This window comes from Homo sapiens, chromosome X, assembly GCF_000001405.40.
Source record: "Homo sapiens chromosome X, GRCh38.p14 Primary Assembly".
In the NCBI taxonomy this organism is placed as follows: domain Eukaryota; kingdom Metazoa; phylum Chordata; class Mammalia; order Primates; family Hominidae; genus Homo; species Homo sapiens.
In genome coordinates, this window is record NC_000023.11 from 153,427,014 (window position 1) to 153,894,428 (window position 467,415).

At 55.9% G+C, this 467,415-nt stretch overlaps 16 protein-coding genes, 4 long non-coding RNA genes and 6 pseudogenes across 96 annotated transcripts, besides 55 other annotated features; 15 read left to right on the forward strand and 11 right to left on the reverse strand.

Annotated features, from left to right (window-relative positions):
• TREX2 (three prime repair exonuclease 2) lies at window positions 17,460-19,043 on the reverse strand. Its single transcript, NM_080701.4, has 2 exons — window positions 18,996-19,043; window positions 17,460-18,482 (listed from the first exon to the last, which is right to left on the reverse strand). The coding sequence occupies exon 2, from the start codon at window positions 18,415-18,417 to the stop codon at window positions 17,707-17,709; it is 711 nt and encodes a 236-aa protein (NP_542432.2). The 5' UTR covers window positions 18,418-18,482; window positions 18,996-19,043; the 3' UTR covers window positions 17,460-17,706.
• HAUS7 (HAUS augmin like complex subunit 7) lies at window positions 20,655-68,452 on the reverse strand. 6 transcript variants are annotated; one of them, NR_073156.2, is made up of 13 exons: window positions 68,361-68,452; window positions 43,437-44,132; window positions 42,133-42,248; window positions 35,597-35,658; window positions 35,201-35,247; window positions 34,989-35,054; window positions 30,124-30,215; window positions 29,480-29,638; window positions 29,252-29,351; window positions 28,529-28,635; window positions 27,864-28,040; window positions 27,381-27,495; window positions 20,655-20,896 (listed from the first exon to the last, which is right to left on the reverse strand). NR_073156.2 is itself a non-coding variant. In NM_001385483.1 (12 exons), the coding sequence occupies exons 2-12, from the start codon at window positions 43,542-43,544 to the stop codon at window positions 20,865-20,867; spliced, it is 1,254 nt and encodes a 417-aa protein (NP_001372412.1). In that variant the 5' UTR covers window positions 43,545-44,132; window positions 68,361-68,452; the 3' UTR covers window positions 20,655-20,864. The 6 variants fall into 6 exon arrangements, 3 of the variants coding, with proteins under 3 accessions (NP_001372412.1, NP_001372410.1, NP_001372411.1); NM_001385483.1 differs by lacking the exons at window positions 34,989-35,054; window positions 35,201-35,247 and adding an exon at window positions 37,975-38,042 and having other exon boundaries at window positions 28,529-28,753; NR_169631.1 differs by lacking the exons at window positions 27,864-28,040; window positions 34,989-35,054; window positions 35,201-35,247 and adding an exon at window positions 37,975-38,042.
• Window positions 33,953-34,111: a silencer, noted in NCBI's record as "fragment chrX:152726424-152726582 (GRCh37/hg19 assembly coordinates)". NCBI's record gives its function as "represses an EF-1alpha promoter that drives an FKBP-Casp9 reporter gene in an ReSE screen in HepG2 liver carcinoma cells {active_cell/tissue: HepG2}" and the evidence as "EXISTENCE:reporter gene assay evidence [ECO:0000049][PMID:32094911]".
• Window positions 42,855-43,034: an enhancer, noted in NCBI's record as "active region_30033". NCBI's record gives its function as "activates an Ori minimal core promoter by ATAC-STARR-seq in GM12878 lymphoblastoid cells {active_cell/tissue: GM12878}" and the evidence as "EXISTENCE:reporter gene assay evidence [ECO:0000049][PMID:35858748]".
• Window positions 43,185-43,284: an enhancer, noted in NCBI's record as "active region_30034". NCBI's record gives its function as "activates an Ori minimal core promoter by ATAC-STARR-seq in GM12878 lymphoblastoid cells {active_cell/tissue: GM12878}" and the evidence as "EXISTENCE:reporter gene assay evidence [ECO:0000049][PMID:35858748]".
• Window positions 43,615-43,924: a silencer, noted in NCBI's record as "silent region_21063". NCBI's record gives its function as "represses an Ori minimal core promoter by ATAC-STARR-seq in GM12878 lymphoblastoid cells {active_cell/tissue: GM12878}" and the evidence as "EXISTENCE:reporter gene assay evidence [ECO:0000049][PMID:35858748]".
• Window positions 43,615-44,092: a biological region, named in NCBI's record as "Sharpr-MPRA regulatory region 9358".
• Window positions 43,798-44,092: an enhancer, noted in NCBI's record as "tiled region #9358; HepG2 Activating non-DNase unmatched - State 4:PromP, and K562 Activating DNase unmatched - State 1:Tss". NCBI's record gives its function as "activates a minimal TATA promoter and a strong SV40 promoter by Sharpr-MPRA in HepG2 and K562 cells {active_cell/tissue: HepG2 | K562}" and the evidence as "EXISTENCE:reporter gene assay evidence [ECO:0000049][PMID:27701403]".
• Window positions 48,962-49,501: an enhancer, noted in NCBI's record as "H3K4me1 hESC enhancer chrX:152741433-152741972 (GRCh37/hg19 assembly coordinates)". NCBI's record gives its function as "activates a minimal SCP1, AML or CMV promoter by ChIP-STARR-seq in naive H9 embryonic stem cells {active_cell/tissue: H9 hESC(naive)}" and the evidence as "EXISTENCE:reporter gene assay evidence [ECO:0000049][PMID:30033119]".
• Window positions 49,697-50,197: an enhancer, noted in NCBI's record as "H3K4me1 hESC enhancer chrX:152742168-152742668 (GRCh37/hg19 assembly coordinates)". NCBI's record gives its function as "activates a minimal SCP1, AML or CMV promoter by ChIP-STARR-seq in naive and primed H9 embryonic stem cells {active_cell/tissue: H9 hESC(naive and primed)}" and the evidence as "EXISTENCE:reporter gene assay evidence [ECO:0000049][PMID:30033119]".
• Window positions 50,198-50,698: an enhancer, noted in NCBI's record as "H3K4me1 hESC enhancer chrX:152742669-152743169 (GRCh37/hg19 assembly coordinates)". NCBI's record gives its function as "activates a minimal SCP1, AML or CMV promoter by ChIP-STARR-seq in naive H9 embryonic stem cells {active_cell/tissue: H9 hESC(naive)}" and the evidence as "EXISTENCE:reporter gene assay evidence [ECO:0000049][PMID:30033119]".
• ECMXP (extracellular matrix protein X-linked, pseudogene) lies at window positions 52,253-60,048 on the forward strand (annotated as a pseudogene). The gene is made up of 9 exons (NR_169597.1): window positions 52,253-52,373; window positions 53,567-53,992; window positions 54,348-54,635; window positions 54,797-54,912; window positions 55,314-55,446; window positions 55,703-56,067; window positions 56,292-56,510; window positions 58,757-59,083; window positions 59,617-60,048. The product of NR_169597.1 is annotated as an extracellular matrix protein X-linked, pseudogene (transcript).
• Window positions 61,406-62,220: an enhancer, noted in NCBI's record as "H3K4me1 hESC enhancer chrX:152753877-152754691 (GRCh37/hg19 assembly coordinates)". NCBI's record gives its function as "activates a minimal SCP1, AML or CMV promoter by ChIP-STARR-seq in primed H9 embryonic stem cells {active_cell/tissue: H9 hESC(primed)}" and the evidence as "EXISTENCE:reporter gene assay evidence [ECO:0000049][PMID:30033119]".
• Window positions 64,337-64,909: an enhancer, noted in NCBI's record as "H3K4me1 hESC enhancer chrX:152756808-152757380 (GRCh37/hg19 assembly coordinates)". NCBI's record gives its function as "activates a minimal SCP1, AML or CMV promoter by ChIP-STARR-seq in naive H9 embryonic stem cells {active_cell/tissue: H9 hESC(naive)}" and the evidence as "EXISTENCE:reporter gene assay evidence [ECO:0000049][PMID:30033119]".
• On the forward strand, window positions 67,967-82,533 carry BGN (biglycan). Of its 2 annotated transcripts, NM_001711.6 has the most exons (8): window positions 67,967-68,100; window positions 77,608-77,856; window positions 78,225-78,337; window positions 78,850-79,063; window positions 79,516-79,626; window positions 79,817-79,910; window positions 80,034-80,172; window positions 81,235-82,533. In NM_001711.6, exons 2-8 carry the CDS (start codon window positions 77,619-77,621, stop codon window positions 81,430-81,432), a joined length of 1,107 nt encoding a protein of 368 aa, NP_001702.1. In that variant the 5' UTR covers window positions 67,967-68,100; window positions 77,608-77,618; the 3' UTR covers window positions 81,433-82,533. The 2 variants fall into 2 exon arrangements, with proteins under 2 accessions (NP_001702.1, XP_016885213.1); XM_017029724.3 differs by lacking the exon at window positions 67,967-68,100 and having other exon boundaries at window positions 77,604-77,856.
• Window positions 80,425-80,524: an enhancer, noted in NCBI's record as "active region_30035". NCBI's record gives its function as "activates an Ori minimal core promoter by ATAC-STARR-seq in GM12878 lymphoblastoid cells {active_cell/tissue: GM12878}" and the evidence as "EXISTENCE:reporter gene assay evidence [ECO:0000049][PMID:35858748]".
• Window positions 80,605-80,654: an enhancer, noted in NCBI's record as "active region_30036". NCBI's record gives its function as "activates an Ori minimal core promoter by ATAC-STARR-seq in GM12878 lymphoblastoid cells {active_cell/tissue: GM12878}" and the evidence as "EXISTENCE:reporter gene assay evidence [ECO:0000049][PMID:35858748]".
• ATP2B3 (ATPase plasma membrane Ca2+ transporting 3) lies at window positions 90,629-155,916 on the forward strand. Of its 13 annotated transcripts, none has more exons than NM_021949.4 (23): window positions 90,629-90,862; window positions 91,419-91,538; window positions 109,109-109,442; window positions 114,346-114,543; window positions 114,656-114,913; window positions 115,310-115,435; window positions 116,030-116,155; window positions 119,075-119,116; window positions 120,822-120,986; window positions 121,627-121,841; window positions 122,484-122,726; window positions 123,032-123,273; window positions 126,022-126,256; window positions 129,036-129,215; window positions 129,318-129,405; window positions 129,904-130,010; window positions 131,099-131,290; window positions 132,716-132,929; window positions 133,663-133,874; window positions 135,122-135,229; window positions 137,908-138,090; window positions 142,590-142,743; window positions 152,965-155,916. In NM_021949.4, exons 3-23 carry the CDS (start codon window positions 109,235-109,237, stop codon window positions 152,988-152,990), a joined length of 3,522 nt encoding a protein of 1,173 aa, NP_068768.2. In that variant the 5' UTR covers window positions 90,629-90,862; window positions 91,419-91,538; window positions 109,109-109,234; the 3' UTR covers window positions 152,991-155,916. The 13 variants fall into 13 exon arrangements, with proteins under 13 accessions (NP_068768.2, XP_005274746.1, NP_001001344.1 ...); XM_005274689.4 differs by having other exon boundaries at window positions 142,590-142,676; NM_001001344.3 differs by lacking the exon at window positions 142,590-142,743.
• Window positions 116,859-117,711: an enhancer, noted in NCBI's record as "H3K4me1 hESC enhancer chrX:152809330-152810182 (GRCh37/hg19 assembly coordinates)". NCBI's record gives its function as "activates a minimal SCP1, AML or CMV promoter by ChIP-STARR-seq in naive H9 embryonic stem cells {active_cell/tissue: H9 hESC(naive)}" and the evidence as "EXISTENCE:reporter gene assay evidence [ECO:0000049][PMID:30033119]".
• Window positions 133,376-134,160: an enhancer, noted in NCBI's record as "H3K4me1 hESC enhancer chrX:152825847-152826631 (GRCh37/hg19 assembly coordinates)". NCBI's record gives its function as "activates a minimal SCP1, AML or CMV promoter by ChIP-STARR-seq in naive H9 embryonic stem cells {active_cell/tissue: H9 hESC(naive)}" and the evidence as "EXISTENCE:reporter gene assay evidence [ECO:0000049][PMID:30033119]".
• Window positions 138,543-139,155: an enhancer, noted in NCBI's record as "H3K4me1 hESC enhancer chrX:152831014-152831626 (GRCh37/hg19 assembly coordinates)". NCBI's record gives its function as "activates a minimal SCP1, AML or CMV promoter by ChIP-STARR-seq in naive H9 embryonic stem cells {active_cell/tissue: H9 hESC(naive)}" and the evidence as "EXISTENCE:reporter gene assay evidence [ECO:0000049][PMID:30033119]".
• Window positions 160,912-172,126, reverse strand: CCNQ (cyclin Q). 4 transcript variants are annotated; one of them, NM_001130997.3, is made up of 5 exons: window positions 171,949-172,126; window positions 168,991-169,174; window positions 167,534-167,666; window positions 165,493-165,720; window positions 160,912-161,381 (listed from the first exon to the last, which is right to left on the reverse strand). In NM_001130997.3, exons 1-5 carry the CDS (start codon window positions 172,058-172,060, stop codon window positions 161,352-161,354), a joined length of 687 nt encoding a protein of 228 aa, NP_001124469.1. In that variant the 5' UTR covers window positions 172,061-172,126; the 3' UTR covers window positions 160,912-161,351. The 4 variants fall into 4 exon arrangements, with proteins under 4 accessions (NP_001124469.1, NP_689487.2, XP_011529516.1 ...); NM_152274.5 differs by having other exon boundaries at window positions 160,912-161,441; XM_011531214.3 differs by lacking the exon at window positions 171,949-172,126 and adding an exon at window positions 170,409-171,149 and having other exon boundaries at window positions 160,912-161,441.
• Window positions 171,837-172,196: a silencer, noted in NCBI's record as "silent region_21064". NCBI's record gives its function as "represses an Ori minimal core promoter by ATAC-STARR-seq in GM12878 lymphoblastoid cells {active_cell/tissue: GM12878}" and the evidence as "EXISTENCE:reporter gene assay evidence [ECO:0000049][PMID:35858748]".
• Window positions 172,207-172,256: a silencer, noted in NCBI's record as "silent region_21065". NCBI's record gives its function as "represses an Ori minimal core promoter by ATAC-STARR-seq in GM12878 lymphoblastoid cells {active_cell/tissue: GM12878}" and the evidence as "EXISTENCE:reporter gene assay evidence [ECO:0000049][PMID:35858748]".
• LOC105373383 (uncharacterized) lies at window positions 172,327-172,880 on the forward strand. Its single transcript, NR_131982.1, has one exon. It is a non-coding gene; the product is annotated as an uncharacterized LOC105373383 (long non-coding RNA).
• Window positions 172,357-172,496: a silencer, noted in NCBI's record as "silent region_21066". NCBI's record gives its function as "represses an Ori minimal core promoter by ATAC-STARR-seq in GM12878 lymphoblastoid cells {active_cell/tissue: GM12878}" and the evidence as "EXISTENCE:reporter gene assay evidence [ECO:0000049][PMID:35858748]".
• Window positions 173,637-174,138: an enhancer, noted in NCBI's record as "H3K4me1 hESC enhancer chrX:152866105-152866606 (GRCh37/hg19 assembly coordinates)". NCBI's record gives its function as "activates a minimal SCP1, AML or CMV promoter by ChIP-STARR-seq in naive H9 embryonic stem cells {active_cell/tissue: H9 hESC(naive)}" and the evidence as "EXISTENCE:reporter gene assay evidence [ECO:0000049][PMID:30033119]".
• Window positions 174,139-174,638: an enhancer, noted in NCBI's record as "H3K4me1 hESC enhancer chrX:152866607-152867106 (GRCh37/hg19 assembly coordinates)". NCBI's record gives its function as "activates a minimal SCP1, AML or CMV promoter by ChIP-STARR-seq in naive H9 embryonic stem cells {active_cell/tissue: H9 hESC(naive)}" and the evidence as "EXISTENCE:reporter gene assay evidence [ECO:0000049][PMID:30033119]".
• On the reverse strand, window positions 177,483-178,336 carry KRT18P48 (keratin 18 pseudogene 48; annotated as a pseudogene).
• A 745-nt stretch (window positions 178,337-179,081) lies between these two features.
• Window positions 179,082-181,024, forward strand: MRFAP1P1 (MRFAP1 pseudogene 1; annotated as a pseudogene).
• Window positions 182,966-183,075: a silencer, noted in NCBI's record as "silent region_21067". NCBI's record gives its function as "represses an Ori minimal core promoter by ATAC-STARR-seq in GM12878 lymphoblastoid cells {active_cell/tissue: GM12878}" and the evidence as "EXISTENCE:reporter gene assay evidence [ECO:0000049][PMID:35858748]".
• Window positions 196,431-196,930: an enhancer, noted in NCBI's record as "H3K4me1 hESC enhancer chrX:152888899-152889398 (GRCh37/hg19 assembly coordinates)". NCBI's record gives its function as "activates a minimal SCP1, AML or CMV promoter by ChIP-STARR-seq in naive H9 embryonic stem cells {active_cell/tissue: H9 hESC(naive)}" and the evidence as "EXISTENCE:reporter gene assay evidence [ECO:0000049][PMID:30033119]".
• Window positions 199,985-200,129: an enhancer, noted in NCBI's record as "145 bp enhancer 232 fragment used in the MPRA reporter construct; PK_construct_2057". NCBI's record gives its function as "activates an SV40 promoter by MPRA in HepG2 cells {active_cell/tissue: HepG2}" and the evidence as "EXISTENCE:reporter gene assay evidence [ECO:0000049][PMID:23512712]".
• Window positions 200,050-200,063: a transcriptional cis regulatory region, noted in NCBI's record as "HNF4 motif; enhancer activity is reduced when this motif is scrambled". NCBI's record gives its function as "necessary for full MPRA enhancer 232 activity {active_cell/tissue: HepG2}" and the evidence as "EXISTENCE:site-directed mutagenesis evidence [ECO:0005528][PMID:23512712]".
• Window positions 215,428-224,313, forward strand: DUSP9 (dual specificity phosphatase 9). 4 transcript variants are annotated; one of them, NM_001395.4, is made up of 4 exons: window positions 215,428-215,598; window positions 220,906-221,313; window positions 222,219-222,674; window positions 222,967-224,313. In NM_001395.4, exons 2-4 carry the CDS (start codon window positions 220,941-220,943, stop codon window positions 223,290-223,292), a joined length of 1,155 nt encoding a protein of 384 aa, NP_001386.1. In that variant the 5' UTR covers window positions 215,428-215,598; window positions 220,906-220,940; the 3' UTR covers window positions 223,293-224,313. The 4 variants fall into 4 exon arrangements, with proteins under 4 accessions (NP_001386.1, XP_011529425.1, XP_047297855.1 ...); XM_011531123.2 differs by lacking the exon at window positions 215,428-215,598 and adding an exon at window positions 215,721-216,646; XM_047441899.1 differs by lacking the exon at window positions 215,428-215,598 and adding an exon at window positions 219,192-219,292.
• On the forward strand, window positions 235,114-235,728 carry RPL18AP16 (ribosomal protein L18a pseudogene 16; annotated as a pseudogene).
• Window positions 239,220-239,503, forward strand: RN7SL687P (RNA, 7SL, cytoplasmic 687, pseudogene; annotated as a pseudogene).
• Window positions 240,265-240,766: an enhancer, noted in NCBI's record as "H3K4me1 hESC enhancer chrX:152932733-152933234 (GRCh37/hg19 assembly coordinates)". NCBI's record gives its function as "activates a minimal SCP1, AML or CMV promoter by ChIP-STARR-seq in naive H9 embryonic stem cells {active_cell/tissue: H9 hESC(naive)}" and the evidence as "EXISTENCE:reporter gene assay evidence [ECO:0000049][PMID:30033119]".
• Window positions 240,767-241,266: an enhancer, noted in NCBI's record as "H3K4me1 hESC enhancer chrX:152933235-152933734 (GRCh37/hg19 assembly coordinates)". NCBI's record gives its function as "activates a minimal SCP1, AML or CMV promoter by ChIP-STARR-seq in naive H9 embryonic stem cells {active_cell/tissue: H9 hESC(naive)}" and the evidence as "EXISTENCE:reporter gene assay evidence [ECO:0000049][PMID:30033119]".
• Window positions 242,476-242,525: a silencer, noted in NCBI's record as "silent region_21068". NCBI's record gives its function as "represses an Ori minimal core promoter by ATAC-STARR-seq in GM12878 lymphoblastoid cells {active_cell/tissue: GM12878}" and the evidence as "EXISTENCE:reporter gene assay evidence [ECO:0000049][PMID:35858748]".
• On the reverse strand, window positions 242,720-260,758 carry PNCK (pregnancy up-regulated nonubiquitous CaM kinase). Of its 19 annotated transcripts, none has more exons than NM_001366975.1 (13): window positions 260,277-260,758; window positions 259,488-259,670; window positions 245,996-246,065; window positions 245,553-245,684; window positions 245,113-245,187; window positions 244,867-245,005; window positions 244,536-244,659; window positions 244,272-244,347; window positions 244,065-244,177; window positions 243,905-243,983; window positions 243,731-243,818; window positions 243,437-243,581; window positions 242,720-243,117 (listed from the first exon to the last, which is right to left on the reverse strand). In NM_001366975.1, exons 3-12 carry the CDS (start codon window positions 246,061-246,063, stop codon window positions 243,444-243,446), a joined length of 1,032 nt encoding a protein of 343 aa, NP_001353904.1. In that variant the 5' UTR covers window positions 246,064-246,065; window positions 259,488-259,670; window positions 260,277-260,758; the 3' UTR covers window positions 242,720-243,117; window positions 243,437-243,443. The 19 variants fall into 19 exon arrangements, with proteins under 19 accessions (NP_001353904.1, XP_047297792.1, XP_047297795.1 ...); XM_047441836.1 differs by lacking the exon at window positions 260,277-260,758 and adding an exon at window positions 259,833-259,927; XM_047441839.1 differs by lacking the exons at window positions 259,488-259,670; window positions 260,277-260,758 and adding exons at window positions 247,619-247,841; window positions 248,042-248,517.
• Window positions 243,754-244,009: a silencer, noted in NCBI's record as "fragment chrX:152936222-152936477 (GRCh37/hg19 assembly coordinates)". NCBI's record gives its function as "represses an EF-1alpha promoter that drives an FKBP-Casp9 reporter gene in an ReSE screen in HepG2 liver carcinoma cells {active_cell/tissue: HepG2}" and the evidence as "EXISTENCE:reporter gene assay evidence [ECO:0000049][PMID:32094911]".
• On the forward strand, window positions 260,913-269,580 carry SLC6A8 (solute carrier family 6 member 8). Of its 3 annotated transcripts, none has more exons than NM_005629.4 (13): window positions 260,913-261,823; window positions 263,362-263,493; window positions 264,291-264,540; window positions 264,962-265,094; window positions 266,028-266,162; window positions 266,250-266,353; window positions 266,449-266,573; window positions 266,892-267,004; window positions 267,117-267,254; window positions 267,331-267,433; window positions 267,520-267,620; window positions 267,706-267,876; window positions 268,061-269,575. In NM_005629.4, exons 1-13 carry the CDS (start codon window positions 261,562-261,564, stop codon window positions 268,199-268,201), a joined length of 1,908 nt encoding a protein of 635 aa, NP_005620.1. In that variant the 5' UTR covers window positions 260,913-261,561; the 3' UTR covers window positions 268,202-269,575. The 3 variants fall into 3 exon arrangements, with proteins under 3 accessions (NP_005620.1, NP_001136277.1, NP_001136278.1); NM_001142805.2 differs by having other exon boundaries at window positions 266,479-266,573; NM_001142806.1 differs by lacking the exon at window positions 260,913-261,823 and adding an exon at window positions 262,498-262,586 and having other exon boundaries at window positions 268,061-269,580.
• On the reverse strand, window positions 273,479-297,374 carry BCAP31 (B cell receptor associated protein 31). 4 transcript variants are annotated; one of them, NM_001256447.2, is made up of 8 exons: window positions 297,321-297,374; window positions 296,140-296,275; window positions 293,859-293,959; window positions 288,529-288,676; window positions 276,946-277,081; window positions 275,922-276,045; window positions 274,994-275,094; window positions 273,479-273,962 (listed from the first exon to the last, which is right to left on the reverse strand). In NM_001256447.2, exons 2-8 carry the CDS (start codon window positions 296,229-296,231, stop codon window positions 273,924-273,926), a joined length of 741 nt encoding a protein of 246 aa, NP_001243376.1. In that variant the 5' UTR covers window positions 296,232-296,275; window positions 297,321-297,374; the 3' UTR covers window positions 273,479-273,923. The 4 variants fall into 4 exon arrangements, with proteins under 4 accessions (NP_001243376.1, NP_005736.3, NP_001132913.1 ...); NM_005745.8 differs by having other exon boundaries at window positions 297,188-297,374; NM_001139441.1 differs by lacking the exon at window positions 297,321-297,374 and adding an exon at window positions 297,003-297,114.
• Window positions 279,913-280,413: an enhancer, noted in NCBI's record as "H3K4me1 hESC enhancer chrX:152972381-152972881 (GRCh37/hg19 assembly coordinates)". NCBI's record gives its function as "activates a minimal SCP1, AML or CMV promoter by ChIP-STARR-seq in naive H9 embryonic stem cells {active_cell/tissue: H9 hESC(naive)}" and the evidence as "EXISTENCE:reporter gene assay evidence [ECO:0000049][PMID:30033119]".
• Window positions 281,401-281,695: an enhancer, noted in NCBI's record as "tiled region #5891; HepG2 Activating DNase unmatched - State 12:CtcfO, and K562 Activating DNase matched - State 25:Art". NCBI's record gives its function as "activates a minimal TATA promoter and a strong SV40 promoter by Sharpr-MPRA in HepG2 and K562 cells {active_cell/tissue: HepG2 | K562}" and the evidence as "EXISTENCE:reporter gene assay evidence [ECO:0000049][PMID:27701403]".
• Window positions 296,653-296,832: a silencer, noted in NCBI's record as "silent region_21069". NCBI's record gives its function as "represses an Ori minimal core promoter by ATAC-STARR-seq in GM12878 lymphoblastoid cells {active_cell/tissue: GM12878}" and the evidence as "EXISTENCE:reporter gene assay evidence [ECO:0000049][PMID:35858748]".
• Window positions 297,043-298,002: a silencer, noted in NCBI's record as "silent region_21070". NCBI's record gives its function as "represses an Ori minimal core promoter by ATAC-STARR-seq in GM12878 lymphoblastoid cells {active_cell/tissue: GM12878}" and the evidence as "EXISTENCE:reporter gene assay evidence [ECO:0000049][PMID:35858748]".
• ABCD1 (ATP binding cassette subfamily D member 1) lies at window positions 297,843-317,742 on the forward strand. Of its 3 annotated transcripts, NM_001440747.1 has the most exons (11): window positions 297,843-299,153; window positions 302,219-302,399; window positions 309,099-309,241; window positions 309,332-309,500; window positions 309,599-309,898; window positions 310,144-310,238; window positions 313,079-313,224; window positions 313,561-313,706; window positions 315,974-316,058; window positions 316,208-316,333; window positions 316,476-317,742. In NM_001440747.1, exons 1-11 carry the CDS (start codon window positions 298,254-298,256, stop codon window positions 316,720-316,722), a joined length of 2,538 nt encoding a protein of 845 aa, NP_001427676.1. In that variant the 5' UTR covers window positions 297,843-298,253; the 3' UTR covers window positions 316,723-317,742. The 3 variants fall into 3 exon arrangements, with proteins under 3 accessions (NP_001427676.1, NP_000024.2, XP_047297873.1); NM_000033.4 differs by lacking the exon at window positions 309,599-309,898; XM_047441917.1 differs by lacking the exons at window positions 315,974-316,058; window positions 316,208-316,333; window positions 316,476-317,742 and having other exon boundaries at window positions 309,843-309,898; window positions 313,561-313,697.
• Window positions 298,463-299,284: an enhancer, noted in NCBI's record as "H3K27ac-H3K4me1 hESC enhancer chrX:152990931-152991752 (GRCh37/hg19 assembly coordinates)". NCBI's record gives its function as "activates a minimal SCP1, AML or CMV promoter by ChIP-STARR-seq in naive H9 embryonic stem cells {active_cell/tissue: H9 hESC(naive)}" and the evidence as "EXISTENCE:reporter gene assay evidence [ECO:0000049][PMID:30033119]".
• Window positions 299,561-299,850: an enhancer, noted in NCBI's record as "active region_30037". NCBI's record gives its function as "activates an Ori minimal core promoter by ATAC-STARR-seq in GM12878 lymphoblastoid cells {active_cell/tissue: GM12878}" and the evidence as "EXISTENCE:reporter gene assay evidence [ECO:0000049][PMID:35858748]".
• Window positions 300,121-300,280: an enhancer, noted in NCBI's record as "active region_30038". NCBI's record gives its function as "activates an Ori minimal core promoter by ATAC-STARR-seq in GM12878 lymphoblastoid cells {active_cell/tissue: GM12878}" and the evidence as "EXISTENCE:reporter gene assay evidence [ECO:0000049][PMID:35858748]".
• Window positions 300,301-300,470: an enhancer, noted in NCBI's record as "active region_30039". NCBI's record gives its function as "activates an Ori minimal core promoter by ATAC-STARR-seq in GM12878 lymphoblastoid cells {active_cell/tissue: GM12878}" and the evidence as "EXISTENCE:reporter gene assay evidence [ECO:0000049][PMID:35858748]".
• Window positions 306,299-306,991: an enhancer, noted in NCBI's record as "H3K4me1 hESC enhancer chrX:152998767-152999458 (GRCh37/hg19 assembly coordinates)". NCBI's record gives its function as "activates a minimal SCP1, AML or CMV promoter by ChIP-STARR-seq in naive H9 embryonic stem cells {active_cell/tissue: H9 hESC(naive)}" and the evidence as "EXISTENCE:reporter gene assay evidence [ECO:0000049][PMID:30033119]".
• On the reverse strand, window positions 307,839-339,458 carry PLXNB3-AS1 (PLXNB3 antisense RNA 1). 10 transcript variants are annotated; one of them, NR_199701.1, is made up of 5 exons: window positions 339,370-339,458; window positions 336,697-336,804; window positions 336,350-336,455; window positions 335,929-336,082; window positions 331,054-335,080 (listed from the first exon to the last, which is right to left on the reverse strand). It is a non-coding gene; the product is annotated as a PLXNB3 antisense RNA 1 (long non-coding RNA). The 10 variants fall into 10 exon arrangements; NR_199697.1 differs by having other exon boundaries at window positions 336,350-336,460; NR_199695.1 differs by lacking the exons at window positions 331,054-335,080; window positions 335,929-336,082 and adding an exon at window positions 307,839-311,565 and having other exon boundaries at window positions 336,350-336,460.
• Window positions 313,468-313,968: an enhancer, noted in NCBI's record as "H3K4me1 hESC enhancer chrX:153005935-153006435 (GRCh37/hg19 assembly coordinates)". NCBI's record gives its function as "activates a minimal SCP1, AML or CMV promoter by ChIP-STARR-seq in primed H9 embryonic stem cells {active_cell/tissue: H9 hESC(primed)}" and the evidence as "EXISTENCE:reporter gene assay evidence [ECO:0000049][PMID:30033119]".
• Window positions 315,718-316,419: an enhancer, noted in NCBI's record as "H3K27ac-H3K4me1 hESC enhancer chrX:153008185-153008886 (GRCh37/hg19 assembly coordinates)". NCBI's record gives its function as "activates a minimal SCP1, AML or CMV promoter by ChIP-STARR-seq in primed H9 embryonic stem cells {active_cell/tissue: H9 hESC(primed)}" and the evidence as "EXISTENCE:reporter gene assay evidence [ECO:0000049][PMID:30033119]".
• Window positions 316,420-317,119: an enhancer, noted in NCBI's record as "H3K27ac-H3K4me1 hESC enhancer chrX:153008887-153009586 (GRCh37/hg19 assembly coordinates)". NCBI's record gives its function as "activates a minimal SCP1, AML or CMV promoter by ChIP-STARR-seq in primed H9 embryonic stem cells {active_cell/tissue: H9 hESC(primed)}" and the evidence as "EXISTENCE:reporter gene assay evidence [ECO:0000049][PMID:30033119]".
• PLXNB3 (plexin B3) lies at window positions 337,236-352,328 on the forward strand. 2 transcript variants are annotated; one of them, NM_001163257.2, is made up of 37 exons: window positions 337,236-337,291; window positions 338,458-338,567; window positions 339,146-339,311; window positions 339,860-340,900; window positions 341,236-341,415; window positions 341,935-342,063; window positions 342,149-342,249; window positions 342,794-342,926; window positions 343,079-343,235; window positions 343,325-343,433; window positions 343,515-343,629; window positions 343,745-343,870; window positions 343,952-344,068; window positions 344,297-344,390; window positions 344,473-344,642; window positions 344,851-345,002; window positions 345,169-345,274; window positions 345,873-346,003; window positions 346,217-346,393; window positions 346,505-346,700; window positions 346,846-347,085; window positions 347,173-347,331; window positions 347,407-347,558; window positions 347,693-347,793; window positions 347,867-348,090; window positions 348,212-348,390; window positions 348,581-348,647; window positions 348,874-349,201; window positions 349,343-349,446; window positions 349,874-349,967; window positions 350,195-350,367; window positions 350,515-350,675; window positions 350,935-351,082; window positions 351,248-351,312; window positions 351,383-351,458; window positions 351,587-351,661; window positions 351,922-352,328. In NM_001163257.2, exons 3-37 carry the CDS (start codon window positions 339,198-339,200, stop codon window positions 352,024-352,026), a joined length of 5,799 nt encoding a protein of 1,932 aa, NP_001156729.1. In that variant the 5' UTR covers window positions 337,236-337,291; window positions 338,458-338,567; window positions 339,146-339,197; the 3' UTR covers window positions 352,027-352,328. The 2 variants fall into 2 exon arrangements, with proteins under 2 accessions (NP_001156729.1, NP_005384.2); NM_005393.3 differs by lacking the exon at window positions 339,146-339,311.
• Window positions 352,301-357,194, reverse strand: LOC124905227 (uncharacterized). The gene is made up of 2 exons (XR_007068355.1): window positions 357,103-357,194; window positions 352,301-356,750 (listed from the first exon to the last, which is right to left on the reverse strand). It is a non-coding gene; the product is annotated as an uncharacterized LOC124905227 (long non-coding RNA).
• SRPK3 (SRSF protein kinase 3) lies at window positions 354,028-358,717 on the forward strand. 3 transcript variants are annotated; one of them, NM_001170761.2, is made up of 16 exons: window positions 354,028-354,132; window positions 354,203-354,333; window positions 354,492-354,600; window positions 354,730-354,817; window positions 355,108-355,195; window positions 355,759-355,865; window positions 355,940-356,105; window positions 356,213-356,238; window positions 356,742-356,871; window positions 356,961-357,008; window positions 357,108-357,200; window positions 357,281-357,381; window positions 357,737-357,844; window positions 357,921-357,990; window positions 358,068-358,160; window positions 358,323-358,717. In NM_001170761.2, the coding sequence occupies exons 1-16, from the start codon at window positions 354,074-354,076 to the stop codon at window positions 358,505-358,507; spliced, it is 1,602 nt and encodes a 533-aa protein (NP_001164232.1). In that variant the 5' UTR covers window positions 354,028-354,073; the 3' UTR covers window positions 358,508-358,717. The 3 variants fall into 3 exon arrangements, with proteins under 3 accessions (NP_001164232.1, NP_055185.2, NP_001164231.1); NM_014370.4 differs by having other exon boundaries at window positions 356,739-356,871; window positions 356,961-357,200; NM_001170760.2 differs by having other exon boundaries at window positions 356,961-357,200.
• IDH3G (isocitrate dehydrogenase (NAD(+)) 3 non-catalytic subunit gamma) lies at window positions 358,755-367,362 on the reverse strand. Of its 2 annotated transcripts, NM_004135.4 has the most exons (13): window positions 367,233-367,362; window positions 363,797-363,838; window positions 363,551-363,562; window positions 363,182-363,279; window positions 362,699-362,811; window positions 361,062-361,122; window positions 360,810-360,942; window positions 360,451-360,584; window positions 360,038-360,140; window positions 359,788-359,934; window positions 359,342-359,436; window positions 359,199-359,259; window positions 358,755-358,960 (listed from the first exon to the last, which is right to left on the reverse strand). In NM_004135.4, the coding sequence occupies exons 1-13, from the start codon at window positions 367,311-367,313 to the stop codon at window positions 358,859-358,861; spliced, it is 1,182 nt and encodes a 393-aa protein (NP_004126.1). In that variant the 5' UTR covers window positions 367,314-367,362; the 3' UTR covers window positions 358,755-358,858. The 2 variants fall into 2 exon arrangements, with proteins under 2 accessions (NP_004126.1, NP_777358.1); NM_174869.3 differs by having other exon boundaries at window positions 358,755-359,259.
• Window positions 366,725-367,452: an enhancer, noted in NCBI's record as "H3K27ac hESC enhancer chrX:153059193-153059920 (GRCh37/hg19 assembly coordinates)". NCBI's record gives its function as "activates a minimal SCP1, AML or CMV promoter by ChIP-STARR-seq in primed H9 embryonic stem cells {active_cell/tissue: H9 hESC(primed)}" and the evidence as "EXISTENCE:reporter gene assay evidence [ECO:0000049][PMID:30033119]".
• Window positions 366,725-367,611: a biological region, named in NCBI's record as "H3K27ac hESC enhancer GRCh37_chrX:153059193-153059920".
• Window positions 366,912-367,061: a silencer, noted in NCBI's record as "silent region_21071". NCBI's record gives its function as "represses an Ori minimal core promoter by ATAC-STARR-seq in GM12878 lymphoblastoid cells {active_cell/tissue: GM12878}" and the evidence as "EXISTENCE:reporter gene assay evidence [ECO:0000049][PMID:35858748]".
• Window positions 367,146-371,486, forward strand: SSR4 (signal sequence receptor subunit 4). 6 transcript variants are annotated; one of them, NR_037927.2, is made up of 8 exons: window positions 367,436-367,572; window positions 367,661-367,741; window positions 368,650-368,843; window positions 369,421-369,539; window positions 370,445-370,519; window positions 370,712-370,801; window positions 371,058-371,123; window positions 371,316-371,486. NR_037927.2 is itself a non-coding variant. In NM_001440796.1 (7 exons), the coding sequence occupies exons 2-7, from the start codon at window positions 367,675-367,677 to the stop codon at window positions 371,418-371,420; spliced, it is 522 nt and encodes a 173-aa protein (NP_001427725.1). In that variant the 5' UTR covers window positions 367,146-367,409; window positions 367,661-367,674; the 3' UTR covers window positions 371,421-371,486. The 6 variants fall into 6 exon arrangements, 5 of the variants coding, with proteins under 5 accessions (NP_001427725.1, NP_001427724.1, NP_001191456.1 ...); NM_001440796.1 differs by lacking the exons at window positions 367,436-367,572; window positions 368,650-368,843 and adding an exon at window positions 367,146-367,409; NM_001440795.1 differs by lacking the exons at window positions 367,436-367,572; window positions 368,650-368,843 and adding an exon at window positions 367,146-367,378.
• Window positions 367,352-367,611: an enhancer, noted in NCBI's record as "active region_30040". NCBI's record gives its function as "activates an Ori minimal core promoter by ATAC-STARR-seq in GM12878 lymphoblastoid cells {active_cell/tissue: GM12878}" and the evidence as "EXISTENCE:reporter gene assay evidence [ECO:0000049][PMID:35858748]".
• Window positions 373,696-373,970: a transcriptional cis regulatory region, noted in NCBI's record as "candidate enhancer chrX.2654 targeted for multiplex CRISPR interference". NCBI's record gives its function as "positively regulates SLC6A8 gene expression with high confidence in K562 cells {active_cell/tissue: K562}" and the evidence as "EXISTENCE:mutant phenotype evidence [ECO:0000015][PMID:30612741]".
• Window positions 375,153-403,531, reverse strand: PDZD4 (PDZ domain containing 4). 6 transcript variants are annotated; one of them, NM_001303513.3, is made up of 9 exons: window positions 403,226-403,531; window positions 381,329-381,582; window positions 380,884-381,126; window positions 380,266-380,356; window positions 379,729-379,827; window positions 379,058-379,120; window positions 378,492-378,593; window positions 378,084-378,194; window positions 375,153-377,887 (listed from the first exon to the last, which is right to left on the reverse strand). In NM_001303513.3, exons 3-9 carry the CDS (start codon window positions 380,889-380,891, stop codon window positions 376,340-376,342), a joined length of 2,022 nt encoding a protein of 673 aa, NP_001290442.1. In that variant the 5' UTR covers window positions 380,892-381,126; window positions 381,329-381,582; window positions 403,226-403,531; the 3' UTR covers window positions 375,153-376,339. The 6 variants fall into 6 exon arrangements, with proteins under 6 accessions (NP_001290442.1, NP_115901.2, NP_001290441.1 ...); NM_032512.5 differs by lacking the exon at window positions 380,884-381,126 and having other exon boundaries at window positions 381,347-381,582; NM_001303512.2 differs by lacking the exon at window positions 380,884-381,126.
• Window positions 392,032-392,191: a silencer, noted in NCBI's record as "silent region_21072". NCBI's record gives its function as "represses an Ori minimal core promoter by ATAC-STARR-seq in GM12878 lymphoblastoid cells {active_cell/tissue: GM12878}" and the evidence as "EXISTENCE:reporter gene assay evidence [ECO:0000049][PMID:35858748]".
• Window positions 399,911-400,489: an enhancer, noted in NCBI's record as "OCT4-NANOG hESC enhancer chrX:153092379-153092957 (GRCh37/hg19 assembly coordinates)". NCBI's record gives its function as "activates a minimal SCP1, AML or CMV promoter by ChIP-STARR-seq in naive H9 embryonic stem cells {active_cell/tissue: H9 hESC(naive)}" and the evidence as "EXISTENCE:reporter gene assay evidence [ECO:0000049][PMID:30033119]".
• Window positions 407,174-407,420: a silencer, noted in NCBI's record as "fragment chrX:153099642-153099888 (GRCh37/hg19 assembly coordinates)". NCBI's record gives its function as "represses an EF-1alpha promoter that drives an FKBP-Casp9 reporter gene in an ReSE screen in HepG2 liver carcinoma cells {active_cell/tissue: HepG2}" and the evidence as "EXISTENCE:reporter gene assay evidence [ECO:0000049][PMID:32094911]".
• CYCSP45 (CYCS pseudogene 45) lies at window positions 414,170-414,655 on the forward strand (annotated as a pseudogene).
• Window positions 417,611-418,479: an enhancer, noted in NCBI's record as "NANOG-H3K27ac hESC enhancer chrX:153110079-153110947 (GRCh37/hg19 assembly coordinates)". NCBI's record gives its function as "activates a minimal SCP1, AML or CMV promoter by ChIP-STARR-seq in naive and primed H9 embryonic stem cells {active_cell/tissue: H9 hESC(naive and primed)}" and the evidence as "EXISTENCE:reporter gene assay evidence [ECO:0000049][PMID:30033119]".
• Window positions 418,480-419,347: an enhancer, noted in NCBI's record as "NANOG-H3K27ac hESC enhancer chrX:153110948-153111815 (GRCh37/hg19 assembly coordinates)". NCBI's record gives its function as "activates a minimal SCP1, AML or CMV promoter by ChIP-STARR-seq in primed H9 embryonic stem cells {active_cell/tissue: H9 hESC(primed)}" and the evidence as "EXISTENCE:reporter gene assay evidence [ECO:0000049][PMID:30033119]".
• L1CAM (L1 cell adhesion molecule) lies at window positions 434,501-459,160 on the reverse strand. Of its 4 annotated transcripts, NM_001278116.2 has the most exons (29): window positions 459,052-459,160; window positions 448,748-448,931; window positions 446,215-446,229; window positions 445,579-445,684; window positions 445,139-445,341; window positions 444,044-444,166; window positions 443,777-443,947; window positions 443,375-443,486; window positions 443,043-443,227; window positions 442,790-442,921; window positions 442,507-442,650; window positions 441,828-441,939; window positions 441,548-441,714; window positions 441,289-441,445; window positions 440,985-441,109; window positions 440,787-440,897; window positions 440,343-440,540; window positions 440,041-440,111; window positions 439,636-439,858; window positions 438,691-438,806; window positions 438,286-438,487; window positions 438,075-438,197; window positions 437,808-437,981; window positions 437,572-437,691; window positions 437,309-437,464; window positions 436,870-437,004; window positions 436,464-436,536; window positions 436,355-436,366; window positions 434,503-435,881 (listed from the first exon to the last, which is right to left on the reverse strand). In NM_001278116.2, exons 2-29 carry the CDS (start codon window positions 448,821-448,823, stop codon window positions 435,650-435,652), a joined length of 3,774 nt encoding a protein of 1,257 aa, NP_001265045.1. In that variant the 5' UTR covers window positions 448,824-448,931; window positions 459,052-459,160; the 3' UTR covers window positions 434,503-435,649. The 4 variants fall into 4 exon arrangements, with proteins under 4 accessions (NP_076493.1, NP_001137435.1, NP_001265045.1 ...); NM_000425.5 differs by lacking the exon at window positions 459,052-459,160 and having other exon boundaries at window positions 448,748-449,001; NM_024003.3 differs by lacking the exons at window positions 436,355-436,366; window positions 459,052-459,160 and having other exon boundaries at window positions 434,501-435,881.
• Window positions 435,560-436,418: an enhancer, noted in NCBI's record as "H3K4me1 hESC enhancer chrX:153128028-153128886 (GRCh37/hg19 assembly coordinates)". NCBI's record gives its function as "activates a minimal SCP1, AML or CMV promoter by ChIP-STARR-seq in naive H9 embryonic stem cells {active_cell/tissue: H9 hESC(naive)}" and the evidence as "EXISTENCE:reporter gene assay evidence [ECO:0000049][PMID:30033119]".
• Window positions 436,419-437,277: an enhancer, noted in NCBI's record as "H3K4me1 hESC enhancer chrX:153128887-153129745 (GRCh37/hg19 assembly coordinates)". NCBI's record gives its function as "activates a minimal SCP1, AML or CMV promoter by ChIP-STARR-seq in naive H9 embryonic stem cells {active_cell/tissue: H9 hESC(naive)}" and the evidence as "EXISTENCE:reporter gene assay evidence [ECO:0000049][PMID:30033119]".
• Window positions 452,522-452,581: an enhancer, noted in NCBI's record as "active region_30041". NCBI's record gives its function as "activates an Ori minimal core promoter by ATAC-STARR-seq in GM12878 lymphoblastoid cells {active_cell/tissue: GM12878}" and the evidence as "EXISTENCE:reporter gene assay evidence [ECO:0000049][PMID:35858748]".
• On the forward strand, window positions 453,659-461,977 carry L1CAM-AS1 (L1CAM antisense RNA 1). Its single transcript, NR_130768.1, has 7 exons — window positions 453,659-453,705; window positions 456,698-456,883; window positions 456,935-457,260; window positions 458,350-458,423; window positions 458,795-458,964; window positions 459,950-460,044; window positions 461,484-461,977. It is a non-coding gene; the product is annotated as a L1CAM antisense RNA 1 (long non-coding RNA).
• Window positions 454,555-455,552: an enhancer, noted in NCBI's record as "H3K4me1 hESC enhancer chrX:153147023-153148020 (GRCh37/hg19 assembly coordinates)". NCBI's record gives its function as "activates a minimal SCP1, AML or CMV promoter by ChIP-STARR-seq in naive H9 embryonic stem cells {active_cell/tissue: H9 hESC(naive)}" and the evidence as "EXISTENCE:reporter gene assay evidence [ECO:0000049][PMID:30033119]".

Here is a 467,415-nt window from a genome sequence, read left to right on the forward strand (position 1 = left end):
AACCTCTTTTCTTCATAAATTACCCAATCTCAGGTATTTCTTCATAGTAATGCAAGAACAGACTAATACACTAACACTTGTTATTGTCTGTCTTTTCATTATAGCCATCCCAGTGGGTGTGGGGTGGTATTTCATTGTGGTTTTGATTTGCATTTCCCTGATAACTAATGATGTTGAGCATCTTTTCATGTGTCCTTTGGCCATTCATATGTCTTCTTTGAGGAAGTATCTGTTCAAGTCTTTTGCCCGTTTTTAAATGAGGTTGTTTGTCTTCTTCTTAAGTTCTAAGAGTTCTAGACACAAGTCCTTTGTCAGATATGTATTTTGCAATATTTTTCTTCCAAACTCTGGCTTGCCTTTCCATTTGCATAACACTGCATTTTAAAGAGCAGAAGTTGTGTTATGTTGATGGAGTCTAAGGTATGGACTTTTAAATTTTATAGTTTGTGCTTTTTGTGTCATAGTTAAGAAATCTTTGCAAAACTCAAGTCACTAAGCCTTTATCCAGTGTTTTCTTATAAAAACATAGACCTGTTTCCTTATAGAAGTTGTATAATCTTAGCTCTTATATTTAGGTCTATGATCCATTTTGTGTGTGGTGTGAGGCAAATTCACAATTCATTTTTTTATATATGGATATCCAGTTTTTCTAGCACCATTTGTTGAAAAGAGTATCTTTTCTCCAGTTGAGTTACCTTAGCCCCTTTGTGGAAAATCAGTTGGCCATATGTGTGTGAGTCTACTTCTGGACTCTTCATGGTACCTCATCAGTCAGCACTATGAACTGAATATTTGTGCCCCCTGAAAATTCATATGTGGAAGCCCTGATCCCAGTGGGATGGTGTATTAATCCATTTTCACGCTGCTAATAAAGGCATATCGAGACTGGGTAACTTATAAAGAAAAAGAAGTTTAATTGACTCACAGGGCCACGTGGTGAGGGAGGCCTCACAATCATGGTGGGAGGCAAGGAGGAGCAAAGTCACATCTTACATGGTGGCAAGGAAGAGAGAACTTGTGCAGGGGAACTGCCCATTATAAAACCATCAGATCTTGTGAGACTTACTATCAGGAGAACAGCACAGGAAAGACCCGCCCCCATGATTCAATTACCTCCCACTGGGTCTCTCATAGGACACATGGAAATTTTGGGAGCCACAATTCAAGATGAGATTTGGGTGGGAACACAGCCAAACCATATCACATGGCATTAGGAGTTGGGGCCTCTGGGAGCGCATTAGGTTTAGATGAGGTCATGACGGTGGGACCCTCATGATGGGATTGGTTCCCAACAACAAGAGGAAGAGACACTAGAGCTTCCTTCCTCCACTGTGTGTGAGGATACAGCAAGAAGGCAGCTGTGTCCAAGCCAAAGAGAACTATTACCAAGAACCAAATCTGCTGGCACCTTGACTTTAGACTTTTAGCCTCCAGAACTGTGAGAAATAAATGTCTGTTGTTTAAGCCACCCAGTCTGTGGTATTTTGTTATAGCACCCCAAGCAAACTGAGACAATGTCTATCTCGATGCCAATGCCACACTCTCTTGACTACTGTAGCTTTGTAACACGTCTTGAAATCAGGTAATGTGAGTTCTCCAATGCTGTTCTTCATTTTCAAAATTGTTTTGTCTTTTCAAAGTTTGTCACACTTTCACATGAGTTTTAGAATACCTTGCCAATTTATATGGGGGGAAAAAGCCTACTGGGGTTTTGATTGGATTGCATTGAATCTATAAACCATTTGAGGGAGGATTGATATCTTTAACAATATTAAGCCTTTCAATCTATGAACATGATGTATCTCTCCATGTTGGGAGCCTTCTTTAATTTCTCTCAACAATGGGTTGTAGTTTCAATGTTTAGACCTTGGATGTGGGTTGCTAGAGAACCTGCTAGAGTGGATTAAATAATTAGTAGATCCCTACATGTGGTTATTGAGTTTATGGGTATTGTTTCAACCATTCCTAGTAACCCTGCATTCTCATTTAGTTCTTCATTTATCTAACAGATATAGACTGAACATTTAACTGTGTGCTGCGATATGAGGATGAGTATGACAGAATTAGGTGTATTTTTTTGTTCCTATGATGTTTTTGTTTAGCCCAGTCCATATTTGACAGCAGCCTTGACCATAATATAACACAGAGCTATTTTCCGTTTCTTTGTCCGTTTGTTTGTTTCTTTGTGTTTGTTTGTTTTGGAAACAGAGTCTCGCTCTATCCCTCAGGCTGGAGTGCAGTGGTGTGATCTTGGCTCACTGCAACCTCCACCTCCTGGGTTCAAGCGATTCTCATGCCTCAGCCTCCTGAGTAGCTGGGATTACAGGTGCCTGCCACCACATCCAGCTAATTTTTGTATTTTTAGTAGAGACAGTGATTTGCCATGTTGGCCAGGCTGGTCTCGAACTCCTGGCCTCAGGTGATCTGCCCACCTTAGCTTCCCAGAGTGCTGGGATTAAAGAAGTGAGCCACCACGCCTGGCCAGAGGTTTTTTTGTTTGTTTGTTTGTCTGTCTTGTTTTGTTTTGTTTTTGTTTTTGACAGAGTCTAGCTTTGTCACCAGGCTGGAGTACAGTGATGCAATCTCGGCTCACTGCAACCTCCACCTCCCAGGTTCAAGCAATTCTCCTGCCTCAGCCTCCCAAGTAGCTGGGATTACAGGCACGCACTGCCATGCCCAGCTAATTTTTGTATTTTTTTTTTTTTAGTAGAGATGGCGTTTCACCATGTTAGCCAGGATGGTCTCGATCTCCTGACCTTGTGATCTGCCCACCTCAGCCTCCCAAAGTGCTGGGATTACAGGCGTGAGCCACCATGCCCAGCCCAGAGTTGTGTTTTATATTATGTGTGTCCGTGTGTCCAAGATTTTTTAGCTGTGTCCAATTTTTTTTTTTTTTTTTTTTTTTTTTTTTGTGAGATAGAGTCTTGCTCTGTTGCCTAGACTGGAGTGCAGTGGTTTAGTCATGGCTCACTGCAGTCTTGCCCTCTTGGCCTCAAGCGATCCTCCTGCCTCCACCTTCACCTCCTAAGTAGCTGGGACTACAGGCATGTGCCACCACATCTGGCTAATTTTTTTTTTTTAGATGAGTCTCGCTCTGTCACCCAGGCTGGAGTGCAGTGGCGTGATCTTGGCTCATTGCAACCTCCACCTCTTGGGTTCAAGCAATTCTCCTGCCTCAGCCTCCCGTGTAGCTGGGACTACAGGTGCCTGCCACCACACCCGGCTAATTTTGTATTTTTAGTAGAGACGGGATTTCACCATATTGATCAGGCTGGTCTCAAACTCCCAACCTGATGTGATCCACCTGCCTCAGCCTCCCAAAGTTCTGGGATTACAGGCGTGAGCCACCTCGTCCAGCCACCTGGCTGATTTTTTAATTTTTTTTTTATAGAGATGAGGTCTCATTATGTTGCCCAGGCTCCAAGATTTTTTAAGTACCATTTTCTGAAAAGGGCTTCTGACAGAACCTCACCAAGAACCAGATCTGCTGGCACCCTGACGTTAGACTTTTAGCCTCCAGAACTGTGAGAGCTCAAATCAAATCAAATCAAAATAAGAAAGTAAGAATTAAATTTTTTTCATTTTTTTCAATGAAAATATTCCTCGCCTACTATATAATGTATTCTAGCTGGTTACATGAGAACAAGGTGAGAGGAGGTAGAGAAGGACAAAGGAGGAAAGAGGAAAGCACAGGTGAGAAGGAGAGCAGCTTGACTGCAGTGACTGAACACTCAGATCACAGGGTCTCCTCTGGTTATGGGAATGGGATGCAGGAAGAAACAAACACAGTATATCAGTTAGGAAAGTGGCCACAAAAGTAGTAGAAAACCTAACTATGGTGGATTAAAGAATTAGATGCTTTGTTTTCTCACCTAAGGACTCTGGGGTAGCTTTCTGGCATCGGTTCAGCAGCAGAGCTTTTGGCAGTACGCAGCATCTTTCTGATTTGCTTCGCTTTGCTGCGTGATCACAAAATGGCTGCTGAAGCTCCAGCCATCACATATGCATTAGACAGAAGGAGGAAGGGGCAGAGACAGACACTCTGTCCTCTTTTATCAAGGAAGCAACAGTTTTCCCAGAAACTTGCCTGGCAGACTTCCACTTAGATCTCAGGAGCCAGAACTGGATCATGCGGCCACCCCTAACCTCAAGAGAGGCTGAGAACGTTGGGAATGGGATGGATTTTCATGACCTATCACCTGGGGCTGAGCCCACTGATGCCTTGAACAAAGTTGGGGTCTTATCCCCAGAGAAAAAGGTTAGGATGCAGATTGGGTGGTGTTATGAGTCAAATTGTATCCCCCAAAAAGGTAGGTTGAAGTCCTAACCCCCAGTACCTCAGAATGTGATCATGTTTGGAAGTAGGGTCGTTGCCGATGTAAATATTTAAAATAAGGTCATACCGGAGTAGGGCGCACCCTTAATCCAATATGGCTGCTGTCCTTACAAAGAGAGGAGAATGCCATGCAAAGGAACAGACACACAGGGAGAAGGCCATGTGAAGACAGAGACAGGGATAGAAGTGATGAGGCCACAAGCCAAGGAACACCCGGGGCCACCAGAAGCTGGAAGAGGCAGAAGGACCCTCCCCTAGAGCCTCTGGAGGGAGCGCAGCCCTGCCCACACCTAGATATCAACCCGAGGGCCCTCAGCTCTTTATGCCTGAACTCTGGGAGGCTGGGGGTGAGGGAGAGAAGGCCAGCCTTGCTCAAGCCCCTCCCACTGGCCGGCATCCTGACTACCATTTACAGATGTGAAAACTGAGGCTTAGAGATGGGAAGGAATTGTCTGGAGACTCAACACTAGGAAGCGGCGACAGATTCATGCCCAAGTTCCAGGACTCCAGCATTGCTGCTCACTCCAGCCAATCAGGGAGAGCAGCTGTGTGAACTCTGCCCCCAAACTAAAGGGAATCCAGTCGCCTTTACCATTTTCCTAACTTCGCCCATTTGGGGGGATGATTCCATAAGTTGGCCATAACCAAACATAAAAATCATTTGATTTTCTGGAAAAGATTGTACAAAAGGAAAGAAGCCAAAGGTTAAATCCTGCCTTGGAATTGGGAAAGCGTTTGGTCATCCCCCTCCCCGCCCTTGCACCATATAGGTTCTCAGCTGGTGAGACCCTCAGGAGCGCTGGGGCTGTGGGCCCTGGAGCCCTGCCACCTGCACTTTCTTCCATCCCTTACCCACAATTGCTCACTCCGGATGCCATGCACCTTCGTTTCCTTTCTGTAAGACTGAGGGGGCCAGGTGTGGTGGCTCACATCTGTAATCCCAGCACTTTGGGAGGCTGAGGCGGGTGAATTGCCTGAGGTCAGGAGTTCGAGACCAGCCTGGCCAACATGGTGAAACCCCATCTCTACTAAAAATGCAAAAATTAGCCAGGTGTGGTGGCGCATGCCTGTAGTCCCAGCTACTTGGGAAGCTGAGGCAGGAGAATCGCTTGAACCCAGGAGACGGAGGTTTCAGTGAGCCAAGATCACGCCACTGCACTCCAGCCTGGGCGACACAGCAAGACTCCATCAAAAAAAAGAAAAAAAGGAGAGAGGGAGAGAAAAAGAGAGGAAGGAAGGGAGAGAGGGAGGGAGAGAGGGAGGGAGGGAGGGAGGGAGGGAAGGAAGGAAGGAAGGAAGGAAGGAAGGAAGGAAGGAAGGAAGGAAGGAAGGAAGGAAGGAAAAAGCACCACAAACCAGGTGGCTTAAAACACCAGAAATTTACTCTCTTATTGTTGAAGAGCCAGAAGACCCCTCCCTTGCCTTTTCCAGCCGCTGGTGGCCCCGGACTTCCCTGGGTTGTGGCTGCATCGCTGCAATCCCGGCCTCAGTCTTCAAGTGGCCTCGTCCTCCCACTGTGTGCCTCCACTCTGCGTCTCTCCTAAGGACACTTGTCAATGGATTTAGGGCACACTCCAGTAATCCAGGATGACCCTGTCTCAAGATCTTTAATGTAATTACATCTGCAAAGACCCTTTCTCCAAATAAGGTCACACTAAAAGGGGGCAGAGATTAGGACATGAACACATCTTTTGGGGGCTGCCTTCAACCCAGCACAGGCAGGAACAGGCTTGGTGTGTTTGAGGCCTGTGTGGCTGGAGGCCAGTGGGCCTCCCAGGGGCAGTGGGGAGGGATGAGGGTGGCAGGGCCAGGGACAGCCATATAGGGCTCGGAGGGCATGACAAGAAGTGCAAGGGCTCAGACATAACAGGAGCTGTCACCGTAGCTGACATGCACTGCACATGTGCTATGTGCCAGGCCCCAGGCATGACCCACCCTCCCAGGATCATTGTATTGTTTCCATTTTACAGATGAGGAAACTGAGGCCAGGCTGTGAGGTCATTTCTGCCAGCCACAGGGTTGGGCAGCTGGGGGGTGAGGCCTGGCACCCAGGCTGTCACCACTAGCTGAGGCCCCCTCCCAACGGCTTGGGTGCCTTTCAGCCCTGGACCTCGAGGGAGGGAACCACAAACGCCAAGTCCTCCTCTCCGCCCCAGGGGACCTGGGAAATGCCAAGGGTTCTTTTGCCGGGCTTCCGGGTTCCCTGGCAGGAGGGGGAATGCTGTACGTGCTGGATTTCCAGGTTGGAAGGAGACTTTGTAAACCTTTTCAATACAGCCCCGCCAGGCTTACGGCCCAGGGAGGTGTGTCTGCAGGACCCGGACACATCTCTTTGAAATGCAAACATAAAGCTAGCGCCCCTAGCTCCCTGCCTTCCTGAGACCACCAAGAGAAAGCTTTCATTTTCCTTTGGATACAGGCAACTCACTAGCGCAGAATGGCCAGCTGCTGACCAGGTGCACTCACGATGGATGAGGACATGCAGCAGGGCATCTTGAGATGGCATCTGCCTGACTAGATCAAAGGGTAGCTGACATGCACTGCGCAAAGGATGAGGTTTCCTTCTCGGCCTGTGATGCCCATTGCAGCTGAGCTCACCTTTGTCTTCTTTCCCGCATTGTGGAGAGGGCTCCCCGGGCTGGCAGGACCTCCAGTCTTCCCAGTACATGCAGGGGTGGAGCGCCCAGGGTGGGGAGCAGGGTCCAGAGGTGGGAGGGGCTGAGCGGAGGCCATGGATCCGGGGCCCGGGGCGAGGATCAGCCTCCAGCTACCCGGAATGCGCTGGGCCCCTGGAGGTACCTGGGTGACTGACAACCCAGGAGCCTGGGGCTTCCGCTGGGACTGTGGCGACTATCACACCTCACGCCACTTAAGGGGTTGTCGCTGCTTCTACAAATCCAGCTAGAAACAAGAAGATGGAAATTGGGAGGATGCTGGCCAGAAGACAAGAAGTGAGGAGCAGGGGCAGAGGACAGACGGGTCAGCCCTTGACTGAAGAAGGCCTCCCAGAGGAGGCAAAGGCCCGTCTCCACCTCAGGAGGGCTAGCTGAGCTCCACTCCAAACCGGATTGTCATGGACCTGGGCTTTGCCTGACAAACATTCCCAAGCTCCCAAGACAGCAGGAGCATCTCAGAAGCTTCCAAACAGAAAGAACCAGCAATAGCAGAAATGGATCAGAGTGGGCCAGCTTCCCTGTGCGACTCTGGCAGCCTGTGGATCCTCATCCTCACCCAGCAGGGAAGGAAAGCAAGAATCCTTGTGACCAAGCAGGTTAGCTTCAAAATGCATTTTGATACTCGGGAGGCTGAGGCAGGAGAATGGCGTGAACCCGGGAGGCGGAGCTTGCAGTGAGCAGAAATCGCACCACTGCACTCCAGCCTGGGCGACTGAGCGAGACTCTGTCTCAAAAAAACAAAAAACAAATGCATTTTGAAACTTCGTCTTTCCTTTCTTGCTTTCAGCCTTAATGTACTTTGAAACTCCTTGTTTCCCTCCCTTCCCACCAGACACTCCCTTGCACTGCTCACTCACCTAATTTTGTGCTTACTTAGTAGTTCCAGGGCGCTAATCTTGAGACAAACCAAGCATGGAAATCTAGCTGTGAAATTCCAGGCGGTCAGTCTACAACCCAGCCATCGTAGAGATGATGCCAGCCCGTGCTCCCAGTGGACCATGACTCAAGATAGCCAAGGGAACAAGGCACACAGACCTTGTGCCCAGTGCCCCGCCTGCATGTCTCCCATTCCAAGCTCCCTTTTACTCCTCTCGCCCACATAAAGCTTGAGATGGTTCCTCTGAGGCTTGAGCCTGGCCAGCCCGGCCATTCTCCCACCTGCTAGCACTCGAGTAAAAGCTGCTTTCGGCCAGGAGTGGTGGCTCACGCCTGTAATCACAGCACTTTGGGAGGCCAAGTTGGGTGGATCATTTGAGGTCAGGAGTTTGAGGCCAGCCTATCCAACATGGCGAAACCCTGTCTCTACAAAAAATACAAAAATTAGCCAGGCATGGTAGTGCGAGCCTATGATCCCAGCTACTCAGGAGGCTGAGGAAGGAGAATCACCTGAACCCAGGAGGCGGAGGTTGCAGTGAGCCGAGATTGTGCTACTGCACTCCAGCCTGAGTGACAGAACAAGATTCTGCCAAAAAAAAACAAAAAACAAAAACGGCTTTCCTTTCACCACACCTCGCTTCTTGTATTCTGGCCTCCAAACAGCAAGCAGCCAGACTTGAGTCGGTTACATTCTGCAAACATCTGCTCACTGCAAAGCTGCAAGACCAAACAACCCCTGCAACAGAACAGAGGCCTCAGAGAGGAAGGGGCGGTGGGCAGCCACCTCACAAAGTATGCGCTCAATTGAAATAAGTGATGACAGAGGGGCTGGCTGGGCTGGCTGTAAGGATCAAGTACAGATTCGTGGGTGTTACGCACGAAGAAAATTCCAGAGAACAAAGACCAGACCGTGCTATAGTGACTGGGAAGGTAAAGTTTATGCATCAACCTGGCCAGTCTACAGTACCCAGTTTTGGTCAAACACCAGTCTAGATGTGGCTGTGAGGGTGTTTTTAAATAAAATTAGTATTTAAATGAGAAGACTAAGTACAGCAGATTGTTCTCCATGCTGTGGGTGGGCCTCATCCAATCAGTTGAAGGGATTAAGAGAAAATGACTGAGGTCACCCAAAGAGGAAGGAATTCTGCCTCCAACTCGAGCCTTTGGACTCAAACAACTCTTCCCTGAGTGTCCAGTGACTTGCCAACCTCCATGTCACGTGAGCTGATTCCTTAAAATCTCTCTCTCTCTACACACACACAAACACACACACACGATATGATATATATCATATACATGGTGTGGATATAATGTGTATTTTTGGTGTGGTTTTTTGGGATTTTTTTTTTCTTTTTTGAGACCGAGCCTTGCTCTGTTGGCCAGGCTCACCACCACACCCGGCTAATTTTTGTTGCATTTAGTAGAGACAGGGTTTCACCATGTTGACCAGGCTGGTCTCGAACTCCTAGCCTCAAATGTTCTGCCTGCCTCAGCCTCCCAAAGTGCTGGGATTACAGGCATGAACCACAGTGCCTGGCTATAATATGTATCAAGTATTTGTCAGTATATATGTGTCATGAGTATATGTGTGTTAGAGCGTGTGTATATATATATGTGTGTGTATTAATACAGTTGTAATGCAGTAAGCACAAACACACAGCAACTAAATGCATAAAGAAAAATGACTAGACATGAAGGAAGACTTCAAGAAAATGCAATTACAATGGAATGTTCTAATATATTGTCATTAAATCAGACAGATATAGTCAACAAAAAAAAAAACAAGTAAAAATGTAAAGGAAATTGAATAGTACAATTGTCAACTAGATTTTAGAGATATATAGAAAAGCCTGCATCTCTGAAGCAGGTGCATTTTTCAGAGTCTATAACATATTTTACAGTTATTTATGTATTCGGCCTCTGTTATCCATTGAATTGTGTCTGCCTCCCTCCTCCCCCTAAAAAAAGATATATTACAGCCCAAACCCCCAGTACCTCAGAATGGAGCCTTATTTGGGGATCTTCACAGAGGTAATCAAGTTAAAATGAGGTCATTAGGGTGGGCTGTAATCCAATATGACTGTGTCATTATAAAAAGAAGAAATGTGGACACAGCGCCTTGTATGCAGGGAGAAAGAGGGCTGTGTGAAGATGAAGGCAGAGATTGGGGAGAGGCTGCCACAAATCAAGGAACACCAAAGATGGCCAGCAAAGTCCCGGAAGCTGGGGGAGAGCCTGGAATAGATTCTCCCTCACGGCCCCCAGGGGGAACCTTGCCCTGCCAACACCTCGATCTCTGACTTCTGGCCTCCAGATCCGAGAAACAGTCCATTTCTGCTGTCGAAGCCCCCTAGTTTATGGAACTTTGCTATGGCATCCCTAGAGAACTCAAGCAGCCCCCAAACTACCTTAATTCGAAAAGGTGATATTTTAAGCAACACATCCTCAGATTATTATCCAATACAACTAAAATACACAACAAAACATGACTGGCTGGGTGTGGTAGCTCATGCCTGTAATCCCAGCCCTTTGGGAGGCCGAGGAGGGTTGATCACTTGAGCTCAGGAGTTCGAGACCAGAGGGAAACATGGCAAAACCCCATCTATACAATAAATACAAAAATTGGCAGGCTGTGGTGGCGCATGCCTGTAGTCCCAGCTATTTGGGAGAATGAGGTGGAAAGATAGTTTGAGCCCGGGAGGCGGAAGTTGCAGTGAGCCAAGATTGCGACAGTGCATTCCAACCTGGGTGACAATGAGACCCTGTCTCAAAAAAAAAAAAAAAAAAAAAAGATCATGAAATCATAATTACTCAGAAATTAAGATAAACTGCAGTATATAAGCATGAGATCAAGAAGGGAATGGAAAGCAAAATTACAAGCTATTCCTAAAGCAAAGCAAAGAAGAATGTTTAATAGCAAACCTATAGGACACAGTAAAATCTGCATTTAGCGATAATAAAGTGTCAAGCTTATTGATAGATACAATTTCAACACCAAACGCATCACTGGCCATAATGTTTAGGGTACAGATTGAATACACACTTTAATTTAAAATACCCGAATCACTCAAAAGATACTAATAAATCAAAGTTTTAAAAGATTCAGCTGGGCATGGTGGCTCACACCTGTAATCCCAGCATTTTGGGAGGCCAAAGCGGGCAGATCACCTGAGGTCAGGAGTTCGAGACCGGCCTGGCTAACATGGCAAAACCCTGTCTCTACTAAATATACAAAAATTAGCTGGGCATGGTGGCATGCGCCTGTAATCCCAGTTACTCGGGAGGCTGAGGCAAGAGAATCGCTTGAACCCAGGAGGCGGAGGTTGTGGTGAGCCAAGATCGTGCCATTGCATTCCAGCCTGGGTGACCAGAGCGAAACTTCATCTCAAAAAAAAAAAAAAAAAGATTGGACACTTCCCTTTAAACATATAATTACCTCTAAAAACTATCTGTAGCTTTGGAATATGAAAGTATGAAATTGTATTCACCCAGCCAATACTATGCCCACATATACTGCTGCTCCCTATTGAAATAGGAACGTAGTCAGTGGGTGATATTTGTAATTTTAAAAGTTCGACACATGGAAAACAATTTGGCTCTTCTAATGGGCATAGAGAGCAGCTCTCTTCGTCACCACGCAGAGATCTGCCAGGCTGATGGACAACTGGATACCCCCAGAGGATATATTTTGAATGACCTTATCCAGTGACCCATGGGTGTCATTTAACGCATGAGGCTCCCTGGAGCAGGAACTGACATACCTGCTTCCAGAGCTTTTCAGCCCTGAACGTGCACTGCAAACGCGTAAGAGTGGTACTAGCACCATTGTGAGAGCTCCCTCAAGTGTCAGCCAATGCAAATTCAGACCACCAGGAGAACATCAGATCCTTTTAGAAAAACCATGGAGAAACTGCGTTTCTCTTACAAGTTAGTTCCCATATCAAGAAGAATGCCACAGGGTGTGTCTGTAAAGTAAAAAACCCACACTCACTGCCAGCTGCCGTCACCTCAGGTTCTTGTTCTTCCTCGGCATCTTCATCGTCTTCCTCTTCAGCCTCCAGATACCCCTCTTCCCAGCCTCCCTCAGCCTGGTCTTCCATTTCTGCCTCTTCAGTGATGGGCCAGGTAAATGAAGCTCCTGAGGATCAACATCTGTACACTCTTGACTTTCTGAAATCTTAAAGAAATTATCAGAAACTGTATTAAATTTATTTTTCAAAAGTTTTCAAAACTTCATAAAACCTTAACTTATCTATCATGGAAGATATTGCTGATATCAATAATAACACACCAATTTTACTCCAAAAACCCAAAAGATATACTGGATAAATTTTAAAGATTAGAAAAAATGTCCATGCACAAAATAAATACACAGACACACATATGCTGTCTTCCTCAGTATTTTGATTGAAATGCCGTGCTGTAAATGGATTCATGTCTATGCTGCAACTTAAAATAATTTATGTTCAGCATGATACCAAGTATAAAAGGCAATTAAAGAACATGATTTTGATTCCAAAAAAATCTACATTTAGAGGGAAATTGCAGCCTTCGAGTGCCTTATGCCAAATCACAAGTGAGTGTGTGGGAGTGGCATGTGTGTGTCAGGGGAGTGTGTGTGGCACAAGTGTAAATGTGTGTGTGTGCATGTATAGGTTGTGGGGGTGGGGGTATGTGATGTATGAGTGGGGGGTGCATGTGTATGTGGTGGGGGAGTGGGGACTTGCATGTGTACCCCCAAAATTCATGTTAAAACTGAATCAACAAGGTGACAGTAGTAGGAGGTGGGGCATTTAGAAGGTGAGTAGGTCATGAGGGCTGCACCACCATGAATGAGATTAGTGCCCTTACAGGAGACCCTGTGAGGCAGCTAGTCCTTTCCACAATTCGAGGAACCAGCCCTCGCCAGACTCTGAACCTGCTGGTGCCTTGATCGTGGCCTTCCCAGACTAGAGAACTGTGAGCAATAACTGTTTGCTGTTTATAAGCCACCCAGTCTAAAGTATTTTTGTTATAGCAGCCCATAGGGACTAAGACAAAATGCAAGTAATACTCCCCAGGTTCTTGTCCCAGCTGAATCCCTTAGAAGAGGTTGATGCTCAAGAGACATTAAATGGCAAATACAAGTCTAGAATGGATTGGCACAGTGTGTACAAGTGTGTGCGAGAGTGAGTGTATGTGCAAGTGTTTGTGCATGTGTGTGGTTGTGTGTGCAACTGTGTACAGGTGTGTGTGAGTGCTAGTGTGTGCGAGCGTGTGTGGGTGTACTGTGTGTAAATATGTGTGCAGGTGTGTGCATGTGTGTGTGCAAGTGTGGGGGTGTGCTCGGGTGTGTGAGTGCTTGAGTATATGTGAGGGTGTGTGCACAAGTGTGTCTGTGTGCATGCAAGTGTGTGAGTGTACACATCTGTGAGTGGGAGGTGTGTGTTCACAAGCTGAGCTATAGGAAGCAGTGTCCCCACAATGCTGATACTGTTCCTGGAGGTCCCCTACATGAAACCTCCGCAGCTGACACTCATCAATGCTGCTTAACTTCTTTGCAACAGGCAGGGGGCAGATATCATTTACAAGAAATGCAGACGTCCCGCTGTGGTCCCGTGGCACTCCCCAACCTTCTGCTGCGGCTTTCAGCGTGCTCCCCACATTGTCTTCCGCACAAAGACAAACTGGAAATGTTATGGCCTTTGATTTTAGTATTCATCCCTCTCCATAGTGAATTCCATTTTCAATAGGCTTATGTCACATGTCCCCCAGGTACACTCCCGTGATCACCGCTGTCTCCCCACTGGCAGACACCCCTGGTGGCCTGACGGGGCTCATCAGTCAGTGATGCAGCTTGATGAGGGGCAGGCAGCTGGCCAGGGGCGAGCTGGAGCAGTGGAGTCGGTTCGCTGTTGGCTCCACAGCATCACCTTGAGTCCCATGCAAATGAGCTTGCACATTGGGAGCTCACTTCTTCCTGCTGAGTAGTATTCCGTGGTGTGGACGCACTGCGGCGTGTCCAACCACTCACCTGATGATGAACATTTGGGCTGTTTCCTGTTTGGGGCTATTATGAAAAAGCTGCTGTGAACGTTGGAGTATGAGTGTTTGTATGGTTACATCAATCCCTTTGTCTTGGGTAAGTATCTAGGAGGGGAATTGTTGGCTGATGTGGTAGGTGCATGTTTAACATTTTCGGACACTGCCGAAGTGTTTTCCCAAGTGGCTGCCCCATTTTCCCTTCCCACCAGAAAGGCACGGGCACCCCCGGTGCTCCACATCTCCTCCCTGGTAAACCAACACTTGGTGTGGTCAGTGGTTTTTGTTTTACCCATTCTAATAGATGTTAAACGTCCAGGAATTTTGAGAGCTAAACAAACACTATCATTATTAAAAAGTTAAATTATGTAAACTGACAAATTATATGAAAAATAAAGGAGATACTCAAAACTCACGTCTTCATTATTCGAGCATGCTTTACTGTTGCTGTGTGTTGACACCTGTCAGATGTGTGTGGTGGAAATCCTGGAATCTCTTCCCAAGGTCACCTTCAGTGACTTCCTGTTGGTAGCTTAAGACTGGCCAAGTGGAAGTATTATACCGCAGAGCTCGGCATGCCACGGCATGCCAGGGCTTGATGTATTACTGCTTTGTTGATTGCCTAGACTTTAGAAAGAGGTGAAGAAAATGCTAATATTGCAGATTAAACTGAAGAATGCTGGGTCTGCGGCCATTACATTATAAATAGCAAAAAAATAAATAAAAATAAACATTTTCGGTATTTGAAAACTATCATCCAATTAAGCAAAGAAGTTGCTCATCTTTGCTGCTTCATGTTTATCTTACTCATTAAAATAAATGAAAACATCAGCCAACATGTATGTGGGAAGCACAGCTGTCCATCCATCGCACTCAAGTACAGGGTACAGATAACAAGAACTCAGTAAAAGTCAATGAAGGTATTTTGTGAGTATTCATTGGCCATGTGGAATTTACGGCGAAGAGTATATTGTGTATTTTGTTGCATATTTTATATATATTGTGGATTTTATTATTTGTAAATTGTGTGTTCATGTATATGTATGCATGTGCCTGTGTGTATAGCCTGTGTGTATATAGAGAAAGAGACAGGGGAGGAAGGGAGAGAGATCCATGCCTACATACATACGTGTACATTTCCTTTCCTGGAAAGCTGGTTGTTAACCATTTATAAGCACATTGCTGCTTTGAGGCAGCAGAGAGGCAGGTCACAGCCTGTCTGGGCAGCATGGTACGCAAGACGCCTGGCCTGGCCAGTCTCGACATGGACTCGGGGAGGGCGCCCGAGGCCAGGCCACCGTGAGGCCAGGGGAGCCCAGAGTGATGAGAGAGAGGCACCTCAGCCCAAGACAGGTGAGAGGGCCCAAAACCAGAGACCCCTCCACAGAGGCGGCAGCAGCCAAAATCAGGCTGTCACCTGCCTGTCTGTCCCATCCTGGGGTTGAGACCCTTCTAGCATGCCCAATGAGAAGGGCCCCACTTGGTGTCACCTACCCAGCAGGTCAGTGGCAAGACCAGGTTTTTTTTCTTGTTTTTGGATTTGGAAGGGGGGTCTCACTGTCGCCCAGGCTGGAGTACAGTGGTGCCATCATGGCTCACTGCAGCCTCACTTTCCCAGGCTCAAGTGATCCTCTGGCCCTCAGCCTCCTGAGTAGCTGGGACTACAGATGTGTGCCTCCACTCCTAATTTTTCTTTTTAATTTTTGTAGAGATAGGGTCTTGCTATGTTGCCCCGGTCAGTCTCAAACTCCTGGGCTCCAGCAATCCGCCTGCCTTGGCCTCCCAAAGTGCTGGGATTATAGGCGTAAGCCACCATGCCCAACCAAGGCCAGGGTTTTAAGGGTAACACCTGCTGGATTCGGCTGCCCAGCTGGAGCCTGGCCAGTAAGATAAACAGAAGCAGGCCCTGTCTGGGCACCAGGGGATCTGGGGGCTCAGTGTCCCCTACTCCAGCTTCTGTAGGGCCAGCCCAGGGCTTGTGACACTCTCCCAGGTGATGCTCTCCTCGGGAAGCTTGGCTGTGACAAGATCTTCTGGTTACTAACCACATTCCCAAACTAGGTCCTGTGGGGCTTCCCCAGACCGTGCCCCCTCCCCTCCCCTGCTGCCACTGTCCTTGGCCAGGCCCATAGCTCTCCCTCCCTCCACCAAAGCCCTCCATGCTCTGCTTCTGCCCGCCTTGCCGTCGCTGTCCTCTCCAGCCCATTCTCCATGCAGCAGCCTGATGTGGTTTGGACGTTCGTCCCCTCCAAATCTCAGTTTGAGATGTAACCCCCAATGTTGGAGGTGGGGCCTTGGTGGGAGGCGTTTGGGTCATGGGGTTGGATCCCTCATGAATGGCTTGGTGCCGTCCTCACCTCCGCAAGGAGTTGAATTCTCGCTGTGAGTTCACCTCCCCGCCTCTCTCTTGCTCCCCCTTTGCCTTCTGCCATAAGTGGAAGCTTCCTGAGGCCCCACCAGTTAACAGATGCCAGCACTGCTGAGCCAAAATAAACCCGCTGTCTTTGTAAATGACCCAGCCTCAAGTATTTCTTCACAGCAACTCGAGAACAGCTCGGCACGCAGCCCAAGCAGCATATGGCAGAAGCCTACACCAGACTTTTCCCCTCTCCTGCTCATGACCCTCCGCGGCTCCCCGCTGCCATCAGGGTCAGGCCTGGCCCGGGCCACAAGGAAGGTCTGAGGTGGTCACTGCCTGTGCTCTGGCCTCACCATCCTACCACCGTGCACGCTGCAGTGGCTCCAGTCATTCTGACCTACTTAGGGCTTCCCAGATTGTCCAGCTGGCTGGAGGCTCAGGCTTTGCTCATGTGAGTCACTCTCAGGCGTGGCCACCCCATCCCTTCTTACCTGACCCAGCGTTGGTGACAGGTCTCTCCCCACCCATGAGGCCTCCCAAGACTGGAAGTGCCTCAGGGTGGGGCCCCTGAGGCAGGTTAGCAGGGAACCCAAAGCACAGTGCGGTGGCCAGAAGCTGCCCTCCCACCGAGCGGCCTCCTGGCCCTACGGGGACACGGGCTGCAGGATAGGCTCCCTTCCAGGGTCACCCTCACAGCACCAGCCACCCCACCTCTGCTCCGTGCACCGTCAGGGCCCTTAGCATGTACATGTACATGTGCATGCCCACATGTGGGGGCACCTCCCTTTTCCCCAGCACCCCGTTTCTTAACATTTCACCCTGTTACCACTTCACAGAGCAGGGACAGAGACTCCAGGTCCCACGGCGGGCAAGCGCTGCAGCTGAGCTTTGTGCCCAGGCAGGCGGCCGGCTCTGTGGGCTTAAGGCCCTACTCATGGCTTCTTTGGGCCTCTGGGGTGACAATGCAGATGGGCGGCAATCAGCCCACAGCCACAACCCATCAGCCCTCAGACCAACCCAAGAGCTTGACGTCTCCCTACCCAGCCACCCACGGTCCTCACCGCGAGGAGAGGCCATAGGGGGGCGGCCCTGGAGGTCTTGTGCTGGCCCCTGGCATGGCTCACCGCCTGGCCCTGCTCAGCAGGGGGTCGAGGGAGTCCAGCCCCTAGTATCTGGCCAGCTAGTCGGAGGGTGAGTAGTTGGCAATGTTTATTGGGAAACAGCAAACTCTGCTGGGCACCCAGGCCAGCCGGGAGAGCACGGCCCTGGAAGCGGGGCCTGGAGAGGAATCCAGGGCCGTATGGCTGGTCAGGCAGCCAGGGAAGGCCTGGCAGGTGCACGGACCTGAGGCTGCCCAGATAGGAGGAGCCGGGGGTGGTAGAGGCCAGCTGAACGGTGGAGGCTGGCACTGTCCATGGCACAGGAGGTGGCCCTGGTGCTCAGGCCTCCAGGCTGGGGTCATCAGGCGGCAAGTACATGGGCTCGATGTGGGCCCACCCACGGGCCTGCTCATCGGCCCAGGCGAGCAGCTCTGCGGCGCGGTGCAGGAAGATCAGGAGCAGGGTGTGCACGTCGCCCTCGGCTGAGTGGGCTGCGCTTGGCTCTGCCCGGAAGTAGCGGTGGAAGAGGCTGCCGAGGCTGTAACCCTGGCGGCCCCGGGCCCGGGTGCCGTGGCTGTGGGCGCGGTCCAGGCCCCGCAGGGCCGGCAGCGTGTCCAGGCAGACAGTGTCCCGGGGCAGGCGGGCACCCAGGCGCCGCAGCTCGGCACACAGCAGGGGGAAATCATAATCAAAGCCATTGTGGGCCACAAGGCAGATGGGCCCTGCCTGGCGGCTCAGGAAGGCCTGCAGCGTCCGCACCACGGCGCCATCAAAGCCAGCCTTCCGGCATCGCGCCAGGCCCTCACTGCTCAGGCCGGTGATCTCGCTGGCCTTGGCAGTGAAGGGGCGCTCCGGGCACATGCACAGCGTGAGCTTGTCCAGGACCCGGGGCAATACTAGGGCACCAGACTCGTCGTGCTCCGGGTTCTCCAGGGAGGAGCGGTGGACAGCAAAGAGGGACAGCTCGGCAATCTCGGGCTCCACACTGGGGAGCCCAGTGGCTTCCAGGTCCAGGAAGACAAAGGTCTCGGCCCGGGGTGCCTCGGACATGGTGATGTTCCCACGGGGATAGCAAGTCCTCAAACTGTCCGAGCGAGAGGCACAAACCCTGAGGACTGGAGAGAGGGGTTCGCCCGGGCCCTGCTGTGTACCATCCTCCCCCTAGCCAAAGCTCTGACCCTTCTGGGGCTCACTTCCTGCCACCCCCGACCACAGCACCTGTGACCTTTGGCTCTGGGAGCGTCAGCCCCACTCCTGTCACCTACTGAACAGAAAAGGCAGGCCTCAGAGCGCTCTACTGCCTGCCTCCAGCCACAGTCCCCAGCAGGGATTGGGAGAGGCAGAGGCAGCTCAGGGACCGCACCTTGGCGGGGTCCAGCCCCTTCACCGGAATGCCTTGGCTGGGAACCTGGGGCATAGCACACTGGGTCTCCAGCCCTGGAACCAGCTGCCGGGAAGCAGGCAAGCAGCCACCCGAAAGAGCCCATGCAGTGCACCCAGCTCCCGCTGGGCTCGACCTCCCCACCCTTGTCCCTGGCACACAGGTGCTGGTCCCGAGCTGGCCTCTGCCTGCTTGCCCCCAGGCTCCCGGGGAGACTGTCCTTGCCAACCCCACCACACCAGCTTACCTGGGGCGGGCACTGACCGGCTTCCTGGGCTTCTGGGCACCTGTCGCCACACAGGCTGCTCTAGGCGGCCTTTAATCAGCGGCCGCAGCCCGCCCCCAGCTGCCTGTTGGCCAACAATGAGGCCTGGGGCCTCAGGACCTGCGCAGCCGGCTCGCTCGCCACCCCCTCGCTAGCTCACAGCCACTGAGACACACGCCCCGTGTTTACAAATTAGGAAGCAGGCCCCGAGCTCTTCACAGGCACGGGGAGGAAGCCAGAGTGGTGCGGAAGGCAGTAACCTCCACCTAGCCAGGCTGTGGCTGCCAGGCCTGGCAGGCCTGGGGTCAATGCCTCCCCCATGCTGGGGCCAATGCCTCCCCCATGCTGGGGCCAGTTACACAAAGGCAACAGGTCCTCTTTGCCAGGCCTCAGTCTCCCCGTCACTGGAGATCAGGTGCCGCTCGTGGGGATGAAGCGAGCTCTGGAGTGTGACCAAGGTGCCCACACATGCCGTGCTCAGCCTCCAAAGGGGAAGGGGTGCTCCCCCAAAACCTAGGGATGGGGCAGCCTCGGGAGATGCTATCTGCTTTAAGGACGTCGCTTCATCATGTCTACCGTGCACCTAACAGTGGCTGCTGGGGAAGGAAGGGAGGTGGGCCTGGCCCGGGAGCTGTGCAGGCCGCAGCTGAGCTAATGCTTCCTCCACCACAGATAAGCAACGTTAGGGGGTGGGCCAGGAGCGCCGGGACTACAGGAGGAGTGAAGCCCAGCCCCTCGGACCCCAGGCTCAGGGACCTGCCCTGTCTATCCCGCTCCAGGCAAAGGGCACCAGGTCCTTCCCGGTCCTGCGAGCAGTGGCGCCCTGAAGACCTCATTCTGGAGCAAGAGACAACAGCCCTTGATGGTGGGTGCACTGCAGGGCCAGCCCCATGCTGGGGGCACAGAGAGGTGACCAAGAGGAGTCCCTTGGCCTATAAATCAGGTGGTGCACCTGCACCATGGTGACCACAGGCCTGCCCGGCCTCCCACCTCTCACAGTGGTGGCTGGGGGATGCCTCAGGCGACTGGGATGGAGGGGGGTCTGGCACCTGGCTCCTCCTGGCCTCCTTGCCTTGTGTGCCCACAGGGACCTTGGGGAAGCAAAGGAGATGGTGCCAGGAGGGAGCAGGGTGGGGCGGGCAGCAGCAGGTACAATGGCCCCAAGGAGGCAGAGGCCCTACCAGTCACGCCTGTTCCGGTACTCACAGGGAGGGAGGCAGCTGTGACAGGCACACTGCTCAGGGAGATACTGGGTCACCCTGGGAAGCCCAGACAGCATCTTCCTGGACAACCAGTCAGGCTGAATTCCCCAGCCCAGAGCTGAGCGCCCAGCCAGGGAGGAGCAGGAAACTGGTACCCCGCGGGGGATCCAGGGGCACTCAAGGAGGGCGGCTGAGGGGTGCGTCTCGCACAGGACCCTAAGGCCAGCCGGGGGAGGCGACAGTGGGTTCTCTGCTTTCAAGTGGCTGGCAGCAGCAGGGAGGAGTGGAGCCACAGGAAGAGGACGCAGCCCAGGCCCGCCAAGATGACAGGAGGGCCGCCGCCAGCCTGCCCAGACCTGGGCCACCTGAGCAGCTCAGGACAAGGGGAAGGAGAGAGACATAGAGCTGAGGAAGCAGAAAGCAGGCTGGAGGCAACTGCTTAGAAACCAAGGCTTTCTTTGTGTCCAAGTCAAACCGCCCGTCTGTCTCTCCCTCCCCAAAGGGGCCAAAGGTCCCTGCCTAGAGCACAACGTGGGGCTGCAACGGCTTCTGCTGCCACAATCATCCATCCTCGGCCAACTCGATCTTGGGAGAGGGCTTCCTGCCCGCCCCATCCTGTGCTTTGGCGTAGGCCATCACTGAAGACTTTCTATTTCTCCATTAGTTCATTCATCTTGGTAGCTGCAGAGGAAAGAAAAGAAACCAAAAGGATGGTGGGAGTGTAAACTAGTTCCACCATTGTGGAAGTCAGTGTGGCGATTCCTCAGGGATCTAGAACTAGAAATACCATTTGACCCAGCCATCCCATTACTGGGTATATACCCAAAGGACTATAAATCATGCTGCTATACAGACACATGCACACGTATGTTTATTGCAGCACTATTCACAATAGCAAAGACTTGGAACCAACCCAAATGTCCAACACTGATAGACTGGATTAAGAAAATATGGCACATATACACCATGGAATACTACGCGGCCCATAAAAAAAGATGAGTTCATGTCCTTTGTAGGGACATGGATGAAGCTGGAAACCATCATTCTCAGCAAACTATCGCAAGGACAAAAAACCAAACACCGCATGTTCTCACTCATAGGTGGGAACTGAACAATGAGAACACTTGGACACAGGAAGGGGAACATCACACACTGGGGCCTGTTGTGGGGTGGGGGGAGGGAGGAGGGATAGCATTAGGAGATATACCTAATGTAAATGACGAGTTAATGGGTGCAGCACACCAACGTGGCACATGTATACATATGTAACTAACCTGCACGTTGTGCACATGTACCCTAGAACTTAAAGTATAATAAAAATATATATATATAAAATAAATAAATAAAATAAACAAATAAATAAATAGAAAAGAAACCAACAGGAAAGCGAGCCTGGCGCAAGAGGCGAGGTGCCTCCTGCCCACCACTCAAGGCACATGTCCTCAGCTGATCCTCCTTGAGCCCCAGGCACCACCAGGATGGCAGGGAAGGGACAGGCACTGCCGAGCTGGGAGCTGCTCAGGCTCTGTGGGGACCAGGCCAGCAGCTTGGGAGCCCTGGGCTGGGTCACACCGACCGCAGCACAGTTCCGAGACCCAGGCCAGGGTCTGTTGACCCGGCTGTGCCCCCGCCCACCTGCCCCCTGCCCCCCAAGCCCCAGGGGCAGCACATGGCACACAGTGAGGAGGCAGGGGCTGTCCTGACTTCAGTGGCACGTTCAGTATTAACCAGATGGAGAACACTGCACACACAATAAACCCAATCACACAGACAGCCCTAAGCCTTGGCTGCCCGGCCCAGTGGCGACCGTGGTGGCTGCGCTGACCTTATCTGCCATGACCACATCTGCCTCTCAGTTGCCAACCCTAGACCATGGCCATCATCCCCCTCCCCCAGCAGACAGAGGAGGACACAGCCCCTCACCTGCCCTGCCTGTCCGCTCCCCATCCGTGGCCCCACTGTCAGCTAGACTTTGCCTTTTACATGTTGAAGTCATTAGCATTGACATTAAGTGCTGTGAACCCTGAATCTGTCATCCTCTGCCCATCCCGAGGGTGACTCTGAAGCTCAGGAATCCTGGGGTGTGCCTCGGGGTGACACCGAGCTGGGGAATGTGCTCAGCCCGCCTGGAATTGCGCCCCAGGACCCTCTCCACTCGCCATCAGCTTCCAGTGGCATCCCAGCAGAGGGGCTTCCTGCCGCAATGCGCACTGCTCTAGACTGTCTTCCTAGGCTCCGGACTGTGTCCCTCGTGTGGCATCTGCCCTTATCAAATCGTCTAGACCTCCATCCCGGCCTTCCTGCTCTGCCCTCACTCTTGGTGCAGGGCTTGGCAGGGTCCAGAGCCCAAGGCCGGGTGTGCAGGGCCCTCAGTGCTTGTAAGGCATCCTGGCTGCTCCTCTGAGGCCACAGGCTGTCTCTCTTGAAGCTTTGGCCCCAGCCCTTGGCCCCTGTACTCCAGATGGCAGGAGGTGGGTTCCATCTACCCTGTGCTCGGCGCCTGCACTCACCTGGCTTGTACTGTGTGCCCACCTCCTCCGGAGCCCTGCCCTTCATCTCCCCTGTCCCCTGCCCTGGAGACCCTGTGCCTGGCTGGGGCCTGTGTGATGCTGATCTTTGTGCTGGTTTTTCTCTCTGTTTTCTCTCTTCTTAGAGATCCCAGCCTCACTTCGTTTCTAGTCTCTTTGTGGCTGGGTTTTCACAGCTGTCCAAGCATGTCTGGATGTCGCACTGAGTGTATTCAGTGGTGTCGGAAAGTCCTTCAGGTCAGATTTCCTGCTCATCCAGGGCTTCCTTCTCTCCTGCATGGGGCTGCTTTTCGAGCCACAGGGGCTGGGAAGAGGATCTGGGTAGCTGCCACTGCCCCTGGTCTGCTGTGGTGGAGCCGTTGCCTGTGGGGTCTCTCTCTGGAGGACAGTTTGGAGGAGTTCCATGGAGGCGAGGCAGGGATCAGCTCTTGCCCCATGGACCCTCAGAGGCTGCAAAAAGGTAGGTTTCACCCGGGCTGCCGCCAGCCACATCAGCCACATCAAGAGACGAGCTGGGAGCCGCTCAGGCTCTGTGTGAGCCGGGCCACCAGCTTGGGAGCTGGTTTGCTTATTCATTTCCATCACTTTCTTCACAGAAGAACAGGCTAGGGTCTCGCCGGGGAGGTGGGCCTCTCCAGACCTGCTTCACCTGTGCCCTCTGCTTCCATCTGCTCACCACTGCCCTGTCCCTGGCACCCCGCTGCCCCTTGGGCTGTCCTCTAGGCTGCCACCTTCCCCGCCCGCTGAGCCCGTCACCACTGCCGGGGTTGGTGGCATCTCTCCACTGTTGGTACCCTCAACTCTCCTGTCCCATTCTTGCACTGACAGCATTGCTTCGGTTTCTAAATACATTGATGTTTTCATGGCAGTGAGGTTTCAGGAAGCCTGGGGGGCGACTCCTGGTGTGTGGTGCTGATCCACAGTGCCAAGGCCCTCCCAACTCACATGAGGCCATGCCCCCAGCAAGAGCCCAGAAGGCACACTGGCTGCTCCTCACTTCATAGGTGGTGCCGCACCTCCAACAGAGCCTGGCTGCGGGCATGCAGATCGCTGGGAGGTGAAACAGCACAGAAACACGGCCTTCCACAGCGGGAGGAGGGCCATCGAGACCACGGCCCTCAAGGGGTCAGATGGGAAACGGGACAAATAAAGAACTGTCCCGAGTGGCCTTTGGCGTGGATTTGATGCTGACCCTTTCTCTGGTGTGTCCAGACACTAAGAATTCATCTCAAGCCACATCAGGATGCTGAACTGATGGGAGCTGAGTTGAGAGCCCCTAGAGAGGCCGATGCCCGCCGTAGGCCTGCTCCCCTGGCGTCTCTCCAGACCCCCAAAGTGGCCGGGGCTCAAGGGTGAAGAGACACTTCCCTGTACACAACGCACTGCCCAGTTCACACGGCCTGGATGTAAAGGGTGCCTTTCTGGTAAGAACAGATACTACACTTGATCTTAGCCAAGAAGCGATAAGGGGCCTTTCTGAAAGGCAAGACCTGCCACCAGTCCTATGGTGCCACAGTCACAGGTGAGATGGCACACTGTTGCGAATACCAATGATCATTATAAGAATGATGGCATAGATTATAAGCAGTTTACTAACAGCAATTATAAAAACTGGGAAGAGAGTCATAGTGACTGGTGATTAGGATAAACGCTATAATACATTTTAAAGTGGAGGGTTCTGCTGCAGTTCAATTGGCAAGAAGAGGCTCCTCAGTGCCTGGTATACATGGGGTAGTTATGTGCCGAGGCCAAGAGCAGTGAGAAGCCTGGCTCTCCGAGGAGACGGCTGGCTGGAGGGTTCATCCAAAGACAGTCTCCAAAACTAGGGCTCAGAGGCTATGGACCTGAAACCACTACTTGGGGGTGCAACAGTGGAAAACATTTACAGCAAATGCTTTAGCTGCTGCTGCCTGAGGCAGTGCATAATAGCCGGGGCAAACAAGAGACTAAACAAGAAGCTCAGGAGAGGCTGGAAAATCAGATGTCCACAAAGGCTCTGGAAAGCTCTGGCACAGTCCTGGGAATCTGGAAGACCATGGGTGTGTGCCGGGCTGTGAAAATCCCAGAGAGAGAGACCTGAGAAGGCCCTGATCTCTCACCTCTGGCTGACCTTGAGGCTCTGAGCAAGCAAGATGTGAAGGAGAAAGAGCTGTCAACTACCTGGCTGAGTGTTGATGAAAAACATGAATGACGACACATTTACAAAGCTCAAAAAGCTCCCAATGGAATAAATTCACAGTGATTCACACGAAGACAGATTATAATCAAACTGTCCAAAGCCAGGGACCAACAGAATTTTGAAAAGAAAGTGAAGAGACTCATCATATACCAGCTGGCTTCGCATCAGAAGCTTTGGCAGCCAGAGGACACTGAAATGACACATTCAAAGTACAAAAGAATTCTATATTCAGCAAAACTATCCTTCAAAGATGAAGGAGAAATGAAGACATTCCCACATAAAAAATGAGGGAGTTCATCACTAGTGAGCCTTCCCTACAGGAAATACTAAGGGTAGGCCTCCGGGATGGCATGGAAGGACACTAGACAGTAACACAAATCCACATGAAGAAATAAAGAACTCCAACAAAGGTAACAACATCGATAAATATAAAAATGTGTACCAATGTACACATTTAATACAGCTTCATTCTAATGGGCAAAGTTTTTGTATACAACTGAAATTAGTTTGGTAATACACTGTTTTCAGTTAGGATGCTAAATGCAATTCTAAGGACAACCACTTAAAAATAACTTTTAAAAGAAGTGTTAAAGAACCAACAAGGGAATTAAAATGGTGTACCCACAAATACATTTTGCTTTAATAGGAGGCAGTTTCTGTATACTATTGAAATTCATTTGGTACTAGACTGTTTTCAGTTAGGATGCTAACTGTAATTCTAAAGCCAACCACTTAAAAAATAACTTTAAAAAACAGAGTTAAAGAGGCTGGGCGCGGTGGCTCATACCTATAATCCCAGTACTTTGGGAGGCCGAGACAGGTGGATCACCTGAGGTCAGCAGTTCGAGACCAGCCCGGCCAACATGGCAAAACCCCATCTGTACTTAAAAATACAAAAATTAGTCAGGCGTGGTGGTGAGTGCCTGTAACCCCAGCTACCCGGGAGGCTGAGGCAGAATTGCTTCAACCCAGGAGGTGGAGGTTGCAGTGAGCTGAGACTGCACTCCAGCCTGGGTGACAGAGCGAGACTCCATCTCAAAAAGAAAAAGAAAAATACGTTCACACAAAAGACTTACGATGTACATAGCCAAAAAGTAGAAACCCACATCTACCAACTACAACAAAATGTGGGATATCCACACAATCAAATATTATTCAACCATGAAAAGGAATGAACTACATGGATAACCCTTACAAAACTTTATGCTCAGTGAAAGACACCAGTCACAAAAGGCCACACATTGTTATTCCATTTATAGGAAATGTCCAGCACAGGCAAATCCATAGAGACAGACAGCGTCTCTATGACAGTGGTTGCCAGGAGTTGAGGCTAGGGAGGGATGGGGAATGGCTGCTAATCATATGGGGTTTCTTCTGGGGGTGATAAAAATGTTCTGGACTCAGATAGTGATAAGAGGATGGTTACACAACTCTGTGAATATCCTAAAGACCATGAAATTGTACACTTTTAAAAGGGTAAATTTTATGTTATATGAACTTGAATTCAGTAGAGCTGTTATTTAAAAAATAAATTAGAAGAGGTAGAAAACTGGCTTTACCTTCTTTCTTTGGGTTTATTTTGCTGTTTATTTTCTAGCCCCCTGAAACGTGGTATTAGTGCAGGGATAGCAAAAAAAAAAAGGAATAGAATGGAACAGAGGAGAACCCAGAAACCCACACATAACATATGGATACTTAATAATTACCAAGAGTGATGGTATTGCAGATCAATGAGAGAAAGAGTGATTTCCAGTCAATGGTGCTGCGACAAATGTGTATCCATATAGGATACGAGGAAACTGGATCCCCACCTCACTCCATATGCAAAAATCAACTCTGAGAAGATGGCCCTCATTATAAGCCTTTTCCCATTTTCCTTAAGTAACTTTTTTTTTTTTTTTTTTAAGACAGGGTCTGGCTGTCACCCAGGCTGGAGTACTGTGGCGTGACCTCAGCTCACTGCAACTTCCCTCTCATGGGCTCAAGTGATCCTCCCACCTCAGCCTCCCAAGTAGCTGAGACTGCAGGTGCACGCCACCATGCCCAGCTAGTTTCTGTATTTTAGTAGAAACGTGGTTTTGCCATGTTGCCCAGGCTGATCTCTATGCTCAAAGTGGTTCATCCTCCTCTGCTTCCCAAAGTGCTGGGATTACAGGCATGAGCCACCGCGCCTGGCCCAAGTTACATTTTTAATTGTCAAATACTATTCCATTCAGGCATTTGTTATCATTTGCTTCACATTTTCTATTACTGAGTTATCTCAATTTTCTACGATGAGCGTTTTCATTTGATAATCCGCTGAAAGCATTTTTTCAAGTGAAGGAAAACATGCATTAGAAAATGAAAAACAAAAGAAGGGGCCGGTCCCCAAATGCTCCTCCAGGGCTAGTGGAGCACAGAAAAGGAAGCCTGTGCGTGGGGCAGCCCCAGGCAGAGGGCCAGGTGGGCAGCCACGTACCTAGACTCATGACGGAGCTGCTGCCACCCCAGCAGATCTGCTCGCCTTGCTGCTTCTTCACGGTCTCCACGGCCTTCGCAGAGGTGTCAGCAACTGCCATGACCACTTGCAGCAGCTGGGGAGGGAGGGAGGGAGGGAGGGAGGGAGGGAGGGAGCGAGCAGGCACTAAATGCCGCTGGTCTCACGTAGCGACGGCATCTCCTGCTTCCCACCCCCACTCACACTGATCAGGTGGCATTCACCTGAAAGACAGCCAAGGGTGAGGGACAGAACTCCCAGCGGGGAAGTCACCAATCAGAGTTCTCGGACCTAAGTCCCCTCTTCCTGGCCCAGTGGGGATGCCACACTCTCATGTCGCTCTGGCAACCCTCGATGCCTAGGGACATGCCAGCCAGCACTGCGTGTCCTCCCAGCCCCAGCAATTGGCAAGGGGGGAAAATAAATGTCCCAAGAAAAATGGACAGGAGAGGGCTGTGGCCTCACCATCCCTGATCGAGGGGTCTCACAGGACCAGCCAGTCAGAGGTTGGAAGGCTCGGAGCCTCTCGCTTAGAAAACCAAAATGAACATCACGGAATCCTTGAGCCAAGGGCAGAGTTGCGCACGTGGGAACTGTAGTCATCGTAACTAAAGCCGGCTTTTTAGGTTGGCCTCTGGGGATCTCACATGTGGAACAACGAAACAAGCAAACATTGACGAGCCCACTTCCTCTCATCCTGTCTGAGCAGGCTCATGGGCAGACAGGCAGGCATTTGTCTGCCTGTCTGGCACAGTTCTTGGTCATCCACAAGAATGAATGGACCTTGCTATTTTGGAGCGTAACGTGACAACAGTGCGGCCAACACAGGAACAGCACCTGGAGGCTGGGACACGCAGGACCCCACACCGGATCTGGGCCTAGCTAGTGCCTGCTAAGGTGGGCAGGTCCAAGGACCAGAAGCAGCACCTCCCCAGCCCACTGAGGGGCCCAGAGCCCTGCCACGCCACTGGCCAGCAGGGAGCCCAGCCCAGCCCCTCCCAGCCCCTGGTCCTGCCCTGTGGTCCCTTGTCAGGGGCTGCTGAGGCCCCTGAGCCCAAGCAGGATATAAGCTCTCAGTCTGAGTGAACAGGGGAGGGGGCGGTTAGAGGGGAGGGGAAGGGCACCCTTACTTGGCTGTAGGAAGTCAGATTCTGGTGCGTGGCCTGGATGATGGGGCCGCACGGGTGGAGGTCAGGGCCTGGGCGCTGGCAGCACTCGCCCAGCTCGTCGTCGTAGACTTGGAGAAAAGCCAAGATTAGCTGGTGGAAGTCGGAAGTGACCAGACGCAGCTTCTGGTCTAGGGTGCTGATGTCGGCTGCGCCCGCAGCAGCCCCTTGCTCATGCTGTGCAAAGTACTGCAAAGCCAGAGGCAGAGTCCCTTGAGGCTGCCCTGCCCACCAGCCAGGCTGCCACCGGCCCTCACCTCAGACACTGCACACCCAGGGCGAGGAAGAAAGCTTTCAGAAACAGGGACACAGGGGAGCTGTACCGAGCGACTCAGGCCAGAGCAAGACCTTCTGGCTCCCAGCCTCAGCCCCCTCACTCACTCTCCTGTGGGCCCCGGTCTCCTCCGCAATCAAACAGAGGCCAGGCCAAGGGCTGCCAGGAGGACCACGTGCGGCAAGGCACATGGCAATGTGCTCAGGCGTGGGCACCACCCAATACCTGAGGCTGATCCCTTCCCCCAGCCACGGGACCCACCTCTCACCTCCCCGCGGACTGAGCACCACAGTATTCTAGAACATGTCAGGCCCGGTGCACAGGCAACCTCGCCTAAGCCTCACGTGCTGAGGGAGGTGACAAAGCAGGGCCTTGCCTCCAAGCAACCCCCTCCCAGGAGCTAGCACCCTCACCTCCGTTCTAAGCGCGTGCAACTTGGCAGCACTCTCCTGCAGCTGCCTGGCAAGCTCCGCCAGCTTCTCCTCCTCCTCGGACTTGGCAGAGGCACTGGCCCTGCAGGGAGAGAAAGGGAACACTTGCAACTCACCGCTGCCAGGGGTGTCTGCAGTAACAGAACCAAGCAGCCTGGGGCTGGGACAGGAGGCCAGGGTGCTGCCACTGAGGCCTCCAGGAGCACGTACCACTGCCAGTCATCACTCTGCTTGTTGAGGAGGGGCTGCATGTCCAGGGGCCACGGGTCGCACTCTGGATTCAGGAGCATCTGCAGGTGGGGGCTAGAGAAGAGCTCCCCCAGCAAGGCCTCGTTCTTCTCCCTGGTGTCCTCGAAGTGCTCCATCAGGCTGCAAAGGCAGCCCCCAGGGCCACACCGTCACAGGCCAGAGCACTCGCCCAGCAGGCCCTCAGCCCCACAGGGAAGGCCCCAGAAGCACATCGGGGCCAGGCACAGAGGCCAGGACAAGCCCCACCGCGCAGAATCCTGCCCCACCTGTCTGCCCTGGCTCCTCCATTTTTGCCCGCCTACCTACCCACCCATGGAGCACCCTAGGTGCTCACCCTCCTCTGTGCCTGGCCCGTCTGCTCTGAGGCCCACATCCCACCTTCATACTCACCCCCGGGGCCTTGGGCAACAGCCAGCACCCTTGGGACACAGCTGCCCCTTGCCCGTATGCTGCCCGGCCCCTGATTGGCCAGCCAGATCCCCAAGTGGGGTGTCACACCCCAGCCAGCATCAGAGGGGGAGTGACACCCCAGCCCCTACCAGCTCCAGAACTAGGACCAAGAGAAGCCCGTCAATACTGCCCACCTGGGCCATCCACACCTTTACCTCGAGCAACTGGAGCACCCAATGGTCAGGCTCCGGATGGTATCGAGCAACTGGTCCATGAAGTGTAGCTGCTTCTGGGCGCAGGCACAGCCCTGGGCAAGGAAGACCACAGACATTCACTGGCTCCATCTAAGCCAGGCCAAGGCCAGCTGTCCCCAGTGCCCCTGCCCCCACATGCCACCCATGCCAGGAGCCAGGGGAAAGGAGGGGCCTGGCCCATCAACGACCCTGTGCCTGCCCAGCAATGTCTTGGACTAGCAAGTGCTCCCTGCCTGGTCCCTGCCTTGGGCTGTAATGATGCTGGGACCACACGCCAGAACGGGCTGAGCACTGCAGAAACATACAGGAGCATATGTGTCTGTCGTGCAGCCGACAGCATGGCTTGCTGGGTGGGCAGGCAGCACACAGCAGGGCCTGCTATGACAGAACACAGCCCACAGGGACACCTCCAGGACAAGGCCTGTTCTCCTCCAAGGATCGCCGTCCCAGCTGGGAACAGATGAAGCCGACAGGATGGGGCTGAGAGGTGGCCTGCTTTCCAGCCAGGGGACTGGCGTTCCAGCCCGGAAGGCCCAGGCTCCAGGAGCAGCAGCTCCTGCGGGGCTGAATTAGTCCCCCACTCGCCGGAAAGGTGAGTGAGATACCCATGGGAGCCACCCAGCCAGAAGCTCAAGGCTTCCGGAAGCACAGCTCTTTCCTCCTTCCAGAAAAGGGAAGAGGATCGCTGAGGAGCCCCAGGACCTGAGAGGCTACGCCTGCTCCAGAAAGCCCCCAGCCAGGCCTACTTCTTGAGCTCTGAACATCCTAACCACGTCAAAAGGGTCAACTCCATGGCATGAAATGCCACCGGGAGTGCCTTGGCCCTTTCACTGTGGCCTGTGCCTTCAGCGCCAACTTGTCACACAAATGCTCCTTGGCGGGCTTGGGGAAGCTGCCAGAGCAGCTGGCTGAGCCAGTCCGTTCTGGTGCATTCCTCAGAAAAGTGTGTGGCAGGCGGGGGCAATGATAAGGTAAAATTGGCAACACTGCCAATAGCATAGAGCCTGGGCATCACCATGACATCCAACTGAGGCAGATTCAGGAGCACAGGTGCGAGAAGCTCAGGGCACCCAGGACAGGGGCGATGGCACTGGGAGGGCTCACTGCCTGCACGGTGGTGCTGACCACAGTCATGTGCTCCAAGGTGATCTGGGGGCAGCGGGCTGCCACGTCCCCACAGCACTGACCTGGCCTATCTACATGCTGCACAGCAATGGAATCATACACTACCAAGCATGAGGCTGGCGAGGATCACGCGTGTCCCAGCGCAGATGAGTAGTTGATTTCCTTTTTATTGCTAGTTAGTTTATACATTCACCAGCTGATGGACATTTGGGCTCTTTCCACTTTCAGGCCATTAAGAATAACACTTCTATGGACGCTCAGGTACAGGATTTTGTGTGCATGTATATTTTCACTTCTCCTGGGTGGACAGCTGGGAGTGGAACTGCTGGGTCACGGGGTAACTGTGTTGACATCTTTCAGGAACTGCCAGACTTTTCCATAACAGCTGCACCATTTTATATTCCTACAGCAATGCAGAAGGGTTCCAATCTCTCCTCATCCTGGCCAACACTGGGATTTTCCTTTTTTTTCTTAAACAACAGGGTCTTGCTCTGTCGCTCAGGCTGGAGTGCAATGGTACCATCATAGCTCACTGAAGCCTTGAACTCCTGGGCTCTATGTGATCCTCCCGCCTCAGCTTCCCAAGTGGCTGGGACTACAGCAGTGTGCCATCATGTCTGGCTAATTTTTTACTTTTTGTAGAGACGGGGTCTTACGATGTTGTCTGGGCTGGTCTTAAACTCCTGAGCTCAAGCGATCCTCCTGCCTCGGCCTCCCAAAGTGCTGGGATTACAGGCATGAGCCACCAGGCCCGGCCTCCTTTTCTTTTTTGATTCTAGCCATCCTAGTGTGTGTGAAGTGGCATCTCATGATGATTTTGCTTTGTGTTCCTCTAATGGCCCGTGATGCTGGCCATCTTTGCTTGTGCTTCTTGGCCATTTGTTCATCTTCTTCGGAGAAACGTCTATTCGGACACTTTGTCCATTTTTGAACTGGGTTTTCTGTCTTTCTTATTGAGTTGTAAGGGTTGTTAATAGATTCGGGATACAAGTCCCTCATCAGTCATGTGATTTACAACTATTTACCGCCTTTCTGTAGGTTTTTCTGTTTCTTCACTTTCTTCATGGTGTCCTTTGGTGGACCAAAGTGTTTCATTTTAATGAAGTCCAATTGATCTGTTTTTTCTTTTGTCGCTTATGTTTTTAGTGTCAAATTGATGACTTTATAAAACATCACTATGAACACCTGGATTTGGGCATACGTGAAGGGTGCCTGTCTACTGCAGCCCCTATGCTTACGAGGCTCCCACTGGCCCCTCTCTGACTATTGCTAGTTGGCTCCTGAGTCCCTCGGACGTGACCCAAGTCTTGGGTGACTGCTGCTCTCTGTGTTTCCGCCTGCATTACAGCCGGGGTGTCATATTGTTCTAGGCATTTTCAGGGCACAAGATAAGGAAATACATATATATCCCTTAATGTAAAAATATATGCGGAGGACGGGCACAATGGCTCATGCCCGTCATCCCAGCACTTTGGGAGGCTAAAGTGGGAGGATTGCCTGAGCCCAGGAGTTCGAGACCAGCTTGGGCAACATGGCAAGACCTCCTCTCTACAAAAATTTTAAAAATTAGCTGAGTGTGGTGGCGCATGCCTGTGACCCCAGCTACTCAGAGGGCTGAGGTGGGAGGATCGCTTGAAGCCCGGGGGCTCATGCTGATATTCCCAATTAAAACTCAGGACTACAAGGGTTGACCCTACCTAATGATCTTAAATCTGTATCTCCTTCCTCCCTCCTCCAACTCCCAGGTCTCAATAATACCAATGGAATTCTCCAATTCCTTTGATTGTTTATCCATAACAAGGAATGCAGTCCTGCTAAGTGCTGCCGCAACATGGACAAACCTTGAAAACCTTGTGCTCAGTGAGGAAGCCAGGCACCAAAGGCCACACATTCCAGCATTCCACTCCAATGACATACAGACAGATGGTAACTCAGTGGCTGCCAAGGCCTGAGGGGAATGGGGAGTGGCTACTCAGTGGTTCAGGGTCTTTTGGGGGTGATGAAAATGTTGTGGAACTGGATAGAGGTGGTGGTCATACAACACTGTGAATGTACTGAAGACCACTAAATCGTACGCTTTAACGCGGCTTAAAAATTGAGGACGAAGTATCAGTTTGGGAAGATGAACAAGTTCTGCGGCTGGATGGTGGTGATGGCTGCACAGAACCGTGAATGTGCTTATGCCCCTGGACCGCACACTTAAAAATGGTGAACATGATACAATTTAGGTGATGTGTATTTTACCATAATTTTTTAAATTAAAAAAAAAAAAAAGCAGCAGCGAGCTCCCACAGGGCCTGTTAGGAAATTGTTTTTCATGACTGACATGGCAGATTTTACGTAAAGTGCACTTTGCCACAATGCCAATGTGGAAATATAAAGCAAGCGCAGTGCTCCCACGGCTGGGCAGAATGTATGGGGCAGGTGCTCGCAGGCTCTGAGAAGCGAATGTCAGCAGGTGGGTCAGGGAGGAACACCAGGATTCCGAGTTCTCCTGCAGACTGGCAGGGAGCTGGCCGTGCCACCACCATCACGGAAGTGGGTGGTTTATGTCTGGAGGACAGGAAAAGGGAGCCCCAGGGAACTAGAAAGTATCCAAAAGACAGTGGAGAGGAAACGGCTCAAGAAAGTGACCCCACAAATCTGTTTACAATGCCTGGGCTCAGGCCCACCTGTGCACAAGTGGATCTGATCTTGGTGAGCCCAGCAAAGTCTCCCAGGCTGACCACTGGGTGGCGCACACACAGGGGGGACCCGAAGAGCCATGCAAAGGCTGCAGAAACAGAGCTGATGCTGGAAGGAACGGCAGGCAAGAGGCGGGAGGCGGCTGAACTTGCTCCTTAAACCTAAGCAGGTCAAGTGCCTGCTAAAGCACAAATATGTATACAAATATAAATTGTGTGGAGAATACATTTTCCCAGAGCCAAAGTAATAGGCAAAATGTCGAGAGAACTACTTGGCACACGGAGAACCACGGACTCTCAACCACAGGAGAGAAGACTCACTGGATATGGACTTTGGGTGACAATGTGTCCATGCTGGTTCATGGACTGTGACAAAGGAGCCCCCGTGTGCAGGGTGTCGTGTCCATGGCGGGAGAGGCTGTGTATGTGTGGGGCAGGGGGCCTGTGGAGACTCTCTGTACTTTCTGCTCAATTTTGCTGTGAACCTAAAACTACCCTAAATTATTAAGTCTACTAATTAAGAAAAAAAACAAAACAAAACAAAAAAAAAACCTCACTGGACAAGTGACCCAATTAAAAAGTGGGCAAAGGACATGAATATGGAAATTTTTCCAAAGCATATACAGAAATGGCCAACAAGCTCACAAAAAGACGCTCCGTATCACTGGTCATGGGGAAATGCAAATCAAAACCATAATGAGATGCCACCCCACACCGAGCAGGGTGGCTAGAATCAACAAGACGGATGCCAGCAAGTGCCAGCGAGGACGAGGAGAAACTGGAGCTCTCCCGCGCTGCTGCTGGAAAAGGAAGATGGTGCCGCCGCACTGGAAAACAGTTTGGGGGCTCCTCGAAAAGTTAAGCACAGAGTGACCCTGTGACCCAGCAATTCCACTCCCAGCTATACACCCAAGAGGATGGAAAACACGTGTTCAACCAGCCAGTGTACATCTCACATGGATTCACTGACGTCTTATGTCTCCCTAAATCGTAGAAAACCAGCTGTAGCCCAACCACCTTGTGCACATGTTCTCAGGACCTCCTGGGGCTGTGTCATAGGCCATTGGTCACGTGAATAAATCTCTTCAGATATAAAAAAAAGAAAACGTGTTCAGTCAAAAATCATATGCAAGAATGTTTATAGTAGCATTACTCATAATCATCGAGTGAAAACAATTATTTCAAAATTTAGAAACGAGAAGGTGGGTGCTGGAGTTTCTTTGACCTACCGCAGGGTAGATGAGGGACCTCGGGAGAAACTCTCGGGCCACAAGGGCTTGGGAGCCAGGCGCCGGGATGAATGAAGAATGAAGTCATCAACCAAGGACAGGACACTTTCCATCCCACTGGTCATCAGAAGCCAGAGATCTGCCCCTCCCTGCACGGCTGCCCTCTCCCCTGCGCCCCAGGGACAACCAGGTTCTACCCAAGAGAATCCCAGCAGTTCTGGCCCCAGGGATGCCTAGAGAAGCAGCCTGCCCGGGCACCCAGCCGGCCCCAGGGCCTGAGGAACCTCAAAGGCACTAGGGGAGGAAAATCCTCCCACCTCAGCCAGCACCATGAGGTTCCCTGCCCAGGGCAGAAAGCGTGCGTGCCGTCTGCAGAGCAGACAGAGGCCCTCTTACCTTGAGGAGCTCCTGGTCATCTGGCGCACACAGCATCAGCTCGTGGCCCAGCTTCGTCATTTCTGTTGAAACACAAAGAGCCCATCATGGCAGGCACCTGCCCAGACAGCAGGGGACAGCAGACACCCAGGAAGCCCAGCACCCACAGACTAGACTGGGTATAGGAGACCAGGGTGGGCCAGGAGGCAGGCACCCAGGTGCCAGCGCTGCCTCTTGCTGAGTGGCCCCACCCCTCTCTGGGCATCAGCTTCCTCGTCTGAAAATTAGGAATTGTACCCAATGCTCTCCCAGGTTTGGGGTCACTCACTCTGGCTTTGAGCAGAAGCCAGCAGCTGCCTGAGGAGTGGACAGGGGTCAGTGAACCTCTACAGTGCACTGTCTGCCACTCTCTCCAAGACCTCACAAGGCCAAAGCAAATGGACTCACCGCTCCCATCTGGCCATGTCCTAAAGGACCTTCGTGCCATCATCTGCTATCACCCTGCCAGCAGCCCTGGGGGTGGAAGACCTTGTTCCATTTCATGCATGGGGAACCTGGCGCCGTGCACACTGCAGACTATCCAGCCACATCTGCCAGGGTGCCCAGGGCATTTTCTGAGTAACTTGGAGCCAGAAAGCCTGGGGCCGATGCCAGACCTGCCCCTCCACCTAACCCTGGAGGGTTTGTTGCAAGAAGTAAGCAGAGAGTCTGTGGGGAAGCACTCAGTAACCCCAGAACCACCATATAAATGCCAACTGCATGCCTAGGCAAGCCTGTTCCACCACTGCCCTTAACCCCACATCCTCAAGTCCTCCCTGACCCCTCTCTTCCTCTCAGCGAGTCCAGCCAACTCTATAAATCCAGATCTGGCCAGCGCTGCCTCCTGCACTGCCTCTCCAAACTTTCACCTGGACCACTCACTGCAAGAGCCCCACACCGCTCTCCCTGCCTCTTCCCCGGGCACCCTGTTCCCAGCACAGTGGGCCAGGGGTGTCGTTACAGCCAAGAGCAGAACTCGGCCTTCCTCGGAGTCAAAGCCCACGTCCTTCTGGGGCCCACATGGCCTGGCCTGATCTGGCCCGTCCCCTCCCAACCTCACTCCTTGCCCTGCCCTGCTCTCCAGCCACACCAGCCTCCTTCTTGTGCCTCCAAGCTGCCAGGCACAGCCCACCTGGGGCCCTGTGCGCATGCTCTTCCTCTCCGCACATGCCGCGCTGGCTTCCGCCCCTCCTGCCATCTTATGTCAAGACAGCACCACCCTTTCCCCAAGCCCTGCAGGACCCTCAGCCCTCAGCTGGCTGTTCCCAGTGCTTCTCGCTGGCAGGTGCATGAACAATTCTCCCACCCTCTGGCCCTGTCTCTCCCCGCTAGCACGCAAGCGCCACGAGGGCAGTGGAACTCACTGCTGCACCCCAGCACCAGGAACAGCGCCTCGCATGTGGTGGCTGCTCCTTAACCATTCGTCGGATGAATTCCTGAACTATCCTCACACCCTACTGGTCCTGGTCTCTCCCACCTGCCCTCTGACAAGCCTGACACTCAGTATATTCCCATGAGGTAGGCAAGGCTGGGTTTCATCCCCACTTGACAGGAGAGGAAACAGGCTGGGAATGGCGGTGTCAGGGCTAAGGCTGGGCTGGGTCGGGTCACACATGTGTTGGTGTGGGTCAGAGAATCTGGAATGTACCAGACACGGCAGCTCCAGGGAGAAGGGCAGTGCCTCTGTGTGGCCCAGGCCAGCCCACCGGCTGCTCTAAAACAACACCTCCTTCTTCTGGCCCACTTCAGCACAGGAAGAACTGGCCCCAGATAACTCATGTGGCAATGCCAGCTGGGGCACGGATCAGGACTCCAGGGTCCAGCTTATCTACCCTGGAGTGGCCAGAACAGACACAGGCCCATGAAAAATTTGACCTTTGACATTCCACCAACTTCTAGAGAGATCACCATGAAGATGAAAAGTTAGCCACCAACTTGGGGACTGCAGTTTTGCTCACCTTTATCCAACATTCATTACCAGGTTAAGCACGGTTTCTACCAAGAAATGATAGAAAGGAGGTTATAAGGCAAGCTCCGCTGGAGAGCAGCAGGTGCCCCTAGAAATGCCACCTGTAGAGAGCGTGTCACACACCACTGACACAGGGAGACGGAACCACTGCTGGCATCGGCAAAAATCTCTGTCTCTGGCCACCAGCGCTGCAGGGACTGATGTGCTCTAGGTCCCTGCGAGAGGAGTTCTCCCACCTGCCATGCCTAGGGAAGGGTGGGGTTCAAGAAGGCTCTAGCAACATCCACACAACATGCACCACCTAAAAGAAAACGTTGGTCCAATGGAACATGCACCACCACTCCATAAGGAGGCTGTGGACAAGCTCAGAATGGACCAAGATTCCACCTACCTTGGATCTTCACCTCTGTTGGGACCCCTTTCAGTGAGCTGAACCTGTCCTGCAGTGAGGGCCAGACCCTGCAGGGAAACAGCAGAGCTGGTCAGGCCGGAGACAGCCAGAGAATCCCCCTGGGCCCTCTATACGCGCTGGAAGAAGTGAATTCCTGTGCACGTGCTCAACGGCACGGAGCGGCTCACTTTAAAGTGGTTACTTCTGTGTCACGTGGATTTCATTTCCATTAATTATTAGGGAAAGAATATTCCAGGAAGTTTACCTCGGAAATCTGGATACAGAAATGAATCTGGATACTGAAATGAAAATTCTTCTCAAGACCAAAAAAAAAAAAAAAAAAAAAAAAGATGGCTGCAGCAGAGGCAGAGAGGGAAGCTGCCAGCACTCAGGGCTCTTTCTCGAAATGGCGCAGCGGGTGGGTTTTGAGGGCTGGCCCCGGGCTCCTGGCACCCTCCCCGGCCTCGCCTGGGTCGGCATCAACTGCTCCAGGGTGGAAAACTTTCTTCCCACCCGGCCCTCTGCAGAAAAGGCTTGTGAGGCCTGCATTCAGTCATGTGGGGGCTCCTGCCGCAACAGAGTCTGTGGTCACAGTCGAGGCTCATCACCTTGGGCACGGTGAAGGCTTGCCCTTGACTGCAGCACACAGGGGCCGCTCAGAAGCATGTCACCTTAAAAGCCATCTGGTGGGCAAAACCAGATCCACATGCACAGCGCATGGAAGGCAGGAAGTCCCACGACACCCAGACATGCACCACAGGTGACACACGGCTCAGCCCTCCACTGGGTCTCCTCCTTCAGGGGAGCACAGCCCAAGCACTGCATCCCCAGTCCCAAGCCCCATGCCTCAAGCCCGGTATGACACTGAGGCCCAGAAACATCACTCCGGCCGCTGGGGCCACAGGCTCTTACCCGGGAGCCCCAGGCACCTGCCACCACAGCAGCCTTTCATAAACAAGAAGGAGTCGCTTTCCACCAGGCTGCCAGAGCCTGGCTACACCTCACCATTGCCATCACTCTAGGAGCCTGCTGACTCGTGTGGTGGGAAAGGGCTGGTGGCTGTTCCCTGGAGAGGCCACACTTGCCCCAGAACTGCAACAGAGATCGGGCTGGGCTTGGCTGCCTCCACAGCACCACCCACCTCTGTGACTTATTAAGACAACCGTGGGTTCTGCGCAAGCGGGGTTGGGGAAGGAAGGGGGAGGCCAGCAGGCTGGGCTCTGCCAGCGGGGTTGCCGAGAACATCTCTGAGCACAAGGCTCGGAGGAGCAGAGGGCACTCACCCAGCACTGTGCAAGGGCGGGCACAGTAAACCCTGAACACACTCAAAACCCACGCTGCAGAAGCCCCAGTAGCCAGACTCAGTAAGGGCTGTCACTCAAGTCACCGCACCGTCACAGCAGAGGGCAGAGCAGGAACAGAAAATGCTGGAGGCCTTGGAGGCCCCAAGGAAAGCCACAGGGCCTTGACCTCCACAATCCAGGGGGCTCCATGAGCTCTGCCCCAACCCACACCAAGGACCAACACTAGGTGCAGCTTCCAGGTTCTACTGGGAGGAGATGAAAAGGCGGCCCTAAATGGGGCTGACAGGGTGCGGTCACGTACAAAGAAAGGCAATGGGAAATTCACAGGAAAACTCCCATCCATCTGATTCTCCTGTAGGACCCTCAAAAGGCCTAAGGAATTCTCGCCAACCTGAAATCAGACAACGTCATCGTATGCTCCCTGGCAGCTTTTTCAAAGGATTCGGTTTCTGGTATTTACAGAAGTACTACAGGTTGAATATCCCTAATCTGAAAACCTGAAATGCTCCAAAATCCTAAACTTTCTGATCGCCGATATGACGCTCAAAGGAGATGCTCACTGGAGCATTTGAGATTTCGGATTTTCAGATTAGGGACACTCGACCAGTATAATGCATATATTCCAAAATCCGAAGAAATCGAAATCTGAAACACTTCTGGCCCCCAGACATTTTGGATATGGGACACTCAACCTGTAGAAGCATCTGAGGGGCGTGGCTTTGGCCTCCTACCCGTCCCTCTCTGGCCAGATGACCCCAGTTCCCCAAGTGCCCCCAGCTTCCACCTGAGTCAGGCAAATCTGCGCCCCCTCCCACAAGAGCCTCCTCCTGGGAGCTCGCTCAAGACCCTCACACTCCACCCAGCCATCTCCAGTCCTGCCTCACCTCCCAGCCTCCCAGGTTCCCAGGCCAGGGGCTGGTCCCTCCAGGGCCAGTAGTGGCTGCCAGACAAGCCATCTGCCACTCAGCGCAGGGCTCCTTCTGTCTTTCCCTGGGGTATTGGTCTCCCTGCCTGCAGCCATTGCCCTCCAAATCCATCTGCCACAGAGCACCCTGAGTCACCTTACCAAAATGCCAATCTCAGCACGTCGCTCCCCAGGTTCCACGCCTGCCCTGCCCAGAACATAAAGCTCAAAGGCCTTGGCACAGCATGCAAGGCCCTGAGGGAGCTGCCCTGAGCTGCCATTCCAGCTGCTGCTGCCCAGCTCTCTCTCCCACACCTCAACTCCCTGCTCCTGTCCAAACGAGCACCCCGCTGTTACCGTCCCCATCCCAGATCAAATGCCACCTCCTCCCTGCCAACATCCACAGCACCCAACTCAGACTGCAGTGCTGTGCATCATTTCTGCTGAACCCCAGGACTTGTACCCACTAAATACCCAGCTCCTGAGGACACCCAGTCACGTCTGCAGCGCGTGGAATGGCACACAGGTGCAGCCTGGAGAACCCCCCGACTGCACGGCCACACCATGCTGCGGCTCCCATACTAAAGAGCCGGAAATGACAGCAGGCCAAGAGTGCACCCACAGGTTGAGGGCTCCAGCAGGGGCAGGGTGTGCTCAAAGGCTGTGGGCATCCAGAGGGAAGCGGAATACATTCTGCCCTGGGAACAGGAAACATTTTAAAAGGAGACAGGACGTGTGAGTTGGGTCTTTGCGGGCTGTACAGGAGGACGTACGACATGCAGAGACTAGAAGGCCATTTCCAGGAGGGGGAACAATGTGAGCAAGAGCAAAAGGTTATGAAGCGAGGAGCTGCTGTGCTGAGCCCTGGGGAGAGGCCTGAGGAAGGGCCTAGAAGGCAGAGGCAGGAGACGCCTCTGGAACAGCAAGGGCTCAAACACAAAAACGCCTCCTCCTTCCTCTGGGGGCCTGTATCCAGCTGGGCGTCCTGCTGATGTCTCTGGTCCTGGCGGGCCAGACCGGCTGGATGCAGGTTGGCTCCCCACTGCTCTACTGCCAGGCTCCCGCCCAGGCCCCTTCCTCAAGCAGCAAGGGTAGGCAGGCCGCAGGCTGAGGAGGGGGAGGCCCGGGCCTGGACTCACGAGAGGCTCCTGTACCAACAGACTACAGCTGTTCCTGAGCATGGCCTGGGCACACACCCAATCCCACAGGAGCCTGTGCTCTGTGGGAGGCGGGGAAAGCCTTCTCCACTCACAGCTGTGAGGCAGTGAGACAGACCCTCAGCTCAGGGACTACGTCACCAGGGGAAGGATGTCTGCCCTGGGAATGGGACACTCTGGATCATTTCCTCCACCATCACTCAGGAAGTCACCCTGTCACCATGGGCTTCATAGGGTGCCAGGCACACACCATGCTACACCCTGGCCCAAAGGCACCAGAGGACTGGGAAACGGGTCACGGCACAGAAGCTGACAAGAGGTGACACTGCATGAGGACCACTTGGCCAGCTGAGACCCAGCCAGGAGCCCACGCCCTGGCCCTGCCTGTCACTCCTCCACTGGGAGACCAGAGACTGTTCATGCCTCCAGCCTGACCCTTGGCTTCCGGGTCTGAGAAGGAAAGGACTGGAATGGAGCATTTCTCAGGTGCCTGCCAGTCCTGAACCTCCAAACTCATAAGGCAAGGCAAACGCTGAGGGCAAGTTCAGCACTGCAGCAAAGGGGTGGCTGGACTAGCCCAGCACCGCCAGGGGCCACTTTGCCCCAAGTTTGATCATGCCTGTCACCAGTACTCCTTACCTACACAGCTGTTCTCACGAGGGTCCAGGCTAGGGGGTGGAGCCCTCTGGGAAGACAGCTACTCACAGTAACCACAAACCCCATCTTCCCCAGGTGGGGCTGGCTGGCGCCCATGCACACCCCAGGTGGGAAGAGGAAGAAACTGATGCATTACCGGGTACACATCCACTCTAGGATCTCCAAGCGGTACTCTGAGGGGCTGCACAGCAGTTCCTGAATTGTCTTTGGCTCTGTGATATACAGACCCTCGAGGAAGGGGCAGTTTAGGTCCTAAGCAAGGAAAAGGAAAGCAACATTCACTGAAAGTCCCAGTGTACATCATTTCATTTTATTTATTTATTTATTTTTGAGACGGAGTCTCACTCTGTCGCCCAGCCTGGATGGAGTGCAGTGGCATGATCTCGGCTCACTGCAGCCTCCACCTCCTGGGTTCCAGCAATTCTCCTGCCTCAGCTCCCAGGGTAGCTGGGGGATTACAGGCATGCGCCACCACGCCCGGACAATTTTTGTATTTTTAATAGAGACGGAGTTTCACCATGTTGGCCAGGCTGGTGTCAAACTCCTGACCTCAGGTATCTGCCCACCTCAGCCTCCCAAAGTGGTGGGATTACAGGCGTGGGCCGCCGCGCCCAGTCCTCAGTGTACATCTGCAAGCTCCCAGGACCCTTTCCTTTACCCGCGTCCTGCCATCTTGCCAAGAGTTCAAGTCCCCCCATTCTTAACCCCACATCTCCCGCGGCATGCAGACCCCACCTCTTTCAAGTACTCCCACTCTGGGCTCTTGTGGCAGCAGGACCTAGGAGCAACGCCTGAGACTAAGACTTAAGAGAGAGTCCTAGGTTTCGGGACTGAGGGAAAGGGGAGAGGGAAAGGGAGAGGGACCACTGAGCCAGTCGCGGACAGGATGGGGGAGTGTCTGGGGGGAGGAGCGAGCGGGCCGAGGGGACCTGGGACAGCTCCCTAACCTCGTGGGCCAGCTTTCCTCACTGCTGCAGTGAGGGCTCTGTCCTGTGGGGCTGTAGAGGGCTTCTGGAGGCTATCACCCCTGGCATCTGACACCAACTGACACCAAGCCCTAGTCTCGCTGACTTGACAGAGTGGCACGAGGCTCTGCCCATCTGTCCCCCCAGACCCCGCAAGATCCCTAAGGCCAGGCCTGGGTCCTCTGTGTCTGCACTTGCTCCGAGCGCCCAGCGCGGGTACTGCAGTTCCACAGGCGGTGCTGGCCCCAACTACCAGGCACGGGCCGTGGAGACAGCAAGAACGAAGGCCTGGGGCACACCAAAGGGCAAAGATGAATGATCCACAAGCACCCCCTGCTGCAAGGGAACAGGGCGCAGCCGGAACCGGCGACGGTGGCCGCGTGGCGCCGCGGACTTCCGCAGCAAGCCCTCCCGGGCCTCGGGCGGGGCCCTCCCCGGTCCCCCGCCCTGGAGTGGCTTTCTGGGCCAACAGCACCTTCAGCTTCCCGAACACCTCCACAGCCGCCCTGGACACGCTGCTGTCGCCCTCGTCCTCTGAGTAGTCGTCGCCGCCACGGCCGCAGCCAGCGTCCTGCCCCGCCATGTTTCGCGCTCCGAGCCGCGCCCCGCCCATGCCCTGGCTTCACTGGCCGGCAAGACCGCCAATCAACCTCCAGCGTTCTTCCCGCCCACCCGCCTGCGCCCACCCCCTTCCCGACCGACCCTTCCCATTGGGCGACATCTCCGCCTGCGCGGGCCCCGGGCTCCCACCCCCCGCCCCGGCACCACCCAGAGGCAGGACCACAGTGAAGCGGGCAGGGCGGACACAGGGAAGGGGGCGGGGCGGACACAGGGAAGGGGGCGGGGCGGACACCGGGAAGGAGGCGGGGCGGACACCGGGAAAGGGGCGGGGCGGACACCGGGAAGGGGCGGGGCGAACGGGCCAAGCTGGCTCTGAGTCGCAGGCCTTGCTGGCGTCGCCCCTGCTGCCGGCCGGGAATGATGATGCGTTGAAGCGAGGCTCTTCCAGGAGGGGGCGCTCCTGCCTTGGTCGGGTTCTCCTGGGCCACCACCACTAAGGGGCACCCTGGTTCCCAGGAGGACCAAGGGGAGCCTTGGGTGCAGAATGGAACTCGGACTGAAGCGTTCCTCTCCCAGCGCGGGGCTCCGTCTTCTCTTCACCATGCTCACGCTGTAGTTAGAAGGAAATTTCTTGTCACTCACCAGCTGTGTGCCTTTGAACCAGTTACCTAACCTCTCTGTGCCTCTTTGCCCTCACCTAATGGAGCTAATGAGAGCACCTTACCCACTGGGTTGCTAATGAGGATGGCAGGCGGTAATAATTCCTGTGGAATCCCTAGAACAGTGCCCGGCGCATGCGAAGAACCACGTAAATGCTCACTATTGTAATACATGCTGGGCCCTGCTCCCCTCACGGCTCCTGGGGCTACCTGTGGCTCCTTCCTATCCTGTCTACTTAACAAATTTTTCTACATCCCTCAGGACCCTCAAACTCAATGCGTCTGCAATGAAATATGTCAGTCGCTCCTCCCCCAGACCTGCAAAGCCCCCAGTTCACTGAATGCCCCTTACCCAGGGACCTGCTGATTGGGCAAGGCAGGAAGGAGTTGGAGGGTGGCTTGTGCCCAGTAGCCAGGAGACAGCAGCAGGCAGCTGCCACTGTGCCCTCCTCTGTGCCCTACCCTGCCATCTCCTGGAGGGTGGGATCAGGGGGCAAGTCTATAGTCAGGGAGACCCAGGGACCTGCTGGGAGGCAACTGCAGTCATCCAAGTGACAGGAGGGGACTTCACTCCGTCCTGGGAGGAGGGAGCGGGCAGGAGTCCGGGGGTCACAGGAAGGGACCTCAGCCTGGGAGGCCCCGACACAGGCCCAGCGAAGTGCCTCAAGGTTGCTCTCTACCCTTCCACGTGGCTGCTGCCTCAGGCCCTTCTGGTAGCTGAGGGCTGTCAAAGGCTTTGGGATTTTTTTTTAAGCGTTTTTTTCCCTCTTTTTTGTTTTTGTTTTTCTTTCTTTCTTTTTAGAAAATTTCATCTCAATCACAGCCCCAGCTCAGACATTCAAATTCTTGTGGGTTTTTCTGTGGATCTTTCCTAGGACTGGGGAATTTGGCGGAAGAAACCACGGCAGTGTGGCAGCCTCCCCCAACCCTCCCCATATTCTCTGCTCCTGAGGACCGGGAAGAAACCAGCTCCTGTGTACTCTGGAAGAAAATCTCCCTCCTCCACCCAGCTCCACGGAGCCAGTGTGCTCAACAGGCCTCCCCAACCTCAGCAGTTCAGTCTATGGGACCCTGAGGAACTGGCAGGGCCTTGAGAGGCGAAGATCATCTTGAGAGGTTATGGAGGCCATCCCCCTCATGGAGAACCTGTTGGCCAGCCCTCAGCCCCTGGAGATGGTCGCTGAAGACCCAGCAGCAGGCTGCAGCTTCCCTGCCCACGCCACCCCACCACCCACCACCCACCACCCACCACCTGCCACCCACCACCCGCCCCCAGAATCATAGCACCTCCCAGGCATCTTCCTCCGGAAAAGCTGGAGGCTGGGGAGGGAACAGAGAGGCTGCTGGGCCTCTCAGGAAGGGGGAAAGAAGGGGCCCAGAGGTAGAAGCTTCTGGAAATGTGGACTCAAGCTCAGTCCAAGAAAGCACTCCTCCCAGAAATCACTGTCTGAACACCAGCTGGCTGCCAGGAGAGGAAGGGAGCTCCCGGTCCTAGAAGGTCTACAAGCCCAGGGAGGTGGGTGGGCGGGGATGTGGAGGGTTGAGTCCTACCATGGGGGAGGGAGGGGGCACATCTCTAAGGGACATTCCAACCCAGAGACCCCAGGTTCTCTGAGGGAGGCCTGGGTGGGTCAGGAGCCAAAAATGTGGCTGAAGGACCCATTGACCTGGAGGAGGGATGTTGGGGGGAAGCTGTGGATGTGGCGGGGAAGCTGGGGGGTCCTGGTCATGGAGGAAAGTTGGCCATGCGTCCCAGCAGGGCCTCAGCCGTGTCAGTGCTTGGAAAACACGTTGGAAAATGAGACTGGTTCACGGCACTGGCCCCGCTGTGCCAGAGATGGGCTGGCGGGTGCTGGTGGCATTCGAGACCTCTCAGTTTGTGTGGTGGGCCCAGAGATATATGGCCAAACAGTTGAGCTCACCAAGTGGGCAGCCTCCCTGACCTGTGGAGGGTATTGAAAAAGTCCTCAGAGCATCCGGGCCCTGCTCTTCATATGACCTTAAGGGCAGACCCCACGGTGCAGCGGGAATCAACCAGGGACCCCCCAATCCCCCAAAGACACCGCGAATCAAAGGAAGCTGAAGTCCAAGGGCTTTCCTCTCTGCAGAGGCGGGTCTGCTTCTGGCAGGGGCTGGAGTTAGACCTGAGGGGGAGCCACCCCACCTGGGGGCGCCTAGGCCCTAGAATGCTGTCAGAGCTAAAGCCCTAGAAGGCCTTGCTCCACGGGGCCACTTCGACTCCCGGCCCTGAACCAGGGAACCTGGGGAGGAGCCTTTGAGGGACTGAAGTGTCCTCCATCACCCCCCACCCCTGGCCACTAAAGTTCCTCAGTAAGGGTGGAGAGTACCAAATGCAAGCTGTTGAAGACAAGGCAAGTGTGTGCGTGTGTGTGCGTGTGTGTGTTTTGGGGAGAGTTCAGGTCTAAGATGAGAAGCTGATCACACCCATGCGAGAAGCAAGTGGTGAGCCCTGGCATTGGGTTTGAGGGAGAAATGTGACAGAGTAATGAGGTCAGGCTCAGGACGGTCTGAGTGTGAGGCTCTCCGCAGGCAAGGCAAAGCCAGGGGGCTGCCTCTGCCTCCCCTCCCCTCCCTCCCCGTCCTGTCCTCCTCTCCCTCTTCCTTCTCCTCATCTCCTCCCTGTCTTCCTGGGACCTCTCTGCTGCTAAGCTGCCAGGCTGAGCTGTTGGTCACCCATCCACCCTGCATCCTGGCATGCAGGCTCAGTACCCAGGTCTTGCGGGCAGCCCACGCCATCTGCACCAGCCAGGAGCCCACCCGAAACCCAGCCCTATCCTTGCAGATGGGGGAAGGGATGGAGAACACGAAAGCAGGGGTGGGGGCCTTGCAAATGAGACAAGGAAGTGGCTGTAAGCTTGGGGGAGCCCTGCGGCCTGTGGCCCTAACTCTGGAGGGACCACACTGTCAACCTGGGAGCTGCCTGAAGACTCAACTCTACAACGTTCTCCTCCTAGGCCTCCGTGTTCATCTTTGGAGTCTACTGGCATATGAGAATGGAGAGGCTGCCTTGGGACCTTGGCTTCCTCTTCCTGTCACTTCTAGTCCCTATGCTGGGCCTCCTGCTTTAGGGCCCCACCCTCACCTCCTGCAGTTGAGGGGCCCTCACCTGCCCCATCCTGCCCCCAGGCCACCAGCTCCTGCAAGAGCACATTCCGCAGCGCAGTCAGCATGGTACCACCATCGCCATCACCATCGCCTCCAGTGGGCCTGGAGGTGCTACCATCACCTACCCCGCCCTGTCCCCCAGGCCACAGGCTCCTGCAAGAGGGCAGGGCCTGCGACCTAGGGCGACCCTTGCTCTGAGGCCAGAGGCAGTTGTAGGGGGTGTGGACAGAGTCTGGCTGGCAGGGAGGCAGTGGCTCAGCGGTCCATCTTTGTCCTCCTGCCCCGGGCCCCAAAAATGGGAGGGATGGTCTGGGGCCCTGGGGACCTTTGGGTTTCCCGCTTCTGCCCTCGAACTGCCTGTTTGCAGTGGACGCAACGGGAGAGGCGGGGGCGGGGGCGGGGGCGGGGGCGGGGGCGCGGGCGCTGGCGCGGGATGGGCGAGTGGCTGCGCGTGCACGCGGCTCGCGGGAGGTGGCGGGCGGGGGCGAGCGCTGCTGCACGTGCGCGGGGCGCAGCCGCGCAGGCGGCGGCAAAGGAAACGGCGGCGGGCGGGATCGCCCCCTCCGCGGGGAGACGCTCGGGTCTAGACGGCTTGGCAAGGCCGGCGGGGCTGAGTCACATGCGTCTGGAGCGGGAAGCGAGGGCGCCAGGACGGGAACACGAACGTGCCCGCTCGGAGGGCCGGCCGGGGGAGGGGGCGCCCGCCTCGCCTTCTTGCTTTGCCCGAGCTCCCCGGCCGGGCCTGAGCTCCAGCTTCTGCCCAACCTCCGTTCCCTGCCGAGGTCCTCGAAGCCCACCGGAGGGGATGGGGCGGGGCCGCTTTCACACGGAGTCCAGCGAAGCCACGCTATGGGCGGGAATGAACTCGAATTTCACACGGGCAAAGAGGGTGGGAAACTGGCCCCTATTCTGCCCCCATCCCGACCACGGCCCTGCTCCCTATGGGCTGGTCCCTGCTGCGTGCCACCCTCTGCAGTCCCCCTCCACTGGCACCCTCCACCCCATCCGCAGCCACCCTTGTCCCATTTGGGGTCCTGTGTTCCCCTTCCCTCCTTTTTCTTCTCCACCCCCACCCCGCAGCAGGCTCTCTCGCTCAGGATCACCAGGTCTCAAGCATTTAGTGCTCACCAAAGCGTCTGCAAGAAAAGTCATTTAATTGGGACCAGATCCTCTGAGGTTTCAGTAGCATTAAAATAAGATGGGTTTCCTCTAGGGAAGAGTTGCGGGCAACAGGAAGAGGGCATGGAAAATGGGGCTTTTTTCTTCTCCAAGCTTTAAGGGGGAAAGGCCCCATATTGTTACTGACATATAAGATAGCTGCAGGCGCATGTCCCCAGAGAATGCCACCCATGTGCCACACACTGCTGTCGTTTTCACTCAGACAACATGTGGAAAGCTCAAGAATGGGCCTGTTCCTTTTCTCTGGGGGTCACCCCAAGGCTGTGTCTCTGGCTGCCCTGGGCCCTGGGAAAAGGACAGGCACGTAGTAGGTGCTCCTGCAGAGAGCAGGAGAGCAGGAGAGCAGGAACAGCCCCCAGACCTTGACCCTGAGGCCCAAATGCTCCTGACCCCACCCGCTCCTCCTCGCAACCCCGCCTCCACCCTTGGCCAGCCACTATCACCTGGCCCCTGGCGGGCTCAGCTGCCACACGGTGGCTCCCACCTCCTACCCTTATGCCCCCAGTACATCTGCTCGTGCTCCACCCCACAGCCTGAGGGGGGCCGGATCCTGTGACTCCTCTGCTTAGCAGTCCAAGGTGGCTCCCTGATTCTTTCAAGGACAAAGGCAAGCCAGCCCACCGCCACAGACACCTTCCCACGGCTCACTCAGCCTGCTCCACCACATTGCTGTCATTGCCAATGCTCAAATTGGGCCCAACCCTTTCTCACCTGGGGCCTCTGCACTGGCCATCCCTCTTTTTCGGAGGGCTCTTTCTGTGGCTTTTTGCATGGCCATGGCCTCTTCACTCATGCCTCTGCCCAAATGTCACTTTCTCACGGTCCTCACCTGATCCCCTGTCAGTGAGCAAAGAATCCACTGTCCAGTCCTCGTTGATGACAGCCTTGAGGGACAAACAGCATTGCTTTGGCATCCTCCAGGCTACCAATCTGAGTCCCAGCTTGTAGAGGGTATGTGTGTGCATGAGTGTGTGAAGAGTGGGCTACATGGAAGGGAAGGGGGAGGAGGACAAGGGACAGGAGTCCCTTCCTTGACCTTAGAATCCTGGGATTGTACAACTAGAAGCGACCTTGATCATGTAATCCAGCTTCTCTAGGCGCCTTCTGGCTCTCAGATTCTAGAACTTTCTAAGGAGCCTGTTTCCACCATACTGAAATGAGAAGACTGGGGCACTGAGGAGGGAGGGAAGCTTGTTCCTGATGTCACATGGCCAGTCCGTCCATGGCAGAACTGGGAGCCCAAAGCTCTTTCCAGCAACCCTCGGGCTGCATCCCTGGTTCCTGGAAAATCCCAACAGCCCTCCCACCCTCTGCTCCAGACACCGGGCTCGGGATTACTGTTGGCTTGGGGCCTGCCTGTCTCAGCACAAGTCCGTCAGTGAGCTCTTGGGCGGGGGGGAGGGCAAGGCAGAAACTTGCCGGGAGCCTCTGGCTCTGCTGAGCCCCTGAAGGCTGGCTCTGCTCCATGGGGGTTCCTTCAAGGTCCCCACAATGGCCGGGTGCCCTGGGACTGGACAGAGTGGGCAGCAGGAGTACCACTCCCCAGGGGCCCACCCAGGTCAGCCACCAGGCTCCCGACCAGGGGAAGGGCAGCGAGGCCAGGCCTCCATGGGAGCTGGGAACTGAGAGCACCCCAGGCCTCACCCCTTCCTGCCTAGGTGGGTAGGAGCGGAGTCCCTCCCTCCTCCAGGCTGGCTGTGCCAGAGAAACCTGGGAGCAGGCTTCCCCCACCCCCAGCCCAGCTAATGGGAACCAGATGGCAGGATGTTTAGTCAGCGCCTGGGGAGCGGCGCAAACAGGGGAAATGGGTAGGGGGCCAGGATTCCAGAATCCATCCCCAGGCAGGGGGAGGGGCGGAGCCGGGGTTCCCATCACCGTCCAGTCTCCCGACCCCAGGTGCTAGGCTCAGCTCAGGCAGGGACCTACCCCGTTTCTCAGGCGATGCCTGGACCAGGAGGCAGGAGGACTGGCCTCTGGTATCGAGACTTGGGTGAGCCCCACTCCTTCTCTGTTCCTTCTCTGTAAAATGGGGGGTCGACTGTGCTCTGTCTTGCAGGATCCTGGGGCAAGCTTCACTTAGTCTTGGCAGCATACTTCAAGTCTGCCGTGCCCCAGTGCTACCCTGTCCCAGCTTCGGCAGCTGCCCCCAGGCAGGACACTGGCCCACAGCCATCCTGTGTCACCCACAGGACGCACAAGGAGATGGTGGCCTCATCCCTGACTCCAGAGGCATTTGCTGACTCCCTAGATGGTCCCTGTTTCTGGTCTGTACGTGGCAGGGTCCAAATTCAGGTCAGAAACCAGAGCCCTGGATGGCGAGGGTACCCTGGATATAGCAGAGGACCCCATGTGGCTCCTACGGGACTGTTAGCTGGAGCGGCAGCTCCTCAAGGAGCCCAGTGAAGACCCAGTTGCCAGGCCTCCTCCCCACCTTGACCAGCCCTGCACCCCTCTGGATCTCACACATTGCCTCATTGCCCCAGGATGGAGACTCCTGCCTGATGGCCCTTGCCGGCCCCTGCCCCTCCTCCACTGCTTCCCTTCTCCCCTCCACCCAAGCCTTGCCCACAATTAACTCATTTCTTAAGATCGCTTCCAAACCTAAGTCAACGCTGGACAGGGCTGTAGGAAAAGCTTCCTCAATACTGGCCCTGAAGAGCCGAGCCAGCGGTGAGATCAGTCCTCTCTGCCAGCCCCCGCCTGCCTGCTCCCACAAACCCTGGCTCCCACAGCAGAACGCGGGGTTGGGGCTGCAGGGACACCCCAGTTGGAGCAGGGACTTCCGGCAGCCCTCTGAGGGTGGCGGGCTCTAGGAACTGGAGCCAGACACCCCCTTATTTGCCCCTCACTCCACCACACGCCCCTCTGGCCCCACCCAGCAGTCCCCTCATCGAGCCCAGCCTATTTTCCACCTCATGTCATCCTGACCCACAGGTGCCCCTCTGACCAAAAGGATGCGTGCAGCCTAGGCACATCAGAGATCCCAGACTGTTGGCCAAGAAGTCTGGGGGGGACCTGTGACATGGCTTCACCCAGGCAGTGCCTGGAACACCCATGCTCCTATGTAGGGGGTCGGGACAGCCACAGAACGTCAACTCTGCCCCCTACCCCATTTTACAGAGGAGAAGGTAGAGACCTGGAGGGCAAGCAGAGGAACCAGGAGCCAGCCCAGCCCGAGGCACACCCATGCCCAAGCAGCACTGGGGTCTCAGGCACGGGAGGCATACCCTCGCCGCCTGCACTGTGCCCACAGATTCTATTTCCTCTGGAACCCGGAGGCCTCCACAGTGCTGCCCACGGCAGAAGCCCACGGCCTTGGCACCCACCCCCTCTCCTTTCGCAGCCATGGATGCAGGGCCCAGCAGCCTGCGGTGGCCGACCCGCTCTGTGGTGGGCCTCTCAGGCCTGCCACGTGTGAGACAGAAGCCCCATTCATGGAGGCCACTGGGCCAGAGCCAGCGGAGAATCAATGCGGGCCTCACAGCAAAAGGGCAGGACCGTCCGGTCTGAGGAAAGGGCAATCTGTCTTTCTCTTCAGGTGGGAGCAGTGCACGTTGTGGGGAGTTGGGGGCAAGGTCGGGGGAGGCGTTTGCTCGACAGAAGGGGGGCCTTCCCAGGGAAGGGCTGGGGTGGGCAGGGAAGACTCCAAGTGCCGCAGCCAGGGCCAGGAGCTCAGGGAGCAAGACCAACTTGTGCCGTCCGCCATCGTCCTGCCGTGGCCACCACCGTGCCTCTCCCAGCTCTCCTTCCCTCCATGGCAGCCAAGAGGAGTGTGCTGCTCCCCATCCTGGCACTGTGGGCGGGGAGCTGCTCAGGAGGGGCCCCACCAACCCCCATGGGCTTGGCTACCCTGCAGCTGCTGCCCAGCCCACCAGGGGCCCCCGACGGTGAGTAGCTGGCACCAGCAGGAAGAAGACTGCCGCAGGCTGTCCACCTCAGGCCCACTTTGGGTACTCAGGCAGGGCTGCAAAGGGCCCATGGCCCTGAGAGAGCCCTCCCTGGAGGGCGAGGGGTGTGCGCAGACTCTAGGGGCGAGGGAGGGAAGAGGCCTTCCTAGGAGCGGGCGCTACAGTGAGGCTGAGAGCGGGCTGGGGTGTGCTGGGGAGGAGTTGCTCTGGCTGCCCCAGTGCCTCCTGAGACAGGAAGAATCTCAGGTGGCTGGGAGTATAGGGCTTGGGGGTGAAGTGGGGTTGCTGGCAGAGAGGGGCTTGAGGGGCCCGAGGACATGGGCTATGAGTGTGGCCTTTGTCTTATAGGCCAGTGGTTGTAGCCACACTTGGTGGCCCTGCCCCAGGCTTGGGGGTAGGGCGGGAGGGGCCAGGTGGGTGGGTCTGCCCCTCACCCCTGCAGACAGAGCGGTGCCCCCCATGGTTGGCCCTGGTTAAGGAGGAGCTGCTCCATAGAGGACAGGAGGCATTGGGGTTATCAACATTCCTCCAAAGTGGCTCACAGACCCCTTGAGGTGGCCCCTGGGCTTGCCTAATCCCCAACAAACCCCCTGTAGCAGACACTGGGGCTTTCACTTCTAAAAGCAAATTGTGCCAGGTCGCAGCGACCCCTTCATCTCCCCAGAAGCTGTCCCTAGGAAGCACGTGTGAAGTCCTTGCTCACTAATGGGTATGGGGCAAAGGGGATGCTGGGGAAACGCCCTACCCCCCACCCTTGGGACACACTGGGGAAGTGAGGGGAGGTGGGACCCAAGGTCCCTTGAGCAGCCCAAGGCTTTCTACCCAGGGCTGCTGAAGCTCCCTGGGCCCAACCACCGGTCCAACCCCTGGGCCTAACCTATAGGCCCAGCCCCTTAGCCCTAATGGGCCTAGAGCGCCACCCACCCCCCTCCCCAGCAGTGAGGAGCTGTGTAAGTTCTGAGAGGTACTCTGGGTTACTGGCCCCAGGGGCTGGTGGCCTGCTGCTGACGGTGGGGACACTCTGTTCTCTCGCCAGTGCTCCTCAGGAGGTAAGGGAAAGGCGGGGCGGGGGGAGGCCTGGGTAAAGAGGAAGGGCGATGGGCTTTCTAGCAGCTGACAGCCCCTTGGGGAAAGGAGGCAAGGCCCCCAGCCCACACTGGCTCCTTCCGCAGGTCAGCTGCAGCCCATCCCTGGCATCGGCCACCCAGACAAGCCTGAGGCTGGGAAGCTGGACCAGTTGCGGGATCAGCCCACCCCGAAGCAGGGAGCTCAAGGAACCCCCACCCAGTCCCCCTCCACTGGCTGGAAAGCGCTTCCCAGGCCAGGGCTGGCCCTGAGGAAGGAGTCACCCCCAGTGACCTTGGAGCAGGAGCAGGGTCACAACAAGGGCCTGGTCGCTGAGTGGGCTCAGCCCCAGGCCACAGCTGCCATGAGGGCTGGGGCAGGGAAGCCCGAGGCCTTGAAGCTGAGGCCCTGGCAGGCCGGCAGGGACCCTCAAGCTCAAGAGGGGGCAGCAGTCACCGAGGAGGACCAGGGCCAGAGGACAGGAGGCCGGGAAGACAAGGGAAGGGGCCTGAAACCCAGGAGGCCCCCCAAAGGTGAGAACTGGCCAGGACAGGCGGCCTTCAGGTGGGGCCTGGGGCCTGCTGGGGCTGACAGGACCACGCATGAGTTTGGCCACCCAGGCACTGCCCCGTTCCCGGTGTTTCCAAGCCAAGTGCCCTCGTGTGTGGGGTGGGAGGGAAGCCCTCCAAAGTCACGTCCCCTCCCCAGCCTCAGAGCCCCCATTTGGGCCTTTGCCCTTGGTGCCAAGGGGAGGGGTCCCAGTAACCTGTCGCTCCAACCCAGGCTGGCTGAGTCACTGGCAGGCCCTGGGAGCCTCGGGCAAGCCCCTGTTCCTCAGTAGGGCCCCTGTTGCTTGTGACCCAGCAGGGGCTGTCTCTCTTCCTCCAGGGACCTCCCATCAACCTGGGCTGAGGATCCGGCGCCCACAGAAGGACCGCAGCCGAGGCCAGGGTGGCGGCGGCAGCACCTCCAAGACCCCAGGCCATGGGTGGAAAAGACCAGGAAGCACACATGGGCACAGGCACAGGCACGCAGACCTGGGCACCACCCAGCAGGCCATGCCCTCTCTGCCGGCCTCGTGCCTCCTGGCCCAGGCAGTCATCGCCTGTGGCAATGTCAAGATGAAGCATGTCCCTGCCCTGACCCACCCTGGTCTGACCACACTCTACCTGGCAGGTGGGTGGCCTCCTCGCCCCACACCCACCCCTGCAGCAGGGGTGAGAAGGCTGAGACCTGGGCTCCCACCCTGGCTCCCCTGAGCAGCCCTGTCTGGTGTGGGAGGTACAGAGTGGCAGCGGGCAGGGGGCAGAGAATATGGCTGCCCCATGTGCGCACAGAGAATGAAATTGCCAAGATCCCAGCCCACACGTTCCTGGGGCTGCCCAACCTGGAGTGGCTGGATCTCAGCAAGAACAAGCTGGATCCCCGAGGCCTGCACCCCCATGCCTTCAAGGTATGCTGTGGCCCATTCACCTCTTCTCGGGGGCCGGGGCTGGGGCTGGGGCTGGCAGGTCCCAGGTGACCTGAGGCATCCACTCACTGCAGGGTGGAGCTGCTTAGGGGGTAAGGCCTGGAGGAGGCACTGCAGAGAGCAGCCAGCATGGTGGGCTTCCACAATTTGGTGTGACGTGTTCCATCGCTGGGAGTAGGGGGAGCAGCACAGGCTTGCAGGCCCTGTATAGGAGCAAACAGAAACCTTCCCAGACAGGCCTGGATTCAGTGGGAACTAGGAAGCCATGATGCCACCAACAGAGTGCCCTTGGTCAGGATGGGCCCAAAGCCATGCCCAGGAAGGCCTGTGCCCCGACCAGCAGGCCCCCAACCCCAGCCCACCTATTCCCCATGACCTCCCAGAATCTGATGCGGCTGAAGCGGCTGAACCTGGTTGGGAACTCGCTGACCACAGTCCCGGCCCTACCTGCCTCCCTGCAGGAGCTCAAACTCAACGACAACCTCCTGCAGGGCTTGCAAGGCAGCAGCTTCCGTGGTGCGGGCGAGTTCCGGGGGCAGGGACCGAGGGGGCAGGCCTGGGCAGGTGCCCCACCCCCAGGACAGGGGCTGGCAAGGGGTGGGTCTGCCCTCTAGGAGGCACACTCGGGAGAGTGCCCAGGGCAGCCTGGCTGGAACGCAGAGGAGACTGCCAGCCTGGGTAAGGGGCCCTGGCCTCTAGGGGCAGGCAGGGGTTCTAGAGCTACTGCGAGCAGCTCTGCAATGGCTCACCGCACCCCTCTGCCCGCCTGCAGGGCTCAGCCAGCTGTTGACGCTGGAGGTGGAAGGGAACCAGCTGCGTGACAGGGACATCTCCCCCTGGCCTTCCAGCCCCTCTGCAGCCTGCTCTATCTGAGGCTGGACCGGAACCGGCTGCGGGCCATCCCACGCGGCCTGCCGTCCTCCCTGCAGTTGAGCTGGAGCCCCCAGGATGGGGAGGCAACATTGTTACCATCAAACAACCCTGCCTCTGCTTCTGCTGAGGGGGCGTGGAGCAGCCCATAGGGGGATCTGTGCGCTGAAACTCACGAGGCTTCAGGCCTCTCCTCAGCTTGACCTAACCTTCCAGAAGCCCACAGTGGGACCTCCTGGATGGCTCTGCACCCTCTGGGTTCTCTGAGTAAGGCCCATACCCTCTCTCTGGACCATACAGTCCCCTGAAAATCCACCCCTGCCATGGGCCTGACTGCTCAGGGCAGAGACTGGCACCTGAGTTGCACAGACATGGCTGGGTGGAAGGAGGCAGTGCCGGCAGAGAATGGGCACAGCCAGAGTTGGAGCCTGACCAGGTGGCCAACAACTGGCAGGTGGGCCCCTCACCCCAACCCCTGACCCCGACCCTAGGAGCTGCACCTGGGCACCAACCTCATCGAGGAGGTGGCGGAGGGCGCACTGAGCCACATCCACAGCCTCAGCGTGCTGGTGCTCAGCCACAACTGGCTTCAGGAGCACTGGCTGGCACCCCGAGCCTGGATTCATCTCCCGTGAGTGGCAGTCCCAGAGCTTCGCCCCAATGGGCATTCGGAGGCAGAGAGCAAGGATGGCCCAGAGCAGCCCCGAGAGGCAGGTGGGGAAGGCGGAGAGGGCAATGCTGAGCCACGGAGCCCCAGAGAGGGCCAGGAGGCAGGGGGCTCCAGGGGAGGACTTGTTCCTTGGGCCTGGTCTTCGGTGGGTCACTGGGGTCACCTCCCTCCCTGCTTAGGTTAGCCTGGGCCCTCAGTCACCACAGACTCTTCCAAGATATTGCTTGCAAGCTTGCAAGGCCTTCCCTCTGTCCCTCCCACCCAGCAGAATCCCCTTTGCCCTCCCGTGCCTAGGCCTGCCCTGCCGGCCCCCAGGAAGCTCACCTGGGAGGTGCCACGGGCCTGGATGGAGGGCAGCAGTGGTGGGGAGAGCTGGCCCGACGATGGGTGCAGTTAGGAGGTGACAGGGGCAGGAAGCAGCGCGGAAGGGCTGGGGGCACAGGAAAGTGGGGAAGAGAAGTGCATGCATGTCCTGGGGCTGCCATCACTGAGTGCCACAAGCTGGGTGGCTTCAAACAACAGAAATAACCTCTCTCAGTTGCAGACGCCAGAAGTCTGCAATCTAGATGTTAGGGGGCCGTGCTCCCTCCGGAGGCCTAGGATGGGATCCTTCCTGCCTCTCCCAGCTTCAGGGGGCTCCAGGTGTTCCTGGGCTTGTGGCTGCACGTGGCCGTCTCCCCTGCGTGTCTCCCTCTGTCTCGTCTTCTCTCTTCTGTCCCTCAAAAGCACACCTGTCATGGGAGCGGGGCCCAGCCGGGGAACCCAGATGAGCTCAGCTCGACATCCTCCCCTGCAATCCTTACATCTGCAAATAAGGCCACGTTCACAGGTTCTGGTGGACATAGGTTCTGGGGGCCACTCTTCACCTCATTCCAAGAAAAGTCAAGGGCAATTCCCTGGATCTGGTTGGGACAGCTAGGTAGAGATGCTGGCACACAGGCCACTCACGGCAACCAGATGCTGTAGGGCTGTAGGAGTCGGGCTAGGGAGTCAGGACACGGTCCTGGGAACAGCGGGGAGGGCTGGGGGAGGCTGGGTGCCAGGCGGGAGGCTGAGGAGGGCCTGATGACCACCAAGGCAGGGTGGGGCCGCAGTGGGGAGGGAGGCGGGGGTCGACAGACAGTCTGACCCGCCATTCCAGGGACCAGAGCCTCCCGCCCTGCATCCTTGCGTTCCAGGAAAAAGTTACCAGGACGTTTGGGTTTAATTATTCCTCTTTCCTCTCCCCCACTTGCCAAGGGGGCAAAGGAAAGCAGACAGCAGCCTGGGAGGGGCTGCCCGGCCGCTATTCCACTCCCGCCACGAGGCCTGGGCAGGGGGCTGGCGGCCAGTCAAGCCCCAGCTGCCTCAGCCGCGGCCTCTCCTGGACTCTGGCGCCACCCATCTCTTTTCGGGCTGGTGGAAAAGGAGGGGACCGAGAGGCACAGGAGCAGCCCAAAAGGCTGACCCTAGCCACGGGGGCTGAGGGTGTTGCCAAGAGAAGCCTTCCCTGCTCCCTCTCTCCATGTTCTTACCCATTCCAGAAGCCTCACCACCCTCTGCCCTTGCACACCTGCATGGCCACAGGGACCAGGGCTTCCTGCTGCTGGGGTCAGGGCCTCAAGGAGTCAGGTGTCCACCATGGAGCGACCGGGGGCTCCCAGCTGAAGGTGGCAGCCTGAACTCCACTATCGGACAGCGAGGGCTGGGTGACCTCCCAGGGTCCCCCAGCCCTAACCCTCATGGAGCCTGATCTTTTTCTCCCCACACATCTAGCTTCCACACATCTGAGGATAAGACTGGGAGAGGCAGGATGAGGGCAGGAGAGTGGAAGGGACAGAGGAGAGGGCTTCGAGGCCGAGGACCGGCAGGGGCAGAGAGCTCCCCTGCCCCACTTTTCCCCTAGATTTTAGGCGTCACCCTCTGAGCTCTGTCAGGTGTCAGGATTAGGAGACAGGAGACCCTGAGGCAACACCTGGAGGGAAGGAAGTGAGTGGGAGGACAGTTCCTCAGTCTCCACAATGACAGCAGGTATCGCTAGCCCTGCAGGGAGCAAGGAAGGCCCCCACCCAGATCCTCTAATCCCTAAGCCTTGGGGGACAGAGGAGGACATAAACCCACACAGGGCCTGGCCTGACTCACACAGGAGTTGCCAGAGTCCCAGCTGTTGAGAGTTCGGGTTGCGGCTGCCATCTCGGAGTGAATCCCCACGCTCGTCTTGGGAGTGTGGGGCTGCAGCCCCTGGAACTCCCCTCTAGGAGTTGCCAACCGTCAGCTCCCTCTGCCCCTGTGTGCCCCGCCCCACAGGAAGCTGGAGACCCTTGACCTGTCCTACAACCGGCTGGTGCACGTGCCCCGCTTCCTGCCGCGGGGCCTGAGGCGCCTGACGCTGCACCACGACCACATCGAGCGCATCCCTGGCTACGCGTTCGCGCACATGAAGCCAGGCCTAGAGTTCCTGCACCTGTCCCACAACAGGCTGCAGGCTGACGGCATCCACAGCGTGTCCTTCCTGGGCCTGCGCGCCTCGCTGGCGGAGCTGCTCCTGGATCATAACCAGGTGCAGGCCATCCCACGCGGCCTCCTGGGCCTCAAGGGACTGCAGGTGCTGGGCCTGAGCCACAACAGGATCAGGTAGGGCCCCCCTCCTCGACCCCACACCTGTGGCCGTCTCCACCCCCGCACCCTGCCAGCACACAGAGGAAGAGGTACCCTGAGGCCAGGAGGCCCTGCCTTCTGGCTGGGCTAGGACAGGCTGGCCTTTGGGCTCCTTACCCACAGGCCGCAGAGGCCGAGGGCAGGAGTCGGGGCTCATCCATCCTCCCCCAATCCAGCCATCCACCCATCTTGGTTGCCATGATGGAGGCTGTGCCCAGTGGCTGGCAGGCCTGGAAAGCCAAGGGCAGGCAGTGGCCGGATGCTGGCAGGGCTCCAGCCTGGAGCGACAAGGGCTGGGGCTGGAGGCCTGGCACTGAGCCTCGAGTTGGGAGGGGGCCAGGAGGCCGCAGTGGTCTCTGAAGCCCGCCATCACTCCTCCACAGTTCCGATTCTGTGGCTCGGTCTTACTGCTTCTCTCAGGGCAGGGGTCTCTGTCTCTTCTTGAATGATGCCTACCCCGTCTTTCCGGGGTCTTCTCTCCCCTGCTCTGCCCCACCCCTCCCTTGCAGACAAGTGCCCTTGAATTCCATCTGTGACATGCGCGTGGCTCAGGACTCCAACCTTACCTCCACACACCTGGAGAACAACCTCATTGACCGGCGCCGCATCCCGCCCACTGCCTTCTCCTGCACCCGAGCCTATCACAGCGTGGTCCTCCAGCCCCAGCGGCGGGGGGAGGAGGGCTCCTAGTCCTGCCTGCCGCCTTCCTCCAGCACACACTCTGCTTCTCGAGGGGGTGGAGGGGCAGGCTGAGGTGTGCTTGGCCTTTGCACCACTGGGAGAAAGGTCTAGAAGACCCCACTGCTTCCAGTGCACCCACTTCCCATTGACTGGTGAGGCCGCTTCACTTAGCAAATGGCCCAGGGGCGAAAGGTGGCACTGGTTTGTACTTGAACATAATAAATGCAGCTTGGGCAGGCTCACCAGCCAGCCTCCCTCCCTCCAGGAGCTACGCTGCATGTCCTGGCTCTCCCATGTCCGTGCGGTTCCTGGGCTGCACCTGAGACTGTCAGCAAAGAGATTCAGAGGGCTTGGGTCCCACAGCTTCTCTGAGAGCCTCCCCACCCCCACCCTGCCTCACCAGGGTCCTGAAGTCCTTGCTCGGTCCCAAGCCATCAAGAGGCCAGGCTCCCCACCCTTGCTTGGGGCAGCATCTGCACCTGATCCGTCTCATCCCTATCCTGGGCCTGGACCCAAAGAGGTGGGCTTGGCTGGCAGAGCAGGAGGGTGTGGAGGTTCAGGGCACCTGCCATTGGTCCTAGAGCCACCCACACCTGCACTGAGGCCTGGGGCAGGGGCTGGTGACCACCGCACAGTGGCACCTCTCGGGAAGCCCCTTTGCCTCTCCCTTGACACCTCCCCCCCATTCCTGGCCCCAGAACCCTCATCCCAGCCCCCAACATGCACACCCACCTGCAAGAGAGGTCCCCAGGGCCCCACCCTCAGCTCACAGATGAGTAACTTGCCCAGAGATGTATGGCTGGCTTGCTGTGAGACCAGGCTGTGCCCCTATCTGACCTGGTGCCAGGGAAGGGTGGGGAGTGAGCACGTGGTCTGTGCAAAGCCAAGCCCCGCCCTGAGCACTGGGCAAGGACCACCCCTGGCCAGAGTTTCTGACTGTCTGCCTGAGCGAGGCCGGCCCTCCATGTTGACCTCCCCATGTGCCAGGAGTCCCTGGGAAGTGACAACTCAGCCCTGCCGAGCCCTGAAGACAGACTGGCCAGATATGCTGGTGGAGACACTGGGTCTGCGGAGCCCTCGAAGGCCACTGAGGCCATTGCCCCGTTGGCCTGCCTGAGTGAGGGGGCCCCTGGGAACCGGATGGGTTTCCTGGGACAGCCTCCACAGCTCTCTAGGCCACCAGGCCCTGTGCCAGGAAGGGATAGGGACAAAGGGTCACAACCGCAGGGAACACGACAGCCACTGCCCTGGGATGGGGCTCACAGAGACAGCCAGGTGACAGGCATGAAGGATGCCGCAGGAGAGGGCCCAGCAGAGACACAGCCCAGCCCCAAGGAGCGCATGGCTCCGTCCCTGTCCTCTGTCCCTCTAACTTGTGAGCCTCCAGCATGCCCCTCTGGCCCTCGCTATCCCACCCCATCACCTCAGCACCCCCATCTCGATCTGGGCACGGCCTTCCCATTCCCCGGCCTTTCTCTACCCTGGCGGGGCCGCCCCTCTCCTTCCCCTCTGCCTCCGGGCTGCTGGATGTGGGTGGAGCAGAGGAGGAAGGGCACAGGGTGTCCGCTGCAAGGACCTCGCCCCGCCATCAGCTCTGCCTAGGACCGGGGCCTGGGAACTGAGTCTCGCCTTGCTCCCATTCCATGGCCGATTCCCCCTACCCCTGCCCCCACCCCTGAGTTCTCAGTGGAGAAAGCGCCAGACTGTGGCGGGGGCGGGAGAGGCCTGGGAAGCTGTGGGCTGTTTGCTTTGGACTCGTCCCGGCATTCCTTCTCCTCCAGCTGGCCCCTCAGATATGGCACTTCCTGTTTGGGCTGGGTCAGAGGTCAGCAGCCCACGAGGCGCTGGCCCCACTCTCCCAGCTCTCACGACCCCTCCTCCCTGCCTGGCCGCCCCGGTCCCTGCGCCTCTTGCTCAGGTCACCCTGCAGCCCCCACCTTCTCGCAGTCCCAGAGGTCAGGCCCGGGAGGCACAGGAAGTGCAGGCTGGGTGAGTCCCCGACATCTCCTGCCCACTTCTTACCACTGCCCGACAGATGAGGCAGGTGGGGAGGAGAAGGGGAGGGGCCCCTCAGCTGCAGGAGGGCAGGGGCCAGGCAGGCCACCCACAGGTGGTTAATTCCACTTCTCAGAGCCTCGGCGGGGGCTAATCCTCCTGTGACCTTCCCAACTGGGGAGGCAGGGGACTCGCACTTGGGAAATGTACCTGCGGGCTCTTGGGGTCGTCACCTGGCCAAGGGAGAAGCTGGGCTGCAGCCGACCCCACAGGCCCGGCCAGGCCTCAGCCAACCTGCACTCCGAGATGGGGCAAAGGGACTGGGCCTTTATTTCCCCCTCATGACTGGGACAAGGGTGCTGTTTCCAGCCCAGGGGATTCCCCAGAGGGCCAGGAGCTCAGGGCTGGGGACTTCACTTCTTGGGGCTGTGGGAGGGCTGGTCAGAGTCTAGCTGGCACCACGAGGGAATCTCTAGACAGAGCCCCAGCCCGAGAGCAAGGGCAGCCCAGCCGTGGCCCTGCACCTGCCCCTCCTTCAGCACGGGCCACGCTCCGACACCCACTCACTCCCACCTTCTCTGTGATTACTGTGCTCCTCCTCTTCGGGGTGGCTGCTGGCTCCATCTGAGGGTACAGCAGTGGGTGCAGCCAATCGGTGACCCCAAAATGCTGGGCATCTGAGGGGACATTGCAGTGACAATTGCAATAGTGATGGCAACAGGATAGGTGTGACTAGGGTCAGAAGGGAGGCACTCATCAGTCCTCAGATGGGGATGGGGATGCTGAGGTGATGGGGTGGGACTGAGAGTAAGGACAGTGGGGACAGCTCACAATTCAGAAGGGTGGAGAATGGGGGCAAGGAGCCGTGCCCTCCCTGGGGCTGGGCCTGTGTCTCCGGCCTGAGACCTGGGTGGGACCTTGCACCTCTGCTCCGCCTCTGCCAGCTGCAGTCCCAGAAAACTGCCCATCAGCTTCCAAATTCTTCTCCAACTGCCCCTCACTGGCCCCCCACGGGCCCACCCCTCGCCTTCGCCACATTCTGTTCTGAGCCCTCCCTCCAGCCTAACACCCCCGTTCACAAGCATCTCGCCTACTGTGCCACCCTCCACCCCCTACCCCCATAATAGCTGCCACCATGGCCACACGGGGACAGTCTGGGAGATGCTAAGCTGTCTGGCCCTCAGGCCAGGTGCTATCCCACCCCATCTTCTGAGCATCTGGGCCAAAGATTGCTCCGAGCTGAAGTCAGGGCTCGGGACAGGGCCCAGCCCCTTCCCACTCCCACCAGAGCCTCCTGGTGCTGCTCCTGGGCTCTGGCCTCTGGCCTCCCTGAGGGAAGACCACAGGGGTCCTAGGGTGCCCCTGGCCTCTGGCTCCCGGACTTCGGCTTCCAAGGCAACCCATCTTCCATCCTCTGGCCACGCCCCAGACCATGCCTCTCTAAAGATAGCTAGACGCAGGCCAGGCCTCCCCGGAGCCCCCACGCAGGCCCTGAAATTACAGCCCTGGTGGCCCGGAGGGGAGAGATGCTGTGTGATTATGTCCTCAGAGGAAGGTCAAAAAAAGCTCCTGGCATGGAGAGTGCCAGCTTTCACCAGCCACACCTCGGCCATCCAGCACTGGGAAGCTTCCAGAGAGTGGAGGCTCCGCTCACTCAGCACCAGCTCAGCTGCCCCAGGGCATGTTGGCACAAGCCTCCTCCATAACCGCCCCACCCCCTGAACCCAGAGGTCCCCGCTGAGCATGAGCTTCATGCCGCTTCGAGGCCGCAGGTCATCCAGAGACCCTTGAGTGGTGATGGGGTTGCCCACTGGTGTCTGCCCCCGAGGGTGCCGACACTGGGAATGGACGAAGCCCACAGGCTCGGAGTGAGGCCCACTCAAGGCCATAAACTTGGGGCCGCTCTTGCTCAAGAGGTAACCTCGATGTGTGAGTGACAGGTCCCTGGATGGGAATTTGCCCTGGAAGCTGAGGCTCTGCAAGAGCTACTCCCCAATGACAGGCGGCCTCAGGGCACTGCCTCCTCCTCTAGAAGCTCTCCCTGCCCCCCAGTCTTGTACGGGCACATAGCACTTGTCACCTCCTTGCTTCTTGAGGGTCTTGCTGATGGTCCAGGGGGTGGGAGTGCTGCCTGTCTGCCTCGCCCACTGCAGCTCTCTGTCCCAGCTCTGTCGGCTCTCCCTCTGTCTCTCCGTCCCATCCCCAAGACAGGCATGGGCCCTTCTGTTCACACCATCAGAATGGAAGGGTGGGGAGGTTCGTGTCCAGGCAGAAGGGTTCGAGAAGCAGCCACCCACAGAGAAGAGGGCCCACTGGACACACTTGGGGAGCAGGGCAGAGGGAGCCCGGGGCCCAGTTCTTGTTTCCAGACCCTGGAGAATCATGGAACAAGCAGCCCACCTCTGTAGGGGACCCCTGCATAAGAGGCCACCTCCCAGGCTCCTAGGCTCTGCCCTCTAGGACTCACACCACCCGCCAGTATTTCATGCCCAAATGGGACCAGAGAGCTCACAGCCTGCCCTCTGGGCGCCCCCACCCTGCTTCTCTCCTGGGCCTCCCTGCTGTAGCTTTGAAGACAGGGCACAAACAGCTGCAAGCCAGCTGTGGGGGACAGGCTGCAGCTGACTCCAGGTCCTCTTCCCCACACTGGCCAAGGAGATGGCAGCTGGCTTAGATCCCTGCGCCCTGCCTCCCCTCCTCCCAGCCCCCTTCTTCCGTGGCCCTCTCCCTCCCTCAGACATGTCCTTGTCCCATCCTTCCGTCCCATGGCTGCCGCCCCACCTGCTACCTTCCAGCAGCCGTCCTGGGCGCTGTCCCAGGCAGGCTGGGGTGGCAGCTGCCTGATGAGGCCTAGACCAGAGTTAGGCTCAGAGCAGGGAGACCACAGTGTGGCCTGGGGCCCTGTGCAGGGGCAACTGCCAGGGCAGGACAGCTTTCCCTGCAGGGAAGCCTGAGCAGGCTGCCCAGGGCTGCCCTCCCCACGCAGCTGAGGGGGTTGGGCTCCTTGTCAGGTGGAGAGAGCTGAGCTCTCGGCTCCATCCGGCAGGAGAAGGGGTCTCCCGGGCTGGGATGCAAGGCAAGGCTGGTGCCAGCAGGACCTTCTGGCCCTCTACAGCCTTTTGGGGGAAGCATCCCAGCTAGGGCCTAGGGGGCCTGTGCAGTGGCATCCCAGGGTCACATACAGGCCGTGCTGGAAGGGGCCGGGTTCTGCTTCCCCCACCTCCTGCTCCCTGTCTGCCGCGGGTTCCTGGGGAGCTAAGACAGCTGTGTGTCCGCCTCCTCCCCAGGATCCCTGAGGGCCTCAGGAAATGCCTGCTCTTCCTTCCTGCCTTGCGCCCCCCGTGCCTGCCTTCCCCCTGCTTCCCCCTGCCTCCTCCCAGCCCTGAGAGGCCAGAAGGGCAGAAGGCTGCCCGCCCGCCAGCTCTGCTCGCTAGCAAGGAAGCACTGTTCCTAGAGCACTTCAGCTGGGATCAAAGTACCTTCTGCGCTGCAGAGAGAGCCCAGGCCTGAGGAGGGGGGAGTGGGAGGGGGAGCAGAAGGGGGAGGCCCTAGGACTGAGGTACTGCCTGTCTGGTCTGGGAGTGGCCCCCAAATTAGAGGGCCAGGCCGAGTGACTCAGTGGGCCCTAGCCAGGCCGAGTGACTCGGTGGGCCCCGGGCCGGGCGTGCAGTTATGGCTTATTGCAGACTGCAAACCACAGATACAAAAACCTTCCAGGTACAAGGACCGTATTTATATGAGTATTGCCCCCAGAAGCAGCCCCCAACTTCAGGTAAGAGCTGCAAGGTGCATGCATAATGTGTCTCCCCCAAGCAGGGTGTCGCCTCATCGCCACTTCCAAGCCCCCATCCAGGAACATGCCTGGCTGAGACCTGAGGGTGAGGTCGGTGCAGGGCCGGACTGCAGCGCCGCCTGGCTCCCCTGTGTCTCCCCACACCCCCCCGCACGTGTGCTCTTCCTTCCACCGGCAACTTCCCTCTTCCCTACTGGTCTGCTCCAGGTCACCTCCTCCAGGTAGCCCTCCCGAGCCTCTGGCACTGTGCATGGCCCTGCGCCCCCACGGTATTCAGAGCTGTTTCACCCCCACTGGGACTCCTGGAGGCTGAGGCCCTGAGTGACAGCTCCTGGGTTCTCAGTCCCCAAGCAGTGCAGGAAGGTACTGGGTACCAGCACCTCGGGCAGCAGGCATGCCTTGAGTGGGTTTCTCCTTTTTTCTGAAACGGCTTTACTGAGAGTGGCTGTGCTTACCACACGATTTGCGCATTGAGCACGTACAAGGCAAGGGCTTTTATATGGTCTATTCACAGAACTGTGCAACCATCACTCAGTCGATTGTAGAACATTTTCATCACCTCAAAAAGAAAACCCATACCTTTAGGTACCACCCCTCTAGCACCCACTGCCCACAAATCCGCTTTCTGTCCCCACAGATGAGCCTAGTGTGGACATTTCAAATGAATGGAACCAGAGGCTCTGCGGCCTTTTGCGACTGGCTGCTGTCACTGAGCGGAATGTTTCCAAATGCTTCTCTCTCCACCCAGACTGCTAGTCAGGCTTCGCTGCCTGTCCCGCTCTCTACCGACATATTTCTCCACGAATGAGTTGGCAGTGGGGGAGGGAAAGAGGGTGGGACAGAGATGAGACCAGGCTGCCAAGAGTCGGACGCTGAGGCTGGGCAAAAGGTAAAACACACAAACCTGCCGAAAGACAAGCCATCTCCTTTGTCTGGAAAGGGCATATGTGGTCTCCAATCTCCTCATTCCAACCATGAAATCAAGAGAGAACCAGGGTTACCAGCCTGGCCCCTGGTTTCCCACGTCTCTCTTCTCCCTGGCCCAGTCTAGAAGCTTCTTGCAGGCAGGTACCACAGTTTGGTCAAGGTGCCATGCGTCCCAGGTCCTAGCCAGGCCCTGGGCTGCCGCTGGTGAACAGGAAGGGGGTCTGTGCCCTGCCATGCCCCCAGGTAGAGCTCCCCTGGGAGCATCCTCCCTGGCCTGGGACCTCCCAGACCCCACCCCCCGGTTGAGTGATGGCACTGCCAGGGGTTGAAGACCCTCAGCCCTCGACGTTGTCCTCTCTCCATTGGATGCCGCCTCTCTCTAGCCACCCCTCTCTCCCTCTCTGCCCCTTCGAGCTTTTTCTCTCAATATGCAATTTTCTCTTTTGGTCTTCCGCACTCTTGGCCCCCAGTTCTATTGCAGATCTGTTTCTCACTCCATCTAAACTCTTACCCCTGTGTCTCAGGAGCTGCTCTTGCTGAGGGAAGAAGGGGACACTACGGGACAGGGGGGCAGTGTCGTACTAAGGACCTGGGCTCTAGCCACTGGAGGAACTGGACTCATTTGGGCCCTCAGGAAGCGGCTGAGTCTTGGTGGGGTAACCCGGTTAGCCCCCGTAAGTGACCAGCACAGGGCTGAGCCCAGAGGAAGTGGCCACCCACAGAGTGGTTCTCATGTCCGAGGGGACCTGCAGGGATTGAGCAAGAAGACTGACTCGCTGGATCCTTCGTCTCTGAATCAGTTCAGGGCAGGCAAGCTGGGGAGCCCCCTGCCCCGTCCTGCCACCACCAGCCGGATCGGGCCCTCTTTTTAAGGGAAGAAAGTCTGGAGTGGAAGGGAGGGCACAGGGCGCCAGGAGCCTACATGAAGTCCTTCCAGAAATCCACAACAGCTACCTCTCTGATCCTGGAGAAACCACCTCCTTGCTTAGGCCCAAGCAGGTTCCTGGCAGGCTCAGGACCAAATTCCAGGGGCCACTCATGGGCCTAGCAGCCCAAGGCCGCCTCCCCCTCGTCTTTCTTCCATCTCTCTTTCCTCTGCCTGGCGAGATGCCAGCCAGCACCTCAGTGTCCCCATCTGGGCAGTGGAAAGTTTGACTCTCTGGGTCCTTGTTTGAGTGAGTGCGAGTGTGTCCGTTCCTTTGCTGTCTGCCCCAGGCGGGGGAGGGGGGGGGAGGTGGTGGGGGCGAGGGGGCGGGGGCTCAGCTAGTCCAGCCGTCTACAAGAAAATTGCTCCCTTTGAAGCTGCCAGGGGGGCCGGGAAGCCTGCCCCCTCCTGCTCGCCCGCCCTCTCCGCCCCACCAGCCCCCTCCCTCCTTTCCTCCCTCCCCGCCCTCTCCCCGCTGTCCCCTCCCCGTCGGCCCGCCTGCCCAGCCTTTAGCCTCCCGCCCGCCGCCTCTGTCTCCCTCTCTCCACAAACTGCCCAGGAGTGAGTAGCTGCTTTCGGTCCGCCGGACACACCGGACAGATAGACGTGCGGACGGCCCACCACCCCAGCCCGCCAACTAGTCAGCCTGCGCCTGGCGCCTCCCCTCTCCAGGTAGGGCTGGCTTCAAGCTGCCTCCTCAGCAACCCAGAGATGCCCCTGGCTCTGCTGCCTCCGCTGTCCCAAGCCCTGGTCCTGCTGTCCCCAGTGCCGCGAGGGTGTCCACAGATTTCCCCGGTGCTCTCTGTAGGCTGCTGATCCACGCCCCTTCATCGCCACCCTGCGGCCCCCTTGGTCCCTGTCAGGCTTCTGCCTCGTCTCGCCGCCCTCCAGGCACCTTTCCCTCACCCCTTCCTCTCCCTCTCCCTTCTGACCTTGCTCTGCTTCATCCACCTCTTGTCTCTCTGCCTCCCGCTCGGGGTCCGTCTTCTTGGCTACCACCCTAGAGCGTGGCTGGGTGACTGGTACCCCAGCTTTGCCAATGGCCCTGTTTCATCATTGCAAGTCCCAGGCGCATGCTCCACTCCCTCAGCCTCGCTCTGCCCAGGCGCCTCCTTGCTCCAGGGCTTGGCGCCTGGCCCGGGTTGGGTCGGATCGGGGAGGACCGCCCAGCGCCCACCGAGCTCAGCACCCAGGAGCAGTCCTCCGCTGCACTGCCTGAGGCCAGTCCTTGGCATGGGCTGAAAGACTTAGTTTCCCAGGCACACCCCAGGCACCCTGCCCAGATGTTCCTCGCTCGCTCACCCCCAGGTTAATGCTCTGCCTCTACATCCTCTGTGAGAAGTCTGGGTCCTGGGAGCCCTGGCTGCAAGGGCCCTGACTGGGGGTGCCTGGGTGGCTCAGCCCTGTCTGTTTCCAGGACCCCCTTGGACTGGGACTCAGAATGGGTGTGGAGGGGAAGGAGAGAAAATCAGGCAACTGTGCCATGCTCCCCAGGGCGGACCTGGCTTGGGGTCCCAGAGGGGCCTGCCAAGGGACCCAGGAGAGGGAGCGAGAGAGTGCCCTGGAAGGCCCACGGAGGGGAGCGCCCCCTCACTGCTCCATGGGCGGGGCTGGGTGCCTGAGCGCCTGCTGAGCAGAGCAGGGGGCCCAGGGATCTGCAGGGCACAGGGTACATCAGTCTCCAGTGGTCTGTCTTGGTGGGCAGGCCTCTCTCCTGCTGTCCTGGCTGCCAGACTGCTCAGGTCCCATCCTCAGGGGGTCCTGTTTCTGGGCCCTCGCCCCTCCCTGGCCTGCCAGCTCTCTGCCCTATAGCAACTAATTGGAACTGAGACAAGCTGGAGATGCTCAGCCCCCCTGCCCCCGTGCCAGAAAGGCTCCCGGGGACCAGCGCCCAGGGGTGCGGGTGAGCACCTCCTGGTGACACCCAGCCGCCGGTGCCAGCCGCACCCCAGGAGAGCTGGTGTATGAGCATGGATGTCTTGGTGCGGAGCATGCCCATGTATGGCCACTGTGGGCCAGCATGGTGAGCCTTTGAGGGCAAGCCCGTGTGGGTATATTGAAAGGAAGATGCAGGGCTGCCTCCAAGCCACCAGGGCTGGGCGGTGGGAGCAGGTTGCGAGCCAGGGAGCAGAGAGGGCTCCCATGGCAAGCTGGCCAGCTGTGGGTGGCAGCCCTGGCCTCCCTGGCCCACCTTCAAGCCCCAAGGACCCGTACGGCAGTGGGCATTAACCCTACCAACGCATAGATGGGGAGTCTGGGAAAGGAAGGGGGGTGTTTCCAAGGCAAGAATGAGTTTCCTGTCTTTAGCAACATTCCAGAGTCACTCAAACAAAGCTATAGCGTGTCCCTTCCAGTGACAGCGCCAAGTCCCCAGAGGAGGGGTTTGTAATGAGTTCACACTTGACAGTTAGCACTCAGAGCCTTCAGCAAGGGCTTCTGAGTCCTTGCCACCCCGTATAGAGGTGGGATGAGGACCTCCCCACCTGCCGTCTCCTGTGCTTCCCGGGCCCACCCCCCACCCCCCACCCCCCAGCATCTCCAGCCTGCCCGGGAGTCACATGTCCTCGGCCCACAGAATCCCCAGCACACGCCCCACCCACAGGCCTAGCCCCAGCCCTGGGGTCCCTGGCACCCCACCTGCCAGGGCCCCTCCCCTGCCTTGCTCACCCCCCAACACCCCTGCTTGTCGGAAATGTCTTCCCATGCCCACCACGACCCCCTCCCACTCATCTGTGGGCCGGAGAGCTTGGTCCCTGCCGCACGTTGCCCCCCTAGCATCCAGGCCCACCACCGAGCCCCCGACAGGCCTGGGAGCCCCACTGGTGGGTGGGGACCCACCAGCTGGGGGTCTTGCTCACACCGAGGGGCTGGGGGTGGCGGTGGCTTTCCCAGGGCACCCTGCCTTGGGCTGCAGGCCGCTGGGTGGGCACCGGCTCCCTCGGAAGGCAGCGCAACCCGGGATCCTGCCGGCCCTGGCCCCCACCCTGCCGACCGGGCCTGGGGCGATCAGTGCCCCAGCTCCTGTCCTCTTCTGCTCAGATGCTGGGTTGGGAGATCAGGGGCCACAGCTCGGCCACTCAGAGCCCTTTCCGCAAGTCTTAGAGGGACCAGCTGTGGGGTGTGTGCAGAGGGGCTGCGCTGTGGGGAGGGCGCATGGCTCAGTCCTCCTGGCCTGAGGCCCGCCTAGCCTAAGTGGCCTCCAGGACCCATGGCCAGGCCCTTCTGCAGCCTTCCAGAAAGAACCAGCTTCCCAGGGTTCCCTGGGGAAGGCCTGGGGCCACCTCCTCTGGAGGGGTGGGGCCTGTGCTTCATTCCTCCTTCCCCAGGTCCCCTTCCAGGCCAGAAGATCCCCTCCACCACTTGAATCCCACAGCCAGAAGCCCCTTCTGGGACTCTAGACTCCTGGGAACCATCCCAGCTGCCCCCTTCGCTGTTTCGCTGTTTGCCTTCTTCCCCTGCCCCGTCATGGCTCTAGGTCAGAGCAGCCTCTGGGGTGGCTATGGAGGGGCCACCAGCCTTGGCTCTTCCGAGGACTGCAGAACCCTCCCACTCCCAGCTTCCCACCTGCGCAGCTCTGATCCCAGCCAGCCCAAGGGGCAGGGTCAGGTCCCGGCTCCCTGGCAGGCCTGGTGAAGGTGCTGCCCATTCCCATGAGGCTCATCTCTGAGGCTTAGGGGCCTGGGGCTCTAGCCAGCCTTCTTGCATGGAACTCTCCTGGTCCACTGCATCTTAAGCCTGAGCTCCACTTAAACACTGGCCTGAGATAAGCTGGAGGACCAGGGGCCCAACGGACTCTGTGGGCCTCTTGAACTTGCCTCTGCTGGCCATCCCAGTCCTGTTTGGTCCCTGAGGTGTTCAGATGGGCCAAGGGGAGCATGGCGGGCAGACTCCTGGGTGGCCAGAAGATTAGAAGGCAGCCCTGTCCCTGGAGGCAGGGGAAGTCTGGGAAGCCAGTGTGACTTCTATCCTCTGGAAGTCTGAGTCCCTGCTTGGCCTTGACTGCCATCCCATGGTTCTTGGAGGCTGCCCTCATGCAAAGAGACACACACCCATGGGAGCCCAGCAGTCCCAGGAGCCTGAAGCTAAGCAGGCTGTGGGCCACCCTGGCTGGCTGAAGGAGGCTAATCCCAGCCCAGCCTGAGCCCCCGGCAGAGAGCGGGTTGCGGCAGGGAGGGGCTGCAGGAAACCTTCCCCTCCCCTCCTGGCCTTGGTGGGCCTGTACCAGGGAGGGAGGGAGGCAGGGCCCCAGGCTCTGGGGGGCAGGCCGGGAACACCTTCCCTGGGGCCCTGAAGTGCTCGCCTGGGGAGACGATGGCTTTTCCAGGAGACTCCCTGCAGACAGAGGCAGAGGTGAGAGGCTGGGCGGGGGCTGCCCTGCTGGCTGTGTTGGGGCTGAGGAGGGGCTTCTGGATCTGTGGGCCATAGGGAGCTACTGATGGTCCTCAGAAGGGCCATGCTTCCAGGGGAGCCCCCTGCACAGCCCCGAGAGTGTGAAGCGTGTCAGCTTTGGGGCCTGTGGCACTGTGTGCATTGGGAGAGGGTGGGTCCAGACATGGGGGCAAGGACACAGACGGACAGACAGACAGTGTGTGCAGCCCCAGCTCTGCTGTTTCCTCACCGTGTGGCCTTGGGCAAGAGTTTGGGGCCAACTTCCTGAGCCTCAGTTTACCCCTTCATCAAGTTCTAAGAGCATTGCTTCCTTCTTATAGTCAACGGGGGACGGCAGGATGCTAAGTAAAGAAATCACATGAGTCCCCTGCTCTGCCTCTGAGAGGTGACAGCATCCTCCCTTTTCCTTGGAGACTCTAGCAGGAGGCCCCGGATCTCTTCGGAGAGTGGGAGGGGGCAGCAGTAGTCCGTGTGCAGAGGACCAGGAGCGCACAGTGGGAAGGGCTGAGTCCCGCACTCCGCCGACTGTGGGGACAGGCTGGACCTTGACATGGGCGCCACAGGCTGCAAAGGGCTGGCACAGAGAGGTGGGAGGTGGCTGGGCGCATCAAGGGAGAACTCCACCCTTGTCGCCACCCTGCCAGAAAACCTCTGGAAAGGATTTGAGCAGCAGATGAGCCGGGGTTTCCCAGCCCCTCCACACGTGGCTGCAAGGGGAGCAGACGCCCAAGCGTGGCTGCCTGAAGGGCATGCTCCGGCAACGGCAGGGGCTTGGAATGTGGCACAAGGTCCACCCCTCCCCACTCCAGCCCCCAGCCCCTCAGGCAGCCACTCCCACAGATGAACGCACACGCCGGGCTTTGGCAAGGCCAGGGAGGGTACACATCCCCTCTCTGGTTGATGCCCAAGTACAGGCTGGAGCCATCGGCGGGGAGGGACTGGTGGACTGGGGCCTGGGAGAGTGGCAGGGGGCAGGCCGGGTGTCAGCGGGGGCACAAGCACCAGGCTGCTGGTTGAAACTGGGCCCAAAAGGCTTTGGAGGCCAGAGGGGAGGGGAGGAAGGACACAGTCCCGGGGACCCCGCAGGGCTGCGTGGAAGGTGGCACATGTGTCAGAGTTCAGGTCGGGTTGCTCAGGGGGGCAGACGCCCAGGGCTGAGGCTGCGGAGACAGCATCCGGCGTCTGCCACTTGGCAGCTGTGAGCCACACCATCTGCAGGCGAGCTCCCAGGGCCCGCCAGACCTCAAGCCCTGCTCCCGCCGCCCTTGGCCTGGCCTGAATGCCTGGCACGGACCCTCCATGTTCTCAGAGGCTGCCAACGCATCTTGTTTGGCTGTGACCTCGAGCAATCCAGTGCAGAGGACTGCGCTAGCTTTCAGAGGGGCAGACAAGGAGGGCCCTATTGGGGTGGTGGCGGAGGCTCCAGGAAGCCCAGCCTCCTCCCTCACTCACACCTGCGGTCGCCAAACCTGGGGCTTATGCCATTGCCGCCCCTGTCCTTTGCTCTAAAGAGATGGTATCCAGGGAGCTCAGGGCACACTTTGGTGGGGCTTGAAACCCTCCCTGAAGTCCCTGAAGACACACCCAGAGAGGCCAATGAAGGGAAACTGAGGCCCAGAGGCCTCAGTTGTGGTGGTGGAGAGTTGAGGACTGGAGGGACTTGCTGTGGGTCTCACAGGATCTGACTATGGGGTATTCCTGCTTCCTGGGCTGGGGTCCCCGCCTGCCTTATCTATGTGTGGATATATGTGTATGTATGTGTATATGTATACATATGTATATGTGAATGTGTGTATGCATGTGTGTATAGATGTGTGCATGTATGTGTGTACATATGTGTATGCGTGTATACAGGTGTATATGTGCAGGTATGTATGTATGTATGTGTGCATGTATGCATGTGTGTGTGTGTGTACGTGTGTATAAATGTGTATGTGTGCGTGTGTGTGCATGTGTGTGCATGTGTGTATGTGTGCATGTGTGCATGTGTGTATACATGCATGCATGTGCGCATGTGGATGTACATGTGCATGTATGTGTATAGATGTGTGCATGAGTGTGTGTGCATCTGTGTATATATGTGTGTATATGTGTATCATATGTGTATGTGAATGTGTATACATGGGTATGCATGTGTGAGTGTCTAGGTGTGTGCATGTATATGTGTGTACATGTGTGTATAGGTGTGTGCACGTATATGTGTGGATGTGTGCATGTATGTGGATGCATGTGGATGTGTGTACATATGTGTTTTGTATAGGTGTGTGCATGTGTGTGTGCACGTGTGTACATATGTGTTTTGTATAGGTGTGTGCGTGTGCACGTGTGTGTATGTGAGCGTGTATGTGTGCATCTGTGTGTGTGTTTGTGTGTGTATGTGTGTACGTGTGTGTGTGTGCATGTTCTGGCAGGAGGGAGGGGCTTGGTGTGAGGTGGTGGGGAGAAGGCAGGGGCCAGGCTTTGGGAGGACAGCTGAGCCTATACTGCCAGGACCTCCCAAACTGCCACCCCCAGTCTTGGGCATTCAGGCTCTCACAGGCCCAGAGACATGGCTGGAGCCCTGTGGCTGAGGAGCACAGCTGAGAGCTCAGGCGGGGCCTGGAGGCGCCAAAGCTGAGTTCCAAGTCAGGCTGAGTGACTTGGGAGAAATCAGAGCCTCTCTCTCGGCCTTAGCTTTTGTGTCCATAAAATGGGGATACTCATCAGGCCAGCTCCAGGGGATCCTATCCTTCCCCCCAGGCTCCCCTGGCTCCCTCTGACTTCATGGGCCCCTTGCTGCCTCCTGTGGGCTCAGACACGGAGCCTGCCCCTTCCTCGGGAGAGGTCTCAGTTTTGTGCCAGTTCTTTGAGGGGAAATGAGGGATGTGCCGGGAAGCCTGCCCGGCCCCCGCCCCTCCAGCCTGCCCACTGCTTGGGCACAGCCATGAGCCATGGAAAACCAGCCAAACCTTGTCCTTCTGCCTCTGTCACGGGGCCCGGGTGTATGGGCCTTCCAGCCCTCAGCCTCCCTCCCCGCTCTGAGGGAACCTCTTCCCCTTGCCCCTTTCTCAGTCTCTTGGAGACCCCCCAGACATCCTACTGTATCAGGCAGCCTGCCTCCAGAGCCCTCGTTGCCCCACAGCTGGTCCCGGGAACCCGCCTGAGACCCCGATGGCCAGTCTTGCCGTGACTGGCCTGCCCTGTGCCTGTGCCCCCTGCCCTGGTGGAGGGCCCGATTCCCTAACAGGAGGGCCTGCAGGGAAGTCCCAGCTCCTGGGGAGACCCCTTGCCCCGGGGCAGGAGTCCCTGTAGAGTCCTCCTCCAGGCCAATGCGTGGGTCCTGGGGGGCTCCAAGCTGGCCATGGTCAGATGGTCCTCTGTCCCCTCGGCCTTCCCCAGCCCCTCCCCACAGCCTCCCGTAGGCCCAGCCGGACCACCCCAACCCTACCTGTCCAGGTGGACTGCCCACCCTGGAGCTTGCCAGGGCTCTGGCGGGGTGTCCCAGCCCTGACTCACTCTCCCTGGGAGGTAGCGGCTTTGGCAGGGGCATCGGCAAGGAGGGGCAGGGCAGTCTCCTCCCTCCCCCACTCCATCTTGCTCTCCTGCTTCCACCCTGCCCTTCCTGTTCTCTCCCACTGCTCCTCCTCCTCCTCCTCCTTCTGCCCCCGGGTGTCCACTGGCACTGGGAGAGGGTCCTACAGCGGCAGCAGGCATCGGAGGCCCTGCCCTGCCCTGGAGGAAGGGAAACACCATCCAGGTAGGTGAGTGTTGAGCCTTCTCCCTACTTGGGGGCCAAGACCCTCCGGGCGGTTCCCCTAGGTTCTGCTGGGCCGGCCTGAGGCTGGCAGGCCCTGGGCTGCAACTGTGGGATCTCAAGGCTCAAAAGAATGAGGGAGGCTCGGTGCTGCCCCAGCAGGGGCCTCCTGGTGACCCCAGGGGTCAGCATGAAGTCCAGCTCCACATGAGGGGGAAGCTGAGCTAAGCCTTGGGCTCCGACTCCCACTTTGCAGTGTGGCCCAGGGCCTGTGGGCTCAGGAGGGCTCCGGGGCTGGCTGCGGAAAGGCCACTCCACAGGCCTGGCAGCCGCTATAGCCACAGCCTCACCACAGGCCCCTCTGTCCACAGGTGTGGGAGGGCGCATGGGTGGCTTCTAGGGGGGATGCCAATGCAGGGGGGACGCGTGCCAGCAGATGCTCCCTGGAGCACCCGAGGAGCTGCATGGGGGCGACAGGACAGGCCTCCATCCCAACCCTCTCCTGGGCTTGTGCTCAGACCCAACCTGGCCCTGAAGTGGCCTCAGGCCCCCGGCCCGCTGGTAGCAAGGACTCCAAAGCGGCAGCCCCGGGCAGCCAGCCCAGCCCCCAGGGCAACTGGGGAAGCATCGGGCAGGGCGGGGCTGCTCATAGGGTGCTGGCCTGGGGGCAGAGCCCCCACCTCCCCACGGCCTCCTTAGACCCCTGCAACCAGCAGCTGGGCTTAGGGGGCTCACCTCGCTCTGCTGGAGCCCCAGACAGCCCCTCCCCAGCTAGTACTGGCCCTAAGTGAGGGTCTCCTGGGCGTGCGACTGCTTCAGGTCTGCCAGAGGCCCCTGCTGCCCAGCTGGGCTCCCCATCTCCAGATGCACCGAGGGCCACCCCAGGCTGGGTGGCAAGCAGGGCAGGCATGTTTATTCCCACTTAACAGATGGGGAAGGTGAGGCTGGGATGAGACCTGGGCCTTTGCTGGAGAGTCAGGGTGGATGAAGTGGTGAGAGAGGCAGGGCTCCAGCCTCTTCCTGTAGGGCACATTCCCGGCTGCCTCTGGACGGGAGACCGTGTCTGATGAGGAGGGAGGAGGCAAGCAGAGGTGGGTGCTGGGGGCAGGCTCGGGCAGGGCTGCTTCGCCTCCACTCCCACTCGCCGCCTCGGCCTGGGGGGCCTCAGGCAAGCCTGACCCTGCCCTGCCACCCTGGCGGCAGCCTGCTCCCCTGGGGGGCCTCTCTGGGCTGCCGAGGCTGTGGGCAGGGAGGAAGGGTGCGAGCAGATCTGGGAGCTCCAGGGCTGTTTGGGCCAAGGCGGTGTGGGCGGGGGGCTGGGGCGGGTGGTCCAGAGGAGGAAGCCAAGGCCCAGGGGCAGTGTTGGGGGCGCCACGGCCTCCACCTCGGGGGCCTCCACTCAGTGCTGCCTCAGCCAACTTTACCCACGGCCTCCAAGGATACCCCCTCTTTCTCCGCCCTGCCTCCCTACCTTGGCCTTAGAGGGTCTCTGAGAAACGTGGGCAGGGTGGAGGGAGGAAGCAACTCAGAGTCGCCGCACTCAACTAACTTCATCCACGCTGCCCTGAGCCCAGAACTCAAAGGAAGGATCGGCCCGGGTAGGAGGCCACAGTGATGTCCCCAAAAGTGAATTCTTCAAAGCCCTTGAGGGCCAATGGCTAGGATTCCTCCTCCACCTCCTCCACGCAGCCTCATGGACGCCCCCGCCCTAAAGCAGGCTTCTGGCAGACTCAGAGGCGTGGGGGCCTGCAGACTTGCTGATGAGGAGACATTTCATCGCCTGATTAAGCCAAGTCCTGTCCGGGATGGGGAGGGGGGTAGTGGAAGCAGTGAAGGGAGTGGAGTGGAGGGGGCACCCTCCTTGCCAGCAGCATCCACTCCCTTCCTGCCTGGAGCCCTCTGCCCACACTCCGCCCTCTCCGCCTCCCGCTCCAGGGTCTGGCCGTCCCTGGTGAGGGATGGGAACGCAGTGCCACCACACACGCGGAACACCAGCCCCTGGCATGGAGAAGACAGGTGGGTGCTGGTGCTGATGATCCCCTCGCCTCTTCCCCCAGGTCCATCCGCCATGTGGCCCCTGTGGCGCCTCGTGTCTCTGCTGGCCCTGAGCCAGGCCCTGCCCTTTGAGCAGAGAGGCTTCTGGGACTTCACCCTGGACGATGGGCCATTCATGATGAACGATGAGGAAGCTTCGGGCGCTGACACCTCGGGCGTCCTGGACCCGGACTCTGTCACACCCACCTACAGCGCCATGTGTCCTTTCGGCTGCCACTGCCACCTGCGGGTGGTTCAGTGCTCCGACCTGGGTTTGTCCCTGAGTGATGGGGAGCGGGGCATGCAGGGAGGCTCAGGTGCAGCCTGAGAGCCCCTTCTGAAGGGGACACATGCTGGTCCTGTGGGACGGTGGCGAGCATGATGTAAGTGTAGGAGGGGTCCAGCCGTCTGGCTGTGAGCTGTGCAGTTTGTGCCCACTTGTGGTGGCATCCCCGTGTGCCCGTCAGTGTCCCTGTGTGTGTGTCCCCGGTCCTCCCTACCAGTGGGGCTAGTCGGCTGGATGGCTCCAAGTTCATGCTGGTGATGGTGGTGGGGCCCCTAGGTCTCGAGTTCATGCTGGTGGTGGGGGTGGGGCCCCTAGGTCTCAAGTTCATGCTGGTGATGGGGGTGGGGCCCCTAGGTCTGAAGTCTGTGCCCAAAGAGATCTCCCCTGACACCACGCTGCTGGACCTGCAGAACAACGACATCTCCGAGCTCCGCAAGGATGACTTCAAGGGTCTCCAGCACCTCTACGTAAGGAGCTGGGAGGAACCAGCAGGCCTACAGCAGAGGGCAGGGGTCCGGGTGGGTGCATGTGCGTGGACGTGTGGGGTATGAGAGGGGTTCGGGGACTCGTGGGGCTTCAGGGTGAAGCCTGGAGCCAGCCGTGATGGGAGCTCCCGGGTTTGCGGCTCACTCATGTGGGTTTGAGCAACCACAGCTGCAGGACCGGATCGCTCAGTTCGGCTCCCTTCGTGGCTGAAAACGTTTCATCACGTCCACTCCTCCCAGCAACAGAGGAGAACGGATTTCATTGTAGCCAGTGTGCGTGTGAGGAAACTGAGGCTTGGAGCGGCAAGGCAGTGGTGGCACTGCTGGGGCTCAGGACCGGGCCTGGGTGCTGCCTCCTGCCCTGCACTCTGCTCACAAGCATGGACTGAACCTCCTCGAGGCCCAGTGGGCTGGGGAGGCACAGGAAGGCAGGAGAGAGGGGCGGGTGGGGTGGGGAGTCTGTGCCTTCACCTCCTCCGCCCACCCTGCTTCAGGCCCTCGTCCTGGTGAACAACAAGATCTCCAAGATCCATGAGAAGGCCTTCAGCCCACTGCGGAAGCTGCAGAAGCTCTACATCTCCAAGAACCACCTGGTGGAGATCCCGCCCAACCTACCCAGCTCCCTGGTGGAGCTCCGCATCCACGACAACCGCATCCGCAAGGTGCCCAAGGGAGTGTTCAGCGGGCTCCGGAACATGAACTGCATCGGTGAGCTGAGGGCCTCCCAGAACATTCCAGAGCCTTGTCTCGAGGCATGGGGAAGGGAGACCAAGGGATACCTTTAGAGGCTCAGTTCAAGAAAGAGTATGGTGAGAACGGTCAAAAGAAAATCCATGGATTTCTTGGCAAATCCTCCATGCAGGCGATCACCACGGCTAAAGAGAAGACTGGGCCAGAGGGGCCGGGTGGCTTCCGGGAGCCCCATCTTCATCTCTGGCACTCCTCCCTTTCCTCTTGCTGCCCCTGGAGCTAGCAGTCCTGGGGCTAGCAGTCCTGAACAGCTAGGAGTTTGCAATTAGCCCGGTAAATTAGCAGAACTGCTTTCAGGAGACGGGAGCAGCCGGCAGGTAGCAGGGCCCACCACACTGGCCCGGAAGTGACAGGACCCAGGGCTGTGCAGGGACCACCAGGCTCCCGGGCTAATGAGGTCTCTCCCCTAGAGATGGGCGGGAACCCACTGGAGAACAGTGGCTTTGAACCTGGAGCCTTCGATGGCCTGAAGCTCAACTACCTGCGCATCTCAGAGGCCAAGCTGACTGGCATCCCCAAAGGTAGGAAGCCCACTCTTCCTGCACGCCTGCCTGCCTCACCCCCAACAGCACAGATGGCCAGGGTGGGGGCTCTGGATGGGCCCGATCTACTCAGGGAAAGGCTCAACAGTCCCCTCCCGCCACCTGGGGCAGAGCTAGGGCCCCTGCCCTCAGCACCTGCATTCTCCCCTGTGCCCTCTTCTCCTGGCAGACCTCCCTGAGACCCTGAATGAACTCCACCTAGACCACAACAAAATCCAGGCCATCGAACTGGAGGACCTGCTTCGCTACTCCAAGCTGTACAGGTGAGGCCAGCAGGGCACCGCCCAAGGGTGATGCCAGAGTCCCTCAGTGCTGTGTGGCCCCTCGCGCCCAGCCCCCCATCCTTACCTCCAGCCTTTGAGTCCGTGTCATTCTCCCGCTCACAGGCTGGGCCTAGGCCACAACCAGATCAGGATGATCGAGAACGGGAGCCTGAGCTTCCTGCCCACCCTCCGGGAGCTCCACTTGGACAACAACAAGTTGGCCAGGGTGCCCTCAGGGCTCCCAGACCTCAAGCTCCTCCAGGTGAGAGCTGGGCATGCACAGCCAGGTTCCCTAAGGCTGGGCTGGGGGAGGCGTGTGTGTCCCCGGGCAGTCCCTCAGTCCCCTGGCCCTCCTTCCCGACCGGCTCTGGGCATCTGCAAGGGAGCGGTCCTGATGCTCCCAGCTGGTGCTGAGGAGGCAGGGAGCAGGGGCTCCATGGTGGATACCGAGCAAGGCAGCCTGGTAGCTCTTGGACCCGAGGGTCTCCAGGTGGGTCGGACACCAGAAAGATGTGGCAGAGTCCAGGGAGTCGAGAAACTGTGGGCGTGGGAGTGCACAGATCTGTGCCAAGACAGTGACCGCCCAGGGCAGGAAGTAGGCTGACGAGGGGGAGCAGGGTCTTGCCTGGGATTCTATCGGGAGCTTCCATCCCTGGCCTGGCCCGCAACCAGGTGGGTGATCTTGGTCTTGCCCAGCCCTGCTCCATCCACAAGTGTTTGGAGCACCCCCATCCGCACCAGCTGCGAGCCAGCACCGCGCAGGCCATGCCCATGCTGGGCCGAGTGCGCCCTCTAGTGGCCATTGTCATGTTCACCAGCACTGGGCTCCCAGCCCAACCCAGCAGGCGCCTCGCCTGCCCACCTCCGCTCCTCCCAGAGACAGCAAGACGGTGGCTCCAGAGAGTTGGAGGGGCTGCTAGAGGGCGAGCTCCTCTGCTGACTGGAAGAAAGAGGAGGGCATCCCAAGGGCTCTTTCTCCTCTCATGCCCCATGGAGTGTGAGGGTGCTCCCCCGAGGCTCAGGCCACCTTTCCTCCACCTCACACCACCAAACACACCTCTACCCCAGCCCCGCCCCCACATGTCCTCAACCTGACCCACCTGAGACCCTCATCCTTGTCCCTGGTCACATCCAGTGCCTTAATCCTGGCTGACACCCACACAAATAACACGCCCATGCCTTGGTTTGCTCCTCCCAACAACGGGGAGCCTCTGGTGTGGCCCTTGAAGTAGGGTGCAGAGGCAACAGCAAAATGCCTCCTGGAGGCAGCGGGCTTGGCGTGGAGGGAGGGAGGCCTGCCGTGACCCGGCCTCTCTGCCTTCAGGTGGTCTATCTGCACTCCAACAACATCACCAAAGTGGGTGTCAACGACTTCTGTCCCATGGGCTTCGGGGTGAAGCGGGCCTACTACAACGGCATCAGCCTCTTCAACAACCCCGTGCCCTACTGGGAGGTGCAGCCGGCCACTTTCCGCTGCGTCACTGACCGCCTGGCCATCCAGTTTGGCAACTACAAAAAGTAGAGGCAGCTGCAGCCACCGCGGGGCCTCAGTGGGGGTCTCTGGGGAACACAGCCAGACATCCTGATGGGGAGGCAGAGCCAGGAAGCTAAGCCAGGGCCCAGCTGCGTCCAACCCAGCCCCCCACCTCGGGTCCCTGACCCCAGCTCGATGCCCCATCACCGCCTCTCCCTGGCTCCCAAGGGTGCAGGTGGGCGCAAGGCCCGGCCCCCATCACATGTTCCCTTGGCCTCAGAGCTGCCCCTGCTCTCCCACCACAGCCACCCAGAGGCACCCCATGAAGCTTTTTTCTCGTTCACTCCCAAACCCAAGTGTCCAAGGCTCCAGTCCTAGGAGAACAGTCCCTGGGTCAGCAGCCAGGAGGCGGTCCATAAGAATGGGGACAGTGGGCTCTGCCAGGGCTGCCGCACCTGTCCAGACACACATGTTCTGTTCCTCCTCCTCATGCATTTCCAGCCTTTCAACCCTCCCCGACTCTGCGGCTCCCCTCAGCCCCCTTGCAAGTTCATGGCCTGTCCCTCCCAGACCCCTGCTCCACTGGCCCTTCGACCAGTCCTCCCTTCTGTTCTCTCTTTCCCCGTCCTTCCTCTCTCTCTCTCTCTCTCTCTCTCTCTCTTTCTGTGTGTGTGTGTGTGTGTGTGTGTGTGTGTGTGTGTGTGTGTGTCTTGTGCTTCCTCAGACCTTTCTCGCTTCTGAGCTTGGTGGCCTGTTCCCTCCATCTCTCCGAACCTGGCTTCGCCTGTCCCTTTCACTCCACACCCTCTGGCCTTCTGCCTTGAGCTGGGACTGCTTTCTGTCTGTCCGGCCTGCACCCAGCCCCTGCCCACAAAACCCCAGGGACAGCAGTCTCCCCAGCCTGCCCTGCTCAGGCCTTGCCCCCAAACCTGTACTGTCCCGGAGGAGGTTGGGAGGTGGAGGCCCAGCATCCCGCGCAGATGACACCATCAACCGCCAGAGTCCCAGACACCGGTTTTCCTAGAAGCCCCTCACCCCCACTGGCCCACTGGTGGCTAGGTCTCCCCTTATCCTTCTGGTCCAGCGCAAGGAGGGGCTGCTTCTGAGGTCGGTGGCTGTCTTTCCATTAAAGAAACACCGTGCAACGTGGCTCCGTGCGCTGCTCCTGTGGCGGCCTGGCCTCTCCGTGCCCCTCCTGGCCCTTGGGCTCCTTGCCCTCAGAAGAGGGGCCCCGTCACCCTCAGAAGAGGGGCCCCGTCACCCTCAGGTCTGGGCTAGCCCGGACTAGGGAGGTTTCCCCTCCCTTCTAGACACTTCCATGGCCCCAGCTGTCCTGAGACGCGGCTCCAGAATCCAACCAGGCCTGAATGGCACCTGCCCTCTCAGCGTGGAGCGTTTGCCAAGAGCACGCCGACTGCAGGGCGCCAGGCTAGAGCCTGGAAATCTAAGCGGGGCCCGGCCTGCCCAGCTCCATGGAGTCTAGGGTTCACAACGAGGCACCGCCAAAACCCAGGGGGTGACACAGGAGGGAAGGGGCCCAATGGAGCCAGGGCAGGGTGCTGTGTGCACCCACTTGCACTGGCCTGGCCTTGGCTCCCCTGCCAGCCCCCTGGCAGGTGACACTGTGTGTAGGCAGAGCCGAGCCTGGGCTGCAAGGCATTCCCACACACGCAGCATCCAGAGAGAGGATCCAGGTCAGGGCCGGGAAAGCCTGCATGCTGGGGACACAGGTCGTCCTGGAAAGGACAGCTTGGAGGGGGACAGTCCCCAGAGCAACGCTACCGCCTGTGACTTTCCTTCGGCCCTGCACGAAGAGCCTCAGAGCAGGTGGCGGGACCTGGGGCTTCCCTGGGCAGCCCAGGCTCCCAACGGAAATAGAGTGGGCAGGGCCCGCGTGAATGGCAGCCTGGCACTGCGTGTTGGCTCCTCACACATAACTGCGTCTTTATGGCTGGACTGGCACTGGCGCACTGGCATCCCCAGGTTTCTCCTTTCTGGGATAGGAGGTGCCACACAGTGTGGTGGCCCAGTGATAGAAAGTCACCATCAGCATCACAGCACTATTCTGGGCCATGTGCTCTACGGCCCGGCAATGTCTGCTGAGCTGGGCAGGCATGGTGCAAGGGAACTGGGCAGGGGCCGGGAGTCAAGGCTTCGGGCAAGTCCCCTCGCTGGCTGGGAGGAGGGGCAGCCAGCGCCACGGCCTGGCAGAGATGGAAAGATGGGGCTTCCGCCCATTCATCTGTGAGCGGGTCTTGGGGCATTGGCTCTGTGTTCAGTGGGTCCAACACAGCCCCCGTGAATCTGTCCACTCTTCCTGCCTCGCTCCCATCCTTCCTGTGCCTCCTTTCCTCTCTGTCTGCCTCTCATTTCATGCACCTTCATCACACCTGTCCTCTGCGTGTCCCAGCTCAGGGATGCAGTGTGGGTGGAGGACAAGCTAGTGGGATGAGTGTGATATGGGTGGTCAGTGCAGAGGAAGGCATCCTGCAGGCTGCGTGCTTAGCCCACACAGCAGGGGGTGCCCTGCAGGCAGCACACACTCTGCCTGGACTAGAGTGCCAAGCCCCCGAGGCAGGAGCCCAGAGCTGGACAGGGTCACAGCCTGCAAGGGCTTCTGGGTCGTGGTGGAAGGTGAGCTCCATCCTCAAAGCAGTTGGTCCTGACCACAGTGTGAAGATGAATCACATAGCCTCACTCTACCGCCAAGTGTGGGAAAAACTATTAGCTAATACTAGCCAAGGTGAGACTGATTTGGGCTTAAAAAAGAAAATGGCTAGGCGTGGTGGCTCACGGCTGTCATCTCAGCACTTTGGGAGGCCAAGGCAGGAAGATTGCTTGAGGCCAGGAGTCCAAGACCAGCCTAGGCAACATAGTGAGACCCCATCTCTAAAAAAGAAAAAACTAAAAAATTAGCTAGGCATTGTGGCACACGCCAGTGGTCCCAGCTGCTCAGGAGGCTGAGGTTGGAAGATCATTTGTGCCGGGGAGGTTCTCCCGGCAAGCTGCCAATCCCCCACATTTACTTGCAAGTGGCTTCGAAAGTAGGACTGTGCTCAGGGCCCCAGCTGTGGCATAGGAAGGCCTAGGGTGGACAACGGCTGGGCTGCAAGTTCCAGCCGATCTTTGCTTGAGTAGGGTCCCCTGAACTTGGTGACAGATTGGGTGTAGTGTGAGAACGGGGTTGGTTGTGATGCTCCGTGGCCTGGAGAGGGGAAGGGGACCCTGAGGACCACCACCTGACGGCCAGGAGCATTCCGGAGCTGCTGGAAGGCAGCAGGCGTGGGCTTACACACGTACACACACACATGCACGAACACACGTGCACACGCACACAAATGCGTACACAAACACACACGCACACATGCACACTTGAACACACAAACACAAGCACACAGAAACAAACATATGCCGCACAAACACATGTGCACACAAACACACACAGCAATGCAGGTCACAAAGCCGCTTCCTCGGGGAGTGGCTGTGGAGGGCACAGGGCCGCCGTGGGGCCGTTTCTCAGCATTTGCTGCAGGTCAGGTGCCTTCTGGGCACAGCAGGGCCCAGCGGGAGCCTAAGCCGAATCCACTGCTACGGTTTAGACGAGTCCGGGCTTGTCAAAGGGGCAGCGAGCCAGACCTTGGCAGGCTGGGCCCACGATGCGGGCAGGACCCCTGAGGGACACGACCCCTCCTTGGAGGGCTGCAGGGGCAGGTGGCAGGCCTGGGAGCCAAGTCAGAGGGGCTGCCCTGAGGACTTGGCAGTGGCCTGGTCTCCAGGCTCTGCTCCCACAGGCTCCAGCTCTAGTCTCAGGAGGCAGGGACCACAGGAAGAGGCCAAGACCCTGCCTGCCACTCTGAACAGGCAGGGCAGGGCACCATCGCCAGCAGAGAGACCTTGTCTCCCTCAGCTTCTGGGAGGGCACAGCCTCTCTGGCGCCCTGGAGAACCCTGGGCAGCCTGGGTGCTGAAAGGCCCTGATGCCTGCTGCACAGGGGCAGCCAGGGCCCAGGCAGGAGTGCCCAGGGGACTGTGCTGGAGCTGCACTGGCAGGAGTCATGCCCAAAGAGCCATCTCTGTCTCTCTCTCTCACACACACACACAGACATACTCTCACACTCACATACTCACACACAAACACACACTCGCACTCACACTCACACACACTCCCACTCACACATGCTCACACTCACACACACTCAAACTCATACTCTCACTCACACACACTCACACACTCACACAATCACACTCACACTCACTCACACACTCACACTCACATATTCACACTCACACACTCTCACACTCACTTGCTCTCATGCACACTCACACCCCACACACACCCACTCTCTCACACACACTCACTCCCACTCACACACACTCTCACACACCCACACACGTGCTCACATACACTCATGCCCACATCCACTCACTCACACCCACTCACACACTCACACTCACACCCCCACACACTCACACACACACACTCTGCATCGCCAGCCAGCTTTCCAGAACCACCAGGCGTGGATGTACTCAAGCCAAGCAGCCCAAGAAGCCTCAGTTGTGCTGTGGACAGGGCTCTGCCGAGCTGGAGCTCCTCGGTGGCCCAGCTGGGGCTTGGATGAGTGGCCCGAGGCCACTGTCATGGATAACCACAAACCGGGTGGCTCACCACAGAGGACATGGACCCTCTCCCAGTCCTGGAGGCCAGAAGTCCAAATCCAGGTGTCTCAGGGCCACACTCCCCCCAGAAGCTCTAGGGAAGGCTTCTTCCTGCCTCTCCCAGCCCCGGAAGGCTCCAGGCGTCCTGGACTTGTGGCCACCTCACTCCACTTTGCCTCTGCAATCACATGGCTTCTTGTGGGGGGGGGGGTACATGTGTGTGTATATGTGCAATGTGTGTGTATGTGTGTGTTTCTGTGAGTGTATGTGTGGGTATGCGTGTGCATATGTGTGTGGGTGTGTATGAGCATGTTCGTGTGTATGTATGTGTGGGTGACTGTGTATGTGTGGGGTGTCTGCATGTGTATGTGTGCAATGTGTGTGTATATGTTTCTGTGTGTGTATGAGTGTGTCTTGTGTGTGCATGTGTATGACTGTGTGCATATGTGAATGTGTGTCTGTGACGATGTGTGTGTATGTGGGGGTGTGCGTATGTGTGCATGTGTGTGTTTCTGTGTGTGTCTCTGTGCATGGATGTGAGTGTGGGCATGTGTGTGTGTTTCTGTGTGTGTGTCTGTGCATGGATGTGAGTGTGAGCGTGTGTGTGTTTCTGTGTGTGTGTGTCTCCGTGCATGGATGTGAGTGTGAGCATGTGTGTGTGTGCATGGATGTGTGAGCGTGTGTGTGTTTCTGTGTGTGTGTGTCTCTGTGCATGGATGTGAGTGTGAGCATGTGTGTGTCTCTGTGCATGGATGTGAGTGTGAGCGTGTGTGTGTGTTTCTGTGTGTGTGTGTCTGTGCATGGATGAGAGTGTGAGCGTGTGTGTGTGTTTCTGTGTGTGTGTGTCTCCGTGCATGGATGTGAGTGTGAGCATGTGTGTGTGTGGCGGGGGGGGATAACCCAGGATAACCCACATCTCAAGATTCTTCACTTGATGGCATCTGCAAAGACCCTATTTCCAAATAAGGCTGCATTCCGGTTCCGGGGGTTGGGACATGGACACATCGGTGGGGACATTTTTAGCCTGCCCCTGGGCTGCAAGTGGACACGGGCTTTGCCCCTGAGGCCTTGGGGAAGGGGCTGGGACCTCAGCCAGGGAGACAGTGGGCATGAGAAGACGGGATGGGGGCCCCAGGCCCAGCCAAAGGGGTCCTCACTTCAGAGCTGGCCAAGGAGCTGCTGTCCCAACAGTGGCAGGAGGGAACCTGGGCAAGGAGGGGGCATGGCCCAGAGGCCTGGGAGAGGACGGACCTGGTGACTGGGTAGGGGCCAAGGAGCCAGGAGAGAAAGCAGTTGTGGGAGGGGAGCGGGACTGAAGGGGCTGGAGGCAGGTGGAGAGAGAGAGGGGTGAGAGTGGGGATGAGGCGGCCAGGTGGGGCGGTGGGCAGCCGCTGAGAGCAGGGTGCTCTCTGTGGCTTTTGTTTCCCAGGCAGTCGTCGGCAATGTGGGAGAGTGGGGTGGGGACGGAGGCCTGGCGTGCCCTAAGGAGGCAGGTCCAGGGCATGGTGGGACAGGCTGGCTTGGGACCTGGGAGGGAGCTGGGAAGCAGAGTGGTCTGGGCCTCCCTGGGTTTGGCTCCCTAAGTACTCCCAGTGCAGAGGACAGGACTTGGTGTATGGGAGAACTTTCTAGCAAAGCTCCCACCTCTTTACTGATGGAGGACCCAAGAGGGGCTGGCCGGTGAGCAAGGATCACCAGTGACACTGGCAGCATTTGCCTGGCACTCAGGTGTCCTCATTCCCAGGCCTGGGCCCTCCCTCTCAGCCTCAGGGCTCTGGGCTGGGAACCAACAGACACAAACCAAGGAGAAAGGACCATCCCCTTACCTGGCCATTAGCTGTTTAGGGGCCACAATTTGCTGAGGACTAGGGACTTCCATGACACTTTGTTCCTTGGCCATCTGACCTTGGCCTCAGTGGGACTCATCACAAAGGTAGGCACCATGGCCAACTCTTGGCTGGATTAGCCATGAGCAGTGCCCTGGGGGCCCGGGGGAGGAGGCAAAGTGGTGGGGCAGGTAGCCCCTGCCTCAGATTTTCTCCCCTGAACTTGCTTCTTCCCCCTGGCCAGACAGGGCCTGTGCAGAGTCTGGGGTCAGAGAATAGGGAGGGGAGATGCATAAACACGCAACCCAGGCAGCAGCTGCTCCAAGCTCAGGGAGATTCCCCCATGTGGATAGCAGCCATCAGTTAAATGAACAGCCTCCATCCCTCAGCATGTTCCCTGGTCCCCGAGGGAAGACAGTGACGCAGCCCAAAGGGACTCTTCTCTTTGCTTGTCAGCTCTCACAGCCACTCCTAAGCCTTTAAGTGTGGGTCTCCCCAGCCCCACACCTGCCCTCCCAGAGCTGCCCACACATGTCTGCTAAGAGGTGCTTGTCTTCAGCCGGGACCCAACCCTTGCCCAAGGGATGCTCCTGCTGGGGGCCACGAAAGGAGGCCAGCTCAGCAGCCTGCTTCTGCCTTTGCTCACTCCAGAGCAGGGCCCTTGGGCCTGGGATGGAAGGACATGACCCCAGGGAGCCTGCCACAGTGTGGGAGGCCAAGAAGGAACGTGGCCTGAATGCGCTGGGGAAAGGAGCTCCTCTGCCCTCCTGTGGTGCCTGAGGGCATGGGGGCAGCTGGCCTCCCGGCCAGGGGCCAAAGTCCAGCTTACAACCTGCTCCGGGTGGGATCCAGTGCCCTCTGGGCCTCCACTTCCCCATCTGGAATGTGGGCTAGTAAGAGGAACGACTCCAAGATGGCAGGGCTCTGGCGAAATGGCCAGAACTTAGCTCATGATAAGTTTCCAGCATCATTGGGGCTTGCTTCAGTCTTGATTTTTCCCATTCGGGGCCATGGGAAGTCACAGGCTGTGTGTGTGTGAGAAGGGGGTGTCCCCATGGCGGCTCTGGGCCCGGAGGAGCACACGCCCCAGGCTCAGGAAAAGCTGCCTCAGAGTTGGAGTGGAAGGGGACTGCGGGAGTGTGCAAATGAATATGTGTGAGAGTGTGAGTGGGGAGTGTGTGTGTGAGTGTGACTGTGAGTAACTGTGTGTGAGTGTGTGTGTATGTATGTGCCCATGTGTGTGCTCACTGGGTAAGTGTGTGAGTTGTGTAGGTGTGAGAGCATGTAAATATGTGTGAACCATTGTGTAACTGTGTGGGCCACCGAGCTTGTGTGGGTGAGGGTGAGTGAGCACATATGACTGTGAGGATGTGTCTGCGTGAGATTGTGAGTGTGTGCATGAGTGTGTGAGTGTGTGTTTGTGTAAGTAGGTGAGTGAGCATGAGTTCATGCATATGAGCAGGTGTGAGTATGTGTGCGTGCATGTGAGTGGGTGTGAGTAAGCATGTGTGAGCGCACACATGACCAGGTGTATGAGTGTGTGTGTGCGTGCGTGCGCGAACCTCAGCTTTCCACGGCACCAGCTGCTTCCTGTGGAAGGGAGGGGCAGTCTGTGGGGGTTGTGACGGTTCCCTGGTCTCAGGGGCAGCAGAAGCTTTCTGTCCTTTTGGTCCCTAGCACAGTGGTGCCTCCTCAAAGAGGCCTTCCCTGAGCCGCCAGCAGCCTCTTTCATGGCTCCCCATCAATGGGGTTCCATAGCTCCGACCCCAGCGGCGTGAGCACATTTGCCATCCGACGGCCACTCCCTGCTTTGTGGTCCCTGCTGTGTCCCCAGTATTCAGCTCTGGTCTGGCACACAGCATGTCCAGGGCCCTCTTTGTCCAAGGCAAGAAAGAATTTGAGGCTGCGTCCAGGCCTCTTGCACCTGCCTCAGGCTCCCGCCCAGAGCCTCTACCTGTGCCCCAGCGAGCATTCTCTGCTCGCTGCTCAGAATGCTCGCAAAGGCCGGCCCTGGGGTCAGAGGCCTCCACAGCCCCTGGAGCTGGGAAGCCTGGGGGTCCACCGGCAGGCACGGGGGTCTCTTTCCAGGTAGGTGGGAACGCGTGCTTGTGGGTGTGGACAGGTGTCTGCACTGGGGTTTGTCTGTGTGTCTGTCTCCACTCACACCGGGGATGTATGTGCCCCTGCGTGTCTGTCTCTGGTGCCCACCTGTGTGCAGTCTCTGTGTTCTGCCTAACGGTGGTGTTCCCGTGATAACCGACGGTGAGGATCTCCGGTAAGCGCCGCTTCCTCTGGGAAGACGCATTTGGACGCCCGTACTCTCAACAGGTAATGGAGTTTGCAGGAGACCACCAATGCCTTGGAGTCCACTGAGGCAAGACCCAAGGACCCCACGCTACACATCAGCCACCCGGCTCTGTGCCCCATTTTACTGTTGGGGAGACGCACCTAGAGGGCAGGGTCTGGAGAGGTAGTGGCAGCCTCAGTCGCAAGCTCAGGGTGCTCTCTCTGCACTCACAGGTGCCATGGTCCCCCAGTTTCCATCCCCACCCACCCCCACTCGGCCAGTGCCCTTTGGGGGCAATGCCAGGCCAGGAAGGGCGGGCACCCTCGCGCGTCCTGGGGACAGAAGGGCGCGCACCGGGCGCGTAGCTCCTGAGCCCCGAGGCCCCTGCGCCGCGCACCGCCCCCCGCGCCCGCTCCCTCCTCCCTCCCTCCTCCTCACCCAGCTCCCTCCCCTCCCCCCTCCCTCCCTCCGCGCTCAGAGCTGCGGTTGGAGCCGAGCGCGCCGCGTCGCCCGCCGCCGGTGCAGAGCGTGGGGAGCACTCGGCCGCAGCCCTCGCCCGCCGCAGAGGGTCGCGTCCCGCGCCGCCGGCCAGGCCGCCCCGTGCCCAGGCCTTTCCATCCTTGGAGCGGATCGTTGCCCGCCTGACGCCCGCCCGCAGCGACAGCGCCCGCCGGAGCCGAGGCCGCGGCGGCGGCCGTGCCCATGCCCGGGTAAGTGGTGCTCTGGGCGCGCGGGCGCCGCCGGGGTGGGCGCGGGCGCGGCGCGGGCACAAGGCGCGGGTGGGGATGGGAGGATGACCCGGCAGGTGGTGCGGCGGCAGGTAGGGGGACACGGGTCCCCGCCCGAGGCACCTGAGCCCCGCGCCGGGCCTGCGTGTCCTTGCGGCACTGCGGCCGCGCGTCACCCCGGGGCCCCAGGCCGGCGGGCAGCGCCCCGCACCCTGCACCCTGCGCCCCGCATCGCGCGCGCACGCGCATCCGTGTCTGAGGAACAAGGCCCTTGGGGGCTGCGGGCCGGGGCTCAGGGTGGGCGCAGCCGGGGGCGCGGGATCTGGGCCGGGAGCCCGCCAGTGCGCACGCACCTTCCCGGAGCCTCGGGCACCCCCTCCCCCCCGCGCCCTCACACTGTATCATCCTTCCCCTCTCGCCTTCCCGCACCGTTCCCCGCACGCCCACGCGGCTGCCCAGCAGACCCCACCGCGGTCATGGGCAGTGCCCACGAGAAGCCGCCCGGGGCCGCACTTAGGTAACTTCTCCATCCCTCCAGGAACGGCTGTCTCCCCCTCCTCGCCTGTGTGACCTTGGCCAGCCAGCTTTTCCTGTGGCCGCCTGCGTTTTCTCACGGGTGAAAGCTCTGGCTTTAAGATTCTGGAATTTGGAATGGCAGGTGCGGCATCTCCCAGAGCCTGAGACGATGGGCTTCTCTCTCTGTGACCTGGTGTCCTTCCTTCTGCTGGCCCTTCTGGGGGTTGGTGGCTCAGCCAGCCGGCTGAGGAGGGGTGGGAGGCAGGGCAGGGGCATGGCGCCGGGGCAGGTCAGGACTGGAGGGAGTCTTGGAGAGCCCGCGGTGAGGGCTCCATGAGGGTTTAGGAGAGACTGTGGAAATGCTCCTTCGCTCACTCAAGGGGCAGGGAAGGGACCAGAATTCCTCAACGAGATGCTTGCCATTTCCTGGCGAGGTCATATAACTTTCAAAGATGAAGCCCAGGGCCTCCGACCTCAAAGGAGTCCCTGCCTGCTAAAGGATCAAGTCCAGCCTGTCCCCAACTGGCCCCCATCCTGAATTCCACTGGCACCCTAAACGTCAGCCGACTTCCCCTGGCTGACTTGGGCACCAGTCTGGCAGGCACCCCCTGCACCTCCTCCCCTCCTTTGCCCACTAGGATCTGTGCCCTCACCCCCTGCCATTGCCCCTCACTAGTCAGTGACCATCTTAAGGCAAGGACTGGCTCTTCATTTGCACAGGCCTGGCACAGAGTGGGCACCTGGTTTCTGCATGGCATATTCATGACCTTGACCTCACTGAATCTGCAGACTCACTGAACAGGAGAGGCAAGGCCTGGATTTTTGTCCCCATTTTTCAGATGGGATCATTGAGGCCCCCAAGAGGAGAAGGGATTCAGCCCTGAATTGAGGCCCCTTCCTTCATGAGCAGATGGCTAGGGACATTCCTATGAACCTGGTGGGGCAGGGAGGCGGGGAGAGGTTATCGTAATAATCAAAGACCAGCCCCACTTCCTGAGCTCCATCTGAGTCTCACCTCAACCACACGAGTGAATGGCTGTTTTCATCCCCAACCCCCACCCCCCGCCGCCACTTTTCACAGATGAGGAAACCGAAGCCATGTGGCTCATTAAAGGGGCACTGGGATGCCGAGGAGAGGGCTGGGGATGCCTGGGCCCCTGTGGGACACAGCTGAGACCCAGCAGAGGGTCCCAGGGTGAGGTCAGCCCCTCAAGTCTGCGCCATCGGAACGGGCTGGGAACTTGTGGTCCCCGGCCATTGATTGTCACTGCTGCAGGCCCCGAGGCGGGGGACAGCCAAGGACACAGCCAGTCTCCATCAGCTCCACCTGGGCCGTGCCCTGCACGGCCAGGTGGTTTGAGTGCAGGAGTAGGCATGCTCTCACACAGCAGGGGGTAACGGGCAGATGGAAGTGGGGCGGGCGTGGGAGGGGGCCTTGCACAGGGCCAGAAGGAGAGCCGGTCCCTGAGGAAGGAAGCCCCTAAGGCAAAGAGCATGCCAGGGGACAGCCACAATGCCAGGTGATGGAGATGCCCCAATCGGCCCCCGAGGGGCAAGGAAGGGGCCAGAGGAGGCTCGTGAGGGTGCCTGGGGCTTCAGTGACAGCAGCCCCTTACCTGATGGTCTTTGTGACCTTGGCCAAGTCCCTTCTCCATTCCAGATCCAGGGAGGGTGGGGGTGGGCCTGGGGGAGCTGGAGCTTCAGAGGTTGAATCATTCACTAGCAGGAGAAGCCAAGCCTGTGAGTCAGTGAGTGCTCTCCATCCCAGAACGTCTGCTCCCAGCCCAGGGATGCAGCCACGGAGTGCCGGGGTCAGCCGTGGAGGACCCTCTGAGAATGTCTTGTGGAAAGGGGCGCCTTGCCTGCCCGGTAGACAGGATGAGGGCGCCCCAGAGCCCCAGGGGCTTCTGAGAGCTGAGTACCCTCTGGGCCTCTTGCAGCCAGCAGAGCCAGGCAGAGCTTCTTCTGGCCTTTTCACCTCCTCCCCCACCTCACAGAGCAAGTCATCAGCACATATGAACTCCCCTCTGATTTTAAACTGATGGCTTGTGTATTTCACCAATGGCCACTGTCTCCATCAGTGGTCAGTAGCACATCAAGTAATGTCAACAATGATAATAGTTATAATGGCAGTCACTTTATGTCAGACACTGAGTGCTGCACAGACATTTCCTTGCCCACTTAATTGAAACAACAACAAATGATTGCAAGTGCTGTTATCCCCATTTTGCATTGCGGCTGAGGCCCAGAGAGGCTAGGTAACTTGCCCAAGGTCACACAGCCAGTAGGTAGCAAATCCAGGGCTGGAATGTAGTCCATCAGGCTCCGGAGTCTGGTCTGTGCTTGTAGCCATTAGTTCCTGTATCTCCAGAAGTGTGTGCGGAAGTCAGCAGAGTAGAGTGTGGTTCGTGTGAACTCACTGTCTCGGGTACTCCCAGCCTTGTGGGCTGAAGCCGGGGATTCTTGGGAAGACCTTGCAGCTCAGAAGCTGAGCCACCTGCACCTCTGCCCCGTCTACCCACTGAGAGAAATGGACAACAGGTGGATTTATATCAGTCTCCAGCAACTCAGGGACCGGTTTAGCTCTGCATTCATGGCCCCTTCAGGGCACCCGGAAGCACTGGCAGTGCACGTAAATGGCAGCTGATAGATGGGGACCTGTGCCATGGTACTGAAGGCAAACACTTCCCTCTAAGCCTCTTGCTGTGACTTTGCAGCAAGCTCCCCAGCAACGCCCCGGGCTGGGTATGCCAGGCAGAGACCTGGAGCATGCACAGGGCTCCTCCCTTCCCCACCCTGGCTAAGCTGGCAGAAGCCAGGCCAAGCAGCGCCTGGCTGGAAAGCCCTCCCCTGCCTGGGCTCCTTCTGTTGGGTGGGCGGTGCTGGCAGTGGGCCTGGGAGCCTGCGGAGAAGGATCAGAGCCACGCGTCACTGGGGCAGAGGGAAGCAGGCTCTCAAATGCAGGGGAATTCGGGCATCCTGGACTGCCCAAGGTTGGGAAGGAGACAAGTCCAAGGTCACATGGCTGAGTAGGTGGCAGGACTTGAATCAGAGCAACAAGGCAAGGGTGGAAATGCCAATGGTTGGGGAATCTTGGGACTGGCAGGACTCTTTTAGAGCACGAGGAGGTTTCCGGAGTCTTGGTTCCAAATCAAAGTTGTACAAAGCGAGTATGTCCGTGTCCTTGAAGAGCACCTTATTTAAAGGGGTCCTGAGCCAGCCTCTCTTGTTCTGTAGGTGGGTCTCTCAGTAAGCGAGCAACCATTTTATTCCAGTGAGAAGTTCTCCCCTGAGGCCACAGGCTCAAGGCACTTTCTCCAGCTGCACTGTCCAAGCAGCGATTTTATTAGAATGCACTTCCTCAGGTGCACCAGCCACATTTCAAGGGCTCAGGAGCCACCCAAGGCTGGTGGCTACCGTCACAGACAGTGCAGAGAGAGAACATTTCCATCACTCCCGAATGCTCTGTCACACAGAGCTGCTCTACAGGAAATGGAAACCCAAGTCCTCACACGGACCCTGAAGCCACCTCCCACACCCACTCCCTGGTGGCACAAGGCCACTAATGCAGCAGCTTGGGCTCCCCCAGAGAACCATCCTGAAGAGAAGCCCCAAAGAGGGCTGACTGCTCACAGAAATTTGAAGAGGTGTTCTGTGGTGGGACAGGCTCCAGTCTGAGAGCTTAACAGGTAGGGACAGAAAGTGCCAGGCTGGGCTTGAACGGGTCGTTCCTCAGAATGGATGAGTGCATTCTATTGTCAGAATGGCGCCAGCTATGCCAGGGGGCCACATCTTATTGATGTGATGGGCATGAGGGACACTGCCCTGGTTCACTGTGTGCCAGGCTCTGTGTTTGCTTCAGGGGAGACGACGGAAAGCAAAAAGCAAACGCAATGCCCTTCCTGCCCTCCTGGAGCCTTTGTGCTTTGCTCAGTGTTCACCAAAGTAAGAGTGCAAACCTGGCTGGGGCCGGGAGGATGGACTGAGGCCACGAGGCCAGCCGGTATCTCCCAGGGCTCGGGTCCACAACCTGAGTCCCCGCCCATCCTGCCCTGACCCCGCCTCCTCAGGTAGCCACACATGGCTGGTGGCTACCATATGGGACAGTGCAGAGACTCCGGGATGTACTGTCACACAGAGCTGCTTTGGAGCAAATGGAGACCCGAGTCCTCACACGGACCTAGACACCCCCCACCAAGCCCACTGCCCCATGCCTCCTTGGAAGGCAGTGGCCAAGCATGTACTCTCCAGGGGCTGCGCAGATACCTAGACAAACACAGACCAGGGAGGAGGGAAAGGGCCTCTGTCCCAGCAGCTCACCGTGCTGTGGGGGATGCCCAGACCTCGCCTCGTGCTGACTCCAGTGGTCCTAGCACACCCAGCATGGGGCAAAAACCAGATCCGGCCACCGCCTGGTCCTTATTAGGCCCCACCATATGCCCAGCGCACTGCCTGTGCTCAGGAAACAGCAGGGAGGAGACGTGGGTTTTTTTTTTTTTAATTGATTTCTTCCTATTTAAAAACAATACTCTTAATATGCTCTCTATAGGAAACGTATAAAACACAGAGAAGTCGAAAATGTAGTAAAGCCATCCTATCATGCAAATGTAAATCCAACATCTCCATTTGATTCATTTCACATTGCTGTCATTATACCATGGGCTCAATTGTGTAATCTGTTTTTTACTTCACATAAGCATTTTCTTTATTAATATAATCCCTTCCTAAATGAATGGTTTTTTTCAAAATGGTTATAGTTTAATTTTTTAAGATTATAAAAGCAGTAAGTGCTTATTGCAAAAAGAAAGAATGATCTTGAACCATGCAAAGAAGAAATTTGATCATTCAACAGTTATTTACCAAGCACCCGGGATGTATCAGGCGGCCTTCAGTAATTACAATTTTTAATGGCTGAATAATATTCTCCCAAGAGATTGTAATTCGCTTAATTATTTGGCTATTTTTGGAAACCCAGGCAGTCAGATTTATTTTGCTCTTATGCGTGAGCTCTGCTGAGGAGCCTCTGTCCTGAGGAGAGGGCCCAGGCAGAGGTATCTTCTGCCAAATTGTTCTCCAAAAGGGCTTTTTCATCGCACTGCATGGTGTCGCTCACTGCAACCTTGCCAGCATTAGATATTTTAATCAAACAAATTGTCATAAGTATCTAGGTCAAAAATATGTACTTTACTTTATATGTCTTTAATTGCTGATGAGGGGGCACGTTTTTCCTCATGTTTATAAGTTGTCTTTTCCTTGTGAATTATCTGTTCCTCCCTTCATTTTTTTTTTTTTTTTTTTTTTTCCCTGAGACAGTCTCGCTCTGTCACCCAGGCTGGAGTGCAGTGGCGCGATCTCAGCTCACTGCAACCTCCACCTCCAGGGTTCGAGCCATTCTCCTGCCTCAGCCTCCCGAGTAGCTGGGATTACAGGGGCCCGCCACCACACCCGGCTAATTTTTGTATTTTTAATAGACCCGGGGTTTTACCATGTTGGCCAGGCTGGTCTCAAACACCTCACCTCAGGTGATCCACCCACCTCGGCCTCCCAAAGTGCTGGAATGAAAGGCGTTTATTGAAGTCTTAGTGTTTCTTCTGTGGGCTTGAATAAACTGTATGCATGAAAAAACAGTGACAATTTAACAGATTTGTTGCAAATAATTTTTAAGACCTTTGTTCTTTGCCATTTTTTTTTTTCATGCAAAAGGTAAACACTTTGTTGCTCACAATTATTTGTGATTTCTTCCATTGTTTCTAGGCTTAGAAAATCCCTTTCGGAAATTTGAGAGCTGTTCATTTCTGAGTTTTCCATGTGTCTTCGTGTGTGTGTGTCTGTGTGTGTGTGTGTGTGTGTATTGGGGTGGTGTAGTTGCATTTTTAAGATACTTAACTCTTTAATTTAGGGATTAGCAAGCTTTTTCTGCAAAAGGCCAGATGGTAAATAGATTTCCAGTTTGCAGGCCACATAGTCTCTGTCCCGACTACTCAACTCTGCATGGTAGCCTGCAAGTAGCCACAGACAATGCGAAATGAGGGGGTGAGGCTGTGTCCCAATAAAACTTTATTCACAAGAACACTGGGCTGCCAGATTTGGCACTTAAGCTGTAATTTGCCAAACCTGTTGAATCCAAATGAGATGTGTCTTAGGGGATAGTTTGAGGTGAGGATCTAAGGTGCATCCTTTGCAGATTGCTAACCAGTTGTCCCCATCTCTAGTAGCAAATCGGTTGTTCCCTGGCTCATTTGCACGCACTGACACTGGTCTGCAGTCAGACCTGGTGCTGGCTGCCTGTCCTGACCCACGGGCCCATCTGTGTGCTGCTGTACCGGTGATGTGCTTTTGCCTCTTGTACCTGGTATCATTTAATACCTGACCTGCCGGCCCCACCTCAGCAATCCTAAAGCTTGCTTCTCTGTCCAGTGGACTTCAGAACCACTTTGTCAAGACCCCCTTCCTCCCTCCCCGCCAAGATAAAGCACTGGGTGATACATTCTCTGGACATCCTCAGAGTTCCGAAGCCGCAGATGAGTCCGGTCCCCATGGGGTGGGGTGGCGGCTGGCTCTGTGCAGATGCTGTGGATTTGACTCTCCGCAGATGGGAGGCGGGTGTGGGCAGTACAGCGCCATCCTGAGTGAAGGCCCCCAGCTGAGGATAGCCAGACGGCCCTGGGAACGCCACAGCCTCCTGACTGAGAAACACGAAAACAAAGCCGGCAGTACAAGAGAGCGCGGGAGATTGGGAAGCCACTGTGGGCCGGCAGAAGATGACCTCAAATGACAGGACTTAGGCCTTTCTGCTGCTCTTTTGGAAATCACTGTCCTGACACTCAGAATTCCCTGCACTCCGGCGTTTCAAATCAAACCCTGAACCGGGTTAAGGCGCATGGAGTGGCCGGTTCGAAACTGAACCTACATTCCCACAGATTGCGGGCCAGGGGTGTGATGGTGGCACAGGGCGTGACCAAATGGGAAGGGGCCCTTTCTCCAGGTTGGACCAGCCCGGCAGTAACCGCTTGGCTCCCTCAAAGAGCAGCAGGAGCAGGAGAGTGTGTCCAGCCCCAATTCTCGGGCAGAGCAAGGGCTCACCAGGCACAAGGGTCCATTCCGCCCCCCACCATGGGCCTCAGCTCCATTTCTCCTGGAAGCATCCAGGACCAGACACTGCCACATCTTGGCTTGGAGCCACAGGCCCAGGAGAGATGGGCTCAGGAGCAGCTGGTCCTGGCTCCTCTGGCTCCTGGGGTCTCTGGGTACCTTCCTGTAGTCAGAGGGCGGCTGCCAGCAGATGGTCCCACGTCTGGTGCAGGAGAAGAGGGAGGGCTGTGGACGGGTAGGGCACGTCTCCCACCTAGTCTCATCTCTCCCTCCTGGCCTGTGGTTCATCTGCCCACAACACTGTGACCAGCAGCTAGGCTTGGAAACCTCTGTCCTGGGGAGTGGAGCAAGAGTCCCCCCTTGTAACCCATCCATGGGGCCAGAGGGTAAGAATGCGCTGACCTGGGGGCCACTGCCCCAGACGCCTGCCCTGGTAGCCCCTAGGGAGGCACTCGTGGCTGTGTCTGTAGGTGGGATGGGGTGGGTCAGGGCTCCCAGGCCACCGCCTGGCCCTCTGCGCCCCATCCACCCTTCCCCGAAGGAGGAAGCTGGGCTATAGCACAATCGTGGGAGGGGGTATCTGAGATGGAGACGGGCAGGGTTGGGGTCTCCCCTAAGGGAGGAGGGGAGGGGGTGAGCACACAGAGCAGAAATCCACCCCTTCAGGTCCTGTCCCCAGCCCAGCTGTGCTCTCCCGGTGCCTTCCCAGTGGGGAGAGCAGGCATCTGTCCATGAGCACAGAGGGGGCGGGAGGAATGGTGCTGATGACAGATGATGATAAGAGGGTCAGGAACTGGAGGAGCAGCTGGTGGTGGGAGGGTAGGGGGAGCTGATGGGCTGTGGGGCGCACTGAGGGAGAGACTCGGAGCCCTGTGTTGGTGTTGGGTCCCGGCCTGAGAGGGGGCCTCTGCCTCTGCACTCCCTTCAGGCACTCCTGGAGCACGGCAGGAACTTGGTGGTGCTTCCTCTGGGCTTTGCTGGAAAAGCTTTGGGCTCGTATGCCGGGTTCCTCGCTCAGAAATAGTGTCTTAGGCAAAATTCAAAAATGAACCAGCAATGCTCAGTTCACGCGATTCAGACAGCAGCCAAGCCCTTGATGACCTTCGCGTCCTGCAGCCTCGGCTGCAGCTTCTGAGGTACCCTCTCTCTGGGCATCCTCGCCACTGGCTCTTCCTCCATCACCACATTTGGCAGCAGGCATCCTGCCCCCTCAGCTGGGGAGAGTGGCACGGATACTTCGGTGTGCTCGTTCCTTGGGTCTAGATCACAGAAGGGCAGGCTTGACTCCCATCTTCAGTTGGAGCCCCCATTTGGAGGTCTGCCTCCCAGATCCTTTTATTGGCCTCTGACCTTGACACCAATGCATCCCCCCAGCCTGTACTCCCAAGGACTTTGGCCTGCTTCCAGAAACCAGGATGCCCTCTCTACTGCCCCTGCCAGGATTCCTAATGGGGCCCCATGGGACTCGTTCCCTAGGAGGACACGTGTATGTGTCCTGGTAGCTCCTTATTTAGTCACTGCCTGTCCAAGCTGGAAGGACTTAGCCCAGGGCCCACAGCCCCATGGCCTCCAGCTGCCTGTAATTTCCTTAATTACCTATTTAGGCCCCGACGGCTTCCGGTCCTCAGAGCTGGCTCTGAGATTGGAAGCGGGCTGGGACGGGCACCGAGGTACCACAGCAGAGCCGGGCCGACTTGGGGCACCTCTCCTCCCATCCACGTGCTCTCTGGCTATGAAGGGCTGGGAGGACAGGGACCCGGCTTCCCATTGGACCCCAAACACGAGGTCTCCGTCCCTTTGTAGGCTAGAGTCTTTCACGCTGGCCACAGCCACAGCGTTTCTAGGTCCCCATGCCGTCCCTGCCTTCGGGGCTGCTGGGCAGGCCCGGGCTGGCAGGAGGGGCGTGGGGAGCACGTAGGGGCAGGGTAGTGGCTGGCCAGGCTCACGCTGCTATGCAGCTCGCACACCCGCTGTAATTGGATAATTAGTGTCATTATGCTTCCTGCTCCCTCGCTCTCTCCTTCTGCAGCTCTTGCCTTCTCTGGCAGGAAACAAATGACTGTCCCCCAACCCTCAGTGTAGACTTCTGGCCCCAATCACAAAGGGGCTTCCAACCTCCCCGTGGGATCCAGGGACACCCAGCATTGTGAGGGCCGCCTGTGTGGGAGACAGGAGCACTGCGGGAGTCCGGGCAAGCTTGGGGAAGCATCCAGAGAGGCACATGGGTTCAGCCCCCGGCCGAACGGAATGTTCTGACTTCACCGGTCGAGCTTGGTCCTGACCTGTGAACTCTGGGGTCCAGCTGGAGTCCAGCTGAAGACTTCAGGACAAGCCTCGGGAGGGGAGCGTGTGGCGGGAGGGGCTGACTCAGCGAAGAGCATTGCCCTGCTCGGCTTCCTGGAGATCTCCTGGGCTTGAAGGAACCTCCGGGAAAATGGGCCCAGTCCCCTGGGGACCAGCCTCAGGGTGTGTGGGCAGGTGGAGCCCTGCCTTCTCACCAACCCAGCAAAAAGGAACGAGGACCATTTCGCAGATTAAAAAGTGAAGGCCCAGAGAGCTTGAGTGACCAAAGCCAGCACCTGCACTCTGGAACCCTGAGGTTGATGGGGACAGATTTCCTGTCCAGTCACTTTGCTGAACTCTTTTCATTGGTTCTAATCACTTGCTCGTTGCTTTTCTGGGCTTTTCAGGGCAGTATAACTTGGCAGAGCAGCAATGTCGAATCCTCTGGAGCTAGACCACTTGAGGTCCTGTTGGCCTCTGCTTCTGGCTTGCCGTGTGACCTTGAGTAGGCTCTCTAACCACTCTGTGCCTGAGCCGCATGTGCTCTTTGGTGGGGAGGGCCACCCCATGCTATAGAGGCTGCTGGCAGAGTGATAGTCATTCTGCCTCTCATCCGTGGCTCTATCATCTCCCTTCTGCCTCAGCTAGAACTTCTAGGACAATATCACCCCCCAGGGAGCTCAGGGGAAAGTGGGGGTTTGGTAGGTCCTGGAGACCTCAGGGAGGCCTCCTGGCTCTCCCAGAACCAGGCTGGATTTGGGTTAGGAGTGAACATTTACTCAGGCTATGGGCTTGGCCTATCTAACAGAGACCCAGCATAACAGTGGCTTCAGTGAGAGAGAATTGACTTCTTTCTCATGTAAGAGTCTAGGTGGGCAACCTAGGGCCAGCGCAACAGCTACTTAGCCCTCAGGAATCTGAGCTCCTTTGATTGTGTCATACATGGACTCCATGTGCAAGATGGCAACAGATAGATAGCTGCGGCCGCACCTGTCCCCACATCAGCATTCCAGCTGGCAGGAAGGAGGGGAAGGGCAGAGGAGAACACATTCCTTCTCTTTAAGGACATGGCCCTTGAATTCGTCCCTGTCACTTTTGCTCATACCCAGTTGGCCAGGACAGAGTCAGATGGTCATGGTTAGCTGCAAGGGAGTTGGGGGAATGTAATCATTAGCTGGATGACAAGACACTTAGCTGAAAATTAAAACATGACGTAGGAGGTGGGAGAGTAGCTAGCAAGTTTCTGCCACACACCTCTGCGGATTCATTAACACCTCCTCAAGACACATTTGAGAAGTGGAAGGTACCCATCTTGAGGCCAGGCTTTCCCCAGGTGACCTGGCCAGCCCTTCTGGGGATGGAATGGGGTCAGTACCTCTGAAGAAGTGCAGCAAAAAGAGGGGCCATTTGTGAGCAAGAGGGCAGGAGCAGTGGTGATGGCCTCTCTCCACTGATCTGCTCCTGTGCCACCAAATAGGGTACCCACCTGGCTGGGCAGGATATGGGTGGTGTTAAAAGTCACAGAGGCTGCAGGGTGGGGGTAGGGTGTGTGGGGAAGGGTCTGCTTGGGTTTCCATATCCAGTAGGGGGGTTTCCTGGAAGTTAAAATCCATACAAGCGAACTGCTGGCTGATTGGGCTGGTCAAGGCAGTGAAACTCCTGCAATCACGGCGTGTGGCTTGGGCACCACGGGAGGCCATTCAGGCCCAGTGTCCACCACCCTGGACACAGGGCGAAGTGGCTGGTGGGGGCTGCTTGCGTGTTCTATTGTGGTGGCATAGACATCACCTAAAATGTACCACGTTCACCATTTTTAAGTGTGCGGCCCAGGGGCAGAAGCACATTCATGGTGCTGTGCAGCCATCACCACCATCCAGCCGCAGAACTTGTTCGTCTTCCCAAACTGAAGCTCTGGCCCCGTTCAACCCCAACTCCCCAGCCCCCAGCCCATGGCACCCACCCTTCCACTGTCCGTCCCCTCAGATTTCACAGCTCTCCTATGAGGCCCTCACAGGAGTGGAATCCTACAGTGTTGGCCTCTCTGTGACTGGCTCCTTCTACTGAGTCCAACGTCCTCAAGGGTCAGCCATGTTGAAGCCCGTCTCAGAATGGCCTTACTTTGTAAGGCTGAGTCCTATTCTATGGCCTGGATGGGCCACATGGTGTTTATCCAGCTGCCTATCCATGGACATTGGGTTGCATCCACCTTTTGGCTATTGTGAGTAATGTTGCTATGAACTTGAGTGGACAAATACGTTTGTGTCCCTGCTTTCAATTCTTTGGGGCCTACCCCAGCAGTGGGGTGGGTGGGTCCTATGGGAATTCTACTGCTTTCCACAGTGGCTGCACCGTCTTCCATTCTATGGCGGTGCTTGTTTGAATGAGAATTCTGGGCCAGCCCTGGAGCCTCTGAAGGCAGGCAAATGTGTGGTCTCGAGCTTGACTAGACACCCAGATCCCCCAGGGGTTGGGGTGCTTTATAGCGTTCTGGTCCTCCCGCTTCTGAATGGGAAGCTCTGGACCCAAGACTCTGTATTCGTGAAGTTCCCTGAGTGGGGAGGGGTGCCCACCCAGGTCTGGCATGGGCTGCCGTAGATTAGAGTAGAGCGCTGGGCCACCTAGGGGCCAGGAGTGCTGCAGAAGTGCATCCACCCAAAGGCGCAGGCTGAATCGGGCAACCTCCTGGGCTCCTGCCACCTCCAGGGTGTTTCTGTGGGTTCCAGAATCCTCCTTGTCTGGACCCTTGTTAACGAGGACTTCCAATGCCTGTGTCTTTCTGCGGCACCCGGCGCCGGACAGGCGGTTGCTTTGGCTTTGCACGCAGCTGCCAGTGGGTCCCCAAGGTGGCCCCTCCGGGGCTGCCCTGCAGGGCAGAGCTTCAGGCAGGTGGGTGCATGCAGGAGTGGGGAGGGGGCGCCATGGTGATGGCTATTGTTTTTGCCCAAAGCTGTTCCAGGCATGAGAGCCACTTGTCATGTGTACAGATTGTACCAGGAACAGGGGGAGGAAGGAACAGAGCACTGGGGGCCGGTGGGGGGCAGAGGGGGAGCCTGTCCCTTTAAATCTGTTTTCTCGGGTTTTATTTCCTTCTCTTTTCCCATCCTCCTCCCTCCACCAGCACAAGTGGAGCCGTGAGGGCCCAGGAGCTGCAGCGACGGTGCCTCTGAAATATTAATGAGGCTGTTCTCTGCCTCAGCTCCTTCCCTCCCCCTTCCCTGGCTGCATGCAGGCCTTGTCCTTGGAACCCTCCTTTCCCCTCCCAGGTGGTCGCCAAGGTGCGTCAAGCAGAGGGGAGGGGGCAGGGGCGGGCAGGAAGGAGAGGGCCTGGCGCAAGGGCAGGAAGATGTGGGGAATCAGGGATAAAAGGGGTCTCCCAGGTGCACACCAGCCACCAGCATCTCGACCTGCCTAGGATCATGCCAGGCCCAGGAGAGGGCAGGGTGGCTGCCAGACTGGGCGCCCTCCTTCCGTGCCCTCTCCCCACCTGCTCCCCAGCTGGTCTAGGGGCCCACCCCGGGCCTGACCTACGAGGCCTGGGCCACACCTCTCGCTGTTGCCTTGGCTTGCTTTTCCTCTCTGGGTTCTGCCGGGCCTGGCCTGTGTTCTAGGAGCCTGGAGGTGGAGAGAGATGGGGGACTATTGTTTTAAGGAATCCCCGTAGTGAGTCACGTCGCTGAGTGATGGGCCCTTCTGAAAGGCGGGCCCTTGCTTGGTGGGTCTGTAGGGAGCAGGTGACGGACAGTCTGCCTTCAGGAGGGCCCACGGTGGAGGGCATGTGCCCAGGTAGGCCCCCAGGCGTCCACCTCCTGCCCTCTGCCCCTGAGTTCTGCTTCCTTCTTGCTTCGGGGCCACGGCATCCTGGGCCTGGCTCTGGCTTCCAGATGGTCTGAATGCCCAGGAGCCGCATGTTCTCATCACTGAGGGTCCAGTGACTAGGGAGTGACTCGGGAGCTGGGACTTCCTGGCAGTACATGCCCCATCATCCCTGTGGGGATATATGTCCACGCAGACCCCAGAAACTGAAGGGGTGCTCGACTGGGGTGCAGTGGGGCTGTTTTCAGGAAAGAGAATGGCGTGAATCCCGATGCGTGCATCACCTGAGATCTGGAGGACGGTGGTGGGATCTCGCCCTCCATCTGTTCTCTCCTCCATAAAGGCGGAGCAGGTGGCCGAGTGGAATGCAGCCTGGGCCTGCTGGGGAGGCTTTCAGGGGTGTCATCAGAGCGTCCCAGCAAGGGCGGCCATGACCCACCTCAAGTCACATGGAAGGCAGGGCTGGGAGAACCAGGGCAAAAGCAGGAGGCTTCCTGAGCCTCAGTTTCCCCCTCTGTAAGGCAGGGAGAGTTCTCCTGGCCCTCGTAGGGTGTTTCCAAGGGTGCAGTGAAAGAAACATGTCTGTCAAGAGCTGGCATGCAGATGTGGGCTCAAAACTCAGTGTGTGCCATGGGGTCCTGAGAGGGGCCCCATGGGAGCGGGGGTGCCCCCTACTTAGAAAGTGCCGAGCCTTCTGGAGCATGCTGGGCTGCCCAGGGCCTGGAGGAAGTCCATGGGGGACTAAGCTGGAGGTGCCAGCAGAGCCCCCAAAGCCAGGGAGGGACAACATAGGGGAAAGAGGACCCCTGGGTCTCTGGTCAGGTGGGTTTGAGTCACTGGGTGGGGAGTAGGCACTCTGAGCCTAGTTGGGAGGTGAGGGTCTCTGGGCCCTGCTGAAGAGAAGAGTCCAGAAGGCGGTTGAGTAATGGGCCTGGACTTGGGCCATCCCCTCCAGCAGCCCCTGGAGGCAGCAGCCAGGGACCCCCCTGGCTGTCTCCCACCACGAGGCCGGCCAGTCTGTGCGGGGATGGTGCAAATGCCGGAAGGTGCGAGGCCCCCTCTGTGGAGGTTCTCATTTCAATGAAGCCAATTAAGGTCAGAAAGATGAAAGAGCACAGAAATGGTATGTTCCCTGCCCTTTTGGTGCCTACAGACCATTCTCGGCAGCCAGCCCAGGCCGGAAACTCTGTCAGGCCTGCAGAACTGATAGGCCTAGTCACTTCGGTTCTTGGCCATCTCGGCGATGGCTGCTGTCTTTATTGGGCCTCAGGGAGGCCACCGCCCAGGCTTATATAGAACCCAGAAAAGCAAAGTATATGCCATTTGGTCTGCACAGCAGCCAACAGTCGCTCTAAATGGGCCTTACTCTAACTGATGGATCCTGTCTGCCCTATAGCCTGTTGCATTCATGAAGACAGTGAGGGTTAGCAGAGCACCCCGACCCCACCCTGTCCTCCAGGATGGAGACTCCACCTCCCAGGACTCCAAGTTCCTCCCCTGTGGGCCAGGCCCCCATTCACTCATTCCTCCAGGCCCCCGGCCACATGCGGGACTGACCACGCGGTAGACTTCCTGCCGACTCCATACCACGTGTCTCAAAGAGCTTAGGGCCCAGCTGGTGGGAGACAAGCTCACAGATCATCGCAGCGCCAAGCAGAGTGAAATAGGAATGGGTCGCGGGATTATAGACTCAGGCGCAATCAGTTTTGGCTGGGGAACTGGCAGAGACTCCTGGAGAATGTTCCACTTGAATTGTGACTAAGAGGATTCATCGGAGGTCAGCAGGTGGAGCTGGAACAGAGGGCGTGCGGTCGGGGCTCAGAGCTGGCAGGGCTGTGTGGCTGGGGTGGGAGTGGGGCTGGGAAGTGCTCAGAAGGAATCTGGCCTTTTGCTTGATGGGGATGGGAGACTGAAACAGGGGCTCGCTGGAGTGATGGTGCCTGAACCAGGAAAGTGGTGACTCACAGCAGGGTCATGACCAGTTGCTGGACTAGAGAGAGACCTAAGAGGTGGTCCACAGGACGTGGAGCTTGCTTGCTGAGGGGTGGGGATCCTGCAGTGGGGAGGGCCAGCAGGGCCAGCCGAGGAGAAGGAAGTTGGCCCCGGGACCATGGCAGAGGGGAGGACTGCCTCCTTGCCCACTGCCCTCCCCATGAGTCACTGTGGGTCCAGTCAGACACAGCCATGGCTGCACCAGTCAGGAGCAGCTGTACGACCTGGTATGGTTCTGTCTGGGCCACCGCTGTGGGGTCAGGGGCAGGGACCGGGTGGGGGAGGACAGAGCTGGCCTTGGGTATGCCATGGTCAGAGGAGGGAGGATGAGCACATGCCAGGGGAGGGCCACCAGGCCTCGGTGACCGTGCCACGAGGAACCCCTGCTCTGAGGAACAAGCATTTCTGTCATGGCCGTGTGCCACCCAAGAGCCTACCACACAAGCCATTCACTCTGTCACCCGCTGGGGGCACAGAGCCTGAACCTGACAGTGGCACAAAGTTGCTACATGGTGGGATTGTTGAGGCATGAGGTGACTGGAGCTCAGGAAGGCAGGGAGAAGGCGCCCTGGCAGGTGCACCGTCACAAGCAAAGGTCCTGGGGTGGGGAGGGGAGGCTGTCTCGAGAAGACGAGGAGTCCAGGTGAGAGCCGAAAGCTGCCATTGCTGCCTTGAGGGGTCAGAAGTGGGACACCCAGCTGTCCTCTGGCTCTGCCACTTCCCCAAGCCAGCCTCAGTTTCCCGCATCAGAAAAGCAAGGGCAATTCGTCCACACAGCACCCCCAGAAGGAGCCCGCCTCACCTGGGACAGCTTCGCTTGCTGTCCTGGCCCCCTCTCCTCAGCTTTCACTCCTTCTAGTCTTTTCCCCCCAATGCCTGTCCCCAGACGCCTTGCCTCACCTTTGCCCCAGCTGCAACCCCACAGCTCTTGGCCCTCGGGCCTGCTGTTCTCCCTGTCCCAGCTAGAGAGGGACGGGGTTAGTTGAAACTTGTTGAGCACCTGTCCCAGCACATCAAGCCAGTGCCAGGCATGTAGTAGCTGCTCGGTGAATATGTGTCAGGTGACCAACTGCAAGACAGGGCGGGGAGAGGTGGGGAGAGAGGACGGCACAGGCACATGGCCATCATTTTGTCCCCACATCTCCCAGAAGTGAAGGCTGCTTCATGTGCAATGTGTCGCGAGAGTAAACGCGCAGGTGCCCACGCTTTTCAAACATGGGTCACTGTGGATGGATGTTTCGTGAAGTATCCACCAGGGCCTCTCCTGAGAATAAGGCCATGGACTTGGCCGTGTCTGCTTTGGCTGCCTGAGGGCTTTCTCCCCTTTCTTCAGGGCTCTGGGCCACTCGTTTCCAACGGATGCTTCTGAGCCAGGAGCTTCCCCAGAGACGGGGGTTCAGGGCCCTGCTGAGCTGCCAGGAGGGCTCTTGGCTGATGTCAAGGCCAGGCCATGTGCACTGAGGCCATTTCAGTTCCATGAGGATGTGACAGGCTTAGCTCGGGCCGGGAAGGAGCGGAGAGAGAGGAGCTGCAGTGGGCCCCGCCAAACACTGTGATGGCTGCAGAAGGGGCAGCCTGGGCCCTAGCGGATCCTTGGGTAAGGTGACGGGGACAGGGAGAGGGATGACAACTTTGCGATGCTCGGCAGAGTGGGGCCAGGGCCGTGGCCTGGATGCTTTCAGTGTGGGGAGACTTTGGCTCCTTACTTTGTCATCTGGAGGGAAGAAGAGCGTGGAGGGGAGTGGGTGGCACCATGCTGTGGGCTGGGACGTTGGCAGACTCACCAGCGACCTGTGGCTGCTTTGGCTTTCTCCTGTGTACCCTCTCCTCCTCTCCTCCTCAGCCACTCCCTTTATCCCCTCCCTCTTCTCCCTCCCTCCATCCCCCTTTCCCTCCCTCTCTTTGCCTTTCCGTCTTGTCCCTCTCTCCCCTCCCCTGTTTCCCACCCTTCCTCCGGGCCTCCTCCTTTCCTCGCCCCTGGCCCCCCAGGTACTCTCAGGGCCACAGAAACCGTGAGCCACTAAGGCCACACCAGAAGACCACCAGGGACTCATGGCATGCCCGCTGCACAGGGCGCATCTTAACCAGGCAAGAGCAGGGAGTGAACCGGAGTGAACAAGCGCAGGACTGGTGGTGGGGCGCGGGCAAGACCAGCCACTGATCAGTCCCAGCACGCTGCCCTCACTTCAGCGTGGGTTCCCGAATGGATCTGGGGGGCAGTGACAGCCTCTGCCTCCAGCTAGCTAGTGTTAACCACTGCAGGGTCCTGGCAGGAGGCATCGACACTTCCCCTCCCCCACCTGGGCAAGCCCTCCAGGTTCTGGGCACCCATGGTGGGCAGGACCCGGGAGTGGCCTGGCTGGTGGGGCCTGGCAGAGCATGAGGGCCACTGGCCCAGCCTGGGAGGTGATTTCTGCACTTCGAGGGTCATGGCACAGACTGAGTGAAGATTTGCCGAGAATATTCTGGAAGATGGGACCTCAGTTTTGTCTCAACCACTCCCCTGGCTTCTTCTCGCCTCCATCTCCCCAGGTGTCCACGCTTAGCAGCTTTCTCACCGCCGCCAAACCTTGCCTGGGCACTGGGACCGTGGGTGGCCGCCTGTCCCTAGCTGTGGCTGAGCCAAGATTGCACTTGTGAGAAGGCCTGACAGGCAGCATGGGCGACATGGCCAATAGTTCCATCGAGTTCCACCCCAAGCCCCAGCAGCAGCGGGATGTCCCCCAGGCTGGAGGCTTTGGGTGCACGCTGGCGGAGCTGCGCACCCTCATGGAGCTGCGAGGGGCCGAGGCGCTGCAGAAGATCGAGGAGGCCTACGGGGATGTCAGCGGGCTCTGCCGGAGGCTGAAGACCTCACCCACAGAGGGTAAGTCCCTCTCAGGCTGCATGCCACCCAGCCCTGCTCCCAGCCTTCAGAGGAGCGACCTGAAGGCATCCTTAGCCCCAAGGCTGGCCAGGGTCAAGGGCCACCTGTGCCCCTCCTCTCAGCCATTTCCCTTGAGGGGGAGATGCCCTGGGTAACCTGACCTGACCCCCTCATCTCCACACCTCCACAATCAGGAGTTCTCCGCTCTATAGAGCGAGACTGGGGAGGGGGAGATGGGAACTTCATGGGACACACACACAGGCGGAATGGGCCCCAAACAGAAACCCTTCCGAGGAACAGGGCAGGGCAGGGCAGGGAGGAGGAAGACAGCCCCATCTGTATATTTGGGGATTTCCGGTGTGCTCAACCCTGTGTTCACTTAAGGGGGATCAGAACAGGAGGAAGGGATGCAGGGTGCAAGCCTTCGGAGTTTCGGGTGACCGGGGCCTCTCCTGGGAAGAGAGAGGATGGCCTGGGGATGGCACAAGCCATTTGGGTCTGGCAGGAAGGGGTGACCGAAGCTGGGTCACGGGAGGCCCAGAGTGCTGATCAGAGGTGGCACTGACTGGCCACAGGCTGTCCCAAAGAGGCACAAGCCCAGGGTAGTGTCGGTCTCACTGCTGAGGGAGGCTCTAGAAAGCCCGGTGAGCACTGTCTAGAAAGATCTGGGGCGGAGGCCTGACTATCCCTGTGGGAGGCAATGTTCCACCCGGCCTTGTGAGGCCTGCCCAGCCCTGGTTGCTGCGGTCTGCCATGAAGCGGGGACCCCCAGGAGCCAGGCCCAGCCCCAGATTCCAGGAGCCACAGCATTCTCTGGCGCTGCGTGCCTGGCAGGGCTGCTGGGGCTATCCCAGCCTAGTGCCAGGCCTGTTCCCCAGCCAGTGCGGGCTGATTTGATCTGCTGCCCATCTGGGCAACGCCTGGGCCCACCCATCTCCTCTGCTCCCAGCCGTGAGGCTCCTTGGCACCTCCAGCCTCCCGCTCTGCCCTCACCCTCAACCCAGAGACTGTTCTCTTGTGGCTCCGGCCTCGGCCCCGTCTGTCTGCAGGTGGCACTCAGGCTGCAGGGAGGAGTGAAGATGGAGGAGGGGGGCTGCGGGCCAGGTCAGGAACTCCAGGGTCTGCCTGGGTCTCCCTAGCTTTGTGCCCTGGAGCTGATGCGCCCGTGACACCCGGCCTCGCCGCCGCACACGCCCTCACGGTGCAGCTGCTGCTGGGGCTGATGCCTTGGCTCTGCTCCCGAGCATCTCTTGCCTTCCCTCCTCCTTGCCCAGCCCCCGAGGAGGCTGTGGAGGGCCATTTATCCACAAGAGCTCTGGCCTCTCCCAGATCAAAGGAAGCAGATGGGCCTCAGCTGTCTGCTCTTCCCCTGTCTGCCAGGCCTTGTTAAATATTTAAAATGTCAAGGCCCCTGGGAACCTGCCCGATTCTGCCATGGAGCTCAGGAGCTCTTGCGTGCCTGTGGAGGCAGGGGCACGGAGAAGGGCAGGTGCACAGGTGGGTGGCTTGGCCTCTGACGGGCTTCCAAGCACCTGGGTCCCCAAGGCCACAGTGCAGGGAGCCGGCCAGGCCTGGATCTGCTGCCCACAGAATGAGCAGCAGAGGACCGGCCCCTCCCCTCTTCAACCCTCAAGGTCCTCGGGCTGGAGCTGTCGGGCTTGAGCTGTCTGGGTGCCAGGAGCGGGTGACTCGCTCCCCGCATCCCCTAGCCCGGCCGTGCACCCGGACCCTGGTGCTCAGACCTGCCTGCCCCTCAGTCCTCCTCAGACACAAGGGCCTGAGCCACGGGGGCAGCTGGCTTTGTTGTGCCCCAAGCCCCATGCCAATCCCCTGACAAGGTGGGCAGACGTGGGGCTGCCCAGGAGGCAGGCACTCCCCCGTGGGGCAGGTGCTTTATGGCGCATAGTGCATTGCGGGAAGGGGACTTTATCTTCTGGCGGTACACTCATCAATCCACTGCCCTCCCTGTCTTGGGAGCACTCCAAGAGGATTCCAGAACCCATCCTGGAAACCGCGCTGCTGTTGTCAGGAAACCTGGGTCTCAGGCTGAACTCAGAGGTGGGTTCGCCCGGGAACCTGGCCCCGCCCAGTGCCCCTCTGGGCTCCACAGGCAGTTCTGGAAAGGAGGGGGCGGATTCGCTGGGAGCCGACACGAGATGCTCCTAATCCAATTCTGATGGCATCTGGCCTCTGCTCCGGGCAGGCCGCCCATCTGTGTCCATGCCAACCGGCCAGCCCCTGCCCCCATGCCCTGGACCTGGACTGCCCTCGGGCCTGCTGGGGAAGCATGTGCTCAGAGCCAGAGGGGCCGCAGCTGTGTTCCTCCTCCCCGTCAATGGGTGCTGCAGTGGGGCAGCCGTCGGGACCCCGAGCCCACAGGAAGGCTAAGGAGAAACGAGCAAGGCTACAGCTGCAAGGGCAGGTCAAGGCCAAGGGAGAGGCTGGCGAGGGCGAGGGAGCTCCTGGGGAATGGGCCAGGGGTCCCGGCTGCTCTCAGGGACAAACTGGGCATGTGAGGAGGGGCAGGCAGGAGAGAGACTCGCATGGAGGCTCCAGGCTAAGGGCAGTGGAGACCCCAGGTGTCTGGGGAGCCCTCCCCTGCTCCTCTCCCTCCGCAGAAGCCCCACGGTTAGCACGTGCTTCTTCTTAAGTCACTTGGGGGGTCTTGTACTCCCTAGTACTGTCCCCACCTGGCTTAGCTCCTGTAATTCCAGGAGACAGTCCCAGTCCAGAGCGAGGTGCACACCCCTCAGTTGGGTCCCTGGTCCCCAGCCCCCTCCCCACCACCCAGGAGCTGAGGTCGTGCGTTAACCCCAGGCTCCCGATTGGGGCAGGCTCGGGCCTCAGCAAGAGGCCTTTGGCTCCTGAAGAAACCTGAGCCAGGGGCAGAGAGGCACGGACAGCTGCGGCTCTTCTGGGTGGGGAGGACGCCATGTGGCCGTCGCCTAGCTGGGGTGAATGAGCCACGGTTGTGCGGGCGGCAGCTTCTGTTCCACTGCGGCCAGGGCTACCCCTGCCCCTCCTCAGAAGCCCCAAGGTTAGCATGCGCCTGTTCTCCAGTCATCTGGAGGGTCTTGTGTGCCTTCCCAGACCCACTGTGAGTGCCCCATGGGCTGGGGCTGGGCTCTCTGGTCATCCCGTCCCTGCAGCAGATGGCAGGCGTGAGCCCAGCTGCCCAGGGCTGGGAGCTGCAAGCTGCTGTCTGTCCACCAGGTGTCAGTGTGGGTCTGGTCACGGCCGCGACAGCACTGGGCGCCGGGTGAGCGCCCGGGAGGGCTCCTCGGGATCAGCCGGGGCTGAGAATCCTGGGGCCAAGGGTGGGGCCAGAGGAGGGTGTCATCCCACATGCCTGCCCCGGTAGAAGGTGGCTGAGTGGGTGTCCAGGCCCGGATGCCAGTCACGCACGTAAGCTTCCAGTACCTTCAGGCCAAGGAAGACTGAGAAGTAAGCGTCCTCAAGGATGACAAGTGACAGAATTGGATAGGGACAGGTGGCTCTGATTGTGAAGGCAAAGCCAATTTGGGGGCTTCTGAGTGGCTTTGGGTGTCATTCAAGTCGCCATGTAGACAAGCTGTGAGCCCTGGCTGAGGGATCAAAGTTGGTGCTGGAGTTGCATTAGAACCAAGGCTGCTGGGTCCTGAGGGCCCTGTGCTCACCGGGTCCTGTCGGGCAGCGTAGGTTCTGTCCTGACCTGGGCCACAGGCCAGAGCTCTGACTCATGGTTACAGGGCCCTCTCCACCTCCGGCCTCAGTGGCCTTGTCTGCACCCTGCAGAGAGCAGCTGATGAGCAGCCCAGGGTGGGCAGTGTCTCCCCGACCCCTGCGAGGCCATGCAGCCCAGAAAAGGCTTGAAGACTTCCCAGTCCCCTCCCTCAGCACCGTGACTCCGGTTTGGCTTCTCCCCGCCTGTTCCCCACCAGGAACCCACTCCCATTCCCGTGCCTCTCTCTCTCCTCGCGTGACACCGTTCTTCTTCTTTGGGTCTCTGGACCCAAGAACTTGCATCTCCCATTAGCTCTCATGCTCCCTCCCCACTGCTTCTTCCCCGAGAAACTTCTGGAAAGTAAGCCTCCGCTCCCTGTTGCCAGCAGCCACAGGCACCCTGGAGACTGCTGATTCCTCGGCACTGGCCGTGCTCATGCCCCAATCCCTCGGGCCCTGCCCACCCTCTTTGCAGGCTGTCCCTGCCCCCACAGGTTGGGCTGTGTGACACTGCCAGTCTTTGGGACCGGCTGGCCCCATCTTACAGAGCTGGGGAGGGGGGTGTTGGTGACAAGCCTGCTCAGGGAATTCATAGGCTGGGAGCTAGAGAGGTGTTTCCTGACAGGCACAGAGCCCTGGCCTAGTCTTTGGCATCTGGTGCCATCCCAGCCTCCCCTGATTGGTGGCCCTCCCCATGTCTCCACTAAAGTCCCCTGGACACTCGCTCTCCTCCCCAGGGGACCATTGGCTATACTCTTCTGTCCTGTCTCCTAGCAACCCTTGTTGACCTGGACATACCCTGCTGGGTCCCCTCTGTGCCCCCTTGTTGGGTCCTGTCCCCTGCCTTCCAGTGCCCCCTCAGCGGTAGTGTGGAGGTGGCCAGGAAAGCACAGGGACCTGGGACCCGCTGGAGTCCAGGAGCCTCCTGGCCTGTTTTGTCATCTGTGTGTCAGGAGGAGGATGGCTAGGGACTCCCCATGACAGCAGCCAGAGAGCCGCATGCTCACTCCCACGTGCACACCCCCAGCAGTCTGCAGAAAGGCTCCTGTCTAGAGGGAGAGCCAGGCGCTGGCCAGACGGCCCCAGAGGGCTGCTGCCACCCCAGGAGCAGTCAGTCAGGGCCACATAGGAGGCCTGGGACACACAAGGCCGACCCGTCCCATCCCATCCTCCCCTTCTGTGCTTCCGGGGCACCATGCAGGCCTGGCGGACAACACCAATGACCTGGAGAAGCGCAGGCAGATCTACGGGCAGAACTTCATCCCCCCAAAGCAACCCAAGACCTTCCTGCAGCTGGTGTGGGAGGCCCTGCAGGACGTGACCCTCATCATCCTGGAGGTGGCTGCCATCGTCTCTCTGGGCCTCTCGTTCTATGCGCCGCCAGGAGAGGAGAGTGAAGGTAAGGCCCGGGGGCCTGGGCTGGAAGGAGGAAGAGGAATGGGGCTTGAGATGAGGGACGGTCACAGGATGGTGATGTCTCCTCCACTGCTTCCCTTCTGTCCTCCGCACAGCCTGTGGGAATGTGTCGGGAGGCGCAGAAGATGAGGGCGAGGCCGAAGCTGGCTGGATCGAGGGGGCTGCCATCCTGCTGTCCGTCATCTGTGTGGTGCTGGTCACGGCCTTCAATGACTGGAGCAAGGAGAAGCAGTTCCGAGGCCTGCAGAGCCGAATTGAGCAGGAGCAGAAGTTCACGGTCATCCGGAACGGGCAGCTCCTCCAGGTCCCCGTGGCTGCGCTGGTGGTGGGGGACATTGCCCAGGTCAAGTACGGTGAGTGCCCTGGTCTTCACCCACCCTGTCAAGGAAGCTCGGCTCCTGCTTCTGGGGAGGGTGAGCCAGAGGAGACCCCCAGCACAGGTTCTCCCCGGTGGCCTGCGTGTCGTCACCTGCCTTAGGAGGCGGGAGGTGGCGGGGGTGGGGGAGGTGGGGGAACACGGGGCAGGGCAGAGTGGTTTCAGACACAGCAGGCCCCCGAAGAATCAACTGTCCCCACAGCCTCCACGGCGGGCTTTCCCCCCTACAAAGGATGCAAATGTCCTCGTTCCCCAGAAGGAGGAGGGCTCCTGAGTCCCTTTCCCAGGCGGCCCATGGCACCTGACGGGACCTCCCCTGGGGCAGCCGGGAGGAGGCGGTGGGGAGAAAGGCCTCTGCTTCCCGGTGCTCTAGGCGACCTGCTGCCAGCCGACGGCGTGCTCATCCAGGCCAATGACCTCAAGATCGACGAGAGCTCCCTGACGGGCGAGTCTGACCACGTGCGCAAGTCAGCTGACAAAGATCCCATGCTGCTCTCAGGTGAGGGCCACCCTCCGGGCCAGCCTGGCACCAAGGGGCGTCAGCAGCCGTGTGGCCCAGCATCCTGTCCAGGCTGCCTGCTGGGCTCAGCCTCCACCTCCACCAGGGCCTTCCAGCATAACCTTCAGGTTGGGAATCTGAAGACTCCGCCCGTCTTGAGGCCTGATGGTGGCAGCTCCAGCCACAGGGCGAGGAAGCTGGCCCTCCAGGCCCGGGAGAGTGCTTTGTGTCCTGAATGGGAAGCCCCAAGCGGAGAGGCTTGCAGGGGCCAGCACAGCGCTGTGCTTCTCTCAATCCAGACCCTCGACAATATCCAGTGGGGGTAGTGTTCCCTTTCCAGAAGGTTTCAGCATAGTCCGGTGTTTATCCCAGTTGGAAACGTAGTGTGAAACGGGACAGGAAGGCTGGAGGCCCTAGGTGGGCCCTGTGGGCCTCGGGGTCTCCTCCAAGCCAGGGAGGAGGCTTCAGCCTAGTTTTAAGGTGGACACCGCGTCCCTGCTTCCGGGAGACCCTGGGAGACAGGTTGTGGGCGCTGAATGTGTCTCCCACTGGGTGATACAAATTCCTGTCTCAGTCTCTGTGTTGCTGTTCCAGGCACTCATGTCATGGAAGGTTCTGGAAGAATGGTGGTGACCGCCGTTGGCGTGAATTCCCAGACAGGCATCATCTTCACGCTGCTTGGAGCTGGCGGAGAGGAGGAAGAGAAGAAAGATAAGAAAGGTAGCGCAGCAGTGCCGCCAGTCCCTGGTGCTGGTGGCGGCTCCTTCCACGCTGCCCATTCTTTCTTTGCGGGCCGGTGCCACTGGGGGCTCAGGGAGAGCCAGCCCAAGTGGGTGGGAGGCCGGGCCCTCTCTTTTGATTCTCCGTGGAGACTCCTCTTCTGAGGATATCCCCCCTGAGAGCCGGCAGGCCAAGGGCCCCTCCAGTGCCGTGGACGGGGAGTTTCCCTGAGACCACCATCCCCAAAGGCTCCGGGATCCCATACCTACCTGGACAGGAATGGCGTTAGAGGGACAGGAGCTACGGGGAGCCTCATGCTTACCCTCAGGGCCCGTGCCCAGTAAGGTGCCGAGGATCCCAGGCCAGCGTGGGAGGCAGCCAGGGAGGTGGGGGTCAGAGGTCAGAGGAGGCTGGGACAGGTGAGGGCCGGGCAGCCCAACTGTGGGTGGTGGCCCTGCCCTGGGGCTTACAAAGCTAGGCAAGCCCGAGCCAGGAGGGCCCATTCCTCGTCCTGTGGCTGGAGCTGCCACCATCAGGCCCTGCAGCGGGCGGAGTCCTCAGACCTTCTAACCTGAGTACTATTCAGGGAGGCCCTGATGGACAAGATTGAATGGCTGCCACAGCCCCTTCTGGCTGGGCAGCCTTGCTCTGGCCTGGACTTGCCTTCTGGCCTCTCCTGCAGCCAAAACATGGTAGGGAGCCACACCCGCATGGGAAAGCTCTGCTTCCTGCCAGTGACCTCCAGCCAGGGCCCTGGGGCCAGTGCGCGGGGTGTGGGGGCGTGGGGGCGTGGGGCGGGCAGTCAGGGCCCGGGGAAAAGGTCAGCCCTGAGCCCAAAGCTCCCTGGAGGCAGCAAAGGAGTAGCTGGATGACCCTCTGTGGCCTAGAAGCTTCGACGAGCCCTGCCTCCTGGCAGCCTGGGCCTGTGTCTCCCTGCACCGGCTCTTCTTTGTGGCACCAAGTCCTGTAGGGCTCAGTGCAGTGTCTCACCCCAGTGAGTGCCCTGGGGGTGCGCAGGCAGATGGGCAGCCCTGGGCCTCGTCTGGGCTGGGCTGGAGTCCCTAGGCCTCTGTCCTGGGAAGCCCAGCTGCCCCTGCCTGGGCTGCCTCCTCATGTCTTGCACACAATGGCCCTCTCCCATCGTCCACGGGAACCCACGCTCCTCTGGAGTCTCCAGCCGCCCTTCTCAGGCTGCTCACCTTCTCTGTACCTTAAATGAGTGTGTCCTTCCTAACTGTTCCAGGCCTCTCCTTTCTTTTTTAAATTGACAAGACCATTCAGCCCCTCCCAGGCCCCACCTGGCCCTCCTCTCCAGCACCCTCAGGCTGTCCTACTTAGGAGTCAGAGCTAGAGGGCTTCCTGGAGGAAGAGAACCCTGAGGGGGCCCTGGAGGGAGAGCAGCAGCTGGCCAGCTGGGTAGAGGGTACCAGCAAGACCAGGGGGCTCCCTGCTCGCCCTCCCCGTCTCTCCCGCCCCATCCCCATTGTTTGGCGCAGCCTGCCAGGTACACGCTTAGGATACTTGCCTTCTACCTGCACCCAACCCCCTATTTCTTGTCTCTTGACCTTGACTCCTATGCACCTTTCTCCAAGTGTGCTTCTCCTCCTCACCTTCCCCCCACTCCTGTCTCTTCTGGCGGGGCCCAGCCCTCCTCTTCCAGCAATGCTCATCCCAGACTTCCCCCTGCCTCCCTCCTCCAGAGGCCTCCCAGGGCCTGTGTGCAGGCTGGGTCCAGAGTCCATGCTTCCTTCGGGCCCCCACGGCCCCAAGGCTCTGCCATCTCCCCTGCTGTGCTGTGCGGTCATCGCACTGCCATCTTGTGTCCGTGGGGGTCTCCCCTCCCTGCAAGAAGGGCCCTCTGTGCCCACAGGAACCCTGGGCGGAGAGGGCCTGATCAATGCCCCACCCCTGGCTGAGTAGGGTCGGGGGGGGGGCCCTCCCTGCTCCCTGGGGACCCCGGATCCCAACCCCAACTGCCTGGGAGTGCAGATGTGGCCCCCAGGAAGCTCCTCTAACTGCAGCTCTCAGAAGGGGTGACTGTGCCCACCACCTGAGCCCCTGGATAGGGCCACTTGGGGCCCAGCCTGGCCTTGCAGGGCTGCTGTGTGCCGGGGCTCAGGCTGGCACTCCTGTGCTGCAGCCCTGGGTTGACCAATGACCTGAAAGCGCCCCGCAGAGTCCTAGCGTCTCATTCCTTTGTCCCTTTAAAACACACACTGGGGCCAGGCACAGTGGCTCATGCCTGTAATCCCAACACTTTGAGAGGTCAAGGCAGGTGAATCACTTGAGGTCAGGAGTTGGAGACCAGCCTGGCCAACATGGCGAAACCCCGTCTCTATTAAAAGTACAAAAATTAACTGGGCGTGGTGGTGTACACCTGTAGTCCCAGCTACTTGGGAGGCTGAGGCAGGAGGATCGCTTAAACCTGGGAGGTGGAGGTTGCAGTGCTCAAACACACACACACTGAGCTAACTGCTGGACGTGACTGCAGGGAAAACCAATCCCTAGGCAAGGGCAGCTGGGTGCTGTCTGCCTGGCTTCCAGGGGTTAGGAGCCATCTAAGTGAACCCCTTGAGCTGGTTTGCAGGGAGCAGACGTCCCGACTTGGGGAGGTTCCAGCTTCCGGGAACCTCCCACTGCCAGCCATGTGTGACCCAGGGCCCTTCCAAGGCTGGCTTTAGGGGTTCACTGTAGGGCTGAGCTTAAGGCCGAAGGGGAGCCCTGGGCAGAGGTCTGGCTCAGGAATGCCAGTGTTCATGGTGACCGTGTGCTGGGAGGTGGTGACGGGGTGAGCCTGGAGAGGACGGGGCATGAAGAAGGCCACCAGCAATCAGGCCCCTCCTCCCCACCCCCTCTGCCACGCGGCCCCCAGGCTGGTGTCCTCAAGCCTTCGTGTCTGTCATCCCTCTTCCATTGTAGGCAAGCAGCAGGATGGGGCCATGGAGAGTAGCCAGACCAAAGGTAACGGGCGCCGCTGCTTGGGCACAACAAGCTTGGAGCCCTGGGGGTGGGGCTGGTGGAGGGCACAGTGTTGGGGGAGGTTCACCTGCCTCGGTGGCAGGAGCAACACTTGGAGACCAGGTGAGTGGGCTGGCTGCACAGTCCCGTCCCAGTGCAGAGGGAGGAGAGAGCACACCCCTGGGGCTGCTCAGGGCATCCTGGCCACAGACACTGCTGGCAGCTCAGCCCAGCCACCTAGAGGAGACCTTAGCCCAGCATGGGCATAAGGATCACCTGTGAGTGGGCGCCCCGAGTCCACTCTGGCCAGATGAGAAAACTGAGGCCCAGAAGGGCTGACTCACCTGAAGCTCTGGGTCCCAGTCAGTGTGTTTCCCAGGCCAGCTTCCTTTCAGCCAAGCCTGAGGACCTGGGAGACAGAGTGGTCGGCTGAGGGCCAGAGGCCCGGCTCTCCTCTCAGCCCCGGACAGCTGGCAGGTGCCGACACCCTGGGGCCAGCATGAGCCTGGCTGTGAGACGCAGGAAGCAGGAGAAGGGGTGGGAGGAGCGGGGAGGAGGCCAGCCGTGGCCCACGGAGGACAGGAGATGTCGGCCAATGCAGCAGCCAGCTCTAGGTGCTGGAGTCCATGGGGAACAAGGCAGGTCCTGACCCTCAGGAAGGTCACAGGCAGAGATGACCCAGGCAACGCCCTGTGCGGAGCTGGGTTTGGGAGGGCAGTGGGGGGACAGCCCGATGGCTGCAGCCCTGGGTTGAGGAGGTGGCAGCAGGTGGGGCACAAAGCTGGAGGGGCCCAGCTGGGTGGGGCAATTGTGTCCTGACGCCACTGGGAAGAGGAGCCGTGGCGAATGGCCTTGGGCTGGCAAGTGAGGAGGAGCAGGAGGAGGCAGAGGTGATGGCGGTAGTGCCAAGAGCCCCAGTGGATCGGGGACCAGAGTAGTGAGGGAGAAAGACGAGTCTGCTCTCCCCAGGTCGCTGCGTCGGTCCCGGGGCAGAAGAGGGAGGTGGGGTGGCCAGGATTACTCTGGGCCGTGGAGTGGGTGCGGCCAGAGCTTGGCAGGGAGGGAGATGAGGAAGTGACAGAAGCAGAGGAGTGGGGAGAGGAGGGAGCCGGAGTGGGGGACACACCACCACCATGTCGAGGGCAGCAAGGATGAGGAGCACAGGACCCACCAGGGAAGAAGGGAGAGGAGCCGTCTGCTCCAGGGGAGAGGCAGGGAGGGTGCTGGAGGGACAGATGGAGCCCGAACAGGCGCAGGGCTGGCTGGTGGGAGGAGAGTGCATGGGGCTTCTGGGCCTCCCTAAGGGAGGTAGGAGGTGGCTCGGACACCAGTAAGCAGATGAGTCAGCTCAGGGTTCTGGAAGATTCCTCGGGCCACAGGCCTCTGCTCTCAGGTATTATTTGGGGCATTCCAGGACCAGTCACCCTGTCTGTGTGCCCAAAAGCCTTGTGCTGTGTCTGTCCTCCCTTCTCCCGAGAGAACCATCTCTGTCCCACCTAGAACAGTGCTGGAGCCACCCCACCCACCCCAAGAGGGCCTGGGCTTAGGAGGCGAGAGAAGGGAAGCTGATAGACTTGGAAATAGGAGAGCTCCACTGAATCCCGTCTCCTCTCTATGGTGTGGCATGTCTTTCCCCCACAAAAGCCCCTTATAACGCCTTCTCCCCAGCCAGGCACTGACCTTGGCCATGGGGTTCCTCTGTGTGCAGCTAAGAAGCAGGATGGTGCAGTGGCCATGGAGATGCAGCCCCTGAAGAGCGCGGAGGGTGGGGAGATGGAGGAGCGGGAGAAGAAGAAAGCCAACGCACCCAAAAAGGAGAAGTCTGTCCTTCAGGGGAAGCTCACAAAGCTAGCCGTGCAGATCGGGAAAGCAGGTAGGGACAGCAGGAGGTGGTGGGCCCAGGCCATTGACTGGGCGTGGAGGATGCTGGGCTCCTGGAGATGAGCCCAGGCTGTGTAGAGCAGGTGGGAAGGGATGTGGCAGGTGATGTGTGGGCCAGGCAGGCAAGGGCACAGGCCAGGCCGGCAGTGGCCATCAGGGCCTGGCGCAGCCCTTCCCTAGTGAGCAGAAGTCCCAAACCCTCGACGAAAGCCCGGGTCACACACTGAGCCACTGCCCATGAGGTGCCCCTACCCAAGGCTCCAGGCTCTGCCCCTGGCACCCTCAAAAGGCAGCTGGGGGCATGCAGGGCTGGTACCCCAACTTCTGGGGTGCAGTGGGGGATTGACTCTTGCTAGTCCTCCCCAGCGGTGCTTCTCCTGCCATCAGACCACAAAGTCCACTCCCCAACCCCAGCAGCACTCCAGAAGAGGCCACACAGAGCCCCCTTGCAAACAGGCCCCAGCTCACCTGCTGAGCCAAACCTGGGCTGTTTATCCTGAAACGCAAGGCAAATCTACAAGGCCTTCACAAATGCCTCCGAGACCGTGTCCATACCTCTTCTTCCCTCTTCCTGTCCCCCTCCTTCCCTCACCCGTGGCAACCCCTTTCGTCTCCTCCCCGCTCTGTGGCAGGGCTGGTGATGTCTGCCATCACCGTCATCATCCTGGTCCTCTACTTTGTGATTGAGACGTTTGTCGTGGAAGGCCGGACATGGCTGGCAGAGTGCACGCCGGTCTATGTACAATACTTCGTGAAGTTCTTCATCATTGGTGTCACTGTGCTGGTCGTGGCTGTCCCAGAGGGCCTGCCTCTTGCTGTCACCATCTCCTTAGCTTACTCTGTCAAGGTAATCATAAAACTTACAGTTGATACTGTTTACAGACTCGGAAACTGGGGTAAGAAGTCATTGGGCGCCTTGGTGGCAGTATAAACTGGGGACGTTTGGGATAGCTCAAGGGAGGAGAGGAGGTGCCGAGCAGGGACCCAGGGGGCAGCTTTGCTGATCTGTCAGCTCAGGTCCCTCGGCATGAGATGGGCCAGAAAGCAGGCAGGCGGTGAGATACCCAGGGGTTCAGCATCTGCACAATGTGGGCAGTAGGACGGAGGGGCTGGGAGGCAGCGGGGAAGCGGAGAATCAGCAGAGGGCCCGGGACACTGGGAGGCAGTGGGAGGAGGTGGGGGGAGCCAGGTGTGGGGTGGTGGGGTGGTGGGGTGGTGGGGTGGGAGAGCTGCAGGGCTGGTGGGTAACTGAGAGGGGGCTCGGGCAGGGGAGGTCCCGGGTGCGCATCCCGCCCCCACCATTGGATGAGGTTGCTGATGCCTTACAGCCTCGCTATTGGCTCAGGGCTGACCAGGTGCCCAGTGGGCTTAGTGCCACACGTGGAGCTAGCTGAGCAGAACAGAGTCACGCGATGTTTGTGTTGACATCTCTCACTCCTCCACCCCAACAAGCACCTGGGCCAAATGCCCACACCCTCGCCCTTTGCAGAAAATGATGAAAGACAACAACCTGGTGCGCCACCTGGATGCCTGCGAGACCATGGGCAACGCCACAGCCATCTGCTCCGACAAGACGGGCACGCTCACCACCAACCGTATGACCGTGGTCCAGTCCTACCTAGGAGACACCCACTACAAAGAGATTCCGGCCCCCAGCGCCCTGACCCCTAAGATCCTCGACCTCCTGGTCCATGCCATCTCCATCAACAGTGCCTATACCACCAAAATACTAGTGAGCTGGGGCAGGAGCGGGCGGGCAGGGCCGGGGGCAGGAGCAGGGGAGGGTCCTGGCCAGGGTGCCAGGTGAGCTGTTGCAAGGTGCTCATTAGGCCCCCCCTTGAGAACTTTTGCCCATCCCTGGCCTCACAGGTGGCTCTGGCTGGGAAACTGCCTGTAGCTAAGGCCGACCTTCCTCTGCTCCCTGCCGCCCACACCCTAACAATGTGGTGACCACGAGGGGGCAGAGCTGGGGCTCCAGGGGCAGCATGGAGGGTGGTCTCAGGCCCCCAGTGCCTGCTAGCCCTCGTCATCTTGCAGCCTCCTGAGAAGGAAGGCGCCCTCCCACGCCAGGTGGGCAATAAGACGGAGTGCGCCCTGCTGGGCTTCGTCTTGGACCTGAAGCGGGACTTCCAGCCCGTGCGCGAGCAGATCCCGGAAGACAAGCTTTACAAAGTGTACACCTTCAACTCGGTCCGCAAGTCCATGAGCACAGTCATCCGCATGCCCGACGGTGGCTTCCGCCTCTTCAGCAAGGGGGCCTCAGAGATCCTCTTGAAAAAGTGAGTGAGCAGCAGGGAGGTGCCGGGGTACGCACGGAGTTTCTGATTCTATTGTCGTGGTAAAAGAGGCCGAACGTAAAATTCACCATTTCAACCACTTTACAGTGTACAGTTGAATGGCATTAAGCACGTTCACAATATCATGCAACCGTCACCACTACCCAGTTCCAAAACACCTCCATCAACCCGGAAAGAAACCCCAGGCCCATGAGCAGCCCTCCCCACGCCCCTCCCCAGCCTCATGTGCTTCCTGTCTGTATGGATTTGCCTGTCTGGACATTTCCTATCAAGGGACTCATACACTGTGTGGCCTTTTGTGTCTGGCTTCTTTCCTTAGTGTAAAGTTTTTCCGTTTCCCTCAGATATTAGACCTTCCTTTCTTTTTTTGTTTTGTTTTGTTTTTTCCCTCAAGCCATCCTCCTACGTCAGTGTCCCCCGTAGCTGGGATTACATGTGCATGCCACCACGCCCAGCGAATTTTCAAATTTTTTGTAGAGCTGGGGTCTCCTCATGTTGCCCAGGGTGGTCTTGAAGTCTTGGGCTCAAGCGATCCACCCACCCGGCCTCCCTAAGTGCTAGGATTACAGGAATGAGCCACTGCCACCAGCCCGAACTTCCATTCTTTCTAAGGCTGAGTAATATCCATTGTATGCTAAAGAGCATTGTGTTGGTCCATCCATCCCTTCATCTGTCTACCAGCACGTCTACCAGCACGTGAGTCGTTTCCACCTTTTGGCTGTCACGAGTCACGCTGCTGTGAATATTCACGTACAAGTTTTTGTTTGAACCCATGTTTTCAATTCTTTTGCGTGGACATCTAGGAGAGGAATGGCTGGGTCGTGGTGTCCACGAAACTGTTTTCCACAGGGGCAGCACCGTTTCACATTCCCACCAGCGACATAGGAGGGTTCCACCTTCTCCCCATCTTCAACAGCACTTATTTTCTGGTGTGACAATGCTGATGGGGGCCATCCTTGTGGGTGTGAGGCAATATCTCCTGGTGGTTTTGATCTGTGTTTCCTTGATGACTAACAACGCTGAGCCTCTTTTGCTGTGCTGACTGGCCATTTGCCTGTCTTCCTTGGGGAAATGTCTGTCCTAGCCCTTTGCTCATTGCTGAGTTGGGTTGTTTGTCTTTTTATTGTTGGGCTGTAACATTTTTTCTGTATTCTGGATCCTAGATCCTTATCAGCTATGCGATTTCTACACATTCTGTCCCATTCTGTGGCCTGTCTTCACTCTCTTGATAGTGTCCTTAGGTGCACAAATGTTTTAAATCGTGATGACGTCCAGTTGATCTATTTTCTTGTTGTTGCTTAGAGATGATGAAAATTTTCTTAGAGATGATGAAAATTTTCTGGAATTGGAGACTGGTGATGGTCGTGCAGCTCTGTGACTATACTAAAAACCATCGAATTATCTACTTTAAATGGGTGGACTGTGTGGTGCGTGAATTATATCCCAATAAAGCTATTAGAACAAAGTAAGGGAGAGTGCACAGCGTCACCTCCAAATGCCCTGGCTTCCCCACTCCCACTCAGCCTTCCCGGACTCCACACCCTTGGCCTTGGCGTCTCTGTCCACAAGTCACCTCGCTCCTCATGACTGCCGTCCCAGGGCCCTCAGGGCAAGGTCCTCTGCAGGACGCCCAGGGCTCCCCAAAGGCCCAGGCCCACGCTCCTTCCTGTGTTCTGCGGACTGGACCACCAAGTGCACCCTGCCTGGCCGCCCCACCCACAGCGCTCTCCCAGAACTCTGCCAGGTGCAGCGCTCACTGCCAGGGCCAGGACCACCTCCTCCCTGGAGCCATCCCTGCTGGTGTGGGGGCCTCAGCCCTCTTTCTGTGCTTCTTTTTTGGTGGGCACTGAGGGACACTGAGGCACTGCGGACAAAAGGCCCAGCCCAGCTTCACTCCCCCTTACTCCCATGCCTCAGTTTCCCTGGTGGCATGGAGATCACAGAATACTTATCTCTGGGGAGGGGTGTGAGGGTTCCGTGGGTGAATCCACATCCATAGGAGGCTCTCCGTCCACACAGCTTCTGTTATGATCATTTCCTTCGTCACCAGCCTCCCATGCAGTGGCAGCACCTGGCACTCACAGCCCCACTGGCTTCTTCCACCATGCCCGCCTCTGTGACCCTCGGCTCCTTTGCTCCCTCCTCTCCCCACCTGAATCCTCCCAAGTCCTGTCCCTTTTGAGAAGCTCCTGGAGTCATGAGCGCTCTACTGAGGCTGTGGCTGCCTGGACGTGGTTATAGCGATTGTCCACAGACTTCAGTTTTTGCCCAGGTTCCACCCGCTTGCCCTATGAAGTCTGTGGTGGAGCTGCCATGAGCCACATGCTCCTGCCTCCCTCCCGGTCTCTCAGCCTGCAGCAGTGCATGAGCGTCCTGGTGCCCTCAAGCAACAGAAATGGATTCTCCCCCAGTTCTGGAGGCCGGAAGTCCAAAAGCAGGGCGTGGGCAGGGCCGAAGCGCCTCCAAAGCATCTCAGAGAGGATGCATCCTGCATCCTCCAGCTTCTGGTGGTGGCTGCCAGTCCTCGCGTTCCTCAGCTTGCAGCTGACCCTCTCTAATCTCTGCCTGTTGTCACACGCCCTTCTCCCTGTGTGTCTGTGTTCTCACACGGGGCACTCCTCTCTGATAAGGACCCCAGTCCTTGACTAAGCCCCCAATCCAGTGTGACCAGCGCTGTTCCTTGTTGTTCTCTCCCCACCTCCACCTCATCTCTGCCCACCCCCTGCCTAGGTGCACCAACATCTTGAACAGCAATGGCGAACTCCGGGGCTTTCGGCCTCGGGACCGGGACGACATGGTGAGGAAGATCATCGAGCCGATGGCTTGCGATGGCCTCCGCACCATCTGCATCGCCTACCGGGACTTCTCTGCAGGCCAGGAGCCCGACTGGGACAACGAGAATGAGGTCGTGGGTGACCTCACCTGCATAGCTGTCGTGGGCATTGAGGACCCTGTGCGGCCCGAGGTAGCCACCACCTTCTCTGTGAGCTGCCCTGGTAACTGTGCCCTCTGCCCGAGCTTGTCCGGACTGGTAGGGGCGGCCTTCCTTCACACACAGCTGCTGCGGTCCCTCCGTAGTACACTTGAGCCCCGTCCTGGGTGCTCTCACCCTGACACCCGCACAAAGGCTCTGTCCTGCCTGCTGGAAAGCCCTTCCCGCTTGACCTATGGGCCCAGCTCAGGCTCCACCTTCTACCAGGTGAGAAGGTGGCAGTGGCGGAGAGACCGTCGACATTTGGGATCTGATCCACCCAGGACCGATGGACTGGAGGTGGTGCTGAAGCCTGAGGGGACACAGGTTTGGGGCACAGGGTGGGCGTTTATTGGTTGAGGGTTTGGCTGGGGCTACTCTACGGTCAGGACGTCCTGTGGCGAGCTCACAGCAAAGGTCCTGGCGGGAAAGGGAGCCCAGAAGCATATCCCCATATGGACGATGCCACCAGGGGAGTCCAGATGAGGGGACCTCGAGGGCCGCGTGGCAGATGCCATGGCCTTGACACTGGGAAGTCACTTTGTTGTTGAAAGATCCCAGACCCTGGAGAGTGTGGAGGATGGCCGGCCCCGGAGGGAGAATGCAAGGCATGGGGTGCCCCTCTGTCTCCCCAGGGCCTCTGCATGGCACCCACCTGTGTCACAAGCAGGGCCACTGTGACCCTGACAACTTGTCTTTGTAGGAGCCACCCTGGGGGTGCAGGTGCAACCTGGGAGGAGAAGCTTCTGGGCTCTCCTTCGGGAGACAGGCATTCATGTATTGGATCATGTAGCAAAAACACTCAATTCAAAGACAGTGCGTCTAAACGCCAGCCATGGCTCATGTCAACAGAGCAGCCCCGTGCCCCGAGGAGAACATGGTCACTGCGCCCAGAGAGGGAGCACCTCGAGCTTGCCCTGGGAGAAAATGGGTGGTAGCGGAGGACAGGGGACAGAAGTCCAGCGAGGGAAATGGGCCCCGCAAAGGCGGGCAGCGGCATGAGTCCCGGGCCCCACTGAGCCTGGGAGAGCAGAAGGAGAGGGTGCTGGTGAGGCGAAGCAAGGCCACACTTGGGGACAGGAGCCATCGAGTCCCTCTGTTGGACCAGGGAGCAACTGAAGCACAGAGCAGAGGAAGGAATCTTGCCAGAGGGGCCTGGGGAATAGGGACAGCTCCTTTCCAGCTTAAGAGTGGCTGAGAGAGAGTCCAAGGGGTAGACCACAGTGACAGGGCCAGGCTGCGGAGGCTGGGCAGACCCCCACAAAGACTGGCCAGCCTGGTGGTGGCTGAGGAGGACGCACAGAAGGCCCAGCGAAGTCCTGGGTGCCGGCAACAGGCAGTAGGACACAAGGGCCTCACTGAAACCGCCAGGGTGCTTGGAGATGCGGCACGGCTGCAGCCAGAGGAGGGCCCGTGAGGCTGGGCCCTGGGGAGCCATAGGAAGCCTGTGGCTGGGGTGGTATTGATGCTGGAGCTGGGCCGGCCGGGGGCACTGGCAACTTCTCCAGACACCTGGCTGGCTGCTGTGCTGTGGGGCCTTGGGGAGAAGGCAGGGAGCAGGGCTGAGCAGGCGAGGAAGGACAGCCTGGCCTGGCCCTTTGGGGCCATGGGGAAGGAACTGGGCTACACACACTGGGCCTGAGGAGGGAGGAGGCCTGGGTTCGCAGCTGCTGGTTTTCAGGCTCGTCACGGCCACTTGGTGGCAGCAGAGGGGTGGCTTCCAGACTTTTCAGGGACAGGCATTCGCTGGCTCAAAGGAGAATTGTCTTCTTGTGGCTCGTGATCTTGTTATCCAGCACCCCAAGATCCTCAGAGAGTACGAAGTGTCCCCGAGGCTGGCAGTGAGGCCACTTAGTGGTATATGCTGCAGGAACCATTGGATCACCCTGTCACAGCTTAGAGTGGGGCCCCCAGCTGTCTCCCTGGCAAAGATCACAGCCCCCCTGCCCATGGCCTCAGGGGGCGCCAGGATTCAGGGACTCCCAGGTCAATGTCCTCCCCTGGTGTCTCCCGGCTGCCCTACCCCTGGCTCCCACTCCTGCGTGTCTACTCCCCACCGCCGCAGGCTCCCCAGGCCTGGCGGCTCGGCCACACCTAGGCTTCTACACTTACCCGACGGTGCTCACAAGCCCCACTGCCTAGGCTTGACCTCCTCATTCAGGTTCCCAAACTCTGAACCTGGCTCCTCTTCTCCTCTCCCCCTGCCCGTCTACCTCAGTGGCATCAGCTGCCTGACCCTGTCTCTCTGTCCCCGAGCCTGAAGAGCCACATACCTCTTCATTTGGGAACTGTCTTCCCTGTCCCCCCACCACTGGGACAATGCCACCACCTCCCGGCCAGTCTCCTGGCTTCCCGCTCTCAACCCCTTGCAGGCTGTTCGCTTTCCACTCAGCACTGGGGAACCTCTTTCTCTTTCTCCAGAATCTAATGTGATGCAGGTGGTCCCCAACTTTTAACAATTTTGTAACTTGGTGCAAAGGTGATGCACATTCAGCAGAAACTTTACTTCGAGTCCCATGCTTTTCCCTTTCAGTGCAGGATTCAATGAGTTACATGAGATAATCAGCACTGTATTCCACAATAGGCTTTGTGTTCAATGCTTTTGCCCAACTGTAGGCTAACACAAGTGTTCTGAGCACGTGAATCGGATGGCTTTACTCTCACCTCTGCTGGACCTTGGGCCACCTGCAGATCTGATGGAGGAAGGGGTACTGCCTCAACCCAAAATACGTCTTGCCTCGATGGCCCCGCCCACCTCTCTTGTCTCTTCTAGGTCCCTGAAGCTATCCGAAAATGCCAGCGTGCTGGCATCACAGTCCGCATGGTGACTGGGGACAACATCAACACGGCCCGGGCCATCGCAGCCAAATGCGGCATCATCCAGCCCGGGGAGGACTTCCTGTGCCTAGAAGGGAAGGAGTTCAACCGGCGGATCCGCAATGAGAAAGGCGAGGTAGCACCCGGCTGTCTGCCACCCCAGACCCCCCTTCTCCTCACCCCAGCCCCCTGCGTGCCCGCCTTAGCTCTGCAGCGTCCTTGTGCTTCCCCTCCCCAGATAGAACAGGAGCGGCTGGACAAGGTGTGGCCCAAGCTGAGGGTGCTGGCCCGGTCGTCTCCCACCGACAAGCACACACTGGTCAAAGGTAGCCGAGCCCCCACACCCCTTTCCTGGGGTGGCCAGCCCGAGGTTGTCTGCTTCCTGACACCAAAAGCCAGGTTCCCAAACAGGTCCCCAGGGCCTGCCTAGGAAGCTGGGTCCATTTGTCCCATTAGCCCAGAGCAGCAGGGCAGGGGCCCATGAGGGAACCAGGGTTCGGGGAGGGCTAGTGACTCACTCCAAGTCACACAGTGAGTCTCTAGAAGCAGTGGGTCTAGAGCCAGGGACCCAGGATTGTGTCCCCAGGCCCTAACCAGATCCCTATCCTCCCACCCTGGCCCTGTCACTCAGTGAGATTTGCTTACTTATTTGGGGATAGGAGATGATCCAGGTGACGGGGAGCACAGATAATTGGGACAGTCAGGACGGGGTAATCCCAAAGGGTTTTCACAGCCAACCTACCCCCATAGCTCCCTGGGCAGGGCTACACAGGGTTGTGGTGACAGATGGCCCCAGCCCTGCCCTGCCCTGATCTGTCTTCCAGGGATTATCGACAGCACCACTGGTGAGCAGCGGCAGGTGGTGGCTGTGACAGGGGATGGCACCAACGATGGGCCGGCCCTCAAGAAGGCGGACGTGGGCTTCGCCATGGTAAGCCACCTGGTGCCCGCCCAGCTCACCACGGCAGATGGGGCCTGCATCTGTCCCATGGACATTAGCTTTGTACCAGGAAGTGGGAGCCAGTGTCGGGGCAGGTTACAGAGTGCCTGAAGGTTCTTTCTTTCACATCCTGGCCACTTGGGCCTGCGTGGGCTCTGCCAGTCGGGGGACATGTGGTTAAAGGCATCTGCTGTGATGCCCAAGGTGACAGTGGGCCCCAGACATACTGTGGAGAGGAAGGGGAATGGGGGGTGGGGGCTCATCACTGATGGCATTGCCCACCCCCGTCCTCTCTAAATGGACTCTCAGCCCCAGATGAGGTGAGCAGAGTCCCCAGATGTGCTCTTCCTCTGCACTTCCTTCCTGTTGCTCACCCACTGAGCAGGGTAGCCCTGCAGACGCCACCCACATGGCTGGTTGCGGCCCCTCAGTGGCCCCACAGCCACTGAACGCAGCAACCTGGTGAGCCCCTCTCCCTGCCCTACCGAAAAGGAGTGTCACCCAGGGAACCCAGCCCAGTCCTTCCCAGCACCCGTAGCCCAGAAGGGAGCTCCAGCCCAAGCTTCGAGAGGTGGCAGCTCTCACGGGGCCAGGCTTGGGGCAGAGGAGAGGACTGCGCAGCTTGGCACAGCTGCAGCTGCGCCTCCATGGGACAGGGACTCCTCTGCAAGGAGCCGCCCCGCCCAGGGTGTCCCCATGCAGGACTTCCCAGGGCTCCTTAGCCAGCAAGCCTCTCTGGAGTGCTAAGAACAGACCACGCTGCTTGGTGGCCACGTGGTGGCAGCTGGGCTTTATGTGTAAAGCTGTGTTGATGCCATGTCATCAGCACCCTCTGTGTTTATGAGCAAAGCCCCCCCCCCCACCGTGACATGTGACAACTTACTGTTTGTAGTACAAGAATGTGTTGCATTAAAAAAAAGCAACAAAAAACAGTGCTGTTCTTGGCTTTGGGGGGCGGGGTGGGATGTTATTCAGAAGGGGAGAGCAGGGAGCCAGCCCAGGCGGGCCAGGTGATCAAGGGGGGCTGGGGAAGGGGCCCCCACAAACACTCTGTGTGAGTGTGTGTGTCACCCCCCCAGGGCATCGCAGGGACCGACGTGGCCAAGGAGGCCTCCGACATCATCCTGACCGATGACAACTTCACCAGCATCGTCAAGGCAGTCATGTGGGGCCGTAACGTCTATGACAGCATCTCCAAGTTCCTGCAGTTTCAACTGACGGTCAATGTGGTGGCTGTGATCGTGGCCTTCACAGGTGCCTGCATTACTCAGGTGGGTACTGGGGGCTGCCATGCCCCAGCTAGGACACCTGGGCTCAGGCCTGAGGGCCAGATTGTGAGAGTGAGGGTTTTGTTTTCTTTGCTGCAGATTATTTTAATTGAGATCAAATTCATATGCCAAAAATTCACCATTTTCAAGTACATAATTCAGCACTCGAATTTGTAGGACATTCACCACGTTGTGCAACCATTGGCTCTATCTAGTTCCAGAAGATTGTCATCATCTTAAAAAGAAACCCTGTGCTCTTGAGCAGTCATTTCCCCATTTCTCCCCCAAACATCCCAGCCCCCGGCAACCACTCACAGGCTTCCTGGGTCTATGGATTTGCCTGTTCCGGACATTTCATTCCTATGGGATCAAATAATATGTGGCCTCTTGTGTCTGGCATCTCGCTTAGCACCGTGTTTTCAGGCTCACACACACCGTAGCATAGGGCAGGACTTTCTGCCTTTTCATGGCCTCATAACACTCCACGGCACAGACTGCCACATTATGTATGTCTGCCCTGATGGACACATGGCTCGTTCCCACTTTTTGGCTCTTGTGAATGGTGCTGCCAGGAGCATCTGTGTATGAGTTTCTGCGTGGGCTATGCGTCCCATGGGAACCCTTTCTCAACAGTCCCATTTTCCCCATTGGTGAGTGTCCAGATTTTCTTCACCCCGCCTTAGAAAGGGGGTGTTTAAATTGCCTGCTGATCAACTTGGTCTTTTCAAAACAATTTTTTAAATTGAGATAAAAAATCACATAACAAACTTCAACAGAACCATTTTAACCTTTTGAAAGTACATAACTCCGAGGTTTATATCCCTCCACTGTCTATTCCCAGAACATTCTCATCACCCCAAAAGGACACCCAGACCCCGTGAGCAGTCACTCTCTACTCCCCAAACCCCAGCCCCTGGCACCCACTCATCTGCTTTCTCTCTCTATGGATTTGTCAGTTCTGGAAGTTTCCTATGAATGGAATCAGACAGTACGTGGCCTTGTGTGTCTGGCTTCTGTGAGGCTGATTTTTAACGAACAACTCAGAGGAGCTGAGAAGGAAGGTCCAGTTCAGAGTTTCTGCCTCCTCCTGCCCCTGAGGTGCAGGAGACAAGGAGAGCAGCCCTCACTCTGTTGCCCCAAATGGCAGACCCCATCGTCGGGCTGTTTTGTGGTCTGGGGTTTTTCACCTCCTGCGAGGGATTTGGAGCACACCTGCTGCCAGGTGAGAGAAGGGAGGCGGGCACGTGACAGCCCAAAGAAAACGCCCCACTAGCGTAAAGGCGATGTAGGGATGGAGATGTCTGTTTTCATGGGCATGAAATCCTGGTGATGTGGACCCCATGAGGAGCCCCCAGGAGCTACTGGGTTTCCACCCCCAACCTTCCCGGGCAGGCGGCCCATGGAAAGGTGACTGCCTCCTCTCCATAGGACTCTCCTCTCAAAGCCGTGCAGATGTTGTGGGTGAACTTGATCATGGACACATTTGCCTCTCTGGCCCTGGCGACGGAGCCACCCACAGAGTCGCTGCTGCTGCGGAAGCCGTACGGCCGCGACAAGCCCCTCATCTCCCGCACCATGATGAAGAACATTCTGGGCCACGCCGTGTACCAGCTCGCCATCATCTTCACCCTGCTGTTTGTCGGTAGGCTGGCCAGGGGCACCCGGGAGGACTTCAGGACACTGTTGCCACCACCTCGGGCTCAGATTCTGTCTGGTGTGTCTCCACCTGTGTCTCCGCACCCAGTACGGGGTGGGACGCTGCACTTCCTGACTGGACAGCACACAGGGGAAGGAGCAGATGGGCCAGGCTAGCAACCCTGCAGCCAGGCCTGCTGGTGGCCTACAGCTCTTTCGCAAGCCTCTCCTCCCAGGCCGCTGAGCAGCTGAGAAACAGTTCATGTCTTGACATCCTGCCCACGGCTGTGTAGCTGTGTAGAGTAGGCAGCTTCTACCCAGCCCCAGAGTGGCCACGGTAACCCTAGGAACAGAACAGCCCACATTTACCCTGTGAAGATTGCTCCTGTGGAGTGACTGGGGTGCCGTGCTGGAAGCTGTGAGGTGGGTGGGGGGTGACCGCAAGAGAGAGGAAGAGGAGGAGGGCGTCCGAGGAAAGCCAGCCTTAAGAACTTCCCTTCTTAATCTCTTCCTTCCTGCCCTCAGGCTCAGGGTCTGGCCCCTGGCCCAGAGGGGTCTCAGGACTCTGGTTGGTTGAGCCTGGGGTGGGTGTGGCTGCCTTGGGCCTTGGCCGTGAGCTGGAAGTGGCCATCCCCTGGGACAAGGGACCCATCTCGGGAGCTACACACCGAAGTCTCGCTCCTGAGTAATGCGTCATGCGCTGAGATGACTGTGCCTGAGTGGGGAATGTTGCTTTCCAGGGGAGCTCTTCTTCGACATCGACAGCGGGAGGAATGCGCCCCTGCACTCGCCACCCTCAGAGCACTACACCATCATCTTCAACACGTTCGTCATGATGCAGCTCTTTAACGAGATCAACGCCCGCAAGATCCACGGCGAGAGGAACGTGTTCGACGGCATCTTCAGCAACCCCATCTTCTGCACCATCGTTTTGGGCACTTTCGGGATTCAGGTAGGAGGGGCGGCTCCACTCTTGGCCTCTGCCACTTGCAAAAAGTGGAGGTGGTGGGCTTCAAGACCCCTCGTCCACCCCTAGTACTGGCCTCCCCACCTCCACTCCCAGAAGGAGCCCCACCCCACCTGGCTTTCCTGTAGCCCCCGTCCTCTCTGCATGTCGGAGAGGGCCTTCTTCATCTTCCAAACATTGCCGGCCTTGCCCTGGGTGAGCGCGCTGGCTTCCAGAAGGGTTTCGTGAGCCCTCATCGGAACGAAGTTTTCTCACAGATGCTGGAAGGAGTCCTCCCTGGCTCCCTCTAGGTCTGCCATTCCCATTTCTAGCACTTAATTCCTTGGCATGAGGCTGCCATAACTCCAGAAGTTTCTTTTGGAGATGACCTCTGTGCCCAGTGCTGACACACTAACCTCTGCTTCCCACAGTGCTGTGGACAGGCTGGTCAGCCCCACTGTCTAGGAGGGGCTAAGTGTTCTAAAATATAGTGTATTTGTAGAAAAATTGAGGTATAGTAAGGCCAAAAGGTCAAGAGACAGTTGCCACTGAAAGACAGTTTATGACTCAGAGACCCCAAGAGGAGGACACATGCCACACCATAGGGGCCCACATGGGAGAGCGCCAGGCAGGAGGTGGGGTGTGAGAGCTGTGGACAAGAGCCTTTGCTGTGGTTCCCTCGGGGAGGAGCAGGTGAGGCAGGGCTGGTAGGCTCAGGACTGGCTAGGTTGCGTCATTGCAGCGGTTCCAGGGCATACGGGTGCTCCCTGGCTGTCTGGTACCTGGTCCTGGGTAATGAGTGCAAGGGGATAGTGGCCCGGAATGTGACAGTCCAACAGAGGACGGGGTCAGTTTGCATTTGGACAGCTTGCCCCTGCAAATTGGATGCCTCCCGAGGAGGCAGGAGGCCAAGACAAGGTGACCTCGGCAGGTTCTAGGGTCCTCCAGAATGAGGCATGTCCAGCGTGCCCGCAGGGTGGGTGTCACAGCCTCCGTCTTGCTGAAAATAGGAGCATGGTCAGTGGAGCTGGGCCCCACTCCGAGGCTGGAGTCAGTAGGTGCCTGGCACCCAGGGGCGCTGGGGGCCATGCACTGCTCTGTCATCACGCCCCCGGCCTTGTGGTCCTCTCGCAAGGAGCAGCCCGTGCAACTGGGGGAACCAACCAGGGTGGCTGGGTCTTCAAGGGGTTGGAGGACAAGGGTGGCTCAGGAGCCGCGGCTGGACCTGCCTCTCTCCCACTTGCCCTTCGCAGATTGTCATCGTCCAGTTTGGCGGGAAGCCCTTCAGCTGCTCCCCACTATCCACAGAACAGTGGCTCTGGTGCCTGTTTGTTGGTGTTGGGGAGCTGGTCTGGGGACAGGTGAGTGACAGCCCTGCCCCTCATTTCAGACTGCCCTGCAGACAGCTTCTGTGATGGGCCCACTTGCCCTAACCCTGCTTCAGAGCCTTGGGGTCCTCACCCTAGGAAGCACACTGAGGGCTCAGGCCTGTGACACACCAGGACCCAGGGACAGGACGCAAGGGAAGGTGTCAGCAAAAGAATGCAAAGGAACATGGCTGGGATGTGACAGGGCCCAGGAAAACTGCCCGCAGCTCCCCTTTCTATGATAAGAGCCAAAAATTGCCCCTTCCAATTGGGTGGGTAGCTTGGGAAATCCCCACATATTTTAAATCAATCAAACAGCACCCTGATCAATAATCCATGGGGCGAAAAGAAAGTCTCCAGAGAAATTAGGAAATATTTTGACCTGATGGAAAGGACAGAGAGTCCCACATCGAGCTCTGTGGGCTGCAGCTGAAGCCGCACACTGGCAGGTTTCTAGGACCCCACAATTAGATCAGGAAGAAACAGCCTGGGTATTTAGGATCCGCTTATCTCTGTCTTCATCAGCTCCGACTGCCATAGCAAAATACCATAGACTGGGAGGCTTAGACAACAGACACTTACTTTCTCGAAGTCCCGGAGGCTGGATATCCAAGGCCAGGGAGCCAGCGGGGCCAGTTCCTGGTGAGGGCTCCTTCCTGGCTTGCAGACAGCCGCCTCCTCACTCTGTGCTCACATGGTGGACAGAGGGAGCAAGGTCTCTGGTGTTTCCTCTCCTAGGAGCATTAATCCAGTAGGATCAGGGCCCCACCTTGGTGACCTCATTTAACCTTGATCACTTCCTTACTCCAAATCCAGCCACACTGGGCACTAGGACTTCAACACATGAACTGGAGAGCACAGTTCAGTCCATAGCATTCTGGCTTTTCCTTTTTTTTTTTTTTTTTTTTTTTGAGACAGGGTCTTGTTCTGTTGCCCAATGTGGAGTGCAGTGGTACAATCACAGCTCACTGTAGCCTCGAACTCCCAGGCTCAAGTGATCCTCCTATCTCAGCCTCCCAAGCAGCTGGGACCACAGGCACATGCCACCACACCAGGCTAAGTTTTGTATTTTTTGTAGAGATGTGTTGTGCCATGTTGCCCAGGCTGGTCTTGAACTCCTGAACTCAAGTGATCTGCCTGCCTCAGCCTCCCAAAGTGCTGGGATTACAGGCGGGAGCCACCATGCTCGGCCTGGCTTTTGTTTCTTGATCTCTGTGCCGGCCACAGGGGCTGCTGCAGCTGCTGCAGATGCCAGCCTTCTTGCTGGCCCCAGCATTAGTGTCCTCGGGGACAGCCCACCCAGTTCCTGTTTCATTTTCAGAATTCTCCTTTCCCTCTGCTACTGCACCTCACCTCCGAATCACACTTGAACCTGGTTGCTCCATGGAGTCCCTTCACTTCCCGAAACCTGGACTCTAACCACAGCCCAGAGGGGTGCCAGGCCCTCTTCTTGCTCTTCAAGCTCCCAGGCCACTGGCCTTCTGGTCCCCCCAGGAATGTGGCACCAGCCTGTAGCTCGGCCTCTCAGGGCTACTGGGTTGTCCTTTTCATTTTTAACCTTGTTCAGTTACAAAGATAAAACATGTTCAAGAGAAAAACGAAAAGAAGGGAATCTCTGTGAACCAGTCCTCAAGTCCCCTCCTGGCCATGTTCGACAAATACACTGGCATAGACACACAAGACAGACGAGACGTCTTGCTCTAGAACTCCAGATGCCCATCATCCCTTTCTGTGGCTTCCCCTGCGTCCTTCTAGACTGTTCCCCCCACTTCCCAGTGGCCTACAATATGCGAAGCCATGCCCTCTCTTTACTCCTGCCAGGCTCCTTATCCAGTCACCCTTTCCAGCTGTCACCCTCCTTGTCACCTCCCACCCTCTCTAGCCCCCAATGCACAGGTCTTCTCTAGGCTGGTGTTCCTCCAGGAGATGCCCTCTCCAGGAGAGACTAGGCCAGAGCTCCAGCTGTCCTCTCCCAGGGGAGTTGCGCAAACAGCGCCTGTGTCTCCCAGCAACGGTGTGGAGCGACATGCAGGGAGTATTGTCAACCAGGGCAGCTCACCCAGGCCCCGGTGTCCAGGGCTTTTCTTGCGGTGGTTCACAGAGCCATGCTGTGGTCACGTGGCTGGCCTCCATCTCCAGCCCTCTGGAGGTCCAGCTGTTAGTGTAGCCTACGGGGCACGGTCCCCAGCCCCCTGCCCCACTGAGCCATGCTGCTCTCAAGCAGGATGTTCCAGGGGCTTAGCGATCCCTCCCAGGAGCCCTTGCTGCACCGCGTTCCACTCGGGCCACTCCCTGGGCCCTTTGGCTGAATGGAGCTCCATGGAGGATCCGCTTATCTCTGTCTTCATCAGCTCTGACTGCCATAGCAAAATACCATAGACTGGGAGGCTTAGACAACAGACACTTACTTTCTCGAAGTCCCGGAGGCTGGCCCAGAGCTCCACGTACTCCTGAAAATGCATCTCAGCCCCCCGGGGGAACACTACGCCAGTTCTCCAAGGGCTGCCAGTTCCCGGGGGGACTGCTCTAGCTTTACTCCCTTTGCTTAGTCACAAAAACAAATGACATCCTTTGGAAGAAGGAGGCCGGCGTCTCCCTCTGGAGAGGGACCTTACACCAGGCAGATGCTGCTCAGCCTGGCTCTCACGGCCACTTCCGTGTGGCTCCCCCAGGTCATTGCCACCATCCCCACCAGCCAGCTCAAGTGCCTGAAGGAAGCCGGGCACGGGCCCGGGAAGGACGAGATGACCGACGAGGAGCTGGCCGAAGGCGAGGAAGAGATCGACCATGCCGAGCGGGAGCTCCGCAGGGGCCAGATCCTCTGGTTCCGGGGCCTGAACCGGATTCAGACGCAGGTAAGCCCCGACTCGCTCTCGCCCTGGCACTTCCACCCCAAGAGGGTAGAGGCAAGCTGGCCAGCAGCAGCCGAGAGCCGGCCGTCTGCACCCGACACCCACAGGGAAACCCTTTGGTCTTGCTGCCAAGGTCACAAAAGCAGCTGCCAGTGTCCCCTTTGCCATTCCGGGCTGTGCCCGCTGATGGCTGTGGCACTGAGATCGCCTCTCCCTGACAGCTCCTTCAGAGCCCAGGCATCCCCTGTAGCTAAAGGTGTGTGTGGGTGACTAATGGCTCTCTCAGAGGCACAGGCCAGCACCGTCCTCATCACTGCTGGGGCTCCCTTCACTTGGTGGGAACGGCCCCAGGTCATAGGCAAGTGACAGTATCGGGAAGAGAGGCCCATTTCAAACAGCCACCAGCGAGCTCAAGGTTCACTGGTTGACACTGTAAATGCGATGGGGAGACTTCATTTGGGAAGTGGACTCTGGCCACCGAGTTGGTCCTTTCTGGTCATCCAAATCACCAAGGGTTAGGGCCGGCCAAGACCAAGGGCGTCAGCTGTGTTCCTCTCTGAAGTCAGATGGCCACCACTGCCACCAGTATCAGGCGCTTGCCAGAGCTACCATGCTCCCTTGTTCCCATCTCCTCCCGGCCAACAGTTTTGCCAGAATGCTCCAGACTCGCTGTGTCTCCACACCCCTCCCTGGAACTCTCTTGTGATCCCACTACAGCCTGGCCTCTGCCCACCACTCCCCAGAAACGGCGCTCGCCTAGGCCTGCGAGGCTCCCTTCCGGCTCGTGGGGTCGGGCTGTCCCTGCATCGTTCCTGCCTGCTGTGGGCACTGCCTGGAGACTTGCTGTCCTCACCCGCCTGGCACCCCCACCTCCTGCTCAGCCCTCGCCCCACCCTGCTGTGGCCCTTGAGTGCTGAAAATCCTGGCCGGGGAGGAAGAAAGGGCCCATGGGGACCCCACCTGCGGCCTGGCCCCTCTCCCACCGCAGCCCCTGCAGCCTCTCCTTCATGGCCTGCCCCTCCCCCAGCAGCCTCCAGAGGGCCACCCAGCATGCTTCACACTCCACCTCCTTCTGCAAGGCCTGGGCCACCATCTCTCAGGTCACAGCCATCACTCCCTGCCCCTCCAGGCCCTGTCCAGGATCCCCAGTTGCAATGCCCCTGACATGGAGCGACTGACCCTCCTCCCTGAGGTCCTGCCAGAGTAAGGACACCACTGCACACTTGGCTGCGGAGCCAGGGCCCGCCTGAGCCACCAGCCCCAGCTCAAGCGGGAATAGGCGGGGCCTGAGGCCACACCCCTTCCCAGGGTCAGTCACACATCACCAAGGGCCTGTCCCAAAGAATCATCCATGCAACTTGCACAAAGCTGTTCTTGGTGCCCTGGGTCCTGTGTTCCCTCCCAGTGGTCTCAAGGGCCGAGTCTCAAGGGACCCAGCCTCAGGGCAACCCCACTCCCTGGGCCTCAGCCTCCTTTGCTTGCCTTGGCTCAGCTCAGCCCCTCCAACACCACCCTCTGCAGTGGGACTGGTGGAGCCTCTCTCCATTGTCCTAAGGATGAAGTCTACGCTCCTGACCATGGCCTTCAAGCCCCTGCCTCTTGGTGTCACCCCAACCTTCCTGCACACCTGCACCCCTGCACCCCCGGCTGCCTTTCCAATCATGCCCTCTGCCCGCCTGTGCCACTGCACCTCCCCAACTCCCGCTGCGTCCCCTGGGCCCTCATGCTTACAAAGCCCTCTTTGACTCCTCTCACTCTCACCACGGGCTCCTTGCAAAACTTTCCAGAGCTACAGAGTCCCCCAGAGACCACGATCACGCAGGGCTAGGTCAAGGGGCAACAAAGAACTCCACATTTCAAGAGCCCCCCAGGGGTCCAAGGGGCCTCTCCAGCTGAGAACCGGGAGGCGAGGCTGGCATCCTAGGCACCGAACACAGCGTAGCCTGGGAAGGATGTGTTAGGTCTGGACTCTGAACACTGTCACCTATGCCCTGGCCTGGCCAGAACACAGAGAGCCCCGGTGAGGAAGGGGAGCAGGCTTTGTCGCCAGATGGCCTGCGTCTCCCCTCCCACGTGCAGGGGCTACTGCCTCAAGCACAATGCTCGGACAGGCCAGGGGTGCAGCACAGATAGTCTGTTCTCGTTCCCTGCAATAAATATTTCTGCGCTAAATCTTAAACACATCGAATGTTAGAAGCAGCATTCACATCTCCCCCAGTGCCCTCCTAGCGGCCCAACTGTGCCTTCTACGAGACCATGCCTATGGGCCCCCCAGCTGCCCCCAGATGGGCTCTTATCTATCGTACCCCTGTTGTGCTACAGAGCCCAGAGCTGCCCAAGCCTGGGGTGGGGGGTGAGGACAGCAGGACCTTGCCCCTCGGCGGCCCACTTCACTCCTGCCGCCGCAGCCGAAGGCGACGTTAGGTTTTCCAGCAGCTGAGACAACAGCCCTGCCCTGACCTGAAGCATCAGTGGTGTCAGTGGTACCCCGGCCACCTGTGTGTCTCGTGTCCTCTGTATGTGGGGGCCGCTGCAGCCTGGCTAGTAGAAGCGAGTCCCATCGGTCAGAGTCTTAGAGTTCCAGGCTGTTCCAATTGTCGGTGCTCACAGAGACACGGGCAGCTGAGTCCCCTGTTTTGCGTATGAGGAAACAGGGTGCACTCTTTCCCCTTGGCACCAGCCGATCCGACTCTTCCACGGGCTCCTGACCCCCATGGCTTTTCGCTTTGACTTTGTCACATCCAACTCACCATGTTTCTCAGGAATGCTGAACCAGTCGGTTCTTTTAGCCAGCTATGTAAGAGCATCTGCTCTCTTTGATTCGAAACACCTGCTTGAAAAATGGAGCTAAAGCTTGGGAGAAGCCCGTCAGGTTGTACGTATGCCCCAAGCCAAGAAAAACATTTCCTAGGCAGCTGGCCCCAGGTTTCTGCTTTTTGGGAACCACAAAATCGCTCCCCAGATTTTGGAGGCCGGCACAAGCTTTTCTGTTGCTAAGTGAAGGCATTTTGTAACCTGCTCGCACCATGGTTCCATACTAACATATCAACGCACCAGATGGACAGGGTGTCATTCCAGAATAAAAGAGTCCTTCAAACCCAGAACATGTAGCTTTCTGAAGCGCTCATGACTCGGTCTGTCTTTTTTGCATCCCATTATAATGCAAAGAGAAGCTTCGTCAGCAACTGGGCCTTGCTCCCGGCTCAGCTCTTGGGCTTCCAGGTGTGGGGTGGTGGCGACTGTGGTATTGTCACTGATGTGGCTCTCCCACTGGGACACCATCTGTAGCCAGGCCAGACCAATGCAAATCTGAGGCAGGAAAGGCATCTTTCCTATCCCTCATCACTTTTGCCGCAGCGAGAGTCCTCTCCTGAATCTAGACAGGAGACCCCCCACCCCGCAAGCCACCGCGACGCCATCACATCAACCATCCTCCTTCCGTGCGCTGACACACTCAGTATGCATTCCTCACGGTCGCAGCAAGTGCCATGAGGTTCCCCTTGTGACAAGCAAGCGAGTGGGATGTGCTGGGCGGAAGGGGACTGGGCAGGCTGAGAAGAAGGAGGAGTCCTTTCCACAGCGCGTCAAAGGCTGAAGTGGCGTACATCCTCATTTTGGCCGGTGCAGGGGGAGTCTGAACACTCAAGCTGCCTTCTTCCACGAAGCCCTGGCCCGTTTCAAGACACCCAGGTGAACCTGGTGGCCACCACATAGCACTGCAGGGCTCGGGCTGGAGCAGGTAGCTTTGGGCTCCAGATGCGCACACTGGCTTTGCTGTTCACATCATCTCCAGTGAGACGGACATGAGTCCCCATCCCAGCCAAGGGCAGGTCAGGAAATCCAAAGACACTGGGTCAAGGCCCTCCTGCAGGCCTCAGTTTCCCCAGCCTTGCTTCCCCTTCAATTTGCAGGAAGCTGTAAGAGTGGGGACAAAGCGAAGCCACGGCTGCCAGTCGGTGGGAAAACCCCCTCCTCCGCTAGGTCCATTCTTCTGCTGAAGTTTCGAGGGGGCGCCCCCTGCCCAGTCACTCAGATGAGCCACAGAAGCTGGCGGAGACGGGCAGGCGGATGGAGCATGGGGCATAAGTCCTCCGGGTTTAGAGGAAGCAGGGCGGGTTCTAATAGGAGCGTGTCATGTCCCTCAGGTGTGTTGGAGAGGAAAAACAAGGTTGAGAACTATGAAGTACTTCCTGATAAGTGGCTTGCAAGGGGCATTTCTGACATGTTTGCAGTGTGCCCTGACTTGTGACCCCCTTCCCTTCCCAATCTCATGACCACTAACCATCTGCTCAGCAAACCCTCTCTCGGTGGGTGGCACAGAGGCTGGCCTCAGTCAGGGCCCTGTCCAAACATCGCCAGCTCCCAGTGAGCGGGGTGACCCGATGAGGCTTTGCTGTCACCCTATGTGCCCAGTGGTGGCCCCTATCCTCGCCCAGCCCTCCCCTCCGTGATAGCCTGGACAACAGTGCAAGCCAAACTTTATCTCATTTTCTCTCCCACAGATGGAGGTAGTGAGTACCTTCAAGAGAAGCGGTTCAGTTCAGGGTGCTGTGCGCCGGCGGTCTTCGGTCCTCAGCCAGCTTCATGACGTAACCAATCTTTCTACCCCTACTCACGCAATTCTCTCTGCTGCCAATCCTACCAGTGCTGCTGGGAGTGAGTCTTGACTTCCCTTTTCTCTCATAAATGGCATCTCTGGGGAAGAATAAGCCTCCCCAGCTCGGCCTTCTCTCTTTTGCAGTCTTGCATTCCGCTCACCGTGGCTTTTCTGTTCTTTCTTTACCGCCCTGTCCAGTCCTTCCCGCCCAGACGGTGTCTCTCGAAAGCCATATTCTTTTATGAAACGTATTCAACCCATGGCACTTCCGGACCTCCCGTTCTTTGCTTTGTTTGGTTTTTCGGTTTGTGTTTAGTGCTCCTTGTGCCATTGGTTCTCTTTTCTTGAACTTGTCTGCCTTTGCCGATGGTTCTTCATGAACTTGGGCCGCTTCTGGGGGTGTCTGGTGTCAGGCTAGGGCCTTGCTCAGTGTTCAGTGGTGCAGCATCAGGGCAGCACGCGGGCTCAGGGCCGCCTTCCCGGGGCTGGAGGGGTGGCGGGTGCCTTTCCCACACTGTTTGCCACAGAAGAATCTAGCCCACGTACCCAGGAACTGGAGCGGCGCTTCCAGCATCCTCCTTGAAGTGGTTTCCTAAGGATGCCGCTGTCACCTGTCCCCAGGTGGGCTCAGTGCTGACCAATCACTACTGCACAGGTGGTGCCTGCCCTGTAGGCCTTGCCCCAAGCCACCGGGTGTTAGAGGTTTCCCCAGAACTGGCACTCAGAGGCCTCTTCAAGACGTTGCCAGGAAAATTTCCCACCATGTTGGTCACAGTTTAAAGAGAACCCAGGGGCTGTCCTAAGGAGGTAGAAACTTCCAGAATTGCTCACATCTTTTTACAAAGACAAAGGGAAGGCCACTCCACCGCTGACCCCACTACCCTGATGGGAGAGAATGCAGGGAACCCAGTGGGCCCAGCCAGGCAGCCTGCTTTTTCCAGCAAACTCAAGAGAGTTTATACACCAAAGAGTAAACTTTCGCGCGTGGGCCCAGGGCCTTTGCCAGGATGGTTCTATGCTACCTCTTTCCTTTCCTTCTAGCAAGCCCCCGAAGCGCTCCCCTCTGCCAACACGAACACGCCACTCCCCTGCAGGTGGGAGTCCTTAACCACGCCTTTTTCCATCACAGACTCTTCCAGCTTGATTGCTTTTCTTTTCCTTTCTTTTTTTTTTTAGGAACTGGTGAGAGGTCCCTGGTGGGGGTCACCCCTCCTCTTGCATAAGCTGTCATTTTGGGCCACTCTGTCCTTTAAGGAAGGGAGGAGGCCCATCCTGTCCCCCTTGGGAACAGAGCACGTGCGCGCGTACACACACACACACACACACACACACACACACACACTCCTTCTCCAAACCACAGGCCACGTACACCTCCAGCTTGCTCCACACTCATCATGGGGCCACCTACCCTTGTCACAAATATTGGCTGACACCGTGGCAGTTGGGCTGAAAAGCAGTCGGCGCCTCCAGTGCCCTAGACGTGGGCCCAAAGGGGCCTCGCCGCCACTCCACCCAGAGAGGCGGACAGGAGGCTCTGCCAAGTCAGTTAAAGCCAGAAATGGTTCGTGGCCTCCCAGCACCTTCCTTCCTGGGAGCTGAGGGCAGCAGGGGGCATGGCTGTGCCTCCGCCTCCCTCCCCCTTGACTTCCTCCGTATGTCTCTTTGCCATCTCTCTCTGTGCTTCCTGTCTGTCTGTCCATTTGCCCATTTGTTGAGTTAAGGGGAAGGCAGCCACCACGGCCCCACTCCACGCGTTCCTCGAGCCTTCTCCACAGCTCTGGCCTCATCCCACCCCAGGACCAGCTCCTTGTCCCTCTCCAGGTCCAGCCCAGCCTCTGTGGGGCCTGCTGTCTTTTCTCCCTCTGGATTCCTCCTGCTTCCTCCCTGGGGCAGCCTCTTGCTCCTCTCTTCCTTGGCTCCTAGCACTTCCTTCCTGCCTTCATTCCGTGGCCATCTGTCCCCCTCCTCCCCACCTCCGGAGCCTGGCAGTGCGGGGTAAGTAGAGTGGGAGAGACGCCACCCCTCCTGCTGTTCACAAGCTATTCCATGGGGGCCCTAAGTGGCGGATAGCCAGAAGGAGGGCAGCTGTCCCTTGCACACTGTGTGCTCCAGCAGAAGGTGGGTGGCAGGGCCCTCTGAAGAGGCCCATCCCAGCTGAACATCAGCATCCCAGAAAGGACTCTGCCGTGGAGGAAGATGCTGGCTGGGGACCTGGCAACACCAAGGACATGCCCACTTCTGGAAGCCACCTGCCAGAACCACCTCCTGCCATCATCACAGTGCAGCGGATTGGTTTAGAACTCAGAACCCAACCCCCACTCCACGCTTCAAGGACCCCAAGCAATCACCAAGCCCAGCACTCTCATCCTAGAGATCAGGGGAAGGAGGTTGTCCCCAAGGGCCAGGACCTGCACTGGGTCCCATAAGCAGCCAGGCCTGGCAGAGTGGGGACTAGCACCAGCGCCCACCCTCTACTTGGAACTTTCTGGTGGATGAGAGATGCTCTGAAGGCTGTGACGGAGCTCCCCTAGACAAGAGGGCTGCCCCAACTAGGCCTGCAGGGGCGTCGAGTCACGTGGTTTCCTAAGGCAAGCCCACAGTTTCCCATCCTCTTTGCCTGCTCCAGGCCAGGCTGCCTTTCAGCCCACCAGGAGTCTGGGGCCTTTCTGGGCACTGGAGCTGCCTCCGTCCCAAGCCTTTCCTACTAAGGACCTCAGGTCCTCCAGAGAGAAGGGCCGGTGGTTGGTAGCATGACATCCCCTCACCCTGTGCCCCTGGGGCCAATGCAGGAAGTAGCAAGGGGGTGGCTAGGAGGGGTCGAGAGATTTGGGATCGCTGGGGCTCAGTGCTCACACACTCGAGCCCTCCCCACCCTGTCTAACCTCCCACACCTTTGCTGCTTCTGGACTCAGGAGTCCCAACACAGGCCCCATATCCCTCCTCTGCATGCATTGTCAGACTGTGCCGGCCACAACTTCTGACCCCCAGCTCCAGGCAGCCTCCACTGCCCCTCCCCTGCCCAGCCTGGTGACTACCCCACACCATGCCCCAACCACACACTCACACACCGAGGCCACAGTATCACCCTCCCTGTTGGGTGTCCATATTCCGGAGAGCTGGTCAGGGACAGCTGGTTCAGTCACTCGGGTCTACCAAGGGCAGCAGGCACAGGGGGCTGCGCGTCTGCCACTAGGAGGCACGGGAGGGTGCGCGATCATTTGGAAAGCCCCATCAAAGCCACTTGAGAGGCCTTTTATGTCTGTTTTCCACTGGGACACACAGACAAACCCCAGCCACGCATCCAAAGTCTATCCTTCCAGCAGCGCCACACCAGGCCTGTGTGAGATGCTTACTGTTGGAGTCGTTCCTGAGATGCCTCCTGACCTGGCCCAGCAAAGGAGCAGGGGTTAGGCAGCAGGCCATGAGTCTGGTCCCATGTGGCCACCGGGGGTCCCTCCGGGCCGTTTAGTTCCAGTTAATCATGCTGGAAACAGATCACAGCAGTTGCTTGGTTTTATTGGCTTTGGCAACATGAAAACCGTGTGGCCAAAGGGGCCAAACCGGGCCACGTGAGTCCCAGGCTTTCCCTGGACACTCCTTTCCAGGGCCCAGGGCGACATGCTCACCACACTCCCAGCCCCGTGGTGGAAGGAGTCTTGTTTTCTGGAGTTTGCTCCATTCTCAGGAAGGTCATGTGCTTTGAGCCAAGCCTCCCTACCTGGTTTCTGGGAACGGTGTATTGGCATTTTTTCTCAGATCTTTGACAGTCTGCACCCTGCCTCCATGCTGGAAGCAGTAGCAACCCTCCCCCAAGAGCCCTGCCCTAGGCTTTCCTGGAACCCTGGGCCCTACCACAGGGGAATGCCCTTCCAGGCAAACCCTAAAGTAGGCACCAGAACGCAGCCTAGGGCAGACCCCAGGACCCCTGGTCCAAGGCCCTCCCCATCAGGCACTCCGAGTGTGGACTCCCAAGCTGGGAACCTGGGCAGAGACCTCTCAAGACTAATTGGAGGTCCCGCAGCTGGATTCAGCCAGTACGGAGGCAAGGGCTCAGCTGGGCCTTCCTCCTGGGTCCTCTTTAGTCCGACCACCCGACACTGACTCGCCGCGCCCAGGTCAGTTCAGCTTGCTGGTGTTGGGAGCACAGGTCTAGGCTCACACGGTCCTGGGCATGAGTGTGCACACAAGGTGGGAGGCAATTTTCATGAAACTTGCCAGCTGCAAGCAGTTCTGGCTTGCCAACACACACACAGCCATGTCTTGTCTTTTCCGTTCTTTGGTTCAATTCCTTGGGGAAAGAGCCAGCTGTGGAGTTTGCATTTTCATTGTTCCTAATTCAAGCATGTGACATCCCCATGGGGTAGAAAGGGGCCTTCCCCTTGCTCTTCCCCCACATAGAGAAGTGAGGCCGAAGCCATCTTCTCCTCAGTGTTCAGGCTATCTGAGCTTGGCTTCTCATTGCCCGAGTTGACTGATGGTTCCTATTGCCACAGGCTCTTGAGGACACCTTTGTCTCGCTTTCAAGTTGTGATTCACCTTCACGCCTACAGGGGTTGTTTTGAGCCTGGAAACCCTAAAGTTCTTGACAAGAAGTTCCCCATGGGTCTCCCTGGCTGCTGTGTTCAGAATCTGCTCTAAATTCAAAGCTCAGATGCCTGGGGAGCTGACAGGTCCCTGCCTCCAAAGGAAGGTTCTGGACCAGTGGTTGGTGCTGAGCAGTGGATAGGTAGGGAGGAAATCGACCAGAAGCATCCGAGTTCTGTGAACCTTAGCGGCTGAGACTGAGCAGAGAGCATGGAGCCCCTCGGGTCGGCTGGTGCCCAGCACAGAGGCAGCAGGATAGGGCTTGTTTCTGCTTGAGGAATTAGAAGGAAGAGTGAGAAGGTGTCAGGCACAGCTTCTGTCGTTTCGTTGTCACTGCGGTCAGGAGTCTTTGCTTTGATTGTTCTCTTTTCCTTTCCTTTTTCTACTCTTCTCGGTCCTTCGCTTGTCTCCCTGCTTCTGCGGCCCTTCTCCACCCTCATCCTCCTCCCCAGCCCTGCACTGCAAACTCCAGCACTTGAAGGCTAACCAGGGGCACGTCTCCCCATGCACATGGCGGGCACCTCCACTCCAGCTGGCCGGCAGTGGCATCGCACATGGCACTCCACACCTGCACCCCTTCCGCTTTGGCTCAGTGTGGCCAGGGATGGGCCTTGTCAGTCTGCAGCGTCACCCGCCCTGTGTAAGGCTCAGAACTGCTCATCCACGCAAGTCGGGAGCCCGGGCCAAGCCCACAGCACTCAGCATGTCTCCTCTGGGCAGCTGGTAACAAACTGCCCGGGACAGCCTCTCTAAGGATGCGTACTTGAGCTAAGTTCAGAGGAAGGAGAAAGGCCAGCCAGGCAGCAGAAAGGGCAGGGGTCATGGCTCCGGGGAGCCCCTGCGTGGGGTGTTCAGAAACAGCTCCAGCCGGCTGGGCATTGCAAAGTGGGCAAAGAGCTATGGGGAGGGCCGAAGCCAGCACAGGAGGCTGGTGCAAAGCCGTGTGGGCCCCAGACATTCAGCCCCGTCCACTGAGCCCCTGCTGGGTGCAGCGAGCCAGACAGACAGACCCCTGCCCCAGGGGGATTACCTTCCAGTGAAAGGTGGATGGATGTAGGGGGCACTTGAAGGAAGGAGCAGAAGTGGGCACCATGCTGCTGGGGAAGACAAGAGTGAGGGGAGCCTTCCTGGTGTGGGGTGCAGCCACAGCAAAGGTCCCCAGGTGGGATGTGCCGGAGGCTGAGGGGTAAAAGAGGGCAGAGTGAGAAAGACTGGGGCCGGCTCCGAGGGCCACAGCCAGTGGAGGGCTTGTAGCGGGGGAGACCAAGACACGCTCTGGTTTTCGGGCCGCCGTGCTAAGGGCATGGAGGGGTGGGGGCGAAGTGCAGGTTCTGGATGGCGTTTGAAGGGAGCCACGGGGCTGGGGCCGGGGGGGTTGGGCCTGCTAAGTTTGAGACCCAGCTTAGATGCCCAAGTCTGGAGCCGGAGCCGAGAGGCTGTTAGCCGACAGGTGGAATGGAAGGCCGAGAGCCAGAAGAGAGTACCTAGACCCAGAGGAGGGGCCCTCGGGTGTCAGGGATGGGAGAGGAGGAGGGGCTGGAGCAGTGTCGGACAGCGCTGGGGGACTGTGAGGAGTAAAGGACTGTGGCCTCTCAGGGCCATCAGCCATGATGGGGAACGGAGAAGTGTGGCAGAGGGAGACAGCAGGAGGACACAAGGAGGTGGGGACACACAGTGGGGAGCCACCTCGCCTCACCCGGATGAGATGGGGAGTCCTCCAGCCCAACCTGACCCTCCTAGGGGCATCTCTCCCGGAAGAGTGCTTTCATTTCCTTTCTTTTTAAATTGTCACAGTAAAACGGGCTTTTGGGGGTACAGTTCAATGAATTTCCACACAGTCAGGACACGGGCCAGTTCCATCGCCTACTGGAAGGTTTAGAGCCAGATGGGGGACCAAGAGTCTGACTTGGCAGCCAGAGAGAGCTCGGAAACTCCACCTAGAGAAGGGACAGGAAGGATGGAGGGCTTTGCTGGTGGGGGTTGGGGTCCCAATGTGACCCCAGGGCCCCAGGCAGGACATAGCAGCAGCAATGGAGGTGAGGAGAGGCTCAGATGTGGAAGATGCTTTTGAGTTAGGGTAGGGCCCACAGGACACGTGGATGTCTGGTACATAGGGTCAGGGGGTCAAAGTGCCTCTGAGGTTTGGCCAGAGCCCTGCACTGGGATGGGAAGGCTGCTGGTGGGCAGAGTTCAGCTGGAGCACTGATAAGAGTCCTCCTCGGGCCTCCTGCAATTTGAGAGGTCCCTTAGGCATCCGAGGGGGAACACCCGGGAGGCAGCCAGGGCAGAAGTCTGGCAGTCCAGGAAAAGGTGGACATGGTGCAGCTGGTATCTGCAGTATTTACGGTGGCCTGATGGTCTATAGACAGCATTGACAGCCCTGGGGGCCATGAGATTCCTTTGGGAGCAGTAGGGGGCGTGGCGCGTCCTGGGCTGAGAGCAGAGCAGGAGGCGGTGCAGGAGCCTGAGATGAGGACAGAGTGAACCCAGGCTGGTGGAAGGAGGGCATCCTTGAGCACCCAGGTAGGAGTGCAGCCCTCTGGGATGGGCCTCTCTTAGAAACGTTTGTTGCTTTCCATTGAACCAATCTCCCAGGAATCGACTGCATCCTTCAGTGTTGGGTGGGCTGAAAACACCCCACCTTAACACCAACACCAAAACATTGTTTAATGGCCCAGGATTAGGATGCAGGGAAAATAGAGCCTGGAGAAAGCTGACTCACTGTCAGCTGTAACAGACTCACCAGGACTCCAGCCAAGCTTAGCACCCCCAAACAGCAGAATGTTGGGGGGCAGCCCTTCCATCCTGCAGCGGTTCACTCAGTCACTTGTGCATTCCCCAAGTGTCTGCTGAGCAGCTGCTCTGGGCCAGGCTCTGTTGTTAAGCCACAAACAAGGCAGATGCCATCCGGGAGGGGCACGCTGGAGTAGCCGGTGAGACCGGAGGAGCAGTAGCAGCAGAAGCCCAGCCTGGAAGGAAGGGCTGGCTCCGTGGCCTGGCTGTCCTTTATGGAGGTCTTTGGAGTTGAGCCAGGTGCAGTGAGACCTGTGCATAGGTTTGAGCAGGGGCCTGGCCTGATCACATGCCCCCAGGTCTGAATGAGGCCACCAGCTCAGCGAGATCTCACCCCACACAGCCCTGGGGTCAAGGCCTGCAGCACTTTGTCCTTTTTGTGACTTGATGGGCAACAGCTTTAGCAGGCGATGTCCCAGGCGGCTTCCACACCACAATCCTGTACCAGAAAAGGCCTAAATAATGAGGCAACATCTGCATTGGCTACGAAAACTGAATTCTGTTTCTTTTCATTAAAAACGTCAAATTATTCTCAATTTCTGTGTTACCCCTAATTCAGAAACCAGTCTGGGGATAAAGGCCTGAGTGAGAATAGCTGACCATCTGCCGTCTGGCAGATGTGGCTTTCCCGAATGCAGAGAAAATCCGAACCAGATTTCAGATGGGGTGCTAGAAAATTCCAATGTGGAGCTTTTTGGCTTACTTTTTTTTATTATTATTTTAAATAGGAACGGGGAGTATCACTCTGTTGCCCAGGTTGGTCTCGAACACCTGAGCTCAAGCGATCAGCCCGCCTCGGCCTCCCAAAGTGCTGGAATTACAGCCGTGGACCACCAAACCTGGCCCTGGCTCACTTTTTGCACTGGAGAGGTGATGAGGTTGGCATCATTTCAGCTGATTCCGAAGCACTGTGCTTTGCCTAGCTGAGCCCCTGGAGGGCTGAAAGAAAGTCACCGAAAAAAGGTGATTAATTGTCTAAACGACAGAGCCAGAGAGGAAATATTTTTAGCTTTCCAGGCCTGGTCTCTGCTGCCGTGACACAACTGTGCCCTTACAGCATGAAACTTAAACCAGTAAAATTTTATTAACCAAAACTAGCAGAGAGCTGGGGTTAGCCCCTCAGCAAGCCCTGACACCTTGTCTAAACCCAGAAAACCAAATCCTAGGTCGAACCTTGGCCCCAGAAATGCTTCAGAACTCCTAATGTGTCCACCTGCTCACATAGGCAGGGGTGGACAGGTGTTGGATGAACCCCAGGGTCTGCCTGGCAGCTCAGCGCTCCGTCTGCTGCCCCCTATAGGGATGGCAGTACAAGGTGGGCCAGCTACCATTGGCGGCTGTGCTGACACTGGCCTGTGCGAGGCCAGGCAGAGGCCTCCCCATCAACTCCTGGCTTCTAGAAGCAGGAGGGGGCCCAGGCTGAGGGGCCAGGGAGCAAAGAGAGGCAGCAAGGACTTGAGTGCGTGAGGCAAGGTGGAGAAGCCAGAGGAGGGAAGGGCTCGCTCCTGGAGCAGTGCCCTGCCGGAGGGTCAGGGGGCTTAAGGGCTGCCGTGCGCTCAGCTGGGGGCAGAGGGCCACTGTGCCGGGGGAGTCTGGGGCACAGCGGGAGCTCTTTCATGCGGGAAGTTCCGCTGATCTGAGGTCTGCAAACTCCTGTGGGGAGGGATGGCCAGGGAACAACACAGAGCGGAGCCCGGGAGGCAGCAGAGACGCAAGTTTTGGAATGTCTGACTGGAAGATGGAGGAGGAGACGGGAGAGAGGACAGGCGGAGTGAGGTCAGAAGAGCAGGGGCACCAGATTGAACCAGACCCAGTCAGACACGGGGGCTGTGAGGAGGCCACAGGGGCATCTGAGCAGAGACAGGCTTTAGTGGGTGCAAATCAAAAGTGTGGCCATTTTCGGTCTCAGATACCTCCAGCTGGGGACTGCTGGGCTCTCTGGCCTGGAGCTCTGAGTACAGGCCTGGGCCACAGTTTCTGGTTATAGCCAGATGGGCCCCAGCACTGTGGCCAGGGTGGAGAGGTATGGACAGAGAGGAGGAGGGACAGAGCCAGGCCAGAGCTCTGGGGCACCCAGGGACAGAAGAGAGGGCAGTGGAGGAGATGGGGCCAGGGCAGCTGGTGAGGTGGAAGAGGGCCAGGCAGGGGCAATGTCAGGAAGCCATGAGAAGCTTCCAGAAAGAGGGATGATCTTCTGTGTTGAGTGCCCTGAGGGATCAAATCAGACGAAGATGCAGAAGTGGCCAGTGGAGTTAGCCGCAGGGAGACCCTCGACATGGCAGGTCCCGGCTCCAGCCATGGGAGCTGGGGGATGGAGGGAGACCCATGCGAGAAAGGCCGGCAGTGCCCATAGGCTGGGAACTTGCTCATACCAGCAGGTACTTCGGACTTTCTGGTAAGATCGAGAAGACATCCCACTCACCAGCATTCTCTCCTTTTCAAATCATCTTTCTTTTCTACCAAATTGGAATTCAGATTGGGCAGAGACCCCAGAGGTCACCAAAGCCACTCGTCTCCCCAGGACAGGGAACTGCGGGGTCACAGCCAAGAGCCTAGTGCAGCACTCTCAAGTTCCAGAATACCTGCCCAGCTCAGCCTAGAGAAAGACACTGCCATCTTTTCCTGCATGCGGATCGGTTGACGAGACCAAGGCCCACACCTGAAAACTCTTTCCAAAGGCAGGCAGAGCCATCCCATTCCGTAGCAGCCCTCCAACAAATGGGTGGACATTTCTCATGCCATGACCCCCAGCCATTGACGTGGGTGGAATTTACCAGCACCAGCCGGCCACTGACTGTCTCCTTCCTTCCTTCCTACCTTCCTTCCACGTTTCCTTTCCTTTCCCTTCCTTTCCTCCCTCCCTGCTCCCACCTCGCGCCCTGTCCCTCCACCTCCCACTCCAGATCCGGGTGGTGAAAGCGTTCCGTAGCTCGCTCTATGAAGGCCTGGAGAAACCAGAATCCAAGACCTCCATTCACAACTTCATGGCCACGCCCGAGTTTCTGATCAATGACTACACCCACAACATCCCGCTCATTGACGACACGGACGTGGACGAGAACGAGGAGCGCCTCCGGGCCCCCCCGCCCCCGTCCCCCAACCAGAACAACAACGCCATAGACAGCGGCATCTACCTGACCACGCATGTCACCAAGTCAGCTACCTCTTCAGTGTTTTCCTCCAGTCCCGGGAGCCCGCTCCACAGCGTGGAGACGTCCCTCTAACAAGAACTTGTCTCAGCACATGCGCACACGCACACTCGGACTCACACGAAGTCACACGCACACATGCACGCACACACACATATGGGGACCTGCACACCTGCAAAACGAGGGAACAACTAAGGTGGCTGAAGACCTTTCTGGCAGGGCATTTGCAAGGACCCAAATCCATTCAACAAGGGTGCAGCCTGCCACAGGCTCCTCATCCGGACTGAGGAAGACGAGGACAGGGAGGAGGAAAAGGAGGAAGAGGAGGACAAAAAGGGGGAGGAGAAGGTTCTTCGTCCAAAGGAGGAAGGAGAAGAAGTAGAAAGTGCGAAGAGCTGAGTTCCCCACCTTTTTTTCTATTGATGCTTCTTTTTTAACAAACTACAGTTTTACCGTGTGTTTGCCATTTGAGCTGTGTGGTGGGCAGGGGGCTGGTTTGGGTTTATGGGGAGCTTTTGTTGCACCCATGCAGGGGCAATCAGATCAGCATCTTCATGCAAAAAAAAAAAAAAAGTTGAGTGCTCTGCAGGCCTGTGAAGGGTGCCACCTGAGGGAGCCGCCTGCAAGCGGCCCTGCAGCCACAAAGCAACCCGCCCTCTGCAAAAACTAGGCACATCCGCAGTGCGCATGTGTGTGCGTGCATGCACATATGTGTATGTGTGTGGATCTGTACACACACACGTATATATGGCCAGATGCGTATTTCAATAAGGAACTATTTACTGGCATGATATTTGCATTCCTCTTATCAGGCATTTTCATTTGGAAATTTCATTATTGAATGTAGCAAGGTTGTAGTTGTTTTTTTTTTTTTTTCAGGGAACTAGACTGCAAGAATATCTTTCTGGTCAACCCATTTTTGTCCCTCATCACCCCGCCCCCACCTTTCGCTCCTGCCCTCTGCCCGGCCCTACTGAGATTCCCAAGGAGAAGGCCGAGAGGGGGCGCTCCAGGTCTGGAGCAGGTATAATTGGAGCATTTGCACTGAGACCCCTGCCAGAGAGGAGAAAACCCTTTCAAGGGAAATTTTAATCTAAAAGGAAAAAACCAAAATATTGATGAGAAGGAGTCCTCCAGTTAGTGAAAGGGGAGTTTCGTTTTCAGCTTTCTTTGGTTCCTACTCCAATTCCACATCCTTCATCCTGGCCATGCCCCCACCTTCAAGAGCATGAAGCACTCTTGGAGTTGTGGGTCCTGCCCAGAGTCCAGAGAGCAGCCTCAGCTGAGCACAGGTCCGAGGGGGCGGGGGCAGGGCCAAGAGTTCAAAAGAAGCCAATGGAGGGAGAGGGAGCGTCAGAAGCCCGGAGGAGCTGGTGGTGGGAGAATGACGGCAGGGACGCAGCCACAGTTCAGACCCTGTCCCCTCAGCACCTGGATGGACTCCCACTGTTTGCTTTGGCAAATGCCGAGGAGTCCTCGGTAGACCACCTTGATGTCTGCTGTGACATCAGAGGTGCCACCACCAAAGCACTCTTCCCACCCTAGTCTTTGTGTCCAGCGGCCAAGCTTAAGCCATGAAGTCATGGATTTGTGGCTCAGCACCAGGTCCTGAGGGGAGCGTATCCTGGCAGTGTGGGCACCTGGTGGCCAAGCCTCAGTTTCCCCCAAATGAGCAAAGGGGATAAAGAGGGGCCCGACTTTTGCCACCCTCCTGAGGAAGCCCCTAGGTCCACACAGTGATGCCATGGGGGACCCTTGCCTTCCACACTTGCAGGTGTCACGTTTTGCAGGGAGGTGTTTGGGCCTTGGGCTCAGCCACTGGGAGACAGTTGGGACCTGAGGGACAGAGGATCGGAATGGAAACCACCAACGTGCACTGGCACCCTCAGAAGGCTTGTCTCACCTCCACCGGCATCCACACAAAACCAAACAGGAGCAGGCGTCATCCCCACTATTCCCATGAATGCCATGTCACCCCTGAGCAGAAGCAGTCAAATCTTGGGCAAAAGAATTTCGGTTAGAAAAGAAAATCCCACTTTAAAATGCCAGCTGCAGATAACTCAAAGCCATCCCTTTTTTCTAAAGGGCACATTGAGAATGTCACCCATTTGTAAACTGTTCCCTGATGTCCTTGTTTAAACGATAATAAGAAAAAGGGCAACTCCATTTGTTGAGGGTCTTTGTGTTCTTCAATGAGAAATCAAATTTGAGACGTTGAAATTGGAGCTGCGTGCTGCTGCACTCACCGGCTTCTTCTCACTCTCTGTCGTAGACACACCGATAGGACCAATGGCCAATAGATATTAAAAGCAAACCCTCACTGCTGCTGTATAAAGTTGCCTAATGTAAATGTCTATTGTTTAGTCCCTAGGTCACCTTTGTGCTGTGCTGTGGAGTTCAGAAACGGGGTACCATGACCTGGAATCTTTTGCTCTTGTTTTTGCAGTCTTCAAGGCTGGGGGCCCTGTCTCATTGGGAAGCCCCTCTTTATAAAGCATTATATTACTTGGAATGGCTTGGTCAACTGTGTTCAGTTCATAAATATGTTTTACATTTTTATCTGCCTGTTATAAAGATGAACAAAAAAACTTAATGAGAAAGATCACAGATACGTAATAATTTAAAGTCTGTAGTTGAATTTCCTAACTTAAAGAATAGACCAAAATTTCTGTGTATAAAAAAAAATGAAAGGCTCCTTACATCCTGGTCTGGGTAACGTGTGTGATTTATTATTTGGTGAATTATTGTGCAGAACAAAACAAAGGTGCCTTCATGCCTCTTTAACAGAGCTGGAGAAGCCCCGGGCAGGAGGGGCTTTCCCCTGGGTGTGCAGCAGCCTGGCCGGATGTGTATGCAGAAGAGGAACTTATGCTGGGATGTTAGGCCCCCAGTGGGAGGGGCTCCAGCTGCTGCAGGAGCCGCGGCTGTCTTGACTTGAAAGGGCCTCTAGTACACGGCGCGGTGGCTCAGTCCTGTAATCCCAGCGCTTTGGGAAGCCGAGGCGGGAGGATCCCTTGGGCCCAGGAATTTGAGGCTCCCCGACACACATGCACGCTCCCCACTTCTTTTATTGTGGTAGAACACAGATCACATAAAATGTACCACGTTCACCATTTGTAAGTGTGCGGCCCAGGGGCAGAAGCACATTCACGGTGCTGTGCAGCCATCACCACCGTCCAGCCGCAGAACTTGTTCATCTTCCCAAACTGAAGCTCTGGCCCCGTTCAACCCCAACTCCCCACCCCCCAGCCCCTGGCACCCAATCTTCTACTTTCTGTCTCTATGGATTTGACCACTCTAGGCCCCTCATAGAAGTGGAATCCTACAGTATTTGCCCTTCTGTGACTAGCATGATGTCCTCAAGGATCATCCATGTGGAAGCATGTGTCAGAATTTCCTTTTTAAGGTGAATCATACTCCATTGTCTGGATATGCCACATTTTGCTTATGCAATCAGCCATCCATGGACATTTAGGTTGCTTCCACATTTCAGCTATTGTGGACCATGCTGCAGTGAACATGGGTATGCAAACCGCCCTTCCAGACCTTGCCTTCCATTCCTTTGGGCCTATACCCAGCAGTGGAAATACTGGATCCTATGGGAACTGTAGGTTGAACCTTTTGAGAAAGCGCCATTTTCCATTCTCATCAGCAGTGCAGGAGGGTTCCAATCATAGACGCCTTTGCTAATCGAAAGCCACAGGAAGAAAGCCCACCATTTCACTCATTCCCTTAATCCACATGCTGCATCCCTCAACACCTGTGCCTGTGCACGCCCATGCTCCATGGTCCCATCCCTGCTTGAGCCCAGAAGAGCCAGGAAGGCAATCCTGTGGCCAAGACTTGCCAATGACCACCCTGGCGATGGCACTAAGACCACACTCCCCTCATTTCATTGGACTTCTCTTCCCCTTTTCGACTTGGCAGCACCGGAAGACGCATTTTCCAGGAAGGCTGCCAAGAGAGGAGAAAAATGGCTTCAAAGTCATTCAAAGCATCAGAGTCCATGCTTCTAAAACTGGCAAAAAGACCAATCAGGCCGGGCACGGTGGGTCACACCTGTAATCCCAGCACTTTGGGAGGCCGAGGTGGGGGATCACTTGAGGTCAGGAGTTCGAGACCAGCCTGGCCAAAATGATGAAACCCTCTACTAAAAATAAAAAAATTAGCCGGGCTTGGTGGTGCATGCCTGTAATCCCAGCTACTTGGGAGGCTGAGGCAGGAGAATCGCTTGAACCCAGGAGGCGGAGGTTGCAGTGAGCCGAGATCGCGCCACTGCACTCCAGCCTGAGTGACAGAGTAAGATTCTGTCAGGAAAGAAAAGAAAGGAAGGAAGGAAGGAAGGAAGGAAGGAAGGAAGGGAGGGAGGGAAGAGGAGAGGAGAGGAGAGAAGACAAGAGAAGAGAAGAATAAGAGGAGAAGGAAAAGAAAAGAAAAAAGAGAAAAGAGAAGAGAAAAGACAAATCAAAAACAGCAGGCAGAAGAATCGCAGCATGTCCTTGCTGCATTGGTGTCCAAGTGCATCCTGAACCATAAGGATGAGTAAGTCCAGATTGAGCCAAAGTCCATACCAAGACAGCTGGCCCTTCATGGAGAGACATCATGCTACCCCAAAAGAATCGCAAATTTGTGTCTGTGAATCCCTTGTCCACAAGCTTCTGCTTCAAACATGACACAGGTTCCACAGGGGAAAATCGGAACTCAGTGAAACAGCTGAGTCCTGGGAGTAAAGGCTTGCGCAGGGGTCTGGGGGAGGCCCGTGTGTGAGTGGCCCGTGGCTGCTCACAACAGAAACTTCTCTCCCAGTTCTGAAGGCCAGAAGTCCAAAATCAAGGCATGGGCAGGCCATGCTCCCTCTGAAGGCTCCAGGGCAGAATCTGCTCCAGGACCTCCTCTTAGCTTTGGGCATTGCCAGCCGTCCTCGGAATTCCTTGGCTTGTAGATGCTTCACTCCAACCTCTGCCTCTGTTGTCGTGTGGTTTTTCTCCCATGTCTGTCTCTCCCTGTGCGTGTGTCTGTCTGTGTCTCTCCTCCTTTTTCTTATACCTGAATCAAGCAGCTTTATTCTCACCCACAGCACAGTTCCATGCACGTGGGAGGCTCTGTTAGGTTCCAGAAGAAATATAGGCACGGAGGCTGTTTCTGGCTTGCAATTCTGTCACCTCAGAGTCCTTTCTTTCTGGAAGTTCACATGAGAAAATAGATGTTTACACCTTTGCTCTTAAGTGCTTACAGTGACATCTATAGTGTCCCCTGGACTTCCAGAGATGAACATGAAGCACATGATCCTATCTAGAATTGGCGGGCACTAATTTTCCCCACCACAATGATTGCCTGTTATTTCAAGCAACTACTATGTTCCTTATTGGTTTTACATTTTAACATACCGGGCCAGGCATGGTGGCTCACGCCTGTAATCCCAGCACTTTAGGAGGCCAAGGTTAGAGGATCGCTTGAGTCCAGGAGTTTGAGACCAGCCTGGGCAACATAGCAAGGCTTCATCTCTACCAAACATAAAAATAAAAAATTAGCCAGGCACGGTGGTGCACACCTGTAGTCCAAGCTACTCAGAAGGCTGAGGTGGGAGGATCGAATGAGCCCAGGAGGCCAAGGCTGTGGTGAGCCATGATTGCAAAAGAGAGAAAAGAAAAGAGAAAAGAGAAAAGAAGTGGGGAGGGAGGGAGGGAGGGAGGGAAGGAGAAAAGAAGAAAGGGAGGGAGGGAGGGAAGGAAGGAAGGGGAAAAGAAAAAAGAAAAGAAAAAGGGGTGGATGAATTAGCCCAAGATACACGGGTGATAGAACCAGCCTTCACAGCCAAGTGGTCTAACTCCAGAACCCACTCTTCGTTTCTTGGAATGTTAAAATGTATTTGAATGCTAAAATGTGTCTTGTCTTGTCTTTCCTGTGTCTTGTCTTTTGTCTTGTCTTGTCTTTCCTGTGTCTTGTCTTTTGTCTTGTCTTGTCTCGAACTGCTGAGCTCAAGCCATCCTCCTGCCTCGGCCTCCCAAAGTGCTGGGAATACAGGCATAAGCCACAGTGCCTGGCCTAATTTTTTTTTTTTTAATAGACAAGAGGTCTTCATATGTTGCCCAAGCTGGTCTTGAACTCTTGGGCTCAAATGATCCTCCCACTTCCGCTTCCCAAAGAGCTGGGATGACAGGCCTGAGCCACCATCCCCTGCCTATTTTTAAAATGTTTGAGGAATATCCATACTGTTTTCCATAGTGGCTATAGTATATCCCACCAGTAGTGTGTGAATGTTCCCTTTTCTCCACATCCTCACCAAAGCTTGTTTTCTTTTGTTTGATAGTAGCCATTCTAATTGAAGTGAGGTGATATCCTCGATGTGGTTTTGATTTGCATTTCCCTGATTCCTGACGTTGAGCAATTTTTTCACATACCTGTTGGCGACTTGTACGTCTTCTTTGGAGAAATGTCTGTTTAGGTCTATTGCCCATTTTTAAATTAGGTTGTTATTCTGTTGTCTAAATTCCTTATATATTCTGGATATTAACCCCTTGTCAGACGTAGAGTTTGTGAATATTTTCTTTTTTTAAAAAAAAAAAAAAGATAAGAGTCTCCGTCTGTCGCCCAGGCTGGAGTATGGTGGCGCAATCTCGGCTCACTGCAACCTCCGCCTCCCAGGTTCAAGCGATTCTCCTGCCTCAGCCTCCCAAGTAGCTGAGATTACAGGCATCCACCACCATGTCCGGCTAATTTTTGTATTTTTAGTAAAGACGGGGTTTTGCCATGTTGGCCAGGCTGGTCTACAAACTCCTGAACTCAGATGATCCACCCACTTCGGCCTCCCAAAGTGCTGGGATTACAGGTGTGAGCTACCACACCTGGCCATGAGGGCCATTTTTACCATATTAATTCTTCTGAGCCCTGGCCACCTTCTCTTCCTTCCTCTTTTCACTACCACGCTACACATTCTCATTCTGTTTCCCATCTCTCCCTCCACATAAGCAAGGAGTTTCACCTGGTTGCCAGAGCGCAGGCAAGGACTGGGCACACAGTAGCTGCTCAATAAATGTGGTTCTTTGACTGATTAGTCTTAAAAGGCTTACAACAGGTAAAGCAGGAGCCCACATTTAGGAGAAGTTAATCATCAAAACCCACAGGGGAGTTCTACGAAATGAAGGGCAGGTCAGCCAGGGCAAGCCTGCCCACCAGGGAAGCCTGTGACATCTGCTCAGATACTTCATTCTGAAGACACTGAACATAGTCGCTCTGTAAAGTCAAGCAAGACTCTGCCCTGACCTGCATCACCCCTGCCCCCACACCTGCAGGAGCCGGAGCCCACCCTCCTGTGTAAACCTACCAGTCCCCCGGCCCTACGCCACGTGCTGAACGTACGTCTAGCCTGAAAGGGGACCTAGAGAGCGCCTCCTGGACTGGTCTATTTCTTACCCACTGGCTTTTGAGCAAGGAGTCAGAGGGGTGCTGGGGGCCACAGCTCTGAGTTTCTCCAGCCTCCCCATCCAGACTGGCTACCTTGACATTTAAAAACGCATTACTTTTAGTTACGTTCGATCAGGACTCACTTTTCTGAATGCAAGTGATCCTCCCTAACCCCAGGCCTGCCGCCTGATGGCTGGGACACACTCTACCTGAGAGCACTCTGAGGGAACCAGTCTCTGAGGGCCCCTCACACCCCCATGTGCAGCATGCGCTGCAGAGCAAAGCCAAGGGTCCCTATTGACTTGTATCACCTTTTATTACACAAAATAGATTTCAGCCACGTTGCACATTCATTCTCCCTACAAATCTGGCTTTTAAGAAATCCGTAGGGATTCAGTCTCATCGATTTCATGACTTTCCTTTCATTGATGTCATGCCTGTATTGTAGTCAAAGTCCTCTCAAAGGACAAACGCAGATGTGGCTGCCTTGGGTCAGCTGCACACAGTACACTCCCGGCCTGCCCGCTGGAGGCGCGGCTCCCACCATCACCTGCACCGCGACTTCTAGGGACTGGCAAAGCGGCAGCATGCCATTGCCTTCTCCAGCCCTTCTCCAGCAGCACAACCAGTCCTCCCAGCTGGTCCTGTGGGGACCAGCCGTCATGGCGACGTGGTGACAATGTCCCCAGGCAGCCGACCATCCTGGGCTTCTCTTTGGGCAGGCCTGGGCCAGGACCTTAGGGGATCTCTGTGTCCATGGTATAAATCTGAATGAGATCAGACACAATATTATCAATGATTGGCTTGGTAAGGTCGTCATTAAACACCTAGAAAGAAGAAGGAAAACAGGTTCCAGTTAGACTCCCTCTATGTTAAACAAGGCACCTGTCACTAAGCAGAGAATCACATTTCATGGGCAGGGGAGGGGCACAGGGACTTGGCTATGTAGGAAGACAGTAGCTCTCCTGCAAAGCCAGTTTAATTCCAGCCCGTTGAGGCCAAACACTTTACAAGGCCGAGAACATTCCAGATGGAACAGGCCTTGGTGATCTTCTGACTCAGAGAGGAGGGGACCTGTCCAACGTCATACAGGGAATTGGTAACACAGCTGGGTCCAGAGCACAGGCTCCTGCCTCCTGCCCGGGACTCCCTCAGGTCCAGGGTCTCTGCGGACACTGGCAAGAGGAGAGGGTGGCAGTCCCTGTGCAGCCACAGGCAGGCTAAGTACCCGGACCCCACGCCTACCCTAACCCAGCCCCTGGGGAGCATGTGGACCCACTCCACAGTCCGGACCGCCACGTGCAGGAGCACTCGCAAGACGGCGAAGGACATCCTCGGGGCCCATGGCAGGAGGGTTGCAGCCCAGGGCCACGCCACAGGCTGGGGTCCACACCCTGTACCTTCCAAAGGCAGGTCTGGCCTCTGCCTGGCTCCTGGAGGATAACCTCTAGGCCCCTAGAAAATCCTGCCCCGTGTGAGCGTCTTGGTTTACTGGACTGCCAGGCGGTCTGTGCTAACCACATCATTTATGGTGAGGGCCTTGGGCCACAGAGTCCCAGCCAGATCTCTGGTGGCTGCAGCCCAAGTGACCAGGGTTGGCCACGCAGGCGCTCCATGCCCATGCAGCCCACCACCTCCCACGGAAACCCTGGCCGCCATGGCTGGGATGAGCTTCCCGGTTGTGACTCCGTGCTCGCTGTCCCACACTGTTGCCGAAAGAAACAGGTGCCGTCTGCACAACTCCCCTGGGCGAGGAGCCGCTGAAGCTCACGCCTGGTCTCTCCTGGAGCCCGCCCTGTGCGCCCTGAGCCTTCGCTCACGGTAACCTGTGTCCTTTCCTTGTAATAAACCGGAACTGGGAGTGTGACAGCTTTTCTGAGTTCCGAGCCCTCCCGGCACAGCACTGAGCCCCAGGGTGCTCTTCGGGATCCCCAATGATAAGGGAAATAGTAAGTAAAGCAGCAAGACCTTGGTCAGATGCTGCGTCTGTAGCCACCCTGTGCCAGAGCTTGCTGCCTGGGGAACCAATGTACCAATCAGATCAAGGCCTTGGGCCAAGTCAAGGCAAGAACTGGACCTACGTCCACCCCTGCTGAATGCTCCCAAAGAACCCTAGGTTCCTCTGTGGCCTACAACCTCAGGTAGGAGATGGTGACCTGGACGCCCTCCAAGTCCTGACTCAGGAAGCATAGCTGTCTTACCCTGGGCTCTGGGTGAAAAACAAATACTTCAGAAATGCACACTTGCTTGCTGGGGTCCATGACCTGTGTGCTCCTGGAGACCCCAAGCTCAGAAGCAATCATTAAAAAACATTCAGGGGCTGGGCATAGTGGCTCACGCTTGTAATCCCAGCACTTTGGGAGGCCGAGGCGGGTGGATCACTGGAGGTCACGAGTTCAAGATCAGCCTGGCCAACATGGTGAAACCCCGTCTCTACTAAAAATACAAAAATTAGCCAGGTGTGGTGGCAGGCACTTGTAATCCCAGTTACTTAGGAGACTGAGGCAGGACAATCACTTGAACCAAGGAGGTGGAGGCTGTAGTAAGCTGAGATTGCGCCACTGTACTCCAGCCTGGGCAATAGAGTGAGACTCTGTCTCTATTAAAAAAAAAAAAAAAAAAAAAAAAAAGCAAGGCCAAAACGTGGAAGCAGCCTGCATCCATCGATGGATGAATATGTTAATATCATATGGTCCATGCAGGCCATGAAATATGATTCAGCCATCAAAAGAAAGGACATTCTGAGACGGGGGCTCCAACATTGTGCTCAGCAAAAGAAGCCAGTCACAGAAAGGCCCGCACTGTAGGATTCCACTCCTGTGAGGGGCCTCAAAGGAGAGCCGTGAACTCTGTAGAGGACAGTGGAAGGTTGGGTGCCAGGAGCTTGGGGGTGGGGAGTTGGGGTTGAACGGGGCCAGAGCTTCAGTTTGGGAAGATGAACAATTTCTGCGGCTGGATGGTGGTGATGGCTGCACAGCACCGTGAATGTGCTTCCGTCCCTGGGCCGCACACTTAAAAATGGTGAACGTGGTACAATTTAGGTGATGTCTATGTCACCACAATTAAATGTAACAGTCCAGAACAGGTGGCAACCCTGGGGCACCTGACAGCAGAAGAGACACAGACCCAAGTCCTAGGAGGAGACACTGCTGGCCTCTGGGGACTCTGCCTTTTTGAGGGCAGTCCATCTGCTTATAAGACAAAAAGCAGCAGTGGCTGGAAAGAGGCAGGTTCTCCTTCTGCTCAGGAACAAGGGGATGGAGGGCACTCGGTGTGGCTCTGGACGTGGAAGTTTCAGCAGCATTGCGTGACGACCTGCATCATTTCTGACCCCGCTACTGTCCCTGCTCATCTGGCAAGTCAGAGTGCAGGCAGGCTTCTCCAGGGAAGCACATCAAGCTGCCATGCTGAGCCCGTGGCAGATAAGTGACAGGAGTCACCGTAAGAAGTGGCAGCCGAGAGCACACAAGGAAGAAAGGGTTTCAAAAGCCAGGCCGTGAGCTCTGCAGCACCCGGGTGGGTGAGGCCTCCCAGGATCTCACTCATCATGGGGGATCAGGCCCTCGCACCCCGCCAGCCCACAGGAGGCACCTGGATTCCGGAAGCTTCTGGTGCACAGCCCCGAGCTGGGAGGCAAAGGTCAGGTCAAGTTTAGCAGAGCCTTTAAGAAGAGCTGGCTGAACAGAAGTTCCACACCCCACAAAGGGTAACTTCTTCCCAGTCTGAACGATGACTGGGTGAGTCTGGGCCGCCAGCAAACAACTTGCTGGTAGAGCTGCTTCCTGGCTGTGCAGGGTTACCTGGGCTCGCACTCCTCTGGGAGGGGCTGAGCATGGGACGCAGGTGGTACTGCCACACCAGGTGAGGTTTACGAGCAAGCGCAGAAGACAGAGCAGAAAGGAAGACAGATGCAGCATAGCCAGGCAGCCCAGGGCCAGGGCCACACCCACCAGATGTCCCCAGAGGGTGTTTGCCCCCCCCAGAGTCCAACCCTGAGCACGAGGCAGCCACATTATGTGAAAGTCCCTGAGCAGCCCGAGCGTGGGGCAACACTGTCTACACAGATGGCCCTGCACCACCTGCACACTGCCTTGGGGACAGGGTGCTTCCGGCTTGAGACTGGGAACATGGGTGCATGGGTTCAAAGACACATGAGCACCCGCTTTGGTGCCAGGGAGGCGCGGGAGACTGGGGAAGAGATGCCCAGCCTCAGGCACTCACAGCTGACTGGGGATACGAGATTACACAATAAACACGCAAAAATCAGCAAATGCTGTGGTCTTCCACAAGGCACACGGGCCAGGGAAGAGAGGCAGGGCTACCTCTATGCAGAACAGCACCAGCCACCTGGAAAGCTGTCCTATGCACAGGCCTACAGAGTTCCACCATCTACCCTCCATGATCTACCTATTAATACCTATCAATCACCCGCCACCCTGCCCATCAGCTCTCTCCCCTATCCATCCAGGTGTCTGTCAACTAGCCAGCTAGCTGTCACCTACCTAGCCATCCAGCCCTCTCCATAAAGCACCCCAGATGTTTCTGATGGGAAGCCAGGTTTAGTAACCTGTGATCACAGTCAAGTTCCCACTCAATTCAGTAAAAGCGGTTCTCCGCTGGGGCAACCCTCCTCCCGGGACACCGGCGACGTCGGTGGAGGCCAGCACTCCTGTTCGACATCCGGGACCCCTAAATGGCAACTGTGCCGAGGGGGAGAGCCTGTCCCAGGCCATCGCAACAGGGTACTTTCGAGCTTCCATGTTCCCCAGCAGCCCGTATCTTTCTTCATGGATAATTAATAGAATTTGGTGAGCACTGCAATACAGAGACTTCCAGAGGGAAAGGGGGCACGTCCAGTGTGCCAAGCAGCCACCTCACCTGCCACCACGGCTTCTCAGCCTCGACCTCGGCGGGCACCTCAACTCCGTAGACCTGCAGGGCCAGGTAGAGCACCGCCACGGCGATGTGCTGGGCCTGGAAGCGGAGGCACAGCGCCCCATGGTAGCTGTCCCGCAGCAGGGCCCAGGCGGTGACGGCAACAGGGGTCCGCTGCCAGCTGTGGCGGTTCAGCCAGTTCTGGAGGGAAACCAGGTAGTGGAGCAGGTACTGCAAAGACACGTGTGTCAGCCTTTAGGCCCACCAGCTGCTCTCCTCATGCTGACATAATCATATCAGCACCTGCTCCAACCCTCCAGCAGCTTCCATGTCCCTCAGGAAGAAGCCCCAAGGCCTTCTGCTGGCCCCATCTCCTGCCGATCCCACCCTGCCTTCCAGCAAACCCCATCTAGGGCCTTCGCACTTGCTGAGCCCTCTGCCTGAAACCAGCTCACCGTATGCACCTGCCCACTCTCACCCTCCAGACCCAGCTCTAGGGAAACCTACGAGGGCCACCCCCACCACAGTCCCTCTCCACCACAGGGCCCGCTCTGGCCACCATGAAATTCCTCGGGGCCTGGTGCTCCGGAAAGCACCCTCTTCATGGGCAGAACAGAAGGTGCTGCTCCCCATGCATCTGGCCTGCTGCCAAGGGCACATGCTGTCCTCGGCCACAACATCCAAATGACCTCCCAGCCCAGCTGCCAGCTCCTGCTCTCAGAACACTGACATTTTGCCAGAACCTCACACAATAAGACAGATGCTGCGAGCTCTCTGGACAGTCTGGAACACACATGCGTGTGACCCCAGCACACCATGCAGGAGGGATACATAGGTTACTTTCCACCCCAGCCCTGACTGGAAGGAGGGGAAGGGGCTGGCAGGCTCCCAGCCACACCAAGCTATCAGTTCCCCATCTGGGCACAGATCACACACCCCTTGAGGTCTGAGTGCTGCTCTTTCCTAAGCCCTGTCGCCTTGACAACTCCACCCTGCAGCCACCAGGGCATCTCCCACCTTCCCCCAGGATGCTCAGCAAGCATTCTGCCCACTAAGACACTACTGCGCAGAAATCCCAGACCAGGGCTTTCCAGGTACTGAGGTGGGAGTGTGGAAGGCTGGAGGCAAGATTATAAAGGCAACACGAAGGGCCCATGCGGGTGGAACCGTCTCTCACCTTGGCTGTGGTGGTAGGTCCGTGAACGGAGTCGTGATAAAATGGAACAGAAAAATATACACACAGGAATACAAGTGGAAGTGAGGATGCCAGTGGACTGTGTTGGTTTTGGCATCCTGGCTGTGTTACCCCTGGGGGAGACTGGGCTAAGGGTACATGTCACAACTGCATGGGAATCTACAATGATCTCAGGAAGAGTTCCGATGAAAAAGAATGAAACTCCTAGCCCAGAGCCCCAAACCACAACTCCTCCATCTCTGTCTCCGGCCAGCCTTCTGAGCTGCCCGTGCATGGAGCTGCGGTGCCCAGAGCATCGTGTGCCAGTCGCCTAAGCGTTCCACTTTTCCCTTTTACTGCTGTTTGAAATGGTTCTTCTGTTGAGACTCACACATTCCTAGAAGTTAAAGCATGCTGCTTGACTCAAGCGATTTGGCTTTCCCCATGGCTTCCTAAGCACAGCTGAGCTGGAGGCGTGCTCCGAGGCATCACAGCATCCCCTGGGGACGGGGACTCTGGCCGGTCACAAAACCAGCCTGCTTCCCCGAGGCCCAGCGTGCACACCATCTATATGGACCACAGGAGCTGCCACAGCTTCAGCGGGCAGCACGGACCCCGCCCACAGGTGAGCAGGCAGAAAGGCAGAAGCTGAAATGAGAATTGGCTGAGAAAACCCACAGGGGTGGGACGGGAGAGGCCGGGCGGCCAACCCAGCCACAAACACAGAGCCAGGAGACCCAGTTCCCAGCCGCAGCCCTGCTCTCCTTCTGTGCTGTGCTCTCGAGTATGAGATGGGATGCACTTTTGGGATAAAGAACAGAGACCATGGCTTGAGCCTCTCCAAACAGGCACCAGTTCCCCAGTATGTACCTTGTGTGGATGCTGGAAGGAGACCTGGAAGCGCAGAACTCTCAGCATGAGAAGCTCACACTGCACGATGCTGTCCCGGAGTTCCCAGAAGCGGGAGTCCAATTCCAGGGGCTCACCGCTTGGGTTAAAGTACCTGCGCAGAGAAATGGCAATGCTTCAGCAGCCAGGGCAGTCTCCTGAGCACTGGATGGCTCAAATTGCTTAAGTCACACAATGTCCAGATGCAAACTACATCGTCCATCTGCAGATTCATGGAGGGTCATTTTATTTGGGTTTTTATACAAAAATTCTTCATCTCCACATCTAGTGTAGAGAATGAAAACAGTAACCAACAGAGGAAAGAAGCCAGCTCCTAGTTTTAGCCAGATGGGCTGTCCGCTATCATTCAGCAAAATGTCAAGTGCAAAGACTGGCTGTTGGCGATGGCTCCAGAGGAACCGGAAGCTTGAGCATGCCAAGTCGGTTGTGCTTCCTGTTATACTCAGCCCGGCATTAGGGAGTCTTCATCACCTGAGGTGGCAATGCCCGGGGCTCTCACTCTGGGCCCAAGGAACGTATTTTTTTAACTTATTTTTACTTTTTACTTTTTGAGACAGGGTCTTGCTCTGCCTTTCAGGCTGGAGTACAGTGGTGCAGCCACAGCTCACTGCAGCCTTGACCTCCTGGGCTCAAGCGATCCTCCCGCCTCAGCTACCCGAGCAGCTGGAACCACAGGCATGCGCCACCACGCCCGGCTAATTTTTGTATTTTTGGTAGAGACGAGGTTTCACCATGTTGACCAGGCTGGTCTTGAACTCCTGGGCTCAAGCGATCCACCCGCCTCGGCCTCCCAAAGTGCTGGGATCACAGGCGTGAGCCACCACGTCCAGCCATCCAAGGAACATGTTTAAGCCTCTCATGGGAATGATATACTCCAAAAAGTGAACATTTCTCAGTTTTGTATTTCCCAGACCGTCTTTCCCTCGCCTTGGCGAAGACCCTGCATTCTGCCCCAGCAGGAACACACCTGCTTGGGCCGGCTGTGCCATGCCCACGCCACACCCACAGCAGGGCGAGGCTCCTAAGCAACTGGGACCTACCACCTGGCTGGGTCTGCACCCTCCCGCTGCAGGCAAGCTCTTCTGCCTGCAGCCATCCCTGTCTAAGACTTCCACAGAATCTTCTTTGACATGCCTCTCCAAGCTCCCTCTGCTGAAGCCCCGCCTCTGCCCTCCATCCAGCTTTCGAGGCTCCCCATAATCTGGCCCAGCGTTTCTCTCACAGACCCCACTGGCCTCTGACATCAGGCTCCTTCTCACGTTTGCTGCTACTGTTTCTGGCCCTGCCTGGTTCAAGGCCATCCAGGTACTTCCTTCCAAGCTCCATTGCTGGCACCTGGTGGGCAGGGCCCCATAGGAGCCTTCCCTGCCCGTCCCCCCCACCGGGTGGAGATCAGGAGCCCAGCCAAATGCCATTACCTGTTGGACACATTGATGATGTCACGAGTCCGCAGGTGCTGCTCTTCCACTTTGCCGGCCAAGTAAATTGAAGACATGGCAATCAGGTAAGGGTCATAGGCGTCCAGGTTGGTCTCGCAAAAGAACTTATGGTAAATGGTGCAAGCAGTGGCAATGGGAATGGACCGCATCCCTAGCTTGACACCTGCGGAGAGAAAGCAGGCAAGAGAGGACTTCAATCCAGCGCTGGCTCACTGCTCCAGTGAGGGGAGCCATTGGAATGGGCCCTAGCAGGTACAACCCTACTTGGACAAGGCTAAGAACTTCCAGCAGAGCCAGTGGCTCCTGCTGGGTCTCTTACTGGGCTCTCAGACTCTAGTGGGTGACCCAAGCCCCTGGGGATGGTGTTCAAATGCAGACTTCCCCTTTTGTAGGTCTGCGGCTCTGAGATTCTCCACTTCTGACAAGCCCCAGGTCATGCCCATGTCAGGGGTCTATAGACCACGCTCTGGGAAACAAGGGTTCCGAGGACCGCTCAGTTAGCAACTGGCATAGCAGCTTCTGCAAAACCCTGGAAAAGGACTATATGCTGTTGTGTGTCTGGGTTCACCTTAGCAAACAGCTAGCTAGAAGTCGCCCACCCCACAGCTACGACGACAGAAAAGAAACGGCCTCGTGGGTGCCACAAGTCCTGAAGTCACAGTGAAAGATTACACTGAGCACTGGTTTCGTAGTCCACAGGTTAGAAGAGGTGAGCAAAGCAAGCAGCGTGACTGCCAAGAGTAACCACTTGCATTGCAGAGAAAAGGCAATGTTTATGGCCACAGCCAGGCACCAGGGAAGGACACCAGCACATTGAAAAGTGGGCTGGGCATGCTGGTTTACGCCTGTAATCCCAGCACTTTGGGAGGCTGAGGCAGAAGGATTGCTTGAGCCCAGGAATTCGAGACCAGCCTAGGCAACAGAGTGAGACCCTGTCTCTACAAAAAAGAGAAAGAAAAAAATTTTTAAGGTGAACAAAACTCAAAACACCAGAGCAGGATTCAGTGGATTCTACTTAGGGGTTAAAGCCCATCCCCAGCCCATCCCTGAATGGCTCCTAAGAAAATCACTGCCCTGGTGCACAGAACCAAAACAAATTCACAACCACCAGGGTTCACAAGACAAGGTTAAATGACATCCACTAGGCCAAAACAGAAAGGCGAAGAACAACCGACAATCAACCATGAAATGACAGTCAGCATCCTCTGCCTAAGAAGGTAGATCAGTTCCCTAGGGCTACTGCAACAAATCACCACAAATTCAGCCACTTAAACAACACACATTTATACTCCTCCGATCCTGGAAGTCAGAAGTCCAAAACTAGCCTAGAAAGCTAAGATCAACGTCTAAGCAGGGCTGGCTCCTTCTGGAGGCTCCATGGGAGAATGTTTCCTTGCCTTTTCCAGCTTCTAGAGGAGGGCTGCATTCCTTGGTTGCTGGCCCCTTCCTCCATCTTCAAAGCTTCTAACTCTGCTTCTGTCCTCACGTGGCCTTCTCTGACGGTGACTCCTCCTGCCTTTGCCTTATAAGGATGGGTGTGGTTACACCCAGATAATCTAGGATGATCTCCCATCTTAAGGTCTCTAATCACATCTTCAAAATCTCTTTTGCTATATAAGATGACATTCACAGGTTCCAGGGATTAGGATAGGGACATCTTTGGGAAATCAATATTTAGCCTCCTACAAAGGACAAAGGATTGTGTAATACATTTTATAAAGAAGTCCCTCAGAAGGTCTAAACTTGTTATATAAAGACAATTCCTACCTGGGACCCCTCATTCCAGGAGATGCCAGATAAGGTGCTGTTACTGACATGACCTTCCAAGCTTTGTTTTACAGAGCAAACCCCAATTTACACGGACCCTCCGAGCAGACGGTAGCAGATGAGGTGTCACTGCCATCCTTCCCTAATAATAACTTTGCAACTCTTCTTGCAAATTACAGTAAATTTACATATCACTGGGATGAACAGTCCTGCAGCAGTCCTCAGACTCTCCGCCCACCTTGGGTAGAAAGCACATCTGCCCAACCCTTCTCCCCCAAGCAGTAAAGGTAGGAAATAACTACCCGCCAACTAACAGTATCTCCTATCAAGATACTGTTGATGGGCCGGACGAGGTAGCTCACGCCTGTAATCCCAGCACTTTGGGAGGGCGAGGCAACTGGATCACCTGAGGCCAGGAGTTCAAGACCAGCCTGGCCAACATGGTGAAACCCCGTCTCTACTAAAAATACAAACATTAGCCGGGTACGGTGGCACACACCTGTAATTCCAGCTACTCGGAAGCGTGAGGAAGGATAATTGCTTTAGTCCGGGAGACGGAGGTTGCAGTGAGCCGAGATCACGCCACTGCACTCCAGCCTGGCCAACAGAGCGAGACTCCGTCTCGAAAAAAAAAAAAATACTGTTGATGGCTGGATGGAAACGATGTTTCTACAGAGATCTTAGCTTAATCACCTCGCCTGGGAAGCGCGGAGCCCAACACTACTGTGGATGTCCTGGCAGGGTTCGGAACAGGAGCTGCAAGCAGCCTAGGTCCCCGGAGTGACAGGAACCCTCGGACAGCGTTCTCCAAAAGGCTCCGCGCGACTAAGCGCCATAAAGTCTACCGGAGTGCAGGGCCGCGGGTGCCGGCAGAAGGCGTGGCGCACTGCGCAGAGCTGCGGGCGCCCGGGCCGGTCTCCGCCTCGCTGGAGGCCCAACCCGGCCACGTCCTCTCCTAGGGCCTGCACACCGGTCCACGCCATGGGGATACCTCGCGGCTCACTGCTCAGCACACCGGGCGCGGCGCAAAGGCGGAGGTCCTCAGCCCCGAGCAGGGCTTCCCGGCCTCTGCTACGGTGAGCACTCCAGAAGGCCGGCCTGGCCAGCCGGGCCCGCTCCGCGAAGCGGGCCGCGGCGCCGCCTGTCCTGGCCTCCCCCGGCCGCGGTTACCTGCCTCCATGATGAACCTCGCCACTCGGAAGTGCACCCTGGCTTCGGGCGCCGGCTGCCCCTCCGGGCCCCGCGCTGCAGGCCCCCCTCCGCCGCCCTCCGGGGCTTCCATGAGGCGCCGCGGCACCGGCGGAAGGAGAGGCGGCCCCGGCGCGCAGAAGCCGGCAGAACTGGAGGTGCTCGCGGCGGGCGCTGCCGCCCCACCCGGCCGCGTCCGGCCCCGCCCCGCCCCGCCCCTCGCCGCCCCGCCCCGCCCCTCGCCGCCCCGCCCCGCCCCTCGCCGCCCCGCCGCTCCTCCGCCCCGCCCCGCCCCTCAGGGCCCTCGCCCAAGGGTGAGCGCGCGCTTGCGCCACAGACGCTGCCTGGCCGCGCGCGCAGGCGCAGGCGCAGGCGCAGAGGCCGACACCACGGGGCGGCTGGTATGTGTCCACCGGCCCCTAGGCGCCTCGAGCCCCGCCCCTGGGAGACGCAGGCTCCTCCCCGCGGAGCGAGAGCCCGCGGAGCTGCTCCGAGACCCGCGGGAGGGCACCTCCGGTCACCCGAGCCGCAAATCCCCGCCGTCCGAAGGGGGTGTCGCCCCGGGCTGTCGGCCCAGCGTGGCTTAGGCCAGGTACAACCGGCAGCGCCCGCCAAGCCCTGGGCTAGGGACGCCTGCGGGAGTTCACGGGGAGGCGCCGGTGTCTGAGGTCTGAGAAGACAGCGGCCACCGGAAAAGGTGCTAATGTTTGCAGACCCCGATCCATCGACACCCCAAGGAAATGCTGTGCACAAAATTCCAAGAGGGCCTTTTCGAATAGACGCATGAACGGTGTTTGTGTCTGGATCGTCCAGCCTCCCGGGATCGATTGGGAATCTAGCTTCTGCTTGCCTTTCCAGCGCGACGCACAGTAGGAGCCTAATAAATGTTTGCTGAATGAATGCTGAATATCGAACTCAGGTATTTACCATCTCATTTTTCATTCGCGTCTTCCACAAGCAGGAAATGGTGCATCAGGCTTTAGGGACATAGAACCCCAAAGGTACTCACTCCCAAGTTAGTGACAGTCACTGGAGTCATTCTGATACATTCAGATCATTGCTACAATTTCAGACAGCTGGCAATATGGAGAGGAAAAAGCTACTGCTCCCTAAACCCTTCTGCCCAGGCGCCTTGATCTCCTGATGGTGTGGAAGTCTCCACCTCTTACCCCCACCCCACACACCCAGTCCGGCCTCATTCTCCTTCCTCAGCACTTCCTGCCTCCACCAGCCTCCCCAAGTCCTCTCTCCATCCCAGCTGGGTTAGTTTCCTGGGGCTGCTGTAACAAATGACCACAAATTGGGTTGCTAAAAACAGCAGAAGTATATCCTCTCTCAATTCTGGAGGCCAGACACCTGAAATGGAGGTGACACTAGGGCTTTGCTCCCTCAAAGGCTCTGGCAGAGGATCAGTTCTTCCTTGCTCTTCCAGCTTCTGCAGCCTGAGTTCTTCCTGGGCTTGTGGCCCCATCACTCCAATCTGTGCCTCCGTCTCTACATGGCCTTCTCCCTGTCTTCTCGTCTGTCTCTTATAAGCACACCTGTCACTGGATTAGGGCCTACCTAGATAATCCAGGAGGAGCTCATCTTGACATCCTTATTTTCATTACATCTTGCAAAGGCCCTTCTGCTAAATAAGGTCACAGTAACAGGGATTAGGACACGGACACACCTTTTGGGGGCTGGCATTCACCCCACAATACCAGCCGCCAGAGCGAGCTTTCTAAAAGGCGAGGCTGAACAGGTCCTGCCCTGCCTAACACCCTCCGGAGTCCCTTCACCTTCAGGAGAAAATGTGAGGCCTTGACCTCACATGCTGGTCCTTGTGGAGTCACCCTATCAACTGACCAGCCTCGGATCTCACCACTTTGCCTCATGGCAGAGACCTTCGGCAGGTCCCCCAAAGGTTATGGTCTCCTGGCTGAACGTCTCTGCACGTATTCTGCCTGGTGAAGGAATTACCACTCCACTTCCATCACCCAGCTTGCTCTTGTCTGTATGTGCGCGGGTGTGCACGTGTGTGTGCATATGTGTGCGTGTGTGGACTGACTCAGGGTCCCCAGCTCCCTGTGCTGCTGACACCTGCCACGCCTTGAGCACCGTGTCTGTCTGCAAGCTGTGAGCAGCCCCACCCTCTTCCCCAGCCCAAGGCTGAAACCTAGGCAATGCCCAGAGGGCCCACCTCCCCTCAGCCCCGTTGGTGGAGGCCAGGTCCTGTGTTCCCCCAGACAGTGCCCTGGGCTGGACCAGCCACAGCTAGATCTGGAAGGCTCAAGCCCATGTTCCCTAAAGCAGCTATGGGCCTTGGGGGATCAGGCTGCTGCCTCTCAGCTTCCCCCACCACCACATCTGTGCACACTAACACACACCCCCATGCACACGCACACACATGCATCACACATCCCCCCCCCACATACACACATGCACACGTGCACATATGTGAACACCCCAATTCAAACAGTGCTTCCCTCTGGCCCCTGGTGGCCCGCCCATCCTCTAGGCACAACTCCTCCTTCTCCTCTGGGCCTTATGTGCTGAAAAGAGTCCGGGCTCAGCAAGTAAAAGGTGCCTGGGAATGTGAGCCGAGAGAATGACTCAATGAACACATGAATTTTAAAGCCCTGGGTCACCTCGGCGCAGTGGTTGATGAATGAATAATTCACTAGCCACCAACTGGAGCCAGCAAACCTTTAGGCAGCACCTCCTCTCCCACTGGCAAGCCTGTCCCCAGTGTCCCAAAGGTGGCATCCCCCGTCTCATCACCCCGGCTCAGATGGTGAGTTCCTTGAGGGCTGAAGCCTGGTTCTCAACCCCAGGCTCGACCCTGAGGTTGACAGTCACCATCAGAAGCGCGATTCTGTAATATTTGCCAACGCTTCCTTAGCTAATCCTCACCATGTGCCCATACATTGATTAAATCACAGCCTACCCCTCACAATAGCACTATTATGGAAAAGAGTGAGTGACTCATTTCAAGGAATAGGACTCGGGCTGAAGCTCAAAGGATGAGGCAGAGAAAGAGGGAAGAGGCATTTGGGGTCCAGAAGAGAGGCTGTGCACGGGCAGGGTCACTTGAAAGCCTGTGTGGTCTTCAAAAAGCATGGGCAATTTCCAAAGCACCCACCCTGCTCTGGTCTTCATCCTGGCAGCCTCATCAAAGTCCAGGCCTGCCACTTGTCCTTAGAAACTCCTCGCTGCCTGGGAACCTCCTGCCACAGTCACCTCTCCACTGTACCTTCCGAGCCAGCTCCCTGTCACCATCGGCAAGATCCACAGCCTCCATCTCTGTTCTCCCTCCCCGCTCCCCACTGCCTACCCACCCTTCATCTTTCTATTCAATTATTTATTTATTTATTTATTTATTTATTTATTGAGACAGATTCTCACTCTGCCGCCCAGGCTGGAGTGCAGTAGCATGATCTTGGCTCACTGTAACCTCCACCTCCCGGGTTCAGGTGATACTCCTGCCTCAGCCTCCTGAGTAGCTGGCATTACAGGCCAGGCGTGTGCCACCACACCCAGCTAATTTTTTGTATTTTTAGTAGAGACGGGGTTTCACCATGTTGGCCAGGCTGGTCTCAAACTCCTGACCTCAGGTGATTTGGCCACCTCGGCCTCCCAAAGTGCTGGAATTACAGGTGTGAGCCACAAAACCTGGTCAGATTGTAACTTTTTGGTGAATCTTCTGCCTGGTATTATTTTCTTTTTCAGCGATTTGAGTAACCAGGAGCTCAGTAGAGTAATTGAGCAAGCTCTGAGCATGCACGGGATCTTGGGTGTGACCAAGTTGGACCTAAGGAGAAGTGGTGCCAGTTGGGCATGAGGGCCGGAAAATCCACCCCAGCAATAGATGTGTGGGAGACTGAAACCAGATGAGTGGGTGCCAGGGCCAGGGAGGGAGCACAGGGAGTGACTGCTGATGGAGACAGGGGTGACAAGGATGTTCTGGAATTAGATAGTGGCAATGGTGGCACAACTCTGTGAATGCTTTAAGTGGGTGAATTTTATGGTATGTGAATGATATCTGAGTAAATCCATTATTTTTTAAAACTACCACATGCAATCGGGCCACTGAGGACAAAATCTTCTTATGGGGAGAAGGGGTTTCACAAGGAAGAGCTGGGAGACTGGCCAGCAAAGAAAGTCGGAGGGCAGAGCAGCTGGAAGAAGCGGGCAATGTTACGGAGCCAGGAAGCTCTCAGAAGGGCCAAGTGAATGCAAGGAGCTGAGAAACCCAGGGCGTCAGCAGGACAGCCACAGCAAGGGTGGCCGGGCTGTCCTGGGCCTCCGATAGCCCAGGGACGACTCCTGATAGCAAGGAGGCGGTGCGGGAGGGGACCAGAGTGGGGTGTACCCTCAAAGTCCTGCAACGAGGTCAGCGAGGTCACCTCTGAAACAAGGCTCCGCTGCGATGGTTGGAGATGGGGGATCCTCATTGTGGGGGCGCACAGCAGCCAGAGTGGGAGCTGATGGAAACACCTTTGCCCGAAATCTGTCTCCTAGGCAGCCCCTGAGCCCCTCCTGTGATGAGCAGCTGGCTCCCCGTCTCGGGTGGGTGAAGGCTCCTGCAGCAGGAGGCACCTTGTGGAAGCTCCTGTCCTGCAACCCCATGGGGACTCCACTCACAGCCACTGGTCCCACTGTGACCCTCTCGCTGGAGCAAAGCAGGAAAGCCACTGGCAAATGATTTGCAGTTCCATTCTCATACACGAGAACTCTAGAAGTTTCCACTTGCCCCAAAGAGCAACATTATGCTTTTACTATCCTTCCCGCTAAGATGCTTTAGCTCTCCGGCTCCATGCCACAGTCTGTCTCCAGGGACCTTGATCTCGCCATCCCTCGCATGTCACACAGGTCCACTCTATCCATGACAACATGCTGACAGGATCTGGGGATCAGGAGCAAGTGGCTAAGGAAGGGAGGGAGGGTAGAGGTCAAGGTATCAGGGAGAGAAGAAGGAGGCCCGTCTATAGCATGAGTTACTCAATTGTCATGCATTAGTGGGGCCCTAAATGTGTTATTTTCCTATGGCGTATTTGTACAAAAGTATCAAAGTGAGGATGTATTTGTTTCCTTTCATGGTCCCCCCACCCTTTCCTGTGGCTGCCATAACAAAGTAATACAACAGAAATGCACTCTCTTGCAGCTCTGGAGGCCAGAAGCCTAAGATCCAGGTGTCTGCAGGACCCTGTTCCCTCCTCTGCAGGCTCTGGGGGAGGCTCCTTCTTGCCTCTTCCAGTTCCCGGGGGATCTGGGTGTCCCCTGGCTTGTGGCGGCACCACTGTATTCTCTGTGAATCCACGTGGCCTTCTCCTCTGTGTTTGTGACTTCTTTCCTTCTTATAAGGACACCTGTCATTGGATTTAGGGCCCTAATCCAAGAGGATCTCATCTCGAGATCCTTAACTTAATTACATCTGCACAGATGCTTTTTCCAAATAAGGTTCCATTCACTGAGTTCAGAGGGTTTGTTTGTTTGTTTGTTTGTTTGTTTTTGAGATGGAGTCTCGCTCTGTCACTGCATGGTAACCCCTCTGGTGCTGTCCTCAATCTGCTGAGACCAGTACTGTCCAGCTCCTCTCTTTTCTTCCAAGCCAGCTCGTCATATTGGGCCCGGATGTCTGCCATGATTTTGGCAAGGTCCTGAGATTTGGGGCCTCTACCTCCACGGTCAACTCAGAGCTGGCAATCTGGGCTTGTAGGCCTTTTACTTCCTCTTCGTGGTTCTTCTTCATGAAGAGCAGCTCCTCCTTGAGGGCCTCGATCTCTGTCTCCAGCTGCAGCCGAGTGACATTGGTGTCATCAATGACCTTGCAAAGCCCATGGATGTTGTTCTCCACAGACTGGCACATGGCCAGCTCTGTCTCATACTTGACTCTAAAGTCATCAGCAGCAAGACAGGCACTGTCGATCTGCAGAACGGTGCGGGCATTGTCCACAGTATTTGCAGAGATCTGAGCCCTCAGGTCCTCGATGGTCTTGAAGTAATGGCTCCAGTCTCTGACCTGGGATCCCTTCTTCTCCAGATGCTCCCGGATTTTGCTCTCCAGCTTCTGGTTCTCAGTCTCCAGGCTCCTCACTCTGCCCAGGTAGGAGGCCAGGCGGTCGTTCAGGCTTTGCATGGTCTCCTTCTTGTTCTGGATGCCTCCCATTCCTGCCAGACCCCCGGCCATCCCCGTGGCCAGGCCCCAGACCCCATGCCACCCTGGAAGCTGGTGGAGCAGGACACGGAGATCCAGGAACCAGAACCCCCAGCACCTGCATAGACGCTTGCCTCACTGCTGAACAGCCAGGGGCCGTAGCTGGGCGCCTGGACAGAGCCTAGGGACTGATAGTTGGTGGAAAAGGTGGAGCCAGTGGTGAAGCTCATGCTCTCCGGCGGGAGAGTGAGAGGACAGGACTCGGGCTTTGCCAACGACCAAGATGACAATACTCTCTCAATTGATCTACAAGTTAAATGGAATCCTTATTAAAATCCCAGCTGGCTTAAATTAAGAAAGAAAGAAAGAAAAATAAAGAAGAAAGAAAGAAAGAGAGAGAGAGAGAAAGAAAGGAAAGGAAAGAAAGAAAAGAAGGAAAGAAAGGAAAGAAAGAAAGAAAGGAAAGAAAGAAAGAAAGAAGGAAAGAAAGAAAGAAAGAAAGAAAGAAAGAAAGAAAGAAAGAAAGAAAGAAAGAAAAAAGAAAGAAAGAAAAGAAAAGAAAAGAAAAGAAAAGAAAGAAAAGAAAATCCTAGCTGGCTTTTGTGCAGACATTGACAAGCTGATCCTAAAATGCATATGAAAATGCAAGAAACTCAGAATAGCCAAAACAATCTTGAAAAAGAACAAAGTTATTTTTCCTAATTTTCCAAGACTCACATTTCCTAATTTCAAAGCTTACCACAAAGCTACAGGACTCAAGTCTGTGTGGTACTAGCACAAAGATACTTATACATCAATTGAACAGAATTAAGAATTCAGAAATAAACCCTTACATCTATGATCAATTGATTTTTGCCAAGAGTGCCAAGACCATTCAATGGCAGAAAGAATAGTCTGTTTAACAAACGGTGTTGGGACAATTAGATATCCACATGCAAAAGAATGAACTTGGACCCCTAGCTCAGACCATATACAAAAATTAACTCAAAATGGATCATAGATCTAAATGTAAGAGCTAAAACTATAAAACTCTTGGAAGAAAACACAGGAGTCAATCTTGATGACCTTGGCTTAGGCAATGGTTTCTTAGAAAGGATGTCCAAAGTGTCCAACAAGCAAAGAAAAAACTAAATTGGAAAATGAAAAACTGTTGTGCTTCAAAGGGCACCATCGAGAAAGTGACAAGGCGACCCCCAAAGTAACAGAGCCTGTTTGCAAATTACACAGTAGCTGATAATTGACTTGTATCTAGATCATATAAAGAACCAATGCAACTCAATAACAAAAAGAAATAGCCCGATTAAAATTAGGTAAAGGGATTTTGTTCACCAGTAAAGGGATTTTGTTCACCGCTGCTCTGCTCATGTTGCTACTGCAGTTCCGAGGCAGCAGGAAGAGATGCGGCCCCTGGATGTCGCCGAGCTGTCAGAACCGGAGGAAGTGGAGGTGCTGGAGCTGGAGGGGGGTTTTGAGCAGTTTCTGCTCCCGGTCATCCATGAGATGCCAGAGGACATCGCGTCGCTGACAAGCACTGGCGGGCGTACCTGTGGAAGCGGAGCACGCTGTGGGAGATGGACAATATGCTCTTCCAGATCAAAACCCAGGTGGAGGCTTCGGAGGAGCATCCTCAACCGCCTCCACAACCCGGGCGACGCAGTGGAGGGCAGGGTGACCAAGAGGTGCCAGAAGGCCGAGGAGAAGGCCAAGGAAATGGTGAAGATGGCAGAGATGCTGGTGGAGCTGGCCCAGAGGATAGAGACGAACGAGTCGAGAGCACGGTCGGTGGTTTACAGCCAATGGATTCTGGTAAACTGGTGGAGATTGGCTGACACCCAGAAGAAGCTGAAACCAGAGAGCCTTTGGTTTTCTCTATTTTACTCTGTCCACGCTCTGTCCTCACTCACACTCAGTTCTCTGCTATGGTCTGTGGTTGATGAACTCAATATGAGTTTTGATTGTTTGTGTTTTTGTCTGGGGAAGTAAGTTTATTTGGAAAATGCTCTCTCATACAGGAATGAGGGCCTAGACCACGCTCTTGCAGCAGTCACATTTGTTCCTGGGCTTTGGTTGTTATTTCTAAATGTTTGAGGTGCTTTGCTCTTTCTTGTGTGATCTGATAGCTCCCTGGAACTTTGGATCTGTGTGTGACACATGAGCCTCATTGTTGGAGTTCTCCAGCTCTGGAGGGGCTGAAGGAGCCGCAATGATTCTAGAAGATGACTCCATACAGCAACTACTGAAGAAAGGACCAGACTTCAGCTGGGAATGTGGATGGGCCGACCTGGCTGGGACCCATGAATCTGGAGAAGAGCTGGAGAATGGAGAGTATTATCTGTATTTGAGGACTTTAATTTCTGTGTAAGACCAAAGGAGGAGAGACACATTTTGTTCAAAATTTAAATTTTATGTGGTACACTATCTGATATAACCTGTCTAGTGAGTTTGTTTGGACAACCTAATTCAGCTTTATCTGACATGGAACCTGAACTAGAGGATGAGATCTTGATATTCTGTACAAGTTGATGTAATACCCTGATGCATTTCGGGGACTCGGCATAAAATGAAAGAGATTTGCAAAGACTCTTGAGGGGCTGGGGGATGAGAGTGTGGAACTGTACATTGGACCCTAAACTGGAGTGGAAGAGGCATCTTCAATGTTCATACATTGTCCAGCTATAAGTTCATTTAAGTAGCAGACCTGATAAATATTTGAGGTCAAAACCCTACCATGTTTTTTTTAAAACTTACCATGTTAATCAAAGTATTCATTTGCTTGAAAAGAAAAAAAAGTTGGGTAAAGAATCTAAATGGACATTTCTCAAAAGACTATATACAATGTGCCATGAGGACATGAAAAAATGGTCAACATCACTAGTCATTAGTGATGCAGATCACTAGAAAATGCAAATCAAAACTAGAATGAGGCTGGGCACAGTGGCTCATGCCTGTAATCCGAGCACTTTGGGAGGCTGAGGCAGGTGGATCACCTTAGGTCAGGAGTTCAACACCAGCCTGGCCAACATGGTGAAACCCCGTGTCTCCCAAAAATACAAAAATTAGCCGGACGTGGTGGTGGGTGCCTGTAATCCTAGCTATTCAGGAGGCTGAAGCAGGAGAATCACTTGAACCCGGGAGGCAGAGGTTGCAGTGAGCTGAGATTGTGCCACTGCACTCCAGCCTGGGCGACAGAGTGAGGCTCTGTCTCAAAAAAGAAAAAAAAAAACTTGAATAAGATAAAATTCACACGTGTTAGGATGACTATAATAAAATTAAAATGGAAAATAACAAGTGTCTGTTTGGAGAGGATGTGGAGAAATCAGAACCCTCATACATTGCTAGTAAGATGTTCAATGGTTATAGCCATTTGGGAAAACAGTCTGGCAGTTCCTCCAAAGGTTAAACATAGAGTAACCATGTGACCTAGCAATTTCACTCCTAGCTATACAGCCAAGAGAACTGAAAGCATATGCCCACACCAGATCATGTGCACGAATGTTCATAGCAGATTTATTCATAATAGCCAAAAAGCAGAAACAACTCAAATGTCCATCAATAGATGAATAAACAAAATGTGGCATATCCAGGCAACGGAACATTATTCAGCCCCCAAAAGCAATGAAACACTGGTCCATGCTGCAGTGTTGGTGAACCTTGGAAACATTATGCCAAGCCAAAGAAGCCAGATACAAAAGGCCACAAAATTATATGAGTCCATTTCTATGACAGATTGGAACAGGCAAATCCATAGAAAGGAAGACGAATGGTTGCCAGGACTTAGGGGGAGAGGAGAATGAGGAGTTAGTGCTTAGTTGATACAGGGTTCCTGGTGGGGATGATGAAAACGTTCTGGAATGAGATCGTGGTGATGGTGACATAACTCTATGAATATTTTTTAAAGTATTGCATTGTACACTTTAAAATTTTTTTTGTAAAGGCAGTTTGCCAGGTCTCGAACTCCTGGACTCAAGTGACCCACCCATCATGGCCTCTCAAAGTGCTGGGATTACAGGCATGAGGCACCATGCCTGGCATGTATACTTTAAATGGGGAAACTGGGTGAAGGGTACATGGGACCTCCCTGCACTGTCTTTAGAACTTCCTGTGAATCTATCACAACTCAAAATAAAGACAAACCAACAAAAGAAGGTGTCAGGTGGACTGGGCTCATTCAGGTGTTGGCAGAATTCAGTTCCTTGGAGCTATAGGCCCTAGTTTCACCTTCCCGCCATCAATGATGCCAAGAGCTCTTCCCATCATCTCTGCATCTTTCTGACTTCGGCTTCTGGCCTTGGCCAGTGAAGCTCTGCTTGTATGAGCTCCTCTCCCTATGTTAAGGTCAACTGATGAGTAGCCCAAATCACATCGGCAAAGTCCCTTTGGCCATGTAATGTAACATACTCACGGGCGTGACACGGGGATGAAGGTCATGGGGGCCGAAATTCTGCCTACCAGAAGTGGATTATTTCAAAGCTATTTGGGATGGAGAATCCCCAGGATCAGTGAGGAGGTGGATGTTGGGGAGGAGGAAGAGGAGATATCAAGGAGCTCTCCCAAGTCTGGGCCAACCAGGTGGGTGAAGGTGCCAGTCTCCGAGATGAGGAACGGGTGTGGGAAGCAGAAGCGCTCCATTGTGACATGTGGAGTTTGAGGGGCCTATGTCTTCCTGGGGGTTGTCCCCTAAGGGAAAGGTCTGGACAGGCATAAGAGGGACTGAGGTCACCCAGGACGAGGGTGGCGGGTGAAAAGGAGCTGCCGGGGCAGCGGGCCGCCGCGAGCCCCTCCTGGGATCTTCCGCCCCAAGCCCAGCCTGCGATTCCCTCCCTGGACCCCTTCTCCTTCCTCTCCGAAGCCCTCCCTGGAAGGAGCCCCGCATGCTGACCGCAGCTGCCGCTAGGGGGCAGAGCCGTCTACACCAAAAGCCACACCGCTCCAGCGTGCGCGTGCGGGGAGGTGCGCGAGCGCGTGTGCACGCACGGCGGGGGCTCGCTTGACGCTGAGTCCGGCGAACTAAGCTCGCCACCCCCACCCCATCCCCCTGCTGCTGGGAGCCCCAGGCAGTCCCCGGCCAAGGCGCTCCAAAAGGTCCCCTCTGTTGAGGACTGGGAAGCAGACCCCGCCCCAGTGCCCCCCAAAGCGCCCGCCCTCCCCTGGTGTGGCTGGAGAGGGGTCTGATCCGGCGGGGCTGAGCTCGGAGCTGGGTCTCCTCCGGGCCCGGGGTTGCGGCGGGGGGCGGTCACTCCCCCTCCCTGCCTCAGCCCCGCACCCTCCACGCCGTGTCTCCAGCATCGAAATTCACAGCAAAATACACAACTAGTGAAGAACTGGGCTCGGGTCCCAGAAATAGGCTGCCCTTTCCAGAGGGTGACGGGAATATCCTCCCTGCTTCCCGTTGCCATGGTTTCCGCTCAGCCACCAGGCAGCCTGTTGCGCGGCAGCCATTTGCCGCGACGGGATGCTGCTGCCGCTGGTGTGCAGCAGGCCGCCACGCGAGGAAGGGGACAGACTGCCCTGGAGACCCGCCCACCACGGAGAAAAGGCCACGGATCTAAAGACACCGGAGGGCGGCTACGCGGGCCAGATGGACAAATGCTAGAGTCAGCACCTGTCTGTGGGGGCGCCCTTGGCCTGGGCGCTGGACCTAGGCCATCAGGACTGGAGAGCCTTCTTCTCTTCTGGCCAGAGAAAGAGCAAAGGGTGGCTTCCTGACAGGTCCGGAGCTGGCACAGCACAACAGAGCCTAGAAAATCACTAGCAGGGCTGAGCTCGGGGTTCCACCGCTGCAGCCTTCCTGTTGGACCCAGTCTGCTCAAGGACTCCCTCACAGCCCAGTGCTTTCTGTTCACCCCGGGGCGCTCCCAGCCCAGCCTCCTAGCCTCAGTGAGTGGGAAATGTCTGTACTGCCCACTTGTCCTCAAACGCATGTCCTTGCTCGGCTGCTCCCTGCTCTGCCCCATCTGGAGGGGACAGGGTGAGGAGGCGCCCTGGAGGCCTGGCCCCAGCTTGGGCAACACAGCCTAGCGGGGTGATCACACCTGGGTCTGCAGCCCCTCCAGCACTTCCTGGGGCTGTGCCGGCCATTCCAGACCATTCCTGTTGGTGGAACTCATGACAGGGCTTGTTTACGCCAGTCACTGTGTTCTGACACCTCCCCCACCCCGATCATTAACTTTTCTGGTCCTTTTCAGTTATTAAAATTCAGCCCAGACTCACATCCCATGGGCCTCCCCTCCCCATCCTTGGGGCTGGAATGGACTGGAATGGAGAGGAGGTGACCTGACCTCCCTTCCCTCCCTTCCCACCCCCCACCCCCCCGGGCCGGGGCAGGCAGAACTTGTGCCAGGGTGAGGGGGTGAGAGGGGCCCCATCTTTGCCTGGGCTTTTTGATGCCTGCCAATGGGGTCGCCCTTTTCTGAGGGCAGGCTCAGCCCCTTCCTTGCTGAGGCTAAAGACCCTCTGGGATTGGGAAGCGCTGTCCTCTCTGGGCCCCACCAGCGTCTACCGGACCCCCTCAGACCTCTGGCCCCCACACCTTGTGCCCCCAGGGCAGAAGGCAGCTGGGGTAAGAGTGCCTTCAGTCCTGCCAGGCTCAGCAAATGTCCTGCCTTCAGAAACCTCAGCAGGCAGACAGGCAGGTGCCTCCTCAGGAATACAGCGTGCCCCCCATCCCCAGGGGGACGTACCCAGCTCTCCCCACAGCCTCCGGGGACTGCGGGCTGTGTCCACAGCTCTGGCAGGGCCTTATTTTCTCCCAGCTTTTTGGCATTTTATGGATTAAAAACACAGCATTCCCCTAAGGGCAGCCTGCTTCCGTCCGGGCTTCTGTGGGAGTGAGTAAGGCTGGTCTCCTGAGGGAAGTGTGTGATTCTTGCCGGGGCCAGAGGCCAAGACGAGCCAGGAGGGCACTTACCCCTTTGGGGCATCTTGCCCTTGTCCTTTCTGTTTTCTCTACTCAGGCCTCTCCCCTGAGCTGAGGAAACCAAGAGAATTCTTGTCCTTTTGGATAAAGACCTTTTCCTAAGATCGTTTTCTCCTAGAAATAAGCATACTTTATTAAGATATTTTGGACTGGCCGTGCACAGTGGCTCATGCCTGTAATCCCAGCACTTTGGGAGGCCAAGGCGGCGGGGATCACGAGGTCAGGAGTTTGAAAGCAGCCTGGCCAACATGGTGAAACCCCGTCTCTACTAAAAATACAAAAAATTAGCCGGGCGTGGTTGCACACGCCTGTAATCCTAGCTACTCTAGGAGGCTGAGGCAGGAGAATTGCTTGAACCCGGGAGGCGGAGGTTGCAGTGAGCTGAGATCACACCACTGCACTCCAGCCTGGGGGACAGAGTGAGACTTCGTCTAAGGAAAAAAAAAAAAAAAAAAGATATTTTGGACTGATTTTGTGTGTCCTGATGCAGTTTTTCTTTGTGCATTAAACATAGTGAAACACACAGTGCAGCCAAGTGTGGGGCCACACTGCCTCGCTTCCCTCTTCCCCTCACAGAGCCGGGCACGACAGCTGCGGGCACAGGGAGCAATCGCCTGGAGCCAGAGGGGGCAACGCCAGCCCAAGGGCAAATGGGCAACCCTGTGCAAAAGGCTCTGGCAACCAGATCATCTACTTTAGAAGAAAGGAGAAGAAAAAGAGCCCCCAGGAGAGGAAGTAGCCCCTAACCCGACTGACAAGCAATCCGTTCGCAAAGACAGAAGGGCCTTCAGTGAATTGGTTTCAAAGTGCTTGATTTCTTAAAACCAGAACAATTGATCATTAGAGAACTGATTAAGCTACAGCCGCTGTTGAATAAAAGGTAAAAATAAACTCCTTCATTTGAATTCCAAATTCAGGCTTGGAGGTGACCTAGCCATGAGGCAAACTGGCTGTGGGTGGACAGGGCTGCACACGGAGCTGGTGGGTGGACGTCACCTGAAGTCTTCTCTCCTCCCAAAGTGTGGGTGCTGGGACCCCAAGGGCACAGTGTGAATGTCCCCAGCACTTAACACCAGGGTAGCCCAGGTACAGAGGCTGCTGAGGGGCTGGTGCAGGTTCTCCAAGGGCCACTGCTATGCCCAGAATGAGCCACTAGTTCTGGATCAGGAGGAGCAGGGGGTGAGGAGGGGGGGGGGTCCCAAAGGAGAGACTGGTTCGGGGGCAGCTGCAATTTACCAACGGGTACAGAAGTACTTTGACATCTTAGCCGCAGGCACAGCCCTACCAGTGGGTACCAGCTGTTGTGACCAGAGATGGCAGCAGTCAGAGCCAGTCCTGGGACCCAATTTTTCCCCTCATCTGTTACCTGGGGGGGTCACCAGGGCCTAATGAAGACTTTTGAGGTTTCTCAGCCACAAAAGGATCACGGTGCCTCTCCATATGGAATTCAGCAGAACTCTCACCTTTTAAAACGGTCTAGTAGATACTGAGTAGACACAAAAGGACATTTACAAAATATGTGTAAGTGTAAAGAACAATACAACAAACCTCTGTGTACTCACCACCAGCTTAGAAGAAAGGTAACGTTCCCTTTGAAGGACCTTGGGTGACCCTTCTCATTGCCCCATGTCCCCTACCCCCACTTCAGAGGTGACCTTCTGGAATTTTGCATATACCACTCCTGTGTATTTCTTTATAGTTTCACCACCTTTGCATCCCCAAACAATATATTTTTTAGTTTTGCCTGTTTTGAATTTTATACAAATGGAATCATACTGTCTGTATTATTCTGTAACCTGCCTTTCCGCTGAATGTGGTATTCCCGAGACGAAGAGCTGTAATCCATTCTTCCCGCAAGCATTCTGTTCTGTTGTGGGATTAAACTACAACTGATCTCTGCATCATCTGCTTGGTGGAAGGGGGAATTGTTTCCACTTTTTGGGCTGTTACCAGAGTCCTGATGCCCAGCACAAGTTTCACTAGTGGGCATATCCAGAGGAAAATCCCTGGGCCACCAGAAATGTACACTTGCAACTTTGCTGGGCAATGAAAAATTGTTTTCTCAAGTGGTTGTACCAATCCATATGCCCCCCCCTGTAGTATACAAGCTTTCTAGCGGTTTCACAGCCTTGCCAACACTTGATGTCGTCAGACCTTATTTTCCATATGGATAACCAATTGTCCAGCATTATTTATTGAACATCTCCTTCCCCCACTGGCCAGCAATGCCAGCTTTGTCATACATCAAGGTTTTTGTTGTTGTTGTTGTTTGTTTGTTTGTTTTGAGACAGGGTATCACTCTGTCACCCAAGCTAGAGTGCAGTGGCGCGATCTCAGCTCACCACAGCCTCGACCTCCCGGGCTCAGGTGGTCCTCCCACCTTAGCCCCCTGAGTAGCTGGGACTACAGATGCCCGCCACCATGCCTGGCCAATTTTTTGTACGTTTTGTAGAGACAGGGTCTCACCATGTGTTGCCCAGGCTGGTCTCAAACTCCTGGGCTCAAGTGATCCTCCTCTTCAGCCTCGCAAAGTGCTGGGATTCCAGGCATGAGCCACTGTGCCCAGCCCGCACTATCTTAAATATGGCACCTTTATAATAATTCTTAGAATCTGCCGAGGCAACTCCACCCACCTCCTCCTTCTCTCTGTCTTAGCTGTGCCATTTGTTCTTCCATATAGATTTAAGAACCACCTTGTCAAGCTCCGTTTACAAATGGCATTTAGATTACAATTACGTTCAATCTAAAACTTAAATTGGAAAGAACTGGCATGCTCAAAACATTGATTTTTCAGAAAATCCTGGATATCCAAGGTAATGGCAGCCCCTTAAATCTGGAACTCTCAACAGAGCTTCCAAACCAAAATCACTTTTAAAAAGCAAGCACAAATAAACCCACCCAAAACCCATGTCCTCGTCATAATCAGAAGACAGAGAGCATTTGAACTTCAAAGTACCTAAAACAGATCAAGTCACAAGGGTGGGGAAATAGATCCTCACAGGAAATACAAACGGAAACAAGTGAAGCAAACCATATATCGAACAATAACACAACCACCTTGAAAGAGAAAAAAACTCGGCAAGCAACCTGAACACGGTATGGGACTATATGTCCTCGAGTGAAAAACAAAAATAACTCTAGACAAACCTGGAAATCTGCAGAGTAGTTTTCTCCTTTCCAGAGACATGAGTTGATGATTCTGAAACTACTTTCCAAGTATTCTAGGACTGAGCAAATACATAAATATATTTCAGGTAATGGGAGCCAACTTTCTCAGCAAGAGGGAAAGAAGTTACCAACCAGCAAGTAGGAGGAAGACTAGAAGGGACGTGGTGCTGTTGGGTTGAAATTGGATGGGTCAGTATGAACTCATGGTAGATAGATAGATGGATATATATAGAGAGAGAGACAGAGAGAGAGATAGATAGATATGGGACTGTATATACATATATACACATATATGTATGTATTCTCTATGTGTGTGCAATTTCCCAGTAAGCTTCTAAGTGTCATTATCCACTCAAAATGAATTAGGGATCCTAGGAGAAATGGCTGATTCCAGAAAAGGAGACCAGGGAAAGTCAAGATGAGCCTAGAACACCCTGTTCTTCCAGAAAGTAAGAAACCCCCGAGTCCACAGTGATAAAAAGAAATAAGTAGAGTTGTACACTGAATAATGACACTTTGGTCAAAAACAAACTGCACATATGACAGTGTTCCCACGAGATTATAATACTGCACTTTTTTTTTCTTTTTGAGATGGGGTCTCACTCTGTTGCCCAGACTGGAGTGCAGTGGCGTGACCTCAGCTCACTGCAGCCTAGACCTCCCAGGCTCAACCAATCCTCCCATGTCAGCCTCCCTAGTAGCTGGCACCTGCCACCACACCTGGCTATTTTTAAACTTTTTTGTAGAGATTGGGTCTCACTATGTTGGTCAGGATGTTCTTGAATTTCTAGGATCAAGTGATCCTCCCGCCTCAGCCTCCCAAAGTGCTGAGACTACAGGTGTGAGCCACCGTGCCCAGCCTATAATACTGCATTTTGACTGGACCTTTTCTAGGTTTAGACACACAAATACTTACCACTGTGTTAACAGCTGCCTACATTATCATAGTGTACAGGTTTGTAGCCCAGGAGCAATAGGCCATACCATATAGCCTGGGAGTGCAGTAAGCTACACCATCTAGGTTTGCGTATGTGCGCTCTAGGATGTTCGCACAATGATGTAATCACCTAACAACACTCTTCTCATAACATAGCCCCATCATTAAGCAACACACGATTGTAAAGGGGGAGAAGAGAAGCTCTTTCTCACAGAAGAAAGCCAAATAATAAATGAAGAAGGAATGATGGAAATAGGAAATCGCCATTTGGCAACTATTGTAGTAATGAGTTTCAAGCAAAAAATAATCAATGGATGAAAAAACTCATGGGAACTGGACAGTAGAGACATCTGGAAGATGCCACCTTAACCACATGATCAAAGTGATCATCATCAGCAATGGGACAAGGGGACTGGTGTCGTGGCCTCCTGATGCCATACACAGAGAGGGAAGCAGCACTTCTGAGCTATTCCCATGGAAAGTGCAAAACCTGGATGGAATCATGAGGAAACATCAGCCAAGCCCCAACACACAGAAATGCTGCAAAATCACTGGCCCATATGCTCCTGAAAACTGTCGAAAACCACGAAGAACAAAGAGCTGGTCCAGACTTAAGGAGACTAAAGAGCTAGGTCAACTGCATAGAACGTGTGATCAGAGGTGCTCCTTTTCTGGAAAGAACATTATAGAAAAGATATTATTGGCACAATCAATAAACTCTAAGGTCTGTAGATTATAGTATTTTTTTTTTTTGAGACAGTGTCTTGCTCTGTCACCCAGGCTGGAGTACAGTGGCATGATCATAGCTCACTGCAGTGTCAACCTCCCAGGCTCAAGCAACCCTCCCACCTCAGCCTCCCCAGTAGCTGGGACCACAGGTGCACAACTACATGCCTGGCTAAATTTTTTTTAACTTTTTGTAGAGATGGTGTCTCACTGTGTTACCCAGGCTGGAGTGCAGTGGCACGATCATGGCTCACTGCAGCCTCCACCTCCTGGGCTCATGATCCTCCCACCTCAGCCTCCACAGTAGCTGGGACCACAGGCGTGCACCACCACACCTGGCTAAATTTTCTTGTATTTTTTGTAGAAATGGGGTTTCACCATTTGCCCAGGCTGGTCTTGAGCTCGTGGGCTCAGGGATGGGCCCACCTTGGCCTCCCAAAGTCTAGGATTGCAGGTATGAGCCACCACGCCTGGGAAACACTTGTCGGTGTCCGTCCTTTTGAACAGAGCCATCTTAGTGTGAAGTGGTATCTCATGTGGCTTTGATTTGCATTTCTCTGATGACTGGTGATGTCGAGCATCTTTTCCTGTGCTCATTCGCCTCTCGCACATCTTATTTGGAGAAATATCTATTCAAATCCTCCACTCACTTTAAAAATTGGGTCATTTGTCTTTTTATTGTGGGTTTTTGTGAGGTTCTTGATATATTCTAGATACAAGTCCCTTATCTGATATATAATTTGCAAATCTTCTATTTCATTCTGCGAGTTGTCTTTTCACTTTCTTGATAGTAACATTTGCAGCACAGAACTGTTCAATTTTGATGAAGTCCAATGTATCTATTTTATCTTTTGTCACTTGGGCTTTGTGTATCACGTTTAAGAAACTATTGCCTGATCTAAGGTCATGAAGACTTACACCTACGTTTTCTTCTAAGAGTTTCATAGTTTTGGGGCTTGCATGTGAGTCTTTAATCCATTTTGAGTGACTTTTTCTGTATGGTGTGAAGCTGGAGTTCAGCTTCATTCTTTGGCATGTGGATGTTTAGTTACCCCAGCACCGTTTGTTAAAGAGATGATTCTTTCTCCCATTGAATGGTCTTGGTGCACTTGGCAAAAATCAATTGACCATTGATGTGTGGGTTTATTTCTGGCTTCTCAATTCTATTCCATGGATCTATGAGCCTTTTCTTATGTCAATACCATGCAGTCTTGATTCCCGTAGGTTATCCTAAAGTTTGTATTTGATAATTCCACTATGGGTCTATTTCTGCTGCTTTCATTCATATTGCCTTCACTCTTCATATGCCTAGTTATTTTTATTGTTTGCTGAACATTTCAATTGCAAACATTTTTATAGTGATAACTTAAGGACGAGGGCAATGTCACCTTCCTCCAGAGAAGATGCCACTTGGCTGTCCCAGCTTCTGAGGATGCCAGCAATCTAAGATTAGTTGCCCTAATCCAGTTTTGGGTATTGAGAGGCTAAAAAGCTAGCTGAAGTACTAGGAGACTTTCCATTGCTGGATCACCTTTACTCCTAGAGAACAGCCCTACAGGGTCCCCACCGAAATGAGAGAGATGCACCAGGGTGCTCCATGAGCAGGGTCCTGGTTCCCGTGCCTGTCCTGATAGCCCCAGGAGCTGTCAAAAGCCCTGGACAGTTTGTACTCCCCTTGTTCTCAATCTCCAATCACCCTCAGGGCGTGAGCAGCTGCAAACACTGGCCTCGCCTCCCTAGCATCCTGCCCTGGAAGTTCTTCATCCTCTTTTTGCTCTATGATGCCTTCAAGCAGGTGACTTTTATATTTTTCCAGCTTTTCTAATTGCCCTCAGTAGGACGGAGGCATGAATTCACTAATTTATCATGATCACAAGAGGAAGTCCTTCACTGAATTCTTAAATTCAACTACCTTATTTTCCACTTTTAAAAGTATAATTTGGTTCATTTTCATATATCCTTGGTTGTTTCATAGAATGCTGCCTTTTTGATATTTTCAACCCCCTCTTCGATTTCTCCCAATGTATTAAACACACTGACGTTATGCTCTGTAGCTGATAATCCCAGCGTTGGCTGTGGGAGCTGTGCTCTGCTGGCACTCACCCATGGAGCGCTTTCCTGTTTCACTCGTGTGTTTGGATTTTTTTACTGGATGTTTTTCCTTCTCAGGTCTTCAGAGTGGGAATGCCTTGAGACCTGGTTGAAGGTGGGTCCCTCCAGAGAGGATTTGCATTGCCTTCTGACAGTTTTCCGGGGCACTTTAACCCAGAACCTTTTTTTTTTTTTTTTTTTTTTTTTTGAGACAGGGTCTCACTCTGTCACCCAGGCTGGAGTGCAATGGCGCAATCATGGCTCATTGCAGCCTCCAACTCCTGAGCTCAAGTGATCCTCCTGCCTCAACCTCCTGAGTAGCTGGAACCACAGATGCCACCACACCCAGCTTTTTTTTTTTTTTTTGTACAGATTGGGGGGGGGGGGTCTCTCTATATTGTCCAGGCTAGTCTTGAACCCCTGAGCTCTAGTGATCCTCCCATCTTGGCCTCCTAAAGTGGAGGGATTACAGGTATGAGCCACCACACCTGGCCCAGAAGTATTTTAAACTAAATTCTCAGTTTGAGGAGTTAATGGCCTATCTGGGTGTTGTAAATCCCAGCTGCAAAGCCATGTGCTGCTGGTTTGTGAGTACAAATACTCAAGAGGAGGTATTTTCCCCTCCCCCTCATGCCAGGCTTAGAAATGAGCAATTCTCCTTGAGGCCTGGTGATGAAGAGGTAGTGGTCGACATTTGCAGTTCATCCTGACGATGATGACAACACCTTTTATGGTCCCACCTTCCGAGTAGCTGAGACTACAGGTGCCACCATGCCTGGCTAATTTTTTATAGAGACGGGGGGTCTCACTCTGTTGCCTAGGCTGGTCTCGAACTCCTGGGCTCAAGTGATCCTCCTGCCTCGGCCTCCCAAAGTGCTGGCATTATAGGCATTAGCCACTGTGCCTGGCCTTAAAATCATTTTTCTAAATGCACCAATGATATGGCAGAGAAGTAAGGAATTCCCAGAGTCCAAAAATTAAGTCAAAGCAGGAACTCCGAGAGGTAACCAGAACAGTGAGGCTAACTGTCACCCTCGGGCATTTGCAGACCCTGGTGACTTTGGGCTTCAGTTTTCATGGCCTCATGGATTGTGGGGACAGAAGACAAGGCCCAACACTTGCAGAATGAGAAGTCTAAAAGGAACCACCCCCCCACCACCATCTGCATGGTTCTCTCTTCTATCAGTTAGGATGAGATTCAGCTACACAGATGACCAAATATATATATATATACCCATACACACACACACACACATACATATGTATATATGTATATATATATGTGTATATATGTATATATGTATATATGTGTATATATGTATATATATGTGTATATATGTATATATGTGTGTATATATGTATATATGTATATATATGTGTATATATGTATATATGTATATATGTGTATATATGTATATATGTGTATATATGTATATATGTGTGAATATATGTATATATGTATATATGTGTGTATATATGTATATATGTATATATGTGTATATATGTATATATGTGTATATATGTATATGTGTATATATGTATATATGTATATATGTGTGTATATATGTATATATGTATATATGTGTGTATATATGTATATATGTATATATGTGTGTGTATATATGTATATATGTGTGTGTATATATGTATATATGTGTGTGTATATATATGTATATACATATGTGTATATATATATGCAAACGAATGGGGGAGAGGGAGGGAGGGAAGGAGTCCTACAGACCTAACAAGAATGGGTGATTATTTGTAATAGCAAAGTACTGGAAACGACGCCACCATCCATCAGCTGGGCCTGTTTGAACAAGCTGGGGCTGACCTGCGTGTTGGAATACTATGCAACTAGAGTCAGCATGCTGCCCTGGGCACCCCAGCATACCAAGATACACCCAACAGTGAGGCACACGACAATATGCCATTTTTTGTATAAAAATGTGGGGATATGAATACACATATATTGTTTAATGAAAAAAGTTTTCCATAATATAAAAAATCAAAAAGAAAGATCACTGCCATCCCTAAGAATCAAACAAACAGAAACAGATGAACCAAACCATATAAAAGTTGGCGGCATAATCATATATAGAAGTATTTCAAGTGTCTTGAAACACAGTATTTTGGTTGACCGGACGTGGTGGCTCACACCTGTAATCCCATTTACTCAGGAGGCTGAGGCAGGAAAATCGCCTGAACCTGGGAGGCAGAGGTTGTGGTGAGCCAAGATTGCACCACTGCACTCCAGCCTAGGCGACAGAGCAAGACTCCGTCTCAGAAAAAAAAAAAAAAGAAAAGAAAAGGAAAGAAAAGAAAGGAAAGGAAAAGAAAAGAAAGGAAAGGAAAGGAAAGGAAAAGAAAGAAAAGAAAAGAAAAAGACAAGACAGGAAAAGCAGTATTTTTATTGTACACACCTGGTGGGATATATGTGTTTTTTTTGAAACACAGTCTTGCTCTGTCACCCAGGCTGGAGTGCAGCGGCGTTGATCTCCGCTCACTGCAACCTCCACCTCCCAGGTTCAAGCGATTCTCCTGCCTCAGCCTCCCAAGTAGCTGGGACTACAGGCGTGCACCACCATGCCTGGCTAATTTTTTTCTATTTTTAGTAGGGACAGGGTTTCACCACGTTGGTCAGGCTGGTCTCGAACTCCTGACCTCAAATGATCTGCCCACCTCGGCCTCCCAAAGTGCTGGGATTATAGATGTGAGCCACCATGCCCAGCCCAGAGTCAGAATATTCTTAATTGTGGGTCACTTGCAGAAGTTGTTGGGGACTGGCTTGTGACTCTGAAGGGTGATGTATAGAAAGAAGACTCACATGGCTATCTGGCTATTCCTGCCCCACCTGTTTTTTATGGTGACCAAACAGTCGATGAGGGAAAGCTCTTCTGTTACCGAATTCCAACTAGGAAATGCAGGAAGAATTATAGAATCGAATCGAAAAATCACCATTTTTAACCCTAAATAATGGATCTAGGTGATAAAAACACTGGGCAAAAGGATACTAGAGAATTCTATAAAGGCCAGATCAGGCCGACACCATCTGAATCTGCTGATCAGTCTTACCGTCGTCAAGAGGTACACGAAAAGGGGCTCAGCATCACCAGCTGTTAGGGAGACACAAATCAAAACCGCAGTGCGGTGCATCACACACCTATCCCATGGCTGAACTAAACCACAGCAGATGCCGGAGTGGGTGTGTGGAGAAACCAGCGCTCACCCATCGCTAGTGGATATGTCAAACCGGGCAGCCACTCGGGAAAGCAGTTGGCAGTTTCTTACAAAAACACACATCTATAAAGGGGTAGCACGGGGTAGCAGAGTGGTGAGGAAACCGCTCTGTAATTTGATTGCACTGGCAGTTCCATGAATGTACACAGTGATGAAGTTGCATAGAGACGCACATACACGAGTGTGCGCACACAGGAGACACCCGAGCATCGATGTCGCGTCCAGGTTCCGGTTGTGCCTCGGGCGTTCAAGTAGCCAATGTCAGAGGGACCTGTGGGGAGGGGCCACAGCCTCCCAGGCACTTCTTACCAACGTCCTCGTGAATCTAACAGTTTAAAAAGAACAAGTTAAAAAATATTCCGGCAGAAAAAAGAAAAGTATAAATGAAAAATGTGGGCGAACTGTTGATGCCAGCTGATGGATCCACAGGGTTTCATGAACTCTGTCTTTGTTTATGTTTGAACTTTTCCATGATAAACCATTTCTTAAGAGTCACCACGAAATGAGTGTCTGGTGAATAAGTGAAGCATTCATGAATGACTGCAGTCCAACTCTGTCCTTCCAGAGATAATGCGAGCGAGATCCCGCAAGGGGAGATGATTGCTCAAGGTCACGCGGAACAGTCAAGGCTACTGAGATTCCGTCTAGCTCTTTCTCAATGTGTGTTTTTAACTTTACACAAGCAGGACATTACTTTTAAAGGAAAAGTGACCATAAACTGAGGGCTGCAACATAGGAGGGGGGAAGGGCAGAGGGAGACCCAGGATGCCAGCTTCGCCTAGGGGCAGGGGCGAGGCAGACAGCCTGGGGAGGTTAGAGGCTCTGCTGTGAGAGGGTTTCTGCAAGATGAAATCACTCAAATGCCGGCTGTGTTTGGACATCTTGAGAGAACATTTCCACACACGGATGGGGTCTAGGGTTGAGTTCGTGATACGAGCAAACAGCTACCCAAAGGACAATGATTAACTCCTGGGAAAACAAAATGCAGCTCGCATGGCCCCACCGTGAGCAGCATTTATGTGGCCGCATAATTTCCAAGCATGGGGATAGGAAGGGGTAGAACAGCAAAGGTTTGGGGGATGGGACTGATGGAAGCCTTCGAGGAGGCCCCCAAGACGTGGGCGGACCCTTGTCTTGGCACACTCCTGCCCCTACATCCTTCGGGCCCCAGAGCTCCCTGACACCACTGGACCCACCGCCCCCCACCACTCTGCTTCCTGCCAGCCCTCCAGATGGCCTGTCCTTGCCCCCTGTGTTTGCTCCCTCCTGAGGTCAGCCCCTCTGCAAGGACACCGGCCCTTCCCCTCTGGCTAGGTTAGGTCAAGGACTTGGCCTCTCCAACGCCCACTCCTCTCAGTCACAAACAGGGACACCTCAGGCACCAACCTGTACCCGAGCTCAGCCACGGACACATCTGGGCCCCCAGAAGGGCCCTCAGCTCTCCAGAGCCAGAGCAGGCAAGGGCGACAGAGCGTGTGGCTTTGGCGGCTGGGCCAGGAGGAGGGAGGGGTCCCTACTGCAGGGTTTAGCCCTTTCACACTTCAGCAGAGAGCAGCCGCCCCGTCAGCACCCACCTGCTGCTGTCCTCAGAAATGGGGTGCCTGTCGGGGTGTGCTGGTCCCCAAAAGATGTGTCCACATTCTGGAGCCTGTGAGTGGGACCCTTTTAGGAAAGAGGGTATCTGCAGATGTGATGACAGTAAGCCTACATGACGGGGGGCAGGGGGTGCCAAATCTAATGACAGGCATCCTTCTGAGACACAGGAGAGACAGAGAGGAGAAGGCCGTGTGGAGATGGAGGCAGAAATTGAGGAAGCCTGGAGCCCCCAGGAGCTGGAAGAAGCAGGAAGGATCCCCCCTAGAGACTCGGCCCTGCGCACACCTGGATCTCAGACTTCTGGCTTCCAGAGCTGTGAGGGAAGAGATTGCTGCTGTTTGAAGCCTCAGGGTCCATAGTCATTTCTTATGGCAACCATGGGACACTCATTTGGTGAGAAAAAGCCCCTTGAAACACACAAGTGGTGGGTGCCGTGGATCAAGGGCCGCCAACCACAGTCAAGCCCCAGGGCCGCTGGCTGGGCAGACTGGACCCCACAGAACCAAGCCACATGGAACACCCCCTGACCTGGAGGACAGGTCCCTGTCAGAACTGGCTCAGGAGGAACTCACTGACTGCGAGGGCCGGGCTGGGCTGGGCCACCGGGAGGAAGGCTGGGGACACAGCCAAGGTGGGGGAGGGACAGGCAGACTGGAGCCCCCTCCAGCTACACCCTCTTGCTCACAGGACCGTGCCTCCTAGCCAGACTTCTGGAAAGTCTTCTTGACAGTCACCTGCCCCAACCAGGTGTCCCCCCCTTCTCCTTCACCCCCTTTGGACAGTTCCCTTCTCTCTCCCATGACCCTCCTCCATGGCCTGGTGCTTCAGCTCCATGACCTCTGGCTTCAAGTAAGGGGGAGGGGCAGGAGGGACTGGGACGGCCCAGCAGCCTGTTCTCAGAGGCTGGCACCGTGAGCAGGAGAAATGAAGGGCAAAGCCAGGAGACACCAAATGTAGGTTAACTGCAAGGAAGGAGGGAAGGGAAGGCCATGGCAGAGGCTCCATTGTGCAGACCCACCCCACTGAAGGCTACAGGCTGGCCAGAGCCCCAGCGCCTCACAGGCCTAGGAGCCCGGGCTTACCATGAAGCCCAGTAGCCACAGTTTCTGGACCCCAGGGAGGTCTCACGGCTGTACAGGCACTGCCACCCAGGGTCCTCCAGGTGCCAGAGGACAAGAGGTTGGCGAGTCAGGAACCTGCCACAGCCATGCTCGTGCTAAGGGGCTCAGAGGATGCCTGGGCCCAGGTGCACCCTGGCTTGGAATAACCTGACCTTCATTCAGGTAACCTTCCGACTCCCCAGCTAGGATATCAAAGTCATGGCGACAGACACTTGGTCGAGTCCACTCTTCTATCACCAGCACAGGTGCTTCAATATGTGTTGAATGAATGAATGAATGAATGAAGAGGTTCAGTATTTCCTGCAGGGAGCAGAGGGTGGTCTGGGCAGCCTCTGAAATGGACGACTGTTGTTGAGGCATGGCTGGCGTACCCTCCCCCTCTTTGAAGGGTAGACGGGGTACCCGGGGGAAAGAGCCTTCCACTCACTGCCCTGGAGCCAAATCTCTTCCTCTTGGTCAGTCTTCTCGCGCCACCCCTCCGGGCATTGGCCCAGAAGCCACTTGCAAAGCGGCCACTGCCCGGCAGGTCAGCAGTCCAGGGGGTGAGACAGCCCCTGGCAGAGCCAAGGGAGGAGAAAGAGCTGGAGTGTGAAGGTGGGTGAGGAGGGGCTGGGGAGGAAGAGTCGGGGGGTCTGGGAGCGGGGAGTTCCCCTCTCCTCCCTGGGTCCCGGCCACCCCCTCCCAGTCTGGCTGGCCTGGCTGCCCCCCAGCTCCAGTCTCCCGTTCTCCTCTTGTCCCAGGCTGGCCCACGATGGGCAGGCGAGGTAGCCGGGGCACAGGGGAGCAAGCGCCGTCCCACAGCTGTGGTCCTGCCCGCTGTGCTGGGGGCACCTGCCAGGCCAGAGGCAGCTCCCTCCTGGGGACAGGTCAGCAGCAGGCCCCCAGAGGCCCAGCAGGGAAGTCCAGGGTGAAGCCAAGCTGTCCATGGGAAGTGAGCGAGTCCCCCAAAGGACTGAGCCAGTGGGAAAAGACCAGGCCAAAGGGGGCTGTGAGCCACCTTCACGGCAGGGCGGGAGCCAAGGCAGCACCTCCCCCCAGGGCCAACTGTGGAGCCACATGGTCTGAAGGAGGTGGAAGGAGAGTTGGGGGACCCTCCTCTGCCTTAGGCTGGCTCAGCTGGCCAGGCTGGCTGCGGGATCCTGGGGGCAGAGGCCTTTCCCACACTGGCATCTAGTTGAAAAAGGAGGTTCAATGAGTTTAAGCGTCCTGATCTGGAGGACAGGGACGTTAGGGCTTTGCATTCACCAGGCACCGGTGTCCCCTTAATATACCGAGGGTTCAGCGCTCCCATGTCCCAGCCTTGCCCACCCAGCCCTGGCTGCTGGGAGCTGAGCATGAGTTAGGTGCCCCCTTGGCCCCTGAGAAACCAGAGCTCAGGGGTTTCTTTTCTTCAGAGACCCTGGGCCCTGGCCAGGAGCACTTGGCCCACAGCAAGGAGCCCTCAGCAGGCCTGTGCTCCCAGGACGAAAGCCGTCCACCCAGGGCTTAGGGGAAGGGCGGGGATGCCGCTCAGGGAACCTCCGGCTGCAGGGAGCAGGGCCCCCAGGGGGCCCAGTGCAGGGACAGCTTCGGAGCCCCTTTCCTCAAGCAGAGGCAGGGAGGTGCCCAGTGGCCTTCGGCTGTGTGTCCTGGTGCCCAAGCTTGCCCCTTCACCGGGGCGCTGTGGCTGGGGCCTGGGCTGTTGAGACGTTGTGGGGTGACTGGTTTGTGCCCCCACTGAAAGATACATCCATATCTTAACACCCAGGCCCTGTGATCAGGGCCTTATATGCAAATAAAGGGTGTCTGCAGATGTCATTAAATTGAGGATGTGGAGATGAGAGCAACCCAGATGATCCAGGGGGCCCCAAATCCAAGGACAGTTTCCTTAGAAGGGACAAGAGAGAGAGACACAGAGAAGGCCATGTGGAGGCGAAGGTGGGGAGTGCCCAGGGCCCCCAGAAGCTGGAAGAGGTGGGTGGATCCGCCCCCAGAGCCACCGGAGGAAGCACTCGATTCTGGACTCCGGCCTCCAGAACTGGGAGAGTCAATTCCTGTTGGCTGAAGCCAAGCGGTTTGTGGTCATTTGCTGCGGCAGCCCAGGCCACTCCGACACGAGGGAATGAGCTGAGCCCAGAGTCCTCCTGGGCCGTGGAGGCGGGGGGCGGGGGGACCTTTGCACCCGCATCGTCCAGTAACCTGGTGGGGGCTGGGGCGACCTTGGGAAGGCAGCTCCCGTTGTCCTTGGCTCATTTCCAGAGAGCATGAGCGGCCAACCTGAATGGAGGCTGGGGAGTGAGCCCCTTAGGCCGGGGGCCCCTGGGAGTGCACCCCACTTCCACCGCAGGAGGAAGGGCCGTGTGCAGTGGGCTGCGGGTCCCACACAAGCCTAGAAATGGGGGAGCAGGGGCCACCGTGTGCACCATTGTTGGCACCGCGTGTGTGGACACATTGGTGGTGGAGGCAGCAGCGCGGTCAGCTGAAGAGCGCGACGCCTAGAGCAAGTGAAGACGACCTTGACAAGCCCATGATCCTGTCAGGAGATCAATCTCCCTTCCAGCATGTTTTCAGTTTTTTACTGTAAAGAATTGCAAACACATGCCCAACCTAGAGAGGATGACAGGGCACACCGGCCCCGCCGGCGGTCCTCACACAGCCCTCTCTCCTCTCCACTCCCCTTAATGTGGCCCCGAGGCCTGGGGCCTCCTGAGAGAGGCACCTCCATCTGCCTTAAGCAGGGACAGGGCCTTCCAGGCAGCAAACCCGGGTTCAGAACCTGGACCCTTGTCTACACCAGCCAGGGCTGGAGGTTGGCCCTCTCAGCCTGGGGACTCATAGGGGTGCCCGAAACTCCAGGAATCAGCCCCCTGGGCCCCCACTGGGCCAGGTCAAAGTCAGTGTGGGTGGGAGGTATTTGCAAGATCGCCATGCAGGAAGTAGGGTCCCAGGGAGAGGACAGGCCCAGACAGCCATCGCCGCAGGCATCTGCCCACATGGAAAGCAAGGCGGTAAGCAGAGGCGATGGAATGTGTGTCAACACCGTGCAAAGGGCCAGTGTGGCCGGGGCTGGGGCAGCGAGGGCGGCAGCCAGGGGCCTCAAGGGGCGGGCAAGAGGCCCGGGAGGCTGGGACTGCCAGGAAGGAAGCCAGCTGCTCAGCCTGGGGCGCCCTCCCCGAGGCCTGCCCGCTCCCTACCAGCCAGACTTCTAGCCAAGCTCCAGAGCTGGGAGCCCAGCTGCCCACCTAGCATCTCACAGGGATGGCCTTGCACACTACACACCTCCACCCAAGTGGAGCAATTCTGTACATTCAAGTACAATTCAGTTGTACAATTCTGTACAATTCAAGTACATTCTCAAGTGTACTTGAGCAATTTCTGATGCCGAGCTCCCCTGCCGCGCCACATCTATAGTGGCTCCAGGTGCGGTTGCCTCTTCTCTCCACACCCCTCCCGGGAGCACACACGCAGGCATGTAGGCTGCTCCAAGGGGTTCTGGAAGGCTCTGGCCCTTTCTTCTTCAGCAACCTCCTAAGGGGCTGGGTGAGGAGTGAGCGGCCAACACACATACATGCATACACACACACGTACACTAGCCTCTGCATTTCATATACATGTGAAAATCATTTGCTCCCCAATGCAGGTAACATGAGAGGCTGGGCCCTGCAGCTCTGAGGCTGTCTGCACAAACAGATCCTGAGAGAGAATAGCCTCAAGGGGTCTGTCAGCCTGTGGCCAAGTCAGATGGTCACGTCCTGTTTGCCCTGGGTGACTGGTCCAGAGGTGGGCCTCCCCGTGAGGACTCGACTGCTAGGGCCAGCAACCAGCACTGAATGCCCGTGGCCCAGGTATGGGGCAGAGTGCCTCCCTCCCTCCCCCAGCAGGCCTGCCTCACCAGGACCCTCTCACCCACACTCTGGAGGGTACACAGGGCCAAGAGCCGGGGGAGGGGGCAAGGGAAGGGATTAGCCCCAGGCAGCCAGCTAAAACGGGGTCCAGGAGCAAGGCGGCACTGAGGGGCCTCAAAGGCCAGCAGCATCAGGCTGGCAAGGACGCATACATGAGCACACACTCGGAACACGCGGGAGTGCCTGCCTGTGTGCCTGCAGGCAGGAGTGTGCAGGAGGCCGTGTGAGAGCCTGGGGAGGGCTGCGCCAGTGAACAAGGCAGGCCCATGTGTGTGTGTGTGTGTGTGTGTGTGTGTGTGTGTCTGTCTGTCTGTCTGTCTGCCTGTGCATGTCTGTGTCTGTGTACACACATAAGTGCATTTGTGCATGACCCAGGGGAGCAAGTGCGCCCTGCCTCAGGGACTCCAGGAGCCGAGCTGGCATTCAGGAAGCATCTTTAGGCTCTTGAACAAAAGGGCAGCCTCTGCTGTCTCCCTCCCCACAGCTCCCTCCTCTGAGGTGGCAGCCGTGTGGCACATCCCGGCTCTTCAACCTTCAGCCTCATTTTTATCCTGAATATCTACACACTTGCGTGCACACGCACATGAGCACACGCACAAACGCCCTGTGGTACAGTACACTCCAGGAATACTATGGACCATCTTTCTTTCTTTTCTTTCTTTTTTTTTTTTTTGAGATGGAGTCTTGCTCTTGTCACCCAGGCTGGAATGCAGTGACACTATCTCGGCTCACTGAAACCTCCGCCTCCCAGGTTCAATCAATTCTCCTGACTCAGCCTCCTGAGTAGCTGGGATCACAGGCGTGCACCACCACACCCGGTTAATTTTTGTATTTTTAGTAGAGACGGGGTTTTACCATGTTGGCCAGGCTTCTCTCGAACTCCTGACCTCAACTGATCCACCTGCCTCGGCCTCCCAAAGTGCTGGGATTACAGGCGAGAGCCACTGCGCCCGGCCTACAGACCCTCTTTCTAGGTCCCTGAGCAGGGGAAGTATTTCTGTGCCTCCGTGCTCTTGCCCATGCTGTGCCCCCAGCCTGCTACGACTTGCTTTCCAGAGCCACCTGGTGAACTCCTACTTTGAGCGGCAGCTCAGTGGCCTGCCGTCTTCCTCTGCAGAGCCAGTGGCTTTCCCTGGTCCTGTCCTACCTGTGGGTCTTGTGAGCTACTTGTTAAAAGTGAGTCACTTGCTCCTGAGACCTCAGCCACCATCCCAGTAACTATCACAGACCTAGATTGTCCCCAGAACCCAACTGAATTGGTTCATCCATTCACTCCACAGGCACGGATTGGGAGCTTACTGCATCATGCTTCTCCCTAAAGATAAGCTCTTAGTTAACATCACCAGCCATGAATTACTATACTGGAATACACACTCAGGAAAAGCCATAATGTAGACCAGGATTTAAAGAAATGCCATTTAACTAAGAAAAAACTAAGGACCTTGTTTCAATATCAGCCATGAGCTGCCACTGCTTGTTAAATATGAGTCTATGTCAGAGGCAGAATAAACAATTCATCAAACACCTCTTTAAGGAGTTACAAGTTTCTTATCAAAACCTCCAGCCCCATTTGTGCTTCTGTTATATCGGCATCTCCAAGTGGATGAGAATGTTCACTGGTAGCTTTGTCCCTTTTCCATGGTGAGGGGCAGAGGGAGGTGCAGGCTGTCCTTCCTCTTCCTCAGTCTCGGTCTGGAATAGCTAAAGAAAGCAAAACTACCTCCTCTGAGTTGAGTCTCTTTTCACGGAGACCCTCTTCTGTTGCCAGGCGCCAAATATCATGAAAACTGTAACTGGTTAAAAAAAAATCACCTGCATAAAAATCTTTAAAATTCATTTCAACAACAAAACTGTGTATGATAAAGGGTCATTCCACCAAGAAAACATAGCAATCTTAAATGCGTATACACCAAACCACAGAACTGCAAAATATGTGAAGCAAAAACTCATAAAACTGGAGGGCTAGGTGCAGTGACTCATGCCTGTTACCCCAGCACTTTGGAAGACTGAGGCCGGCAGATTGCTTTGGCTCATGAGTTCAAGACCAGCCTGGGCAACATGGCAAAACCCCATATCTACAAAAAAATATAAAAATCAGCCGGGTGTGGTGGTGTGTGCCTGTGGTCCCAGCTACTTGGGAGGCTGAAGTGGGAGGATCACCGGAGCCTGGGAGGTTGAGACTGCAGTGAGCTGTGATTATCCTACTGCACTCCAGCCTGGGCAACAGAACCAGATCCTGTCTCAATAACAAACAACTCTAATAAAACTGGAAGGGGAAATAGACAAATCCACAATTATGGTTGGAGATTTTAACACACTTCTCTCAAAAATTGACAAAACAACTAGACAGAAAATCAGCAAATTATAAAAGAACTCAACATTACCATCTATAAACAGGATCTGATAGACATTTACAGAACACTCTGCCCAACAACAGCAGAATACCCATGGGGCACATCCCAATATAGACGATATCCCAGGCAAACCTCAACGAATTTAACAGAGCTAAAATCATACAGTGTGTTCACTGACCACAATAGAATCAAATTCCAAATGAATCACAGCAAAATCTCCAAACACCAGGAAAGTAAACAACATGCTTCTAAATAGCCCATGGGTCCAAGAGGAAGTCTAAAGGAAAAACTTTTTAAATACACCAAAATAGTCAAAAACAAAACTACAAAACAGGAAAATTTGTGGGATGCAGCTAAAGCAGTGCCCTGGGGGACATTTATAGCACAAAAAGAAAGGCAATTTTTTCTCTCCCTAAAAAGGAATCAGTTTCTCAGAGGCAGGTTGGTGCATGGGAGAGGGTTGACTTGAACAATATCTGGAGAGCTCAAAGCTTTCAAAAAACATTAAACCCTGAATATATCGGGAAGCTGGAAGATGTTAGAGCACTTACATTTACTTTCCTGGATCCAGACTTCACATCGAAGAGTTTAATTGAACTCTGGGTCTACCTCCAGCTGGCTGAATTAGTCTGAACAAGAACAAGTCATTCAGATGTTCAGAGTCTTCATTTCCTCATCTGTGAAATGCTAAGACCCTCAACTTCACAGGGATCTTTTTGAGTTAAACGATAGAGCACTTAAGAAAGCTTCCCGAAACTCCCGAAGCACTGCATTCATTTGCTAGAGCTGCTGTCAAAAAATGCTGCACACGGGATGTGTGAAAACAGCACACATTTATTCTCTCCCAGCTCTGGAGGCCAGAAGTTCAAGATCAGGGTGTCGGCAGGGCTGTGGTCCCTCTGAAGGCTGGAGGGAAAGGTCCGTCCCAGGCCTCTCCCCTGGCTTCTGTCGGGTTGTGGCTGATCTTTGGTGTTCTCTGGCTTGTGGATCTCTGCCTCCACAGCAAGCTCTATACTAAGGCTGTACTAGAAAGTGTTAGCCTTGTCTCTATTGTATCCTTTGATATATATATACATATATATATAGCTCAACCTTGGCTGCCTCCTTGCCAGTTGGCCTACGTGGCTGAGAGGCGTTCTGCTGTCCCCGTCCTTGTGAAGGTATATGCACAGCTATGTGTGGACATAGTGTGGCTGCTCTGGCTCCGGACAGGGCCAGCTTCCTCACTGCTTCCAGCCCCATCTCACCCAGGGCCTCTGCAGCCCTGGGAGCAGCCAGGCTCTCGGCGCACATCTCTGAGCCTGCCCAGGAGGATTCGGGCAGTCACCCGAGCACCTGGTCCCTCACGGAGGCGCACTCTGCCTGAATCCCTCCTCCCAGATGACGAGCGCTCACACGAGGCTTCGGTTTCCTCAGTAACCAAGGCCTGCAGCTGACTGGTCACAGAATTCCAGGGAGAGGTGTCCCAGGGACCACCATTGTGATGACATGGCAGCTGGCCCTCCTCCTGCCCCTGTCCCCCCTTATTCCTCTAGCGCACGCCTAGCCAGCCCCTGGGGGGTGGCCAGCCCGCCTCAGGCCAGGCCAGCTGAGGGAGACTGGGAGGCCTGTGGCCAGCCTGGCCCTGGCAGCCACACTCTGTGCTCTCTGAGACGGCGCACAGCCACCTGGAGCATCATGAAACCATGAAGGGTGCCCAGGTGCCAGGAGAAGGGAGCAGGGCTAGGCCGGGGCTGGGCTGGGAAGGCCGGAGGGGCCTCCAACAGAGGTCAGGGTGCATTTAGAGAAAGGGAATGGCAGAAACAAGGGACTGACAGCAGCAACAGGGACCCAGCGGGCTCCCTGGAGCAGAAGTGGGGACAGGTGGGCAGGTGAGAGGCAGGGGGAGAAAAGGCTCAGTGCCCTCGGGCTCTGGGGCACGCCAGTGCACGGGAGAAAGGGATTCCACAGCAGGCCCATGGGCCTCACCCAGGAATTCCCAGTCTTTTCAAGACAGGACAAGGCCACAGAAAGAACGAGGCCGCATGGTACACACCAAGATGAGGGTAGGGGGAGGACCTGGGTAGGGGGAGGACCTGGGCAGGGAAGGGACTGCGGGGTGTGCCTCGAGTGCCACCTGCGGGCATGGGCCTCTCTGGGCCCCAATAGCGTAGCCAGGCAGAAAGCCGCCCCAGTTCGCCATGCTCCACTCAGAACTCGGTACCCAGTGCAGTGGCTCGCACCTGCAATCCCAGCGCTTTGGGAGGCCCAGGCAGGAGGATCACTTGAGCCCAGGAGTTCCAGACCAGTCTGGACAACATAGGGAGACCCTGTCTCAACAAAAAAAAAAAAAAAATTGATTAGCCAAGTGGGTGGTGCGTGCCTGTTGTCCCAACTACTTGGAGGGCTGAGGTGGAGGATCGCTTGAGCCTGGGGGTTGAGGCTGCAGTGAACTGTGATTGATCCACTGCCCTCCAGCCTGGGTGACAGAGTGAGACCCTGTCTCAAAAAATAAATAAATAAATAAACAACCCACCAGAAATCTGTGCCCAGGCCCGATGCCAGGCACCCTGGAGCACAGAGGCATCTGCAGTGCCCATGCCCTCACCAGCTGGCCGATGCCACGCGGGAGGGAAGCAGGGCACCTGAGGGGCATGCCCAGCACTGTGGGGCCAACAGGGAGGAGGGGAGGACACTGCAGGCGGGGAACACGGTGCCAGGACACCGAGCCAAGAAGCAACCTGCTGAGGGGGGTAAGGACCATGCCCACTGCAGGCCAAGGGGTGCCTGGAGGGAGTGGGGCATCTTGCAAAGGCTGGAGGGCCCCTCTCAGGCCAGGACATGACACGAATGTGGGGTTCCGCATCTCTCTGTCAGTGCGCCCCACAGCCCATCAGAGGCCGTGTCCAGCTGCTCCTCCAGGCCCCAAGCCTCTCATCGTCATCTGTCATCAGCGGCATCCCCCTCGCACAACCCTGTGCTCATGGACAGATGCCCACTCTCTCCACCGAGAAAGCATTGGGAGAGCACTGCTGGGCTGGGGACAGGACCTCAAGGGGTTGATTTCTGCTCTGCATGCTCACCCCCTCCCCTCCTCCTTTGGGGGACACCCCAACCCTGCCCATCTCCATCTCAGGCACCCCCTCCCACAATTGTGCTATAGCCCGGCTTCCTCCTTCAGTGAAGGGTGGAGGGAGCGCAGGGGGCCAGGCAGTGGCCCAGGAGCCCTGACCCACTCCCCACCCACTGCCCCATCCTACCTACAGACACAGCCGCACAGGGCCACCAGAGCAGGGATCTCAGGCTCTTTAATTCCTTCCCTCCTGGGGTCTACACACATTGCTACGGCCCCATCCCAGAGCCAGGCCGGGTGCAAAGCCCTGGAGACAGATGCCGCTCCTCCAAACGTCCCGTCTGCTCCTCAGCCAAGGACAGCAGTGGTCCGGGGCAAGCAGGACACAGGCATTCTGTGTTGGGTGGTCCTAGCAAAGGAAAGAAAGGACTCTCGTGCCAGCACCAGCATTGAGGGGAGGCTGGAAAGATGAGTGCCCTGCCAGGCAGATGTGGGGCAGCGTGTACAGCAGGAGGGTGCAGGCACATAGGCAAAGATGTGGGTGAATGTACTTTGCACATGTGATGGACATGAAGTGAGGGAACAGAGAGAGGACTGCAGCACGCTAAACAGTGCCCCCCCAAAATATCTGTCCACCTGGAGCCTCAGCATGTGACCTTCTTTAGAATAAGGCAAGGGAACACGCGATATCCTGCTTCGTTCTGGCAACTGCAAGGCGCGAGTTGGGGCTGGAATGTGGGCCTGGAGGAAGTCGGGGAGAGGACTCCGGGGAAGCGAGCAGGAGCCAGATGGCTCAGGGCCGTGGAGCTGGACTTTGTCCTTGAGGCCACGAGGGGCCACTGAAGGGGGCTGAGAGGAGAAGTGGCCAGGCATCTGGGCAAGGACACTTCCTCTGGCCTTGATGTGGAGGATGGGTGCGAGGCTGGGGCCGTCGTCCAAGCGAGAGGGGACAGGGCCTGGGTGAAGAGAAAATCCAGCAATGTGAGGGGTGATTATGGAGAGAGAGGAATCAAGGGCACCCCCGAGTTTGGGGTGTGGAGGGAAGAACTTTGGGACATCCAGGCAGCAATGGAGCTACAGGCATGGAACCCAGGAGACACTGATGTCACAGTCGTCCCCCAGAAGAGGGACATAAGAAAGAGACTTGGGACAAGTGGCCAGAGTGAGGGAAAGAAAACCAGGAGGGGGTGGGCATGAGGAGGGAGGCCTTAGGAGGGGACCCAAGCAAGCAGGGGCAGGTGGAGGAAGAGCCTTGCAGGCCTTGGAGTTTGGCAGGAGGCAGATGAGTCCCGTCTGGAAGCCGCCACTTCTCAAGGAAGGCGATGCCAGCTGGCCTGGGCTCTGGGGAGGCGGGTGGGAGAACACACAGCACCCACCGGCAGCAGCTCAGGAGAAACCAGGCCAAAGGGGGCTCTCAACTTGGAAGCTGTGGGGTGGCACAGAACAATTTTGAGATGCTCAGGCCTTTTAGGGAGGTCAGGATGGGCAGGCTCAAGGCTGGTGGCCAGGGGATGAGGGCCAGAGGATGGAGGACACGGGGATGGGAGGAGCCCTGGGGGATAGGTGGGCTTGGCTGAGGAGAGGACGTTCTGGGCACTACACGTCCCCTTTTCCTGAAGACAGCCTCTGGACACTTCTCTCCCTTGCGGCCTACAGAGCCTACCCAGGCAGACCCGATGTGGCTGTCACTGAGATAAGAGCCCTGGGCTTGTGTCTGGGACACGTGAGTTTGAGAAGCCTGGAGGTCACCCAAGGGAACCCACCTGGGGGCAGCTGGGCCCAGGAGCCTGGGGCAGAGACCTGGTGTCACAGGCCAGTGTATGAGCACTGGAGTGAAGTCAGCCAGGCGGTGGGCTAGGAGGTCCCGACACTCATCCCTCCCCCAAAACAACAATCAATAAGCGACATGCTCAGAGAAACAGGATGGCAGTCTGCTGAGGATCACCAGCTCCTGGTCCTACAGGTCTTCGGGCAACATGAGAAGTGACAAGCGACAGGTAGCACCGACCCAAACTATGAGGACACAAAAGACCCTTCAGAGGCCGAGCAAGGGCCTTCACTGTGGCTCCCTTGGGGCCCTTGAGGTTCTGGCTGAGCTGGGCCGAGAAGAGGGAAGTGAGCATGCACCAGAGACGCCGCCTGCCAGGAGACCCGGCCCAAGAGCTTCCAGGCAGATCTCCCTGCCTTGCCTGTGCTGAGCTCCAAAGAACCACCCACCATCCACCATAGGGCAATTCTGACCACAGCCAGCCAGGGGGCAGTGCTGGGAGCAGGCCAATCCTCAGATGCCAAGGAGCCAGCCTCAGCACCAGCCATCTGTGACACCTCCCTCTGGCTGGGCTCACCACTGCAGCGGGTAGCACAAGAAAGGCAGCAGCCCTGCGGCTTCTGCTTGGACCCTCTAGAGACGGGACGCACACCCCTCCAGGAAGCCAGTCTCAAGCTGGCTGCCCTGCCGACTGGGAAGTCCACCTAGGCTCATGGTCCTGGGGATCCCATCCTCAGCCTCCCCTGCTTTCCCCTTTAGGGCTGAGAAGAACAGGCAGCCATGGTCCTCATGGCTCTGGCCAGCTCTCCAACCACGCATCCTGAGAGCTGAGCCTTACAGGCTGACAGACTGGACCCTGGGTCACCCTCATGGTCCCAGCCCATGTCAGCCACAGCCGTCCTTCTTGGAGCTCAAAAGGCAGTGAAGAACGAGTCTCAGGCCCTGCTCCAGGTGGTGACAGCAGTGGCCAGGACTGATGACTAACTCCCAGAGCCGCCTGTGTGCACCCTCCTTTTCTCTGTATAACACTGACATGGCAGTGGGCATGCAGTGTGCAGTGGTGGAAGGGAGATGGCTGTGGAGATGGTTACCCTGTCGTTGCAGGCAGGGCAGTAAGAAGCCCTGGAAGGGGCTCAGTGACCTGCCACAGCCTCCCACCGGGAAAGGCCAGGCTGCATGCCTGACCCCACACAAGGAGCCTTGGCTGTCCCCTTCCCATCCATGGCATCTCTCAGGCAGAGGCCCACTGGCCCTCTCCGCGTGGATGCGGTTGATCCCTGGGACGTGGCTGCCACCTTTCTCACCTTCCCCCTCCTCTCCACCTTCTCTCTGCCCAGGAGCCGGCCCCGAGGTGTGGGCAGGTCACGTGGCACCGCATCTGCACTGCTCTCCTCTCTGGGGCCCTCGGGACCCAAATCAGCCACCGATGTGGGAAGCAGGTACTGAGGGGTAATAGCCGCTCTCTAAATTTAGACGGGAGAACTCCCCAGAGAGCTGGCAGAAATATCCCGAGCCTTCCTGTGGCGAGGCTCTCAGGCAGGAGAATGAAGAGGGGGCAGCGAGAACCCGGGGATGGGGGGCAGCAGGGCTAAGAGAAGGTGACAGAGGAGAAGGCCCACACCTGGGCTGGGGTGCACATGCTCTGGACCACAGCCTTGAACTCCACCCTGGTGGGGGCGGCCCACATTCAAGGACAGGCCAGCTCTTCTCTGCAATTCCGGTCGCACCCATGGCTCTCCAGCACCCTTCTGCAACCAGGAGGGAGCTGCCTCCTTCCTTGCTCTGGCCGGGTGGGTGGCTTGCCAGGTGACTGAGGCCTGAGCCAGCAGCTCCCCTCCTGCCTGTCCCCCAGCCTATAAGAAAGAGCCACTCAAGGGCAGAGGCAGTTCCCTGCGGAGGGGCGCCCTGGCCATGGGGCCCTGGCTGCTAGTCTGTGGAACTGAGCACATAGCCCGGTCACCGCCCCCACATTCCATACTTCAGCATCCTCATCCAGAAGCAAACAAGAAGTGCAGCAAACAGCATGGCTTGTCCTCACGGTCACGGCACCAGTGGTGGGAGGGAGGAGACCCTCATCTGTCCCTGGAGCTGCTGTCACCATTACCCAAGGGGCCTGCACACAAGGTGGAAGCTTCAGGACAGCTGTGCTTCCAAGGGTGGCCCACGCGGCGCCCCTGTCCTGGAGGCCACAAGTCTCCATCAGCTGGGACTCCTTGCCTGGAAGGTGACTCGTGGCACCCACAGCTGTGATTCTGTCTCCAGCTGTGCCCCTGATCGCTGCAGGGCCTTGGGCAAGTGGCAGCGGTGGGCAGGAGAGGTGCTGGGTGCTCCCAGATGCCAGAGCAGCAAGGGGCTCAGCAGCCTGAGGGTGGGGATGGGTCTGGGTGCAGGAAGCCAATGGGGCCCACCAGGCTGGGCCTTTCGGTGCTGGGAGGAGATGGGGAGTGGTGGAGGGAGGCAGCCAGACAAGCCAACAGGTGCTGTGACCGAGCGCGCAGGGGCAGAGGCCCCCGAGGAGTGAGATGAGAAAAACCCACAGCCTCCAGGAGCCGCTCTCCACCCCCACAGACATCTGAGCCAGGGCAAGCGCTCGCCACAAGCCCCTGCCTGGGCCTGGCCATGGCTGCCTGTCTCGTGTCTTATCTTGTTACCTGTGGTGAGACACCCTGACTGGAGAAGCATGTTCCTGGAAGGGGGACGGGGTGGGGGATGCTGAAATGCGGCCAGAAAGGCAGGTGGGCCTTTCCTCCTGGGCCAGGCGGGGCAAAGGTTGGGGGGATCTGCAGCAGGGGAGCCAGGTGGACTGGGAACATCCTTGGCACCCCCAATCTCCCCAGACCCATCGTTTCACCCTTGGTGGCTCCCCTCTCTCCTGGTTCCCTTAGCCCTGGACGTCCCTGGGCCACGCGGGAAAGTCACCTGCTGCCCTCTCTCCTCCTCTTCCCCTGCATGGGGTCTGGACAGAGGCTCCTTGTCTCCCCTCACTTCCCTTCCCCTGTCTAGCCCAGGGCTGTGGGTGGCTGGCTGTCCCGGTAAAAGGATTATATCATCTGTAATGTATATCCAGACGCACATGCACTGCTGCTCGGGAGGACAAGACAAGGAGAGGGAGCCAGTGCAGCTGGCCAGAGGGGAATTGTATTGAACCTGAACCTGAGCCCTCCCCAAATGGGGGTGCTAATGGCTCACCAGGTCCCGGCCCGCAGAAATCAATCGCTGCACAGGCTGGCGCTCTGTGCTCTACCCCCCTCCCTTCCCTCTCACCTACCTCCTGTCCCTCCCTGGTGCTCACACCCCTGGGCACTCAGCTGCCCGGCTGGCCTGCCTTTGACCTCGTCTGCAAGTGACATTTCAGAGCCATTTTGTTTCAAATGTCTGGGCAGGGCTCCTTTGGGAGCGGCTGCAGACAGGTAGGGTGCTTCTGAAGACATGGTAACTGGTAGCGGGGTACATCTAGAAGATGCCGGCTGAAGCGCTTCAGATATGGGAGGGTGCAGAGGGAGGAGTTGGAGGGTTGGCGCAGGGGGGTGGGGGGATTGTCATGTGAACAGAAGGCTTCAGCTGCAGAAGCCATCTCTGTGGGACCCAATGGTTACCCAGAAATGAAGTCTCGGATGTGTGTGCACCCTGGCTCCGGAGCCCGCAGATGTGATCCAGGTTCCATGCAGGGACACAGGCAGGGAGGACCCAGCACTCGGAGGCAGCAGCAGCAGGCGCCGTGGTGTGCTGAGACAAGCCAACAGCAGGGCAGCGTGGGGACCATGGGCGGGGCCCTGAGGAGGGCGCTTGGCTTATGGCAGGAACGTGCCTGCCCCTGTGCCAGCTGTGAGGCTTTGACGGCCATCACCTTTCCCACGGTCTCTCCCCAAAACCTCATTTGCCTGGAGAGTGGCCCGGAATCGGGCCCTGAACAAACTGTCCCTTAACAGATATGGATGCCTTCAGCCAAAGCCCTCCATGTCAGAGGGTGTGAGTTGGGCCGGCCGCCAGAGGCACTGCTAGGCTAAAGACCTCTCTACCCCCAGCAAAGTGCAGCTCCCGTGCCCCTCCACCTTGCCCGGGGCTGGCGGTTCCTGTGTCTGATTTCAAGGTCTCTGGGGAGCACCTTTGGGATTCGGGAGGGCGTGGGGTCTGACAGGAAACAAGATGGCCACTTCCCAATGGCCATCCCCAAGGAAGGGACAGGAAGGACGGCAGTGGCCTTGGGGTTCCGGGTGGAATGGAGGGCGAGGGCTGGGGCGGCCCCGTCGCCTCACCCTGAGACTCCCGTCAGCAGCAGATGGACCCAGCTGCTTCGGAGTCAGAGACCCAGCTGTGCCCTCGGTTCTGCCAAGCAAACTTGCACTCACTCAAGTCCCCCTTGGGAGTGTTCTGCATTTTCTTCCCCAGCCCTGGGGATGAAGAGGGAACCGCTATTTCCTGAGGCCGAGCAGGCCTGTGCCTCACGAGCTCCCCGGGCATCTCCGGGCAGGCCTGGCCTTTGCATGCTCCTCTTCCGGCAACGGATGGGTCTTGTTGCCTGGAGAGCAGAGACACCAGGAGGGCTGGGAGTGGGAGCTGTGCAGGGGCGAGGGTGGCATTCTTCAATCCAAATGTTTCTCCGCCAGCCTCTCAGCCCTGAGTCACTAAAGCACAGGATGGTGGCGGAGGGGAGGATGTTAACAAACCTTGCTAGAAGCTCCTCCGAGTCAGCTCACCCACCAAGCCTTTGCCGGGGGTCAGCTGGGCACCCAGGCCATGGGCACAGCTGTCGTACGTCCTTCCCAAACAGGAGGTGCCCTCAGTGGAGGGGGAGTGTGAAAGGCAGTCCCCTGTTTGTAGGGCACAGCTTCTATGGAATATTGATTTCTTAGGAAAGGTTCCGTAACTTCAGCACGTCTAGCAGTACGGGCACCAGTGGCAGCTGCATGTGCTCGCCTGCGTGGCATAGCCTTGGGTAGGTGCAAGCTCAAGTCCTGGGCAGCCTGACTCCCCAAGGCTGTAGGGGAGAGCCCCAGTGCAGTCCCATGAGGCCCAGCGTCCAGAGCAGGAAGACAGTTGCAGGGCCAGAGGCCTGCTCCCAGGAGGGGCTGTGCTGCCGCCAAGGCTGAAAAGGTGCAGAGGAGCAGTCGGGGCCCAGAGCAGGGTGGGCAGGCCTGGCTGGCGACAGCAGGACCCTCCCAGCTCACGCACCATGGCTTGAAACTGCAGCACAGCTAGGAGGGTCCTTGGAGATCACATGGTCCCACCTCTCTCCCCAAACGTACATACCAGGAAATGGAGACCCAGATGGGACAGGGACCTGGGCTCCAGAGGCAAAGCTGCTGCCCTCGCCTCTTCCAGGGGTAATGACTCAGGGGAATTCAGCGCTGCGGCAGACACAGCCAAGCGGCCAGCGGAGCTGCTGGCATCCCAGCCCTGCCTGGCCGCACCTTATCCTGCGCTCCCTGGGCGGAGAAGACGGCCCTTGATGCTCACAGCCTCCTGCCGGGTCTCAGGCAATCCCCCACTGCAGGCACGAGGCCGGGCTCATACACTGCTGGTCTGGGAGCCCCAGAAAGGCCAGGTGCACATCTCCACGGGCTGTCCTCTGCCTCCCCTCCCCACGCAATCTTCCGCACTCACACTCGCTCAGGCTCTAGGCTTCTGAACTCAGCCAGCCCAAGCCACATCCTACTCTGCCACTACACTATTGTGCCACCACCAGGGAGCCACGGACTCAGTTTCCCTGGCTGTAGCATGGGGACAATCCCCTCAGACTTCCGGAACTGCTGTAAGGATAAAATGAGGTCCTTGATGGCAATGCGTGTGACCTTTGGCACAAAGGAGAAAGCTAACGGGACCTAGTGACAACAGCCGCTCCCTACTCGCTTCCAGCCCCTCCCCCACCCAAACGTCCTGGCTCCACCCCTTCCAGGCACTGAGGCTCAAATGCTATTACTATTAGCCAGAATCTGACACATGAGAATGAGAGGAGACACTGCAGGGGGACCTGGGGTGGGGGATGGAATTGGCAGCGCTGTCAGCCAGACTTTATACCCTCTTCACTGTGGGAGCAGGAGGTGGCTCTGGGGCACCAAGTTGCGCCCAGTCCTCAATGGGCCCCTTCGCTGGGGTGCCAGTGCAGATTCTGCGCGTAACCGTCCACCTAGCCCAGGCCCAGCCTAGTTCAGGGCCCCCAACCCCACTCCCGCGCCCCAAGCGCCGGAGCCCCCACTCATTGGCGCCACTGGGGACCGGGGAGCGCAGGGCGCGTCGGGCAGGACTGGCCTAGAGAACAGAGGCTTGCAGGTGGGAGGAAGGCGGCGGGGGGTGGGGGGGGCGTGGGAGGTGGAGGGAGACGCCGGGCAGGCCGCGGCCCCTCCCCGCTCCCTCCCCGCGAGCCGCCAGCTACAGTGCCCCTCCTGGGCAGGGGGCGGAGAAGACGGCGACTGGAGGGGAGGAGGCGGCGGCAGAGGCGGAGGAGGCAGCGGCGGCGGAGGCGGGATTTGGAGTTTCCCTCCGCAGCGGCGGCGGCGGCTGCCCCTCGGCTCCAGGAGAGGCCGCCACCCGGGGTTCCGGTGGCGTTAGGCTGCAGCAGTGGCGCTTCCCGCCGCCCGAGCTTCGGAAACTTCCCGGCCGCGACGCAGGGAACCGGCGCGGAGAACCGAGCAGAGCGGAGGTGAGTGGAGCAAGCGGCGCCCCGGGGACCCCCACCCCCCACCCGGCCTGGCTGCCCCCGCCCCGACGTGCGCTCCTCCACCCTGCACCCCCAAAGTCCTGACAACGCACACCCCACGAAGCCGGCGCACGCGCCCCTACGACACCCATTCGGTGCTGCTCCGCACACCCCCGCACGCCGCCCGTGCACCTCCCGTGTCTCCTGCCACTTGCACCGGCTGCACACTCGCGCGCATACAAACCACGCACCACAGACCCGGGTGCCTGTAGTGCACACACTAGCTGCCCCTGCCCCACCACTCACCACTGTCCCCAACTCATGCCAACCCACCGAGACCCTGCCACGCCCCAGTACACACCCAGGCGCACACGCACGCTTCCAACACGTCTCTGCCATACCTGCACCAACATAGCTCCCCCTACCATGCCCCCACCACCTCGAACTCCCCATCTGCCCATTACAGACACCCCACCCACGTTGCCAGCCCAGAGACACTGCAGTCCACCCATCCTGGAGCGAGGTCCCGTCAGAAACCCACATCCCAGTGGCTGACGCTCCCCACGTCCCAGGCACACACCTCCAGCATCTCCAACGCGCACTCTCATCCACCCCAGCACGCGCGCACACCTGCTGGATTCACGCTCTCCAGCATCCTGCCCCGCCCCCATCACAAATAGCCTTCGACACCCCCCAGCACATCTCTGAGTCCCTCCCTCCCTCACCCCCAACACCTGGCACGCGGGCTCTAGAGGCTGCAGCATTTGGTGGCATCCCTGCCAGGCACCTCTGGCTCCCCTTCGGCAGAGGCTCAGCAGCCTTGGGCCCCCCAGGTGCCTCCCTAAACAGACCTTGAGACTCCCCAGCGACTAGCTTGGCCTCTTCCCTAAGAAATAAAGAAGGCACTTTGGGGTCCAAGGTAGGGTACTTAGATGTGGAAGCAAGGGGCCCCGGGGAGGGGCGGGGAGGCGGCGGAGAGAGCCCGGCGCTGAAATGGAGGCGGCCCAGGTGGGACCAAAGGGGCGCCAGCTGCCCGGCAAGCACGTAGTAGGTGGGTTCCATGGGGGCTGGCGTCCGCGCGCGCTGTCTGGGTGCCTGCCTGCGTGTGTGTTACGGGGAGGGCTGTGTGTGCACGTGTGCTTGTGCGTGTCGGGGTGGGGGAGGAGTGTGTGATCGGCAGAAGGAAAAGCAGGAGCAGCTCCCTCAGGCAACAATTGGTTTCATTCATTCATGCCTTCTTTGTTAACGAGCATTTCTTCCGCGAGCGCCGGGCGCGTGCCAGGCCCTGCACTGGGGGCTGGGGCCAGCCTGGGGCCGGGCACACACCCGTTCCTGCCTTGGAGGAACTCCCAGTCCCGCGAGGAGACCGACCAGGAAAAGCAGAAAGCCATCCCCAGCAGAAAGTGGATTTGGTGGAAAAGACACTGGATTTGGCAGGCACGCTGTCGCCGGGACTTGTGCTCTTGGCCATGTGACCCGGCCGCGACAGCCGAAATCCTGTCACTCGGCCCGGCGGGAACGGTGCATCTCGTGGGGGAAGGCGGCGCGGCGCCGCTCTCGGGAGGCTCCCGGGACCAGAGGGCGCACGCGGCGCGCGCGAGGCCTGCAGGCGGCGGCGTCCCCGCGGCCTCCAGGGGGCGCTGGCCCGGCCCGGCGGAGGCCCGGGGCGCCCGGCGGGGGCGGGTGCGGGGGCGGGGGCGGGGGCGGCAGGCGCAGCGCCCACCCTGCGGCGGGCAGCGAGCGCGCGGCCTGGCTCAGCCCGCCGGAGGGGGCCAGACGAGGCCCGGGCGCGCGGCGCGGCCTCCCCCAGCACAGCGCACCCGGGAGCGGCTGCCGGCGGGGCGGCGCCCAGAGCCGGCGCTACAGGGGGCCTGAGTGGGGGCGGCCCGGCGAGGGTCGCGGGTGAGAGGGGGATTAGGGGGTTGGCTGCGCTCAGCCCTGCAGTGCGGAGGTGGCAACAGGTTCCCATTTGTCCTGTTGCTGGCGCTGCGGGCGCTGTGGGCCCCGAGCACTGAGCTCTGACTTTGGAAATTGAGCCCCTCATGGCCTCCTCCCAAATGCTTTCTCCCGGTGCGAGGACTTGGCAGCAGGGCTCCGCAGTTAGGTGCAGGGGAGCCCCTCGCCAAGCGTCGGGAGACGTGGACCCTTGGATCCTAGGCTTCCCCTCCCTTCCCCATTGCGGAGGTTGCCTCTCCCCGTCCTCATTCCAGCCCAGCTCCTCTCACCTCCAGGGAACCCTCTCCAGAGAGCGCCACTGAGCAGCTCAGGAGCTCCCTCTCTAGCCGAACTGAGCCCCCACGGCAGGGCGGGCCGGGGAAGTGGCTGTCCAGCTCCCTGCTGGTCACAGCCCTGCGCCACCCCCACTCTCCACAACAAGACTGGCACATGGCAGAACCTCCGTGGTGCCTTCAACCCCTGCCCACTCTGAGCTCCCACCCACAGCTGCAGTGGGCCTGGAGGCAGCCCCCAGGCTGGGTGCCGGTGTCCACCTCCACCACTGTGGAGCTAGGCTGTGGACAGAAAACAGAAGACAAAGTCCCTGCCCCAGGAACACACTGAGAAAGGGGGAAAGTGACCACACTAGGGAGCACAGAGGAGGGAGACTACTGGCTCCGAGTTGGGAAGGCTGCCTGGAGGAGGGGGCCTGAAGAATGAGCAGAATCTCAGAATCTGGGCAGGGGGCATAGGAGGGAGGCCTGGGCTGGGGCCCTTGCCCACTGGGTGAGAGAAGGAAGGGCACAGTCCAGCTGCCCAAAGCCCTTGGATGCAGGAATTAGGACTCTTGTTAGACGCAGGGACATGGGGGGTGTGGCCGGAAAGCAGCCCAGTGCCAGGGTCCTGGGAGTCCCCGGCTAGCAGCCCACTGCCCGAAAGGGAGGGAGAGAGGCAAACTGGAAGCCCCTTAGAGGTGACCCACCTAGCTTTCCGTCACCTGCCCTCTTACCTAACCATGACCTGAGACATTTTCTCCTCTAACTCCATGGCTCCTGAGAGGAGTCTTTAGACTCGTAGTTTGCTTTGCATTTTCCACTTGTTAGAAAAATGCTTTGTGGTGCCCATCCTCGTGTGCATAACTTTGCTTTCTTTTACTTTAGTTCCTTAGATTCCCAAAAGTGGTCAAAGGGTTGGGATTTTTTCCTAGCTCTTGATATTGCCAGATTAATTTCCAAAGGGGCCGTACCAATATATAACCCTGCAACAGTTGAACAGCACGCTGATTTCACAGCAATCTTGCCAGCACTGCGTGTTCTCAAAAATGAGAACATTTCTAATGCAGTAGGTGGGAAGTGTTACCTCGTTGGTCATTGTTACTTGTTTATTGGAGTGGCTTTCCTTCCACGCCTGAAGTTGAACCTTCCCCCAAATATTTGTTAGGCCACCGCATTCCCTCCTTCCTGCAGTATGCAGTGTTTTCAGGTTCTTTGCCCATTTATCTACAGGGGTCTTAACCTTTTAGTTGGGTATGAGCTTTATCTTATCTGGCGTACATTTTCCTTCAACACTGTTATTTGCTTTTGTTGAGCTTTAAGCAGAGAAGGGACTTTTAGCCAGATCAGCATTGTGGACACCTCCCCCTGACCCTGGTCTCCTGCCTCAGTGCTCACCACACCTGAGACCTTGTCCAGTGCTCTTGCTGCCTGTGGATCTGTCCCGCCTGTTGTGCCCATGGAGGAAAGGATGGAGGCCACCAGCCTTGGTTGAGTGGATGGCATTCTGACGTTGGGCAGGGCTGGGCAGGGCAGGGTGGAGGGCAGGTCGTTGCAGGCCCGGAGGCAGGGAGACTGTTGTGCAAGACGTGACAGTGACCTGGCCTAAAGCTGATGAATTTGAGCCCTCGGCTAGGGCAAGGGACAGGGGAGAGAGGCGTGGATGTGAGAGATATTTAGGTAGAAACTAGTTCTTTCCACTTTGATTAGCCGAAGGGGGGTTAAGGGAAGGAGGCAGAGGGGGGAGCCACGGGTGACTCTTAGGATCAGTAATGTGATAAGAGCAGAGTGCCCCAGTTTAGGGCTGGGAGCTCAGGGTTCCTGGGTGCTTTTGGCCAGTCCTGTGCGAGTGAAGCGGGCTGGTATTGGTAGGTATCCAGGAGCTACCCCTGCCTGCCTAGCCCTGCAGCAGACCTCTGGGCCAAAGCTGCACTAAGTTTCTGGTCCTGCCTCCTCCTCCCCTCCGTGATTTCGGTGGCATCCCAAGTTTGCCCAAGCTGCTAGCTCTGAGCCCATTACAGAGATGGGGCCACTGAGATCCAGGCAGGGGAGAAGATGCTCCAGTATCACCCTGTGAGTTGGGCTGGAGGCAGCTTCTGCGGCAGAGGGGCTGGGCTCTGGTCCTCACCCCTCCCCCTGCCTCCCGAGGCCAGGCTGGCGCCGGCCAGGGGAGCCGCAGCTGGTCCCCTGCTGGGCCCCTGACCTGCCCTTGGCCTCTGCCCCGACCCCGTCCCGCCTCGGTGGAAGCCCCAGCTCAGCCGACTCGCAGGTCCCACCCGACTGCTTCGGCTAGCACCCGTTGGCTCACCGGCCCGCCGGGCCCGCCCCCGGAGCCCCGCCCCGGCCCGCCCCTCGGAGTTGTAACTCCACGTCCGAAGGCAGTTTCCAAGGTGGAAGCTGGGTCCGGCTGCCAGGAAGCGGCCGGTGCGCGGGCTGCGCGGGCTGCGCGGGGCTCGGCTTCCACGTGCGAGCCTGCACCGCCGCCCCGCCCTCTCCTGGCGGCCAGGCCTGGGGACTCTCTGCCGCGGGACGGCGCCTCGCGTTCCGCCGTGGCAGTGGCCGTGGCCAGAACGTCCACGCGCGGTCGTCCACCGCCGGATCTCGCTCCAGGTCTCTTTCCTTTTGTTCTCTCCTAGGGGTAGGGGGAGATGGGGGACCGGGGGCCAGACCACCTCTGAGAGGACTCGCTGAGGCCCAGCACCTCGGCGCCTCCTCTGTTCCCCTGGCCCACCTGGCCCTGGGGGAGATCTAGGCCTCGAACGGCACTCCTCGCACGCACACCCCCAGCCAGAGTCGGAAGCTCGAACTTGGGGAGCGTTCGCGAGAAGACCGAGACAGGAGCAGAAAGGGGGTATGGAGGGAGGCGGCTGCGACCTCAGGGTACCCCAAGATGAGCCTCGAAGGGGCGGTTAGCCGCTCAGCCCTCTTCTCGAGGACCCTTCCCCGGGCCGAGCTGCTGCCTGGGGGGTTTCTTGGGGCGCCTTGTTGGGAGTCCTCATGGTGGGGGACCCTGGGCTCCCGCCTTCAGGACGCGGGGCCGGCTTCAAGTCTGAGCCCCCTCGGCCCTCCGGTAGCTCACACCGCGCCTTCTCTCTCTTCGCAGCGCCCGTGGTCCAGCGTGTAGGGAGCCGATCGCCCATGGAGGGTCTGGGCCGCTCGTGCCTGTGGCTGCGTCGGGAGCTGTCGCCCCCGCGGCCGCGGCTCCTGCTCCTGGACTGCCGCAGCCGCGAGCTGTACGAGTCGGCGCGCATCGGTGGGGCGCTGAGCGTGGCCCTGCCGGCGCTCCTGCTGCGCCGCCTGCGGAGGGGCAGCCTGTCGGTGCGCGCGCTCCTGCCTGGGCCGCCGCTGCAGCCGCCCCCGCCTGCCCCCGTGCTCCTGTACGACCAGGGCGGGGGCCGGCGCCGGCGCGGGGAGGCCGAGGCCGAGGCCGAGGAGTGGGAGGCCGAGTCGGTGCTGGGCACCCTGCTGCAGAAGCTGCGAGAGGAAGGCTACCTGGCCTACTACCTCCAGGGTAGGTGCCGCGGGGCCCTCCTTCCAGGGGGTTCGGGATTCATTTGACCTTAGGCCAGCCCCACTTCTTTTTTTCTAAAGCGAGTTGAGGCCCCCCTCCCCTGATGACCTGCCAGGCTGCTTTGAGAGGAGGGAAGCCTGAGTGTGACCGTGGGGAAGTTCTTCACCCTCGGCAGCCCAGTCTCTGAGCCTGGAAAATGGGGAGAATTAGCCTGACCTGAGCTAGTTCTCAGGATGCTCAAGAACGAATTACAAAGTGCGGGCTCCCCAGGGTCTCGGCAAGGGTATCCCCACCTCCCCAACCTGCTCAGGAATGAGCAAGGGAGGCAGGGGTCAGACAGCACTGGTGCAATCACGGCTCACTGAAGCCTCCTGGGCTCAAGCGATCCTCCTGCCTTAGCCTCCCGAACAGCATATAAAGTGTCAGGTGTCCAGCCCGGGGAAATAGTATCTGTAAATAGAGATGCTGGCTTCTTGAGCCATATTCTCCCCCAAGTTCCCCCACATCTTGGGGTCCCACTTCATCCCTGAGAGTCAGGAGATGCCCAGGCAGAGAGCTGACATCTGAGTTCCTCCTTTTCTTTAGCTGATGGCCGCAGTCCTCCCTAAGGCTGGCAGTGCATCTCGGCTCTGTTGAGCCCTCACACCTGCCTCAGCTTGACCCTAGGGGTGTAAGATCCTTTCCGGTGGCTCAGCGTGAGCCCAGCTTCTTGCAGCCCGAGCTGACTGAGGGTGGCTAGGGCCCCACGTGGGTACCAGGACACACCAAGCTGCTGGGTTTTGTGTTCCCTTTGGGAACATTTGCAAACCCTCCAAGTTGTCCAGGGTCATCTCCCCAGCCCCAGACAGAGGCACTTGGCTGCCCAGAAGGCCAGGTCAGCAGGCCCCATGCCCTCTCCCCAACAGGAGGCTTCAGCAGATTCCAGGCCGAGTGCCCTCACCTGTGTGAGACCAGCCTTGCTGGCCGTGCCGGCTCCAGCATGGCGCCGGTGCCCGGTCCAGTGCCCGTGGTGGGGTTGGGCAGCCTGTGCCTGGGCTCCGACTGCTCTGATGCGGAATCCGAGGCTGACCGCGACTCCATGAGCTGTGGCCTGGATTCGGAGGGTGCCACACCCCCACCAGTGGGGCTGCGGGCATCCTTCCCTGTCCAGATCCTGCCCAACCTCTATCTGGGCAGTGCCCGGGATTCCGCCAATTTGGAGAGCCTGGCCAAACTGGGCATCCGCTACATCCTCAATGTCACCCCCAACCTCCCAAACTTCTTCGAGAAGAATGGTGACTTTCACTACAAGCAGATCCCCATCTCCGACCACTGGAGCCAGAACCTGTCGCGGTTCTTTCCGGAGGCCATTGAGTTCATTGGTGAGTCCACCCCACCCACCCTTCCCTCCTGTCCTCCCCAAGGCCTGCTCTGGCCTCCCCCTTGTGAGTACTCCTCCCAAGCCCCGCTGCCATTCCCAGAGCCAAAAGCCTAGGTGACAGTTCTAGGGGACAGGCAGAGCTAGGGCGGCCCCCAGAGGCCACTAGAGAAACCTGCAGGTCGTGGCCATCTGGCCCAGGGGGCAGGGCGGGGCCTTTGAGGGCCCTTCGGAAGGCCTCGGCCTCACACACGCCTGCCCTCCGGGTCTCCCGGGCCCTTTCCTGCCCCATCTAGATGAGGCCTTGTCCCAGAACTGCGGGGTGCTCGTCCACTGCTTGGCGGGGGTCAGCCGTTCTGTCACCGTCACTGTGGCCTACCTCATGCAGAAGCTCCACCTCTCTCTCAACGATGCCTATGACCTGGTCAAGAGGAAGAAGTCTAACATCTCCCCCAACTTCAACTTCATGGGGCAGTTGCTGGACTTTGAGCGCAGCTTGCGGCTGGAGGAGCGCCACTCGCAGGAGCAGGGCAGTGGGGGGCAGGCATCTGCGGCCTCCAACCCGCCCTCCTTCTTCACCACCCCCACCAGTGATGGCGCCTTCGAGCTGGCCCCCACCTAGGGCCCCGTGGCCGGCAGGCCGGCCCCTGCCCCACCCCCACCCACGGGTGTCCCTGCCCACTCGTGTGGCAAGGGAGGGGAGGGCAGGAGGGCTCGGCCTGAGCAGGGTGCTGGGGGGAGAGCGCAATACCTCACGCGGGCTGCCGTCCTAATCAACGTGCCTATGGCGGGACCACGCTCGGAGCCTGCCTCTTCTGCGACTGTTACTTTTTCTTTGCGGGATGGGGGTGGGGGTTCCCTCTCCAGGTGGTTGTCCAGGCCCAGGTCCCGGCCCTGGGTGCTCAGCCAGCTCGGCTAGGCCCTGCGCCTCCCTGCGCTTCCCCCTTCAGGAAGGGTGTGTGCCACCTCGTTGCACTGGATCCCAGTGGCTGCTTGGGGGAGAGGCGTTTGCCATCACTGGTGTTGTCACCTCCCTGTTTCTCCACCAAGGGCTTGGGCCTCTCGGGGCTGGGGCCTCCCAGGGGATGGGGACCCAGAGTGCAGTGGCCGCCCACATCCATGGCCTAGGAGCTACTGGGCAGGTTCCCGGCCACACATCTGGTGGGCTGTTTTGTTTTTTTTTTTTCCTCTTCCCCCAGATGTCTTGACGGGATCACTGGGGCTCTTTGTGAGTGAGGGTGGCCAAACTACCGCCGGAGGAGATGGGGTCTCAGAGCGAGAGCTGCGGAGGGGGAGGGGAAGAAGAAGGCCTCACTTTTGCTGCTGCGGGGCCCACACAGCCGCTGCTACTTTGGGGGGTGGGGAAGGGGCCAAGCTGCAGACACACACAGTCATTCATTTCTGTCCACACCCCTGTGGGTGGCGGGTGTGCGTGTGTGTGCTTGTGTGTGCGCACGTGTCGGCGCTCACACACACATGCTAGCCCACTGATGCACCCAGCCCAGGGCTGGCAGTCTTTGCAGCGTGGGGCCGTCTCACCCTGGAGCCTGGAGAGGATCTATGCTTGTTTGTTTTTGTAATCCATATCATAGTTGCTTTCTTTAATTGTTCCTTCTGAATAAACAGTTTATTTAAGATACTGAGTAGAGAGAGAAGCTACCTCCTGAGCGCCTTGGAGGGTTTGGGGGAAGGTGGGGAAGGAGGCCCTCTTGGTCTCTCTGGACTGCCCATGGTGGAAAGGGGCATGTGCCAGGCTGGCCAGGGACTCAAGTGCCACCCCACTCCCTGCCCCATGTTATCATTTCCCATCTTGTGCTTACACTGCCCGCTGGCCCACGCTCTGAGTCGCCCATTCATTCACCTCCATTTGAACCCCTAGTCTGTGCCACACACTGTCCTGGGGACTAGGTTGCAGCAGTGAGCTCCGCCTGCTCACAGCAGACTTTCTAGTGGGGGAAGAAACGACAAATGCAACAGTCACAGCACTGCGGTTGTGCCGTAGACGTTCATTGCCATGGACAGAGCAGAAAAGTGAGGGGCCAGCACTCACAACTGATCCCTGAGACACCGGCCAAGTCAGCCCCGAGCCCTGCCTGGAGCCTCCTGAGGGCTGCCCCGGCTGGGTGGCATCCTGAGAGTGACAGGGAGGGGTGTGGGCAGACTGGCACATGTGAGTGTTGTGGTTGTCTGGCTGTGGAATTTGGGCTGCAAAGGCCCAGGCTGGGGACTAGAAGAGCCCCATGGAGAACATGGAGACCAACGGGCCACCTAAAGGGACAGAGGTGAACTGCACCTCTCCTCATATTGGGACACTGCAAGTGCCTTCTCCACACCATAACTGGTGGGGTCTATAAGGCTGTGACTCTCCACCATGGACATGTAGTAGAGGGGAAGGGCAGCTGGAGGGTGGCGGGGAGCGAGTGCAGCCAGAGAAAGCTGTGGAGGCTTTGGAGCAATGTGGCCCAGAACCCACAATCTAAAGGCATATGCGTGAATGGCTGAGCTGGTAGGAAAGGAAGAGCAAGGTGATGAACTGAGAAATGAGGTGAATCCTCTGGGCCAGCGGAGTAAGCCACTCTGGGGTTAGCCCAGGAGCCAGGACCCTCCACTGGAACGCAGCCCCACCAACACCTTGATTTCTGTCCAGTGAAATCTATTTTGAATGGCTGATCTACTGAAATGGAAGATGTGAAATCTGTGTTGCTGTAAGCCACTAACTCTGTGGTAATTTATTACAGCAGCCACAGAAATCTACTAGAACAGGTGACCTAGGAAGATATATCCCAAATAAAGAAGAGGGTGTGTGCTGATCTTGACCTTGGATCTGGGGGGAAGTGGAATAAAAGGAAAATGTTCCCCCTCCCCTGAGAGCTTATAGCCACAAGCTGAACTGTTCTTTTAGAGTGGTCTAGGCATAGAGTAGTGGACACTCCAGAATCTCTCTCAGAGGTACTTAGAAACAGTGATTCAGCCGGGCACGGTGGCTTACACCTGTAATCCCAGTACTTTGGGAGGCTCACCTGAGGTCAGGAGTTCAAGACCAGCCCGGCCAACATGGGGAAACCCTGTCTCTACTAAAAATACAAAAAAAAAAAAAAAAAAAAAAAACTGAGCTGGGCATGGTGGCACGTGCCTGTAATCCCAGCTACTTGGGAGGTTGAGGCACAAGAAGCACTTGAACCCAGGAGGCGGAGGTTGCAGTAAGCTGGGATTGCGCCACTGCACTCCAGCCTGCATGACAGAGTGACAGAGTGATGAGAGAGTGAGAGTGAGGCCCTGTCTCAAAACAAACAAACAAAACAAAACAAAACAAAACAAGAAACAGTGATCTGGCTGCTGGAGAAGGCTCCTGGATTTGTCTTGAAGCTGCATTCGACTATCTTACCTACAGGGTTTACTGAGATTGTGACAGCCCAATAAAAATAGCAGTTTAAAACATAAATAAAATACATTTTTAAAGTTTCTTATTTTAGAAACAAGGTCTCAATATAGAACTTAAATAGGCCAGGTGCAGTGCCTCAGCCTCCCAAAGTGCTGAGATTACAGGCATGAGCCACCGCACCTGGCCTATTTAAGTTTTAAATGAAGTGGTTCAGAGGTCATATTGCTCCAGAGTGACCAGCAGAAGCAAGCACAAATCCTCTGTGGAGGGAGGGATGTCCTTTAAACACAGGCCTCAAAGCACCGCTATAGAAAATTCCAAAATACGTAATTTTTTAAAATCCTAAAATGTACAAGGAAACAAGCCACCATGAGTTATAGAAACATTTAGCATGTGAATTCAAGTATCAGTCCTGCAAAGATAGCAGCCTTTGAAATTATATAACAGACTATAAGTATAATTAATATGCTTAAAGAAATAAAAGGAAATATTGAAACTGTAATAAAAAAGCAAGAGAATATAAAATGACTAGATACGCTTGAAAGAAAACCAAAAAGAGCTCCTAGAAATGAAAAATATGACAATTGAAATTGGACATTTAAAGTTTAAACAGCATATTAAACATAGCTGAAGAAAGAAATAGTGAACTGGAAGATGGATTTAAGGAAATTACCCAGAATGCAGCACAGACAGACAATAAGACAGACAGGTCACACATATATTTAGTTGGATTTCTAGAAGAAAAAAAGGAGAATAGGGAATATAAAGTATTTTAATAAACAATGCCTGAGAAATTTCCAAAACTGATGAAAGACACCGTGGAAGAGACTGCTGAGTGTCCCCCAGTATCCATTCTCTGCTTCTCCTTTTTAGAAATAAAATGCCCAAAGGTTAATAGCGTGTATGGCTTCACAGCTAAAAACTTTATTTCCCATCCTCCCTTGCGGCTAATTGTGGCCATGTTTTTGCATATTGTCTCATATTTCCATTAGAGCCCTTAGCATTTTAATCATAGTTATTTTAAACTTCTGGTCTGATCATTCCAACACCCCTGTCATAGCTGAGTCTGCTTCTGGTACTGGCTCTATCTTTTTGAACTATGTTTTTTGGCCTTTAGTATGACTTGTCTTTTTTTTACTTTTTGTTTTTTTTGTCAAAAGCTGGACACATACTGGGTAAAAGGACCTGCTGCGAATAGGCCGTAGTGATACAGCAGAATGTGGAGGGAGGAAAAGCATTCAGTCCTGTGATTAGGTTTCTGTCTTTGGGCGTGCCTATGCCCCTGGACTGTGAATTTCACCAATGCTTCTCAGATTGTGCCCCGCTTAGGTGGGCCAGGATGGCTACAAAAGACTGAGTTGGGTATTTCGCTTCCCTCAGGTCAGTTAGGCTCCGCCAAAACCCTAATAGGTTGGGCCTGGTAAGGGTTACTCTTGAGGGCAGGCCTAGTTAAGAAAGGAACGCCCTGGGCGTATTTCAAAATGACCACTTTCCCCTCCCCCTGCCAGAAGCATGATGAGATTTTTCTCACTGTGAGAACCTGGTTGAGCTCCTAAAGGTAAAACTTACAAAAGTATGGGAGCCCCAAAAGACTGCCCCATCCCAGAGTTTTAACTCTCAGACTTGTCCGCACTGAGCCCCCAGCAATTCAGCAATTGCAGTTCGGGTGTCCCTACGCCAGCACTGGTTCCTGTGCCTGGCCTCCTGCTCTGCTAAGTTGTGATTCTCTGTGCCCACCTGTCTGTCTCCCCAATTTTGGGGGCAGCATTTTGCCCAGTGACTTCAATTCTCTGATAAATCTAAGAGGAGTTGTTGATTTTAAATGTGTTCCACTTTTACTCGTTCTTAGGACAGACCGATGACTTCTGGCCTCCTTACACACTGGACCAGCAACAGAAACTCCCCTGGGTCTGTTTCTATTGACCGATTTTTCTTCTCATGATGGCTCACATTTTTATGCTTCTTCTACCTGAGTCAGAAAGCCGGGATGTAGAGCTCTCTTAGTCTGTCTCCTTTCTCTCAGGGACCACAGTCCTTCACTGACTGCTGTCCCCCATCTGAAAACAATGGATTTTCATATATTTTGCCCAGTTTCTAGCTGTTTATGGTGAGACAGTAATTCTGGACCCTCCTATTCCCTCATGGTCATATTGATATTGAGTGACTTTACATTTTGTTAAGACAAATAAGCATATTAAATTTTTTAGCATAACTAGAATATAAATAGGATATACTACTTCCAAACTAGTAGAGGAAAAAAGCAAATAATGAAGGAAAATATCAACTAATCAAAAAAAGGTCAAGTAAGGGAAATAAAGAAACAGAAACATTGGAATAAGTAGAAAGTATAATATGTTAGAAATAGATCCAAAAGACGGCCAGGCACGGTGGCTCACGCCTGTAATCCCAGCACTTTGGGAGGCCGAGGCGGGCGGATCACGAGGTGAGGCAATCGAGACCATCCTGGCTAACATGGTGAAACCCTGTTTCTACTAAAAATACAAAAATTAGCCGGGCGTGGTGGCGGGCACCTGTAGTCCCAGCTACTTGGGAGGCTGAGGCAGGAGAATGGCATGAACCTGGGAGGCGGAGCTTGCAGTGAGCCAAGATCGAGCCACTGCACTCCAGCCTGGGCAACAGAGTGAGACTCTGTCTCAAAAAAAAAAAGAAAGAAAGAAAGAAAAAAAGAAATAGATCCAAAAAGCATTAAGCAAAATAAATAGATTAAATTCTCCGGTTAGACTGGATTTTAAAAAATCCAGCTATAAGCTGTTTACCAGAGACGCATCTAAAGGGTAGAACCAGAAAAGGTTGAAAGGGCAGGACTGGCTGGGCACAGTGGTGGCTCATACACTCAATCCCAGCACTTGGGGAGGTCAAGGCGAGAAGATCACTTGAGCCCAGGAGTTTGAGACCAGTTTGGGCAACATAGTGAGACCCCGTCTCTACAAAAACAATTTTTTTTAATTTTTTTTTTAAAAAAGAAGGCCCAGGCACGGCGACTCACGCCTGTAATCCCAGCACTTTGGGAGGCCGAGGCGGGCAGATCACCTGAGGTTAGGAGTTCGACACCAGCCTGACCAACATGGTGAAACGTGGTCTCTACTAAAAACACAAAAATTAGCTGGGCATGGTGGTGCGGGCGCCTGTGATACCAGCTACTCAGGAGGCTGAGGCAGGAGAATCGCTTGAACCCAGGAGGCGGAGGTTGCAGTGAGCCGAGATCCAGCCACTGCACTCCAGCCTGGGTGACAGAGCGAGACTCCGTCTCAAAAAGAAAAAAAAAAAAAGAAAAAAAGCCCTGAAACTATCAAAAAATTAGTCAGGCATGGTGGTGCGCACCTACGGTCTCAGCTACGTGGGAGACTGAGGCAGGAGGATCACTTGAACCAGGAGGTTGAGGCTGCAGTGAGCCGTGATTTTGCCACTGCACTCCAGCCTGGGTGACTGAGTGAGACCCTGTCTGGAAAAAAAAAAAAAAAGGGCAGGACCTCCACCTATGGCCAAATGCAGATATCAGCAAATAACCTCCCCAAAAAAGTAACTTTATATAAAGCTGGACAAAATTGACAAAAACAAGCTTTTTGATCTGGAAGTCAACGGAAAATGTCTCATAATCCAAGTGGCTGGATTTTGAGTAAGAACAGCGGGAGTCTGTGGCATTCTGGCCCAGGGCTGCTCCCATCCCTCCTGGCTTGCTGGGCATGGAAGCTATGCCAAGGAGGGGAAGGCCATGAAGACCAGCAGCTTCTCCCCATAGGCTTGAAAGGCGCTCGCTCATTTGGATGATTGGTGGGCAACACCTGTGCCCAGCGGCATGATCGGTGGAAGTGACTTCTTGGAGGTGGGCTGGCAGGGAAGATTTTTTCCATTTAAAAAATATATATTCTAGTTAAAAATTTTAAGCCTGGTTTCCTAGGAGCTACCCTGTATCTGCCTAGCTTGGTGGTCAGCCAATGACTGGACAGAAGCTGTGCTCAAACATCTCAAGCCAGTAAGGCTTGTGTCCTTGGGTCTGGGTGTGGGTAGGGGAGCTTATTCAATGTTCAGGCTGCTTTAAGGTCTTCTGGGCTTTCCTTTCCACTGGGCCCTCTCACATCTCTTATATACACGTGCATAGTCCCAGGGCAGTCCAGGAGAGCGTGAGTAGCATGGGACCCCTCCAGTCTCTGGTCAGCTAGAAATATACTGCCGCAAGCACATCCATAGCCTCAGTTGAGTAGAGCTGATCTGTTTGCCCTTCCCAGCCCGCCCACCTCCAAGAAGTCACTTCCACCGATGACACCACTGGGCACAGGTGTTGCCCACCAATCCAAATGAGCGAGCGCCCTTCAAGCCTATGGGGAGAAGCTGCTGGTCTTCATGGCCTTCCCCGCCTTGGCATAGCCTCCATGTCCAGCAAGCCAGGAGGGATGGGAGCAGCCCTGGGCCAGAATGCCACAGACTCCCGCTGTTCTTACTCAAAATCCAGCCACTTGGATTATGAGTCATCTTCCGTTGACTTCCAGATCAAAAAGCTTGTTTTTGTCAGTTTGGTCCAGCTTTATAGTTACTTTTTTGGGGAGGTTGTTTGCTGTTATCCACGTTTGGCCATAGCTGGAGGTTCTGCCCTTTCTTTTTCTTTTCTTCTCTTTTTTTTTTTTTTTCAGACAGGGTCTCACTCAGTCACCCAGGCTGGAGTACAGTGGCAAAATCACAGCTCACTGCAGCCTCAACCTCCCGGTTCAAGTGATCCTCCTGCCTCAGCCTCCCAAGTAGTTGGGACCACAGGTTCGCACCACCACACCCAACTAATTTTTTTATTTTTTTGTCGAGACGGGGGTCTCACTATGTTGCCTAAACTGGTCTCAAACTCCTGGGCTCAAGTGATCTTCCCGCCTTGGCCTCCCCAAGTGCTGGGATTTCAGGCGTGAGCCACTACTGTGCCCAGCCAGTCCTGCCCTTTCAGCCTTTTTTGGCCCTATTCTTTAGATATATCTCTTATAAACAGCTTATAGCTGGATTTTTTAAAAATCCTAACTGGATAATTTAATCTATTTATTTTGCTTAATGTTTTTTGGATCTATTTTTAACATATTATGTTATACTTTCTGCTTATTCCAACGTTTTGGTTTCTTTTTTTTTTTTTTTTTTTTTTTTTTGAGACGGAGTCTCGCTCTGTGGCCCAGGCTGGAGTGGCACGATCTCGGCTCACTGCAAGCTCTGCCTCCTGGGTTCATGCCATTCTCCTGCTTCAGCCTCCCAATTAGCTGGGACTACAGGTGCCCGCCACCACGTGTGACTAATTTTTTGTATTTTTAGTAGAGATGGGGTTTCACCGTGTTAGCCAGGATGGTCTCCATCGCCTGACCTCGTGATCCACCCGCCTCGGCCTCCCAAAGTGCTGGGATTACAGGCGTGAGCCACCGCGCCCAGCCCCGTTTCCATTTCTTTATTTCCCTTACTTGACCTTTTTGTGATTAGCTGAATTTTCCTTCATTATTTGCTATTTTCTTCTACTAGTTTGGAAGTAGTACATCCTATTTATATTCTAGTTACTCTAAAAAATTTAACATGTATATTTGTCTTAACAAAACATAAAGTCTCTCAATATCAATACGGCCATGAGGGAATAAGAGGGTCCAGAATTACTGTCTCACCATAAACAGCTAGAAATTGGGCAAAATATATGAAAATCCATTGTTTTCAGATGGGGGACAGCAATCAGTGAAGGACTGTGGTCCCTGAGAGAAAGGAGACAGACTAGGAGAGCTCTACATCCCGGCTTTCTGACTCAGATAGAAGAGACATAAAAATGTGGCCCATATGGATTGCTTGAGCCCAGGACTTCAAGACCACTCTGGGAAGTATGGCACAACCCCATCTCTACAAAAAAATACAAAAAATTAGCCAGGCGTGGTGGTGCACACCTATAGTCCCAGCTACTCAGAAGGCTGCAGCAGGAGGATTGCTTGAGCTCAGGAGGTGGAGGTTGCAGTGAGCCGTGATCACACCAGTGCACTCCAGCCTGGGTGACAGAGAGGAATTTCAGTTTCTGGTCCAGCATGTAAGGAGCCTGCAAGTCATCAGTGTCTCCTAAGAAGAAGTAAAACCAGAACAGACTTAAAACTGAACACATATTTTGATATGTGTAATTGGAGGCTCTGAGGAAGAGGAGAAAGAGAAAGGGGCAGAATAAATATTTGAATAAATAATGGCTAAACACCAGCATTTGGTGAAAAGCATTCATCAGATCCAAGAAGTTCGAATAACCCCAAGTGAGATAAACACAAAGAGAGCCACTCATAGACATTTCATGGTAAATTATCGAAAGCCAAAGACAGACAATTTTGAAAGTATTATAGCAGAAGAAATAAATGACCCATATAGAAGGGAACCACAATAAAATTAACATCTGACTTCTCATCAGAAACAATGGAGGCCACAAGGGAGTGGAACAACAAACTGAAAGCACTGAAAGAAAAAAATACTATCAACCAAAAAAAATTTGTTTTGAGACAGAGTCTCAGTCTGTCACCCAGGCTGGAGTGCAGTGGTGTGATCTCAGCTCATCGCAGCCTCAACCTCCTGGGCTCAAATGATCTGCCTGCCTCAGCCTCCCAAAGTGCTCAGATTACAGGTGTGAACCACTGCACCCAGCCCCCAAATTTTATATCTAGCAAAACTATGCTTTAAAAATTGAAGCTGGGTGCATAGCTGGGTGCGGTGGCTCACGCCTGTAATCTCAACACTTTGGGAGGCCAAGGCAGGCGGATCACCTGAGGTCAGGAGTTCGAGACCAACCTGACCAACATGGTGAAACCCCGTCTCTACTAAAAATACAATAATTAGCCAGACATGGTGGCATGCACCTGTAATCCCAGCTACTTGGGAGGCTGAGGCATGAGAATCGCTTGAACCTGGGAGGCAGAGGTTGCAGTGAGCCGAGATCACATCACTGCACTCCAGCCTGGGTGACAGAGAGAGGCTCCATCTCAAAAAAAAAAAAAAAAAAAAAAAAAAAATTGAAGGTTTAAAAAAAGACATTCCCAGATAAACAAAGGCTAACATAGTTCATTGCTAGCCTGCCTCCTTACAAGAAATACTCAAGGAAGTCCTTCAGGCTGAAAGGAAATGACACCAGTTAGTAACTGGAATTCAAAGTAAGAAATGGAGAGCAGAAAAAATGGTTAATAAGTGAGCTAATATAAAAGCCTCTCAACATATTTTTATTCATTTCTTCTCTTTTAAAAACATAAGATTGCATTAAAAAATAGGTATTACACTGTATTTCAGGGCTTATAACCTATATAGATGTAATAAACATGGCATTACTAGCACAAAAGAAGTGGGAAAGAATGTAGCCATACTGAGGCAAAGTCTCCATATTTCACCAAAATTAAGTGAGTATTCATCTGAGGTGGATTGTGATTAGTTAAGACTCATAATGTAATAGCTAGAGAAAACCCTAAGAAAATAACTCAAACTTGGAGTGAATGAAGCATGTTTATGTCTAAATTTCTGCTTCAATGTAATTAAAAATCAACAGAGGAAAATTGGCCAGCACGGTGGCTCACGCCTGTAATCCCAGCACTTTGCGAGGCCGAGGCGGGCAGATCACTTGAGGTCAGGAGTTCAAGACCAGCCTGGCCGACATGGGGAAACCCTGTCTCTACTAAAAATACAAAAGAAAATTCAAATATAACAGATGGACATTTCAATGCTCTATTTTCAATAGTTGATGGAACTAGACAGAAGATCAGCAAGGATATATAAAATCTGAACAACACTATCAACAAATTTGACCTAACTGATACCTATAGAACACACCATTCAACAATTGCCAAATACACATTTTTTTCAAGTGCACATGAAACATTCTCCAGGATAGACCATAAAACAAGTCTCAATATATTTAAAGGAATTTAAATAATTTAAATAATATAAAATATTTCTCTGACTGCAACAGAATTAAATTATAAATCTAAAAAGATAGAAACCTAGGAAGTCCAAAATACTTGGAAATTATACAACACTCTTCTAAATAACTGGCACGTCAAATAAAAAACAAAGGAAATTAGAAAGAATGAAATGAGAATGAAAATGAAAACAAAACATATCAAAATTTATGGAATGCAGCTAAAGCAGTACTTAGAAGGAAACTTACAGCTTTAAAGGCCTATACCAGCAAAAAAAGAAAGATCTCAAATTAATAACCTACGTCTCTACCTTGACAAATTAGAAAAAGAAGAGCATGCTAAACCCAAAGCAAGCAGAAGGAAGGAAATAAAGATTAGCACAGAAACTAATGGAATTGAAAACAGGAAAACAATAGAGAAAAATCAATGAAAAGAAAAGTCAGCTCTTTGAAAAATCAGCAAAATTGTCTTGGGTAGAGTGACCAAAAAGAAAAGAGAATCAAATTACCAATATCAAGAAGAGAAAAGGGGGGCATTACTACTGACCTATAGAAATTTAAAGGATTATAAGAGAATGCTTTGACCACTTTATGCCAAAAACACTGGACAACTCAGATGAAATGGAGAAATTCCTAGAAAGACACATGACCAAAACTGACTTTAAAATAAATTAAAAATCTGAATAGACCTATACCAAGAAAATAAATTGAATTAGTACTTGAAAATATTCCCACAAAAAAAATCCAAGCCCCGATGGCTTCACTGGTGAATTCTATCAAATAACTAAAGAATGATTAATGCCAATCCTTCACAGACTCTTTCAGAAAATAGAGGAGTAAGAACACTTTCCATCTCATTCTATCAGCCCAGTATTACCCTTGCACCAAGTATATCACAAGGAAAAAAGCTACATATCAATATCCTTCATGAACTCCTGGATGCAAACATCTGTAACACAATATTTAAAAACTAAATCTAGCAGCACCTAAGGATTGGGCACCATCATCAAGTGGGATTTATACCAAGAACCCAAGCTTGATTTGACATCTGAAACTCAGTGTCATCCACCACATGAACAGAAAAGGACAAAAACCGTATGATCCTCTCAATAGGTGCATAAAAAGATTCGACAGAATCTAACATCCATTCATGATTTAAAACAGTCCTTTTGCGGGTGGCGGCGAGCGCAGAGGACGCCATGAAGGCCCCGGGCACACGACTAGAGTACCAGGTGGTGGGTCGCTGCCTGCCCGCCCCCAAATGCCACACACCGCCCCTCTACCGCATGCGAATCTTTGCTCCTAATCATGTCGTCGCTAAGTCCCACTTCTGGTACTTCGTATCTCAGTTAAAGAAGCTGAAGAAGTCTTCAGGGGAGATTGTCTACTGTGGGCAGGTGTTTGAGAAGCGCCCCCTGCGGGTGAAGAACTTCGGCATCTGGCTGCGCTATGACTCCCGGCGCGGCACCCACAACATATACCGGGAATACCGGGACCTGACCACCGCGGGCGCTGTCACCAAGTGCTATCGAGACATGGGCGCCCGGCACCGCGCCCGGGCCCACTCCATCCAGATCAGGAAGGTGGAGGACATCGCAGCCAGCAAGTGCCGCCGGCCGACCGTCAAGCAGTTCCACGACTCCAAGATCAAGTTCCCGCTGCCCCACAGGGTCCTGCGCCGTCAGCACAAACCACGCTTCACCACCAAGAGGCCCGATACCTTCTTCTAAGGGCAGGGCCCTCGCCCGGGTGTGCCCCAAATAAACTCAGGAACGCCCCCCACCCCCCCCCCAAAAAAAAAAACCTTTCTACAAACTAGGAACAGAATGGAAGTTACTCACGATAAAGGGCATCTATGAAAAATCCACAGCTAACATCATACTTGATGATGAAAGACTAAACGTTTTCCCTCTAAGATTAGGAACAAGGAAAGGATTCTTTTACCACTTGTATTTAATGTAGTATTGGAGGTTCTTGGTAGTGCAATAAGCTGGAGAAACAAAAAGAAAAAAAGAGAAAAGGAAGGGAACAAGGAAATTATAAGCATCCCAATTGGAAAGGAATAAGTAAAAATTTTCTTTACTTGCAGATGACACGTGCTGTGTGTAGAAAATCACAAAGAATCCACACAAATAAAACCTACTAGAACTAATAAAAAGGGCCAGGCATGGTGGCTTATGCCTATAATCCCAGTGCTTTGGGAGGCTGAGGCAGGAGGATTACTTGAGCCCAGGAGTTCAACACCCACGTGTGCAGCATAGTGAGACTCCATCTCTAAAAATAAAATAAAATAAAATAAAATAAAATAAATAAAATAAAGTAAAGTAAATTAGAACCGAGCATGGTGGCCTGCTCCTGTAGTCCCAGCTACTCTGGAGGCTGAGAGGGGAGGATTTGCTTGAGCCCAGGAGTTCAAGGCTGCAGTGAGCTATGATTGCACCACTGCACTCCAGCCTCTAGCCTGGGTGACAGAGCAAGACCCCAGTCCCCCCCAAAAGAGAGAGAGAGAGAGCTAATAAAAAGTTTAGCAAGGCCGCAGAATACAAGATCAATATACAAAGAAAATCAATGGTTACTTCTATACACTTTTAACGAACAATTCAAAAATGAAATTATGAAAACAATTCTGTGTACAAGAGCATAAAAAGAATAAAATTTACAAATAAATTTAACAAAAGAAGTGCGAAATGTATACACTGAAAACTGTAAAACATCATTAAAAAAATTAAAGAGCAAAATAAGTGGAATGATATTCTGTGTTCATGGATTGGAAAACAACATCGTTTTAACATAGCAACACTCTCTGGCTGGGCGCGGGGGCTCACGCCTGTAATCCCAGCACTTTGGGAGGCTGAGATGGGCAGATCTCCTGAGGTCAGAAGTTCGAGACCAGCCTGGCCTACATGGTGAAACCCCGTCTCTACTAAAAATACAAAAAAAATTAGCCAGGCATGGTGGCAGACACCTGCAATCCCAGCTACTTGGGAGACTGAGGCAGGAGAATCATTTGAACCCGGGAGGCAGAGGTTGCAGTGAGCCAAGATCATGCCACTGCACTCCAGCCTGGGTGACAACAGTGAAACTCCATCTCAAAAAAAAAAAAAAAAAAAAAAAACCCATGTGCATCAAAAGACACTATCAAAGAGTGAAAAGATAATCCACAGAATGGGAGAAAATATTTACAAATCATATATCTGATAAGGATCTAATATCCAGAATACATAAAGAACCCTTACAGCTCAACAATTAAAAGATGAATTATCCAATTAAAAAAAGAACAGAAGTTTCGAATGAACATTTTTCCAAATAAGATATATAAATAATAAATACATGAAAAGATGCTCAATATCATTGGTCATTAGAGCAATACAAATCAAAACCACAATGAGATAGCATTTCACACACACTAGAATGGCTATTTTAAAAATCACACACAATAACAAGTGTTGACAAGGATGGAGAGAAATTTGAACTTCACGCATTGCTGGTGGGAATGTAAAATGGTGCCGTTGCTTTGGAAAACAGCTTGGCATTTCCTTCAAAAGTTAAACATGGAGTTATCATATGGCCCAGCAATTCTACTCCTAGGTATATACTCAAGACAATTGAAAATCCACATCCACACAAAAACTTGCACACAGTTGTTCATAGCAGCATTATTCACAACAGCTAAAAGTGGAAACAACCCAAATGTCCATCGATAGTTAATAAAATGTGGTCTATCCATACAATAAAATATTCTTCAGCTGTAAAAAGGAATGGAGTACTGATCCATGCTACAATATGGATGAACCCTGAAAACATCATAGTAAGAGTAAGCCAGACACAAAAGCCCATGTATGGTATGATTCCATTTATTTGAAATATTGAAATAAGCAAATCCACAAAGATAGAAAGTCAATTAGTGGTTGCCAAGCACTGGTGGGGGGGGGTGCGGTGTGTAAATGGGGAGCTACTGCAAATGTGTACAAGGTTTCCTTTTGGGGTGATCAAAATGTTCTGGAATTAGATGGTGGTGATGGCTGCAAAACACTGTAAATATACTAAACACTGCTGAATTGTACGTTTTACAGGGTGAATTTTATGGTATGTGAATTGTATCTCAATAAAAACAAATTTTTAATTTGAACGGAAAAGGATTGAAAAAACTATACCAGTTAAATGTTAACCAAAAAAAGTTATAGTTGCTATGTTAATATCAGACCAAGTAGACTATAAGGGAAAATCATTGCTAGTATTAACATATATCACTATATTTTGATCAAATATTCAACTTACCTAAAATACATACCAATTCTAAACTCAAATACACTGAATAACATAACTTATAAATACATAAAGCAATAATTGAAAGAACTACAAGGAGAAACTGGCAAAAAGCAGTTGAGCCTCTACTCAGGACATCATGTGAGGAAAGACTTGGTTCCCTGGGGTGAGGGAAACTGTGGAAATCTCCACGGGGTGTGAGGGAGGAGCTCTGGAGAGATGGGCATGAGCTTTTGTTTTTTAAAGACCAGCATGATAGTAAGCATGGGCTTTTTCTATTTCTCAAAAGGGGGCAGATAATAGGGTTGAAAAATATTGAAAAATTATCTTAAAGCAAAAATCAGATCCTGTCACTTGTTCTGTTTAAAACGTCCGTGGCTCCCAGTGCCCTCTTGAGAAAGTTCACTTTCCAGGCTGATCTCTACCCACCTCCTCTCACAACCTCCCTCAACCAGACGGGATTCTTTGTTATTTCTGAAACATTCCATACTTCTTATCTTGCCCACCTGGTGTTGGGGCTAGTGATAGGGATCCGTGGATGAAGCTGGGGTGGGGTGGAGAACATGGTTGCCACATGCCCAGACAGTGCCTGGCAGGAAGAAACATGTGGCTTATAGTGCCAACTCAGCCACCGCCTGGCCAGGGGGCCCGACTTGGTCACTTCGTCTCTTCAACAGACCTGTTGCTCTCCCGGGTTCCCTGGCAGCATCCTCAACTCCCTCACAACCCCCCCACCACCCCCATTGAGTCGATGACCAAGCTCCATCTTTCCAGTAGTCCCACATCTCTTGCCTTGTTCTCCACATGGTTCAGGCTTGTCTCCCAGCCACCAGCCCTGCCCTGCCCCACTTCCAGGCCATCGCTCACACCGAACTCCAAAGGGATCTTTGTAGGGCCCAGCTCCCATGCCCCATTTCCACCACTGTGCAAAGACCTCCCTGGTTCCCACTTAACAGGACATAAAATTGAGGCACAGAGGAGCTTAAAGGCAACACAAGCCAGGTGGCATGGTGGCTCACACCTGTAGTCCTAGCTACTCGGGAGGTTGGGGATGACTTGAGCCCAGGAGTTCTGGGCTGTAGTGTGCTATGTCCATCAGGTGTCCGTACTAAGTTCAGCATCAATATTCTGGGAGCAGAGGACCACTAGGTTGCCTGCGGAGGGGTGAAACAGCCCAGGTCGGAAACGGAGTAGGTCAAAACTCGTGTGCTGATCAGTAGTAGGATCACACTTGTGAAGTGAATAGCCACTGCACTCCAGCCTGGGCAACACAGTGAGACCTCATCTCGTAAAAAAAAAAAAAAAAATGGCAACACAAACCATCTGCAAGACCCCAACTCAAATCCAGCGTGGGTTCCCCCAGCCCAGGGTTCTCTTTCCTTCAGACACACAGAGTTTGCATTCACAAAGAGAAGTGGGGAAAGAATGCCGCCTTGTTTTCTTCAATTCCCCACACAATCATGTCCCAAGCAAGACCTCGCTTGCATGGATGCAAGCAAGAGGATGCAGTGGCAGAGTGTGGGTTCAAATCCTCACTGTGCCACAAGCTGTATGGCTTTGGCTCACTTAGCCTCTGTATGCCTCAGTTTCTCCATATGTGAAGTGGGGATGATGATCATGATAGCAGCTATCTCACAGGTGAGGTTCAAGTTAATACATGGAAAGCTCTTCAATAAAGAGTCGTTACTAGCATGCTTTTTTTTTTTTTTTTTTTTTGTAAAGGTGGGTTCTCGCCATCTTACCCAGGCTAGTCTCGAACTCCTGGGCTCGAGGGATCAGTGTTCTTTTTATTAAAAGGAATAAGCCTTCCAGAAATACCAGATACAATGCTAGATACATATTTGCAAAGAGAAGGGTGAAAAGTAAGTCTACTTTCATGCCCGTCAGGCACCTCGAACTCACCACATCCAGAATCAATCTCATTACTCCTCCCCCAAAGTAATGCCCGTTGAACTCTTCTTGATGAATGTTCTGCTGCCAGAAACATGATCTACCTGGATCCCCCCGCTTCATTCCCCACCTGCAACCCATCACCAAGACCTGTCCACATGACTCCCAAAGAGCTCCTAGGACCACCTCCGTGTCTCCCTGTCCCTAGGGTGGACCCACAGGTTGAGCTTCCCTTGAAACTCCGCTACCCACAGGTTTGCTTCAAGATAGAGCACGTGACCCACCCTGTGTGGCCCAGAACAGCAGAGACAGCTTCCTTTTGTGATGCCCACCAGGGTTCCCCTGACCCTCAATTCTGGTCTGGTTCCAGACACCCCAATTCCTAGCAGCCGGCCCCGGCTCAGCACCTAACCCACACTGGGCAAGGATGCTCTCTGGCTACAAACCCCTTCGATGGCTCCCCACTGCTCCTAGACTACAGCTCCAGCTCCTTCCCCTGCCAGGCTTGGTCTGGCCCGTTCCTCTTGCTGCCAGCCTCAGCACCAGCCCTGAGCCTGAGAAGCCCTCACAGTGTCCAGCACAGCTCCCTTGCCATCACTTCACACACACACACCACCTTTTGCCTTTGGCTAAACCAGTCCTTTCTCTCTCCCAGGCTGCCATCCCACTGCCTAGGTGACCCAAACTGCCTTCCTCATATGCGGTCTCGGAGGGATGAAGGAGGGGTGCCGCCTCTGCTTGACCTGGGGGTTCCCCCTCTCGCCCCTATCACAGATGGGCAGGACCTCTCCCCCAAGGTTGGACTTCCCCAAGGCAGGATTTGCAGGGTGTGGGGTAGGGGCAGTCGCGGAGAGGAATGGATTTGAGAGGCTGCCCAGGGTGCTGAAGGAACTAGGGAGGCTAATGGACGTCTAAAGATGGGGCCGTGGCTCCCCCTGCTGACGGGAGGCCATATTGCACCCTGTGTCAAGGCAGCCCAGAGCTGGCTTAAGCTCCAAGCCGAAGCGATCTGGCCACGTGCCTGGACTGGAAGAGCTGGCTGTTCTGAGCGAGTGCCGGTTTCTTCTGTAAGGCTGGCTCTGGCACTCCTGCTCATTGCTCCCAGACCCACAAAGATCATTTTTATCATCCCCGTAAAACCACCCCTCCAATAGAGGGCGTCCTCCTGGAGGGCAGGCGCCTCTTCTGATAGGCCCAGGTCAGTGCCCAGCACCTGGCCCAGAGTAGAGGCTCAGTCAACATCTGACCAAAACAACAGCAAGTAGGTATCGTGGGAGTCCAGTGTGAACAACAGAGAAGATGGGAAGGGGGGCCCACAGCAGGGGTGCCCACAGGCAACAAGGCCCCACGTAGGGGTGAGGGCAGGTGGGACAGGTCTTGGAGGCGAGGAAGCCGTGGTACTGGCTGACTGAGGTCCCCTGTGGGGCCCAAAGCCTGGAGCGAAGGATGGCCTGGGAGCGGCTGTGGGGATGGAGGAGGAGGCTGCCCACCCACCTCCAGCCTGCTCTCCCTGGTGGAAGCCAGGTCCCCTGGCTCCAACCCTGAACCCCACTCCAGCCTTCACCCACAAGACCCAGGCCAGCCTTGGTTTGAGCCTCACCGCCTCCCTTTGGGGCCCAAAGTTCAACAAGGAGAGTGATCTTCTCTACCATTCTCGCCAGTCAAGCCATGGGTCATCAGGCTTACACTCTGAGGGCTGGCAGGGAGCAAGGGTCTCAGAGTGGAGGGAGGGGTGGCCAGCTTGCCTGGAACTCTCGCTGGGGCCAAGAAGTGGCTCTAGGGGTCTTCCCCTGATGGGCCCAAGAGAAAGGCCTAGAGGGGCCAGCAGAGCTTTGGGACCCAGCAAGGCAGGGCTCTGGAGCCCTGGCCCCTCCAAAATGGAGGTTGGTGGGGCTGGGGCCACTCAGACCAGAGGACAGGCCACGGCTCTCCACTTCAGAAGCCACCGCCAAGCTGCCACTGCTCCCAGAGCCCCAGCTGCCAGCCCAGGTCTACCCCAGCCTGGAGCCTGAGGGTTCCAAAGCCCCCGCACAGCAGAGGGGAAGAGGGCCCTGTGTCGCCCTCTCCTGGACAAGGAGCTCCTCTCACCCCCTGACCCTGGGGTCCCCTACTCTTCTGCTCGACAAGATGGCCTCTGGCCATCAAGAAAGGGAAGGGAGGGAGGGATGGAAGGTGACAGTCCTGGGCTCTGGTCGCCCTCCATGCACCTGTGAGCCCTTCCCAGTCCCAGGCACCTGGCTGAGGCACCCCAGGCCCGGCCCTGCATGGCAGGGGCACTGGAGCACATCCCTGGGGGTCTGGAGCCAGCACTCAGCCTCCTGACTGCGCCCCCTGCTGGCAGCCCAGCAGGCGTGCGCTGCCTCCACTTTGTCCCAGGACCCCAAGGCTGGGCAGTTACACCTCTGGGGTGGCAGAGCTGCCCGGCCACGCTGCCACTTGTTGGTGCTTTGGGGGGAGGGGACAGGAAGTTTTTGGACAGTTGGAAACTTGTCTGGGGAAGCAGAGGTTCAGGTGGCAGTGGGCGAAGCCGTGTGGCAGGCTCTCATTGGTTTCCTTCCCACAAGTGACCAGGTCCCCTCCACACTCGCCGCACCCCCAGGTCACCACTGGCCCATTGCTGTATCTTTCTTTATTGGTTTGGGGAAAACTGGAGGGGGCTGGAAGGCCATGACCATGACACAAGCAGGACCACCCACACTCAGCGAAGCACACAACAGCCGTGCAGGAAAGACAGCCCCTGAGGCCCGCCTGCCAGCACCCCCTCGGCTTTTGGCGGGGCGGGGGGGGCAGGGGCGGGAGAGGCAACAGGGGAGGGGAGCCACTGCCCCCAGGCAGGGCAGAGCCTGGGGACAGACTTGGGGGTGCCCCATTCCAACCCCAGCGCCATGCGCCACACCCTCAAATCTCAAAATCCAGCAGAGGCCAGCCCCAGGGGGAGGGGTTGGGGGAGGGGACCGAAAGCATCCAAGGGAAGGAAATCTGGGGGTCAGTCCACTTGGCCTCGGCATCTGCCTGAGAGGGAGAAGCAGAGGGAAAGGGGGTAGTCAGGAGCCGGCCTGCCAGCCCTGTGCCCCCACCCCCCGCCTCGGTCAAATCCCGGACTTCTTAGAGGCCCTCTCCCCCTGCACCCCCTTGCCCAATGTCAAGCACCCACTGGCCCTCCCTGTCCTTCCACCTCTCCTGGGGCCCTGGCTCCTCCCTCTGCTCTCTGCCTTCAGTCCTCTGGCCTGTGGGGGCCACCCCACTTAGCTCTTGGCCACATGGAGCGCCACCACCCTCTAAGCTCTCCAAGGAGCCAGCTCCTGGGCGTGCAGGGTCCACCCAAACACACCTGGGCATCACCACTTGGGGGGCTGGCCAGCACGGAGGCCTGAGTGGCTGTGGCGGGCCATGCCCTGCTCAGAGGCCCCCTCGCCCTCTGGGATCTGCCCCAGCTTCCGGATGTGGCGCAGGAACGAGGTGGCATTGAAGGCTCGCTGCCAGAAGAGAGGGAGATCAGGCCAGGCCTGGGCCCAGGCCCCAGCCCCTAGACTGTGAGGACTGCAGTGGTCACTGGGCAGCCACGGCGATCAGGCTACAGCTGGGGTGCGGCGGGCGACCACACTGGGTCTCTCTCCACACTGACCTTCCAGTGTGTCCGAGCAAAGTTCTTCCGGATCTGCTCACTGACAGAGCCTAAGATGTCCCTGTCGAAGGCTGTGTCCCCAGAGATCCTGGGGAAAGGCTGAAGGTCAGGGGGGGTCTCTCTGCAAATGCAGGCCCCCTGGCCCTGGGGCAGCTCAGCAGGGCTCCCACTCACCAAAGGTGCCGCAAGGCCTGTTGGCAGGTGAACCTCTTCTGGGGGTCTCGCTCCAGAAGGTGCCGGATGAAGTCTTTGGCTGGAACAGGGAGGCTGGGTCAGCCTGTCAGGTCCCCACTCCCTTGCATCACCTCCAAGCACGGGCCAGCCTCAAGCTCACCTGATTCTGAGATGTCATCCCAGAAAGGAGAGTCAAACTCATAGCTGGCCCTCAGGATCTGGCTGAAGAGCTCAGGGTCGCTCTCGTCGTAGAAGGGGGGGTACCCACACAGCCTGGCACCCACAGATGAATCATCCAGCTGTCCCACCCTCCCCAACCCAGCAGGGGCAGGCAGGCAGGAGACAAGCCTTCCCAGCGGTCACTCACAGGATGTAGGAGATGACGCCCAGGGCCCACACATCTACGGCCTTCCCGTAGGGTTTCTGCTCCAAGAGCTCTGGGGCTGGGGGCCAGAGACAGACAGACGCACGCACAGGCACACACGCAGCCATGCCGCTCAGTGTCACTGGCTCGGCCTACTCAAGCCCAGGAATGGCCCACACAAAGGCAACGGGCACAACAGCCTTCCCGGCTGTCTAGGGTCCCCCAGGCCACCCCACTCCCAGCAAGCCTCAGGGTGTCGTCCCTCACCCACATATCCAGGGGTCCCACAGGCGGTGCCTAGCATGTTCCCAGCCTGGATTTTGGAGAGTCCAAAGTCAGAGACCATGATCTTCGAGTCCTCAAAGGGCGTGGCATACAGGAGGTTTTCGGGCTGTGACACACGGACACCGGGAAAAGGGCCAGTCAGTCCTGACGCGGTGCCGGTGCTGGGACAGGATGGGGACTAGGCACTCTCAGGTTCCCCAGAGCCTTGGTGGAGCAGGAGATCAAGAAAGGCCCCAGCCGTGCTCCCGGGAAAACAAAGGCAGGGCCAGGTGGGCAGGTGGGAGGGTGGGGTGCAGAGGCCCCAGCCAGGCACCTTGAGGTCCCGGTGCACGATCCCCAGGCTGTGCAGGTAGGAGACGGCGCCAAGGACCTGACCCACCAGATGGCTGGCATCCTTCTCTGTGTAGGAGCCGCGCTCCATGATGCGGTCAAACAGCTCGCCACCCGTCACCCTGGGGGTGCCAGGGGTTTGGCTGACCCAGGCACTCAGCCTGGCCTTCAGCCCCACTCACTGCTCAGTCCCTCCCCGGCTCCCACAGCCTGCCCAGGCCCTCCTCACAGTTCCATGGCCAGGTAGAGGTGGGAAGGGCTCTCGTGGACATCCTCCAGAGCGACGATGTTGGGGTGACTGATCCTGCAATGGCAAGGAAGCGCCTGTGGGCCAACAGAGTCAAGGGGTGCTCTGTCCTGAGGCCCTGGGGAAAGCCTCCTCCCTCTTCTCTTCCTCCCACCTCTGCTCCCCATTCCCTACCACATGCCACCCCTGCCCGGTCCAGGAAGGCAGAGCTCCAGCCTGAGCCCCGGCCTTCCTTCTAAAGCCCATTTGAAAAGCACAGATCAATATCAACTCACTCCCTTTGCCACAGGGATGTGCAGGCCCAGAGAGAGCACTGCCCCAGGCCTCCCAAAGGTTGGTGGCCAGGCCTGGACTAGAGCCAAGGACTGCTTGCACCCCCCCATCGACCTATGCCCCGTCCCAGGGCCCCGCGAGGTGCGCACCTACGGAGCACTGCGATCTCGTTCTCCACCAGGGCCTCCTTGCCCCGGAGGGCCTTCTTGGGGATGCACTTGAGGGCCACGAGGTGTGCGGAGCCCCGCTCCTGGGCCAGCACCACCTCGGAGAAGGCACCCCTGCCGCAGACGGGGCGGTGGGAGGTGGGAAGGAAGTGGGAAGAGAGGAGAGGCAGGAGGGAGAGAGAGTGGAGCGGGGAGGGCCCCCTGTGAAGGAGATGGGGAGGCCCTACCTGGCCCTGTGCCACCCCCCACCACCACTCACACATGCCATCTCACAGACTCACTCACATTCACACACCCCTACATATTCACACACACACACATCATCTCACACCCACTCGCGTAGTCACACACACATGCCATCTCACACAGGTACACACACACACACACACACACACACACGATCACACACGCGCGCGCACACTCACGAGCCGAGCCTCTCGCGGATCTCGTAGACGCTGCTGATGTCCTCCGTGTGTTTCTTCAGCAGCAGCATGTCTGCAGGGGCAGGGGAGAGGTGATGGGGGTCTCTCCCCGCCCCGCCGGGGGCAAGGGCAGCTTCCTCCTCCACCCCCTGCCAGGCAGGCCTCAGCCATTGCCGCTGCGCGCTCGACCCTCCCCTCCCCCGTCCAGGTCCACACCCCCAGACGGACGCCTCCCAGCGAGGCCACCGCATACACGCCTCCACATCCCAGGCCTACAGCTGCTATCCCACGCACCCTCCCCCGCACCCCGAAGGCGACCAGCGCCTGGATGCTGCCTCTCTGCCTCCACACATCCGGCCGCTTTCCAGAAGGCTCCATGCTCACCCACGCCGTCCCTCCCCCATCCACACATCTACAGCGCCCAAGCCCCCACCCCCGCCTAGACCCGCCACCCATGGCACAGCGCCCACAGGCACCCGCTGCCCAAGCCACCAAGCCGCCCGGGATGCACCTGCGACCCCCGCGCGCAGCCACCTGCCAAGACCGCGGCCACCCACGCGGCCGCAGACGCAGCCCAGCCCTCGGCGCCGCGGAGCAGGGGGACCTGGCAGCCTGGGCCGCCCGCGTCCCGAGCTGCGTGGACCGAGCGCGTGCGGGCAGGGGGCGCGCCAGGCGTGACAGGTGTGCTGCGGACGCGCAAGGCTGCGGCGGCCGCGGGCCGGATCCGGTGCGCCCCCGCCCCGCGCGTCCCCGCGCCCCGGAGCAGGTGCAGACCTGGAGCGGGTGCCGCAGCGTCGTGCCGCGCAGTGGCCGCAGCGCCAAGCCCCCCGCCCGCGCCCCGCCGGCCCCGCCCCCTCCGCGCACGCCCCCGCCAGCCGCCCAAGCACGCAGTGGCCCAGCGCGGCCGCGGCGCCGCAGGGCACCTTGTAAGGCAATCGCCGGGATCCGGCTCGGGTGCCGGCCGCCACCGCCCAGCCCACTGCTCGCTCGCGCCGCCTCCCGGAGCTGCGGCCCGGCTGGGCCGGCCCCAGGGCCTTTGCACCACCGGTGGCTGTCTCCCGGAGAGCTCTTCGGCCACAGGTCGGCAAGGCTCTCTGCCTTCCAGTCTCTGCCTTCACCGCCTCTCCGAGGACAGGCTGACCCGGCCACTTGCCCGAAAGCAGCCTCCATGCCTAGCTCCAGGACCCTGCAACCCTGCACCACAGCTCTGCCACCCTGGGCTCCCGGCACTCACTGGGCTCCCTCTGGCTCCACCATTAATCCCTCACCCTCGCTTTCTTCTCTACCCAGCAGCCAGAGCATTCCTTTTATTGAGATCATGTCACCCTCCTGCAGCTCTCTATGTCAATCCAAGTCAAAGCATGAGTCCTTAGGGGGCGGCCTAACGACTGCCCTGGCCCCTCCTCCTCCACCTCTTCCCCGGCCACACTGGCCTCCTGACGGCCCTAGCCTTTGCTCCCCTGCCTGGAATGTTCTTCGATCAGATATCTGCCTGGCTTGGCTCCTCGTTCCATCAGATCTCGGCTCAAATGTCCCCTCCTCAAACCGGCCTCCCCCGCCCTGCCCCTGCCAATTCTCTCCGCATAACCCTGCCCTGTCTTTAGAACGTCCAACCGCAAAAATCACCTTCTTCGCCTGGTCTTCCTCACCAAAGCGTCCGCTCCCAGAGAGTGTATCTCCGCGAACCCAACCAAGACGAGCCCAGGAAATAAGTGCGGGTGACCGAATTCAATCCTGCATCCAACAGTTACTGGACCCCCCTCGCTGCTCGCCATCCAGTCCCATGAGGTTGTGGCCAGCATCACAAGGGTTCCGTCAAGTGACCGTGGGCCCTGGCATGACACGACGTCTTCAAGAGAGTCCACGGGGCAGGAAGAGTTTTTAAAAAATCATTTTTCCAGACCTCAACTCCCATATATACTCTGTGTAAAAACTGGGAAATCTGAGAAGGCCCCTAGCAGCTCTTGCCCCCTGGCCTTTCCCAGTCACCCCTCCCAGGACACTGCAGAAGGCTCCAGGGACCCCAGCACTCAGAAACTCCAGTCCCACCTGCTCCTCTATGTGAAAATGGTTTCCTGGGACCGACATCTAAAACAGAAAAAAATAGGAATGGAACTGATGGTGAGCCCCTTCTCATGACAGCAGGAAGTGCAATTTGTTTACAGATACCTACAGATAGTTCCCCAGAATGTCTAATACGCCAATGGTGCTTTGCCCAAGCAGAGTTCTACAACATGGTCCTGGGTTATAAAAAGAAATAGAAATACACATATTTCTGTGCCCCAGAAAAGTAATAAAAAACTGCCCGCGTGGAAAGAGATGGCACAAAGAGACCTATCTGAGGGGCAGCAGATGGAAACTGGAGGCCAGAAGGAAAGCACCCACCTCCAAAGTGGGCCTGGGAAAGACGAGCCAGCGGGCAGGTATTGGTCCACGAGGTGACTCAGGTGGCCCTGGCCTCATGTAAAAGCTGATGGCACAGTTTTTGTTTGAATCATTGTATCATGGGGTTTTTTTTGGTTTGTTATTGTTGTTGTTGTTTGAGACAGGGTCTCACTGTCGCCCAGGCTGGAGTGCAGTAGTGCCATCTCAGCTCACTGCAGCCTCTGCCTCCTGGGTTCAAGCAATTCTCCCGCCTCAGCCTCGAGTAGCTGGGACTACAGGTGCATGCCACCACACCAAGCTAATTTTTGTATTTTTAGTAGAGGCAGGGTTTTACCATGTTGGCCAGGCTGGTCTCGAACTCCTGACCTCAGGTGATCTGCCTGCCTCAGCATCCCAAAGTGCTGGGATTACAGGCGTGAGCCACCGCACCAGGCCTATATTGTGTGTTTACAAGAGAAATTACACCCTCCGGCCTGGCAAGGTGGCTTATGCCTGTAATCCCAGCACTTCAGGAGGCTGAGGCTGGAGGATCACTTGAGCCCAGGAGTTCCAGCCTAGCCTGGGCAACATAGCTTTTCTTTTCTTTTTTTTCTTTTCTTTTTTTTTTTTTTTTTTTGAGATGGAGTGTAGAAAGTAAAAAGTTCCTCTTCAAAGTTTCCCTTCTTATTAAAAAATAAATCATAAGTTTAGAAATAATAGTTTCTTTTAAAGACTAACTTCCTTCAAGCCTCCTTGCTTTGTGCTAATAACTCTTTGTTAAGCCCTATCCTATGTAGCTGTTAAACATGCTTACAGGCACGTAGTACATTCTATGTCCTTGTACTTTAACCAAGATATCTGTGCTGGACGTGCTCACAGGCATGTCCCAGCTCGCAGCCTATCTCCCTTTCCTATTGGGGAATATTATTACTTTTCTAAGCCGTTTCGTAAGCAACTTCCTCTTTTCCTTTATCCTTCCATTACTTTTATCTATTTTCAAAAGTTTTAAACTACTAGCCAATCGGGTTTTAGGTTAGATTGTGAGGTCTGGCTGCAGCCAATGGAAACAGGACACAGTAGCAAGGACAAACGGCATAAGGAATAAAAATTGCTTCCCTCCTTTGTTTGGTGTACTCATGTGGCAAAACTGCTGGCGAGTGTACCCTTTCCGCAGAAAGTTAAAAAATGGCCTTGCTAAGGAGATTAAACTTATGCCGGGTGTGGTGGCTCATGCCTGTAATCCTAGCAGTTTGGGAGGCCAAGGTGGGCAAATCACCTGAGGTCAGGAGTTCGACACCAGCCTGGCCAACATGGTGAAACCCCGTCTCTACTAAAAATGTAAAAATTAGCCGGGCATGGTGGCTCACGCCTGTAATCCCAACTACTTGGGAGTCTGAGGCAGGAGAATAGCTTGAACCTGGGAGGTGGAGGTTGCAGTGAGCCAAGATCGTGCCATTGCACCCCAGCCTGGGGCACAAGAGTGAGACTTCATCTCAAAAAAAAAAAAAAAGAAAGAAAGAAAGAAAAAGAAAATTAAATTTATGTTCAAGTGCTATTTCTTTGTGCCACCGGGGAACAAACATTTCTAACATGGAGTCTCAGTCTTGTCACCCAGGCTGGCAGGCAATTGTGTGATCTCCGCTCACTACGACCTCCGCCTCCTGGGCTCAAGCGATTCTCCCACTTCAGCCTCCCAAGTAGCTGGGACTACAGGCACCCGCCACCACGCTGGGCTAATTTTTGTATTTTTGGGTAGAGACAGTTTCACCATGTTGGCAGGCTGATCTCGAACTCCTGACCTCAGATGATCCACCCTCCTCGGCCTCCCAAAGTGCTGGGATTACAGGCGTGAGCCACCGCGCCCAGCCACCTGTGTCCTTTTGATGTCCGTTCATCACTGCATGTGTGTGTGCATGCCCGTGTAGGTGTGGGCGTGTCTGTCTCTGTGAGCCCTTCCTTACTTTCTGGCTCTGTGCTCATCCCTTATATTTCCTGAACCGGTCCTAGAAGCAGCCGTTTTCTCTAAGGAGCCATTTTTGAGAGAATGGTGTTGGAGACGAAGATCTGGGCGCTAGGTGTGCCCATTGTTCCTGGAGTATTGCTGCTTCTAGGCCCTCTCCACTGACAGCAAGAACTTATAGTGTGTGTGTGTATATACATATATATACATAGTGTGTATATATATATAGTGTGTATATATAGTGTGTATATATAGTGTATATATATATATAGTGTGTATATATATAGTGTATATATATAGTGTGTATATATATAGTGTATATATATAGTGTGTATATATATATAGTGTGTATATATAGTGTATATATAGTGTGTGTATATATATAGTGCATATATATAGTGTATATATAGTGTGTATATATAGTGTGTATATATAGTGTGTATATATATAGTGTGTATATAGTGTGTGTATATATAGTGTGTATGTATATATATAGTGTATATAGTGTATATATAGTCTGTATATAGTGTGTATATATACACTAACCCATGTACATATAGATAGATATGTAGTATATATAGTGTATATATATACACTAACCCATGTACATATAGATAGATAGATATACAAGCCCATATAATACCCATTTAATATATATACCAACCCATGTTATGTTACTAACATAACATCTATAAACAGATACACACGCGCATCAGTATCTATATTAAACTCAACAGGAGTGCACACTGATGTCTCCAACTCTAATCCATCACCACCTGGGTCATTCTAGCTGCCTGCCCTTGCTTGTCTATAACCTCCCACTCTAAAAGTGAGAAACCCAGGCCAGGCACGGTGGCTCATGCCTGTAACCCCAGCACTTTGGGAGGCTGAGGCAGATGGATCATCTGAGATCTGGAGTTCAAGACAAGCGTGGCCAACATGGTGAAACCCCAAATCTACCAGAAATATGAAAAATTAGCCAGGCATGGTGGTGCATGCCTGTGGTCCCACCTACTCGGGAGGCTGAGTTAGGAGGATCTCTTGAGCCTAGGAGGTCAAGGCTACAGTGAGCCATGATTGTGCCACTGCACTCCAGCCTGGGCCACACAGCAAGATCCTGTCTCTAAAAATAAAATTAAAAATTAAAATTAAAGTGAGAAACCTGGCTCCCACCGTCTTCCATCCATTGCCGTAGTTCTTGAATTCCGGTATAAAGGTGGAGAGGTTGCAGAATCATTCACCTCTACCCTGGTGGGGGGTGATCTTATCAATTAGAGTGCGGCGCTTATGTGTTCTTCCTTTTGCTCTTAGTCTGACAGATGCCTATTTTAAGTTCCCTCTGTCTGCTGTAAAGTTCTATGGGTTTTGACATATTCAGAGTGTCACGTGTCCACCATTACAGCATCATACAGAACAGTTTCCCTGTGCTACAGAATCCCTGTGCTGCGCCTACCAAGCACGATCCCCTCTCTCAGACCCCTGGCAACCATGGATCCGTTTTCTGTCTTTTTTTTTTTTTTTTTAATCTATTTTGCTTTTTCCGGAATGTCAGGTAAATGGAGTCATAGAGTAGGTAGCTTTGTCAGGCTTTTTACTATGCAATATGTATTTAAGATTAACTTATTTCTTTGCATGGGTTCATAGCTTTCCCCTCTTTATCACTGACTAGTATTCCATTGTCCAGATATACCACATTTTATTTGTTCACCTACTGAGGAACATCTTAATTGCTTCCAGTTTTTGCCAATTACGAATAAAGCTGCTAATACTATCGCACTGGTCTTTAAGGAAAAAAAGGCTGCTATAAATATATGTGGGGTGGTTTTTGTGTGGACATAAGTTTTCAAATCATTTGGGTAAATACCAAGGAGTGTGATTGCTGAATTGTATGGTAAGAGTATACTTAGCTTCGGAAGGAACTGCCAACCGCTTTTCAGGGTGGCTGTACCTCGTCACATTCTCACCAGCAATGAGTGGGAGTTCTTGCTGCTCCAGGTCCTCGCCAGCATTAGGAGTTGTCAGTGTTTTGGATTTTGGCTATCTAGTAGGTATGCAGCGGTATCTCCTTGTGGTTTTAATTTGCAATTCCCTAAAGATGTATGCTGTTAAACATCTTCTGATATGCTTATTTGCCATTTGTATTTCTTCTTTGGAGAGGCATCTGTTCAGATCTTTTGCCCATTTTTAAATTGGGTTGTTTTCTTATTGAGTTGGGATTTTTCTTTTCTTTTCTTTTCTTTTTTTTTTTTTTTTTTTTTTTGAGACACAGTCTTATTCTGTTGCCCAGGCTGGAGTGCAGTGGTGCAATCTCAGCTCACTGCAACCTCTGCCTCCTGAGTTCAAGCGATTCTCCTGCCTCAGCCTCCCGAGTAGCTGGGATTACAGGCACCCGTCACCATGCCCAGCTAATTTTTGTATTTTTAGTAGAGGCAGGGTTTCACCATGTTGGCCAGGCTGGTCTCGAACTCCTGACCTCAGGTGATCCACCTGCCTCGGCCTCCCAAAGTGCTGGGATTACAGGCATGAGCCACCGCACCTTGCCAAGACCCCATCTTCTTCAAAAAATTTACAAATTAGCCGGGTGTGGTGGTGTGTACCCATAGTCTCAGTTACTTGGGAGGCTGAGGCAGCAGGATCACTTGAGTCCAGGAGTTGGAGGCTGCAGTGAGCCATGATCATGCCACTGCACTCCACCCTGGCAACCAGAGAGTGATAGCACAACTCAAAAAGAAAAGAGAAAAGAAATTACACCCTTTGCAACTGTGTAAACATCTGCTGAAATCCTGTACGTGTCAACTTTGAAATGTATGTGTGTTGGTTGGGTGGTGGTGATGTGATACGGTTTGGATGTCTGTCCCCTCCAAATCTCATGTTGAACTATAATCCCCAATGTTCAAGGTGGCGTCTAATGGTACGTTTTTGGGTCATGGCGGTGGATCCCTCATGAATGGCGTGGTGCCGTCCTCACAATAATGAGTGAGTTCTTGCTCTGAGTCCATACGAGATCTGGTTGTTTGAAAGAGTCTAGCACCTCCTCCACCCTCACTCTCTTGCTCCCATTCTTGCCATGGATATGCCGGCTCCCTCTTCACCTTCCACCATGAATGGAAGCTTCCTGAGGGTGTCACTAGAAGCAGATGCTGGCACCACACTTCCTGTATAGTCTCCAGAACCATGAGCCAAAATAAGCCACTTTTCTTTATAAATTACCCAGCCTCAGATTTTTTTTTTATAGCAATGCAAGAACGGGCTCACATATGACAGATAAAGAGCTGTAGTCCCAGCTACTTGGGAGGCTGAGGCAGGAGAATCACTTGAACCCGGGAGGTGGAGGTTGCAGTGAGCCAAGATTGTGCCACTGCACTCCAGCCTGGGCAACAGAGTGAGACTCTGTCTCAAAAAAAAACCTAGCCTTCAGGGCTGGGCGCGGTGGCTCATGCCTGTAATCCCAGCACTTTGGGAGGCCGAGGAGGGTGGATCATCTGAGGTCAAGAGTTCGAGATCAGCCTGGCCAACATGGTGAAACTGTCTCTACCAAAAAATACAAAAATTAGCCGGGCGTGGTGGTGGGTGCCTGTAGTCCCAGCTACTTGGGGGGCTGAAGTGGGAGAATTGCTTTAGCCCAGGAGGCGGAGGTTGCAGTGAGCGGAGATCACACAACTGTCCGCCCGCCTGGGCAACAGAGTGAGAACCTGTCTCAAAAAAAAAAAAAAAAAAAAAAGGACAAAGGACACAGGAGCCAACCGAAAGAGAGTCCAATGGTCCAAGATGGAAAATTTGAGCAAGAAAATAAAGAGTTGTGTTAGATTAAAACCAAATATAAGGTACACATCTATGAGTCCATACCGTTATAAATAAATGATTACATAAATAAATGTGGGAGAACAGACAACACTCCTGCACAGAACAAAACATTACTTGTGTAGATACTGCCCCTCCAGGAGGTGGCCCCGCTCCCTAACTGGGCCTCACGGAGCGGCTTCCTTCCCAAGAGCACGGTATGGAAAGGGGGAACAGTCACTTCCCAGTGGAGAGACCCGACAAACAGGACCCCAGCCGGTCGTTCCAGGTCTACATGGCCCCCGATGAGGCGCTTCACCCCCGTGGTCTTCCTCCTGATCACCCCTGAGGCCCACCTGATCATGGGAAACAGCAAAAGTTTCCCAACAGAGGTTGTTTTACAACACACTGCCCAGTCCTCCTCGAAGCTGTTAGGGCCACCAAGAACAAGGAGTCTGAGAAACTGTCACAGCCAAGAGGAGCCTCAGGAGACAGGATGACTAAATGCAACATGTGATCCTGACAGAAAAAGGACATTAGGGAAAAGCCAAGAAAACCTGAATAAACTATGGGCTTTAGATACTAACAGTGTTGATTCATTGTTTGCAATAACTGATGTTGATTCATTAATTGCAATAAATGAGCTGTCCTAACATAAGAGGCTAATAAGGCGGGAGATGGGGGTGGGCTGTATGGGAATTCTTGGTACCCTCTTTACAGTTTTTCTGTACATCTAAAACTAGTCTAGAAGGTGAGGGTTGAAAAATTACCTATTGGGTACAACGTTCACTATTCAGGTTGTAACCACCTAATGGGTTCATTTTGCTCACTGCCCAGATAGATAGAGCCAATTTATCAAGACAGGGGAATTACAATAAAGTTTTGTTTTGTTTGTTTGAGACAGAGTCTTGCTCTGTCACCCAGGCTGGAGTGCAGTGGCGCGATCTCAGCTCACTGCAACCTCCGCCTCCTGGGTTCAAACAATTCTCCAGCCCCAGCCTCCCGAGTAACTGGGACTACAGGCACGCACCACCGTGTCTGGCTAATTTTTGTATTTTTAGTAGGGACAGGGTTTCACCATGTTGGCCAGGCTGGTCTCTAACTCCTGACCTCAGGTGATCTGCCTGCCTCGGCCTCACAAAGTGCTGGGATTACAGGTGTGGGCCACCGCACCGGCCTGTTTTGTTTTGAGGCAGGGTGTCGCACTGTCTCTCAGGCTGGAGTGCAGTGGTACAATCACGGCTCACGGCACCCTTGACCTCTTGAGCTCAAGTGATCCTCTTGCCTCAGCCTCCCCATAGCTGGGAGCACAGGTGCGTGTCACCGCCCCAGCTAATTTTTAAATTTTTTGTAGAGACAAGGTTTCGCTATGTTGCCCAGGCTGGTCTCGAACCCCTGGGATCAAGTGATCTGTGTCAGGCCTCTGAGCCCAAGCTAAGCCATCATATCCCCTGTGACCTGCACATATACATCCAGATGGCCTGAAGCAACTGAAGATCCACAAAAGAAGTGAAAATAGCCTTAACTGATGACATTCCACCATTGTGATTTGTTTCTGCCCCACCCTAACTGATGTACTTTGTAATCTCCCCCACCCTTAAGAAAGTTCTTTGTAATCTCCCTCACCCTTGAGAAGGTTCTTTGTAATTTGTAATTCTCCCCACCCTTGAGAATGTACTTTGTGAGATCCACCTCCTGCCCACAAAACATTGCTCCTAACTCCAGCGCCTATCCCAAAACCTATAAGAACTAATGATAATCCCATCACCCTTTGCTGACTCTCTTTTCGGACTCAGCCTGCCTGCACCCAGGTAAAATAAACAGCCTTGTTGCTCACACAGAGCCTGTTTGGTAGTCTCTTCACATGGACGTGTGAGACAATCTGCCCACCTGGTCCTCCCAAAGTGCTGGGATTACAGGTGTGAGTCACCAGGCCCAGCCGAGAAAGAGTTGAATACACGTAGAGGAGACTGGAGTTTTATTATTACTCAAATCAGCTGCCCTGAAAATTTGAAGGCTGGGATTTATTTATTTATTTTTTATTTTTTTGAGATGGAGTCTCGCTCTGTCGCCCAGGCTGGAGTGCAGTGGCATGAGCTAGGCTCACTGCAAGCTCCGCCTCCCAGGTTCAAGCGATTCTCCTGCCTCAGCCTCCTGAGTAGCTGGGATTACAGGCCCGTGCCACCACACCTGGTTAATTTTTTGTATTTTTAGTAGAGACGGGGCTTCACCATGTTAGCCTGGATGGTCTTGATCTCCTGACCTCGTGATCCACCCATGTTGGCCTCCCAAAGTGTTGAGATTACAGGCATGAGCCACCGTGCCCAGCCCTGAAGGCTAGGTTTTTTTTTTGAGACAGAGTCTCACTCTGTTGCCCAGGCTGGAGTGCAGTGGCACAATCTTGGCTCACTGCAACCTCCACCTCCCGGGTTCAAGCGATTTCCGGCTAACTTTTGTATTTTTAGTAGAGACAGGGGTTTCACCATGTTGGCCAGGCTGCTCTTGAACTCCTGACCTCAAGTGACCCACCCGCCTGGGCCTCCCAAAGTGCTAGGATTACAGGTGTGAGCCACCGCACCCAGCCCGAAAGCTAGGATTTTTTAAAGATAGTTTGGCGGACAGGGGGCTAGGGAATGGGTGCTGCTGACTGGTTGGGTGGGGGATGATTCTTGTGTGCTGAGCTGAGTCTGCTTTTAGGTAGGGCCACAGGACCTTGAGTCATAGGTCTATGTGGTCCGGGTGGAGCCATCTGGTAGTGAGAAATGCAAAAACCTGCAAAGACGTCTCAAAAAGCCAACCTTAGGTTCTACAATAGTGACATTATCTACAGGAGTAATTGGAGAAGTTACAAATCTCTTGAGCTCTGAACAATGGCTGGTCATCATGAATGCTTCCATGTTAGCAGAATTCAGGCCCCTCTCATCCTCCTCACCTGATGGCCTTTCATTACTTTTACAAAGGCGGTTTCATCTTGGGAAGGTCTGTTATCATTTAAACTATAAACGAAATTTCTCCCAAAGTTAGCTTGGCCCATGCCCAGGAAAGACCAAAAACAGTTTGGAGGGTAAATGCAGACAGGGTTGGTTAGATCAGCTCTCTCACTGGCAGAATTTTGTTACTGTTACAGTTTTTGCAAGGCAGCTTTAGGGTGATGGGTCTGCACGGAATATATGCATGTAACAGAACCGCGCTTGTACCCTCTCAATCTATAAAACAAATAAAACCAGCCTAATAAAAGTTTACATAAAATGTAAAAAACAAAGCAAAGCCTCCTTTCTGCGGGTCTGTGTAAACGAGCACAGCTGGTGGGAAGGGCGCGGGTGGGGGGTTCTGCTGCCCCCCATCCCTGCCCTGCTGCAGGCCCTCGCCCCCAGCCCCATTCTTTCTGTTCTCCGCTTGGCTGCAGCCGCACGTCGGCCCCCTCCCCAGGAGCTGGAAGTACAAAGCCCTTCCAGGTGGACTCTGGCTCCCCCTTTGTTCCCAGCTTATTCTAATTCCAAAGCTCATTGTGCCCGGCTCGCCTTCAGAAGAGGAGGCGCCCCCATCCTGTCTCCAGCTGCCCATCCTCCCAGGATAACCAGTCACCCCAGGGCCCGGTGGCCCCTCACCCAGCCCCTCCCCGGTCCGCAGCTGCCCTAGGCTTGAGTGGGCGCTGGCTCCAATTCTCAGGCCTCCCCCAACAAACAGGAGCATTCCGGCTAGCCCCCCTCCCCTGCCCTCCCCCCAGCTCCCCTTCTCCTCCCCTCTCCCTCCTCCTCAGCTCCTACTCCAACCCCCCAGCCCCAGCTGGGGCCTGAAAGGCTGCCCACTCCCTGGGACACGGTAAGGGGAGGGTGCAGCTCTCCCCCCGCCCCTCCCCGGTCGCCTCTGCCCCAGAGAACAGTTTGCTTCTCACCCAGAAGCCACCATAGGAGCTCTGGGCTGGGCACAGGTCGCAGGGCACCCCCACCCCCTCCTGCACATGCTCGGAACCCCCCTTCAGTGAGTAGAACACAAGGGCCTGGCAAGACAGGCGGAGGCTTGGAAAGGGCTGGCGGGGGACAGCTACCCGGCCCTCAGCTGGGGGCCTGGAGAGCCCACCCTGCCCCTCCCCAGCAGCTGCTGCCCCCGGGCCGAGCCTGACGCGCCTTGACAAAGCCCGAGAACGCTTTGAAGCCTTCGGACGTGGGAGAGGACCCAGCCAGGGATGGAAATCGCTTTGCCTTTGTTCCCCCAACTGCTCAGCAGCTCGTGGGAGCAGCCTCAGAAGACCCTGTCACTGGCCGCCCGGGTCAGAGCCTGTGACAGAGACCAGAGCTCCGGCCGGAGCTCCCCGCCGGGAACTCCAGCCTTACCAGCCTGAACTTCATGCACTGCTCAAAGAGGCCCAGCTCGCCCTGGCTGGGCAGGGGCGGCTCCCAGGGTGGCCGACGTGGGGAGGGTTCCTGAACCTCCCTCAGGAGCCTCCTGGGACAGAGTCCTGGAGGTCAGCAGAGAAAGGGAAGCCCAGGCTGTGGGCCCCGCGTGGAGGGAAAACTCAGGGGGAACGCCCCGAGGCTGGGAGGGCACAGCCCCATCACACTCCATCTCGTAGTCTTGGAGAAAAATTTAGTTCTACCTCCAGGGCACAGAAAAGCCCAAAGAAGGGATGAGATAAAGGAGGGGCTGGTCAGATTTGTGCTTCAGGAGGGTCCCTCTGGCTGCTCAGAGAATGCAGTTTGGGGTCTGGCCCAGGCCGTGAGGAGGAGTTCACAGTCACTATGGGGTCCAGACCAGCTGGGGGCGGGAGGCAGGGCCTGGCCCAGGGGCTGGTAGTGGGTGCACCCCAGGCTGGGCTGGCAAAGGGCGGGGAAGAAGGTGGGTGTGGGAAGGGGTGGCTGCCTGGAGAAGAGCCCAGTTCCAGGAGGTCGTGGGAGTCAGGTATGGGGGCCCACTGGACCTCCCCTCAGATGTGGGGGCTCCCACTCCGAGGGTCCATGGAGCAGTGGCAGCCATTCTGGACAGCCCCCCACCCTTCACTTCTGTCTCCAGTACCCTCCAGCCTGGCCACCTCGCCCTCTGCCTCGGCCTCCTCTGATCTCACAAAGGCAGCAGCAGTCAGGGGTGGCGACTCCCTCATGATCCTGTCCCTGGCCTCGGAACCCACCGGAGGAGTAACCGCAGCAGTGGTCACTTCCCCAAAGTGCCATCAGCTCTCCTACATCCTTCTCGAGCCTCTGCTTTCTCTCCCTTCCACCCCCACCCCTTTGACAAGCAACATCTGAAAGTCTCCCCTGCCCGCGGCTCCCAGAGCTGTCTGGCCGTGGCCTGCACTCTCCCTCAAAGCGGCCCTCCCCCAGGTCACCGTCCTCCCTTCGATGACATCACGCGCCCACCCCGCACTCCTGCTGGGCTGAGGCCCTCCGAGCCTACTTCACCGGGTCCTCTTCTTTCTCTCAAAGGCAATGGGGTTTGCCTGTGGTCCAGCTGGGTTGGCCCTCTTCCCTCTGTCCTGGGTCCTTGAGTGGCCCCGCTTCTTTAGGCCATCTATGAGTCACTTCTCTAATGCCCCTGTCTCCAGACCAGCTTCAGTCAAAGGCTGGGCCAGAGAAGACCCTAGTGAGAAACTTCTGATGAGCAGTGTGACCTTGCCACCTCAGGGGTACCCACCCACCACCCCTGGTCTAAGCACAGGTGACACCGCCTGTCTCCCCCAACCACACACACCCCTTGAGGCTCCTCCTCCAAGCCTGGGTGGGGACACTGTCCCTCCCTCACCCAGCAAGCTCAATCTGGCTTGGGCCGGAACTGCTTTTCTTCCTAAAGCTGGACGGATGGCCGCGGGCTTAGCTTAACGGGATGAGCCATCTGGGGACTGCAGTGTCCACGATCAGATCAGGGAGCTTGAAGCTGAGGGGGGCACACTTTACCTCCCAGGCCAGGACAATGACCACTTCCTTCCCCACCCCACCCCCAGGCTACTCTTAGCCCTAGAAAATTCTAAACAAGCTGCTCAGCTGGCGGCGGAGAGGCAGCCCAACAAGCTGGCTCTTGCTAGGGAGGCCTGGGGGGTCCTGGGGAGAGGAACACGGGGTGGGTGGGGGGCGGGCAGCCAGGACCTCAGGCCTGAGGCCTTTGGGGAAGGGTCTGTGCACCTGCCAGGCACCAGGGGGCAGCCTTGCCTTGTTCCCGCTCCAGTCCCCTCAAGTCCGAAGCCCCTACCCACTCTCACGCCAGGCAGGGGTGGGGGCCGCCGGGGTCATTTACCCGGGCCCCTTCTCTGCCTTGATGACAAAGTCGAGGCTTGCTCATCAGCCAGGCAGGCTCCCCTCTGCCCACTGTGGAGACACAGAGGCCTGTCACCTGAAGAGCTGGTCCCGGCCTCCAGCTTCCAGGGTAGCCGGGAAGCTGTAGCCCCCAGTGGGCAGCGGTGGAGAGAGCTCAAGGAAGGAGGGAGCACCGGGAGGAGACGGCTGCAGCCTGCCAGGAGCGGGGAGAAAGGGAGAGAAGGGGAGGCGGAGGGCTGAGGGGGCCCGGGGGACGTCTTCCCAGGGCTGGGAGGGGCCGGCCGGGAAGCCTGGGCTGCACTAGGAGCCGGCGACCCTGGGGCGAGGGGCGGCCCGGAGCCCTGCGGGAGGAGCTGGCGGCCGCCCCAGGTAGCAACCATCCTGCCTCCCGCTGGAGCGGCGTCTCCTCCCCGGGAGGAGGGCAGGGAGGAGGTGGGCGGAGTGTGACGAGGAGGGCGGGAGGGAGGGATGCGGGAGGGGGAGGGGGAGGGGGGCCGGCCGGCCGTGGGGGTGGGGCGATAGTGACATCACCCCGGAGTCGGTTTTTAAGCGGCGGCCGGCCGGGGACGGGGAAGAGAGGGATAGTCGGAGCGAGGTGGCGAGTCGCTGAGCCCGCCGCGGCCCCGAGAGCGGCTGCAGCCGCCGCCGCCGGGAAGGAGAGGGCGAGGCGCGCCCGAGCCGCCGCCGCCGCCGCCACCGCCGCCGCCGCCACCACCGCCACCGGAGTCGCGGGCCAGCCGGGCAGCCTCCGCGGGCCCCGGCCGGGGCGGGGGGCGCGGGCCACAGGCCCCTGCTCCGGCCGCCGCTTGCAGACCGCGGGCGCCGATGTCGCCCGCGCCCCGCTAGGCTGAGCCTCGGGTCGGGCGAGGAGCCGCCGCAGCCGCCGCCGCCCGAGCCGCGGGCAGGAGCCTCGGGAGCCGCCGCCGCCGCCGCCGCCGCCCGGCCGGGCCCCGCCGCCGCCCGCGCGCCCCCGGGCCCCCGACACACATGAGATTCTTCAGGCTCACTTTCAAGTGCTTCGTGGACTGCTTCTGACTGCGCCGCCCGCGCCCCGCACCCCGCCGCCCGCCCGCCGCCCCGTCCCCCGGCCCGGCCGCCCCCCGGCCCCCGGCCGGCCCGCGCCCTCGGGGCCCTCCCCGGTGCCGCCGGTGCCCCCCGCCTGACCGCCGCCCCCCGTGAGGCGCCGCGACCCCGGCCCGGCCGTGCGGCCCGCCGAGGCCATGGCGAAGAAGAGCGCCGAGAACGGCATCTATAGCGTGTCCGGCGACGAGAAGAAGGGCCCCCTCATCGCGCCCGGGCCCGACGGGGCCCCGGCCAAGGGCGACGGCCCCGTGGGCCTGGGGACACCCGGCGGCCGCCTGGCCGTGCCGCCGCGCGAGACCTGGACGCGCCAGATGGACTTCATCATGTCGTGCGTGGGCTTCGCCGTGGGCTTGGGCAACGTGTGGCGCTTCCCCTACCTGTGCTACAAGAACGGCGGAGGTGAGTTCCCCCGCCCGCCGCGGCCTCCTCCCCCAGCAGGCCGCCGGCCCCCGCCCGACCCCCGGAGCCGCCGCGGAGGGGTGAAGTCCGGGCAACGGGTGGCCCCCGGGCACGCGGGGGTCGGGGCCGCCCCTCGTCCGCCGCTGCCGCTCGGTGGCCGGGCCGGGCGCCTCCACCCCCCTCGCAGTCATGTGCCTGGCATGGTGGGGGGAGGGGGCCGGCGATGCCCGCGAGGCTGCCCCCCAGACTCCCGGGCTGGGAGGAGCGATTGGCCGCCGAGGTGGGAAAGCAGGCCTGCGCCTTGGGGTCTCCGCGAGGTAAGGAGCCCTGGCTGCCCCCACGGGTCGGGCACACAAGCGGCACATTGTGTGGGCCCCCCACGTGTGCACACACACGAACACACACACACACAATGGGCCACTCTGTCCCTCCCCCTGCCCTCCCCTCCCCTCGCGGCCCTCCCGCCCCTCCCCTCTGGCCCGGGCCTGGAACACTGGGTGCCCGAGCCAGGCTTGGGAAGCCTGCGGCCTGGCCCGCCTGGCGCCGCCACTGGACACACTGCATGCACGTCCCATGCCCGCCCGCCCGCCCGCCCGCCCGGGCCCAGCTTAGCAACAGCGATGGGCACGCGTGTGTCCTGTGACTACAAAACAGCACTGGGGTTGCTGGAAGCCGAAGTGACCCGGTGATGGGTGGGAAACAGAGGTCCAGAGCAAAGGCCTTTGCCCAAGGTCAGGAGAAGGATGCTGGGACCTGGAGTCAGGCAAGTTGCAGCCAAGCTCAGCCTCTGAGTAGTGGAGCGAGCCCAGCCAGGGCAAGGGTAGGAGGCCCAGAGAGGAGAAGGGGGTAGTGGCACCCAGCTCTCCCTGCCCTTCTGCCACCCCCACCCCAGCCTGCTGGCCTCAGGAGATAGGCCTGTGTCACGCCCTGCCTATCTCCTGCAGAGCCTGACTCCCTGGCCTTGCTAAGGCCGGCCTGGCCCCTCTTCCGCACCTGTATCCCTCTGTCCTTGCACATCGCCATCCCACCAGCAGGGGACTGTGACCCACCCACCCTCTGCCTTAGACCTCACACTTGCAGGCAAGCGTCCAAGGGCAGGACAGTCGCGCTCCCTGCCTTTGGATGAGCCCCCCAGGCCTGATCACCCAGCCTTGGCACACATGCACACATGCACGTGCCCTCACTGTGCTGCCTGAAACAGGGAATTGCAGCACTAGGGACAGCCCGCGTGTCTGAGCGTGTGTGTCCTCCATGGCCATCGCCCCAAGTGACCGTGGGGGTGGAAGCCCTGGGGGCCTAGGGCCCCTCTGCCACCCAGGGAATAGGGCTCCAATGGCTCAGGGGCTACTGTAGCCCCTCTTCAACACACTCAACCCACCCCCTCAAGACTCCACCTGGGGCCTGAGTCAGTGGCCACCCCTACACTGACTCACCCAGTCGGAAGTTGTGATGGGGCCTTTGGAGTCTGGGCTGGCCCGCTGGGCCTGGGCAGCCTGGCTGGGGGCCACCCTGAGTCCACGCTGTGCCTCCACCCCCAGGTGTGTTCCTTATTCCCTACGTCCTGATCGCCCTGGTTGGAGGAATCCCCATTTTCTTCTTAGAGATCTCGCTGGGCCAGTTCATGAAGGCCGGCAGCATCAATGTCTGGAACATCTGTCCCCTGTTCAAAGGTGAGCAGCCCTTGGCCAGCCTCAGGGACTGCCCCCTTCTCCCAGCTGGCTCCCACTTGAGAAATCTTTTCCTGTCGTGAGCACCAGGCCTGGGGCCACGTGATGGCGTCCCAGTCTCGAGGGGGGAGCCTGGAGGAGATGTTCAGGCCGCACAGCGAACTTGGGGAAGCGGGGACTAGAGGGGGCATAGGCAGCTCCACAAGGCAAGGACAGGCCAGGCATAGCCGGGCTGGGGACGGGACCTGCCCAGCAGCACCCTTGGCTCTCTAGGTAGGTCCTACTGTTACTATCCCCAAGGACGCTGGGGCACAGACAGGTGGAGCGACGTACTGAGGTTGCCCACTGCAGGGGCGACTGTCTCCAACACTACCTCAGGCGACTAGAAACCCCCCCCCCCCACCACCACCATCAACACCAGCTGCTGAGGACTGGAGGCTACTGGGTGGCCAGGCAGAGGCTTGGACCTCCTGGAACCGCCATGGTGGCAGTGGGACCCACAGAAGGGGCCAGGTGTATGAGGCTGGAGACTCCACAGCACTTGGTCAGATGGGGACAGGAGGAGAGGGGCTCGCTCTGCCTTGGGTCTAGGGGGCGGCTGGAGGAGAGGAGACAGGCTGGGGAGTCAGCGCAGTGTTGGGGCTCACACAAGGGGGAGCCCAGGGGAGTCAGGAGCACCACAAACAAGGCTCCAGGAGGACAGATGGTGGGAGCACGGCCAGCCTGGGTGGGGACATAAAGGGGTGGCAGGGGGAGGTGGCCAGGGAAGAATCTACATGGCAAGGACTTCCCGGCCCCAGGCCTGGGCTACGCCTCCATGGTGATCGTCTTCTACTGCAACACCTACTACATCATGGTGCTGGCCTGGGGCTTCTATTACCTGGTCAAGTCCTTTACCACCACGCTGCCCTGGGCCACATGTGGCCACACCTGGAACACTCCCGACTGCGTGGAGATCTTCCGCCATGAAGACTGTGCCAATGCCAGCCTGGCCAACCTCACCTGTGACCAGCTTGCTGACCGCCGGTCCCCTGTCATCGAGTTCTGGGAGTGAGTCCGGCACCTCTGGGCCAAGCCCATCCCATCCCCCAGGTCTCCCTCATGTTGCCCGGCTCCAGGGGAGTGGCCCTGAGGGGGCACCAGGGTGTTGCCTGGCAGTCCATCCTGGACCCTGCCTGCCCTTGCCTGTCCTCGGAGAGTCCTGGGGCCAGCCTCGCTCCTGGGTTCGGCAGCCGATCACTGTCCTGGTCACTCCCCCCTGATGGGGGAGCTGGGGCTGCATGTGAGGTGGGATGGGAGTGGCCTCCCAATGGCCAGGGGATCGTGGGCTCCAGGCCCAGCCCAATTGGACAAGAGGGACCCGCTGAACCCTGGGCTGTGGGAGAGAAGGGAGCCACAACTCCTGGGGGTGGACCCTGTGGCTCCATCCTCTGCTGGCACAGGCCTCATGGGACCTCCCTCCCTCCCCTAGGAACAAAGTCTTGAGGCTGTCTGGGGGACTGGAGGTGCCAGGGGCCCTCAACTGGGAGGTGACCCTTTGTCTGCTGGCCTGCTGGGTGCTGGTCTACTTCTGTGTCTGGAAGGGGGTCAAATCCACGGGAAAGGTACCACTAGAGGCATGCAGCGGGGAGGGTGGCTCAGCCCTGGGAGCCGGATGTCTGTGCCAGGCACACCTGTGGCAACGGGAGGTGACCAGACAGAGTCTAGCCCTAAGGAAGGGGGAGGTACTGAAAGCCAAGCAATGCTCCCCACCCTGCAAATCCAGGGCCCAGCAGCCTTTGCTCCTGGGGATAGAGGCCCTGGCAGGCACTGTCCCTTCCCTGTGCCCATCACCCCCACTGGTGCCCTCCTGCCAGTCTCTGACTCTTGTGACAGTCTGGTGGACCTGGTCTGGCCATCTGTTACCTATCTTGCCTTGGGGACCCAGAGCAGAGTCTGGCCACATCCCTTGGGGGCTCCTGGTCAGGCTGGGGAGTCACCTGAACAAAGAAGACAGTGTCTAGAGCTGTGGGACATGGCCAGCTCCCTGGGGGACAAGGTCCCCAGAGCAGCATGTGGGAAGAGGGGGCAGACAGTGTGGCAGCTGCATCTCGCCTGCCTCTGCCTGGCCCAGTTCCACTCTCCACCTGCTCAACCCCCACCTCTCTCCAGAAGAGGAGGGGGACCCGACCCGGATCCAATATCCCGCTCCCTGCCTGGGCCTCCCACACCTGCACTGCCCACACACTCATACAGCTCTCACTCCCCACGTGCTCCACGCCTCCTGTCCCCACTGAGGAGAGCTCCCAGAGGCTCGCCTGCTCCCCACCGACACGCGTCCCTGCAGACAAACGAGGCGCCCAGGGAGCTTCCCCACTGCACTTGGCCAGGGCTGCCGGGGCGCAGCCTTGCCCCTAGCTTCCTCTGGCGGGAGCCATGGCTCGGAGGACAATGGGGACCTCTGAACATACCTGCCCGCAAGGGGGACCGGAGGCGCTGGGAGTGGGGGTGTGAGGGAGGTGGTGCCACAGCCTCCGCTGAGCAGCCTGGCCCCCCAGATCGTGTACTTCACTGCTACATTCCCCTACGTGGTCCTGGTCGTGCTGCTGGTGCGTGGAGTGCTGCTGCCTGGCGCCCTGGATGGCATCATTTACTATCTCAAGCCTGACTGGTCAAAGCTGGGGTCCCCTCAGGTGAGGTGGAGGTGGAGAGGCTGCAGCAGGGCGCTGCGGGGGAGCCCTGCAGGCCCCTCATGCCTGCGCTCTCCGGCCCTTCTCTAGGTGTGGATAGATGCGGGGACCCAGATTTTCTTTTCTTACGCCATTGGCCTGGGGGCCCTCACAGCCCTGGGCAGCTACAACCGCTTCAACAACAACTGCTACAAGTAAGCACCGCCGCCCTGCCACCCGTGCCCTGTCCTGCCCTGCCCCGCCCTGCCCAGCAGCCTAACCCATCCACTCTGGCCCCTCCACCCCTCAGGGACGCCATCATCCTGGCTCTCATCAACAGTGGGACCAGCTTCTTTGCTGGCTTCGTGGTCTTCTCCATCCTGGGCTTCATGGCTGCAGAGCAGGGCGTGCACATCTCCAAGGTGGCAGAGTCAGGTAGGGCCCTACCCCCAGCCCCGCCTCCAGAGCAGCGAGTGCTACCCAGATGCATGATGTACAGGAACATGCAATAGAAATGCTGAAAAGTGACGAGGATTCAAACGGAACTTGTCAGATTGTGGGCCTGTGGGGGCAGGTCCTGGGATTTGTCAATGTTGACAGAGAAAGGACCTCCCAGCCCCTGCCGCACGACCCAGGGTTGACAGCGCCTCTGAGGCAGGCGTGGGCATGGGCGCGAGTGTTGCAGGCAGGGCTCAGGGTGCGCACAGGGCAGGACATCGGCTACAAGGTCTAGAGCCTGCACCTTTCCCACAGGGCCGGGCCTGGCCTTCATCGCCTACCCGCGGGCTGTCACGCTGATGCCAGTGGCCCCACTCTGGGCTGCCCTGTTCTTCTTCATGCTGTTGCTGCTTGGTCTCGACAGCCAGGTTTGCATGGGGCTCTGGGACAGGGAGCCAGGAGGGGGGCGGAGGGAGGGCTGCAGGCAAGGAAAGGGGTGGAGGGCGGTGCGGGGCTCGGCCTGAGCTGCCCTGGCCACAGTTTGTAGGTGTGGAGGGCTTCATCACCGGCCTCCTCGACCTCCTCCCGGCCTCCTACTACTTCCGTTTCCAAAGGGAGATCTCTGTGGCCCTCTGTTGTGCCCTCTGCTTTGTCATCGATCTCTCCATGGTGACTGATGTGAGTGGGGTGGGGGGTCTGCCTGTGACCTCTGGTGGCCGTCTGCCATCCTCCCTGACTGGGCTCTGTCCCCCAGGGCGGGATGTACGTCTTCCAGCTGTTTGACTACTACTCGGCCAGCGGCACCACCCTGCTCTGGCAGGCCTTTTGGGAGTGCGTGGTGGTGGCCTGGGTGTACGGTAGGTCATGGCTGAGGGCTGGGCTGGGGGATGGTGGCGGGGAAGGCAGGTCTCCAGCTTGGCCCTCCCGCCTCACCTCGCCGCAGGAGCTGACCGCTTCATGGACGACATTGCCTGTATGATCGGGTACCGACCTTGCCCCTGGATGAAATGGTGCTGGTCCTTCTTCACCCCGCTGGTCTGCATGGTAAGGGCTGGGGGAGGTGGGGCAGGGCGGGGGGCGAGGCAGGGCGGGGTAGGGGCCCCATTAACCGCAGCATTCTGGTCCGTAGGGCATCTTCATCTTCAACGTTGTGTACTACGAGCCGCTGGTCTACAACAACACCTACGTGTACCCGTGGTGGGGTGAGGCCATGGGCTGGGCCTTCGCCCTGTCCTCCATGCTGTGCGTGCCGCTGCACCTCCTGGGCTGCCTCCTCAGGGCCAAGGGCACCATGGCTGAGGTAAGGCTCCCGCCCGGCCCGCCCTCCCCTCCCCTGCTGTGAACATTCAACCCAGCCTGCTTCCTAGCCAGGGAGTGGCCCCGACTAGGGTGGCAGGCAGTGGGAACCGGAGAGAGGCAGAGGAAGTCACCGTGGGGACGAGCAGGTGACCCTGGGGGCTTCAGCATGTCCTCCTCTCCTGCAGCGCTGGCAGCACCTGACCCAGCCCATCTGGGGCCTCCACCACTTGGAGTACCGAGCTCAGGACGCAGATGTCAGGGGCCTGACCACCCTGACCCCAGTGTCCGAGAGCAGCAAGGTCGTCGTGGTGGAGAGTGTCATGTGACAACTCAGCTCACATCACCAGCTCACCTCTGGTAGCCATAGCAGCCCCTGCTTCAGCCCCACCGCACCCCTCCAGGGGGCCTGCCTTTCCCTGACACTTTTGGGGTCTGCCTGGGGGAGGAGGGGAGAAAGCACCATGAGTGCTCACTAAAACAACTTTTTCCATTTTTAATAAAACGCCAAAAATATCACAACCCACCAAAAATAGATGCCTCTCCCCCTCCAGCCCTAGCCGAGCTGGTCCTAGGCCCCGCCTAGTGCCCCACCCCCACCCACAGTGCTGCACTCCTCCTGCCCCTGCCACGCCCACCCCCTGCCCACCTCTCCAGGCTCTGCTCTGCAGCACACCCGTGGGTGACCCCTCACCCCAGAAGCAGCAGTGGCAGCTTGGGAAATGTGAGGAAGGGAAGGAGGGAGAGACGGGAGGGAGGAGAGAGAGGAGAAGGGAGGCAGGGGAGGGGCAGCAGAACCAAGGCAAATATTTCAGCTGGGCTATACCCCTCTCCCCATCCCTGTTATAGAAGCTTAGAGAGCCAGCCAGCAATGGAACCTTCTGGTTCCTGCGCCAATCGCCACCAGTATCAATTGTGTGAGCTTGGGTGCGAGTGCACGCGTGCGTGAGTACGGAGAGTATATATAGATCTCTATCTCTTAGCAAAGGTGAATGCCAGATGTAAATGGCGCCTCTGGGCAAAGGAGGCTTGTATTTTGCACATTTTATAAAAACTTGAGAGAATGAGATTTCTGCTTGTATATTTCTAAAAAGAGGAAGGAGCCCAAACCATCCTCTCCTTACCACTCCCATCCCTGTGAGCCCTACCTTACCCCTCTGCCCCTAGCCAAGGAGTGTGAATTTATAGATCTAACTTTCATAGGCAAAACAAAAGCTTCGAGCTGTTGCGTGTGTGAGTCTGTTGTGTGGATGTGCGTGTGTGGTCCCCAGCCCCAGACTGGATTGGAAAAGTGCATGGTGGGGGCCTCGGGGCTGTCCCCACGCTGTCCCTTTGCCACAAGTCTGTGGGGCAAGAGGCTGCAATATTCCGTCCTGGGTGTCTGGGCTGCTAACCTGGCCTGCTCAGGCTTCCCACCCTGTGCGGGGCACACCCCCAGGAAGGGACCCTGGACACGGCTCCCACGTCCAGGCTTAAGGTGGATGCACTTCCCGCACCTCCAGTCTTCTGTGTAGCAGCTTTAACCCACGTTTGTCTGTCACGTCCAGTCCCGAGACGGCTGAGTGACCCCAAGAAAGGCTTCCCCGACACCCAGACAGAGGCTGCAGGGCTGGGGCTGGGTGAGGGTGGCGGGCCTGCGGGGACATTCTACTGTGCTAAAAAGCCACTGCAGACATAGCAATAAAAACATGTCATTTTCCAAAGCAGGCTCCTGCTTCCGCCTCTGCTGCTCTAAGGAAGGGGTCGGGGTACAGGAGGCAGGGGGAACCTCCTCCAGCTGGAGCTGCTGCCGTGAGCAAGGCTCTGCTCTGGAGGCCTCTGCGGCCGGCACCCTTCTGGGGACTGGGAAGGGGGCAGGGAAGGCAGCAGCCCAGGGGAAGGCCTTGTCCCCCTGGAGCCGAGGCAGTTGGGGAGAGCAGGACGAGAGTGAGCTGGAGAGCAGCCACACCCGCGGGGAAGGGTGGGCGTAAAGCCATGGGTGCTGAAATTTTCAAAATGTTACCCCAAGAATTTGTCACTGAACAGGTGCCTTGTGTCACTTGGGCCAGGCTGGTAGCAGCAGAGGGGATAACTCTGCATCAGGGATCAATTTTGAAGGTGGAGCCAATAGGGGTTGTGCATGACCAGGATGCAGGGCTCAAAGAGGAGTTAAGGACAACAGATTTGGCCTGAGCAAGAGGAAAGATGGAGCTGCCAGGTCCTGCAATGGGGAGGCAAGGAGAGAATGGTCTGGAGTCAGCCTTGGGTGTGTCATGCAGGAAGTGTCATCCAAGTGGAGATGTCTAGTTGGCAGGTGGACACAGGAGTTCCAGAAAGTACTGGAGATGGAACTGTGCAAGTTCTTACCACATAGAGATGACACTGAAAGCCCTGAGCCTGAGTGAGCTCACAGGGACGCCGCAAGCCCCGGAACACAATGAGAGGGGCAGAGCGAAGACGTGGCAGTGATAGGGGAGGACGCCTGAGAGTTCCTGGTGGGGTCCTGCAACCTGAGCCAGTGAGGACCCCTCACAGGTCAGGGAGGAGCAGTGGCTGGCTCCATCTGTCCAGTGCTGCTGCTGGTGAAGGACAGTGACCTGCAAATGCTCACTGAGTCTGGCAAGGGTCACGGGGGCCTGGCGAGGGTGGCTTGCATGAGCGGGTGCGTGTGAAAGGCTGGGTGGTGTGCGACTGAGAAAAGGAGTGGCGGCAGCGCAGTGTCATCTGCAGACGAAGGGAGAGACAACAACGTAGTTCACCCAGACAAGGAAATATGAGCCAGCCTGGAAAGGGAAGGCATTCCAACACACGACACAACATGGCTGACCCTGGAGGGCATTTCTGTGAAATGAGCCATCATAAAGGGATACTTGCTATAGGGTTCTGCTCCTGTGAGAGAGACAGGGCCTTACATGAGAGGAGGGAGATCCACAGAGACAGAGGGCAAGGGTGGGTGCCAGGGGCTGGGGACAGGGTGGGGAGTGTTGAGTGGGGACAGAGTGTCAGTTTGAGAAAATAAATTCTAGAGGTGGATGGAAGTGGTGGCTGCGCAACACTGTGACTGCACTTAATGCCACTGAATTGCACATTTAACGATGGTGAAAATGGCTCATTACATATACACTGATGACACTATATATATGTATGATATATATGCGTTTTACCATGAGAAGAGGTGGAGAGGAATTGGAGACACTGAGTACAGACAGGTCCTTCAACGGGCGGGACCCCGTGCACAAGATGAGCATGTGGCACCCCACCCTCAAAGGGCTGGGCACCATGGCAGGGCACAGCAGGCAATGCAGTGGGCGGCTCAGGCAAGCACAGAGAGCATCAGAGATTGGAGCCTGTGAAGGGGGAGCAGGTGACCCCTCAGAGCAAAGTGACAGCTTGGGCTGCTCCCTTTGCGTCCTGCCCAGGACTGCTATCGTGCTATGGGAGAACCCCCAGAGGCCCTGCTCCTCAGCAGGCAGCACCCCCTATGGAGGGGCTTTACCCCTAAACTTCTGGAGCCAGGGGAGGGACCTGGCTTGGAATACGGCCAACCAAGAGCCTGGGTGAGAAATACACGGACCAGACAGGGAGCAGAGAAAGGAGTGGCAGTGCAGTCCCACCCTAGCTCAGCCAGGGGCTCTGGAGCCTGTCCTGCAGTCCCTGGCCCCCATCTCTTCAGCAACCGCTGTTTCCAGTTTTCTTTTTCTCCCTGAGAAGCCTGTCCTCTCACCATGCCTGCGCCTTCAAGAACCCCGCCTGCTGGCAGCTCCCACATCTCCGGCCTGGCCCTCCTTAGCTGCAAAGGTGCTTCCCAACATCAGCAAGACCTCTCCCCAGGGTGCCCCAGGCCCTCACACAGCCCCTGTCCCCAACCGACTCCAACTGTCCTGCAGCCCACAGTCACCCTCAGGACCCCTGAGCTCAGGCCAACTGCTTTATACACTGTCAGCCAAGTCTCTGCCTGGATGACAATCACCCTCTGCTAATTGTTCTCCGCACCTCCAGGCCAAATGCCCTCCAAGCCACCTCATGCACCACGATGACACTAAACACACAGAAAAAAGACATTGAAAAAAGGAAACTTCACAGAGGCCTGTCACTTAAAGAGGGTCCTGAAATAGAGACACCATTTCCTCAGGACTTAGCTCCTGCATCAGGGGTTAGGACACAGAGATCAACAAGCAGCAGGCTTTGCCCTCAAGCAGCTCGCAGTCTAGTGGAAGATGGGTAAGAAAACAGATCAGGACGCCCACGGGTGCAGATGCCCTGGAACAGAAGCTGATCCAGGAAGGCGCGAGCCTGCAGGCCGCCCTCCAGTCTAGGCTGGGCAAGCACCTCAATTTTCATCTCTAAGAGCCTGTGCCCACACCCCCTGCCCCGTTGTTGTTCCATCACTCCACTAGAAAGGGCGCTCCAGAAGCTGGCCTCGTGCAGCTTTCTGTCTGCTGCTGGCCTAGGCAGAACAGCGGAAGAAGCCATCAGGGCTGGTGAGGGAAGCACCCGTTTGGACTTTAGCCTTTCAAAGCTCAGAGAAGGGTGAGCTCAGGGAGGTCCAAGGTAGCTGAGAGCACTTCCTGGAAAAGTGGGATCAGCCTTCGGCCTTGGCACAGCAACCAGAGGGTATCGCCCACGTGTCCCCTACTCCCTCAGACACCACCTCTCAGACCGCCTGGAAAGGGACAGAACTCGTCATGAGGCGGCTGTGCTCTGAGCACAAGGGAAGGGCGACAGGATGCTAGAGAAGGGAACCACTGGCCTGGGCCCGGACAGGGCAGGCAGAAGCGAGCATGCACAGCAGGCCGTCAGCTACCCTGCCAGCATCAACATCCTTCAGGGGTCCCCCCAGTTCCAGGAGACACACCTCTAACCTGCTCCCCTGACCCTTCCGCCCAGTCCTCATGCAGACACCAGGCATGGCAGAGGCCCTGCAGGGTGGAAGCACTGTGCTGCGGGCGGGGGCTGCCTTCCTCATGTGCTACTGGAGAGTAGCACAGTGCAGGGGCCTGGGCACTGGTGCCAGGCAGGAAGCCCCGGTACTGGCCTGGCTTGCTGTGGGCCTGGAAGACACAGCTCTGAGGGAGCCACGGGAGGGACACCCTGGAGCCAGCACAGCGCTCTGGTGGCAGGCACACACCCAGCACGTTCTCAGGGCCAAGGGCCCCAGCCCATTCCCAGCCCCTTTCTGCCTAGCTCTGCCCTGGGCCAGCTCCAGGTCACTGCCAAGGACAAGTCTCCTCTCCCAGCTGGCATTAGTCAGAGGTCATCCTGCAAACCTTCGGGGGGGGGGGCAGGGAGTGACTAGTGGCGTTCTGCCACGTTCTGTCTGTCCCAAATGTGACGAACAGGAACCCAGAGAAGGCAAGCGAGTCCTCTACCCGGAAGCCCCGCCGGTTTACTGAGCCTCCCAAGCTGCCCACACCCAGGGAGGCAGACAGGACACACACTCGGCGGGTGGCCCTGAAGCGAGGCCTGGCCCAGCCCGGGGAGCAGGAGGACAGAGAGGGCAAGGCCTTCGAGAACAGGTGTGAGCCTGGCCTTCAGTGGGGGAAACAGGTTGAAGGGCTGTGGCCGCTTGGGGGCTCCAGGCAGGAGAGAAAGCAGAGCCCTCCCCACAGCTGCAGTCACACACCGCACCACGTACACACCATGACAACTTTTATTGCCCTCAAGAGAAACTCCAGTCCACCTGCTCCACCCACCCTCCTGCGGGACCAAAGAAAACACCCAGAGGGCAAAACAAAAAGGGGCTCAAACCAACAGGAAGTCAGCCCCACCGCAAGCCGGACTACAACTAACTCGTGCTCTCCACGCTCAGGCGTGGAAGCCAAGGCTGTGCCAGGCCTGGCCAGGCCAAGCAGGATGACAGCAAACGCATTCTGAACGTGTAGCAATCAGGTCCCCTGTAATGTGCTTGGAGAGTGTGGACAAGGGCCGAGATGACGAGCTATGAGCTGTGGAAGGGAATGGGGGAAGCAGAAGGGCACAAACAGAAGTACTGGAGGGAGAGGCCGGGCTCTCAGGAAGCAGCAGGCACGTGCCAGGTGGAAGCCAGCTGCAGGCAGGGGAGGAAGGAGGCCCTTACTCTTCCTTCTTGTCCATGGGACCATCTACTGCAGCCTGGAAAGGGACAGAAATCCCACAGCAGTAGGTTGGCCGGGTCCACTCCTCCCCTGCCACCTCCAGCCCCATGCCCCAGAGGTCCACCTCGGTTCCCCTCTCTCCTAACAACAGCTATTCAAGTGAACAAGGGGCCCCCTCCCCAGCTGCACCCAAAGGCCTGCCAGGGTGGGAGCGTCAGCCCTGGCCCACGCTCTAGGGAAAGCCCTGGACCTAACGCCAGCCAGGGAGGACTGCCAGGACCTCACTGGGGGCTGAGTCCTGGCTGCAGGGAACAGCAAGGCATCCAGTCCCCTTCAAGACCTGATCAGACCCTTCCCAACTCTGCACACCTTTGACAGGTGCCCTCGAAGCCCATCTGCCAAGCCTGCCCCATACAGAGGGCATGGGTGCCCCCTTTGAGGCTGGACCCTTCCTCCCCACCTGCTGTGGTGCCCAAACTTGGGCCACCAAGCACTGAGGCCAGCTGTCCAAAGTTAGGAGTATTTATGTGGCCCTCACTCCCAACGTCAAGACCGCCTGGGCTTCCAGATGCGGCCTGGTGCACCCAAGCTAGTCTGAGGACTCAGATCAGGCCTAGGGCAGCAGGTGATGGCCACAACTAGCGCCTGCTAGGGAAGGTGCCTTTTTGACACCTTGTGCCCTCACTTGCCCAGGGATCTTTGCCCTACGTCACTCCCCAGCACCCTAGGAAAGAAGGCCAGCAGTGGGTCCCAGAGTTTCACCTGCTTCTTTGTTCTTGACCAGGCCCCAAACCATGGCTGCGCCTGAGCACGAAGGTAGGAAGGCTCAGAGCCTAGTGAGCCAGTGCCACTCCTGAGGGCCGCCTTGGCAAGTGCCTACATCTGCTGCCAGGCCACCCCCCTCCTGCCCGGTGAAGGGTCCCACTCAGTAGGGCAGAGGTGGCCAGGGGGAGTGGTGGAGAGGGCAGCCAGCCCCTGGGCCCCTGGAAGGTTCCCTCCGCACCCGCAGGGGCTGCCTCATCCTGCTCTGCTCTCCTGCCCTGGGCGCAGCAATACGGGAGGGCTGACCTGCAGCTTTGCGTGCTCCTCCAGCAAGCGGTCGTACTCCTTGGTGAGGCCCTCAGACTGCTTCCGCATGGCCAGAACCTGGTTTTCAGCTTTCTCTAGTTCTTGAAATGATGTAAATGACCAAGAAAACAGAAACGAAAAGACAGGAATTAGGGGGAAAAAACCCGACTGCTACAGACACCAGAAACTGGCCCAAATCTATCTCAAACGAGGTTATACAGGAGGCTACTTCTCAAAATAAAGCCCCTCTGCTTTTGCAGGCCCCCAAAGTAGAGGGAAAGGGCTGACAAAAAAGCTCAAGATAAAGCAAAAGAAACACAGAGGCCATCCCCCAGTCCCTTTAATGGAGAGGAACTCTAGTGGCTCTCGGCAAGGGTAACCTCCAGGGAGGCTGAGAGTGGGAGACAGGGAGCAAGATCCCAGCCTGCAAGCGAGACCCAATGACAACCACGCCTTGCACACAGCAGCAGCAGGCGAGGCCTGTGGTATTGGGGGAAAACGCCCCAGACTTAAGTCTATGCGTGGGAGACCAAAGACAGGCAGGCCGCTTGGGAGCCGCCCACTCCCCTCCTGAACGCCACTCCCACACTCCCCTCATTCTCAGCCCCCAGGCATGCTGGGGCTACCGTGCCACACTCTGGACGGGAAAGCCCCAGCATGCACTGCTCTAGTGCAGGGCAATCGAGGCCCACCAACTGCAGCCTGGTTCCTCCTGAGCCCCATTCAAACCACTTAGCCTCACTGGCCTGCCGGCTAAGCATGGCTGCATTGGGGTTGGAGGCGCAGGGTGCTATTGGTCTGTTTTCAGCCAGCCCTCGAGCGTGCGTGCAAGGCTTGTTACTAATACTTTGGCACAAAATGGGCAGCAGCGGGCAGAGGAGGCTCCTCTGGACTTCCCTGCGGGGAAGGACACGAGGTCGAGCCTCACTTTGCTTAGTGCTGGCCAGCTCGTCCTTTAGCTTCTGCAGGTCAGCCTTCAGGCTCCTGTTCTCTTCCTCCAACTTCACCTCAGCATTCCCGACATCCAACTTGCCTCCGTCAACAGCAGCTCCCTGGGAAAAGTGCCAAAGGCCAGGGTTACTCAGGAGGGAGGGAGGGAGAGGTTCCAGCCCCATCCTCCCCACCGAGCTGCGGTTCCTCAAGCTGCCCTGGCCACACGCCCCTTCGGAAATGTCAACGCGGAACCGAGCCACCACTTGCTCCCAGCTCCTAGGCAAAGGCCAGGGCGTGGCTGCCCGCCGAGGGAAAGAGAAGCGCCAGCGGGGCCACCTGCTGCAGCTCGCCGGGCACGCCTTGCCTGCCCTGGCCCCTGGCCCCTGGCCCCTGGCCCTGCCTCCTTCCCAAGCAGCAGGGCTCAGCAGCTCCATGGTGCTCACCAACCCCTCCACAGATGGCGGTGCCTCGTGCTCCCTACATGGTGCCGCTCACTGCAGTTAGGAGCCCCCAGTCGGCCTGGCCAGCTCTATCCCACCTCTGCATCCACATCCCTCCGAGCTTGCCTTGCAGCTCACCTCCTGACGGGACGTCTAAGACTGGCCAACTACCCTGCCCCCACCTCCTCTCCAGCACTGAGGGATGCCACAGACCCCGAGTTCCAGAGGGGGTGCGGCAATCTTGCAGGGAACAAGGGCCTAGCTGAGGGCCTTCGGATCACAGCAGAGGGCCTGGCTCACTGAGGGGCCATTTTTCTCAGGGAAGGGTCTAACTGGAAGCAGTGGATGGAAACGAGAGCAGCAACACCCTCCTCCTCACCCGGACCCTCACACACAGACGCCTCCAGCAGGCATACTCTCCCCACTGAGGACTTCCCCTCTGCGCCTCCACCCAACTCTGGCTTTTCAGGCACATTTCCCAGCGTGACAGGCTAGCAGTGGCCACTGAGGCCCTGAAGAATGTGGCTCCCACAGTGTAACACCAGGACGCCCCATGGTGGGTCGGGAAGCTGGGCTCACCTTCTTGAGCTGGTCATTCTCCTCCATGTACTTCTTGGCCGCCTCACTAGCACTCTCCGCCTGCTTTTTAAAGGCTTCATTGGAGGCCAGCAGCGTGGCCTGCTGCGAAATGAGAGTCACCAGGCGTCTAAGCAGGCTGCAATTATTTACAAAAAGAAGGGAGAAGTGAGAAAAAGAGCATGAAGGGCTGGCAGGAGCACCTCCTGGTTGCTCCCACTCCACACCTAGCTCCAGCCTGGACCTGCCCTCTTGCCAAGGCAGCCGAGTGAGAAGCCGCCAACCTGGTGCTGGCAGCGTGAGGGAAAAGGTGGGGCCCAGGAGCCGTCCTCTGCCGCTGTGCCCAACGGCCACCCTCAGCTCTCAGAGGGGCTGGAAGCAGGAGCCTGGGGGGCTGGGAAGAGCCTCGCTACAGCATGAGGTCCCAGAACGCGGCACTTTCCGGGTCGGGGCCTAGACGTGCCAGACAAGCCACAGCACCACCTTCCTCCCTGCGAGGCTGGGCTTGCCTTGGTAAGGTAACGAGAGAAGCTAATCAATCCAAGCACTTCCAACATGCCAGGCCGCATCCTCACATCTACCTGATGAGGAAGTTACTATCACTGCCCCAGCTTATAGAAGAGGAAACTGAAGTTCAGCAGCGTAAATCAATGTACCCAAGGCCAAAAACCAGAAATGGACATGGCTGGAATTCCAAATTATGTCTGCCTGACTCCAGAACCTGAGCTCGGAACCACTCTGCTCTCTAAACTAACAGGGAACAGCTCCCAGGTCCCAACGTAAGATAGAACTCTCTTCTCTGGCCAGCCTCCTTCCCAACCCATCATGCAGGCTGCGCTGGAACACATCCGTTATGTAACAGCACCCCGAATGAGGTCTTCTTGGGCTGGAGGGTGTAGAGGAATCAGGACACAGGCGCAGGCTGCCTCTCTGAAGCAGCCAGGAGAGACAGGCAAACAGGTGGCAGCTGGAGGCAGATGCTAGTCCCCAAACAGAGATTGGAATGGCCACTTCATTTCCCTTGGTTCACCCTTGCCCCGAGATGTTAGCTGGCAGGAAGAGAGGAGGGAAGGACTCGTTCAAACAGTCAAAACAAGGCAGGGGTTCCTTTCTCACACACCTCAGAAGGCAAGGGTCACACAGGGCCTGGGGGAAGGAAGAGACAAATCTGCTTAGTCCAGAGTGCTTCAACAACAGCTTACTCAGAAGAGTCGAAGTGGCCTCCTGCCCCAGCCAGGCCTTCACACTTCACAGCCTCTGCTCATGGCCAGGGGCAGCCCGGAAGGGCTGGAGAAAGTAAAGAGCAGACAAGGTGAGCTACCTCCCTGGCCCAAGCCATGGCTCTCCAGGGCCTCGGCAGAGCCCCTTTCCAGATGTACTCAGGACAGAAAGTACCCACCCGGGCCAGGAGACACCCCTGAGGTTCCTGGTTTGGGGAGAGGCTCCCAGGGGCCCCTGGCAGCACCAGGAGAGCCAGGCCGTTGATTCCTGGCAGAGAAGGAGAGTTTCCAGTGACATGTGCTTTCTAAAATTAGCGGCCCAGGACCTCGTGGCCTAGGGCTCAGGTTTCCCTGCCTCAGCCCCCAGCTGCCCACCAGCCTGCCCCGCACTGGGCTACAGCCTGAAGGTGGAGGAAGCTACTGAGCGCCCTAGGAGCCAGAGAGAAACAATGCATCTGACTCACATCGGCATGGCCAGAAGTCAATGGAGAGGCCTAGAAAGAAAGGCAAGTCTGACTAAGACCCAGGCCCCCGGCAAGGAGCTGCCCAGCCCCAGAGCGGATCCCAGTGATGTAGAAAGAGGAAGAGGACCGCTCCTCCCAGCTGGAATTGAGGGGTGGGGGTCATGCCACCTGGTGGTAGAGAGAGGACCAAGCAAGACTGAAGGCTATACTCCCCGCCACCAGGCCAGGCAAGCGGCTGCTGGTGAGTGCCCATGGCTGTCACCCCAGTACCCAGGGAGATAGCTAACACAAATGCTTCCGCGGCAGTGCAGCAGAGGCCCAGCTCTTTTCGGACCGTCCCAGGCCCTTCCCGGCTATTGAGAACCAGGGCTTCCAAGATAGGCCAGGGCATACACAAAGTCCAGCGCAAGATCCACGCTGTGTGTGTCCGAAAGCCTGGCCCTGCTCAGCCCCAGCCCAGGCCTTCAGTTCCCAGCCTTGAGACAGTCTGGGGCTCCCCTCTGCCAGGCCCCGGTTCCCCTTCCTCTTGCCAACCCTCACAGGCGCTCCCCACCCCCACAGCACCCCGGGCATACTCCTCCCACTGCACCCCCAGCCCGATAGTTCTTTTTCACACCTTCTAGGTCCTCTCTCTTCCTGCTGGATGACCCGGGATCATTCTCCCCCCAGGAACCTCACCTTCAACTGCCTCCTTCCTGGAGTCACCCTGCCCAAGCCCCTGGTCTTTTCCCTCCCATATATTCCTCAACCTAGGCTGGCCAAGGCCTGCCCTTCCAAGCCAGCAGCAGGGCCACCAGTGGCCTCCTAACCGCCCAGGCCGGAGGTCACCCTGAACTCCTTGCTCTGCTGCTAAGTTACCCTCCTGAGGTCCCCTCGCAACACCCTCCTCCCACTGTTATTCTGCTCCCTCTGGGGTCTGCACTCTTCAGCTGACACCCTATACCTTCCTCCCAGCCACTCTTATCCCCGAAAGGGTTTTCTCTGTGGCCCAGACTCATACCTAACCTCCTGCTAAACATTGGCTCCTGGATGTCCCCAGAGACATTCTAGACTCAGCTTGTCCAAAACGGGCCTTCCCTTGTCCTGCCTGACCTGACCACCTCGTGTAGCCCCTGCTGTAGTGGTGGGCAGGCAAACCGCCTTGGACTCAGCCCTCTTGGCCCCCAGCCCAAGCCACAACCCAGCACTTTCCATGTCAACTGCAAACATGCCCACCATCATCCCCACTGCTGGCGCCTCCTCCCTATCTGCTGCCATACGGCTTTCCCATCCACCTCCCAGAGCAAGGCAAATCCGACCATGTCAGCCCTCTGCTTAAGCCACCTGCTGCCAGCACGCATGCCCTCAGTGAGCTCTCCTCCTTCACTAACCACGTGGCCCCCTGCTCTAGTAACACCTAACCCCTCACCATTCCTGGAACACGCCTGGCTCTGTGTGGCAGTTCTCCAGGCCGGAATGTCCTCTCGACCCAGCTCAATCCTCACCTCCCCCCAGAAACCCTTTTGGATCTCCCACCCCATCAGAGGGACGCCTTCTGGGGGCTCCTGCAGCAGCCCCCCAGGCACCCGCATGTAACTACCTCATTCTCTGTTCTCTGCGTGGCTGCCATCCGTTTATATGGCTGCCCTACCAGGCTATGAAGGTCTTTAGGCTGGGCACTGTGCCTTCATCTCTGCACTCCCATACCTGGCACACTGAAAAGGGGTCTTCCGCCCACTCCAGCAAGTATAGCTAAAAAAAAAAAGGGGGGGAGGGCGCGGGGCTGGGCTTCCAGATGACTGGATCCCACTCCCAGGAGAGGAAATGCTCCCTGACAGGTGAGGGGACAGATTTGAGGCTGCACGTAAGGCTGGACAGAATCTCCCTGGGCCTAGACTGCACCTGTGTTCACCTGGGAGCCTGGCACCAAGAGGGGCAGAGGCAGACACAGAGCTGCTCAGTCTAGCAACAGAGGAGACAGAAGACAGGAGTGGGAAGGCGCCGTCTCAGACCCGTTCTGATGGGCAAGCCAGGCTCATGGCTGCAGGGGGAAAAAACATTCACTGCCGCGACCTGAAGGCACAACCCAGAGCTCCAGCCTCTGCATCCTCACACCCTCAACCCCCACCCAGGGCCCAAGCAATGCAGACCAGGTCCTCTCTGATCACTGGCATTTTTCAGCCTGGGAGCCAGCCTTCTAGAACATTTTCCCGCTCCCTCACACTGGGTCACTCAGGCACGTTAACGTGCGCTTGTCTGTTCCCTTGTAGCTTCCCAGGCCCCCAGGACAGGGCACGAACATGGCCTTTAGCTTCTGCCTCTGCTGGATCTCCCAAGTAGTCTTACCCGAATCACTGTTCTTAGCTATTCATTTCCAGAAAACAGGAAAGAACCTAAGAGCCAAAGGCAACTCCTACAGATACAGGGTGGTCACCAATAGAATGGCCTGGGGTCCAAAAAAAGGCCAGTGAACGAAACTTAACAGAATCCAGATGTGGCCTTGGAAGACACATGGCAGCCCCAATGCCTCAATCTGACTGGGCTTTCTTGATAGAATGTTGTTGGACACTGAGCAGGGCTATCGTGCTTTTATAAAAGGTTGAGTAAACCAGAGAAGGCAGGAGAAACAGAACCTCTCCACAGACTAGAGAAACAGGGCCAACCATATCAAATGGAGAGAGCCATGGCTCATAAGCACTTTTCAGCAGCCCTGTCTTCCCCCATGAGCAAGGGGAAGAGGACACGGGCTTAATAGGAAATGGAGAAGGAGCAAGTCCCGACCAAAAGATTCCATGCTGTGGCCACCCCCGGCCCGCCCTGCTGACGGGTTTCAGGCGAGTCAAGTCATTCAACCCCCAGCCCCTGCATACACATGGTGTTCACATAAGCTCACTCCTCAGCCCCCAGCCGGCAGAAAGCCGGTGTCCCAGCGCCACCTGCTGACTTTCCAGGCCTACCGCAGGGTGGCCAGTGGACTCTGGGTGAACACGCCCCAGCTGTGGAAGAAAAAAAATGAGGCAGCGCCCAGGCAAGGAAGCAAGTCAGGTGACGCCTCAGGAAGGCTTCAGTGAAGAAGAATGACTAACACCAGGGCTTCCACTGCCCTCAGCGACTCTTACCCACCAGTCTGGAATCAGGAAAACAGGTTACAACTGGGAGAGTCACCTAGAGCAGACCCGAGAAGGCTGCCCCAAAGGGCTGCCCCAAGTCCATTTTGGTACAGCTGCGTGGCCTTCCCTGTAGCCTCCCAGCACACAGACGCTGGAGAAGACGGGAAGAGGAGGGCTAGAGCTGGGGGAAATGGAGGCCGTTTCAAATGAGAACATGACTTGTGGCAGCTCCAGCCCACGACCCAGATGGAGCTCACCCATCCTGAGGACAGTGCACTAAGCGCAGGGCAAAGGGGCAGGTGTGGGTCTGGCCTGTCCTCCCTTCTTCTTGAGAACAAGTGACACAGACCAGCTGGGTTTCTGGGGTTTTGCTGTGTATCTTTTTTAAAACCAGCTATCTGAGGGGTTTGGGGTAAGCTGGAGGGTAGAGAGCAACCGACTGAGGTAAGACAACTTAGGCAAAGGTAGTCTGTGATTAGATGACTCAACCTAAAAAAGAAGAAAAAGCAGCTCAGCAGAGAAGCACGGGCAGCTCCATCTGGGCTAATGGCAGCGATGGGATTCTACCCTGGAGGGGTAAAGAGGAAACAAAAGATGCCTGTGGATCAAGTTCAGGTCAGCAAAAATTCAGGGGGCTTCCACACAAACAGGGGCCTTCCTGCGACTGGCTGCTAACCAGCACTTTGGGCCTAACCTTGACCGTCATTTAAGCTGAGTAAGGCAGAGAAGGCAGTGCAGGTCCTCTGAACACACAAACCCCAGCCCAGAGGGAGCTGCCGTCCCCAACACACTCCAAGACTCAAGAGGGCCTCTCGCTAGCTGTGCCCCCGAAGTGCAAGGTTGGCAGGAAGGGAACAGGAGCGACTGCCGGAGTCTTCCACAAGTGGAAACCAGTGGCTCATCCAGTGTGGTCCCCTGGAGGTGGCCCCGATGGACCCGCCTTCACAAACTGTCATAGCTCCTAAGACCTGAAAAGCTGGGCTTCTTGGCTAAAAAGCCCAACAAGTTCAACCCAGGCACGCACCTAAAGCTGTCGCCGTCAGCCCGGGACAGCCCATTCAGTCACCAAATGTTTCAGCGCCCTTCATATGTGCCAGGCCCTTGGCACTGAGCTGAACAGTCTGAAGGGGAAGAGCCCAGGTTTTCCACGATGGGCAACCCTGCCAAGTGCCACACCTCAGAGCTGCGTGTGCAGGCTGCCCTGGGACCCGAGGACAGCGCTATGGGTCAGCCGGGAACATGGTGTGGGCCCCTCGGAACAGGCTCCACAGGGAAGCCTCGGAGATTCACGAAGAGGAGGTGCCGGCTGGGCCGGCAGCTGGAGGGGGTGTTCCGCACAGAGGTCCCCAAAATGCTCAGAGAATCGAGTTGGGGGAGAGCATGTGTTACGTGAGGCTCTCCCATGAGACCCACATGACTGCTTCATGACAGGGGGAGGCCGAAGCAGAGACTGTGGGGGAGCCGCGTCCTGGAGGATCCATGTGATAGCGAGCCACTGGAAGTGGGGTGCACAGGCCAAAGGGGGGAAGGCAGGTGGCAGGGAGCCCGCTTGGTCTATACGGGATGGTGGTGGCCCCACCACAGCAGTGGTCCCAAGGGTTGTGAGAGAGAGGCTTAGGAGGTGACATCTACAGGCTGTTTCATGGGTGGAGTCCAGCTCTGCAGGCTGAAGACTTCTGGAGGTTGGCTACTTGACACCGTGAAAGCGCCTCACCCTGCTGGGCCACACACTGAGAAATGGCCACGATGGTTGGGCAGTCACATGGGACAAGAAGAAAGGGCAGAGCAGCCCCAGGCTTCTGGGTCAAGTGACAGGACTGAGACAGTAGTGGCAGAGGCAGGACAAAAGCTCAGAAGGCTTTGGCTGGGAAGCTGGGACTCTCCCACTGCTATCCCAGGCAGCAGCAGCAGACTATGGGGGGCCAAGGGTACAGACTTGCTTCTAGGTGTGATGTTTCCTTTCAGGCCAGGCCCCCTTTCCCAATTACAAAGGCTACTCGGGAGCTCTCAGGCTAACCTCCTATGTGTTCTGAGCCCAGTCCCGCTGAAAACTAGTGCCAAGCACCAGGCCTTCTCCAGAATGTGCTCCCCTCCTTGGCCACTAACCTGCTCACATCCTCCTTCTTGATCTTGCTTCCCTCTTCCTTCTGCTCCCCGATCTTCTATCGCTCTGCTGGAGGCTGGAATCCATCCTGCCAGCACATTCCCTTTGCCCTGGCCTCAATGCCTCTGAAGCCAGCAACCCAAGCTCGACTGCCCGGAAGCACCCTATCCTGCTCATCTGCCAGGCCTCCCCTGCTCAACCCTGCTCTCCCTGTCCCCTCCTTTCCTTGCTGCCCCCAGGCCTGGCCAGAAGTCCCACTCTGCAACCAGCCCTCACACCTAGCACGATAGTGTTACTCCATGGGCAGCCAGAGCTCCCTTTCCAGCAGGGGGCTGCGTCCTCGATTCCGCAAGTCCACAGCAGAACCAAGATCATCTCAGACTCCCAGAGACTGGAAAAGCCTGCTGATTCAACTCCACCTGGGCCTCTCAGCTCTGTCCCCTCCACCCCACTTCTACTACCACTGTACCACTGCCCCCGTTCAGGTTCCCAGCAAGTCTCACTGACAACCTCCAACTTGGTCTCCCCACTTCAGGCTCTCCTGCTCCACTCCAACCCATACACCCTTGCAAAATGTTAATCCACACAGGTGACTGCATGCCAGCAGTACTGGAATACCCACTAGGCAGGCTCTCTACCACGCAGAAAAGTTGCATACGAAGTCTGGAACCCTTAACTCCTAACCATCTAACCTGCTCGGGCCATGAGTACCTGCTCGCGCCATGAGTACCTGCTCGCGTTCAAGAACTGAGCCTCTCAGTGGGACATAAAGAACATGGAAAGAAAGAGAGGTGGGTGTGGTGGCTCATGCCTGTATTCCCAGCACTTTGGGAGGCCGAGGTGGGCAGATCACATGAGGCCAGGAGTCAGAGACGACCAGCCTGGCCAACAGGGCAAAACCGTCTCTACTAAAAATACAAAAATTAGCCAGGCGTGGTGGCATGTGCCTGTAGTCCCAGCTACTTGGGAGGCTGAGGCATGAGAACTGCTTGAACCCAGGAGGAGGAGGCTGCAGTAAGCCAAGACTGTGCCACTGCACTCCGGCCTCAGCGACACAGAGAGACTCTGTCTCAAAAAAAAAAAAAAAAGAAAGAAAGAAAGAAAAAGAAAAAGAAAAAAATCAACAGCAACAAAAAAGAAAGAGACAGATAATAGGAGTGGCATGGGTGCTCCAAGAGGATCAGGAGGCCCAAAGAAAGCTGACTAGCTGAGGCCACTGTTTATGACATCAGAAACAGAGCTGCAGGCTCGACATCCACCAATGAGGAATTGGGTAGACACTCAAGAACACTCAAGAACGCTGGAGAGGCCAGGCACAGTGGCTCATGCCTGTAATCCTAGCACTTTGGGAGGATGAGGTGGGAGGATTTCTTGAGCCCAGCAGTTTGAGATCAGCTTGGGCAACAGAGCAAGACTCTGTCTCTACAAAAAATTAAAAAATTAGCAGCACGTGGTGGCACATGCCTATAGTCCCAGCTACTCGGGAGGCTGAGGCAAAAGGGCGGGGCTGCAGTGAGCCATGATCACACCAATGCACTCCAGCCTGGGTGATGGAGCGAGACCTTGTCTCAAAAAAAATAAATAAATAAATAAATAAATAAATAAATATGCTGGAAACAGGTCAGTTGTCCCAGAAAAACATTCATGATAAACTGAGTAGAACACTCAAGTCACCAAGGGGCATTTAAAGCATGTGGTGCTTAAAAGCCCCGTGGTTAACTTTTTTTAAACACGGGAATGTTTTTAAAAAGCATGTGGAGGCTGGGCGTGGTGGCTCAGCTGCCGCACTCTCCCGTGTTCCCATCCAGTAGCCTGATCCAAAAAAGCCATGAGGTTGGTCTTGCGTGACTTCTTAGAAAAGGAAACGGTGATCCCAGAGATCAGTGTGGATTCACCAGTTGCCCATAAGCGATCTAGTTAATCATTTCTGGAATTTTGCCAGAAATATATACTCCTTGCTAGTCTAAGAGTTAAATCTAAGATGGTGGCTGTGACCCTAGAGGACCTTGGCTTTCTGTGTGATGCTCTTGTCCAGCCTTATGGCCACACAGCCCATTTGCAGCTTGCAGGAAACACTGAAAAAACAAAGCAGGCCAGGCGCGGTGGCTCACGCCTGTGATCCCAGCACTTTGGGAGGCTGAGGCAGGCAGATCACCTGAGCTCAGGAGTTTGAGACCAGCCTGGCCAACATGGTGAAACCCCGTCTCTACTAAAAATACAAAAAATTAGCAGGGCATGGTGGCGGGCGCCTGTAGTCCCAGCTACTTGGGAGGCTGAGACAGGAGAATGGCGTGAACCCGGGAGACAGAGCTTGCAGTGAGCCGAGATCGAGCCACTGCACTCCTGCCTGGGCGACAGAGTGAGACTCTGTCTCAAAAAAAAAGAGTGAGCCCCCTAAGGCTTCTATGTGTATGTGTGGATAGAGCCAATCCACATGGCAGCCACTCATGTGGGTTAGGACCACACCTAACTACACTGTTCTGCCAGCACCTTCCCCACACTTCGGCATCTGGTCGTTAAGAACAGACTCAGACTGGCAAGCATCATGCTAAAAATCCATCTACACTCCATCTATAGAAGGCTGACAGAACTTCTCCAGGAATTCACAGCAGTCACCAATGATCCCGCTCTTCTTTTCCAAAAGCATACAAGCTATTCTTTCTAGAGCATGGCTGGAGATCAAAGTCAACCCTCCCCAGGTCAATTCCTCATCTACCTTCTCCTCCCTTTGGAAATTGGGATGTTTGCCAGGCTGCAGTCTGCCAGTATCTCTCCCACTCTGCAAATCCTCAAGCATCGGTGGCAATGCCTTCTGCAGATGATCTCAACAGCTTCTGGACATAATCTCATCAAGTACATCCTTTAGGGATGCCACTCTTGCCCACCTGTAATTTCCATTTTCTCATCCTAGTGTTTCCTTTGCCCTTGACCACCTACCCTCCATCTCCTTCCTTACACAGACATATAAAAGGGACTGCCTTCTCCTCACTTCTCCATGTCTTTCATGATTCAGAGCTCCCGGCAGGTTTTCACCTTCCCGATACTATTCTTTTTTTTTTTTTTTTTTTTTTTTGAGATGTCACCCAGGCTGGAGTGCAGTGGTGTGATCTCGGCTCACTGCAACCTCTGCCTCCCGGGTTCAAGCAATTCTCCTGCCTCAGCCTCCCGAGTAGCTGGCACTACAGGCACCTACCACCAAGCCCAGCTAATTTTTTTGTATTGTTAGTAGAGACTGGGTGTCACCATGTTGGCCAGGCTGGTCTCGAACTCCTGACCTCAGGTGATCCACCTGCCTCGGCCTCCCAAAGTGCTGGGATTACAGGCCTAAGTCACCGCACCCAGCCCACCCCTCCCCCATACCATTCTTAAAGCTCTAGATGCTTTTCTGGTAGATGGCCTAGTTTCCTCTCTTTCCCTCTCAATGTGGTCTTTTTTCCTCATTTTGCTGACTGTCACACTCAGAATTCTGGGTTTGAGACTCAGTCTTTCAGATCTGCTTCCCTTTCAGCCTCAGACCACAAGATAATACTTGTTTGGAACTTCCTGAAAAATTTAGGGTATGTGTCTGACTCCTCCCAGCCTTCCTGACTTTCCTAAGTTTGAAGACAGCAAGCTTGTAGATCAAATCTGTGATCAAACCCATTATCTTGAAAAAAATGTGTTTGCCTTTTCTAGCTCCACCCCTCTTTCCAACTTGGTCGCAGAGAGTACCAGATCATCTAAACAACAGATTTTAAGACAAGTAGTCATCGTAGCGCCTAGTAAAGCAGGACACACCAGGTGACTAGAGAGCAAGAATCTCCTAGGCATGGAGATTCTTGAGTCTCGGGGCACAAAACCAAGTGGGGAATAACTGTCCATGAGCCTGAGAATCACTTGGTGCTATGGTCTGAGTGCCCTTCAAACTTCATGTGTTGGAATTTAATCCTCACTGCCGTAGCATTAAGAGGTGGGGTCTTTTGAGAAGTGATTAAGTGATGAGAGCTCCACCCTCAAAGCAAGCGCCTTTCCAATGCCTTCATACATGGTCTGAGCTCCCATCCACCTCCCAGCCAGGCCCTGCTGATCAGAACGGCTATGTGAAGCAGGAGGCAGCAAACAGGGCCCCAGGCTCAAATAGGCACTTCGTAGTGGTCTAGTTTTGCCCGACTAGTTACCCTTAGCCTTGATTAAGGTACTTAGTTTTACCAAAAAAATCATCAGAAATACTCTGGCTGCCATGGAATGTAACATGTCCTCATTACGAGTTTCACGTGGGGAAGGCCCTGAGGTGAGGAGAGGCCCAGCCTCTTCGTGCCACTTTTACCTGCTGTCCCTAGGTCAACACCCCGGACACAAAGAGTCCCCCATTCAGTCGCTCCCTTGTGAGCTGGACTCTGAAGGTCCTCTCCCAGAGGAGGGCAAGGCCTTACCGTTACATCTCACTCTCCATGCAAACAGACCGTGAGATAGTCATCTGTTTGCCTGAGAGTATGTGGTGTGTGAGGGTCTTCTGATATTTCAGGCAGCCCTCTCCTACTCTCCACGCTGCCTCTGGAGGTCAGGAGAAAACTATGTGGCTTCCCTAACACAGACAGGGCTTTGGGATCCAGGCCACAGACTGAGGAGGAATCAAAGTCACAGGGGGGAGACTGAGCCCACTGAGCTCGGTGTCCATGGCTAGCCCATGGCTCCTTTCACAGCACCTGCCCCCTCAACCCCCCACTCACAAGGACAGCAGCAAGGAAAAGCCAGCAATGTAGAGATTCCTCTGGGCACGGAAAAGCTTCATGTGGAAGTGCTCCATGGCCCCGGGATTGTTCTGGAGGTTCACCTTTTCCGTCACATCATCATACTTCCGAATTTCGCGCACGGCATCTGTGGTGGAGCAGAGAGGAGACACGGGCATTTAGCGGACACTAGGGCAAGATAAGGCCATACCAGGCAGACAGGCGGCATGAGACAGGTCAGACTCACTTCCCTCAAATCCGCCTCCCCAGTTCTTCCCACTTCTATGCACATACACCCCTCATGGGATGCTGTTATCAGAAGCTCCCACCCTCAGGCCAGGTGCAGTGGCTCACGCCTATAATCTCAGCACTTTGGGAGGCAGAGGCGGGCAGATCACCTGAGGTCAGGAGTTCGAGACAAGCCTGGCCAACATGGCAAAACCCCATCTCTACTAAAAATACAAAAAAAAAAAATTTAGCCCGGCGTGGTGGTGGGCGCCTGTAATCCCAGCTACTCGGGAGGCTGAGGCAAAAGAATCATTTGAACCCGGGAGGCGGAGGTTGCAGTGAGCCGAAATTGAGCCACTGCACTCCAGACCGGGGGACAAGAGCGAAACTCCATCTCAAAAAAAAAAAAAAGGAAGCTCCCACCCTCAGACCCACTCCTTCCTCCAGCTTTTCAATCCCTGGCCCCATTCTACACAGGCCCCAGGCTTGCTCTGCAGTTCACGATGCTAACCAAGCCTAAAGAGTTTCTGGAAATGGGGGTGGCTTCCTTTTCCCATGGTACCCTCACCGCGTCTTGTTCTGTTCATCTCAAGTTGGCCCATAGCCCCCCAACCCCCACAATGATAAGTTGAACCTGGAGATGGAAATGCCTGCTCCGGGGACCTAAGGTGCTTAAGAGTCAAGACCCAGGCCAGATGTGGTGGCTCACGCCTGTAATCCCAACACTTTGGGAGGCCAAGGCAGGAAGACTGCTTGAGGCCAACGAGTTCAAGACCAGCCTGGGCAACACAGGGAGACTCTCTCTCAACAAAAAAAAAAAAAAAAAAAAAAAAAATTTTAAATAGCTGGGCATGGTGCTGCACACCTGTAGTCCCAGCTACTCGGGAGGCTGAGACAGGAAGATCGCTTGAGCCCAAGAGGTCAAGGCTGCTGTGAGTTACGATCACACCACTGCATTCCAGCCTGGGCGACAGAGCGAGACTCTGTCTCGAAAAAGCCAAAACAAAACAAGCAAACAAACAAAAAAATAGGAGTCAAGACCTGCAGGATACCAGCTAGGAGTCAAGGGTTTCATTTCAAAGCTTTACAATGGGTTTTATTATCTATAATGTTTTATTCTGATTACGAAAGGAATTCACACTCATCGAAAGTTCAAACACACCCAAAATGTAGAAACGGAAAGGATCCCATAACATAATCACATCTAGCAGTATATACAATAAAAATGTGGTCACATCTAAAGTCATTTTTAGTCACATTACACTGTTACCTGCTTCGTAATAGACATCCATCTCTGAAATTCTCTTTAAACACATTTTTTGGGTCCATCTCTCCCAAAGTAGACTACAAACTTCATAAGAGCAGAAATCTTTTATACTATATTCCCAGGGCCTGGGATAGCTCTGGGTGCAGAGTGGGCACTGAAATAATTGCTGAGTCAGTGAGCAGCCTCTGCTCCTGAAAGAGCCGCTGTTAGACATATAGAGCTCCAGTTAAAAATATATTTATATTTGTCTCTAATGTAGAAATTGAGCCACGCCAAACCTACTGCTTTTCCCCATGCATCCTGAGACATCGTTTTAAGTCAATACACTAAGATGTACCCAAAGAATGCTCTTAATAGACTCCCATATGAGAGGAGCAAGGTATCACTGTATGGGTATCGAGGTTCTTTTTGTATGGTGGGTTACAGGGTCTCACTCTGTCACCCAGGCTTGAGTGCAGTGGCACGATCCCAGCTCACTGCAACCTCCACCTCTCAGCCTCCCCAGTAACTGGGACCACAAGTGTGTGCTACCACACTCAGTTAATTTTTTCTTTTTCTATTTTTGGTAGAGACGGGGTTTCGCCATGTTGCCCAGGCTAGTTTCAAACTCCTGAGCGCAAGCAACTGCCTCAGCCTCACAAAGTGTGGGGATTACAGGCGTGAGTCAGGGCACTGGCCTCATGGGGTTCTTAATTTCCGGTTTTAGGCTGCTTAGTTTTTATGTTGATCTTGCATTATAAAAATCTGCCCATCCCTCAGCACCACGAAGCGAGTACTCTCAAACGCTGTTAGCAGGGGTAAAAACAGCACACCTGTATAAAATGCAAAATGTTCATACCCTCGGGTTCAACAATTCACCTCTGAAATTATCCCACAGAAGTATTTGCATAAATTTGCAATGATTCGAAGATGCTTATAAAGAATGGATTACGGCACAACCACATGAGAGAATACTACATGATCTTTAAGAAGAATGAGATTGCTATAAAAAGATGTTGGCCGGACACAGTGGCTCATGCCTGTAATTTCAGCACTTTGGGAGGCCGAGGTGGGCGGATCACTTGAGGCCAGGAGTTCAAGACCAGCCTGGCCAACACGGTGAAACCTCGTCTCTACTAAAAATACAAAAAATTAGCCGGGCATGGTGGCGGGCGCCTGTAACCTGCAGCTACTCGGAAGCTGAGGCAGGGGAAATCGCTTGAACCTGGGAGGCGGAGGTTGCAGTGAGCCAAGATGGCGCCACTGCACTGCAGTCTGGGCAACAAAGTGAGATTCCATCTCAAAAAAAAAAAAAAAAAAAAAAGATGTCTAACGTGCAGCAGGTAGAAAAAGCACAATCCAAAGTATTGGCTAGGCTCTGCTATGGACAGCAGTCTTATCTCAGAGCTGTGCTACCAGCTCAGGCGTGGAATGCTCCTCCTGCCATGTCCCAGCAGGAATGTGGAAAGAAACATAAATACTTTGTGTGTATGATCCCACCGTTGTAGACATTTTATTAAAGATGTCAGCATACAAAACCCCTCTGGAAATGCACAACAAAATACTCATGATGGTTACCTGTGGGAAATGGGATTATGGGGAGTTTAACTTTCTAAATTCAACTTTTGAATTTTTAAGAATAATTACCCATTATTTTTGTAATCAGAAAAACAAGATAAACATGTTTCCTTACACTGTCACCTGCATCCAGGAACCCCACCATCCTAAGGACCACCTTGGCCAATGACCAATAGTGGGGATGGGGGACTGAGCAATACTAACCCAAGTCCCACAGTAGAAACCAGCCCTCCCTGTCTCGGGCCTCAGCCCAGGTGGGAAGATCCTGCACCCTCAGCAACTCCATCCTCCAGGAGGATCTGCTCAACCCTCCCCACCCCCAAGCAAGGCCACAGCTCTAGCTAGTTATGCCCCTTACCCTTCACTAGTACCTGTGACTAACACTTCTGTTTGAAGAAGGCTCTGCAGATCTTTCTAGATTATGCTTCTTAACATGGGAGTAGGAAGCAGCCAGTCATCATGGCCATATGTCCCCCTAGAACTTCCAAGCAGTTCCCCGATCCCAAAAAAGAATGAAGGCTTTGTCAACTACTGGATTCCGCAAAGGATCTCTCCAGCCCACTCAGCTGCTCTAGGAAAGAAACATACTCCTTCTGGTTTGGGGAAGGGGCAAGACCCTGAGGGAATCATCCTCAGCATGGTCCCTCCCCTCCCCAGTTATTACCCCCACCCCAGACCCAAAAGCCAAAACACACATGCTCAGTTCAAAAACTCAGTGGCCTGGGGATGACACATATATTACCTACCTACTCCTGGCTTGGAGGCTGCTCAGGGCGAGAACCCTGGTTAGAAAGAGCTACTACCTCTTGGGGCCTTGCCAAGTATTTCAAGAACACTGAGGTGCTCAGGCAGCTGGCACCTACCCTATGTGGTTGGAAGCTGTCAGGTAACACTTGGCCTGTTCAGAGGCAGTCCAGCCTGAACATATCCTATCAGGCTCTGAGACATCAGGAAGGAGAAATGCCTAATGCTGAAGCTGGTGGGTGAGGCTTTGCACATTCCCCTGAACCACAGCCCCCCACCCGCTCAGTGTTTCTGCTGGGACTCGGTGGGAGGAGTGTTCCACGCCTAGGCAGGCACCACAGCTCTGAGACAAGAGTGGTGTCCACAGCAGAGCCAAGCCAATACTTTGGAGCCCAAACAGGGGGACATATCGATCACTTACCACAGCAAAACAACAAACATCTACCAGTCAGACAAGAGCTTTATTGATTCTTGTCTCCAGATGGTCACCCTACCACCTCATTGCAAAATGTCTGCCTTTCATCTTACCACCACCTGGCCTGGCCTTATCCCAGAGCCTGCTTGCCCTTGGACCAGTTTATCTTTCAAGCACCTGCTAGTGTACACCTCAATGTCAGAGTTTACAGAACTACAGAGCTGGAACGACCTGGGAAAACCTCAAGTCTAGCCCAGATGCAGAGAGGTCTAGGATCTCTCCCCAAGATATGCTGCCACACATCTCTGTGTTCTCCTCCTACTACTACAGGGAATGGCAGGACTTCACTGTGTGCTTGGTTGCTCAGTCCCCCATTAGAGGCCCTGCTCCAGGCAATTCTGCTGTTTAAGTGACTGGTGAGCAGCACTACTCAGACCAAGGTCACAGGCCAGTTAGCTTCTCTTGGCTTCAGTTCTAGAGTGACCTGAGGAGCAGCCTCAGAAACCTTAGGCGTCCCTCCTTCCAAGGTCTTGAAAAAAAGCAATGTAAGGTGGCCGTCATAAGCTGCATACAAACTGCTTGGTATAAGCCCACGCCCACTGCTAGAGGGGCCTCTTTTTTTTTTTTTTGAGATGGAGTCTCCCTCTTGTTGCCCAGGCTGGAGTGCAATGGTGCGATTTAGGCTCACTGCAACCTCTGCCTCGTGGGTTCAAGCAATTCTCCTGCCTCAGTCTCCCAAGTAGCTGGGATTACAGGTGCCCGCCACCACGCCCAGCTAATTTTGTATTTTTCGTAGAGATGGGGTTTCACCACGTTGGCCAGGCTGATCTCGAACTCCTCATCTCAGGTGATCCACCGACCTCAGCCTCCCAAAGTGCTGGGATTACAGGCATGAGCCACCATGTACGGCCTAGAGGGGCCTCAAAGTGAAGAACCGACTAGCGGTCAGCAGCATGGGCAAAGGGAGCCTCTTCCCTCCCTCAAGAGAAAGACACAGCATTTCATTGGTCTGTCTCCTAGCAGCCAAAACTGGATGCTACACATCAAAAGTGGCAAAGGGTTTTGCAGCAGAGACCAGGGTCTAGGTCAGGTAGCTGCCCTCAGCCATAGCTCACTCACCGATGACCAACAGCACAAGGATGACAATGAGAACCACAAAGAAGGTGTTGCCATAGGACACTAACAACTCCACCAGCCGGGACTTGAAAATCTTCTGCCATCTGTGAAGAAGACAAAAAGGACAGGAGTTGAAGAGAAAGCACACACACGAGCTCTAGGGCCCTGAGCAAAATGGAAATCCAGCTTTGTACTCTTCTCCAATGGCCGAATAGCCCATGCAAAGTCAGCCTCAGTGGCTTGCAATTCTCTAATTTGACATCCATTCAAGACTATTGGAAAAAAGGCCAGGTGCAATGGCTCACACCTGTAATCTCAGCACTTTGGGAGACCAAGGTGGGTGGATCACTTGAGGTCAGGAGTGCAAGACCAAACTGGCCAACATGGCGAAACCCTGTCTCTACTAAAAGTACGAAAATTAGCCAGGCGTGGTGGTGGGCACCTGTAATCCCAGCTACTCAGGAGGGTGAGGCAGGAGAATCACTTGAACCTGGGAGGCGGAAGTTGCAGTGAGCCGAGATCGCGCCACTGCACTCCAGCCTGGGTGACAGAGCGAGACCTTGTCTCAAAAAAAAAAAAAAAAAAAGATGCTGGTCCACGTATAGATCAAAATGTCTGGAAAACTAATCTTTTTTTTTTTTTTTTGAGACAGAGTCTTGCTCTGTTGCCCAGGCTGGAGTGCAGAGGTGTAAGCCACCGCGCCCAGCCTGGAAAACTAATCTTAAACGTGGGCAGTTGGCTGGGCGCACTGGCTCACGTCTGTAAACCCAGCACTTTGGGAGGCTGAGATGGGCAGATCACCTGAGGTCAGAAGTTCAAGACCGGCCTGGCCAACATGGTGAACTCCCATCTCTACTAAAAATATATATATAAAAAAAAATTAGCTGGGCATGTTGGCAGGCACCTGTAGTCCCAGCTACTCGTGAGGCTGAGGCAGGAGAATTGCTTGAACCCGGGAGGTGGAGGCTGCTGTCAGCCGAGCACCACACCACTGCACTCCAGCCTGGGTGACAGAGCAAGACTCTGTCTCAAAATAAAAACAAAAACAAACAAAAAAACCACAACAACAAAAAGAAAACATACTGGTAGTCTCTGAAAAGGGAAACTTACTTTTCATTGTACTCCCCTTTGTAATATTCAAATGTTTGCCCCATACACGTTATTTCTTTAAACTGTCTTTCCACATGATAAACCTTGGTTTGTCTATATCCCCCGACCCTGTTATGATGAGATGGACCCCAGACCTCACATCATTTCCATCCACAAATGCTTTGGGATGCAGCTCTAAGAAGAGACTTCAGAAGTGTTTACATATTGTTCAAATCAACAAGAAGCCCTCATCATCAGGGCTAGAGTTGAATATGCCAATCACTGAAGGCAATGATATTTGTTTGAATCCGGACCCAACAAGGTACCGATTTGGCATTCGGTAGATAAACGTCTTAAATCCAGCTTATTCTGGAAGCTCCCCCTTCCCTCTCCCTCTTTCATTTGCTTTTCCAGTTTCCTTTGTGTAGAAATCAGATTGTCTGTCCTCTAAAGCTTCCCAGATTAAAGCTCCCCGGGGCCCTCTATCTCTGCACGTCTTGTCAACTGTACGAAGGTGTGGTTTTCTACAAGAATCCTCCTCAGACAGCACTGCATACTTTCTATGGTATCACATCAAAGATAATTTTTCACGAAAAAACGGCTTTTAAAAATACCTGTGGAGATTTGGCCTTATTTGTAATATCGTAATTTAAATAGGGATGTGTTCAGGTATTATACATAATTAAAATTAATCTCCAATTCACTTTTAACAGGTCCTCTGTTCATTAAAAGGGAATATGGCTTCATCCTCCACAGGCTGAGTAATGTTCATGCAGCCACTGCGCAATACCAGTGAGACTAGTTAGGAGGACAAGAGTCACCAAATCAGCAACAACGTGACCCAGTGGTGCAAGTCTTCCGAATCCCACGCTACCATCCCAGCACCCCGTGGACCAAGAGTGGGTGGGAGGGCATCATTTCCAGAACTGTAACATAGATCTTCCTGCCTCTCGGGGGCATTCTGAAGACCAGAAGGCAGGGGACACAGGAAAAGGAACTGAGCAAGTCATGACGAAGCAGAACCCTGGGAAGGGTTGGCAATAACAAACACAACCCCTGCCACCCCCACCCCAGACAGGTTCTACCTGTTCCATCGGGTCCCAATTCCAGGGTCCACCAGCTGCACACACCAGTCCCAGGGCTAGGGCACAGGCACCCTCCTGCCTAACTCGCCTGCTTGCTCCATAGGCCATACCTTTTAGGAGAAATGAAGGGAATGCAGAGAAGCAACACAACAAAGACCTCCGCATAGAGGAAGGTGGCAACTGCAGTCCACTGCAGACTCATCCTGTTGCTAGAAGGTTTCCCACAGGAAGATGTGAGCTTGTTTCCTGGCAGGGCACAAAAGGTACGGGACTTGTAAGCGCTGGGCAGCCAAGAACATCCAGTTCAGTTACCCTGCGAGGCTGGGGCCGCCACTCTCCACCCTGACCCCCTGCACTTTGCTTCAAAGTCTCTGATGCGCTGGCGGAAGCAGGGCTCCACTCGGCAGGGCCTCTTGGCCAGCAGCGTTCACAGGCCCCACAAACTTCCGTTCGCTGGTCAATTACCTGCCCCCTCCAGCACGTGTGTCAACACGTCCAGAGCGGCCTCTCCCGACGATCCCTGCCCCAGGAAGCCCGAGATTTCCGACGCCCGTTTAACTGAAAGGCGTTCTTCGGGAAGAGCAGTGCCAGGGCACCAAGAGGAGGACGCCTCGGCACCCATCGGGCGCTCCCTTCCCCGCCAGGCAGAACTCAGCCGCAGAGGCGGGCGCTCTGCGGGCCCAAATCCCCGCTACCAGGCAGGCCCAAGGCCGCACCTAGTCCAAGCGCTGCCGACGCCCCCGCCTCCCACCGTCCCCACGGCGCCCGCGGAGAGAAACCGGCACCTCCCTCGAGGATCCAGCGGCCTTCCGCCCGGGGCCGCTTCGCCTCCGGTGGGCTGGAGGCCCGCAAGAGCGACTCCTAGAGGGCAGGATTCGGGACCAAGCGCAAAGGCAGGTCTCGACCAAGCACCTCAAGGCCCCATACGGAGAAAGTTCTAGACGCAGTATCCTCAGAAGCCAGGGGTCCTTACAGTAGCCCTCGCGGGCCCCAGCGCCCACCCAGAGCGAGGGGCCTCCGACTTGGCCCCGGCCTGGCACACCGTCCCGGAGGCCCATCCCGGCCGCTCCTCCAGGTGGGGCTTCACCGCCCCCCGCCCCGCCCCCGAGACCAGCTTCTAGAGGCGCCGCCCGGTTTCCCCTCGCCCCTGCCTCTCACACGCAGGTAGGCTGCGGGCCCCGAGATTCCCCGGCCCCCGGGCCTCCCCGCGCCGCTCGCCTCTCTCCCTCGTCGATGGGCCGGGGAGCCTCCGCGGTCCCGGAGCCCAGCCCGGCGCGCGGAGCCCGCTCACCGAGTTTCCCACAGTCAACGTGCAGGCCCCGCCGCAGCAACAGAACTCTCCCACAGCAGCCCCGGCCCCGCCCCTCATACCGCGGCCGGAAACCGGAAGCGCCCGCCGGGCACCGCCCACCAGCCCTCGCGAGGCCCCGGAGGCTCCGCCCACCTCCGCTTCCCACCCCGCCCCGGAGCGGAGGGCCGGCGCTCCGAGCGGGAGAGGAAGAGGCGCCTCGGGCTCCGGGCGAGCAGGGCGGGGTGGAGCGAGCACGCGGGCGGGGCGGGGCGGGGCTTTGTCGGGCCGGCGAGGGCCGCTTCTCTAGTCCGCGCGGCCGTCCCACGTCTCTGTGGTGCGGGAGGGGCCCCGCCGAGGGGCGAGAACGGGAGGTGGGGGTGTGGGCGGGCCCCGCCGAGGGGCGAGAACAGGGTGGGGCTCCCGCGCCCGGACTCCGCCCCTCGCCCCTCCTCCGCCTCCTCCCCTTCCCCCGACTCGCCCCTGGGGAAGAGTGGGTGGGGATTCTGGGCCGGTGGAGGAGTCACTGTCGCTTCAGCCAGGCTGCGGAGCGGACGGACGCGCCTGGTGCCCCGGGGAGGGGCGCCACCGGGGGAGGAGGAGGAGGAGAAGGTGGAGAGGAAGAGACGCCCCCTCTGCCCGAGACCTCTCAAGGCCCTGACCTCAGGGGCCAGGGCACTGACAGGACAGGAGAGCCAAGTTCCTCCACTTGGGCTGCCCGAAGAGGCCGCGACCCTGGAGGGCCCTGAGCCCACCGCACCAGGGGCCCCAGCACCACCCCGGGGGCCTAAAGCGACAGTCTCAGGGGCCATCGCAAGGTTTCCAGTTGCCTAGACAACAGGCCCAGGGTCAGAGCAACAATCCTTCCAGCCACCTGCCTCAACTGCTGCCCCAGGCACCAGCCCCAGTCCCTACGCGGCAGCCAGCCCAGGTGACATGCCGGTGCTCTCCAGGCCCCGGCCCTGGCGGGGGAACACGCTGAAGCGCACGGCCGTGCTCCTGGCCCTCGCGGCCTATGGAGCCCACAAAGTCTACCCCTTGGTGCGCCAGTGCCTGGCCCCGGCCAGGGGTCTTCAGGCGCCCGCCGGGGAGCCCACGCAGGAGGCCTCCGGGGTCGCGGCGGCCAAAGCTGGCATGAACCGGGTATTCCTGCAGCGGCTCCTGTGGCTCCTGCGGCTGCTGTTCCCCCGGGTCCTGTGCCGGGAGACGGGGCTGCTGGCCCTGCACTCGGCCGCCTTGGTGAGCCGCACCTTCCTGTCGGTGTATGTGGCCCGCCTGGACGGAAGGCTGGCCCGCTGCATCGTCCGCAAGGACCCGCGGGCTTTTGGCTGGCAGCTGCTGCAGTGGCTCCTCATCGCCCTCCCTGCTACCTTCGTCAACAGTGCCATCCGTTACCTGGAGGGCCAACTGGCCCTGTCGTTCCGCAGCCGTCTGGTGGCCCACGCCTACCGCCTCTACTTCTCCCAGCAGACCTACTACCGGGTCAGCAACATGGACGGGCGGCTTCGCAACCCTGACCAGTCTCTGACGGAGGACGTGGTGGCCTTTGCGGCCTCTGTGGCCCACCTCTACTCCAACCTGACCAAGCCACTCCTGGACGTGGCTGTGACTTCCTACACCCTGCTTCGGGCGGCCCGCTCCCGTGGAGCCGGCACAGCCTGGCCCTCGGCCATCGCCGGCCTCGTGGTGTTCCTCACGGCCAACGTGCTGCGGGCCTTCTCGCCCAAGTTCGGGGAGCTGGTGGCAGAGGAGGCGCGGCGGAAGGGGGAGCTGCGCTACATGCACTCGCGTGTGGTGGCCAACTCGGAGGAGATCGCCTTCTATGGGGGCCATGAGGTGGGGCAGGTTGGGGTGCCGGGCACGGAGGGAAGCGTGTGGCAGGGAGGCCCGGGGGCAGGCAGCCGTGAGCGGTGGGGACAGTCTGGGGCGGGCCGGGGCTGATGCCAAAGGTGTGGGCAGGCCATGGGAGAGCCGGGCTGGGGTGGGCAGGGCCTTTGGGCAGCCGTGGACTCAGGCGCGGCAGTGGAGAGGCAGGAAGGCTGGGTGGGGACTGTCCTGTGCTGGTTGCCTGCACGCTCGAGGCCACTTCTGCTTCCTCTCCTCCTCAAGGAGGTTGTCCTGGCCTTAGAGCTGCGATCCTAGCGGTTTGAGCCTCGAGAGCTCCTGCCCGCCCCACTCCTGCAGCCAGCCAGGAGGAGACGCCTGCCATTCATGAGCGGGGACCGAGGGACGCAGCCTGCTGCCTAGCCCCTCCTGGGCCCTTGGGCCCTTTGAAGGCCGGCGTCCAGCAGAGCTGGCTGGCCAGGCAGGCCGGCATTATGGGCATGACTCAGCCCAAGCGGAGGTTAATGAGCAGCGCCCAGCACAGCAGTGGGACTTGGGGTCAAGGCCACCCCCGCCTGAGCCCACAGGCCTGCCTGGCTACCAACTGGCTCAGCTGCCTTCCCGGGCCCCCAGACCAGAGATGCCGGGCCCAGGCCGCCACTGCGGCGGGACACACTTCCTGCTCCTGGCGTGGCTGTCCTTCCAACCCTGTCTGTCTCCTGGCTCCCTGGTGGGCCGGGGCCGGCGGGCCAGACAGGCGCTGGGAAAGGTTACTCCAGGTCAATGCTCCCTTTATCTCGCCTCAGCCCCTCCCCTTCCTCGTGCCTGGGGTTGCAGCTGCCTTGGGCCCTGCTCTCTGCGACTCAGTTTCGGTTCCCCAGTGCTTCTTGGGAGGAGGGGCACAATGGCATCCATCCCCCGAAGGCCTGTGTGTGCTCCCTGGGTCAGGTGGCCTCTTGCCCTGGGACCTTGTCTCACTGGCTGTGCACCAGCAGAGAAGCAGGCTTGTCCCCGAATTCCACGGAGAGGGGCATCCCGGGTGTGGGCCAGACTGCAGATTCAGAGAAAAGGCCCCTGGACTTCAGCCACCACCCTGGCTTCCCTCTCCTCTTCTCCCGCATGCTGGGCTGCAGGGCCTTGGCAAGCAGCTGCAGCCTTGGGCGAGGCGCTTGGCACATTCCCCGCAGCTACATTGTCAGCCTTGGCTGGCACCCCTGCCAGCTCCCAGCACGAGTCTGGATTGCCAGGGTGCTTGCTTCAGGAATGGGAGATCGGGCTTGCAGGGAGCTCAGCTGTGCAGGCCGACCTGGGTGGCGGGGGCAGAAGAGAGATCACTGGTTCTTTGAAGGCCTTCGTCCGGGCTAGCTTCAGGAAGTAGAGAGATTACTGGTTCTTTGAAGGGCTAGCTTCAGGAAGTAGCACGTTGGCCAAGAGGGTTTGTTGGCCAGGGCAGGAGGGCCCGGTGTGCATTCACGGCCTGTCTGCATAGGCCTCGGCTGGAAAGCTGTGTGGGGTGAGAGGACCCTCGGGTAGCATGTGGCCCATGGCAGTCCCACTGGCTGATGTCCCCGTGGACACTGGCCTAGGCTCAGATCAGGGCAGAAGCAGCTGACTGGCTGGAGGGCACATAGCAGAGTATTCTGTCCTTTCTGGGATTGCCGCGAGGAGGCTTATTGAAACGCACATGCACACGATCTCTTGTTTGAGAACAAAGTAAAGCTCTCTTGATAAGTCTAAGCATCATTTACAAGAATGTGGTTCTTCTGGCAGCTCTGCCAGTGTGGTCCAAATTCCCACACTGGTTGCCACCATCAGGCTGTATGGGCTTGGGCAGGTCACTTTGCCTCCCTGGGCTTCAGTGTTCTGTGTACAGTGGGCACGTGAATACACATGCAGTGGGATGTGGGGAGAATCAAATGCAGAGACGTGAAAGCACTTGGCAAACAGTGGCAGGCTAGGCAGCTGTCATCAGACGGCTGTGGGGAGGCAAGGCTGGGGTGCGTGCCCCTGGACTGAGCCCAGAAATTCACAACCCCTTGGCTACCTTGCTGGGAGCACTTCCCAACACCTCCCATCTCCCCCGCCTGTCTGACTGCTGCTGCCACCTCTTCCCTGCGGCTGTCCCTTTCCCCACCTGCTGGTGTCCTGACATAGTGGTGGCCAGTGCAGGAAGGGGGACAGAAGGACAGGGGAGGCCTACCCACTGCTGAGGGAGCAAGGTCCAGGCTCAGCAGTGGGGACATCCACTGGGGCGAGTCCTGTAGGGCCCAGCTCAGGAGCGCATCCTCCTGGTTTCAGTGGGAAAATGCCATGCAAATTTCTCACCAAAAGGAAGTGTGGGAAAGTTGAGGGGAAAGAGGGCGTAAATAGGCCCAGACTGTTGAACCGAGTTTTTCAGAACCAAGAGACAGGGTTTCACTGTGCTGCCCAGGCTGGGGTGCAGTGGCGCCATCACTGCAGCTTCAAACTCCAGGGCTCCCGCGATCCTCCCACCTCAGCCTCCCGAGTAGCTGGGACTACAGGTGTGTGCCACCACACCTGGCTAATTTTTTTTTTTAATTATTTTTGGTAGAGACAGCATCTCGCCGTGTTGGCCAGGCTGGTCTCCAACTCCTGGGCTCAGGCAATCCTCCCACCTCAGCCTCTCAAAGTGCTGGGATTGCAGGTGTGAGCTACTGCACTCAGCCCAAGAGCACTGCCTTTTGCTGTCCTGCGCTGCTCTTTGCTTAGTTTAGGGGGGGAAATTAGAGCTGATGGATGATCTCTCCGAGCCAGGAGGAGGGGGCTGGCAGGGAGCCCAAAGAAATGGGCTCAGCAGAGGACAGAAACAAGGTGACTAGAGAGGGAGTGGAGAGGGGACGGGAGCCGCACTGTGACATCAGCCAGTCCCTTATACCCCCTTACACCTTGAGTTTGAGACCTGGCCCCACCCAATCGTAACCTCTGGCTCTCGGCCTTCTGATGGCCACCATGGCACAGCGTGTGTGAGTGGCACTGGGAGACCCTGACCATCGCCCCCACGGGAGCTGCCCCTGTGCATGGCCAGGAAGCCTCTCTGTGTCTGTCACCCCCCGCAGGTGGAGCTGGCCCTGCTACAGCGCTCCTACCAGGACCTGGCCTCGCAGATCAACCTCATCCTTCTGGAACGCCTGTGGTATGTTATGCTGGAGCAGTTCCTCATGAAGTATGTGTGGAGCGCCTCGGGCCTGCTCATGGTGGCTGTCCCCATCATCACTGCCACTGGCTACTCAGAGTCAGGTGAGACCCAGGGCTCCAAGAGGATCCAGGCCAGGGGCCTGTCCCCCATACCGCTGGGTGCTGAGCTCACGAGGGCCCAACTCAGCCAGCCCGCCGCCCACTTCTGCTGCCGGGGCCACCGAGGCCCTGCTGCCAGCCTTGATGCTTTCAGAGGTTGAGCTCGCCTTGCCCCTCCTTGTTGCCTTTTGCCCTGCGCGCACCTCACGCCCTTTGTTACCACTCAGACAAGCCCAGGACTGCAAGTCAGGAACACTACATGTCACTTCTCCAGGCACAGATACCCTCACCCACCTGTCCCTGTCCTCAACCCAACTGCGACTTAGAGGTGGGAGAATGTGCGGAGTACCTGGAGTGAGCCCCTTCATCACTCCAGCCTTGGTTTCCTCGCCCTGAAACAGCTCTTGCACCCTAAGGTGTTTTAGAGGAGTGGGAAGCCTGTTCTACCTGTTATTTTAGTGATAAGATTAAATGTTTAGGTTTCTGCATTCCTGTTGTTTTTGTTTGTTTGTTTTATTTTCTTTTTGGCTTTTGAAACAGGAGTCTGACTGTCGCCCAGGCTGGAGTGCAGTGGCGCGACCTTGGCTCACTGCAGCCTCAACTTCCCAGGCTCAAGTGGTCCTCCCACTTCAGTCTCCCCAGTCGCTGGGACTACAGGCACAAGCCGCCGTACCTGGCTAATTTTAATATTTTTGGTAGAGACAGGGTTTCGCCATGTTGCCCAGACTGGTCTCGAACTCCTGGTCAGGTGATCCTCCCGCCTCAGCCTCCCAAAGTGCTGGGATTACAGGTGTGAGCTGCCGCGCCCGGCCTGCATTCCTGTTTTGTTCCTCTGCCGGATTGCAACTTCTGCATTTGATTTTTAGTCCATTAGTGGTCACCCTTTAAAAGGTCAACACGCAGCCGGGCGCGGGGGCTCCCGCCTGGCATCCCAGCACTTTGGGAGGGTGAGGCGGGCAGATCACGAGGTCAGGAGGTCGAGACCATCCTGGCTAACAGGGTGAAACCCCATCTCTACTAAAAATACAAAAATTTAGCCGGGCGCGGTGGCGGGCGCCTATAGTCCCAGCTACTCGGGACGCTGAGGCAGAAGAATGGCGTGAACCCGGGAGGCGGAGCTGGCAGTGAGCCCAGATAGCGCCACTGCACTCCAGCCTGGGCGAAAGAACGAGACTTCGTCTCAAATAAAAATAAAAATAAAAAATAAAAGATCAACACGCATACTTGTTAGGTTAATCAATAGCTCCGCCTTCTCCTGGACCTTAGAACGCAGAAGCAGCCCCGTGGGGCATGGCATCATAGCCCAGCCAAGAGTTGGATTTGTACCTAGTTTTTCCTCTTTGCTATCGCCTTATCCACACGTGTTGAAACTCACTCGCATGTTTGCTGAGTTCTGTGCTCACCATTTCGTTCCTACATCTCAATTTCTCTTCTATGTTCTGTTATCTTCCTCCAGATAGACATGTTTTTAGTTTTTTGTTTGTTTGTTTTTTAACTCACAACTATGCTCAGGACAAACAGTCATCAGTGCTTCTAGTTGTGGTTGGTTTTTAAAAAAGGTTCTTTCAGCAAGGGTTTTGTCATGGGAAATTCTTGATTATTTTATTGTAATTCTTTGTGTTGTTTAGTTTTTTGTTTGTTTGTTTGTTTTTTGTAGAGGCAGGTTCTCGCTGTGTTGCCCAGGCTAGTGTGGAACTCCTGGGCTCAAGCGGTCCTCCCGCATTAGCCTCTCAAAGTGCTGGGATTACAGACGTGAGCCACCACACCCAGGCTGTTGTCATTCTTGATTATTTTTGTTGAAAATGTTTCTATTTCACCCTTATTCCCAAGCTAAAGTTGAGTTGCGCAATGGAGTCTAGGTGGACTGTTCTTTTCTCTCAGCCCTTTCACAATGTCTCATTGTCTCCCTGCTTCTTCTGTAGCTGCTGACAAATCTGTAGCTGCTAACAAATTGTCCTCCCTGAGTACCCTGTGTTTCTTTTTTTCTGGGTACTTTGATCACTTTCTTTCTTTTTGGCATTCTGCAGTTTCACTATGACATGTTTAGGTGTCAGTTTTTGTTGATTCTGCTTGAGACTTGTTATATGTCCTTTGAATATTTGAGTTTTTCAATCATTCTGGAAGATTCTCAGCTATTAGCTTTTCAGATATTGCCTGACTCTCATTCTTTTTTCCTGTTCTTCTAGAACTGGCAGCCAGTGCTGGACTTCTGACTCTCTTCGTTGTGTCTTTCGGTTTCTGTTTACTGTTTCCCATCTCACACTGTCTGTGCTGAATTCTGGGGATGCCCTGAGGCCTTCCTGTTTGCTCATTTTCCAGTTCACCAGTTTTCTCTTTGGCCATGTCTAATTGGAATTTTGTTCACATTTCAGTGGCTGTTTTGTAAGTTCTATTTCATTCTATTTCAAATAGGAATTTGAAAATGGACATTTCCTTTTTCAAGTAGAAATGTCAGGCTGTTTCTGTGTCTTATTTGCTCATCTTTTTGACTGCTCCTTTTATACTGTGTATCAGGTTAGTCATACTTACCCCACCGTCTCTATCTGATGGTTTGGTTAGCTTCAGTTCTTGGGAGTATCATTCGCCTGTCTTCTGTCTGCTGGTCTTCACTCATGGTGGATCATTTCCTTGTGGGTTTTGCAACAGAACTTCTATGGGGATTGGTGTGGCCTCAATGGAGGGTGTAAGTCCAAATGTCCTTCTGTTTTGGCCAAGCACTCCAGGGTAAGCAGTTGGAGGCCATTAGTTAGTGCGGAGGGGATGGTTCCTGAATTGAGAGGTGGTTTCATTTGAATTCATTTGAACTCCAGGCACATTGTTACAAATTTTCAGAGGAGGCTTTTTGTTCATTGGGCATAGAGCCCAGGCTAAGCAAGGAAAGCTTCCTGGTCTTTGCCCTGCCTGCCTCTGGGGCTATCAAAGGATCACCTGGCTGTCTGCTTCTCTTTGCTCCCAGAAGTTTCCCTTGCTTTCCGTCAAGCTTGGCTCTGCTCGAAATAGTGTCGTAGTTTACCCAGTTTGGTGGGAAGAGGGTTTTCGATTTATAAACAGAAGTCTGATTCTCTCCCTGTTCCTGTTTCCACCTCGGGGCTTCCATGCCCTCAACTGTCTGTGTCATCCTCTGGGTGACTCACCAAGAGGAAGGATCTAATTCGGGGACTGCACATCAAGGGCAGCCTTGATGCTGGCGTAGGTGCCCAGCCCAGTCAGCGCACCTAGCCCCGGGCACCGAGACAGCCCGCGAGACAGCACCTGCAGCCGCTTCGCTCCATGGCTGCCATTGGTCACATCGGGCTGCTCCCTGCCCTGAAGGCTTAGGACTTTTCTGAGCCTCTGCTGTGCCAGGCTTTGTGGGCTCCTGGCCCTGCTCTGGTGGTCCTCAGAGCCAGCAGCCTTTGAAGGCTGTGAAGCATTCCCTTTCCCCTGGCTTGATAGGCTCTGTCCTGTGGCCGTCTGTTTTTTTTTGGAGGGGGAGCTTTTGAGATGGAGTCTCACTCTGTCTCCCAGGCTGGAGTGCAGTGGCACGATCTTGGCTCACTGCAACCTCCATCTCCCGGGTTCAAGTGATTCTCCTGCCTCAGCCTCCCAAGTAGCTGGGACTACAGGTACACGCCACCATGCCTGGCTAATTTTTGTGTTTTTAGTAGAGATGGGGTTTCGCCATGTTGGTCAGGCTGGTCTTGAACTCCTGACCTCAAGTGATCCACCTGCCTCGGCCTCCCAAAGTGCTGGGATTATAGGTGTGAGCCACTGTGCCTGGTCCTGTGGCCTTCTTATTTCCCCAAATGCCAGGCCTGCTCTGTCTTGGGGCCTGTGCCAGGAGCACTCTTTCCTCTGCTGCCCCATGGCGCAGCCCCCCTAGGCAAGGCCCGGCCTGCCCACCGCCACCTTTCCTGTCTCCTTCCCTGCCCCACTGCTCTCCCAAGCACTCGACACCCCGTCAGTGGCGCTTTTCTCTCTCCCTGCCATGGACTGCAAGCTCCATGGGGTCAGGGATTTTTGTCTGTTTTGTCCCTGCTGTGTCCCCTGCATCGGGTGGCTAGTGAGGGCTCCAGGTGCTTCAAGGAGGTGGAGCGCACTGGGTGGGAAGGCAGGCTCTTACCGGTTGGAAGATTTAGATAAGCTTTGCTGGGCTGGTGTGCAAGGCAGGTGGGCTCAGGAGATGGGCAGGGCCTGTGGCTCCCACTCCAGCCCTGAGGCCTTGCTCTGTCCAGCTCTGGGGCCCTGGCCTTATTCACCCAAGGCTCCAAGAGAACCTGCAGAAGGCAGCTGGTTCTACGCCAGGATGCCCTGGGCACAAAGACTTGCAGACCCTTCCCTTTGTCCACAGCGACTGTCCAGCTCTCAGAACACCTGGGGAGGAGGGCTGTGTCCTTGAGAGCACCGTGGGAAGGAAGGTCCAAGGCCTTCGACCTTTAGGATTCACATCCCCGCCCCGCCAGCCCAATCTAGTTCCCTGGTTTCCCGGGCCAGGCCCCTTTCCACCCTGCATGGCCCTGAGCGGATACTGCGTTCCGTGTCTTCCCCCAGCCCCCAGCCAATGATCCCTGAGGCTTCCCCCTCAGGATCACACCCACCCCTGGATACAGTCCTCGGGTCCTTCACAGGACATTCCCACCACTTCAGCCACACCCCAGCACCCTCAGAGGCGGCCTTCGCCCTTGCTCCCCACCTCTGCTCCTGTGGGGAATCTAAGGATCAAGAAACTGAGAGTCAAGGCCATTGATGAGGGTCAGGGGTGCTGCCACGGGGCCTAGAGTGTGACAGAAAAGCAAATTAAGACAGGAGCAGCTCCTGGGAGAAGCAGACACCAAACAATACGGCTGCTGGCCCAGAGGTCAAAAACCATGGCCTAGAGGGGGCGGTCAGGAAGTGGGACATTAGGCCGGGCGTGGTGGCCCATGCCTGCAATCCCAGCATCTTTGGAGGCCAAGGCAAGTGGATCACCTGAGTTCAGGAGTTTGAGACCAGCCTGGCCAACATGGTGAGACTTCGTCTCTACTAAAAATACAAAAAAAATTCGCTGGGCTTGGTGGCGGGTGCCTGTAATCCCAGCTACTCGGGAGGCTGAGGCACAAGAATCCCTTGAACCTGGGGAGGCAGAGGTTGCAGTGAGCCAAGATCACACCACTGCACTCCAGCCTGGGCAACAGAGCAAGACTCCATCTCAAAAAAAAGAAAAGAAAAAAAAAAGAAAGTTGGCGTTTCAAAGCCAAACAGCTCTGGGCGTTGGATGACAAAGTTCAGATGTGCCCCAGGAGGGGCGACATCAGTGGTGCAGGACAGAGGGCCGGTGGAAGGAGCTGGCTGTACGTAGAAACAAAACCAGATGCCTACTGGTGCATTTAAAAATCAACGTTATTGAGACGTAATTAACATACTATACAATTCTTCCTTTTCCATGTACAGTTTAAATTCATTCACAGAGTTGTGCAGCCATCATCACTAACTCCAGAATGTTTTATTTTTATTTTATCCCCCAAAGAAACCCCAGACCCATGAACAGTCACTCCTCATTCCCTCTCTCCAGCCCCTGGCACCCACTCATCTGCTTCCTGTCTCTGTGGATTTGCCTATCTGGACATGTCCTAGAAATGGAATCATGTGCTCTGTGGCATTTTGTGACTAGCTTCCTTCACTGAGCATCATGGTTTCAAGATTCGTCCATGTCATAAGATGAATCAGTCCTTCATTCCTTTTCATGGCTGAATAATATTCCATTGTGTGCATAGACCACAATTTCTTTATCCATTCATCCCTTGATGGACATTTTGGGTTTCTTCATGTTTTGGCTATTGTGAATAACACTGCTGTGAACATCCATGGACAAGTCTCTATGTGTGCAGATATTTTCGTTTCTCCTGGGTGTGTAGCTAGGAGTAGAATTGCCAGGTCACATGGTAACTGGACGTTTCACTTTTTGAGGAGCTGCGAGACTGTTCTCCACAGTGGCTGCCCCATTTTACCTTCCCGCCAGCAGTGTTGGAGGGTTCCACCTTTTCATCGTGGCTAGCACTGGTTATCATCTCCTTTGTATTCTAGCCACCTAGTGGGTGTGAGGCAGTATCTCTTGGTGGTTTTGATTTGCATTTCCCTGATGACTAATGACGCTGAGCCTCTTTTGATGTGTTGAGTGGCCATTTGTATGTCTTCTTTGGAGAAATGTCTGTTCACGTCCTTCGCCCATGTGTGATCGGGTTATCTCTGTCGCTGAGTTGTAAAAGCTCTTTGTATATTCTGGATACTGCACCCTCATCAGATGTGTGGTTCACCAGTCCAGAGTTTTCTCCCAGTCTGTAGGTTGTCTTTTTCACTGTCTCGATATTGTCCTTTGGTGCACAAAAGTGTTGAGTTGAATGAGGTTCAGTTGATCTGTTTTTCTCTTGTTGCTCATGCTTTTGGTGTCCTAGTGAAGGAACTATTGCCATATCCAAGGTCGTGAAGTTTTATCCCATTTTCTTCTGAGAGTTTCATACTTTGGGCCACACTACACATCAGCCTGTGATGTGCTCTGGGTTGGTTTGTCTGTATGGTGTGAGGGGTCCCTCTCCTGCACATAGAGAGAAAGAGAGAGAGAGCTGGTTGCCCCGGCACCATTTGCAGAAGAGCCTCGCCTTTCTCTCCAGCGGCTCATTTTTGACTTTCCGCTGTCTCTGCCCTGCCCCTCCCCGCCCCGCCACCCACCCCTCTGGGGCTTTGCAGATGCAGAGGCCGTGAAGAAGGCAGCCTTGGAAAAGAAGGAGGAGGAGCTGGTGAGCGAGCGCACAGAAGCCTTCACTATTGCCCGCAACCTCCTGACAGCGGCTGCAGATGCCATTGAGCGGATCATGTCGTCGTACAAGGAGGTACCCCTGGCCCAGCCCCACCCTTGCCATCCTTGCCATGCTTCTCTCCCTGCAACTGGCAGGGGCTGAGCCAGGGTCACCCTCCCTCAGGTGACGGAGCTGGCTGGCTACACAGCCCGGGTGCACGAGATGTTCCAGGTATTTGAAGATGTTCAGCGCTGTCACTTCAAGAGGCCCAGGGAGCTAGAGGACGCTCAGGCGGGGTCTGGGACCATAGGCCGGTCTGGTGTCCGTGTGGAGGGCCCCCTGAAGATCCGAGGTAAGGCTGTCCCCTCCCTATGAGTGACCCCGCCCCTGCTGCTGCTGCAGGTGCTGACCTGCTGCCCCAGCTCCTCCTATTCCCGCTCCCTCACTCAGGGACCTCCATGTGCTTCTGGCCCATCCCAGTCCACCCAGGACGGGAGGGCTGCCGGGCAGGGTCTTTGAGGACTTCGGCCTGGTCGAGCTGGGCCCCTGGAGGGTTTCCTGCAGAGAGGTGCTGGTCCGCCCGCCTTCCTTCCCAGACAGTAGCTGCCGGCCACCGTACTGACTCGCCCTTTGAGGGCCTCAGCCTGGATTATTCATTCAAAACAAGGGGGATGTGGTCCCCTCACCCATGCAGGACAGCAAGAGAAAGTTCCAGTCAGTGTGCCAGCTGCTGGCTGCCACGGGAGGCAGGTGCTGCAGAAGGGAGTGGCGGCCCAGGGCACTGTATTAGACACTGGGGGAAGAGTTCAGCTTGTTGGAAGACCTGGCTGTGTTCCCTAGGGACCCTGGACCACAGGCTGCTGGTCAGGAACCAGCTGGCATGCTGCCAGGGATGGGAATGAGGGCGTGCAGCCAGGGGCACGCAGACTCCCCAGAATGCAGAGGGGTCGCCACCACTCCCTCTCCACCCCAGCCCCGCTGTGCTGTCTCTGCAGGCCAGGTGGTGGATGTGGAACAGGGGATCATCTGCGAGAACATCCCCATCGTCACGCCCTCAGGAGAGGTGGTGGTGGCCAGCCTCAACATCAGGGTAGGTCCAGCGGGGAGGGCGCCAGCCACGCACATATGCAAGCCTCAGCCCTTGGCTTCCCGCCTGTCTGTGCTGGCAACAGCCATTGTCCCTAGATGTACGTGGCAGGTGGGCCAAGGTCAAGGTGAGAGACCAACGTGTCTCTGACTGTTCATCCTGGGGCAACAGAGGCAGGGCTCATAAAAGAGACTAGTGATACCAGGATTGACCAAGGTTCACCCCGGCGTTCCTGGCCCTATCATCTGATGCCAACTCCCCACACTCCTAAGAAAGCCAAGACCCGGGTGGGGGGGCTCTGGTTCAAACCTTGCCGCTCGACCTCCCTCGGAAGGCCACAGCAAGGAATCCACAGATCACCTGTGTCCCCAGCCAGGGGTTTGGACAGGGCTGGGGAGTAATGGAGTGAGGGGGAGACTGGGGTGGAGGGACAGGTAGAGAAGTGACAAGGAATCACTCATTCATTCACTCATTTAACCAATGTGCCCTGAACTCTGAGCCGGGCACCAGAAACCCGAGGTAAATCAGGAGACCTGCACTCAGGGAGTCTTCACTGTGGAGGGGCACTAAAGTGTTACAAAGGGTCTCCAGGTAGACAGCTGTTCAAGGGACAGTGGGGGTCACAAGAAGAGTGGTCAGAGTCCCTGGGGGTGGTGGGGGTGGGATGAAGCCTTGCCCAGGAGTTGCTGTGAGCGAGTGGGCAGGCAGCTGAGGGTAGAGGAGTGAGGGGCCGTGGGCCTGAGGGGCAGGTCACGCAGGAGGAAGCAGAGAGGAGGGGCATGCCAGGGAGGAGGGGGCCGGCACAGGTGGTTACCCCTCACCGCTCGCAGCGGCCCCTCCTAGGATGTCGGGGGAGCTGATCACCAGTGAGTCCAAGGAAGGTGGTTTCCAGGCTGGCCCCGGGCAGCACAAGCAGGCAGGGGCAGCGGGCAAGCTCATGGGGCCCCTGCGCGCAGGGCCACATATGCTCAGGGAGCCGGGTATGCGAGATGGGGCAAGGCCCAGGCCCCACCCTTCAGGAGGGGACAGTCAGGTGGCTTCATTAGCATCCTGTGGCTGCGGTCACAAAGCGTTACAAACTTTGAGTGGCTTTCCCAGCAGAGATGGCCTCTCTCCCGGCTCGGGGAATAGCAGTCCGAGAGGAAGGCGCAGGCAGGGCGGGCTTCTGCCAAGGACCGAGAAGGTGCCTCCGCTCGGGGCCTCTGTCCCAGCTTCTGCTCTGCTGCCCATCTGCGGGCTTCCCTGGCTTCTGCCACGGCAGGTCGGCCTCAGCCTCTGTCTCCACACGGCGCTCTCCCTCTGGGTGTGTCCGTGTCTCCGTCTCCCCTTTCTGTCAGGACACAGGTCACACTGCATTAGGGCCCACCCCTCTGCAGAATGACCTCATGCAGACCTAACTCATCACGTCCGCAATGACCCTGTTTCCAAATAAGCTCACACTCCGAGGTAGTGGGGATTAGGGTTCCCACATAGGAATTTCAGAGGACAGAGTTCCACCCATGACACTGCCTGAGGTAAGCTAAAGACCACGGCCTCAAGTCTTCCCAGGAGCCCCGTGTAGCATTGTTGTTGTTACCGTGAACTTCACTGACTCCAGGCCCCTGGCCTCCTCCCTGCACACAGCCCGCCTCCAGCCTGGCCGGCATTTTCCCAAAGTAGGCATTTCCTAGCTCCAGCGAGGACCATGGAGTCAGTGAATTGAGGAGCCTGAGGTCCATGATGCAGAGCCCAGGGGCCACTGTGGCATCTCTGGGCCACTCTGGCACCTGGGGAGGCAGTGGGGTCTGTACTGTCAGTCTAGAGACATAAAGAAAGTGCTTTTTGGGCCGGGCGTGGTCGCTCATGCCTGTCATCCCAGCACTTTGGGAGGCCGAGGTGGGCAGATCGCTTAAGCCCAGGAGTTCAAGACCAGCCTGGGCAACATGGCAAACCCCGTCTCTACAGAAATTTTTAAAAATACACAAATAAGCCAAGTGTGGTGGCGGTGCCTGTAGTTCTAGCCACTTGAAAAAAAAGGCTAAAGTGAGAGGGTCTCTTGAGCCCAGGAGGTTGAGCCTGCAGTGAGCCATGATCCCACCACTGCACTCCAGCCTGGGCAACAGAGCAAGGCCCCGTCTCAAAAAGAAAAGAAAGAAACTGCCTTTTGTCCCCAGTGACTCAGGAGGCCAAGGTGAGAGAGTCGCTTGAGGCCAAGAGTTTGAGACCAGCCTGAGTAACATAGCAAGACCCTGTCTCTAAAACAACATTTAAAAATTAGCCAGGCATGGTGGCGTGCATCTGTAGGCCCAGCTACTCAGGAGGCTGAGGTGGGAGGATCACTTGAGCCCAGGAGTTGGAGACTGCGGTGAGCTGTGATCATACCGCTGCACTCCAGCCTGGGCAACAGAGTGAGGTCTCGTCTCTTGAAAACAAAGTGCCTTTCAGGGCAGTTCCTTAAAGGGGGCTGACAGTTGACCCTGCACTTGGATTCCTGGTGAAGTGGGAGTCGGATGGGACTGAGGACGGCGCTGGCTGTGTTGGAACACACCTACTCATTCAGCTGTGGCAGAATAGGCCCTTCCTCTTGTGCTGGCACCATGTTCTCCAGGCGTGTCAGGGCCTGAGGACTGGGCCGGGGCTTGTCCATTCCTGTGTCCTGGGCCAGGCATTTAGCGAGAGCCAAATTTAGCTAGGGCTGTGGACGCTGGACCCCATCCCCCAGGCCCTGCTGTCCCTTATCAAGAGATCAAGAATGGCCTGCGTGCTGGCCTCGGGCATTGGGAGCCTCTCAAGGCTGGTCAGGAGGCCATAGGGTACGGGAAGGGGCCTGCGCTCTCTGGCGTCAGCGGCTGTTGCCCCTGCAGGTGGAGGAAGGCATGCATCTGCTCATCACAGGCCCCAATGGCTGCGGCAAGAGCTCCCTGTTCCGGATCCTGGGTGGGCTCTGGCCCACGTACGGTGGTGTGCTCTACAAGCCCCCACCCCAGCGCATGTTCTACATCCCGCAGAGGTAAGGAAGCCCGTGCGCCTCTCCTCCACCTCTTCCTGCCTGTGCGCTCACACATGGCTTCCTGCAGAGGCCCAGGAAGTGGTGAAGAGTCAGCACCTCAGGAGAGGACACTGAGGCACTGTCCCCAGAGCCAGAGACGGGCTGTGGTTCCTGCTCCCTCCAAACCCGCCCGATCCACTGCCCTGTTTTGGATCTGTGTGGGGTGTGTGCACGGGCGGCGATGTGAGCGTGTGGATGCGTGTGAGCGTGGCATGTGGACACTGCCTGGGAGGCGCAGAGTATCTTGGGGGAGGCAGAGCCGGCCCTTCCCTCCGTGGACACCCAGCTTTCCCACAGGCCCTACATGTCTGTGGGCTCCCTGCGTGACCAGGTGATCTACCCGGACTCAGTGGAGGACATGCAAAGGAAGGGCTACTCGGAGCAGGACCTGGAAGCCATCCTGGACGTCGTGCACCTGCACCACATCCTGCAGCGGGAGGGAGGTAGGAGGCCTGGGGCTGGCAGCCACCCTTTGTCCCACCCTGGCCTCTCCCTTGGCCTCCAGGGAGTGAAGATTACCTCAACATCCAGAGTCTAAAGTGCCAGGTGCCACGGGGCGGGGCAGAGGCTGCTACCAGGGAGGACCAACACCACACAGATGGCCCCAGGTGCTCTAGGGAAGGGGGCACCTAGCAGGGATGTGCACCTCACTGGGGGACCCAGGATACCCTCTCCCAGAGAAAAGAGGTCTGAGCTGAGCCCTGCAGAATGCTGAGTGGTTACCCCGTCCGGAAGCCAGGGGCAGCAGGGCGGAGTGCGTTCCGAAGGCTTGGTGGTGCGAGAGGCTGGCTCACAGAGGGCCCTCGGGACCAGGCGGGAGCCTAGGCTTTCCCTGAGCAGGATCAGACGCTCTTGGAAGGACCATGGGGTGGTGGGCAGGGGCAGCCTGGGAGGGGCAGGCACATGTGTGCAGTGATGGCTACTGTCAAGAGGTTTGTGCAGACGCTTGGAGGGGGCTGGGGCCAGCAGAGTCAGGTGGATTCAGAGATGAGTTCACTGAAAAGGAGGCCAGACTGAGCTGTTGTCTTGTCCTGGGCTTATCAAGGAATACTGCTTGTCCACAGTGTCTGTCGGGCCGGAAGAGCGGAGGAGGAGAGGGGGCTGCAGCTACAGGGACACAGTAGATGGAGTGTTCAGTTCTGTCTTTGAATTCTGAGCCTCTGGGTTCTGCTTCCAGCCTGCACTGCTGGGTGCGAGATGGCCCTGGGCAAGGACCTCGCCTTGCTGGGGCTCCCCTTCACGGTTCAAGGGCACGGGCACCAAGCCCTCCCTCGGTGGCAACATGAGAAGAAGTGGCTCCTGCAGGAAATGGCCGGGGTGTTGTCACCTGCCTGTGGAGGAAGCGGGGACACAGGTGGCAATGGCAGTGGAGCAGCCCCTGGCCCGGCCCTGCCTCTTGCTCCTGCTGCCCTCAGCCTGGGAGCACGTGGCCCCTCCCGCCTCTGTGGCAGCCTGAATGCCCAGGGCCTGTGGCCGGCCAGCATGAGCCATTAGGATGGAGTTGAGCTGCGAGGAACAGAACGGGCCTCCCCGCAATAGTGGCTAAGATCATCTGTGAGTTTATCCTACTGAGCTGTTAGGTCCCAAGAGAGCCAGGCCACGGTTGCCAGGGCTGGCCCTGCTCTGTGAAGGCCCCAGGGCTCGAGGATTTTCTACCAGGTCACTCTGCTGTGTTTGGCCTCCGTTCCCAAAGTCACCTCATGATCCAGGAGGGCTGCTGCAGCCCTCACATCATGTCCCAGGCTGTAGGATGGAGGAAGTAGAAGGGAAGGGGCAAAAGGTATGTGCCTTCTTTTAAGGAAGGTTCCAGAAGCCGCCATATTGAATACTTACAGTTATATCTCATTGGCCACAACTTAGTCTCATGCTCACACCTCATCACAAGGCCACCTGGGAAGCGTAATCTCTACTCTGGGTGGCCATATGCCCTGTTGCCACTTCTAGCCCTGGGCCGCTGGGGAAGGCAGCATGGGCGAGAAGACAGGAAGGGCCGCTTCTGCCGCAGCGCCCCGACCTAATGGAGCAGCCGGCTCACCTGCTCGTTCAAGCAGCCCACTCGAGCCTTGCCAAAGTGCTGACACGGGGCAGTGACAGGAGGCCCAACCCCTGTGGGTGACAAGCCCCCGGTCTGGGGAGAGCACTCAGGCCGCTCTGGAGCTCTGTGCCAAGGAACTGTATGGGTGCCCTGGGGCTGCCATAAACCGCAGGGATGGATTGTCTCCTAGATCCAGCAGTCCGAGATCCAGGTGCCAGCAGGGTGGGCTCCTTCCGGGTGCCATGACAGAAGGATGTGTTCCAGGCCTCTGTCCTCGGCTCGCAGATGGTCCACTTCTCCCTGTATATCTTCACCTCATGTTCCCCTGTGCATGTCTTCTGCCCACACACCCCCTTTTTATGAGGACACAGTCATATTGAATTAGGGTCCACTCTGATGACCTCATCTTAGTGTGATCACCTCTGCGAAGGCCCTGTCTCCAAATAAGGTCACACTGAAGTGTTGGGGCTTGGACTCCACCGTATCTCTTCTGGGGGAAGGCACGATTCCAGTCCCCACTCCTCCATGATTAATGCCTGTCAGACAGACAAGGACGCAGAGGCACAGGGGCCCTGTCGTCACAGCTAGCTCATTCCCGCAGCTCCCCCAGCTCCCCGGCTGGCCCCCGGGTCTGGGTGCTGGTGGAACTGAGCCAAGACCATTGCCCCCGCCTAGGTTGGGAGGCTATGTGTGACTGGAAGGACGTCCTGTCGGGTGGCGAGAAGCAGAGAATCGGCATGGCCCGCATGTTCTACCACAGGTGAGCACTCCGGGCCGGCAGGCTCCCTGGGGTCCCCTGGAAGGGGAAGTAGCAGCTGTGGGGAGGCCTGGGCTCAGTGGAGCCTGAGCCGGGCTGGGGTGTTGGGCCCTGGAGGGTGCACAGACTCTCCTCTCGGCCCGGACCCCCAGGCCCAAGTACGCCCTCCTGGATGAATGCACCAGCGCCGTGAGCATCGACGTGGAAGGCAAGATCTTCCAGGCGGCCAAGGACGCGGGCATTGCCCTGCTCTCCATCACCCACCGGCCCTCCCTGTGGTAGGTGCCCTGTCTCCCTGCCTGGGGTCGGTGGGAGTGGCTGCCTGAGGGGAGGAGGTGGCCTGGCGGGCCCGGCAGCAGCAGGCGGCTGTCATCAGCAGCCCCCGTGCCGTGCCCCTGACCCTGTCCCTCTCCTGGCCAGGAAATACCACACACACTTGCTACAGTTCGATGGGGAGGGCGGCTGGAAGTTCGAGAAGCTGGACTCAGCTGCCCGCCTGAGCCTGACGGAGGAGAAGCAGCGGCTGGAGCAGCAGCTGGCGGGCATTCCCAAGATGCAGCGGCGCCTCCAGGAGCTCTGCCAGATCCTGGGCGAGGCCGTGGCCCCAGCGCATGTGCCGGCACCTAGCCCGCAAGGCCCTGGTGGCCTCCAGGGTGCCTCCACCTGACACAACCGTCCCCGGCCCCTGCCCCGCCCCCAAGCTCGGATCACATGAAGGAGACAGCAGCACCCACCCATGCACGCACCCCGCCCCTGCATGCCTGGCCCCTCCTCCTAGAAAACCCTTCCCGCCCTCGGGAAAGTAGATGTGGAGGGTGGCGCCCTGCGTAACCCTCGCCCTGTCCCTCCCACTCCCTGGGGGCGCTGTTCCACAGTGACTGGGCCCTGTCCAGGGCAGTGAGTCCTCTACTTTGCTCCGTGGAGGAAGCTGGGGTACAAGGGGCCCAGTGCTGGCCACACAGCAGCGCAGCCGAGCCCCAGGAGCCCGTCAGGCCACAGCCCCTGGCACTGCAGGTGGCCTCCCTCCAGAGACTCGAGTCCCCATGATTCCCTCCTCGTCAGTCTCTCAAAGACCCCATGGTCCATCCCCTGAGGGTGGTCAGCCAAGGCTCCCGTTCCGTGGGATGCCATAAAAGCCGCCCAGTGGGACCCACAGTCACACAGAGCGCCTCACCTGCATCCTCTCCCCCACAAGAGCCCCAAAGATCCCACGGGAGAGGGGAGAGGGACGCACAGCACTGCCTGCCAAGCGAGAATGCAGGCCCCGCCCCCTCGGCCCCTCACCACCTCTTTCTACAGCCTAATTTATTGGATTCCCTATTCGTAGCCATCTCCGTGGCCAATGTGACTACCGTGCCAGCAGCGGGGGCGGCCCAGCCTCTGAGTCCCGTGGGGCCCCGGCTCCCACCGGTGCCAAACCCAGCCCCTGCGGCCGTCACCCCGCCAGCCTACACTGCCAGCCGCCACCGGGGCACACGGGCCTCTGCTTGCCAGCCAGGAGTGCGGACACCATGTTCCCAGCTCAGTGCCAAAGAGGGGTCACCAGGGGGAGCTGTCTGCGGAGCCAGCGCCTGCCCGAGAGAGACCCCACCGCCACCGTGTGCCTTTCCCGGGCCCTCAGCCCTCGGGCCGGGCACCACCCCCAGTCCCCCCAGTAAAAGCCTCCACTGGCAAATGCAGTCCTTCCTCCCTGCCTCAGAGCCTGGTGGTGTCTGCTGTGGGTCTCGAGGAGAGATGGAGGAGAGGGAGTGGGTTGCCTGTGGGGGAAAGAGTGAGTTTGGGAAAGGAGTGGGCCTGACCCCCAAGCCCCTCCGAGGGGGAAAGTCACCAGAAGACATGGTCCAGCATGCCCTCCGCCGAGCCTCACGCCAATGCTCTTAGGATTCCTGTGACGGTGGCGGGGCGGAACCTGCAACAACATTGCACAGAAATACTGGCTGAGCCCAAATAGGACTAGGGGAGGGGATCATGCTGGTCCCTGTGGGAGGAGCACGAAGGCAAGAGAAGGGATGTCTAAGCTGCCACACAGGGTGCTGCTGGCCCTTCTAGGGAGAGGCGGCCACTTGTGCAGGGGCCTGGGGGGAACTGGGAGCACAGCGCAGGGTGTTCGTGCTGCATGCAGGGGAAGGGAGGGCAGGGGAAGGGAGGGCTGCGGCCGGCGGGCCTTGGAGGCCACACTACAGAGACAGGACTTAGCCCAGAGGCCACCGAGGAGCTTTCAGCAACAGGGAAGCAGTGTCGAGTACTGCAGGCCACGTGGCTGCATGTGAGGGTGGCTGGTGGGAATAGGGTGCGGCAGCCCATCTGGCCTCAGAGGCACGAGAACTGAGAACAGCTGTGCGGCCATACCTTTATGCATGGATGGCCACAGCCTCCCAAAGGTGGGGCAGCCTGAGTGTTCATCAACAGACAAATGGACAAACAGCCTGTCCATAAGGCACAGTGCCATTCTGCCATAACACGACAGATAGACCTCAAAGAGTTCGTGCTGGGTGAAAGAAGCCAGACACAAATGTCCAGAATAGGCTCATCGGGACAGAAAGCAGACAAGTGGGTGTCAGGGGCTGGGGCAGGGGAAGGAAAATGTGGCGGGGGGAGTCCTTTTTAAAAAATTTTGTATTTATTTTTTATTTTTTAATGAGACAGACAGGGTCTCACCCTGTCACCCAGGCTGGAGTGCAGTGGCGCAGTCATAACTCACTGCAGCCTTGATCTCCCGGGCTCAAGCAATCCCGCCCCAGCCTCCTGAGTAGCTGGAACCACAGGCGTGTGCCACCATACCCTGCTAATTTTGTGATTTTTTTTTTTTGGAGACAGGATCTCACTATGTTGCCCAGGCTGGTCTCAAACTGCTGAACTCAAGCGATCGTCCTGCCTCAGCCTCCCACAGTGCTGGATTACAGGCATGAGCCACCACACCCAGCCTCGGGTTTCTTTTTATTTCGAAGAAAATGTTCTCGAACTATAGAGCATACTAAATGCCACTGAATTATGCACTTTAAAGGGATTGATTGTATATTTTGTGAATATCGCCTCAAAAACAGATGATTGATGGATAAATTGATACATAGATATATAGATATATAGACATGATTGATATAGATGATTGATTGATAGATGATGGATGATTCATAGGTGATAAGTGATAGATAAAATACATGATAGATACATGGATAGACAGATGAATAGAGAGAGATGATAGATGGTTTTAAAAGTTTTTTTAGAGACAAGATCTCACTATCTTGCCCAGTCTGGACTCGATCTGCTAGCATCAAGCAGCCCTCCTACCTCAGCCTCCTGAGTTACTGGGACTACAGGCACATGCTACTGTGCCTGGTGATAGATAAATGATTGAAAGATAGACATGATAGAGGCATAAATGATAGATAGATGGATAGACATGATAAAAGGAAGATACATGGGATAGATCAATGATTGATTATATAAGTAAATGATATAAATTGATAGATTATTGATTATAGATTAATAGGCGGATAGTTGATTGATAGATGATTGATCGATTGATTGATTGATTGATGGAGAGAGACAGAGAAGCAAGCACAGCCATTGCAGCCACCCAGACAAGACATGCTGAGGCCTGAAGTTCCAGAAGGTTCGAGCAGTTGGAAGAACTCAACAGGCATGGGGGCAGCTTCTTCAGGGAGTGGAGGGGGCAGCAAGGTACCACTGGGTTCTGGCTTGGAAGGTTAGGTGAGCGACAGCACCCTTGGTGGACAGAGGCAGCTCCAAAGGAGGGGCAGGCCTGGGGAGCAGGTGCAGCCCGAGGGGATGGTGTGTAGGCAGTTGGTTCAGAGCTTGGGGCTCCTCAGTGGGACGTGGGTCAGCAGGGAGGCCAGTGGTCATTGAAGTTTGGATGGAGACAGCCTGGCTGAGGGGAGGGGCATGCTTGGCATCTCATTTAGGGGACAAGAGGTAGACTGTTTACCTGCATTTTGAGATTAGGATTTATTCCTGATCCCAGGAGGTGGCCGATTCGGAGGGCTGAGAGTTGTTCCTCCATTTCTTTTGACGATTGTGTAAGTCGCCCATGCTTGATCATAAACCCCGTTTGTTTATTTCTGACACATAGCTGGAATGGCTCTAATTACTACAGATAGAAGGAGACACATCTGGCAAAGACCATCCAAAAGGAAGCTAGTGGAGAGAAGCTCATATTGCACAAATAGGCTCCAGGGCAAAATCATTATTAGGATTAAAAGTGGTTGCAGCATACTGATAAGTATTCATTCCAAAGCATTCACTGGCGGGGGAGGGGTGGGGGAAAAAGAATAAATACATAAATAAGTTAATTATTTTAAAAGAAGTATTAGCGGCCAGGCGCGGTGGCTCACGCCTGTAATCCCAGCATTTTGGGAGGCCAAGGCGGGCAGATCACCTGAGGTCAGGAGTTCGAGACCAGCCTGAACAACATGGTGAAACCCCATCTCTACTGCAGTACAAAATTAGCCAGGCATGGTGGCTCATGCCTGTAGTCCCAGCTACTTGGGAGGCTGAGACAGAACTGCTTGAACCCGGGACGCGAAGGTTGCAGTGTGCCAAGATCACGCCATTGCACTCCAGCCTGGGCGACAGGAAAACAAAAAACAAAAAAAAGAAGCATTAGCCATTCTGATCTTGTGTGCACCTGCATAATGATAGAGCCCCAAATGACTACAAAACAAAAAAGTGTCAAGAAAAGGAAAAATGAATAAATGAGCACATTCTCCACGCAGGAAATTATACCACTTCTCACTGGAACTGCTGGTTTAAGCAGACTCAATGAGTAAGAATATAGAAAAATTGGGCCAGGCATAGTGTCTCATGCTTGTAATCCCAACACTTTGGGAGGCGAAGGCAGGCGGATTACTTGAGGTCGGGAGTTTGAGACCAGCTTGGCCAACGTGCTGAAACTAAAATAAAAAATACAAAAATGAGCCAGATGTGGTGGCTCATGCCTGTAATCCCAGCTACTCGGGTGGCTAAGGCAGGAGAATCACTTGAACTTGAGGTTTCAGTGAGCTGAGATTGTGCCCCTGCACTCCAGCCTGGGCAACAGAGTGAGACTCTGTCAAAAAATAAAAATAAAATAAAAAAATATGGAAAAGTTGAACAAACTTGATTTAGTGGACACCCAAAAACTACAGACCACACATTGTTTTCAAGTTCACCTTGGACATTTACTAACACCATGTCCTAGGCTGCAAAGCAAGACTCAACAAATAGCAAAAGAACTTGCATCACACCAGCCATGTTCTTGATGCAACAGAATAAAGGCATAAATTGGCAACCAAACTAAAATTAAGGGCTCCCCTATGTTTGGAAATTTAAAGATACACTACTGGCCAGGCACGGTGGCTCACACCTATAATCCCAGAACTTCGGGAGGCCAAGGCAGGAGGATCCCTGGAGCCCAGGAGTTCAAGACCAGCCTGAGCAACATAGTGAGACCCCCCATCTCTATAAAACTAAATTAAATTATTTTTTAAATTAAAAAAATAAAAAATAATGCACTGGTCCGAGAAGAATTAGAATGAAAATCTAAAAGCATTTAGAACCGAACAATGAAAACTATGTACAAAAGCTTAAGCCATGTAGCCCAAGCAGTACTATGAGGAAATTAAAAAAGAAAAAAAAAGTGTGGCCAGGCGCGGTGGCTCACGCCTGTAATCCCAGCACCTCGGGAGGCCAAGGTGAGCGGATCACCTGAGGTCAGGAGTTAGAGACCATCCTGGCCAACATGACGAAACCCCATCTCTACTAAAAATACAAAAATTAGCTGGGCGTGGTGGCGGGCACCTGTAATCCCAGCCACCTGGGAGGCTGAGGCAGGAGAATTGCTTGAAACTGGAAGGCGGGGGTCGCATTGAGCCAAGATTGTACCGCTGCACTCCAGCCTGGGCGAGAAGAGCAAAACTCCATCTCAAAAAAAAAAAGTGTAAAAAATAAAAATAATATTATGAAGTACAGAGGGATCTCCCTGCAGGCACCACTGAGAGCTGAAACATCGGGGCACCTGGGGGCGAAAGACATGAGTGGGAACAACTTCAGCTAAAAGGAATGCAAAGGGATTGCAGATGTAAAAGGGAGAGTTCACAGCAGAGAGTGAGAGGAGCGCCTGCCAGGAACATCACAGAAGCTGGAAAACAAGTGGGGGAGTGATAACTGATTCAAGGGATCAGCGTGAACTTGGAAAAAAGTGGTGGGAGGCACCAAGGGCACGTGCCCACAGAGGAAAGGCCACATGAGGCCACCACCCAGATGAGAGGCCTTGGAAGAAACCAACCCTGCTGGCACCGTGATCCTGGGCTTCCAGCCTGCAGGGCTGTCAGACCATTACGGTGTTGGACCGACACTGTAAAGAAAGAAGCAGTGATAGCACACATGGTTGTCTCGCTCCAGTTCTAAAAGCGGGAAGGATGCTGGGCGCGGTGGTCTCCAGAAGGCCCCTCCATGTTTCTCTGTGGCACCCGCAGCACCTGGATGTCAGCACTGGGAGAAACCGCCTCCACATTCATCTGTAAAATCCGAGCATCAGTGAGCTCAACTCTCCCGCTTTCTCAGCTCTCTGTTTCCATTAGGTTTGGTTGATCTGGGCCAGGGCCAGCATCAGAGGCAAACCCAAAGCTGTTCTCTGTGGGCTGACCTCTTCTGCCTTCTCTTACGTGTCTGCCATGTCCACTAGCCTGTGAGCTTCAGGAGACAAAGGAGCATGTTTCTTCTTCCTGATACCCCCGAAACTTGCACAGTACATGCTATCAAATGCAGATTCAATGAGGGCTCTTTGCATTACAATTTTGAAAAAGAATCATGCACTATGATTTAGCGTCTCTTCCCATCAAAACCCAGGCCCATAGAGCAATTGCCTTTGCCTGTGATGCACACCTCCTACCTGTTCTCCCCCCAACCCGGCATCTCTGTCTTGCAGACCAAACACAAAACTCATTGCCATCCCTCTTCAACCTGGCTTCCTTTCTGACTTCCCTTCAGGTTCCCCAGGCAGAACCATGGGGATCATCTGACCCTCTGTCTCCCTCATCCTTCCCTAACCCACCAGCCCGTGTCCTACTGACTCAGTCCCCAAAGTCCCTCTCGCTCCCCACTGGATCCTCAGTGTCTGGTAGTACAGTGCCTGACGTGGGAGGTACACAGCGACCACTAGGTGAATACAAGAATGATGTGATTGAGGGTGTTTTCGGTCTCATATGCTGCCCATGCTCGGTGATGCAGTAAATCATCATCTGTTTGGAACGGTCTAAGTCTCCAGCCAGAAAGGAGGGAGAAGGCACCATGTGACCCTGCATCTCCCTTGCCAGTGCTCTGATTTGACGTTCTAGAAGAGTAGTCTTTATGCCGGGGCACATGCTCCCCTGAGGATTATGAAGCCTGTCCAGGAGGGGCTCAGCATGGATGGTCCCAAGGAGCCAATGTCCCGCCTCAGCTTGCACAGGGGCTCTAACCTAACCTGCCTTTCCCAGAAACCTGACCCCAGTTGACAAGAGCAGGATGTTGCACCATGATACGTCGTGGGGTCAAAGGCTACCAGGCACCAGGAAAAGAAGCCATTTGAAATACCGCCTCCTTTCACCAACCTGACATCTCCACCTCTGCATTTCAGGAAAAGAAATACATCCAAAAGAATTTTCCCTTCACATTTAATAATTACAAAAATTGTGTTATTTTCCTCAATTACATGCTAGGAAAACTTGTAGGAATTTTGCCATCTCGAATAAATGTTTTAACACTTAGGGGAAAAAAAGTAGTGGGAGGCAGCCAGTGGCAAAGTTGGGTTTGCACAAGAATCGGAGGCACCAGATAACTCAGAAACAATGTGTGTGTATGTGTTGGGGAGTGCAGAACAAGATGATTTATTGGAAGTCTCTATAAGAAGCTGCTGTCCTTGCACTGGCTATGCAGATTAAAAAAAAAGAAGAAGAAAACAAAGAAGATGCTAGATGCCCATATCTCTGCCCCACTTTGTACAGAAGACCAGAGATAGAACAGAAGGTCTGTGGAGATGCAAATTTAAGCCACAGTAAAATACCCTTTTTTTTTTTTGAGACGGAGTCTCACTCTATCACCCAGGCTAGAGTGCAATGGCACAATCTCAGCTCACTGCAACCTCTGCCCCCCAGGTTCAAGCAATTCTCCTGCTTCAGCTTCCCAAGTAGCTGGAATTACAGGTGCACGCCACCACACCTGGCTAATTTTTGTATTTTTAGTAGAGACAGGGTTTTATCACGTTGGTCAGGCTGGTCTCAAACTCCTGACCTCAGGTGACCCACCCACGTTGGCCTCCCAAAGTGCTGAGATTACAGGCATGAGCCCCCGCACCCGGCCCACAGTGAAGTATCTTTTTGCATCCACTGATTGGCAGAAATGTAAAGTCTGACAATACCAAGTGTTAGCAGTACTACAGAGCAGCAGGAACTCACACTTCCCCGGGGCAGGCAAACTGGGACAACCACTTTGGAAAACAGTGAGCATTATTCAGTATAGTTGAAGATGTGCACATTTAGAAGCTAACAATTTCACTCCTAGACACCAGATTGCATGTACAAAATCGCTCACAGCATCATTGTTTATAATGCTTAAAATAATGTTTAAATGTTTTTTAATAGGCAAAAGCCAGAAGCAACCCAAGTGTCCATTAGCAGAAGAACAGATAAAAGATCTATGTTAGAGTCATACAATGAAACAGTATACAGCAATAGAAATGTCCCAGAGTCAGACCATAGAAGTCTAAAAAAATAAATAAATGAATAAACTACGGTTATGTGCATCAACTTGGATGTCTGTCACAAATGTCATGTGGAGTGAAAACAGCAGGTTATAGAAAAATATATCCAGTATGATTCCACTTATAGGGAAGTTAAAAAAAAATAATGCTGCAGGATTTGAACAACACTCTAGACCAGGGGTCCCCAACCCCAGGCCACTGACCAGTACTAGTCTGTGGCCTGTTAGGAACCGGGCTGCAGAGCAGGAGGTGACTGGTGGGCAAGTGAGCATTCCCGCCTGAGCTCCATCTCCTGGCAGATCAGCAGCGGCATCAGATTCTCATAGGAGCACGAACCCTATCATGAACTGCGAATGTGTGGGATCGAGGTTGTGCCTGATGATCTGAGGTGGAACAGTTTCATCCTGAAACCATACCCCCCAACCCTCCATCCATGGAAAAATTATCTTCCACGAAACTGGTCCTTGGTGCCAAAAAGATTGGGGACCACTGCTCTAGAGCAAATGGACCTAGCAGACATACACAGAACATTCCATCCACCAGCAGCAGAATTCGCTTTCTTCTCAGCTGCACATGGGGTAGTCTCCAGGATAGACCATATGTCAGGCCACAAAACAAGTCTTAACAAATTCAAGAAGATCAAATCACATTAAGCATCTTTCCCAACCGCAAACAAGAGATCACTAAGAGAAAGCAAACTGGAAAACTCACAGATTTGTGGAAATACACAACACCCTCCTGAACAACCAATGGGTCAAAGAAGAAATCAAAAGGGAAACAAAAAAAAAAATCTCTTGAGACAAATGAACATGGAAACACAACATACAAAATGCAGTGTGCAGCAAAGCAATTCCGAGAGGGAAGTTTAGAGCCTTAAATGCCTCCATTAAGAAATAAGAAAGAGGCTGGGCATGGTGGCTCACGTCTATAATCCCAGCACATTGGGAGGCCAAGGTTGGTGGGTCACTTGAGGCCAGAAGTTCAAGACCAGCCTGAGCAACATGGCGAAAACCCGTCTCTACTAAAAATACAAAAATTAGTGGGCGTGGTGGCACATGCCTGTAGTCCCAGCTACTTGGGAGGCTGAGGCACGAGAGTCACTGGAAAAAAAAAAAAAAGAAAAAAGAAGTAAGAAAGATCTCAAATAAACAACCTAACTTTACACACCAAGGAACTAGAAAAGGAAGAACAAAATAAGCCCAAAGTCAGCAGAAAGAAGGAAAGAACAAAGATCAAAGCAGAAATACATGAAATAGAGACTAGAAAAATAACAGAAAAGATGAATGAAACTAAGAGTTGGGATTTTTTTAAGATAAAATCAACAAACCTCTAGCTAGACCAACTAAGAAGAGATAAGACTCAAATAAATCAATCAGAAATGAGACATTACAACTGATACCACAGAAATGCAAAGGATTGTAAGAAACTACTATGAATAGGCCGGGCACGGTGGCTCAAGCCTGTAATCCCAGCACTTTGGGAGGCCGAGGCGGGTGGATCATGAAGTCAGGAGATCAAGACCAGCCTGGCTAACACGGTGAAACCCCGTCCCCGCTAAAAATACAAAAAATTAGCCGGGCGTGGTGGCGGGCGCCTGTAGTCCCAGCTACTCGGGAGGCTGAGGCAGGAGAATGGCATGAACCCGGGAGGCAGAGCTTGCAGTGAGCTGAGATCGTGCCACTGCACTCCAGCCTGGGCAACAGAGTGAGACTCCGTCTCAAAAAAAAAAAAAAAAGAAAAAAAAAAAAGAAACTACTATGAATAATTATACTCCAACAAATTGGGTATCCTAGAAAAAATGGATACATTCCTAGGCACATCCAACCTACCAAGACTGACTTAAGAAGAAATAGAAAATCTGAACAGACCAATAATGAGTAAGGAGATTGGACAAGTAATAGAGTCTCTCATCAAAGAAAAGCTCAGGCCTGATGGCTTCATTGGTAAATTCTACCAAACAGTTAAATAACTAATACCTATCCTTCTCAAACTCTTCCAAAAAACTAAAGAGGAGGGAACGCTTCCAAACTCATTTAATAAGGTCAGAAAATTCCCTGATATCAAAGCTGGACAAGAACACTAAAAGAAAAAAAGCTACAGGCCAATATCCCTGATGAACACAGGTGCAAAAATCTTCAACAAAATACTAGCAAACCGAATTCAATAGCACATTAAAAGGCTCATTCACCATGAGCAAGTAGAATTTATCCCTGGGATACAAGGGTGATTGAATATATGCAAACCAATAAATGTGATGCACCACGTTAACAGAATGGAGAATAAAATCATTTCTCAATTGATGCAGAAAAAGCATTTGACAAAATTTAACATTCTTTCATGATGTAAAAAAAAAAAAATTAGCTCTTGGCCAGGTGCAGTGGCTCATGCCTGTAATCCCAGCACTTTGGGATGCCGAGGCAGGAGGATCTCTTGAGCCCAGGAGTTCAGACCAGCCTGGGCAACATAGCAAGACACCTCTACAAAAAAAAATTTTTTTAAATTAACCAATCATGGTGGTGTGTGCCTGTAGTCCCAGCTACTCTGGAGGCTTGAGCCCTGGAGTTCGAGGCTACTGTGAGCCAGGATCATACCACTGCACTCCAGTCTGGGTGACAGAGCAAGACCCTGTCTCAAACAAACAAACAAATACAAATTAGCCAGGTACATTGGTGCGTGCCTGTAGTTCCAGCACTTTGGGAGGCCAAGGCAGGAGGATCACTTGGGCCCAGGAGTTTAAGACCAGCCTGGGCAACATAGGCCCTGTCTCTACCAAAAAAACAAAATTAAAAAGAAACTCTCAACAAATTAGGTATAGAAGGAATATACCTCAACATCATAAAGGCCATATATGACAAGCCCACAGCTAACATCATACTGAATGGTGAAAAGCTGAAAGCTCTTCCTTTAAGATCAGGAGCAAGACAAGGATGCCCACTCTCACCACTTCTACTCAGCATAGTCCTGGAAGGCCTAGCCACAGCAATGAGAAAAGAAAAAAAAAAACATTTAAAAACCCAAATTAGGCCAGGCTCGGTGGCTCACACATATAATCCCAGCACTTTCGGAGGCCGAGGTAGGCAGATCACCTGAGGTCAGGAGTTCGAGACCAGCCTGGCTAACATGGTGAAACCCCATCTCTACTAAAAAGACAGTAATTAGCCAGGTGTGGTGGTGCATGCCTGTAATCCCAGCTACTTGGGAGGCTGAGGCAGGAGAATCACTTGAACTTGAGAGGCTGAGGTTGCAGTGAGCCGAGATCACACTACTGCACTCCAGCCTGGACAACAGAGTGACACTTCGTAAAAAAAAAAAAAAAAAAAAGAGAGAGAGAGAGATTAAATTGTCTCTGTTTGCAGATCACACAATCCTGTATGCAGAAAACCCTAAAGACTCCACCGAAAAATTGTTAGAATTCAGTCAAGGTACAGGATACAAAATCAGCATACAAAACAATAGCTTTTATTTTTTATTTTATTTTTTTTTTTTTGAGACAGAATCTTGCTCTATCACCCCACCTGGAGTACAGTGGCTCAATCACAGTTCACTGCAGCCTTGACCTCCTGGGCTTCTCCCACCTCAGCTTCCTGAGTAGCTGAGACTACAAATGTGCACCATCATGCCTGACTAATTAGTATTAATATTATTGCTATTATTGAGACAGGGTCTTGTTTAGTTGCCTGGGCTGGTCTTGAATTTCTGGGCTCAAGTGATCCTCCTGCCTTGGCCTCTCAAAGTGCTGGAATTACAGGTGTGAGCCATCATGCCTCACCTAGTAGCATTTCTATATGCTATATGCTAACAATGCACTTTCTTTTTTTTTTTTTTTTTTTTGAGACAGAGTCTCTGTTGCCCAGGCTGGAGTGCAGTGGCACTATCTCGGCTCACTGCAAGCTCCGCCTCCCGGGTTCACGCCATTCTCCTGTCTCAGCCTCTCCGAGTAGCTGGGACTACAGGCGCCCGCCACCATGCCCAGCTAATTTTTTGTATTTTTAGTAGAGACAGGGTTTCACCGTGGTCTCGATTCCTGACCTTGTGATCCGCCCACCTCGGCCTCCCAAAGTGCTGGGATTACAAGCGTGAGCCACTGCGCCCAGCCAATGCACTTTCTAAAAAAGAAATCATCAAAGAAGATTTATTTTGTTATCCAAAAAGGAAATCAAGCCAACAATCTCATTTATAATAGCTATAAAAAATAAAATACTTAGGAATAAGTTTAACCAAGGAGGTGAAAGACCTATACACCGAAAACTGTAAACCACAGATGAAAGAAACTGAAGAAAACACAAATAAATGGAAAGATACCCTGTGTTCATGGATTGGGATAGTTAATATTGTTAAAATGTCTATACTACCCAAAGTGATCTACACATTCAATGTAATCCCTATCAATATTCCCATGAGATTTTTCACAGAAATAGAGAAAGCAATTCTAAAATGTATGTTAAACCACAAAAGACCCCAAATAGCCAAAGCAATCTTGAACAAAAAGAACAAAACTGGAAGACTCATGCTATCTGATCTCAAAATATGTTACAAAGCTATAGTAACCAAAACAGCATGGTTCTGGCATAAAAACAGACACATACACCAACGTAACAGAATAGTGAACCCAGAAATAAATCTATGCATTTACAGTTGATTGATCTTCGACAAAGGTGCCAATAATACATGATAGACAAAAGACAGTCTTGTCAATAAATGGTGTTGGGAAAATTGGATATTCACTTGCAGTAGAATGAAATTAGACCCTTATCTCACACAATGCACAAAGATCAACTCAAAACGGACTGAAGATTCAAATGTGAGACCTGAAATTAGAAAACTACTAGAAGAAACTTACGTGAAAAGCTGCTTGGCACTGGTCTGGGCAATAAGTTTTTCAATATGACACCAAAAGCACAGGCAACAAAACAAAAACAGACAAATGAGTTTGCATCAAACTAAAAAGCTTCTGCACAGCAGAGGAAGCAATCAACAGAGTGAAGGAGACAGCCTATGGAATGGAAGAACATAGTTGTAAACCATCCATCTGATACAAGGTTAATACACAGAACACACAAGGAACTCATACAACTCAATAGCAAGCAAATGTATTTTCTAACCCAGTTAAAATAACCCAGTTACACCTACTATGTACTCCTAAAAATTAAAAATTGAAAATTGAAAAAATAAATAACCCAATTTAAATGGGCAAGGACCTGAACAGGCATTTCTCAAAAGAAGACATACAAACGGCCAATAGGTCTATTAAAAAAAAATGCTCAACATCAGCCGGGTGCAGTGCTCACGCCTGTAATCCTAGCACTTTGGGAAGCCGAGGTGAGTGGATCACCTGAGGTCAAGAGTTCAGGACCTGCCTGGCCAACATGGTGAAACCCTGTCTCTACTAAAAATACAAAACTTAGCCAGGTGTGGTGGCATACGCCTGTAATCCCAGCTACTCCAGAGGCTGAGGCAGGAGAATCACTTGAATCCGGGGGGCAGAGGTTGCAGTAAGCCAAGATCGCGCCACTTCACTCCAGCCTGGGCGAAAGAACAAAACTCCATCTTAAAAAAAGAAAAAAATGCTCGACATCACCAATCATCAGGGAAATGCAACTCAAAACCACAATGAGACACCACCTCACTCAAATTAGAATGATCGTTTTCAAAAAGACAAAAGAAAACAAACTTTGGCGAGGGTGTGGAGAAAAGGGAACATTTTGGAACAGTATGGAAAATGGTATGCATGGTGGTTCCTCAAAATATTTAAAGTGAGAATGACCATACAATCCAGCAATCCCATTTCTGGGTATGTATCTAAAGGAAATGAAATCGGTATGTCGAGGCAATATCCACACTCGCATGTCCATTGAAGCACTACTCACAATCGCCAAGATATGGAATCAAACGAAATGCCCACCAACAGATGAATGGATAAAGAAAATGTGGTACAGATACACAATGGATCACTACTCAGCCTTTAAAAAGAAGGCAATCCTGCCATTTGCAACATGGAGGAACCTGGAGGACATTACATTAAGTGAAGTAAGCCGGGCACAGAAAGGCAAATACTGCATGACGCTGCTCACGTGGAAAGTAAAAATGTCAGCCTCATGGAAACAGAGCAGAACAGTGGCCGCCAGGACTGGGGTAGGGGAAATGGGAAAATGCTGGTCAAAGGGTACCAAGTTTCAGTTATGCAGGATGGAGACGTTCCAGAGATCTGATGTACAGCATGGTGATTCTAGTTAACACATTTAAAAAAATAAAACCAAAAAATTTGTTGCAAAAGTAAATAATTTATTGTTTAAGGCTAATTCATATTTGGGACAAGTATAAAGAAAACCAAGGAAAGGCTAGGACTAACTGCGAAGGGAAAAAGAAGGGTCCATGATGGCTGTCAGTGGGGATGATTCATCTAAGCAGCATATGCTCTTCCGTGTGTATTAGATTGAACAAGATGAAACTGCAATTTTTGTAGGTTAACAATAAATGAACATTAAGCAACGTCATCTGGTTTTGACCCAAGACATTTATTAATAATAAATCAATGATAAAATAAAACCAAAACACTTTATGCTAATAAACTTGAAAACTTAAACAAAATGGGCATGTTCCAGCCAGGCGCGGTGGCTCACGCTTGTAATCCCAGCACTTTGGGAGACCGACGCAGGTGGATCACCTGAGGTCAGGAGTTCAAGACCAGCCTGGCCAACACAGTGAAACTCCGTCTCTGCTAAAAATACAAAAATCAGCTGGGCGTGGTAGCGGGCACCTGTAATCCCAGCTACTCGAGAGGCTGAGGCAGGAGGATTGCTTGAACCCAGGAGGCAAAGGTTGCAGTGAGCCAAGATCATGCCACTGCACTCCAGCCCGGGCGACAGAGCTAGATTCTGTCTAAAAAAAAAAAAAAAAAAGCATGTTCCTAGAAAAATATTGTTTATCAAAAATTGACTCAAAATAGAATGATTCATCCTAAATTCAGATAGAATCTCAAGGGGCTCCAAATAACCAAAACAATTCTGAAAAAGGAGAACAAAGTTCGAGGACTCACACTTCCTGATTTACAAAATAAAACATATTACAGTGTGGTCCTGGCATAAAGACAGAGACAGAATATAATCCAGAGCCCAGAAAGAAACTCTCAAGTATATGGTCAGATGATTTTTGACAAGGGTATCAAGGCTACAAATTGGGAAAAGGGCAGTCTTTTCAACAAATGGTATAGGGGAAACTTGATATCCACATGCAAAAGAATAAAGTTGGAGGCTGGGCATGGTGGCTCACACCTGTAATCCCAGTGCTTTGGGAAGCCAAGGTAGGAGGATTGATTGAGTCTGGGAATGGGAGACCAGCCTGGGCAAAGTAACAAGATCCCATCTCTACCAAAAACATTAAAAATTTGAGGCTGAAGCACAAAAATTGCTTGAACCCGGGAGGCAGAGGTTGCAGTGAGCTGAGATCACGCCACTGTACTCCAGCCTGGGTGACAAAGTGAGATCTGTCTCAAAAAAAAAAATTAAATTAAAAATTAGCTGGGCATGGTGGTGAATGCCTATAGTCCCAGCTACCCAGGAGGCTGAGGCAGGAGAATTGCTTGAGACCAGGAGTTTGAGGTTACAATGATTATGCCACTGCACCCCAGCCTGGGCAACAGAGCAAGACCTGTCTCAAAAAAAAAAAAAAAAAAGATGGCAAATTTTGTGTTATGTATTTTTTCCCACAATAAAAAAATTACTCAAGAAGAAACAGAAAACCTAAATGGTCCCATAATTATTACAGAAGTTGGATTCATTGTTTAAAATCTATAGGGGGACAGGCAGGAAGCTACAAAAACAAGGAAGGCCAGGCCAGATGCGGTGGCTCATGCCTGTAATCCCAGCACTTTGTGAGGCCGAGGCAGGCAGATCACCTGAGGTCAGGAGTTCAAGACCAGACTGGCCAACATGGCGAAACACCGTCTCTACTAAAAATACAAAACTTAGCTGGACGTGGTGGTGCATGCCTGCAGTCCCAGCTACTCGGGAGGCTGAGGCAGGAGAATCGCTTGCACCCAGGAGGCAGAGGTTGCAGTAAGCCAAGACTGTACCACTGCACTCCAGCCTGGGCAACAGAGTGAGACTCTGTCTCAAAACAACAACAAAACAAAACAAAACAAAACAAAAAAAACAAAGAAGAGAAAAGAAAAGAAACAAAACAAAAAACAGAAAATAAAAAACAAGGAAGGCCTAGATGGTTTTACAGATGATCTCCAGCAAACATGGAAGTAACTGATCATCTCCATCTTAGACTAACTGTTCCAGTGAACAGCTGAAAAAGGAAATACTGCCTCAACTCACTTTACGATGTCTTGATACCAAAACCAGACGAGGATAATAATACGAGGCTAAAAAAAAAAAAAAAAACCACCCAATCCAGAATTGTATATGAAAAAAATACATCACGCAAAGTTGAGTTTAGTCCAGAAAATACAAGAGTGGTTTAACATTTAAAAATGAATTAATGTAATTTGCCACATTAACAGATTAGAGGAGGAAAACCCTGTGATCATATTAATGCATTCAGAAAAAGCATTTTATAAAAATTCAACATATAGCACACTAGGAATGGGAGGGAGCTTTCTAAATCTGATAAACATATCTACCGAATGCTCCCTGCAAACATCATACTTAATAATGGAACACTGAGAATGCCTCCTATGCTTTTTTTTTTTTTTTTTTTTTTTTTTTGAGACAGAGTTTCGCTTTTGTTGCCCAGGCTGGAGTGCAATGGCTCGATCTTGGCTCACCGCAACCTCGGCCTCCTGGGTTCAAGCGAGTCTCCTGCCTCAGCCTCCCAAGTAGCTGGGATTACAAGCATGGGCCACCATGCTCGGCTAATTTTTTTGTATTTTTAGTAGAGACAGAGTTTCTCCATGTTGGTCAGGCTGGTCTCGAACTCCTGACCTCAGGTGATCCACCCACCTCGGCCTCCCAAAGTGCTGGGATTACAGGCGTGAGCCACCATGCCCAGCGCCTCCTATGCTTTCATTCAAAGGAAGTAAAAGCAAGAGAAAGCAAGTCCAGGGAAGTAAAGCAAGGAAACGAAATCAGCCGGGCACAGTGGCTCACGCCTGTAATCCTAGCACTTTGGGAGGCCAAGGCAGGTGGATCAGGAGTTCCAGATCAGCCTGGCCAACATGGTGAAACCCTGTGTCTGGTAAAGATACAAAAATTAGTCAGGCGTGGTGGTGGGTGCCTGTAGTCCCAGCTTCTTGGGAGGCTGAGGCAGGAGAACTGCTTGAACCAGGGAGGCGGAGGTTGCAGTGAGCCAAGATTGTGCCACTATACTCCAGCCTGGGTGACAGAGCCAGACTCTGCCTCAAAAAAAGAAATCAAAGCTAAAAAGACTGGAATAGAAGAAACAAAATGGTCATTACTTGCAGATGATAGGATTGTGTACGCAGAAAATCAAAAAGAATCCACAAAGAGAACCCAAACATAATTATTAGACTTAATATGAGAGTTTACAAGGTTACTTGATACATAGAAATCCATTGTTTTTCTATGTACCAGCAACACACAGTCTGAATGGGAATTCAAAAGAAGGTAGCCAGGCGCAGTGGCTCACAGGCTCACGGGCCAGCACTTTGGGAAGCCAAGGCGGGAGGGCCGCTTGAGTCCAGGAGTTTGAGACCAGCCTGGGCAACATAGCGAGACCCTGTCTCTACAAAAAAATTACAAAATTAGCCAGGCACTGTGGCGCCTGCCTGTAGTCCCAGGTGTTTGGGAGGCTAAGGTGGGAGGATCACTTGAGCCCAGGAGGCTTCAGTGAGCCATGATTGCGCCAATGCACCCCAGCCTGCACGACAGAGCGAGACCCCGTCTCAAAAAAAGAAATCAGATTGATAAATGCTATGATATTAAAATTAAGACTTTCTGTTTATCACATGATACATCAGCAAACTGAGAAGACAAGTAACAGGTAGGCCGAAGACATACACCCCAGGGATTGGTGTGGAAAATACAGAACACCTGCAAAGTGTAAGCCAAGACATGCACGGGCATTTGACAGAAGAAATGAAAAGTGCTGCAATATGGCCGGTGGTCAAGGAATGCCGATTCAAAACCCAGCAGGGCACCATTTCACACCCACTGTATGCGCAGAAACTCTCAAGTCTGCTCTCTGGTGTACGTGAAGACGTGGTGCAGCAGTGGCAGTGGGGGTGTCCGCTGGGATGCCAGCATGGAGAGCTACGTCTTCAGCCCAGCAAACGTGAAGCCCACGTCCCACTGACCCAACGAGTCCCCTTCCAGCATTGAGAAGCCTGGCACACAGCAAGGAGACGACACCAGATCAGTTGACGCTGCCTTCCCATCCCTTGGTGAGGGGACCCGGCCATTGCAGGATAAATCCAGCACGACTCCCCTGACATAAGATGTTCCGGTTCCCCAAACCAGCCTAGATCCTTTCTGGTTACACCAGCTTCAGACCAGGGGCTGCCATAGCCACGCCTCTTATCTGCTCAGAAAGCGTAGAAGGTGCATATGCAGGCCATATACACACATATTTATGAAAATGGTGCTGCCTGTGGATGGATTTATTTTCTTTTTTCTTTCTTTCTTTTCTTTTTTTTTTAAAGACAGAGTCTTGCACTGTCACCCAGGCTAGAGTGCAATGGCACCATCACGGCTCACTGCAGGCACCAACTCCCAGGCTCAGGCGATCCTCCCACTTCAGCCTCCCAAGTAGCTGGGACTACAGGCTCGCACCACCATGCCTGGCTAATTTTTAAATTTTTTTATAGAGATGGGGGTCTCACTATGTTGCCCATGCTGGTCTAGAACTCCTGGGCCCAAGTGATCCTGCTGCCTTAGGCTCCCAAAGTGCTGGGATTACAGGCGGGAGCCACGACGCCCAGCCTGATTTATTTTCTTCTGTGGAAAGGAAGGAGAAACCCATTCCCCATGCCAGATTGCAGGCGTCTGTCTCATCCGGGGCCAGCAAGGACATGTGTGTGTGTGTTGGGGTAGGCATGGGGGGAAGGACAGGGAGAGGGAGAGAGGCCAGCTGGCTCCCCCAAGCCTCCCCTCCTGGAGCTTCTAAATCCCTCCCTGGCTCCTTCAAGGCTGCCTGGCCTTCCTGTTGGGGAGAGACCCCTCGCCGGCTGCTCACTCGCTTTTTGGTGGTCCTTCCCACGGGCCTGCCTGGTCTGCCTCCACATCCTCAGCGGCTGCAGGTGAGAAGCTGTGGATCTGGGGCCCAGTGGTCCAGAGCGTGGCCCGTGCCAGAATGCCCAGGTTCAAATCCCATCTCTGTGGAATGCACTCTGAAGAAACGACGTCAGGTCATGGCCCTGGGCAAGTTACCCACCTCTGTGCCCCATTTCTCTCCATGCAGGTTGGAAAGAATGACACAGCTGCTCAGGGAAGCACCCATACCCCGAGTCTGCTGGGCCTTTGAGCTCCAGGGCCAACACCTGGCCCTATACCCTGGCCGCCCCCAGGGCTCCAGCCACCTGAGCCAAGCTTCTCACCCCCAGGCCTCCCCAGCCCCATCACCATTTCCTCCTCCCTCATGGGCCCCTCAGTCTTACCGTCCTCCCACTTCCGCCAGCCCCTCTGTGGATGGCCCTGCCACAGGGGGAACAGTGCCCCAGCAGAAAAGCCCCAGGGTCGCCTGGATTCTCCTGCCTTCGCCTCCTGCCCTGGGTCCAACGCACAGTCTTCAGAATGCTGCCTCCCCAGAGCGCCTCTAGAACGCGCCCGCCTCTCTCCATGCCCATGACCACCACTGGACCAGGCCTCCCCACATTCTCTGCCCCAGTGCCACCAGCTTGCAGTTGCCCATGGCGAGACAAGTTCAAGTTCTCAAGCCTGGCCACAAAGACCCCACCTGATTTGCTGACCTCCGCCACACCCTGGGAGACGGCCCTTGACCAACCTTGTGTTCCAGTCGGTGGGAAACACTGGTTTTTCCTCAACGCCACGTGGGCATGTCACGTCCAGGCCTGGCCTGGGGTAGGCCTCAGCTCCATCTCCTGCCCAACGCCTGCCAAGGTTCATGGTTCAAGGTCATGTAGCCTGACGGTTAAGTGAAGGGGCCCTGTGATTGACTCAGCCTTGCCACATACTAGCTGTGTGACTTTATTCAAGTTTCCTAACCTCCTGTGCCTCAGTTTCCCAACCTGTGTTTGTTTCTGGATGGTGCCAGTGCCAAGCCCAAGCCTGGCATCCAGTAGGTGCTTCGTGCCAGGTTATGGAATGCCCACCCAATAGGAGGGCGCTGCCGTCTCTCACCTGCCAGGTGCCCACGGTCAGTACTCCATCATGCCCGCTGCGGCCAGCAGAGGGCAGCAACATCCTGCCCTGTGCCATTGGGCAAAGGGGCGGGCGGAGAGAGGCTGGGCTGCCTGGCCGGGCTTGTTGGGATGAGTCGGACTGGGCACGATTGCATTGTGGGGAGGGAGGCTGGGGCTCTGTGAGACGTGCTCCTGGCACCGCCAGCTGCTACTTGGCCCTCGCCGGTGGCCCACCAGGTAGGCAAGAGCTGGGGCAGGCTTGGGCTTGGGCTTGGGGTGCAGGGGCTACCAGCCTCAGGGCAAGGCATCAGGGTCTCAGGGCCAACTGGCTGGGGTCAGGCAAGAGCGCTCGGGTGTCGGCCCAGCCTGACGACGGCACTAGGTGTCTGGGAGCACGGTGTCCCCCAAGTGGTAGCCCTGGGGTTAGGAGGTGGGGAACCATGTTTCTTCCCCGAAATGGGAAAGCCAACGCCAGCCTCGGGCAGGGTACAGGGTAGAGAGGCTGCCCGCCTGGCTCCCCACCCCCACAGCCACCCAACTGGCCCAGCCAGGTGACAGCAGCCCACTGCCACCTTGCCCTGGAGCCTACTGCTGCCGTGCTGTGGGGGAGGCAGAGACCCCATCCCCAGTGCACCTGCTCCTGTGCCACTGGCCAGGGTGGCCTGTGAGGGTGACAGGGGGTCTAGCTGCTAGGTGCCCCTCCCTTCCCCATCCCCTGCATGGATGGCATCTAGGCCAGCAGGACGGTGCTTCAGAGGGTGGGGTGGACAGCCCCGGCCTGTGGACCCTCTGCCTCAGCCCATCTCAAGCAGCCTCCTCCCGTGGTCCTGCTCGCTGCCACCATGCTGTACCTGGCACCACTTCACCAGTCCCCAGGGGCAGGGCTGGGCTGGGGGTGTGGAGGAAGATCTTTTGGACAAAGGCAGGCATTGAGGGCCAGGACTGGCACTTCACCCAGGCCCCAAGGCTACCAGCCGGCATTTGCAGGGGCTCCAAGGTCCACCCCGTGCCCTTCACAGGGACCCGGGGAGCCAGGGAGGGGCATGCTTAGTGACACAGGGGTTGCAGGGCCAGAGGGGGAGGGCTGGCTGGAGGAAACCCCGGCCCTTTGTCCCCGGATCCCGGGGGTGGCTCCCTGAGGGTGGGAAGTGGCAAGGAGCCCCCTGTCCAGAACAGCCCAGTGGGGGTGACAGCACTAGCGAGTGGGGCCCTGGCCTGGCCTCTGGACAGAGGGAACATTGTTGTGGTGGAGGCAGGGCTGCCTTGGCCTGGCCACTATTGACAAAGCTGCCAGCTGTGAGGGAGCCCGGTCGCTAGGCCCTGGGCGCCACCCCCACCGCCGCCCCTCCTTCCCCAGGCCAGCTCGAATGGGGCTGAGCCTCGACTGTCTCCCTCCCACTCAGGACAATGCCCCCCCGCAGCCATCTCATGCCCATCGCCACTGCCCTGGGGCAGCTGAACTGAGCGTATGTGCCACGCCGCCCAGGAGACCCCTCTGCTGCACCACTTCATGGTAAGTGCCCAGGCCCGGTGTCCCCAGAAATGTTCCTGGGAGGGGCAGGGTAGGGCAGGATGGCTGTGGCCAGGCCCAGGACATACAGGCTGCAGCCTCCCTCATGGCAGACACTGCCCCAGATAGCCCGGGGTCCGCAGGAAGTGTCCGTGCTCTTCCTGCCTGTGTTCCTGAGATAAGCGGCTCCTGGGCCTTCCTCCAGGCGCTGCTCTGCCCTGAGTCGCAGCGGCCCCACTCCTGGTCGGCATGTGACCACACACCCAGGGCAGCATCTCTCTGTGGAGGGCAGGAGGGGCCAGAGAAGGGGCTGCTCCCACCTCTCACCCTCGGGGGCTCACCCCGGGGTCCCACCAGGCACACCCAGGAACCATCTCCAGTCTGGCACCCCTCCCTGCCCCTTCCCTGACCCCTCCCCCAGCCAGCTCTCCTGGTCTGCTCTTCTCCTGGGACACTCCTACACTGAGGCCCCCTGTGCCAGGCCCTGAGAGACCCAAACTGCTGGGGCCCATGGGGCAGGAGCAGGCCTCCCCGCACCCCTGAAGCCTGTGTTGTCTCTTGACACCCCTGGCTTCTCCCAGCACCCCCGCTGCCTTGCCCCAGTGCTTCCTCGCCCTGGAGCTGGGCGCCAGCATGGAGCTCACCCCTGCCTCTTCGCTGACTTGCTCCTTGCTCAGCCCGCGGCTGCCTGGCTCTTTCCCCCAGCTGCGGAGGGTTCCTCCTTGCAGCCGGCCCTGGCTGCCCAAGGCAGGTTTTCTCTCCCTGTCTGGTCCCTTGGGGCACACGGTGGCCTCACTCCTCTCACCTGACTTAGATCTCTCTTGTCTGGGTGGTGGGCGCAGGGGCGCGCTGTGACACAGCTTCCGCCAGCCTTCCAGCTCCCGCGGCCTCCCTCCCTCCCCTGCCCTCTCTCCATCCCTGCCCCCTCTGTGACTCACAGTCCCTCTGTTAGCGCTCTTGCGGCTTTCCAGGACCTGCCCCCCTTCAACAATCTACATGCATATAAAGTAGGAGATGAAAGAATTCTGTCCTTGTGTGCTTGTGCGTGCGTGCATGCACCCCTCCCTGCCTCTTGCTCCAGCTCTTGGACACTGTCTTTGTCCCTCCTTATGTCCCCCTCTCTCTGTGCCCCCTCTGTCTCCTTGTCTCCGCTCACTCTCTCTCATTCTCCATCTCTCTGCCTCCCTCCCTCCCTGGCCCTGAGCACCCTGGCCTCTGTCCACCCCACCTTCCACCTTCCTCTGGTCCTCTATCTGCCTTGCGCTCCCACTGCCCTGACCTGTGCCCTCTCACAGGCCCCCGTGATGGCTCGCTGGCCTCCCTTCGGCCTCTGCCTCCTCCTGCTGCTGCTGTCCCCACCGCCACTGCCCTTGACAGGGGCCCATCGCTTCTCCGCACCTAATACCACTCTCAACCACTTGGCACTGGCACCTGGCCGAGGCACACTCTATGTCGGCGCAGTGAACCGCCTCTTCCAGCTCAGCCCCGAGCTGCAGCTCGAGGCCGTGGCTGTCACTGGCCCTGTAATCGACAGCCCTGACTGCGTGCCCTTCCGTGACCCAGCCGAGTGCCCACAGGCCCAGCTCACTGACAATGCCAACCAGCTGCTGCTGGTGAGCAGCCGCGCCCAGGAGCTGGTGGCCTGCGGGCAGGTGCGGCAGGGCGTGTGTGAGACACGGCGCCTTGGGGATGTGGCCGAGGTGCTGTACCAGGCTGAGGACCCTGGTGACGGGCAGTTTGTGGCTGCCAATACCCCGGGAGTGGCAACGGTGGGGCTGGTGGTGCCCTTGCCCGGCCGGGACCTCCTGCTTGTGGCCAGAGGCCTGGCGGGCAAGCTGTCGGCAGGGGTGCCACCCCTGGCCATCCGCCAGCTGGCCGGGTCTCAGCCCTTCTCCAGCGAGGGCCTGGGCCGCCTGGTGGTGGGCGACTTCTCCGACTACAACAACAGCTACGTCGGGGCCTTTGCCGACGCCCGCTCCGCCTACTTCGTGTTCCGCCGCCGCGGGGCCCGGGCCCAGGCTGAGTACCGCTCCTACGTGGCCCGCGTCTGCCTGGGGGACACCAACCTGTACTCCTACGTGGAGGTCCCCCTCGCCTGCCAGGGCCAGGGCCTCATCCAGGCCGCCTTCCTTGCCCCGGGCACCTTGCTAGGGGTGTTTGCCGCGGGCCCAAGGGGCACCCAGGCGGCGCTCTGTGCCTTCCCCATGGTGGAGCTGGGTGCCAGCATGGAGCAGGCCCGGAGACTCTGCTACACGGCGGGCGGCCGGGGCCCCAGCGGCGCAGAGGAAGCCACCGTGGAGTACGGCGTCACGTCGCGCTGCGTCACCCTGCCCCTTGTGAGTGGCATGCCCTTCCATCCCCCCTCTCTGTGGATGGCTGGCATCTTTCAGCACTGGACAGGGGTGCCTGCCCATGGGAAGTGCCAGCCAACCTCTCAGCCAGGGGTCAGCTGAGTCTCCAGGTCTCCTGCCTGCTCTCCACCCATTTCTTTCCACCTTTCTCCCTCTGGATGCTATGAGCTTGCCAGGTGCCCTGGCCCTTCGGCCCTGATTGCTGGGCCTTGGGGTCATCCCAGGGTGCCTGGCTCTCCTCCCGCTGGCAGCCTGGGTACCCCCCCTGACTGCCTCTCTGCTCTCTTCCGGGGGCTGATTCTCCACTTCCTGCCACGTAGGATTCCCCCGAGTCGTACCCCTGTGGCGACGAGCACACCCCCAGCCCCATTGCTGGCCGCCAGCCCCTGGAGGTCCAGCCTCTGCTGAAGCTCGGGCAGCCGGTCAGCGCCGTGGCAGCTCTCCAGGCAGATGGGCACATGATAGCCTTCCTGGGGGACACCCAGGGCCAGCTGTACAAGGTGAGGGCCCGGCCTTGCTGTCCGGCTGGGTGTGCCCCTGGCCACGGAGGCTCAGGAAAGCCCCCAGCAACTTCCACCTCTTAGCCCGCATCCCACGGTTGGGTCAGGGGACTTTGCCACACAGTGACTGCTGGCTGAGCACTGCCCCCTGCAGCCCGGCCTTCACCAGCTGGTGGTGGCTCACGGTGAAGGTGGCTGGGGTGGCTGGGTGAGGTGGGCAGGGTGTGGTGCCTCCTGGTGACCTTCCTGTCTCCCCATAGCTGCCCTCCCACCTGGCAGAACTGTCCCTGGTACACGGGGCCTCACCCAGGGTGCCGCTGCTGCCCCGGTGTCATGGTTCCCTGGAGAGTGTCCTAGGCCTGAGGGTGCTGAGTGGGGGAAGTGATGTGTCCTCCCTCGATGGCCCGGCAGGAAGGGGAACTGGCTCTAAAAAGGAGCCCCCACTAGGAGGAGGGCGTGTCCCTGGAACAGGCAACCTTTGGCCATCTGGCCCAGCCTCGTCCTTGTCCCCCCACTCAGGTCTTTCTCCACGGCTCCCAGGGCCAGGTTTACCACTCCCAGCAAGTGGGGCCTCCAGGCTCAGCCATCAGCCCAGACCTGCTGCTGGACAGCAGTGGCAGTCACCTCTATGTCCTGACTGCCCACCAGGTGAGGGCCATCCTGGGGCTGAAGGGGCCAGCACACGCGGCCCAAGTCTCGTGCCCATTGCCTCTCTGCTCTGCTGCCCCTCCAGGTGGACCGGATACCTGTGGCAGCCTGCCCCCAGTTCCCTGACTGTGCCAGCTGCCTCCAGGCCCAGGACCCGCTGTGTGGCTGGTGTGTCCTCCAGGGCAGGTGAGCACGGGGCCTGTGCCTAGGCTAGGGCCAACGGGTGGTGTGTGCCACGAGGCTGCCCCTGGAAGTAGCCCTAGGCGTGCCGGGAGGCCAACCCTGCCTGTTGGAGAGACTCAGGGCCACCACGGAGGTCACCCATCCTGCCCCATCTCACTGAGCCGTCAATCTGGTTGGCACCCCCCTTTTCCGACACCACCCGGCCTGTGGACTCCTCATCCCAGCAGCCCCAGCCAGGGTCCAGAACCCCACACAGCTGTCCTCCAGCCGGTGCTCCACACGGCAGCCCCTGGAATCCTTTAAGGCAGCCCTGAGTCACTGTGCGTCCCTCAGCCCAGCCGCACCTGCCTCTCAGGGCTGGAGCCCACGCCTTGGCCATGAGGCCCTGCCTGCTTGGCCCCTTTCTCTCTGGACACAGTCCCCTTCACGCCTCCTGCTCATTGCACCCCACTGCACTCCAGCTGGGCCGGCCTCCCCAGGCCCCTGTTGCCGGTCATCCTTGGAGTCTAGGACCCCCACGGTGACCTGATGGACCCCTGCCTGGCAGGTGTACCCGGAAGGGCCAGTGCGGGCGGGCAGGCCAGCTGAACCAGTGGCTGTGGAGTTATGAGGAGGACAGCCACTGCCTGCACATCCAGAGCCTGCTGCCGGGCCACCACCCCCGCCAGGAGCAGGGCCAGGTAAGCCGCCCACCACCACTGGGCCCTCTGGGCAGCATGACCACTGCCTGGAGCATGAACCCCGCCTGCCTCCCGTCCTCCTTCCTCTCCCATGGCCTCTGCTGCCCCCTCTCTCTGGCTACATCTCCCGGTTTCTCCCCGCTGCATCCCAGGTCACTTTGTCTGTCCCCCGGCTGCCCATCCTGGATGCAGATGAATACTTCCATTGTGCGTTCGGGGACTATGACAGCTTGGCTCATGTGGAAGGGCCCCACGTGGCCTGTGTCACCCCTCCCCAAGACCAGGTGCCACTTAACCCTCCAGGCACAGGTGAGTGGCCCATGGGGTAGGGGGCTGGGATGGAGGCTGGAGGGGTAATGAGCCACCTGACCTGTCCTGCCCCCACTGTCCCCTCCCAGACCACGTCACTGTGCCCCTGGCCCTGATGTTCGAGGACGTGACTGTGGCTGCCACCAACTTCTCCTTTTATGACTGCAGTGCCGTCCAGGCCTTGGAGGCGGCTGCCCCGTGAGTCCCTGGGCCTGCCTCCTGGGGTAGGGGTGGCGACCCCAGAGGGCACTCAGTTGAGCAGCCACCCTGCCCCTCTAGGTGTCGCGCTTGCGTGGGCAGCATCTGGCGGTGTCACTGGTGCCCGCAGAGTAGCCACTGCGTGTACGGAGAGCACTGCCCAGAGGGCGAGAGGACCATCTACAGCGCCCAGGAGGTGGGTGGGCCCGAACTTCGGGCAGAGACAGGGCTGTCCCTTCTCCACCCTTCCCAGACCCGCCCAGCAGTAGGCCCTTTGAGTTCTGAAGGGCTGAGGGCTCTTGTTTTCCCAGGTGGACATCCAGGTGCGTGGCCCAGGGGCTTGCCCACAGGTCGAAGGCCTGGCAGGTCCCCACCTGGTGCCTGTGGGCTGGGAGAGCCATTTGGCCCTACGCGTGCGGAACCTTCAACATTTCCGAGTGAGCCATCAGGAGGGAAGGGGACAGGGCAGTGAGGTCTGCCAACAGCGTGTCCACACTCCTGACAGCGTCCTTCCCCAGGGCCTGCCTGCCTCCTTCCACTGCTGGCTGGAGCTGCCTGGAGAACTTCGGGGACTGCCGGCCACCCTGGAGGAGACAGCAGGGGATTCAGGCCTCATCCACTGCCAGGCCCACCAGGTGAGTGGCTGCCTTCCAAACCCTCTTGCCCCCAAGCTTCCGTAGACCCTCAGGGGTCTGCCATCTTTGTGGAGAGCCTGCTTGGGGCCCATAACCTCTGTCTGTGGGCCCCAGTCTTGGGGGAGAGGCAGGGAACAATCACATTCATTCTGGGGGGTGGCCCAGAGGAGACAAGAGTCAGAGGTGCCCTGAGTGGGCACCCAGCCTGACCCCACACTCTGCCCACAGTTTTATCCCTCCATGTCCCAGCGGGAGCTCCCAGTGCCCATCTACGTCACCCAGGGTGAAGCCCAGAGGCTGGACAACACCCATGCTCTTTATGGTGAGCCTGAGGGCAGCCAGGCAGGCGGGGCAGGGTGGGTGGCAGACAGGAGGCGCTCAGCACACTGCCTGACCCTCCCTAGTGATCCTGTACGACTGCGCCATGGGCCACCCGGACTGCAGCCACTGCCAAGCGGCCAACAGGAGCCTGGGCTGCCTGTGGTGTGCTGACGGCCAGCCTGCCTGTCGCTATGGGCCCTTGTGCCCGCCGGGGGCTGTGGAGCTGCTGTGTCCTGCGCCCAGCATTGATGCAGTGAGTCTCCTGCCGGGCCCCCACAGCCCAGTGGCCCACTTCTCCTGCCCCGCACTGTCCTGTCCTCCGTGATCAGACCAGCCCTGCCCCAGGCCCCCAAACCCCAGCAGCTCGGCCTGGCTGGGCTGGTTGGCTGGCCGGGCACCCAGCACTGCAGAGTGGAGCGTGGGTGCGGGGGACCCCATCTGCCATCATTTGCCTGCTGCAGGTCGAGCCCCTGACCGGTCCCCCTGAGGGAGGCTTGGCCCTCACCATCCTGGGCTCCAACCTGGGCCGGGCCTTCGCCGATGTGCAGTACGCCGTGAGCGTGGCCAGCCGGCCCTGCAACCCTGAGCCCTCTCTCTACCGCACGTCGGCCCGGTGAGGCACTTGGAGGGTGAAGATGGGTGGGGAGGCCCTCAGAGATGGCCACCCAGAGATAAGGAAGGCCTGTGGCCAAGAAACCTGGGGCACTCGGGTCAGGGGAGGGGTGGGCTGTCCCCTCCGTCCCTGAGCCCTGAGCAGCTCCCAGGCCTCGGCTTTCCAGGATTGTGTGTGTGACATCTCCTGCCCCCAATGGCACCACTGGGCCCGTCCGGGTGGCCATTAAGAGCCAGCCACCAGGCATCTCAAGCCAGCACTTCACCTACCAGGTCAGTGGCCTCCCAGGTGTGCCCTACGCAGGGGAGGGTAGGAGGGAGGGCCAGGAAGGACAGGCGCCTAGTAAGGATGTCAAGCTGGGTCTGCGGGGAGCAGGAAGCACCGCTGCATGTCTAGGAGGGAAGCCATGGCATGTGAGTGGAGGTGGGCAGCCAGGCCAGTCTGAGGCACGAAGCTCTCAGGATCTGTTGCCCTGGGCACTTGGTGGCACCGTTTCCTGGGTGGGAAGCCTGGGACAGGAGCAGTGAGGGCAGGGGTGGGTTCTGCCCAAAGAGGCAACTGGATTTGAGAGTTTAGAGCTCCAGGTCTGGGGGCTGTAAGCTGTGGTGGGGAGGAGGCTGTCCCAAGGGGGACAGAGTGGCAGTGAGGATGAAAGAGCCCCACTTCTACTCCCCATGCGGCAGGGGTGGGTGGGAGGAAGCTGGCCAGTGTGCAGTGGCCTCGGGAAGGAGGGCGTGGTCCACTTTGGCCCCAGGAGGTGAAGTCCAGAGATGACCTGCGCTTCAGAACCGGAGGGCCTTGGGCATGGCCCAGGGGGGTGAAAGGGCCAGGCTGGGCTGCCGTGCCTACCCAGCCTGCGCTGTTCGCCAGGACCCTGTCCTGCTGAGCCTGAGTCCTCGCTGGGGCCCCCAGGCAGGGGGCACCCAGCTCACCATCCGAGGTCAGCACCTCCAGACAGGTGGCAACACCAGTGCCTTCGTGGGTGGCCAACCCTGTCCCATGTGAGTCCCGGCCTGGCTGCCGTCGGGTGGTGGGCACTCCCATAGGCCTCAGTGGGGGTGGTACATTTAGAGAAGTGGTTGCTGTGGCCACCCCCAGTGGTCCCTGCCCTTGTCAAGGCAGGCAAAGCAGGGCTTCTCCTACGGGGGTTGGGCCAGGGCTGGGGTAGAGGGGTGGTAGAGCCGAGATGAGAGACCCCACTACCCATCCTGCAGCCTGGAGCCAGTGTGTCCGGAGGCCATCGTGTGCCGTACCAGGCCCCAGGCTGCCCCAGGAGAAGCAGCGGTCCTTGTGGTCTTTGGCCATGCCCAGCGCACACTGCTCGCCAGCCCCTTCCGCTACACCGCCAACCCCCAGCTTGTAGCGGCGGAGCCCAGTGCCAGCTTCCGGGGGTGAGGGTCAGCCCGCAGGCCAGCCTGTGCACCACGCAGGAGGGAAGGTGGGATGCGGGCTGGGCTATGTTGCCCACCGCCCGCCCACACCCGACTGCCATCCTGGTACAGGGGTGGGCGACTGATCCGTGTCAGGGGCACCGGCCTAGACGTGGTGCAGCGGCCCCTACTGTCTGTGTGGCTGGAGGCTGACGCAGAGGTGCAGGCTTCCAGGGCCCAGCCCCAGGACCCACAGCCAAGGAGGAGCTGTGGAGCCCCTGCTGCGGACCCCCAGGCTTGTATCCAGCTCGGTGGGGGGCTGCTGCAGGTGAGCCCCTCACCAGCAGGCGACAAGGCTGTCCCCGACCATGCCCATGCCCAGTGGGGAGGAGGAGGGTAGGCCGCCATGCCCCTAGCAGCGCACAGCAGAGCCCAGCTCACTCCACCTGTGGTCGGCCCTGAATGCCCCACAGTGCTCCACCGTCTGCTCCGTCAACTCGTCCAGCCTCCTCCTGTGCCGGAGCCCTGCTGTACCAGACAGAGCCCACCCGCAGCGGGTCTTCTTCACCCTAGACAACGTGCAAGTGGACTTCGCCAGTGCCAGTGGGGGCCAGGGCTTCCTGTACCAGCCCAACCCCCGCCTGGCACCCCTCAGCCGCGAGGGGCCTGCCCGCCCCTACCGCCTCAAGCCAGGCCATGTCCTGGATGTGGAGGTGAGGGCCACCTTCAACCCTGCCCCGCCACGGTGCTCAGGCCGCCTCTGTGGGGGCCAGCGGCTTAGGCTCCCATGTGTGTCCCAGGGCGAGGGCCTCAACCTGGGCATCAGCAAGGAGGAGGTGCGCGTGCACATCGGCCGCGGCGAGTGCCTGGTGAAGACGCTCACGCGCACCCACCTGTACTGCGAGCCGCCTGCGCACGCCCCGCAGCCTGCCAATGGCTCCGGCCTGCCACAGTTCGTGGTGAGTCCGTGCCCTGGGTGGGCAGGTGGACCGGGTGCCGCCAGCATGCACTCAGGAACCCTGCCCGCCCCCCAGGTGCAGATGGGCAATGTGCAGCTGGCCCTGGGCCCTGTGCAGTACGAGGCTGAACCCCCGCTGTCTGCCTTTCCCGTGGAGGCCCAGGCAGGCGTGGGCATGGGTGCTGCAGTGCTGATTGCCGCCGTGCTCCTCCTCACCCTCATGTACAGGTGAGACCCGCCCACCCCCAGCACACTTCCCTCCTCGCCATTGGCAAGGGCGCCCTGGCAGGCGGCTGGCCTGGCCCCGGCCCTGGCTGATGCTGGCCCCGGCCCTGGCTGATGAAGCTGGCCCCGGGCTGCAGGCACAAGAGCAAGCAGGCCCTGCGGGACTACCAGAAGGTGCTAGTGCAGCTGGAGAGCCTGGAGACCGGCGTGGGAGACCAGTGCCGCAAGGAGTTCACAGGTGGGTGCGGAGGCGGGGGGACAGGGTACCCACGAGGCCTGAACTCACACCTCGGCGCCTCCTGGCCCCGCAGACCTCATGACGGAGATGACCGACCTCAGCAGCGACCTGGAGGGCAGCGGGATCCCCTTCCTGGACTACCGCACCTACGCCGAGCGCGCCTTCTTCCCTGGCCATGGCGGTTGCCCGCTGCAGCCCAAGCCTGAGGGGCCAGGGGAGGACGGCCACTGTGCCACTGTGCGCCAGGGCCTCACGCAGCTCTCCAACCTGCTCAACAGCAAGCTCTTCCTCCTCACGGTGAGGGCCGTGTGGCGGGAGTGCCCAGTGGGCAAGGAGGTGGGGCTGGGGAACTACTGGCCTGAGACAAAGGTGGGGGAGGAGTGGGGCTTCCCAGGATGAGCCTCCGACCCCTGCTCAGCTCATCCACACCCTGGAGGAGCAGCCCAGCTTTTCCCAGAGGGATCGCTGCCATGTGGCTTCGCTGCTGTCGCTAGCGCTACACGGCAAGCTGGAGTACCTGACGGACATCATGAGGACCCTGCTGGGTGACCTGGCGGCCCATTACGTGCACAGGAACCCCAAGCTCATGCTACGCAGGTTGGCCTTGACCTGGACCCGGTGGCGGGGGTGAGGGCTTGCCACAGACCTGCCCCCATCGCACCCTGGGCGGGCTCTGTCCAGGGGCGGGTGGGGCCAGGAAGCCCCAGCAGGTGGGGGGAAGGAAAGTGAGATGTCCTCAGCAGGGACACAGGCACAAAGGCCTGACCCTGTGGCCGGCTCCCCGCAGGACAGAGACCATGGTGGAGAAACTGCTCACCAACTGGCTGTCCATCTGCCTGTACGCCTTCCTGAGGGTGAGGGGCACTGTCCCGCCTGCTCCCAGCCCTGAGTGGCAGACTCCTCCCCTCTTGCCATGAGGGGGCTACTGCCTGCGCCCTACGTGACGAAGGCCCGGCAAGGGGGGCTTTGGAAAGGGAAGGACTTTGAACCCTCTCCGGGGCTGGAGACGAGGCAGAGGCGAGAAGGGCTATCATCAATCCTCCCTCGCTTGGCTGATGCCGGCTCATCTTGGCAGTGCAGGAGGTGGCTGGTGAACCACTGTACATGCTCTTCCGGGCCATCCAGTACCAGGTGGACAAAGGCCCCGTGGACGCCGTGACAGGCAAGGCCAAACGGACCCTGAATGATAGCCGCTTGCTGCGGGAGGACGTGGAGTTCCAGCCCCTGACGCTGATGGTGCTGGTGGGGCCCGGGGCTGGCGGGGCCGCAGGCAGCAGCGAGATGCAGCGCGTGCCAGCCCGGGTGCTCGACACGGACACCATCACCCAGGTCAAGGAGAAGGTGTTGGACCAAGTCTACAAGGGCACCCCCTTCTCCCAGAGGCCCTCAGTGCATGCCCTAGACCTTGGTGAGAGAGCCAGCCCTGCCCACCCACCCCAGGGACCCTTCCCTACCCCTCCGGCACCTGGAGCCCCTCAACTGTGTCTTACTATGAGTGTGGGGCGTGGAGAGCAGGCTGTAGACTATCTGCTTCCCTGACTCCCTCCAGAGTGGCGCTCAGGCCTGGCTGGTCACCTGACCCTATCGGACGAAGACTTGACCTCCGTGACCCAAAACCACTGGAAGAGACTCAACACCTTGCAACACTACAAGGTGTGAGCAGGGACGGGGCGAGGCAGGGCGGGGCTGGGGCGGGGCAGGGCGAGGCAGGGCAGGGCGGGGCTGGGGCGGGGCGAGGCAGGGCGGGGCTGGGGCGGGGCGAGGCAGGGCGGGGCTGGGGCGAGGCGGGGCAGGGCGGGGCTGGGGTGGGGAGGGGCGAGGCAGAGCAGGGCAGGGCTGGGGCGGGGCGAGGCACGGCAGGGCGAGGATGGGGCGGGGCGAGGCAGGGCGGGGCTGGGGCGGGGATGGGGGGCGGGGCGGGGCGAGGCAAGGCAGGGAAGGGCAGGGATGGGGTGGGGCAGGGTGAGGCGAGGCAGGGCAGGGCGGGTCTGGGGCGGGGAAGGGCGAGGCAGGGCAGGATGTGGGCGGTGTAGGCGCCTGGCTAGGGGTCAGCACAGCCTCCGCTCCCCATCTCTGCCAGGTCCCAGATGGAGCAACAGTGGGGCTCGTCCCTCAGCTGCACCGTGGCAGCACCATCTCCCAGAGCCTGGCCCAGAGGTGCCCCTTGGGAGAGAGTGAGTCCCTCGGCCCTGACCTGGGGCCACTGGAGTCCAGGCTGGGCAGGCAGAACTCCTGGCCATGCATCTGCCTCAACTTCATCCCCCACCCCACCGAGATCTTCTGCCCATCTCCTTCCTTTCTTCCAGTCCCCACACTGCCCCACCTTGTCGGGGGAGTGGACTGGGCATCCCAGGCCAGGGGCAGGGGGTATAGCCCTGAAGCCAGGCTCCTGTGCCCTCAGACATACCCACGCTGGAGGATGGCGAGGAGGGGGGGGTGTGCCTCTGGCACCTGGTGAAAGCCACCGAGGAGCCAGAAGGGGCCAAGGTGCGGTGCAGCAGCCTGCGGGAGCGCGAGCCAGCAAGGGCCAAGGCCATTCCGGAAATCTACCTCACCCGTCTGCTGTCCATGAAGGTTGGTGCGGCCTGGGTGGCTGGGCCTGAGAGGAGGCTCAGCCAGGGACCCCGACCGAGCCAGGGTGTGGGAGGGGCAGGGGCAGCCTCAGCCGTGGATGGCCCCCACACCCTGCCCTCCACACAGCCCTTATCCCCTGCCTCGCAGGGCACGCTGCAGAAGTTTGTGGACGACACCTTCCAGGCCATTCTCAGCGTGAACCGGCCCATCCCCATCGCCGTCAAGTACCTGTTTGACCTTCTGGATGAGCTAGCAGAGAAGCACGGCATCGAGGACCCAGGGACCCTGCACATCTGGAAGACCAACAGGTGCCTTTCCTGCTGCCCCACCCCTGCTGTGCATATGGTCCACTGAGTCCCAGAGAGACCAGGACATTCCCAGGGTGGATGCGCCCACCTGGGGTTTCTGGAACTTACAGGAAGATCTAGGGCCCAGGTCACCTAGGCCACCAGGCCAGCTTCCAGCGGCCCCTGGCTCCGAGTGTGTTGCCAGTAGGCTGGAGTACATGGGGCGGAGATCACGATGGCAGGCCAGGGCCTCACGCCCACGCCTGCCCTGCGCCCCCAGTCTGCTGCTGCGGTTCTGGGTGAATGCCTTGAAGAACCCACAGCTCATCTTTGATGTACGGGTGTCGGACAATGTGGACGCCATCCTTGCTGTCATCGCCCAGACCTTCATTGACTCCTGTACCACCTCGGAGCATAAAGTGGGCCGGGTGAGAGCAGTGCCAGCAGCAGCAGCTGGCAGGGGCTTGAGGAGGAAAGGCTTATGGGGGAAGCCTAGAGGGCTGTGCACAGAGCTCTGGGTGGGCAGTGGCAGCATCATGGGGGCACCTTCACCTCCGAGCTCATGCCTAGCGCCTCCCCTCCCTCCGGAGCAGGATTCCCCAGTGAACAAACTGCTCTACGCCCGGGAGATCCCACGCTACAAGCAGATGGTGGAGAGGTGGGTGTCAGAGGCATCGGGGCTGCGGGGAAGGGGGCTGCCCCACCCCTAACGAAGTCTGCTCCTCCAGGTACTATGCGGACATTCGCCAGAGCTCTCCGGCGAGCTACCAGGAGATGAACTCTGCTTTGGCTGAGCTCTCCGGGGTGAGGCATGGCCCGGGGGGTGCGCCTGTCCACACGTGGGTGGAAAGACTAGCAGAGCAGAGGGGGGAGACTTGGGGCTTGAGGACCAGGCTGGGACCTCACTGCCCCCCTCCACGTGGTGCCCCCAGAACTACACTTCTGCTCCCCACTGTCTGGAGGCTCTGCAAGAACTCTACAACCACATCCACAGGTACTATGATCAGGTGAGGCCCAGGGCACTCCGGAGGGGAGGCACAGTGGAGCGGGAGGCCCGTGGACCCTCCCGGGGGAGCAGGGGTGCCAGCCCATGCTGGCGGGGCCCAGGCTGGGGAAGGGACTCGGCTTTCATTCTGATTCCCCAGGGAGACGCCAGGCAGCCCCTGCTGGATCCCCAGGCTCCTGCGGTGATGGAAGCAGGGTGGGTGGCCCTGGGCCAGCAGGCAGAGGGGCAGGCTCAGACAGGCACCCTCCTCTGCCCGGGCAGATTATCAGTGCCCTGGAGGAGGACCCTGTGGGCCAGAAGCTGCAGCTGGCCTGCCGCCTGCAGCAGGTCGCCGCCCTGGTGGAAAACAAAGTGACTGACCTGTGAGCTCTGGCTCAGACAGCAGCAAGCCGGATCCACCAACACCGCAGCGCCTTATGACCCCGGAACCGAGCCAGCCACTGAGGGGAGCTGGCAGAGCCTGGGGGCACAGGGTGCAAAGCCAGGCACTGTGCCCAGCAGTGGGCTCCCTGCCTGCCACCTCCCCTGCCAGCCCACCCACCTTCCCCCCACCTGAGATTGTTTCTAATTTATAAGGATCCCCCTCCTTCCCCCTCTCCCCATTGTATTTATTTGCCTGCTGGAAAATCACATCCGGAAATAAAATAGAAATATGTCTTTTTATTTTATTTTGAGACGGAGTCTCGCTCTCTCTCCCAGGCTGGAGTGCAGTGGCGCAATCTCGGCTCACTGCAACCTCTTTTTCCCGGAGTTCAAGCAATTCTCCTGCCTCAGCCTCCCGAGTAGCTGGGACTACAGGCGTGTGCCACCACACCCGACTAATTTTGGTATTTTTAGTAAAGACAGGGTTTCCCCATGTCGGACAGGCTGGTCTCAAAACTCCTGACTTCAGGTGATCTGCCCGCCTCAGCCTCCCAAAGTGCTGGGATCACAGGCATGAGCCACCGCGCCTGGCCAGAAATGTCTTTTGACAAAGGGCCCAATCCCCAGCCCCTGCTGTTCCCTGCAGGAGCTGACTCAGTGCTCTCCTGACTGAGAGTCCCTCAGCCCCATGCCTATAACCTGCTACCCACAGACAAAGAGAGGCCATCAGGTACCCGGGCTTCACTTTCCCTCCCACTCTCTGACCTCGCTGGCCCCTCCAGCAATGCCTGGCCCACCCCTACCAGTTCACGGACCCTGGTACAGGGACACTGCACCAATATCTTGGGACAAACACCCTCTCTGCCGAGCCCCCTCCCTTTCATTGGGACTCCTCTGTCAGGCCCCAGCTGGCCTCCCGGCTCCACCCTCGCCTCTCCATTCCCTTGTCCTTGAAGTGGCCAGAGTGATCTTTTGCTGAGCAGAAGCTCAGTGACCACCCCCCAACCCCATATCACCCAAGCTCCACATTAAGCCTACAGACACCAGGCCTCTAGTCCTCGCCCTCGAACCATGCGGCAGCCGTGGCCAGCACGTGAAGGGCTGGAACGCGTCTTGGCCGCAGGCCTTGCCCCACTGTGCCCTGTGCTGCCCTGGATGCTTCTGGGGACCCAATTTCTCCTGGTCTCTCATGATGCAGCCCCTGGGTCACAGGCCCCTCAGTCACCACCGCACTCATGGGGAAGTGGCTATGGGCTTGCTTGTCCCCAGCAGTGAGCAGCTTCCTGCTGCCTCCCTCATGTCTGGCTATGGAGCAGCCCACGACAGGCACCTTGCAAATGGTGGAGAGGAAGAGCAGGCGCTGGGAGCCAGAGCGCCAGGCAGCGTCGCAGGAGCAGGTTCTGGGCTGGCAAGCTCCCAGGCCTCCCCTCAGCAGGCCTGTTGCCTCTGGTAGGGGAAATGAGGGGTCCCCAGTGACGCCACATTCAGAGGGCACTGGACTCCCAGTTGTCCTAGGGGCTGATGAAACATAGAAGAAGCAGGAAGTGGCTGGGAGCAGCCAGGGACAGGGTTCCCATGGGAATGAGAAGGGCACCTCCAGGAGGATGCCCACAGGGGCACAGGTGGTGGGGGCTTGGCCTAAGGACCAGGTTGCCAAGTGGAGCACATCCCCACAGTCCGCACCGGAGAACGGGAGCCCGACCTGGGGTACGGGCTGCTTCACCCCCGCGTGGACCTCCCCCTCAGCTGGGGTGCGGAGGCTCAGCCTGGGGGCCCAGTTGCCCCTGGTCCCCAAGCAGCAGCCCCCTCTGCCTCCAGGGTGGGCCTGGAGCAGGAGGGGGGCCTCTGCCCGGGGGCCGGGCTCTCTGGGGCCGCCGTCGCGCCGCCCCCTCCCCGCACCGCATACCTTGCCCACAGCCGAGCAGCTGGGAGGCTATTTATAAAGGCGGGTGAGATCAGCGGCCGGCCAAGGCTATAAATTCGCAGGCCGCGGCCGGGCCCCACAGGAGCAGCCGCCCGGGGCACCGGAGCTGCGGGCTGCGTGGCCGGGATGAGCGCCAGCACGGGCGGTGGTGGGGACAGCGGCGGCAGCGGCGGCAGTAGCAGCAGGTAGGGCTCGGCTGGGGCACCCGGAGCCCCTGGCGTCTCTCATGCCCACTGCCACTCACCCCACCCGCAGCTCACAGGCCTCCTGCGGGCCCGAGTCCTCGGGCTCCGAACTAGCCCTGGCCACACCGGTGCCTCAGATGCTGCAGGGCCTTCTGGGCTCCGACGACGAGGAACAGGAAGACCCCAAAGACTACTGCAAGGGTGAGACTTGGCCTTGGGGACATGCGGCCTCACGGCCACTGCAGGGACCCAGGGCAGTCCTGGGCCCACATGGGCCAGATGGTCAATGGGGCCGAGGTGTTCGGGGGCCCAGGGGAGTGAGAACCCCCTCCACCCCAATCTACATCTCCCCTGGGCAGGCGGCTACCACCCTGTGAAGATCGGCGACGTGTTCAATGGGCGGTACCACGTGGTGCGCAAACTGGGCTGGGGCCACTTCTCCACCGTCTGGCTCTGCTGGGACATCCAGTGAGTGCCTCCTTCGCCTCCGGGGCCCAGCACTGGCTGGGATCCTGTCCCTGGGCTTGCTTGGGGCCACCCTGATCCCCGCCGTGGGTCCTGCCAGGGCCACAGCCTACAAGGGTCTCGGTATTGCAGGCGCAAGCGCTTTGTGGCCCTCAAAGTGGTGAAGAGTGCGGGGCATTACACGGAGACAGCTGTGGATGAGATCAAGCTCCTGAAATGTGTGAGGCACCTCCCTACCCCACTCCCAGCTCCCCTGGAGCTGCCTGGGGCCTGGCAATGCGGGTGCAAGGCCTGCCGGGGCTCTGTGGGGCAGGGCGGGGCTCCCTGAGGGGCAGCCTCCAGCTGGCTGTGCCCAAGGGGGAGGATCTGGAGGAACAGGCGAGGGACAGGAGGGGTTGGCGGCCTTTCTTCCAGCAGGGCCCAGCTGGAGCAGGAGAAGGGTACACTGAAGGGAGCTGTGGGCTTCAGGGCAGGGTGGAACCATCTGTGGCCCCTTGGCTTTTGCTCCAGGTCCGGGACAGCGACCCCAGTGACCCCAAAAGAGAGACCATTGTCCAGCTCATTGATGACTTCAGGATCTCAGGAGTCAATGGAGTCCGTATCCTTTGCAGGAAGAGCAAAGCAGTGTGGCAGCCAAGGGCCGGCAAATGGGGGGGCCCTCGCTGCTAGAGCCTGTCTGCAGACCCGCACAATGGGCTTGCATCCCTCCCAGTAACGGGAGCCTCTGGCACGACCCCGCCCCCAGGTAACTGTGTTTACGTGGAGGCAGTAACAAGCTAGCGTTGATTGTCCATGGACGTTGCTATTATCCCCAAACGGCAGGTGCTGTCTCTGTGGCACTGCCTTCCCTTTGGGGGACTGCCAAGAGGCCCTATGGCATAACTAGCATGGGAGTGGGCTGGCCCGAGAGGCCTCTGTGCCTGCTCCTCCAGCGCCACCTCTAGGATGACCACAAAATGCACCATCCCAACTGGCATACCTGTTGAGACTGACAGGGACACTATCGATGATGACACCAGCATAATGGTGACCAGGACTGCCCAGGGGAGGCCCTGCCTCCCCACCTCCACACGGCCCAAGCCTTGCTGCTCCCCTAGCTGAGGGTGGGTGGGGCCTGTGCCGCAGCTGGTGTCCACTGGCCGCCCTTCACTCCCAGCCCAGATGTGTGCATGGTGCTGGAGGTGCTGGGCCACCAGCTCCTCAAATGGATCATCAAGTCCAACTACCAGGGCCTGCCCGTGCCCTGCGTGAAGAGCATCGTGAGGCAGGTGAGTGCCACCCACTGGGCTGCCCAGCCTGGCCTGGGCGGGAGTTGGAGGAGGTCAGGTGCGACTCTCTGCAGGTGCTGCACGGCCTGGACTACCTCCACACCAAGTGCAAGATCATCCACACGGACATCAAGCCCGAGAACATCTTGCTGTGTGTGGGGGACGCTTACATCAGGCGCCTGGCTGCCGAGGCCACGGAGTGGCAACAGGCAGGGGCGCCGCCCCCCTCCCGCTCCATAGGTACCAAGGGCCCACATGGGGCTGGGTCGGGGCCTCTGGGCCTGAACCCCTGCCTGAGTCTCTGTTCCTCCCTGTCCCCCCCCACCGCTCCCCACCTGCACTCCCAGTCAGCACTGCCCCCCAGGAGGTCTTGGTAAGTTGGGGGGCCCCTCTCTCCCATGCCTCCTCTCCCATCTGAGCCAACTGGAGGCCATCTCTGGAGCCACAGTGGCTCCACCCCCCACCTTCACGCACTCCCACGGTGGTAATCCCGAAAGGCTGGGTGGCTGGGCTGACGGTAATTCCCGGGGGGGGTCAAGTGCCCCAAACTGCTCTTGGTGAAAGGATGCTGTCTTCCCCGAATGGCCACTTCCGCCTGCCTTAGCTTGGGCTGAGAGGGGACAGAGAGCACCCTGAGGCGGGCCGGCCAGGTCTTCCCACTCCTAATGGAGCTGTGGGGAGTGGGGCCACAGGCGGGGAGGCAGGGAGAGTAGTGAGTAGCTGGTGCCAAGGGGCGCTGGCGCCACATTCTGGTGTCCATGGGAGCCCTGGGGCCCGGAGAGGCCTCTTCCCTGGCGGCTGTGCAGGGAAACCTCCACTTCATGCTGACTGGGGCGGGCGACAGGAACCCTGGGGTGACCCTGGCTCTGACAGCAGACCGGTAAGCTGTCCAAAAACAAGAGGAAGAAGATGAGGCGCAAACGGAAACAGCAGAAGCGGCTGCTGGAGGAGCGGCTGCGGGACCTGCAGAGGCTGGAGGCCATGGAGGCTGCCACCCAGGCTGAGGGTGAGGGGCCACAGAGGGTGATGGGCCGTGGAGCGCAGCAAAGGCTGCAAGACATCTGCTCAGCAGCTGCCTCCACCCCGTCTCCCCAGACTCTGGCTTGAGACTAGACGGGGGCAGCGGCTCCACATCCTCTTCAGGCTGTCACCCCGGGGGCGCCAGAGCAGGTCCCTCCCCAGCCTCTTCCTCCCCCGCCCCAGGGGGCGGCCGTAGCCTCAGCGCGGGCTCACAGACCTCAGGCTTCTCCGGCTCCCTCTTCTCTCCTGCCTCCTGCTCCATCCTCTCCGGCTCGTCCAATCAGCGAGAGACCGGGGGCCTCCTGTCGCCTAGCAGTAAGTTGGGTGGCAAGTGGTGGGCAGGCAGGGCTGGCAGTAGTCGGACCACTTCAGTCTCCCTGCTCTGCCTTCCCCAGCACCATTCGGTGCCTCGAACCTCCTGGTGAACCCCCTGGAGCCCCAAAATGCAGATAAGATCAAGATCAAGATCGCAGACCTGGGCAACGCCTGCTGGGTGGTATGAGCAAGTGTGGGAGAGCAGAGTGGGGGGCCCTGCTCCAAGGGTGGAGGCACAGGGCCGCTCTTGGGGAGCCCTACCCCAGTCTGCAGTGCACGTGAACCGTCGGCTGGGTGGGCACTGGTCCTGCCCAGTCAACAGCACTGGGGCCATGGCCAAGGGCAGGGGCCACTAGGAAGGGATCAGCCTCAGCCTCACATCACTGGGCCTGTCCCTCTTGGAGGACCTGGGGACCCCGAGGCTCACAGCAAACCCCACTGAGCTCCTCGGGTAGGCGGATCGGGGTGGGGCAGGAGTCCGTGGGGGCAGGACAGCCTTGGCCCCAGCCCGTCCCCAGGGCTCCCCTTGCTTCCAGCACAAGCACTTCACGGAAGACATCCAGACTCGGCAGTACCGGGCCGTCGAGGTGCTGATCGGCGCCGAATACGGCCCCCCGGCAGACATCTGGAGCACAGCCTGCATGGTACGCCCGCCCGGGCTGCCCTGTGCCCAGGGCCAGCAGCCCACCAGCCAGCAGCCTCACCTCCTCCCCCTTCCAGGCCTTCGAGCTGGCCACTGGTGACTACCTGTTCGAGCCGCATTCTGGAGAAGACTACAGTCGTGATGAGGGTAAGGGGTGAGGGCTCTGGGCTCAGCCTCCCGGCCTCCCGGCCTGCCTGCCCCCAACCTCCTCTTTCTGCCCACAGACCACATCGCTCACATAGTGGAGCTTCTGGGGGACATCCCCCCAGCCTTCGCCCTCTCAGGCCGCTATTCCCGGGAGTTCTTCAACCGGAGAGGTGAGGGCCCGGGCAGCCTCAGGCCATGTGGCTGCAGGGAGGGTGGGACGGGGACCTTGGATTCTGCAACAGAGGGAACACTGGGTCCCAGGAGCCAGGGCCTAAGCAGAAGGCAGGTCCAGAGACAGGGACAGAGCCTGACGCCCGCTGGCCTGCCCGCAGGAGAGCTGCGGCACATCCACAATCTCAAGCACTGGGGCCTGTACGAGGTACTCATGGAAAAGTACGAGTGGCCCCTAGAGCAGGCCACACAGTTCAGCGCCTTTCTGCTGCCCATGATGGAGTACATCCCCGAAAAGCGGGCCAGTGCCGCTGACTGCCTCCAGCACCCCTGGCTCAACCCCTAGGCCCGGCTGTGGCTCCACCTCCAGCTCTCCGTGCCTTAAGGGAAAAGCGGGACAGCTCCCACCACCCTGCTGGGCGCCAGTTCTCCACAACCACAGGGCAGAGAGACGCTGGAGCCAGGCCCGGCTCTCAGAGCGTGTTCTGCCTGAGACCCCCGTGAGGGCTCTCGGAGAAAGTGTGTGTATTCCTTTCTTAATAAAGTGTGGACTGAACATCGGTGCCTGGAGTGAGGGAGGCCCACGCCAAGTCTAGGGAGAAGGTGCTTTATTCTGGGATCTGCGTACCAGGCTGGCTGGGGTGCTGGAGTGGGAAGGGGAATCCAAGGAGCAAACCAAGAAGGTCCTAGGGCCAGCCTAGGCCTCCACGGCCCGGCCGTTGATGACGCGGATGTGGCGGATGACGTCCTGGATGGCTTCAGATGTTGTGCCCTGGCCCCCGATGTCCGGAGTGTGCATCTGTAGGACACAGGCAGGCTCGGCACACACCAGGCCCTGCCACCCCCCGCTGTCTCCTGTGACGTGCAGGACTGGGATTGCCACAGGAGGGAAGTGGCACCAGCTAAGGGCCAGAAGATGGGGCCAGATCCAGTACCATCCTCCCCTGGGGGCTGTGGTCAGTGCATGAGGCGGGCTACAGGAGGCTGCAGGGGGAGACTGGGCGGGGCAGCAGGGTAGGGTGCGAGGGGAACCTCACATTCTCATTGTCCATGGATGCCAGGACAGCCTTACGGATGGAGGTGGCATAGGAGTGCAGCCTAGAGGATGGGACAGCCAGCCTTCAGTCCCTGGGGCCCGGAGGGCTGGCCAGGGGCTTGCGGGGCACTGGGAGCCACTCACTTGAGGTGGTCCAGCATCATGCAGCTGGCCAGCAGGGTGGCCGTGGGGTTGGCGATGTTCTTATTGGCGATACTCTTGCCGGTGTTCCTCGTAGCCTGGGGAGGCAAGACGAAGGAGAGTGGGTGGAGGGCAGAAGGATGCCGGGCAGTGACTCTGCTCCTGTGACACGTCCAGAAGAAGCCACTCCACAGGGACAAAAGCCCACCAGCGGGTGCCAGGGGTTGGGGGAAGGTGTGGGGACAGATAGCTTATGGGGACAGGCTTTCCTCGTGGGGTGGTGAAAATGTTCTGGAATGACCTGGTGGTGACGGCAGTACAACCCTGGATATCCAAAAAACTACTAAATCATGCATTTTGAACGGGCTAACCGGATGGGATGAGTGTGCCTCACTAAGTCTGTGAACAGGAGAAAGGCGGCAAGCCGCGGCACTGCCACCGGCACTCACTGTTTCAAACACCGCGTACACATGGCCATAGTTGGCCCCAGCCACAAGGCCTGGGCCCCCGACCAGTCCCGCGCAGACATTGTTGACGATGTTGCCATAGAGATTGGGCATCACCATGACATCAAACTGCTGGGGCCGGGACACCAGCTGCGGGACAAGGAGGGGGCTGGCTGAGGAGCAGATTCGGAAGCATGGGTGAGAGAAGCCCAGGGCACTCAGGGCAGGGGGACAGCACTGGGCAGGCTAATACCTGCATGGTGGTGTTATCCACAATCATGTTCTCGAAGGTGATCTGAGGGTAGCGGGCTGCCACCTCCCTGCAGCACTGGAGGAAAAGCCCATCGCCCAGTTTCCTGGTGGGGGGTTAGGAATAGGACACCAGCTTGGCCATCGCAACAGTCAGCCAGAGGGACGGGGCGTGCAGAGGGCCCCAGGAGGCTGGGGTCTGAATTCTAACCTGTCCCTCACCAGCAAAATGGACAGAATCCCACCCCACCTCCCCTAAGTGTGGGTTCTGGCAAGGCCTCGAGGGCAACAGGGCACTCGCCTAGGGTGGCACCTCGGTGGGTAGCTGGGCTTTTGGACCACAAATCCCTCAGAGCAGGCCCAAGCAGGCCACTGCAGCTGCTTCTGGACTGCTCGCAGAGAGGTCAGGGGACATACATGATGTTGGCCTTGTGCACGGCCGTCACTTTCTTGCGCCCGCTCTCCTGCGCCAGCTTGAAGGCATACTCGGCAATGCGCAGGGACTTGGCCTTGGTGATGATCTTCAGGCTCTCCACCACTCCCGCCACACTCTGAGGAGGGCATGGGGAGAAGAGACCCATGTGCTACTGAAGAGCAGCACTGGCCAAACAAGCTGGCGCGACCGGGCCACCGTGGGAAGCAACCCTGTCTGCCTATTTCTGGCTTCTCCCTCGGGCACAGCCCCTGCCCTCTAAGGGTACACCTGTCCCTGGTTCCTTAAGCTCTCCCCTTAATCTTGACGCTGGGGGGGCTCATCTCGGGCCCCCCATGCACACCTCATGCTCCAGGCTGCTGTACTCGCCCTCTGTGTTCTCCCGGACAATGAGGATGTCTATGTCCTTGTGCCGGGTCACCACGCCTGGAAGGCTCTTACAGTGGATGACGTTGGCATAGAGGTCCAGGCTGGTGCTGGGAGGGGACGGAGAAAGAGGCTGCTAGGCCTGACAGGTGGCTGACTGGAGCCAGACTCCACTGGCTCACCCCACCTTAGCCCCACCAAGCCCCCAGCCCGCACACCCGGATCTCACCGAAGGATGTTGTTTCGAGATTTGTGCGACGGTGGCAGGTTATGGTTGGTTTCGATGTTGCCTACAAAACACAACACAGGCTTAGTGGCACTGCCCATCCCCGCCCCACCTCAGCAGGGCAGCTGAAGGCTGCCGGGGTCAGAAGACTTGGGGAGCAAAAATGTTTCCTGAACACTAGAATGCTAGAATGCAACTTCCAGCCTAAGCCCCACGAGGCTACACGCTCAGGGATCTCGAAGGGCACCTGGTGCAGCAGGTGCTCCATGAATAACCCCTGAACGACGGAATGAACAAGTCAATAAATGAATAAAGGCTGGCAACCAGCCAGGCAGCCATGCCATTCTCCATCCAGGCTCTGGAGCAACAGAAAGTGACCACTCTTTACTAACAGGTTGGCCGGCCAGGCTGGAGCTAGCAAGGTGGCCTTGGCGGTGTTACTGCCAAGCCCCCGCATCAAGGCACCACACTCAGAGGCAGGCGGGGGCTGCCTGGAGAAGGCCACGGATTGGCCGGACCCTACCCTACGACCCAGGACACCTGGAGGAAGGGAAGCAGAGGCCAGTGGCCGCTGGAGACAGCAGTCAGAGGGCGCCAAGCAGAGGCCGCCTGCTGGTGAGCGGTACCCCACCCAGACTGCTCCACTCACAGCGCGGGGGTCCCCTGTGGCTGGCACAAAGGCCCCTCTACTTGACTGCCAGGGCCTGGGGCTCCCCCTGGGTTCATCTTTGCTCACACGCTCCTCACACAGTGCAAGTAATGGGCTGAGTGTGCAAAATGAGCAATGGAAGTAGTTTAAGGACCTCAAGTGAAGCCCCAAGAATCCCTGCCTGGGCTGTGCCATCCACCTCCAGGCTGGCTGCAGCCGAGGAGCCAGGCAGAGGGTCGGAACTGCATCTCTGTGATACCTGGTTTGTGAAGAAAGATGCTGAGGGTCAAAGCTGACCCCAGCAGAGAGGACTGTCTCAGGAGGGAAGGAGGGGTGGGAGGGAACCCATCAGGGAGCCCGTCACTGGACAGGCTCACACACAGCTGCTCTCACTCGAATCCCAGCATCGCAGCGCAAACAGGCCCGAGGAGGCGTCCACCCAGTCTCCAAGCACGAGGGTCCTCTCTAGCCAGACAAGCCCTGAAATCAGAGCCGTGGGGCCCCACAAGAGTCAGCTCAGAGGGAGGTAAAAGAAATCACAGGGGCTGGGCACGACGGCTCACGCCTGTAATCCCAACACTTTGAGAGGCTGAGGCGGGCAGATCACGAGGTCAGGAGTTCAAGACCAGCCTGGCCAACATGGTGAAACCCACTCTCTACTGAAAATACAAAAATCAGCTGGGCGTGGTGGCGGGCGCCTGTAATCTCAGCTACTCGGGAGGCTGAGGCAGGAGAATCGCTTGAAACTGGAAGGCAGAGGTTGCACTGAGCCGAGATCACACCGCTGCACTCTAGCCTGGGCGACAGAGCGAGACCCCATCTCAGAAAGAACGCAAGAAAGAAAGCAAGAAAGCAAAAAAGCAAGCAAGCAAGAAAGCAGGAAAGCAAGCAAGAAAGCAAGCAAGCGAGCAAGTAAGCAAGAAACGAAGGAAGAAAGCAAGAAAGAAATCACACCTAGGGCCCCATCCTGGCCCCTGGCCCTGGAGCTCACCCTTCAGGGCCACGCGGTTCCGGCGGATGGCCATGATGGCATTGCGAATGTCCTCTTCATCAGCATTGGAACTCACGTGCACCTCTTCAAAGTCCACTGGTACACATGCGTGCCTGAGGCACGGCAGGGTCAGGGAGGCTGGCCCAGACCCCCCCGCACCTCCTCCAGGAAGCCTGCCCAGGCTACCTCTCTCCTGTTGCTACCTGCCCTGACCTGGCTCTGACTGAGAAGGGACTGGGCCCACCTTCACTGACTGATGGGGACACGCTTGAACTCCACAATGCACACTGTGGCAGGACTGGTGCCACCTTCCCCGAGCCCAGGCCAGTCTGGCGGGATCACAGGCCATGGGACGCAAGGCCTGGGCTTACAGGTCGTCTTGCCATGGCCTCACCGAGTGCTTCTGGGCGCAATGCCCCTCTTGGCACAAAGTCCTCAGGGCCCCCTGGCTGAGGACAAGGCGGGGACCCAGGAGCTCCATACCTGAAGACGGACTTGACATGCAGCATGAGCTCTGGCCCGATGCCATCCCCTGGGATCATGGTCACCGTGTGCCGCCCGCCATACTTAGCGGACGGAGGCTGTGGGAGGCAGAGGGTGAAGGTGGGCCTTCGGGGATCCCACATGCCCCCAGCTCGGCCCCCATGGGCTCAAGCCAATTCCCTTCTTCCCACTGGCGCTGACCCCACAGGCTGCCCCGTCACAAGGTGCCAACTTGGGGCAGCCCCGTCCCAGACAGGGCTGCTCATCCAGGGCTCCTGGGTCAGCAGCAGCCCACCCCCACCTGGAATTTAGTTAACCCCAAAGCAACTAAGAGCCCCCCAAACCTAACAGGCAGAGAAGAATACTCACAATTGTTTGTTCCTAGAAAGGATGAGAAAGGAAGAAGACACAATCAGCCAAGGTTCCAAGAGCAAGGCCGTGACCAGGAAAGTGGGACCTTTTCCCAGGGGGATGCTGGCTAGTACAACTCCCAGAAGAGGGGTGGGTAGCCCCTGGAGACCACGTCTCAGAGGACAGGACACAGGCCGTGCACACACGCGCACAATTGCGGCCACATGGAGAAAGACACATGCGTGGGCACGGGCAGGTACTTACTGAAAAGATGTTCCTCGAGGGGACCTCGTGGGCGCCTAGAACCTGGCAGAGACCAAATGCCAGCGGTTGGTTTGATGTCTAACCCAGAAAGCCAAGTTGGAAGGAAAAACGGACCGTCCCCACTGTGCCCAGGCAGGTCCCCTGTCTGTGCAGCATGGCCCACTGCCAGGGGCACAATAGATAATTAGCTCCAAAGCCTCAGTCCCCAGGGCCGGCCCGCTGGAGCACCTGGAAAGTAGAAGGCGCTCCAGCCTCCTGCCTCCTTCCGCTCTTCAGAAAATTTCTTAAAAGGCGTGTCCCTGCCCTCCCTCCTCTTTTTTGCTTCTGATTATTTTTTTGGCCAGTTATTCCCGCTCAGCGATGTTTGTAACATGCAAAAACTGGCAAACTAACCCTGGTACAGCAGGGAAATCATTACAACAAACCACAGATCCATGACAACAGTCACGTTATCACTTCGCCGATCACTTTTTCTTATTACAAAAGCAGCATGTGGTCGCTACAGAAAAAGCAGAATAGGGAGATAAGAAGGTAGCACCCAGCCTCCGGCCTCCCTGAGACAAGCACTGCTGGCCCCCTGGGGAATGGCCCTTCGGCATTAGAAATCGAAAACAAATGTGTAGGGACATCCAGCCATTTCTGGAAGGTTGATAACAGAAACCCAACTCTAGGAAGGCCTTCGGAAAGGACTGCTGGATGCCGAATGTCCCCAACGCCCTGACTGGAAATGCCGGACAGCTTCAGAGCCAAAGCTGCCTGAGCCAAATGTGCCAGGTGCCAAGTGACCTGCTGTCCTGGAAGAAGCCCCACCTAGAACACACCTGAGACGGTGGCAGAGCCAAGGTCTTCCCTGTCACTTGGGGATGCCCTGCCACTTGACCACCAGGCAGCAGCAAAGTGTTCCAGCCAATGGCAGAAGCATCATAGCCATTGGCCAAAGAGCCATGCCTTCCAGCTAGAAGTCCAGAAAGGCTCGGGCGGAGTCTGACCTCTCCCTGTCTGTGTGTCCCTGGCCGGCACTCATCAGTCCAAGCCAGGGGCTAGGAGAGGGTGCCCACAAGGACCAGAGCCCCGAGGATAGCTCAGCTGATCTGTGTGGCACCTGGATCTGCAAGCACAGGCACGGTCGGGACTTTTCTGTCTTCTCTCTAGCGCTTATCAACGGGTCGGGACTTTTCTGTCTTCTCTCTAGCGCTTATCAACATCTGAAATCATCTTATTTGGGGGCTCTTGTAAGCACGCAGAAAGCGGCTTCGATGGACCTTCCTCCAGGGAGCTTTCCCTGATGCCCTAAGGCTACTGAGCTGGGACCCTAAGGCCCTACTTACCCCCTTCCCTAGGTTATCACTGCATTGCTCCCTCCTCAACCCCTGAGCCCGAGAGGAGGGGCCAAGTCAGTGTGGTCCAATACTGTCACCCTAGGACCCAGCACAGTACCTGGCCCAGAGCTGGCACATAAGGAACATTTCCTGAGTGAACAAGCACATCAGAAAATGAAAAAAGATCTGGAGACTAGGGAGGCCTCGGTCCAAATCCACCATCCACTCTTCTTGAGATGGCTTCATGGCCTCATCTGAAATTCACAGAACGGAGGTACCTACTTTCCGTGACTGTTGGAAAGATTAGGGGACAGGAGGTGTGTGAGCTGCTCACAGTAGCTAGTGCCACACAGCACGCCTGCCCCTTCACCCCACTGGCCCCTCAGGTCAGAGTTCAAGGCTGGTGTCCCTGGGAGGTCACGGGTGGACCCCTGCAGCTCCCAGCAGTAGTTCCTCCTGGGCTTCAGCTGTGGCAGCAAGCCAATCTCCTGAGAGCATGGACCTCCCTCACAGATGGCAACATCACCACCAGGGCTGAGCTGAACCTCTCTGCCACCCGGTCCCTGTGCCAGGTGTTCCTTTGGGCTTTGGCAAAAGACCCAGAGAGCGCTCCAGATGGACTTCCCTGACCTTACTGTACAGATGCAGGCACCTTCCTTCAGGAGGTCGCAAAGGCTCTGCCTTGTGCCCTGACTTCCCTGTGAAGCCACCAATCAAAGGAGCCAAGTGTGAGGCAGGATGCAATATGTACACGCCTCCCGCTCTCCCATCACCCTTTCATGGTTCCATGGAAAGAAAGAACATCCACACCCCACATCTTATGCCTGCTGAGGCTTCTGTCTTTGGCATATTTCTGTTGGACCATGTGTCAATGGTGGCTGCATGTTTTCCTATGGCGTCCAAATCAGTGGGATTCAAGACCTGGGGTTCCTCTGTAAGGGTTCTCACACCCAGGACGGTCAGTCTCAGGGCAAGGCACTGCCCAGCTACCCACCGTTCACTGTCCCCTACTCCCACCCCAACGCACACACAGGCACACACACAGGGGAGGTCAGGGAGGAGGCACACATGTCTTCACCAAGAGCCTACAGGAGCCCAGTTGCTGGAGCCATCAGAGCCTCTGGAAAGCCACTATATACTGCCGTCCTTTCAGCAGCAAGGTGGGAGAAGTCAGCATCGTCAAGAGAATTTCATTAGGCACAAGCAGTCTCCCCCAGAGGTCAGAAGGAGAAAACATGGCAAGTAGAGATGTCCCTGGGGAGTGGCCGCAAAGTCACGGAGTTCTGGAAGGTCAGAGTTGACAGGATCCTTTGAGAACATGAAGTCTCCTCCCCTCTGGGTTCCAAAGGGGAAACTAGAACCCAGAGAGAGGAGGAAATGGCCTAAGGCCACGCAGTGGCTCAGTGTGGGAGCATGGCCTAGAGGTCAAACCTCTTACCCATCAGGGCCAGGTGCTGGCTGGCAGCTGCTTCAGATGGTTTCCAGCCCACCTAGGACCTAAATTAACCTCTTCTTAAATAAGTGTAAGGAAAGAAGACTCGGACCTGAATACGCAAGACCGCACACGGAGAAGAGCAGAAGCAAAACCCCCGCAGCCTCAGAAACCCTAGCTCCTTCCCATTCCAGGCGCCTCGAGGGGAAGGCATCTGGGGCTCTAAGACTGGGGGACTATGGGGGATGACTGGCAAAGTCCGGTTCTTTGCCACCGGGATAGGTGGCAAAGCGGTCCACGAGAGAGGAAACCGTGGAGAAATTTGAGTCCCGGAACCGGATTCCCGAAGCGGTTTGAGAAAGGCGGGCCGGGATACGTGAGTGACTGCCTCAGAAGGGCTCCTTCAAGGACACTAAGGAGGTGACAGCCGCCGTGGCCCACTCTCCCGGCCCGTCCGGAGGGCCCCCCGCCACCCGATGCAGACCCCCTGGGGGAGCCGGTCCAGGGCCAACTTCGGCCAATCCCCTCAGTGACAGCGGAGGCGGCCAATCAACCCCGGCGCGAAGCCCTTTCCCCGCCCCTGGTGGGGCCCCTAGCCAATCGGACTCCAGACTGCTTCGGGTGCGGCTACCCCACCGCTCCCCTGCGACCGCTGCCGCGGTCCCGTGGCTCTTTCCCTGCTCACCTCCCAGGGACGGCAGAGAAGGGCTGGCCCGAGCACCGCCTTCGCGGCGCTGCCGGCGACGGTCGCTACCTTCAGCGCCATGACGGAAAGTGAGAGCCTCCGCACGTCCCGACACGCAGATACCGCTCTCGCGAGAGTTCGACGGGGTGCGAAGTTTCGGGGACAGGCGCGGACCCGGTACTGCGCACGCGCGCGGTCGCACCGATTCACGCCCCCTTCCGGCGCCTAGAGCACCGCTGCCGCCATGTTGAGGGGGGGACCGCGACCAGCTGGGCCCCTGGCTCAGGGAGGGGCCACGTCAGTGCTGCCAGAGACGTCACAATGCCGGCCCAGCCGTTCGGTGCGCGATTGGCTGCCGCTGCCACTTACGCGTCGCTCTTCCTCGTTTGCCCCTCGTGTTCATGGGAGCTCGTTTTCTTTTCCTCTAGGCAGAGAAGAGGCGATGGCGGCGATGGCATCTCTCGGCGCCCTGGCGCTGCTCCTGCTGTCCAGCCTCTCCCGCTGCTCAGGTAGCGGCCCAGCCGGGGCTTCTTTCTTGCGAGCCTCTGACCCACGGCAGGTGGTGTTGGGGGCAGGAGGGATGCGGGGGTCCGGCCTTTCAGGGTCCGTCGCTGCGGGCCGGGCCTTCCCCCGAGAGGCAGGCGGCCTTGGGACGGGGGGACCAAAGCACCTCGCGCACGTTTACCGGCAGCCAGGCTTTTCCTTGTCTGCCCATACGAAGAGGAGTCCCCGAGCCTCCATGGTGCGCCCGGCCCCCAAGCTGCAGCACGGAACGTGACACATGTCCCGGCTCCCGCTCCCTGCGGGGTCGGACCGGAGCGAAGCTCTGTAGCGCTGAGCGATCGCGGCCAAAAACGGGGCTGGAGGAGCCACATAAGCTAGGAAGGGACCTCAGTGAGGAGAGGGAGCAAGAGCGGGGCGAGTTAGATGGGGAGCCAAAGGTGCGCAGGGCCTTGAGTGCCAGGCCGAAGACTGGCTTTTCCGGAGGGCCCTGCCTTACCCTTACCAGAGTTTTCGGCAGAGCCGACCAGGGGTCCCGTCGATTTGCATTCGTGAGGGGCTGAGGTCTGAACTCCAGAGTGTGTTTAGGAGGTGGCTGCAGCAGCCAGCCCCGGGCCCGGGGGCCAGGACTGGACAGGGGCGGCTTTCTCCACATTCCCTTTTCTGCCGTCCTTCAGGCCAGTAGCCTTGCTGCCTGCAACGTTTTGGCAGCCTAACTGGCCTCCCTTTCCGCACACTCCTCATCTGCCCCTCAGGAATTCCCTGAACTATAGTCAGGGACGTATCCAGAGGACAAGCCTGGCCATAAAACCCTTCGGGGGCTCCCCTGCGCCACAGGAAGCAGGCCCAACTTAGGCAGGACACAGAAGGGCTGGCGGGATCTAGCCCCTGAGAACTGCCTCCACGCTGTTCCTAGGGATCTGCCTCCTGTGGTCCAGACCCAGAGCCTTCTCTGACGTCCTCTGCTGAAGCCATCGTTCTGCCAGGGCACCACATTTGGACAGCGGGTGGCTGAGAACATTCCCACTTTGGGGAGCCTTTGTTTCACACCCTCTGATGTAGGCGGCAGCCTTCCTTTCCTTTGGGCCTCTGGTTATGGAGAAGGCTAAGGCAAGGTCCTTTCTCTCACAGCTAACAAGTTGTGCTTCTGGAACCAGAGTCTCTCCCGTTTACTTCTTCAGGAAACGCTGGGGCCAGTCTTCACCTTCTGTCAACTGGCCGGGGGCAGAGACCCTTTCTCTCATCTTGAAAGCCCCAGTGCATTGCCTGCCTGCAGCCCCCACCCCCGATGTCTCTGCTGAGGATGCCTTCAGTAACTCGTCCAGGCCGTTTGTGGCTCTGAATTGAGGCTGGCGTGGCCCCCGGGCCTCCGTGTCATAGGTCCAAGTGTTGGCATGTATTGTCCAGTGAATCCAGCCCCCACCTGTCCCCAGTTCGCTCTTCCTGCACACCTCCAGAAAGCCGGCCTTGCCCCTCCCCAGCCTTCCTTCACAGCCATCCCGCCTACGTTGCCATTGCATTTGTGACCGAGCACTTGGATCTGTCTCGCATATCCCACCTGGAAGGGGCAGGAAGAGCGCATGGGTCCCCAGCTGATCCGTGCTATGAGGCAGGGCCGGGCCATCCTGCCCTCAGACCGGGATACTCGAGCTGGCCTTACCCAGGCATCTCTCCCTCTTCCCCGCAGCCGAGGCCTGCCTGGAGCCCCAGATCACCCCTTCCTACTACACCACTTCTGACGCTGTCATTTCCACTGAGACCGTCTTCATTGTGGAGATCTCCCTGACATGCAAGAACAGGGTCCAGGTGAGACAGTGGGGTTTCAGACAGGAGGGCGGGTGGGGGGTGCTCCTCACTGCTAGTTGATGGGGGACCTGTGTCGATAGAGGGAGAATCAAGATTCCAACTCTTGGGGTGCCGGAGAGATCAGGGCACGGTGATGCCAGATCCTAGCCAGTGTTGACAGGTCACCTTCCTCACCTGCTTTGTGTGCTGTGCCTACACGAGGTAACCCTGGGCTCACCACCCGCTGTTTCCTGAATGAGTATCTGGACCGGGAGAAAGGGCCAGGAGTCAGCCCACCCCGGTTGCCATTGGCCAGTTTGTCTGTGTGGGTGTTTTGTTTTTGTTTTTGTTTTTTGTTTGTTTTTTTGAGATAGGGTCTCACTCTGTTGCCTCAGCTGGAGTGCATTGGCACGATCTTGGCTCACTGCAGCCTCCACCTCCCGGGTTCAAGCGATTCTCCTCTCAGTCTCCTAAGTAGCTGGGATGACAGGTGCTCGCCACCATGCCCAGCTAAGTTCCCATAAGTCCAAAGAAGGAAATGGGGCCTTTTTTGGGTATGGCCCTCTTAGGGTAAAGCACCCCTTGGGCAGCCCACTGGGCACCCCTGACCCCAGCACCTCCCTTGTAGACTCAGGAAATCACTCAGCCCTTTTGATCATCCCGCCCCTGCTCACAGTCAACAGGGTTCCTATGCGTCCAGTTAGGCCCGGCCATGGGGATCTGGCCTTGTGCCCCCGTAGGGAAGACCAATGCAGAGGGCCAGTCACGGGATTGGTGAGTGTTACTTGGTACCTCCTGCCAGGGACACTGCAGCCCCCAACTGGGCCTAGCCTGCCCACCTGCAGGCCGTGTGAGCAGCGCACAGGGCTCCTCTGCCCACACCCAGAGGGGGCAGAAGGTGACCCTGCCTTTGTTCCCTCACCCAGAACATGGCTCTCTATGCTGACGTCGGTGGAAAACAATTCCCTGTCACTCGAGGCCAGGATGTGGGGCGTTATCAGGTGAGGGGCCAATGGTTCCCTTGCTAGGGGGCTCCCTGCTCCCGGGTGTGACCTGAAGCCCCAGGGGTGGCCGGTCAACCAGGGCCAGGGGCCGTGGGCTCTGGCTGCCGGAGTGCTGCAGTGTCGGCACTGGTGGTCAGGGTGGCCCCTCCGTGTCCACTCTGCCCACACTCTGCTCAACACCCAACCCAGGTGTCCTGGAGCCTGGACCACAAGAGCGCCCACGCAGGCACCTATGAGGTTAGATTCTTCGACGAGGAGTCCTACAGCCTCCTCAGGAAGGTGAGGACTCCTGTAGCCCACTGTGCTCCCCTGTCCCTGGGGAGCAGGATGGGCTGGGTTGGGAGGTGCTGGCAGCAAGTCCTGAGCTGGGTGGCCTTTCTGTGATCCTGTCCCTTCCTCAGTGTCTCTTGCCCATTTCTCTCCTTTCCTTTTCTGGGGCTTGGGCCGGTGTTCCTACCTGTCTTTCCCCTCCCCTCCCCACCCCCACACGCCAGGCACCCCTGACCCCAGCACCTCCCTTGCACCTCCCTTGCAGGCTCAGAGGAATAACGAGGACATTTCCATCATCCCGCCTCTGTTTACAGTCAGCGTGGACCATCGGGTGAGTGGCCTGGTCCCTCCTCCTTTTTGGGGTTGTTGGGCTGAGTGAAGGTTATCCTCTCCACAGCCCCAGCTCTGCTGCTGGGCCGTGATTGGCCAGCATGTCTTGGTTCCCCTGGCGGAAGGTGACCAGGGCTGGCTGGTCTGCTCACCTGTACTCCCCTGAGCTGGCTTGTGATCTCCTTTTTTTCAGGGCACTTGGAACGGGCCCTGGGTGTCCACTGAGGTGCTGGCTGCGGCGATCGGCCTTGTGATCTACTACTTGGCCTTCAGTGCGAAGAGCCACATCCAGGCCTGAGGGCGGCACCCCAGCCCTGCCCTTGCTTCCTTCAATAAACATCACAGGACCTGGGACTGCACAGGACCTGGGGCTGCTGGCTTGCGTTATTGTGCCTTCCCCCGACTGGGAGAGCTGGGGGCCCAGCGTCCTCTTGTCTGCCTGGCCAGCAGAGGCACCAGGCAGGAAAGGGGTGGGCTTTGGTCTAGAACTCCCGTCCCTCCTCCCAATGAAGCCCCCCGTCTGGTCCCCACAAAACCCTGTATCCACCTTCCCAGTGACTCTCTCCTGGTTCTGGTGAGGGCAGTGGGCTTGGCCACCTCCTCCCCAGGTGGCCCCACAGGCTCCATGGGGAAACAGCCAGCCTGGTCTTCATCACAGCTCCTGTGTTGGAAGCCCCGGGCCCATTCCGCACGCAGAGGGGTTTCCCTGCACTGCTTTCGGGCACAGCAAGTGCCCCCACCCTGCCCATGCGGCGTGCAGCTGTCTGGGCTTGGCCCCTCCATACTCCACACCCTGACCATGCCACCTGGCTTCCCGTGTGCTGTGCCTTCATGGGATATTGAGAAAATACACACCCATGGCCAGGTGTGGTGGCACACACCTGTAATCCCCACACTTTGGGAGGCCGAGGTGGGAGGATCACCTGAAGTCAGGAGTCTGAGACCAACCTGGGCAACATGGTGAGACCCTGTCTCTACAGAAAAAATAGAAAAATTAGCTGGGTGTGGTGGCATGCGCCTGTAGTTCAGCTACTTGACCTGGAGAGGTCAAGGATACAGTGAGTCGTGATCACAGCAGTGTGCTCCAGCCCGGGTGACAGAGTGTGAGACCTTGTCTCAAGAAAAAAACAAAACCCCACCTGTGAGGGGTACATCACTTCCTCCTAGAGACACCTCTCCCAAGAGCACCCGCGCCCTCAGGACACCAGGCAGGCATCCCGGCCTGGCACCACGCCTGGAGTTCATCCTGCACCTCTCCCATCAGCCTGATTTTCAGCTTGGCACATGCTGGCTCCTGACCAGCTAATGGTATTCCTTAGTGGCACTGAGGGCCCATGAGGCAGTGAGGGTCTTGGAGTCCAAAGGGACTGGGTGGAAATCCCAGGTGAGCCCTTCCCAGCCATGGGACCCAAGTCGGTTTGCTCAGCTGCGAGGCAGTGACAGTGCCTACTCCAAGGTGTCAGGGAGTCCACTGGGACCAGCCACCAAAGTCCTGACATCTGGGTCACCCATTGGCTGTTACTGGAGAGAAATGGAATTCTCCAGAGAGGCTGCCTTTTTCTTGTTTGTTTGTTTTTGAGACAGAGTTTCGCTCTTGTTGCCCAGGCTGGAGTGCAATGGCGCAATCTCAGCTCACTGCAACCTCCACCTCCCAGGTTCAAACAATTCTCCTGCCTCAGCCTCCCGAGTAGCTGGGATTACAGGCACCTGCCACCACACCCGGCTAATGTTTCGTATTGTTGGTAGAGACGGGGTTTCACTATGTTGGCCAGGCTGGTCTCGAACTCCTGACCTCAGGTGATCCATCCATCTCGGCCTCCCAAAGTTCTGGGATTATAGGCATGAGCCACCGCGCTCAGCCAAGGCTGAAAAGGAGGGAAGGCCCAAAACTTGCCTGGGAGGTAGGGGCTCCTCAGTACTTCAGCTCGGTGGCTAGAGAGAGCAGCACTGAGGGGCCGGGGGTGTCAGGAGCAGGTGAGGACTGCCTGTGACCTGGGTCTGTCAGAGTCTCGGGGAGGGGGTCATCTATATAAGCAGGGAGCCCTCTTCCCACCCCCAGGCCTTGGGAGGGGGGTTGGGAGGGGCCGGCTGCCAAGAATAGGTGGGCTTCTAGGAAGAGCTGGGCGCTCACCCCAGGACAGTGCAGCAGGAGCGTTGGGGCTGAGGGGCCACACCAGCTTTGCCAGCAGATGCAGTTTCTAGATTCCAGAGGAGACTCAGCAGCCTGTGCAGGGCGGGTGGCTGGGGCAGGCCGGGTGCAGCAGGCACCGGGGCGACTGTCGGGCGCCCGGTTGCTCTTTTTAGTTCTGGCTCCACCACGAAGCCTGATGGCCGTGGGACCCAGACGTGAAGTTGCTATTCCAGGGCATCAGTAGCCAAGTGCTGCCAGCCTTCCTGGCGCCACCTCTCCCTGAGCCAGCCAAGGGACTCCAGGCTCCAGGCCCATATGAGCCCACATCCCGTGAACACTGGAGGGCACCCCACCATTGGAAGAAGGGGGGTGCCTTTAGGACCATCCAAGTGAGCCCCCCAGCAGCTAGAGGGAGGCCAAGGGGACAGTTTGACCTCCATCTCCAGTCAACTCCGGCCAATTCCCTGTGGCTGGGCCCTTGGAGCCTTGTTCCCCCAAGGGACAGGGTTAGGGAGCTGGTCAAGGGTTGGATGTGCCAAGCCCTCATGGGGGTGAGGCCCTGAGGGGTGGGGGAAGCCATTATCTCCAGCCTCTGCCCTCTGCTCCCCTTCCTGCCATCCAGCCAGCAAGCCTCTTCCCCTCTTCCCTGCTGGTGGGGTGTGATATGCCAGGCTTTCCCTCCCAGAGCTGCTGTGCGGCAGAGAGGCAGCTGGCACCCTTGTGATCCAGCCTTCCCTGCAGCGGGACTCCAGGCTTCTGGGAACAGGCACTGGGACTTTTTCCCCCCACAGCCTTCTTAGCGTCTAATCCGTCACTGACTTGCTGCCCCGATCTCGGCACTTAAGAGAAGTTTAAACGAAAAAAAATTTTTTTTGAGACGGGGGTCTCACTCTGTCGCCGAGGCTGGAGGGCAGTGGCATGATCTTGACTCACTGCAACCTCCACCTCCCGGGTTCAAGTGATTCTCCTGCCTCAGCCTCCTGAGTAGCTGGGATCACAGGCACCTGCCACCACGCCCGGCTAATTTTTGTATTTTTAGTAGAGACGGGGTTTCTCCATGTTGGCCAGGCTGCTCTCGAACTCCTGACCTCATGTGATGCACCCACCTCGGCCTCCCAAAGTGCTGGGATTACAGGCGTGAGCCACCGCACCTGGCCTATATTGTCTTCTTTCTGGAGAATTTGAATGCCTCCTTGACCACTTCCGCTCCTTCATGGCAGCACTGCCCACTCCAGGGAGTGCCACTCCCATGAGAGGCTGTGCCCATGTTTTCTGCGGAGTTGTCTTTGAGGCCCTGACCCTGCCCAGCATTGAGCATGGCTCCTAGGACTTGATAGAGCCCGAAGGTTTGCTGAGAGCTCCCAGGATGGAAGGGCCCTGGCAACGACGCGGTTATTCATCTATCTGGCCAAGACATCCACTAGGTGCCTTCTGCAAACTGAGCACCTTGCTAGGCACTGTGGGATCACCAAATGGGGAGGGCAGCTTCCGCCTTCCAGAGTGGACGGCATCAGGCCCTGCTGGGAGGGATGGGGCTGGAACCCACTTCTCTGTGGCATGTGCCAGCAGCGGGCCCCACCTACGGTTTGGCCCATGGAGATGACCGTGGCCCTTGCCTGGAGGCTAGTCTGAAGTCAGGCTTCTGCCAGCCTTCTGCATCTGGTCACCACCCTGTGACTGTGACACCTCTGAAATGACTCAGGCGACTCTGGTATATCTCCTGGAGTGCCACACAATTGTCCATGGGAGGTCACAGTCACTGCTCCTGACATCCAAGACAAACCGAGGGCTGCAGCGTGGCTTTCAGTTGACCCTAACCCTGCCCCCCTCTTCCTTCTCCCACCCCAAACTGACAACTCTTTCCCCAGCCCAATAAGAATGAACACAGGGAGGCCACGATTCAACCAAGTACAAAGGCAGCTTGCTTTATTCTTGAGATGCAGGGGGGGAAGGGGTGGTGCAGTCTGTCTGCCTCCAATCTGGGGCTCTCCAAGCCTAAGGGGCACCCCACAGGCAGCCTAGTTCACACGTGCAAATCCTGAGGAGGTTGGGGGCCTCTCCTTCCCAGTCAGCCCACCGCCTCTCACTGGGGTCCAGGTTGCGGATCGCCACCAAGTCCTCCCCAGGCCGCATGGCCCGAGGTCTTCCACTGCTGCTCATGGGGCTTGGTTTCTAGAGCCCTCACCATCTAAGCACCTTCCTCAGTTCACTCAGAAGAGAAGCCCCTGCTCCAGATGGTGTGGGGCGCAGAACGGGCTCTGTGACTTCTTGGTGGACACCCTGCAGGACCCCTCCGTTCCTGCAGTCTTGCTCTCTCTGAGTCACTGGGGAAACAGGTGCCCCCCAGAGGCTCCCCGTTCCCACACCTCAGAGTGGAAGCCACCAGAACAGCTGCTTCCCATTCCTCCCACCTTTCCCTCCCCTTCCCTCCCATCCATCCCCAGCCCTCCCTCCCACTCTTCCTCCCCAACTCCCTTCCCAGCCATCAGTGGAGAGGGGAGTTCCACTTCTGCCAGGCTGCCTGAAGGAGCTGCCAGCCCCCAGGGCAGGTCCACAAAACAAAACAACTATTGGCAAGCACAGAAAGGGAGAAAAACCACAAAAATCAGGGGTGCCTTTGTCTACAAATAACTGCAGTGCGCAGCGGCGGGGAGAGGCCGCGCTCAGCAGCGAAGCCGGACACTCTCTTGTGCTCCTTTCAGCTCAGCTTCCCTGTCTGCAAGTACACGGGTCGGGTGGAGAGAGCACTGGGTGTGTGTGTGCGTGCACGTGCAAGCACACGCAAGAGCATGGGGGATGGGGAATGCACACGCACAGCTGAAGGGGTGCCCATCACAGGTGTGCCCCCAGTGCTGGCCACTGGCATGGTCACTTTACTTGGGCAGAAGGAAGAAAAGCGTCCCTTCTCCTCAGGGGCTTCTCTCTGCTAACAAAGCCCTGTGCGCACACCCAGACGAGGAGATGTGTGCGTGCGCACAGCGAGCACGCGCGCGCGCACACACACACACACACAATCTCTATAGGAGAGTGAGGGCCGGGGCCCCAGGGGGTTCCCTGGGCCTGGGCCGTGTACCCGCCCGGGCAGCTCACACGGTGGTGACTGAGAGAAGAGGGTTGTAGACCCGCTTGCCATCGGCGGAGCGCGCGCCGTGGGCCAGCATCTCCTGGATGGTGATCCAGTTGTCCAGGATCTTCTTGTTCCGCTTCTTCATGGTTTTGCGGTGGCTCAGGGCAATGATGTTGAGCTCGGGCTTGCTGTCGCCATTCTGCTGCTCCCGCAGGCACTCCAGCCGGCTCTGCATCATGAACTCGCGCCGCTTCCGCTGCTCACGGGCCCGGATCAGGTGCTGCTTCCGCTCCTCCTTGCTCCAGTAGCGGCCCATCTTCATCTCGCTCACCGCGTCGTCGTCGGTCGTCATACCGCTGCGCTCCTCCCGGATCTTCAGGGCACGGGCTTTCAGCAGCCGATCTCGCACGGGCCGCTTGGCCACGTAGCGGGTTCCGTCGCTGCGCACCTTCACTTTCCACTCCATGCGCGGTGCTTCAGTGGCCGCGGCCGCCACCCCGCCCACCCGAGGGCCACCGGCCAAGCTCAGGGGGCCGTGGCCCAGCTCCTCCAGGCCTCGCGTCGGGGCCAGCTGCACGCAGCTGTGGTAGTGCTCGCCCTCCTGGCCCTGGCCGCGGTGGCGCCGCGAGAGGTAAGGGCTGCTTTCAGGGCCCACACGCTCCAGGGTCAACCCCGTCTTGGGGTTGCGGCGGCCGCGCTCCTCCGCGTGCTGCCTCCGGCCGGCCTCAGGATCCCGGGAGAGGGACCGGAACTTGGCGGGGCTCCCCGGTGGAGGAGCTGCCTTGGCGGGGGTGGCAACAGCGGGGCCGGGAGGGGTCCGGTTCAAGTTGGAGTTGCCGGCCATGGCCCGCCGCAGGGGGCTCTCGGGCAGGGGCTCCACAAGCAGCGGGGTGCTGCGGCAGCTCTCCCCAGTGTTGTAGGCGCTGGTGCTGTCCTTGTCCGACTTCTCGGGCAGCTCGGAGATGTCGGACAGCTCGTGCTTCTTGGGCTCGCTGGCCGCCAGGTCGTAGAGGCTCTCCTCCTCCAGCAGCCAGGCCTTCATGCAGCGCTCACGCAGCTGCTGCATCTTCTGCGCCCGCAGTATGTTGCGGCACTTGAATTCCAGGTGCCTTAGCTCCTCCTCCAGCATGGCCATCTCGTGGCCCAGGCTCTCGTTGCGGTTGACGTCCAGGGCGCTGTTGCCTCCGGAGGCCCGGGGAAAGAGGAGGCCCAGCTGGTTGCCGTTCTCCAGGTGGCACTTGATCTCCAGGAGCTCACGGTAGCGCTCATACTCCTCATCCGTGAGGCCCGGGACGTCGCCCCCTCCCAGCCCCGCCCCCTCGGCCAGCAGAGAGTCCATGCTGAAATGGAAGTCCCGGCTCTGCAGGGCGTCCCCTTGCAGGCCAAACTTGCGCAGGCTTCCCGGGGTGTTGGTGGAGCTCGGGGGTTCGTCCCCCAGCAGGTCGTGCTCAGAGCTCTCTTCGTTCCGGGTGCTCTCGTCAGTCCGGCCCACCCCGCTGTCCAGCTCCTGGCTGTTGCTCAGGCCTGGGCCGGCATCGGGAGCCCCCTTCTCCTCTTCGTTTCCGGGCTAGAGCAGAAAGGTAAGTACCGCTCAGTTAGGTCCCACGGACAGGGATGTCACGGGATGTCACAGGAGGATCGGAAGGGGCTTCAGGCCTGGTTCATTTCCCTGCCAAGCATTGGGAGACCCTGCACAGCCTCAGCGCCTTCCACCCAGTTCTCTCCTCCTCGCCCTCCCCACCAGCGCCCTTTTCCTTCCTCACCTGCTGGGCAGGGGGTGATTTCAGTTTACGAGCACGCAGCTCCCCCTCATTCTCAGAGCCAAAGTCATCCAGGAAGTCATCCCGGTCGCTGTCCTTCCACCTTTTCGCCAGCTGTGGAGACAGGCCCTGGTGTCCCCACAGCTTCAAGGACCTCCCCATATACCCTTCTTGTCTGCTCTGGACCCCGCACTTGGCTTGTTTCGGTGAAGCTCAGCAACCTGGGGGCAGCGTCCCAGCCCCCTCAGCCTTCAGAGGCCAGGAGGGGAAACGGGCCCTGAGAGACCCCTGCCCACCCGCCCTCCATCAACTCCAGGTCGTTGGCACATCTGTGCCCTAGTCACGGCCAGCAGCTTCCAAGACAGAAAGCCTGATGTCGTGGCCCCGGGTCGCCCTGCCAGGCATACACACCTGACTCTCAGGTCGGGCCACCAGCAGGGAGATGTTGGTGTTCTCTTCCTGGCTCAGGATGGCCACCGCCTCTTCCCGGTTCTGGACGTCTACACCGTTAATCTGAGGCAGGCAGGATACAATCAACAAGCATGCTAGGGCTGGCCCTGGGGCGGACCCTGGGCGGGTGCAGGGAGCCCAAGCACTCTGGGCTCGGCTGGGCTAGGCTGGGGCTTGAGCTCTGGGAGGATGTAACTAAGTGGAAGGTACCAGGGAGAGGGCGGCCTGACTCTTGCAAGAGCAAATGTGTGCTCAGGAGAGCATGGAGTGGGGCAGAGGGAGAGGGGCCAGGAGGTTTCAGAGCAGCAGGGGCCCTGGATGCCAGCAGATCCCATAGGCACACGGGAGCCACTGGGGTGAGTGGGCAGGAGAGAGATGAGACTCAGCCCGGGTTTAGGACACGGCAGGCTGCTGGGCCTCAGGGTTAGCTCTTAGTGGGAGAGAGCTAGGGACTGGCTAAAGAGAGGTGGCTGGGCCGACGGGCACAGCGGGGCCTTGGGCCAGGCCTGCAGCCTGCAAGTGCTCACCTGGATGATGCGGTCTCCCTCACGGATCCGGCCGTCTTTGGCTGCAATGCTGTTGGGATTTACCTGCAGGACACACGCATCTTGGGGACTTGGTGCCTAACATGCCCTTTCGGTAGAAGGGGGCAGGCTCACCTCAGGGGCCCCCAAAGCAAGCTGAAGGCTCTCTGGCTCCCCTTCCAGCTCTGAGCCCCAGGAAGCAGAGGCAGAGGCTGTGGAGTAGTCACCTCTCCCCGCCCCTGCCCTGCACTCCTAGGCTCTTCTGCACGGAAGCCTGTGCTTTTGGTCAGCCCCGGGCATTGGTGGGAAGTAGGACATTGTCCATCTGGAAGGGTGGCTTTAGTGGGATGCTACTAGTAGGGAGGGGAGCGAGGGGCCATCCCCCTCCTGGGGATACACAAGACATCTGCCCAAGATGGGTTCGGGAGAAGGCTAGACAGCAACCCTGTTGCTAGTTCTCAGGCCCATCTGCTGTCCCACCCAGGCACAGGCCTCTTTCTGCAGATGACTACCTCACTGGACAGTGGCTGAAGCCGTCGACCATCATCGCCTCACCACGCAGCACCCTAGCTGTGATGCCCTGTTTCTGGTAGCTGGGACCTTAAGGGCAGCCTCTGAGCCACAGGCAGGCCATGTGGATGGGCCTCGGGGCTGGGGCATACCCGTCTGCATACCTCTCCGACATAAATGCCCAGGTCCTCCTCGTCGTCCGTGCGGTAGCAAACCATCAGGCCCAGCTTGTCCCGGTGGCTGCTTTTATACAGCTCCACCTCCTGCCACGAGGGGTCCGGGAGGAAGCAGAGGTAGAAAGCCCCAGAAATGCGTGAGTGAGGGAGCAGGCAGCACAGCCCAGCCCCTCAGCCCGCAACCCCTCAGCCCGCAGCCCCTCAGCTTCCTCTGGAGCCCCCTGAGCTCAGTTTCCAGGCCCCGCTTTGAGGGTCTCTCTTACCATCCCACGTGGCGCACGTACTCAGTGGTCTCCCTCCCAGGAAATGCACGAGGCACACACAGGCACAGGACACAGAAGACAGACGTGCATGGGACGTGGACTCACCGACATGGACGGAACACGTAACCTCACCCGCACCCTCCCTGACTCAGCCAGATGCGTGCCAGGAGGGCCACGGGGTTGGGCCTGGGCAGGAAGGCACACAGGCGTCGGGGCGGCTCCCGCAGCTGGCTGCGGGCCCTGGCCTGGCCACCCGGCTCACCTCATACTCCAGCTCATCCAAGCGGTCTGCCTCCTGCGGGCCGCCCTCCATAAACTCCGCCGGGTCATAATACTCATGGCTGATTGGGGGGCTGCCCAGGAGAAGGTGGGGGTCAGACCAGCTGGCCATCCTCTCACACCTCAGCCCCAGCTCCCAGGCAGGCCGATCCCAGCGTGCCTGGCACGGAGGCCTGCTCTGCTTGTGCTCTCAAGGGTGGGTGGCCCAGTTGCCTCCTGCAGAGCCCCTTCCTGGGCAACATGCAGCCATGCAAAGACCGGGGGCACTTCTCGCACCTGAGTGTGCAGCGTCCACGCAGAGGACCTGCGCATGCCTCTAGCGTTCCCGTCCCCCAGACCAGAACTCCTCCAACCACGCCAGCTGGCAGGGACCAACTTCTCCAATCTCCGGGTGCCCACCCGCCCGCCCAGCACTGGCCCCACTCATGCAACGCCCCCAGGAGTTATCCAGGCCCTGGAGGACTTCTGCAGAGCAGAGGGGGGCCCACCCTACCTCCAGGGGCTGCCCTCCTGGCCCCAAAACTAAGGTTGGCTGCTCATGGCCCTGTGGCCTACCTCCCCGCAGCCCGGGCTAAGATTAGCAGAATGAGGCAGCGCTCACGCGGTCATGAGCCACCAGGCCTGGATGAAAGGCCCTTCTTCCGGTCGGGCCAAAGAAAGAAGCTGAAGAGATGGAGGAAATTCAGAGCAGGTAGAGGAATGAGACAGACAAGGGATGCAAGAAGATTCAAGGAGTGATGCTTGTGAGGCGGCAGAGGAGAGAGGATGGAGGAGGAGGAGCTGAGGCCCTCAACCCTGGCACTTCCGGCAGCGACGTCCCGGACAGGAGGGTCCTCCCTCGGCCCTGGGGGTAGATACAACGGGGCGCCTGCTGGAGCCCGGCCCAAGGCTAGAGGCCTGGAGGTTTTGGAGCCCTTGGGTACCACGGTCAGTTCTGGAGGCCGAGGGGCCTGCTTCCTGCCCGAGAGGGTGGCGTGCGGATGGCCGCTCCAGGTGGCCTGTCCTCTCTGGAGGCAGGGCCCGGGGCCCTCCTGAGGGCGACTCACAGCTCAGAGAGGACGTACGGCTCCAGGATGACCATGGGCGGGGTGGGCGGACGCAGCTTGCCCAGCGCCATGATATGCTCGAAGGTGATGTCGGTCTGAGTGCCACTGTCCACCAGCTGCAGGTCGTGACAGGAGCTGTCCCCCCGGAGGCGGGGGCTGCGTCTCAGCACCTGGATCACCAGGGGCTCCTTGGAGGAGCGCAGGGCCTGCAGAGTTTGCTCCTGAGACAGCTTGGAGAGCTCCTTCCCGTTCACCTGCGGCAGAGACACGCCTCCGTAAGAACCCTCAAAGGCTTGCTCCTCCCCTCTGAGGTCAAGGCAGAGGCCCTAGCTGGCAGGACCTGGGCTGACAACCAGCACCCCAAGCCACTCAAGCAAGGAATCTGCTGTCTGCAGCCCTGGCTACCTTTGGTGCCCCTGTTCCCAGGCAAGCCCCACTGCTCAGCCTTCATCCCACTGAAGGCCAGCTGGGGATCACCAAGTCACACCAAGGACTGGGGGACCCAGCCTCTGTGCACTGGGTCTGGAGGCTGTGATACCGCCCTACAACGTCCTCCAGACACTGCTTGAGCTCTCCTGGCCTCTCCCCATCCGGACCCACTTCTTTCTAGGGCGGCACTGAGGCCAGAGCTAGCATGAAGATCCCATTGAGTTCCTTGGCAATGACTGGACCATAACAGCCAACACTCAGTGAGCATCTGTGTTGTGCTCATTCAGCATCAAGCAAGAGGATGACCTTGACTCTTCAGATGAGCCGAGTCTCTCAACAAATGTCTACTCACTAGGGAGGGCCAGGGTCAGGTTGGGGGACAAGTAGGAAGATGCCTAAAGATACAGTGTTGTGTCCTCACAGTGACAACTGACTTGCCCAAGAGAAAAGGCCTTGATGTACAAGAAGCCCCCTGGAACTGCAAAGTAGCCTAAAAGAGGTGCCAAGAAAGTGGTCCTTATAAAGCCACCACTAGGCCGGGTGCGGTGGCTCACGCCTGTAATCCCAGCACTTTGGGAGGCCTAGGCGGGCAGATCACGAGGTCAGGAGATCGAGACCATCCTGGCTAAACACAGTGAAACCCCATCTCTACTAAAAATACAAAAAATTAGCCGGGCGTGGTGGTGGGCGCCTGTAGTCCCAGCTCCTCGGGAGGCTGAGGCAGGAAAATGGCATGAACCCAGGAGGCGGAGCTTGCAGTGAGCCGAGATCGCACCACTGTACTCCAGCTTGGGCGACAGAGCGAGACTCCGTCTCAAAGAAAAAAAAATGCCACTACTGTTTTTTGGGCACGTGCCATGTGCTACATTCTGGGAAAGACCCCTGATGTGGGTCTCCACAAAATCCTAACCCCCAACAACCTTGAGGGAGATGCCATTATTGCAGATGAGGAAACCATGTCAGCAAGCTCAGCAAGGTTGTGGCACTGAGTCAAGGTCATGAGCCAGGACAGGCTGCCCGGTGGCCAGAAGGAGGGGTCAGGGAGGAGGAGGCCATCGCGGGCCAGGGCCCAAGGCGGAAGTAGGACCTAAGCAGCTCTGCGGGATGCTGTAGGGGTGAAGGAAGGACAATGAAGGGTAGCAGAAGGAAGCCCATTACGCACAGCGCAGGTGGTGGGGCAAGCAGTGCCCACAAGGTCGAAGGCTGCTTCCGCAGCACCCTGGGACAGTATGCTGCGACCTTCAAGTCCTCCTTGGGGAAGGGAGGCAAGTAGAGAAGGGACGAATGACTAAGGACCAAGAAGGACTGAACAGACTCCACCAGAATTCAGGGCACGTGCCATGGGGCCAGCAAGGGTCAGCAGGAAGCACTTCTAGGAGGAGGCAGCTCGAGGCAGGCGTGCAGGGTCTCCTCATGGGCTCAGCGGCTTATGGAAGGGCTGTTCTGGGCCTGGGGAGGCTACACACTAGCATTATGCCCAAATGGCTATGCCCCGCAGGTGAGCGTGGGGACAGACCTTACCCACAGCTAAGGGAGCACACGGCTGGCCATGCACGCCTCGGTGGGAGGCGGGGAAGGCTTCTGGAGCAGGGGACACCTGGCCTCCATCAGGCAAAGGGAACAGGGCCAAGAAAAGACCCAGGGAGGCTGGTTTGCAGTTGGAAGCAAAGCCCCCAGTCAGCACAGAGAGGGCAGGGCGAGGAGACCCAGAGTCCGCCTAGGGATGGAGCAGGCTGGGAGCTTGTGCCAGATGAGAGGGCAGAAGGGCCCTGGGCATGGGCGCAGGTGGCTGCGCCTGCACGGAGCCCTCTGCTTTTCCGAGTTGTGCGAATATTAGCAAGTTTAGAAGAACTCTCTGTCCTGCATTCTCACGGCGGCACCTCCCACCCCGGGTTTCTCACAGAGATGTCAATTCTGACGGCAAAATCTTGTCTTAGTGCCCGCGATACAGTAGAACCACCGCTGTACGAGTCTTTTCGGGAAGACAGCTATCTGAGGAGAGCCCAGCTTGTCCTCGGAACCCCTGTGGCCTCAGCAGCGGCTCCTGCATTACTTTTTTTCTATTTGACTATGTCCTTGTAGATAATCATTGAAGTTTTCTATGTCTCCCTTCTCCCCAAAATTTTCATATTCTGAAAAGAGCTTTTTGTCAAAATCAGTTTTGTCCGATTATAAAAGAAACACAGTTCATTTTTTTGTTTTTTGGGGGCTTTTTTTTGTTGAGATGGAGTCTTGCTCTGTTGCCCAGGCTGGGGTGCAGTGGCACGATCTTGGCTCACTGCAACCTCCACCTCCTGGGCTCAAGCAATTCTCCTGCCTCAGCCTCCCAAGTAGCTGGGACTACAGGTGTGTGCCACCACACCCAGCTGTTGTTTTTTTTTTTTTAGACAGAGTCTTGCTCTGTCATCCAGGCTGAAGTGCAGTGGCATAATCTTGGCTCACTGCAACCTCTGCCTCCTGGGTTCAAGTGATTCTCCTGCCTCAGCCTCCCCAATAGCTAGGATTACAGGCACCCACCACCACGCCTGGATAATTTTTGTATTTTTAGTAGAGATGGGGTTTCACTATGTTGGCCAGGATGGTCTCAAACTCCTGACCTCAAGTAATCCTCCTGCCTCAGCCTCCCAAAGTGCTGGGATTATAGGCATGAGCCACCGCACCTGGCCATGCGGCCTGTTTCCTTCCAGTCTGTTTTCTATGTGTGCCATTTTGCAGCTGCAGGCCCCTTAAGGTCCATCCACACCAACACACCAGTGGACCATCATGTTCATCATCACATCAGTAAGGGTGGCTTTGATTTTTTATTATAAAGAATGTGGCAAAGACACATTCTGGGGTCCATTTTATACATTTTTCATACTTAAATCTTTGTGTAACCAGTGGTTGTCAAGGTGGAGAAAATTTCTTGAGGTGGAATTTCTGGATCAAATACTATAAAGGAAACAGCTTTCAGCCAAGAAGGTATTTGTTGGAAGACCGTAAGAATGTCAGTCAGGACAGGGCATGCTGTGCTTGGTGGAGAGGCTACAGTTAGAAAGGCAGGATGGAAGAGGGTGGGCGGCAGCAGAGTGTGGGTTCAGGAAGGCTGTAGACAAAGGGACATGATGGAATGGCCTCGACACTCTCAGCAGCAGTGGCTAGAGCCAACTGAAGCTGGGAAATTTGGAAGCCAGTTGTCAAACACAGCGATTATTGGTATTTTAACCGTAGAAATGTACAGGTAACTGAATGATATTAACAACAAAGGCAATAAATCCTCGGAACACATCACTGTCTAATTATCTTACTACACTTTTCTGTCATCTGTGCTTTTGGGGTTATTCACATCTGGTATGGGAGATGGAAATACTATGTGTGCATTCCCCCAACTCCAAGTTCAGTGACATCGCAGTGGTGGCTTGAAATCGGCTATAGTGGCAGCATTTACACCAGGGAAATCGGCAAATGCTCCAAATCAGGGCTTTTTGTCTGGGAACATTTACCACCTTACCACTGCCCTTGAGGAGAAGCCAACACACAAGCAGAAGGGCTCGGAGCTGTCCTCAGGGTTTCTTCCTGAACTCCCGGGGCAGGACAGCAAGCAGGCAGTGGGATGCTCAGGTGACAGAGATGACAGAGAACGCACGAATGCCTTTCTACCCGGAATCATTACCGAGCAGCAGTGTTGCTATGGAAACTGAGGAGCGCTTGCTGGGCGGGCTGGCGGAGGCTGGGATGTCAAGAGGGGGATGGGCGTGGGCACAGCCTCAGCACCTCGGATCAGCAGCAACCAGAGTGATCGCCTGTGACAGCCAGGCAGGTATTTGGGTGGAAGCCACGGGCTCCTGAAGCCTTCTCGCTCTCTCTCTCTCTCCTCCTCATCGGTCATGCTGGACCCCCAAGGAAGAAATGAGCTCCCCTCTGGGGAAGGGCTAAGGGCTACCAACAAGGTGGGAAAATATGGGGCCATGAGCAAAGAGGTATAGGGCCAGGCACATGGTAAGGAGCCACACTGTGGCCCTTCTGATGACAGCAGCTCTTCCAGTCCTGCTCAGAGCCTTGCCTCCCCGCCCCACCCCCAACCATCCTGAGGTAGCACACTGGTAAAGCCACCCCTGTAATGCCCCAACCCTCGGATTGCCTACTCGACCACTCCAGTCTCTAAAAGGCACAAACACTCAACATGGCCAACCCCAGGCTTGCTTCCCACCAGACTCTCCCTCCTGCCCCACCTGCAAACGTTTCCACACCCTGGGAGCTCGCCCCACCAAGACAGAAGACCTAGTCCAAGCCCTGGCCAAGCAATTCCAATTGGATCAAAGACCTACAGGGACAAAGCAAAACAAGAGAACAATATCTTTATGGTGTGGGATAGAGACGAAATTCTCAATATTTCAAATGGGGAAGCAATAATGGAAGAGATGTAAAACTTCTAGACGACAAAAGACACCCTAAACACAGTAAAAAGGCGGGCTCAGAGGAGAGCCTTACAATGCATGGACCTCATAATGGGTTTTCCAGAATATGCAAAGAATTCCTACAAAACAACAAGAAAACACAGACACAAACAACTCAAGAAGAACATGGGCAAAGGATATCAACAGGTGCTCAGGGCAAAGGGGACCCACTAGCAAGCACTTGGAGCCATGAGATGAGAGGAGATGCCCTTCAGAACCACCACCAGGAGGACCAGGAGGATGTGGGCATGAAGGCCACAGTGGCCAAACACCAGGGACAGCCCAAAGGTCTGCCAGCAGTCGAACAAACAATTCCTGGTATTCCGCATGTGCAGTTAATGGAGGCGCACATAATGGAGGCTCATTCGTAGTATGTACTTGGTGGAAAACACGGCAGAGAGGCGAGCAGATGAAGTGCGTAGGGGATGGGTGGGCACAGGCGGCTTCAATCTGCTTTTAATACCTTCTTCAAGGAAAAACGCTCAGGCCAACAGGACCCACATCAAGGCTGGGTGGCAGTGCTGGTGCTAAGTGATGCGAGATGATGCCCCATACTTCTCCAGATGCTACAGCAAGTCCAGGAGGCCTCAAGATACCCAGGCTGGAGCTCAGCCTTTTATGTGTGATTGTCTAATTACCTCCCTTTCATTAGACAACAAACCCCAAGAGGGCTTCACCCTGAGTTCTACTTCCATCCCAACTCCTAACAGTTTGCTGAAGATAAAACTTTAATATGTTTCTTGGCTGAATTAAAATTTTATATATTTCTGTAATTTGTTGAATATATATTAAGGACCTGTAATTTATCTGATCTACCTTTTAAAAAATAATAATAATAAGAGATGGGGTTTCACCATGTTGCCCAGGCTAGTCTCGAACTCCTGGGCTCAAGCCATCTGCTTAGTCCCCCCAAAAGTGTTGAGATTACAGGCATGACCCAGCCCCTGAGTCTGATGTACCCGGACTCTACTAAAAATACAAAAATTGCCCAGCACGGAGGCTCACGCCTGTAATCCCAGCACTTTGGGAGGCCAAGGCAGGCAGATCACCTGAGGTCAGGAGTTCGAGACCAGCCTGGCCAACACAGTGAAACCCCGTCTCAACTAAAAATACAAAACTTAGCCGGGCATGGTGGTGCACGCCTGTAATCTCAGCTACTTGAGAGGCTGAGGCAGGAGAATCACTTGAACCTGGGAGGTGGAGGCTGCAGTGAGCTGAGATTGCACCACTGCACTCCAGCCTGGGCAACAGAGTCAGACTCCATCCACCCCCCACCCCCCCCCCAAAAAAAAGTCTCCTTCATCAAGTGCAAACTTCTCTCCTTTGGAACAATCCAGAAGAAATCCACTTTGCTTCTCTAGTATGGGGAGAGTGGGGATTGTTGACTGAGCTCATTATCGGAAAACTCTCACTATTGAATGTTTCCTTCATTGAGAGCAACCTCCCTCCTTTGGAACAATCCAGAAGAAACCCACTTTATCTTGCAACACTTCACGTACCTGAAGCCCACTCAAATGCCCCTTGTCCCCCCTCGCCCAGGTTCCCAGCGACTCTCATCTTCTCCAGTGCTCCCGTGCCATCCTGACCACGTGCTGGGCATCATGCTTCACCTTAGCGAGGTCACCCCGTGGCAGTCAACCCTGTTGACTGGGTAGTGAGCTGTGAGCCAAGCAAACCCTCAAAGCCTGTTCACAAAGACCCCTCCTCCATCACGTGCTAGCACAATAGATTTTGTACAAATTTTCGCATTTCCTTTCAAATAATCGAAGTGCTCAGAGCGCCACACTGAGGAGGCGGAGGAGCACAAAGATGAAAATACAAGTCCCTGGCACTCCGCTGCCCCGGGGAGTGCAGCAGCCTGTGAGCACACCACGGCTCAGCCAGGGGCTTGACGTGCCCCATGGCGACTCTTCAGCACACAGATCTACTTCCTTCCTGATTTGCTGCCAAGATGGGCCCAAGAGGGCTGACTCTAGGACTGCAGCTCCAATCTCAACCACAGTTGACATGAACGTCCTTAATTTCCACCATGGTCCCTGCTCTGAACAGGGGACTCAAGCCTTAGCAGGGCCCCTCTGCCTGAATGTGGCCCAAGTGGCCCTCACATCCTGCTTGGGACAGCCCAGTTCCCCTTTGCACACTGAGAGCACTCACTGCCCCAGGTCCCCTGCAAGCCCAGTTCCTCCTCCCAGCCGACCCCATCACCCTTTCTAGACACACTTAGTCTGAATCTTACCCCAGAGTGTAAAGTGGTCAAATTTCTGGAGAAGAATTTGTCAATAACTATAAAAACCCTTGAAAACGTTCATGGTAGCCTTTGATCCAGTCAATGTGCTCTAAGTAATTTAGTCTAAAACAGTAATAATAATAATGGATATTACATGAATTTAATTACAAGGACGTTTACAATTTAATTACAAGGCTGTGGGCTCCAGGTCGGGGAGGGGACCTGGCGGCCTGGAAGGGGACCTGGGGAAGGAGGAATGAAGCACAGGCCCCACCCCTCCAGAGGAGGTGGCCCCAGGCCTTCCCCAGGGAACCCTGGGAAGCTGGTTCTTTCTGGAAGGCTGCAGAAGGGCCTGGCCATGGGTCCTGGAGGCCACTTAGGCTAGGCGGGCCTCAGGCCAGGAGGACTGAGCCATGCGCCCTCCCCACAGCGCAGCCCCTCTGCACACACCCCGCAGCTGGTCCCTCTAAGACTTGCGGAAAGGGCTCTGAGTGGCCGAGCTGTGGCCCCTGATCTCCCAACCCAGCATCTGAGCAGAAGAGGACAGGAGCTGGGGCACTGATCGCCCCAGGCCCGGTCGGCAGGGTGGGGGCCAGGGCCGGCAGGATCCCGGGTTGCGCTGCCTTCCGAGGGAGCCGGTGCCCACCCAGCGGCCTGCAGCCCAAGGCAGGGTGCCCTGAGAAAGCCACCGCCACCCCCAGCCCCTCGGTGTGAGCAAGACCCCCAGCTGGTGGGTCCCCACCCACCAGTGGGGCTCCCAGGCCTGTCGGGGGCTCGGTGGTGGGCCTGGATGCTAGGGGGGCAACGTGCGGCAGGGACCAAGCTCTCCCGCCCACAGATGAGTGGGAGGGGGTCGTGGTGGGCATGGGAAGACCTTTCCAACAATCAGGTGTGTTGGGGGGTGAGCAAGGCAGGGGAGGGGCCCTGGCAGGTGGGGTGCCAGGGACCCCAGGGCTGGGGCTAGGCCTGTGGGTGGGGCGTGTGCTGGGGATTCTGTGGGCCGAGGACATGTGACTCCCGGGCAGGCTGGAGATGCTGGGGGGTGGGCCCGGGAAGCACGGGAGATGAGGGAAGAGGGGGGAATCCTGCCCCACCTGCCCTGGACAGGGTGCCCCATAGGAAAGGAGTGCCAAGGAGCTGAAGGGAGAGACGGTGGATCCAGAACACACCCCCCATCCCGTTCCGCTCCCCAAGGGGCTTGGTTGGAAGGTGGGAGGGGACAGAGACAAAGCTGCCTGGGTGGGTAGAGTGGTCAGGACAGCCTCTCTGGGTCGGTGACACTTGAGCTGAGACCTAAATGATGACAAGAAACCAGCCATGCTTCCTTCCTTGTAGCGAAGGGAGCTCCCAGGAGAACAGACTGTAAGGGCCAGACCAGCAGGCAACGGCAGTGGTCCAGACCACAGATGATGGTGGCATGACCCCAGGGGTGGCAGTAGAGGTGGTGGGATGTGGTCAGAGTCAGCTTGGGTTTTAGAGGTAGGCTGCCAGGACCTGCTGTTGGGCTGGGGGCAAGGGACAGTGAGGGCTTGAAGAAGACATCGAATAAGCGCAGGAAAAGACGCGTCAGCACCGGCCAGTACGCACAGAGGAAACACACACCCAAACCACAGTGAGATACCGCCGCACACCACGAGGAGGCTGGAATCAGTGAAAGGAAGCACGAGTATTGGAGAGGACGCGGGGACCCTGGAGCCTCACGCCTTGCTGCTGGGCATGTAAAATAGTGCAGCCAGGGAAGCAGTCTGGTGGCTCCTCACAAGGTTAGGTGTAGCTTATGTACATGACCCAGCAATCCCCAAAGAACTGAGAACAGGCGTGCAAAGAAAACTTACACTCAAATGCTCACAGCAGAGTATCCATAGTTGAGAACAGGCATGCAAAGAAAACTTATACTCAAATGCTCACAGCAGAGTATCCATAGTAACCAAGACTCGGAGGCAACCCGTGTCCACCAGTGGATGAATGGATGAGCGAGCACAACATGGTACACCCATCCCGACATAAAAAGAATGAACGACCGGCACACACGACTGCATGAGCACAGTCTAGCCAAGGCAAAGAGGCAGACAGAAAGCAGACGAATGGTTGCCAGGACCTGGAGGAAGGGGGGCCTGGGGAGTCACTGCTGAGGGATATGAGGTCCCTTTTGGGGCGATGAACCTGTTCTGGAACTAGACAGTGGCCACGGCTGCACAACATTGAGAATAGACTAAAAGTCACTAGTGGTAAATGTTATGTTATGCGTATCTTACCACAAGAAAACATAAAATTGCCACACAGGACCACAAGGACCAGGGGTATCCTCACAGCAGTGAGGAAGACCGAGGAAGGAAGGACTCAGGGATTAGGCCCAGGGCAGGAAATGGAAGGTTTTTATCTCTAGCTTGAACTTCCCGAGGCATGTGGACATCTCCAGTGCCCCACTCCAAATGTCTGGCCCAAGCCCAAGTCAGCTAACTGGGTGGCATGTGACCATTGCTGTTCAATTAAACTAGGAATTTTTCTTTATTTAAAATCATAAGATGACGGCCAGGCACGGTGGCTCAAGCCTGTAGTCCCAGCACTTTGGGAGGCCGAGACAGACGGATCACTTGAGGTCAGGAGTTCGAGACCAGCTTGGCCAACATGGCGAAACCCTATCTCTACGAAAAATACAAAAATTAGCAGGGCGTGGTGGCAGGCACCTGTAATCCCAACTACTTGGGAGGCTGAGGCAGGAGAACCACTGGAACCCAGGAGGTGGAGGTTGCAGTGAGCCCAGATCACACCACTGTACTCCAGCCTGGGCAACAGAGCAAGACTCCGTCTCAAACAAAAAAAGAATCATGAGATGAAGCTGGGCGTGGTGTCTCGCTCCTGTAGCCCCAAGTGGTGGAGGAGGTAGGGGGCAGGCGGTAGGGCTGAGGCAAGAGGATCACCTGAGCATTGGGAGGTCAAGGCTGCAGTGAGCCGTGATTGTGCCACTCCACTCCAGCCTGAGCAACGGACTGAGACCCTGTCTCAAAAATAATAAAAATTTAAAAATAAATAAATAAAAATTTAAAAAGCAAAAGCATGAGATGGAGGAGCTCACCTAGGGAGTGAATGTAGTCAAGAACAGGAGAGGCCCAAGGAGAGTCCTGGGGCACCCTGACACTGAGCCGGTTGGGGAGAGAGACTAGAAAGTCCCGGGAGGGAAGCCGAGGAGCTGCTCAATGCACTGGGTCGGAGCCCGGGAGGGGAGGGCGAAGGTGGGGCCTCTGGATTTGCTAAAAGGTGGGAGGGGGCCGGGTGGGGAAGCTCGACCTGCATCGACACAGCCTTCCGGAGCTTTTTGCAGAGAAGGAGCAGGTTGGGTTTTCAGGAACATCAGAGGGGCGGCTGAATACCGATGGAAGAGCAATTCGCAAGGCCAGGGAAAGTGCTGGCACCGCTTTCCCCGCATGAGGGGGACATGCGGGCAAGGGAGGGGGGACACAGGGACAGGGGAGGGGGCAACACCGGGCAGGCGAGGCAGGCATGACGCGAAGTCGGCCCCACGGGCAGTCGCTGTGGGGCGGCGATCTCCCGCTGGGCAAGGGACTGGCGGGCCTTAGGGGACGCGGGAAGCGGGGCGCCCTAGGCGGAGAGGGCGGAGCCCCAGGCGCGCTCGCCCCGCCCCCTGAGCCCGGAGCCGCAGACAAAGAGCGCGCCGCGACGGCGGCGGGGTGGCTGCGGCTGCGGGAGCAGGGCGGACCACACTCGTCCCGGCGCCGCCACGCTGGTGGCTGTATTGGCAGGACTCCTGCCCGCCCGCCCCGCCAACCCCGTCGGAGGCTGAGCTCTGTTTCCAGGCTCTGCCCCAGGCACCCTCCTGCACCCAGCGGTGGCAGGCGCACAGCCGGGTGGGGCGCGACGCCCTCTTGCTGATCAGGAATCTCTGGGAAGCCGAGAAGAGAGGCCGGAGAGGCTAAGAAAACAGTTGTGGCCTGGGAGACTCGCAATCCCAAGTGCTTGTCACACGGCGCCTGCGACCCCTTTCACTCTCACTGGCAACGCGCGGGATGGGAGGTGAAGCCACATCACTTCCAGGGGCCCCCGTGGCTGCCACGGAGGTGGGGGGGCTGCCACCTTCGGACTCCCCTTACCCCACTGCTGTAGAGTAGGAAACAAGCTGGGGAAGGACAGAGACAGGAAGTTATCCTCTGCCCGGGGCCGAGCTCTGACCTGCCTGCTGGCTCTCAGCTCTGCCGTCTGGAGTATCCAGGACACCTTGGAAGCAGTTGTGACTGTAGCTTCCAGGCCAAGTCAGGCATCGGGGGATCTCCCAACGAGTAGAGCATCAGAGGAGAAAGGAGAAGCCGCAGGCTCACTACATTCACCCACTCAGTGACCCAGCAAAGTCCCCATTCATGTTTCCCCAGCTCGGGATTTTGAAAATTGTCCGCCCACAAGCATGTGGGAACATCTGCAGATTCCCCACACCTGCTCTCGGGGTTTCTACACACACATGTGCAGAAGCATTTGAAAGCAAGATGCCATCAGTCCCATTCTCCGTGGAACCACAACACCCTTAGCACGGAATTCCGCACTCATACAATGGGCCAGCCTCACATCTCCCCAGCTGTCCCGCTAACACCCTTATAGCTTTTTTTAAAAATCTAGGATTTGAGGCTGGGCACAATGGCTCATGCCTGTAATCCCAGCACTTTGGGAGGCTGAGGCGGGCAGATCACAAGGTCAGGAGTTCGAGACCAGCATGGCCAATATGGTGAAACCCCGTCTCTACTAAAAATACAAAAATTAGCCGGGCGTGGTGGCTTGCACCTGTAGTTCCAGCTACTAGGGAGGCTGAGGCAGGAGAATCACTTGAACCCGGGTGGCGGAGGAGGTTGCAGTGAGCCGAGATCGTGCCACTGCACTCCAGCCTGGGCGACAGAGCAAGACTCCATCTCAAAAAAAAAAAAAAAAAAAAAAAAAGCGAGGCGTGGTGGTGCAGCCTATGGTCCCAGCTACTTGGGAGGCTGAGGCAGGAGAATTGATTGAACCCAGGAAGCAGAGGTTGAAGTGAGCTGAGATCACACCATCACACTCCAGCCTGGGTGACACAGAGAGACTCCATCTCAAAAACAAAACAAACAAACAAAAAATCTAGGATTCAATCAAGAAGCACACATATTACATTCGGTTGTTAGGTCTCTAGTTATTATGTCTCCTCTCTAATCTAGAAAAAAATATATATATTTTTTACTTTAATGGGAATGACTTCTTGGAAGAGACCAGTCCTTATAGAATGCGCCAGAGTCTGAATTTGCCTGATTCATTCCCGCGGTGAGATTCAGGCTGAGCGTTTTGACAAGAGCACCTTGCAGGAGATGCTGTATGTCTCCTCCCCAGCCCTGCATCTGGCGGCTGGCAGGGTCAGGCTGCCCCACTGTTGGGGAGGCTGTTTGATCACATGGTCCAGGTGGCAGCTGCCAGATCTCTCCTCTGTAAAGACGCAGTTTCCCTTCCTGATTCACAGGTAATTTGGGGTAATATTTGGAGACTTTGTGAATATTCTGTCCCCAACGACCTTACATCTAATGGTTTTGGCATCCAGTGATGATTTTTGCCTGAATTAATTACTGCATTGGTGGCTGCAAAATGTCTCCACCAACATGTTAGAATTCTAGCAGGGACAAAGAGGTGACAGGCCCGGCAAGTAGCATGGCTGCCCACGCCCCCAACTGTGGCCTCCTGGGCAAGCCACACCACCCGCTTCCATAACTCTGTGCCCACCCTTTCTGCCTGGGGGCAGGAGAGACAGAAACATGGGAGGGCTTCATCTCAAAGGCCTTTGAGCAGTTAGTCGGGGGAGGGGTGTCTGGGCGTCCATGAGAGACATGTATACCGGTAGGGGTGCCGGTGACAGGGAAGGGGGTCAGTTAGCTGCACATGGCAGGGAAGAACAAGTTATGTCCTGTAAAGCCCTCACGTAGGCAACGACTCCTGGATGTTCTGATTTACCCTCTATGTGTGTTTTTTTACCCTCTATTTGTAAACAATTTTTACCCTCTATTTGTAAAAAAAAAAAACAAAACAAACAAACAAAAAAAACAACACCTCACTTCACCACCCATGTTAATGTGGTTTGGGGCTACCATAGATCTACTCCCGGTCCCTACCCAAGGCCCTGGCTACTCACAGCCAGTGGGATCCACATCACCTGGGAGCTTGTGAGAAGTGCAGAATCCCAGGCCCCATGCTAGTGGCTCAGTCAGAAAGTGCACCTTAACAAGGACTTCGGGTGGAGGGTGGCGCTGTACTGACTCAGAGCGCGCCCTGGAGGAACCAGGGCAGACCTCAACGAAGGCCTTCTGCATGAGGGCATCTTTCTTTCCCCTCACTTCTCCTTCCCTCCCCGAAGCCCAGGGTCTGCTGAAGTCTCATCAATCCACCTGGCCCCCACCTTTCCGGGAGAGCGGCGGCCTCTCAGACACCTCCATAGTCCTGGCTCAGAAGCAGAAAGGAGGCCGGGCGCGGTGGCTCACGCCTGTAATCCCAGCATTTTGGGAGGCCGAGGCAGGCGGATCACTAGAGGTCAGGAGTTTGAGACCAGACTGGCCAACATGATGAAACCCTGTCTTTACTAAAAATACAAAAATTAGCCAGGCGTGGTGGCAGGTGCCTGTAATCCCAGCTACTCGGGAGGCTGAGGCAGAATTGCTTGAACCCAGGAGGCGGAGGCTGCAATGAGCCGAGATCACAACACTGCACTCTAGCCTGGGTGACAGAGCAAGACTCTGTCTCAAAAAAAAAAAAAAAAAAAACACACAGGAAAAGAGGGGTGTCCCACACCTTGCACAGGAAAAGCCAACCACTTCCTGAAGCCATTCTCAAGATCAACCTTCGGGTACATATTCACAGCTTTCCAGGCACGTGGCCCAGCAACTAAACCCATCCTCCCACCCACCTCAGGCTAACCTGACTGGCTAAGGGCACAGTTCACATCTAGCAACAATCAAAGCAATATTCCCTCTGCAGCGTTTTACAATCAAAGCAATATTCCCTCTGCAGCGTTTTTCATTCTCAATGCTCCAAGCAGCCATGAGGACAGGCAGAATGCACTGAAAGGGAGGACATCTTGTCCAGCCCCAGGCTGCTCAGCCTCGCCTCCTCCGGCCCAACTCCTGTGCAAAATGACCACATATGCCTCCGCTTTGTTCCCTGTCCATCTGTTTTTTCTTTCTCTCTCTCTCTCTCTCTCCCTCCCTCCCTCTCTCTCTCTCTCTTTCTCTCTGTCTTTCTTTCTTTTTTTTCCAGACACAGTCTGGCTCCATTGCCCAGGCTAGAGTGCAGTGGTACAATCACGGCTCACAGAAGCCTCCAACTCCTGGGTTCAAGCAATCCTCCCACTCAGCCTCCCCAGAAGCTGGGACTAGAGGCGCATGCCACTACGCCTGAGCAATTTTTTATTTTTGTAGAGACAAGGTCTCAATATGTTGCCCAGGCTGTCCTAACTAATATTGTACTACATCACACTTCTTCAAAACTTGGAGGTCCCTTTCCTGAGAGAAATTCTCAGAATAATATTGGACATTCTTCTGTCACTGGGCATTAACTGTGACATACCCAGATGTAAGGCCTTCTCCATATAATTTCCTTTTTCATTATTTTTTATTTAATTAATTTATTTATTTGAGACAGGGTCTCGTTCTGTCACCTAGGCTGGAGTGCAGTGGCTTGATCTTGGCTCATGCAACCTCCACCTGCTGAGTTCAAGCAGTTCTCCTGCCTCAGCCTCCCGAGTAGCTGGGACTACAGGTGCATGATGCCCAGCTAATATATATATATATATTTTTTTTTGAGATGGAGTTTCGAGCCCAAGCTGGAGTGCAATGGCGTGATCTCAGCTCACCACAACCTCCACCTCCCGGGTTCAAGCAATTCTCCTGCCTCAGCCTCCCGCGTACCTGGGATTACAGGCATGTGTCACCATGCCCGGCTAATTTTGTATTTTTAGTAGAGATGGGGTTTCTCTATGTTGGTCAGGCTGGTCTCGAACTCCTGACCTGAGGTGATCCGCCCACCTCAGCCTCCCAAAGTGCTGGGATTACAGGCGTGAGCCACCACGCCTGGTCAATTTTTTGTATTTTTAGTATAGATGGGGTTTCACCATGCTGGCCAGGCTGGTCTCGAACTCCTGACCTCATGATCCACCCGCCTCGGCCTCCCAAAGTGCTGGGATTACAGGCGTGAGCCACCGCACCCAGCCAATTTCCACTTCTTAATGACCAACTGAATGGCCCGAGGGCAGCAACTCCCTCCTCCACCCAGTGAGATCCCGGGGGACACACCATCTGTTTTCCTTGTCACAATGGCCCTCGGACGCAAGCACTCTTCACTGCCATTTCACAGTTGAGGAAACTGAGTCACTGAGCCAGTGGGCCATGCAGCGACTTGCCCCTGGCCACACAGCTGTCAGTTGGTGGCTGCCTCCATTCCTATCTCCACACTGCACTGCCTTCTCTGGCAGGGCCCCTGAAGTAGAAGGAAGGAAAGGACACCTTTCTCCCCAGGATGCGTGCATGTGGCCATGGAGTTCCTGTTCTAAAGCTTTGGTGAGGTCTGTTGCTGGGTGGTAACCTGCACATCTTCAGTGTGCAAAGGGCAGGTGTTCATATGTCATACATGAACCTGGGGAACCATCACCACCGTCAGGACAGTGGCCATTTCTATCTTCCCCAAAAGTGTCCTCATGCCCCTCTGCCCATCCCTGCAACCACGAATCTGCTCTCTGGCACTATCGAATTTCATTTCAGCAGACTGGACAGTCCTCAGGAACCCCGAGATGAGAGGGGAAAGGGCATTCTACAATCTTGGGACAATGACACAAAACAGGATGACCTGGTCCAGAAGATGGCAGTCAGAATTCAGTGTCCAGCCCTCTGTTCTTCCACTCCACAAGGACTTTCTCAGAGCCTGCTTCTTCCCCAGTCAGCTTCTGCGGCAGAACCACTGAGTTGACTGAGAGTCCAGCTTTCCCCTGGAAGGGTGGAGGCCAGCGTGGATGTGCTGGCAGCATCTGGTGCTGGTGAGGCGGGGAGGCAGAGTGCCCATGCCAGACCCAAATCCCTGCTCACAGGAAGCCCCCATGCAAGCAGGAGGGAGCCAGAGAAGCCACCTGGCTTGGTGGGTGGGAGAGCAGTTTGGAGGAAGACGTCGCTGAAGAGGGGACACTGGCTGCCAGCCACGCTCCCGCACTCAAGCAGTACTTTCTCTCCCCCGCAGTTGCCTACATGTTGGCGATGGTCTCCCCCTTACAAAAAGGGGAGCCTGGGGCCAGGCGTGGTGGCTCACTCCTGTAATCCCAGCACTTTGGGAGGCCGGTGTGGGTGGATCACCTGAGGTCGGGAGTTCAAGACCAGCCTGACCAACATGGAGAAACCCCATCTCTACTAAAAATACAAAATTAGCCAGGCATGGTGGCGCATGCCTGTAATCCCAGCTACTCGGGAGGCTGAGGCAGGAGAATCGCTTGAACCCTGGAGGCGGAGGTTTTGGTGAGCCCAGATCGTACCATTGCACTCCAGCCTGGGCAACAAGAGCGAAACTCTGTCTCAAACAACAACAACAACAACAACAAAAGGGGAGTCTGGGGGAGGGGCAAGGCCCTGTCTGCAGTGTCTCCCTGCTGAATGCCACGCACCCAGGATGGCTGCCAGCACCATGGGGGCTCACATGCAGGTGCTTTAGGCAAGAATGCCTGGGAGATCACCAGAAGGGCTGGCCAGCTGTCCTTTGGCCTCCCTCGATGTGGACAGAGGGGAGATGACAGGCGGTCCTGACCCACTCCCCCTGTAAAGCCTGAGTAGGATGGGCGGGAGACCAGTCCTAAGTACCAGGGGTTTATCCCCTGACCATCTCCGGCGTGCTCGGATGCTAGCAAGCACATCATGGTGTCAGAGAGGGGGTGCCAAGGCCAAGACAAGTTCAGCAGAGTGTGGACCACGATGAGATATATGACAAGGGGGCCTGGTGGCAGTGGAGGGACATGGGCTGCAGAAAAGGCTCCGGAGCTGGGGACATGCTGTTTCCTGCCTTCCATTCTGGGCAACCAGCCTGCTTCCTTTTCCTAACTCAACACGCAGTAATCCTCCATTTTCAGGGGAGGTCCCAGATTTTCCAAACTAGGAGGACATGATTGGAATATAGGAATGGGGCTGAGGTTCCGACATGACACACGAAAGTGCCTGTGACAACCCACATCCGTGGAATAAAGGAACCATGTGGTCATCTCACTAGCCACAGAAGCAGCACTGCACAATCCAATGCCTCTCATGATAAAAACACACTAGGAATAGAATGGGAACTTCCTTACCCTGATAAAGGACAGCTATGAAAAAGCCACAGCTAACTTTATACCCCCTAGTGAAAGACTGGAAGCTTCTTTACCTTTAAGATGAGGAACAAGGGAAAGACATTCACAGGCACTTCTATTCAACATTGTACTAGAGACTCCAGCCAGAGCAAATTAACAAGAAAAAGAAATCGAAGGGCCAGGAACGGTGGTTTACACCGGTAATCCCAGCACTTTGGGAGGCCGAGGCGGGCAGGATTGCTTGAGGCCAGGAGTTCAAGACTAGCCTGGCCAACATGGCAAAAGCTCGTCTCTGCTAAAAATACAAAAATTAGCTGGGTGTGGTAGTGTGTGCCTGTAATCCTAGCTACATGGGAAGCTGAGGCAGGAGAATCACTTGAACCCGGGAGGCGGAGGCTGCAGTGAGCCGAGATTGCACCACTGCACTCCAGTCTGGGTGACAAAGTGAGACTGTGTCTCAAAAAAAAAAAAAAAAAGAAAGAAAGAAAAGAAAAGAAATCAAAGCCATCCAGATTGGAAAGGAAGAAGAAAAACGATTTCTATTTGCCAATGACATGATCCTAATATGTAGATAATCCTGAGGAATCTACTAAACAAATTATACTTAATAAACAATTTTAGTAAGGTCGCAAGATATAGGATCAATGTATAAAAATCAATTTTTTTTTTGAGACAGAGTCCTGCCCTGTCACCCAGGCTGGAGTGCAGCGGTGCAATCTCAGCTCACTGCAACCTCTGCCTCTGGGGTTCATGCGATTCTCTTGCCTCAGTCTCCTGAGTAGCTGGGATTACAGGCACACATCACCATGCCCCGTTAATTTTTTTTGTATTTTTAGTAGAGACGGGGTTCCACTATGTTGGCCAGGCTGGTCTTGAACTCCTAAGCACAGGTGAGCCACCCGCCTTGGCCTCCCAAAGTGCTGGGATTACAGGTGTGAGCCAACACGCTCAGCCAATCAATTGTATTTCTATACAGTAGCAATGAGAAGGCTGAAAGTAAAATTAAGAAAACGATTCCATTTATGATAGCATCATAAAGAAAATACTCATGAATAAACTTAAACAAAAGTGCAAAACATCATGTAAAGAAATTAAAGACCTAAATAAATGGAAAACGCACCCCATGCTCATGAACAATACTACCCAAATTGATCCACAAATTTGATGCAATCTCTATCAAAATGCCAACTGGCTTCTTTCCAGAAATTAACAACCTGATCCTGAAATTAATATGGAAACTTGAGGGACTTAGAATAGACAAAACAGTCTTGAAAAAGACGTACAAAGTTGGAGGACTCTCATTTCCTTACTTCAAAACTTACTACAAAGCTGCAGTAATGAAAGCAGTGTGGCGCTGGCTTAAGAACAGACATTTTTCTAAAGAAGATCCACAAATGGCCAACAAGCACAAGAAAAGGTGCTCATCATTTAGCTAACAGGAAGTGCAAATCAAAATCACAATGAGATACCACTTCACACCCAGCAGGACGGCCATAACAAAAACCCAGAAAATAACAACTGTTGGCAAAGATATAGAGAAATTGGAACCCTTATATGTTGCTGGTGGGAATGTAAACTGGTTCCAGCCACTGTGGAAAACAGTTCAATGGCTACAGGCACACACTCCAAAGAATTAAAAGCAAGGACTCAAACAGATACAAGTAGACCAGTGTTCACAGCAGCGCTATTCACAACAGCCCAAGGGTGGAAGCACCCCAAATGCTCATCAACTGACGAATGGATAAATATGTTGTATATCACAAAATGAAATATTATTTGGCAATAAAAAGAAATTGACTATTGATACATGGATGAACCTTGAAAACATTATGATTAATGAAAGCCAGACACAAAAGGTCAGTTTCTATGAAATGTTTAGAATAAACAAATCCATAGAGACAGGAAGTAGATTGGTGGGTGCCAGGGGCTAGGAAGTTTGAGGGAGAAATGGGGATGTGATTGCTAAGGAGTGCAGGGTTTCTTTTGGGGTGATGAAAACGTTCTGGAATTACTGGTGTGGGCTGCACAACCTTGTGAGTATACTAAAAACCACTGACTTGTACACTTTGAAAGGGTAAGTTGTGCAGTAGGAGAATGATAGCTCAATACAGCTGTAATTTTGGAAGTGTTGTGAGTCATTGGCAGAAAATGGCTTGGAACACAAGGCTAGGCTAGAGACTTGGGGGTTCCTGGCCTGGGGATCCCAGGCCTCTGTGGATTGTAGATGGAAGGCGCTGCAGATGCACATGTGCTTCTTTCTGAAAATCAGGCCCATGAAGTGCCTCACCCTGACAAGGTGCGGACGAGGTTACTCAGGGGGGACAGGGAGAAGTGCCCCCTAAAGATGGGGGAGCACCCGTGTTTAAGGAGGCCGGGAGGCAGGCACGGGGTCCCAGAAGCTGACCTGTCTTTTGGAACAAAAGCTCCTTCTCCTCTGAAGAGGCTGGGACCTGGTGATGCGTCCACCCCCAGAAGCGCAGTCCCCTGGGACAGCTCATGGCTTGCACTGCTTTCCGTATCTACTTTTTTCAGTCCTCTTGTTTTCCCTTAGTTGTGAAGGATGGTTCTCCTCGTAAAATCCCGGCTTTGATTGGGCCAAGGAGGAATGTAGAAAGTGAAAGTTTGCAGCCAAACTCCCACGGTTTCAAAGGGAGCCCAGCAGGAAAGCGCACAGAGGGCGCATGCGGCAGTGGCCCTCCTCCTGGCGGGTCTCCTTGGGGTGGGCAAGTCCCTTCCATGAAGGAGAGCTTAGGGCGCAGAGCAGGGAGGGCCCACCCAAGTTCACCTCCCTGAAGGCAGGCCCAGCCCGACCTGCCGAGGCCTTCCCGGAGGGCTGTGGGGAGCCCCAAGGGCTACCGGTGTCGTCCCATGGCTCATTTCAGGCCTGGGGTGCAGCTCGGGTCGCTCTCCCCTATCCACACGTCCCCACGAGGTTGGCCTTAAATGAAGTGCGACACCAATCCTTCTCCAGGAAAGTCAAAACGGCCCCGGAGGAATCGCTTGGAGAAATCGCTTGCCGTTTGATGGAATGACTCCCGAAAAGGAAGCAGGAGGATGGGATCCAGAGTCCCCGTCAACCAACCATCCCAGCCCTGGAATCCAACACGGATTCCACAGGACGCCCTCTCGGTCGCATTCCTATCCCGCTAGGGGGCTGGCAATGGCCACACAAGGTTTCCAAACAGCGGGAACAAGAGACGAGGAGTGGCAGCCGGGAACTGAGAGGGAAGAAGGCGGAGGACAGCGAACGGGAGAAGCCGAGGGCCCCGCGCACCCCCGGAGAAGGGCCGGGGAGAGAGGACCAGGAGCTCCGCCAGGGTGGGGCAAGATTTGCGTCCCCGCCCTGCCCCTCGGCTCCCGCACCAGGTGGCCAGAGGAGCTCGGCTCACAGCGTGAAGTCAGTCCCCGGATTCCTGGGAATTCTCCCCCGTGCCCAGCCCCTCCTTCCCCCGCCCCCGCCCCCGCCCCGGAGTTCTCGCCGATCCCTGCACGGGTTCCCCCACGTTCTCCCAAGCCAACACCCCTCCTGCAAAGCACTTGATTCCTTCCCAGTCCAGACCAATAAACCCGGGAGTTGAATCCAGGCCACTAAACGCATACCTGTCTGAGCCCTGTCTGCTCCTGGGTGCCTTGACCTTGACCTCCCTCCACTTAGCCCTAGGAGGTCTCAGCCCACAGCATCCGGGACATTTCTCTAGACAGTCTGCAGGGTGCACACAGAAAGTACACAAATGCGGGGCCGGGGGAGCCTCCGCGCACACAGAGACGGGGCACAGGAACGCACTCACGTAGTCACGCCACGCACAGGCAAGAAGCCCCGTTCCGGGCCGCGGGGCTGGGCTCCAGGTCCGAGCTCCGGGCCCCGCGTCTCCTTCCCTCCCCGCGGGGCCCTGCTGGTCCACGCCCCGCAAAGCCCGGCCAGGCACTGCCACCCGCAGAGAGCCCAACCCGCTGATCCCGGCGGCGCCCACTCACCCGAGACGCCTAAGGCCCGGGAGCCCATCGTTCGGGCAGGGCCAGGCGGGAGTGGGTGTCGGGGTGGGCACCCAGCCCCCGGACGGACTTGGACCGCGCCCGGGGACGCCCACGCACTCCCACGCTCCAGGCCCGCCGGGATCTAGATTCGGCGCCCCCCGCACGGCGGGAGCCTGGCTCCCTCCCCCGCCCTGGGTCCTGCGGGGAGAGCGTGTGCGGGGAACTGCGCTCGTTGCTATGCAACCTCCATCCCGCGCCCGCCGCACCGCGCCTCCCGGGACGGAAGCGCGCCCCACCCGGGCCAACCCCAACTTCCCACCCCACCCGTGGCTGGTTCCCACGGAGCGCCAACACCCAACAGCCCCAGGATGGGAGGGTGCGGACGGCTCCCTACCTTGTCCTCCTCGAGCCCTCCCGCTCTCCCACGCCCGCCGCTCCGGGCCTCCCCACTGGCCCGCTCCTCCCCGCGGAGGGCCGCGCCCCCGCCGCAGCGCCGGCGGCCCTACCTGCAGCATCACTTTGTACTGCTCCTCCGGTTTCTGGACCACGCACATATTACATCCCATGTTGCTGGCCGGCGAGAGGAGGCGGAGGGCGGGAACGGGAAGACGCCTTTCACTGACCCGGGCGCGGGACCTCGGGTCCCGGGCCGGGGCCAGGGGCCATACCCTGGCGCGGGGGGCGGGCCGCCTAGCGGGGGAGGGGGGCACGCCCCCGAGGTGGGGGCAGCGGCTCGCCCCTCAGGTTAACTCTTCGCTGGCCGAGGCCAGGCGCGGGCATGCTCCCTCGCACCCGGCCAGGAGAAAAAGGGCAGCGGGGGATGGGCGGGCGCGCCGGGCGTTGCCAGGCTACGGCCCCCCAGGGAGCGCGGGGGCGCGCCGGGCCGCCAGGGGCCGTCAGGGGCCGTGGGCCGCGCGCCTCCCCGCCCGCGGGGCCCGCCGCTGCCGCTGCCGCCTCCGGCTCCTGCCCATGGCCGCCAGCCCCGGGAGCCCGGCCCTCGCGCTCGGCGCCGCGGCCCGGCCCGCGACAGGGGGGCAGCGGCGCGGCGGCGGCCCCCGCCCGCGGCCAGGCCAGCGCCCGCGCTCCCGCCTCGCCCGGCCGCGCTCTCGGAGCTCCCGGCGCCCGCTCTTCGTCCAGCAGCCGCTGGCCGTCTCCAGCTCCCGCCCGGGACGACGGGCACGCGAGCGCGCCCACGGCGGCGGGGGAGGGGCGCGGGCACGGGGCGCACGCGCGCCGGGAGGGGCGGGGAGGGGAGCGGGGCCGGCTGCGGGAGGGAGCGGCGGGGGCGCTGGAGCCGGCGCGGGAAGCCGGGGGCGGGCGCTCGACGGAAGCGGGCGGGGGTCCTAGGCACCCCACGACACCCGGCGTCCGGTCCTGAGGGGCGGGCACCAGGCGCGTTGTCTGCGCGATGCCGCTCTGGGAGAGAGGGGTCCTGCCAGGAGGAGCAGTCTCCTGGGTCCCCCAGAGAGAGTCCGCGATTTCAGCCCCTCTCCCCGGTCTTGGACGCAGCAGCCCTCACGCCTCTGCTCCTTCCTCGGGCTTCGCCTTAAATGACTGCATCCCTCCTTCAACTCAGCCATTCCCTGCTGTCTTTGAAACGGACACCTTTGTTTAAAACAAGAAAGAAAGAGAGAAAGGGAGGAAAGAAAAGAAAGAGAGAAAGAAAAAAGGATGAGCGAAGCGTGGGGAGGGGGTGGGTCGTGGGGAGAGTGGCCTCGGAGGCCTTGGGACCCGGGCCTGCACACAGCACTGGCCAGCCTGGGCCCGCCGCCTACCTGTTCCTCAGCCCCAGCCCTCACCCGGTCCCCGCTTTCACAGCCCTTCCATCTCTTCCTCTTCTCTCCCACCACCTCCCCGTCTTCTTGGACAAGCCTGGAGGGAGAAGGCCTTTGCCTGGAAAGCAGCAGCGGGTGGAAGTCTGCGTTCCCAGAGGCTGCCCCGGCTGCAGGAGATCACTTGGAGAAATTGCTACATGCTTCATTTCCAGGTTTGGGCAAGTGAGGGAACCCCCAGCCACACGGGGCTGTTGAATCGGAGCCCTTCCTTTCCTCCCTGGCTCCTCGTTAGAAGAGAAATCAAGAATGGCGGGCCTGCCCAGAATGTGGAGAAGAGAGGCGAGTTTCTTATCCAGGGCTTCTCCCAGAAAGCAGAACTTGAGACAAGGGCTGGTGTGCAGGTTGCAACCTGCCACCCAATGGCTGGCTAGTCTTGAGGAATGGCGTCATATTGAGGGCTCAGCATCGGTCTCTGCAGCTGGTGGATGGAAGAACATTCACTAGCGGCAGTGTCTAGATGAGCCGTGGTAAGAGGAAGCCCTTGCCGTTGGGCTTATACAGAGCCTCCAGCCCTCCCACCATGGCCACTGGCATCGTGGGTCCATCGCATCCTGGGGAGAAGCTGGCTGACCTCCACCAGATGGTCCCCTCTGTTCGCTAGCTTCTGGCGCGCCCCCTCCACACTGCATGCTCCCCAGCGGCATGGGCGCGAAGACGAGCACGGGGCCCCACACTCTCCCTGAGCACTCCCGTAGGTACCTCTTCGCCAAACCTGTCTCTTCTTCCAATCTTCCTCCACCCGGGTCCCTGACCAGTCAGCCCAGCCATTTTCCACTGCCCGGGGGTCATGGACACCTTCATCTCAGGCCATTTCTCCCTCTACAAAGTAGACAACCTAGTGTCTTGCTCCCCTAGAGGATGTCCCCTCACTGCTGTCTCTCAGGGCCACCCTGCAAAGGGCCTCAGTGTGACAGCAGGTGTTTTTCCTAGTGGTGACATGAGATGACCAGTCGAGGACCTGGGTCTGAGTCAGTCATGGGGACACCCCATCACCACCTCCCATGAGGCCATAGGTGTGAGCTGAAGGGGCATACCAGTGTGAAAGAGCCGGGTGACCGGGGGTCTGGACTGCCTGGGCCTCAATGTGCCATCTCCACCTCAATATTCAGTTCACAATGGGTGGCTTGGGTCACACAGGCCCTGGATGCCCCATGATCAGGCTGTAAGTCTCTCCTAGGTCCCAGTAGCATGGCCACAGCTATGCTTTTTTCAGTGGTGAGTGAGTAGCTCTGCCACCGAAGGTGTGGCCCTGCCACAGCCTCTATGGTCCCTGCTGGGATCCTTCCATTGAGGCTTCCTGAGGGTTCCGCACAGCATCCTGGCCTACCATGGACAGATCCCTCCAGCACCGTTAGGTTGGCGGGCTCTCGCTGCTGGTGGCAGAGCAGCTTGCCCCGCAGCCCAGTCCTCCTGCAGGGTCCTTTCTTGCTCTGGATCCCACTCAAAACAGGTCTCAGTTAGCCGGGCGTGGTGGCACGCACCTGTAGTCCCAGCTACTCAGGAGGCTGAGGCGGGAGGATGGCTGGCCCCAGGAATTCAATGTTACAAGGAGCTGTGGTTGCACCACTGCACTCCAGCCGGGGCCACAGAGTGAGACTCAGTCTCTAAAACAACAAAACAAAAAAAGAACCGGTCTCGCCTGTGTGTCCGAAACCCCGCTCCATTAGACATTCCACCAGTTTGGTGATCTACCCAGCATCATGCCAGATAAATCCATTTTCTTGCTAAAGTTAGAGTCAGCTTCTCCCTGTAATCAGAAAACCCTAACAAATATACAGCCCTGGGAGAGCGTCCGGGAGGAAGGACATGAGAGACAGCTGATCATGGGGCAGTTACTGCGCTTGACAGTGCAGCTTGAGGACAGTGCAGTGACATCCCAGCACAGCAGTCAGGCTGGAGCGGGCGATTGCGCTCAAGATAGAGACAGGGTGAGGGCGGCACCACCATGCTCCCCGGGGCACTCCAGCATTCTTTAACCTGAAGATGGGTACCCAGGTGAGTCTGGCCCAGATTCCTATCTGGATGGGTCCTATCTTACTCTGTGCTGATGAGGTAGGTCCCTGCTCTCCCTCCACGTCCCAGAGCTTGGACCCACTGAGGATGCCATGACACCCCACAGAAGGGCTCCACTCTGACCCACCATAGAGAGCTGCAAAAAGGCCATGGTGCTCTTAGAAGCAGGACACACAGAAGATCCCACCCTTCTGACTACAGTTGTCCTTCGGTGTCCACGGGGCATGGGTTCCAGGCTTCCCCCTACTGGGGATACCAAAATCCATGGACACCCAAATCCCTGATCTAAAATGACATACTATTTGCATAGGACCTTTGCTCATCCTCTCTAATGCTTTAAATCTTCTCTAGATTACTTGTATTACCGGATGCAATGTCAGTGTTACATAAACAGTTATAGTGTAATGATTTTTTTTTTTTTTTTTTTTTTTTTTTGAGATGGAGTCTCACTCTGTCGCCCAGGCTGGAGTGCAGTGGCGCGATCTCGGCTCACTGCAAGCTCCGCCTCCCGGGTTCACACCATTCTCCCACCTCAGCCTCCCTAGTAGCTGGGACTACAGGTGCCTGTCACCATGCCCGGCTAATTTTTTGTATTTTTAGTAGAGACAGGGTTTCACCGTGTTAGCCAGGATGGTCTCGATCTCCTGACCTCGTGATCCGCCCAACTCGGCCTCCCAAAGTGCTGGGATTACAGGCATGAGCCCCTGTGCCCGGCCTGATTTGTTTTTTAATTTGTATTATCTTTATTGTTGTATTGCTATTTTTTATTTTTCAAGTGTTTTCCATCCATGGCCAGTTGAATCCTCAGATGTGAAACCCACGGATATGAAGGCCAACTGTATTTTTTCCACTGGATGCGTGCAATCCCCAGTCCCCAGCCCAGCCGTGTCAGATGTGTGAGTGGGGACCCATGTTTCCCAGGAGTCTCTAACGACCTTGCCCACTGGCTTTTCCAGAAGGGACTGTCAGGGAGGCTGAAGCCAGACCACGACCCAGAAACTCTGTCCAGCTCCCTTCTCCTGGGAGCCTTGGCCTGGAGTAACCGGGTTGCCCTTTCCTTACTTGGCCATGAGCTGAGTTTGCTGCTTTGTTTTCTCTCTCTCCATGGGTCGTGCTGTTGGCCTTGTATCTAAAGAAGTCATCACCAAACCCAGTGTCACCTGATGTTCCCATGTTATCCTCTAGGATTCGATAGTTTTGTGTTTTACATTTGAGTCCATGATCTGTTTTGAGATAATGTTTGTGAAGGATGGAAGGTCTGTCTCAGATCATTTTTCTCACAGTTCTGGAGGCTGGGAAGCCCAAGATCACAGTGCCAACTGGTTCCATGCCTGGTGAAGGTCTGTTCCATCAATGATATCTTCTCATGATGTCCTTACGTGTTGGAAAAGGGGAGTAAAGCAAGACCACTGCATGAAGCCTCTTTTATCAGGGCACTAATCCTGTTCATGAGAGTAGAGCCCTCATGACCGAATCACCTCTCAAAGGCCCCACCCTGCGATACCATCATCTTGATAATTAGGTTTCAGCATATGAATTTTGGAAGGCCACATACCTTCAAGCCACAGCAGTCTGTGCCTAGGTTCATTTTTCCATGTGGATGTCCAGTTGTTCCAGCACCATTTGCTGGGAAGGCTACCGTTTCTCCATTGAATTGCCTTTGCTCTTTGGTCTATTTCTGCTACACTTTTTTTTTCTTTCTTTCTTTCTTTTGAGACAGAGTCTCGCTGTGTCACCCAGGCTGGAGTGCAGTGGCACAATCTTGGCTCATTGCAACCTCCGCCTCCCGGGTTCAAGAGATTCTCCTGCCTCAGCCTCCCTAGCTGCTGGGATTACAGGCACCTGCCACCACACCCAGCTAATTTTTGTATTTTTAGTAGAGACGGCGTTTCACCATGTTGGCCAGACTGGTCTTGAACTCCTGACCTCAGGTGATCCACCTACCTCAACCTCTCAAAGTGCTGGGATTACAGGTGTGAGCCACCTGCACGTGGCCTACTACGCCATTTTTTCAGATGGGCAGGGCCCCGGAGGGCTTCTCATGTTCTCATATGAACGTGGTATTTTCCTTCTGTCTTTCGTTGTTGTTGCTTCAAGTTGACAGAGCCAGATTATCATTATCCATCAACACTTGTCCACCCAAGGCCCTCTTTCGTTTTATTTTCTGTTTAGAAAATAAGCTAAGGCCGTGCGCGGTGGCCAACACTTTGGGAGGCCGAGGTGGGCGGATCACCTAAGGTCAGAAGTTCGAGACCAGCCTGGTCAACATGGTGAAAGCCAGTCTCTAACAAAAATACAAAAAAAAAATAGCCAGATGTGGTGGTGCATGCCTGTGATCCCAGCTACTCAGAAGGCTGAGGCAGGACAATCACTTGAACCTGGGAGGTGGAGGTTGCAGTGAGCCGAGATTGTGCCACTGCACTCCAGCCTGTGTGGCAGAGACTCCATCTCAAAAAAGTAAATCAATAAGGCTGGGCGAGGTGGCTCAAGTCTGTAATCCCAGCACTTTGGGAGGCCGAGGCGGGCAGATCACAAGGTCAGGAGTTCAAGACCAGCCTGGCCAACATGGTGAAACCCCGTCTCCATTAAAAATTCAAAAAAATTAGCCGGGCGCAGTGGCAGGCGCCTGTAATCCCAGCTACTCAGGAGGCTGAGGCAGGAGAATTGCTTGAACCCGGGAGGCAGAAGTTGCAGTGAGCTGAGATCGCGCCACTGCACTGCAGCCTGGGGGACAGAGCAAGAATCCATCTCAGAAAATAAATAAAATAAAATAAATACAAAATAAGCTAATGAATGTCTGTAAGTCCACTGGCCAGCCCAGGAATGGGCCCCGTACCAATGCCCTACTGAAATACACCCAGGTGCTCTGCTGTCTCCCCAACACCACCTCCCCACTCCAAGATAACCAGTATCCTGCATTTTGCATTTATTATTCTCCTGCTTTTGAAAATTTTGATAGCAGCCAGGGCAACATAGTGACACCACGTCTTTACAAGAAATTAGAAAATCAGCCAGGCATGGTGGTGCGTTACTGTGGTCCCAGCTACTCAGGAGGCTGAGATGGGAGGACCACTTAAGCCCAGAAGGTCAAGGCTGCAGTGAGCTATGATCACACCACTGTACTCCAGCCCGGGTGACAAAGCGAGACCCTGTCTGGAAAAAATATATCAAAAAAATAAAAAATAATAAAATAAAATTGTGATAGAACACATATATAACACAACACTTGCCATTGTAACCATTTTTCAGTATGACTCAGTGGTACAACTGACTTGTGTTGTATAAGTAGAGCATTCACAATGTTCGGCCATCACCACTGTTTCCCAAACACTGCCATCGCCCCAAACAGAAACTCTGCACCCGTTGAGCAATAGCTCCCCAGTTCCTGCTCCCCCAGCCCCTGGTAACCTGTAGCCACTTTCTGTCTCTGTGAATTTGCCCATTCTAGATATTTTATGTAAGTGGAATCACCATATTTGTCCTTTTGTGACTGGCTTATGTGACTTAGCATGTTGTTTTCAGGTTGATGTATCTTGTAACATACATCAGAACTACGTTCCTTTTTATGGCGCAATAGTAATCTGTTGTGCGGGTGCACCACATTTTCTTTATCCATTCATTTGTCGATGGGTGCTTGGGTTGCTTCCCACTTAGGTTTTTTTTCAGCAGGGAGTAGAGTCTGGCTCTGTTGCTCAGAATGGAGTATAGTGGTGCCATCTCAGCTCACTGCACCTTCCGCCTTCTGGGCTCAAGTGATCCTCCCTCTGATCCTCCCACCTCAGCCTCCCAAGTGGCTGGGACTACAGGCACATGCCACCACACTCAGCTAATAATTTACAATTTTTTTTGTAGAGACAGGGTCTCACTATATTGCCCAGACTGGTCTCAAACTCCTGGGCTCAAACGATCCCTCCCCCTCAGCCTCTCAAAGTGCTGGGCTTACCAGTGTGAGCCACCACCCCCGGCCTAGTTTTTTTTTTTTTTTTTAATATAGCTGTATCATATATGCTTAAAATTATATGTTCTTTAGTTGAGTTTGGGAGGCTGAGGCGGGCAGATCATCTGAGGTCAGGAGTTTGAGACCAGCCTGGCCAACATGGTGAAATCCCATCTCTACTAAAAATACAAAATTAGACGGGTGTAGTGGCATGCGCCTGTAATCCCAGCTACTCGGGAGACTGAGACAGGAGAATCGCTTGAACCGAGGAGGCAGAGGTTGCAGTGAGCTGAGATTGTGCCATTGCACGCCAGCCTGGGCAACAAGAGCGAAACTCCATCTCAAAAAATAAAAATAAATAAACAGCATTGCTGTAAACATTTGTGTACCTGTCTCCTAGTGCAAGGGGGAGAAGTTGCTCTTGTATGTATGCCTGGGAGTTACTGTAAGATCAGCCAGCATGCAACTTTACATAAGCCCTAATTGTTTTCCAAAGTGCTCCTATCAATTTACACTTCCACTAACAATGTGTACAAGATCCTTTTTGATCTACATCTTTCTCATCTATTTTTTTTTAGACAGTCTTGCTCTGTAGCCCAGGCTGGAGTGCAGTGGCGTGATCTCGGCTCGCTGCAAGCTCCGCCTCCCGGGTTCAAGCGTACATCTCCTTCAACTCTTGCTATTTGGGGGATTCCTTCGTTTTTGCCAGACTGATGTGTGCGAAACAGTACCCCACCATAATCTTGCATTTCCCTGATTACCAGCAAGGCTGCTCTTTTCTTCCATGGTTTCTGGGCCACATGTGTTTTCTCTTCTGTTTTGCCTGGAGTTGTCTTTTGCCCGTTTTTATATTTTCTTCTTCCTTTTGCTTATTGATTTGTAGGAATTTTTTACATATTCTAGACACTAATCCTTTGCCAGCTATGTGTATTCTTTCATTTGAAGCTTGCCTTTTTACTTTCTTTAAGGAGTCTTTCATAAAAAGAAGTTTCTAATTCTAGTGTAATTAAATCCATCTTATCTCTTCTTTTCTTTTCTTTTTTTTTTTTTTTTGACAGGGTTTCATTGCCCAGGCTGGAGTGCAGTGGCACAAACATGGCTCGAACTCCTGGGCTAAAGCGATCATCCCACCTCAGCTGCCCATGTAGCTGAGACTACAGGCACCCACCACACCCAGATAATTTTTTAATTTTTTGTACAGATGAGGTCACATCATGTTGTCCAGACTGGTCTCAAACTCCTGGGCTCAAGCGATCTTCCCACCTCCACTTCCCAAAGTGCTGGGATAACAGGCATGAGCCACTGTGCCCGGCTACCTTATTTTTTTCTTAAGGATTAATGCTTTTTATATCTGGTTTAAGAAATCCTTTTCTAATCCAAGGTCAGAAAGATACTTTTTACATTTTCTTTTAAGAATCTTAAAGTTTCCTTTTTGACATTTAAATCCTTAATCCATCTGGAAATTATTTTTGTGTAAGATGTGGAGGGCCTAATTTCATTTTTCCCCATTATAAATCACCTCTATTTCCTTCTCCTTTTGTTAAATAATCCCTCTTTCCTCGCTAATCTGCCTTGCCACCTTGTCATATTATATACGTATTTTTCTCTCTTTTTTTTTTTTTGAGACAGGTTCTCACTCTGTCATCCAGGTTAGAGTACAGTGGCACGATCACAGCTCACTGCAACCTCAATCTCCCAGGCTCAAGTGATTATCCCACCTCAGCCTCCCGAGTAGCTGGGACCACAGATGCATGCCACATCTGGCTTACTTATTTATTTATTTATTTTTTGCAGAGACATGTTGCCCAGGCTGTTGTCATATATTAAAGGTCCATCTTTCTGGGGTCTCTTTAGGGCTCTCTATTTTGTCCCACTGGCTACTTTGTCTACCCTCGAACTAAGGTCAGGCTTTGTTAATTATGATAGTTTTATAATAAGCCTTGTTATTTGCCAGGCAAGCCCTCCTCGTGCATCTTCAGGGTGGTCTGAGCTAGTCTTGACCTTTGCTCTACCATATACATTTTAGAATGAACTTTAGTTTCTCAAAACATCCTGTGGGGATTTTGATTAGAGTGGCATTGAATCTGTTCACTCAATTTGGGGAGATTTGACACTATCTTAACAATCACCATTGAATATCTCTCCATTTATTTAGGTCTTTTAAAGTGTGTTTAGAATTTTCTGTACATCTTTCTTTTTTCTTTTTATGATTATTATTATTTTAGAGATAGGGTCTCCCTCTGTTGTCCAGGCTGGAGTGCAGTGGCATGATCCTAGCTCACTGCAGCCTCAAACTCCTGGGCTCAAGTGATCCTCCTGCATCAGCCTCCCAAAATACTGGGATTACAGCCATGAGCCACCATGCCCCGCCCACATCTTTTATTTTACTTACTTCTGAGTTTTTTAAATTTTTTGTTGCTATTATAAATGACGTCTTTTTACAGAGCGCATTTTCTAAATACTATGGGTGGTGCATAGACATACACTTGGCTTGTGTATATTCATCATTATGTCCAGTCAGTTTGCTAAAGTCTCTTTTCTTTCTAATAATTTGTCTTTATACCCTCTTCGGAATTTTTTTTTTTGTTTTTTTCAGAAGATCACTTCATGTGAAATATTGACAGATGTATTTCCACCGTTCTAATCTTTATGCCTTGCATTTCTTTTCTTGCTATACTACCCCGGCTAGAGCCTCCGGAACAAAGCCCAGAAGAGGTGGCACAAGTGGACAGGCATGCTTTGTTACTGATTGTTAAGAAAATGCTTCTAGGCCAGGCGCGGTGGCTCTCACCTGTAATCCCAGCACTTTGGGAGGCCGAGGTGGGCGGATCACCTGAGGTCAGGAGTTTGAGACCAGCCTAGCCAACGTGGTAAAACCCCGTCTCTACTAAAAATACAAAAATTAGCCGGGCATGGTGGCAGGTGGCTGTAATCCCAGCTACTTGGGAGGCTGAGGCAGGAGAATTGCTTGAACCTGGGAGGCAGAGGTTGCAGTGAGCCGAGATCGCGCCACTGCACTCCAGCCTGGGCGACAGAGACTGCATCTCAAAATAAAAAATATATATAAAAAAAAGAAAGAAAATATTTCTAACATTTCTCTATTAATACAATTATGTGTGTATTTTATCAAGTCTAGGAAGTTCCCTTTTATTCCCAGCTTATTAAGAGTTTTTGTTATGAATAAGTGTTGAATTTTAGCAAATGCTTTTTCTGCACTTGACGAGATGACCAGCGTCTTTCTCCTTTATCCTGCTCCTGGGTTAAAAGACACTTATGAGCCGGGCGCGGTGGCTCACGCCTGTCATCCCAGCACTTTGGGAGGCCAAGGCGGGCGGATCACGAGGTCAGGAGATCGAGACTATCCTGGCTAACACGGTGAAACCCCATCTCTACTAAAAATACAAAAATTAGCCAGGCGTGATGGCGGGTGCCTGTGGTCCCAGCTACTCGGGAGGCTGAGGCAGGAGGCAGAGCTTGCAGTGAGCTGAGATCGCGCCACTGCACTCCAGCCTGGGTGACAGAGCAAGACTCTGTTAAAAAAAAAAAAAGACATTTATGGACATTCTAATATTAAATCACCTTGCTTTACTGACATTCGCTGAACTTGGTCATTATTGGCTATTTTCCTTTATACACATTTGGATTTGGTTTAGAAAAATTTTTGTGAGAGTGGGGACGTCCAGCTTCGGAGCGGGAATCTTCGCTGCGCCAGCGACTAAAAGGAGAATTAAATATGGGTGATGTTGAGAAAGGCAAGAAGATTTTTATTATGAAGTGTTCCCAGTGCCACACCGTTGAAAAGGGAGGCAAGCACAAGACTGGGCCAAATCTCCAAGGCCTCTTCGGGCGGAAGACAGGTCAGGCCGCTGGATACTCTTACACGGTTGCCAGTAAGAACAAAGGCATCACCTGGGGAGAGGATACACTGATGGAGTATTTGGAGAATCCCAAGAAGCACATACCTGAAACAAAAATGATCTTTGTCGGCATTAAGAAGAAGGAAGAAAGGGCAGACTCGATAGCTTTTCTCAAAAAAGCTACTAATGAGTAATAATTGGCCACTGCCTTGTTTATTACAAAACAGAAATGTCTCATGACTTTTGTATGCATACCATCCTTTAATAGATCTCATACACCAGAATTCAGATCATGAATGACTGACAGAATATTTTGTTGAGCAGTCCTGATTTAAAACTAAGACTGGTTTGTGGTTAAATGAATACGTTCAGTTCTTGAATTTTAATAGTAACTCCAATTCAGTAAATGCTATCACTGTTTACCCCTTCTAAAGATATGATTAGACTTCGTTAGTAATGTTCAACTTTTCACAAAGATGGTGAGTGCCGTCTTAAAACTTACTGGAGATTGGTTTTATATTTAGATTTATATGACTGGTTATGTGAATATATGTAAATACTGGGGAAATTCCTTCACTGTCTTAGAACCAAGCAAGATTCACCTGTGTTTTGTGTTCATTTGCCTCTTAAAGGCAACGGTTGAAGGTAAATAAGGGAGCAATGTCTATAGTTTTGGCCTTAACTATGCCAATCTAATTAGAATTCCCTGCATTAAAAAAAAAAAAGAAAAATTTTTGTTTAGGACTTTTGTCTCTGTATTCCAGACCAAAATGGACCTACAATCTTCCTATCTTGTTCTGTTTTTGCCTAGTTAATATTAAGGTTTTGTTGGGTAATGGTCCTTCCTTTTCAATTCTCTGGCAGAGTCTGTAGAGTTGCTAGAACTTGTCTGTAAAACCATGCGGGCCGGCTGTTTTATTTGTGGGAAGATTTTTAAACCGCTGCTTCAATCTGTTTTATACTTTTAGGGTTACTAGGGCTCGCTTGCTTGCTTTTTTTTTTTTTTTTTTTTTGAGACGGAGTCTCACTCTGTCACCTAGGCTAGAGTGCAGTGGCGTGGCATGATCTCGGCTCACTGCAACCTCCACCTCCCAGGTTCAAGTGATTCTCCTGTCTCAGCCTCCCGAGTAGGTGGGATTACAGGCACCCACCACCACGCCCGGCTAATTTTTGTATTTTTAGTAGAGACGGGGTTTCACCATGTTGGCCAGGCTGGTCTCAAACTCCTGACCTCAAGTGATCCACCCGCCTCGGCCTCCCAAAGTGCTGGGATTACAGGTGTGAGCCACCATGCCCGGCCTTTTTTTGTCTGTTTTAGTAAATTTAGTATATTTCTACTTTGTTTCAGGTTTATTGTCATCAGTAGTTGGTGGTTTATTTTTAGTCCTTAAACTGTCTGTATACATTTTCTGTATTTTCATATAATTCACAATTTTAAAGGCAAAATTAAAAAAAACAATAGGCCGGGCATGGTGGCTCACGCCTGTAATCCCAGCACTTTGGGAGGCCGAGGCGGGCGGATCACCTGAGGTCAGGAGTTCGAGACCAGCCTGGCCAACATAGTGAAACCCCGTCTCTACTAAAAATACAAAAATTAGCTGGGCGTGGTGGTGCGCATCTGTGGTCCCAGCTACTCAGGAGGCTGAGGCAGGAGAATCCCTTGAACCGGGAGGCGGAGGCTGCAGTGAGCCGAGATTACACCACTGCACTCCAGCCTTGGTGACAGAGACTCTGTCTCAAAAAAAAAAAAAAAAAAAAAAAAAAAGGTAATCACATTACCCACTTTAAAGCATACATACAATTCGGTGGTTGTTAGTATACTCACAATGTTGTGCCACCATCACTAATAATTCCAGAACATTTTCATCACCCCAAAAAGAAACCCCTTACTTGTTAGCAATCAATCTCCGTTCCCCCCTCCTCTAGCCCCTGGCAACCATTCATCTCCTTGCTGTCTCTATGGATTTGCCTATTCTGATCTTTTATATGAATGGAATCATACGCTATGTGGCCTTTTGTGTGTAGCTTCTTTCACTCAGCACAATGCTTCCAAGGCTCATCTGTGTTGTGGCATGGATCAGTATTTTATTTCTTTTTATGCCTGAATAGTATATCAAATGATGAGACCAAATCATTGTACTGTTCTTGCAACTTTTCTGTAGGTTTTTACATTTTCAAAGTAAGAAGTTGAAAAGAAAAAACTTATCTTAAGCAATCATTGGATTAAAGAGGAGAGCATACAGAAGCGACAAGCTTCGAGAGCATCGTGAAAAGAAGAACACGTCTTACCCCAACCTCTACACACAACTCAAGCTTTCCACGAGGGGCAGTTAGAATAGTCAAGATATGCATGATTAAGGAGGATAGATCAAAAGTCAACGACAACCAGAAAAAGAATGAGAGAAGCCAAAGGGGAAACAAAGGAAGGGGGAAAAAGAGAATAAAGATTAAAAACATAAAATAGTAAAAATTGTAAATAAATACAAAAGCTGATTCTTTAACAACAGAAAAAAATTGATAATTTCCTAACAAAATATAACTTTCTGAAAACCCAACAAGAACTAGAAAATTTGAGTCTACAAATTACCATTTTAAAGTAGAGAAGGAAGCCAAACTCAGTAGCTCACGCCTGTAATCCCAACAGTTTGGGAGGCCAAGGTGGGAGGATCACTTGAGTCTAGGAGTTTGAGGCCAGCCTGAGCAATATAGTGAGACTCCCATCTCTACAAAAACAAAAATTAAAAAATTAGCTGGACGTGGTGGCACACACCTGTAGTCCTAGCTGCTCAGGAGGGTGAGGTGAGAGGATCGCTTGAGCCCAGGAATTTGAGGCTGCACTGAGCTACAGTCATGCCACTGTACTCCAGCCCTGGCAATGGAGGGAGACCCTGTGTCAAATAAAATAAAATAGAGAGGGGATTCTCCATAAAAACAGTACCAACCCTAAGTAGTTTCAAAGCCAAGTCCTATATAATCTTTCAAGACAAAATAATTCTGATATCATTTAAACTATTCCAGTCCACACAAAAACATTTCATAAAGCCAACAATACCTAAACCTAGGTTGATGCCCAAACCTCCTAAACAGAGTACAAAAAGAAACCTGTGAACAACTGTCACTTCTGATTACAAATGCAAAAATTATAAATAAAAGATAAGCACATGGATTCCAGCGATATAGCAAAAGAATAAGACATTATGTCTGAGCAAGACATAATATTCTATTATTATGAATAGAATAGAATTTCGGGTCTACTCCAGAAATACAGAGGTGATTGAACATCAGGAAATCTTTCCACAGAATTCATTACTCAGCAAATTAAAGGAGGAAACTCACAGGATCACTAGTTGCTGACTAGGCATTTGATGCATTTCGACAGGCGTTCCTTGAAAAAGAAAGAACATCTCTTCTAAAAGGATACTGGGTAGAAACACGTAAAGGTGGTAGTGAGAGACAGCATTTCCACTCTTCTGCATAGCAACACAAAAGCAACGGGGTGCATGGAAACCCCCTGCCAACTCCATTGTTGGCCAAAGGAGGAGTCAGACAGCCTCCTAGCAAGCAAAGCAGAAATCTTTCCCAAGCCCCAGGTCCTGAAGATATTCTCCTGTTGTCTTCTACAAGCTTTATTGTTTTGCCTTTTGTTCTTAGATCTACAACATACCTGGAATTGATTTTTTTGTGTATAATGTCAGGCAGTGGTCAAAATTTGTTTTTTCTTTAAAAAAAAAAAACAAAAAGACTTCCAGGCTGAAGATCCTCAAGAAGGATTCTGTAGGGTCTTATTACAAGGTCCATTTTGGGTCTTGTTTTTAAGCAATGCCAGGAAGCTGACCAAAGTACTCTCTTCCTTTAAAAGCAACAGTGCATTGAGATGCATCTCCCTTTGAGGGCAGAGGCATTTGCTTACACATATCGGAACTTGGGCACTTTTACATTGCAAGGGAGCCATTGGCAATTCTCTGGTCCCATCACAATTGCCTGCTGGAGAAAATGCACAGTGTGAACCCCTGGGGAGGGGATATTGCCAATTCTATGACTTGCACAACTCGCAAATCAAGTCCTTCCTCTCCTTTCATGCCTTCATGGTCTCAGTGCCCGCCCTCTGCATCCTTGGGACGAGGCCATGACCCAAAGGGGCTGCTAGGGCGCTAGTCTTCTTCCTTTCTGTCTTTGCAATGCCTCCAGTGGGTTACCTGTGATGCACACCGCATTCTGGTTTAATGCGTATTCAATTATAAATTGTTTTCTTTCTCTTCTACTTTTGTGGAGAGGTTTTCTGGGTTGGGAGAAGATTTTGTTTTTAATTAAATTTCCCCAACATACTCCATAGCAATGGGGAAAGGAGTTGTCCCCTTTCCCCATTGCTATGGAGTATGTTGGGGAAATGTAACTCATCTGACCAGGCACTTTCTCAGGCATCAGTCCCAATCAAGTTATGTTATTATAACAGGTGTTGTCCTTTCCCCATTGCTATGGAGTATGTTGGGGAAATTTAATTAAAAACAAAAGACAGAAAGGGCCTCACTCTTCTATACAGCTAAGTGGGTCTGTATCCACTACAGTAGGCAGGTTTCACAATTCGGAGCCAGGTGGCAGCTGAAACTGAGAGATGAAGAGAGTTATCTTCCTGGATGATTAATTACATTTCGAAAAGCTGGCTCCCGGATCCCAGAGGAGAGGAAACATTCCTGAGTTGTGAAACTGGCCAGAGCTTCTTTAGCCATTAAAAACATCTACATACATTTGAAAAGGACAGAGAAAGAAATTCCAAAAGATAAAGGAAAAAGGTGCAGGGAGTCTCTTACCTTATTTTCAACAGAGAGAATTAAGCCTCTTGTTTTTAATCTGTATTTGCCCTTACAATCTTCTTCCTGTGTTACTATGAAATAATAACATTGCGATATTTAATTAACACCATTGTTGCTTTTACCTTCTTCTGGGCAAGTTGCAGATGCCTAAATATCCAGCTAGCCCGTAGTAAAATGCAAAACAATGACCACAATTGCAATAGCATCAGTTTTTGAATTCAGTACAATACTTGCCTTGGAGGACAACCTTCAAATATATCACATCAATGGTTCAGGGTTCAATCAGATTCTTTGTAGGCAAATGTGTAAACATTTCCCTCCATCACACATTAATTGTACTAGCTGTCATGACATCTTCATTGCCTGAGCTTTCAAATGGCTAACCATTTGAATATTATTTCATGGCTCCTTACAAAATCTTATCCAATCCAAGCTTAAGGAGTAGTTTAACTCTGGAGTCTTATAAATTTTTAATGAAGAGTTTTCCTTGTAAGACCCCCAGAATTTCTTGAGTTTTCATCATATATGTGTGTATGTGTATATATATAGATAGATATATACATATATATACACACATATATAGATATATACATATATAGATATATACATATATACACATATATATAGATATATACATATATACACATATATATACATATATATATGTATACACATATATATGTATATATATGTAACTTTTTTTTTTTTTGAGGAGTCTTGCTCTGTTGCCCAGGCTGGAGTACAGTGGCACGATCTCAGCTCACTGCAACCTCTACCTCCTGGGTTCAAACGATTGTCCTACCTCAGCCTCCTGAGTAGCTGGAATGACAGGTGCCTACCACCAGGCCAGGCTGGTTTCAAACTCCTGGCCTCAAGTGATCCACCCACTTTGGCCTCCTGAAGTGCTGGGATTACGAGCGTGAGCCACCATGCCTGGCCCTGTAACATCATATTGACAATAATAATGTAGGCACTTTGGTAATTGTTTTGTCTTCCTGAGTGGTATTTCTCAATGTGAACTACAAAGATACCTATGGCCATATCTAGGATCGAAGTCTTTTTTTTTTTTTTTTTTGAGACGGAGTCTCGCTCTGTCACCCAAGCTGGAGTGCAGTGGTGTGGTCTCGGCTCACTGCAAGCTCCGCCTCCCGGGTTCACGCCATTCTCCTGCCTCAGCCTCCCGAGTAGCTGGGACTACAGGCGCCTGCCACCACGCCTGGCTAATTTTTTGTATTTTTAGTAGAGACGGGGTTTCACCATGTTGGCCAGGATGGTCTCGATCTCCTGACCTCATGATCCGTCAGCCTTGGCCTCCCAACGTGCTGGGATTACAGGCGTGAGCCACTGCGCCCGGCAGATCAAAGTCTTACTATGAACTTCCAGGGTGTAATGTACACAGCCCTATCTGTTTTTTGTTTGTTTGTTTGTTTTGAGATGGAGCTTTGCTCTTGTTGCCCAGGCTGGAGTGCAATGGTGTGATCTCGGCTCACAGCAACCTCCGCCTCCCGGGTTCAAGTGATTCTCCTGCCTCAGCCTCCCGAGTAGCTGGGATTATAGGCTTGCACCACCACGCCCGGCTAATTTTTGTATTTTTAGTAGAGACGGGGTTTCTCCACGTTGGTCAGGCTGGTTTCGAACTCTCGACCTCAGGTGATATGCCCACCTCGGCCTCCCAAAGTGCTGGGATTACAGGCATGAACCACCGAGCCCAAACTGCCCTATCTGTTTTAAGTTGAGGAAAACTCATCCTATCGGCACTTTCTCAGGCATCAGTCCCAATCAAGTTATGTTATTATAACAGCCTATTAAGTCTCCCTGGATAACAGACAACCCTTTGTTTATCTATCCATACTGGGACTGGAGAGAACTTACATTGTACAATTAATGAAGTGACACTATACCTGTCTTCGCAGCCTCTGTCTATATATGCCAGCTTTCTATTTGTCTATTGATTAGATGCTGTTCTTTTCATCTGTTCTATAGTCATACTCCCAATATCTAATTGTTTCCTTAAATATGAATAGACCTGCTAATGATGATATTGTAGAACTGTTTTGTAGCTAATCGCTGCTGGGCTATGAGTGAGGGCCTCCTACAGCTTGATGAGATTATGTCTTCCCAGCATTAAATTATTCCAAACAGATCAATTTCAAAGTTAACAAATAACATGTTTGTTAGTAAAAATGTGAGTCTTACAGTAATTCAAATAACTACTACTGTGGATAGAGCAGCCAATATCAGTTACAGGAAAAGTCCTTTGTGGCAACCACAATGCAATCCTCCCAAGAGTCCAGCTGCGTTTTTCTTTCTCTCCGATGGCCCTGTAGGTGATCAGTAGCATTTGAAAACATTCCTCTCAGCACAGTGGCAGCCCAGGCCTTTCCCCTGGAAAAGCTTTGATGCAGAGGAAACCTCCCAGTCAACTGGGATGGTGGACTTCTTTGGAGGGTTACCTCCAGATCCTTCTGACTTTTTAAGTCTCATGGTTTCTAAAGAAGAGAAAAGCCCTATTAAGTATTGAGTATGATTACGGGAGGATTCAGTTAAATCAGGCACAGGAAGGACAGGCACAGTGGCTCATGCCTGTAATCCCAGCACTTTGGGAGGCTGAGGCAGGTGGATCACCTGAGGCCAGGAGTTCAAGACCAGCCTAGCCAACATGGCAAAATCCCATCTCTACAAAAAATACAAAAAAATAAAACTAGCCAGGTGTGGTGGCACATGCCTGTAATCGCAGCTACTTGGGAGGCTGAGGCAGAAGAATCACTTGAATCTGGGAGGCAGAAGTTGCAGTGAGTTAAGATCATGCCACCGCACTCCAGCCTGGGCAACAGAGCAAGATTCTTTCTCAAAAAATAAAAATAAATAAAAACATTAAAAAAAATCAGCCACAGGACTTGGTCTTGGACCCAAGTTAGAGCTAGGCCATGCTTGCTTAAAGGAGTGGCTGTAATTTTAAACAAGGCTAGTGGGAAAGTTCCAGGCCATCTTAACATTGTAGGTTGCAGAATCTTAGCCAATGAGTCTTTCAGAGCTGGATTCATTAATCTGTTAATTAATTCATTAATTTTTTTATGCTACTGGATGACAGTAGGAATAAAATGACTTTTTCTGTCTGATTCAAATGCTCTGGTATTCCAAAAGGGAGATTCATATTTATTAAGAGAGTCTTTCCCGTTGTTTATACTTCCTGCCTAAGGATCAGCTTCTTTTTCTCTTTCTTCACAGCTGACAACAGATGCCCTAATTGTTTCACCTCAGGTTAGCACTATTGCAATTTGTCTAGCAAGACCTTATGTCCCCGCCAGATGAGAAATTGCAGTAAAGCCAAAGCATCAGTTTTGCATTGCTCTTCAGTTTCTGAGGCTACTAGTAGCAAGTCGTCTACATAGCAAATAATCATAGATCCCTCTGGTGGGAGAAATTCCTCTAAGTGTTTCTGTAAATGACTAGAGAAAATAATGGGAGCATTCAAAACCCTTGAGGAATTCTTTGCCATAAATATCAGACTTTCTCATAAGCAAAAGCAAACAAGAATTTAGATTCATCTGCTAGAGGAATGGAAAGACAGAAAATGCAGAAAATTGATCAATTACAGAGAAAAACTTTGCAGACAATGGTACCAAAGTCAGAAGAGTTGCTGGAGTAAACAGAACAGCACACATATTTACTTCTTTAAGTTTTTTTTTTTTTTTTTTTTTGAGACGGAGTCTCTCTCTGCCGCCCAGGCTGAGGTCAGTGGTGTGATCTCGGCTCACTGCAACCTCTGCCCCCCGGGTTCAAGTGATTCTCCTGCCTCAGCATCTCAAGTAGCTGGGATTACAGGCACGTGCCACCACACCCAGCTAATTTTTTGTATGTTTCTTAGAGACAGGGTTTCACCATGTTGGCCAGGCTGGTCTCGAACTTCTGACCTCAGGTGATCTGCCTGCCTTGGCCTCCCAAAGTGCTGGGATTGCAGGTGTGAGACACCATGCCCGGCCTTCTTTAAGATCTTATACAAATAAATTTAGCAGTTGACCATCTTCATCACTTTTACCTCTCTTCTCTTTCAGAAGTGTGAGACTATTTCAAAGTGGTGGCTTTTTCAAATTATCCCTTGTTTCTCTATTTTTTTTTTTTTTTTTTGAGACAAGATCTTGCTCTGTCGCCCAGGCTGGAGTGCAGTGGCACCATCTCAACTCACAGCAGCCTCAACCTCCCGGGCTCAAGAGATCCTCCCACCTCTGCCTCCTGAGTAGCTAGGGCTAGAGGCATGCACCACCTCGCCTCGCTAATTTTTCTTTCTTTCTTTCTTTCTTTCTTTCTTTCTTTCTTTCTTTCTTTCTTTTTTTTTTTTTTTTTTTTTGCTTTTTGTAGAGACAGGGTCTTGCTATGTTGCCCAGGCTGGTCTCAAACTCCTGGGCTCAAGAGATCCTCCTGCCTCGACCTCCCAAAGTGCTGGGATTACAGGTGAGCCCCCACATCTGGCCTCTAATTCTTTTATAACCTATTTCATTCCTTCTAATTGAGCTCCCAACAAAGGAGATTGTTTTACACACAGCTATGGCTTATCCCTTTGGTAAATTGATTTTATGGGTTCTATAGCTCAAATTAAATCAGCATCTCGATTCTCTAGGGCTCAAAAGATGCCTTGATTTGTGTCAGCTCAGGAAGGGGGCTTTTCCGGCACTGAATATGGTAGGCTTGGAGGTGCATGGCAGGTCTCTCGCCAATAGGTTTACAGAAGAGTCAGGAGGAAAGGGGAGCACTTGCTCCTTAGGCAAAGGCAGAGGGCCCATCTGATGGGAATTGGAGGGAAGGGAATATGTAGAAGGCTGAGTCAAGATACAAACAACCTGTACTGATGGAAAGCAAGAGCAAGAGCTTTCCAAGGCAAATGCAGAATAAGTAGCACCAGTCTGTATGAGAAAAGGCAAGGACAGGTCAGCCTGGCAAACAGTGACCGACATACACACACTTAACCCTAATCTCTTCCCGCCACTGCCATCTCCTCAATCTATCCATTTTGAGCCATTTGCAAAGTATCTCCTAGCTGAGAGTTTTATCCTCCTAGGCCCCCACCCCTGATTCTCTTGTTCCTGCCATCCTGCATGCCCCAGTCTCTTTGGACAATCCCTCTTCCAATGTCCTTGCTTCTTGCAATGATGACACGTGTCTTGCTTCCTTTCCTTTCTGGGTTGCCCAGAACAGGAGTTACTCCCTTTCAGTAAACAGACCTGAGCAGCTAACACAGAGTTTTTCAGTTTCTTCTTTTCTTCTTTGACTTTCTCTAGAGTCCCAAATACTGAATAGCTGCTCCTAAGCTTACATTATAGTCAGTCCTGCCATCCTACCACCTTTTCCCTTATTTGAGTTGTTGTTGTTGTTGTTGTTTGTTTTGTTTCTTGTTTTGAGACAGAGTTTTGCTCTTGTTGCCCAGGGTGGAGTGCAATGGCACCATCTCTGCTCACTGCAACTGCCACCTCCCAGCTTCAAGCAGTTCTCCTGCCTCAGCCTCCCGAGTAGCTGGGATTACAGGCCTGTGCCACTATGCCCGGCTAATTTTGTATTTTTAGTAGAGATAGGGTTTCACCATGTTGGTCAAGCTGGTCTCAAACTCCTGACCTTAGGTGATCCACCCACCTCAGCCTCCCAAAGTGCTGGGATTACAGCCTCCCAAAGTGCTGGGATTACAGGCGTGAGCCACTGCGCCCAGCCATATTGGCACTTTTTAAGCCTTGTGTTTTTTAATGTCCCGTTGACCAAAGCAAATCACATGGCCAAGCCCAGATCTGAGAGTGTGGAAAAATGGACTCTATCTCTTGCAGGGAGGAGCTGAAAGTTCCATCACAAAAGGGTATGCATCCAGGGATGGCAAGAATTTGAGGCCATTTTTGTGATCCAAGGACAGAGATTGTCCTCGGACATAAAATTCAAGGCTGGCAGTTTTTTTGTTGTTGTTGGCACATCAGATATACCATTGTCTTGTTTTCTGGCTTCTGTAGTTTGTGTTGAGAAGTTGGCTGTCAGTCAAACTGCATAACTATAAAAGTAATCAACCCACCCACCAGCTGCTTTGAATGTTTTCTCTTTGTCTTTGCTTTCCCTCAGTTTTACTATGATGTGCCTAGGTGTGGTTTTTTGTTTGTTTTATCCCGCTCTTGGTTCACGTGACTTCTAGAAACTGACTTGATATATTTCACCAGTTTGGAAATATTTCATCCATTAACTCTTCAAATATTATCTGTGCCCCATTCTTTCTCACCTTGTTTTTCTGAACTCCAATTAAGCATATATTAGGTCAAGCATGGTCGCTCATGCCTGTAATCCCAGCACTTTGGGAGGCTGAGGCAGGAGGATCCCTTGATCCTAGGAGCTCAAGACCAACCTGGGCAACATAGTAAGACCTCATCTCTACAAAAAAAAAATGAACAAAATTAGCTGGGCATGATTGCATGTGCCTGTAGTGCTAGCTACTCAGGAGGCTGAGGCAGGAGGATTGCTTGAGCTCAGGAGGTCGAGGCTGCAGTGAGTGGAGATTGTGCCACTGCCCTCCAGCCTGGGTAACACAGCAAGACCTTGTCTTAAAAAAAAAAAAAATACACGCACACACACATATATGAGACCTTCTTTCTGTATCCCCTATGTTTCTTACCTCCTTTTGCATTGTCTTTTACCACCTTTTTACCTCTCCAAGCTTTAGTCTGGCTATTTTCTTCTGATTTATCTTTCTGTTTACTATTTCTCTCTTCAGCTCTTGTATATCCCACCCATTGAGCTCCTAACTTTAATTTGTATATTTTATATTTCTAAATTTTTCACTAGATTCTTTTTGTAGTTTCAAATTATCTGCTAAATTTCTCAATTCTGTCTTTTGTTTCCTTGAATTATTAAATATAATTATTTTAAAGTCTGTATCTGATAATGCCATTATTTGGAGTCCTTGTGGCTCTATTTTTATTATATTACTTTTCTAATTTCATTTTTATTAAATTTTCTTTTCTCCTTATGACATGTTTTGTTTGTTTTTAAGACAGGGTCTCACACTGTCACCTAGGCTGGAGTGCAATCATAGCTCACTGTAACATTGAACTACTGGGCTCAAGCAATCCCCCTGCCTCAGCCTCCCAAGTGCTGGGATTACAGGCATGAGCCACCATGCTGGGCCTTGTCCTCGTTATTTTTTATTGAGTGCTGGACATTGTGAATGGAAACTATAAATCATTTGAGGCCAAGGACAATGTTATCTTCCTCCAGAGAAAATTTACATTTGTTTCTGGCAGGCAGCTGGGGCACTAGAAATCCTGATCACCTTAATCCAATTTTCAGGGATTGAAAGAGCTCAAATCTTGACTACAGTCCCTTAGGGGACAGGGATGCAGTCCTTTAGAGGGCTATTCTATTTCCAGTTTACACTTATTCCTAGACCTTTGGGTTTCCAACCCAAAGCACGAGGAGCTTACTAGGGCCTTCTTCCTTGGTGAGCCCTGCACTCTGACTTTTGACCCCTCACCTCTTAAGTCTGCTAACTGTTCTGCTCAGCTTCTTGGGCCCTCAGCTGTCTCTGCTGGAATTAGCGGATGGCCATAGGGGATAAGCAGCCTTAAATGCTGAGCTCATCTCTCAGCTCATTTCCTTTCTCCCATATCTTGGTCCCATATGCTTCACTGCCTATTATCACTTGGATATTTTCAAGCAAATATTTTCCCTGTTTTACTGAGTCTGTTTAGTTGTTCTCAGTGGAGGTTGTGGTTCAAATTACTTATTTTGTCATTGCCAGACACAGAAGTCATTCAGCACTAGGTTTTAGGCTCTATTTATATTGTTGAGTCTACATATAATCTTGCTTCCAAGTACTGCATAACACTCCCTAATGTTTTATCTGCTTCCTTAGTCACTACAAATAATGCTACCATGACCTTTGTCATGCAGGCCATTGCTCTGTCACCCAGGTTGGAGTGCAGTATCATGAACATGGCTCACTGCAGCCTCAACCTCCTGGACTCAATGGATGCTCCTGCCTAAGCCTCTCACGCAGCTGGGACCACAGGCATAAGCTACCACACACGGCGAATTTTTGTATTTTTTGCAGAGATGAAGTCTCACCATGTTGCTGAGGCTGGTCTCAAACTCCTGGGTTCAAGTAATTCTCCCACCTCAGCCTCCCAAAGTGCCACGATTACAGGCGTGAGCCACCACGCCCAGCCAAGAATTTTTGTGATGTATCCCCAAGAGCAGAATTACAGAGAATTACCAAAATTACCCAACCTAGTGTATACTTAATTGATGAGATACTGACATATTGTTCTCCAGAATGGTTGTGTTGGTCTGTATCTCCACCAGCAGTACATGAGCGCTCTCTAGCCACACATCCCTGCCAGCATTTGCTATTGCCTGCATTTCTAGGTGTGTGTGTATTTGTCAATCTAATGGGTATGAAGTGATACTGTTGTTTTGATTTGCGTTCCTCTGATAATCAATGGGCTTGCACATCTTGGGTGTGGCATGTCTGCTGCTGGTGCTGCCAACACTTGGTGGGGCATGTAGAACTGGGCCTCTGACCTCCGAGGAAGGGGTGTCATCTGGCGGGTTCCGAGAAGGCCGAAATGAGCTGGAGCCTGAAACCACTGCTGCTGCTAAGGGCCAACTGAGACTGGCGCTACAGCAACAGGAATGGAAAACAAACAGGAAGGAGCAAGACCCTTCTCTCCTTCCCAGCCTTCCAGTCTCCCTCTAGTGTCCCAGTTGGTGGAAACTGACAACCAGCCAGAAGACAAAGAAGGAATGTAGGTTCAGAGTCCCAGCGCCAGCCTCACAAAGCAGAGTATGGCACCTTCCCCGCCCCTGCCCCTTTGGCTTCGCAACATCAGTTCGAAGCCTTCTTGCATAATTTGAACTTCCCTCAGCAGTAATGACAACTTTATGTTTCTGCCTAACAAGATCCTTCATACAAATATGCTCCTACCCTCTTCTCAAGAGGGGAGACATAAAGTCCCAACAGTCTTTGTAATCATCTCCAAATTACAGTCACGGTATTGGTGATATTAATTTCTCCTTTAAATAAGTCATAGTACCACTTAACTATTCTGTGACCTAGAGGCTAAGTTGTAAAGTTTACCATCAAAACAACTGCTATTGGCCAGGTGCAATGGCTCACGCCTGTAATCTGAGCACTTTGGGAGGCTGAGGCAGGAGGATAGCTTGAGCCCAGGAGTTTGAGACCAACCTGAGCAACACAGCAAGACCCTATCTCTACAAAATATTACAGATAAAAAAATTATCCAGTGTGGTGGCGCATGCTTGTAGTCCCAGCTACTCAGGAGGCTGAGGCAGGAGAACCGCTTGAGCCCAGGAAGCGGAGGTTGCAGTGAGCCAAGATCACGCCACTGCACTCCAGTCTGGGCAACAGAGGGAGATTGTCTCAAATTAAGAGAGAGAGAGAGAAAGAATCAAAGTCTGTAAGTACCGTTTCGTGTCAGAGAGGAGGAGAGATGGCAGAGCCTTTAGGGAAGACTGTGAAGATGTACTGTTGGCCCTGCCAGGTTAAAAGAAATGTGGTCTTTGAAGTGCAAATACATAAGCTTTTCAAACCTGAGCAATAAAAGAAAGTGCTCTGGTGGTCTTTTCTCTGGTGTTACTATTTGACAGGGCAGTAGCAAGCTAGACGCAGGGGCTATGACGCTTTGCTTCAGTAAAGTGACTGCGTCTGAAACAGCAGCTGCAATCAATTCACCTGCGGTCATTCTTGAAGAGCCATCCACCTTCTGCCAAGCACCAAATAGACAAATAGCATACAAGAGACATCACGACTGCAACCTTCAAGTTCAAGGCACTAATCTCTGCTATTTCCCTCAGAATCGTGACATTGGGTTCCTTTCTCTCCATTAGGCAAGGGTTGTTCTGGCATCTCACTATCATTGAATTTACGCCACAGTTGAGTTCCAGTTTAAATCAACCAACCACATAGGCTGTTAGAGTCACTTTCAGCTGCATGGACCAACATTAAATATAGGCCCTCTGGTAAATGCCCCCAGCTCAAGAAATTGTGCCCAATCCAATGTTATATCCATCCCTTTTGGTAGAACATCCTTAGAATTCACTTCCACACATATTCGCCCAGGTTTTTGCCAATATTTCTTAACGAAAATCATGTTATTGTTCTGGTGTATAGGTTTTCCTCTTGTGTTTTAGTGTGTACCTGTCCACCTGTGGTGGATTGCACCCTCATTATGGGACAGGGGGTGGTTGTGGTGGGTTCTGAGAGGAGAATGGGTATCCTCTTGCAAGGCACCAGAGGGCTACCAGGTCAGCCCTAAAAATTCTCTTACTCCTTGTACCTGCAGGGCTAACAGTGCTAAATCAAACACAAACTTTAATTGCTTGGGTTACAGAATCGCAACGTCAGTTGATTCCCAGCCTCGCCACGTGTCTCACATGAAATGTCAGGCAGTGGTCGGGAGGAGTGAGACCCTGAAACTTACCATTGCTTTCAAGCTCAAGGACGCAAACAAACCAATCTCCAAACCCCATCTTTCAGGATATGATTCTTGACACCACTCCAGCTGCCAATTTTGCTATCAGCCAGGATCTGATCAGGAAGTAGAAAGGATGACAGCTCCTCCCTTGGTGCATGCAGTTGAGATTTCAAGTGATCTTCCTGCCTTGGCCTCCTGAGTAGCTGGGACTACAGGCATGTGCCACCACACCAGGCTACGTTTTGTATTTTTTGTAGACGAATGTCTCGAACTCCTGGGCTCAAGTGATCCTCCCAGCTCAGCCTCCCAAAGTGCAGGCACTGCAGGTGTGAGTCACAGCACCCAGCCTCCTCTGTTTGAAGAGTCCTAACTCCCTTCGTTCCCCAGCCTGAGGGGCTGTGTTAATTTCCTGGAGCTGCCATAGCAAAGTGCCACAAACCAAGTGGCTTCGACAGCAGAAATGGATTCTCTCACAGTTCTGCAGGGAAGAAGCCCGAGATCAAGGCTGTGAGAGAGCAGGAGGATCACTTGAGCCTGGGAGTTTGAGGTTGCAGTGAACCATGACTGTCCCACTGCACTCCAGTCTGGGCAACAGAGGAGATTCTGTCGAAAGAAAGAGAGAGAGAGAGAGAGAGAAAAAGGAAGGTAGGAAAGAAGGAAGGAAGGAAGGGAGGGAGGGAGGGAGGGAGGGAGGGGAAAGAAATAAGAAAAGAAGAGAGAGAGAAAGAGAAAGGAAGGAAGGAGAGAGAGAAAGAAAGGAAGGAAGAAAAGATAAGAAAGAAAAAGGAAAGGAAAGAAAGAAGGAAGGAAGAAAAGAAAGAAAGAGAGAAAGAGAAAAGGAAGGAGAGAGAGAAAGGAAGAAGAAAAGAGAAAGAAAGAAGAAAAAAGAAAGAAGAAAGAAAACAGAAAGAAAGAAAAAGAAAGAAAGAGAAAGAAAGAAGAAAAGGAAGGAAGGGAAGAAAGGAAGGAAGGAAGGAACAAAGGAAGGGGAAGAAAGGGAGGGAAGGAAGGAAGGAAGGAAGTTGGTTAGAGAGAGGCCCACAGAGCTGAAGCTGGGTCTCTGAGGTCTGAGGTGGGGGCGTGGCCTAGCTAGTTGTGGAGGAGTGAGCTCAGTAGAGGGACTTGTGGGGCTGGGATCCAGACCTCTAAGGAGCAGGGGTCTGGCTGATGCTGGGGTCTCTGAGCTCAGGGGATGGCCTAGTACTCAGATTTTGGAGCATAGGGCACTGGGTGTCCGGTGGTGGTGTCTCAGAGGTGGGATGCAATGAAGCTGGTCTTGCAAGTGTTGAGAGATCTGAAAATTGGCTTCAGGCAGTGCCACGGAAATGAAGCACTTGCTGCAAGGGTGAAGAAGCCTTGTTAGATGGTGCGCCCAGGAAGGAGCAGGTCCCTTCTTCCTCCTCCAGTCTTGTGGGCTCCCTTAAACGCCCCCAGCTAGCAGAGCCTAGGAGGGAGGCGCTGGTAAAGCAGGAGCATCACCAAGCAGAGGACAGCAAAGGGGGTGGCACGCCCACTCCACAAGCCAGCACTGCTCCTTCTAGGGCACGGATCTCAGAGAAAGGACTGCATATGCCCACTTTATCCATGATGGCTACCATTGGAAACAACCCACACGTCCATCAACGGGGGAATGGGTAAGTGAGTCGCGGTGCATGCGTGCATACAATGGCTACTAGTCAGCATCACAGAGGGAAGAAGGGACACAGACGTCAACCTGGATGAGTCTCATGGAAGTGATTCCAGAAAGAAGCCGGCACAAAGGGCTCCAGAGCGTGTGCTTCCATTTCCATACCCGTCAGGAGCAGGCGAGACCATCTACAGCCATAGACGGCAGGACAGGGCTTAGATCTGCAGCCAGGGATTGGCTGCCTGGAGGCACAAAAGCATTCTCTGTGGTGATGCAAATGTTCTTTAGTTGGTCCAAGTTGTGGCTGCATGTGTGGATAGGCAGGTGAAAAAACCAGGCGTGCACTTGATTTTCTGCACAGTAATCCTCAATAAGGACTTGTTTCACGGATTTTTAGGGCAGTGGAGTTACTCTGTATGATACTGTAAGGGTGGATCCATGTCATTATACCTTTGTCCAAACCCATAAATGGACAACACCAGAGTGAACCCCGATGTCAGCTATGGGCTTTAGTTCATGCGAGCTTCTCACTGTGGCTCACCAATTGTAACAAACGTACTACACTGACTCGAAATGTTCATCATGGGGAGGCGTAAGGGGAGTGACGGGGTCTGTGGGAACTCCTTACTTTCCGCTCAATTTTTCTGCAAACCTAAAATTGCTCTAAAAAGCAAAATGCCTTAATTTTTTAAAAACCCAGGAAAGCAGCCCAGGGCCGATGTGGCAGCTCCAGGTGCTCAGGCCCTCGGGCTGCCTTTGTTGCTGTTCCGCCATCCTCAACGTGCGACTTCCCTTTGGTGCGACAAGGTAGCTCTCCCCATGATCACAGATCACATTTGCCTTTCAGCTGTAAGGAGACAGAAAGTGGCTGGCACAAGGCCATGCGTGGTGGCTCACGCCTGTAATCCCAGCAGTCTCGGATGCCAAGGCGGGCAGATCACCTGAGATCAGTAGTTCGAGACCAGCCTGGCCAACGTGGCAAAACCCTGTCTCTACTAAAAATACAAAAATAAGCTGGGTGTGGTGGCGGGCGCCTGTGGTCCCAGCTACTCTGGAGGCTGAGGCAGGAGAATCACTTGAACCTGGGAGGCAGAGGGTGCCGTGAGCCAAGATCATGCCACTGCACTCTAGCCTGGGTGATCGAGCGAGACTCCATCTCAAAAAAGAAAAAAAGAAAGAAAGAAAGAAAGGAAGGAAGGAAGGAAGGAAGGAAGGAAGGAAGGAAGGGAAGGAAGGAAGGAAGGGAAGGAAGGAAGGAAGAAAGGCGCCAGCACAGGTTTGCCCTGCAGGTATGGGTGCACTCATGCCCCACCACCCTACTGGGTGCATAGAGGCTGGGAAATGGGTCTTCAGCTGAGCTGCCATGTCCCCAAGCCACAAATCTAGTGTTATGGAAGAACAGAAAAACAGATATTGGAGGGCAATAAGTGGACGCTGTTACAGGTGGGGATCAAGGGGGACAATGAGTGTAGAGGAGTCTTGAGGGGTTTTGCTGTAAACAGGAGCAGTGAAACGGGGCAAGAGCCAGGGGGCATGCGGAGGCAGGAGCGGGAGCTTCCGGTGATAGAAGCTCCAAGGGCATGTTGGTATGCTGCTGGGCCTGACCCCACAGGGAGAGAGAAAAATTACAGGTGCAGAAAACAGGAGGAGAGAGGGGGTCTCAGGGGTGGCAGAGACCACTGCACATGGTGGGAAGTGTTCACCTGAGGGGGCTAGGGCTGGGGAGGGGACAGATTTGATGATGGGAACTCAAGGAAAGAAATTCTCGTCAGATGCTCTCAACTTGCTCAGTGAAACATGAAACAAAGTTCTCACCTTGAAAGTGCAGGGCCTGGGGGCTGAGGGGAAGGTGTGAGGCCTTGGAGAACCAGGGAGGAAACTCTAGAATTCCCAAGGAAGGCTGGCTCTGCCTGGGTCCACTTGAGGCTTGTGGTCATAAATCTAAGGTGCTTAGTCCTGGGCTGGGTGTGGTGGCTCACGCCTGTAATGCCAGCACTATCGGGAGGCCGAGGTGGGAGAATTGCTTGAGCCCAGGAGTTCGAAACCAGCCTGAGCAACATAGGGAGACTCCATCTCTACAACAATAATTTAAAGATTAGCCAGGCGTGGTGGCGTGCTCCAGTGGTCCTAGCTACTTGAGAGGCTGAAGCCAGAGGATTTCTTGAGCCCGGGAAGTGGAGGGCTCACCTGTGCTGGGTTTTCTTTCTTTCTTTCTTTCTTTCTTTCTTTCTTTCTTTCTTTCTTTCTTTCTTTCTTTCTTTTTTCTTTCTTTCTTTCTCTTTCTTTCCTTTTCTTTCTCTCCCTCCCTCCCTTCCTTTCTTTCTTTCTTGCTTGCTTTCTTGCTTTGTCTTTCTCTTTCTTTCTTCTTTCTTTCTTTCTCTTTCCCTCCCTCCCTCCCTCTCTCTCTCTGTCTCTCTCTCTCTTTCTTTCTTTCTCTCTTTCCCTCCCTCCCTCCCTCCCTCTCTCTCTCTCTCTCTCTCTCTCTCTCTCTCTTTCTTTCTTTCTTTCTTTTTCTTTCTTTGTCTCGCTCTGTCGCCCAGGCTGGAGTGCACTGGTACAATCTCAGGTCGCTGCAACCTGATTTTTTTACCTGCCTATCCACACATGCAACCACGACTCGGACCAAACTAAAGAACATTTGCATCACCACAGAGAATGCCTTTGTGCTTCCAGGCAACCAATCCCCAGCTACAGAGGTAAGCCCTGTCCTGCCATCTATGGCTGTAGATGGTCTCACCTGCTCCTGATCACGCCACTGCACTTCAGCCTGGGAGACAGAGTGAGACCCTGTCTCAAAAAATAAATAAATAAGGTGCTTTGTACTGGTTTAGAGGGCTGGGTACCCCAGAGAGAACGATGCCACCGGGGCACATCATGAGTCTTCCACTGAGCCATGGAGCTGTGTCCCTTGAGACAGGGGAAGAGGCTCCTGCCGCTGGCCACACTCTACTCTCATGTTTGAGCAGTGAAGGGCCCGGCCATGGTGACAGCTAAGCTTGGTCTCAGGAGGCCAGCAGAGGCGAGGATCCTGAGCCCCAGCAACAATGTGACAGCAACACCCAAGGCAGCCAACAGCCAGGCCTGGCAGGGTGGGTGGAAGGCCCGGGCTCTGGGAAGGGGCAGGGAAGCATCAGGACTGTGTGGCTGGGCCACACCCGGGCCCGCCTGGCAGGTCGCTCCTAGCACCTCCCACAGTGTGACGTGGACAGGGGAAGTAAGTGTTCCGCGAAATAACAAAAGGTGCTCTTGATTTTCAGGTTTTATTTGCCTGTTATAATTCTGATATTATGTACATATATATATATACTTTTGTTTTTTTGTAGAGGGCTTATCAGTAGACCAAGCACAGGCATACAGGGAGGCTGTGGCTGCTGAGCAGTGCTGGGAGAACCAATCTTTCCTTTTTTTTTGTCTGTTTTTATTTTTCCTGGGATGGGTTCATCAAAGCTAATTGCTATCAATCCTAGAAACCACCTAGGGACTCAGACATCTGCCTACACACTAGTGGCGTAAAGGGAAGGACAGGGGTACAAACTTTCAAAGTCACGGTGTATTTACATTCCCAAGGTGGGGGCGGGAGGAGGCTGAGGAAGACAACTGTTCAGACGATAGGGAGGGCAGGGCTGCTAAGGGGTCCTGGGGGGTGGGGGCGGCTGGAAGAGGCCGGCCAGTGGGCAGTGGGAGGAGGTGTGCCCGCCCCGCAGCCAGGTAGTGACGGAGGCCACTTGGATGTTGTGTGGTGGGTACCGAAGGCAGCGTGTGTATGGAGCTCCTGAAAGCCGGCCATGGGGTGGGCTGGGCGGCGGGAAGAGGCGGTGCTGCCAGAGTGCGATGCTGGGAGTGGGGGGACTCTGGGCTCTCCAGATGGCCTCCCCTGCCCCCGCGGCCAGTTTGCCCGGCTCCCATCCCGGTTGGAGCAGAGATGGCAAAGAAAAGACAGCAGATGGTGGGGACACCGAGTTCTGTTCCCAGTCCCAGCCAGGCTGGCTGGGGAGTGGCTGGGGGAGGGGGAAGGTGCCAACCCTGGTCCTGAGGAGACCCCACCATGTCTGCCCCCAGTCAGGGAGCAAGAAAGACAGCATTTCGGAGACCCTTTCGGGCCACCCCTACTTCTTCTCCCCCAAACCACAGCCTCTCTGCCCAAATGGGCTGGCAAAACAGCACCCAAAGGCCCCTGGCATGTGGGAGATCTGCCCAAGCTGGGGCAGAGCAGCGTGTGCCCAGGAAGGGGTGCAGCTGGGTTTTGGCAATAAAGTGGGGACCGGGTGGTAGGAAGGGGATCCGAGGCAGCAAGTTCTCCTCTGCCCCAACTCCAGCCTCCCATGGGCCTGCTGGAGAGGGAGGGGCCTGGATCCCAAGGCCAGGGGCACAGCATCTCCTGTCCTGGACTCCACTATTCTAGGGCCACGGCAGGGTTGATGGGGGAAGTGGCCCCTGAGCTGTCATTGCCCCCTGCCGCCTCCTTCTCCTTCTTGCCACTGTACTGGCCAATGAACGAACCATCCTCGTTGAACTGAACATCCACGCTGCCCCCATAATCGGCCAGGCTGTCGTCACTGCCCAGGGGCTTGATGTCCCCGTTGAGCGATGGCTGGCTGCTGCCAAAGGCCTTCTCCTCGTTGTCACTGCAGAGGCACAGGGCAGGTGCGAGTGAGAGCACTGCCGAGCCCCTGCAGGAGCCTGGCTGGGGGTGAGGCAGACGCCCGCCTGCCTTCCATTTGTTTAGAATGCGCTCAGAAAGAGCAGCTCTGGCCACCCTGGCAGGCAGGTCTGGAGCTGTCATCTTTGGGCATTCCCCAGATCCTGGGGACTGTGAGGGAGAAAATGTGCGCTCGGCCAGGGGATTATGGGGCCTGGTTCCTGTCTGGGAAGCTGTCTGGGGCCTCCCTTGGGGAGAGGGGAGCAGTGAAGGTATCTGTGTGGAGAGGAGGGGCTGGGGCGTGTTGGCCTCTCCCTGAAATGAGGAGCTGCCGGGCCTGGGGGCTGGGAAGTGAGAGTCCTGTCAGAGCCCCGGCAGCCAGGGGACAATGGCACACCAGGCGCACATTGTCTATAGGGAGACCTTGCTGTTGGCCCCTCCCCACCGCCCCTGCCTTACCTCTCCAGGGACCTGAAGTCACCCGGCAGCACAGAGAAGAGAGAGAGGGGGTGAGATGTGAAGGCCAGGGTGGAGCTGAGTGCCAGCACCCACTCCTGCCCCGGCTCACCTGTACTCGCCGAAGGTCTCATCTTTCATCGGTCGGGCCTCAGAGTCCACCTGGGTGTCCTCCTTATCCTTCACTGGAGACACAGAGAGGGACAGCTTCTTCTCCCGCCCCAGCCTGACCCGGGGCTCCAGGCCCCTCTACGCCCCGCACCCCCAGCACTCTGTCTCAACAGCGCCCAGAGGCAAGAGGCCTTGAAAGAAACCGCTCACCCCCTGCGGTCCAGCCACCACTTGCCTGTTGCCCCAACCCCGGCCTGGGAGGATGATCCCCCTGCCTGCCCCCACCATGCGCCTGTCATCTTGTGGGGAGCTCGGGGAATCCAGGAGGCCTTGCAGAAGGGTGGAAGGGGCGAGGTGCTCCTCTCTGCCCTCGGCTCCACCCCCGTCACGTGGGGCTCAGAGGCTACCTGAGTATTTGCCGCCCTTGCTGCGCTTGATGAAGCAGAGGATGAGCAGGACGAGGAGCAGGAGGATGATGGCACTCACAAAGCCGATGAACCAGCCCTCAGTGGCGAAGCCAGCAGGAGGGAGCCTCACGCGGCCTGAGGGTGAGACACCAGCCCCCCGTGCTGCCGCCCAAGCCAGAACCCGACCTGAGGCCCTGAAGTATGCTCTTAAAGTTGGGGCCCTCTGGGGGGCTAAGGAGTGACAGGGACAGGGAAAAGGGCATCTGCGGAAAGGGTATGAAAGGGGGCTGATTCGGGGACACCCAGATTCTGGGAGGAGAAGCAGACAGGAGCCGTGGAGGGAGCCTGGGCAGTAGTGGCCATTCAGGGGACAGAAGGACATGAATTGTGCAGCCCCCATGCTTCCCTGGCAGGTGATGGCGGGCCCCCGGCGCCTCACCTGTGCCATTGGTCTTCACAGCCATTTGGTGCCGGAACATCCTCTCCTTAAACAAGTGGATCTCGTAGTCAGTGTCAGGCTGCAGGTCCCACTGCGTGTAGGAGCTCTGGTTGTAGCTGACATACTGTGGCGAAAGGGAAGCCCCACCCTTCTCTTCTGCCAGGGAGAGAGGGTGGCAGCAGGGGTGAGTCGGAGTGCCAGGCAACCCCTCTGGCCCAGAGCCCCCTTCCCCACCACGCCCCAAGGCCCCCTTTCACGCTTACCTCCCAAGGCTTTGAACAAGATATGGAACCTGAAGTTGCACTGGCCCTCCTTGGGGACCCAGGAGACGACACTGTAGTTTTCACCCGCTGTGGCTGAGATGTTGCCAAAATCTGAGATCCCTGGGGGGATGCAGGGGAACGAGGAGAGTGTGGCAGCTGCCAGGAAGTCTAAGGCCCTCCCTCCTGGACCCGGCTGGCCGGGGCCTCCCTGTTGGCAGGTCATTCCTCCAGCTTACCAGACAAGGCCATAGTGCCTCCTTCCCGTACGATGGCTTCACCAGGGCCCTCTTTGGTGGTGGCCTGAAGCTGGAAGCGGTACCGCAGGTGGGGGCTGAGATCGGTCAGGTTGTGTGTCCGAAGTTCGGGGTCCCGAAGGTTGAAGGACAGTTGCCCCTTGCCCCCCTCATCCACTGTGGGGACAGACAGGGGTTGGCTGTGGCTGCAGCTCTGCCCCCTCCCCGTGGCCCCTCCACCTCCCTTCCCTGCTGGGGCGGCGCACGCACGGGGGTGGTAGGAGAGCACGTAGCCGGTGAGCACGCCGTTGTGGCTGAGTGGGGGCTGCCAGCGCAGCAGCAGGCTGGTGTTCGACTGGCACTCCAGGTGCAACGCCTCGGGGTGGCCAGGCACTGCAGGGCACAGAACCGAGTGGCAGGTAGGTCCTCGCCCAGGTCTGGGGAGGAGGGCAGGGGATGAGGCGTGGGGTGCAGGACTCACCTCCCTCTGGGGTGCTGAAGGTGAACTCGCTGGCGGGCCCCGATCCTCGCCCGTTAAAGGCCTGCACCTCCAGGTGGTAGGAGCTATAGGGCCGCAAGCCACTGAGGATGACACTGGTGGTGTTGGCGGGCACCACCACATGGTCTTTGTGGATATGTCTCTTGCTGTGCTTCCTCTGACTGCCCTCCCTCCAGTACGTCACCTGCACAAGCGAACAGGAGACCTCGCAGGGGCAGAAGGCACCCAGCAGGGCCCCCAGCGCACACCCCCACCACCCTTAATGGGGACCCTCCTCTCAACCCAAGTCTTCCAGGAGAGCGGCTGGCAGGTGGCAAAGCCCCCTCACCATCCTGTCGCTTTACCTCAGTGATCACCCTCCTGGGCCCCCATGCCTTCAACCCTTACATTGTATCCGCGGAGGTGGCCCTTGACCTGGGCCAGGTCCACCGGCCGCCACTTGACCAGCACGGCACTTGAGTTGAGGATTTCAATGCCTTCCAGCTCAGGGATTGCCTGGGGGTCTGGAAACCACCAGTGACTTGGATAGAGCCATAGGCTCTCACCCCAGCCCTGAGGCCAGGCCCAAGCCCCTACACACAGAGAAGACGAATTCGGATATTTTATGAGGTACAGTTTGAGGAGGAGAGGTGTGTTTGCATGGTCTCAAGATCTCTTCCTGGACTGCTTATTAGTTGCAAAGGTGAAAATAGTAGCTTATACAAAGGAGAAACCATGGCTGGGCGTGATGGTTCACACCCGTATTCCCAACACTTTGGGAGACAGAGGCGAGTGGAACATTTGAGGTCTGGAGTTCGAGACCAACCTGATCAACATGGTGCAACCGCATCTCTACTAAATACGAAAATTAGTTGGGTGTGGTGGCGCGTGCCTGTAATCCCAGCTAATCAGGAGGCTGAGGCAGGAGAATCGCTTGAACCCGGGAGGCAGAGGTTGCAGTGAGCCAAGACCGCTCCACTGCACTCCAGCCTGGATGACAGAGCAAGACTCCATCTCAAAAAAAAAAAAAAAGAAAGAAAAGAAAAGAAAAGAAAAAAGAAAAGAAAAAAAGGAGAAACCAGAAAAAAAACTTGACCGGGTACTTCAAGTTACCATCTGGTCATGTTCCAGATTCAAGGAAATGAAAGAAGCAGCATTGGCTGATATAACTGGAATACCGCTGCCAATTATAGAAATGTGAAGTGTGGGGAATTTCATAACGTCGCTCTGGTTATGTAAGAGAATATCCTCATCCTTAGGAAAGGCGCACACCAATGCTGAGAGGTGTGGACATGGGCTGGGGTGGAAGCAGGCGAGCTCAACCGTGGGCGAGGGGCCCTGCCGGATACTCACAGTCCTCTCCAGAGTAGCCGATAGTGACCTGGGGCTCTGGTCCCTTGCCCTGGCTGTTGACGGCCTGGACTTTGATCTCATAGGGCACGAAGGTGGACGTGTTGGACACCACCAGGAAGGGGTCGCTGACAATCTGCTCCTGCCAGGGCCCTCGTGTCCCCTGAGGGCGCCACTGCACGCGGTACTGAACCTGGGGGGCGTTCCAGTCCATCCACCGGAGCGGCTGGAGGAGGCCAGCAGAAGAGGAGTTGGTTGGCCAAGAACACCAGCATTCTTTGGCCCGCCCCCCAGCACAAACCAGCATCCCCAGACATCAGCCCCTTCCTTTGCATAGCCAAGGGGGAGCAACAGACACCCAGGTCATGGCCTCATGTCCCCCAGGCAGCTCAGCCCAGGGACTCTCACCTTCCACGTGATGACCATATTGGTGGTCTCATTTCCTTCCCCCTTCACATCCACAGGGTTCTTCTCTGGGGCTGGAAAGGAAAGTATTAACACATCAATGCTGCAGCCTCTTTTGGAGAGCCACGAGGACCGAGGGCCAAGGAACAAATGGCTCATTCTGGCACCAAGGGAGTCCAGCCCCCTCGCGCTCCCCCTGGAAATTTGGAAGCAGAGGAACTTGGGCATGGCACCTCTCTAAGCCCTCCCTTCACAGCCCGGAGCCCCTTCCAGGTGGCATGGGAGTGGGTGCCACCCTGACTCACCTGCCTCAGGTGTGACCACAGTCTCAGAGACCGGGCTGGGCTCCCCGGGGCCATATTTGTTTATGGCAGTAACCCTAAAGGTGTAGTGGACATAGGGCGACAGCTTGAGGGTGGTAGAGGTCTGGTTCCCTGGAACCTTGCCCAGACTGTACCATTTTTCAGGCGCCATTTCCTTGTCCTCAAATTCAATGTCATATTCTGCCAAGAAATGAACCGACAATGGAGTGATCAGCATGTGGCTTTGGGGGAAGGGCTGTGGAGGGGTTGGGTACAGTCTGGGTCCCTGATTACCCAGGCCAACTGGCATCTCCAGATTCCCATGAGGAACCGTGAGTCCCCCCAAACCGTGTCCCCCCAGGAAGGCTCCAGGAGGAGGGAGGACCCCAGGAGGGGCCAGGGCTGGCAGAAGTGACGGTGGGGTGGCACTGAGCTCAAGCCTCTTACTCTCAATGGGGGCATTGTGGTCTTCTGCAGGACTCCAGGACACGCGCACCTGGCTCTGCGTCAGCAGGTGCAGGTCGGACAGCACCAGCCGTGGCACCGGCCCAGGGCTCCCTGAGGGTGGGGAGGGTCGGTGCTTGAAAGGGCCCAGGGATGTGAGCCCCGGCCTTCTGGAGTGGAGGCTTCCACCCTAGGACTTACCCACCACCAAGAGCTGTGCCCTACTCTCCACCACATCCAGTTCGGTACTGGCCACGCAGCTGTAGTTGCCCTGGTCGCTGTAGTCCAGGCTGTGGATGACCAGGCGCCCATCCTCTATGAAGTACCTGCGGAGGAGCCGTGTCTGTCTTTCCTGCCATCTGGGCTCTTCTCCCCTCCCATCCCTCCCTCCTGTCTCCTTCCCCCGCTCCTGTCAGAGCCTTCCCCATCAAAGCAAGGACGAGGCCAAGAGGTCTGGACTTCCAGCTTTTCCCACTCTGCCCCCTTTCACCGTCACTGTCCTCACTTGTCACTGTCCCCAAGCTCCTGGAGGTCTCGACCGTCCCCACGCCAGGTGATGCTGGGCTGCAAGGAGGGGTCAAAGGAGGCCTGGCACGTGAAGGTCACCCTGGAACCTTTCTTCTCGATTGTGCTGCGGGGCCCCTGAGTGATCTGAGTTGCATCTGAGGGTAATGCGTGCGTGGGGAAGTCACTCTGTTGTCCTCCAGAGGCCCAGACCCTCCCTCCCAGAGGCACTGCCAGCCATGTGGCAAGGGTTGCCTGACCTTTAACCTTCAGGTTAGCCATGATGGTAACATTGTTTTGGTCATTGGCAGCCAGGCAGAAGTAGCGTCCGGTGTCATTGGCCTGGAGGTCTCGAATGCCCAGGGTCCCATTGGCATAGGGGAAGAAGCGTTCGTCCTGAAGCACTGTTGTCCCATCCTCGTCCAGCCTGGAGGGAGCAGGGCGGGCCTGGCTCTGACTGGCTGGCCTGGGCTCCCTGCCCTCCCTGGCTCCCTGGCCACTGGGACACGACACTCACCACTACCAGGACGAGACACTCACCACTGAACACTGGGCACAGGCGCTCCGAAGGCCTTGCACAGAAGGTAGGCAGTGCTGCCCTGGACAGCCATGTACGTCTGATTGTCCGCAGTCAGGATCTTGGCTGGCAGCTCTAGGGGAGGAACAGCCTCAGGAGACAGGGCAGGACTTGGGACCACAGCTGGGCCAGGAGCCAGGGACCCTCTGCACGGCTTCCTCGGGCCCCCAAGAGCCCTGCAAATCTTGCTTCCCTGCTCCCAGCTGAGGCCCCCGCCAGGCTGTGTCTCTCTCTGCCTTCAGACACTGCCCTCTGCCTCAGATGCGCCTCTGGTCACAGCCACCCAACTTTTACGTTATTCCAGGCCTAACTGACAGTCACCTCTCCCCAGAAGCCTTCCTGGCCTAGTCCCCAGCCTTCCCTGAAGTTCCAGGAGAGGTGCCACCTGGGCTGGCCTTGGTCACATCCTGTGGCACAGCGGTCCGCTCAGTCACAGTGACAAGACCTTTCCCCTCTTACATCTCCCTCGGCTATCGTGAGGCTGAGTGAGATGGGGCGAAGGGTGTCAGCAAGGAGAAAGGTCGGCGCCAGCCTGGTAGGCCGAGGACACATCAGCTGCCAGCTGAGCCACTCTGGTGGCCTGGCCCAGTGGGCTGCAGGGACAGACTGGGAGTTAGGAGGTAAGGAAGGGAGGGCACTCACGGACAACGTAGATGTAGGCATTGGCCAGCAAGAGCCCGTGCCGGTTGCGGGCCTCACATTGGGTCACCATTGTGTCACTGGGCTGCACGTTGCTCAGGATCAGGGCGCCACGCTGAATCCGGTACTTCTGGTCTTTGGCCAGCTCTGTGCATGCAGCAGGTGGGCCCATGGGCCACAGCCCGGCATTGAGCTGCGTTGAGGCCCTTCCTCACCCTCCTCTTCCTCTCCCCCACAGCCCCCAGGGCTCGCCACACTCCCCACTCCTGCCTGAGGCCCTGCTCACCCTCCACAGGGATCCCGTTGATTCTCCAGGTGACCTCTGGTTGGGGCCTGCCCTGGACTTGGCAGTCCAGGCGGGCAGTCTCTCCTGGCCCATATAGATGGCTCTGGGGCTTGTGCAGCCAGTACGGGGCAGCTGGGAGGAAGGGGAGAGCCGCCCTGAGCCCGCAGCCAGCAGCTGGCTCTTGACCCGGCGCAGACCCTCCCCTCCCCCATGACAGTGGGCATCACAGGCCACTGTCCCAGGAGGTCCATACCCTCCACGGTGACATAGTACGCATGCCGGGCACTGCCCAGTGAGTTCTCGGCCAGGCAGCGGTACTCGCCATCATCCTCCTCGCCCACTTTCAGCAGCTGCAGGGTCTTGTTGTGGTTCTGGTAGGTGACACGGTCGGCTGGCATGGGGCCACTGGGGCGCAGCCATTTGATGGTGGGCGTGGGACTGCCCGGGAGGCAAAGGGAAGAGAGCAGAAGGGAGAAAGGACAAGGCCAATCACCCCAGCCCCCTATACCCCGCGGTGGTCTGAGCTCCCTGCTAGGGCTCCGCCACCCTGCCCTGCCCTGCCCTGCCCTGGGTTCCCAGACTCACAAGCCCTCGGCGATGCACTCCAGGACCAATGGCTGCCCCTGCAAGGCCACCAGGTGGCTGCTGGAGTTGGTGGGGAAGAGCAGGCGCGGCTTCCTGTCAATCATGCTGTTGGCTGCCAGGAGAAAGTGGGTGGGTGGGCTGCCCACTCTTCCCTCCACCCCAGAATTGCAAGGCTGAGGGACTCGACACTCCAGCCAGCCCCCGGGGCCTCTGTGTCTTCCTCCATTAAGGAGAGTGTCCTGTCTCTGCTCTCGACGCCTGGGAAGGGGTCTGGGCAGGGTAGAGGTGGGAGCCAAGCTGTTCTTGAGGAAGCCTGGAGTTGTCAGATGGACCTATGGTGGGAAGGGCCATGCCTGAGGGTGAAAGGAGTCAGGGAGAGAGTGCAGAGCCTCTGAGACTCACTGGCCTTGACCCGGAGGTCAATGGGTTCCTTCTGAATGATGGTCCTGGTGCCTGGGAAGTGGGCGTGGCAGATGTAGTCTGAGTGGTTGTCGGAGGTGAGCACATTGGCAAAGTAGAGGTTGCCGTTCTGGCCCATCGTCACCCGCTCGTCCTGCTTGATGTGCAAGATCTCTGCAGGGGGCAAGGAGGCCGAAGTCATGACCCCGTCCAGGAAGACACCCCCGCTAACACCCCGACCCCACGAGGCAGCCGCTCGCCGGCACCCACTGCTGTTCATCCAGTAGATCCGGAGAGGCTCTGCACTTGGGGGAGGGTTGCAAGGCAGAACCACTGACTCCCCTTCCTCCACCTCCACGGGCTTCACTGTCTCCTTTGGCCACTTGGGGGCACCTAGAAGGGACAGACGGGCTGACACTCTCCTCCTGGTCCAGATGGTGCTAGGCAGGAGAAGGGAGGTGGGGGCAGGGGGGTGGCGGGCTACACCAGGGATGGACGAGGGGGCGAGAGGGTCAGGCCAGTAGAAACTTCACAGAAAAGGAGGCAGACACTCTGGATACCTTCTGGACTCATAGCAGAGACTAGCACTTAGGGAGGCCAGGGTGAGCAGGAGACCAGGAGGCCAGGAAGGGTTAACCTTCCACGGTTCTCAGCTCTCCCTGCCCACCCTAGGAAAGGACGGGTGGGGGGAGGCTGAGGCTGAGGTGCAGTGATGGGGGAGGGGAGCTGTGGAGGGATGCAGGAGTCACAGACCCTTCCATCATCCTGACACAGAAACCATGGCAACGGTTCCCAAGGTAACTGGAGGGGTGGGGAGGGGAGAGGAGAGCGCTCAGGAAGCAGAAAGCTCAGGGAGGATGGAATGCAAAGGGAAAACCCCAGGGAAAAGGCGACACAGATCAAGACAGAGCCGTGGAGCAAGAGAGACCAAGTCGGAGGTGGAGGGGAGGAGATGGAGAGCCAAGTGGAAAAGCCAGAGAAGAGGGGCCCTGCTAAGGAGTGCAGGTGTAGACAGAGATGACTGCAGTGACTCAGGCAGGTCTGCCCAGAATCAGTCACTCCCCCCACCAGCCCGCCCCCCCCTCCCCCCGCCACCTTCCTGCTCAGCCATGAGGCAGGCACCAGGAAAGCCTGAGGGAGTGAAAGGGCATGAGATGACCGGAAGTGCAATGGAGACAGAGACAGGGCAAAGGAGGAGACTGCACAAGAAACAAGATGGGCCAGGGGAGAAGCTGGGGTGGGGTGGAGGGCTGGCAGGACACCCAGGCCCCTCGCCACGAGACAACTGGCTGACAGCAGCTTCCAGCCCACAATCCCACACGAACTCCGGGACCTGCCCTCCCTGGTCCCTGCAGCGCCTCGCACCCTCGGCCATGAGCCGGATCTCATGGGACATGGCGGTGCCCAGCTTATTGCTGGCAAAGCAGCGGTAGATGCCCTGGAACCTCTGAGCAAAGTTGCTGTTGTTGCCCGTGATGGTGAAGGAGCCAGAGTGGGGCGACTGGTACACGGTCACACCCAGCTCTTCCTTGGGTTTGAAGTGGACACCATCCCTCGTCCAGCGGAACCTGTGGGCGGAAAAAGGCCCAGAGGCCTGAGGCCCTGGAACCCAACGGGGGCTGGAACAGGCTGGAGGGACAGGTGCAAGCAGCCAGGGCCCCCAGGGGATGGACTGGGAGATGGCGAGGACTTGGGGTGATTAGCAAGGTTTGGGGCTTCTGGGCTTAGAAGTTAGGCAGTCCAGGGAGGCACAAGGCCGGGGTCAGTGGCAGGCAACAGGGGCTGAGACGGCAGAGATCACTCACTGCACTTCGGGCTTGCCACTGGCCTCACACTTGAGGCTGATGTCATCTGTGGGGAAGACAACCAGGCGCCGTGGAGACTGTTCCGTGATGACAGGTGGCTCCATCACTGAAGACAGGGTGGAGAGAGCGGTGGTGAGGGTGCTGCCTGGCTGGTGTCATAGCCTCAGCACCTGTCCCATCGTGAGGGAAGCAGGGTCCAGAGCCCCTGGAGGCCCCATGGCCACAGGGGGACGAACGGAGGGGAAGAACAAAAGAGGCTTGTGGGACATGAAAAGAGGGAGAGAGGGGACAGCCACGTAAGTTACAAAGAGATGCCTGAGAAAGACAAAAAGGGTATGACAGAAAGAAGCGGGGGCAACAAAAGCCAAGACACAGAAACCAAGAAGGACAAACCCCAGACAGGGGAGAAGGGACCAGAGAGAATGGCAGAGAGGAACAGTGAGGGTGACAGAGTACCCAGGCTGGGGCAGAGACAGAACAAAGCCAGCCCCACACAGGTGAGAGAAGCACATGGTGCTCAGGGAGAGCCGAGCAGGGCCCCGGCACTCAGGAGGGCGGGGGTGCAGGCTCAGCTGAGGGCCTCCTTACCCTTCTCCTTGGCCTTCTGGGAAACACTCTCACCCCTCCCCAACTTACCATGGTGTCCTTCATCTGAGAAATCCAGGCAGGCAGCAAGGGAGGGAATGGAGAGAAATACTGACAGGCAGCCCCAGAGTGGGGCAGATGGCAGGGGACATAGTAAGCTCCTGCAGCCCCCCCGTGGAGAGGGAATGGCAGGAGAGGAGGCCCTGGCAGTGGCAACAAGGGGGCACACGCTGGGCTGGAGCAGTGGCAGGTCAAGCCCAGGGAGATGGGACAGAGAGATGCCCAGGGAGAGGAGCTCCACTGGATAGACACACAGGGCATGTAGCCCAGAGGCAGCCAGGCCATGCCTCCAGCTCTAGCAGACAGGGAGAGAGAAATTCTTGCCTTTAACAAGGAGTGTCCTTGCAGCCCCCTGGCAGGGCCTGGCAGGGCCTGCAGAACTGACCCCACCCATTCAGGATGCCTTGGAAGGCACCGTCCCCTGCTCCAGCCTGCTTCCCTCCTAATCCAATTAGCACAGCTGAGTGTTTTCAATTACCAGGGCCCAGCCTTCAGAGCCCTGCTGCCCCCTCCCCCTGAAAACTATCCCAAAGGCCCTGCTGCCTCTGAGTTTCCATAGCCTGCGGGGTTGGCGCCAGCCCTCCTCTTCTCCCTCCTTCCTCCCAGACAGCCACCAAGCTCTCTGGGGCAGAGGCCAGAGCTGCTGTCCCAGCCCCAGGACTCTGCAGAGCACTGGCCAGGGCGGCCTCGAGGAAGGGAGAAGAGGGAGGGAGGGAGCAGCAGGCTGCCTCTGAAAGCTTTGTCTCTGCAGAAGACCTCAGTGTGAAGGTCCAGGGAGGGAGGAGGGGGCTCCCTGGGGACACTGCAGAGGGCCCTGAGCTGGGGAGGGAGATGGTGACAGGGATGACAGGATGCAGAAAGCCAACTAGGTGGAGGAAGCAGGAAAAGAGACAAAGGGGGCTGGAGTGGCTGGGGAGGGAGAGATGGAAGACAGGTTCCAACAGGGAGGGCCGGCTGCCTGCCACTGCCCACTGTGTCGTATCAGGGTCAAGAACAAGTGCTGGTCAGTGACCAGGGCAGCCTTGGAGCTGCCATGGCCTTTTGGCCTAGTTCTCTCTCCCCACTCCCATCTTTCTGTAGAGAATGCACGGCTTGCATTCCACTGTACAGTGTTATATTGTGTATCCACCTCTGTGTCCTCTGGGTCTAAAAGCCTCACTGGTGTGTGTTTCCACCTGTGTGGCCTCTCAGCGGCTCTGCTCCTTCATCCCTGCACCTGCCTTGTCTTCATGCACCTGTGTGCATGTGTCCATGTGCATCTGTACCAAGGGAGTCTGCCTGGCCCTGGCCCTCCATGTATGTGTCTAAGGGGCCAGCCCCTTTACCTCCTCCAAGCCCTCACTGCCTCCCAACGCCAGGTGCCTCCCCAGCCTCTCTCTCGCAGCCCCTGTCCCACTGCTGGCACAGACAGTCTTCCCAACCCCTATCCGCCAACTCGTCTCTCAGTGACACTGGCCTCCTCCTTGTCCAGGCCCAGAGACAAAGGTGTCAAGGTGAGGCTGGGAAGGGACTGGAGCCTGGTAGCTCAAGAGACACAAATGCCCTCACACATGATACCCTGTGACATGCCCCTCACACGGCCTGACAGCTACTTACAGGAGAAAACACCATCACGGTAACACCCCCCACACGCAAGTGTGTACTTACATTCAGCCCCACTCACACATACACATGACCCAATGCAATCAAATGTCGTGGTCAAATACCTCCCGACCTCCACAAGCCTGGCCAGTAAGTAACAGAGTGACTCACACAGTCACCCATGTAAGGAAGTCAAAATCACATTCACGAATATCTACGCTCAGTCAATCACAAGAACACACAGACATACACAGTGTATCCATGCTTAATCACAACCCTACGGCCACACTCCCCAACATCCACTCACCTGCTTGTGCCCCCAACAAATGTTACAACCATAGACACATGCTCCAGCAGCCCTGCCCCCACCCCCACCAAATAACTACACACAAAAAAGGGTCCAGAAGGCTGCTGGGCTGGGACCAGGGTTTTTCAAGCCACCTTTTCCTGTCTCAGTTCAGAGACAGGGTGACCAAGGGCCCAGGAGGGGAAAGAGAAATGGGGACAAGACTTGAACACAGGCCTTTGCACAAGCCAGCTGAGGGCTGGGGACGACCCCATTCTCCTGCTGCCACACCCCTGTGGTGGGGGATGGAAGCGGAGGAGTCGGAGTGGGGCGGGCAGAGATGGGGCGGGCTAAGGAGAGCATGGAGGAGGCCCAAGACCTCGGGGCCCTGCTCCAGGTTCGCTGTCCCTGGTGCTGAAATCGCCCCGGCGGCCGCGCCTGTCCCTGTCCATGGTCCTGACACGCCCCGCACCTTCTACCCTGCCCTTCTCTCCGGGGGTACCCAACGTCCTGGCTATCTCCTGCCCACCCTGTGCCCAGGAAAGGCCAGGGAGAGGAGTCAGGGTCCGGAACAGGGAGAAGGTGAGGAGGTAGAAGATAAAGAGGGGCCCAACATAGCGGCGAAGGTAGGCGCCCAGGCTCCCTTCAGCTACTCACATTCCTCGGGGATCTGGATAAGCAGGCAGGGGCTGCAGAGGAGGAGAGGCCACACGTACCGCAGCGCCACGACCATCTTTCCCGGCGGCACCGCGCAGCACAGCCAGCCGGGCTCGGTTCAGGCTCCGGCCGGAGGGGAAGGGGGCTGGTGGGCGGCTTGGGGCGGGAGTTGGGAGTGGGGGCACTGGGAGAGGGGAGAAGGGAAGGGAAGGGTGGGGGAAGAGAGACGAGAGAACGGAAGGACGTTAGTGACTAACATCTGGGTAAGCCCGGGCTCTTGGCCCCGCCCTCAGCCCCGCCCCCAGCTGGCCGGCTTCTCCAGCCCTCCCCTCCCCATCCGCACCCCTCCCCACCTTGGAGGGAGAAATCTGGAAGAGATAGCCCTGGCTGGGCCTCTAGGTTGCCTTTTATTCCCTCTCTACTCTCTGTCTGCACCTTTCCTGCCAGCTGCCTTCCCAGCACCAACTTGTTGCCCCATCAGCTCCCCTGTGCATGGCATGCACATCCCCGTATGTGTCTGCATGTGCAGGTGTCCGTGGGCATGTGTGTGGTTGTGGATCTGCAAGCAGGGAGTGAGCTGTATGTGAGCTGGTATTTCTGTGGTGTGTCTTCTCTGGGAGGGGTTGCACTCATGAGTGGGTGTGTTAGTGTGTGTGCCTGAGGGAATCAACACACAAGTCTGCTAGCTACGTGTGTCTTCTTGTATGTCTTTATGTATCTGTGGGGATGAATCCCTGTATCTATTATCTCTGTGTGCACACACATGTAGAGAAGAATTCTTCTTGCAGTCACATTGCTATAGCTTTCAGAGCCAACTGATGCCTGGGTGCTGTACAGACCTAAAAAGCTAATGGGGGGATTGGGAAGTGGGATAGAGAAGGGAGGAAAGGGGCCCAAGATGGCAGCATTTCACAAAATAGTTTCAGGAAAATGAAGAAAGAATGGGGAAAGGGCCAGGCGTGGTGGCTCACGCCTGTAATCCCAGTAGTTTGGGAGGCTGAGGTGGGTGGATCTCTTGAGGTTGGGAGTTTGAGACCAGCCTGGCCAACATGGCGGAACCCCGTCTCTACTAAAAATACAAAAAGAAAAAAAATTAGCCTTGGTGGTGGGCGCCTGTAATGCCAGCTACTTGGGAGGCTGAGGCATGAGAATCACTTGAGCCTGAGAGGCGGAGGTTGCAGTGAGCCAAGATCGTGCCACTGCCCCCCAGCCTGGGTGATGGAGTGAGACTCTGTCTAAAAAAATAAATAAAAATAAAAATAAAAGGCCAGGCACAGTGGCTCATGCCTGTAATCCCAGCACTTTGGGAGGCCGAGGTGGGTGGATCACCTGAAGTCAGGAGTTCAAAACCAGCCAGGCCAACATGGTGAAACCCTGTCTCTAGTAAAAATACAAAATTAGGGCTGGGCGTGGTGGCTCACGCCTGTAATCCCAGCACTTTGGGAGGCTGAGGCAGGCGGATCATGAGGTCAGCAGTTTGAGACCAGCCTGGCCAACATGGTGAAATCCTGTCTCTACTAAAAATACAAAAAAAAAAAAAAAAAAAAAAAAAAAAGCCAGGCGTGGTGGCTCATGCCTGTAATCCCAGCTACTCAGGAGGCTGAGGCAGGAGAATCACTTGAACCCAGGAGGCAGAGGTTGCGGTGAGCGGAGATTGCGCCATTGTACTCCAGCCTGGGTGACAGAGCAAGACTCTGTCTCAAAAAAAAAAAAAAAGTTAGCCTGGCGTGGTGGTGCATTCCTGTAATCCCAGCTACTTGGGAGGCTGAGGCAGGAGAATCTCTTGAACCCAGGAGGCGGAAGTTGCAGTGAGCCAAGATCGCACCATTGCACTCCAGCCTGGGCAACAAGAGCGAAACTCCATCTCAAAAAAAAGAGAGAAAGAATGGGGAAGGAAGCCTTCCCTTGAGAACTGGTGTGGGAGAAGAGAGGAAGGAGGAAAACAACCCCCTGCTGCTCCTCAGCCCCCTGGGGGTCAAGAGAGGCCACTGAGGCCTCCTCCCTTCCAGATGCTCCAGGTTAGGGTCAGGACAGGGGTCAGGACAAGCTCTGGGACATTTTCCGTGACAGTGTTTCTAACACTTCTTGTGTGTCTCAAAGTCCCAATTTCTAGGTCTTTGTCTGAGTCTTCAGAGCTCAACTGCTGCATGTGTCCACCCCAAACCCAAGCCACACCGGCCATGTCCATATTCACCTACAAGTAAGGGGAGCCAAAGACTAAGGGTCTGAAAGAGGGGGCTCCTCTGACAATGACAAGAGGAAACAGACTCCCAAGTGGCCAGACCACTTCAATTCCAAACAGGAAGTGGTTAAAGTGCAGGCAAGGCAAGAAAGGGTGTTGTTAGGTGACAGAGCTTGGAGGCTGAAGTCCCAGACTAGACGCCTTCATTAAATCCATACTGTGCATCCTCCCTCTGCCCAGCCAGGACCTTATCAAAGCGGGCACCGAGCCTCAGCAGGAACACCGAAAGGATGGTAGAGAAGTCAGCCATGCTGTGCTAAGGCTCTGGGCCTTGTCAGTTTTGTGTAACAGAGTGACCCAAGAAGAGCTGTGAATGCGGCAGATCCCGTGGGGACTCTGGGCAAGAGCTTGCTGCAGAGGGTGGTGGAGAAGCAGCAGGGTGGGTCAGCGTGCATGGCCTGGAGGCCAAGAGATGACTTGGAGGGTAAGAAGAGTGATTCCCAGCCTGCAAGAGCTGGACCTGGGCCCAGAAGGGAAGAGCAACAGTGGATCTGTTCCACCCCGGCCTCTCCCTACAAAGCCAGTGGATCAGGGGAGGCCCCAGGCAGCACTGGCCTCAACTTCAAGGCCTGTAGGAGCAGTAGGAGACTCGGATCAGAGAGCAGATGATCAAACAGCAGCCTTGGGAGCTCTGAGCACTGGTCTTAGGAGGGGGAGGGGAGGAAACCGGAGCAAGGAAAAGCTCAAAGAAGGACCCTCCTGCATGTCAGAGGCTTTTGGGTGCTCTGGAGGTCGATAATTTCTGCCACGCAAGTTCCTCTATTTGTCCTCCAAATCTAGAATCCTGGAATGGTGTTTGGCATGTACGCTCAGGGGAAATACAATATCCCCAAACCCCTGGTCCCCGCTCCCTGCCCCATCCCAGCCCCATCCCATCTCCCCACAGGCTCATATCCAACTTCTTTTTTGGTCTCCCAGTATTTGCCACCTAGCTTGCCACCGCCCTGGGCAGTCGGAGACAGGCAGGAAGCAGCCAGAAGGTTGCGAGATATAACAGCTGGGAGGGGGCGCTCCCTCCTCTCCTCCCACTGCTGCTGGGTCTCTGATCTCTCACCATTCCTCAGGCAATTACAGAGCAAGCAGCTAGGGTTGTCAGCTCAGCAGGCCCTCTACCCCCCACCAGCACCACTAAGGGCAAAGGAGCGGGGAGGGGGGAGTGTTCCACAGATGGAGCCAAGGCCGGGTCTGCCAAGGGTGACAGACAGAGTGAGAAGAGGCAGGGGGGAGCAGGAGACAAAGACAGACGTAGGAAGACAGCGCTAACCACGATGGAGATGGTTAGGGGGTGGGGAAATTCCGAAACGGAGACCCAGGCAGCAGAGAAAGGGAGAGAAGAGGAAACCGGAGCACAAAGGGTGAGAGGCAGCTGCAGAGTGCGCCGCTGAGAAATGGCAGAAAGAGCGAGAAGAGTGAGGGGTGGGGGTGGGCGTGTGCACGTGCGCGTGCGCGCAGGCCGCCTGCACAGCGTCCTTGTCCCTGGGGGCTGTGCCAGGCAAGGGGCGGGGAGGAGGGAAGATGGGCCTGGGTCAGTGGAGGGGCTTCCCGGCGTGGACGTCACGCTGGCCTGGGAGCAGGGTAGAGAGACAGACAGAGGGTGGAGCAGCTGTGAGCTGGGGCCGGAGGGGCCTACAAAGCCCCACGCAACAGAGCATCAAGGCCCTGCCCACTTGTGGCACTGGGCAAGGGACGGCCGTGAGACAGGATGAATGGCACACTGCTGGCTGACCCATGCCATGCCAGGGAACAGGTGGGGGTCGGGGGATTCCTGCTGCGGGTAGGAACGGGGGGAGGGGGAAGCACCCAGAAAATCCCAGGGAAGCCTTCCAATATTGCTGCTGGCTGGGAGTAAGTGGTCACCTGGCTGGAGGAGACGCACATGTGTTAGGCCAAGAGTGAGCCTGCGTGACCATGCACTGAGTGGACAGTGGCCGCTGTGCTGGGGCAGTTGAAGATGGGGCCATTCCTGAGTAAGTCCGGTCCCAAACCCATCCTCCCCGGTGGGAAAGGGCCAGGGAGGCAAGGGTCACGCCCAGCAGCCTACAGGGAGGGGTTCAGCCCCAGAAGAGCCTTGCCCCATCCCACCCCACCTGGCCTCCCACTACACCCGCAGGTCCCTCAGGGAGTCCTCTGTCCTCTGCTCCAAAGTGCCTGCTTTGGTCTGATGGGAAGCAGCTTGCCAGGGAGGGACCTGGGAGGTTGTGGAGCCTGGCTAGACCTGGAGTGACTGCCTCCTCCCTGAAAACACACACACACACCCCATCACCACCACCACCACACACCTTGAGAAGGGAACCTCCAGCGGTGCCCTGCACATGTGCCCTGCACACCTGCCTGTCAGTTCTCAGGTTCTGCCTGGAGTTCCTCTCAAAGGAGAAGCAACAAGAGAGCCCTTCAACAGCACAGCAGAGACTATCCGGCTTCTCCTGCCCTTGTCTCCTGGGGACATGGTGCCTGGTGACTCAGTGGGCCAGAGTGGGGGTGGGGCTGGGGGCTCAGCACAGGGCACATGAAAGGGTCAGAGTGTGGTGCTGGGCCCATGTGCTTGCAGGCCTGGGAGCCTGGGGGGCTTCTGTGCCTGTTGGTGTGTATACGATGGTGTGGGTGTCACCTACACCCTGTGCACTGTGTCCCTTTAAGGCTCCCGCTGGCCCTCCCCGCCCCGCTCCCCAGGCCGTGGCTGGCGGGTTTCTATGGTGATGCAGCCCAAGTCCCAGAGGTGGGGGAAGCCAGAGGAAAGCCTTGTTATGTGTTATGTAGACAGCACATAAAGGGGGCTGCTCCAGGGAGCCCCCACAGGTACCTGGGGGCCCAGAAGTCCTTTATGACTGCTGCTTAGTCCCTGCACTCCCAACCTCACCCCTCCCTAAGAGGGTACCCTTAGGAGAGAGTGAGCCCTCAGCCCCCTCATCTCGCCTGAGGCTTCAGTCTCCAAGGCAACTACAACTCACCTGTAATGGACCATTCTCCTTAAAAGATGGGGAAAAGAGACGGAGGTTAACCCTTTGTGGGGTTCAGGGAGGACGGTCTTGACTACTGGGGAAGGGAGGGAGGAGCCCCACTCCATCCCCACAATCACATGCCTCTGTGGTCTGTTCTATTAAATCAACTTACAGCGTGGACTTACCACGTACCAGAAAGCCTCATGAGCACTTCCACTCACATCCACTCATCTCCTCCCCAGATTTGCCTCAGGGAGGGAGGTGCTATCATCATCCCCATTTTACAGATGAGGACACGGAGGCTCAGAAAACTGGAAACTGTGTCCAAGATCACAGAGCTGGCACTGGGTCTCAGCAGGGGTGGGGTTTTAGAGGGCGTGGTGGCTCCCTAAGCTGCCTCTCAGAGGCTCTGGCATCCCAACATGTGTGCCTGCTGGGCTTCCCAGGGAACCAGGGGCCTGGGCGAGGATGGCCTCCAAGCCATCCTGCCCCGTGGGGAGGGCTTACTTGCCAGGCAGATGGCAGGCAAATGTCGGGGGCAGGGAGTGACATCTTGGGATGGAGGCCATGCGGAAGTAGGATGTGATCAACATCACGTCTCAGCACAGAGCTGAAGCCCGACACCAAACAAACCCCCAAGTCCCCCATCCAGGTACTCAGTCCAAGAGAAGGCCAACTCCTTTCCCTTTTGGGCTTGGGGACAGGCTGGTTTCTTGGTCCCCTCTTCTGCTCTCTGGAATCTGGACTTGTTCTGATACCTTTCTTGCAACCAGAGGCTCCAGAACCCCTCCCAAAGAGGCCCCTCTCCAATCAGCATTTAGGGACAGCAGTGGCCCCATTCTTGTGTCGAAGGAGATACTGATGCCCAGCAGGCGGCAAGGCTTCAGCCTCCGAGACCCCTAGAAGGCGAGAGAAATGAGGTGGCAGCAAAACTAGGGCTCCTCTCAGGCCCCAGGCCTCCTCAGGGAGCTAGGATGACCCTAGCACTAGAGGGGGCTTCAGCGGCCAGGCCAGAAGGAACAGACTGCATCCAGTTCCTGGGGCTGTGGCCTGAAAAGGAGAGCAGGGAAGGAGCCCAGCCTGGGGCAGGGAGAGGCCCTGGCCCACAGCAGTCCTGGGATACCTAGCCTGTGTTGGTTTGCGGGGGGCGGGGTGGGGGTGCCTGGAAACAGCTCAGACACTGCCAGGCCCCACGGGCCCCCTCCAGGGGCCCCACTCCCGAGGGGTTAAAGGGCAGAGGGGGACACAGGAAGCCCGGGGGCGGACAATGGGGCCTCTGTGATCCCCAGGGCTTGGGCATTCCTAAGTCATGAACACAGACGCAGATGGCTGGGAGACAGGGCCACAGGGAACCCCCCTCCACTGAAGCACAGCCTGGGTTGGCCAGAGGCTCTGTCCCCATCCAGCCACTGCAGCAGCCACCCTCAGCCCCACCCCTTCCCAGCACAGGCCCTGTTGGGGCATCTGAGGAGACCCACGTGGCCTCATGACAATATGTGTGTGCATGCTGGTTCACGAACACACACACACATGCAACCAAATATATGACCCCACCCAGACAAACAGGAATACTGGAGGTTACACACACACAAATACACACACACAAGCAGAGACACAAACCCCATACATGCAGATAGGAAGTCTGCCTGGCTGGAGGGCAGGGGGCAGAGGGGCTCCCGGGACTCAGTCCCTTTCCCTCAAGTTCCACTCTCAGACCCGCACTGGGATGGACGGGTTCAGAAGTCCTCTTTGGCCAAGTGCATGGAGCCCAGGACGCTGCCACCCTCCTGCCCCACCCAACCCCTGGCCCTCGCAGCTGCCCCTGCTGGGTGTAAGGGCCAGAGATGAGCAGGAGCTGCTGACTGACAGTGGCTGGGCACTCCCTCTGCAGCTTTCCAACCTGGGAAGAACACGGGGACCTGGGCTGGGGGCCACTGGACAAAGAAAAGCTTCTAGAAAGAACAGCGGCCAGACCCTCCCCAGCTCCTCCCTCTTTTTCCAGCCACAGCCTTCAGGAAGCCACAAAGACCCTGTTGATATCTGGGGAAGAGGCAAGCTGGGCGGGCTACCTCCCCCAGTGCTCGTCTGGCTGCTGCTCACCAGGCACCCCCCATACAGCCTTCCACTCAGACAAGGCCCCCATGGGGGGTCTGGGCCCAACCCCAAGGCGTAGAGTCCAGCAGAAGGGTGCTGAGTGGCTGCTGGACAGGGCACAACCTCAGGGCCCTCAAGGGTGAGGCAGGGGCAGCTGGGGGGGACAAGGAGAGGAGCAGAGCGGTGGAAGACAGACAAAAGGGTAAGCAGAGAGATGGAGCAGAGCCCTGACGGGAAGGGGGAAGAGGGAAGGGAGGGCCAGGCAGGCAGAGGCAGAGGGAGGAGACGGGGAGTGGTGCACCCCATCCCCGGCAGCAGCAGGCTTCTGCCTAGAAGGAGGAGGAAGGTGATGGCCCTGGGGGTGGGGCACAGGGAGACGTGGGAGGCTGCAGAGGAGAGAGCAGGGGGGCGGGGGAAGCAGGAGAAGGAGGTGTCCGAGATGGGCCAGATCAGAGCAAGTAAGACAGCGACTGCAGGGGCAGGGATGCTGCAGGCCCATTCCAGATGGCCCCACCCAGGGACCCAGCCCCAGCCCATTGCAGGGGCAGAGGACAGGGCAATGAGCACCCTGCTGGGGACCCTAGAAGGGCATCCAGACCCCCCGCCTCCCCCACTGTCTGAACCACGAGGGAGGGAGGCAGGGCCCCCACTCATGCCCCCACTCATGCCTGGCAGACCAGGGTCTTGGCTGGGATCCCCATCCTGGCAGACCTCCTCACAGGACCCCACCACTACCCCAGGTTCTCCCATGAACGTGCCCTCCTGGAGCCTGGGCCACTCTGCGAGGCCGCATCACCCTCACACCCAGAAAAGCACTCAGTGCAGCCATTTCGAGCTTTGAAAGGGAACTTGGTGATCAAGGTAGGGCACACAGGCCTGTCTCCTCGACCCTCACCTGCCAGTCCTGGCCAGGTGCATGCCAAGGAAGGCGCCAGCTGTAGTTCCAGTGGTGGAAAGGGCTCGGACCTGGGAGAGGCCGATTGGGGGCACAATCTGGGCACCCTGCTCACTGTAGGAGCCCTCAGGCCAGGCCCTTCCTCACTCTTTGCCTCCCTTTTCCCTTCAGATAATCATCAAGAAAAAAGAAAACAAGTGACACCCCACGAAGACAGGGACAATGCTGGTCCAGTTTGTCACTGGCTCTTCCATGGGCAGCCCAGAGCCCGGCCCAAAGGAGCACTGGCCATGAGCAGCTGCCCAGTACACGACTGCCCATCGCTGGGATCCTGAGCGCCTGGGTAGGGAAGCTCTTCACTGGCTGCAGGGCAGGGGACCCCGCCACCTTGAAGCGCTGATTGTCCTCCTGATGCTCAGCAGGGAGCTGGCAGCTGGGAACTTGGGGAGGAGCCTTTTAGGAGCGCGGTGTAGCAAACCAGGGAGGCTGGGGCGTGCTGAACGTGTTTCCCTCTTGGTGATCAGATCACTAGCGATTCTTAATTTCTTTTGTTCTTTTCTGTATATTTCAAGTGTCCTACAATAAGATGTATTACTTTCGGGATCATACACACACAAACATCAATAAATATGGAGAGAGACTCAGATGCAGCAGAGAGAAATGACCAGGAGCCAAGGAGGTGGGAAGGTCCCAGGCCCAACCCTGCCCCAAACTTCCCATGTGGCCAAGACAGCCGAGTCCTCAAAGGCTCTGGAGCCCTCAGGTGTGCACATGTGGGCACTGCATGGGAGCTGTGCCAGGGGAGAGGCCAGGCTGGGCCAAGTCCCACCACCTGCAGCAAGGAGCTGACGGGAGGGGAGAGGCCCTGGGGAGGCCCCCGCCCCAGAAAGATGATGCTGGGCAGCAGCCCCCAGGGGAAGAAGGGCGGACTGCACTGATTTACGTCAGGGCCACATGAGTCAGCAGAGATGGCACTGGGCTGCCCCGATGCCCCTGCCCTCAGGGTGGGGTTAACAGGGGCAGGGTATCTACCTGGGGGGTGCCAGGCCCCCACTCCTTCTGGAGAAGGGGGCAGATGGCTCTAGGCCTGCCTTCCTGAGAGGGACAGTGATAGGTGGGGGGTCCAGATACCCTGTCGGGGGCAATGGATTGTAGTGCGTGTTCTTTGCAATCCCTGCCAACCAAGAGGCCCCAAAAGTCTGACCTGGAATGGAGGGAATAGGAATCGCTGACCCCTCCCATAACCGCACAGAGATAGGAAGATGTGGCAGTGGGCAAAAGACCTGCAGTGCGCAGGGACCGCCTGAGCCAGTGAGGCCCACCTTCCCTCACCCCTACCTGATGGACCCTACCTGATGGACACCCATGCACGGGAGGCACAGCAGTGGGTGCCCGAACCGACCTCACCCACTCCAGCCCTGACTGGCCACAGAGCCTGTGGAAACGGGCTCCAGAGGCGCCCTACGCCTCCGGGGAGGAGCCCCTGGCTCTGCGGCAGGTTTTCGGGTGAGCCCGGAGGAGCCCAGGCTGGGATTTGGAAAGAAGAAGGAGGAGAACAAAGCCCCCCCAACCTTGGGGCGGAGGGGCAGGCAGCGCCCAGTCCCGTTCACTCCCCTCCCCCCATTGCAGGGGCGGCTTATCCCGATCTACCCCTCACCACGCTGTCAGCCGGGATTTTCAACCAAACTGAGCTCTCGGCTGGGGATGAGGGGCAGCCACGCCCAGGGCCACACCCCACGGCGGCCTGTGGGGGAGCGCTCGACCCGATCTGGCTTCCTTTCTCAGACACGCACACACGCACGGGGACCCGCCAACTTCAGCCCCCGCCTGCCCACACAGACCCTGCCTGACGCCCCCCGCCCTGTTCTCCCGCCCAGGCCAGCATCTGGGGCCCCGCAGGTTACCCCTCACCTGTCGGGCTCGGGCACCCGGCATCCCTCCCCCGCCCCGCTTACAGCCCGCGGTGCCCGGAGCCCGACGCCCGGCATGGGTGGGGCTCCGGCAGCAACGCCGGTTACCGCGGGCCGGACCGGGCCGGGACTCCCTGGTCCGTGCACCCCGGGCAGAGCGGTGTGGTGTCGCCGGGGGATCGCGGCCGCGGCCCGGGTCGCACGGGGAGGCCAGCCCGCCTTACCTGCGCTGCGGCCACCGCTCGGGCTGCCCGCCCAGCCTCCGCGCACGCCGGCCTCGGACCCGCCGCCCGAGCGCGTCTGCGATGCCGATGCTGCGGCAGCAGCGGCTGTGGCGGGGCGGGGCGGGCGTGCGCGCAGGGGCGGGGGAGGGGAGCGCCGGGGAGGAGAGGGAGGGAGGAGTGAGATCACCTCCCCGGCCGCCCGCCCCGCCCCGCCCCGCCCCGCCGCACCCTAGCCCCTGGTGCCAGCCGAGCGCGGCTTGGGCTGGGGGCCCCCGGGCAGCCCACTCCGGGAGCTCAGCGGGACCCCAGCCGACGGGTCCCGCCAGACCCCCTTCCCCGCAGACCGGGAGTCTCCGGCCGGAGAGTGTCCTCAGCCCCAGCGCAAGGGAGCCCGCTGTGAAAGCTCGGAGCGGGAATCGCGGGGCGAGAGTGCTCCCAGAGGCCTGGGGCCGGGCGGTGGAGAGAGGAGTCCGGCAAGGAAGGGGATGCTCCCTTAGCCTCGGCCTGGCCCTCGACGGCGCCGGCCAGCGATGGGCACCTGCACGCAACGCCCCCCCAACACACACACACAGGGCAGGACTCCCGGGACCTCTCCCGAATGCCCCCCGATCCTGAGGGCCCAGTCAGGGTCCTGTTGGGAGGGGTGCGGGGGCTTCGTCCTCAGCGTGTTGGGGAGGCGCCGCGGAGCACCGGCTCCTGCGCACCCCAGAGCCCAGGTGGGCGGCAGGGTAGGAGGCGAGCCCAGGGGAGACAGGGTCTGGGAGAGGGTATCCCTCGAACTGCCACCCCCAACTCCCAGATTTTCCTCCAGCTCTCTGGTGTCTTATTTCTTTGTCCTCGGGATTGGCCCCATTCGACCTTTCCCGCCGACTCCACTCTCTCCCACTCTCCCCCGCAGCCCTGCACAGGATCGAGAAGGAAGGAGCTCCTCCCCAGTGCCCCCTCCTAGGCTCAAGGCCATGACCTCACAGGCGAGGAAGCAAAATGGAGGGGGTAAGAATTCCGGAGCCGGCGAGCTGGCTGCAGCCTCAGGGCTAGGAAGGCCTAGGGCCCCGATGGCAGATTGCAGATCTGGCGGCCACGGTATTTTTATGGGCATGCCTGTTGCCCAGTGAAGCATTCCAGGGGCCCTCGACTCAGTCTCACAAGACTCCCCAAGTGGTGTGGGGCCCTGGAGGGCCCACATGGGAGCAGCCCTGGCATCCTGGCTTGGATGCCCCACCCCCATAGTGCCAGCTTCAGTTCCCCTGGAATGGGAAGCTTGGGGTGGACCCATCTGTGCTCAGAGAGGGTCTGGATGCCATGTTTGCCCAGCCTTTAGGAGGAGAATGGACAAGACTAGGCACCTGAGTGAAGACGGACGGCTAGGGAGACTGCTTCCAGAGTGGGGGCACTTGCAGGGCATCTTCAGGTGACAGCAGAGGAAACTGAGCCCGCCTGGGTCACGAGGCCAGCAGGCTCATGAGCTGGGCCAAGAGGGCGTACTTTCCATGAGGCACTGAGCTGTGGTCAGCTTCCTGCCTTTGCTGATCTGAACTCTGATAGGCCTCTCTCCTTTCCAGTTGCTGCCTCCACTCACTCCCTACGTTCCCAGCCTTTCCTCCAAGCCCCAACTTCTGCAAATCCTTTACCTAATCTAGGGTTTGATGCCCATCAGGATGGTGAAGTAAGCAGGGAATAGAGCCCGTTTATACGCACCTGCTAATGTGTAGTGATGGGTCCATTTATGGTAACAAAAAATTCATTACTAGGATTACACGACATCACATTTCCTGAGCACAGCCATGGACCTGCCATCGTTACATTTCCTGCACATTTAAATTGCACACCAACCTGGGGAGGTCTGTTGAAGCATTCGCCCCACGTTACAGATGAGAAAACCAAAGCCCACAGAGCTCAAGGCTGGGTCCAGCAAGCACAGTTAGGAAGGTCTCTTTCTCTCCACTGGCTCATTGCATCCACACACACACCCCAGATGATGGTGCTGTTATTATCCTCACTCTCCCAGTGAGGTACCCAAGGTCCAGAGAGGGGCAGTCATGCAACCAGGAAGAAATTGGCACTATCAGTGCCCCCATTTCACAGATGAGGAAACCAAGGTTCAGAGGGGTCAAATGACCCACCCAAGATAGCCCAGAAGGTAAATGGCAGAACTCGGACTTGAATTCCCTTCTGCTTGACCACGATGCCCATTCTCACTTCCATGTAATGAAGTGGAGGAGCCAATGGGAGCAAGAGCAAGAGTGACAGAAGACCAAGGGCAGAGCAAGTCCCAGGAGAAGCAGGAGGGACTGGCCCTGAACAAGAGGCAAGCCACCCCCCCACTGCCATGTGCTTGCTGTTGGAGGTTAGGGGGACACCAAGTAGACAGATGACTGTCTCTTTCCCTTCAACGTCAAGTGCTTCTCACAGCCCTGCTCCCTGTGACCCAGCCCTCATAGACACAGTGGACTGGACAAGGGAAGCCCCAGACTCTGACCCTGTGATGAGCATGCAGAAGACGCAGAAGCCACAGACGACAGTGGGGCAGTAAGGAAGTGCCAGCAGGCAGGCGGGGTGGGCTCAGCCAGACGTGTCTTTCTCTGTTCTCCTTTCAATCTTTCTGTGTCTTCATATCTCAGGTGTAGCGCTTGGAAACAGCACATAGTTGGGTTTTGGTTTGGTTTGATTCTGTCTAACAATTCTTGTCTTTTTAAAAATCAGCTTTGAGACCTGCCTGGGCAACACAGCGAGACCACGTCTCTACAAAAAAAATTTTAAAATTAGGCATGGTGGTGCATGTCTGTAGTCCCAACTACTCAGGAGGCTGAGGTGGGAGGATCGCTGGAGCCCAAGAGGTTGAGGCTACAGTGAGCCATGATCACACCACTACACTCCAGCCTGGGTGACAGAGTGAGACCCTGTCTCAAAAAAAAAAAAAAAAAAATCAACTTTATTGGAGTATAATTTACATACAGTAAAATTCATCCTTTTGAGGTTTACAGTTCAAGGAGTTTTGGTGAATGTTGTGTGCAGCCAACCACTCCCACCACCCCCTGCCCTTGGCCACCACTGATCTGATTTCTGTCTTTTCTAAATTTTATTATAAATGGAATCATACCGTATATATTCTTTTGTCTGGCTTCTTTCACACTCACGCAGCATACTTTTTGAGCTTCATCCATGTTGGTGTGTGTGTTTGTGTGTGTGTGTGAGAGAGAGAGAGAGAGAGCATGCGGGCGAGAGAGAGCAGTATATTTCCTTTTGATTGCCGAGTAGTATTCCATTGTTTGGTTGGATCAGGGTTTGTTCAGCCATTCACTCACTGAAGGACACTTGGGTAGTTTCCAGCTTTGTGTGATTATGATGGAGCAGCTCTAAACATTTATATGCAAGCTTGTGTAAATGTGTGTCTTCATTTCTCTAAGGTAACCGCTTAGGAGTGGATTGTTCAGTCAAGTGGTAGATTGATGTTGAACCTGCCTTTGTCTTTGAACTGTGCAGGTCAGCTGGTCACACGGTGATGACTGCTGCTATCTCTGGATGTAGTCACGCCAGGTGAGTATTTGCTTTCTATTTGTCCTGCTTTCCCCATCTCTCTCCCCCACCTCCACTTTATTATTTTTTATTAGTGTTGTTATTACTTTGAGACAGGGTCTCACTCTGTTCCCTAGGCTGGAGTGCAGTGGTGTGATCATGGCTCACTGCAACCTCGACCTCCTGGGCTCAAGTGATCCTCCCACCACAGCCTCCCAAGTACTGGGACAACAGATGTGCCACCACCACACTTGATTAATTTTTTTTTCTTTTTTGGTAGAGGTGAGGTCTCACTATGTTGTCCAGACTGGTCTTGAACTCCTGGGCTCAAGTGGTGATCCACTGCCTTGGCCTCACAAAGTGCTAGGATTACAGGAGTGAGTCACTGCACCTGGCCTCACCCCCACATTGTATCAGTGAAGGTGTGTCTGGAGTTGGTTCCTTCCAGTGGGTTCTTGGTCTCGCTGACTTCAAGAATGAAGCCGCGGACCTTCGCGGTGAGTGTTACAGCTCTTAAAGGTGGCACAGACCCAAAGTGTGAGCAGCAGCAAGATGTATTGTGAAGAGTGAAAGAACAAAGCTTCCACAGCATGGAAGAGGACCCAAGCAGGTTGCCGTTGCTTGTGGGGGGCGGGGGGGGGCCAGCTTTTATTCCCTTATTTGTCCCCTCCCATGTCCTGCTGATTAGTCCATTTTACAGAGTGCTGATTGGTCCATTTTACAGAGTGCTGATTGGTCCATTTACAATCCTCTAGCTAGACACAGAAAACTGGTGCGTTTTTACAGACTGCTGATTGGTGCATTTACAATCCTTTAGCTAGACACAGAGCGCTGATTGGTGTGTTTACAATCCTCTAGCTAGACAGAAAAGTTCTCCAAGTCCCCACATCACCCAGGAAGTCTAGCTGGCTTCACCTCTCAAAGGTTCAGGGTAGGAAGCAGAAATTCCTCCCGTGATCATGAACAGAAAGGGATTCTGTAGAAGGGATTAGATGCTTACCTGACCATTGGATGGGCCAAAGGAGTGGACTCTGGGCTAGGTGTTGATAACACCAGTGCAGACCTGGCTCCTCAAGGGAGCTGCTACCTCTGCCACCATCCACAAGATGGGGGATTGGGAGGCGGCCAGTGTAACCTTTGAGTTCAAAAAGACACCACCAAAGTCATGACCTGAGGATCAGCAAGCTGGGACCAGGAAGCCATTGCTGCCACAAGTGCCCCTCAACAACCAAGAAGTGAAGGTTAGACCCCAGAAATTCTTTGATGTCCAGCAGAAACGCAGCCCCACACAGCAGAAGTGTGGCTTCCCTTCCTTCAGTCATCCAAACTTCATGTGAGCACACCCAATTTGGCAATTGGCAAATTTGCCAATTTGCCAATTGGCAAAACTAAATTTGCTTCCCAAAGTCCAGCTGCTCTGGAGTCTGGAACATTTCCAGCCTCTGCCATGCAGAGCCCACAAGGTGGGAGTGAGTGCCGAGAGCTGTCAATATGCCCAGGCAGATGCTCTGCTCTTGGTCATCTTTTAGATGGACTGGATTTGTTCTCTCATTCTATTTTCTCCTCTGTTTGTTTAGAAGTGCTCTATGAATTTTTTAGTAGTTCCTCTACCTATTTTAACATGCATTCTTAATAAAGTCTAAAGTTAACTAATACCTCTGCTCTGGTGGTTTTAATGTAGGTCCATAAATTATTTGATACTCCTGCCTTCAAAAGGTAGTGCTTAATTCTCCTCCTCTTGAGTATAGGCTGGACTTGGTGGCTCACTTTTTTTTTTTTTTTTTTGAGATGGAGTTTCGCTCCTGTTGCCCAGGCTGGAGTGCAATGGTGTGATCCCAGCTTGCTGCAACCTCCACCTCCTGGGTTCAAGCAATTCTCCTGCCTCAGCCTCCCAAGTAGCTGGGATTGCAGGCGTGGGCCACCACGCCCAACTAATTTTTGTATTTTTAGTAGAGATGGGGTTTCACCATGTTGGTCAGTCTGGTCTCGAACTCCTGACCTCAAGTGATCCACCTACCTCGGCCTCCCAAAGTGCTGGGATTACAGGTGTGTGAGCCACCACTTTTTTTTTTTTTTTTTTGAGATGGAGTTTCACTCTGTTGCCCAGGCTGGCATGCAGTGGCGTGATCTCGGCTCACTGCAACCTCCACCTCCTGGGTTCAAGCGATTCTCCTGCCTCAGCCCCCCAAGTAGCTGAGATTACAAGCCCCCACCAGCACGCCCAGCTAATTTTTGTATTTTTAGTAGATACGAGGTTTCATCACGTTGGCCAGGCTGGTCTCGAACTCCTGACCTCAGGTGATCCGCCCGCCTCAGCCTCACAAAGTGCTGGAATTTCAGGCTTGAGCCACTGTGCCCGGCCTCATTTCTTTTTTAAATTTTATTTTAGAAGTTGAGGTCCTGCTCTGTCACTCAGGCTGGAGTGCTGTGGCATGTTCATAGCTCATTGCGGCCTCGAACTTCTGGGCTCAAGTGATCCTCCCGCCTCAGCCTCCTCAGGAGCTGGGACCACAGGCACACACCACCACACCTGGCTCACTTCTGATGAAAAGAATAAAGCGGAAGCAATGGCTGCAGCTGTGGGGACTAGGTCACACAGGCACTGCTGCTTCCTCCTTGTTTTCTCTCTCTCTCTCTCTCTCTCTCTCTCTCGGATTGCTCTGTTGGGTGAAGCCAGGTGCCACATCGTGAGGACACTCAACAGCCCTATGGAGGAGCTCACATGGAGAGAAACAAAGGTCTTCCGCCAACAACCATGAGTGTGCCATTTTGAAAAGGATCCTCCAGCCCCAGCCAAGCCTTTGCATGACTGCAGTCATGGCCAGAATCCCACTGCAGCCTCACAAGAGCCTTTGAGCTAGAACAATCCAGCTAAGCCACTCCTGAATCCTGACCCACAGAGATTATGAGATAATAAATGGTTACTGTCATTTTGAACTACTGCATTTGGGGGTGATTTGGTTTGCAGCCACAGATCACTAATACATCTTCCCTCCTCCTACACAATGCACGGCCTGGGATAACATACTAGCCACATGAGGTGGGCCCTATTATCATGTAGGAATGAGGAAGGCAGTGAGCTCAGATATGTGGACAGGAACCCAGGCAGAGTCAGCCGTCTGAGCTTTGGGAAGCCTGGTTTTCAGTAGCTCTAGGGACTTACCCACACCCCCACACTCCCACCCCTGAACTGCTATTATGGTGCTGTAGCCCCCACGGTGCCTGTCACTACCCACCAGCTGCTGTCCCCTCTCCTCTGTGTCCATCTTTTCTTCATGTCTTTGCTTCTCCTGGCATTCTCCTGCTTTGTGACAAATACCCGTGGCTTTTTCTGCACATGTCTTTTGGCTTCTAATCTCACTGCAGTTTCAATTCCAAGAGAGAGAAACTTATGGGCCCAAATACTCATTATCCTCATTTTGGTGGAGCCTTCATGCCAGGTAACTTCGTAGGCAACTAACCAGCCTATGGACTAGCTAGTCTTGGCCAGGTGCGGGCTCCTGGTCCAGGCAGCTGAGGCCAAGGTTGGTTCAAGCTGTGTGATAGGCAGTATGGCCATCTGTTATGGACTTAATGTGTGTGTACCCCCAAAATTCGCACGTTGAAGTCCTAACCCCCAGATGGAGCAGATAAAGAAGAACAGAGAGGCTGGACATGATGGCTCATGCCTATAATCCCAGCACTTTGGGAGACCAAGGTGGGCAGATCACCTGAGTCCAGGAGTTTGAGACTAGCCTGGGCCACATGGTGAAACCCCATCTCTACAAAAAATACAAAAAATTAGCCAGGCATAGTGACACACGCCTGTAGTCCGTTACTCGGGAGGCTGAGGTGGGAGAATCACTTGAGCCTTGGTGGGGAGGCTGTAGTGAGCCGAGATTGCACCACTGCACTCCAACCTGGGTGACAGAGTAAGACCCTGCCTCAAAAGAAAAGAAAGAAAGAGAGAGAAGGAAAGAAGAAAGAAAGAAAGAAAGAAAGAAAGAAAGAAAGAAAGAAAGAGAAAGAAGGAAAGAAAGAAAGAGAAAGAAAGAAAGAAAGAAAGAGAAAGAAAAGAAAGAGAGAAAGAAAAAGAACACAAGAAAAGCACTGTTCCCTCCCCTCCACCACTGCCCCTACCATGTGAGGACACAGTGAGAAGGTGGCTGTCTCTAAACCAGGAAGACAGCCCTCACCAGAAGTGGACCCTGCCAGACCTTGATCTGGGACTTCCAACCTCCAGAATTGTGAGAAGATAAATTTCCATTGTTTAAGCCACCCAGTCTGTGGTATTTTGTGATGGCAGCTGGAGCTGACTAAGACACCACCAATGGGTAAGTCACTGGCTAGTGGTGCTGCTGCAGCAGGGAGTATGTCTTGGTGGGCATCTTGCTCGACCTCTCCTATCTAACCACACTGAAGTCATGCATTCCCTTGTTTTTCTTTATACTAGGCCCACGAAACCCCATGCTTTGAAAAGAATTGCTTGTTTGCCTTCACCACTCCTCCTCACAGCCTGGAGGTGATCATGTTACTGTGTAGACTGGTATCCCTAGGGACTTATGGGCTCCAAACAAGCTGCCCATGAATATCACAATCCTGTCACATGCCCTTAGCCAGCCCTGCTTCCCTTCCACGCAGTGCACCGGCTGGGTGCAGTGGCTGATGCCTGTAATCCCAGCACCTTGGGAGACCAAGGCGGGCGGGTCACTTGAGGTCAGGAGTTCGAGACCAGCCTGTCCAACAAGGTGAAACCCTGTCTCTACTAAAAGTTTAAAAAAAAAAAAATTAGCCGGGCATGATGGGGCACCTGTAATCCCAGCTACTCGGGAGACTGAGGCAGGAAAACCAGTTGAACCCAGGAGGCGG

Bases quoted from the DNA above. Each gene is read 5' to 3' on its own strand.
- TREX2 (NM_080701.4), bottom strand. From the start codon at position 18,417: ATGTCCGAGGCACCCCGGGCCGAGACCTTTGTCTTCCTGGACCTGGAA.
- HAUS7 (NM_001385483.1), bottom strand. From the start codon at position 43,544: ATGGCGGGGCAGGACGCTGGCTGCGGCCGTGGCGGCGACGACTACTCA. The intron at 30,216-35,596 runs GTAAGAGGGCCT...TTCCTTGCCCAG, and splicing joins ATGACCAGGAGCTCCTCAAG to GGCTGTGCCTGCGCCCAGAA. The intron at 28,041-28,528 runs GTAAGGGTGCCC...TCCACATGTGAG, and splicing joins ATCTGACTTCCTACAGCCAA to ATCCCCAGAGGCCAACCTAA.
- BGN (NM_001711.6), top strand. From the start codon at position 77,619: ATGTGGCCCCTGTGGCGCCTCGTGTCTCTGCTGGCCCTGAGCCAGGCC. The intron at 77,857-78,224 runs GTTTGTCCCTGA...TGGGGCCCCTAG, and splicing joins GGTTCAGTGCTCCGACCTGG to GTCTGAAGTCTGTGCCCAAA. The intron at 79,911-80,033 runs GTGAGGCCAGCA...TCCCGCTCACAG, and splicing joins CGCTACTCCAAGCTGTACAG to GCTGGGCCTAGGCCACAACC.
- ATP2B3 (XM_017029553.2), top strand. From the start codon at position 109,235: ATGGGCGACATGGCCAATAGTTCCATCGAGTTCCACCCCAAGCCCCAG. The intron at 114,544-114,655 runs GTAAGGCCCGGG...TCCTCCGCACAG, and splicing joins GCCAGGAGAGGAGAGTGAAG to CCTGTGGGAATGTGTCGGGA. The intron at 121,842-122,483 runs GTAATCATAAAA...CGCCCTTTGCAG, and splicing joins CCTTAGCTTACTCTGTCAAG to AAAATGATGAAAGACAACAA.
- CCNQ (NM_152274.5), bottom strand. From the start codon at position 172,060: ATGGAAGCCCCGGAGGGCGGCGGAGGGGGGCCTGCAGCGCGGGGCCCG. The intron at 169,175-171,948 runs GTAACCGCGGCC...TTCTCTCCGCAG, and splicing joins GAGGTTCATCATGGAGGCAG to GTGTCAAGCTAGGGATGCGG. The intron at 165,721-167,533 runs GTACATACTGGG...GTGTCTTTGCAG, and splicing joins CCTTCCAGCATCCACACAAG to TACCTGCTCCACTACCTGGT.
- DUSP9 (XM_011531123.2), top strand. From the start codon at position 216,589: ATGGAGGCGGCCCAGGTGGGACCAAAGGGGCGCCAGCTGCCCGGCAAG. The intron at 216,647-220,905 runs GTGGGTTCCATG...CTCTCTTCGCAG, and splicing joins GCCCGGCAAGCACGTAGTAG to CGCCCGTGGTCCAGCGTGTA. The intron at 221,314-222,218 runs GTAGGTGCCGCG...TCTCCCCAACAG, and splicing joins CCTGGCCTACTACCTCCAGG to GAGGCTTCAGCAGATTCCAG.
- PNCK (NM_001039582.3), bottom strand. From the start codon at position 247,162: ATGGAGGCTGCTTTCGGGCAAGTGGCCGGGTCAGCCTGTCCTCGGAGA. The intron at 244,660-244,866 runs GTGCCTGGCTGG...CGTGTGTCACAG, and splicing joins TCGTGCACCGGGACCTCAAG to CCCGAAAACCTCCTGTATGC. The intron at 243,582-243,730 runs GTCAGTGTGGAG...CTCTTCTGGCAG, and splicing joins TTGCTCGGACACACTGGAAG to CGAGCCTTCAATGCCACCTC.
- SLC6A8 (NM_005629.4), top strand. From the start codon at position 261,562: ATGGCGAAGAAGAGCGCCGAGAACGGCATCTATAGCGTGTCCGGCGAC. The intron at 266,163-266,249 runs GTGAGGTGGAGG...GCCCTTCTCTAG, and splicing joins CAAAGCTGGGGTCCCCTCAG to GTGTGGATAGATGCGGGGAC. The intron at 267,434-267,519 runs GTAGGTCATGGC...ACCTCGCCGCAG, and splicing joins GGTGGTGGCCTGGGTGTACG to GAGCTGACCGCTTCATGGAC.
- BCAP31 (NM_001139457.2), bottom strand. From the start codon at position 296,651: ATGGGTGCCGAGGCGTCCTCCTCTTGGTGCCCTGGCACTGCTCTTCCC. The intron at 275,095-275,921 runs GTGAGGCTCGAC...CATCATTTCAAG, and splicing joins GCTGGCCAGCACTAAGCAAA to AACTAGAGAAAGCTGAAAAC. The intron at 273,963-274,993 runs GTCAGCCCTCCC...GTCCCTTTCCAG, and splicing joins AGGAGCACGCAAAGCTGCAG to GCTGCAGTAGATGGTCCCAT.
- ABCD1 (NM_001440747.1), top strand. From the start codon at position 298,254: ATGCCGGTGCTCTCCAGGCCCCGGCCCTGGCGGGGGAACACGCTGAAG. The intron at 310,239-313,078 runs GTAGGTCCAGCG...TTGCCCCTGCAG, and splicing joins TGGCCAGCCTCAACATCAGG to GTGGAGGAAGGCATGCATCT. The intron at 316,334-316,475 runs GTAGGTGCCCTG...TCTCCTGGCCAG, and splicing joins ACCCACCGGCCCTCCCTGTG to GAAATACCACACACACTTGC.
- PLXNB3 (NM_001163257.2), top strand. From the start codon at position 339,198: ATGGAGCTCACCCCTGCCTCTTCGCTGACTTGCTCCTTGCTCAGCCCG. The intron at 349,202-349,342 runs GTGAGAGAGCCA...GACTCCCTCCAG, and splicing joins AGTGCATGCCCTAGACCTTG to AGTGGCGCTCAGGCCTGGCT. The intron at 351,083-351,247 runs GTGAGAGCAGTG...CCTCCGGAGCAG, and splicing joins CGGAGCATAAAGTGGGCCGG to GATTCCCCAGTGAACAAACT.
- SRPK3 (NM_014370.4), top strand. From the start codon at position 354,074: ATGAGCGCCAGCACGGGCGGTGGTGGGGACAGCGGCGGCAGCGGCGGC. The intron at 356,872-356,960 runs GTGAGGGGCCAC...CCGTCTCCCCAG, and splicing joins GGCTGCCACCCAGGCTGAGG to ACTCTGGCTTGAGACTAGAC. The intron at 357,382-357,736 runs GTATGAGCAAGT...CCTTGCTTCCAG, and splicing joins TGGGCAACGCCTGCTGGGTG to CACAAGCACTTCACGGAAGA.
- SSR4 (NM_001440795.1), top strand. From the start codon at position 367,312: ATGACGGAAAGTGAGAGCCTCCGCACGTCCCGACACGCAGATACCGCT. The intron at 369,540-370,444 runs GTGAGACAGTGG...TCCCTCACCCAG, and splicing joins CATGCAAGAACAGGGTCCAG to AACATGGCTCTCTATGCTGA. The intron at 370,802-371,057 runs GTGAGGACTCCT...CCTCCCTTGCAG, and splicing joins CCTACAGCCTCCTCAGGAAG to GCTCAGAGGAATAACGAGGA.
- IDH3G (NM_004135.4), bottom strand. From the start codon at position 367,313: ATGGCGCTGAAGGTAGCGACCGTCGCCGGCAGCGCCGCGAAGGCGGTG. The intron at 363,839-367,232 runs GTGAGCAGGGAA...GGTCTCTGCCAG, and splicing joins TTCTCTGCCGTCCCTGGGAG to GTTCTAGGCGCCCACGAGGT. The intron at 360,141-360,450 runs GTATGTCCCCTG...ACCCCCCACCAG, and splicing joins GTGCACAAGGCCAACATCAT to GAAACTGGGCGATGGGCTTT.
- PDZD4 (NM_001303512.2), bottom strand. From the start codon at position 403,285: ATGGGATGTAATATGTGCGTGGTCCAGAAACCGGAGGAGCAGTACAAA. The intron at 380,357-381,328 runs GTGAGTCGCCCT...TCTCCTGGGCAG, and splicing joins CCGTACGTCCTCTCTGAGCT to CCCCCCAATCAGCCATGAGT. The intron at 379,121-379,728 runs GTATGCAGACGG...TGTGTCCTGCAG, and splicing joins TGGGCATTTATGTCGGAGAG to GTAAATCCCAACAGCATTGC.
- L1CAM (NM_001278116.2), bottom strand. From the start codon at position 448,823: ATGGTCGTGGCGCTGCGGTACGTGTGGCCTCTCCTCCTCTGCAGCCCC. The intron at 441,446-441,547 runs GTCAGGCAACCC...CATTACCCTCAG, and splicing joins GGCTAACCTGAAGGTTAAAG to ATGCAACTCAGATCACTCAG. The intron at 440,112-440,342 runs GTGAGTCAGGGT...TTTCCTTTCCAG, and splicing joins TGTGGTCACACCTGAGGCAG to CCCCAGAGAAGAACCCTGTG.